This window comes from Peromyscus eremicus, chromosome 20 (genome assembly GCF_949786415.1).
Source record: "Peromyscus eremicus chromosome 20, PerEre_H2_v1, whole genome shotgun sequence".
Taxonomy (NCBI): Eukaryota; Metazoa; Chordata; class Mammalia; order Rodentia; family Cricetidae; genus Peromyscus; species Peromyscus eremicus.
This window is the reverse complement of record NC_081436.1, coordinates 11,371,869-11,934,105: the sequence shown is the minus strand read 5'-3', so window position 1 is coordinate 11,934,105 and position 562,237 is coordinate 11,371,869. Positions and strand designations below refer to the sequence as shown.

The following is a 562,237-nucleotide window of genomic DNA, read 5'->3' as shown; positions in this document are numbered from 1 at the left end:
CCCTGCTTTATTCTCCTCCTTATCCCGCCTACACTTCCTGCCTAGCCAATGGCCAATCAGTGTTTTATTTATTGACTAATTAGCAACACATTTGCCATACAGAACATCCCACAGCAGTTATGATATCTTAAGTGCTGGGATTAAAGGCATGTGACTCCCAAATGCTGGGATTAAAGGTGTGTGCCACCACTGCCTGGCTCTGTTTCTCTCCTAGACTGAATCTGTGGTGGTATTTTACTTGTACTGAAATGTGATTTTAATTGTATGTTAATAAATAAAGTTGCCTGGGGGTCAGAGTTTTAGAGCCATAGCAAGTGCGTGGTGGTGGTGGCGCACGCCTTTAAGGACCTGGAGGGCGGTACATACAGGCAGTGACAAGGCAGTCATGTGTTTAGGTTTACAACCAATGAGAAGGCAGAACAGCTAGACTATAAAAAGACATACACACAGGAAGTAGGCCTTTTTTTTCGGAGAGCTCTCTTGGCTGAAGCAGGATAGCTGAAGCAGGAAGGGTAAGGCTCTTAGTTCTGACCTCTTGGCTTTCTTCTCTGAATCGGCTCTGTGTTTCTTATTTAATAAGACGGTTGGTTACATCTACATGAATCAATCTCGTGTAGTCGAGGGTGACTTTGAACTCACAGAGACACAGACTGATCTCTGCCTCCCAAGTGCTAGGATTAAAGGTGTATGCCTCCACTGTCTGACCTCTATGTCTAATCTAGTGGCTGGCTCTGTCCTCTGATCCTCAAGCAAGCTTTATTAGGGTACACAATATATCACCACAAAGACGTGGCCCCAGGAACAGCTGAGAGCTCACATTACTGGCAAGTACCAGTAATGAGATGCTCTGGGGAAAGCAGACTGTGGTTTTGTCGAATGGAGTGTCCTCTACTGATACAATTTTAAGAAAATGTTGCTAATTCTCTTTAATGTTTTCCTCTTCCACCTTGATCTTTTGAGCTCTAGGACAGGTCACCATGTCACTCCTGTGGGTTTCACTGTGTTCCCTGGCACTTTGCTCTTGATAGTCCTTTTGTTACCATTGTGGAGTAACTATGATTTTTTTTTTTTGCTTCTTTACACATGTCATAAATTGTTAATTGTGTAATCAACAGTTTCTCAGAGGTTTTGTTCGTTTGTTTGTTTTTTGAGACAAAGTCTCATTGTTTAACTCTGGCTGTCCTTGAACTCACAGAGATCCACCTGCCTCTGCTTCCCAAGTGCTGCGAGTAAAGGAATTCAGTATCACACCAGCCCTCTCTGGGGTTTTTAAGGCTTGTATCCAAGATAGTTCCTTTAAAAAATATTCTACCCATAGGCATTTTCCCTTAATGTGGCATTTCCTTCTGTCTCACAGTGTCCCTAAAACATGCATTTTTTCCACTTTGCTGCCAACAGACCACTGTTTTCATCAAGTATATCTCATGTGGTTATAGTTATTTAATCAAGAGTACTTTAGCATTAAAAGAATTGAGTCTTTTATTTTTGCCTTTGAATTTCTTCTTGTAATCTTTCCTTGTTAGAGAGTTATAGATTCAAGTGACCCTTAGGAATTTTTTCCATCTTTCACATGCATTTACAAGTTGTTGTTGCTATTGAAGACAAACTACAATGCTGTAATCCAGGCTGTCCTGAACTCATTATGTTGTTCAGGCTGGACACAAACTCACAGCTAATCTCCTGCTTCAGCCTCCTAAATTCTGGGATAACAAGCCTGAACCATCATGGTGGTTTAAAAAGGTTTTTTTTTTTTTTTTAAACTCACAATCCATCATGCAATACTTAACAATCTAATGTTACCTGGTTCCATTAATACATTTTCATTTAGAGTGGCCTAACTTTTCATCACTGTTTATAGAGGTTAGTTGATAGTAGCAACAACCAGGCAAACAGCACTTGGGTCTAAAAAGATGTCTCCACGATTAAGAGCACCTTCTACTCTTCCAGAGAACCTGGGCTTTGTTCTCAGCACCCACCTTGGCAGCTAACAACTATCTCTAATTCCAGTTCCAGGGAATTTGATGCTCTCTTCCGGTTGCCATGGGCACTAGGGCATGCAACTGGTGCACATACATACACACATATAGGCAAAATACCCCCCCCACACACAATAAAAATAAAAATAAAATCTTAAGAAAGAAATGTCCAGGCAAGCTTTCTACACAAAGAACTACAGGCAACTGAGAAAGTCAGGAGCAGGAGAAGCTGGACTTTCCCAAAGAGGAGAACACCAATTGGTTGTCCAGCACCAAATGATCAGCCCTGGAAACATACACACAAGGAGCATTGTATGGACTCAACAGGTCTTATTTAGGAATATATATGTGTATATAAATACATATATGCATGAAATAACAATGAATTAAAAATGAAGTCATGAATTTGAAGGAGAGCAGGTAGGGATATATGGGGGGTGGGGGAAGGAAAGGGAAGGGAGAAATGCAATTAAATTGCAATCTCAAAAATCAACAAACAATTGAAAATAAAATTATAACTAAAGATAGAAATATAGAAAGTGGAGTGTTAATCATTTCAAACTCACAGGTAAGCATATTTGTCCACTGCATGTTCTAATCTACCAGATAATAAAGATGCTGGGGAGATTAATGAGTCAGTTGGAAGTGTACAGTGTGGTGAATAGATTACGAGAGGTGATTTACATCACTTCATTAGATTAGACACTTATCTTCTCCTCTGACATCTTTTGCAAAACTGCTTTGGGGATAAGACTTTCCCAGGCACCAACTGGAGCTTCTTGTCACTGTTCATACCCAAGGATGAGAGAACAGTGTGTGGACATGTGTGGCTTTCTCTCTTCCCCTTCACTGCCAAGGCTGACCTTTTCTATTTAAGTGTTTGGATGACTCCAGGCTGCTTTCGGGGCCAGCCAGGTTTAAGCATTTCCACTGATGCTAGACATCTAATTTATTACTAACAGAGAAGGCCCCTGTGCAGAAGTCTGAAACTGACATTTCCCAGGTGTTGAAAAGACAATGTCGGTGTACGGTTGCCATGGAGTTCATATCTGCTTGTGGCTACATTCCTTCAATGCAGCATAGGACAGTTCAGTTATCTGGGGAAAACATTGCTTTATCCTGGTGAGATAATTCATCAGACTTTGAAATAGCCACATAAGTCAGTGATTTCCTTACTTGCCAGCAGGCTCATAAATTTGCGTTCACCAAAGAATATTACTAGCTGTTTACAAGAGCAAATCACTCTTGTTATAATGCTACCAATATTCTATGATTTTTAAAAAGAGCATAAATTTATTTTTTTAAAAATCTTGGGAAAGAAGGAACTCTCCATTAAAGACAAACCCTTTGAGAAATCCACTTGAACATCTTTGAGCATTCTGTCAATATTTGCATATTGGTAAAAGAGACAAATACCCCTAATGCCTTTTGTGCTTACTCTTCCTAAGGACAAGAATATAATGACAGCCATTATAACATCTTAGGCACTGTTGCTGCCTCGTGTGGTATTTCTTACTAAGTTGAAGGTAGCACCAAAATCAGAATAAATATATGCATTAGGGAAAAAAAAGGGCTATCCTTACTGTTATGTAAAACTATGGAAGATACATATAAAGGTTGCAACTGTATCTCTTGTCTTCAACATAAGCTTTTGTGTGCATGAAGATGGGAAGAGCAGGTTGACTCACACTGTAAATTCACAGTGGGTGTTTATAAACGATAACATATCCATGGGGAAATGACTAGAAATGAAAGGCACACACTTTCTTTCCTTCTCCATTCCTTTCATGGATATTAGCATCTTTTTGCAGAAGCAGTCAACGCCAAGGACTTCTGGGCTTAGTTCCTGAAGATGCTTTCATGGGTGTGTTTTACCTATTGCTAGAGAAACCTGGGCTTCCTGGCCCTATAGATGTGAAAGTTCCCCCCAAACCTCATGAGGGATTCATATACATTTAAAAATGTATACCTTTAAGATAAAGACCACAGATTTACAAATCTAAAACTGCTAGGTTCTCCTCAGGGTCATGGGAGGGGCCAGGGCAAGTGGAGCCCCCTGTGGCCTCACAGTCATGGCTCCCCTTTTGAAGATTCCAGGTTTATCAATAGCATTGGGCAATATCTGCTGACTGTCTACGCAAAGCTAGAGACATTTAGCATACTCACCTATCCATCAGTTCTCTCTTTCCTGGTCTACTTTGCAATTTTTCCTATGTAATTGCATTTAGAGGCAAGGTTTTCATTGTCTAAAATTATACTCTCATACGTTATGAATTCATTTCAAAATCTAATAAGTAACATATTTGATAGTACTCTTACATATAAGCACATACATGGAAATGTAGCAAGCTTTTTCTTTAAATTATACTCTCATACTTTATAAATTGATTTCAAAATCTAATAAGTAACAAATTTGATAGTACTCTTACTTATAAGCACATACATAGAAATGTAGCAAGCTTTTTTTTTGCGGGGGGCTGCCAACCAGCTACCAAAACATGAACATTTATGAATGTTCAGCCTTAGCTTAGGCTCATTTCTTGCTAGCCCTTATAACTTAATCTGTTTCTCTTTATCTACATTTTGTCTCTGGGCTTTTTACCTTTTCTTCTGTATATCTTACTTTCACTGCTTCTTGTGTATGACTGGCAGCTGCCCGGTTTCTGGCCCTGGTGTGTCCCTGTCTTTCTTTCTTGTTCTCTTTTCCTTCTCAGTCTAGATTTCTCCTCCTGCTTATTCTATGTGCCTACCAGCCCCATCTATCCCTCTCCTGCCTAACTATTGGCTGTTGAGCTTTTTATTAGACCAATCGGCTGCCTTAGGCAGGCAAGGTGCAACAGCAACACATCTTTACATAATTAAATAAATGCAGAATAAACAAATGTAACACATCTTTACATCCTTAACAAAGGCAGCAGAAACAAATGTAACATACCTTCACATAGTTAAAATCATATTCTGCAGCATAAACAAATGCAATACATCTTTGCCTAGTTAAAATAGTATTCCACAACATAGAAATATAATATTTTCATGTGACCAGGTTGTGTAACTTGATACAGAAAGAAGAAAACTCAAGGCTGAATCATAAAATGTTACCACTATCAAGCAAATCATGCAAGATTTGTGACAGCCTTAAATCTTCTGAGTTGGTTTCTTACCTTTGGATAAGCCTTATTTCTTCAACCCACTGTCTTTCCCTTCTAGGAGTCCATTATATGTTCCTTGGATTAACTCCTCAAATAATTTGAACATAGTTTTTAATTACTTTATTTTTGTGATACTAAGGATTGAACCTAAGGCCTCACACATGCCAGGAAATTTTTGAGACAGGGTCTGGTGGAATTGCCATCCTGTCTAGCGTAAAACTTGCAACCATGTTGCCTGAGCCCCTTGAAGAGCTAAAATTACAGGTGTATTCCAGTAGCCAGGTTTTAAATGTGGTTTTGTAGGAGCCTGTGTTTATAAATGTCCTTCAAATGGAATGACTTCACAGACAATTACTGGTTTCCAAAAGGGTTTTTCATTTTTTTTTTAAAAGTCAGGTTGTGCTTAATTTAGTTTCCTCTCATGTATACTACAGTAATAATATGTCCTCAGAAAACTTCCCAAATAAATGACAGTTATGAACGGGGCGTGGCAAGCTTGAGGTCCAGACTGGCTTTGTATTCACTAAAAGACACCTGTTGACGTGCATAAAGGCAGAGAGAAAACAGTTGGCTTACTGTTTCCTAAGATTCTAAGGATTTTTTCCCTTGAGGAGCTTCTCATTTTCTCAATATTCAGCTTGAGAACAGATGTGCTCTGCAAATAATCAACCAACTCTCTTAGTTTGCAGTTCAGAACGATCAACAGCAGCCAGGAATGCCAACAACTTGGCACAGCAGAAGTAGCCACGCTTTTTGACTGTTTGTGGAGCACACTAGACTCTGTAATCTGAGGACCATCGCCAATTCTACCACAATTAAAAATACTCTTGCCGGGCGGTGGTGGCGCACACCTTTAATCCCAGCACTCGGGAGGCAGAGCCAGGCGGATCTCTGTGAGTTCGAGGCCAGCCTGGGCTACCAAGTGAGTTCCAGGAGAGGCACAAAGCTACACAGAGAAACCCTGTCTCGAAAAACCAAAAAAAAATACTCTTAAAATACTACACTTACAACATAGAATAAATTATAACTTTTTTCTCGAGAAGGTCCTTGTTATATTCAATAATCAATGCTAGGACAAAGAAAACAACACTACTCTATGTGATTCTTTTGTACATGTGTAAAAATGCATTCATAAATTATTATGCCGCTGAATTCCAGTGGGTCCCGATCTTCACAGGTGTGTTTGAGTAAACACAGGATGACAAGACTGTCATGATTGTTTTGCATACTTTTTGTTTATCTGAATAAGTGTCTCGTGGAGAATGACAGCTTTTCCTGGACACCGGCAGTGTAAAGCAAAGTGTAAGGAGAGATCTTTATCATTCCTTGGTGTATATGTTCACTTCTTCTCTCTTCCTCACCTCTGACCATAACCTTTATTATCTTTTCCATCTTGATGTTTTAAGAGTTTATACATCAATTTACTGTGGTACATGTATGTGTGCTTATTACTAAGAGAATCTTAAAAGTCATAATTCTGATAGAATTGGAGAGCACCATGTTGAATTGTGTGTTGTTGACTGTCAATGCAACAGTGATTGGGTAATGAAGAAGGTGACTTACTGTGTTTGAAAGTTCTTTTGGTGTTAGCAACAGGGATTGTCCATTTGGTATAAGAGGGAGTTAGAAGGAAGACATTAAGATCTTGACAATTTTTACAGAAAGACTAGACAGCTACCCATGGAACAACAGACTCTAGGGGTAAGCTGCCTGAGCAGCGAGAACAGCATGTCTTGACCATGGTGCAAGAATGTTGCCTGTACTGGCTGGTTTCGTGCATGAACTTGACATAAGCTAGAGCATAAGAGAGAAAATGGAGCCTCAGTTGAGGGAATACTTCCATAAGATCCAGCTGTAAGGCATTTTCTCAATTAGTGATCAATGAAGGAGGCCCTAGCCCATGGTGGGTGGTGCTATCCCTGGGCTGGTGGTCTTGGGTTCTATAATAAAGCAGGCTGAGCAAGCCAGGAGAAGGAAGCCAGTAAGCAGTACGCCTCCATGATCTCTGCATCAGCTCCTGCTTCCAAGTTCCTGCCCTGCTTGAGTTCCTGTTCTGTCTTCCTCCAATGACAGACTATGATCTGGAAGTGTAAGCCTCTCCTCAGCTTGCTTTTTGCTCATGGTGTTTCATCACAGCAATAGAAACCCTAAGACAGATTGGCACCAGTGTAGTGGGGTATTGCTGTGACAGACCTGACCATGTTTTTGGGAGGGCTATGGAAGGTCTTTGAAACTTTGGGCTAGAAGAGCTATTAAGAGTTAAGTCCTCAGTGGGATGTTCTGTAGGAGCTTGGAAGATAAGAATGTTGAGAGCAGTGCAGACCATGGAAGCCTGGCTTGTGAAATTTCAGAGGGAAGATTAAAGACTCTATCAGGACCATTTGCTATTTTAATTTAAGATCCCGTGGTTCTGGTTAGCTGGAGCTGAAGAATCCGCTGTGATTAACAAGATACCAGAACTACTGATGTGAAACCTTTGCATGACTCGGACAATTGATGCTGGTTAGTTGGAGCTGAGAAATTAGTGGTGATTAAGAAGAGACCAGCATTGTTGAGGAGAAATCTTCTGAGAAGTATTTCCTGAGAGCACAGAGAAGGCATGTTCCAGAGGTGGCCATAGTTGTATCTCATGTTGGCAACAGAATCTGATAATGTGTAACATCACCCAGGTGGTACTGGTTTTGAAGGCATGAAGGGTCATGGAGAGCAGCTGAGGCTTGGCTCTATGAGAGGCCAGGAGAGGCTGTTGGTGAAGGTGCAGCCTCAGTGGCAGTTGAAGCCCAGGACTGAAGGGATCACGCAAGGAAGCTGAGGCTTGGCACCAAGAAGAAAGCGTATAAGAGGCTATATGTGAATTGCAGCCCACTTGCAGCAAGGGACACCAGAGTTTTGGAGATGCCAGAACCATGGGATGACCACCAAGAACAGCAGCAGCAGTGGAGTGGGGCCAGCCAGAGCCGAGAAGACAAGCTGTGTGTGCTACAGAGGGCAGAGTCAGAGGAGAGACCCCCATCCCTTTGCAAGAGTTGAGAAGATTGTGAGTAAATCCCATATAACTGGACATTGAGTTATTTATACTGTTGGAATTTGGTTTTGCATAGATCAAATTTTGAAGCTGCCCTGGTTCCTCCCTCTTGAAGAAGGCATTTAATTTAATTTTGATTTTTAAAGAAGCACACAGATGAAAGACTTGAACTTTTAAAGAGATTGGATATTTCAAAGAGACTGAAATTTTAATGAGTTTGAATTAGTAGAGACTGTGGGACTTTTAAAATTATTTACGATTTTAATGTGAGATCTTGAGGATAAATAAGAAAGGAAGGGTTGTGGCTTAATAGTGATGTGTTTGTGTGTCAAGTTGACAAGGGGTCAGTTGTTCTGGCTGGTTTTGTGTGACAACTTGAACACAAGTCAGAGTCATCAGAGAGAAAATGGAGCCTTGGTTGAAGAAATGCCTCTATGTGATCCAGCTGTAAGGCATTTTCTCAATTAGTGATCAATGGGGGAGGGCCCAGCCCATGGTGGGTGGTGCCATCCCTGGGCTGATGGTCTTGGGTTCTATAAGAAATCAGACTGAGAAAGCCAAGGGAAGCAAGCCAGTAAGCAGCACCCTCCATGGTCTCTGCATCAGCTCCTGCTTCCAGGTTCCTGCCCTGCTTAAGTTCCTGTTCTGTCTTTCTCCAGTGATGGACAGTTTCCTCCTCAACTTGCTTTTGGGTCATGGTGTTTTATCGCAGCAGTAGAAACCCTAAGACACTGCCCCTGGAAAATTGGTACTCCACCTGTTTCCCGTCCTTTGTCACTCAACTCACACATCAAAACCCCACGAGAGCAGATATGACTGTTCTGCCATAAGTGAAGTATCAAATCTTTGCTGTGCAGATGAGGTCACCTCAATCTACAATCTGTGAACATTAGAGACAAGCTTCTGCTTTGCCTAGGATGGGATAACACAGAAGTCAGATGTTCAAAACCCTTTCTCTGAGAGGCAACTCTGCATTCTTAACTATACCTCTGCTCTTACTATGGCATCACAGAATGACAGTGAGTAATCCAAACCTAAACACGCTTCCCACTGCAAACTGCCTAGTATCTCCCACATCCCAGATGATGAAGCGACGCTTCTGAATGTCACTTCCATTTGCTCTTTGGTCAATGACCTCTTATATCACCTCACTTCCCTACATTTCCCGATTATTGTGAGGATGAAGGCCAATAAGAACCTGTCATCTGCCGGGCGGTGGTGGCGCACGCCTTTAATCCCAGCACTCGGGAGGCAGAGCCAGGCGGATCTCTGTGAGTTCGAGGCCAGCCTGGTCTCCAAAATGAGTTCCAGGAAAGGCGCAAAGCTACACAGAGAAACCCTGTCTCAAAAAACCAAAAAAAAAAAAAAAAAAGAACCTGTCATCAGCACATCTGCACAAAGGAAGTAGAGGCACCTATCTGTGTTATTCTTGAACAAAGGTCTCAAGAATAAACATAAATGGTGAGGTAGGCTATAGTCCACTCCTCTATTAAGTAAGCTTTCTTTGGTTTTCAAAACTTCCAATGGATCTTCTCTGAGCCAGTACTGGGGGAAAGTGGGTATCATTTGGAGTAGAAAAAAAAAGCAGGCTGTATTAGTCGTTTTTCCCTCGCTATGATACAACATGACAAACACAGTTTGGGGAAGAGAGTTTCTTTGGGTGTTTTGGGTTAGCTGTTTTCAGAAGGTTAGAGTCCGTGGTGGTGGAGCAGAGGTAGAGGGAGCAGGGAGCAGGGAGCAGGGAGCAGGGAGCAGGGAGCAGGGAGCAGGGAGCAGGGAGCAGGGAGCAGGGAGCAGGGAGCAGGGAGCAGGGAGCAGGCAGGCACTGAACTAGCAGCTGAGGGCTGGCACTCTGAACCACAGACCAAAGCCCAAGAGGTCTACTGAAACCTCAAAGCCCTGCTCAGGTGACATACTTCCTCCAGCAATGTCACACTCCCTAATCCCCCCAAACACCCACCAACTGGGGACCACTATGACTGAGACCCATGGGAGACAACGCCTTTCAAATAACCACAGGTGTTGGGATTTTCTGAAATTATTTATGAGAAGGTCTCATTTAATATGATCTTGCGTCTTGGAACATGTTCACTCACTGTTGTGTTTTGTTTGTATTGTAAGGTGATTGGAAGTTTGAGGTCAAGTTTATATGTTACTTGCTGCTGCTAATTAGACCCTTGTGACTTCGAGTACTGTTCTGATCACCAAGTCCAGTATTACCTTCTGAGTATCTTTTCGGCGTCTTGTGTATAGTTATATTTGGACCCGTATTAGTCCTAAAATTGCATAAGTAAAGAAAAGCACTTTATACTGATAGGAGAAAACTATCAATTTTATTATAGACCTAGGAGCTCTGACTTCTGCTTCACAGTAAAAACAGGGATATAGTTTGGAAACTAAGGTCAGTTGTGGATGGAGATTACAGCCAGAGGACATGAAATCAAGGACCCACATCCTTTAGAGATCGTTTAGTAACAGGAGAAGGCAAACAGCACAGACCAGCCAAGGTGTCGACCCAAGTGAGAGAATTCTAATACTGTCTCAAGAGATAAACATCAGTGTTGGCTTTATGAGACTGGGGACTGAGGTTTAGTCCCCTCATGTTCTTATATTGTGTCAGCAGACATTCTAGCTGCCTGCATTTTGAAGAGGACAGCATAACTGACTGGAGGTAGTGGAAGGCAAAAAGAGCCAATAGCCTGTATCTGAGGAAGTATTCTGTGCTGCCTCCAACCCTCTTATTCCAACTTGGCTGTGGAGGCTAGATCCCCAGCAGGCTTCGGAGTCACTGAGGTACAAAGTGGCAGCACATTGCCTTGAGGTACCACCACATACCACCAAGTGCTCCCTGCTCAGGGGCTTCAAAGACGTACATATCCTCAGGAATTCTCTCTGTGTTCGTCTGCAGGGGTGTCGTCTAGCCCATGATCGATCGACTTCATTGATGAGTGTATTCCTCTCCCTTCCCCAGTGGGTTGTTTCTAAGCTGCATTTCACGAGGCTTCCACATATGCTTGTTGAGTGGTCTAAATCATCCAAAAGTGATAGCTAAATCCCTGCGCACTTCCTACTGGCTTCCTCTCCTCCCTCTGTCTCTGTCTCTGTCTCTCTCTGTCTCCCTCTCTCCCTCTCTCCCTCTCTCTCCCCCTTCCTCTCTCTCTCTCTCTCTCTCTCTCTCTCTCTCTCTCTCTCTCTCTCTCATGTTCAATGCTGAAGCCAGAAACTACATTCATAAGTAAATTACTCTCAAAGAAATTCTTCTCTCAGTTGCCACTCTTGCAAGAACTTGGGATAAAAGGCAAACACAATTGGTATTCATTTGAGCCCTGTGGGGTTTCGATTTAGTAAACTGACACACCAGTACGCAGAACAGAACTTAAAAAAATCTAAAAACATTAACTACAAAACACTGTGAGTGATGCTTTATTAGAACCTTCTTTTGACTTGGAAAAAAAAGAAAAAAAGAAAGGGGGGGGAATTTATCCACATATTTACAGTCAAATATCTGACATTATCCCTTCATATACATAAATCCTCCTGCTCTATAGCTCAGATTTAAACAGTGGATCACACCCACACAAGCACCACGAGCTGCATATGGGGGCTCCAAAAACAATAGGTAGCAGTGAAAGGTTTCTGAACACGTAACAGCCAGATCAATCCAAAGTCAAATGCACAATGGATACGGGGTGTTTTTGGCTGCTGACTCAGGTCAAATTGTGTGACTTTACGGCTGCCTTGGTTCTGAGAACATGTGTTCACCGGGCAAACCATCATGCCTGAAACACCAGCAAATGTCACCTGAAGCCCCTCAACTTATATCAGAGGTGATTCCACGTTACATAGGTTAGGTCTCAAACCTAGGACAAGTCTCTCTCATTCAGGACCTGGGGCTCCTCCCAGTACTCCTCACCCCACCCCACGCCCTAAACCCCTCCCCCTCAGGGGCTGGACTTCCGCTTCCCTTCTCCAGCCTGATCCCTGCACAACTCAGCCCTTTTCACTGTGCCAGTCTCTTGGTCAGGACTGCCTGCCTGGTGGTTGGAGGCTGCTCTCTTGCTCCCTCCCCATCCCTCCTCTCATGGTCCAGTTTAGTTTGCCGGCCCTGTTGAGTCTGGACTCTTCCCTCTGCCTGCTTTCTCCCTTACGTCTACAGTAAAAATCTTCTTCACACTGAAGTCGTCAAGACCTCCTCCTTTTATTTCATTGTTTTCATTCACTGTGTTATAATGCTTTTACTATACAGAGTTTTCTGCTCTTTTAGAAACATTATAGTTTGCTCATGAGGAACAAGACTTTTAATATTTTTCCACTGTCATTCTCAGCATGTAAGTGTTAAGTTTGGAATCTTGATTGTATCATGAGATAATGTTAAGTTTTAAAAAAATTGCTGCCGGGCGGTGGTGGCGCACGCCTTTAATCCCAGCACTCGGGAGGCAGAGCCAGGCGGATCTCTGTGAGTTCGAGGCCAGCCTGGGCTACCAAGTGAGTTCCAGGAAAGGCGCAAAGCTACACAGAGAAACCCTGTCTCGAAAAACCAAAAAAAAAAAATTGCTATCTGAGAAGCGTAGTGTTTAACACACACACAAACACACAAATCTTTAAATGGATTTTGGCTTGCAATTAGGACAGACTTTGCAGCAATTTCTGAAATGGCACTAGACGTACTTCTGCCATTTTATGCTGCAAATTGGTGTTCGAAGTGGTGATCTTAGCACTGACGAAACAAAAATCCAAATATCAGTCAACTCTGGAAAATGTCAAAGATGCTCCACATCCTGACTTACCAAGTACTCAGCCAAGACTTAGTTCTTTATGAAAAACAAACGCATCTGTCTTATTTAGTATTCAAATTTGTTTTCATCTTTCATAAATGGTAGAATTAATTGGATGCCTAAGAATCATAAAATAAATTTCCTTATGATTTATTGTTAGTAATTTCAAAATTTGTGTGCCTAGTTTATAAACATACCTGGGATTACATAAACATTTCTTGAACAGAAGAAGTACCAAGTGGAAAAAATTTACACAACCCTGATTGCAGCTCCCTCCCTCCCATCATGCCTTCCTCCCACCCTCCTTCTCTCGGCCTTTTATCTTCTCTTTCTATTGTCAGTTATTTATTCAAGAAATTTAATCTTTACTTATTTTGAATTTTCTACATTCTCTGTTTAGCAGGTTGCTCCTCAAGTTCTGTGAATGTATGTGTGTATGTATGTACATATATGTGTTGCTAATATGTACATTAAAGTATATATGTTTATATATATAAACATACATGTAAACATGCATATGTATATAATGTGTTTATATACTATATATAATGTACCTAGTATATATACACACACACACATACATCGCTGAAAGACCTGCTTGCAAAACTGGTGATACTGATTGACCTGAGAATAGCCTTCTCTGCTTCCTTGGTGCTGACTTTCTGTTTTCAAACTCCAGTACTTTGTGTCCCCTGATGTGCTGAGGCAAAGCGAGACTCATTTCCTGCTCCTTCCTTGGAGGTCAGAGTGACTCATCTATGCTGGAAATAGATTTCAATATTGAGATGTACCCAGCTATTGATGATATTATTATATATATTATTCCATCCAGATTTGAGGTGTCATACACAATTTCATGCATGCTAAGAGTATCTAAATGTGTATTAAGCAAAAGAGAACCAAATCAGTCACTATATAAAACAGAATGGTGGACACTACAGGGGATGCTGCATGATTGGAACATAGTAGGTGTAGCCTTGGTTGTGTCCTACTGTATCTCACGATTATAGTACCTGTCCCATAGGAGGAGCCAATAATTATTTGTTAACTGTTCAATGACCCAGTCTTCATATGTGAACATGTCAATTAGTGGTAATCATGAGTGAAGGGACATCAGACAAACCAAAAGTTAAACTTAATTTCTGTTAGCATTCCTGGAGGACTTTCTGTTAGATGTCTGAGGCACTGTGGAGAGAGACAAGGCAGAAAGGACACTAGAGGTTAATCTCAACAGACTGGATTGTTTATTTCAAACAGCAAAGGGCAAAGGGAGCCTGTGGGAGAAGGGGGTGCCTGTGGAGGGTGGGGAAGATGGCTGTGACTATTTTTAGTGGTGTGATGGGGGTATTGTTTGCATTAATGGGGGCTACAATGGTTCCATAGTCCACTTTTCCTTGGGCTTAGGATGCAGCCATAGGATGCTAGGGCAGTTCAGAATTCTTTCCGTCCTTTGAATTGTCTGCTTCAAGCTAGGCAGGTTATCTCTGCAAACATGCCTTTCTGGGCTGACCTACTGACTGAGCAAGGTCATTTGTAGGAATCCTGTCTGTGACCAAGGCATTCTATTACTTTCTGGGAATTAAATGTCAAGACATCAGTTGTAGATAGCATCAAGGAGTAAATTCATAGGTTCCAATGACTTAGTTTCAAGAATAAGACAGGAAAGAGAGTGAAACACCATCCTAACACCTGGGAATGTCCACTGCCTCTTCCTCTTATAAAGACAGTTCCTATAAGAGCTCTGCAAAAGAACCAAGATGGCGGATGGCCAGAGACTCCCGGGGATAATCTGGGCAAAAGCTGGAAAACAGCAAAGTAAGGAAGAGACATATTCATGTGTGCAGATGAAGGAAACCTGAATTGACCTAAGGCTTTGGCTGGGGGTGAGGTAGAATGCAGAATAATTTATGGGGGGAAATGACAGGTTATTGTAGGCAAGGGCTTACTTAGTTAAGCCATCCAATTAGACTACTCCAGGGGCAGAAAGAAAGGTTTAATGGGGGAACAAACTGCTAAGCTATCTCTCGGAGGGTGGGGTGGGCAGAGAGAGGGTGGGGTGGGCTGAACAGAAGGAGGGTGGGGTGGGCAGAGAGAGGCAAATGGAGGAAAAGCAAGCAGATTTTACGTGACAGTCAGTAGTACGAGGGCTCTTTGAGCTGAACTGATTCAGGCTGTTCAGACAGACCAGAAAACTAGATGCCCTTGTGAAAGGTAGTTGACTTTTGTGGGTGGACTGAGGAAGGTTCCTAGTAAACAGAAACCCACCTTAAGAGATCCACGTTTCTGGTAAAGAGAAACCAGCCTTTAAGCTTCTGTTTACCCAGCTAGAGTCCTTCCTTTTAGGACATTGTCACTAGTGTTAGTTATTATTATGGGGCGCTGCATTATTCATTAAGCAGCACTGTTTACCATGCGAGAAAAGCCACGAGGCACAACAACACCCACTGTAAGAGTTTATTAAGGAAAGATGTGCTTAGGCCCATGGAAGAGTGTGCATGGAGAGAGAGGAAAAAGAAAAGGGAGGAGTCTGTGACCCGCTTTTTATGAATTCCCCCCTCCTGCACATGCACATACGGACTTACATAGCTATGCCATGCATGAGCATAGATTATGTGATCATGCTGCACGCAAATTATGAGACCATGCAGTGCACAGATCAGGTAGGACGGAAGGCCCTGGGATGACTAAGCCTCTTGCTTGGCTGCTGGACGGCACATGTGCGGTCATGTAGCAATAACCAGCACTGCCATTTTTGGGAGGGGGGCACTTTGGACCTAATAGCTTGTTGAGGGGATAATAGAAAAGTAAGAAAGATGTCCTAAGAAAGAGAGTTCTGCTGGCTGGAGAGAAGGGTGGACACTGAGAAAGGGAAATGAAAAATAAGGTACCAAAAGGAAGCTGCCTGTAGGGTTAGGGCCCATGGGGAAGTTTAACTTTCATTGCGCTATTTTGTATTATCATTGTATTTTAGCTGACGGAGAGTAAAATCAGCTTTAAATGCTAGAAAAATGATTCAGTTCCAGTTTGGAGAAAGAAACTGAGTGGCAAGGCAGCCCCTGGGAGGGGTTTCGTTAACCATTTCTGAACACAAGGGCCAGCACTGGGGGGTGGGGGGGACTGACGACTGCTCAACGCCGGTGCTCTTCAACTGAGATTAAAAAGAAAAGAAAACGCCCAGGGTAGAGGAATTTTGTCATCGAGTTTGAGATGTGTTGTCCAATTATAGATGTTTCATGGAAAGAGTGCATTGTGAGAAGAGGGCCAATAAGGCAGAGAGTCTCTGGGGAGAGCAGAGCAGAGAGAGATGTGAATATCTAACAGAGAGCCATGTTCCATAGGCCAGTGTAGAGGAGTGTGAAGAATAAAGATGTCATGATATTTTATTTGTGCTCTAACAAATAAAGCTTATCTGGGGATCAGAGGACAGAGCCTGCCACTAGATTAGACATAGAGGCCGGACAGTGGTGGCACACACCCTTAATCCTATCTGTGAGTTCAAGGCCACACTGGAAACAGACCCAGTACTGGGAAACATACACGCCTTTAATCCAAGGAAGTGATGTCTGAGCAGAGAAAGGTATATAAGGCGTGAGGAAACTCTCTTGAGACTGAGGATTTCCTAGCGGCAAGAACTTGTGGCTGGCTTGTTTTATTCCTCTGATCTCTCAGCTTTCACCCCAATATCTGGCTCTGGGTTTTTTATTAATAAGACCTTTTAAGACTCGTGTTACATAAAGATCCATTAAAACCACCTAAGTTAGAGGGCAGGTGAGGGAACAGACACATGCTTTGGCCTTAGTGACGTCAGCATAGGTCATTTAGGTCAAAGCAACATGATTCCAGAGTGTGCTGTGGTAACAAAAATGAGACAGAATTTCAATTTCTCCTTCAAGAAGTTTGGCTGTTAAAGGTAGCTAGAATTTTTAATCCCAGGTGAGAGACTGAGAGAGAAGCCTGCCTAACTAACTCACTCTCTACATGTTGCCTTTGAAAATGAGCATTACAACAAAACAATGAAACAAAAGACTGAAGTCGAGCTGGGACTATAAGAGATAAGACAACAGAATTTTATTGACTTCTTCCCAAAACATGCAAGTGCTGATGGAAACATCATCAGGTTGAAGATAGAAACCCAGGGTGGGAGTAGGAAGCCTGTAAGAGCTAAAAGAACATGGGTAAAAAAGCTCCAGACAAAAAGATGGTGTTAGGGCTTGAAACTGAAGGGTCTCCCACAGGCTGGGGACAAGTGTTTGGTCCCTAGGTGGTGGTGCTGTGCTGGCAAGCTCTGGAACCTTTAAGATGTGGGATCTAATGGGTAGGTGTAGGTCATAGGGATGTGTCTCTCAAGATTATAGCACCGTACAGCCCCCGCTGAAATCCCTCTCTCTGCTTCCCAATCCAATACCATAGGAAAAGCTCTGTTTCAAACTCTGGCCTCCATAGATAGAGTCATTGGACCTTACCTGCCTTCAGCCAGGCTTTCCTCTTAAGACAGACTGAAACCCTGAAGTCGAAAGCAAAATAACCCCTTCCTCTCCTCTGTTTCTATCAGGTATTTTTGTCAGAGTAACATAAAAGTAACCAGTGCAGAAGGAAAGGAAGAACAAAATTGAAGAAATTATAGCCTTCCTGGGATAATCCTCACTGTCAAATGGGGGGTGCCATGTTTGAGTTAGCTGACATGGGCAGCTACTCATGACTTGGAATTTGATGTTTTTGTCGCAAGAAGGAGACACACTAATCCTTGGTACTATAACGGGAAGCACGGCAGAAGGACTGGGCACATGGTACTCAGGTAGAACACTGGATTCATCTCCACTGTCCTCAAAAGAAAATAATGAGTCTGGGATGGTAGCACACACCTTTAATCCTAGCCAGGGCTATCTAGAGAGAACCTGTATCAAAAAAACCCAAACAATGTAAATACATAAACATATCTTTAAATATTAATTTGTTTTAATATAATAGATATTATGGATTAACTATATAAATATCGTATATGTAATGAATGAAAGAAAAATGAAAATGTCAATAAACGGACAGTAGAAGTAGATAGGAGAAAATAGTGGAGGTGAGTTTGAGATGCATTGTCTGATTATGGGTATTTGTAGGGGACGGATACATGTGGAACAGTAACTCTTAAGAAGAAGCCAATAAGGCAGAGTTCCTGGGGAAAGCAAATCAGAAGTGTGGATAGCTAACAGAGAGAGCTGTGTTTATAATAATTTTCCTGAAAATGTCTTGTGACAACATCTAGTAATCCCAAGAAGCAATTAATGATCTTCTTCATTAAAGAGACTGTTGTCTTTCTTTTTTTTGATGAAACTGTATTCCTTGTTTCAGCTGGTATCTTAACATCTGTACAAGATTTATGAAAATGTTTGTCTTTTAAATGAAACTAAAATAATAAGCCTAACATTTAATATACTTACTGTGCAGTCTGTTTCATGGTCAATTAATGACTATTTTTGATGTGAGATCTGGAGAAATTCCTTGGGTTATAAAAGAAAATCATATATAGATTTATTTTAAAATATGTTCCATAAATTATCATATTAGAAATATATTAGTGAAGTTAATTTCAGGATAATATTTTTATTAGAACTACAGCTTTTCTTTAATAATAGAAATTGCTTTGTAAATTTCATTACATTTGAATTTTCAATTGAAATACTTTATAAGTGTCATTTTCTCTGATAGCTGCTATGATACAAATGTATTCAGTACCACTGAATTGTACAGTCAGCATATAAAGTTGTTAGGATGGTAACTTTACAGTGTTTATATGATTTGTCACAACAAAAGCATATTTGTTAAATAATGCAATGCTGTTTAGTCTGGAAAGCATTTTTGGTGAAAATAAGATGTAAATAGTAAAACACCGGCTTTGAAGTTGAAATGAAAAAGTGGTGATGGGTTCAGTGGCATCTGTGTACAGCAGAGAAAAAAATGTCCCTGCTTACGTCTACTACTCTTCGTTAAAATACTTGGGGAAATGATTTTTAGTTGTAGTGCATTCCTGGAGCTGGGCTGGTGAGATAGCTCAGCAGATTAAGGCCCTTGCTGTCAAGCTTGATTACATTGGGTCCCTAAGACCCACATGGTAGAATGAGAGACCAAATTCACCAAAATTGTCCTCTCACTTCCACACACATGCCATGACACCCTTAACCCCCTACTCAAACACCTACACACACCTACACCCTCATCCACAAAATAAATAAGAATCCCTATAGTAAATGAGGACTGACATCATCAGAATGCTAATTAGGGAGGTTTGTAAGAAGGGCAGAAATTAACACAACATGCAACGGATCCCTTCTTTTTTAGTGTATATGTCTGGTTGCATGCATGTTTACAGGTAGGCCTGCATATGTGTGCACACATCTGGAGGGCTGAGGTTTACCAAGAGTCTTCCCCAGTTGCTGTCCACATTATGTATTGAGGCAAGGTCTTTCTTTTGGACTCGGAGCTCATCACTTCAGCTGGGCTATCTAAACAACTTGCTCAGGGATTCCCTGTCTCTGCCTCCTATTGACTGCAACTACAGGCAGGCTGCTATACCCACCTGTTGCTGTGGCAAGACCTTTAGCAACATGACCAAGTTTCTCTACCACCGGCGAACTCACACTGGGAAAAGTGGAACCCCCACAGGGGTAGCAACTGTCTCCCCTGCTCTGGTTGGGCCCACGCCCCCACCTACACCTCCGCCTGCCCAGCTGCCCTGTCCACAGTACCCCAAGTCCTTTGCCTCAGCCTCCCAGCTTTCCAGGCACCAGCGGGCAGTGCATGGCCTTCCTGAAGGCTGGCACAGGTGTGAGGTTTGTGGAAAGGGCTTCATGAACCTGTCATTTATGTGTGTGATGGGGATCCAAAACCCTGAGTCAGGCTTGCATGGGAAGTGCTTTACCTGCTGAGCCCTCTCCCTAGCCCCACCTGATCCATTCTTTGGGAATTTTCCTGTTTTCTTAGAAGATAATGTTGTTGGTGTTCTAGTTTCATTCCTGTTGCTCTGATTCCAAAAAAACAAAAACAAAAACAAAACAAAACAAAACCCTCCTGATTAAAAAGCAACTTAGGGATAAAGGGTTTATTTTGACTCACAATTCCAGGTTACAGTTCACAACAGGGAAGTCAAGGTGTCAGGAACAACTCAAAACCAGTCACATCACACCCACCGTCACAAGCAGAGGCAAATGAATCCATGCTCAATTGCTTGGTTATACTCAGATTTCTCCATTCTTAGACAATTCAAGGCCCCCTGCCTAAGGAATAGTGCCACTCACAGTGGGTAGTATCTTCTTATGTCAATGAACTTAATTCAGACATTTCCCTCTACACCATGCCTATAGACCAATGCAATGGAGACAAACCTTATGGAGACTCTCCTTCCAGGTAATCCTAGGATGTGCCCAGTTGACACTAAAGTTTTATCACAGTTAGCAGGAATACACATTTGACAATTTGGAACCAGTTATGGAGCTATAGTGGAATTCTTAATTCAGAATTTTTATTTTTGTTATTTATATTTTGTTTTGTTTTTCGAAACAGGGTTTCTATGTGCAGCATGCCTGGCTGTCCCAGAATTCACTCTGTATATTAGGCTGGCCTCTAACACACAGAAATCTACCTGCCTCTGCCTCCCAAGTGCTGAGATTAAAGGTGTGCGCTACCATGCTCAGCCTGAATTGTTATGGTTTTAATACAAAAGCCTTTCGTGAGTTCAGGTTTGAATGTTTGGTTCCCAGCTGGTAGCACTATTTTGGATGGTTCTGGAGATTGGGAAGTAGGACCTGGCGGTAGAGATTAGTTTGCTGGAGGTAGATCCTTGAAGACGTCTTTCCTTTGGCCTCTTCCCAGTGCTTTTCTCTGCCTTTTGACTGCCATTCCGAGAACTGCTGCCTGTCATCATACTCCTCCCACAACAGTGGATTGCCTCTTCTGAACTCATGAGCTAAAATACATTTTTTTCTCTTTTAAGTTGTTTACATGACATTTTGGCCACTACATGTGGCATAATTGTTCATTCTTGAACTGAACACAGAGTCCTGTGTCATTGCCTAACATTACCTCCCTTTCCAAGTCCCTGTGATGCACGTGGCTTTGTTGCCACTCAAACGAACAGGACAGCTGGGGTTGAGTGGTTCGTGTGCTTTGGCAGAGATACGCCAGCAGCCCAGAGACTCTGAGCAGGATTATTATGTACCACTAAGTGGGAGGAGGCGGGTTTATTGTCTCCAGCTGAACAGGGAGGAGGAGAGCTTTCATATTGGTAGGAGGTCTCCATAAGGGAGAAGTTTCAGGTTGCAGTCATCTGGAGGAGGAAGCTGTGGTTGATACTTTCTGCATATAATGGTTTTAGCTAAAAGTCAATTGTTGGTAATATCAGTACTTGGACCAGAAGAAGGCTTTGCCATTCCCATGGATCTGAGGCATTGGGGTCCTTGACACGGCCATACTACTGTCAGTAATCCACATCCACTCAGACTTCATCTGCTTCCCATATAATACCCAGTCACTTGCTCAGTTCTGTTCAAATTTGGGATATTTTCGTGAGCACAGAATCTACATAGGTACAGAATTTTTAGAAGTTACTCCTCTAAAATGATAGTTCTCCAAAATAATCTGCACTTTTACACCATGGACTACTAAGTTAAAAACTTTAGAGTGGGGCTGAGGTTTTATATTAACAAAATATGCTGTTAACTTGATGCAGCCTTGGAACTTTCACTTAATGTTGTATTAGTGATGTTTCCATCTGGAAAATATTATCCTTCAAATTCACATTGGGGGGCTTATGAGAACACAGTTCATTTATGTATTGAGATGGTTTTCAGGATGTGAGATGGCTTAGCTCATAAACTACCTATCATGCAAGCATAAAGACCTGCATTCAGATCTCCAGAACCCATGTAAAAAGCCTGGCATGGAGATGCAAACCTACGACCCCAGCACTGTGGGCAGGGGGTGGTGTGGAGAAACAGATGGATCCCTGGAGCTCATTAGCTGGACAGCCCAGCTGAATTGATGAGCTCTACGTTCATTGGAAGACCCAGTTTCAAAGAAAGGTTGAGAGCAACCAAGGGAAGACAACAGAGCTAACTCTGACCTCCTAATATATGTGCACCCATATATACCTATACTAACAAGTATGTGCAACACACACACACACACACACACACACACACACACACACACACACTCATCCCCCCTCTTTTTTTTTCATTGTGTGCATATTTGTGCTTCTGGCATTGGGGTCCAAGCAGTGAGCAAAATCAAATCCTTACTTTAGGAAAGCTGACTTTCTAGGATGGGCAACAAACTGGTTACAAAGAGCAAAGAGGAACCTAATGCGGTGGAAGAATTAGGAAGATTCAGGAAAAGCAACTGCAGAATATGGTTAAGTGGTGAGTCACAGTTTGAGCAGAAACTTTAAAGAAGAGAGCCAAGAAAAGTTCTACGGGAAATTTTTATCTATACAGAATGAGCAGAGTATAAAGGCCTGTTGAGACAACCCTGTACGAAGAGTTGAAGAATAAGGAGTCAACCACCTTTTAGGAAGGCTAGCACTTGAAAATGTAGTAGGAAGTGAGATAGGGAATGCAGAACACTGTGTGATGCTCTGGATAGGATTTGAAATGACTGTGGGGTCCTGTGTGGAACACACAATTATGATCAGTGTTGCGGCAGAGGCTATGACCTTGTGCAGTTCCCATTCCATGCTCAGAGGATGCTCGAGAACCTTTCAGAGAGATTCACAGCATCGAGCCTGTTCCCATGGCCAGTAGGACCACACTTACCTTTTGTAGTATTGACATGGGTGTTGTTGCTAAGTCAAGGGTTACTGCTGAAACCTGAGCAGGAAACAGGTGTGCATGGGCTAGAGCGATGGCTATTGCAGTTTTCACTGGCACAAACTCATTGAAAAAATAAAGTCTCAGTGTGCAAGTATATTCCCCATAGAGTAGTACAAATGATGTCCATTACATGTCAACCCTTGAGAGTGTTTTGTTACTGTCCTATGTGACAAATTAAAAAGTAGACATTCTATGCCTTAATAGAGTACTATGATTTGCTAAAGAGAAGCACTCTGTGAATCGAATGTGCCGATGTCATAAAGCCTTGTCTAAAGCAGTGGTTCTCAACCTTCGTAATGCTGTGACCCTTTAATACAGTTCCTCATGTTGTGTGACCCCCAACCATAATATTATTTTTGTTGCTTCTTCATAACTGTAATTTTGCTACTGTTATGAATTGTACTGTAGGCATCTGATGTGCAGAATAGCTGATATTTGACCCCTCTGAAAGGGTTGAGAACTGCTGATCTAAAAAGTGGTGGGATGGGCTATGGTGTAGCTCAGCAGTAGAGCACTTACCTATCATACTCAGCATCCTGGGATTGAGGCCCCAAGTAGGGATAGGTATTCAGATTTGCCTGTTTGGCAAACATCTCCTCAAAAATGAAGAAAGTGATTTTATTTCAAGGAAAACAATGAACAATTTGCTGCCAATGATAAAATTTAAGTTTTCAAGAGAGAGAGGAAAACGTGTGTTTACCAACATGGACATAATGTTTCTCAGCATCTAAACTTACAAAATTATATGCTGTATTGTGCTAACATTCAGGGGAAATTCCAATTTCAGTGGAATTTATTATTTCTAATGAATAATAATGCTACTAAATCATCTGCTCATATGAGAAAAATCAATGGATTTTTATGTAATAGCAAAATACTATTAATATGAATTTTACACTCACACTGTAACTGTACTTTAAGGAAAATGATCACCTTTCCAATTTTGGTGTATCCAAGAAAAATAAATACATTTATCTCAGGATATAGAAATATACTCCCTTTTATAACAAAGTATCAGAATAGATTTTTTCATATACATCAATCAAATTAACAAGAGTCAATAGAGCAGTTAGAAACTAGTTATTGCTCATATGTGTACACTGTGATGGCTACCTTATTGTCAATTTGACACAATATAGAAGATTGTGACTCACAAAAAGCCACTTAACTACATTCTGCAGTTTTTCTTGAATCCTCCTAATTCCCTCCTTGCTGTGGGCTCCTCTTTGCTTTCATAACCATTTTGTTGCCCAAACTAGAAGGTCAGCTTTCCTAAGAAGACATGGAGAGAGTCTCCATGAGGGGTTGTCTACATCAGGTAGCCTGTGAGTGTGTCTGTGATAGAATTATCTTGATTGTGTGTGTAGGAGGGGGGGCAAATTACTCAGGGTCGGAGAATCTGAGCTTGCTTTACCCAGCAGGGCTGCATAATGGGATGGTTTGGTCACAGGCATAGTTACCAGGTGTTTTGAAGGGTCTACACTTGGCTGTACATTATGCTTTGATCTTGGAAGGGGGAAGTCTTTTACCTTTCCTCTTGGCATTGTATGTTCATAAAGCCCTTTGGAATAAACCTTGAGGCAACTGGGTATTGACCCAGGGCCCTCCTGAAGCTATCCTGTGTCTCTGTCTTTCTTATCATCTCTTTCTATCTTTCTATCTATCATTTCCTCATTCCTCTCTCCTCCCCACAAGAACCCTTCGACAGGTCAGAGCTGGACTCCCTCCAGCACACTCCCACACTTGATGACGTGAATGGATGTGGAAAGACTCAGACTGACTGTGAGTAGTTCCACTCTCTGTGTTTGGACACCAGAATACATAAAAAAGGAGAAGGTTAGATGAGCAAAAGCATGTATGCATTCATGTTCTATCTGCTCTGAGAATGTGCTCAACTTCTTGTAGAGCAATATCCTAAGAAATTGACTAGCAATGCTGGAAAGGCTGTGCACTTACATAGAAAGGCTTATCCAGAAGGCAAAGCTTCCCTGAAGGGCAAAGATGTATTTCTTTGCCCAGTACATTTAGGGGATGCACAGTCAGTATTAGTACAGTCAATACATAAACAATGAGTTTGTACCAAAAAGCATGGGTAAGGCTGAGTTAGATGTCATAAGTGGATCACCTTGTGAAGTGACATTGTCACCTGTGGCATTAACATAGTCACCATAGCTTATTAACAATCCAAGATTTTGTGAGAGTAGATGATAAACTGATTGTCCCTCCTGAACATAAGACTAGATTTTGCTCCTGGTATCTATAACCCCAGATTTTACTGATTAGGAATAACAGTGGGTCCAAATAAGAAGTCTACTTTCAAAGTCGCATTCACATAAAAATTATCTGGATTGCCCTCCTTAAGTTTTGTATAAGTATTATTCCATATCAAATATGAAGGTGGGGTCTTCAGAAATACCAAAATTTACATTATTTCTTTCAGTTTGTGCAGAGATATATGTAGGAGAACCTCTCAGTTTTGGCGAAATATCTTTGTTGTTTTTGTTGTTGTTGTTTCTTTTTGTTTTTTGAGACACCCATCCCCGTGACCATTTAATGGGGCCAACCACAGTTTGATTGTATCTGAAAGTACAGTTTAGCCGCCGTGGAGAACCTACTGCAGCTGAACCCACAGTAGAGGTAGCTGGTTGACAGACCCCTTTGTACAGCGTGAACATGAATGATAGCTAACATTGTGAGGAATACGGTCATGGGGGTGACAGCTTGACCTGCCGCCTGGATGAAGTGCTCAGCCTCTTGTGGAAGTTTGCTTTTCCAATTGTTCCCAAGTAGGTAGTGATGATTGCGAGCTTGCAAGGTGTACTTTACTCTTTAGGGATGGTGATGCCATCCTTTCAAACAATGCTTTGAAAGGATCCTCATAATTGAAATTATGTTGCTTCATGGAAATACTTTGATCCCATTTCCTCTCTCAAGGGGCTGTCTGTTCCGTGGTTTCTTCTTGTACCAATGGAATACGAGTTTGCAATGGTTGAATGCTAAGGTGATCAGATTACATAGACACAATGTTTAATGGGATCATTGCTCTCTGTCGATAAGTCTGTTTCAAAGAATGCAAACATCTTTCCATTTCTTCCTGCACAATGTTCCCTGTGCCCACAGTCTGTAACAGTATATGTCTAAATATTCTGACAGGCCACAAAAAATCTTGCTTTTGTGTTTTCTCTTCAGATTCTTTTAGCATCGTGGGCATTAAGAGCATTTGGTCTTCCCCTGTGCTTTCAGTTTGACCCATGGTTACCCCATCATTCTGGAGCAGGTCCCCTGAGTGCTTACCAGGACCTCATGGTTCTCCAGTGTTACTAGGTAGGTTCCTTATGCTTCAGTTGTATCCCTGTTTAGGGTACTACATATGCAAACTGAACTTCGAGTTCTGAATTCAGGACCAGGGCACTCTAGGTGATGGTAAGCAGCTCCAGAGTGTGCACTTTACTGGCATTCTGTGCATCTTTTGTGCTCGATTGCTCTGGGTTCTAAGCAGGGACAGAGACCACGAAAAACATAGAGAGCATCTCTCATCACTATCCCTGGATGTGCTCAGGATACAGAAAGTCTCATGGCCAAGTGGGGGCTGTTGACATAGTGCTCCTGAGCTCATTAAGCTGTATTGTTGGGGCTGGAGGTCTCCATAGGACACATCTTGCCTTTGGCATTCCTTGGGCTGGCAGAGGCGATTCTCCCAGGGGAGTAAACAAATTTCTATGATAATCAGATTCACACAGCAGAACAATGTTAGAAAGTTTATTACATGCAGGCTATAATACTGCACGTGATCAGAAACTTTGAAGGTTATGGGGAGAAATAAACTGTGATTGAGTCTTATACAGACTGTGTCCTTACACACAATTCACTCAAAGATAGTAAAGGCTCATATCTAGTCCCTTGTTTCCCACAAAATTCGTGGCAACACAGTCAAAAAGATTAAAATGAAATTTAAATTTCATTAAAGTTAGGAAATTCTTTTAAATGCTTCAAAAAAAAATGGAGTCCTACTCCTAAATATTTTTGAGTAGGACAGAGAAACATCCTAGCATTGACTGGATGTTCATGTTTGTGGTTCTTAGCACTCTTCCTGGCAGTTACATGATGGACATCTGCTTGAATCACTTTTGTTTTGCAAAATTCTGCTTTACCCACAAGAAACACATGTCTACACCCAGTTCCAACACAATTTTTTCCCCAAAGATTTTGAAAAACAAAGAAAAGTTATTAAATTGCCAAGGAGCGTAAGAGGCTTTTAACAAATTAGTGAAAGAAGATGTCTGGCACTAAGCCTGTAAAAATACTTAGCAATTTCATGTACAGGGGCTGAAAGCTTAAAGAGTAAGAACCTGCTGCTGTGATTCTTTAAAACCCTTCCATTTATATTGTCCACCAAACTGGAGGCTAATATTTATAACAAATGAAAAGAAACAACAACAGTGATAAAAGAGAATATAGAGAAAGGTACATTCTAATGCACACAAGGGTTTGGGAGAGCCTCGAGGGCACAGGCAGTGGAGCTGAATATGCTGAGAAGGAGAATAGAGGCCCAGGACTGTGCCAGAAGCAGTGGAGAAGAGGGAGTTGTGGGGACGAAGAGAAGTCCAGGTAACATACTGTTTCATACCACTTGGGAACTATGCCTGTTGGAGGCAGGCTTTCCAAAGAACTCAAAACATCAGCATTTTTTTTTAATTGTGGAAGGAAAACCCATAAGTAGAAGGGTTTTTGAAGTAGGTTGTAAATAGGCTCATGGGCCTGTGAAAAGTGAATGGTAGATGATCATCTGTTTATTTACTTATTCATATGTGTGATTTAAGAAAATTATTGTGTACTTTCTATGTGCCAGCTTCCAGGCTTGATCAATTTCATGGATTGTATGCCATGTAAATTTATATTTTCTTTAAAGTTATACCATATATGTCATGCTTATATATAAAAATAAAATTCTTAGGAACAAAGAATTCTTAGGAAAAACTTAACAATATAGTATATGACCCTTGCAAAGAAAATTTAAAAACACATTGAAAGACAGTTCTAAATAAATACAGTGATGCACTATGGATACACACACACACACACACACACACACACACACACACACACACACACACACACACACGAGATTCCATATGCCCTGTGGTGCCAAGGCTTTAATGTCATAAACTCAAAAGCAACAAGATTCCTGGTAGAGAATGACATGGTGATTCTAAATGGATAAAGGACCTAAGGGTTGAAAACAGTTGACCATAGTTGATTAAAGTGTTGAGAAGAACCTAAGACTAGACAGACCAGAAACCTAGGGGAAAAACAAATACTACTGCTCTGCTAAAGAAACATAGCCATAAAATGACTTCTAATGACCTTTTGCTACAAGTAGATCTCTGTCTTCCTCAGCCATCATCAGAGAAGTTTCCTCATGCAGTAGATGGGAACAATTACAGAAACCCACAGCCAGATAATACGTAGAGAGTGAGAGACCTTGGAACACTCAGTCATAAAAAGGATGTCCCTATCAAATCCCTCCCCTTAAGGCTCAGGAAATGCTGTAGAAGAAGAAGAAGCATAAAGAATGTAAGGACCAGCAGGGTCCTTTGATGAAGACACCAAAGAAGGATTGTGGCCCAGAAGTTTAATCCTTTCCTCCCCACATTGTTTTTTGTCACTTTAAAAAAAAATCATAGCAACACAAAGCAAACTGGAATATCATCTATATTTAATGAGGAGTATACTATGCAGAAGTGTGAAGATTAGACATAAGGATTCTTGGAGCTATCTTGAAGTCTTGACATCTGACTAACACAAATTAGTTATTAGAGGATTAGAGAATTCTAATAACATCTTTTCCTGAGGCAGGTTATCACTAGTTAGTCCAGAATGGTCTTGAACTCCTGATCCTCCAGTCTTAATTTCACAAGTGCTGGGATTACAAACATGTGCAGTCACTACTGGGTTCGATAATAGGTTTTTATAAGACAATCTATGTAAAAATCTTTACGATCCTAGAACATAGATTTTTCCAAAAAGAAACAAATAATCAAACTACCAAAAAAAGATTGATGAGTTCACTTTAAGACCATCCATCAATAAAATGTTAAACAGGGCAAACAGAGATGAAACAGAAGGAAACATTTTGACAAATATAACCAAAAGCTACCATGCAGGATGTATACAAAGCAACACTGAAGAAAGAAAAAGGAGAAACATGAAGAAAACCATGAAGATCCTCATAAAACAGTGACTTATACATGTAACAGAGGACTGTGTTAGCAACTGAAGAGACCAGAACTGCAGTCAAATGCTACAGCATTACACATGCCTGTGAGTTGGTAATCCTCGGGAACCGATCTGTCAGGATACCAGGGTATGAGTACAAGAAACCCTCCATTGTGCAGGAATGCATGGAAAGGGACCAATCACAATGTGGAGTCACTCAGTTCCTCTTCCAGAGAAAAATCTTGCATTGTGCACCAGAGAACATGGACAAGTAAGTATGTTCTCAGAAATGCTGCATTATCAAAATCCTGGACACTGGGAGGGGTGCTCAGACATAGTAGAGAAGAAAGATGCACTGTGTGAGCTTCCTGTAAGGTCCATGAGAGGGAGCCTAGAGACAAGTGTGGTTTGTAGACTCAGTGAGACTCTCATTTGAAACAAAAACTAATTTTTTCTTTGTGAGCTAATTATTGGAGGTAGCTTCTGGGTTAATGATGGGGGCTTGTGTCCACTTACCCTTCTCAGTGTTGGGACTCCATCTGTCTTTGACCTGTGCAGGCCCTGTGCATGCTGTCACAGTCTCTGAGTTCCTATGTGTGTTGGTCCCATTGTGTCTAGATGAAACTGTGTCCTTGTAGCCATTCAGCATGTCCAGTTCTTACAGTCTGTCTGCCTCCCCTTCTGCACAGCTGCCTGAGTCTGAGGGGAGAGGTTTGATAAAGTCATCCCACCTAGGACTGAGTGTTCCAGTGTCTCTCATTCTCAGCCCATTATGGGTCTCCATCTTGGTTCCCATTTGCTACAAGAGGGAGCTTCTCTGGCAATGCCTGAGTGGGACACGGATCTATGGGCATGGCAGAATGCTGATAGGAGTTCCTTTAGCTTAGAACTGACAGTAAGAATTCCATTACTCTCTTCGTATACCAACCCCTGAAATTAGAACATGCTTTGTAGCATCTTCTTTTTAATTTGAAATTTTTATTTTACATCCTTGAAATTCAAACACTCACATCTTCCTATTTTTGTTTCTCAAATCGCAGTGGTACCTTTTGCTCACTTCTTGTGAATGGACAACCTTTTACCTTTGCTCCCAGATTTGGTCTTTAGATGTCTTATTTCTCACATCAAAGCTATTTCTTAGATATTGAGTAAATATGACATTTAAACTTTTCCAGTATACTTCATATATATTTCTTCCACCAGGTGCTAAGGGGCTACATCTTTTTGTTTTGTTTTGTTTTGTTTTGTTTTTAGAGACAGGGTTTCTCTGTGCAGCTCTGGCTGACCTGGAACTTCAGGTTGGCCTCAAACTCAGAGATCCATCTACCTCTGCCTCCATGAGTGCTGGAATTAAAGGCATGCGCCACCTCTACCTGGCTGAAGGGCTACATCTTAATATGACATAATAAATAAGTACTGGTTGGTATTTCATGACACACAAAAGCACGGTAATAGACTGATTTTTGTAAGAAAACAATCACGACTTCTGAATAGCTTGTATCAGTTAACTGTGCTCCACATCACACAGCAGACAACAGTAGCCTGGCTGAATATTAGCTCACTCTCCCCCATGTAACAGGGTGTCTGAGAGCTGGCAGTGGTGGTACATACCTATAATCCTGGCATTGGGGAGACACAGGCAAGGGGATTGGGAGACCAAGGCCTACCTGGGCTATACAAGGGGACCTTGTCTCAAAACAACACCAGCAGAAATAGTAACAAAGAGGTCTGGAGTAAGTGGTCTTAAGCTGGGGTATTTTCTAAGAGATCCATCTATCTTTCGCTTCTGCCATTCTCCTGGTATATGATGGTACTGGTTGTAGAACCGAGATGTTCCACCTCTGAATGTCATGTGCCTGTCTTATTTGGAAAAAAAAAAAAAGAACAGAACAAAGGTAAAAGATATGTTTGATTGGGGGGAATAGAATGATATGGAGAAACCCTGGACTCAAGAGAGTCTGGGGAGGAGGCTTTAGTTAAATCTCACATTTTCATTAGCACTGAAATTCAGGGAATGGAGTGCAGATGAATAAATAGTAGGTAAACAATCAGCAGTGTCTGCTTGACCCACAGGTCAAGAAACGTTGCTTAACTAACAGATAATTATATTGCGACATCATTATAGGCAGCTGAGCAGGGGGTCATTATTTACAAGCACAGAACATGTCACCAAGAGTCAATTAATAGGAGGAAGCAAATGTCAAGATTTTAAACTGCCTTCCAAAAGTTCTAGTTTAGTTATTCTAATCAAACCTGTGGTGTTAAATTAGTGTGGGAGATGTCAGTATGAATCCCTGTCTATCATCTCTGTATCCACCCATCTATCTTCTACTTATAGATAGATATAAGTGCAGACGGGAGTATAACTTTTCCCACTGAGAAAACATAGAGCAGGGACACTCTACAGCAGTGGTTCCCAATCTTCCTAATGCTGCCACCCTTTAGAACAGTTCCTCACGCTGTGGTGACCCTCAACCATAAAATTATTTTCTTGTTACTTCATAATTACTTTGTAATTTTGCTACTGTTATGAATCATAATGTAGATATCTGATAGGCAGGATATCTGATACTTGCCTTTCAAAGGGCTTGCAACCCACAGATTGAGAACCACTGTTCTAGAGCAAACCCCGCACTAAGTACACAGATCTTGTTTACATTGCCTTCATCAGTAAAAGGAAATTGGTGAATCTTTTAATAATTACTAATTTTGGTGTTGAGGCAGTGTAGATGCTAGAGTGAACTGGAGTACCTGGTAGGGTCAGAAAGTAGGAAAATGCTCAAACCTGCTCCCTAAACCACAGGAACAAATAAACCTGCAAGAAATTCCAGTGGCCACAGCTACACCAATTTGGGCAAAGAAATAATGTAATATTTGATTATAACCCAAAATTTAAAATAGTATGTGTGATGATATAAATTATTTAAAAAATTTCAAATAATACAGGCATGTATTGTTTAAATAAGTAAATAAAGGAGAAAGAGACAAGCTCCCCCCCCTCTCAGATGCCCTCTGAATAAGGGACATACCATGTAGATTGAGCTGACCTGGAGTTTGTTATGTGGCATAGGCTGGCCTCAAACTCAACACACTCCTGCCTTAGCCCTACAATGGCAGGGATTACAGATATGAGCTATCACACCCATTAAGATTAATTTTCTATACAGAGATTTTACTTAACACATGCAAATAAGACTTTCCCAGAAAATAGGACTTAATTCTCACTGCCCTTTTCACATTGAATGTAAGCTTGACATATCGACCCTCTCTAAAGAGTAGTAAGGGAGAAAAACCAAACTTTATACTAGTAAATCCAGCAGACATTGTCTTAATCTAGCATTCAAGATCACTATCACCAAGGCTGACTTATGTCGACATCACATACCTCCTTAACACACAGGGTCAAAGGGGCCATTGGCTTTTTAAATATTCTAGGCAACATTCCATAACTCCAGTCTAACCAGAAGCAAAATGTCAGGCAACTACATTTCATAAGTTCCTACAAAGTATACATTCCTTAAAATTGGCAAGGTCACAAGAAAAGGATAAAGATACAGAAGCTCACAGACAAAACAGACTTCGGATATAAGATGAGTGTACATGGTGAGGTGTCCTGGGATCGAGAATGGAAAATGAACTTTACAGGAAACACTACTGAAACCTCTAGAAGGTTTAGAACCCAGTTCATAGTGATGTCCCAGTAACAGCTTGGTAATTTTACCAGGTATTGCCATAGATGTTAACATTAGGGAAAATAGGTTAAGTCGACACTGAATTCTCTAGTCTGTTTTTCAAACTTTCCATAAAAGTTAAATTATTCCCAATTTTAAAAGTTTCTAAAATTCTCAAGTAGTTGAAACTGGAAAAGCTATGTCCTGTTAATGAAGTATCATAACAATGTTATTGGCAAATAATTGTTGGTCTCCAAAGCATCTCAGAGCCAGTAAGCTTTTTGCAATCATGAGTCCAGAGTGCCATATCCTAAGACAGAGAATCCACCACAAAAAGATTCAATTTGAACTGAACAACATTTTTTAATGAGACTCTTGCACCTCTGTAACCTTTTCTAGGCCAGGTGGAAGCTTCTAGCAGGTGCAATTAATTTTTCTATTCGACAATGAAAACTTTAATTGGATCCTATGTCATTTTCCCCACAAAATCACAGTTGCCTTAAAAAAAAAACTCAGCTAAAAGTTATTTTTATTTAGAACATGGCTTTTTGGCACAGCCAATTGGCAATCACCTATAATCAACACCTAAAATCAAAAGTTTAATCTTACTTTCCAACTCATCCTTTCAATTAACTTGAAAAATTTACCTATCATTTTCTATAGCTTATAAATGAGGTGAACAAAATTCTTTAGGTTAATATAAGGGGAATGATTACATAACCATCAAAAAGCTACTTGAAATACAAGAATACATTAAGAATACGTACTATGGAAAGATATACCAACATGTGAAGATGAGGTAGATATTTATTTTCTCCAATTTCATATTAACTGGTACCAAAGTTGAGTGTAAGTAACAAAAAAAAATGTTTCTGCTGAGAACAGAACAATATGAAGTGGTAAATGAAACAAAATCACTCTTCAAAACACCTCCACCTCCCAGCACTCCAGATGAAACTTTTTCTTGTTAGTGACACTTTCTTCCAGAGACTGGACACCAAATCCAACATTCCAGAAGACAATGAGCAGAAGAGCTGTTGAGCCTCGACTTCGTCAGGATTTCCCAAGCATCAATGGACATTTGACATTATTGGTTAAACAAAGAGAATGCAATCTCTCCAGGAGACATCTGTACCCTTCTTTTGAGGTGAGCTCAATCTCGTGTGGGAAGTGCTTGAGGCTATCAAGATAATACAATGTAGGCGCCGAGCGTCAAAGCTGGATGGAGTCTGTGTTTCTGAACCACTGTGTGTTACCAGAGAGATGCATGGGATTATTCATTATGTGTGTCGCACCTCAAAGAGGTCCACAAGGGGGCACTATTTTCCTGAACTTCTCTATATGTTTTAAGGAAAAAAGTTTTATAATACTGTAAATTCTCTTTTTTTTTCTCTCTCACATCTTGCAACGAACGGTACTGCCCTAATTGTTTTTTTCCTTTGCTGCCTTTATTACGGTGAAGATACTGTAGTGTGGTCAAAATTTATACAACACAGTGGAAAATTTACCATTGAAATCATTTTGAAATGTACAGTAGAATGGCATTAAGTCCTTTCGCATTCTGAGTGACCACTACCATCATCCTTGTCCCGTGCTTTTCTGTGTTTCCAAACTGTACTCATCAGAGAGTAACTCCTGTTTCTCCCTTCTCCCAGCCTTGGCAACTCCGGTGCTAGTCTGGGAGTCTCTGAATTTGATTACTCTTGCTGCTTCAGGAAATGACTGGCTCATCCACTTATCCAAAGTTCACCCATGTTGTCCAGGGTGATTCTTTTCTCTACCCTTGGTACATACCCAGTGTTGTAGAAAACACCCATTTAATGACTCCTATCACTGGCATTCTTGTATCTGAATTGCTGTTTGTGACCTTTTCCTTCCCTGATCTATGTAGGTTCCCCAACTTCCTGACTCATCAAATTCCACCAACCACATTCTTTCCAAAACTCATCACCCAAATCCAAGTCCTTGTCACATGGTCCTCAGCTCTCACGTAAAGGACTGCTCATGTCACATTCACAACGGAACACAGTAGCAGCTTTTCTACAGTGGTTCAGAAGCACCAAAGAGCAAAGACAATTGAGTGTCAAGTAAGTCTTGACTCAGTAGGCAATAATGAAGACAGGATAGAGGGGAGGGAGTGGTCAACGTCTGAGTGAATTGTATCAAGACTTTTTAAACCTCATATTAGATGCCCTAGACACACACACACACACACACACACACACATACACACACACACACACACTAAAACTAGAAGTGAAATTTCACATAGGTACCAAAAGAAATGGCTGTTGAAAATAAATGTTTATATTTATTGGGTTTTTTTTTTTTTTGGTGTGTGTGTGTGTGTGTGTGTGTGTCTAAGATTGGACGAATGAACCTCCACTACCAGGCAAGGAAGAAACATGGCAGACTAAGGCACCAGACACCCAGAGTGAATGAACAACCACCAACAGGCATGGCTCTGGCTTGGCAAAAAATATACAAAAAGCCTGTTTAAGATGGGGTGCTAGATGCCCTGGCCAGCACCATGCTATTGTTTCCCCCACATCTGCCTTGGTGTGGCTACCGTAATAGTCTCATCAAAATAAATTGCCTGGATGACCATATCCAGATGCTTGTTGATGTCTAAGAGATGGAATGTAAGCAGTGGAAATTAATTCTGGAGCCTTTCTTTTTATTTTATTGTTATTAAAACATTACACAATCCCCTGCCCCTTCTCCTTTCTCTCCAGCTCCTTCCATGTCCCCTCCCCTATCAAATTCATGGACTCTTTTCATATATGAGTAAATTTATAAATACAACCGGCTGAGTCCATTTAACGTTGCCTGTTATTGGTTGGTTTTTACTCTTTACTCTTTGGGGGCCTGCCACCCAGATCCCAAATAAATCACACACAGAGGCTTATTCTTATAAATGCCTGGCCTTAGCTTGTCTTGTTTCTTGCCAGCTTTTCCTAACTTTAAACTATCCTGGCTACCATTTGCCTCTGGGCTTTTATGTTTTTCTTACTTCTGTAAACTTATTTTGTTTCTTACTCTGTGGATGGCTGTGTAGCTGGGTGGCTGAACCTTGATGCCCTCCTCCATTTCTTGCTCCTTCTTCCTCCCAGATTTCTCCTATTTATTCTCTCTGCCTGCCAGCCCCACCCATTTCCCTCTCCTGCCTCACTATTGGCCATTCAGCTCTTTATTAGACCATCAGGTGTTCTAGACAGGCAAAGTAACACAGCTTCACAGAATTAATCAAATGCAACCTAAACAAGAGTAAAACACCTTAAAACAATACTCCTCAATAGTTGCTTGTGTGTTTATGTTTTTAGGGTTATTTGTTCTCAATTGGTGGACTCATCCCTGGAAGATGAATCTCCCTCTCTCAGTAGTAGTTAATTGTCTATAGCTCTTCATCTAGGAGTGGGGACCAATGAGATTTCCCCCAATCACATTGGCATGGCAACTGGCATTGGCGTTATTCTGGTCTTGTGCAGGCAGCCATATTGTTGAGATTCTTTGAGTGAAACTTCCCTGTCATATTTAGAAGTTGCAACCTCAAAGCAGATTTCCTGTCTTCCAACTCTTACGATATTCACACCACACCCCCTTCCAGGAGGTTGCATAAAGCTTAGACATAGGAGTTGTAGTGTAGATGTATCCATGGGTCTGGGCACCCTAAAGCCATTTGTACTTGGTATTTTGAGCAGCTTTGGCTGCAGCTGGCATTATATTATACCTATGAAGTCCCCAAAATTCCAACTGGAGGCTTTCTTTAAAGGTTGTTATTGAGTCAGATTGTGTCATTTTCTTCCCCTATACTCTCAGAGAAAAGTTAGACCCTGGCTTGAAGGCTCACATGAGAGTTTCAGGAAGAAGTAAAAACTATTTCTTAACTATGTGTTATAAGTTATTACTATTTTTCAAGAGTTGAAGTTGTTGAGAATTTATGATACTCTTCCAAAAGACAGACAGCAAAGAATTTTAAGAAATAATTGGTGTGATCTATAGTTTAAAGTTTGAAAGTTTATTTGACTTAATAGTTCCATCAAATGTGGGATGCTCTAATGTCTGAAAGTACAAATAAATTAGTCATCTTGGGACTTGATAGTGTGTGACTTTCTAGACCACAGAATAATGATACTTATTAAAACACATCATTTGTGTAAGGTGAAATTTCACAAATACTATGTGATTATCTCATGTATCTCTCAAATGACGTTGTAGGTGCTGAGGACTCACAACAACAAACTTCATAGCTGAAAGCTGGAAAGCTAGACTGTACAGCAATACCACATGCTCAACACCCTGTGCTCTCAGAGCAGAATGCTGTGTTGTTCCCTTAAAATAATCCATCATTTGAGCAGGAAGCCCCTACCTCTGTTCTATCTGTGGAGCCTGATAACTGTTTTCTCACTCTTGGTAAATTGCTGGACCTGAATTTCTGACCTATGCAGTGAAAGTCTTTAATTAAAGGATTTCTGAAGCCCCCTTTCTTGCTTTTAGCGTGGGAGAGTCTTGTGCCTGAGTATTTTTCCCTCACTGTGTGACTGAGTATCTGTAGTTCACCTGTAATTCACAGTGTATCTGAGCCTGTAGAATATAAAATCTTTCATTCTGCCAGCCAAGAAGGAGCAGGTGGCTGTTGGTTTTGTATATTCTGGGGAAGCTATTTGTCAGTGATAACCTAGATGGCATTGGGTGGCTGCCGCAGGATCTCTCCCTTGGCATATGGTCTGTTTAGATGCCTACTGCTGCCTCATCTGTGAATACTTTTGTTATTCACACAAATCTGGTGAATATAAAAGTAGAGATGAATAAAAAAACAAATATCTGAATCAGCATGCTGGACTTTAATCTTTTCTCTGTTTAAAGATTATGAGCTATAAATACTGCAGTAGTTGGTTGGAGCTTTAAGATAGAGGAGGTGGGATGCAGATATTTGATAATTCGGTTGCTAAGCAACCACCTCACGGTTATGTAAGCTCTTGCCATCGTAGGTGATATGGAGGGGGCGGTAAAGGATGCTGACGCAAAGAGCACGCAGAAGACATTTTTCATGCGACAGTGCTGGCGTCTCAGACCTGGCATTGGAGAATATATATAGGTAAGAAGGAAATGCCACAAGCTACAAAGGCCTGCGTTCATCAAAAATGTGGGCTTATATCATAGAGTTGGATGTGCAGAAGCTTGCCAAATGACCTCAGCTTCAAGAAAGGAACACAGTTTGGTCTTTGAAATCAGGACATGCTCTCATCAAAAGTAAGGAAACATGACAAAAATGAAGATTGGGGTTTATTATTCTTAATTAGTACCCCTTCGCTAACTAACACTTTAAGGTAATCTTGTAAGGCTGGTGGTACTAGTCACACTATATAAATGAGAGATGTTCTAAACCTTGCTCAAGGGCACACTGTGGTTGAATGTAAGCATGTGGGTTCAAGACAGTGTTTTTCTCATTACATGTGTTTCATGGGTGATCATGTTCCCTTAGTGTTACTTTCACATTATTTTTTTTCTCTTTCACATGTTCCAGTAAGAAAGACAATTCTCTTATGAATCATTATTTTTTCCCAATGCAAGGATTTATCTCCAATCCTTTGTGGTTGGTTTACTGACTTTCCAAGGAGAATATCAATTTTTTAATCTTTTCAGACCATTAAAACAAATAAGAAAATTGTACATAGACTAAGAAATAAGATAATTTCAGGTTACTTAAGATGGCCTTTAATTTGGGTAGTCCATATCTCTGACTCATGGGCTGACATGAGGATGTTTCTTAGTGTGTCTGTTTGCAAAATGGCCCAGGGACTGCAGAGATTTGTTCTGAGTGGATTGCAATTGTGTTACAATTAGGTAAGTCTGAAGCTATAGGGAGAATAGAGTTTTTTTAATTAATATTTTTTGTTCCTTGAAATTCATCTACAGTGTACAGTAGTCATTCCTATCCATCACTAAATCCCTCCAACCCCCTCTAGTACTGTGCATCCCTCCTTCCTCCCAGCTTCATGTCCTATTTTAACTTTTGCTATTAATACCCACTTGAGACCAACTAGTGTTGCCCAAATACTTGTTGATGTGTGACCATCCACTGGGTCAGGAGCAACCCAAAGAGGATGGTCCTCCCTTAGCAGCTACCAACTTTCAATTGCTCCCCTGAAAGGTGTGATCCCCACCATTCACCCCATCCATTCTAAAGGTAGAATAGTTTTCTCCCATCTAGTGTGGCAGTGATAATGAAGATGACACTCACCATATTGACTGATGTTCATATTGGGGGTAAATATCTGACCCAGTTTATTCCTCCTTGTTTCAGTGGAATACCACATCATTTATTCACTTTTTTTTTTTTTGGCTCAGAGGTGCTGGGGGATAATGCTTTTGTACACTGGTTTAATAAAACGCTGATTGGCCAGTATCCAGGCAGGAAGTGTAGGCAGCATAAACAGACAAGGAGAATTCTGGGAAGAAGAAGGCTAAGTCAGGAGACACTAGCCTGCTGTCCAGGGAGCAGTGTAGGCAGCATAAACAGACAAGGAGAATTCTGGGAAGAAGAAGGCTAAGTCAGGAGACACTAGCCTGCTGTCCAGGGAGCAGCATGTAATGGCACACAGGTAAAGCCATGGAAAATGTGGCAACATATAGATGAACAGAAATGGGCTGAGTTTAAGTGTAAGAGCTAAGCAGTAGTTAGGCCTGAGCTAATGGCCAAACAGTTTTAATTAATATAAGCCTCTGTGTGTTTACTTGGGTCTGAGCGGCTGTGGACCAGCAGGACACAGGAAAACATTCAGCTACACAGAGGTGTTAAATGAGCTTTCCGACGTCTCCAGACTGCAGGCCAGAGTTCTGCTTCCTCTTCTGGCTAATAAACTGTGATGTTTGTTGTTGCTGTTGCTTCCTTGACCTTTTGCCACGGTGATATTCCTACCACCCTTCATTCTTCCCAGTTTTCATCTTCAGCTTACCTCTCTCAAGTATTCTCTGTACTACTGTGGTAGGGAATCTGGGTCAATGAAACTAAATTCATAACCACCTAAAATTAAATTAAATAAGTTACATTTTTAAATGGTCCACATGCAAACAGACCGGGGTTCTGTATCATTTGAGACATTTGGTTGTGGCATGTGGGAAAGTCCTGGATGAGAACTCTAATGTAGAACCCAAAGTATATACAAAGTAATTGTTTGATAATCATCCAACTCAATTCAACAGACTGTTGTTATAATCATTTATGTGAAATCACAGAATTAGATATTGTGAGAGATAAAAAAGATAAAATACGTCTGCTCTTTCATGCCTTGCTATTTGTGAGCAGAAGAAGCCACCTTTGCTTCCTTCTCTTCTTGTTGATGCACCTGGATGAGCATCTGCACACATGTGACATTCAGTCACCCAGACCTCCATATGAATAAATAAAAAATGGAACATCTTTAATAAACCAACCCAGCCAAACCAAAGCAACAAGAAAACACAAGATTACTAAGTCTTCCAGCCTACTAATCTTTTCTTCACTTTAAATAGCCAAATACGCTTTGCATTACCCACTATATTTGCCTATAAGAAACAGCATTTTATCATGTCCTAATATTTTTTTAAAATTCTCAAGGAATAGTCAAACACCTTCCTAACCACCTGATAACCACCTTCCTAACTCTGTTCATATTTTTTTCTTGTTCATTTCCAACGTTATCATCATTGCTTTGTCAGAGTTTGTCCTGAGATTCTGGCAAAGGACAGCTGCTCTGTAACTCTTGACCCAGGAACGTCCTTCCATTTTCCAGAAAGGCTGTCCTCTGATACAAAGCATGCAGCTTCTGGTGAGGTGTACATGAAGCACTGAGGGGGGAAGGGGACATCTGCCTAGCCAGCTAGATCATCCAGCTCAACTCTGATGACCAATGGGGTGATTGGTACTATAACCAAGTTGCTCACACATTCCCATCATTGCTTTTTCTACTAGGTGCTCCTAAGGTCTTCAACTCACTTTACTCGAAAGCATTTCTACCCCCATGCTGAGGTATCAGTTCCATGTTGCTGTGGTAGTGTGCTGTTGTAACCATAAAGGCTCTGTGACACAGAACAATATACCCGTTTTGTTCTTGTGTCTTGGTTGGTCACCTTTATGGTGTTGCTGGTCACAGTTGGGCTTGCTGTCATGTCTAATCATCAGTGTCTGTCATCTGATGTAGAAGAATCTTAGCAGCGGCAACTGGGGAGGAGAGCTTCTGCTTTCCATGTCATTTATCTTCTAGACATTTGCTGTTGCTCTTTTTTTATGACAGTGGTGATGAGGGAAAGAGCATACACACCCACACACTCACACAACTGCTTCTCAAGGCCTGCCTGTGTGATATCATCCCTCCTCCATTGTGCACAGTCAGTCAGATGGTTGACCCACAATCAGAGTGTAAGGGCACATTTCAGCTGCATGAAAAAGGCCTTAAACCAAAGAACAAAACAAGAAAACGAACATAAAGTATTTGAAGACATTGAGAAGACCATGTTTTTATCACTTTGAAAAATACATCATCCGACAAGAAAAAATAAGAATTGCATTTTGGAAGGTAGTTGCCATCTAAATAATATAAATTTTTAGTGTCCAATAAATAGCTATTTGTCAGTTAATTGAAATATAGTACAGTTGAACCCAGATACTTAGTTCCTGTTTTGGAAAATAACTGTGATGTCCTCAATCTTAAGAAGTATTTCAAATGCAATGTGGTTATTTTAATGTTCAAAATGAGAAAGGATATGGGCATGGTGGCATATGCACTTAATATCAGAACTCAAGAATCTGACACAGGAGGATGGCTGCAAGTTTGAGGTCAGCTTGGGCTATAGACATTCTAAAAAGCAAAATAAAAAAATAAATATAAACAAGCAACAAAATGTAGAATAGTTGAGTTTGTTTTCTCTTTCTCTTTAAGATTTTTATTAAAACACTAGATTTGTTTAAAACACTAGTTGAATACCCAGGATGGGAACTGATACAAATTATATAGTGTTAGGCTGATACATTTCAAAAAAATACCCCAGTCAGTGATCCTCTGAATTCTATCCGTATCTACTATGATATCTCCCTTTCATTTCTAACTTGATCAGCAAACAATAGAGTATAAGTATTATTTTTTATGAGAGCCCCTCTTCTCATTTAGGATAAGAAGGACTGGCCTTTGACATAAACCATTTATTTCTGTGACAGTATTAAAAGGAATTGATTAGTGTTGCTTGTCATAGTTTTTGTTTTAATTGGAGCCCTTGATCTATTAGGTGTTCCAGGCTGATTGAAATATAAGTTGATATATTACAATCCTCTAAGTATCAAAAATCTAATATAATACTGAGGCCCAGAAGATGCCTTAAAGAAGCTTGCTGCTGAACATGAGGACTCAAGTTTGATCCCTGTGACCCACATAGTGGAAGGAAAGAATTGATTCTCATGAGTTTTCTCTGACCTCCTCACTCATATATCCCCCCCACGTGCACCCAATAAATGTACCAAATGTAATTAGTTTAAAACATAAAAATAAGAACAGGAAATACTATAATATTGTCTTCAAAGTAGGCTTACTTTGGGACAAGAATATTATACACATTTTTTTATTCAATATAGCTTACATGTAACTTGGTCTCTGATATTACTCCAAGTTGATTTCTACTTATAATCTACAAATTATTTTGTATTTTGTTTTCTTGTAATCTTGGAAGTTTTTACAAGGTGAAATTGAAAAGCAGCTAATAATTCTTTTTGAGCTTAAGGTATGTAAATGAATAAATAAAACTTGGAAGACATGTCTAGAATATTAAAAGCTAAAGTCTCTTTACCACACAGAATGAAGAAGGAAATAAGCACGTGAAATACAAAGTGATCTTCATTTCAATTGTCTCATAATTCTTTATAACACTTTACTCTCCTAAGCCCCATGTTTAAAGTGATGATGCCATGGAACACATTAATCAAACGGGCTGGTTATGTACAGTATTGTGATAAAGGAGAAATTTAAAGCTAAAAAATTTTCTATGAAGAGTAATGCCCATATGTTGGGTAAGTTATTCCACACTGGAGCTAATACATTTAGCAAAATTTTTTGTGATTGAATAATCTTTCATTTGGGAAAGTAACTATATCATTAGTTAGTCATTTGAACCCTTACATTAGTTATGGTTTGTTTGGTTACATGTTGAATTGTTTATTATCCATCACAAAACAATGTGAAGAATCACTTAATATGTAAGGTTTACTGCACAGTGTCTAATAAATTTGCCTGTGGATGCCACACTGAGGCGTGTGGAAAACATACTGTTGGCAGCACAACTCTAAGCTGCCGTCACCTGTGGCAGGAGACACTGCCTGGAACTCACTTTCTGTTTGATGAGCTCTCAGAACTTTTGCTTCCAAGCTTCAACTTGGCCTTTCAGGTCCTTGCTTGTTCTCTGTCTCTTGCTTTTAACATGACCCATAATGAATGAAAAGAGATGAAAAAGTGTGGTCAATGGGTAATTTTTTTCAACTTAAAACTGATAAATAAAGGGGGTCCTCAGAGTTAGCGCAGTTGGTAAAGTGCTTGCCATACAAGCATGAAGACCTCAATTTGGGTTTCTAGCACCCATATAAAAAGTTGGTGCAGATACATGTGTCTGTATGCCCATCTCCATGGTCAGCTGGGTCCCTGGTGGGTCCCTGGAGCTTGCTGGCCAGGCATTCTAGCTGACTCAGCAAGCCCCGGGTTTAGTGAGAGAATCTTAAGAAATAAGATGGGGGGAAGCTGAGAAAATATCAGTGTCTTGTCTTCACATATGCACACGTCACACATACATACTAATGCGTACACACACTAAGATGTACACAATATGAACATGTACACACATAACTAACATGTATACACATGAACGTGTACACACAGAGTTAGATAACAGATCGATAGATAGATGGGTGGGTGGGTGGATGGATGGATGGATGGATGGATAGATAGATAGATAGATAGATAGATAGATAGATAGATAGATAGATAGAATCCAGTAATGGTAGCATGCACTTGTAATTCCAGCACTAAGACTAAGGAGGCTGATACAGGAGCACTTCCACAAGTTTGTGGGTTTGCAGCCAAGCTGGGCTACGGAAGTGAGAGCCTGCCACCGCAATGCTTATATTCACTAGCGTTTATTTAAGATAAGACAGTTATGAAGCCCTCATAAACCAGTTGACTCTAAAGCATCCCACACCCGAAGATGTCACACAGGAAGTAGGTTTTAAACTCCTGTGCGGTGCCTTTGTCTTCCCAAGCCCTACCCTGGTCTTCAGATTTCTGAAGAGCTCACTTTTAAAAAAGTTATCATGTATTTTTTAAGGTTAAAAGGGTGTTTTTTTTCCCCTTTCTAATTCAAAGCATTCAAAGGGCAAAATGACTACTGGGAGGCCATCTTCTCCCGACCTAGCTGTCTCATTTCCCCAAAGTATCTGCACCAACTGTTTACTTTTGGTGGCTGTGATGCAACTCCATGTGGCAAACACTACCTCAGTTTGTGGCCACAGTCACTTGCTATGAAGCATGAGGAATTTAGCTACTTACATTTCCCCTTTCTAAATTAATAATGACAGCAATAACGACCCCTGTGCTTGAAATAACACACTTGTTGATTTATTTACGTCCCCCCACAAGTGCTGAAGAAATGACAGTGCTCGCCTTGCCTTTCCCTGTATTTGATTGTCTCAGTTATATAATTTATTACAGTGCCAAGAACTCTAATTTCATTTTAATGTAGCCATCATTACTTCCCATGACTCGAGGTACCGGTATTGCCCCTGGGCATCAGTTTGTGTCTCCAGTGCAGGCGCAAGGGAGACAAGGACTGGAGACCTCCCTGTGGAGTCCAATGTGGGAAGACTGGTGGCCTGAAAAGAGGAACTTAATTGTGTCATAGAAATTTTGACCTTTGAAGGGTGATTTCTCTAGTGTCTAAATAAAATGGCTATTGTCTAATATTCTTCAGCCTTTTATACCTTTGGCTATACTATCATTTGTGGATTTTGGGGGCACCATTTTGCTTTGTTTGGGGTTTATAGTTTTGGTTTTTCTGTAGTACAGCCTCCATTATTTATATGTATTACATAGGGGTGGTGTGTCTCTAACTTCCATTTTTTCATTATTTAACTATTCTTCAATATTCATAGATGTATACATTGCACAATAAGCTTATTATCCCACCACTGCCATAAAAGATGAGATACTAGTGGTAGGTCTGAAAAAGAGGTTGGTACCTGATTCCTCTCAGTGAGGTTTATTGGAATAAAGGGGCTCAAGGCCTGATTGGGCCTCAGGATAGGAGGGGAATTACACAGAAACAATTCAGTATGTGGAGAGCTAAATACGAAGGGGCTTTAAACGAAGAGGAGGCTTCTCATTAAAGCATGACACTTCATTAAGAGAAGTAGGGGAGAGAGAAATAGGTATCCGTAAGATGGATGTGGGGAGTGAGGTGGGAGTCTGGGATGCTAGCCACCACTTCAGAGAACAGCCTTCATCTCTGAACCCCAAACCTCCCCAAGAAGGAAAGGTCTGACATTTAATAACTTCTTAGGGGTGGTGGAAAGTTTCACATCACTTAATTAGGCAGCATGGGGTATGTGAGAGGGAGCGCGGAGGGGACAGGTACTGTAAAATGAGATCTGTCAAAGCCAGAGTTAACACTGCTTCTTAACCCTGTCTCTAAGAGAGATGCAGCAGGGTGTGGCCATATTCGGGTTGTGGGGTTTGCCCCTAAGGTGCAGGCCTGTGTTCTAAGAGCTCCCAACCCCTACCTTCTTACGCTTCCAGTTGTTTCCATTTTAGCCCCTCCCATTTGCCCCTCCCATTTGCCCCCTTCTTCCCTAAACATTTTTACTTCTTCTTTCTAATTAAGTACAGATACGATTTTATAGTATGTGTCTTCTGAGGATGGCTTTGTTTGCTATGTATCAGCAACTCCAGTTGCACCCATTTCCTCTGAGTGGAATAAATATGTTTTTGATGGCTGAAAAAAAATTCCTTTGTGTTGTATGGCAAGTGTTATTTATCTCTTCTTGTTTTGGGCAACTGAGTTGAAAATATCCATACTGATTGCCAGAGTAGCCAGGATGGTTTCAGAGGTTGAGTACTATAGAAAAGTCTTTGATCATTTGGAGTTGATTTGTGTGCAGTATGTGGGACAAGGATTTAGTTTCATTTCTTTTTTCATGTGACTGTTCAGTTTTGCCTGCACCATTTCTTGAAGATCCTGTCTTTAATCCAATGTATATTTTTGGATTATTTGTTAAAATACCAGGTGGCTATAACTTTCTTCATCTATTCAGTTGAGCTATACGTCTATGGTTAGCCAGTATCATGCCCCCATGGCTCATGTATCACTCTACGATGATAATTTAAGATTGAGTTGGATACACAGGGTGCTTTTGTGCTTCCCATGATAGTTTTAGGGATTGTTGTTCTATGTCTTTGAAGAATGTATTGACATTTTGACTGCCATTTCACTGAATCAGTACATTGCTTTGGGTAAGACATTTTCACAATATTCATTCTTCCAAATCTAGACATAGGAAGGGCTTTTCATTTTCTAGTATCTTCAATTTATTTCTTCAGTTTTTTGTTTTGTTTTGTTTTTGTTGTTTTTTTCAAGACTGGGTTTCTCTGTGTTCTTTTTGGTGCCTGTCCTGGATCTCGCTCTGTAGACCAGGCTGGCCTCAAACTCATATTGATCCACCTGGCTCTGCCTCCCACATGCTGGGATTAAAGGTGTGCACCACCACCACCAGACTATTTTTTAAGTTTTGAATCTTTCATCGTAAATGTCTTACATTTCCTTCATGAGTTTTATTACAAAGTATTTTTAAATTAATATTTTATTAATTCGTTGAGGAAAAGACTTTCTGAACAGAACACTGATAGCACAGGCACCGAGAACAGCAATTAAAAAGTGGACCTCATGAAACTGAAAAGCTTTTATATGGCAAAGGACACTATCATCTATCAACTGGACAAAGCAGCAGGTCACAGAATGGGAAAAGACCTTTACCAATTACACTTCCAAAAGAGAGTTTGTATCTAAAATATATAAAGAACTAAAAAACATCAACATCAAGGAAAAAATAACCCAACTTAAAAATGGGTTACAGAACTAAGAAAACAGTTTTCAAATGATGAAACACAAATGGCTGAGAAGTGCTTAAATAAAGTTCAACATTCTTAGTCATCAAGGAAATGCAAATTAAAACTACTTTGAAAGCTCATCTTACCCAAGTCAGGATGGCCAAGATCAATAAAACAAATGACAGTGTGTACTGGCAAGGGTGAGGGGAAAGGGAACAACTTATTTGTTGCTGTTGGGAGTGCAAACTTGTATTGGTTGTGGGAGCCCACAAAGGTTTTCTAGTAAGATCGGAGCTTGCTTTACACAGCAGGGCTGCATTAGGGGATGGCTTGACCACATGCATGGTCACCAGGTGCCTATGATGGTCTGGACATGACTGTGCTGGGGGGAGGTCTTTTGCTCCACCCCTTGGCATTCCTTTAAAAGCCCTTTAGTAGAGACAGAAGGGGCTGATGGATTTGGCCCAGGCTTTCCTGAGGCTATTCTGTATTTCTAACTGTCTCTCTTTCCTCTATACTTCTATCTACATATTCCTTATTTCTCCTTGCTCAAGAGTATGGGGGGTAGGGTGGTGGTGGCAGGAAGGGAGTTGGTATCTCTCAAAAGGTACTATGGAAATCATTGTGGAGGTTCCTCAAAGAGCTGAGAATTGATCTACCCACACTTGGACATATAATAAAAGGGGTCTCTGTCTTACTACAGAGATTCTTTTTCATCCATGTTCATTGCTGCTCTATTCATAATAGCCAGGAATCAGTAACAACCTAGATGTCCTGGATCTCACTCTGTAGACCAGGCTGGCCTTGAACTCACAGAGATCTACCTGGCTCTGCCTCCCGAGTGCTAGGATTGAAGGCATGCACACCACCGCCCGGCTCCCAAAGTTCTTTTGTAATGCTGAGGATCTATCTTTAGCCCATAGATCTAGTATATCTGAAAGACACGGTACTAGGAAGCTGCTCTTGGCTCTGTTTCTCTGTGCTTAGAAACTTTTACTCTTTTTCAGGCTTTATGTGGATGTATGTGGCCCCACACTGGGCACCATTTACAGGTGGAAGTTCCTGTTCTGCCAGCAGCTCCCAAATGAACACAATGAGGCTTATATTAATTATAAATGCTCAGCCAATAGCTTAGGCTTGCTACTAATTAGCATTTGCAATGTAAATTAATCCATATTTCTTATCTAAATTCTACTACACCGTTCATTGCTTGTTACCTCATTTTGTACATGCCCTGCTTCCTCTGCATCTGACTGGTGACCCTTAGACTGCCGTTCTTCTTCCCAGAATTGTCCTAGTTTGGTTGTCCTGCTTATACTTCCTGCTTTGCTATTGGTCAATCAGCTTTTTATTAAACCAGTCTTCAGTGTATGAAAGGATTATTCCACAAACCAAGAAGCTATTTGCAATAGAAACCTTCTAGAAAAGGGAAAATCAGTTTCCTCCAATGGAGTGTCACAGGGTATATCAACCACTCCAGGTCAGGCCCTATCTACAGGAGTAGCTGGCCAATACCAATAAGACTATAATACTCCATGATTTTGCTGTTGTTCTTGCTGGTACTTTGGGGGTTTATTGGGTTTTTTCTTTGTTACTTTTATTTTCATGTTTGTTTTGTTATTTTGGTTTTGAGAGAAAGAGAATAAAGTTGGGTGGGTAGGCAGGTAGGGAGGGCTTGGGAGGGGATGGAAGAGGGAAGGGATATCATCAAAATCTACTCAATGGAAAAAAAAATAAAGAACACTTGTCTACAAGTATTTTTTGTTATCAGTTTTTGTTTTCGTTTTGCAGTGCTAGTGACTGAACCCAAGTCCTTGCACATACTAAGTCTGTAAATAACCTAACATTGACCTGTGCTCAAGTTTTAATACCATTCCCCTTAGCAGGTGGAGCTTACTGTTTCATTTCCTTGATATTGTGCATGGTGAGAGAGTCCAGGCTTCTGAGTGCAGGGGGTAGGGGGAACGTCTGAAGCTGGAGGTTTTTTTCTTGGTTGTTTGCTGCGGGCTGTTGGCCAATAGCCTGCTGAGTATCAAAAAGACACTCAAGCATCTGGTGGTAGGCTAACACAAAAACTGAGGTCTTCTGCCAAAGCCAGCAACTACTTGGCAGCTACTCGGGAAAGCTGCCGACTTGTGGAGGAATGGAGCTCCGCTGTCTTCAGACTATAGCTTTTTGTAAAATCTTCAGTCAGAGCTGCTTGGCAAGGCTGCTCCCAAGAGCCCTGGAGCAGATGTTATGAGGATAGTTAAGTGCTTCTTCTTAAGAGTCACTGAGTTTGGGAATAATTTGTTATCCTCTACTAGAGTGCTGTCTACAAAGGTAAAAATAAAAGCAAAATTTGCACCAAGCTTGAAGGCACACACGTGTGATGCCAGCATGCTGGATGCAGAGGTAGGACAACTGAGAAAGTCAAGGTCAAGCTGGGCTACAAGAGCTCTGACTCAAAAACTCAAAGTAAGTAGATAAGCAAGTTCTAATATCTATATAGTAATTTCTGAAAACCTATGTTAGTAATTTTCACATCACAGTTGCTTCCTATTTTATGAGCTAAATTGGTCATAAAAGAAAAAAAGTGAACTCAATTGTTAGGGAAACACAAACACAATTTCCACTTGAAAAAGGAAGTATAACTGAGTATTGAACACTCCTGCAATCTTAGTCCTAGGGAGGCTGAGGCAGGAAGATCATGCATTTGATGCCAGCCTGGGGCTACACAGTGAGTTCAAATCCAGCCTGGACTACTTGGTCAGGCCCTATCTCCATAACAAAATAAAGCCAAAAAAAAAGTGAAAAATGCAAGTCAAGTTTTATTACAGGTCCTTAATAAAAATTGGTTTTGTAATCTCTTAGGGGGATAATCCTATAATTTATTTAGTTAGTTTTTATTAGTTTCTCTTCTTTCGATATTATTAAAATATAAACAATATGTACTTTAGTAAAAATATAAAATAATTTTATTTTATTTATTTATTTACTTATTTATTTTATATCTATGTGTGAGTGCCTGCTTGTGTGTATGTGTCCCTCATGTGTGTCTGGTACCTACTAAAGCCAGATGGGGACTCAGATACCCTAGAACTAGTGTTACAGACAGTTGTGAGAACCAGGTAAGAGCTAGAAACTAAACTTAGGTCTTCTGCAAGAGTAGCAAGTGCTCTTAACCACTGAGCCATCTTTCCACCTTGCAGAAGAATTTTAATCTATCGCATATAGGTAGAATTACTTGCATATGTGTAGTACATACTGACAGTGAAATATATGAATGATATTGGATTTCTTTAAACACCTGTTGACGTATACACAGGTATTTAACCCTATTTCAGACTTATTTATCTTAACCCTATTTCAGACTTTTCTAGTCTGTCTCCTCCTGGCAAGATGACCATCATAGCTGTGTGAGTAAGGAAACGTCAGAATGTGGATACTGCAGGAATATGCAGTTTTCTAAAGGTCCTGGGTTACAGCCAGCTTCATCTTTGTAATAAAGTGTCTTTCAGATAGACATTGGACATAGAAAGTGGCTTAAAGATTATTTGAGAAATATCACATATCTAGGTTGCTATTCATTTTATTTTCAATTGATTACTAGAAAAATGTGGTGGTTTGAATGAGAATGGCTCCCATAGGCTCATGGTTGAATGATTGACCCCTAGTTGGTGGAACTGTTTGGGAAGGATTAGTAGGTATGGTCTTGTTGGAGTGGGTGTGTCACTAGGGATAGGCTTTGAGGTTTTCAAAAGCCTGTTCCAGGCCCAGTCACCTTCCTCCTCTCTGCCTGCAACTTGTGGATCAAATGTGAACTCTCAGCTAATGTACCATGCCTACTTGCCTGCTGTCATGCTCCCTGACATGACGGTCATGGACTCACCCCCTCTGAAACTATAAGCAATCACTCAATTAAATGCTTACTTTAGAGGTTGCTTTGGTCATGGTGTCTTTTCACAGCAATAGAAGAGTAACTAATACAACAAATATAAATAAAAAAGAGTTTTGATGGTAAATTACTTAAATATCACTCTAGGAACAATATGAACCATGAAAGAACAACATATTTGCATTGAAACACCCCCCACAAAACTGTGTTAATAGCGGCAATATTTCCACTTAGACAGTATTCCTTTAGATAGCTTGCAAACTTATTTTAAAATAATACATATGAACAGGAGAGGGAAAGTTAGATATGAGAGACAAGCAGTCCTTTGGAAAAGTGAGAGTAAAGCCCAAAAGAGGAAGCAGAAGTTTGGGGATAGAGTGGCAGCTCAGTGTTGGAGAATAGTCTTGAATGTGAAAGGTCCAGCAATGCAAAATATCCTAGCAATGCAAAATATCCGAGCAAACCAAGGAAAAACAACCACCATAGTCAACATTAGTGTTTAAAAGAATAAAATAGATTAAGGGATCAGAGTTAACCAGAAGGGTGGGGAAAATGAAATTTATTGATGTCTGCTTTTAAGGGTGGTGCTCAGGAGGACAAATGTATTTATTCATGGATCCAAGTGTCTGTCTGGGTTCCCACAACCTCAGTATTGTGAGATGACAACAGTGTGGCCTCTGGAGACATCCTTCATGATTTGAGCTGTTGTTCAGTCTCATTTGTAAAACAGGAATGACAAGAAATGAATTATCATCAGGGAATGCACATGCAGACTGCAGTGTTAACGCAGTCAGGGGAGAATGGCTCTTATCAATGGCCTAAGGTAACAAGCCTGATATGGGTGGAGGGGAAAAAGTGCTGCAGAGTTGGTGGAGAGTATGATTCACATAGACACTGTCAAATATAGTGTAGAGATCTTCAGAAAATCAAAAATTAACTCACCATGGGAGCCAGAAACCCCACAGCAATTCAAAGAGAATTAAATTAGTATATTAAAGGGACTCCTGTAACTATAAAGATGGCTCATTGGTTAAGAGCATATACTGCTCTTGCAGAGGACCCAATTTCAATTCCTACCATGCACATCAAGTAGCATGTAACTCCAGCTCCAGGGCATTCCACAGTCTATTTAGTCTCCAAGCACACCCCCATGCACCTGCGCATACCCACACATAGACACAAAATCAAAGACACAATTAAATATAAAAGCAAAATCTTGTAAAGACATTTGGAACCTTAACTTTGCTGCAGCGACATTCAGAACACCCAAGGAAAGTCAGCAAGTACGACCTGTCGATTGACACCCAGGTAAAAACAATATGGGACATATATGTGGTGGAAGACTATTTAGTCATTAAAAAAAAAATGAAACCTTGTGAGTTACAGTGGTGTGGGTGGGGCTAGAAACCATGACGTAAATGAAATAAGCCAGGCACAAGACACATACCACATGATCTCAGGCATCTGCTGACTACAAAATGTTGGTATTGAGGTTGAGTAAAGGATGGTTGTTCCTAGAAGCTGGGGCCAATCACAGTGGGGAAGGATGGAAGATGGCAATCAGTAGTACTGGATTACAGGTAGAAAGGAACAGGAAGTTCTGGTGAATTAAGTAAGATGACTATAGGTGTTATATTTTTAAAAGTGTGCTTTACAGTTGAAAGGCTAGAAGAGAGTTGAAAGCTGACATCACAAATAACCTACAACCGAGGAGGTGGACACGTTTAGCCCTCTTCAAACATTATACAATGTGTACATGCATAGATATTGAGCCACTCCATTAGTAGACACAACTTTTACGTTCCTTTGTGTCAACAAAAATTAATTTAATTTAAATAAAAAATCTGGATCAAGAATTGAGGGTTGGGGATACAGCTTAGTGTTGGGGCACACAGGCTTAACATGTGCAAGGCTCTTGGTTCATCCCCTTGCTCAGAGTCGGGCACATCAGACAAAACTAAAACACAGAAATCAAAAAGAATCGAATCTCTTAAGATTGTTAACAGGATGGAATACCATGAAAATCATAGAGGCCTTTCTTTGCTCAGCAACTACACACATCCTAAGCTATCTGTTAAGTGAGTTACTACTTGTGTTACAATATCAAGGTATTATTAATGATGGTACAAGAGACAAGGTCACAAGGAACAAAGCAGAATGGAACACCTCATGGGTTTATTACTTTGACCTTTGTTTTGTTTTTTTGAGACACAGTCTTGCCATACAATTCTGGCTGGTCTAATACCTACTATGTGTTCCAAATAATTCTGTGGCCTCAGTATTATAGGCTGGTGTTACCCAGGTTAAAAACCTATAGGGATTATGCTGCTGCAGACAGAGGAGACTCGGTGTACAACAAGATCAACTGAGTAGCTGCCTTGGGGGATGGTGAGCAGGTCATGACCCAGAAAGGCCCTTTCAGGAGACAGGAGGAAAAATGCAGTTAGAATAGAGGACATTAAACTTTCTTAGAACTTGAATTTACCAACTGAAGAAGTCTCCCTGTGAATTTTATAATATTAACAAGATGCTCCCCCTTTTTTTTTGTTGTTCATTATCAGTGCTAATGGTATTATTTTAGTGGGTAACTCTGGTGAGTATTTTAAGACTAGTAGCTGGGTGTATTTTGAAAGAAGAAATAAAAAAGAGTTTAAGTGTTAAATAATACATATCTCAAGTTGGCAAACCTTTGAGTCCCCTGGGGCCCATGAGGAACCCCTGACTTCCTACGCTTCTGGGAAGACAGTAAAACAGACACATAAGCATCATGAGAAGCAGGCTCATGATAGAAAGGTGGGGCCACAGAGGCCTACTTCTCTCTTCTCTTGAGGGGATGGCTGCTCATGCATATATTTAGCTGTTTCACCCATAAGATAAGAGCAAATAGAGTGTTAGGCTGGGCACATCGCTCAATGGGCAAAGAGCTGGCTATGCAAGCCTATGAACCTGAGTTTAGGTGTCCAGATTTCATGTTAAATAAAAGGCCAAACACCTGTAAACTCAAAGCAGGACAGAGACAGGTAGAGAGCAGGAACTCGCTGCAGTCAGTTGCAGCAATGAGCTCCAGGTTCAGTGAGAAATCCTGTCACAAACAAATAAGATGGAGAAATGATTGAAGAAGACAACTCATGTCAGTCTCTGGTCTCCATCCATGACTGGTTGATGAGAGACAGAGAAGGGGGTTGGAGAATATCAGAGCAAGGCTCTCTGTATTTCTGCTTCTACAGCAGGTTAGACAATAAAAGCCTCTTTCCCTCACTAGGCATGGGGGAGTTTGGAGGCATAACTGCTTCTAGGTTTTCTCTCTTACCCATTCTTATTTGTTTTTCTGTTAGTTCTGAGTCACCAACAATCACAGGACAAGTGATTTTTAAGTGGACACATCAGCACACACCCTTATTCATCTGTCTATCTATCTATCTATCTATCTATCTATCTATCTATCTATCTATCTATCGTTTTTCCAAGACAGGGTTTTTCTGTGTATCCCTGGCTATCTCTAGACCAGACTGTTCTCAAACTCAGAGGTCCACTTGCCTCTGCCTCCTGAGTGCTGGAATCAAAGCCATGTGTCACTGTCACCACTGCCTGGCCAGGGCAAGTAATTTAAAGCATCATTTCTGTTTCCTAGTTCTGCAAGTTGGAACCCTAAAGCCACAGTCTTGCTTAGGCTCTGGTCTCCATGAAGGTTCTAGGCCAAGTTTCTTCCTTACCTGTCTCTAACTTCTGGTGGCTGCTGTCAATTGGGATTCTTGGCTTTTAGCTGCATCCATCCCTGTCCTCAGCTAACCTTCTCCTTGCATGTGTATCTATGCCCAGATAAGGATACGAGTCATAGCAGTAGGCCCACCCTGATCTGGTCTGACCTTTTAAACAGCATCACATGCACGCCATTGGGTAGGCTATGTTGTTTTGGGAGATACACTTCAATGCCCCGTGTGCACTAAGCATGGAGATGGTAATTCTGCTCACTCGGAACTTGACATTTACAGATATTTACAGATGTGCTTTAAATCCTGGGCAGGGTCTTCATGTCTTCTGATTGGGCTTGAAGGTACATTACTCACATGCTTCCTGTCTTTGGGGTTCAGGTGGCTTCCCTGAGCTGAGTGTCGTAATCAGTGCCAGGTTAGCTAGCCCTCCCAGGAGATGGAACAACTATTCTCTTCACCCAGGCAGGCCATCCATGTCAGACTTCCATGGTGGCATGTGCTGCCCTCACTTCTGAAGGAAGACAGTAGGAAGTCTCACCTTGGTGTCTTCTTCACACTGACTTCTCCGGTATAATCAGGTGTGCCTTCATCCCCCAGGCCTGTCACAGTCCTGCACAGGTCCCTTCTCAACCCCTGTAACGCACTGAGAGGAAAAGACATGGTAGAGCAGCATCTAAGCAAAGCATAGGATGACCTTGAACGTCCTGGTGAAGGCACAGGTGACCTAGATACAGGTCAGAGTTTCCTGAGAGTTAATGAGGTGGAAGGTGATTAGTAATAAGGCCAGAGGGAGGTCCAGAGTCTGAGGTGTGGAAGGCTTGAATGGCCTGGTAAGGTAGTTCATTGTAGGTGCAGTGGGAAGCTCCCCATAAATTCTGAGCATAGGTGATGTCCTTTATTGAGTTCCATTTCCCACAGTGTGGGTGGTGGGGATGGGGGAGCACAGAATGCAGTCCTCTGGAAACATATAAGAGAGAGATTGCTGTGGACTATGTATTCTTCTACACACACTATGTATGACTGTGACCTCTTCAAAGAAAGCCTGTGCTTTTCCGGGACATATGTTCTGTGGTGGTATTGTGTTCCCCAAAATATTGTGCACCCTAATAGACTTATCTGGGGTCAGAGACAGAACAACCACTAGATACAAAGGCTAGAAAATGTGGCACTCACACCTTTAATCCTAGCACTCCAGAGGTAGAAATCCATCTGGATCTCTGTGAGTTCAAGGCCACATTGCAAACAGCTAGGCATGGTGACACACGCCTTTAATACTAGAAAGTGAGCCTTTAATCCCAGGGAGTGGTGGTAGAAAGCAGAAAGGTATATAAGGTGTGAGGACCAGAAACTAAAAGCATTTGGCCTGGTTAAGCATTTGTCCTGGTTAAGCATTCAGGCTTCTAGCAGCAATTCAGCTGAGACCCATTCTGGATGAGAACTCAGAGGCCTCCAGTCTGAGGAAACAAGACCAGCTGAGAAGTTAGCCAGGTGAGGTTAGCTGTGGCTTGTTCTGTCTCTCTGATCTTCCAGCTTCACCCCAATAACTGGCCTCAGGTTTGATCTTATTAATAAGAACTTTTAAGATTCATGCTACAATGTTCTGTGCCTGAAGGACCCTTACAGGGAGGGGACACCCCAGTTAAAAGCACACTAAGAACTTAATAATGAATTCAATAAAAAAGTATGGATTTTTAAAATGCATAGTATGTGGCATGCATTTTAAAACTGCACCCATTCTCCTAAACGTTGGTGTTCAAGCTGGTGTGGCTTAGTGATGCAAGACAGACTGAACATGTGTGAAGTTCGGAGTTCCCTCTCTGGGGGTGGGGAGAGAGTAGGAAGTTGGTGTTCAATGGTATCGTTATTATTATTACTATTTTTGCTGTGTTTTTTTGTTTTTTTTTTCTTTGTTTTGTTTTGAGACAGAGTCTGGTGGAACCTAGGCTGGCACTGAACTCACTAGGCAGTCGCAGATGGCCTTGAACTCTTCTTCCTCCTCCTTCCACCTCCTGAGTGCTAAGATCACAGACACCCACCATTGCGTCTGGTTCTTGGTGGCCAGTGATTTAAGGAGAAAGACCATGTTCATGGTTTCCTGGTTATCTACAGTAAATTAGGGCTGATTTCACCTAAAACTTCATACACGTGACTTTTAAAAATACATCTTTGCAAATATGCTGGTATCCTCCCTTTTTGCATGAACTGACTTTCCAAATTGATGTGTTTCCCAATCAGATGGGGAGAGCAAAGTCATGAGCACCCTGTCTTTTCTCTCACTGGGAGCCAGGTTCTGCAAAGTCAGATGCTAAGTTATGAGTTATTCTGAACTGGTATCCAAAGAAATGCTGCCATCTTTCTAAGAGAGGAGATCATGTCAAGGTGATGGTTTTAGTGACCTGAATGCTGTTAGTCAGTATTTGAAAACTGCTCAGTGAGCCTCCTCACTCAGCCTGCCACTGATGTGCATAACCTGGTCTCTCTTCTCACTCTTGAGACAGCTTTACCATTCTTCTGTTTCCGTGAAGTAATTGATTACTTTTTCTTAACTTATGTTCATTATATATTTGTATGAATCTTGTTTTGAACTTTTGGAAATTCATACTCCAATAAAAACAAGAAACGACTATTAAATACAGAAAGCCATTATTGTTTTGAATGAAGCTCCTATACTAGGCCCAAACAAACCAGGCTAAAAGTCAAAATGGAGTCACCAAGCTGAAATGAAGCTGTTTGTCTGACCTGACAAGTCAAGATTAGAGCGCTCACAGTCACGTTTCCAAACAGGTCAGATCCAGTGCATGCCATGATGGAGCTACTTCTGCCTCTGCCTTATCCTCACACAGAAGGATAACCAGTCGCAACCTGTCAGCCAAGCAATTGCCTTTTTATTGTTCATTTTTCTCTGTCCACATTCTTACAAGGGACTGACTTTGAAATGACCCATCTGCTTTAGGGTTTTTCTCTCTCCTTCCATCAGCTTTTCTGTGTCTAAAAAAATCAAAAGCAGGGTCTTCCTCCGGTCCATCAGGACCGTTACCCTAGCTTATGGATCTAAATGGAAAAGTAAAGTGATGGAGAGTGCTAAGGTAAATTGCTGCAATTTTGTCATTTGACACTAGAAAAAATGTCGACAGTGGTGAAGCCATGGCTGTGTCATACCCCGAGTAAGTTTGCTCTGCCGTCCATCTGGCCGAACTCACATTTTAGAAATCAGACTGATATAATGTCCATGACTTTTCGTATCTAGGAACCTTATCTTAATGGGTCTTTGATGACAGGTGGATATGATTAGAGTATGAGAAGTAAGTACATGGCAGCGAAGGACAGATGTGCTCATCATATTACAGTACAAATGGACACAAATAGGTCTGGTGTCTCTGGATGCCAAAGAAATTAGGAAACAGAAATGGGTAGAAGAAAATGGGCTCCTTTGCAGTTCTACCAAATGAGTGACTCAATTTCCTCTATGCTATGCCCTTTTATGTCTCAAGATTTATTTTAAATTAGATGTACATGTTTCTCTGTGTGGGGGTCTGGGCATGTGAACTCAGCTGCTTATGAATATCACAAGAAGGTATCAGGCACTCTGAAACTGGAGGTACAGGTGTTTGTGGTTTGTGGCTGCCCAATATGGGTGCTAGGAAGCAAACTGGAGTCTTCTACAATTACAAATGTGCTGAACCATCTCTCCAGGCCCTCCATTATTTCTTAAAACTTATAGAAAGGCTAGAATATATGTACACGTAGCCATGAGACAGGTTAATTAGTGTGTGGTAAGGTACCTGTGCCCTGGGTAGCATGAATTCTTTGTTACAGAGATAGTTTTTCACTCAATGTGGGTTAAAGAAAATGGGATCTTAAGTATCATCTCCCAGTTTTGAAAGATAAAAAGAGTTTGGAGGTTCTTTGTGGAACCTAAGATTGCCACTCATCCTGGGCCTGTCAGAGTCCTTTGTCCCTAGGTTCTTTGGTCAGCGCAGAGGAAGGGCCTCTGTATCTTTTCACTCTAGGTCAGCTTTATGCTGCTTGCCAGTTAAATATACTAGTTTTGCAGGATGAAAAGGGCCTACAAGTTCCACAAGTTCAAGGTGGGCCCACGTGTCTCCCTGTCCTGCCAGGGTGTCTGCATAGGGTTAGGGTTATAGGGACTTAAACTCTTCACTTCTTTACTAACTACATCCCACTTCAGAGATTCTGGTGTTTGTTCCCTTGATATGGGTGCATTTCCAGAACCATAATTTTCAGCCAGGACTATGGTATCATTGGTTATAAATATTAACTAAATGTTATGAACCAGTTACTTTCTAATTTTGAGATATATATATATATATATATATATATATATATATATATATATATGTAGAAAATTTAGAAAATGAAAGTTAAAAAATAATCTATTACTGGACCTAAAGAGATTGCTGCTCTTACAGAGCACATGGGCTCGGGTCCCAGCACCCACATGACAGCTCACAATCATCTATAAACCCAGGTCCAAGAGATCAAATGTCTACTTCTGGACTCCATAGACACTAGGCTCGCACATAGTGCACATGCATACATACAGGCAAGACATTCATACACATAAAAAAAACAAACATAAGTTTATGTCACCAATTTTAGACAAAGTTATTTTGCTTATTCATACCACGAGTATGTTTTTAAATTGTAATTTTAAATTAATTTGTTTTTGTTACCACTCAGCATACTGGGTCTCCTTATGACGCTTTCATACATGTGTATCATTGTTTTTTGGTGAGCTTTCTCGTATTGGCTTTCTGTTATCCTCTTTGTCCTCCGTCATCTTCTTGCTGGTTCACTTCCTCCTATAAAATGGTCTCTACATATGAGACTGTAGATTCTTCAGATGGGGAGAAACATGCAGCTTGGCTTTCTTTCCCACCTATTCCATTACTTTTAGATTCCTTCATTTCTACTGAGTCCTCCTTCTACTTCATGCTATAGGGTGTGTGTGTGTGTGTGTGTGTGTGTGTGTGTGTGTGTGTGTGTTTGTGTGTGTGTATGTGTGTCCCAGTGTGCACACAGGAACAGCATGCATTTATTCTTATTAGTAGACTGGGAATGGGTAAGCAGAGCTATGAACATCACATCTACCCACATAACCTCAAGCAAGCTGCTTCTCAGTGGTGGCTCTGCAAATATATTTATTTTTATTCTATTTACTCATTTAAGTGGCTCAGCTCACTTACTCTCCTCAGAAGGAGGGAAATTGGAGGTCCAGGAGGCTTCAAGCAATTTCTCCTATGTTAATTTGTTAATTAGAAGTGGTTCCTCTGGTTTTCTTCATTCACCATAAAAAGAAAAGCCAGAGAAGAGCTGAGACAGAGTGAGGGGACGTGTGTGTGTGTGTGTGTGTGTGTGTGTGTGTGTGTGTGTGTGTGATAGTTGGTAAATGCTGGAAGAGGAAATTCAAGAGACATCAAAATTACTAAAAATAACAATGACAGTGCACAGTGAAAAGTTGCCTCAGGTGGAGCTGACTGTAAAGCAGAAGGAAAGGTTACTGGCGGAGATAAGGCTGATTGTAAGGGCAACATTGTGAAAGTGCCTTCCTGGAATTCAGCAATCACAGTGGATGGATATTGTGTGAGGTCCTAACCCAGGGCAGCCTAGGTCCTGTCTGGAGAAGATGAAGGACAATGGGGGGTAAGGGGATGATCAGCGTTGCATGACGGAACTTGAAAAACCTGACTTTGTACCTTTGGCTGTATCTACTTAAGTTACTTGTGTCTTTATACAACTATATTGCTATATTAAATCACGAATATTTTTACGAATGGAAGTAGGTAGATTTAAAGCCACTCATTGCATAAAACATTTACCTTTTATTAGCCCTTCAATTGGACTTATTAATGTCTACAGCCTAGAAAAATCTGTATTTATTGTTCAAGGATGAGAAAAATGGAGATTTGCCACTCAAATATAACTAGGAAAGTTTATCTACATTTTCCTTTCCCTTGATATGTTAAAGTAAATGAGTTGTTGGACACATACAACTAGGAAAGTTTATCTACTTTTTCTTTCCACTTGATATATTAAATAAATGAGTTCTTGGACACCCCTACACTTAAGAAAGACAGGCATGCTGAAGTATTTGTGAGTGGATTGTCATAACAGTCTCAAGGTAAAACCATGTGGTGTGTGTGTGTGTGTGTGTGTGTAACATACATCTTGTGTGTTATGATTGTCCTATATTTTTGTCATATTAAACATTTTCTCATGTTGAAATTATTTTAAATACTTGTGACAACAGTTATCATTTATTTGATATCTATATTATTTACCAGGACCTTTACACATACTCTAATTGCTCCAACAATCCTGAAGGGTAACTCTGCCTCTTCCTGCCCTTGACCATACACAACTGTCAATGTTGGTGTGAGAATTTCGTGCCAAAATTCGCCAGGCATTATTTTTTAATGTCTATTTTTTTTTACAGTGCCTTGGGGGGATCAAACCCAGGGCCTTGCACAAGTCAGATAAACACTCTACCATTAGGTTCTGGCCCCATCACAAGATTCCTTTAACCTAATTAAAATCTGTTAGCCCTCCCTCCCCTGACTTCTAGGCCAAATGAGCAGAAGAAAAAAGTTCTGCTGCCTTTTATCTTCGCCTGAATTCACACAAACAAACTTATCAGAAGGTGACTGGTCTCCAAAGACCTGGGGCAGGTTCATTGCCGTCTCCAGATGCTTTATCATGGGCAAGCCGAAGTGCAAGCTGTGTTTCTGTTAGCTCCATTTCGAAATATCTTGGCATTTAACTGTTTCTTCAAGTTCCTGAAACTCCAAGCGTGCACACTCTCCTCACTAAGAGGTACTTTCTTCCCACACAGCAAAGCGTCAACTATCCAGTCAACAAGTATTTATTAAGCACTTGGGAAGTGTTCTGCACACAGTGAACTCATTTTTCTGGAAATCCTGATGCAATTGTAACCACATTTTTGCTCCTTTAAAGATGGAGATGTATATGATTTTGTCTTCTCTGTCTCTGGCTTTTATAGTTTCCTAGCAGTAGCAAAACCTATGCAGGATGAGAGTTGTTTGGTTGACTATTTCTAATGTAAATGTCCATCGGTGAGCTGCAAACTGAACAAGAAAGAATGTTTATGTGTACAGTCCCCAATAGCTTATTTAAATACTTTAAATAAAGAAATCTCCAAATACTTTAAAATGAAAGTTTCTTAACTTCGGGACAGTTTCAGTAGGAGTTGTGGCCACCACCTCCACCATGTGCATTTAGACGGACAGTGAGTGATCGGCAAGTAGGAATCAGTCTTTGGTTTAGGACTATGTGAGTAAAAACACATTTGCTTGCAATCTGGGTCCTACAGCTTCCATCTCTGGCTGCAATTATGACAGCGAAGCATCTGGAATGAAGACTTTGCTCAGTCTCTGTTGTTTTTGTCTCTTGTGTGGGGCCTGCCACCCAGTTCCCCAATAAATCACACAGAGGCTTATTATTACTTATGAATGCTCAGCCTTATTAACTTGCTTAGTTTCTAGCCAGCTTTCCTTAACTTAATTTATCCCATCTACCTTTTGCCTTTGGGCTTTTCCCATTCTCTTACTTCTGTAGCACTCTTACTCCATAGCTGGCTGTGTGTGTAGCTGGGTGGCTGGCCTCTGGAGTCCTCCTCCTTCTCTGGCTGCTAGATTTTAGATCCCTCCTCCCAGTTTTCTCCTTCTATATATCCTCTCTGCCTGCCAGCCCCACCTATCCTTTCTCCTGCCTTGCCATTGGCCAGTTCTTTATTAAACCATCAGGTGTTTTACGCAGGCAAAGTAACACAGCTTCACAGAGTTAAACAAATGCAACATAAACAAAAGTAACACACCTTAAAATAATATTCAACAACAAGTCTCTGTTTGATGAAATGACATGCTACCAAGAGCCTCCTTAAGAACAGCAGGAGGAATCCTTTAACCCATTTCTCTGCAAGCCCCTGCCTTAAAATGCTAGTTCCTTACACACCTAGAACATCTTTTCAATGGGCCGGAGGCAAATATACAAAAGAGGAAGGAAGCCGGACTGTTTCGTAGTTTGCTTCCTTCCTCAAATGTGACTGGCATTTTGTTGATTCCTGCGACTCTGTGAGACCCCACGTAGTATTTTCAAGGCCTGCTCATGTGCCTAGCTGGGGTTGCTGAGGGACGCGTAAGAGCCATTGTCTTCCCACTGCATTTGGTTGTCTTCTCCTGGACCAGCTCTGCTGCTTTTGCGGCTATGGAAGATCTTCTGTTACTTTGATGCTAGGCTGAGCCATTCCATCCACACACACTGCTCTGCCACCTCTTAGACTCGAACACGTGCTAAGGAGGAAACAGCAGTGTGGCAGTTATTCTTTGTCTTGAACTTGACTGGATTTAAGACCACCTAGGCAACTGCTCTGCTTCCTGGCTGGCCATGATATAAACCACTTCACCTTGCCATGTCTGCCCACCATGACTGGCCATAAAGCTACCATTAATCTCACCCTTAGGTTGTTTCAGACAGGTGTTTTGTCCCAGTGACAAGGAAAGTAACTGAAACAGGGACAGCCAAGACGGTCCTTCTCAAAGCAAATCTTGTCGTTTCTTTTTATCTTCCTTCCTTGATCATTCATAGTAAAATAAATCTTGGTGTGGTTGCTAAAGAGCCTGGGAGCCAGCTAGATTGTTAGGCCCTCTTGTACAGCAGTTCTCTCCTTCACTAAAACATTCCATTTCCCAGGGAGGTACTTATGGCAGAAGATAAACACTTCAACAGAGCTTTAGGAAGTCCCTGAAACTGATCAGATTTGTTAGGCCCCTCCCTCTCGGAGTAAGCAATAGAGATGGCTGAGAGTCACTCTCAAAGGAGCCAAGCTGCATAGAAAACTCTGAGACAAGAACAGCTGCCTGAAAGAGGTTTAGACCAGCTGAGTCACTTGGAAAGAACAATCTCCATTTGAGGTTCCCATAAAATCAGGAACTGGAGGACCATAGAGGAGGGGCAGATACTATTGAAGGAACTAGGAATAAGAGAAGCTGTGTTTGAATCACAATTCGATGGGCCAGCTAGAACTATGTCCACAGAGGAGTCAAACAAAAGGTTGATTCAACAGGGACCTGAAGACTGGTGTGGATTTAGCAGCTTTGCTATGCCTTTTGGTGTGGCAAGATCTTTATAAAGCAGGAAAGGCTTTGGCAGACCTCAGTGACTTAGACCAGAATGTAAAGAGAGAGCATGTAGTAAGAGAACAACCTAGAAGAGAGAGTAAAATGGTGAAGCTGAGGAAGAGATCTGTCTGGGTTACTTGAAGACAAATATGGCAAGATTTGTGTTGAGCTGGCGTTCCCAAGGAAAAAAATTATAGAATCCAAACTGTGTCTAAGGAGCATCTGAAGGGCTTAAAGACCAAAGAGCAGTTCACAGAAGATACCCATGATAGAACAATACAGTGAAGGGGATCAAACCTGTCCCAGGGGGGTTTAATTATCTCCCCAGAGTAATGGGGGTACATTTACCTCCAGCAAAAGATTATGCTAAGGGTAGAGATGGTTTGCCTAGGCAGGAACTCCCCCAACAGCCATGTATGGTGAATGGAGTAGGCAGCACTACAGTGCCGATCCAGGGCCTCTCTACCCCAGGGAGCCAGCAAGTACGGCAGGGAAGAGTAGGTCCATGTTCCCCTTGGCCCTTCATAGGTCTGAGAATATTAAATCAGGCCCACAGAGCTCATCAGGGTTAGAGAAATGTAGGGAGGCTACATGGAAGAGCTCCAGGATATGAAAACCTAACAACTCAGAATGCCTGAGGACTACAGAAAGGTAATTAAGATGCCATCTCCCATCCATACTTTGTATTTAACCTTGGTCGGTAAAAGAAGCAATTAGTACAAATGGATAGGGGCTTTCCATGCTGTATTAACCCTTGCTTATGCTGGACTTTAGTATCATTTTAGTTGTAACCCTCTGGGATCACCTGACACTTGCTCAGAACAGATGACAACACACTTTCAGAGTGCTTCACCAAGGTGAATTTTGTAACCCTACCATTTGTGATGGGATGGCGGTTCAGAATGTTGCCTTGTCCTGCCCATCCTTTGCAAAAGGTGTTATTATATAGATGACATAATGCTAACTTCTGAGTTTTTACAGATCTGGAAAGCCATTGGAGAGACATCCAGGTGCAATTGTACTTCCGTCTACCTTATGACCTAACCTACTCAGGCTGGGATAATTGAAAGAAAAAAAAAGCAGATACCAGCTGAGCTGCCTAGAAGAGGTTTAGACCAACTGAGTCACTTTGGAGAGGAAATGTCCTATCTGTTGAGCTGCCTGCAGGCTGTGCAGCCTCCTCCAGGTCCCCAGCTTGGTGAGCTGTCACCAGGCTTAGGTGGTCTTGGGTGATGAAGCTGTCTTTGAGTCATTTCATCTCCTTTAACTCCTCACTCACGTCACAGAAAGTAATGTCTAAAATAAACTATTTTACATTGGTCTGTCATGGGCTCCCTCTCTGGGGTGAGGAGATGTGTGTGTTGCGTCTCCCCAGGAAGTTTTGTTACACAACACTCCACATGTAAGGAGACTGGAACTTTAGCATATGCAAGAAATGTGATCACATTTCCAGGCTTGGATTAGAGGTTTTGTGTAAGTGGTGTAGAGGTGACCCCACCCTTGTGCTGAATGTAAAAACTTCACCAGGAAGTTCTGTGTCCCAGTTAGCGCCACCCTGGGGAAGCCATTCAGGTTGTCACCATTGTGTGACATCGCTCTTTATCCACATCCACGTCTGCTGCGGTCACAGTCTTGTGCTGTTTGCCCGATTCCTCTTCTCAACATGTCTTTGTAATTTCGGAAGAAAAATAAGATTCAGGTTTTGTAATATATATCAAAGGGGGCCTGGCTTCCGAGTAGAACGTGAAAGAAGAGCTTAAATCATTTCCTCCACATTTAGGAAAAGTAACTTGTCATACCTTCTACATTGATTGGGAAGCTTTATTTATTCAATAAATATTCATTGGATCCTAATGTATTCCAAACATGTTTCTATGTAAATAGGTTCACCTTCTCTTTGGGGAGTTTATGAATTAGTGGTAAACAAGACAATGTAACTACGTATAAGGAAGTGATCACTAGACACTGGAGACACCCAGAAAATGTACTTTAAGGACAGTAATAACAACAGGAAAAACCTTCTGCTAGGAGCTTTCTATATATTGACTTCATTTATTTAAGAACTATGGTGTACTGGAGATTGTACACAGGGCTTCTATTGATCCCATACTATGCAACATTCTATCATTGATCTATACCCCAGCCTTTACCCTGCATCAGCAAGACAATTGTGTACTTGGTCTGTTTAAGGGGCCCCTGGCAGTGGGATCAGGATCTATATACATGGTGTATGAGCTGGCTTTTTGGAGCCCATTACCTATGTTTGAACACCGTGCACAGCCTTGATGCATGGGGGAGGGGCTTGGTCCTGCCTCAACTAAGTATACCAGGCTTTACTGACTCCCCATGGGGGGGGCCTTACCTTTTCAGGGGAGAGGATGGGGGTGAGTGGGTTGAGGGGAAGAAGGCTGAGGGTGGGGGCGCAGCAGGATGGAAGAGGGGGATCTATGATTGGTATGTAAAATGAATAAAACAATTCTTAATAAAGAAAAAAATATTTTTATTATTACTATTTTTAAAAATGGAAACAGAACCTTACTAAATTCTCCAAGTAGGCTTGAACATGTGATCTTCCCGTCTAAGCCTTCTGAGCAGCCAGGATTGCACTAGGTCTGGCTTATTTAATCTCAGTAACAAAACTTTAAATGATTTGATAAAGGCCTTTGTAACAGGTGTAATGGGGTGATAAAAGCAGTAGGAAATTAAAAGGGGCTTTGGCAGTGTGGTTTTCCATGGGGCCTCTTTGGTGTGAAGGTTCCCCCTTCCTGGTTGAATCCTCAGGTTGTCTGTCTTCTGTGTGTGGACTTCTCTCCCCCTGTATCCTAACATCATAAATATACCCACTGTTCTGCATCAGGAACTCCCCACCATTCTGCTGACCCCCTCTCACAGGTCGTCTCCTGTGGAAGGCACATTCTGAAGTGTGGGGGAGAGGCTCACACATGAATTTGGATAAGGGGCAGCATTTGCCTGTAACAAATAATGTGGGGTAGGTACCTTCAGTTGCTGTGGATATCTCTCTGTATAATAAAATGCTGATTGGCCAGTAGCCAGGCAGGAAGTATGGGTGGGACAAGCAGAGAAGAGAATTCTGGGAACAGGAAGGCTGAGGCAGAGAGACGCTGCCTGCCGCCATGACAAGCGAGATGTAAGGTACTGGTAAGCCATGAGCCACGTGGCAAAGTGTAGACTAATAGAAATGGGTTAATTTAAGATAAAAAAAGAACCAGATAACAAAAAAACCTGCCATGGCCATACAGTTTGTAAGCAATACAAGTCTCTGTGTGTTTACTTGGTTGGGTCTGAGCGGCTGCGGGACTGGCGGGTGAGAGAGATTTGTTCTGACCGTGGGCCAGGCAGGGCCAGGAAAACTCCAGCTACAGTCAGTGTCCCCACAAATGAGATGCAAGGTGGTAAGATGATTTAAATGAGATTCAAGTCCTGAGATCTGTGCATTTCACCACTATGCTTACAGCTAAGATGATGATCAACTAAGGAAACCCACAAGACACAGGTGGATGGCATGGTGGAAGCCCGTGGCAAGAGCTTGGGTGCTCTGAATCCTAGTCCCAGATTTTCCAGCTAAAGCTGTGCCCAAACTGAATGTTGTTTTCAGTTTTAAAAACAAAGGAGAAATGAACAAAACAAAACCTCCCCTAGTCAAGCATGGTAGCCATCAGGAGTTCAAGATCATCCTGAGCTACGGACTCAAAATGCCAAAACCCAAGCAACTAACCAAAACCTTAGTCATAATCTATTAAACTGATTTATTAAAGTAAAATTTACATTTATGTGTGTGTGTGTGTGTGTGTGTGTGTGTGTGTGCATGCCATGGTATGGTATGGAGGTCAGAGGACAAGTAGAAGGAGTTGTTTCTCTCCTATTGCCATGTGGTTTCTGGGGATCAAACTCAGGTCACCAGCTCAGTGGCAAGCGTTTTTACATGGTGAGCCACCTTGCTAAACCTAAACTGATTTCTTAGCACACAAATGATAGCTTGTGCTAGGGAAGATGTGGAGTAAGGGGAACACTCATCCATAGCTAGTGGCAGTGCAGCCTTGTACAGCCACTATTAAAATCAATGTGGCAGTTGCACAGGAAGTTGGGAATAGATCTACTTCATGATCCAGCTATACCACTCTTGGAAATATACTGAAAGGACTCTATATTGTACTACAGACACTCATGCTCATCCATGTTCATTGCTGCTCTCTTCATGATAGCCAGAAATTGAAACAGTCTAGGTGTCCATCAACAGATGAATGGATAAAGAAAATATGGTATATTTACACGGTGAAATACTATTACTCAGCTGAAAAAAATGAAACCCATAGATAAATGGGTGGAGCTAGGGAAAAAAATCATCCTGAATGAGGAAACCCAGACACCAAAACAGAAATATGGTATGTACCCAAAAGTAACTCTCCTTATAAATAGGCTATATTTATTATAAATTCAGTTATTCAAAAATATAAGCAATACAACAAACACAGGGTTGATGAAAGTCTTTGTCAATGTCACAGAAGATATGCCTTTGTTTTCTTGGGACTATACCAGGTTTAATAAATATAACAATCATTTTTCACATTCTTTACAGACAATGTGCTAGGTATGCACCTATGTTAGTATTTGTTAGAGTTAATTTCATCATAGGGCAATGACAAATTTTGAGGTTAAACACTTTGTGATGTCATACTTATATCTACTTTGGTCTAACTGTTCCAAAGGATTTATAGTCTGTGGTATGACTGGTGTATTGTTATTTTTCTTATGTTCTCAATCTGAGATAAAGATACCTGTTGGATCTGGTTTAATCTGAAGCTCAGCAATTTAACTTAGCTCTGCAGAGAATGCTTTTTTCCCTCTTTTTAATAAAACTTAAAAGGCTTGTGTTTTATTATGATGTGTTTCTGCCCAGCACTAATTTCTATAAATCTCAGTTTGCAACCTCTGTTGGTAATTTTCTATCAGCTGCTGCCTCCCCAATGCTTCACTGGGGTTCTCTGTTGTATGGCTTAATAAGAAAGAGAGGTTTGTTTCTCTGTTTCCTTCACTTATCAAGGGGGCCGGGGCTCATAGGGAAACAACATCCTCAAACCCTTGCTGTGTTTATTTGTTTTAATCAAGAACATAAATTGGTTTCCGTCAGTTTTAGCAAGTTCAAGGTCAAAGCACCAGCAGGTTTGGTGAGGGCTTCTTTCTTCTTCCTAGATGGGAGCCCTGAGTACCTCATCCTCTGAGAGAAGGGACATGTTCTCACCTGCACAAGGCAGAAGGGCAAAGGGGGCAAAATCCTTAACCAAGCCCCACCGTGGATATACTCCAGACTGGTCTCAAACTGGTCATCCTATTGTGTTGTATTTTCCAGCATCATGTGCCATGGCTGCTGGCCAAACTCTTGCTTTAAAAGGAACTTCTGTTTAGAGGGTCAAAGTAAAGGAGTAAGAAATGGTGAGTTACAGTGTTGCTTCACCTGTGACCCACAGGCAAACTGTGGCAATAAGTGCCTGGGGCTCCTCCTTCCCTGAGAGAACTGAAACTAATGATTCACTACATTGTGTCAGCAGCCCCAACAGTATTGTGAACATACTAGCCAGGGAGGACTGTGGGCAGAAACATCTTTAGCCATGCAGGCCCCCAACACTGAATGCCAAGTGTCCTCACAGAACACAGGCCCTCTGGTGATTGGTATGAGTGAGAAGTCAATGAGGGCTGGCAGGACAGCATAGACACTGTTAATATTCTAATCTGCCCTCCTTGAAATCTTGCCCCTTGGCTCTACCCTGTGTGTAAAAGGAAGAACTCCACCCCTTCTTTTCTCTCTTTTGCTTCTCTCCCACAAGGTGCGCCCAGTCGAACACCCCCCTCTCTCTTCCTCTCTCCCTCTCCTTTTTGTCTTTACCTATCTTTCTCTTTATCCCTCATTAGAACAAACCATTTCCACGTGGATGTCGCCTCTGGGTTGTGAATGTCCACCCGCTGCCCCGTGGCTATGCCCTCATGGAGTGGGTCGCCTGCCAGCTTGCCACTGCATCTGGCCAGCCTGCCAGGGGCGGGATACCACACCTCACAGAGCAGAGCAAACACAGTATTTACACACTATTTCCTGTTTTCTTGCTGGGGTCTTATGTTTTAACGCAGGCTTGCCTTGAACTTCCAACCCTGCCACCTCAGTCTCCTGGGTGCCATATTACAAGTGTGTGTCACCAAACTCAGAAGTATTTGTGAGCTCTTTAGCAGTCCATGTGACTACTCCAAAGTAGATTCACTGAAGCTGAGAAAGTTCATATGTAATCAAAGATTAGATAAATTAATAGCTAATGTAAATGAATACAAACTCACAAATCAAGATTGCCAATGCATGCTTTGTTTTGTTTTGTGGGTCTGGGCATCAAATCCAAGTGTGCTAAACAGGTGTCTACCACTAAGCGACACCCCAGTCTACCATTGACCCTGGGAAAGAGTTATTACCTAGATGGTTATGAAATTACTGATTTTGTTGTTGTGGTGGTGGTTGTTTCCATTTCTTGAGACAGGGTCTCTCTCACACTGTAGTTATCTCAGGCTGGACTGGAACTCAGTATTGTAGCCCATGCAGGCCTTGAACAGTTATCTTCCAGCCTCAGCCTTCCAAGTGCCAGCATCACCAGCATACACCAGCTTGCAGCCATAAGTTTCCTGTAAGCAAACTTACCCACCAGGGTGCACCCACCACACTTCATGCCACTCAAGAGTACAAAGCATGGTTGGAGATGACCTTCAACCCAGTGCTTCCTCCTAAAAACTTCCAGCTTTCTCTAAACGCTGGGCTTAAACTCCGCTTTACACTGTGGTTATCAGTTCAGCTGAATTAATAAATTGGTTTTCCATCCAACTACCCTGAACAGGCAAAGCACTCCTTGGGATCCTCCTAGTCCTTGCAAACTGGATCTCAGCTACCAGTAGGGCAGCGGTCTGTGAGTTATGCTTAAGTCATTTAAAATTCCAAATGTTGATGGTGTGGTTGAGAGAAGACCTAATTTTGCTCAAATCAGTTAGGAAGACTTAAATTTTCTGACTGTCAAGAAAACCTCCTGGCCGGCAAAGGCCCAAGTTGAATTCTGAATTGTATAGTTAATCAGTCAGCCTGGTTGAGTAATTTGCTTGCTTGTGTGTGTGTGTGTGTGTGTGTGTGTGTGTGTGTGTGTGTGTGTGTGTGTGTTTGGAGGGTATGGGGAGAACAAGATCTTTTGCTATGTAGTCCTGACTGGCCTCTCCTCGAACTTGCAGCCATCTTCCTGCCTTAGCCTCCCACATTCTGGGGACTGCCAATGTGTGCCACCAGGCCTGTTTTTAAACAGAGTAGTTTTCAGAATCAAAATACTAAACGCTAGCGACATAAACATATATAGAAAGCTGAAGTAAGTTTCCCCTTTCTTGTTTCACACAGAAGTGGGTCTGAGCTGCTTCACTGAGGGGGACGTGTGATATTGGGCCAAAGGAAGCAAATCCTTGCTGGTGGGAGGTGTTCTGGGGACACCTTCTGCCAAGATTGTCTGGAGTCTTGAATCCCCCACAGCTCGGGGCATAGATTGACAGGACAGCCCCAAGCTTGAACCACAATGATGACAGAATTCTTTATTTCCTGTGTCTCAGCAAGACCTCCCTGACTCAGTGATTCTAGTCCAGCCCTGATCAGACTGAATCTCCTGCCAGTCTGGTGGCAAAGGAGCTCAGAGTTAGAATTCAGGGAAGTTACTGAAAATAGACAGTGTTTGTAACAACTAAATGTGCCCTCTGAGATCTGATCCTGCTTCTAAGAGTTCTTTAAGTGTGAAAAAGTATGCAAATTCTTTAGAGATTGTACAATGAACTTGCTCCTTGAACAAATATTTCCTGAAGGACTTCTAAGTGGCCAGCGTTTGAGATGAAGTGCTAGCCAGGCAGGTATGCCTTTGCTTCCAACCTGGAGGCAGGTACACCGGAACACAGCCATTAAGCACAGTATGCTACGGATGAGGACAAGGAGAGGCCAAAGGAGACAGAGGAGACTATTTTGCTCAAATGGAGGGAGCCACACAGGACACTGTTCCTCCAGGACAGGCCTGGGGAGCAAAGGTTGCACATGAATTCTGGAGGAGGGAGCAACATAGAGCTAAAGATGGGGAGCAGGGTGTCTCTAAGGTCCCCAGGGTCCAGGATGCTGAGGCTTTGCACAGCAGTGCTGGAGAGCTTGCTTGGGCTGCTGAGTGGCTGTTGGCCCTGCCCTGGCTCTTCTTCCTCCTGCTGTGCCTTGTGTGTACATTGCTACAGCTGGTGGTTCCCCAGGAAAAGCGTTCCTGATCTGTGGATTTGCTGGCTTGTATCTCAGTAGGCAGTGAAGGGGTGTATGAGCCGTACATGTTCTTAAGGAGGAGCTGTACATGTTCCTAGTTTGGTCCTTATCTTGAAAAGCCTCCTTTCTCCGACTCTACCCTGCTTCACTTCCTTTGATGCAATATGAAATATCCCCATTTCATCTGCCCAGGTCCACTTCTGTGTGAAATAAGGAAGGAGAAACATCTACTTTCAATTTAGGCTTGCCATCAGTGCAGAATATTTTCGTTTTGAAAGGAAGCTACATTAAGAAACTGATCAGATTGACTATGGGACAAGGCAGAAGTCTACCAGACCATTCAGAACCATGTAGATCCAGGGACTGGGGCAGAGCTCTGTTGGGTGGTATGCTCAACAGGAGGAGAAATTAAATCCTCTTAAGATAACAATCTGCAGCTGGGCGGTGGTGGCGCACTTGGGAGGCAGAGGCAGGCAGATCTTTGTGAGTTTGAGGCCAGCCTGGTCTACAGAGCGAGATCTAGGAGAGGCACAAAGCTACACAGAGAAACCCTGTCTCAAAAAATCAAAAAACAAACAAACAAACAAAACAAAAAACAAACAAACAAAAAAAAACCCCCTTCATCTTTACTCCTTACCAAGACAGTGATTCTCAAACTTCCTAATTCTGTGACCCTTTAATACAATTTCTCGTATGGTGGTGACCCCCCAACCATAAAATTATTTTTGTTGTTACTTCATAACTGTAATTTTTCTACCATTATGAATCATTATGTAAATATCTGTGTTTTCTGGTGGTCTTAAGGGACCCTTGTGAAAGTGTCTTTTATCCCCAAAGGGGTTGCAACCCATAAGATGAGAACCACTGTACTATGATGAGCAAAATCTGGGATAAACTGGATCACTAAATCTAAGGCTGTTTAAACCAGTGTTGTGTAATATTTTGTTTGTGTTCTGACAAATAAAGCTTGCCTGGAGATCAGAGGGTGGAGCTAGGCACTAGTTAACCATGAAAGTTGGGTGGTGTTGGCTCACACCTTTAATATCAGCACTTGAGAGGCTCATGTATTTAATCCCAGCACTTGGGAGGCTCTCACCTTAATCCCAGCAATCGGGAGGCAGAGACAGGAAGTTGTAACACAAATTTCTAAATGGTCTTATTGAATAAAAAATTCAGGGGAGCCAGGTATTGATGTGAATTCTGAAAAGTCAGACAAGGAGAACAAGCCACAGTTAACCTCACCTTGCCAACTTCTCAGCCAATTCTGTTTCTTCAAACTGGAAATCTCTAAGTCCTCATCTGAATGGCTCTCAGCTGAACTGCTGCTAAAAGCTTAAAAGCCTAAAAGCTTAAAACCTCTAGTTCCTGGTCCTCACACCTTATATACCTTTCTGCTTCCTGCCATCACTTCCAGGGATTAAAGATGGGTGTCTTTGCCAAGCAAGACATGAGATCTCAAGTGCTGGGATTAAAGGTGTGTGTCACCATGCCTGGCTGTTTCCAGTGTAGTCTTGAACTCACAGAGATCTGGATGGATCTCTGCCTTTGGAATGCTAGGGTTAAAGGTGTGTGCTACCACTGACTAACCTCTATGTTTAATATAGTGACTGTTCTATTCTCTGACCTCCAGATAAGTTTATTGGGGTACATAATATATCAGCCACAGGAAGTGAAAGGGCAGGGCACAGACAGGATCTTGGCCCGTTCAGTCTGAGGATCCAGAGAGGTAAGAAGACTGATGGCTGCTGCTCTACTTCTCTGATCTTTTAGGTTATTACCCTGACATCTGACTCCTGGTTTTTATTGATAAGATTAATTAGATTTACTCTTCAAACCAGTTATAGCTAGCTATCTGTTACTTAACAGCCTGGGGGGTATGTTGAAGAAATTTGTCACTGGGGATTTTGTCATCGTGTTCACATCAACGTTCTCAGAATACATAAAATAATGCAGCCACAAAAACCTAGATGGCCTAGCCTACAGCACTCCTAGGCTATGTGGTACATACCATCTGTTGTTCCAAGGCTTCAAACATGTACAGGATGTCATGACAGTGACAGTATGGGCAATTATGACATGATGGTATTTGTGTATCTATAAAGAGGTAAGATAGAAAAGGTACCTAGTAGTATAAATATGCAAACTGGTGCCCTGCCATGCCTTCTACCATGTGAGAACACATTTGTCTCTTCTACCACGTGTAGTCATAGCAAGAAGGCACAGTCATGAGGGAGACCTCAGCAGACGCCAGATTTGCTTATCCCTTCATCTTGGACTTCCCAGTCCACAGGACTTTGAAGATCAGTCTAAGGCCCTAAGCGTTGTGGACAAAGTGGGTTTTGGGGTACTGTCTTAGGTACTGATCTTCTCCTGTGTAATTTTCTCGGAAGGATTTAATATTTTCCTCTCTAGATCCTAACCTCAGAACTAAGTTGCTTTTAAAACTTATTTATAGCCACATTTTGCCTCTTAGTCCTGATCAGCACATGGAGTCATTTACCACTTGGATATGACACAAACTTGCAGCAGTTCATGATTCTGAAACTTAAGTTTGTTCTCTGTATTGTTAATGTAGACTATCAATATATTAGATCTGGAATAAACTAAGAGACAAATCTCTTGGACTGAAGACCAGTGACCCTCCAGAACTCCTTCATGCCCTCAGTGCCAGATGGGGACTGCTGACGCATCCAGTTTTGTAGTCTGTGTGGCTACTGTGTTCTCAGGTTCTCCAGTGTGAAGAGAGCCATTGTTGGACTCCCCAGTGCCTATGGATTGTATGCCGTTCTGTTAAATCCCCTTTATAATATATACATATTCTACTGGTCAGTTCCTCTGTGCTTCACATATGGTGGGCACTGGTTGAGTTGAATGGTATCAGCATCATTCAATGTATATGTTTTCATAATTTGAACGGTTCCATCAAATTCGTAAGTTCATTCATTCTGCAGCTAAAATGAACCTACATTTTCCAACCCTATTTCCACAACCCCATTCATGCTCCACTGTCTTGCTCCAGGGTTCATTTCATAGTCTTCAAACATATCATCTTTTTATCAGTACTTGCCTTTTCAGTCCCTTTATTTTTTAACTTAAAACAATAACCCGGAAAGCACAATCGTTTCATGCCATTCTCTCAAGCAATTCTCTGCAGGGGCCACCCTGTTACTCTTGGATATGGCTCTGATTGCCTAACAGGATTCACAAGACCCACAAGGGGTAGCCTTAGCTCATGTTCCTGGATTTATTTGCAATATTTTGGAATTATGCTACAGTTTAACTGAGTCTACCTCCAGTTGGCATTCAGGCCTCAACTATCACCCCTCTCAGGATTGCCTGTTGTCCACGACTGATCTGAGTAGAATTAGACCAGGTCTCATCTTCTCAGCTGAGAACAACTTTGCATGATGACTCCTAACCTCAGAACTAGAGGAGGTGGGTAGCGTCTGATGAGTCTGTGTCACAGCCCTACTTTCCCGTGCAACTTCTGGCTTTCCTTTCTTCACTTCTGTAGGCTCCCTAAGATGATGGCTTCTTGTTCCCAGAGGCTATTTCTAGAGAGACAGTAGGAAGGCACAAGGGCAACATCTAAGCAGGACTGATAAGGGAAGAGGGAGGACCCAGAGATGCTATAAATATCCCACTCAGAGTCCATTTGGAGAATGCACCACTGTTGGGCCCATCCCACCCTTCACGGAGCTGTTGCTTGCTTCAGTAAAGCTGTGGCTTTCATTTTCTGTCTTCCACTCTTCTGTTTTTCTGGACGTTTGTTTCTTTGTCTGTCCTACAGCTTGACAACCCCCTAGACGACCACCAGCACCCCAGTTACACTTCCATAAGGATGCAACTAACACAGTGCAAGAGCAGAAAAGTTCCACAAACTCAGCATTGGCCTTGGGGAACTGGACCTGTGACAGCTCTCTGGCTTGCATTCCTTGCTGGCTGTAGCCATAATAAACACTATGGGGTTTGTGGAATTGCTCATTCTGTCTTTCACTTCCAGGCCTTTGCCAGGAATATTGATTAGAAGACGTCTTTCCCTCATTTTGCTTTCCTATTGAAAACATTTCCTTTCCTTCTTAATGTATTTAGACCACTAAACATCTATGTGCCAGTTCTGTTAACTTTTGCTAGTGTCTAGCATATAATAGATTTCTTTCTTTGTTTGAGGCAGGGTCTCACAATGTACTCCTGGCTCCCTGGAACTCACTATGTAGACCAGTCTAGCTTCAAGTTCATAGATTTGCCTGCCTCTGCCTCCCAGGTATTGGGACTAAAGGTGCATCAGGTTGTTAATAAACATTTTCCGTCACCATTCATTGGTCTACCCTTTCATCTTAGAAATGGGGCAACTTTGCCAGAGGGTTGAAAAGCCATGTCAAGGCAATGGTCTCACGCTTTCCACAACCTAAACCAACCTTAGTACTGGTTTTCCTAGGTGAACATTATTCAAGCTTGTCTTTTGTTGTTTCCTGTGATCTCAATGGTTCAACATTTCCCAAGTAAGTGCATCTGTCCTTCAAATATGTCAATGAATTTAACCATTAGATGCAGTGTTTTGGAGTCTGGAGAGATGGTTCAGCAGTTAAGTGCACTGACTGCTCTTGCAGAGGATCCAAGTTTGTTTCCAGAAACCATATGGTGGCTCATGGTCACCTGTAACTCCAGTTCCACGGGATCCAGTGCCCTCTCCTGCCCTCCTCAGCCACTAGCCATGCAGATGGTACAACAAACTTATATGCAAGTAAAACACACGCATAAAATAAAAAACAAAGAAGGTCTTTAATGGTGCATGTTTTGACTTAAGTACCATTGCTTCTCTTCAAAGAGATTTCAGTGATTACTTTTGGTCTCTTTTGTTGGTTTGGTTTTTTTGGTTTGTTTTTAACCTTCAGCCTTTTCCCTGAGTTCTGTGGGATATGAAGCCCGCTCCAATAGTTTCCACATTCTGGATGACAACAGCAATATTGTCTTTTGGTGGAGAGAATGTTTTTCACTTCTGGTTTAATGTCTCTCTTCTTGTGCAATTGAAAATATAAATATCCTAACTTGGCAGCAACTCACTTTTATTTTTCCTTCTAGTAGGACGTTCTTTGTGGGTAACTGATTTGAGGAAAAGGATGGCATAAGAATGTAGAAATAGTAAGAAGCAAGTGAGTCAGAACACTTTCCAAAGTTACTTTAAACATAAAATGTAACACTTCACTAAACAACCAAAACACGCAGAGACCAACCCCATTTGGAAACCATTTGCTATTTCCATACAGACGTGGTGCCGGGGCAGGTATGCTGCTGCTGGGCTTTCCAGGTCACCTTGGTGCAGATCGTTTTCAGGGAAGCACCTCTGTTAACCAATCTCAAGAGCAGCTCACAGCAGCCCTTCCTGCTCTTAACCTTGCTGGGAGACACTCCCCACAGTTCCCGTTGAGGGTGCCACCTTCTCTGCTTCCTCTGTACTCACCCCTTGCTGCTGTTCCCAAGTCCCACTTCCTCTTAACACTGACATTCCGGGCATGCTCAGTAGTTAGTGTACTCCTCAGGAAGGTGTCACTCTTTCCTTTGCTTCTATTATAATAATTACCGTATGATAGCCTTCCTAATTGACAGTGGGATATTTGAGGGTAGAGAGTAAGATTTCTGGGTTCCCCCACCAGAGAGTAGAGTCACAGTGGGTGTATAGTAGTTGTCAGTCTAATAACTGGACACTCTGGAAGAGCTTGCTTTTGTAGTAAACTTTTGTCTTCTTATTAGTTTAGAAAGGTGCTCTAAGGTAATTAAACAATTAAATATTAAATGACCTACAAAGATGTATACTTCTAATAACTGGCTTAATTAAAATCTTTCATTAGTAATAACAGATAACATCTGAAGAATTTAGTAACTATAGGACAAGTGGTAAAAGATTAACATCTGTCTTTATTTGCAAAGTAAGTATGTCTGTGCCTTTGTTGTATAAGGGTCCTTATGTTTGATAAGGTTATGTAACTACATTCTAACGATATCATTAACTAATTGTAAAAGCAGTGTTTCTCAAAAGAAACTTCATATTAATTTTTTTCTCTATAAGGAATGCAATATAAAGACTCATAATCTTATTCATCTTAATATTATTTTACCAGCAGAGATTAAATACCACAATTGATCACATCATTTCACTTAATTTAACAAATATCTTTTGATCACCTTTTGATAACATGTCCAGCAATATGAAAGCAATGATCTGTTTGGGGGAAAATTAATGTATGATTCTGGCCCCAGTATATTTCTCTCTGATACCCTTAATATTCAAATGCAATAAAAAAAATTAATCAAGCATGGTGGTTCATGCCAGTAAATCCTAACACTTAGAAGTTGGAGCAGGAAGATCAAGTTTTTAAGGCCAACAACTCTATCTCAAAATGAAAAGAAATAAAACAAACAAATAAACAAACTAGAACTTATTACTGGCATTTAATTCCCAGAGATTGCCAGCACCCTCCTGTTCCACTTCCGGAGTAACTCGTGCTTGACTGTGATAAGATTATTTCAGCCGGTATACGGAAAATATAACTCAAATGCAATTAGAAATGTTATTTACTGCAGAAGCCGGAAAAGTTGCTTTTAGAGAATGTGGGACTCATGTAATGGCCGGATGGCTTCCCTCTGGTTTAAGGAAAATTGGCCCAGAAATAGAAAGCCATGGGAACTGCACTGGGGCCTGAGATCCCATTATCATGTAGTTCAGCTCTGACTCTGAGTCATGACTTAAGAAGTTATTTTATCCCCTGATCTCCATTTCTATTCCTTTATCATCCAAGTCTCCATGCATGAGATGGTGGCTCTGTCCTGGGGACTGCTGTGGAGGGTGGACATCATTGCGGAGTTGACAGTCCTCCATGAAGGTTTTGAGAATCAGGCTGGCTTAGGCTATTGTTTGTAGTTTATTCAGTGTCTCCCAGGGAGCCAAGGCATTCTGTTTGAGTTTCTGTTTTGCTTGTGCTGTTTTGTGTAAAACGTTTATCAGTGTGTTGTGTTGTTAAATTCAGATCGTTCAATGGGTTTTTCTCAGTTCAGCCCTTATTCCGTCCCTTGCTTTTATCTGTGCCCCCAGTGTGCTGGCTACGTGCTCTCCCACAAAGCTACATCCAGTTCCAACTTTTCTACCAGTAGAGTAAAAGACTGTGATTTCCAGTTTTACTTGTGTTATTATTGATATTAATTATTTTGCAGTGCTGAGGATCCAACCCAGAGTCTCACCCATACTAAGCAAATGCTCTACCATGGAACAAACCAGCCCTACCTTACTTTTAAAGACTTATTTTGAAGTGTGTGTGTGTGTGTGTGTGTGTGTGTGTGTGTGTGTGTGTGTGTGTAAGATTGCAGGTGCCTGAGGAGGGCAGAAGAGGGCATCAGATCCTTTGTAGTTGAAACTAAATAAACCCTGTCCTCCCCAAGTTGCTTTACCTTGTGGTGTTTCATCACAGTAATAGTAACCCTAAGGAAGACACAATGTAACTGTGTCCACCCCTCAAGAGCTTGGATTGCAGGTGTATGCTACCACTTGGCTTGAGATGCATTTCCTGGAATGTTATTCCCATACATAATTTATATATATATATATATATATATATATATATATATATATATATATATATATATCTCAGCAAAGTATTTGTCTTAGTTTGCTTTCTATTGCAGTGATAAAGACCATTTCCAGAAGCAACTTGGGGAGGAAAGTGTTTATTTCATCTCACAACTTCCAGGTCAAAGGGAAATCAAGTCAGGAACTCCAAGATAGAGACCCTGGAGAAACATTGCTTACAGGGTTGCTCCTCATAGCCTTATTCATCCTGCTTCCTTATGCAACCCAAGACAACGTGCCCAGGGGAGGCATGGAGAGGGCTGAGCTCTCCAACATCAATCATTTGATTAGAAAAATACCCCAATAGACTTTCTTAGAGGGCAAACTGATGGAGGCATTTTCTCAACAGAGGTTGCCTCTTTCCAGATATCTGTAGCTTGACTGAGTTGACAGAACACTAACCAGCACAGGATAAGACCATGCATGTTTTATAATATTAAAAATACCGTTATTACGTGACATTTATAACTTTTCATTACAGAACAAAAATCAAGATCTAAAACATGTACCCACATAACTTAGGCCATTTTGTATTCAACAAAGATGCCAAGAACATAATCTGGAGAAAAGAAAGCACATTTGACAAAAGGTACAGAGAAAACTAGTTGTCCATGTGTAGAAGAATGAAATCAGACTGATGTCTATCACTTTGCACAAAAGCTAACTGCAAATGATCAAAGACCCAAATGTGGAACCTGAACCACTGAAAAACTGCTAGAAGAAAACATAGGCAGTACGCTACATGATCTAGGTGTAGGGAAGGACTTTATGAATAAGACTCGATTTGTCCAAGAATTAAGGCTGACAATTGACAAGTGGGACTTCATGAAACTAAAGAACTTCTGCGCAGCTGAAGGAACAATCAACCAGGTGAAGAGGAAACCCACAGAATGGGAGATCATCTTTGCCAGCTATACATCTGACAGAGGACTACTATCCAGCATAAATAGATTTTAAAAAGTCCATAAAGACAATGAATTAAAAAATGACCCATTCAAATATGGGCCTGGAACCTGAACAGAGAATTCACAAAAGAAGAAAAAAAGTGACTAAGAAATATCTTAAAAAGAAAAAAAAAGTTCATCATTCCTAACAATTAGGCAAATGCAAACCCAAACACCTTTGGGATTTCATCTTACCCCCAGTTATCACGGCAAAGATCAACAAAACAACAGACAACCAATGCTAGAGGAGATTTGAGGAAAATGAACCCTTGTTGACTCTTAGTGGGCTTTCAAACTGGTACAGCCACTATGGAAACTGCTGTGGAGAATTCTCAAACATCTAAAACTAAATATGAGCCAGTTATATCTTTCCTTGCATACACCCAAAGGACTAGACATCCTGGTCTGCAGACACTTGCTCAGCCATGTTCATTGCTGCTCTATTCATAATGGATAGGAAATGGAAAGAAAATAAATACCCTTCAACCAACAAATGGATAATGAAGATGTGGTACGTATAAACCATGGAATACTAGTCAGCCATAAAGAAAGATGAAGTCATGAACTTTGCAGACAAATGGATGGAACTAGAAAAGGTAATACTGAGTGAGGTAGCCCAGACCTGGAAAGACAAATGTAGCTGAAGTTTTCTCCAGTCCTGCCTGGCCCATGGTCAGGACAATTTCCTCTCACCCACCAGTCCCACAGCCGCTCAGACCCAACCGAGTAAACACACAGAGATTTATATTACTTACAAACTGTATGGCCGCAGCAGGGTTCTTGCTATCTAGTTCTTCTATCTTAAATTAATCCATTTCTATAAATCTATACTGTAGCTACAGTTTTCCTGCCTGGCCCACAGCAGGACAAATCTCTCTCACCTGCCAGTCCCACAGCCGTCAGACCCAACCAAGTAAACACAGAGACTTATATTGGTTACAAACTGTATGGCCGTGGCAGGCTTCTTGCTAACTGTTCTTACAGTTTAAATTAATCCATTTCCATTAATTTACACTTTGACACATGGCTCGTGGCTTACCGGCATCTTCACATGCTGATTGTCATCATGGCGGCTGGCAGTGTCTCTGACTCAGCCTTCCACTTCCCAGCTTTATTCTCCTCCTTGTCCTGCCTATACTTCCTGCCTGGCCATGCTGATTGTCATCATGGCGGCTGGCAGTGTCTCTGACTCAGCCTTCCACTTCCCAGCTTTATTCTCCTCCTTGTCCTGCCTATACTTCCTGCCTGGCCACTGGCCAATCAGTGATTTATTTATTGACCAATCAGCAACACACTTGACATATAGACCATCCCACAGCACTATACCTTGCCACATGGCTCATGGCTTACCAGTATCTTACATGTTGGTACTCATGGCAGCAGCTGGTAGCATCTCCTAACTCAGCCTTCCTGTTCCCAGAATTCTCTTCTCTGCTTTTCCCACCTATGCTTCCTGCCTGGCTACTGGCCAATCAGCATTTTATTTATACAGAGCAATACCCACAGCAGACAAACATCATTTTTTCTGTCTGATCACAGATTACTGGCTCCAAATCTTTAGATGTGTGTACATACCCTAGAGTAATTGCAGAAGCTAAGAAAGGGAAAAGGGACTGTTGCTGAGGTAGGGACTCTGGGAGGGGAGCAATAGAGAGGGAATATCAGGGTACAAGTGTACTAACTGGGAAAATGGGAAAAAGAAAAGGAAGTTTAGTTAGGAGGGAGGTGTAGATGGAAGTTTTTATTCTACACAGTTCCACAGCTGTTCAGTCCCAAATAAACACACAGAGGCTTATATGAATTATAAACTGATTTGCCTGTTGCTCAGGCTTATAACTAACTCTTACGTTTAAATTAACCCATAGTTCTTGTCTATGTTAGTCACATGGCTTGGTACCTTTTCTCAGTCCAGCATTCTCATCTTGCTTTCTCTGCACCTGGCTGGAGACTCTGTCTCTCTGCCTTACCTCTTCCCAGCCTTCTCCTAGTCTGGTCACCCCACCTATACTTCCTGCCTGGCTATTGACCAATCAGCATTTTATTAAACCAATAGGAGAGATAAATCTTTACAGTATACAAGGGCATTGTCCCACAGCAACAGGGGAGATAAATACAGAAGAAGGAGGGTAAAATAATAGGAAAGATATCTGAAGAGGTAGTAAGGAATCATTTGTTAACTATTTACCTAAAAACAGAAATCCTATTATACACGTAAGTTTGTGTATAAATATACATCTATAGTTCAAATGAAATTTTCTCATCTAGGCTGACAATGCTACCCCCAAGAGCCAAAGACCACCTAAGAAAAACCCCAACACCAGACATGAGAAATCCTCTTTTAAATTGTTAGACAGTGTTGTCCAAGAGACTCTCAGAATGTACCATCTATGACTATTGCCTTTGGTTCTCCCCATTCCCTAGATATGAAAGGTTAGTCCCTATTGCTGAAGATAGCATGCACCTCAGAGGCAGGGGCCAGAGAACCCTGAGCTAGAACTGACCTGAATGCCTCCTTTCTTGGGACTAGCTTTCCAAGTATCAGAAGGCATCATGCAAGCTTCCAATGGACGAAAGCAGCCATCAGTCCTACCCCGCTATGATGTCTATGAACCTGAACAATGACCAGCATGGCATGATAAGCCCAAGACTTCAGCAGTTGCATGAATATCTTTGTGTCAAACAACAGCTCTGTGATTAGACTTAAGATCCACTCAACAATGGGGAAACCATACCTGGTGCTGAAAACATAGCCAACTAGCCATGGCTAATGAAGTCATGGATCTTGGAGGAAGACCTACAACTACCAGTTTACCAAACTATGGTTGGTAATCCCTAACTTCGTTATAAATATTTGTCATTATATCCACAGATAAGTGCAGTCCTCACCACTCGTGGAAGAAACTTCTCTTTGCAACAGATTTGGAGCATTACAGAAAACTACAACCAATCAAAATGTAGAGCCGTGAAGCTCAGTCCCAATGGATACATCTACAAAACACTTCGGAACCTCAGGCTTAGGGAACATTGCAGAAGAGGAGGTGGGAAGATTATAAGAGCCAGAGCATCAGAGAGTTTGCTGGAGATTGTATCTCCTAGTAAAGTCAGAAGCTACACCCATAAAGTCTCACCAATATGGCTGCCTCAACATTAGCAGAACAAGGTCAACAGTAGACATGCCAAAGTGGACGAGGGAAGGACCATACACCGCAACTCTGCACAAAAGAAGTACAAGGCGAATAAGGAATGCTGAGATCAAGAGAGATACTTTTCCTCAGGGAAGAGCACAAAAATTGTTTATCCGGTACTAATGGTCAGCCACGACAACATGCATACAAGTAGCATTATACAGACTGAGCAGGCTATATATATGTGTGTGTAGAATATATAAATGTAACATATATATATATATATATATATATATATATATATATATATATATATATATATATATTACATCCTGCCATTTGTGGAGTACTTTGTACTGTGTTACTGGCCTCTCTCTGCTCTTTCGGTGTTCTCTTTATGTAACTGTGTCAAGACCACTCCAAATAACTTGATGATAAGAGAGTACTTCATATATTGTACACACCGTGGCCTGTTTAGGGGTTTCAGGATGGAATGTGTGGAGCCTGAAATTCAAATCCAACCTGGTACCCTCTGGGTGTGTCTGCTAGCAATGAGAACAACTGTTCCTGATTCTCAGGAAGTCACTTGAGCTGGATAAACTGTGCTTCCTGGGCCTGTCCCTCCTGTGACCCCTGTGGCACTGTTTCTTCTTCTAGAGAAGTGATAGTCAAGGCTACTGTGTCCCTGGATCATGCCTAATTGAGCAGTTCTTTCACCACAGGTGTGTGAGCTATTTTATAGCCGTTAGGTCTCACTGTTTCATTAGCTTTACATTCTTGTTACTATTAAGAGACAGTATCTTTTTTGTATTCAATCTTCCTATTAATATGATAGAACCATTTATTTATACCTTTCATAGAGTTTGATCACTTCTTTGTGAAAGTTTTGTGTCTATTTTGTTAGATTTATTCAATTCTTTTTCTCAATGCTATTTCACATACAAAGTTGAATTGATCTTTATGAACACATTCTTTAAAACTTCCTGGTCATTCACAGTAAATTTGCATTTTTCTTTTCTCCAGTGATTCATTAAAACCTTTCAAGTTAATTGGTTTTGCCGTATGTAATTCCCTTCCCCCATTTATCATTTCCCTTTAGTTTATGTTTTTCTTTGATGGCAGAAAATATGTTTTAATGAATCACAAATGTTAACTTCCTGTGTTTTCTGTTCCTGCCTTTGCTGTTTAGGCAAGATTAAATAACGTTTAATATATATTTCCCCTAGTTATTTTTGTTTTGACTTTTAGCCCATCTGGAGTTTGCGTTGGTGTTTGCTATGTTTGGTGATGTCAGTTTTATTTTTTCCTTCCTCAGAAGTTAGGGAAATATTTAGTGTTATTTGATTCTCCACTGAATACTGCCTTAGTCATGGATTTCTGTCTGTAACCCTCATTTTCATTCTTGTTGACTAGGGAGTTAATGAGTCTTGGAATTTTAGTCAATCAATTAAACATGTTTAGAACTCAAGGATACTTTGCCCTAAGCTGCAGGCTTCTGGCAAACATTTCCAGTAGAGAGCTCAGACAGAGCCCCCTGTTTGCTAGCCTGGCCAGTGTGGAGGCCTACAGGTGGGTGAAGGGATTGAGGAACTTAAGGAAACATGTTGTCACTTAGAACTTTCTTTTAAAGGGAAGTAAGTCTCAATTACTGGCAAGTTTTTTGTTTGTTTGTTTTGTTTTGTTTTAAATGAGAAACGGGGTGGGGGAAGAGGGAGAAAAAGAAAGTTCCAGGTATTCATTCAGTTCTCAGAAGTTGAAACAAGTCCAGAAAGCACATAGAAGAGGGTAATTGCAGGTCTCGTAAAGATCCTAAGTGGAGAGTTTTGTTTCTATATGGGAAATTACACATATAGAAATGTAACACACCAGAGGAGCATCTCTTCCCTTCCACAACTCCCAGTTCCAAAGTTGTTATTTCATCTCTACCTTCTCCCATTTCAACACCCCCCCCTGCCCCCCGCAAGCATGGATTACGTGAAAGCAAATTCTAAATATTCTATCCTTGCAAATATAAACATTTAGAACATGTCTGTAAAGATTAAAAAAACCTTTGACAACAAAAAGAACTCAATACCCAGGCTGATGTAAACTTGCTCTCTCGTCCTGCTGAAGTGAGTGGACTGTGGACAAACCTCCAACCTGGATTTAAGTCATAGCTCTCAGCACCCCCCTCCTCCCACACTCAAACACACCCCCACTCTCCACCTCTGTGGTTCCAGCAAGCTTTCACTACCCTGCCCCACAGGTGCCTCCTCAGTAAGGAGAGGAATTCGCGTTCATTTTGAAATTATTATCAGGATGTTGAACTGGAAATCATGAAATACTAACTTGGTTTAATTGTCCTCCTGTGTAAATGACCTTGAGGAGAGGTCATTTGAAGGCCATGGATCATCTCTGTTCCACCCTTGTCTACAGCACTGTTCCCGAGTTCTCTTGAAAAAACGTTGGCATTTTCTTTTCTTTTTGGAATCCAAAACCTTTCTTCACACAAGTACTTTAGCACTGTGCCTTCCAGGCCCCTCCTCTCTTCCCCCCTCCCCATCTCTCATCTCTCTCTCTTTCACTCCCCCTCCTCTTTTTTCTACCTCCCTTCTCTCCTCCCTCTTTCCTCCCCCCCTTTCTCCCCTTCTGGATAGGCTCTTTTAGCTCTGGCTGGCCTTGAACTTGGTATGAGGCAAGGATGGCCTCAAACTTCTATGGTTCCTATCTTCACCTCCCAGGTGCTGGAATTACCAGTTGCCCATACTTCAGATCCCTCGTTTAACTTTAGACTTCTGGACATCAGTACTAATAACTAGTTCTGGCCAGGAATGACGTTCAAGGGCTGTTTCTTGCATCTTTTATTTCACCGACTATCCTGTGTTCCCTTAGTTCCATCCTTGAGAACAGGGAGCTGAATCAGAACTCCTGGATCCTGCCTTGCAAACCCAAAAGAACTGAGAGGCCTTTTGGCAACCGGAGCTTCAGATAACTAGCAAGCAAACAACTCATGCCTCCCCTCACCCAACCAGCAAAAGCCACAATCATCACCGAAAAGCCTATGTAGCTGACCGATTTTGATTGTTAAAAGCTGCATCCTTTGGGGGAAAAATGACTCCTCTCCCTATAGGGGGAACTCTTAAAGAAACCATTTTCCCCCGAAAGGGGCCAACTGGGCGGTGTCCTCTTTTCCCAACGCCCCTTTGCTATTCTTAGATCGCGGGGTGGCAGCTTTCGCTTTTCCCCCGGCGGAGTTCCCAGCGCGGCTCTGCGGCTGGGAAGGCCGGGCTGAGGCTGGGCCGGGGCAGCCACGGTCGCTGTCTGGGCGCGGCCGGAGGCCGAGGGTTGGGCCTGCAGCGGAGGCGGCGGAGCAGTGCCGAGAGCAGCCACCTCCCAGGCTCGCCCGCCCGCAGTCCCCGCCGCCGCACCATGGCCAGTGGCGGCTCCCAGGGCTGCGAGGAGGAAGAGGAGGAGGAGGCTCTGAAGAAGTTGATAGTCAGGCTGAACAATGTCCAGGAAGGCAAGCAGATCGAGACGTTGCTCCAGCTCCTGGAGGACATGCTTGTTTTTACCTACTCCGACAGAGGTAATGCCTGCAGCCCCTCCTTCCTCTGCAAACTTTATCCCGCACTTGGGGTGCTAATCTTGGGCACCCCACCCCTTGCCCTCGGGGAGGAAGGAGCTGGGATCCTGGGAAGGTCGTCGAAAGGATGCTGTGGGTTGTGACTTTGTTTTCTTCCCCCACTTCCCTCTTCTTTTCCAGCCTCCAAGTTATTTGAAGGGAAAAATTTCCACGTGCCTCTGTTGATCATCCTGGACTCCTACATGAGAGTCGCCTGTGTGCAGCAGGTAAATGGGCCTTTCCTTCTATTCTGAAGACCTTTATATGTTAGGCCTTGTGTCCCGGGTTCTCGAGATTAGCTTCAAGAGGGAAACCTTGTCGATTGTTAGCCACTACGAGCAGAGGAGAAGCAACTTTATTAACTGACAGGCTCTAGACAGTGGTAGCAGCAAAATGAAAACATTCTCTTACTGGCAAGGTGAGTTCATTAACTTTTCAAGCTATTCTAAACATTTTCCTAATATACACAGTGTTTTTAATAGGGCATTGCTGTGATTAATTCCAGCAAATGGGGCGGGGATTAAGTTATCAGGAATAAAACAGCCAAGTAAACAGCAGACTTTCAAGGGTCAGATTGTTTCCATGATTTTATATTAGCAGAAGATGGAGTTCACGGCTTTTCCTGCAGCGTACCTTGCAGTGTCTAAAGAAAGTGATGTTTCCGGAATCCCCCTGTGTTTACATTCCTACTTTGTAGCTGTTGTCCCTCAAAACGGATACAAAAAAGTGTACCTTCTAGGATCTGTGTCACAGAAAGTCCAGAAGTAGGCTAAGTAATTAAACGTGATTTTCAAAGCAGCCCCAGATAATTAAAGTGTATCTTTCAGTCAAGACAAAATTATTTCTAAAGGTACTAACTTCCTTTGGAGTTTTGTGATTTGGGGAATTGAAATCCGTTTTGTCATCCCAATACTAAGACTTATAGGGAACTCTGTGGAGGTGAAGTGAGAATATTCCTTCATATTGGTTCTGGTAACTAGACAGAAGTAAGGCTTATTTCACTCTCCGGGTCCCCCCCCCCCCCACTCAGGTTCTCACAGTAAAGCCCAGACTGCCTGGAACTGGCCATCTTCCCACCACAGCCTCCCACTGCTGTGATCACAGATGCACACCATCACACCTGGCTTTAGTTTTCTTGTATACAAGCACACTTATGTCTGCAATAATGTATTTTTCCAAATGTGAATTACTTTCTATCTGGCTAATGATTTTCAGGTGATTACCAAACAACATCAAGAGAAAGATGGAGGCAGATAAAGATACTGTTCTTTTTAGCACTCGGAGTCTGAAATTTACCCAAGGAATATGAATCATTTTTAAGGAGCTTTCTGCTCGCCACCTACAGCATCCTTCTTGCTTCATATTCAAAAGTGTCTAATTCTGGTTGCCTACACTACCAAGCACTATAATTGGTAGACTCACCCCTGCTTGGTAAAAAAAAAAAAAAAAAAAAAAAAAAAAAAAAAAAAAAAAAAAGCTGGGGAAAACTGGACCTTGTTTTTCAGTCAGCAGGGTCCAGAAGAGAGTAGCTGATCTGAGAACGCAGGGAAGTCTGGAACACATCCATTGTTTGATTCTTTCTCCTTTCTTGTCTCGCTCCTCTGTCTGCCTGCCTCTTGCTCTTGTGTCTGTCTGTCTCTGGGCCATCCCTGTCTCTCCCTTCCTCCTTTCTCTGTGCTGAAAATCAAAATCCGGGACTTGGAACGTGCTAAAGCCCTGGTTACTGACCTACATCCCCAAACACTCTAATTTCCTCCTTCCTGTCACCCCACTTCTCCCTCCCCCTCTTTTCTTCGTCCCCTTTGTCTGTTTCCACCCCTCCCTCTTCTCTTTTCTTCTTTATCCTCTTCTCTTCCTCTTCCCCCATTTCCTTTTTCTCCTTTCCCCCCTCCCCAATTCTCTCTCTTTGGTTTGTTTGTTTGTTTGTTTGTTTGTTTGTTGTCTTTTAGATGCCAGGAATTAAACACAGGGCTTTGCATATACTAGACAAATGCTCTACCAGTGAGCTAGCTACACACCCAACTGGGACATTCTAATTCCTGATTACAGAAAATGCCCAAGCGTGGGCACACTTGTCTGCAATGGCTATGATGTTGTTTGGGTGGGGGCAGGGGCAGCAAAGTGTGTTAGAAAGGAACGGCCTTCAGTTTGGTAATAGAGCAGAATAAAATCAGCACATCTGATGTTCTGTTTGTGTCTATCTGTGAAGGGCTTTATGCATATTACAGTAGTCGATTCTTACTGGAATCTCACTGCCCTTTGAAGAAAGCTGACCAATGTTTTTCCTTTGTCTTGATTCAGTTGAGAGTGAGTAGTCCCTGGGGGAGCTTGTAAGACAGTGAGGACTGAAATCCCTTCATGCCTTCAAAATCTCCACCAGCTGGTGCTGAATTCATAAGATGTGTAAGCGAGCAAGAGTCCAATGGCTCGGCACGGATCCTATGAGCACGGACAATGGCCACATCATCACTGGTCTTATCAAAGGGATGTAGAAAGGGGGTCTCTCTCTACAAAGATTTTCAAGTCTATGGGAAAGGAATATTTTCTTTTAAATTTCTTCACATAATTGGTATTCACATAATTAGTAAGAGTATCCTTTCCTATTTCTTGCATTCAGTTAGCTAGAAGTACCAAATGAAGATCTCTCCATGAATATGAGGAGTTTGGTAAGGAGTTCTCTTAAGAAATGCATGTTAAGGTTTCTTGTTAGAGTCATCCAATGTGATATTGCAGACTCTGGAGTTTTACACTTTTCTTTATCTGTGCTTCTTCGCAAATGCAGTTCTTGGAGCTCTGCTGTCAAGCTTGCCCTGTGCATTCCTCGTCCTGTCAATCATTTTCCTCTGCTCCCCAATGTTACTTCTCGTTTTCCAAGTAGTTCCAACCTTTGAAGAAGGAGAACCAAATAAATGGAAGTGTGTTAAGTGTTCTACAACCCTTTAACTTTCCCCCCTTGTTCATGAATGGGATGCTTGAATTTATAGAGCAACTTATAGCAGAGAAAAAGCTGTGTCGACCTTAACTGTGCAGGGTAAGAACTTTCTCTCTCAGAAGGATAAGTTCCTAATTGAAAGATTAATGCATCGCTTGTTACCCCTGCTTTGCTTTGCTGCTAGAGATGTCGCTTAGTCACGGAAGCGCCACTCATGGATTGCAGGCTCAGCCGCTCGGATGGATCTTTCTGCCAAGCAGTTATTGATGCTGTAGCTTTAGCAACCTGAACAAAGCAGGTTTTTCTCAGTGAGTCAGCCAGATACAGGTATGGACAGGAATTTAGCATCCTATAATGCATTTCCTCATTAGAAGCTCCTCAGAAGGCTACTTTTTTAAATGCCTGGGGGAAAAGGCTTCATAGAGTTTTTAAAAATCTCAGAAACAGCTGGTTTCTAAGACAGCTGGATTGTTAATGTCTGTTCTGATTACATAGAAGAGGGTACCAACTTAAACATGGGTTAAAAAAATGACTGTTAGAGATTTCTGTCTTTTAAAGGAAGTTGCAATTATTTGAAGGGAAGTAGTGGCAACATGAGGCAACTCACCGCTTAATTCGAAAATAGTATAGTAAAGAGACTCTAGCATGAACAATGTTGTAAAGAGATGGGACTGGAGAGATCATACGGACTTTTGTCGTTGTGAGGGGCCTCCTGTCTGCTCATGCAAACACACAGACATGTGCCACTCCCCCATAGCAAAGGAACGTCAATTTCTCACCGTGCCATTCAGCTCTTTGTATCGTATATCTTCACTCTCTGTCCAACTTTATCCAACTGCAGTCCCCTCTCCTGCACACAATCCTTGTCACTGGCTCCCCACTCATCTTACGGCTCATGAATTTTGAACTGTGGCTGGAGTCTTACCTCTGCCACATTTAGTCTTCCTTTGAGTAGTTCTGACTCACAGTCAATCTTTCTTCCAGGATTCATATTTTTTAACATGTATTATAAGTCATTCTCAGACACCCTTTCATTAATTGTGCATTTCATTACCCGTGTGCTACCTTGATAGAAATGTTCTGTTTTGTTTCTTGATCATATCGAGTATCGTTCTTTAGCACGTAGGAAGAATGGATGATGCTTCAGATTTACAGCGGTAGTGGGAAGGGTGGGCTGATCTCTGAGTTGGAATTGGGAGTTTGTATTTTTTTTCCAGAGGGAAAGAATGATTTAATGATGTTGGAGTCATATCTAATGGACTGTGCAAAGGCATTTGAAAATGGGGGCTGAAGAGATGCCTTCATGGTTAAGAGCACTTGCTGCTCTTTCAGAGGACCCTAGTCTGATTTCCAGCACACATGTGGTGGTTTCAAACCATATGTGTAATTCCAGTACCACCTGTACTTGTTAGTTTTTGTCAACTTGACACAAACTAGAGTCCTTGGCAAGAGGAGACCTCAACGGAGATATTACCTCCATCGGACTGGCCTATGAACAAGTCTAGAGGACATTTTCTTAATTAATGATTGTGGGAGGGCCCAGTGCACTGTAAGCAATGTCTTCTCTGGGGAAGTTGGTTAGGGATTGGTTATGGATTTTATAAGACAGCAAACCAAGCAAGCCAGTCAGCAGCTTTTCTCCACAGTCTCTGATTCAGTCCCTGCCTCCAGGTTCTTACCTTGAGTTCTCGCCTCAGCTTCTCTTGATGGTAGATTGGAAGCTGTAAGATGAAATGAATCCTTTCCTTCCTGAATTGCTTTTTAGTCCTAGTGTTTCTCAGAGCTCCAGAGACACCTGCTAGAGCATGGGAAAGCTGACACCACTTTCTGGCCTCAAGGAATCAGACACAACAGTGTCATACATGCACACATGCAGACAAAATGTTCAAACACAGAAAATGAACAAATCTTTTAAAAAGGCGTATGTAAGATGCATCAATAAACTCTTACACTGCACGTAATTGTGGAGAGTTTTAGGATACTTGGGGCCTCACAGTACACAGTTAGACATGAGGGGAATGTAGGGGGCACTTAGGTGTTCTGCCTCCTATTATAGCTCCTTTTCTTTTTCCAGTAACAGATGTAGGTTTAATCATAGGACAGTACTGCTCATAGGCCTCTATTACCCAAGGCCAGTCATTTCATGTTGCCATAAAAATCTCCCAGCTTCCTCCAATTCTCCATTCCGAGCCTCTTCCTCTTCTATAATCAAAATCTTGAATTCTTGGGAAAGATTATGTTAGATATTTATATGTTAAAAAGTAATAAGGTGAGAATATAGCCATTCTTGCTTAATAATTTTAGTGTGTCCTTTCAAATTGTTCTTTATTTTGTTTGATTTAGATAATAAGGATATATATTTTGTATTTATTCAGGAATGCCATAATACTTTTGTGTTCCAGTTGCATGTGGTTTGAAAGCAATGTGTGGTCAAAGTACACACCTTCTTTTCCATTTCTCAGAAAGCATTTTAGGGTTTTGTTTTGTCTTAAAATGATTATTTAAAAATGAAATAGTTATTTGTTCTGCTAAAAAAAAAAGCAGAGACTCATGATTGGCTCATTTACTACAAGCCTTTAAAAATGTGGCTATGGGGTTGGGGACATAGGTCAGTTGGTACAGTGTTTGCCTATGATACAGGAAGCTTTGGGTTCAATCATCCTTAGCATCACATAAACTGGGTGCGATGGTACATGGTTGTAATGCTAACATTTTAGATAGAAAGGAGGATCAGAAGATCAAAGTCATTTGTGGCTACAAAATGAGTTCAAGACTAGCTCGGGGTATATGAAACACTATCTTGAAAAAAAAGTAAATGTTTACTTTTCTTGCTTTCAGGTGGGTTGGTCACTTCTGTGCAAATTAATAGAAGTCTGCCCAGGGACATTGCCGAGCTTAATAGGACCCCAGGATATTGGAAATGATTGGGAGGTCCTTGGTATTCATCAGTAAGTATGACAGATGTGTGAAAATAAACAGCATTGGAAAATTGTGTACGACACCCTTTTGCCATCCAAAACCATTCTGTTAAATTCCTTCAAAGCAGATATGTTTTTCTTAAATCAATAACATATTTATCAAGATCTTTAAATTTAGATTTGTGAACTAGAAAACTAAAATTGATGGTAAAACATCAGGTGAGATGATTTTACTAACATGGTTCTACGATTATATACATGGTGAAGTGTGTAGATTTTTGAGAATGACTTAAGACAAAGCAAGATGAGCTCTTTCCTATTAAAGGTGGAACTGATACAATCCAGAGATTCTTTAAAAGTCACAGCAACTAAGAAGTCACTTCTGTAAGCATCCATTTCAAAGTCATGCTCCACTGTGTTCATGTGCACACTTGCATGTGTCTGTGCATACTAATCTCAGTGAAAGTAGACTGGCTTTCAAGAGGAAGAGAAAAGAGGAAATGAGTCCCTCTCAGCCCTCTGAAGCACAGTCTAGGTGACTGTTTACCAGCCATTTGGTTGAAGCTCTCAACAGAGTGTCTCTGATAAGACCACATGTATAGCCATAATTAGGTAAGAATTTTTGAAGAAAAATTTGTATCTAGGAAAACCTTTTTTAAAAAATAACTTAGTTTCTGGAGATTTATAAAAATATCCTCTGTCATTAGGTACCCTCACATCTAGGGCCACAGTTAGGAAGATATTTTACTTCCAATGCTACATTGCTTGAGAAAAATGTTTTATTAAAAACTGAATTTTAATAATTCTTATCAGAAAATTTAGATGGGATAGAACAGTGTCCCTGTTCTTTAGGGAGTTAGTTTTGGCTTTAGTGTTTACATGTTTCTCCGCTTCTATCATGTCAGTGTTGCTAGATTTTAGTCTCTACCCTCTCAAGAGTATGGTTTGAGAAAAGTAGCCATTTTCAAACTAATTTTTGAAATTCCTGTGTCAGTTATGTAATATTCAGTGAAGACCTACCTACAGTATACTTGTAATTATTAGTCGTTCTGATTTTAAAATTTCCCCTTTGTTTGTTTGAGATTTTTCCAGTTTTCTTCAGGTTTAGTTAATCTACAATATCAGAGACTGATGGAAGACTAACCTCCTCGTATTTCAGAATGAACCTACCATTTGGGGAGAATTGTGAAACTATTTCTTTGGGAAATATTGTTTATGTATTCACTCACCCATTCTCTTGCTTACCCCCTCAAGTCCATCCCTCAACCTCTGTTGGTTGTCTGCACTCCTGCTCTAAGTGAGATCTGGGCCTGTGACCAAGGGATAAACCCTGTTTTCTACACTAGAACATTTTGGGAAACATTTTGTAAGACCTTTTCCCTCTGTGGCCAAACTTTTCCCCTCCAAAATTGATGAATACCGAAGAGGGAATCCTGTCTGTGGTAGTCATGTGAAGGATAGTGAGAATGTTTTTACTGCTTTAGTTAACGGTGTGAACCTGCAAGAGCAGAGCCTAAAAATGAGGCAGACTAAAGTCTCATGCTATAGCCAACTTTATTGAGAACATATAATCAGAGAGTTCATACCCTGAGGGTCAAGAAGAGTCACATGAGTATAGTATAGATTCACAAGGACAAGCCACACATAACAAACACATGTTTTTCCATAGAGGCAAATAAACAAATAATAACATCCAATTGAAATGAGTAATTTGAAATGAACTCATTCTTATCTGCTATACCCCAGAAGGGCACAAAAACACGTTCCAAGAACAATTCCGTGTTTTTGGAGAAACTGAGGTCACAAGACTCTTGTCCCTTTTCTCTTGGAGTTTTCTCACAAGCAATCAGAATTCCCCTTGTACAACTCTATTCTTGGACTGTGTTCTAACAGAATGGAACAGGAAGGGGTAGGGTTAGAATGGGTATGTAGAGTTCTTAACAGTCCTTCACCTTACTATGAGACCAAAGGACTTGTTTTTTAAATATAAAAGAGGCTGTGGATGGATGGCACCAACTCTGTCTTCTTCCAACAGTATAAAACCAACCACCACCAGGCAGGAAATGGTTAAAGGTTACATTTGAAACTGATAATACAGATTAAAAGTGAGTGAATTTGAGAGCAGGTACTATAGATATAAGTTCATTATTACTTTATTAAAGTACTATATATATATATATAATATAAAGCAATATTACTTTATCAAAGATAGTAGAGAGCAATAATTTTAATATTTAAGTAGATCCTTAAGGTTATATATAAATGAATATCTTATTCAATCTTCCTATATGTTAATATATCAACATGTGTGACATATAATTCATAAATTCTTTATGACGTATCCAAGGCATCTCCTCTGGATGTGGATACTCTTTGTGGTGCTTTGTGTGTTAATGACTAAGTAGGGCCATTTAGTGAAATATAAGCAGGACTTAGCTTTTCTGTTGAGACACAGAATAATACATTCTTCCTAAGTCTTTTCACTCTTTCCACTGATGTGGGTCAATCCACAGGCCTTATGTCTAGTAGACAAGTACTCTGTCACTGTGCTACATGCAAGAATAAATGTATTGGTTTCTTTCTCTGTTTCCCCCCAACTTTACTGAGATATGGTTGATAATTAGAAAAATGTATAGATTCAATGTATTTAACTTGACACACAGAATCATGTGAAGTATTTGCCACAGTGGAGACAAATCGTATTCCTGGTTATTTCATTTACTTATTTGTATTTGTTATGCTGGTTGAGATGGAAACTGGGGCCTTGGGCATACTAGGCAAGTGCTCTGCCGCTGAGCTACACTCCAAGCCAGGCTGTAAATTTTATAAGCTTGGTTTAAGTTTGTACCAAGGGGAAATGTATCATATGAGCTTTGCTGAACAGAACAAAATACAGTAAGTGAATAGTTGAGTGAAAAACAGTACTCAAATATTGTTTTAGATGTTATCGAATCCCTGAGTCCAAACTTCCATTAACAAAAAATTACATTTAGGTTGGCATGGTGGTGCACACCTTTAGTCCTAGTACTAGAGAGGCAGAGGCAGGTGGATCTCTATGAGTTTGTGGCTAGCCTGAACTATATAGAGAGTTTCATGCCTGCTGGGACTAGAGAGTAAGAACTTGTGTCAAAATGCTTTTATTGATTTATTGACTTTGTATGTATGTGCATGTATGTATGTACCTGTGCGTGTGTTGGTGGGGGGGAGAGACATGCATGCCATGGCACATATGTGGGAGTCAGAGGACAACTTGTGGACATTTGTTCTTGCTTGTGGGCTCCAGGGATTGACCTCAGGCTGTTGGGTGTGGCATCAAGTGCTTTCCCACTGGGGAGTCTCCTTGGCTTTGCTGTATGACTTTCATTGTCCTATGATTTTGTTTTTATTCCAGGCTGATTCTTAAGATGTTAACAGTTCACCATGCCAATGTGAACGTGTCAACAGTTGGACTAAAAGCCTTAGATCTCCTGTTAGATTCAGGTGAGTGAGGACTGAAAATGCTTGATCCTCACGGTTATCTGGGTCAGTGTGTAAGCTAATCAATCACCTGTGATTTCTAGAGAGTTTTCCTATGTCTGTCTTCTCCATGCTTCCTGTTTCTCTGTCTCTCAGAGGTCACCCAGCACCTTGGTTCTGTATGTTGTTTGTGTGTCCCTCCCATGTTCCTAGTTCTAACCTGGCTTCCAAAATCTGCTCCCATAATTCACATTCCTGGTAGCTTTTTCTGTGTATACCCTCCAAGTCTTTTCTGCAGTTTGTCTTTGATAAAGCAGGTAGCAGTGTTTCTTAAGTGTTTGCTAGATGTAACATGCTTTACAAGCTTTCAAAACCTATGTCACCCCAGATAGGCATTTTCCTTATCTTTCTGGGTGAGAAACACTGATGAGCGGAGAGGTGGCCTCAGCCACCAAGTGAGTGTGACACAATCAGCATGTGACTCCACACACCAGACTCTCTCCCTCAGGTGACTTCTGCCAAGAGACGAACAGACCCAAGATGAGATTTTGAGATGGTGTAATTGTTGTGATCGTTGCCCTGATAGATGGCCGTGATTGTCAAAGACATAATCCTGAATGATTGGGAGTTTTGTTCAATGAATGGGAAGTCATTCTGAGGTCAAGAGAATTTCATGTGGTGTGCACAGCTTCAGAGGCCTTAGAAGATAGAAGGGAGGCTGCATAGGGAGTGTGAGACATTAGAGTCCTAGTTAATCATGCTAATGAAGACCCTCAGGAGAGAGAAGGTGTAAGAAAGGACCAGGGCAAAGAGGACAGCAGACAGGAGAGTCCTAAAGAGCCTTTAACTCAATTATTTAACCCTTATGCTTAGGAACTTAAATTTTTCCTTGCCTCATTTTCATTTGTCACAATTGAGCACTCGCTCCAGTGGTCCTTCCACAGTGGTGGAAATAGTCCATGCGTTGCCCAGGGTCAGAGCAAGCAGCTCTACACAATGGTCGAACATTTGACATGGGAAAAACTGGACTTCAGTTTTATTTAATTTTTATCATTCAATTTGAATTTAAATAAACCTATGTGGCTAGGGCTGCCTAGGCAGATGGGATAATGCAATGCATTGAGAGAAACGATTGAAGGGTGGTGAGAAAACTAAGAGAAGTACGATGAAACTTGCCACAGTGGAGATAGCAGCTAAAGTCCCGTGTGGGGATTACAAATGTAAGTGACCGGTCTAAAATTGCTTGAGTGCAATCTAACTTTTGATTAAGGGTCTCCCTTCAGAGTGCAGACTGGCCTTGAACTCTCTCTGTAGCCCAGGTTTGTTTGGAACTCACAATCTTCCCGTCACCGCACTCCACAGCCCAAATGCTGGGGTAACCGCTGTAAACCATTCCACCTGGCTGACCTTTTAAGTTTTAATTCAGCTGGGCCTCCAGTTAGCTATTGAGCACTTGGCAAAGTCACTTGGATTACTTATCCTCTTTGTGCCTCAGTTTTTTGATTCTTGAATTGGGGTTTGGACCTATCTTGTGAGGTTGATTAAATGTGTCATAATGAAGAGAATCAACTAGTGACTGACAAATTTGTATGAGAGAAACAATCACTATGAGGCTCAGAGTTTAGCTTAGTAGTAGAGCCCCAACTTAGCATGTATGCTGAGTTTAGTCTCCAATGTCACATGCACACACACAAACCTAGTAAAAAACTGTGTTTGTTGCTACAATCCCTATTCCATGACAGTTACTTTTGTTGACAGAATGGATGTTATTTGTGCTCCACCTTACATTAGGGCAGGAAAGTGTTGTTCTAATGCAATGGGGTCCTTTGCAGTTCTAAGGCATTGGGGGAAGGATTTAAGAGAACAATGGGTATAGCATATCCAGACTTGAGTTAGGCATGGGCTCAGGACACTGATATAGTAGGATATGTAAAGGATCTGGTTTGATGTACGTATGAATGAGAGAAGGGCTTAGAAGATTCCAACAAAGGACTTCGAGAGTCACATTTAGGTTTTAGAAATACAATGCAGGGAGTGAACTATCAATAGTTAGGTAGAAGTTGAGAAGAAGCAGAGCAATTAAGCAACTATTTCTGCATTCTCAGTGAGATGGGAAGAGGTCCTGGGTAGGCTAGGAAAACTGAGCTAACTTTTTCAGAGAGAGCTTTTGAGTATTTAAGAGCTAACACTTGAGTGGCTTGGCTCTTGATGAAATGAGTTGGCTCATGGAAAATGGAAGAGGGAGGGAATTTGGAAGGATAATGACTAGGAAATTTCTCTTGGGTAGTTGTTAGATGATGGTCTCATTGATGAAGACCAGGAGCAAGGGCACCCGCAGAATATTTAGATGGTAATTGTCAAGGGGAAAATAGGGATATATTTCAAGATTGTAGGATAGGAGGCCTAGGCTTTGTGTGTGTGGTATGATGTGCCAAAAATTATAAAAGTGTAGTAAAGTGTAGATGGAAACTTCTCTTATCTTGACTTGCCCAATAGTCCAGACAAATCTTTCCCACCCATGGTCCTGCAGCTGCTTATAAAATCATTACACGGAGGCTTATATTAATTACAAACTGTATGGCCTATGGCTCAAGCTTCTTGCTAGATAACTTTTACAACTTAACTCAACCCATTTCTATTAATCTATGTGTTGCCACGTGGCTGTGATGTTACTGGTCTGCTGACATCTTGTTGCTCTTTGGGCAGCAGGTTCGCATCTCTCTTGACTCTACCCTTCTTCTCTCTGTATCTCTGCTTGGATTTCCCACCTGGCTGTAAGCTTTCCTGCCATAGGCCAAAACAGATTTATTTGTTATTCAATGGGAGCTACACATATTCACAGCATACAGAAAGAGATCCCACAATAGTAAAGTGGTTAGGAATTTATTTCACTTGGAAAGAATTTGTTATGGATAACATTTGGGACAATGAAGCGGTCTATCAAAAATAAAAGTCCATAAAACATTCATAGGCCTCATGCAAAAATTAATGTATCTACTGCTAAAAACAATGATTTACTTACAGCACATTGTTTTCTTCAAATTAGGTAAAATCACTTTGCTGATACTGGAAGAAGAATGTGATGTTTTCTTGTTAATTTTTGATGCCATGCACACATATTTAGCCAATGATGAAGTCCAGAAACTTGGATGCAAGGCTTTACATGTGCTGTTTGAGAGAGGTATTTAAAAGTGTAAATTCCTTATTTATAAGAAGAATGGCCTGTACTGGGAAAAGTTGGATATAATTAATGAGACAAAAAAATTATCTATAATCGTATTATTTACAATGTGAAATAAGCTTTGCTAGTCTCTTAGTTTGGTAACATTGCTTCTTCCTGTTGTGTGAATTTCACTCATAAGTTATAAATCATGTGGTTATCATAGACTTCCTTCCATTGCATAACTGGGCTCGAGGTTCACTTTGCAAACTGGATTGTATGGGTGTTAAGAAGAAAAAAGAAAACTATGAAGTCAAGTACATGTTAAAATGGGGTTATGATTCTGAATCTTGTCAGACTTGAAATGGCTACAGGCTTCTCCTAGAGAACAGGGTGAATGCAGAGTGTCCTTGAGTGTTTCTACAGTTTCACAGCAGGCTCAGAAACTGATAACAAGTGATTGCATACTGTTGGAGTTGGTTTTGTCCAATCCTTTTACTGACTTGATGAGGAAATGGGTTGGAGAAATGAGCAAGTTGTTCAAGGTTAGCAGTTAGTTAGCACACTGTGGTTGCTACTGGTTTGGGGACCCAGCCCTTTGATGATCAGGCTTTGTAGAGGAGAGTTCACTGCCTATGAAGAGCATGAGAATTTCATGTGTCTCAGGCTGCCTTCTCTGCATTACATCTTGCAACTAAGCTTTGATAAGAATTGAAGGATAAAACTTGAAATTTGTTGTCTCACAGGACCTGTACTCTGTATTTCTGTTTGGGCAAGTTCTTATGCATGAAAGAGACTGTCACTATGCTCTCATAAGTGCTGTGTCCTTCCAGGACAGATTGACACAGTCTAATGATTGCTAAACAGGAGCATCTTAATCCAACGTTCATTAATACTTAGGGTTATATTATGTTATATCATGTTATATATTTTATAAATATAAGAAGAAAACAATTTTTGAATTTTTTCAGGAGTATCAAGTTCCCTGAGACAGTAATTAGTTAATAAAGTTAATCTTGTAAAGTTAGTTAATAAAGATGCTTATCAAAAATTAAAAGGACATTGTGGAAACTACACTATTAAATATAAAGATCCCATGGTATTTATCATTAACTGAACAAATTTAACCAGTTTCACATTACCTTACATGGATAGGCTGGTATACAATTGAAAACAATTAAGTTTACTCATAAAGAACTGAATTATCTAACATTTTGTTGGTACCATTCTCAACCTAACAGACTGGATTTTTAAACTTTTTTTTGAAGTTCCCACTTAATAAAATAAAGGATGTCAATTTTAAAAGATAATCTCACCTAAAAAAATGAATGACAGTTTCTGATCTCTCATAGAAAACCATTAAGACAGAGTATTTTAAAGTCTAATCACTTACCATTTGCTGCAGTTAAGAGGTTTTGAACTGCTATGCTTAGCTGTGTCTCCCTTCAGCCATAAATCCCTAGCTTTTAAATACCAAAAATAGGGTCTGGAGAGATGGCAATTGCTGCTCCTGCAGAGGACCCAGGTTCAAGTCCAGCACCTATACAGTGTTTCTTGTAACCACCTGTGACTTCAGGTGATCCGACCACCTCTTCTGGCTTCCTTGGGTACTTCAGGCATGTGCTGTACATACTGACAAATAGGCACACACAATACAAATAATTTTTTAAAAAGTAAAATAGAAAACCTAGTCATAATCAGCAGGTCACTCTTATATTCATTTCTAATGAGTCATCTTCATTATCAGTAGCCCAAATCATAGTAGCTCATCCCAAAGGGTCATCTTTATTAGCAGTGGGTAAGACTCATAAGATGTTCACCCCAATGGACCATTGTTATCATCAACCATCAGAATCATAGAATATTCCTTCCAGTATATCACCTTTATTGTACTTGTTAGGTTGCTGTAGACTTCCCCCAAAGAAATTGTAAATATGTCTCTTTTTTTCCCCTGAGAATTATTGGGTTCCTGATAATTTCTCATTTTAGAAGATGATATAACCAGTTCAGAACAGAATCCTTCTAATTAAGTTTCAAACTGATTTCATGTTTTAAATTCCTCTGCCTTTGGGGCAGAGACACATTTTTTTTTTATTAAGTATATTGTCTTTGTGAATGCTTTGTACTTATAAATGCATTTTTTCAAGAGTTACAGTTTTTTGTCATCTTAAAGCATGTGAATGTGTTTTCTCTCCCCTTCTGTTTAGTCTCCGAGGAACACCTGATGGAGTTCGTTGAGAGCAAAGATTACATGGTGCTGCTGACCACACTCAGCAACTTCAAAGGGGACAAGGACATTGTGTTTCATGTGCTCTCCTGCTTGCATTCCCTGGCGGTTCCTTGTGAGTACCCTCTCTGCACGCTTTCTGATTTGCATGTGCAGAGCTACAATGCATCCTTTTTGGATTTGTGTGTGTGTGTGTGTGTGTGTTTGTGTGTGTAGTTCTGTGGATGCTAGACTGCTTCATTCACTGATTCATTTAATTAATTCATATTTGGATTGTGTGTGTGTGTGTGTGTGTGTGTGTGTGTGTGTGTGTGTGTGTAGTGTGAATTCTAATTGGTCTTAATAGTAAAAATCCAGAGTCAGATATAGGGGTAAATGCTGAAAGATCAGAGAGACAAAGGAGCAAGCCACAGCCACCACCTCTTACCCGGGCAACTCCTCAGCCTGAAAGAGACTGAGCTCCTGTCTCCTTCCACCTTATATTCCTCTCTCTGCCCAGCCATATCACTTCCTGTCTCTACCTCCCTAGTTCTGGGATTAAAGGCATGAGATCCCCAAGTGCTGGAATCAAAGACGTGTGTCACCACTGCCTGGCTCTGTTTCTCTTTTAGACTGGATCAGTCTTGTGTAGCCCAGGGTGGCCTTGAACTCACAGAGATCCCTTCTGCCTCTGCCTCCCAAGTGCTGGGATTAAAGGTGTGTGCCCCCTGCTGCCTGGCCTCTATGGCTAACTAGTGGCTTAGTTCCACACTCTAATCTTCAAGCAAGTTTTATTTGTTAGATCACAAACGAAATATCACCATACTTGTGGATGCTAAGCTTCTTTATTCACTGATTCATTTAATTAATTTATATTTATTCAGACTATGCTGCCTCCAGTTCTAGGCTTAGAGCATGGGAAACAGTAGTGGGAAGCATAAATGTATGCCTTGCCTCTTCTGAGTTCATGATACAGTAGGAAACACAGATATGATCCCAGGCAGGGCCAGGCATCCTAAGGCAAAATTCCTGTGGTTGTGAAAATACAGAGACCAAGGCCAGAGCTCTTGAAGAGTCTTGAACACTGAGAACTTAGCATCTAAGGAGGTGTGCAGTGGTATTGAATACAGGGAAATGTTTAGGGGCTGGACATTAGGAACATAATATGTGGTGTTGACTAGACCTATAGCTCAAGTCTGAAATCTCCACTACATTCAGGAGGCTGCATGCAAGGTCTGCCTGGACAACTTATAATGAGCATGTCTCAAAATAAAATAAAATAAAATAAAATAAAATAAAATAAAATAAAATAAAATAAAATAAAATAAGTACTAAAGATACAGTTCATTGGCCGACTGAGTGCTTGCGTTTCGTCAGGCTTTAAAGTGAATCCTCAGGACTGAAAAAACAAAACAAAAAAAGATGTGGAGCAGAGTGATGGAAAGCCACTCAGGAAACTCTGGTTTTATGAGCGTGTGCATATGTGTGTGTGTGTGTGTGTGTGTGTGTGTGTGTGTGTAAATGTGTATGTTCCTGTGTGAGTGTATATATGAATGTATGCATGCATGTATGCATGTGATTAGGTACATGTGTATGTGCATGAATGTATGTCAGTCTGTACTTTGTGAACATGTATGTGTGTGTATACATGTGTATGTTTGTGCATATGAGCTAGCATGGGTGAGTGTGCACATAAATGTGTGCATGTGGTGAGTGTATATGTGTGTGTACCTGTGTGTAAATGTGAATGCATGTGTGTGAGTGGGTACATGCATGTGTGCATGAGTGTGTTTACTGTGTGTACATGCATCTGTGTGTAAATGTGCATGAGTTTGTGCACATAAGCTTGTGTGTGTGTGTGTGTGTGTGTGTGTGTGTGTGTGTGTGTGTAAGTCTGTGTGTGTTTGCATGCAGAGGCATGCATATCTCTAAGTACCTGCAGGAATTTCTCTGATGGAGGCAGGGGAAGGACATGATAAGGGTAAGTGGGTGAGGGTGCAGACATGGTGTGAGGTTTTTTATCTTTCTTTCTTTTTTTTTGGTTCTTTGAAACAAAGTTTCCCTGGCTGTACTGGAACTCACTCTGTAGACCAGGCTGGCCTCGAACTCACAGAGAGATACGCCTGCCTCTGCCTCCTGAGTGCTGGGATTAAAGGCATGTGTTGTCAGCACTGCCTAGCAGTGTGAGGTTTTGAGTGGCCGAAATAACCATACAGTAGGTTTGAACTCTGTTTTGATTTTTGATTAGCATTTATTGATGCTTTGAAATTTAGCTACTTCATCAAAAAAGCAGAAATCAGAAGACATAATTTGCTGTAGACACTACCAGTGATTACCAATGGGCTGCAATATGCTTCAGATTCTGTCTTATAAGTGCACACTAGCACTTCACATTTCTCTGTGTGGCTTGAGCCAGATGTAAACATGCATTTAATAGTGTTTTCATCTTCATACACATAAAGTTCTTTTGTATTAAGTTAGTAATTTAGTGTGAAGAATATAAACTAATACTTGGTATATAATATATATTAGAAAACCATTAACACTGTGGTACAATGTGAACTTTCCATACATGTATATAATATATATATGTATTATGTTACATATAATACACATACTATGTAGATACAGTATACACACAATACCCATATGATGTACATGTATGCTTTCAGGTACAGCAGCTTGAGACTTCATTGCAGTAGGGTCAAAAAGCAAATGCTCTTGGGAAAAATTGCCTCTTTGATATGTTCATAAAAACATAGCATTTTCTTATCTACAGGAAATCAAGCATTCAACAGAGGATGGGGCTGAATACTAATTCTGAAGCAGAGTGCCATACTTTACATTTCTCTGACACATCATTGTCAGCAAGATGGCTGTTTTCTGCCTCACGCTTTTCCTGGGCTCTGTTCATTATTCATTTATTTTGGGCCGATTGCTTTTGGAATCCATTGTCTTCCACCCACTTATGACATAATCCCGTTAAAATGTGTTGATTCATAACACAAAGGTCAAAGCAAGCAGCAGTTAACAATGAGGAATCAAGAGGCTTTAACGCCAGTTCTACAGCAGAGGCATTTTATCAGGCCACTTCTTTTCATTCTTGCAAGTTTAAAAACTATTTTGGTGTTTTTACAATTCCATTTAAACACTAAAATGTATTGTTTTTTACAAATAGTTTTAGCTATGCTAGGACAAATCTTTGACGGACAGATGTTTTTCTGTTTGGCGAGTAGCTAATATTACACTCAGAAACAGAAGTGTCTCCCCCACAGCACAGGTTCACAGCAGCTTTCCCCCCCATGGCTCCTTTCTTTCCTCTCTGCTTGACTCATGCCAGCCCCTTGCTCATGTAGTTTGTCTTTGTATTTATCTGTCCTCCTCCAATCTGCCATCTCCAGGAAGTTCAAGATTTCTGCCTCTTTGCTGGCTCCTCCTCTAGGATGGAGGAAATAGATCCAAGTATATTTTCACTGTTCTAATGTATGACATAATCTTGAGGGTTTTTTTTCCCTTGGGTGAGGAAAAGGCATTGCAAAAACCATAATCAATGTTCAAACCAGGAAGTAGACCTCTGAGCTCATTTATTTGAAATATATACGACTGTTTTTTAGACTTGTACAAACCCCTCAATTTTTACTTTCTTTGTCTTAAATTATGTGTATAAAACATTTTTGCACACAATATATTTTGATCATATGGAATGTCACTGGGTATATGGACAACACTTGAGGATAGACCTCATGCCCAGTAAGTAGTATTTGGCCAACACAAAACAAATTCTATGCTTGTGGACTTTGTGTTTTGACATTTTTGGTCTTATTGGTCATTTGCTTTTTTTATTTTGCTTTTTGCTTTTATTAGGATTTTTTGAAAGAGAGAAGGAACATAAAGTTGGGTGGGTAGGAAGGTAGGGAGGTTCTGGCAGGAGTTGGGAGTTGGGGAAACATGATCAAAATATATTATATAAACCATAAAATTGACTATAGAGCATTTTATTAGTTAGTGATTGATGGATGAAGGCCCAGCCCATTGTGGGTAATGCCATCCCTTGGTTGCTGGTCCTGGGTTCTATAATAAAGCAGACTGAGCAAGCCATGATGAGCAAGCCAGTAAGCAGGACTCCCCAATGGCCTCTGCATCAGCTCCTGCCTCCAGGTTCCATCCCTTCTTGAGTTCCTGTCCTGACTTCCTTCATTTATGGACTATGATATGGAGGTGTAAGACAAATAAATCATTTTTTTCTCCAACTTGCTTTTGGTCATGATGTTTAGTCATAGCAATGATATTCATAAGTAGGACTGACTGAGTGCTTCAAAGTCACTCTCTGTGCATTGTTTAATTGTAGGTCTCTGTGATAATAATCTTGTACTACAACAAGAAGAAGCTTCTCTGATAAGTGTTGAATGAGACATTGAGCTATGGGTATAGCAGTATGTCATTAGGAATCATTTTGTTGCTATGTTTCATAGCAGAATAATAGTATTAGGTTTGCTCTTAGGCCCACAATCTATCTAATCTGAGATTCTTGGCCTCTTTAGCAGTGTCAGGTATGGGTTTAATCTCAAGGAGTGGGTCTGAAATCTAATTTTTAAACAAAGTGATTGGTTACTCTCATAACATTTATGCCACTATTGCATGAGTACATTATGCTGATAGGTCACTGTAGGTTGCAGGGTTTGTAGTTGGGTAATGTTGATGGTTATCTTTTTCCTCTGGTAGCATGCAGAGGAGTGCCTTCTAGTACCATGAATGCCTGTCAGTAGAGATAAAGCTTCTAGTTAAGAACTTTCTCAACTTCTCCATGTTAGACGATGTAAGTAAGTGTTGTATTCAGCAACAGGGCCTTACCATCAGGTTGTAGAAAGCAACTGATAACCTTGACAACAGCCTATGATGTCTGGGGGGAATTCTATGAGACCCTTTGGTCAATGACTATATGTAACCCATTTCTGGCACTGGAGGTTTTACTTCTTGGCAATAAGATACTTAGTTGAGGCACTGTCTCACCTATTATTTGGCAATTCCATTTAGATTCTCTTCATATATATGGAAGATTCTATAGTATGTTTCCTTATGATTTTTCAAATGGCATTTTAGTGTTAATTGTCCTTTCTGTAGTCTCTGTTTTACCTTTCTCTCCCATCCCTTCCCTACTTAACTTTCCATTTTAGTTTCTACTTTATTACCACATGACACTATATTATATTTTTCCTTGCTTGAAGAACTACTTCTCCCCAGTAGTTCCTTTCTAGTTACCTAATCTCCTATTCCAATTATAACACACATATCAAAAGCTTGAAAGTTAAAAAGCTACATATAAGAGAAAACATGCAGTATTTGTCTTTTTTTGGGAGGTTTGAGTTACCTCACTGAGGATGGTTTATTCTAGATCCATCCATTTGCCTGAGACTTTCATAATTTCAGTTTCTAAAGAGCTGAATAATAATCCATTGTGTAGGTGTACTACGTTTTCATTATCCATTCATCAGTTGATGGACATCTAGGATATTTCTAGTATCTGGCTATTGTGAATAGAGCAGCAATGAACATGGATGAGCAAGTATTTCTGTAGTAGGATTTCACAATCCTTTGGGTGTATACCCAAGGGTGATATAGCTGGATCTTGTGGTAGATTTATTTTTAGCTCTTTGAGGAGCTACCACACTGCTTTCCATAGTGACCATGCAAGTTTGCACTTCTACCAGCAATGAACAGATGTTCCCCCTACCCATATCTTTGCAAGGTTGTAGTGTCATTTGTTTTATTGATCATAGCCATTCTGACTTGGATAAGATTGAATCTCAAAATAATTTTACTTTGTATTTCTATGATGACTAAGGATGTTTAATATTTCTTTAAGTGTTTCTTGGCCATTTGTGTTTAATCTTTTGAAAACTCTGCATAGTTTTGTACCCCATTTTTAAATTGGCTTGTTCCTTTGTTGTTCATGATTTTTCTTAGTTCTTCATATATTTTAGTTATTAACCCTCTGTTGCATGTATAATCAGTAAAGATCATTCCCCATTCTTTGCCCTGTCACTTTGTCCAAATGATGGTGTTCGTTGCCATACAGATTTTCAGTTTCATGAGGTCCCATTTATTAATTGTTCTTAGTTCCTATAATTCTGTTCAAAAAGTCATTTCCTATACCAATGAGTTCAGGACTATTTACTATTTTCTCTTCTATCAGATTGAAGATATCTAGTCTTATGTTCAAATCTTGATCCATTTTGTGTTGATTTTGGGTGGGATGATCCATAGGGATTTGTGTTCATTCTTTTATATGCAACCACCAGTTTTATTTTCACTATTTGTTAAAAATGCCATATTTTTTCCAGTGTGCATTTTTGGCTTCTTCATCGAAAATCGGGTATCTCTCTGTGTGTGGACTTATATCTGGGTCCTGAACTCAATTCCATTGATCATTTCAGTTTTTATGCTAATACTAATACCATGCTGTTTTTATTATTATAGCTCTGTAATAAATTTGAAATCGGGGATGGTGTTATCTCCAGTAGTTCTTTTATTATTAGGGATTGGTGTCTATTCTGCTTTTTTGCGTGTTTCCGTGTGATGTTAAAGATCATTCTTTCAATTTTTGTAAATAATTGTGTTGGAATTTTGATGGTAATTACACTGAATCTATAGATTGCTTTTGGTAAAATGGTAGGTTAATTCCCAAAATATTAATACTACAGATACTTTAAAATTTTAAAACAAGGAACCAAATGAAAATAATTTATAGTTACACCAAAGCTCAATTCTACATCCTGTTGTGTTAGCAACTAACAACATGCAATCTTTATAGCTATTTGATAGATGTGCTATTTGCATATGGATCTGTACCCATTACACAGATCTATGCAATACTCATTTGTATGCATATTTGAAAGAAGAAACTTATTCCTTTGTAGTAATTATGATTCTTTTTTTAAATTTAGGCAACAATGTTGAAGTCCTCATGAGTGGGAATGTCAGGTGTTACAATATTGTGGTGGAAGCTATGAAAGCATTCCCTGCCAATGAAAAAATTCAAGAAGTGAGCTGTTCCTTGCTTCATAGGCTTACCTTAGGTGAGTTATAATTCACATATAATTTTTTTATCACAAGCTATATTATGTATATGCATGTAGCTTCCATGTATTCTATTCTAATGAGTAAGTAGCATCTTGATAAACACTGGGTAGAAATATTGTGAAGTAGCAAATGGTTATGAAAGGAACACAAAATATATACAGGTGGTATTAATGAGAACTCTGCATTTATTTTCTGAAGTCATCTCCAGGAGAGCTTCTTTGTTGGGCTATGTTTAAACTACGGTGGCTAACCATAAAGGAGTAAGTATAAATTATGTGGAACACGTGAAGCAGAAAACCAAAAAAGATCTTATCGCCCAACATAAGAGTTTGTGTATTACCAGAGCTAGAAAATGTTTCCTGTCCTCAAAAGTTTATATATAAATGATATATTATAATATATAAATATATGGTTTATATATCATAATATATAAATATATAATATATATAAATCACATATTTAACTCTATATGTATACACACACACACACACACACACACACACACACACACACACACACATATATATATATATACACACACATATATTCTATGTGACAGGCTATACCGCTTTGGATATACACTCCATAGAATCCAATCAGTGCTCTCTAGAGACCCTGTATATCTATGTTGGATGTGATTCTATCATAGAAGTCAGACTGTGGCATCATCTTGGGAACCCATTAAAATACGTAATGAGGATATGAGTTTGCTGATGGTTTTCTGTTGCCTTGGTTTATTTGACTTTTCTGGATCAGCATTCTATGATGCTCTCTGAGATCTGGTATCTGAAACACTAAGTCAAGTGCCCACTCATTCTTCTTCTTAGGTCTTTTTTTTTTTTTGGTTTTTCGAGACAGGGTTTCTCTGTGTAGCTTTGCGCCTTTCCTGGGACTCACTTGGTAGCCCAGGCTGGCCTCGAACTCACAGAGATCTGCCTGCCTCTGCCTCCCGAGTGCTGGGATTAAAGGTGTGTGCCACCACCGCCCGGCCCTCTTCTTAGGTCTTATGTCTGGGCTTTGCATTGGCTTGTTACTATTCCATACACATTTGAGAATTAACTTTTCCAGTTTAAAACTATAATGGAATCTGTACAGAAATGACACAAGGATACAGATCATTTTAGGAAGAACTGACATCTCCCTAGTATCATTTCTTTTGTACAGTCTATTCAGATTTTACCTATCTTCACTATTTATTTTAGGTGCTTAATTTTCATTATAATTGTAATTGGCATCTGTTTTGAAATTATGTCTCTGAACTGTGCCTGCGTGAGGAAATGAAAATGATTTTGTCTGTCTTTTTTTTTTAAATTCTGACAACATTTTTGGACATATATGCAGGTTATGTAAGTTAATGGTTTGTAAACTGTGGCACTCTGTGTCCGTCCATCCCACTCATTATGTCCGTTACTTCTCTGCCTGCCTTCTTGCCTGACCCAGAATCACCAGGACAATGCTGAATGGGAGCAGTGTTTGGCACTATCCTTGTCCTCTTCCTGATTTTAGGGATAAAACTTTGAATAGTCTCTCATCCAGAATAATGAGTGTCATGTGATTTTCATAGTGACAAAATCAGCTTGTTTTATGACATTTTTTTTAATCAAGTTAGGAACATTCTTCTGTTTCTTGCTTACTTCTACTTTTACATCTGTCCCTTTTTAATGAAAAAAATCACAAATGAGCATTGAATTTTATTAAATACCAAACAATGCATGCGAAGATTTTTCTCCTTTTCTTTTGGTATTATGGAATTAAATCTATAGATTTTTCAAACAATAAGCCATTATTCCCAGGACAAATTTAATTTAGTGATTAATTTTAAAAATGTTTCTGATAAGTCTCTTATTTTTGGACCTACCAGGTAACGTTGATTGCATTTTTTGGTTTGCTTTTATTTTCCACCCCATATCTGGTATCTCTAGTCTGTGAGGCCCGTGGACATCTTGGCTTCCATGCTTATAGACTGGCATTCCCCAGGGCTCATTTGCTCATATTTCTGTGAATGTATCCTCCGTGGAGCTCAAGATCTGAGCATCCTAAAGCCTTGCATTGCAGATGCCTCTCTGTCAACATTTGTCAGGAGTCAGAGCACAGGAGTGACAAGGAGCGCTTTATGCTGTGAAGGTTCAGACCTTTGCCTTGGAGAGAGTTCAGAAGTCATGCTTTCCCACCTGCTCTACCTGTAGACTCACTTGCTCTCACATTGCAGCTCTTGTGGCGCCCCTGATGACATCACCACCTTGGGGATTGTTCTCAAGATCTTTGTGATCAGCATAATGAACTAAAGGGCAACTAAATGATAGGGCAGATAAGGTAGCATATTAACTGTTGGAGACTGGCTCTGATAGCCTTTCTCCTAAAGAACCATCAGCAACATTTTACACAAGTTTAGGCTACTGTCATAGAGATTTAGCTTTTCATCACTCTAACTTTGAGAAGGATCATTCAGCCGTTAAAAAAAAAAAAAAAAAACCTTATTTTTATGGTTTCATCATACAAAGTTGTGTTTTCATTGTCCACCCATCACCATTATGTCCCCTGTGTAATTTAGAAATTGGTTTAACTTTTAGGAGAACTCCTTGATAGATCCAGTTAAAATGAGTTTCTAAAACTTGAGTTATATTCTCGTATACAGCAATTGGTTGATTTCTTTCCTTTATGACCAATTATTTAAAATTCTATGTTTAGAATGTTAGATATGATTGTGCAATCATGTTTGCACCTTACTTTCACAGGTCCCAAAGTAATTTCATAGACATATATGTTTATTAAATATAAACTTTTGATTCGTGGCTTGCTCTTGGATGGCGGAGTATTGTTATCACCACCACATTTCCATTAGGGTCTCTGTCTCAGCGATGTGTGTCTCATTCTGGATCATGTAGCCAAGGAAGGGGAAAGTTAGGCTTTGAATGCAGATTTGTGCATCGTTCTTTGGTTATGAGAGGCTGGGGAGGGGAGGAGACAGTGGAGGAGTCTGTCAGTTGGCACTGAGCCCTGGTTAAGAAGTGTAGGGTTTATATGAGCGAGAATTGTTGAGATCAAGGTTGGATAAAGCACAGGGACAAATAGCCAAACGAATGGAAACGCATGAACTATGAACCAATGGCTGAGGGGTCACCAACTGGATCAGGCCCTCTGAATGGGTGAGACAGTTGATTGGCTTGATCTGTTCGGGAGGCATCCAGGCAGTGGGACCGGGTCCTGTGCTCATTGCATGAGTTGGCTGTTTGAAACCTGGGGCCTATGCAGGATCGCTTGGCTCGGCCTGGGAGGAGGGGACTGGACCTACCTGGACTGAGTCTACCAGGTTGATCTCAGTCTGTGGGGAAGGCTTTGCCCTGGAGGAGATTGGAATGGGGGGCGGGCCGGGGGGAAGGTGAGGGAGGCGGGAGGGGGGAGAACAAGGGAATCTGTGGCTGATATGTAGAACTGAATTGTATTGCAAAATAAAAATTAAGAAATAAAAAAAAAGTGTAAGCTCTGTGCTGTGTTGTTGTACAGTGGGATGAGTTAGACAGGGATCGTTAATGTGCTTTTCACATCAAGGAACTAGAAGAAAGGAGTGTGGGCTTCATTGCTTGGAGACCATTAATGTGATGAGATAGGATGGACATTTGCCCTGATTTAAGCATTGTATTACATCAAAACAGCAAATAGTAACCCAGAGGTGTCTACGGTTTATTTTGGGCTTCAGTCTCAGTTAAAAAATATATATTAAAAAGAATTTACCTTAAATTGAAAATAAAAATATAACAAAGCAGCCAAGCATTTCCAGTGAAACATAGTGGTCACATGCTGGCCTGTGCCTTTGTATGGTGAGATGTTTGTTGGTTGCATTTCAAGAACGACACAGTTGTATAAGCTGGCTGATCCTGAGAACATTGTGATGACTCACAATATTATAGTGCCACATATAAGAGATGCCCACTCCTCACCATGGTGTGAGGAGTCAGAGCTGACTTAAGCACACGCTTCTTTGGTCTTATTATCTAATAAGGCAGACAACTGTAGGAATCAAAGTTTCAAAAAGTCACTTTGATTTAATGTATGCCATTTTGTCAAAAAGATTGACTTACTGACTTACTATACGCTGTTATGCCGTTAGATTGATTTATTGATTTAAACACTGCTATGTAAGTAAATGCCTTTTAAGTTGTATGGGTGAGAGCTTACCTAATGTCTCACTTAACTTTAGGTAATTTCTACAACATCCTGGTGTTAAACGAAGTACATGTCTTTGTGGTGAAAGCTGTCCAGCGGTATCCAGAGAATGCAGCCTTACAGATCTCTGCCCTCGGCTGTCTAGCACTCCTCAGTAAGTCACTTTACTAATCGGGAATCCCTTTTCTCTTTTTAAGTGCTGAGTATTAAATCAGAGCTTCCTTCCTGCCAGTTAAGGATGCTCTCATGGCACCAAGTATGGGCATCCATGTTCATGTGGGGTGTCATGAACCCCACTTCAGATGACCCTACTTTAGTTGGTTGGGGTGGTGGGTACCCACATCATCTAGTTGTGAGACAGCAGAGTTATGTCATATGTAAAATATTAAAAATTGATTCATGATTAGCCAAGGCAGTTGGTAAAGAACATTCTGTTGAGAACATTCAAATGCTGCTCTTGGGCTTGGCCATTCAAGCTGTTGGTAATAATACACATGTATAAGACATACATACTTATTTTTTTTTTAAAAGCTGAGACCATCTTCTTAAACCAAGACTTGGAGGAAAGAAGTGAGCCTCAGGAGAGCAATGATGAGGAGGACACTGAGAAGCTATTCTGGTTGGAACCCTGCTATAAAGCCCTGATGCGCCATCGGAAGAACAAACATGTACAGGTCAGACATGGAGCTACTGCCCTGATTTTAAAAACAGGCTTTCCCATCATTTCTGTTTTGATACATTTTTCTTCTTCCTTCCTGATCTAGGAGGCTGCATGCTGGGCACTAAATAATCTCCTTATGTACCAGAACAGTTTACATGAGAAGATTGGAGACGAAGATGGCCAGTCAGTACTTCTATTTGATGTTATAGAAAACCTGGGTTCTGTTTCAGCCAGGGCATAGAAACTGGCGTTGATAGTTTTTCATGTCAGCATTTAGGCACTACCATTGCTGCATGTTAGTGGTGGGTATATAATTTAGTCTAGTTTTCCCACAAGACAGGGTCTTACAGTGTAGCCCATGCTGGAACCACAGGCCTGTGCATTCATGCCTGGTGAGGTGCACAGCATTTTAATCTCCACGGAGGTGTAGAGCACTTTAATTTCTCCTGGGGGATTTGGAATCATGAATCATTCAATTGTGTGTGAATCCTGGAGAATGAGTCCCTCAGTTTTCTGCCTGACCAGGTACAAATGCATGTTAATTCATGCCATCTGAGCACACTCCCAGAGCCACTGGGGTTCTGTGCCACCCACCAGCAGGTTGTCTGTGTCAAGTTAGAAACCTCCCCTGCAGGCCCCATCTGACACAGCAGTGTGGACCTGTCTCCTGAGAGGCCCATTTGCATCATGGCCCGCTGCTGGAAAAGAGAGAATTAATGAAGCAGATGCTACTTCAACATCTGGAGAAGAGATAGTGACTCCTTTGAAAACTGATACATCAGAATCCGGAGCTTTCTGGTCAGGCAGATTCAGGCCATGATTTATACATCTTAATCCACAGCACACATAGTCCTCAGCACTCTGGAGATCTTTCCAGTACATACATTAGAAAAAAAAAAACATTCATTTTCTCTGTTTTTTAGATCTGCTCTGTTTCTTCACTGCATTTATTTCCCCCTTTCTTTCCATTACCTTCATTTCCTCATTTCATATTTTTCTTCCTAGCACCTCATGTTTTTTTTTTTTAAAGATTGCCTTCTGCTAGTTTATTGTTCCTCTGCCAATCCCTTCCCTCATCCTGCTTTGTGACTGACACTCTCACTGTGCGCTTTAATTCTTTTCTTTATATGTTGTGTACCTACTATATTAAAAAATGTATGGCATTTATAAGGCTCGCATGAATCATGGTTTGGTTGTCACATTGTTGTGCATTTTTATTTATTCACAGTAAAAGTGTAGTCCAAAATACTAAATGGAAAACTCCAGAAGGAAGCAATGCCTATAGTTTACTTTTTTGCCCTGCTCTGAGAAGCAGGAGGAAAGCCTGTGCTGTTTGAGCCACCTCTCCTGGGATGTAACCTACCTCTGTCCACCCTGTGTCGTTCCGTAGCTGTCTGCCTACCCCTAGTTATATGTCTACAAAGCTTGCGTCCTCTGTATGGCTTACAGGCTTCTGAAGACACAGAAACCTGAGTGTTTGATACACTTGAATCTAACATTTACATATAGGGTTGTTCAACTTATGCTTCTATTGTAAGTGGAGGTGGGATACAGCTCAGCTGCCACGCCTGCACTGTTAGAGTTCCTAGTCAGGGTGAGCACTGGAGATGGAAACTGCAAACTGAGATGTGGTTGGCTTTTTGAAAGGTTCCCCGCACACAGGGAAGTGATGCTGTCCATGCTGATGCATTCTTCTTCCAAAGATGTCTTCCAAGCAGCTTCGCACGCACTGTCCACTCTCTTGGAACAGAATGGTAAGGGGGAAACTGTGACTCTTAATACAGAGAAACAATTTGTGCGTTTTTTTTTTATAAAATCTATAAATTCTGAAAATTTTAAATATGTAGATGTAGCCAGCTGAAGTATGTATGTTGCTATATAAAGGATAAAGAATAAACACTTTTAGATATGTATTCTTCAGGACTTCTACAATGTACCCATGACATACATGCTACATATTTGCAGGAATTGTAATATTTATCCATTTTAAAGACATTTTATATTTTCATCCTTTTATTAATAAATGTATTTGTTATTATTCTCATTGCCATTTTAATAGCTTGTAGCTTTCATATATCTGTATTATGTACATATATAACACATATATAAACATTTATATATATATATATATATATATATATATATATATATATATATATATATATATATATATGGAACCAGTTTCTGTTGATTGACGTTTAGCTTATATACTATGAGAATTTTTGGAACTATTATAGGGCCTTTTTTACCTCTAAAAACAATTGCCCCCATTTTACACTAGATATTTATTCATATTATATTCTTAAATAAACTTTACAGGGGTGTGACTATTTGATGGAGATATTCACCATTCAAAAACTAGTAAAAATTATCTAGAACGAAATGTTTATAGTTACAATTTTTTTCTTGAAAATGGTCATTTATGTATAATCCTTTTGAGTATTATATTGTGCATACTTACAGAGAGGAAGTGGCTCATTCACTTTGGAAAGGATGCTTAAGCTTTAAGGTCCTGGCTCAAACTGCTTCAGATTCCTGACCCCATAAACAGGAAACTTTGCCAGGGAAATTCATTTGTCATCAGGCAGTAGGACTTGGCAGCTCTTACAGGATATTTTTAGGCAATGAAACAGAAAAAATAATATGAAAGATTAATCTGAGACACAGTAGTGTGAGTACCAGATTTTCACAGCAGAGCCAGGCAAGTGAAAAACACAGATACAACGTCCGTGTGCTGCTCCTGTTAACATTTAGGTCAAGTCAAGAGGGCAAAAGTCTCCTTTATATTTTCTAGGTTCTCACCTATCTCTCTGGCAGCATTTTAATAAAAGGAGAGAGTAATCAAATGTATCACATACATGCGTGAAATTGTTAGAGAACAAAATTAATTATTTAAAAATGAATCTGGCACATTACACAAAGGCTTGGAGTAGCCATGTCCTGAGTGATGACAGGGCCCCTCCCAGGACTGAGTCATCGAGGGAGGTTCCCATGCAGCTCTGGAGGTCTGGGCAGGGATTACATTGAAGCCACTACGCATTGTATACAGTGCCCCAGAGGAGGCAAAACTTGCCACCAAGCAGCAGCAGTGTGATGGGCTGCCATTCTTAACAATTTGGAAACTCTGTTAGGTCCTACACTCAGTCATTAAGATTTTGTGACTTGGGGTTGCTTTGGTTATGGCCTCTGAGGGGCAGTGACCTTGTGAGTCAGCTTGGCATCTGTTTGGAATCAGTTCCTGCCCATTAGTTCCCCACTCCTTTGCTCCAGGCCACCTGCTAGATGGGCTGTTCTTAGATGCCCTTGCACAGCCTGGGATTTCTAATGTAATAGAGGAGAAAAATCTGGAGCAGCCTCCTTGCTCGGATCCACCACCAAATTCATACTGCAAGCCACTTGGGACAGTGAATGTGAAGGCTGAAGGGATAGGACGGGTCGGTCCCCCCTCCTCCTCACCTCCAGCAGGATTGGATTGATATACAGAACTGGGATCTTAGACAGGAATAGTGACACAGGTCTACAATCCCAGCACTCAGGAAGCTAAGGCAGGAGGATTGTGTATTCAGGGCCAACCTGGGCTAATGTATCTCAAAGAAAAAGAAAAGGAGAAGAGGAAGAAGTAGGAAGAGGGAGTAGAGAGGAAAAACTCGGATCTTGGAACCATGGAGATTTGAAGGTGTAGGCTCAGACGTCTTTTGTGATGACTTCCTCATTTAATTAATCAGCTAAATTAATGTAGTTACTATGTACTGAGCTTATATCATGTACTAGAGACTGGACAATCTAGGCTTGTGTGGTGTGCCAATTAAATAAAATTCTAGGCTTATGGGTTAAACTCTAATGCAGAAGGTGGACACAAAGACTAAAGAATATGGTACTTGATTAGCTAAGACAAAAAATTAAGCTGGGAAGGAGGATTTGATATTAGGAATCAGAAGAAATAAAAGTTGAATGTGCAATCAGTAAAGGTAACTACTGTAGGAGATTACATTTTGCGATTTGCCTTTGAAAGCAGATAATTTTCTGCTAAAATGGAGTAGATTAAGGTCAGGAATCTTTTGCAAGGAATGGGAAAACATGAAATTGTTTTGTACACTCTGCAGGGACTTCATGATGCCCACTCTTCTCCCAGCCAGGTTTGCCATTTTTGAGTTACACATTGCCTTGCTGGGATTCTGAAAATGTGCTCTGTGGGGACTAGCAGTATTACATAGAAACTCTAAAAATCTCTGAGTTCTACACAGACCAACCCAAGCATAAGCTCTGGAGTTGGTATCCAATAATCTGTGTTTGAACAAGCCTTTCTGGGAAGTATAATACACACTGGTGTTTCTCCTTGGTTAGAATATAGACACTGTGGAAAAAATATGAAAACTCATTACCATATTTTAATGTGTGATGCTCTGGATACCTTGGAATGTGTGACTTCTCAGGTTTTAGTTTTATTTTAAAATGTGTTTCTTCTTGTATTTTGTTCTACCTTTTTTTTTTTTTTTGGAGGTTGACAACACAATTTGTTTTTTCTTTTTTTGAGATAATAGTCTCACTATTTAGTCCAGATTGGACTTGAACTTATTATGTGGCCCAGGTTATTCTCAAACTCTTGATCCTTCTGTCTCAGGCCCCTAAGTGATGAGATTGTAGGAATATACCATGCCTGGATGACAAGGCTTTTTAAAACCAGAGCTCAAGTTAGAACCATCTGAAGTTTCCCCTTTTTGTCATTTTGAAAAAATGTTAGATTTTGGTCTGTAATGTTGGAATTGATGTTTCTGTGAAAGCTTCAAGACAATACAAAATACTTCAAGGCACTGGGCTTGAGTTTAGTGAAGGACTTCACTGCAAAGAAAGGGTTACTAAGTGACAGTTTCCCTGCAATGTAGGTTTTCTGTACACATGCTGTAAAACCAGCTCTCAAGACAACTGTGTTGTTCACTAAACTTAGGAGTTATTCTGTGAAAGCCATCTGCGTGATCAATACCATCTACCATTGGGTGCATGATGGGATCCATGAAAATGACATATGTAGTCTATTGCAGGAAATGTACAAAGTAGTTGAGGCATTCCAGACCAGGCCATTCCCCAACTCCCATCACCAGCAAGTTCTGGCCACTGGCTCCACATACCTGTAGCCCTTCTCCTCAGGCCTGTCCCTGACTCCCATCACCAATGGAGGGATGGCCTGTATCTCTGCATACAGAGTGTCTCTAGTCCACACTGATGTCTAACCTACTTATGAATCTTAGCTCTATATAAGTCTAGTCATTTGTGAAGTTTAAAGATTAGTAGGACATTTAATTTTCATTCTCATCGTGGAGAATGTTGTTTATATACATTTCCTTACAAAACACTTCTTTCTTATGGGCTCTAATACACTAATTACATTAATACCAGTCTACTGTGTAAATAAAAAATTAAATAGAAACTTCAATAAAGAATTAATAAATATGGAAAACAGAGAATGACATATTTGTTAAGAAATAGGCAGCTATTAATGTTCTTTAAGTAGCTAATGAAATATGTTATATGTGTTTTTGCAAATGTTTGCTTCCATTTCTATAAGTAATTTGAAAAACACTTTATAGTTAATTTCAGGAAAATCCTGCTGGCAAAAGGAGTGTACCTGAATGTCTTAGAATTGATGCAGAAGCATGCCCATGTTCCCGAGGTGGCAGAGAGTGGCTGCAAGATGCTGAGTCATCTGTTTGAAGGAAGGTACTTCACGTTCATGAGCATACACACACATATACACACACACACACACACACACACACACACACACACTTATTTTGTCTAAGCATTAAAAAGATTGGCAAAGACTGCAGAAATATGGTGAAGGTTTGCTTCTGTGCTTCATGCATGGTGTTAACTGTTTTTGAAAATGATAATTATGCAGCAAAACTGACAACAGCTTTTCAAATCTCTGTATAAATGTGAATATACAAAACTACAAAAACATGCATTTTGCAATTATTGCTTGTCAGCATTAAGGCAGTATTTATTTATCACTATTTATTACCTATCACCATTCTTTTGTTTGAATTAACTCTGGCTTCTCTGCTTCCTCTCATTCCTTTCCCAATGACACTTGTCGTCACATTCAGTTCAAGACCAGCCTTGTTGATACTGTGTTTCTGGTTAGCAGCACAACAGAGGCCAGATATTATTATCTGTGGTAGAAAGTAGCAGGAGGGGACCAGAGGCTTACAAAACCTTAGAAAAATTGAATTCCAGGCAGATGTCCCCACCAGCATCAGTATATGCTTAGTATATTTTCCTCATTCTATAGAGTCAAAAATGTATGATATATGTGGCATTGTTGGATTGATTTTTAAATTGAAAGCAGCCACATAGAAAACATAAGAGTAAACATCATCCAGTGTACAGGTGCTGCAGCTGAGATGGATTTGATGTCTCAGATTGTTGTTGGGCACTATTCCTAGGGAGAAATAAACAAACATCTGCTCATTCTAGATAGGAACTCTACAGCAGACCAAGTTAGAATACCACCGAAGTCTAACTTGGTGAACTGATGTGTTTTATTGGGGTTACTCATTAGAATACGGGTGAGGGGTTACTTACTGGAGTAGAAATGACTCAAAGACAACTGCACCACCAAAGCCCACCCCAGCAAGGGTGACAGTTCAAGAAATCTGGAGCACACTGCATGGCCTGCAGGCAGCTTAACACATTGAGGACTGTCCTATCCAAGTGACTCAGTTGATCTAAACCTCTTCCAGGCAGCTAGTCTAGTCTGAGAGTCCTCTGGGCAGCTCAGCTGGTGTCCCATCTCTTTCAGGCATCCTGGCTGCTCTGAGAGAGTTGTTCAGCAGTCCTTACAGCTTATACAGGCTTGGGGATGGAGGAGCCTCACGAATGTGGTCCAGTTTCAGGGTTCCTGAAGCTTTCTTAATGAGCTTTCCTTCAGGGTGGGATGTTTTTACTTCTTCTTAGAACATACAGTGTCACAACACACTTCCTTCTAGATGGAGGTTTTATCTAAGGGGAAGTTGAATGGCTTTATTGCTAATATATGAGCCAAGTATTGAATTGATAAACTTCAGGATTCCTCTAAAAAATTAAAATAAAATGTTTAAATAAAGGTTTCAGAAGATATGAGTTTATGACAGAAGAATTAAATAAATTCATTTTCTTCCATGAAGGATTAGGACAATGCCCAGTGTATTTTAAGTTGTCAATAAATTCTAGCTGTTGGCAATAGTGTTATTATATGTGCATAACATACATTGTGCACAACACATCTACAGACTTGTAAAGAGTGGAGTTACACTATCCTTAACACAAGCCCAGCTAATCTCTCCTTATATAACACATCTGTCACATCTCTCTTCTTTAAACATGGCTTTTAAAAACCTGGTTGAAATGTTTAAGTGTTGCTTTTGATGGTGCTGGAAGTGTGTCAACAAGCTTCAGTTCACAAGGCACTATGTGAGGCACACAGCCACGCTGCCTTCCAGAGTGGCGTATTTGCTCACCTGGGTACGAAGAGAGGCACGCATGCCTGGGAGAAGCCACGAGTTTAATGTAAACTGATGAATTATGTGTAACAAGCCCGGTGAAGCACTTTGCTATGATGCAGGGGTCCTGGCATTGGCTTTGCTTCTTTCTAGCTAAAGGATTTTGGTAATTCCTCCTTCAAACAGGTTCTTCCTCTGGAAAATGGCAATGTGACCCCTGTCTTTCAGGGCTGTTGCCAGTGATCCACATACTGATCAGAAGAAAGGTGCTTTTTTCATAAAACTTAATCACAAGAATCCCGAATTCTAATTCTTGAGGTCAGAATTTAAACGCTTGAAATTTTGGTTGAGTTCAAAGGCATTTATATGTACTTCTTATAGCTTTTCCTGGTGAAATGCATCAGATCTGTTTCCACTCATTTGCTTCCGTTCGTGTTCGTACAAATGAACCAGATTGTACTTTTTAAAATAAACACATCAATTTTCGTTCCTAGTAACGCCTCCCTGGATACAATGGCAGCAGTGGTCCCTAGAATAATAACAGTGATGAAAACCCACGAGACGTCTCTGTCAGTGCAGCTGGAGGCGTTGCGAGCTATTCTGCATTTTGTAGTGCCAGGTGAGTCGCGGAACCGATTGTCTGCAGAGACCGCTATTTAAATGGAGTTTTGCGTTTTTTGTGAAACATTGGTTTTCTCGGCAAGGCTTAAAGAACTGGATTCTGATAACCCCTGGCAGGCCTTTCTTCCAAACTTTCCAGAAGTAAAATTCACGAGAAAGGGTGATGTAGATGAGTCACTGAGATTAACTTGTAAGAAAACTTCATAAGAATATTTAATCATTAATTTACATAAGAAATAAACAGTGTAAAAAGTGGGCCTTCTGTCTCTAAGGACAATTTGTCTCTGATGTTTCTTTGCTGTTTCTCTTGCCGTCAGCCAAGTTTAAGTCCAAGCTAACATGGATTACTCTCTTTCATCCCCCTCTTATGCCTTATTCCCAGCCTTTGATTGCATGGGTAAGTTAGCTTTGCTCTGGCACAGCCACGTGATCCTTACTCATTAACTTCAATGACCTCCTTCCGTCAGTCACCAGCCTTATTGCTTGCTGTCACCTTGCTTGTCCTTCAGTTCCCACTGGAGCACCTGCCCCCACGTTCTTTCAACACATGGTCATTACATCCCTCCTGTTCTGAACACGGCCATGTTCTAATGGGTTGAACAATAGGTGAAAGGACAGCAAGACTGGGGTTACAGGACTTCCGTAGACAGACAGACACTTAATTACCACCTAGTGGGAAGGTCTGCTATAGACAAATGGAGGGCAGATAGGAGAATAGTGATGGACCTACTGTCTTCAAAGGAGTATGTAGGTCAGAGATTTGAGGTCTACAATTGAATGGCTAGTCAAAGGCCAAGGATGGCTTTTTAGGCAGAAGCAACACATACACATAGTCTGGAGTAACCAAAGGCAACAGGGGAGGATATGGCCACGAGTGTGGGAGGGTAGATGGAGATATAAAGTGAAGGACCTTAAATGCAATGCTGTGTGCTTGTGCTTTTCCATGGAAGGCAATTAAAGCTTATTAAAGGCTCTAAAAATTTCTAAACAATTGTTGATTACCGTACTGAATTATATTATTGTTTGTCAAACCTTAGATAAAAGCTTTGGAAAAATATATCCTTCCTCACCCCCCAGTCTAATGTAATTGTGTTTATGAAGCGTTTGGGGAAGAAAACTGAAGTTGCACAATAAAAAGCAAGCTTGTGTTTAGCACCCCATTGATGTTTAGAACACACTGTTACTAAGAATTGAGGACTGTTTTCCCCCTATTCATGTACTTTCCATATAGTAGTAATGCATCCTTTTTGATTGAAGAAAGTGTTTATATAAGTGTGAGTCAGATTAGCTGTTGCTTTTAAATATTTTCAAATACACATGTTTTCCAATTTTAATTATATATGTCTCTATGAATTTTAAAACTTTTTAGATTATTGATTAGTCTATGTTTAAACTTTTGTTTTCATAACTCTAAAATTATATATACACGTATATATGCATATTCATAACATATTCAGGTATATGTATACACACACATACACACATGCACACACACACATACACCATTAGGGTGTCAAGAGCTTGTTCCACACAACTCTGATATCTAGCAGTAATACGAATGACTTTTGGCACTGTGTAAAGTATCCTTAATAATATGCATTAAGACTTGGGACCACTATCCTGGAGTGTTGTGACCACGTTTTCAATTCATATCAGTGGTAGTGTTATAAATGGTGATTGGGTGGGAGACTAGATGTAGGTAAGTTGGTTTACAGCAGTCTGTGAGACTTGGGGTTGGGTGGGATGGATACAAAGGGAATGAATTTGAGAGATAAGTAGGGGATCACTAATACTTTCTTGTTGCTGTTATATAAAGTTCCAACCTTTTTGAACTTGCTATCTATTCCCCATAAAATAAAAGTTTACGGCCGGGCGGTGGTGGCGCACGCCTTTAATCCCAGCACTCGGGAGGCAGAGCCAGGCGGATCTCTGTGAGTTCGAGGCCAGCCTGGGCTACCAAGTGAGTTCAGGAAAGGCGCAAAGCTACACAGAGAAACCCTGTCTCAAAAAACCAAAAATAAATAAATAAATAAATAAATAAATAAATAAATAAATAAATAAATAAAATAAAAGTTTACTATATCAAGTGTTTTCTTCAGTGTAGGTGTTTTCTGTTTCAGAATTCAGAGAATTTTCATTGCGAGACAAATGTTTTCAAAGAAGGAACTGGGCTTAGTAATTTTAGTTTTTGAATCTGGTATTTTGAATAAAAGCAGTGATCCGTCTACATGTTTTAAATTGAATCATCATTTTCCATTCATCACTGACAGTTAAGACATAATTTTACTTAAAATTTTATTATTAATTTTTGAATTTTGTAGATTTAGTAAAATGAACCAACAACAATCTGCAGTCTCCCACACACACTTTAATTTTTTGGGACAGAGTCTCACTATGTAGCCCTGGCTGTCCTGGTACTCACTATGTAGACCAGGCTAGCTTCAAATTCATGGTGATTGACTGCTTCTGCCTCCCATGTGCTGGGATTAAACACATGCGCCATTATGCCCAACTTAACAAATTCTTTTTGTAGTTTTCAGTGCTCACAGTTTATTCCTTTGAAGGTGGATGGAATTTTAAGAGTAGCAAAAGCCATTTAGAACCATGTTTGTTCATTAAAGCAACAATAATCTTTTAGTCCAAACATATACTTTGAATATACTTTTTTCTTTTTTGTTAAAGATTTTCTTTAACAAAATGTGTATGCATGTGTCCCCAAGTTTTTAAAAGTGTACCATATACACACAATGCCTATGGACACCAGTAGAGGCAAGAAGTTGTGAGCTGCCTGACCTGGGACTGGCGAACTGAGTCTGGGTCCTCTGGAAGATTGGCAAGTCCTCTTAACCTCTGTGCTGTCTCCCTGTCCTTTCTCTTAGAGTGACTGTGGCTTGACCCTGAAGCAGTATAGCTAGCTCATTAATAGTCAGATGATTACTGATGCTTTTAAAAATGATTACTTTTAGGTCACACTTCATATATGTAAATATATGTCAGTAAACACATCACTTGTTTGTTCTTGAATTTAGGAATACCAGAAGAATCCAGGGATGACTCTCAATGCAAACTAAACATGCTCAAAAGACAGTATCTGAGGACTGACGTCCACAAGCTGGTTCTAGCAGCTCTGAACAGGGTATGTTAAACATGGTTTTTTTTGTCTTTATACCATTAAGTAGACAATTAAATTTGGGGACCTGGAGGTGGAGCTTTGAGTTTTCTTTTTCTTTCCTCTGTTTATGATGATAGTTAGAACTCAGGGCGATGATAGGTATGTTGGGGTGAAGAGTTTTGTACCAAGAGAAAGGTAAGTACACAGCTAACTAATGCGAGCTTCTACCTGAGTTTGCTCAACCAGAAGGTCAGCCATCAAGAGCCAGGTCTACATGTCAGGCCTTGGGCTGCCATTTTCTCTCTGGTGGGCCATCTTTCCTTTATAGTCCTGTTGTAAAAGATTCAGCTAGCAGAGACACACTACACATAACATGGCCACGTTTTCTGATGCCTATGCATATTTTCATGGCTGTCCTAAGATGAATTATCTTTAGTGTGACCTCAACAGAGCTATCAATTAAGTATGACCTGAGAGTCGAGTCAATCATTATTTATCAAAGCAAAGACTAAGAAAAATATCTATCAATCAACCTATCAATCATTTTATCTGTCTATCTATCTATCTATCTATCTATCTATCTATCTATCTATCAATCTACCTACCTATCTATCTATCTATCTATCTATCTGGTTTTTTGAGACAGGGTTTCTCTGTGCAACAGCCTTAGCTGTCCTGGAACTTGCTTCATAGGCCAGGTTGGCCTAGAACTCACAGAGATCTGCCTGCCTCTACCTCCTGAGTGCTGGGATAAAAGGTGTGCACTGCCACACCTGGCTAAGAAAAGTATTTATTAAAGTGAGCCAAGGCTTTGATATATAAAACAGAACATTATAATTCAAGGTGAAGGTAACCTCTTTTTGGATAATTGGCCCTCTGCTTATGCTGGGGCTTGAGAGTTGTTCACAGATCACAGTGTTCAGTCATCTGTTCCATAGGTTCCTGTTTGTCTACTGTTATTTCTGGGGAACAAAGTAGACTCTCAATATGCTGGTGTGTCTACATGTATGTGTCTGCAGAGACACACCTGTGTCTTTGGCCAGGGAACCCAGTGAAGTAAAGGCTATTCTTCTGATGAAATGGTTCCAGGTCAAGACTTTCTGGTTTGCAAAAACTTAGAGCAAAACATTGACAATTTAAGATTTAAGATATGTATTAAATAAAAGGTGGACAAAGAGAACCCATAAAGGGGAATTACACATAAGTGACATTAAAAGGTTTGCAGAAAAGTGAAACTCGGAGGTAGAAGAGTTGAACACACAAGAAGATAGATCTTCATGGAAGACTTTAAAAGCAATGTTGAGCTGCATTTAGAAAGCCTTTATAAAAATTATAGAAGCAGTTTCTTAAACTAGGTAAGCAAGTGTAAGATTTACATGAAACAGTCCATTTGTATGGAGACTTGCAAGAAAGCTGACAAGGAGGGATAAGTCATTTGGCCGAGTTCCAATGGGACAATCAAATGTTTTTTAAGATGTTAGTACTCACACCGGTGTGACATTGTCACTGGAGCAAGTGTGGTTAGTTCCATATGATGCTGGCTCAGGAATTCGACACAAGCAAAAATATGCAGCTGGTACATGATATTTCTCAACACTGAAGGAAAGATAATTAACACAGAGATTTCTGTTACTATAGTTAATGCCCCGCCATTTGGGGAAAACACAGAAGCTGAATACTTGTTCTTTGGGCCAAAATTCATAATACCTGGATAGAATGTAAAGGTAAAAGAATGAAATTGATATGTGTACCTATGTAAAAGTTCTCAATTATAATCACAGTTATAGATTATAATCATGATGTAGATTCAAAAAAGAAAAAGAATATTTCCAGGAAATTTAGCATCTAGCTGTGGTGTCTCATGCCTGTAATATCAGCTCTTGGGAGGCTGAAGCTGGAGGACTGCCACAAGTTCAAGGCCAGCTTGGGTTACAAAGAGTTGCTACAGAGTGAGACAATAAAAACAAACAAAAATTGGCAATGTCAATCACAATCAAAATGGACATATTTTCTGGTCAATGATTCCACTTTAAGAATTTATAATATAGATGTACTTGGGCATGTACACGAAGATTTTAGATAAGAATGTTTCTTGTCGCCGGGCGGCAGTGGCGTACACCTTTAATCCCAGCACTCGGGAGGTAGAGCCAGGCAGATCTCTGTGAGTTTGAGGCCAGCCTGGTCTACAGAGCAAGATCTAGGACAGGCACCAAAGCTATACAGAGAAACCCAGTCTCGAAAAACAAAAACAAAAAAAATGTTTGTTGTTACATTATTTATAATAGGAAAACATGCCAGTGAGCTAAAGTTTTGCCTGGTGGTCACTGTATGGCATGGCAGGTGCTTGTAACTTCAACATATGGAGACCTTGGATTGGTATTTTGTCAGATAGTGGTTCTGAGTATTGATTAATTTTAAGAAGGAGTTGAAGACAGAGGTTATTTTTGTGAGTTCTGGACCAAACAATTGACAGGGAGTAAGCCATCTTCCAGAACATACTACCAGGTGCTCCGATCTGCAGTGTTTGCCAGTGATGGTTCTGTTTGTAGTGGCACTCAAGGGCTGGTGATGAGCACAGACCCTTCTTGTTGGAAACACATGTGTCTTGTCAGCAATAATTAAGCCTATTGTTTTTCAGCCTATGAAATTTGAGGAGTTTTACCGTAGTTTAACTTAATCTGTCCTGATAATGCAGTGGCCATCTATAGATGACAAACAAATAAATTATACTGATTCCAAATTAGGTCATTCTGTGTAGAGGTTAAAAGGCAGCAGGTGGCATTTCTAATGTACTGATAGGTCAAAATTACACATTTTCCATGAACATGATGGTATTCTCCAGGTATCAGTTTTTCTTTCATTTATGTTTTGATGGAATCAGCATTTTCCTTGTTCCTTGGGTCTTCTCCCTTCCATCACTCAATTATTGTAGATTATACATTTTTTTTTGCTCTTGTTCCTTTGCTCTGCAAGACTTTCTTTCTGGTCTGAACCCAACTCCACTGCCCATGCTCCAGTTAACCCTTCAGTGTATTAGACAGCGAGCAGGTCTAGTGAACAGCTTGTCGTGTAGGCTGTTGTACTGGCGCCTGGAACAGGATGAACTCACTGAAGGTCAACATTATCACCACCAGATTTTAAATGCATTTTGACCTCTAGATATAGAGACTGAGGGACAAGAGTAGTCACATCTATATCTCTCTACCGGTTTCCCCATTGACATTTGGAAAATAATTTTACATTTACAGAATACATAGCATTTCCATTCAGCTTTAGACCCATGATTTCTAAGTTTGATTTCATTTTATTCTTTCAGTTTGCATCAAGTCTCTTTTTGCTAGCTTTTCTATTCATCTTTTCACAGAACTTAAAGTTATGTTTCCTAATATTTTGATGTTTTGAATTTTTGTATACCTTTGTATGTGAGCTCTTAAAATTTATATATTGCATTTATTTTTTACTTATGTATATTCACGTGTGTCTACACCTGTGTGCAGGGCATAGAAGACCAGAAGAGGGTGTCAGATCCCCCAGAGCAGCCACCTGAAGCCTAGTGGTGATGGGAACTGGACTCTGGTCCTCTTAACCACTGAGAGCCATTTCTCTAGCCTGGTGTTTGAACTCTTGAAAAGACTAATTTAGTTGGCTGTGAAACATGGAGAATTTCTTTTCTTTGACTGAATGTCTGCAGGCATTGTTCTAGTGTTGAGTGTCTTAGTAGAGAATTCTGAGACAGGCTTACATCTTTTTCCTTATTTTTATATTAACAGTTTCTCTTGGTAGCTAGAAATATTCTTTCCTTTGATGCCCAGTCATATTGTTGAGGCATATCTTGATGCTAGTTCTGATACCAGCTAGCCAAATACCCAGTCTTTTTTTCCCCCCTGGAAAGTTTTCTTGACCTATATATTTATGAACATGGGTTTTATTTCATCAGTTTACCTCTCTCTTTAGAAACCATATAATGTTGGACCTCTTCTGTCTTCACCTTTTGCTGTTTAATCACACGAGGAACACTCTATTTGTCACCTGCTCTCTCCCTGTTTGGATGGGGTCACAAATCCTTACATGGATCTTTTTCTATCAAGAACAAAGATGAGAACTACAAGAGAATATGGAGAATGAGAAACAAAACCCAAACCACACATGACCAGGGAATTGCTTTCCTTTGCCTGTGGAGTCTGCTTCACTCATAGTGAGAAGAGTCCAGTCTAGGCATCTTCAGCTTGAGCTGGCTGGCTAACTCTTTAGTGAAGCCATACCAGTGACTTGCAAGTTCTCTAAAAAGACTTGAAGGTTGTGGAGTGTAGGGAAGACAGTGTTTCTAATTAATCTGTTTTGGCATCCTTCCAATGATACCTCCAAAGTTGTTCTTGGAAAACATTTGCTAAGTAGGAACTAATAAGTTAATCGTGATCCATATTTGAGTGGTAACACAGTAAATACTGTTTTCAAGATGAAGTAGTAGGTAAGTGAAAGAAAGTCCACTGTGGGCTTGTAAATATCGTACAGATATGATATATGGTAATCATATATATATATAAATGTATATATATGATATATAGTAATCACACATACATATATATCTTTTTCAAATTTACTTGAATATTCAAAATAACATGCTCCCATTTTTAGTTATTAGATACTTTAGACACTGTCACTTTTGATCACACAGTGATAATTCTGTTGCTCTGAGGACAATCACAGATTTCCTGTTGCAAGTTGTTAGTCAATTGCTAAGTTGGGTCTGTAAAGGTTAGAGGTTAAGGGAAGTCAACACTACAAGGACCAATAATTGTCTAAAAATTAGGTAGGGGTGGGGATATTAAACATGAGGGCTGACAAGATGTCTAAGATAGTAAAGGCATCTGTCACCAAGTGCATGATGGCTTTAGTTCAGTCCCTGGGTCAGAGATGGTTGAAGGAGAGAATTTACTCCCACAAATGGTGCTCTGACTTCCATGTGGGAGGGGTATATCCATACATATACACAAATGTATTCATGCATGCACATGCATGCAAAATAAATACTATAATAATTTTTAAAAAGATATTAAACATAAGGGGAGTCATTTTGTACCTGGCTTATGATGCATTTTTCAGTTTAGAAGCAGAACTGAATACATGGTTCATAGAGTTCAATATCAAATAAAATTACAGCTTTGCTGGCTTGAAAATTATTAAGCATTTCAAGACAAGGTCAGAAGAATGTGAAACTAAGGCGGGGTTTCTTCTAATAATTGGGGCACACTCAGGAAGCTGGCTTTGCCTGTCAAGCAAGATGGATGGCACAGTTAGGCAAACAGCAAGTTCCACAGGGCAACCCTTCTTTGTCTTTTGAGAAGATACTGAACTTTGGGCTTTGGACGTGTGATCATAAGATGCCTGTGTCAAGGAAGGAGAAATGTGGGCTTGCAGCCTGAGTTTAAACATGTTTCTGCGTTATCTGCTCAAAATTGTACATCTCATTTTGTTTCACTGATGTGTAGAGCTGTAGTGTCTACACAATAAGACTTGTGATAATTAAATGTTAGTATGCACAAAATTATTTTTTCATTTTTTACTAATTACTCTTTATTTAAAGTTTTTAATATAATATAAATAATTTTAAATTATTTCTTTTATTTTTGAGATTATATTAGAAACATGTAATTTCCCCTTCTTTTTCTCCTTCCAAATCTTCTCGTATACTCCTTAGTCTATTCCAAATTCATGGCCTCTTTTTTTCATTAATTGTTATTACATGCATATATTTATAGATGTTCCTAAATATAGCCTGCTCCGTCTGTATGACGTGACTTGTATGTATGTTTTCAGGGCAGATCATTTGGTTTGGATAACCGATTGGTGTGCTCTTCCTTGGGGGAAGACCACCTCTCCTGCTCCTAGTATTCCTCAGGTATATGAGAAATTCTTAGAGGCAAGGGCCTGCAGCCTTTTGTCCTTCCAGTGTGGTGGTTGCTTTTGTACAATTCAGCTGTGTTAATGTGCTGATCCCACTTGTGAACAGAGTTTTTAGAAAGGCATTTTGTGCAGTTTAGAGTTGCAGGAAGAGATACAGAAGATGGACAAATGAACGACTTTAGAGTTTGAGCATGATGTAGAGCACTGTGTCCTTGGAAATCAAGGAGTGGGAAGGCAGCAATTAAGTTGTTAGGGGACTTTTGTCTTTGAATGCTTTTAATTCAGAGTAGTTAAGAGAGAAGTCTGATTATATAAAATTAAAGGGTAGCAAGAATGTGGAGGCAGTGGGTGTAGACTTTCCTGTTAATAAAGTTAGAAGTGAAGGAAAAAGGAAACTTTCCCTTGCCTTAGTTCATGTTTCCTTTCTGTTGAGCATTTGGGCCTGGTTTGGCATGTCAGTCCATGTTGATTGCATGGACAGAGTTCTCTATGATCCTAATAACACTGTGTCATGGAGGTTGTGTCAGAGAGCAGGACACCGAGACACCACCACACATCTCTACCTTCACATGGCGAGAGCACATTTGTATTTCTGCAATAATTCCTTACGATGTTGGAGTTGATATCTTTGATATCATTCCATTCTTTGTGGTCTTCCCATTCACGAATGTAACACGTCTCTGATTGCCTGCAAAGATAATGCAGTATTCCTACTCAGACCCAGAGAATGAGATGCTACTAGGGTCGAAAAACAAAATTCTCAACAAGGGGAGGGGAAGAGTGTTTTGCGTAAATGATACAGGAAATGGTGACAAGCTGAGCAGCTAGAGATGGAGGACAAGGCACAAAGAGAAGCCGGTTAGGTCCCCACTCCCTGTGGGGAGCAAAATGGTAACTATAGACAACTGAGAGATTATGGATGAAAGGGTGAAAACCTATAGACTGGTTACGGACAAACGAAGGCTGGAGGCTGTGGCCATGCAGGCCGCATCAGAGCTTGTGATCTGGCTTGAAGCTGTCTCAGTGGTGACCTGTAGCAGTGGCGGGGGAAATAATTTGGGGATAGAGATACATGAAATAAGTGTTTGCATGATGTATCTGTGTGAAATTAAGTCCCAAGAAAGACACTGTGATAGTCTTTGAAAGAAACCACGGAAGTTGAATGGTCATGCTATTGTAAAGGTGGGAGAGCAGTGTCCAGGTAGGGAGAGCTAGAGATGGCCAGGGTGAGGTATATACTGCTGGTATTGAAAGAGGGGGTGTAGGGATGCGATTATCAGCATGTATGCTGCCTCTTTCTTCTCAAAGAGTAGCTTGTCCTTGAAGAAGAACTAGATTCCATCAGGATGTCCCTAAATCTCAAATTATGGGAGGAAATTCTGATTAAAGAAAAAAAATGTGGTGATTAACATCTAAGTCTCTAAGGCAGACACATTAATATTCCAGGCGTAAGCCAGATACATGAGCTGTGTGATTTAAGCTTAACGACACATCTTTGAAGTTTGACAAAACTATTGCTTGACACACTTTGAAGGGAAGAAACGAAATAAAACCCACGAGACACTTGGAGTCAATCTCACTTAGAGGTTCCTGTGGCGAGAGACAGTGCTGAAAACTGGTTAAGTGTATATGGCTTTGCAACAAAGTATCGCTGGTTTGGTTTCATTTGTGTCATGCGCAGTCTGTAGGGCTGAATGGTTCTAACCCAGGTGAACTCAGCCTCTGCTGGAAGTGGTCCACTGTCCAGAGGATGAGACACAACTACCAACTTTCTATCTTACGCATATCTAGAGCGAGTTTTCCAGCAGTGTGGACTGAAGACGCTATCATTTCTCCAATGCATGTTTGACAATGCTGTTAGCATGGACTTAATTGATTATTGTGGAATATGTGTAGTTAGTACAGTACGTGACACACAACAAGCACTTGAAGTTTAAAAGGCTTACTCTTGATGCATACATGTCATTGGTGATACAGAAGGCAAAAATGAGAATACTAATTTATATTTGACTATTCATTTATGTTTTGTTCTTGAGGCTGGGTCTCATGCATCCTAGACTGGCTTCACACTAGGTAACTGAGGATGACCTTGAATTTCTGGCCCTCCTGCCTCCATCTCCCAAGTGCTGGGTTTACAGATGTATACTACCATGTCCAGTTTTTTTTGATGTTACACTGGGGATCAAATCTAGGGCTTTTCATGGTAGGCAACCACTTACTATCTAAGCTACATTCCAGGACTTTGAATTATGTTTTACCAGTTCGTACCTCATTTATGACAATAACCATTCTTGAACTCCTTTTGATTGTAGTTCATTGGGAATCCTGGGATTCAGAAATGTGGATTGAAAGTACTATCTTCCCTGACACATCTTCCTGATGCCTTAGAGATGTTCTCCCTGCATGGGGCAGTTGACTCCGTGCTTCACACTTTGCAGATGTATCCAGATGACCAAGGTCGGTACAGATGGAACTTGGGACCATTAGTTATTAGCTATCTGTCTTTAATTTCCTTCCTCCAGTTTCAAAATTTTAAGAATTATCACTGTTACCCTTCTCTTTTATTCTAGAAATTCAATGCCTGGGTTTACACCTGACAGGATGCTTGATTACAAAGAAGAATTTCTGCATACGGACAGGCCACCTCCTGGCAAAAATTCTGGTTTCCAGTTTGCAGCGCTTTAAAGATGTTGCTGAATTGCAAGCTACAGTGAGTACAGTCTAGGGAGGCAGGAGCTTACGCGGGTCCCCCACCAGTACACTTGCACCTCTCACTGGACACCAATAGCATATTCTAGTTAATTAAAACCATCGATCATGTTGCAGTATTTTAATTCTAGAAGGCGCAGATAATTGCATTGACTATAAAGATCCAGTGTTCATTATTAGATCTGGAAAAATCAGTGCATCTGCTTGCCTTCTGTCCTTCCCATAAAACGCTAAAGAAATTGAAGTAGCAGGGGATTTTTTTTGTTATTGTTTTTACTTAGATTTTGGACAAATGCAAGTTATTATTATCATAGAAATGGCCATCCTCTGTGACTTATCATGAGCTGCTTTGCCTCTAGGGATTTTGCTTCTTGACTGTTTTTTCCTAAAATAGAGATTTGAAATCATTTCCACCAAGCTGTATTTAAAGCAAATATATACTAGTCGTCTTTATGAAGACTGTAAGATGTGTAAGGTTGATTCAACAGGGAATCAAAAATAAACTGTTATTGGGTGTGTAAGTACACATAGTTGTAGCTATTCTGGAAGCTGAGGAGGGAAAATTGCTTTAGCCTAGGAGTTTAAGACTCCCAAAGTAGTGAGACTGCTGTCCCCAACAAAATTAAATGCTTCATTTGTTTTGTAAATGTTAGCCCAATGAAGAGCTCAAACCTTCTGCCTTGGTTTTGGATTTTTGGTAATCAAGTTTGTATCTTTAATGAATCCCATTCAATTTTGTCATTTAAGACTTAAAGTCATTGAAGACTTAAATGACAAAATTGACCACCCCAAGTTAACCAATGAAAATATGTAGGTAGAAGTCTGGAGCCACCACAAAAAGGCTGGAGAAGTGCTGGACTCTAGATAACTAATGTGCGCTCCTGAAATAAAGATGGCTGGATCCAGGTGCCACGGGCTATTCTCATCCTGAGGGACAGCTAGCTCTCCTCCTGTAGGTGTGGCTTCAGAAAGGCATCTTTAATGGCCAGATTAGAAGGGACTGTGTTTTCCGGGCTTTGCTTGAGGATGGTTTGCCAGCTAGCGTTTGTTCTCTTTGTTCTGAATGTATCTCTTAGTAGCAAGAGAGTGGGGCATTTACAATTGTTTCAAGGCTTACAGCTGCCAGGTACAAACCCAAGTTTCTCTGCTTAGTTGAAGGAGCAATGGAGGCATTAAATACAAGATATAAACTGTTGTATATCATTGAGTTAATTTTACTTATAATCGCTCATATTATTTACTGTGATCGGTTTTACTCCTTTTTCAGGGATTACAGACAATCTTGGCAATACTTGAATTGTCAGTCTCTTTCTCCAAGCTGCTACTGCACTACTCTTTTGATTTGGTAATATTCCACCAGATGTCTTCCAGCGTCATGGAACAAAAAGATGAGCAGGTATGGTGTATCCATGCCTATGAGCTAAATGTTATCCCCTCAGCTGCCTCTAATCCTCACTTCCATTCTTTCTAGTTCCTCAATCTGTGCTGCAAATGCTTTGCAAAACTGGCCGTGGATGAGGAGTTAAAGAGCACAATGCTGGAGAGAGCCTGTGATCAGAACAACAGCATCATGGTTGAGTGTTTGCTTCTGTTGGGAGCTGATGCCAATCAAACGAAGGGGGCCACGTCTTTAATTTATCAGGTAAATATTCCAGGCCTAACTTTTGTTTATCTCTGTTACTTGACCCTACCCTTTTATAACTCTTCTTCTTCCTCTTCCACCTTGTTCCTTCACAAAACAAAACAAGCGAATAAAAAAAGACAACCACATAAAACAGATTTTTTTTTTTTTTCGAGACAGGTTTTCTCTGTGTAGCTTTGCGCCTTTCCTGGGACTCACTTGGTGGTCCAGGCTGGCCTCGAACTCACAGAGATCTGCCTGGCTCTGCCTCCCGAGTGCTGGGATTAAAGGCGTGTGCCGCCGCCGCCGCCGCCGCCGCCGCCGCCGCCGCCGCCACCACCACCCGGCAACATAAAACAGATTTATGGAAACATGATTCACATATCATATAATTCATGGGTTTAAAGTGTATAATTCAATTGTGAAAGGCTGAGACAGGAGGATCGCTGATTAGGCTGAAGTCAGCTAGAACAGCATAGTGACACAGTGGGAACTCACCTCTAAAAGGAAGTTACAGTTCTAGTACTTGTATTTGTGTCGAGTTGTACTGGTATTGCCAGAGTCAACGCTAGAACTTTTTCATCATCTCACAGTTAAATTCCATTAGCAGTAGCCCCAGTTCCTATTTCTTCCCCCCATGGACATTTGTCTATTTCTCTCTTTGGCTCCAGGAATTCACTTGCTTATTTTCTGTCTCTATGTATGTATGTATTCTGGACATTTAAAATTCATAATCCCATGGTGATGGGGTTTATGTGACTGTGACTGGCAATTTCCCATCACTTCCTCTGCCCTACAAGCCTCTGGTAAGCACTGTTCCTTTTCTCCGCTCTGTTAGATCAACTTTGTGTTCTAGGTGTGAGTGAGAAGATGTGTTCTTTTCTGTCTTTGCTTGCCTGATTCCACTCATTCTGTGGTCCTTAGTTTCTTCCCCATTATGATTCAGTGATAAGATTTGTGGTAAAAGAGGCTGAATAACGTTCCATTTTGTATATACAACATCCTTTTCATCTACTCACTCCTTAATGAGTTCCTAGATGGACTTCATATCTTGATTATAATGGATATTGATGAACATGGGAGTACAATTTTCTTTCAACATTTCATCTCCTTTGGACATATATTCCAATGAGTTTACTGAATCATATGGTAATTCTAATTTTAGGTTTTAGGGTTGTTTTTTATTTGTTGTTGTTTTGTGAAAGTGTCTTACTCTATAGGCCTGGCTGGCCTAGAATTTATGTAAAGACCCAGGTGAGCTCAAATACAGAGATCTGCCTGCTTCTACCTCCTGGTGCTGGTTTAAAAGCACTTGCCACCACATCTGGATCCTACATTTAGGTTTTATTTTTATTTTTTGGCACTTCCATACTGTTTTCCACAAGGGCTATACTAACTTAAATTCTCACAAGTGGTTTATAAGTATTCCTCTTTTTCCATATACTTGATAGCATTTTTAGCTTGTGTCTTTTTGATAACCATTCTTACCAGGCAAGATGACTCCCCACTGTGCTTCTGATTGAATGATTCTACTGATCACTGATGATGAGGACCTTTTCACCTCTCTCCTGGGCAGGTTAATGTGTCCTCAGGGGAAATGTCAAAAATAACCCAATGCTGTGGGTGTTTTCAGTCTAATGCCTCATTTAGTTGTTTATCTTCTTGTTGGGGTGTAATTAACTCTAAATATGCCTCTTGCTTTGCATTTTCACAGACCTTGTTCTCTAACTGTCCTCCACACAACACATACATCTATTGCTTGAACATTTTCTCTCTATGTCTTTGCTGTTGTGTTAACTTTTCATGAGAAGATGTGATAAATATCTACTTTCTCCAGATAGGGCATCAAAGACATATCAAAGTATAATTCCATCAAAGTCCAACTTGGCAAGCCAATGAGGTTAGTGGGCTTATTTACCAAGGATATGTGAAGGGCTACTTAAAGACTGTGGATAGCCCCCAAACTACTCTATATGTAGAGTCCTACCCCATCATAGATGATAAAGCTCATCATTGAGTCCCCCTTTCAGTAAACCTTCCCACTTCCTACCTATCCTAGCATCCCCCAAGATCACTTGTAGCTGGGGATGGGGCAGGAAGAAGTAGTGGCCAGAATCCCAGCTGACAGCTGTTTGCAGAAACATTGAAGAGAGTGAGTTGGATGCATCTGTCAGCTTTTTGCAGCAGTATTCAGGCCTGGATTCGAAACTCTCTAGTCTTTTTGTTTATATAAAGAATTAAATGAATGATTTTTACAAAAAATGAGATGGGACACCTAGTAGATTAATTGTTAGGGTCTGTGAGAAGTCCCCCAAACACCCACCAGTCACGATGCAATCAGCAAGAGTGTTTATTATACCACATGCACGTGGGGTTGCTCACCTGTACAAAATGGTGACAGCTCCAAGAGGGACATGTAAGTTCCTTTTAAGCACAGCTGAAGGAATTCTAAAAGCAGTGTGATCATTCTACCTAGGATCGGCTTACACAAGTGGCAATCATATAAGTATATTTCTAAATGGTTAGGGCTAGAGAGAGGGGGCTAAGGCTATAGCTTTTCCAGTCTTGGGCAAGTATGGACAAGTCCCAGGCTTTGTCCTTATTTGGTTATTACCTGTATGGGTGGAGGGGTTTGGTCCAGGCCTAGTATATGCAGTAACTGAGGCCTAGTTTTTAACTAAGTTACTAGGGGCCTGTCAAGATATTTAGCTGGCCCTCTCATTAATGAGCATCAAATCAATCTGTCTTCCTGCTGCGACAGGGTGTCAATGGATTGGGAGGTTACAGACCCCTACATCATGGAGAGTACTCAGGTTAGGTTTGGTCAGAAGGTAGTATTTGAATCCACATATCTGGAGGGCACTGTCCACTTGAAGAACCATTTGGAGTTAGAGCTGTTGAATTATGGAAAAAATGAGAAGGAGCAGGGGGTGCTGCAGGTCAGTAGAGGAACTAAAAACAGAGCAATCACCATCAGACTCAGGAGTGTCTAGATGACTCAAGTTTTTGTTGTATCTTCTCTATGAAGGACTTTTTTTTTGATATTTTACTAGGCTTTTCTTGATTTGTTTAAATCAAAAGGAAGGCATTAGGGAGCAAATACAGCTTTAACAGGGTTATCATGGATGTCATTAAGGTTAGTCACAATGAATGATTATCTTTGGAGACTCCTAGAAAAATAGATTGGCAGAGATTAGAGGACAGGTTTTTCACTGTGGTTGAGAGCCCATTTAATTTTCAATGTGTTTTTGTTTGTGATCAGTTGGCAAATGGACCACTCTTTAAGTTACTGTTTGAAGTGATACTTCTTTCCCCAACCAATAGCCACAGATTAGAAGACCAACAGGAAGGTTGATGTTGTGTACTGTCCTGTAAGTAGGTCTTTCTCAGTGTACATTCATGGGCTAGTGCTGGTTGTATATAGTCCTAGCCTTGAGTGGAAACAAGCAGCTAGCCCGGGCAAGGGAATTTAAAAGAGAAACAGTTTGATTGGCTAGTTCATAAGCAGTAAATTCTTTAAATAGTTGTAATATATATGAGAGTAGAAGATCAAAAGGAAGGTTTTAGAATGTCAGAAAGTAGGCTCATTGAAGGTGACAGACACATGATACAATGGAACGAGTTCACCTTGGAGGAAGAGCTACAGCCCAGGACAGGTGGTGTCACAGAACATCCTGATCAGTCATGGCTTACAGAATTGAAGCCTTGACTGCAGGGGAAGGAGAATGAGGAGATGGATACAATGTGAGAGTAAAGCAAGATGGCTGCCGGAAGCCTCCGACTGACAAAAGATTACATCTTTTATGCTGTCCAGTTACACACAGGATTAAATAGGAGACAAGGGGCATGTGAGCTGGGGTGTGGCTTGAGATCAGAGGTTGTGGAATCCGGCATTGACCTTGACAATAGGCACCAGTCATATGTTAACAGAAGGGCCACAAATTCCCCTGCCTAAAGATAAAAATGACTGCCTTATCAAGCAGGAACTTTCCTCTAGCTCCCAAGGAAATGGAGACCCTTATCCAAATGCCCAAGGGGAAAAAGACTAATGAGGAGCTACACTATACTACAATTTCTTAGTCTTACCATATGGGCCTGTTCCACACATTAATGCTCCATTATATTGTACCATTCTGATTTCTCTGTATTTATTAACTGATCTTTTGCCCTTAATGGCCTCAGGCTCTGGATCTGAATTGTAGGCTTTTCATCCTTGGGATCAGGTGTATCTACTAAATTTCTAGCTTTCCTGTTCTTGGTGTAATTAGGAGGATACAACAGAATTCCTGGTTCCATGGTAGTAGGGATTTTTTTTCCAAAGAATTATTTTGTTTTGAGAGGCTAACATTATACACATTTTTATACTTTATCAAAGCCCCCAAAGAATTTCCCAAAGGGAAAAGCATTCATATTGTGAATCATTAAAAATGAAAGTAAAAAGATGCTGGAGAAGTGTGGTCTGCAATGTTGAAATGCTGGAACTTTGTCACCCAGCAATGGTCGGCATGTGGTCCATGCCAGCTGACCAAGGAACATTTCCATCTGAGTCTAGCCACTAAACCAATGAGTTTACTGGAGTTATTTATAGAAGGATAAGTTAATCCCAGACAGCTGCATTATGGGAATGTTCACCCCAGCATGGGTGATGGATGACTCACGAAAGTTGCAACCCTGGAGCTCTTTGCCCAACATAAAGGAAGCTCCAGTAGAGTCTTTTTGTCCCAGAAATTGTCCACTGTTGGGGATAACCTTGCACAGGGAGGGAACCTTTGCAACCTATAACATCCTGAGTTTCTGAGTTCCCTGGGTCTTCCAAGTCTGGGAAGCTTCTTGAGTCCCATGAGCCTCCTTTCTCCCTCCAGGAGGGAATGTTTCAACATGGGATAAGCATCTATGCAATAGATATGAGTGCAGTACATGTTCAAGAAAGTGCATCACCCATTTTCTTGATTTTTTCTTAGTTAAATACAATTTGAAACTTAAAATAGTACCCAGAGAGTATTGTCTAGTTCTAGAAGTCTATTATTTTTAACAAAATGATTATAGTGCCACTTAATATATATTATTAAATAGTTGGTGCTGTATTTAAAAGTAATATTTATTGTGTGTATGTGTGTGTGTTGTGTGTGTGTGTGTGTGTGTCTGTCTGTCCACCTGTACCATGGTCCATGAGTAGAAGTCAGAGGACAGCATGAGGAGTTGGTTCTCTCCTTCCTTCCATACCACAGGTTGTAGGATGAAACCAAAGTCCTCAGGCTTGGCAGCATGTGCCTTTACCACTGAAGCATCTTGGGGGCCCTGGAGTAACATTACCAGTTTTCCAATAACTGAATTTTAAGCCTTGCTGTATTTAACTTCCCACTTTAGAATTAAGTATATTTGTCACCTGGAAGTTTATGTTGGTGCATGTAGTAATCTGTATGAAAAGAAAGAGAACTTCAGGGCTGGAGAGATGGCTCAGTGGTTAAGAGCACTGGCTGCTCTTTCAGAGGTCCTGAGTTCAATTCCCAGCAACCACATGGTGGCTCACAACCATCCATAATGAGATCTGGTGCCCTCTTCTGACCTGCAAGCATATATGTAGGCAGAACACTGTATACATAATAAATAAATAAATCTTTTTTTTTTTTTTAAAAAGAAAGAAACAGAACTTCAAACTCATTTTCATATATCTTTGTATTTATGCATTAAAACCAAGCAATTAAATTATTCACATTTAGTGAAAATTCTTTTAAGTAAGCCATATGGACAATAGATCTTCTGTTATGAGTTTCACTGCCAATAGTTCTATATGCCCCCTACTGTGTGGCTTTGGGATGTAGATCATTTGTGTAAACGTTATTTGGATATGCCAAGGATCTAAAAAGAAGCTCAATTTCCTAGTTCTTGCTAGGAAAATAGCATGATGAAAAGTGCCCGGACACTACGCTCAATATTCCCCATAGAGTGCTTTCTACTCTTGTTCAACAGCTCTAGCCTTTCTATGCAAAATCCATTGTTTTATTCCACGTCTCACATTCTTTTGGACTTTATGCACTTATTTTTATCTCCTCTTTTTGAAATGAGACCTTAGGGTCTGGGGTTATAACTTGGTGGAAAAGGCATGCCTTGATAAAGTCACCATACTAACAACATACAGCAACAACAATAGTAAACAAAATAAGTAAATAAAAAAATTTAAAAAATCTGTCTGTACACCCATGGATTCTATATTTCATTTGGAGAATTTGTCCTAGTTCTCAGATGTTTCATTTAACTAGCAAATAATTGGCATTATGGACAGATTTCCTGAATAACAGATAATTGACACCGTGAATATATTTACCAAATGTACTTTATTTTATGCTAATACAAAATGTATTTATTCATTTGCAAAGAGGTTGCGTAACCAAAAACTATTCAGACAAAAGATGAAATTATCAGTGCTATTCTTTTGGAGAATTTAATGATGGCAGAGAAAAATATGAAAGGCTAATAATGGCCAAGAAACTACATGGTCAGACATCGTGAGCAACATTATGCAGACCATGATGGGATGGGAAGGGTGATGAGGTCTTTTCAAACCACTGCCTGGCACCTGCCAGATTATTGATTAATATCTGTGGCGATAATTTTATTTTATTTCCCCATGTCTAATGCAAGAATACGTTTTGCCTTATTTCATATCACTTCAACCTAAGTTTGAAGTATAAAGAATGACCATAGCAAGCTCCATGTTTCTGTCTGGACAAAGAGAAGAAATGCAAGTTTCATATGCACTCCTCTTCATTTTTTTTTTTTAAACTAGGTATGCGAGAAAGAGAGCAGTCCAAAATTGGTGGAACTGTTGCTTAACGGTGGATGCCGTGAACAAGATGTACGGAAAGCGCTGACAGTAAGCATCCAAAAGGGCGACAGCCAGGTCATCAGCTTGCTCCTGAGGAGGCTTGCCCTCGACCTGGCCAACAACAGCATTTGCCTCGGAGGATTTTGCATAAGAAAAATTGATCCTTCTTGGCTTGGTCCTTTATTTCCTGATAAGTCATCTAATTTAAGGAAACAAACAAGTAAGTATCACTAGAATGTTTTATGTAACTCTCATTTTTTAAGTATAATTAGTAGTATTTGTTTTGAATGCAGGACTTAGTTCATGGAGGGCAAACACTATCCCACTGATCTACTGTACGTGTATTCACTCATCATGGTAGATAATTATATGTATTTTTTACAATCTTTTTAGTAGATTATAAGCATAATGAAGTCAACGTTAGTTTTGTCCAATGCTGGAATATTATTATCTATGTTACTGCTCTGCATATAATATATGATCACTGGATATTTATGAATTTGCAATGATGGGTTGGTAGCAAATGATATTGAAAGTACATGTTATAGCAAGCATTTCACATATCAACACTCGTTAAAATTGTTCTTTCTGAGGACATTCTGTATTATCTGTTGATGCTTTCAATTCATATATATATATATATATATACTTTTGAATTTTTAAATCTAATATATATATATTTTATTTGTAAGGGACATCCTTTTTTTATTTGCAATGTGTTATTTGAGATCCAGGATATAGATTCTTTATACATAAGGATCTATTAATAATAAAAGATTAGAGGGGAAACAGAAACACTCAGAAGAATCATGGAAATATCATCCAGTGGAATCCTTTGCAGTCACGTAGGAGAAGCATGCAACAAATTTATGTGTTGATGAAAATGTACCAGAGAGTCTCAGGGAGGGGGATTGTGTGGCCAGCCCGAGCAGAATAGTATAAACCTGGTCAAGAAAGGATTAAAAACTGTGCAGTATAACAGTGTTTTGATCGCCGAAAATTCTAGTGAGTTGTGCTAATCACACATATGTGAAAATAAAACACCGTATCAGAAAATAGTTCTACAAATGATGCCTTTCCTCTCCTTTCCACTCCCCACCCCTCCCTTCCCTTCTCCTCCCCTCCTTTCCTAGTTTCTCTTCTTCTCCCCCCCCCCCCATCTCTACATCCCTTCTGTTCAGGGCCTCTCTATGTAGCCCTGGCTAACAGAGAACTCTCTAAGTAGAGCAGGTTGGACTTGAACTTGTAGCAAACCTGCCTTTGCCCTCTGAACTCTTGGATTGTAGATGTGAACCACCTTGCCCATCTTTGTTTCCTGGTTTCTGATGGAGTGGGATTATGACCCCGGATGGGGATTTAGTATTTCTTTAGTTCTGTGTGAACATCTGACACTGGCAAGTTTTGATGTAATTTAAAAAAAGGTTAATGTCATTTGACTGGAAGATAAAAAATCATGATTTCATTGGTAGTTTGTCTAAAGGAAAACTTTGGATTCATAACTTTAAAATATTTCTCAGGTTCTTATTGGCTGTATCATGTATTATATTTATTATGTGAGCCATGAAAGTAATATTGGAAGAAATATAGAGTTTCTGTAGATCAGTGGTGACTGTCAGCACATTTCCTCTTCGTATAGGATAAATATAAGATATAATAAAAAACAGAGAGGAGGAGGATTAGGGTTAGTATTGCTGTGATAAAATTCATCAAAAGCAACTAGGGAAGAAAAGCATTTGTTTTCACTGAAGCCTGTCAGGGCAGGAACCCAGATGCAAGAGCTGATACAGAGGCCACGGAGGAGTGCTGCTTACTGACTGACTTGCTCTCCCTGGCTTGCTCAGTCTGCTTTCTTATAGAACCCAGGATCACCAGCCCAGGGATAGCACCACTCACAATAGGCTGGGTCCTCCCGTATAAATCACTAATTAAGAAAATGCTCTATGGACTTGTCTACAGCCCAATCTTATGAGGCAATTTCTCAGTTGAGGTTCCCTCCTCTCAGATGACTCTTAACACCTGTCAAGTTGGCATAAAATTAGCCAGTACAGTGTTAATTTTTTTTTTTGTTTTTTGTTTTTTGTTTTTCAAGACAGGGTTTCTCTGTGTAGCTTTGCGCCTTTCCTGGGACTCACTTGGTAGTCCAGGCTGGCCTCAAACTCACAGAGATCCGCCTGCCTCTGCCTCCCGAGTGCTGGGATTAAAGGCGTGCACCACCACCGCCCGGCCATCAGTGTTAATTTTAAAATTCCATCGTGTGAGCCACTAAACAAATTTTATTTATTTATTTTTTAGCATCTTCTGTGTTTTGGTAAGCTTTCATAGGCATCATGTTATTTCATTTGTCCTATAACCCTATGCTGGAGCTGCCGTCTGCACTTTCCAGGTGAGCTGATTGGTCCTTAGAGAGCTTAGGGAGTTTGCAAGAAGCATTGCACAGGTCTGTCTCCGGCTTCATGGTCCTGACCCTTCCCTGAATGATGACTGAGAGTGGCCATTTATACCCAAGCTTCGTATAGCAGCAGCACATAGGTTAAACTTGGAATGATACAGAGAAGAGTGCCATGTCCTCTGCATAATATACACTATTATTGCAGCAGTAAAATGATTCTGGAAGGAAAAACAATCTTTAAAAGCATGAGATGTGTCTAAGGAGCTTGGATAAGGCATGTTTATGTTTTATAATTATTGATTTCTAAGTTACCGATTCGTTTATTTTCAGACACAGGATCTGTCCTAGCGAGAAAAGTGCTCCGATATCAGATGAAGAACACTCTCCAAGAAGGAGCGACCTCAGGCAACTTTTCTGAAGATGCCCTGGCGAAGTTTGGTGAATGGACCTTCATTCCCGACTCTTCTATGGACAGTGTGTTTGGTCACAGTGATGATTTGGATAGTGAAGGTATCTGTCTTAAATGAAGGTTCACTACAGCTCACATCTACACAGGGGCATTGAACACTGAGAACTCACACTAAAACCTGCTTTAACTCATTTGGGAAAAATGGACAAAATGGGCCACAGTTACAGAAGTGACTCAGGAAACGATATCCCGTGCTTCCCTGGGTAAACTGGAGAACTTGGTCACATGGACTCTTACAGTGAGATAACGCTCACTCTGGAGGCGTGGTCCATACCCTGACATCCACTAGATTTTTGTGGCTGTGTCATTTTCCTAAACTTTTTAAAGTCAATGAGGCCAGCCTTTTAGGATTACAGGTAGAAAAATCAAGAAAATCTAGGTAAATTATCTGTACCATGATTAGCCAATAGTTCTTAATTTTATAATGGTTTGAAAAAAATTACTCTTTTAATAATTCACTTGATATAACTTTTAAAATTGGAAAGTGAGATATATGATGATAGTGGTTATAGATAACATATTTAATACAATTCAATTTGGTCAAAAATTATTTAAGGGACTTGTTAAATTTCTGCTCATTTTTGCAATTTTTTTAGTGTGCAAAGTGACAGACTTCATCAGAACATTTTAATATATCTGTAACTTGGCTCATATTTAACCCCCATACCCTTCAGTGTCCCCACCTCCTCTGACTGGCCCACTTCCTCCCACAAATACCCCCTTGCTTATTATCCTATCCTATATTAATGTAAACAATATAATTTCCTTCTTCTTCATGGTTGAATAAAACTCCATTGTGAGTTTTCCAAAATGAGTTTTCTTTATTTGTTTGTAAATTGTTATATGCAATATTTTCATTTTTCTAATATTACTCCTGCCTATCTGGGAGCACAGGAGGCTTTCCATCTTATAGGATTGTTTTTCAACCTCTTGACCCAGTGTTTTAAAAATCTTCCTTGTAAAACTCCTTCACCTTCTCAGTGGGGTTTTCTTAGGTATTTCATTTTCTTGAAGCTACTGTGACGGAGACACTTTTGTGGATTTCTTTCCTGTCAAGTCTGTGGTCCTCTGAAAAGCTGCTGACTTTGTGTGGTGATATTTTAGAGAATGGTGTTTATCTGTTGTAAGAGGTTTCTGGTGGAGCATGTGGGGTTCTTTTTGTATAGGATTTTGTCATCTGCACATAAGAATAATTTGACTTCTTTCTTTCCAGTGTATCGAAGGGGCTTTTTAAAATTAATATGGTCTGTCTAAAGCTTTGAGTGAGAAGAGTCAAAGTATAATTAATTTCAATTATTTCTTTCTGTGGTCAAGATTTGAACCAAAAGACCTCATGCTTACTGAGCACGCTCATTCCATGAAGCCACATCTCCAGCCCATTAGGTACCTTTAAACAAGGAGAAATCCTGGAAAGGTAACACAAAAATCACCATCAAGGCACTGTGTTGCTTATGTGAAGAGTATTTTGCTAGATCCTTCCCAAACACATAATGTGAGGCAATGATGACATGGAATACTCATTACCTTGTATGTGGGTAGTTAAAATGTACATTCCCCTTTATTAACATATTTTAATATAATATTGTATCAGTTCTTTGAGACTCTCACCGACTATATTTTGAGCATATTCATCTTACTTCTCCCCCAAATCCTTCCAGATCTGCCTCCATCTCCCTAGCTCCCCAACTTTGTGTCTTCCTTTGAAAATTTAGTTGCCATATTTAATTAGTTTATGGGGTGAGCATGCCACTGTGCATGTACGGAGGTCAGAGGACTACTTGCAGGGGTCGTCAGTTCTCTCTCTTTCCCATGTGACTTCTGGTTTTTATACTCAGGTCGTCAGGCTTGGCAGCAGGCATCTTCACTCAACCATTTTTTTTGAGTCAGTTATTAAAGTAATTAATAAAATAATTTGTATCATAGAATGAGTTAAACTTAAATATTCAAACAGAGAGTTAATATTTATATCAAGACTTATGAAATTGATTTTTTTGATATGTTGAATTTATAATTTACTTTTAGCACCTAAAGTTCATTCTTTTTCTTTCCAAGCTAAAAAGTAGTAGAATTGAAAATCTTCGATTTTTTTCCCCACAAATATTTTCTTAATGTTTATCCTTGCAAGTATGACTTTTTGCTTAACTTTATTCTTGAAAACTCATAATTTCATGTCATCCTCATTTCTTTCTCATAAAAGAACTATTACTAACCATAGGTATAGCTCAATGATGTGTGCTTACCTACAATGCATGAAGCATGAGACCTTGGGATCAGTCCCCAGTACTGCTAAAAACAAAAACAAATGGCTTAAAAACTGATACCAGCTAACCTCCAAGTATGAAATCCAGATGAATTATATTCAAAATTGTTGAATGTCAAATAATTTAGGGTGTGTTCCCAATATTTAAAGCTGAATTTAAAAATCTCTAAGAAAGTATAGAGAAATGGAAAAATTGTTGGCCATACCTTTGTGCTTCCTTCTTCTGCTTCCTGTACACATGTTTACTGTTATGTATATGTGTGACTATTCATTTTCCTGATTTATTCTTCCTGGACCATGAACAATTCCAACATTGAGTGCTTATCCTTATCCGACACTCAATGTTGAGTCTGCTACAGGTATACAAATCAACATACATGAAAGGAAAAAAAAAAACAGTAGTTGAGTTTTAACTGAAAAGTCAACATTGATTACCGTTTTTATTCTCACATTCAAAGGGAATTAATTGTGAAAGTTCTTGTATGTGTGCATGTGTGTATGTGTGTGCATGTATGTATGTTGTATGCATGGGTGTGTTTCCAAGGAGGACAGAGAACATCAGGTATCCTCCTCTTCTGTTGCACTTTCCCTTATGTCTTGGAAGCAGGATATCTCACTGAGCTTCAAGCTTAGTTTTTCCACTAGGCTGGCAGTCATTGAGCCCCATCACATCCTCTTGTATCTACCCTCCCCCACTGCTGGGGACACACATGTCCTCAGGACCACATGTCTGGTGGCTACTGGTTTCCAAGTTCTGGTCCTCATGTTTGTGTGGAAAGCACTCTTTACCTCTGAGCCTGTGAAGTTTCTGTTAATGAAAATATTTAAGCTTCTGTGATGACTGAGTTATGATGCTCAGCTCTTCTTCCTCACTTTGTTATTCTTTCTCAACTTCAAAACAGGCAGTGAGAGCTCATTTCTTGTGAAAAGGAAGTCGAATTCGATTAGTGTAGGAGAATTTTCCAGAGATCCAGTTTTACAGCGTTGCTCACCAAACTCACAGAGGCATTCCAAATCCTTGGTAAGTTACATGGTGTTTATGTTAAATGTTTGGTCCTGACATTCTCTTGATAACTGAACTCCTGCAAAGCTAGATGTGATTAGCAAGGAGTTATCTCATACACAAATGCATACACATAAAAACATATTAATGTTGAACTTAGATTTGCATATATACATTTGTATTGAGAATTATTTAATTGTGTGTACACTGCTAGTATTTGTTTTCTGTTTTCTTTAGAAAAATGGAAAGACTCACACATTTCTATGAGATGGTTGATATTGAGAATTACACTATTTTTATGTTAACTTTGAAAGTTAATGCTAACTTGTGCTTGAATTTTAATCATAATACAGTATTGGACATTAAAAATGTCTTTTTATTGGGGAAGTAGCCTTTAACTTCCCTTTACTGTGTATATTTAAGGCAAATAATAAAAATGATTATTATAATAAAGTAAATTAACATATCCATCTCAGACAATTTACTGTACTTCTAACAGTGATAAGAGTAAGTAGTCTCCCTTCATCTGGAAATTTGAAGTGGAAATTGTTTGAAATTCTTCTTCTTCTTTTTTTTTGGTTCCTGTCCTAGATTTTCCTTTGTAGACCAGGCTGGCCTTGAACTCACAGAGATCTGTCTGTCTCTGCCTCCCGAGTGCTGGAATTAAGGGTGTGCACCACCATCACCTGGTTGTTTGAAACATTCTTAAGAAATTTTAAATATAACATTTTTTTTTCAGATTTAATCCTTCAGATATCAGCTGGTTAGAATTTTATTTTTGTTTATAAAAATGAAAAGTGGAGAGGTTAATTTAGAAATAATTGTGACTATGATACTACATACTATATGCTCTCAGAGAACCTCCTCACAGACATACAGCAGGATGTTCCTGACCACTGCCATGCTCCTGTGCACACGGCACAGGTGTCCTTCTCCAGCCTAAGTTTGGGCCGTTGGCTCAGCTTGCCTTTCTTTTACCTTCCCCACACTCTGGCAACCTCTGTTTTACTCTTTCCTTCTCTTTTTCATCCTTACAAATAATTTTATTTCCTTATTCATTTCCTTCTTTGACAGTTTTATTTGTGAATATAATCAATATTAGTCGTTTTTTCTTCCCCATTTCCTTTTCTCATCTCCCTTCCTCTCCTGCTAAAACTTTTTCCTAACAGACTTCCCCACTGCTTTCATGTCTTGTGTGTGTGTGTGTGTGTGTGTGTGTGTGTGTGTGTGTGTGTGTGTGAGAGAGAGAGAGAGAGAGAGAGAGAGAGAGAGAGAGAGAGAGAGAGAGAGAGAGCGAGAGAGAGCGAGAGAGAGAGCGCATGAGCCACTGAGTTTAATTAGGGCTACTTAGAGGAGCCTGGGTAGGAATTTATTTACTGGAGCATGGGCCACCTATCAGTGGCTACATCATCTTCCTCTCGTCACCATCAGTTATCATCCACCAGCGATAGATGGAGCCTCAAGGGCCCTTCCACAATGAAATATTGGCAGGCCTGGTTTAGTGCATGCCATATCTCGTGTGGTCAGCCACAGCACGATGTGTTCCTAAGTTCAATGGCTGCATCAGATCGAGAAGGTGTCCCTTAGAAAGAAACTTGCCCACACACCAACTCCTTTGCTCTTTCTGACCCTCTTCCAAAATGTTCCCTGTGTCTTGGAGAGGTGATGGAGATACCCCCATTTAGTGCTGGGCACTCCACAATCTCACATTCTCAGTGCTTTGTTATAAACCTCTGATTAGTCACCACCTGCTGCAAAAAGAAGCTCAACAGGTAAAGGGACTTGCTGCACCCTCCTGTTGACAGCAACTCCTGGGACTCACAAAGGTAGAAGGAGAGAGCCAACCCCACAGAGCTGTTCTCTGACCTCCACACACATGCCAGGGCATGTGAACTCCCAACCCCACATATAACACACAAAATTAATACATAGAAAAAGAAGAGTGTCTGAAGACAGCTGAGATATCTATGGATATAAACATGTCTATTATTTATTTCTATAAAATCAGCCTTTTGAGAACCACCTAAGTAATTTGGTCAGTGTATAATATGTATGTATCATCATATTGTGATACATATGATGCATGTGTATCATCCTGCATATATTTGTTTTTGTTTTTTGTGGGGTTTTTTTGTTTGTTTCTTTTGGTTTTTTGAGACAAGGTTTCTCTGTAGTTTTGGTGCCTTTCCTGGATCTTGCTCTGTAGACCAGGCTGGCCTCAAACTCACAGAGATCTACCTGGCTCTCCCTCCAAGTGCTGGGAATAAAAGCATGTGCCTCCTCTGCCCGACCCTGCATATATTTGTTAATAATGTACCAATTGAAAATAAAATTGAACAAAAACCAAGTTATTTTTGTTTAGTTAATTATGAAGATAAGTACAATGAGAGATTATAGCCAAATACGGTAAATTAGGTCACGATGTTTGTATTTGGCAGTTGTAATTACCATAAGTAGTTACAAACGGTACTTCAGTTGGCTGATGGGATAGAGTGTGTTAAGCTTTTGCTTCAACTTCTGCCTTTTAGTTTTCTTATACTTAAAACTAAGGGCAGGGTCTGTCTGCTAAAACTTCAAGTTCCAGTGCTCAGAAAACCAAGTCTGGAGTGTCCCAGGCTCTAACCCAATCTGGATTGTAGAGTATGACCCTTAACAGAGGGGAAAGGGTCAATGCATAGATCATTTGAACCGTAACAATTTTCTTTTACCTTCATCTTTGAATTCTCTGTTCTTGTCTATTTCTTTTCCCAGCAATTGTGAACCCCATTTATTCTGCTTACATTTCCTGGTTGCTTCTATATAGAAATGTTCTGTTCTCAAAATCAACCAAAATGATAACAATTTTATTTGTCACTATTTATTTCATAGGGTCCCATTTTTGATCATGAAGACTTACTGAGAAGAAAAAGAAAAATGCTGTCTTCAGATGAGTCTCTCAGTAAGTATCGGGAAATAATTTCAGCTAAGTAGATACCTGGGGCAGAATCCGTTGTTTTGTTTAATTTGCTTTGGTTATTTAAATTTTCTTGCTGCCTGTTTGAACTTACATAATGTTCATATGTATTTACCTAATGATCACAGAGGCTACAGAAAAATTAGAGTTCTGTCAATCTAAAGATTTACTTTTTATAACTAGTATCAGCTCATATGTTTTATGAGTTTTCTGAAATCCAAATTGTATTTCCTCCAGTCTCATTCTTCATTTTCTTCTTCAGGTCTTTTGTTTTCACCCTCCCTGGTTAAATACTTTTAGTTTCTCTCCATCCTTGTCACTAGAATGTACACACCACAGTTTGGTTTCCGGTGCTCAGTCCACTTTTACCAGGTGAATTCACTTGTGTGCTTACATGTCCATCCTTTGTCATTTGGAAAAAAGGGTCATCAAAGCTTCAGTCCCATATGAGACATTCAGATAGTTCTTCTTCCCTGGCTTCTGAGAGAGAATACATCACATCCTTAGACCTTTCTGCCAATGAGCTGAAAGATATTGATGCCCTGAGCCAGAAGTGCCTCGGTGGCCACCTGGAGCATCTCACCAAGCTGGAACTTCACCAGAATGCACTCACTGGCTTCCCTCAGCAGCTGTGTGAGGTAAAATCCATTTGCCTTGTAATTCCCAAGATCCTGGGCTGGGCACTGTATGGACATCCAATTTGCATGGACTAAGTGCATCTGTTTAAACACATTCATAATAACCTCAGAGTACCTGGAATGTGTCCTTGTCGCATTAAGGGAGGATATTAAAAACTTCCTCTTGGAGTGATTTTAGCAAGAGCAAGCTCAGATGTGAATTTTCTACCCCCCTCCCATTCCCATCTACTGTAGTCTCCCTCACAAAGGGCATTTACTCCATATTTATTGAACAGCACAGAAAGCATCACATGGGCTAAGGAATGAGGGATACTTTCCAAAAATCTTTAATAAGAGTTTTACAAGGAATGAAACATTGACTCCAACTGCCATCACTGACCCAGATAGCAAATGGCATTGCAGACTTACCAACCCACATCCATGTAGCTTCCAACTTTTACATTAGATGTTGGTTTTACAAGGTTGCTTTTAACGTATTTCCCATTGCTGGCATTTATTGTCATGATATACATATACACACGCATTACTCTTGGGTTGGGGACATGCAAGAGTGTATAATTTAAGATTATAGCTCTGCTTTAGCTTAGGCTACAAAAACTAATTTCATGGGAAATCTGAGGCAAGTAAGGTTGGTTCTTATATTGTTCTCTTAAAGCAGCAGCTACCAAACCTGGAGGTTGTGACCTTTTGGGCATTGGATGACCCTTTCACAGGGGTTGTATATCAGATATCCTGCATATCAGATGTTTACATTATGATTCGTAACAGCAACAAAATGACAGTTATGAAGTAGCAATGAAAATAATTTTATGGTTGGGGGTCACTACAAGATGAGAAACTGTATTAAAGGGTCTCAGCATTAGGAAGGTTGAGAACCACTGTCTTAAAGGCAGGTGATGCGCAAACAGGCTGAATGAACAGTAGGATGGTAGTCTTAAGTGTTAAAACTTAAGACTGCTCTTAACTCTGGCTGTGAGGTCCAGCAAAAGTCCCATTCTATTAGAATGTAAGAGATATTTTCATAATGCTGTATCACCCATGGTTGTCTGTCTTTTAGGTTCAGGACAACAATTACCCCATTATTGTGGGTTTCACATAGGTATCAAAATACCCTTTCAGAAATTGTTACATACTTGAGTATAAATTACCCTCAGGAGAGCCTGCGTCTGATAGATTTAACCATGCCAGTTGGAGAGCATTGCAGTACCCTTGATGCCATCTTGGTCTTCACAGAAGTAAATTCTAAAAATAAGCTGATTTGAGGCCTCAACTTTACATTTGTAAACCTCCTTTTAAAAATCACTTTGGAATTTTTTTCCTGTCTTAACTCATGCTATAGCAGGGATTGTTGGCCTAGTAAGCATACTGAAGTTCTGTTGAGGATTACAGTTTCAATATTTAAAAACAAAGATCCCCAATGGTTCTAGAGTTAGCCATGGTATGAAAAGCAGAAATGGTGCTGAAGTTATTTCTCAAACCCTCAGTTTGAAATCTCTAAATTTTATCTCCTCAGACTCTGAAGTGTTTGACACATTTGGATTTGCACAGCAACAAATTCACATCCTTTCCCTCCTTCTTGTTGAAAATGGCATGCATCATCAACCTAGATGCCTCTCGAAATGACATTGGACCGACAATAGTTTTCGACCCCCTGGTGAAGTGTCCGAGCCTCAGACACTTTAACCTGTCATACAACCAGCTCTCTTCCATCCCAGAGAACCTTGCCCAAGTGGTGGAGAAACTGGAGCAGCTCCTATTGGAAGGGTAAGAACTGGCTCATGAAGACAACAAGTCTACATCCCTCTGAAATTAGCATGGATGGAAAATCATGGTGATGTTTCTATAGCAATGAGTTTAAAACAAGCATGGTAGAAGGTGGAGGCAATTGATTATTTAGAAAATTTTGACAGTTGGAATCTTCACAGTTCATTTGGAGGCTTAAATATGCCTTGATGCTGTACTTGGAGGGTGAATTGATTTCATACTTTTACATTATAGAAGCGTTCACATTTTAATCCTCGGTTTTGTGTTTTACAACTAGAAATAAAATATCTGCGGTTTGTTCTCCCCTGAGCCTGAAGGAACTGAAGATTTTAAATCTTAGTAAAAACTACATTCCATCCCTACCTGAAGACTTTCTTGAGGCTTGCCCAAAAATGGAGAGTTTCAGTGCCCGGATGAATTCTCTTGGTAAGTATTGGGTGCTGACCTCACCTTTACCAGGCCTTCAAGGATAACACACATATAGGTGTTCTAAGAGGGAAGTTACAGGTGCTATTTCAGTGAAAATGTGCTGCAGTTCTACAATCCAAGTTGGCAGGTTGGTGATGAAAAGAACCATCAAGGCAGGGAAAGGCATGGAGAAAAGAACGTAGATGCGTATTTAAGTGAAAGAACGTCACGCTAGCTTGATTCCACTTATAAAACAGTCTGGAGAAGGTCAAACTATGGTGTCAGTAAAACAAGCCATAGTTCTCATGGGCTAGCAAAGAGAACGGGAAGAATAGGTGCTGACTTTATGACAGCAATGATGGACAGATGCCATGTTTATCAAAACACCGGGAATGACCTTAAACTCAACTCTGAATGGTGACATGGCTCTGTCAGGATTGGTCCCTTGTTACAGCTGAACTAACACTGACTTGATAGTAAGAGAGGTGTTTGGTGAGGCAGGGCAGGGAACAGGAATTGGGTCCTCTCCACCCACATTCTCTGAAAAACTAAAGCTGTTTAAAGTTTTGTTTTCAAAGATGTCTATAATTTAAAAATATTAGCACATTGCTATTATCATAGGAAAAAATACTGTCACATGGCTTGCAAATAATAATCAAACTTTTGTTCATTTTCACTTCTTGAACTGAAGAGTTCCTTGGCTGCCTATATGCAGAAGAAAACTTTCTTAATGCTGTTTAATGGCAGAATAGATTTTTAAATAAATTGTTTAATTAAAATATTACTAAATCATTTATTTCCCCGTCTTTCCTCCTTCCTCCAACACCTCCCATATCCCCACTTCTTCTAAAATTCATGACCTCTTATTATCTAGTTATTTTTATTACATATATATGCAAATACATATATAAATGCAATCTTATGAATCTTTTTAGTGTTACTTATATATAGGTATGTTTTTAGGACTGACCACTTGGTATTGGATAGCTAGTTAAGAAGGACTAATTCTTCCTCTCTTAGCGCTTGTTAATTGCTTGTAGCTCTTCATATGTGGGTGCGGCCCTGTGAAATTTCTTCTGTCTCTGATGGGATATTAACTGGTTTTGGAATTGCTCAGGTCATGTTCAGGTAGCATGTTGTTAAGATTTCATGGGTATAGCTTCTCTACCGTATCTAGGAGATATAATTCTGCAGTAGAATTCCTGAACCTCTGGCTCTTATGATTCTCCTCTGCTTCTGAAATATTCCCTGAGCCTTAAGCATGGGAGTTGTGTTGTGGGTATATCAACGGGGGCTGCATGGTCTATGATCAATGTTTACTCTGTATTTTAACTAGTTGTGTCTTTCTGTGATGATCTCTGTCTGATACAAAAAGAATCTTCTTTGATGAGGGGTGAGAGCTACATTTAGCTCTGGATATAAGGATGAATATTTAGAAAGCAGTTAGGAATTGTACTGCTTTAGGAACATCTTCTAAGATCCATGATTCCACTAGTCACAAGTGATTGACTAGGCTTGCAAGAGTAGGCATGATTTTCCTTCCATTGAAGAGACCTTAAGTCCAATTAGACAGCTTGCAGTTCCCATCACGCTGTCAGTGCCATGTTTTGAAGGTTTAGGGATACCTTGCCATGTTGCTCATGGTTGTTTGTAGGCATCACGGCTAGGTACTATTATTTCCCCCTTGGCTGACTGCATTTCACCTTCTGCTGTCATGAAAGCTAGTTCTCAAGGAGTGCACTTTTGTGTCAAATCTAGCTAGAACCCCCTAAGTCCTGTGTCCAAATTCCTTGGTGTCTTCAGCAGCAGGAAGGCAACAGTGATAGTCTGTGTTGGTTTGGGAGTGTCTTGGACTAACCTGATAAACTTAAAAGGGGTCTCACTCCTGGGGTTAGATAGTCTATAGCATTTGTGAGAGGTTTTATCATCCCAAGTGGTATTACTTCATTTAAACATTCTCTCTCTATATCCATATTGTTCAGGGTAATAGAGACAGGCCTAATTTCATTGGAGACATCCTGTTTTCCAAGCACTGCTTATTGAAGATGCTCTCTTTTCTCTAGTGGAATTTTTTGGCCTTTTTTTCAGTTATTAGATGGCAGTGGTTATGTGCACTCAATTTGGGTTTTCTATTTTGTACATGTATTGAGCTACATGTCTGTTTTTGTGCCAGTACAATGCAATTTTTAGTACTATAGTTCTGTCATATATTTTATCTAAAATGGTAACTTCTCCTGCACTTCCCTGCCCATCAGGATTGATTTGGCTATCTGGAGTCTTTTCTGGTTATGTATGAATGTTAGGTTTTGGGTTTGGGTTTTGTTTTTTTCCATTTCTGTGAAGAATGTTGCAGGGATCTTGATTAGGATTGCATTGAATATGTGATTGCTTTTGGTAGAATGGTCATTGTAACAATATTAATTCTGCCAATCTATGAGCATAGGCAGTCTTACCTTATTATTTAGTGGCCATACTATTATCTTATAAAGTAAAATTGTTTTATGCTGTTAATGTAACAATGTGAACTATATAAGTGATATGTTCCTGGTAACTGTTCTTACTGATTTGATCAGAAATCTAGTTAAGATGATTGTAAATGTCAATTATCTTGTTTTATTTCTTTAGCTTCGATGCCTGCCTTACCTTTTTCCATAACAAGCCTAAAATTATCCCAAAACTGTTTCACATGTATTCCAGAAGCGATTTTCATTCTTCCACAGTAAGTTCATTGTTATTTCACTTCTAAAGCTGAATGGGCTGTGGTGTAGCTTTTAGAAGCAAAGCAATGGTTTATATGAACACATATATTATGCATTTATAAACCCACTTCACTCAATGTTTTATTTTTTTGTTTTATTTTACTAGAGAGAAGATACATGTCCTTAACCTTTGCAGTAATTTATCTATCATGCTTTGCATAGGAATAACCACAACATCCTATAACTAAATAAGATGACATAGACTGGATGTTTGTCAGATGAATGTTGGTTTCTTTTGGATTTTAGCTGCTCACAGGGGTTTATCAGTTGCCTGAACACTAGTATCCTTGAAATTTCATTTGTTTCAATGACATTTTTCTATAAAGATTAGGATAATATATATAGTCCCACATCTGAACAGGGTGAAGTGGCTGGGATTTGGGGATTTGTTAATTTCATCAAAGACACAAACTTCAGGTGTTAATTCAGTTTTAAGGGTGTTGTCATTTTAAGAACTATTCTATTCGTGCATTATAAAGCAATTATAGTTTGTATGCACATGTATGCATATCATAGGCAAATAGCAACCACAACCTGGCCACAGAGAATGCCAGACAAACATAAACTCATTAGCATAAATCTAACTTTTCAAAACCCCACTCCCTGTTCTAATCGTGCCATATGTACCTTCTCTTTGGTCTTCTTAATAATTTTATAAGATAACTTCTGCCATCATTTCCATTTTATAATTTCACTAGAGAGATGAAGTGTCTTCCCAAAGTCATAATTCGTCTGTGTCAGTGGGCTCAACATCAGATTCTCAATTCTTATATATTGGCTGCTATTAAATAAACATGGTCTCATATTCTAAATATATTTCTGGAAATATATAGAGGCCAATTATTTAAGATCATTTACCAGGAAACAAAGGGACATAAAGAAGATTTCTTCCCAGAGAACTAACCCTATAACTCAGCTCCTGATTTCATAACCATCATTCTCAGGCACACATCTCCAGCTTCTGTATTCTTGTTTTAAATCTTCTTTTGTTTCACGTGTGGACACATAGTTGTCTAGCTAGAGTCCTGACTGTACCCAAAGAAACACTGCTTTGGGAAATCCTAGTGATTCTTGCTTCTCTCAAATGAGTTCCCAGTTAGACTGATAAATGTAATTTTGTTTTTGTTTTTGTTTTTTGAGACAACGTTTCTCTGTGTAGTTTTGGTACCTGTCCTAGATCTCGCTGGCCTTGAACTCACAGAGATCCGCCTGACTCTGCCTCCCAAGTGCTGGAATTAAAGGCATGCGCCACTACCACCCGGCTGATAAATGTAATTTCTAACACAGCTTCTCCTGCATTTTTCTGTGGCAACCGGAACAATATATAATACCTTTTTAAGAACATGAACATTGCTTTGTAGACCCAAACTCTTGTCAAGCAGATACTGCTGCTGTGGTAGCTGAGGATTCATTTACTAAGCTTCCAATACACCGAGTGGAAGGGATCTGTGTACGTATGGAAGCCCACCCTATTTGCTGCCTGTCTTTATTCTCTCCACACACATGTACTCATGAGTATTAAGGTTTTCTGGAAACTCAGGAAGCACCGCTTTGTGAGGGCAAGCAGGTCACACGGCAGGCTTATCCATGCTTTGTCCTACACTCAGTGAGACCGGCTAGTAGAAAGGTGTACCCACAGCTCTAGTGATTAACTCTAGAGCAGCCATTGAAGAAACCACTCAATGATGAGTGAAAGCCATCCATGGAGGGCTAGTGGGGGCTGCACAATCATAAGCCCTGTAGAGGAAGCACATCCCAATGATCATTGGTATGTTTGTTTATCATAATTTCTCATGCCCCATGAGCATTTGTGAAACACGGATCTTTTCCTCATTTTGAGAGAGATACTTTTATGGCCTAAAAGGAAATTGGACCTCAATTTTTTCTTTCTTAAAAAAAAAAAAAACTTTAATGAACATATATAAGTTGTAAATATAGGGTACCACATGATGCTTTGCTATATGAATATCATGTAATATTCAAGGGTTAGTATATCTGTGACTGCAAATAGTTTTCTTTTTTTTCTTTTTGGCAAAAACCATCCCAAATCCTTTCTTACAATTACATTGCCACTATATTTTCATCATAATAGACAAAGCGGCTGATTTTGTTTCTAATGATCCTTATTCACTTACACCTCCACTCTAGAGAAGAATAATGCCTTTTCTTCTAAGCATTGTATGAGCATACACACTTCTAAGCATTGTATGAGCATACACACTTCTAAGCACTCAAGTGCATACAATGGTTATATGCAAGTGATGTAGCTTTAAAATCATCTATGACTCTCAGTCTGATAAACTTCCTGGTGGCATTACCTTGTGTCCTGTGAGAACCCCCACTTTGCTCTCAATGGGACCTCATGTCATTCCAGCTTGCGGTCCTTGGATATGAGCCACAACAACATTGAGTGTCTGCCAGGGCCTGCACACTGGACAGCTCAGAACTTGAGGGAACTCTTCTTTAGCCATAATCAGATCAACGTCTTGGACTTGAGTGAAAAGCCGCACGTGTGGTCAAGAGTAGAGAAAGTCCATCTCTCTCATAATAAGCTGAAAGAGGTGAGAGGTCATCCTTGCTTTAAATTATCAGATGCGTGAGAACAGATTTCAGTGGGTGTTATCACAATTATTTCCAAATCTGTTGGTATTTCTTGTAAATGAGATGTGATTCTACTCTGTGCGAAGCGGGTGTAGTTAACGCTCAGTTTCCAACAAACAAACCCCAACTACTCTTGTTTTATATTTTTAAAGGATTGTTACGTATGAGTGTGCATATCTAGTTTTGAACGTGTGATGCTCTAAGAGGGTCACTGTCTATGACCTCTGACCATTCAGAGCCTGACATACTAAGTCTTCCATCTTTATTGGGTGACAGCCAGCCTGTGATTTTCCTCCTTTCCTACATGCTTCAATCTCTTTAGTCTTCCTCTGCATGATCCCACACTTAAAGTTAGCCTCCTTCTATTTACACATGTAAGAAAGATATTTTCTTGTCCAGTTCAAGCTGTTGACCATTTAGAAAGCTACCAAAGGTCTGATAGTTTGATGTTCAGGATTACTGGATTGATTGATACCACTACTTTTTTTCCCCATCAAATGAATATTTTCTATTCTAAGTGTCCTATAGCTGGCTTGAAACCTTTTAGTAGTGTTTTAAAAATTATATACTTACCTAGCATACAAAGGTTCAATGCCTCCAATTGAAAAAAAAAATTAGAAAAGAAATTTAAACCACTTTGGTTAGGTTGGCACCTAGAATGTAAGTACATAGTAGTTTGTAATGATTATATCCTTCTGGTTTGCTTTAAAGAACATAGGCAATGTGAGAGAGCAGAATGACACCACAAATAACAGATTTGGATAAATACAAATGACAATTTTTTCAATATTGTATATGATGAGGTTTATTGTTAAGGGAGATTTAATTTTTAAAGCTATAAATAGGACCAGCTAGATGGCTTAGCAGGTACTAGGTGCCGTGACTGACAACCTGAGGTTCCTCCCCAGGTCTCACATGATGGAAGGAGGGAACCAGCTTCTGCAGGTTACACACCACACACACACACACACACACACACACACACACACACACACGCACACACGCACACACATACACATGCACGCATACATGTATACACACACATGTACACAAACACCCCAAATAAAATTTAAAATATAATAAAGTGGTAAATAACTCACATAGCTGGAGGTAAGTTCTTTATATTTTTTTTTGCTTGTTTTAAAGCATGCATACTGCAAACTAATGGCATTTTAAAGCATGCATACTGCAAACTAATGGCGAGGTTTTTGGAGGATGTTTAACCTTGTGTTAAGACTGCAAGGTGCTTGTGGCATCTAAGAGCCTTTCTTGTTCACTATCTTGTGTCCTGGCTGTGCACACTGGTTCCTGCCCACCCACAGGCTTTTATCCTTTTCTATGTCATTCAGATTCCTCCTGAAATTGGCTGTCTGGAAAATCTGACATCTCTCGATGTCAGTCACAACTCGGAACTGAGGTCCTTTCCGAATGAAATGGGGAAATTGAGCAAACTATGGGACCTTCCTCTGGATGGGCTGCAGCTGAACTTTGACTTTAAGCACGTAGGATGCAAAGCCAAGGACATCATCAGGTCGGGTGACTATGTTCCCTTGGCTCTTTGTCAGATTTGTCTCACCTTTTCTACCTGTGACTTTGATGGCTGTACAGTTACACTCTTTCACATGTGTGCTCCGTGTGCTTTTCACTTACTGAATGAGTTTATGTGCAGTCACTGCAAATGTCTTGCAGTTCCTTGTGGTCCAGGGAATGAATGGTGAGGGAATGTCTTATCTTCCTCATCACCCAGAGGTTGACATCAGGCGTCTTCTTCCATCATGCTCCACCCTTGGTCATTGTCAACCTTGGATCATGCTTCCCTTTATTTGTTGAGGCAGGGTCTCTTCTGAGCCTGGATCGGGCTGATTTTTTCTATTGGTCTCCTATCTGTCTCCTGGAGACTGGGATTGCCGGCAGGTTGCCAGAGCTAGCCTGACTTCGGAGTGGGGACTGGGCTCCTAAACTCTGGTCCTCACAGAGACTCATCCACTGAGCATCTCCACAATCCCTAATGTTTCCCTTTGATCATATCCTTGGGGCGGGGGGGGGGGGGCGGCGGCGGCAGATGCCTACTGTTGGCATGGATTAGTCAGTATTTCTTAAAGTTCTCTTATGAAACAGTTTGGTTTCTAATTTAAAAAGAGGCCATGGATTTGAAGAGAGCGAGGAGGGGGTGTATGGGAAGGTTTAGAAAAGAAAGAAGGAAATGGTGTAATTATATTACAATTTCAAAAAATAATTTGAAGTGTGACAATATATAGCATAGTTTTAAATATATTTTTTCTATATCCATTTTATTTTCAAAAACCATATCTATAAAACTTGAGTGTTTTTTTCTTGAGCATGTAGCACTTCAAATTAGTTTCAATTAATTTTCTTTCTTTTTTTATTTTATTTTATTTACTTATTTTTTTTTTTTTTTTTTTTGGAGCTGAGGACCGAACCCAGGACCTTGCACTTGCTAGGCAAGCGCTCTACCACTGAGCTAAATCCTCAACCTGGTTTCAATTAATTTTACATTAAGTTTACTTAGAATAACAATGTTAATATCATTTGATAGTGTAATAACTTATATAGTTAAAATGAACAAATAAATACCTTTTATTCTTGTATACATGACAAATGCAAATATGTTTCTATATTACACATGCCATATATAAATATATATATATTGTATTATATTTACAATATATGAACATATATATACATGCACATATAACATAGCCAAGATGGTCTCATTATCAAACTTTCATTAAAACAGGCTTTGAAATATACACTTCTTTGATTCTATGCCACTGTAGTGCTTAGAATTCATAACGGTGAAGACTTTACTTGTACTGTTTACACAAGCTCCCCCATATGCATTTGTACATATATATATATATGTACACATTGCATTTGTAAAGGTATTACAAATGGGTTTTGGCGTTTTGGTTATTTCTGATGTTAGGAGGACGTGTCATTATAATTGTCAATGCTACCAAATATCACTGATTGCTCTGCAATCACTAATAGAATATATGCGCTAGTAGCATGCCAGGAGCCATGTGTCTTGTTGGTTCAATGACCTTTACAGTTTTGCATGCTCATGTTTTTTTGCATTCACTGTGGAACAACTTAGGTAAGGCCCAGTTCCAGCACCTTGCTAGGCAGGCTGTTACATTGCTTCTATCTTTCTAACGCCAGGTTTCTCCAACAACGGCTGAAAAAGGCTGTGCCCTACAACCGAATGAAGCTTATGATTGTGGGAAATACTGGGAGTGGGAAGACCACTCTCCTTCAGCAACTCATGAAAATGAAGAAATCAGATCTTGGCATGCAAAGCGCCACGGTTGGCATAGACGTCAGAGACTGGCCTATCCAAATACGAGGCAAAAGGAAAAAGGACCTTGTTCTAAATGTGTGGGACTTTGCAGGTACTTAGGGCATTCTTGTAGATTTCATTTTGAGTAGAATTTTAAGACTGAGTTTCCTGATCCAATAGAAAAAGAACTGGTAGGTCCTATGAGAGTTTTCCAAACCCATTAGCTACAGATTTTGCCCTTGTCACCAGAATGGACTTTACACAGAAAAAAAAAATACCAGCACCCAGCAAAAGTGTCTAAAGTAATTACTTGGTTGCCAGCTGATAGGCATTCTCAAAGCTATTATGCGAATGTTGTCTGTGGATGGCTTTCCTCCCAAGTAGAGCCATTCCCCTCTATGTAACTTGAATAGTGATTCTTGCCTGTTGAGTGGAAGACTAAAACCTCTGACATCATCTTTTAGGTCGAGAGGAATTCTACAGCACTCACCCCCACTTCATGACCCAGAGAGCTCTGTACCTTGCTGTCTATGATCTCAGCAAGGGGCAGGCAGAGGTGGATGCCATGAAGCCCTGGCTCTTCAATATCAAGGTGATCTCTTCGAATTACAGGGAAATGGAGCATGATCCTTGTTCTCAATTATGTGTTCGGTTTCTGTCTTTTGTGCTTGCTTGTTTGTTTGTTTGGAGGCCTAGTTTCACTGTGTAGCCCTGGCTGGCCTGGAACTCTCTATGAAGGATCAGAATGGCCTTGAATTCACAAAGATCTTCCTGCCTCTATTTTCTGAATGTTGGGATTAAAGGTGTGCATTCCTATGCCCAGCTATATTCTTGTTTTAAATGTGTATATAAGGTGATGTATTTTTAAAGAACAGTTACTCCAATTGTTTTGAATGTCTATTATTTCTTCCCTTCCTTCCTTCTTTATTTCCTTCCTTCCTTTCTTCTTCTCCTTCCTTCCTCTCTCCTTCTTCCCTTCTCTCTCTCTCCTTCCTCTCTCCTTTTGTTCATTCATTCTTCTCTTTCTCTCTCTCCTCTCCCCCTCTCTTTTTGTTCTCTTTCTTTCTCTTTTATTTTTAAGTTAGAAGCACTCAGATTTTGAGTAATGATATAGAAATGAGATTGTTGCATGTCACCAGTCTCTGAAGTCCTTTTACACTGTAAAAATCTGAAAGCACAGACACACAGCTGATTTTGATCGTATTGTTTTGTTAAGTGACATACCAACGTTCTCAACTTGAAGTGTACCAAACACACTCTGCGCATGGCTAGTATATTTTCTGTGACTTCTTAGTATGAAGCCTACAAATCCTGCCCTGCAAATGGCCCCAGATGGTTTGGCTCCTTTCTTTAGTGTCTCTGTTTTGCTATTTCTCTACTGTCTACCTGCTGCCTTGCTGATAGCTATTTTTTTTTTTAAGATGACCTTTTGAATTGAGATTGCAGAAAGAGTCCCTGTGCTCCCTGTCTGTTGACTTGGGGAGCTCATCGGGGAGTGAGGTCTCAGGAAATTTTCACCAGGACATCTGTGCACAGAATTTGGTAGTTTGTAGCTGGAGTTTTCTCCAGTCCTGCCTGGCCCACAGTCAGGACAAAATCTCTCTCACCCACCAGTCCCACAGCCTCTTAGACCCAACTGAGTAAACACACAGAGACTTATATTGCTTACAAACTGTATTGCCATGGCAGGCTTCTTTTTATCTAGTTCTCATATCTTAAGTTAACCCATTTCTATTAGTCTATACCTTGCCATGTGGCTCATGGTTTACTGGTATCTTACATGTTGCTTGTCATGGCGGTGACTGGCAGCCTCTCTGATTCAGCCTTCCACTTCCCAGAATTCTCCTCTCTCCTTGTCCCACCTATACTTCCTGCCTGGCTACTGGCCAATCAGTGTTTTATTTATTAACCAATCAGATCAACACATTTAACATACAGAACATCCCACAGCAGTAGTTCATGGGTGTATCTGATAATTTGCATCTTTCTTAAGCATCTCTTTTCTTGGTGATAGTATAGCAACTTTGGCAGATAGTATATCGGCGGTAAGGCTCACTTCTGTGGTTTTGGTCTTTCATTCTCCAACCTGACTTTAAAGTGAACTCACAAATTCATAGTATAAAATCCACAGCTAGAGTAGGGAAATGGACATCATTTTGTGCTGCTCTGACATAGCTTGGACTTTATTGAATACTTCCTTTATTTAGAAGCACAGCTTGCACACAACCTGCTTTAAGCAAATATTAAAATAAAAGGAAAACTATACCAGCACAGTTATGTGGGAACCTGGAAAGCAGTAAGAATTGGACTAAAAAAAGATGTAATAATAACAACTTTAAAGTTGTTTTATGATTCTCATTATTTTAGTTTAAAGAAATGTCTCTGTTGCCATTTGCTGCTGTAACAGCATATCCAGGCCTGAGTGCTTCACAAACTACAGAGGTTTCTCTCTCATAGTTCTGGAGGGAGGAAAACCCAGGACCTTGAAGCTGGCATCTGCAAGGCCATTCCTCATGTGTCATTTCTTGATGAAGTGGGCAAGAGTACACATGCCCAATAGCAAAAGGAAGGGAGGGAACATAGCTTACCCTTTACTGGGTGTCCTTTACTGTGATGACAGAGTCAGTCCGTTTTTTTGGGCTCAGCCCTTGTGACTTAAGCATCTCATAAGGTCCCCATCTCAAGACACTGCTTTGTCACAGGATTGAATTTCAAGACATGTCCTTTAGAGGAATATGCATATGCTAGCAGTAAGAAAAGAGTTGCTATTGTCTGGTTCAGGAGTCCTTGAGTCTGTCATCATTTCGGCACTGAGTTTCATGCATAGATTTCAGCAGACATGCACCCAGGAAGGATTTTTACATAAATGGGACGTATCTTATTTTTGTACCCTCAGGCTCGTGCCTCTTCTTCCCCGGTGATTCTGGTGGGCACACATTTGGATGTTTCCGATGAGAAGCAGCGCAAAGCCTGCATAAGCAAAATCACCAAGGAACTCCTAAATAAGCGAGGATTCCCCACCATCCGGGACTACCACTTTGTGAATGCCACGGAGGAGTCCGATGCACTGGCAAAGCTTCGGAAAACCATCATAAATGAGAGTCTTAATTTCAAGGTAGGAGGGTGTGCGCCCCCTGCAGGCTGCTAGATGGTCGAAGTGGGAGGGTGTGCGCCCCCTGCAGGCTGCTAGATAAAATACTCCTTGCTCTTTCATTATACTGGTGCTTAGAAATGTCAGAAACCTTGAGGAGAGAGCAATTATCTGGAAATTGTAGGGTTTTTTTTTTCATAGCTCAGAACTATGAAAACACTTTCACTTTTAAATGATTTATTTATACCGCACTTCATTTATAATTCATAGAAGTGGGAATGAAAATAACTAGAGCACCCCAAGAAGAACTAGGAGAATCTAGCCAGGATACTGAGAAAGTCACCCAGAGGCCTGCTCTCCCAGCTTCCTCTCCAGGGCTTCCATCCAGAGGCTAAATGTGAAAGTGGGGCCTGGTCCTCTGGTCCTCTACTGCATCTGTTCTTCTAGCAGCTTCCTTTGGGAGTCCCAATTTTACTTACATCTTTATCATCTGTGTGGTTCCTTCATAATTCTTTTTCCGGTAGTTTCAATTTTTTAAAATTCTGATCTTTTTCTCTTATGTTGTGAGTTGTCAAGACCACTAGCAATCTTGAAATAACTACCTAATTCGGAGAGTTAGGTTCCATCTTAAGACTTGTGTTTTAAATTCTTATATTCTCTTTGGTAAGCCATCTGTTTAGAAAACATTAATAAATGGGTCATTGAGAAGAATGCACATTTCCAGCACTCACAGGAAGGGAATAAGGTTGAAATTTTTGGAAAACGCTCTGGGCACTTCAGTGCGGAAAACACAATGCCGTGTCTTTCTGTGTTGGCTTTGTGGAGATCCCAGAATGTAACCAGAACTTGGTGCAGTCTGGGTATCCCAGGGTAATTTCTTACAGGGCCACACTACATTCTCAAAACTGCTCCTCCAGCTTGGAATGCTAAGCGATAAGCCTTGTACAGCTCCACAGTGGCCCCTGAGCTCTGCTCTGCCACACTCTTGCAGGTTCTACTCCTTTCAGAAAACAGATGGGCCACCTATGGCTGGGTTTATCTCTGTGGTACCCAGAGAGAGAAACTGTTTAACATGCATTTTATAGTTACTAGAAAGCCTTCCTGATTTGGGTGGTGTTTGTGTAAGAATGTCATCATGTATTAGAAGCTTTTTATGTTGCTTTTTTTCTCCCCAACTCTCCTGCATGACTAGTAAGATCAGGGATAGTATGGCTTCTTTAAAACACAAATATGCAAAATTCACTCACTGGATTAATCTGAATTAATCCAGTTAGTTTACTTCTGTGGCTTTAATTGCACCTAAAGAATGTCCTTGTTCCTCGGGATGTTTTATTCGTTTTTCCTTTTTCCATTGTTGCTAAAGCACAGATCAGGTATTTAAAGGACCATTTTTAGAAGATGAGTTTGTTTTGTAAAAAGCCCGAATTTAGCTGAACCAAGCCTGTAAGTGAGGTAGATGGGGGCAGTAGTCCCAGCTGATGCTTCTGTGGGGAGGTGACTGGGTCAGTCATCTAGGTTAATACTACTGGGAGACAGCTGCAAGTTGTTACTGCCAATCAGTGAGACCAGATTCCTTCTTGTCCTTATAAGTGAATCTTTGAAACAACTCTATACAAAGAAGCAAAACATGCTTCCCTAAATGACAGTATTATTAAATAGGAATTCATATTGCTAATGGCTACCTCATTCTGGCACGCTGGTTTGAGAATGCCCTGGCTGGCTTCGCTGTGTCTTTCAGATGGCTGGGTAGGAGAGCCTGCCTTGCTGGGATACCGTCCTCTTTGAGGCTTGCAAGCCATCTTCAAGGAACAGCTTTGAATCAATCAGAGAGCACTCCCTGATATGCCCCATTTATCTTCTTTTTGTCTTGACTCTCTCCAAACCTTTCCTTGTGCTTATAAACACCTACCTGTGCTCTTTAGAAGAGTTTTTGTTTTCCTTCCCAACCTCAGCCTGGTAGTGATCCCATTGTCAAGGTTGAGCGGTGAAGAAAATATGGGATAAAACCTCACTCAATGCGGACCATATCCCCTTCAACAGGCTCCAGCCCATTTGCATCCTCCTGCTGCCCGGGACCTGCCCTTCAGCACTTTTCCTCTTTCTTGATTTGCTTCCTGTGAGACATTCATTTGTCTCTGTAGGTCTGTTTTCTTCCTTGGCTTAAAACATAACCTTGAAATTGAACTTTTATGTTGTCTTTATTTGTGAATAATGAAGAGGAATGTTAGTAGGATTATACATTGTCTTCTGGGGCAGTGGCTATCTGTTTTTGAATGACTGCAGGAAAATATGGAAGTAGTAGTTCTCAGTTCTGGAAACAAAGTGGTGGGCGCAAGCAGAGAGGAGTTAAAGCCACAGTTTTGTGTTTATGTGTTGGAAAGACCCAGTTTCTTGAGCCTAAGAATTTTAAGTTAGAAGTTCAGATGGGTAGAACTAGTGTAGGCATCATATGGATTCAGATACGAGGAGAGGTTGCCCCCTAGTGGTTCAAGAGGCATTTGGTTGCTATTCTTAGAGTTGTATTTCTCTTTAAAATTAGACTTCTGAAGGGTAAAAAGAAAGCCCAGAAAAGATATCTGTTATCGAAACCATTATCTCAAGACCCTCATTTGAAAATCTCACAATGAGCTTGCTTTCAGGTCGGGATCATTGCTGTTTAGACAAATCTTATTTTCCAGAGTTTAAGGTTCCATGAGAAAATATAACTTGGGGAGGAGATTTCATGTCTCCAGATCTAACTCTTGATATCTATGGTCCAATAGTCCAATACTTGTGGGTATATTTTCATCTCATAAAGAAATATCCCAAAGCTCTCAAAACAGACTAATGTCTTACCCCACTTATGTACTGCACATAACCTCGGTGCATTTGGAAATGAAATCACTCTCTCTTGGTTAGTTATTTGCCTTTGTTTTTGAAATGGATTTTCTGTGTTACCAGATAACTATTTCCATGCTATTTTATTTGCAGTTTTTTTCCCTCCAAATTGACTCCATGTTCATAATTTACTTACTTTAATTCCATCTTCTATTCATTATCCTTTAGATAGGCTTTACATCTTGTTTCAATTTTATTAAAAACACATCCATCATGTAAAAATGGTTGTGGCTGAATTTACCATACAACACATCTGTGATTTAAACGGATTTCTACACCTTGTCGTTTGTAATTTCATAGATCCGAGATCAGCCTGTGGTTGGGCAGCTAATTCCAGACTGCTACGTGGAACTGGAGAAAATCATTTTGTCAGAGCGCAAGGCCGTGCCAGTTGAGTTTCCTGTAATTAACCGGAAGCGTTTATTACAACTCGTGAAAGAACACCAGCTGCAGCTGGATGAGAATGAGCTCCCACACGCTGTTCATTTCCTAAATGAGTCAGGTTGGTTGGTTGGTTCTGGATTCTGCTTTTTGGTGCTAGGTCAGGATAATTTGAAGAGATCTCTGAATCTTGTATATAATCTCTATTCAAAGTTTAAGAGAATGCCAATAAAATTCTTAAACAGGTCACTGGTGGATTTTATCTTTTGTAAGGCCACCATATGTATGAACCTTCAATCACATACCATGTCCTAGGAAAGCATTTTTGGAAATTGTCTAAGGACAAAGTATGAAAGACTCCCTGAGCAGGAATAAAGACATGTGGGTCCAGGGACACAGTTTTGTTATTATGAGACAATGGACCCTCAATGTCACCATGTCCTTTCATAGTATCACATTTTTGTGTGAGCATTGTTTTTATATAGCAATTATTACTGCAGTGGGTCACTGGGTCACCTTAGACAGTAGAGGGTTGTGTGATATGATGTCACAGTTAAAGTCTCAGCCCACTACAGCCCGAAGCCATGCTGGCCCCTCCATTGCTAGCTTGCAGACCTTGTGAGTTGATTTGTAGTCCCAGAAGAAATGGCCAGGAATCTGTTGTGACCCTCATATTCTGTTGTATGGAAAATAGCTTTATGAATTCCTTTCTTCTTTCTTAAATCAGACATGCTGAGATATGTGTTATTTCTTTTCCATATGGAAATTAAAATATGTCTTTGCCCTAAGCATGTAAAATAGCAGTTCTAGACCTGTGGGTTGTGACCCCTTTGTGGGGGTCACATATCAGATATCCTGCATTTCAGGTATTTACATGATGATTCATAGCAGTAGCAAAATTACAGTCATGAAGTAGCCACAAAGTAATTTTATGGTTGGGGGTCACCACAACCCAAGGAACTATGTTAAAGGGTTGAAGAACTAGGAAGATTGAGAACCACTGACGGAGAAGGTTCACGAGAATATCGTGAATTTGCACTTATCAACAGACACTTTCCAGAGCATGCTGGTATTCCAAATATATGAACAAGTTGTATAGTTCAAAAATAACTTCCTTTACCCCTTTGGGGCTTTAGAGCCCATGAGCAGCATGGGCGGGGTTTCCAGGGTGCTCCTCTGTGAGACCCTCAATGTAACTGGCTACACTGGAGTCTCTGGGGCTTTGTATTATTCTGTATCCCACTTTTTACAGTTTGATGATTTTCACTGCAGGCGTCCTTCTGCATTTTCAAGACCCCGCGCTGCAGCTAAGCGACCTGTATTTTGTGGAACCTAAGTGGCTTTGTAAAGTCATGGCACAGGTTGGTGTTTTATATTTGGGGGAATGGAGGTTGTGATTGAAGAGTAGAGTAGGGGGGCACCCAGAGCATTTAGCATTTTAGTTTTTGGGTTCTGAGAAGGCTGGGGCCACTGTAAACATAGAAAACCATAGACCATTTGATGGGGAAGACTGCTAAAAGGGCTTCTTGGAATGGGCAGGCATCTTAATGTTCATGTTCTTGTCTTCATTTCCAACTCATGGGCAGATATCTAGAGATCAGTGCTAAGTTTGGTTACTGACTTCATTAAGTGAGTAAAAGCTTTGTGAAAATCTTTAGAGTAAATACATATGAGGAACCTGGGTTGGTGGGGCTATGAAATCCAGCTAGAAAGTATGCAAGAAAGCCAAGCATGGTGGTTTGTGCTTATAATGTCAGTACTTGGAAGATGGAGGCAGGAGGATCTATAGACATTCAAGGTCATCCTCAGCTATGTAGAGAGTTCCAGGCCAGCTGAGGACACATGCAGTCCTTTCTTCAACACAAAATGAAAAAATTTAAAGACCATTGTGTTAGTTAGGGTTTCTGTTGCTGTGAAGAGACACCATGACCACGGCAACTCTTAGAAAGGAAAACATTTAATTGAGGTGGCAGCTTACAGTTTTAGAGGTTAGTTACTTATCATCATGATGTGGAGCATGACAGTGTACAGGCAGACGTGGTGCTAGTTTACAGTTGTAACATCTCAGCTTTGACAAGTAAAGATTTGTCTGGACATTTCTAAATAGTGCTGAGGGATACAGGCCCACGATAGCTAAGGACCACTGTGTTTCACTTATTCATGGCTGAGAAGAATTCAGGGTGAAGCCTCTAGCTCTCACATTCATTGGTAATTATTTTATTTATGAAAATAATTTACAGCTTTACATGTGGCTCCCGAGTCTCTAACATGATTATCCATTTTCATATTGGAAATCTTTCTCCATTAGACCATAATGCTAATTAAATTTCTTTAAGCAATCCTGAATAGTACTGTTTAAATCTATTTAAAGATAGAAGGGGAGTTATTTTGAAGAGGGAATTTCAGTTGAGGCTAAATCCTATCCCCTGGCACTGGAGAGAACATTTCAACAACAGTGTAATTGGCATTTAATTGCAGTGTGTCTGTTCTAATAGTAGATATTTCAAATTGGTTGCCACATTTCTGCCCAAATGCCACAGATGGCATGAATTTACTATGTAGAGCATGGTGATGGAGTCAGTGGTGTCCCGTGCTTAGGGGCACATTACATGGAGTCAGCATTACCTGAGTTGGCATCTATTCTGCATAGGACATTTCCTCTTGTTTTTCCTGTTTTTAGCCTTTGTGTCTTCACTTAAATAAGGACAATTATATTTTTGTGTGTGTGTTGCATTCCCAATTTAATGTAAATGAAAGGAAATTATAGCTTTATATCTAGTACTGATTTGACTTGTCTGATAATTTAAAGTGTTCTATTTTTGGAAATTTAAAATAACTTTGAAGACAACACAGAGGTACAAAGGTAATTTTGGGGAGTGTGCCAAATATGGAATCAAATAAAAATATGTGTGGGTGAATGCATTATTCAGAAGCATGCTGCACAGTCACCCTGTTGGTTTTGCTGTGTAAGTGCAGCACCACGGCAGACAGAAGCTCCATATAAACAAGAGAAGGAGAAATTTGCACCCACAGTGATAAGTTTCTATGCAACTTAACATGTATCTGTGGATAATGTTATTAGAAGTGGGCATGTCTTACAGAGTAGAGTAAGGAAGATGTTTGCATCAGTTTTCCTTTTTCTAGAGCACAAACAAAAATAAAAGCAAACAACAAAACACCCCATGGGGGAACAAAACAAAACAAAACCCAGCAAACACAAATCCCCCAACTCAAATCCAAACCCAAACCAAACCAAAGTAGGTTCCTACTGTGATCATAGTAAGGTTCCTGGAGATTCTATGGAGTAACTAACATGAAACTTCGTGGACATTCTTCTTCTTATCCTAGGTATAGTGTTATGATGCTAATGTAAGTGAATTTGGGGTCAGGGAGACAGAGTCTCACTCTGCAGTGCAGACTAGCCTAGAGACTAGCCCAGCCTGGATTTGAACCCACAGCAATAGTCACGTTTCAGCCTTCCAAGCGCTGGGATTACAGGTGTGAGTCATTATGCATGGCTTTGAGGTGAAAATGAAATCAAGAACTGAAACAAATCAAAGACACTATGAAAGATTTAAAAGGTCAGCTAAATGATCATTTAAATTTCCTTTTAGCGGAAGCAACAAAGGTGTTCACTTTTGTTTGTAATGATACATTGAAATAAAGGGAATGTGGCTATAAATGACCAAGTTAAAATAAGAGCACGTTTGTACGATACCAATCAGCAAAAATAAATAGGGGTGTTTCTTTCACCTCCGTGCGTCACCAAGACAGGACAGGTATGATTTCATTTCCTGGTGGCGAAAGTCTAGTGAACCCACATTTGTGCTCTGAGCTGGTATGCCATGAAAGTTTTAAAGAATGTTCAGCCAAGGTAGGGATATGTTTGCAAAACTCATTTAACTATGCAATAAAGAGGTACAAAAGAGACCTATTGGATTAACCAAGTGACTCTTTAGCAAGCTAGCATGGTGAATTATTCTTGGTAAAATACATAGGGAAATGCAGACTTCTTGCGTGAAAAAGTCTGTAATTTAAGCATATGAGTTGGTAGATATATAGACTCTTTAAAGGTGATAAAACTAATAATATTTCAGATCTTATCACTGTATGAAGGGTCACTCCCAAACTTGGAAATTGAAAATTTTAAGTGTTTCTTATCTCCATTGTTTCTTTTTTTTCTAATTACTTCTTTTACTTTTGAAATTATGATATAATTACATAATTTCCCCATTTCCTTTGGTTCCCTCCAAACCCTTCCATACACACCTCCTGAGCTCTTTCAAATTCATAGCCTCTATTTTATTATGAATTATTGTCGCATGCACATATATATATATATATTTAAATACACCTTGATCCGTCTGTACATTGTGGTTACTTGTATGTATCTCTTCAAGTCTGACCTTTTGGTATTGCATAGCTAACTAATGTGCTCTTCCCTGGGGAAGACTGAGTCTCCCACTCTCAGCATTCCTTAGTTGCCTGTAGTTCTCTGTGTAGGGTTGAGGTCTCCTGGGCTTCCCTCCATCCACGTCAGCATGTTTATTGGGGTCATGCTTGTTCAGTAATGCTTGGGCAGTCACGTTGGTGAGACTTTACGGATATAGCTTCTGACGTTCCTAGGAGACAGAGTCTCACAGGAAACGCCCGGATCCTTCGGCTCCTACAGTCTTCCCATTCCATCTCCTACGATGTTCCCTGAGACATAGGTGTGGGAGTTGCTCCTTAGATGTATCCATGGAGACTGGGTTTCACAACTTTGCGTTTGGATTGGTTGTGGTGGTTTTCGGTAAATGGTTTCCGTCTGTTGCAAAGATGAGCGCTGAGGACTGTACTGTACCGTGGGTGTGAGGACAAATGTTTAGAGTGTAGTTAGGGATTATGCTGGTTTAGTGAAGAGGTGCTTGTAGGATCTCCTTCAATACATATGAGTTCGCTGACCCCGAGCAGTTGGCTGAGTTTTCAGTGCCAGGCACACTGTCCCTCTTGGTGAAGATACCAGCTGCAGAGCTGTTGCCTACTGCTAAGGTGTGTGTGGTGCTATGGCACCCCTCTGGTTATTGTTCCATATTGGTCATTGTTGTGGTTCCTAGGCATCAGAACTGGGTAGGACTGTTGGCTGCTTCCCTCCTTTGGAAGCTTGAATGGTGTCTTCTGGTACCATGAGAGCTAGTTCTCAGAGAGGAGGCATTCAAGTCAGCTCAAGCTCAGAGGTCTCTAGGCCCTGCCTCTGAAGTACATGATGTTTTCAGCAATAAAAACATGTTCTACCTCTTCTTCTACCTCGATGGGGCCACCACAGGCAATAGCAACGGCCTGTCAAGTCTGTGAGTCTTTTAGAGAACCCTGACCAACAACTCAAAAAGGGCTTCCAAGTAGTTTTTTTTTTGTTGTTTGTTTGTTTTTTGAGCATTTTAAGTCTATGTTAATCAGGCTATTGGTCTGTAGTTTTCTTTCTTTGCCATACCTTTACTTTGGTATTAGAGTGATACTGACTTTGTGGAAGGGATTTAGAAGGGATCTTTTTTCTTTTTTTTCTTTCCTTTAAAAAAATAACTTAAGAAGGATTGTCTGTAGATCTTTGAACATGTGGTAGAATTCTACTGTGAATACATCTGGTCCTAGACATTTTTTTTTTTAAAGCTGGAGGGCTTTTTTATTGCTATTTCAGCCTCCTCATTTGTTATGGGTCTGTTGAAGTTGCTGAACTCTTCTTGGTTTAATTTTGATGGTTTGACTGAATCTAGAAACTCACCCATTTCTTTTAGGTTTTTCAGGTTAGTGGAGTACAGGTTGTCAAAATTGGAACTTCGTTATCCCACATGTTGGTGGACAGAGAGGCTGAAGGTTCAGTTCAGAAAAAGATAGTTAGGATTTCTACATAAGTAGCTGAGCTATACTAAATGCTCCAAATCAGTTTTTCAAATTATACAAACTCAACAAAATTTATTCAGTGTCTTCCATGTTCCAGATGTCCTACTTCTGAGGTTAGAGCACAGTCTGTCCCCTTACGAAGCTGACATGAAAAGGAGAAAAAAGAAAAACTAACGCATAGGCGTGTGAGACACCAGGGGTTGCAGCATGCTGTAAAGAGGGTGGCATATGCCTGGGCACAGCACATTGTCAGAAGGTCTTAGCAACTCAGGGATCGTCAGTGACAGTTCCTTGTGTTAGAAGAATTGTCTGGAACTACCATGAAGGACAAAGGGCAGGAGAAGGCATAATCAACACACTTCCCTACACACGAGCCCATTGGACACAGTCATTACATACCAGTTGGTTAAATGGATGGTACCTTCCTTGGTTCAGTAATATCACACATATGAAATAGAAAGACAGAGGTGAAAAAATAAGTCTGTAAGCCTGAGAGTTTTACTGTCTAGTACCTCAGTGAACAGATATCAAAGATAATGTTTGCATCTGCTTAGGAACACTTTACACATCACAGAGGTGTGGAGAAAAATTAGTCTCAAGTATATTTTCAAAAGAAACCTATCTGAAGTTCATTGAATATGTAATTATGGTTCACACAGGGGCTTAGTTTATGCTTAAAATTGTCATACACACTTGTTAAGCTTTACATACAATAAGTTCATTCCTCTAGCAACGTAAGATGGAGCCATCTTTATTATCTCATTTCAGAGAAGGAAACCATCTTAAAACAAAAAACAAAAACAAAAACAAAACACAAACACACAAAACACACACCCAAAAAGCCAGATACCTTCCCAAGATCCCACAGCCAGTAACAGAGCCTCCATTTGGACTTAGGTTCTTCAGATCCACATTCATATTTTTAACTGGAATGATACTATCTAATGCTCCAAATATATTGGAATCACTGAGGCAGCATGTTAAAAGGTAGATTCCCCTGCCTCTATCCAGATTTACTTGGAGATATCCAAGTAAATATCCAGTCTTGGAGATATCCAAGACTCACACTTGACCAGTAGAATCCTGTAACAACAGGGTGTGGTCACACTACTTCTTTTCCATTGGTGGATGCTGCTTCCTTTCATGGAAATGTCAATGTATACAGCAAATCTGCTGGATTAATATCTAGAAGATAATTTCTTGGAATGTATAGGATTATGTCAGTGATGAGACTGCAGAATGAATGCTGGGGATTGGGACCAAGAAAATCCTGAAGAACTGAATCCTCCTCCCTTAGTTTTCCAAATGCTTCCAAACTGGACATCCCACTGGGCTTCCATGCTATCTGGCTGCGCAGAAATTCGATCTTGCCTTATTCTAACTTCATTCCTTATTTGCACTGAGTGAAAGGACAAGCAATGGTTTAAGTTGGAAACATTTCAGAAAATGAATCCTAGTAATTATGAGTTGGACTATTTCAGATTTTGACAGTGAAAGTGGAGGGCTGTCTGAAACACCCTAAGGGCATCATTTCACGGAGAGATATAGAAAAATTCCTTTCAAAGAAAAAGCGATTCCCAAAGAACTACATGACACAGTACTTTAAACTATTAGAAAAATTCCAGATTGCCTTGCCATTAGGAGAAGAATATCTGCTGGTTCCAAGCAGGTAAGACAGACCTTAAAAATTCAATAGAAATTGACTATATTATAGTATTTTCATTGACAAAGTAAATTTTTTCTGTAGTAGATATATTTTTTTGGGGGGGGTAAACTTTCTGGCAATACATAGCATATTTTGAAAAAGAGTGAAGTTGATTAACATCTTAAGGAAATAAATTATTTTATGCATATAATTTCTATATGGCTTAAGAGCACTCAAATTACTTAAGGGAGGTTAATAGTGAAGCTGTGTGCACATGCACAGCTATCTTCACTTGGCAATGAAACAGTTATATTAAGTTAGGGAAATTTAAGGGAGACAGTGAGTTTCCAACAGAGTTGAAAAGAATAGGCGTCATGGTGAAGAACCATATTCTAACCCTGTTTGAGAAGCTTCGTATATTGCTTTGAAAGTCAATGGAAATGCTCTAAAGTGTTGAGAGTGCAAATTATATTGATTAATGGATGCAACCAATTCTGAATATAGGTATGTACTTGTTTCTAGGACATGTATTTTTTCACATTTCAAGTAATCTTAATACCTGCTTTTATACTAATTGTATTAATTTATTAGTGTACATAGGACTGTTGAAAGTTTTTTATACATCTACTTCATCTGAACATGCATTTGAATTAAGTGACCTCTAAATTCTTGACATGGAAGAGCATGTGACAAGAGAATATTGTTAAAAAATGCAATTTGTGTGGAATAGTTATTTCCCTGGGTTTAAAGCAGTGAAAAGTTTGGGCCACCAGGCTCAGGGCGCCATGCTCAGGCCACCAAGCTCAGGGTGCCATGCTCAGACTACCAGGCTCAAGGTGACATGCTGGGTTTCTGATAGCCTCTACCTTTACAGCTTATCTGACCACAGGCCTGTGATAGAGCTCCCCCACTGTGAGAACTCTGAGATCATCATTCGGTTATATGAAATGCCATACTTTCCAATGGGATTTTGGTCAAGACTGATTAATCGATTACTTGAAATCTCACCTTTCATGCTTTCTGGAAGAGGTATGTATTTAACAAAGCTTACTCTTTAGACAAAGTAGAAAGAAATGTTGAAAGTAGCATGGTGTTTCCCAGAGTTAACCTGTTTGGAAGTGAAGAGTGTTCAACACATGTTCAACTTATACAGTTTGCTGGGAGGAAAATGCCTTAGTTCTAATATTAGATGCATTTCCATCAACTTTGAGTATTGTGCTTCCCAAGACTTAACAAACAGGAATCAATAGCGTTAAAAGATGGGGTTTAGTGGGAGCCATTGATTTAAGTGTATACACACACACACACACACACACACACACACACACACACACACACACACACCATAGACATGTAAAGAGGGGCTTTTCCTCAGCAAGCCTAACAGGTCTTGACTCTCTGAGAGAGGCTCTGATCCCAAGCTTCTGCTGCTCATCTCCCAGGGACTTGGAGAAAGGACAAAACTACTGTGTTTACGTAGTAAGCTTTCTTTCTAGAGTCAGAGGCATATTGTAACACTACAGGAAACTATCAGTGGATTTTGGGCAAAAGATAACTGCAAGTGTTACTGGTTTCTGAAAAAAAAAACAACCCCATGTTTCTTGGTACTAATGAGTAAAAATAGTTGAAATACATTTAAAAGTTCAAGAATGGTGTTAATATAATTGATTTAAAAAATTTGAAAACTTACTTGTGATTATTTGTATATTAACCATGTCAAACTCCATTGTGGTGATATATTGTTCCCCCCCATATATTGTATACCCCAATAAACTTATCTGGGGTCAGAGAACAGAACAGCCACTAGATTAGAAATAGAGGCCAGACAGTGCTGGCACACACGCCTTTTAATCCTATCACTTGGGAGGCAGAGATCCACCTGGATCTCTGTGAGTTCAAGGCCACACTGAGAACTGAGGCAGGCGTGGTGGTATACACCTTCAATCTCAGCACTTGAGATCTCATGGCTTTGCTTGGGAAGGACATACATCTTTAATTCCAGGAAGTGATGACAGGAAGCAGAAAGGTATATAAGGCATGAGGACCAGGAACTAGAGGTTTTTTTAAACAGTTTAACTGAGACCCTCAGGGGTAAGGACTTAGAGGCTTTCAATTTGAGGATTTGTGGAAACAGAATCGACTGAGGAGTTGGCAAGGTGAGGTTGGCTGGGGCTTGTTCTGTTTCTCTGATCTTTCAGCATTCATCCCAATATCTGGCTTCAGGTTTTTTGTTTTTTTTTTTTTATTAATAAGACCTTTTAAGATTCGTCTTACACTCCTTATCATGAGCTCGCACTGCATATTATGTAGTTTACAAAGCATTAACTTATGTGATTGAAATATTAAAGAAAATTTAATATTCATTTGGATAAGGACTCATAATTAAATCAATCAATGCTCATTTCAAAACAAATACGTATTACTGTTACTTAAGGTATGACTGGCATTTTTTTTCCCATTTAGGTAATGAAGTAGTTAATAACTAATGGATGCGTATGAATCTTTATGCATTAAACTTTCAGAGAGAGCACTCCGCCCGAACAGAATGTATTGGCGACAGGGCATCTACTTGAATTGGTCCCCAGAAGCATATTGTCTGGTAGGATCCGAAGTATTAGACAATCGTCCAGAGAGTTTCTTGAAAATTACAGTTCCATCTTGTAGAAAAGGTGAGAAAATTAACTTGGAAACATGCATGTACCTGTAAACTCATCTAACCTTAAAGATACAATGGATTTGTTTTTTTTTTGTGTGTGTGTGTGTTTTTTTTTCTGGACGCATGGACATGGTGGTCACCTGTTGTCTCAGCTATTGGGAGACAGCTACATGGAGTCCAGGAATTCAAAACAGCTCTACCTCTCCAAATCCAGAGACTTTCCTGTTGCTCTTCTCAAGCACTGTGACAGTTGTAAGACTAGGGAGCACTTTGGTTTTTGTTTTCTGTTTTATTTTGGATGTTTTAAAGTGTTTACATTAAACGTATGTGTGTGTGTGTGTGTGTGTGTGTGTGTGTGTGTGTGAGAGAGAGAGAGAGAGAGAGAGAGAGAGAGAGAGAGAGAGAGAGAGAGAGAGAGAGAGGAGAGACAAGGACAAGGTCTCATCCTGGCTGGTCCAGAACTTGCTATATAGACCAGGATGGCCTTGAACTGACAGAAATCTGCCTGTCTGCTTCTCGAGTGCTGAGACTAAAGGTGTGTACCACCGTGCCTGGCTAAATTTTTATTTTATGTGTATAGGTGTTTTGCCTGCGTGTATGGCTGTGTACTACTTGCAAGCCTGGTGCCTGCAGAGGTTGGAAGAGGGCATTGGATCTCCTGGGAGTGGAATTACAGATGGTTGTGAGATGGGAATGGAATGTGGGTCCTCTGTAAGAGCAGTCAGTGCTCCTTGTGTGAAAAATAATGGGTTTCACCGTGATGTTTTCACACATGTATCTTTATCGTTCCTACCATCCTCATTTACCCTCTGATGCCCATCATTGCTGACTTGCCCCAAGTGGTTCCCCCATGATTTCACATCACATATATGCAATTGTGTATGTATCTGTACATACAAATGTATGTATGTATGTGTCTGTCTATCTATCCATCCATCTATGCATCTAGATTCTGTATATGAGAGAAATTGTGGCTTTTGTTGTTTTAACCCCACAATGTTGCTCTCTCTGGTTTCTTCTTCCCTCCCTTTGAACCTCTTCTCTCCCTGTCCCCATTTGTATCCAGGTATGTATTTCTCCATAAAGGATATTTATATCTAAATCTAATGTATTTGTATCTAAATCATGCATATGAAAGAAAACTAACAGTATCTGTCTTTCTGAATCTAGTTTATTTGACTTAGCATAAGTTCTCTTAGCATAACTCATCTCCAGTTCTGTTTTCCAGCAAATGAGATAATTTTATTTTTCTTATGGCTGAATAAAACTCTAATATGTGTATGTATACATATATGTGTATATATTAAGAGTATCTGTCACCTATTCTCTATTCATTCACCTGATAATGGACATTTAGGCTGGCTCCATATCTTAGCTATTATAGCGCAGCAGTAAAGGTGATATGAGATGTGTTGATGACAGGTTCAGATGCCTTCAGGCATTTATACAGCTGCTGTGTGATAGTTATATTTTTAATGTTTTGGGGGAACCTCCATACTGATTTCCAAAGTGGCTGCACAAGTTTGCATTCTCAACAGCAAGGAATGAGGGTTCCTCAATCCCCACACATTGTCAGCATTATTTTGTCATTTGTTTTCTAGATGTTAGTCATTTTGACTGGGATATGATGAAGTCCCAAAGGATATTTAATTAGCATTTCTTTGATGGCTAAGGATGTTGAATAGGTTTTCAAACCATTATTGACCATTATTATTTATTCTTTTGAGAACTGTGTATTCCATTTATTAACCTATATATTGAATGGATGAAGATTTTTCTATGATTAGTAGGCTGTCTCTTACCTTTGCTGATTATCTTCTTTGAAGTACAGGAGCTTTAAAATTTCATACAGCCCTACTTGCCCATTCTTGATATTATTTTCTGTGCTATTAGCATCCTTTTCAGGAAGTCCTTTACCATGCCTGCGTCTTGAAGTATTTTCCTTATGTTTCCTTTGGTAGTTTTAGGGTTTAAGATCTTACATTAGGGTCTTTGATCCATTTGGAATTGAATTTTGTTTTTTTGTTTTTGTTTTTTTGTTTTTCGAGACAGGGTTTCTCTGTGTAGCTTTGCGCCTTTCCTGCAACTCACTTTGGAGACTAGGCTGGCCTCGAACTCACAGAGATCCGCCTGCCTCTGCCTCCCGAGTGCTGGGATTAAAGGCGTGCGCCACCACCGCCCGGCGGAATTGAATTTTGTATAGGGAACAAATTAATTTTTTCTAGTTCTGTGAAGAATCAAGAATTTTAATATTGATTACAGTGCCTTAGTAGATTGCTTTGAGTAACAGTAGCTTTTATAGTATTAACATTAATGAACATAGGAGGTATTTGCATCTTCTAATGTCTTCCTCATTTGGAAGGAAGCATACAAAGTCATGGCTTTCATTTGGCATTTGAATGTACGTGAATATGTACTCATACTTGGTCATCTGCACTGCCTGCCTTGTTCCCTTCCCGTCTACCTGGTCACTTCCTCCCTCCTCCTCTTTTTCAATTTCTTTCCATATGTTTTAAAGTTTTTATTATGGAAGTCTTTCATTTCCTTGGTTATTTTTATTCCTAGGCATGTTTTTCATTTTGGAAGTGATTGCATATTGGATTTCCCCCTAAATTCTTTCTTAACAAGTTTATGATTTGTGTAGAATGTCTATTGGTTTGTGTATGTTAAGTTTGAAGTATGTGTGCTCTATGACATTTATTGAATTGTGTGTAATGAACCACTCTTGAATCCCTGAAACAAAGCCAATTTAGTTACAGGGCACGATCGTTATAATGTGTCTTAAATTTAGCTTGCAAGCATTTGACTGAGTATTTTTGCAACTATGTTCATGAGAGAAATTGGTCTATAGTTTCCTTCCTTCCTTCCTTCCTTCCTTCCTTCCTTCCTTCCTTTCTTCCTTCGTTCTTTCCTTCCTTCCTTTCTTCCTTTCTTTTTCTCTCCCTCTTTAAGATTCTCATGTAGCCCAGGCTGACTTCAAAGCTATTGTATAACTGAGAATGGTGGCCTTGAACTTCTCAGTTTTCTGTGTCCACCTCCTGATTGCTGGAACTATAAGCATGTATTGCCTCCTACCTACTGGTTTACACAGTGTTAGTGGATACCAGGACCTCATATCATACATGCAAGGCAAGCAATCTATCAACTGGGTTACATCCCAGCCCCCTGGTTTTCCTTTTTGGTTGTTTTCAGTATCAGGGCAGAACTGGCTTTGATATGAGTTTTGTAGTGTTAATTCCCTATCTATTTTATGGAACACTGTGTTGTATGATATTTTGTTTGTGTTGTGGCAAATAAAGCTTGCCTGGAGATCAGAGGGCAGAGCTAGCCACTAGTTGACCATAGAGGCTAGGCAGTGGTGGCACACACCTTTAGTCCTAGCACATGGGAGGAAGAAGCAAGAAGATCAGGATGTCAACGCCACCCTGGGCTATACAAGATTGAACCAGTCTAAAAGAGAAACAGAGCCAAGCAGTGATGGTGCATGCCTTTAATCCCAGGATTTGGGAGGTGGAGACAGGAATATAAGGTGGATGGAGACAAGATCTCAGTCCCTATTTGGTCTGAAGATTCGTAGAGATAAGAAGTCTCTAGTGTAGTGGCTGCTGCTCTGCTTCTCTGATCTTTCAGCTTTAACCCTAATATCTGATTCTGGGTTTTTATTTAATAAGACAATTAGGATCGTGCTTCAACAGTGTGAGGAGCATAGACATTAGCTTGTTTTAGACGTTTGGTAGGAGATACTTTTTATTATTGTGTCAGTCTTGTTGCTTACACATCTGTGTGAGCTATCAAGTACCCTCTTGACTTAAATTTGATAGATTATGGAACCAATCCATTTGTTTTATTTATTTATTTTTTTGTTCGGAGAGAGTATGTTTTCACAAGAAATTATTCTCTTTTTTTTTTTACATTCGTTAAAAATTGTTTTGTGATATTTAATGTGATTTATTTTAGAGAAAGTTCTTGGAGAAGAGGAGAATCTAGCTCCTGTCTGTTGGGTGGAATATCTTCAGATATCTACTCAGTCCATTATTCTGTGATGTAGCTTAACTTTGTTGTCTCCATTTTCCTTTTTAGTTTGGGTGAACTATCTAAAGATGAGAGTGGAGAGATGTAGCTACCCACTAACTATTGTATCAGGACCTGTGTGAAGTTTATGACTGTTAGGGTTTGTTTTGGGAAATTGGGAACCTCAGTATTAGGTGCAGGTATATTTATAATTGTTATATATTCTTAGTGAATTGGTCCCTTTACAAGTATATAGTCACTTTGATATTTTCTGACTATCTTTCGTTAGATGTCTGATTTATTAGATATCAGAACTGACCAGCTTGGATTTGGCTTCCACCTACTTCCATTATTTGACTCCGTCTGTGTGTATGTTTGCCAAGGAGATCTGTTTCTTAGAAATGGCTGATGCTAGGATCTGAGTTTTTAATCCAGTCAGTGTGTTTGCATTTTTCTTCGTTATTTGGGGCCCTTTATACTTAAAGTTTACATTGAGAGAGCTTTGCTAATTCCGATGTGTTTGTCTGCGATTGTTCCAGTTGGATGGTTTTTCTTCTTGTTCCTTCCCTTCTCCACTGTTAGCGTTAGGGTTTTGTGTTGACTGACAGGGCATGGTGGATTCTTCCCTATCTCTCCTTTGTTTGTTCCTCTCATGAAGTCTCTTTGCTGTGCTCTTGTGATGGAAGCTTTCTCTCTCTCTCTCTCTCTCTCTCTCTCTCTCTCTCTCTCTCTCTCATTTTTTGCACGTAGTATTGCTACAGGGTTTCTACTACAGTGCTGGCTTGGTGGTCATAAAATGCCTTACTTTTGCTTATCTTTATGTGTTTGTATTCCTCAGTCAATTTTAAATAATAGCTTTGACGACTGCAACAATATGTGTTCATGGGTATTTACTTTTAGAGGCTGAATTGTGTTATTATGTGCTTTCCGGGTTTTATGGTTGCTATGAGAGTCCTAATGTTATTCTAATGTTTTTGTCTTGTATGTAGGTTGGAATTTTTCCTTTATAGATTTTAGTATTGTTTCTTAGCTTTGTATTTTTGAGATCCTGACTGTAATGTATCCCAAAGAAGGTCTTCTTTGGTTTATTTAGGTCTAAATATCGAGGTCTGTTGAGGCCTCAGTGTTTTTATGTTTATGTCTTCCTATAGATCTGGGGAATTTTATTCATGATTTCATTGACTCTATGCTCTAAAACATTAGTTTTTGCTCACTTACTCATGGTAAGAATTACCCATGAATTGTTCATTTTGAATTATGTAGGTTGTATTCTTTTGGGCCAAGTTGTGGATCACATTGACTCCCTCATGGAAGAATGGTTTCCTGGGTTGCTGGAGATTGACATTTGTGGGGAAGGAGAAACTCTGTTGAAGAAATGGGCATTGTACAGTTTTAATGATGGCGAAGAACATCAGAAGATCTTACTCGATGACTTAATGAAGAAAGCAGAAGAAGGTAGGTGTTGACACAATTTACAAATGATTTTAAGGTGCCCTCACTTTTTAAAATGATTTTAATACATAAAAATTATTCTTATCTGTATTGAGTCATGATACTGCACTCAATTATAGTGACAGTTCAGAAAAGTAAAGTTCACTTAGTGTCAATAATGGCTTGTATTATGTTTCCTCACAATGCTGATTTCCTGTTTAAATATAGGACACTTATTATCATGACTGTATTGGTTATTTTTCCTTTGCAGTGATAAAATACCATGACTAGGCAAATTATAGAAGAGTCTGTTTTGGGCTTCAATTTCTAGAGAGTCAGGGTCCATAATGGCGCAGACAACAGATAGCAGTCATAGCAGCTAAGGCTGGAAGCTGGGAGCTCACATCTCAAGTCACAGATAGGAAGAAGAGAGAGAGTTCACTGGGAATACATATGGCTTTAGAAAAGTCAAATCCTGCTCTCAGGGACACACTTCCTTCAGTAAGGTCACACTTCTAATCCCCTCCTACTAAATATTCAAATGCCTGAGACCTCTGGGGGACATCTCATCCAAACCACCACGATAAGATAATCTCATCTTGGAGGTGGAAATAGTAAAGGAAACCTGTGTGTGACAGAACTGTTAAGAAGACAGAAACACAGCATTTGCAGGTAGCAGCATTCTTGCCATGCATCTCCATCATAGATGTGGTGGAAATGGAGACTAAAAGTTTCCGAGTCAGAGGCCATGTGGTCTAAGTTAGGTGGGAATTCTACCACGTAGTGAGTGAACCGAGGAGTATGTGTTTAAAATTTTCAATACCTTGATATTAATATTTTAGGTGTTTATCAGTTTTTTTTTTCTAGAAAAATCTAAGGCTGTCAGGAAAATCTAAAGATGTGTTTTCTGTAAACTAGGACCACAGATTTTTATATACCCTTACATTTTAAAAATAATCTTTTACATACTTAGGAGACCTGCTAATAAATCCAGATCAACCAAGGCTCACTATTCCAATATCTCAGATTGCTCCTGACTTGATTTTGGCTGACCTGCCTAGAAATATTATGTTGAACAATGATGAGTTGGAATTTGAGGAAGCACCTGAGTTTCTCTTAGGTAACTATCTCTGTTATATTTGAAATAACAACAAAAAAGAGGAGGATGCAATTTTCTCCTCTCGATTTAGAAAATAATCAGCTATTGTAATCATATCTTTATAAATTTCTGCTGGTTTTATATATTTGATAGAATAAGTGTTCACTTGGAATGACATGCTTTATAATTGTGTTGCGTTGCAGATCTGGAGTTTGCCTTGTATACATGCTTGTAGAGCAGGTGATGAGGCTAGGCCTAACAGGAAGCACAGGTATTTATGGACACTGTCCTTGAGCTTACTCTGCTCATGAGCAATGAGTTGGCAGAAAGGAGCTCTTCAGTTGAAATAGCCATTCCTTACCCCAAGAAGGATGAGCAGAGGAAGAACACTTCTGCACAGTCACTGAAGTGAAGCTTATAGGACAATATGGAACCTTTACCAATAGTCATAAGATTTAGGGATTAAAAATCAGGAGCATTAAATTGGTAATATACATGACTTCTGGTATATATATATATTTGAGGGGGTGTGCCGAACAGTTCCTGGGTATTGACTGAGCCCATGAATTCAATCAAAGACTTTCAACAGGGCCTGATGAGAATCACCAAATTCATGTAGCATCTTTAGATGCTTTACCTAAATATTCTTGTTGTTATTATACCACTGTATATGCACCCTGAAGCTTAAAAGATATTTTGGACTATGCTTTATAAAGTTAAGAAGTTGACAAAGTTTACAACTTGCAACTACTTCCTGAAAGAAATGGTCAGCACATGATGTCTGATAGTGTTCTCCAGAATGCTCAAGTGGCTCCTGCAGGATAAGAGCTGACGTTCTTGTAATGCCTTTGGCGCATGGAAGAACTCAGCACTCTAGTCGTCTCTTTTCAAAGATGTGTTAAGTTTCACCTCTAAATCAACAAGTGAAAGGGGCATATATTAATAGAATAAGCACACCCTGTTATATGTATACATTGTGGAATCTAAGCTAACTATTTGCAGTATATATGGTCTTCTATGATAATCGTTTTTGGTGTTTTGAGCCTGTTAGCAATTTTCTAGATGCAGTATGATACTGCTAAGAGTAGGGTGACGTTCTCAAATTCAAAAATCTCTCTGGAAGTCATTGGGAAGACAAGACATTGAGTGGATTTAACCTAAATATTTCAAATTAATTGGATTATGCTTGATGAGGTGTCTGCTATTATTATATGTGAATACATCTAGTATTAATTTAGCTACTGTTAAGCAATACCTAGGATCTGTTAAGATATAATAGTATTACCTAGTAGGAGGGAAATAAAACAGGATATATTCCTATGACCTGATATTTGTATTTCCAAAATCTGGGATATGACATAAAATGCCAAACAAGTCCTTTAACCCCTCTCCTGCTTTTTTTTTTTTTTGTTCAGAGTGATGAGAAGTTTAGTATGAATGTCAATGCCTTAGAACTATGTCAGTGAATATACTTATAATAGTGAGTTAACTCAAATTGCTAAATTGCCAGTTGCTGAGTGTAGGCAAGTAGCAGGCACAATGTGCCCTTTCTCTGAAGGGTCTCGAGTTGCCAGACAGAGCTGGCCACAATATTCATCCTGATTGCAATGTTTTTTCCAGTTAGTCGACAGGTTTGATTAGTTTATTAGGAATGCTCCCAAAGGCTACTTTAAAGCACTGGTGTTTATATCTCATTAATTAGATAGAAAACGTTTCTGTGGCTCCTGTCCCTTTGAGTTCTTAAAATCTTGTACACTCTGCGTGTCTTTATAGAAAGCTGACTAAATCAAATCTTCTCAATCATTGCCATTGCCATTGTCATTTGGGGATCATTTGACATCTAACTTGTATTGTAGGCTGTTTATCAGAATCCCTTGTTTCTACCATGTGATGACTGTTTTATCTGTTTCCTATCCCATCTATGACAATTATAACATCTCTCAAAGTTGCTAAGCCCCAGGAGATAGGGTTGAGTACCATACTTTCTAAACAACATCTATTTCTAAAACTTTTTTTTTTTTTTTTTTTTTTTTTTACAGTTAAAGAGTCCTCCCATATTGACACTAGAATAATTTGGACAGAACTGTTAGTTCCCACCCCAAGGATTCTATTTGTTTGCTTATTTTAGGACATGAGTGAATTTGCGGTTTCTCTTAATCTTTTCCTTCACAGGGAGTGGCTTAACTGTTACACAGTGATTGTTTGATAAACACCATGACCAAAAGAAACTTGGGGAAAAGAGTTTATTCCAGTTCAGAGCATACAGTCCATTATGAAGGGAGGTCAGAGCAGGAACTCAAGCCAACAACCCGGAGGCAAGAACTGAAGCAGAAACCATAAAGGAGTGCTGCTTACTGGCTTGCTTACCATGGCTTGCTCAGCCTGCTTTCTAATACAACCGAGGGCCACCTGCCCAGATACAGCACCACTCACAGTGGGCTGGGCACAGACTTTCCTACATTCCAATCTGATGGCGACATTTTCTCAATTGAGATTCCCTCTTCCTAGATGACACTAATTCCTGTCAAATTGACAAAAAAGCCAGTCAGAAGAGCAAGTATGAGATAGACCTTAATATGTATAGATAGACTTATTTTGTAAAGATGGTTTTGGGATACTTCTGTAGACTTTTGTGGGTTAGAAGAGTTGGGCACATTTCATCTTCAAAAGATTATTCTTCTGGAAAACCAGCGTAAATAGGTGCTTCAGTGGTCTGATTTGATTGAGAACTAGAGGAGAGTCCTTGATTTCAATTGTCTTTCCTTCCTAGGTATCAGAAACACACAATAGCAGTCCTCAATGTTCTATTTTTGTTGGTCACTCAAAGAGTGTGACAATGATTCTCAGATAGGAAAGGTCTTTACAGAATCAGGACTCTTTACACCCACCTGAAATGCTGACATATCTTCCACGCATGTGTTTCTTCTCTCTTCCCCTTAGGGTTTTATTTTAAACATCAGAATGATACTGAAAACATCTCATTTTATTTTTGTCAGATATGTACAGGAAGTGGACTAAATATGAGTTGGAGGCAAAAAAACCAGCATGGTTTGTTTTTAGTGGGCTGTGTTTGAGATTTGGAAAAGTATATAGAATAGCATTTAGACAATGGCTTGTTGCTGTTTGTGAAAGTGTGCAAACTATATCTGCATATAAAGAGACAAGGTTAGAGGAGTAGATCATGTACAGATGGGAGACAGGAAGGCTGGGGGACAGATCCATGAATGAATTTGACTAGGGCTTTACTGACTAGAAGGGAAGGGAAACATTCCAAGAAATTGATTCTATAAACAAGGGATCCGATTTTTTCTGAATATACAACAGATACAATTATGGCACATAAAATGTTTCTGGTTTCTCTACTTGAGAAGATTAAATGCTTCCTATTTTCTTCTCAAAAGGTGATGGAAGTTTTGGATCAGTTTATCGGGCTGCCTACGAAGGAGAGGAAGTGGCCGTGAAGATTTTTAATAAACATACATCACTTAGGTTGTTAAGACAAGTAAGAAATCCCATGATGTTATTATATTAACTCATGACATTTTCTTTTTACTAGGAAATTTTTATTTTGCATAAATCTGTCAAAATATAAAATAAGGATCCTCAAAAGTTTGAATTCTCACTTCTTCCTTTCATTATGGAGCTAAAAACTTTTGTTTTTGCTGCTAAATGACAAAGAAAAAAGTGTTTTGAAAATTCCTCTAATTAGTCCTTAAGTCTGAGGTAAAACCAGGGGGAGACTCGCATTTCCTATTTCTCTTGTTAGCGTTGGCATTCGGGATGTGCACCATGGGCCAGTCAGAGGACACTCACCAGTATTTCCTGGAGTGTAGAATCCTGAGAACTATCAGGGATGTGTTGTCTCTTGTGCCCCACAGTAGTCAGACCCTCACCCACTTGTTTGCTTCTACACCTGAAGTCTATCAAGTTCCTGATCTCATATTCTATTACCCACCCCCACTCCCTTTTCCCAAGGCAGGGTTTCTCTGTGTAGCCCTGGCTGTCCTGAAACTTACTCTGTAGACCAACCAGGTTGTCCTGGAACTCACAGAGGTCTGCCTGCCTCTGCCTCCTGGGCGCTGGAATTAAACATGTGGGCCACCATTGCCTGGCCAGGCTGTATTTTCTACAGAGTATTTTTTCTTCATTTCCTGTGCCTGGGAGATATTGACATGTTAGTGAACATAGACTCTACCAGTTATTAAAGGGTGATATCAATGATTAAAGATAAGAAACGGCATACGTTTTATTTTATAGGATTGTGTGCTCAGGTCACCACACTCTAACTGGGAGCCTTTACAGGCTGAGTACTGTTGGCATATGCTTTTCAAGTTTAGATTATATGGGCAGGCGGCACTCAGAGAACAGAGACTATAGTGACTCCCACAGTCAGGATGGCTTTACTCAGGAGTTACTGGACTTCACCCTTCCCGGTTCACACTGCACTGTTTTCCCTTCTTAATTTGTTGGAGAGTTCTAGACACTTAGTTCTCTGCTCTATGTCTCTCTTAACTCAGAAGCTTTCTACAGCCAGTTTCATCCAATAAATCCCTTCGCCTCCAGCCTTGGAAAATAAAATTAAAGGACCTTGCCATCTCATTGCGGATTCAGTCCAGTCAGTCTTTGTAATTCGCTTAACTGGTTAATTTCTCAAGATGGCCTTTCTTAGTGTGATGAACTAGTTCTAGCCTGGGCAGTTACATTCCACAGACATAGGGGAATTAGACACATGAAGTCTTATGTCTCGAAAGAGCCAACAAAAACCCTCCTACATAATAGCCCAGTAAGTAAAAAAAAACGACAGCTCTGGGTCTTAATTAAGTCACTGTCCTTTTCTTGTCAAACACTTTTGTTCTGGGTAATGGTGTGTGCACGTTGGTGGAGATCTGTGAAACTGAGCCAATCACTGTGCCAACAAGGGTTATATTGTTTAGAATAGTCCCACCACTTGATTTTGCGGCTAGGATTGGGGTCTGTTTTCCCTGAAGTCATTGAACTGCCTAGGTGAAGCAAAAGCTCAGATACTCTTAGAGGGTGTAAAAGGGAACGCAGAGCCAGCAGCAGCTGCTCTAGTCCTTGTTTAGGTCCTGGTAGGAATTATTTCCTTTTTCTTGACATTCTGTTCACATTCGGAATAAGGAGATATAGGACTGGAAGAAAAGTAAACTAACTTAATTCTGCTGTTGTTTAATAGAACTCTAATTTTGAATCTATTCTCACAGTTTTTCTTAATTTATGAAAAATGTCATTTGTGACTGAATCCAAATAGATATGGAAAACTTTTAATATTATAGTACAAACTTTTAGTCTGAATAATGAAAACAACTCTTATTTCAAAGAATGCTGAGAGATTGTTTTTATTGGTAATATCAAAAGTCACACTGTAGTTACAGAAACAAAAACATTTTTTTAAAGTGAAGCTAGTCTTTAATTCTAGCACGATCTCTTTCAATCTCAGGGTAATTTGTCAAATAAATTGATTTTTCAGGCTGTGTATATATAATATTATATTCTAGAAAGTTTGTAATATATATACATGGAATGCTTGGAAGAAGCAAAACACTAAGAATATACACAGAGCTGGTCAGTGTATCAGCACTGAGGTGTACTGAAGGAATGATGGAAGAAACACAAAATGTAGAATGTACATCATATACTTCTTTACTTGAAGAAGAAGGAGAAGAAGAAGAAGAAGAAGAAGAAGAAGAAGAAGAAGAAGAAGAAGAAGAAGAAGAAGAAGAGCATTTTGTGATTAGTGTTGCATTTGGAGGGCTGTCTGCCACAGGTATGACCTGTTGCCTGCCCTGGCTCCTCCCTGTCAAGCAGGAAGGTGGCCATTACCTGTTCTTTCTCCTTTCTTGCCCTAGTCACCAAGGTGTTTTTCCAATATAGAGAACCTGGCTTAGTCTTTTGACCATGTCCAGGAAGGTAAATAGAAGGAATGGGGCTTTCGAACATTAGGTTTAGCAAACTGAGTTGATCAGACATGGTATGAAAAGACTTTTCTCTCCTGAGCAAATATGACTGCAGTATCAAGCTCTGTTCTTGGAACAGCCTTTGCTCTCTTGGGATAGCCAAACTCTCTGTGTTAGCTTTTAAAATTCTGCAGACAGTCAAGTCAGCATAGGCACTCCACAGTTTTGAAGCCCCTTGTTAGGAAGCAAGGCTTCTGTTATCACACATAAAACCCAAGTCAGTTTACTATCACATAAGATGAAAAGTTCAACTAGGGATGGTTGGTGGTGTCAATGCTTTTAATCTCAGCACTTGGGAGGGAGAGGCAGGAGAGTTTGAGGGCAACCTGGGCTACAGAGTGAGTTTCAGAACAGGCACAAAGCTACGCAGAGAAACCCTGTCTTGAAAAACCAAAAAGAAGGAGAAGGAGAAGGAGGAGGAGGAGAAGAAAGAAGAGGAGGAGGAGGAGAAGGAGGAGGAAGAGGAGGAGGAGGAGGAGTAAGAGGAGGAGGAGGAGGAGGAGGAGGAGGAGGAGGAGGAGGAGGAGGAGGAGAGGGAAAAGTTCAACTAAAGTATAGTGCCAGAATAAAGAACATATGGAGGAAAGATCAATGGAATTCAGAAACACTACCAAAGAAATTCGAAAGTAGTCCCCTATGATATAAAAGTAGTTTAGAAGAATGTGCATGTTGAAATAATAAGCCTCAATTAAATAACACTCTCAAGAGTGAATGTACATATCCAGAATACAGTTGAATATGGACTTTACATACAATTATATCATTAAGGAGAGTATCAAGCTGCTTGAGGTGTGATGTAGAGAAAGGACTATGAAAGCTACAATAGCATCTCTGTTTCTTGTTGTAGTTGGGGATGGCTTTAGGAAGGTGAGCCAAGGTGGGGCACTTAAGGAAGTAGTGGGGTTTGCCTAATATCTGACTGTGAAGAGGCTCTTGGCTCTGCAAAGGGTGGGTGGGGGGATCTCAAGGCTGAAGGGTTAGCATAGGCAAAGATCCAGGCTGAGAGGAGCTAGCATGTGCTTGGGATTGAGAAATTCTCATGTGGCTGAAGGATGGTGAAATCAGACAAGGATGAAAGAAAATAGGGTGTAGGAGGTAATGTGGAGTTAGGTCAGGTCAGGCTATGGGAACATGGACATATATGAGGTTTTAAGAATATTTCTTTTTATTTATTTGTATAAGTGTTTGTGATGCCACATGTGTGGGGGTGCCCATGGAGCTGTAAAAGAGTGTAGGATCCCTGGGAGCTGGAGTTACAGATGATTGTGAGTCATCCGACATGATTGTGGGGGCTGGGGACTAATCTTGGGTCCTCAGGAAGAATAGCAAGTACTCTTAATCACTGAGTCATCTCTACATCTCATACACGGGAGTTTAAATATAGGAGTAGTAGGAAGGCATTAGAGTTTTCAGGCAGGGACATCATCTGCTCCTGTGGACTTGCCCATGTGTCCTTAGCAAACTTTGTGGTTTTGAACCAGAGGCTACAGTTTACCCCTTATGTCAGTTAAGGTTGACTCAACAGTGATTGCTGTGAGTCCAGGGCTGAAATAGATTCTGTGACTTGCTACAATTTAGAGGCTAGAATAACCTGACCTGTTAGTATGACCACCTCTGCCTGCCACTCCAACATTAAGTGTTCTCATAAAAGCAGATCAGAAGGAAAAATAAAATTAAAAACCACAATTTGAATAGTAGTGCAAAATTAGCTGTTAGAATTTCTTTTAAAAAACTCAAAGAACAAGAAAACATTTACAACAATCCAGTCACTCAGGGAAAGCTGGTTACCAAGTTGAAGAACTACAAGTTACCAGGTGATGGATCCATGATGGTGTGAGACTCACATGACTCTGGCCCTTTGCAGGAGTTGTGGTACTTTGCCACCTCCACCACCCAAGCTTGATATCTTTGCTGGCAGCTGGGATTCGTCCTCGGATGTTGGTAATGGAATTGGCCTCCAAGGGTTCCTTGGATCGTTTGCTGCAGCAGGACAAAGCCAGCCTCACTAGAACCCTCCAACATAGGATCGCGTTGCATGTGGCTGATGGCCTGAGGTAATGGGCTACCATTGTTTTCTATTTAATGCATGAGTAGTGTAACCCCAAATTCACTCCCAGGCTCTAAGAACACCACTCCCTTGTTGCACTCTGCTAACAATCCGTCCTTGGTTGAGGTTTGTAACTTTATAATATAATAAATAGCAGGAGAGCACAGAACTTCATAGCTGGCGGCAGTAGCACTTCAACCTGGTATTCATGCTCTTACAATCATAATCTGAACCTTAGATGTGTGCATCTCCTAAAGATAAGTATGTATGCCTCCAAACATCAAGGGAAGTATGAAGTAGAGACATTTTAATCATGGAAAACTAGTCCATATTTCTGAAGCAGATCAGAGTGACAAATGTTGAATTCCACAATGGAATGGAAATGTCATGTGACTCAGTCACAGCCAACCCTGAGCTGGATGCTAGAAGTAGCTTTGAGGCACAGCAGCCCAGGGTAGAAAGGTCATCCCTGAAGACAAAAGACCTTCATAAATCACTGCTGCATATACTCAGCAGTTGTAATTTTTGCCTTTCTAACCCCTACCCATTTTTTTTAGCCTGTACACTATGCATAATACTGAAGACTTTTGTGGTAATTGTAGGCTCCCAAATTCAATTTTTGATAGCCTTCTCGTTGCTCTGCAATTTTTTTCCAGCCATGGTTGGGCTCAGTAGCCGTCCTTCATTTCTTCTGTCCTTCTGAGCACTTACCTAGTCATTACACAAATATTTCTAACTTTTCATGTACCTACTCTCACAATTCTCTCCCTTGGCCTCTTTACATCCCCATCATTTCCCATCACCCCTGCACTACTGTGTACCATTAAATAGCTTGTGAAGAACATAGACATTGGATCAGATCTTTCTCCTGTTGTAGACCTACTCCTCCCTTGCTTCCTAGTTGCTATGCTCAGCCACACATGTCTTTCTGAGGTCTCTGAATGTGACTAGGCTATATACCCTCTGCCTGACTAGCCTGCAATGCCTAACTCCTGGGTATTCTTTTGGCTTGTCTTTTCATGTAGGTTTGTCCTGTTACCTAAATCCCATTCTAGCCTCCAGAACAGGGAGCCCTTAGGAAACACATGTTGGCAGTGGGGAGGGGAGGCATAGGGACAGTACCCCCACACCTACCACCATTTTTCCAGGCAGTAGATGCAAATTTCCTCCTTCTCTGAAAGCCTGTGAGTAGTCCTTTCAGACAGCATTGAGAAAGGGCATGAGCAGAAGGAAAATAGGCAATTATCTCCTCCAGAACTACTGAAAGCCATGCAGATTTGGAAATTTACCAACATGCAGGCATTTGGATTTGGGTTGACATGTCTGCATTTGAACACCAGGTGGAGCCTCACAGTAAACTGAGCTTGGTTTTACAAACCCATCGCAATCATTTTTTTGATTTAACTGATCCTGGGTCCCAGATTTTCCTCCATTTATTTTTTCATGTAATCCTGCAGGGTTAATTTATAAACCGAGGACTTGCTGTTTTTACTCATTACTTATGTTGCAAGTCCACAACACCATAGGCTCAGTCTCCCTGGCCTTTATTTCAAATAACAAATCCCATGTTTTTATGAAGCAAGTAGAAGTTTAGCAAATGCTTCAGTCGTTTCTCTCATTTGTTCTTATTCCAAAGCCAGGAAGGAATTCTAGATCTGGTCCCACAGGAGGCTGGTAGGTACCAGTAGCTGTTAATATTCCATTAACACTAAATGTAATTTTAAAACTCAATGTTAAAAAAATTATATAAAAAATACCTTTTCAATAAAGAAAAATAAATATGTATATATTAAAAATTGTAATTTCAAATAATTGTTAACATGTGACTATAGCTACAGGGGTAGAAACAAGTAATCAAATCTTGTGTCTTTAGGGTTGGTTAGTTAATGTAGCTATTTAGAATGACACATAAGAAATGTCTTCATGTTATTACTCTTTTCATCAAGATCCTGTATTTTAATTCAGCACCTTCCCTTCAGCTTTCCCTCAGACTTCTCACATAGTTTCTGAAACTTCCTGTGTTTCAGTATGTTCAAACTTGAATTTATTCTCCTTGCTATGGCCTCCTACCACGAGCATGTGCTTTCTCCTGCATTCCCCATTTGTCAGAACAGGACCAGTACAGTCACAGAAAGATCACGTATCTCTCCATTCACAGCTGGTGTTCCTTTATGAGTTCACAGCTTGCCTAGGTTACACAGTGAAACCTTGTCTCAATATCAGTCTGTTGATCAATATCTATATCATCTATATCTATCTATTATCTATTTTTACATATATTCATCTATCAAACTATCATCTATCAATCAATCTATCTATCTATCTATCTATCTATAATATGTCATCTACCTATCTATATGTCCATGTATGTACCAGATCTCTTTATATATATACACACACATATATATATGTATATATATGTATATATGTACATATTTGTTTGTTTGTTTGTTTATTGAGACAGGATTTCTCTGTGTAGTTTTGGTGCCTGTCCTGGATCTCGCTCTGTAGAACAGGCTGGCCTTGAACTCAGAGATCCGCTTGGCTCTGCCTCCCGAGTGCTGAGATTAAAGGTGTGCGCCACCACCGCCCCACTTATTTTATTTGGGAGTCCCTGGTATTTCCAGTTACTTACAAGGTACACCTAGTTCTGTGGTGTCAGAGCTCTTTATGCGTGCCTCTTGGTTTTCTTTGCAATCTCACTCCGTGTCATGTTTCTAGTCCACATTCTAACCAGGCTGATGTCCATAGATCTGCCCTTCTTTTCATCAAGTTCTTTGCTGGAGAACTAATTTCTCTAAGGATTCGCTGGCATGCCCTCTGTACCGTAAAACTCAGCTTCTTCACGGAGAGTGAGTCTTTCTTACATGTATTTGCTCATTTGATTTTGTTTTTATGAGTTAGAGACTCATGTGGTAGCTAGACTGGCCTTTAAACTCTTCCTTTTCCTGCCTCATATTCTTAAAATTTTGTAGACATTGGTTTCTTCGGCTTTTAACATAATTTCACTTACCTTTGTTATTTACTTTTTTCTGGTTACTTTTCTTCCTACTGTTTGTAAGAACATTTTCTTCTTTGCAATGAAAACAAAGCTGTTTTAAGTTAAGGTCTCTGGACAGAGAGGATGGTGACAACTGTCTGAGATGCTACTTGTGTTTCTTGCACTCCGCTCCATGGAAGACTCTGCCTTGGAGAAGGACTGGCAGAGATTATTGTACGCCTCATGTTGAGAACTGTGTGTGGAGGGAGAGCCTGTGCATTTCCCTTGCTGCTTCCTCGGCACTTGGCACTCACACACTTCTGCTACCTTACTGTAGCCAAGCGGCTGTCTTTTCCTAGACTGTGACCCACTTAAAAGCAGAGGTACAAAGAAGGCTTTGTGTCCACTAATGAGTGACCCCCATAGACAGATGCCTAATGCATATTTGTTAAAGGATTGAATGCATGCTATTTTCAGCATAATATATTCAGGATAAGATAAAGTTAACTTTAATTTATAGAGATAGGGGCTTCTTAGAGATTCTTACAATAAGGATGATTAAAGACAGACTGAGTATAGTTTATGTTAATAAAATGTTTGACAGTACTTATTCTTAAACAATGCTTCAATTTATTTGTCTGAGTTATTGTCACTGAGAAATAATTTGTGCTAATTACAATTTCAAAAGCTTTTTTCTTTTCTATTACAGGTATTATAATTGCACTTTTAAGATTAAATTCTATAATTAAATATTGTAATTAAACCAGATAACCTTGATCTCCAAATGACATAATTTTAAATTGACTGTATTTTAGTCCTAAAAAGGTATTCTGAAGGAGCCTGTGTTCTATCTGTGATTGAGGGAGGGATGTGTTATGGCAGTTTGGGATGCTATTTGGTGATGTATGTTTAATTTTTAAATTCTTAATCCTCTGTTTTTTCTCAAGAACAGCTAATGGACTTTTAGTAAGTCCTTAGTAAATTTTCCATTCAAGCTAATTACTCTTGCTAAGGTCAACTTCATTAAAGAATTTATGTTATTGATCAGCCCAAACTGTATATCCTGAAATATACGGATCTGATGTCATGGCCTATGTACATCCTGGAAGAGAGAATCAACCCAGTAGTTGATGGAGTCAAATGACGCACTCTCTCTAGGCTATTACCCAACAGACAGTTTCAGATGTCACAGCCTCTCTATTCCTAATGCCTCAGCAATGATTGGTAGGAGGTAATAGGGTAAATATTTTTTTAAAATATAACCTTAACCAAATTCCGAACCACAAATAAACAAAGGATTTTAACAAATCCTCCATTAAGTCCTGTGAAAAATTGTCCTTTCAGAGAAGGTCATAATATTCTTGTGAGGTCAGTGGACAGGGAAAGGCAGCAATTTAAAGAGGTCTAATGAAAGGCAATAATAGTTATGTTAGTTTTGGGGAAACTGAGGTCCTCCACCATGTTTGCAGAATGGGTAATACTTGGCTGAGATTAAAATGTTGTGTTTTATATTAGGTAATTTTTAATCATTGCTCAAAATATCCAATATCTTTGACTCCAACTCACACTCAGATATTGTACAAGCATCACCTTGCTTTTTAATATTTGATCTTTATGTTTTAAGTTTGTTTGCAGTATATCCTTCAACTTCCAAGGACAAAGTTAACTTAGTATTTTTGATGTTTTGCATAAAAGACATGTTTTAAGTTTTGTTTGCAGTATATCCTTCAACTTCCAAGGACAAAGTTAACATAGTATTTCTGATGTTTTGCATAAAAGACATAACATATTGAGAAAATTATGACCCAATTAATCTAATATGATCACCTTTTGGTAAGACTTCCTGTGTGTTTTTCTGACAGATATCTCCACTCAGCCATGATTATTTACCGTGATCTGAAACCCCACAATGTGTTGCTCTTTACCCTCTATCCCAATGCTGCTATCATCGCGAAGATTGCGGATTATGGGATTGCACAGTACTGCTGTAGAATGGGAATAAAGACATCAGAGGGCACCCCAGGTAGGAGCTGAAGTTTACTTTTTGCAGTGGCTAACCAGTGTCCTCAGATGCGGGTGTGGGAGAGCCAAAGCAGATGTAACCTATCACAAGGTGAACAGATGTTTACTGTCTGAATAGTGATGGCCATTGCATCAACATTTTCATCATCCTGTTTCCTAGAACAACAATAACAATAACAACAAAATCAACTTGTAACTTCCTGAGCCAAAAACGGAGCTAAAAGGAGAGGGTATTTAATGCCATTATCTTTTTAAAAGCTGGATTTCTCTAATTTCAATGCCTGTTGTCTTTTTGCTCAAAATATATGCATTCCCTTTTATTGGTTACTTGCATTTGCAAGCAGGTGTGTATTCTCCTAAGCATCCATATTGCAAATGAATGTCTCTGGTCTGTTCAATCACAATGGAAATAGTTATTGTTTCTTTAGTACTTGCTGTGTACCAGGCTCCGTGGCAGGTGCATCAGGCACACATCTCTTATCTTCATACTGAGTCTGTAAGTTTGCTATTATTTTCACTTTTGTAACTGAGAACATTGAGGCTGAGTAGGGTTTTTATCTTACAGTAAGTAACCAAGAGGTAATTCAATCGATTCAGTGAAATACAAAGTATCCGACTTTTGATTCTTCAGCTGTCTCCTCCACCACATACTGTGCTAATGTATATTTGAGGAGGCTCAACTCTTCAATCTTAGCTTCTAAAGCAGAAAAAAAATCACAGAACTGTGCATAGCAAGAATTATTCACCGGAGGCTTGGAAAACCAACGTTTCTACCTAGGAAAGATGGACATAAAGAGTGATCTTCTGTAGGCAGATCTCATTCCTCTTACGGGAGGTCCCAAAGAGACCTGGGAGATGAATGAAAATGAGGAATGACTGCTCCTAGTCATGGTTGAGGAGAAGGGTTTATTGTAGAGATGAGGGAGAAAACAGCTAGAGGCATCTGGAAGGGTCCTGACTGAACATGGCCAGCAAAATAGACAGGGCTATGAGAGGAGAGAGAGGGGGAAGAGCAAGGGATGAAGAGAAGAGAGAAGGAAGAGAAGAGATGGGTCCAAGAGGACCAAGAGAACACATAGGAATCAAGAGAATGTGTAGCCAACATGGCTGAGTTATATAGTAATCAGAAGCTTGGGGAAGGGAAGCAAAGCCCAGCCTCTGGGCTAGAGAGGTAGAGGGCAGGAGTCAGGGTCAGCAGTGCTGGAAGGAGCCATGGGTACTGAGTGAGATGTGTCCTGTGTCTCTTTGGGACCTCATATCTCATATGATGTCCAGGTGGACCGTCCCACTTAGCTGGGCCTTGCAATTCTTTCTTTTCTTTCTCCTGGGAGGGCATCTATCACTGAAGCTTTGTGTGCTTATGGGACAGTGGTTCTCTCTGGGTTCTGTCATGTGCTTCTGGACTTGATTTCCACTGCCCCACCAACCAACCACTGGTCTAGACCAGTCAACAGCCAATGGCAGTTCAGCTTGCTTTATACCTGGAGCTTTTTCATCTGCTCTCTGACTTCCTGGTTTTTCAGCAAAACCAGCCTAAGACTTTGTCGCCACCTGATTCTTTGTACTGTGGCAACCACTTATTCCTGAGCCCGTATAATCCCCACGTCTAAGTTTTAGTGACATAAATATGGAGGAAACTCTCAACAAAAGAAACCGATCTCATCCGTTCTCTGCTGCTCACTGCTCTCCCAGGTCACTCACATGATGCGGGTCCATTTCTTGCTGCACACCAAAACTTCTGTTTGTTATTATTTTGATTACAATTATCATCACTAAAGCACTTCTAATTATCTCAGCCCTAAACTCTGGCCTAAATTTGAAAAGACAACATCTGTCACCACAGTTGCTACTAACACCTGACCTTCCCTTCCCCAAAGCAATGTTCTCTGGGAAGAAATTCACTCCTCCTCATAGGATTTGATCTGTGGTTTTTCTCTTTGTTGAATTTTCCGATTCATACTATACCTTTTAATATGGGAACATCCAGTAAAAGGAAAAAAATGTATTCGTGGAACATTGTGTGTGTGTGTGTGTGTGTGTGTGTGTGTGTGTGTGTGTGTGTGTTATAATTACCCCGAGTACCAGGACAGGGAGAAGTTCAGACCTTTTCAGTGCCTGAACAACGAGCAAGGCTCATGCTTAACCATTTGCAAGAATGACCCCATGTAAGTCCTATTGCTAATCCTTATCTACAGTCCAGGGAGTGAGTTCTGAGGGAACGCTAAAAATGACTGTAAGGCAGAACAGATGCAAACTCAGGCAGCCTAAGACGGAGAGCATCCCCAGCCCAGCACTAGTTCAGCCCAAGGTCAACGAGAGCAACAGCTCGTTTACTGACAGGGACAGCATTGCCATGTGAGATTGTCTACTTTGGGAAGAGTCAACATGGGATGGTCCCATCCTTAGCTCCGCCGTGGATTTCCTGTTGAGGGTGACAATTGATTCTGTGTTCTCTGACAGTCGCAGAATTGACTGAAGTGAATGGGGACTTACGGCTTCAGGTCTGTCAACATCTATACAAATAAAACAGTCATTAGGCAAATGAAATGTTCTCTAGCTATTCACTATCATATGGTAGAGACAAAGTTCAACTCGTATGACTTTGCAAGGTCACTAGAAACTCACTGGTGTTTTTCAAGAATCATTTCAGCAGTAGAATAGCTTAGGTACCCCCTAAATAGATACTATGTTTAGGTAAATAGATACTATGTTATAGCATTATGTTACTGTACTCTGATCATATGACTAAAGGTATTGATTCTGGATTGGAAAATGAAAAGCATTTTCATAAATATTCCTGTCTTTTATTCTTTTATATTCATGATTTTCTTTTCCTTCCTTCTTCCCTTTCTCCTCCCTCTCTCCCTCCTTCTCTTCCTTTTTATCTTTCCTTCTTTCTTTGTTGAGAGAGGCTCTCATATTGTGTAGCCCAGACTGGACTGGAGCTCTTTGTGTAGCTGAAGATGGCCTTGAACTTCTGATCCTCCTGCTTGTATCCCCAGTGGTTAGATTATAGTTGTGTATAACCCTGGAGAACAAACCAGTAAGTTATAAGTACAGTGCCTGCACTCTAAAAAAAATGACCCCTCTCCCCTGCTTGGTTATCTTTATCAATACTTGTAAAAGACTTCAAAGTTCTGAGTAGCTCTAACTAAATGGGTGCACACTTATGAGAATGAAGAGATGATCCTAAATAGTGTCTAAAGTCTCCTTGGCTTTATGATCCTGTGGTTAGAGCTTATATCAGCAAATTTACCAAGAAAATAAATACACAGAAAATTCAATAGTCTAGATGGAAGCTTGATATAATAGATGTCTAATTAGTGTGTGGAGTGAATAATAACAGTTGGAAAATATTTAATACAGCCACCCAAACCCCTTTTAAACACTCAGAACGTAAACATAAAGATTGCTAGTGCATTAGCTGTGTGGGTAGCTTGTGATTTTGAGTGCTCTTAACTTTGATCTGTGTATTTGTGTATTGTTTGTGTGGATTTAAGGAAGCACATGACACAGGGGCAGGGAGAGGTTCAGTGGGTTCAGGTCCTTGCCACCAAGCCTGAAGTCCTGAATTTGATTCCTGGAACTCATAGGGTGGAAATGGAGAACTGTCTCCTGCGAGTTATCTTCTGAACTCCACGTGCATGCCATGACATATGTATGCTCCCCCTTCCCAACACAAATGAATAATGTAAACCTAAAAAAAGAAGGGAGCATATAATTCTTCCAGGGTTGTGCTGTTTGTAACATCTGTCTACAGGTGATACATGCACAGGTCAAATGAAATGTTCCAGAAAGGATCTGCAAAATGCCATTTAAGGATTTGAATTAGAAATACTGTGATATTTTGTAATATCATACCATAGTATATATACTTTATTAGTACTGTGTTAAAATTCCTAAGTACATCACATTTCGTTAGCTCAGGGTATGACTATGCTGTTACAGTTACACAGATATGAAAGCTAGCGTTTGCTCACTGTGATAAAATTCCTCAGAAAAATGTATGTTGAGGAAGAAGAGCGTTGGCTTCTAGTTGTGGAAGTTTCACTGACTCTGTTGGTTTGGACTGAAGTTAAGTGAAGTACACATGACAGAGGAGGCTGCTCGCTTTCTTGGCAGCCAAGAAGCGGAGGGGTAGGGGGTGGGGATTGGGAGGAAGAGTGGCTGGAGACAGGATACTTAGTGACTAATTTCCTTCACTCGTGCCCCACCTCCTGTAGACTCCACCCCTTTCCAACAATCAGTTCTGGTTTAAATCCATCAGTGCATTAACCCATTGAAGTAGGAGCCTTCCTGATCCATTTACTTCTAAACACTGTTGCATTGAGGACCCAGTTGTCAAGTCTTGAGCCTTAGAGGGACAATCCATATCCAAACTACGCTAGAAAAATACTTTTGTTTTAAAGAGATACATAATATTTTTAGAAATATATATTTGCAATGTAGCATATCAAACTAGGTGCATATAGATGGGGTGCATCTATAGCGCCAGCATTGGAAAAGACAGAGACTGACAGATCCGCCTGGCCAAAATAGCAGGCTTGGTAGAGACCCTGTGCCAAAAGACAGGAAGGCACTAAAGAAACACACACACACACACACACACACTCACACACACACACAAACAAGCACACAGAGGGGGAGAGAGAGAGAGAGAGAGAGAGAGAGAGAGAGAGAGAGAGAGAGAGAGAGAGAGAGAAAGAAAGAGAATTTGGACTAAAGGACTTTGATTTGTCTTAATGAATAGAACAATTAATTAGTTTTGTGGTAACAAAGATAAAATCCAAGGTCTCCAGCATCCTGCTGTATTCTGTAAGCTCTGCTGCTGGGCTCTGGCTCTGGCCTTATTTTTTTAGAAATAAAAATGGAGTTTTTAATTTCATAGGGTAGAATGGAATCCTAAGTTCTGGAAATAATAAAACCACTGGATTTTAAGCCATGTTAAAGTGACTTTGAGCCTAGAAGATGTCTCCCTAGCCCCACATGCCTCTTACCGTATAAATTTCTTTGCTGGTAACAGTTGTAGTAAGCAAAGAGAAAATGATAAAGGCTTTTTGTTTCCCTGTGAGGTTTTTTTTCTTTGATTGTTAGTTTCTGTTTAATAATTTATTATTCAGTGTTATCTATATTATCCTTCAGAGTTATCTTAGTGGAAGTATGAGATTTCATAGTAAAGATCAAAAGATCTGTTCTTCAAAATCAGCTGAAGGATGGCACCTGGGACAGGACTGCTTAATGACCATTTCCATTTTCAGGTGTCTCACTGCAGCGATGACTTGGCCTGATTTAGAGATCACCCCCCTACCCTGTTTCTTAGCAGCTGTCCCAAGTGAGGGCCCTGGAATTGGGCATATTGATTGCTGTATCTGTTTCTTTTCAGGGTTCCGGGCACCTGAAGTTGCCAGAGGAAATGTCATTTATAACCAACAGGCTGATGTTTATTCGTTCGGCTTACTGCTTCATGACATTTGGACAACTGGGGGTAGAATCATAGAGGGCTTGAAGTTTCCAAATGAGTTTGATGAACTAGCACTACAAGGGAAATTGCCAGGTTCGTTCTGTTTCATCTACAAGGAAGATTTTTCCTTAATGTCAGTGTCGTCGTTCACAGTTTGATGACTTTCACTTAATGCATAGATATTCTTAAATTTTGTGATACAATAATAAAAATCACACAAAAAAGCTAGCTATTCTAGGCTTAGTGAAATCCAAAGTGAGTATCGGTACATTTGGTATTATATTGGGAGGACATGGGAAAGGAAAATTACCATCAGAATCAGGCTTGTGAGTTGTAGTTCTGAAAACAGTTGTGGAATGCATGGTAACCTTGGATGTTCTCATTTGCTTGGAGTAAAATAATTCATATTCATGAAGAAATTTTTAATTATTTATGAATTTTGCAATAAATATTAATGAAAATTGGTGAACGAGTATTTAATGAGAGAAGGCTCATTTTGGATGGCTCCAAGAAATTCTATGACCTGTTATCTAGTTTTGAATGTTACTTCATCTCCTACTACAGGATTATGAGCTATTTCTAATACTACCTTTTCCTCCAAGATGTACTTCTAAGTGTACACTCAGGGCTGCTGTGGGCACTATGGCATTGACTACCCCTTTGGGCACCTTTAAAGTCTCTGGAAAAAGGAAATTTATTATTGTTGAACCGAACTCAGATGCTCCTTGACCATCTTTCTTATCTTACTTGTTAGCTTCCTAGTGCAAATGCCCTGGTCTCTGTTCTGCACCCACCTGAAGAATGGCATCCCTAGAGGAAAAATTAAATGCACCAAATCAACTCAGGAGACTTGAGCTCTAAATGTTTTCTCACTTTGAGTGTTAAAATCTTTTCATAGAAGCCATTTATTATATGAATAAAAGTGTTTTCAAAGTCTATTTATGTACAAATATCAAATGAAAATGTCTTTATTTCACTTATATTCATTCATTTGTATCTCTTTTTTATACCACTAAAAAGTCAAGACATCTTTTATTTGTTTTGGGGTGGTGGTGGTGAGACAATCTCTTATAGCCCTGGTTGATCTTAACCATTTTTTTTAATTTAATTTTTTTATTTTTATTTTGCAATACAATTCAGTTCTACATATCAGCCATGGATTCCCTTGTTCTCCCCCCTCCCGCCCCCCTCACCTTCCCCCCTAGGCCCTGGGTGGATCTCTGGGAGTCCAATTAGCGAGAATGAGGAGGGTTTATATGAGCGAGAATTGTTGAGACCAAGGTTGGATAAAGCACAGGGACAAATAGCCAAACGAATAGAAACACATGAACTATGAACCAATGGCTGAGGGGTCCCCAACTGGATCAGGCCCTCTGAATGGGTGAGACAGTTGATTGGCTTGATCTGTTTGGGAGGCATCCAGGCAGTGGGACCAGGTCCTGTGATCTTAACCTTTTAAGTAGCTGAGGCTAGCATGGAATTTCAGAGCATCCTTCAACCTCCCAACTGGTGGAATTACAAGCATGAAACTCTCTTTAGTGACCGCTCTCCTGAAGGTGACATTAACAAAACCAACCGTGTCATAGTAAATATAGAATTATGGAGGTCCGAGTTCCCATTGCATTGTTTGAACTTATATGTGTTGAAAATAAGCACATAACTTTTGATGTATTTAGTGTGCCTGAATAATCTTCTTTGTATTTCAGATCCAGTTAAAGAATATGGCTGTGCCCCATGGCCTATGGTTGAGAAGTTAATTGGAAAGTGCTTGAAAGAAAATCCTCAAGAAAGGCCCACTTCTGCCCAGGTACACTCATGTTAAAAATTTTTACTATTTTGTGTTGAACATCATATACTTGTGTATACTTACGTACCTATGCACATCATTTTCAAATATATAGTCAATCACATAAATTAACATGTATATACATAAAGTTAAAATAGTTACAATGTTATATATGATGTTATATATATATATATATACTATATAATGCTAATTATAAAAATATAATTCCTATAATCTCCTATCTGGGCACACACTCTGACCTCAACATCCCAGGAGTCACCATCATTGCTGATATGAGCAGATACACATATCCATATTTGTGTATGTAACCGTTATTGCTGATATGTACAGTTATACACATGTATCTGAGTGTATATATACTCTTTTATGAAATGTCTTTTTATTGTTGTACCCATTTTTCTATTTAATTATCTGCCTACAGATTGCATGGGAGAAAGACATTTTCATCTATGCTATTCTTTCTTGGATATCTAGAGCAAATTTTTCTTTTTGATTTTATGTGGCTTGCTTTATTGTTTCTCTTAAGGTGTCTTCATGAACACAACGTCTCCATTTAATAAGGACATGTTTAACATCTTCTTGTAATGTTTGTTTCTTTTCAAGTCACATATTAAGGGATTCTTTCCCTCAAAGTTATAAAAATATTTACTTATAAGTTTCTAACATTAAAGTTTTAGCCCACTCCCATCTCCTAGGGACTTGGCTTCTTGGTAAAGAACCAGGCTTTTCCTAGATCTTCCTAGCAGTCCCTCTCAGCCTTTCCTTTTAGCTTATCTCCAGTCCTTTGTGTCTCCACTGACCCCTAGAACCTCTGTCATGGACCCAAAGCTGCCACACTAGGCTGGAAGCCTAGTAGGGTGCCCTCATCCTTCTTCCCATCATCCACTTTGATCTCTCCAGACTTACTCTTAGTTCTGCTGTAGCTTGCCTGAGGGGCCCCTACTCCCTCTCCATGTCCTAGGGATTTGCCACTTAGTACCAGGGTCCCTTTATTTCTCCCCCAACTGCCTTGCTCAGCCTTTCTTTATAGCCCATCACCTTTCTTTTGGGACTCCTCACAGGCCTACAGACCAGCCCTTACCAGGGAGCCCAAACCCAGCATACTTGGCTGGAGCTTGGGCACCCCACAGCTACCAGAGTGCATTATGGTTCAGACTGGGCAACAGCAACCAAAGAATGCAACACCCACCCAAAAAAGATGAGACAAGATATCTACAGCAAGAAATATCTCAAATATCCTAACTCCAGATGCCTAGATCTCTCTCTCTCTCTCTCTCTCTCTCTCTCTCTCTCTCTCTCTCTCTCTCTCACACACACACACACACACACACACACACACACACAAACACAAAATAAGCAAATATGAACAACAAAACAATGTGTCTCCTTCAGTGGCCAGCAATTCTGTTGTGTTAGGCCCTGAGAAAAGCAGTTTAGCTGAAGAGTAAGACAAGGACTTCAAAATAGCAATTGCAAATATGTTCAAAGACTTTCGATATGAGTAAATATCTCAGTGAACACTGTGAAAATACAAACAATTGAATGAAACAATAAAAAATAATTCAAGAAATGAACATAGAATTTAACAAAGAAATAGAATTGCTAAAGAAAACCTAAACTAAAATAAAACTGGCAATGAAAAACTGAGGCTGTCAAATGAAAGCCTCAGTGTTAAGCCTTATCAATGGATTAAAAGAAACTGTTAAAGTTTAAAAAATCCAGGTGCAAAACATTCAGGAAATCTGGGACAATATGAAAAAAATCAAAGCTATAAATTATAGGGAAGGAAGGAAAATAAATCCAGGTCAAAGGGACAGAATATATTTTTAACAAAATCATAGAAGACAATTTCTCCAACCTAAGTAGGTACAAGAAGAATACAGAACACTAAAAAGACAAGACTGGAAAAGAAACTTCCCATAACACATAATAATCAAAAATGAATATATAGAAGAAAGAAAAGATAGTAAAAGTGTCAAAGGATAAAGACCAAATTAAGTCAAACTAATTGGAATGACACCTAACTTCTCAATGGAGACTCTGAAAGTTAAAAGGACCTGGAGAGGCATTTTACAAACTTTAAGAGACCACAGATACCAACCCAGTTACTATACCCAGCAAAACTATCAATCACCATTGACAGAGAAAGAAAAACATTTTATATTAAGAACAAATTTAAGCAACTCAGCTTTATAGAACATGCTACAAAGAAAAATTCAAAAGAGAAGATTAACTATACCCAGATTATACAATGAATGAATAATCCCAGAACAGTTAGTCTCAAGAGGCAGGGGGAGTCCACACCACCAGGGCAACATAACGAGGATTAATAAAAACTGTTCTTGACTAACTCTCAATATTAATAGTCTCAGTTCTCCCAATTAAAAAAAAAGACACAGATTAGATTAAAAAACTAGATTTATCTTAATGGGTCTACTTACGGATCTAACATAATGACACATTTGAAATCTCTAGAAAGACAGGAAGAAATAATGCCTAAAAAAAGTAGACATGAAGAAATAATCACTCGAGGCTGAAATCAATGAACTAAAACAATCAAAAATGATACAAAGAATCAATGAAGCATTGATTCTTTGAGAAAATGAACAAGATTGACCAACCCTTTGTTAAATTAACCAAAAGATGGAGATAAGAGTCAAATTAATAAAATTAGATATAAAGAGGGAGATATTACAGCAAACATTGTAGAAATTCAGAGAATCCTAAAGACGTACTTTAAAAATCTGTACTCTATCACACTGGAAAATTTAAAAGAAATGAATATATTTTGTGATAATTATGACCTACCAACAATTTAAACAGACCCATAACCACTACTGAAAGTAGAAGTAGCAATTAAAAGTCTCTGAAACAAAAATTGTCCAGGATTGGGTAGATTCTATGAAGGATTCTACTAGATCTTTGAAAAAAGACTAACACCAATGCCATCTAATTTATTATCTAAATTATTCCAGAAAACAGAAGGGGATTCAGACAGGAAAGGAAGAAGTCAAAATATCCTTATTTGCATATGATACATAAAAGTCCCTAAAAACCCCAATGGTAAACATCTGTAGCTGAAGAAGTGGCAGAGTATAAAATTAGTGCACAGAATCAGAAGTTTTCCTGCATACAAATGACAGACTGAGAAAGAGATCAAGGAAACCTTTCACAATAGCCTAAAAAAATATATTTTAAGATAACGCTAACCAAGGAAGTTAAATACTTGTATAATTAAAAACTTGAAGATACTAAAGAAAGAAATTGAAGGAGACACCAGAAAATGGTGATATCTCCCGTGCTTATGAATCGTAGGATTAATGTTGTGAAAATGCTGTCTTACCGAAAGCAACCTAGAGATTCAGTCCAACATCCATCAAAATTCCAAAGCATGTTTTCATCGAAACTGAAAAAATATTCAACCTCAGAGAGAACCAGAAAAACCCAGATTAGCTAAAACAATCCAGAAGATTAAAAAAAAAAAAAACAAACAATACCCCTTGAAGTATTACCATTTAGGTTTCAAGTTGTATTGCGGAGCTACAGTAATAAATACTGCCATAAAAGCAGACACATTGCTCATAGAATTGAAGTGAAGATCCAGACTTAAAATACGATACATCTACAGACACCTGATTTTTGACAATGAAACAAATATATATATATATATATATATATATATATATATATATATATATATATATATATATACTGGAAAAAACATATATATATATATATATATATATATATATATATATATATATATATATACTGGAAAAAACTAATCAATATAGATGATGAAGATTTTATTTGGGCACAAACTCTATTTCTCTCTGTTTGAAGATTAAGTTGTGTCTTTGTAACAGAGCCTTATCATCAGGTTATGGAGAGTAGCCAATAGCCTTTGAAATAGCCTGTGTTGTTAGAGGCGGTCTATGGAAGTCTTTAGGCCAATGACTCAACAAGCTATAACCAATTCCTGGTACTGGAGGTTTTATTTGGTGGCATATGATGTCAACTAGAGTAGTACTAGTAAGTTCAGTAACTACACTAAAGTTCCTTTCATATATGTATATATTTTAGGACATTTCTACAGTAGTGGTTTCCAAATGGCTTTTCCAAAGGCCTTTCCTGTTAGTGGACCCTTCTTATATTCCTTCCTTTACCCTATCTTCCCATCCTCCCTGCCATTTTCTCCTCCTATTCTAGTTTCCCATTTGCCTCACCATAACACTATATTCTCTTTCCCCTTCCATGAAAGATCCCCTCCTCCCATTTGCTCCCTTACCAGCTACATAACCTCAGTTTGAAACACACATATCTCGAGATTAAAAGCTAATATCCACATATAAAAGAAAACATGCAATATTTGTCCTTTGCATTTGGGTTACCCCACTCAGGATGGATATTTCTAGCTCCATTCATTTATCTGCAAATTTCATTTTTCTTGACAGCTGAATAATATCCCATTGGGTAAATGTACCACATTATCATTACTGACTCATAAGTTGATGGACATCTAGTCTGTTATTAATTTTTGGCTACTATGAATAGAGCAACATTGAACGTGGTTGAAAAAGTATCTCTATAGTAAGATGTATAGTCCTTTGATATATCCCAAAGAACAGTATAGTTGGATCTCATGAACTTCTATTTGAAGCTTTTTGAAGAACCTCCACACTGATTTCCATAGTGGCTCTAACAATTTTCAGTCTTACCAGCAATGAATAAATATTTCTCTTTCCACACAACCTTTCCAGCATGAACTGCCATTTATTTTACAGATCATGGCCATTCTGACTGGGGTAACATGAAATCTCAAAGTAATTTTAATTTGTATTTCCTTAATGGCTAAGGATGTTGAAAAATTTTTAAGTATTTCTAAGCCACTTTTGTTTCATCTTTTGAAAACTCTATGTTTGGTTTACATCACAACTTTTAACTGAGTTATTTGTTTCTTGATATTCAATTTTTTATATGTTTTTATATATTCTAGATATAAATTCTCTGTCAGATGTGTAATGGGTAAGGTTTGTTCCCATTCTGGTTTTTGTTTGTTTGTTTTCTTTGTTTGTTTGTTTGAGACAGGGTTTCTCTGTGTAGTTTTGGTGCCTGTCCTGAATCTCGCTCTGTAGACCAGGCTGGCCTCAAACTCAAAGAAATCCACCTGGCTCTGCCTCCCGAGTGCTGCGATTAAAGCCGTGAGCCACCACCACCTGGCTGTTCCCATTCTGTAGGCAGTTACTTTGACTAAATAATGCTGTCCTTATCTATACAGAAGCTTTTATCTTCATAAGGTCCCATTTCTTGATTGTTGGTATTAATGCCTAGGCTACTAGTGTCCAGTCTGGAAAGACTTTTTATGTGCCAATGAATTCAAGCCTACTCTCCACTTCTTCTTCTGTCAAGTCAGTGTATCTGGTCTTATGCTGACATTCTTGATCCATTTGTAGTTGAAGTTTGTACAGGGTAATAATATTAATCTCTTTTCTGTTGCTTGAGTTTTCCTGCCTGGCCCACAGTCAGGGCAAATTTCTTTCACCTGCCAGTCCCACAGCCTCTCAGACCCGACCAAGTAAACACAGAGACTTATGTTGCTTTCAAACTGTATGGCCGTGGCAGGCTTCTTGCTAACTGTTCTTATAGCTTAAATTAATCCATTTCCTTTAATCTATACCTTGCCACATGGCTCGTGGCTTACCGGCATCCTCACAAGCTGTTTCTCATCGTGGCGGCTGGCAGTGTCTCTCTGACTCAGCCTTCCACTTCCCAGCTTTATTCTCCTCCTTGCCCCGCCTATACTTCCTGCCTAGCCAACGGCCAATCAGTGTTTTATTAATTAATTAGCAACACATTTGCCATACATCCCACAGCACTACATTTGCCATACATCCCACAGCACTTTTCCTTCTTCTACGTGCAGCCATCAGCTTGATCATCACCATTTGTTGAAGATGTTCTGTTTTGTTTTAGTATAGTTAGTGACCAGTGCAATTGTATGAACTGTATATATTTATTCCTTATCTTATCATAGTAAAATTAGCATATTATAACTACTGTTTCCCTTCATCTGCATTTCATGGACTCCGTAGCAACCCTGGGATTCTAAAGTGTAGGATAGAATTGTAAGCCTAGACTTAACTATTTTATCTTTAAGTACAGTCTGTATGTACTAAGGAAGATAAATAACTCATCAGATTATCTAAGCCAGGCATAGAGAGAATAAGGGATTTTCTTGAGGTGTCATGTGTGGTAAGTTTAGCTGTCCCTGTTCTCTTCCTAGTATTCCATCTCCTGGTTCTGTTAGCTTATAGTGTACTCACTGGTCCCCTGTTCTCTAGTGCTTGAAGGAAAACTCAAATGCAGGATCTAAAGATGTTTTCTAAATTGTTAACAAATCTTGGATTTTCATTTCCTTCAGCTGATAGAAGTTATACTTTGTTTCTGGCAATTAATGTGTCTCTGAAATAAAGAATTGACCATATAAATTTGGTTCAGTTGGCACTTTTGAACTTTGCATGTTAAAAGAAATACCATAGCACATATACAGAGAATATATACTGTGCACAGTATGCAAAGAGTATATATTATGCTTGTTTTTAAATGTGATTTTTATCTATAATTTGGACTATTGTACTTAATGTTCTAGATTATTTTAACCAAAGCCACAGGTTTTGCTTGATACAGCTTTAGGATACATTTGATCTTTAAGGAAGAAATGTTAACTTGATGAATGCTGTTTTGTCATTTTTTAACTTTCTTAGGTCTTTGACATTTTGAATTCAGCTGAATTAATTTGTCTCATGCGACACATTTTGATACCTGAGAACATTATTGTTGAATGCATGGTTGCTACAATTCCCAATAGCAAGAGTGCGACCCTCTGGTTGGGCTGTGGGAACACTGAGAAAGGACAGCTCTCCTTCTTTGACTTAAACACAGAAAGATACAGCTATGAGGTAAATATGAATTCTCTTTAATATATCACACACATATATATGTATATATGTATATAGAGATATAGATATATACATATATATATGTGTGTCATGTCAGTATCTCTGGAAACAGAGCCAGAAACAGCCATTTTATTAGTATGAATTAAAGAGTGACAAGCTTGGCAGAAGATAAAGGAAGCTGAAACAGAATAAATAGCTTAGAATAAAAGATGTGGTTCCTGAGGAAGCGGAACCTGGGTCTCTTCTCTCAAGGGCTCCGGAGTGTGACCAGCACTGTGGAGTGTCCACATATAAAAGGCCAGACAATCAAGTATCCACATACAAGTGCCAGGCTATCATCAGGTGTCAGGTTGTCATCAGGTGCCCTTACACCAAGGCCAGGTGTTCATTGAGTGTCTACACAAAGGGCCTGGTGGCTTTTGGGTGTCTGTCTACACAATAGGGGTTATATGGTCATTAAGGGCTACATACTAGGGGTTAGACAGTCATCGTGCATCTACGTGTAAGGTGAGACATTCATTCTCCAATGTCAGTTGGAAATTAGCAGCTGTCTGCTTAGAAGTGGGACTGTGTAATCGTACTTCTTTGGGTCTGTTGGCAGCCAACACTCCCAGTAGTAGGGAAATGAGCAAAAGAGATCTGCATATAACTCTTACTAGATAGATCAATAGACTGGCAAACAGATAAATTTGTAGAGTTAAAATGTAACTTGATATTTTGACTATTGCCTTGAAATATTTCACCAGAGCTTATGCTCAAGATTAAAGAACTCTTTCCTATGATCTTGATGAAGTAAGAATTATTTGGAAAAAAATGATTTTCAATTTTTAATTTCAGATTCAGGTACATTCTGCAACTAGGTACACAAAAATCTTTACCTTCTATTATTGAAAAGTGAATAAAATTGGCATTGATTGTAAAAGTAAGTGCACAAAGGTAGCCAGATTTAAGTACACTGATGTAGCTCAAATTCTAATTGGTTTTAATAACTAAAACCAGGAGTCAGATATAAGGGTAAATGCTGAAAGATCAGAGGAGTGAAGGAGCCAGCCACTAGAGAGACTTCTTACCTTTACTGAATCCTCAGGTCAAAGGGGCAGAGCTCGGGTCTCTTCTTTCCTTATATTCTTCTTTCCACCCATCCATATCACTTCCTGTCTCCCCCTCCCTAGTGCTAGGATTAAAGGCTGTGCCTCCCAAGTACTGGGATCAAAGGCATAAGATCCCAAGTGCTGGGATTAAAGGCATGAGCCTCCACTGCCTGGCTCTGTTTCCCTTTTCGACTGGATCAATCTTGTGTAGCCCAGGGTGGCCTTGAACTCCTGATCTTCATGCTTCCTCCTAAGTGCTGAGATTAAAGGTGTATATTAACACTGCCTGGCTTATATGGTTAGCTAGTGCCTAGCTCTGCCCTCTGATCTTCAGGCAAGCTTTATTTGTTAGAGAACAAACAAAATATTACCATATATTGATAACAGGATATTGTCATTCTATACAAGATCTGGTAATTTAAAGTAAGATCATGTCGTCTAGAATTTACTTTCTTTTCTTAACAGGAAGTTACTGATAGTAGAATACTGTGCTTGGCTTTGGTGCATCTTCCTGATGAGAAAGAGAGCTGGATTGTGTGTGGCACACAATCTGGAGATCTCCTGGTCATCAATGCTGAAGATGAGACAAAGAGGCACACCCTTGAAAAGATGACTGACTCCGTTACTTGTTTGTATTGCAATTCCTTTGCCAAGCAGAGGTAGGGTTGTCAATTAATTGAAGGAAATTATATTCATTTCGGGTGCTATCAGAGTAGGAGAAAGATATCAAACTCAGTTCCACTGAAACACATGTGGGAGAGCTTTAGGCAGAGGGATGGGTGAGTGTTGTAGGAAATATTGAAGGATACCGTGGGCGGTGGCAGGGCACTCTTAGGGTGAATCCACCCTCTGTTTTTGCTAATGTTCCTGACTGAAGGTAGGTCCCTACCCTCTCCCAGAGACTGGTAAATGGATATGTATCTTTCTTGTTGATTGCACATTAAAAGGATGGCTCCCAGTCATTGGGAAAGGCTTTCTGGTGCTAAGAAATGGACACAAGGCAGGGTAGGGACTTCTCCTTCCAAAGAAGCCGAGGTGGACTGTGGGTTGCAAGGATCACACAGGCAGTGAGTGCTTCAAGGAGGGTTTAGTCAAGATGGGAGAATTTAAAAGGCAGGTTACTCAAAACAATGTTATTTTGTAACAATTTCAACACTTTTTTTCTTTCAGCAAGCAAAGTAATTTTCTTTTGGTGGGAACTGCTGATGGTAATTTAATGATATTTGAAGATAAGACTATTAAGGTAAATGTTGAATGCATTTTATATAAAAGTGTATTTTTAAAGACTTGGTTTTACGTATCTCTCCCCCTATGTAATTATCAGATCCCTGACAACAAGCATTATACATTTCACCTGCTATCTATTTATTGCTCCATGAAATTTAGCCTATAATAGAGCCTTGAAAAAGAAAACTTGCTGCTCGAGTAAATAACTTGCATGAATGAACTGAAGGCAACAAGAAGTGAAATCTTTTTTGAAATGATAGAAATGGAGATAATTCAATCTGTATGAATGAAGTAGATCTCTCGTATCAAAGCATTCCAGGAAAAAACAGACCCTGAAGTTTGCTGTGCTGGGTAGCAGCTAGAGGCATAGCTCAGTAGAGAACGCAATGAACATTCAGGATGCCTTGGGTTCATTTCCCCAGCCTGACTCCCTGCCCGTCCTCTTCCCTCCTCACCCCTTCCACATGAAAAACATCTGGCATGCCATTGATGTGTTCTTCAGCACTGAAGATGTCATTCAACCTCCTGTTCTTGAGACTCACTTAGTCATTACAGACTCTATTCCTTCAGCAATTCATCATGGTTCCATCTATTCAATCAGCTCCCTTCCACCTCTTGATACTTAATTTTTAGTATCTAAAGCAGTAGTTCTCAACCTGTCGGTCACGACCCACTTGGGGGTCCTATATCAGATTTCCTACATATCAGACATTTATATTATGATGTGTTACAGTAGCAAAATTGAAGTTATGAAGTAGCAATGAAATAATTTTGTGGCTGGGGGTCACAATACCACGAGGAACTGTATTAAAGGGTCACAGCATTCATAAGACTAAGGACCACTGATCCAAAGAAAAATGGAAGCAGATCTGGTGAGCAGGGTGTTTTCCTGAACAATCTTTGCGCAGGGAAGAGGTTGGTCATGAGGATTACAACTTGAATGGCAGTTTACCTGAACCAACCCCATCTTGGTAGAAACTTTGAAAAGTGTGTCTTGTCTCAATTCCTATTTTAGTATCATTGATCATTTAAGTGGAAAGCACTTGTGTAAAGTGAAAACTTGCCCAGCACCACATCATGCACTCCATCTGCTCTCTTTACAGTGTAAAGGAGCTGCCCCTTTGAAGACACTCCACATAGGTGATGTCAGTACCCCCCTGATGTGCTTGAGTGTGTCCATGAATTCATCTGAAAGGCATATCACGTGGGGAGGATGTGGCACAAAGATCTTCTCCTTTTCCAGTGATTTCACCATTCAGAAACTCATTGAGACAAGAACCACCCAACTGTAAGTTATTTTTATTTTATATAACCAATTCATCATTCACGCATGTTTTTTCTTTAGAATCACATTAAAAAGTCATAGACAACATTGATACTAAATATCATTTGAAATGCAATATTTGCCTATTATAAGATGAAATATTCTTAATAGAAAATGTAACAAATTCTAGCCATTGTAGTAGCATTAGAATATTAGTTAATTATTGCTAAATTTAGAAATTTGCAATTAGGAGGCAATCAATGACTATAACTAAAGCTGTGGGTTTTATATACAATTATTTACAATTATTTTAATTATTAATTATAAAGAACTTAGATTTTTAAGATAATAATTTCTAGATTTAATAATTGGTTATCAAAGTTATGACCAAGTTAGTGACACCAATTTCAAGCAAGAATAAAACTAGATAAGCCTTGAACTAGTATATTGTTCACATTTTTAAATTTTTATGTTTTTTAATCTGTTCTTCGATAATTTTATGCATGTATAAAGTACATTCTGGTTACTATCACCCCGTGCTTTCAAATCTCCCTCCCACCTCTAGTAATTCTCCTATCAAATAAATATTCATCTATCTATCTATCTATCTATCTATCTATCTATCTATCTATCTATCATCATCGATCAACTGAGTTTAACCAGGGTCATTTGTGTGACCATGGGGTTCTGAGAATAAGTGATGGTTGAGTTCTCAAGACTAAACAAAGCATTTACACCTCAGGGTTCATAGTTGAAGAGGGAGTAGAAAGGATATAAAATCCAGAAGGTAGGTAGAAGGACTATGAAATTCTGGTCTCTGAGCAAGACTGAGTCCATCAACAGTTCACCCTGGATGGAGGGTGTGGCCCATAGGACCCTTCTCCTGATCACTAACTATGGGTTACTGCTGGGTTCTTTGGGAAGTCAGCCATTGTCTGCAATTGAGTACCCCTTAGTTATCCAGCAGGATCCAGTGAAGAGTTCCCATTTTTAAATTGGATTTTAATCAAATCTATTTTTTCTTTTTGTTTTCCTCAGTAACAGGCAGGGTAGGATGGAGGCAAAAGTCAAAACTGCAAGTCAGGTATTGGCTCTGCATTGTATTGGTTTTGTTAACTCGGACAATAACCTATCATTACCCATTTCACTCTTACTTGAATATTGTCCAATTCTTCATCCCAAAGGCATATTTAGAAGGTTAAATAAAATTAGTGTTAGGATATTAACGTAATGTTTAGTACCTAAGAGCTCTCAAATACATTAACTGATTGTGATAGTTCCAGCTCTTGGTCACCAATCTCTCCTTCAGATGGCTTGCTAGAATTGTGTGTGTCTGTCTGGTTTTTTCAGTATTGAAGCCAGGGTTAACTCTTGACTGCCTTGTCCTTTGCTCTCATAGTGATTTGGCTTTCCCAGTTGTTCTACAAACCCTTTAACTTCTCTGCTGCTACTATGGCCCAGGATGTCTATGGTCCTGTTGACAGTAACAGGTTTCTATGCAGTTCTCAGTTTCTGGCCAGACTTGGTTCTCCAGTCTGTCTCCACGTTGAAAATAGAACCCTTGGGAATGGGAGCCAGATTCTCTCTCTGAAAAGTATTCAGAGGCTTCCCGTTGTGCCCTCTTCATAATAGGGTTTAGCTCGGCTCCCTAGATTCACAGTTTATAGTTGTCTGTGCACTGTGGTTAAACTGAACTCACCTCCATTCTTGAAGACAGCATTCCCTACTCATCCCTAGACTTTCCATATGTTTGGTCTCCATCTGCATCCCTGCTGAGCTCTTGCTCTGCCTGCTTCAGTCCAAATGCCATTCCTACATGACTGTCCTGCTGCTACACATGTAAATTAGCTGTCTTCTGTTTGTGCTTTCACCTCTCCTGGCATTTTTTTTTTCTTCACAGCAGCTACCCTATTGTTCTTGATATCTCAATCCTATTGTTCACAATGATTCTCCTTGATCTGCTCTGCAGCTAAGTCAATCTCATGCCCAGGCTATGCTTTGTATCTATGAAATCAGGACAACTAAGAGGATTCTGGCTTCAGTTTCAATGCTTTATTTTGTAAAGCTATCCAATCATTCTAAAATATAATCAGCATTAAGATGTACTACAGTACATTACAAGGCAATATGGATGAGGGCTATTTTTGCTATATTTACAGATATTTCGATAGCCTCCTTTTTCTTTAATTTTCACTTTTATACAACCATACAACCCTTAAATATTTTAGAAGCAGAGATATTGAACGATTTATAGAGCATTTGATGCCATCATGGGTATGTATTAGTACCTTGTATGGATGCTTTCCTGGAAAACACCCATGAATATTAAACCTCGCTCAGGGCTTCATTTTCTCAGAGAGATGAAGAATCACCATTATGAGCACAGGGAAAGAGTTTACTTGTTCTAAAAGAGTACTGACTGGTGCTCTGGCCTTTCTCCACCACACATAGGTCAGAGGATAGCCTCATCATCAGGGCCCTTTTAGTTAGTGCTGCATTCACTGAGTGGAAGGCATATTTAGTAATGAAAAATGTCTGCTTTGAGAGCCTATGGGACTTGTTTTGTGTTTTGATACTGCAACATACCAATCATGTGGCCTGAGGTAAATTATTTACCCTTTGCAGGACTCTGTTGTTGAAATTCTAGGCATTGGGATTTACCCATTTTTATAAATGTATTTTTATTTATTATGCTATTACAGAACATGGGGCCTTGTGAATGCTAGGCAATGTCTCTATCACTAAACTATGTCTGTAGGTCTGTACATTTATGGTTAAGGGTTAAGAAAGACACCATGCAAAACAGTTTTATAATTCTAAAACCCCGTGTCAATGTTCGTGCTCATGGAACTATTTTATTAGATACAGCAGACACCACGGCAAAACCACTGAAAACAATGGCTCTGGAATGAGAGGATATTTTCATCTTTTTTTAAAGAATAGAGGAAAACGGAGGGAGAAAACCTTGCCTATTGTAAGAAATGTTGACGGTTATTAAATTCCCACGACATTTTTTACATAGTTTTCCCTAGTTGATTGTACATTTGAAATTTTTCACTTTTTTCTGGCTGTCCCCTTAGCCCTGATGGTTCATTCTTTGTTGACTCATCCTTCTGTCAGCTCACTTAACCAATTGCCCAGCACAGCAAAGATACTGGGCTGTGTATGACAGTGCTGTGCTGAGCTATGGGCAGATAGGAAAGATGTGGTGTTTGTTTTTAGGAGGTTATATTGACAGTCTAGTGTGAGGGACACATTAATAAATAAGACTTCGATCAGGACTACAGAATAACAGCTATGCCAGTGTGGGGAAAGGGAACAGCTGGCTAATGCTTTCCTAGAGGTCAGGGAAGAATTCCAGAGAAGCTGACATTTTTGGTGAAACCTCAAAAGTGATCCTGGACTTTCCATGCAGATGGAGCCTACAGTCTCCAATTTGTTTGTGAGCGACATATGGCACCAAATGTCTAAGGTTAGAAGAGAAATGTTTGAAAATGCATACTATTTTCAAAGAGGATAAATAACAAATTTCTGAATCTTAAAGCTCTGGAAATACTGTACTCACTTGAATGTATATGGACGGTTTTTCTTCATATTTGATTGACTTACGTTTATAAATCTAGGGGTTTCTTTCATGTTTGGAGACATTGCCACTATAATTTATTTCCACATCATTTTTAATTCTAGGTAGAAATGACTAATTTTCAGTTTTCCAAATGCTCATGACAACAAGGATTGTGTGGAAATGTCTAAAACTTACCGACACTATATTTCTTTTAGACTTTAAGAGAGAGTATAAAATTCCACGCGGAATCAGATAGATCTAAACTTCAAAATCAACCCAGAACTGAGCACGAGTTGTAGAAGTCTTTATTCTACAATTGTGTACAGCCAGCAGCAGTTAACCAAAGAGCAAAGTTATTCAAAATGGTTAAGAGAGGATATGTGAAAATTACAATAACGCAGCTTGTTTCATTTTGAAAATAGTGTTAACTTTATATATATATATATATATATATATATATATATATATATATATATATATATATATATATATATTACTTTTCTCCCCACCTAGGTTTTCTTATGCAGCTTTCAGCGATTCTAACATCATAGCGGTGGCAGTAGACACGGTTCTCTACATTGCCAAGAAAAACAGCCCTGTGGTAGAGGTGTGGGACAAGAAAACAGAAAAGCTCTGTGAATTAATAGACTGTGTGCACTTCTTAAAGTAAGTGCATTGGTTACTTTGCCCCTGTTTTTGTAAGTCAGAGCGAAGAGAAAGGAATTGTGGCTTCTTTTTCTTCATTCCAGTCCTCAAGGAGAATTTTTCAAAAGAGAAAATATTAGAGAGACGTGCTAATTCCTCATTAGCATGTCCTTTAGTAGACTTCACACTTTGTTTTGGGAAACTAGAAGAACAGGGGTTGAACACTATTATCTCTTCATGAAATTATATAGAATAACCTCTAATGGAAAGATAGGCCATGGTCAGGACATAATATATGAGAAAAGAATAAATAAAAGTAAAAAAAAATTAAATGCAAAAATACCACATTAAGTGCTGCCTAGAGATCAATGACACAGTGTTCAATAATATGACTCAGAATTGAATTATAGGTGCAAGGATACTGCACTATAAAGACAAAAAGCCACAGAATAAGAGAGGATGTGGAGGGAGGGACTTAGAGGGAAGAATGGGATGCAGATGGAGAGCACACAGGTTGGAAGTTGCGGTCCACTCTCTTCACTCTGCCTTATTCTCGTCTGACTTATGAATTTTTGTATTATGGAGAATGTGATAGATGACACATCACATCCCCGAAACAAGACTTCACAGTTCACCTTCATGAGTCACTTTCAAAGCTTTCCCTCTGGACTTTGAGGAGACAAGTTCAGAGGGGTGACAGTGCTGCCTGGTAGAATCCATTAGTTACTGAAGGAAAAAATTCACTGATTTTATTTATTTATTTATTTATTTATTTATTTATTTATTTATTTATATTTTCAAATCTTTTAATATAAGTGATTTTTCTTTTGTAATTTTTGGACTTCATAGAGAGCATTAAAACTAACTCCTTTATATTACTACTAGGGAAATTCATTATATTTTCACTGAAGTGAGTATATGTTTATAAAAAATGAATATCTATCTCATTCATTTAAGGATTTCTTAAAATTGAAAGATTTTCATAACGGTTCTCATCTTTGAGAACTTGTGCTTCGAGTAAAGAAATGTGCTTCCAGGCATTCTGTGTTAAATAATTTAGCTGTGCACACTTTAGTGATACTCAAATCATGCAGCCAGCCCTCCATTTTCTCAGGTTTTGCTTCCAACACGGAACCCTAATGCTTGCATGGTTACTGTATGTGTGGGCTCCATCCCTGTCATTATTCCATAAACAACACAGCATGATAGTTATTCACACAGCATTTATATTACATAGGTTTGATGAGTCACTTACTGATCATTTAAAGTTTGAGGGAGGATGTACATAAGTTTCGTGGAAATGCTGTGTTGTTTTAAATAAAGAATTGGAATACCTGTGATTTTGGCCACTAAAGCTGGGTCCTGGAACCTGTGTCCAGAATACCAAGACATGGCTTCATTGCCATCTTCATGGTTTAAAATGTTAGCACGCTGTGCATGTGTAGGCAAATCTACTAAATCTCTTAAGTGCTGATAAAACGGAATAAATACGTTCTGTATGATTTAGGGAGATGATGGTAAACAAGGAATCGAAACACAAGCTATGCTACTCTGGAAGGGTGAAAGCTCTCTGCCTGCAGAAGAACACAGCTCTCTGGATAGGAACTGGAGGAGGCCACATTTTACTCCTGGATCTTTCCACTCGACGAGTGATACGCACCATTCACAACTTCTGTGATTCTGTGAGAGCCCTGGCCATGGCACAGTTAGGCAAGTTTCTTTCCTTTAGATATGTCCATATCCTTCACGATGATAAATATGCCATTTAAAAAATAAAATCATCTCTTTAATGAGACTTTCTGGTGCCGTTTGTACTGCATTAGAGGGTCACACAATGAAGGCAGAACTGGGACAACCTCTGAATAGGGCCAGTTAACACTGGAGGGGCTGGACTCTTTCATTCAGTCTCATCAGAGGGTTGGGCAACTTCAGATGAGCTATCTTAGGCTCTTAGGAGCTTTTTTTCTTTATATCTAAGGCAAAACGAAAAGTGTACACTGTGTATATTTCACTTTTCATCAAGTAAGTCAAACAAATGTTTGTTTAGAGCTCAGTCTAAGTTTCCCACCCATGTTAGACTCCGCTTGGGTTTTATTCTTTAAATAAATTTATATTCTAAGAGCAATGAATGCACAGTGAGCTCTGCAGTCCACATGCTTTGATAATGTTAAAGTTTCATCCAAGCTTTTGTTTATATTCTTTTTCCTATTCCCCTCTCATGTGAATAAAATAGGATACCATGGGGAATACATTTTTCACAAAGAGATTTTGCAGTATCTTCTTTTGATGAATAATTTTATTGAGAAAACAATAATTGCCCCTCGTAGGCAAATCCAATGACAAAGTGTTGTAATAGGCTTCAGTTCTCCAAGAGCAGAGTTCTAGGGACTTTAGGAAATGGAAATGGAAGCACTTGTCCTATGGGGAATAAATTTGGTAACAATAGGAGTTTCCCCTGCTCCTTGTGAACTTTTCATCTGTGGATGTCAGAGCTGCACACACAAGGCAAAATGAGGTGTGTTTTGGGGATCGTTAACTGTCATATATGTGTTGAACAACCGGGAGCGGGGGGGGGGGGGGGGCGATCTTAGGGACCTGTATCTACCAACTGTGTTAAATTCTCAACTTTGGTTTGTATGCACTTTTGGGATCTAAGTGGTAGGTTTATTGCTGTTTATTTGATCTTAAAGTCAAGCTGAGTTGAAACACATACTGCCTACTAGTGCTTCAGTATCTGTCTGTATCCATGATGGAACGTTTTCCCTTTTAGTTCTTCCTGACTCAGGAGGTGTGGAGTCTCTCACAGGGCTCAGTCCTGCCTAAAGCATTTGCACATGTGGTTCCTTCTCTGCATAATCAGTTAAATTAGTCTGTCAAGGTCTTGCTATTTGATGCAGTAGCTCATGTATTAAACTTCAAAGAGGCTGGGGGTGATTTAAGTTGACTTCTTTCTTTTGGCTTTTGAAAGCCATCACTGACGTAATATTGGACAGTTATCGTTTTTCCCCATCAATGACTGCATCTTTATTAGAGCATAAACTCCATGCAGGTTGGGTGAGTCTACGTGTTCTCATTCAGACCATATTCTTAGGACTCTTCCAAAGGCCCAGTATGTACGACACTTTTGGATGTATAACTGCCAAAAACTTAGCAGATGACTCAAGAGAGACATGTGAGTCTATAGGTTGTCACTGTTTCTGTTCAGCTTACTTTCCAGGTGCCTCATGTTTGTGCCTCGATTTGGCTAATGCACTTTCCAGGCCTCCTCTCATCTAATGTTGTAACTCTAGTGAGGAATTAGGTGTAAATATCAAACCTATTATGTAAGCAAAGGTAAACGGGTTTCTTCACATTCATATAATTATCATAGGTTTTCTTTAAAAATTGCTGATCTGTTGGAGAGGTTTTTATATAACTGAAGTGTGTCCCAACAAATAGCAGTGTGAACTCAGGTCCAGTATATTTGTATTTAAGATGTGGACAGCTGATTTTTTTTTCAGTTGAATGTAATGTATTATTTTTAACAGAAAATTTCTGTGTTTTGTTTTGGTAAAGGAAGCCTTAAAAACGTGATGCTGGTTTTGGGGTACAAGCGGAAGAGTACAGACGATACCCAAGAGCAAAAAGGTAACATTAACATCATGCTCTGTGCTCAAAAGCATGTGGTGTGAGGTGGCTGCACACTGTGCATTGTAAGCTGAGAGCTCCTGGAATATGTTCTATATTCAGCAATGTCTTCTTCAAAGTTTTATTACCTTTATTAAGTTATGTGTGTGTGCGTGTGTGTGTATACATGTGTATTTGTGTATTTATCTGTGTGTCCTTGTGTGTATTATGTATTTGGATACATGCATGTTACAGTGCATGCCTGAAGGTCAGAGGACAACATGAAGGAGTTGGCTCCATTCCTCCACCCCGTGGGTCCCAGAGTTCAGACTCGGATCTGCAGTCTTCACCACAAACATCCTCTGAGCTGCTGAGCCATCTCATTGGCTCTCACCAGCAATTTCAATTTGAGCTTTAAAGTGCAAATAACTCAGACATTTTCAAAATTAACTTTTATCAACTTAAGAGTGTTTTTTTTCAGAAGTGGTGGAGATAACAGCCACTGTAAAGTGAAAACTCAATCGAGTTTAAATTAATGGCAATATTTTTCTTTACAAGTTATCTTCATAGCGATATCTCAATGTTGCCCAATATTGAACAATTTTTGAAGTAACTGTTTTTCACTAAATGAAATGCTAGGTTATAAAATACTCTTCTTGGAACTTAGGAGCGTCTTAATTAATATGTGATTAGTATTTCCTAGGGGAACTTGTTTTATAATAGCAATAATTTAGTCCATTCTATAGGCTGAATTTATGTTTACATATTTGTTCAGAACAAATCAATATAAATTAATAAAAATATTTCATAGTGTATCTTTTAAATAGAATTTCTTTTATTTCCTTCCAGAGATACAGTCTTGCTTGTCTATTTGGGACATCAATCTTCCACATGAAGTGCAAAATTTAGAAAAACACATTGAAGTAAGAACAGAATTAGCTGATAAGATGAGAAGAACGTCTGTTGAATAGGAAGACACCAGACATCCTTGCCATTGGATTGTACAATGGTCCTCTTGTTTTTAAAGTATATTCTTAAAATGTTTACATTGAAAAGTGTATGTCTATCCTTTGAAAAGCTCATGTGTATATGAAGGAATGTATATGTTTTATGTTTAATTTAATATATGTAAAATATTTATCAGCAAACATGTTTTAAAGAACTATTTAATTCAGTACTATATTTTCAATATGCTTTAACCAATTTGATGGGATGATCAACAGAAATCTACAAAGCATTTAATTTCAGTATTTATACTAAAATTTATAAGGCAGTCATGTTTGTTTTGCTATGCATTATGAAGATAAAATCTATTTTAAACTGTTGCTTAAGATGTGGCCATTGCTTGTTTACTATCTGTGGATTCTGCAGAGTAAAATAAAAAATATTTGAGCATCTTTCCATGTAATAAATTATTTTATATCTTGTTTGTAAGTACATTATTATCATAATTTTAAATTGTCAGATTTTTCACTAATAAAGATTTTTGCTAGGACAGGAATTATCGTGGGTGCTGATGCAATCTTCACCTAACACAATTTCATCTAAAAGAGAATTCCATTAAAACTGTCAAGAATATGCAACACAGTTTGTGAGGAAAGGCCTCGTGTCCAAGACCTAAAAGGAAACTTCATGAAAACTGACAAAAAGGAGACATGACGTAAACACAGAGACCTTGGGTCTGAGAACGACAGTCTCTCTCTTTTTTCTACTCCATCTTTAAATGTGGATACCCTAAATTTATATTATTAGTGGAAATACAGTGCTTATTTCTTCATGTGGTATACTTCTGCTTTTTGTACTTATTTATTTATCATACATTTATATGTGTGATGGATGTATATGTGTGTGCCATGCACACACATGGAGGCCAGGGGACCACTTGCAAGATTTGGCTGTTTCCTTCTACCATATGAATGCCAGAGATTGGATTTAGCAACAAGTATCTTTAGCTGCTGAGGATCTTGCTGGCTCTGGCTCCAGGTGCTGTTTGTAATGGTAAGGCACACCTCCAGCTACCTGCTTTCTACCTCACGCTTGATTGTGCTCTAATGCATTGACTTATTTCCCCTAAATTGATGACCCTACACATGTTCTGTATCATATATACATAATGTGTATATGTATGTATTTTATATATATATATATATATATATATATATATATATATATATATATTACTTTCAGAATTAATTCCACAATTACTACCAAACCCATGAAAACAAACATATAGCTTATTCTTCAGTTTGTTGAAGAAGGAATTTTAGCTCATCTGAGCAAAAATAACTGCTCACATAGTTACTTAAATTAGGACCCATTATGATTAACTGTCTTCCCACAGTGAGTATTATTGTATGTGTAATAATTAGAGAAACATTTTCTAGGAAAAACACTTGTGGTAAGGCCACAGACCATGGTTAAAATTCATCATTTCAAGCTACTCCCCATAATAAGATTAACAGAATTGGCTAAAGTTTTAGGTATGAATACTCTAAAATTCTTTCCATTAAGGTTAATCAAGTTCTTAACCTGCAAAGAATTTTGCATGGTGACATACTAACTTCATTACATCATTAACAACAGAAATTCAGTCATGATGAATTTATCCATGATGAGACTCAATCCTGTGATAATTTCTCTCATTGAGCAAAGGCCTTGTGTCCAAGAACTTTTTGGAAACTTTATAAGCACTGTCTAAAAGGAGACATGATGTGAACACAGACAGAGGCCTCATGTTTGAGAATGACAGTTTCTTTGTCTTTTTCGACTCCACCTTTAAATGTGGATACCCTAAGGTTTATATAATTAGTGAAAATATCATGCTCACTTCTTCATGTGATGTATTTTTCCTTGGTGTGTGTACTTTTTTAAACCAGGAAGCTGCAAAATTATGTAAAAGAACATGTAGAAACATACAGTCATGAAATAGTGCTAATTCTCACAGATAAGTCTCTGCCCATCTCATGTGGAGCTTTGTGTTCAGCCGTGTGTGGGTAATACATGTAGGAAGGTGCAAACAGAACTTTTTCTTGGGGATTTAGGAACCACTTAAATTCCATTTTCAATAACACAGATAGTTGCTCAAATACTAAAACAAAGATAGTATTTTTCAAGGGACCAATGAGGACCTTAAAGAAAACTGCTAATCATTACTAAAACATTAAATTAAAACTTACCTAATAGGAAATGCTTTAGTTTTCATGTAGAAATTTTGAATTAAAAAAAAAAAAGAAAACCAATCAATTCTGGTCACCACTATACTGACTGTGTATAAACTACGTAATAGCCAAAAAGCTGGGAGTGGGAAGATAAGAGTGTTTGCCTTCCACCTGAAACCCAAAACTCACATAAAAATGCTGGACATAGTGTCATATGCTTGTGATCCCAGCACTACTGATGGGAATACAGATGAGTCTCTGAGGTTCACTCGCTTCCCAGTCTACCTTATTCAGTGGGCTCCAGGCCAAGGAGCAATCCTGTCTCAAAAAAACAGAATGGTGCATGAAGAATGAAACCTAAGTTTGGCCTCTGGCCTTCACACACACACACACACACACACACACACACACACACACACACACACCACTATTTTTCATGAACAAAGTTAAATGTATCGACGTTCAACATAAGTAATAAGAAAGATGGTAAACTTCTCCACATTCAAAGTGAACATACAAATAGTCAGATATTAAAGAGAAAATTGGTACTTAGCTTCTTTACATAGCCATCACTTTGACAGTTGTGGAGAAAGAGACAGCTCCACATTTTTTTTTTTACCTCACTAGCCTGAATTTTTCTAGGTTTCTAAGGACTTCAACTCAAGCCAAAGAAATGGGAGTTCATGACTCCAATACTGAAAAGTACTTCAGGCATAGCTGCTATAATGATACAGAGCTTGGGAGTTTATTAATGACATTTTAATATAGGTTTAAGCATGTAGATGAGAAAAGGAGCACTCAGAAGACACAAGACACATCCAAGTGGGGATTTGTGCTTCCAAGACGGAAGAGGGAAGAGTGGGATACAACCAAGTGTGAGTACTGCCTATTCAAGGGACAGTAAACAATTAATTGTCTTAACATTCACCATCTTTACCCTTTCAGTGACTATCAAGGTACAGCCCAAAGATTGCTAAAAAACCTTTTTGTTTGTTCGTTTCTTCTTGTTCTTCCTCCTCCCCCCTCCTCCTTCTCCTCCTCCTCCTCCTCCTCCTTTCTTTTTTGACAGGAAAGAGATGTGAAGAGCCCCAGAGATGCTGTGGAAGGAATTAAGATCTGAAAAATTAAAACCAGAACAGGTTTTAGTCTGGATAGTTTTCAAGTAAATGGGATTTTTTTTTCTTTTTTAACTTTCTTTTTATTTATTCTTTCTATCTTTCACGTCAGGCATCTCAATCCCATTCATTTCCCTGTCCCTTTGTGTCTACCCTCTGCCCTTGCAACACCCCCCAAAATACAATACAATAAAATAAAATTTAAGAGAAAAGAAAATAAAAAATCTCATCATAAATCTTGTCATGTGACATAGTGAGTCATGAAATATACCCTTTTATCCACATATCTTTATTTATAAGTGTTCATTGCAAAAAGTCATTGGTCTGGCTCAAGGTCTCCGGCTTCTGCTATGCTGTTGATGATACTTAGACCCCACCTGTGCCTTGCTGCCTGTGGTGGGTGGAAGAGCTGAGGTCATACGAGAGGGAGAGCTGTCCCTGCTCTCTCCAGCTGTATCACTCTAGAGAGTGTCCCCTGCACTTGGCCTGGGAAACAGTAGGGTGGGCCCTGGTGGTATGGGTGTAGGTGAGCCGACCCTTGGGGCATGAAAGCAGGAGCACCGTTCTGCCCCTTACTCATCACTGTAAAGAGTGAGCTAGCCAGGGCAATGCTGGAGAGCTCACCCCAGTTGTGAAGACAGGAGAGAGCTGGCGGACTGACCAACTCTGCAAAAAGCCAGGCCAAGAACAAGGGTCATGCATTGGCCCACCCCAACATCCACCACATTTATGGTCTGGAGGAGCATGGGAAGGGGCGTGTCCTGCAGATCAAAGCTGTGGGGATCTCCATGGCACAGGACAACAACAGGCTACCCAAGAGGTGAATGGGATTTCTAGTGAGATTCCTAGAAAACTGTAGGATTTGAGCAGAGACAGGAGAATGGCCTCAAGCAGTTATTAGTTGTGCTAGAATTCTTGCTCCACTACTAGCAAGGACTTAGTGATTGTCAACTGAGAGACATCTTTCCCTATTATCATATTTCTAAGATGTTCTCTGTCTTTCTCTCCCCCCTCAGCCATGTAGAGTTTGAGAATGAATCTAAAAACAAATGCTTTCCCTGGAGACAGAAAAAATACAATAACATTTGAAATTTTCCAACTCACAATGAGTGGAAATCTTGTTCTCCATTGTTTTCAATGGCCCTGCCATTGCTTCTGTAACACCCTAAGATGTGGGTGCTTCACAGATGCCGCAATTGGTTCTTCCGATCTTTCAAGGCATTTAGAGTGTGCTTACTCTTTGGCTTTGAAGCATAGGCAGGAGGTCCGGGAGTCAAGGGCTTGCTGTGTGAACACAGAGTCCTGAGCAGAGACAGGGACAATGGGAGCTTCCTAGTCTGTTGTTTCCTTGGCATTTGATACCCAGCCTTACCCAGAGAGACTCTGTGTGTCAAAGACTTGGCCTGAAGAGTATGGAGGAAGAAAGACTATCAGTATGTGCCCACTGGGCTATTGCCTTGCCTCTGTGATAATCTGCTACGTCATGATACTTGAAACCTAAACTCTACACAGTACCCCATTTAAGTTACTTCAGTTGATTGTCATTGTGTCTGTGCACTTTAACACCATAAAGCAGTGTGGTTCCCATTTATAGATGAAAATAGAACAGTGTGATAAAATGGGTCATCAGGGAGGAAGGTATAAAATTCAAAGCTAGTTTTCAGGAAGTGACTCAAGGGATGAACAGACAATAGTTTCTACAGTGATATTGCCCACTAGCAGATGGACCCATGTGCACTGCCTTTGGAGCATGCACCTTTTAAAAATGTATACTGCCAAATACTGGCATTTGTGACCATTTCCCACCCCTTGACAACTTGAATCTAATGTATGGGAAACCCTTGATAACAGCATTTATATAAAAACAATTATAAAGCTAATGAACTTCTTGGAGAGGGTCTTAGGAATAATAGAGACATATTTCAATTCTAAGTTTATCTTCCATCTTGAGAAACATAAAAGAAACCTAGAGCTTTATGTAATTACAAAAGATTTCCCCCATTTCTTTGCAAAATATACCCTGCAAGTAAATTCAGATAATTTTCTATTATTATTTTTAAACATACATAGTAGGAATTCAATATACTAAAATTATCTTCAGAGTTACTTTAAAAGTGAAGTAGAAGGAAAAAAGAAAGAAAAGGGAGAGAGGGGCGGGGAGGGGAGGCTATGAATTGGAAAGACCTTGCTCTTAGTCCTGGGGCCATTATTTATGAGTTCATCAAATTGCAGTAAGTCACCCAAAGAGCTGGTTAAGCTTTCCATTTATTGTGTAATGCCAAGGGGAGTGTGTTTGAAAAGAAGAGAGTAAGCTGAGATAGAAGCTAAGTGTTGAGACTATCTCATGCCGACTCTCTACTTAGCTTGTGACCTTTGCCTTTCAGTCTTTGTGTAACATACCAGGAACTGCATGAGGGTGTGGGCAAGTAACCAGCCAGAAGAGTAGCCTAAGGAAGTAATGACACTTGGTCTCCATTTCCATGGAACTAAAACGTCTTTATAACTAGACATTAGGATGAGGGATGCAGCATCTGGTCACAAACTCTGACCTTTGGGAAAATGCTTGCCAGTGTGCCATCACCCATCTTCTGTGTATACTACCCCTAAATCAGTCTCCAACTGAGCACTTGGCAAGAGTCCATTTTCTCGTTAGTTTACTTTAAAAGGAAAAGTCAAGGACCTTGCCTCAACTTCTATCTTGACTTACTTGGCTTGTTATATGGTGATAGCTAGCTAGTCTTGGGGCCAGTTCCTAGCCATGCATGTAAAATGTGATTCATTTTCAGACATGTTTGTTGGGGGCTGGGCTGAATGAAGGATTTCTCGCAGGCACTCATGTATGGAGAGGGAATGTAGTTCCTTGTTTAAAACCAAGAACTTGGCAGAGCCAGTCATTGCTTGGGGTCTGAGTCTCGGAATTTTTTTCTGAGATCCTGCTGTATGGAAGGAACAGAGGTCCTTCTCTAAACCAGGAATAGGCTTGGTAGAGCCAGCAATAGGCTGGGGCCAGGGCATTGGGGGAATTGTGGCTTCAGACCCTGAGATCCCAACTCTTCCCACCATAGGGGCTATGGTTATCAGTCCCAAGGCTGTTTTGGGCTCAGTCTGTGTTTCTTTCATGCAATATTGTTTGATTACCTTCCTTCTGACTTAGTCCCATTGTATGATAGTCTCTGATGACTTTGTCCCATCACCACACCCCAGAAATAGTATTATAAGAAGCTCTGTTCTTAATAAGATTGCTTGGTATATAACATACCTTTTACAAGACCTCCCAACCCCAGCTTTCCTCTCTATCTTCTTTATCTTCTTATCTCCTGGTGATCACTCACTTAGGACCCTGTCACTGAAGAACAACCTGGTGGGTTCTGGTCACAAGTCATGCACAAATATTATCCCATAAGGAATCATGGTGTGCATCAACTTCACTAAAAAGGATTTCTTTATAATTTTCACACTGTTAAATGCTGTGACCTCGGGCAGTTACTCTTGTGAGCCATCTATGATGGAACTTCCCCTGTTGTGGAGACCTTTTGTTTTCTTTGTGTTATTTTTTTCTAGCCACTAATACAAAGCTTGGAAGGAATCTGCTCCCAAAGTATCAGTTCTGTTTCTTTCACTGAAACCCATGACCAGGTATAGTTGGGAAAATGAGTTTGGGCTTCATGCCAGGCCGTTACCTTCCTGTCTGCTGCTTTATCAAGTACTCACCTGTTCTTCTATACTACTCTGGTCCAAATTCCATGCGACCCTGTTACAAGGGGAGGATTTCTTTGTACCAAAGTAAAAGTTTATCTGTTTTGTTTAATCTTAAATTACTCAACTGCATGCACTAAGTGACCCTGTCACTAGTATGAGCTATAAACAATAAAACATGTTTAATTTGCTATGATTGAGATCAGTGCAGTTGGTACTTCTACGTTTTTTCTATTCCAGTGAGTTGCCTGCTGCTACTAGTCTCTCAATAATATGTACTCTCTTCTATTCTCTTTCCTCTATATATGTGTGTGTGTGTGTGTGTGTGTGTGTGTGTGTGTGTGTGTGTGTGTGTGTTGGGGTGTACTGGCTAGTTTTGTGTGTCAACTTGAGCCATCAAAGAAGCTAGAGCCATCAAAGAAGGAACCTTGATTGAGGAAATGCCTCCATGAGATCCAGCTGTAAGGCATTTTCTTAATTAGTGACCAATGGGGGAGGGCACAGCACACTGTGGGTGGTACCATCCCTAGGCTGGTGGTCCTGGGTTCTATAAAAAGGTGGGCTGAACAAGCAATGGGAAGCAGGCTAATAATCAGCATACCTCCATGGCCTCTGCATCAGCTCCTACCTCCAGGATCCTGCCCTGCTCAAGTTCCTGTCCTGACTTCCTTCTGTGATGAACAGCAATGCTGAAGTGTAAGCCAAATAAACCCTTTCTTCTCCAACTTGCTCTTTGATCATGGTGTTTGATTGAAGCTATAGAAACCCTAACTAAGACATAGGGGTGTACATAGGTGTGCATGGGTGTGCTCACTTGTCCAGGTGCATCTGTAGACCAGAGGATGACATTGGGGTGTCTTCCTCAATCGATTCTCTGCCCTTTTTTGAGATAAGCTCTTTCACTGAACTTGATGCTCACTCTTTGGGATAGACTGCCTGGCCAGTAAGTTTCTTGGATAGCCTTGTCACTACCCTCCAGTGCTATGGTTACAGACTCGTGCCTCCATGCCCAGCTTTTCCATGAGTGCTTGAGATCTAAACTCAGGTCCTCAGACTTGTGCTGCAAATAATTTTAACCACTGAGCCCTTCTTTTCTCCTTTTGTTGTGACAGGGTCTCATGTAGTCCAGGGTGGCCTTGAAGTCACTATATAGCCAAGGACGACATTGAACTTCTCATACTCCTCATCCATCTCCTGAGTGCTGGTATCATAGGCATGTGCCACCATAAGTGACTTTTATGTGGTGCCAGGCATCACAGACATGACCTTACGTATGCTAGCTTTGTACTCAACCTTACGTACTCAACTAAGTGAGCTACATCCCCAACATGTGTGCTCTATTCTGAGTAGGATAAAGCTCCCTGCAGCAGAGGGATAGAAAGTGTTCTGCTTTTGTTTTTATTTTGTTTTGTTTTTAGTTGTTGGAGGTTAACAACGACAGATGAGAGCAGCATCAATATTTAAGATGATCGAATAGAAATTACTTTAGCACAAAACAAGGAGTTTTTCTTTATGTAACTGTCATATATCACATGTATGATCATGAACCTCCCTTTACCTGTTCTGCTTCCCCCTTCAATAAGCAACTTTCCTTCCATTTGTTTCATGTTCTCTGTGTCTGATGATTAGCCCCAGGCCCATGACACAGGGTTTTATGAGTGAATTTTCACATCAACAGCCTTGTATACATTTCTGGATGGCCCTTTCTCCTTGTATTAGGAAATCATAAAGTAAAGTAGATCACATTTCAGTGTTATGCGCCTTTGTGCTTGAGTAAAGCTGGGAGTCTCTTTGACCTTTAGCGAACTGTGTTTACCAAGAAGTATTTTATGTCAAAGATAAATACCAGATGTATCCATATGTAAGTAAACACACATGCTACCAATACTGTAAGTAAATTATTATGCTTTGCAGACAATTTAATCACATTTTGTGTAGCTTCTACGAATTGCTTTATACACCCTGGTTTCCACAAAGGTAATTACTGAGTCAATTACAGAGCTGCCCACCCTCTGGCTGTTGGCAGTCTATGTTTTATCCCTTCTTTGTCGGATATTGACCTTACCTTAAAGAAAATGACTTTCTAGGTGCTCTTAGTTTCTTGGCTCTATATAAATTTGTCCATAACTTATTTATTATTTCAACTAACTTTGTATGTTAAAAGTAATATAAATAGAAAAAATGATATTTAAAATGCTAGAACTTTTTATGGTACACTTTTACACTAAGGAAAAATGTAAGAAAATAATATAAGTTTTAATTAGTAGTTAGAGCCCTGTATGTCAAAAGACACTGAGTAGGATCTTGCCTGTATCATACTCAACCTCCAGATCCAGCCCAGCTCTTACAACTTGCACCAGGACCCTGCAAGCACACTCCCCAATTCTCAGAACTAGCCTGGGTCCCATATCCAGCTCCCCAAACTAGTCAGATGAACCCCAGCCACACTGTGCCCAACCTCCTGGCTTAGACTAGAACACACATCTTGCATGTTAGTCTAGCCCTCTTTATAGATGCAGTGGCACTTCTATGGCCAGTAACCAAGAGCTATCTAATTGGACATAAGGCCCACTCAACAGGAGGAAATTCTGGTTCTGGAAACCTAGCATATTCTTTTCTGTTTTATTAATTTGTTTATACACATCTTGTTTGAGTTCACTGCTATTTTATAATAATATTTGTGTTGGTTGTAGGGCTTTTCCTCTTCTTTCATATCACTGGTCCCTATTAATATAGGATTGTTGATTTTTGGAGAACTTGTATCACCTTATTCTCTCATATTTACTCTTTTTATATTGGGGTTGTTAAAATATTAGCTAGATTTTTATAAATCTAGACGTTATAGTCTCTCCCATTTACCATAGGTGTTTACTGAGGTTAGAGTGTGATTATGTTATGGCTAGATTATGGTACAGTTTTTAACAACTTGGATAGGGGCACATCTCAGTAGATAAGTACTTGCCTACTATGCTCTAGGCACTGTGGTCCATTTCTAGCACCATTCCCAGAGAAGAAAACTGGAGTAACAACTTGCAACATGTAAAGGAATCAAACAGAATAAAGTAACCATTTAAGAACAGCTACCACCACAATACTAGTACCAACAGAGGCAAAAAGATAGTATAGAGTGATATGAAAGGATTGTACTAACTAAAAACTAAGAATAAGAAAAGGATTTTTAAAAGTGATACAAAATGAAAGGAAAATAAGAAGAGCAGATAAATGAGGGAAATGAGAACCCGGAGAAGCGGAAAAGGAGATTCAGTTAAAGAGTTAAATAGTGGAAAAAATCAGAGCAAAGGAAAATTTAAAAAGTGAAAAAAGAAGCAAGATGGGAAAATGATCCAATAAAAAAGTTAAAATAAGGGACAAAGAAAGAAAGGAAGAAAGAAGAGATTTAAAGTGAAACATTAAAAGAGAATAGATGAATGGGGCCACAGAGATGATGAAAAAGCGTTCATATGTAAATATTCAGGAAAGCAGGTATGACCAAAATGGTATTAAAAAATACCCATCCAAATCAAACAATGACCAGGTTTCCTTCAAGGTGGTCAATTGTGGGGCAGGAGGGAAGACTCTCAGCCTGGGTAGTAGTAGACTTCCCGACACATTCAGCAGAGAACTTAGGCTGTGTGTTGTCAACCTTGTTATTTTTTCCTTTGGGTTGTCTAACAACCAGGGGGCAGCACCGGCTGTCGCTGTTCCTGTTCATCCTGTTGACCTTTGCTGGGTGGGTGCAGACCTGAGCATTTCTATCAAGAGTGCCAGTCTGGGTGCCTGGTGTGTTTGCTTGCGTCTGCTTAGAGTGATGGCGTAGGCAGAAGGTGTGTGTCCATCTGCCTTGCAGAAAAGGTAGGGTGAATGCTGTGTTCCACCGTCTGTGCTACTCCCACAAGCAAGCAGTTACTTCTGTCTCTCCTTCAGCCTCCTCCTGTATGTCCTTCAGTTACATTTATCTCTCCCTTTAGAGCTCCCATGAAGCGCTTCCCATTTGTGGCCCAGACTGGCTTCCCACCAGGGGGCGCTCGCAGAGCTTTTGATCCAGTCTTGCCCCTTAGCCAGACTTCTGTATCCTCTGCTCACTGGATCAGTACATGGCTCTTGTGACGGGTTCCCGGAAACACAGCTGTCAGTTTTACAATTTTTGACTTCTTAACACGGCTTACTGATACTGCCCTGTCGTTAGTTGTGTGGAAAGGAAAGAGAAATTCACAGTCAGGGTGTGCCCTGCAGATTGTAAGTGCCCTGTCTGTTGAGGCTGTAATTCTGCACTGTGCTGTGGCCCCCAGCAGGTTGTATTCTGGGAAGAACTTCTCCTACTTTATTGAATTTGTCTCTGCCCCACCCTCTGAGGTGATGACACAGTGTAATGGTTGAGTATGCTCCTTTGATTGCCTGTTCCTTTCTCTGAACATTAGGGAACTTTCCAAGTCTTTGTTCATAGCTAAACTTCGGTACCTTCTCCACTGTCACACACCTCCAAAGTGTTCGTCCCTGGTCTGACACCCTCTCCTGAAAACCTGGTGATAGTTGAAAGCATCCAGTCCACCATCTTGTGGCCTCCAATCTTCTATGTCTTGACATAGTTACATGGATATTTGCTATGAAATAAACCTTGTGGTTACACACTTTTAAAGAGTTACTTATTCCGGCATAGCTCCAGATTAAGAATAAAGTGTCCTAATTTACTTGTTCTGAAACAAAATTTTTCTGCAAGTGATTCCTGTCAGTTTTAGCCTCTGGTATTCCTTTAGCCTGTCAGGGGTTATAGGACATATTATTCATGCATGAAAAAAGTCATTGGTAATGAAATAAACCATTGTTATGTCACTATAGCATGCCTTATTTGGTTTGAAAATACTAATTAAGATGGCATGCACATACAGCTGGGCATGCCTTTAATCTCAGCACTTGGGAAGCAGAGGCAGGTGGATTTCTATGAGTTTGAGGCCAGCCTTATCAACAAAGCAAGTTCTAGGACAGCCCAAAACCAACCACTACCCACCCTCACAAAAGACTGTATGCAAGACTAACTGAAATTTTGAATGTAAAATGTGTGTTGCTCAGTATGAAAAGCAGAGAAGCATGGTGAGTGTGGCTCAGAAAACCCTCTGATGTCTGTCATGTTTGTTTGAGCCCCTTGCAAAGCATACGCGTGGAAATACTTTGCTGCTCATTTGAATGCTGATCCAAACTTCAAAAAGACACTGTGGGTTCAGTTGATTCTATGGGCCATGCTATTCCGGTGTCTTCAATCCCTCTGGCTCCTACGATCCTTCTTCCTCCTCTTCCTTGGGATTCCTGACCTCTGCTGAGAGGCTTGCTCTTTTCTGAAGAGAAACTGAGGAACATTGGATCTGGGGAAGTGGGGAGCAGGGGACTCTGAGGAATGGAGGGAGGGGAGGCTGCAGTTAGGATATATTGTATGAGAGAAGAATAAATAAATAACAAAGTAGTGAGAGGGGAGGATTGTGGGGTCGGGGGTGGATTTGTATAGGCCATCTCCTGAGGAGCTGCCTGTATTTATTTGTTAAGACCCTATTCTTCATGGGTTGTCTTGTCCAGCCTTAATACTAGGGAAGCACCTAGTCTTGCTGCGACTTGATAGCCGTGTTTGGTTGATATCCATGGGAAACCTGCCCTTTTCTGAATAGAAACGGAGAGAAGTAGATGTGGGGGCTCAGAGGGGAGGTGGGGGAGACTGGGAAGAGAAGAGGGAGAGGAAACTACCATCTTTATGTAAATAATAATCATTAAAAATGAAAATGATATTAAAAAAAAGAATGTTACAACCACAGACTGGGTGACTTAGACAATAGAAGTCTGTTTTCACACAGTTCTACAGCTAGAAGTATGGGCCCAGGTGCTTGGCAGTGTTCATCCCTTCTAAGTCTGTGAGGGAACACTGCATTCCCAGCATAGCTCCCCCGTGGGGTTATGTGTGGCTGTTTTCTTCCCTTGGGGTCAAATTTCTTAGCATGAGCAGTACATTGCATAAGGGCCTACCTGAACCCCCTCCTTTGGATTTAATTCCCTCTCAATAACACTATCTCCAAATAGGATTCCATTCTGATAGCCTGAGGATGTTGACTTCCATATCCAGATGTTTTGTTGGTTTGTTCGTTGGTAGTTGGTAGCAAATCTGCAGGACACATTGAGAAGACAGGCTCAGAAAACATCCTTATTCAGAAGAAAGGAGGACAGGAACAGAGAGTGGGGTAACCTTAAGACAATGATCAGTATATTTAGAAAATGGCAGAACATTCAGGGAAGGTCTACCTTGGCTGAGTAAGGCACACAAGTTTGAAACCAGAGTGTGAAGGACTGAAAGTCAGACTGAGAACATCATCCCCAGTGAAGATATACTGAGATCTGAGGTAGTGGGAAGAAGTTCTTGTTAACACCCTTTGAAAGTCCATTCCACATTGTCAGTCTCCCCTGCCTTCTTGGAGGTGTTCTATCACTGTCAAGCTTATATTGTTTATATAGAATGTTACATAATGGCATGTGTTTGATGAGCAGTTCCTCAAAAATTTAACTAAATTTTTATTTCTCCAGGATTAAAGCTTTTCATATCACAACACATGTCTAATTTTGAGAGAGTCACTTTTCAGATTTTCGATCGTAGTGTGTATGACAATAGAGAACTTTCTGTTCCATAGCCCAAACAGATCTTGTTTAATATGTCCCATATTTCCTTCTGGAACAAACCTTGTTCTGTAAACTCAATCTTGCCCACACTGATGCTATTGTCCTTCCGACAGTTGACTTTCTCTGGCAGTACATTGCTAAGTGTATAGACTTAAGCCACATCCTTTTGAATCAGGAAAGTGACATTTGCCTTTTGCTCTTTTGATCGACATTCCTGTAAGATATGTATAATAATTTTATATTATGAGACCTTTATTTTACTTTTATAGTATTGTGAAAAAGCTAAGTGCTTGATGATCCTTGTAAAACTGATCTACCTTGTTAGAAATTCTTGAACAAAAGAGTCTACATCACACAAAAAGTGTTTTTTTAACAATTCTACAATAACATTTAGTAGAAATTTACAGTATAAACTCATATGTGGATACCTTTGCCTTTACAATGATCTCTATCATAGATATCTTGAAATCTGAAGAATTAAAGAAAAAACTTGCAGAGATGAAGTGGTGTTAATAATAATCCAAAAGAGGATTATATTGTCAGAGTGGGAGCTGACAGAATTGCTGGCATCTTGACTGAAATCCTGGCTGCTGATGTAGGAGTTTATGTGAATTAAAAAAGAGGCAGGTAGAGTTTGGGTACAGATGTCAGTAGATGAGGACATGAAGGATGGAAACTTACATCTTATCTTTTGATAGCATTTATTTTCTCATAAAAGTTTAACGTAATGTCATTAACTCCAAGGAATTATGAGAAAGGTGTTGGATACTGGTAGGGAATATAACATGGGAGAACATCAGAGCAGAGTGGATAGGAACTAGAATTGTTTGGTTATGGTATATGTTCCCATGTGGTGAGGAAGTTTGGCCTGTGTGTGTGTGACTTTATCCAACCATACTCATTTGTGTGGCATAAGTAGAGGAAAGGAGGGACTTTAACAAAAGCCTTGTTTTGGAGCTCCCAAACTCATATAAAGAGCTTAAAGAAAGTGAGGGTTAATGAGAACTAATAGTGGTGATGATTGACCACACAACGGAAGCAGGTGTACTGGTGTTGCTGATGGGATGAGGAAGGGTGAAAGGATTCTGGGGAATGTGGGTATACTTGATTAGAAAGGCAGGAAGCAAGACTTTGTGAGACATAGAATATTTGAAATTGCATTCAGCTTTGTCCATATTGTGCTTACCACCTAAACCCCTTCCCTAGTTGACATGTCCAATTCTCATCTTCTTTTCATTGTCCAGGTGTTAGACCCCACTCCCAAGCTGAGGAAATCTAAACTCTCTTGGAGTATTCTTAGCATTTTACTGAGTCCAGCTGACTGTTAATGTCTCACATTTCCCTTCAGTCCCCAGATGTTCCTGATAAATTGTGATTTAGTCTAGCCTTCTATGTGTCTCAGCCATCTGTTAAACTCATAGCAGAATAATTACATCATAATGGTGATATAAAAAAGTGAGCTTTCTGTCTCCTTTACAACAGAGTTGTGTATTATGCAGAAAATGCAGAATAAATGATAGCAGTGATTTTCTGTCTTTTATGCCTCAAAAAGCACTGTTCCCTCTTAGATGTGCTTTTTTCTTTATTGGGAACCCCTCTTCCCCATATTTAAAGTTTTAATTTAGTTGTTAATTACTGAAGAAAAACAGAACTGTTGTTTCGAAGCCATACAAAGTCATTTTCTTTCCCTTCATGTGTCTGCATGTATGCTGTGTGTGAACATGTTTATGGATATTTCCACATGTATGGATTCACTTGTGTGTCTAGAGACTTCAGGCTGACAATGGGTGTCTTCCTTGATTGTTTTCCACCTTATTCATCTGAATAGTCTCTTAGTCGAACATGGAACTACCCAGCTTGCTCCAGGCATCCTCTGTCTCTACCTTCCGAGCACTGGGATTAGAGCCGGGTACCATTCCCACCTGGCATTCACTTGGATTCTGGTATCTGAAGTCCTGTTCTCATACTTGCATGTCCCGCACTTTATCCACTAAGCCATTTTTCCAGTCCTGAAGTCAGTGTTCTTCACTAATCTGAAGGAGGCTTTTCCTCTGGCATTAATGTGTCCATGTCTGCACATTCTCCACATTTCTGATCTCGGGGGGGGGGGGGGGGGGGACTCACATGGCTTGCAGTGACTGTGTTACCCTAAACAGACAAACAGATTTAAAGTAGTTTAATCTTTGGTGGGGTGGGGAGCAGGTACATAAAACATTCAGCACACATTGATGAGGTTGTCTAAGAAGAAAGACCTTGTTCAGTTCTTTTGGATTAATTAGTTGAGAGAGGGGAACAGAAACGGCAAGAAAAAGGGAGTTGGTCTATGTTTTTCTCATTTCCCACATATTTGCTGCTTTTCTAAGAATAATAAACTCTTCCCTTTCCTGTAGCTTCTGCTGTTTTCTTGGTAGCAACTGGGTATCAATGAGAAGCAAATGGAAGCCTCAGAGATGCGCATCTGGCCTTCTAGGGTTCACGTCCATTGGGTAGTATGGAAGACATCTTGTTTACTTCCCTATGCTGCTAAGCACAAAACAGCTCTTACTCTGCACTCAAACTTGAATTTTGTGCAGATCAATAACCCTTAAACAGGTTTTCTATTTAATCTTATTTCTGTCCCCAAACATTTTTTCTCATGTCAACATTTCCATTTACTTCTGCTTATGTGTGTGTCTGATTGTGAAGTGCATGGGAAAGATGTGTTATTAGAATATTAGGCTTTTTAAAATAATAAAACTAGGACTGTAAAAGATACAGTCCTGTATTTTAGTGTGTCTGTACCTAGATGTTAATTATATGTATACCCCAAAGGAATAACTATGATAATATTATTAAGCCAAAGCAAAGAGTTCTTTGTTTCAAGGTAAGTTAAATGTTCAAAATATGTTTTATTGTCAAAGGAAGGATGATTTTAATATATCATAATATTTGAATTCCTTGAGTCATTAAGACATCTGTGATGATTGATAGGGCTCAGATCAAGGCATGTCATCAGCATAATTGAGCCTTAATCCTGAGGCTTTCAGTTCCTGGCCTTGCTGTTTGCCCAGGGTGGCAAGAAGGCATATTCTGTGTCTGGCATGAGCCCGACTTGGACCAAGGTAGAAGATGTCAGAGAAATTGGACACTAACTGGATGTGCCGTAGACTGTCACTGCCTCGTTACAGTGTTTACCTGTGTTGTCGTCACCAGGCCTGCCAATCCAATTACTGGCCAGAGCTGGTGTTGAGATGGCCTATAAATATGCAGGCCGGAGGCTGCCATGACGGGCCTGATTCTCCGGCATGAACGGTTTCTATGCCTAGGTCCCAGATCATCACCATGAAGCTGATCCTTTTGTGCCTGGCTGTGGTGCACTGCACCTTTGGCAAAGGTAAAGAATTTAAGAGTCTTTTTAAAATTTAATAAGTGCCTCTGTACTTAATGCTTAGTGTTCTGTACTTTTTTGTGCTTCAGAGTAGGGTAATATGCAGGGATACATTTTTTATTTCAGCAGATGTTATTTATGCTTTAAGAAGTGATCTCAAGGGTGTGGTGTGGTGTGTGTGTGTGTGTGTGTGTGTGTGTGTGTGTGTGTGTGTGTGTGTGTTAGCCTTAAGGTTCATTGATCATTCTCAGCACAGTTTATACTTTGATAACCATGGTTTGAGTATACATTCCCGTTAAGTCTAGAAGGCTGCACTGAGAATTGTGGTATTTACAAATAAGAGCCACTTCTGAAAGGACCAGACTTAGTCTATCACTAAGACAAAATATCACAGGAAAGACATTTCGTGAAGTGACCAATTGCTTAGATATTTCAAAAAGCCAGACTTATTGAAGGCATTCTGATAAAATTAAAAATTGAGCAAAATAAAAAAAATATTAAGCAGCAGTTTTACAGTCAATCAAAACAAAATTTATATGGTTTCACCAGTCATGACTGTAGAAAAAAATTTTAAAGAAAGAAAAATTTTAAAGTTCCGGGATAGGTAAAAAAGTCAGTTATAACTAAAGCTATAATATATGTATATATATAAATATAATGAAATGTAGATTGGCACTGTGTGTATATTTCTTATAAGCTTTCTTAGGCTATTCTTTATTCTCACTCAAATAAAATTCATAAAATTGTTTAGGTCATTCTTTATTTTCATTTTTAGCTAATATATTACTGAGAAAATATTAGGGAAAATAAAATCAGGTAAAATTTAGATTGGAAAATTTTAGGTCAAGGCTGTTCTGGAGAAAAGACATAGCATATTGACCAATATTAAATGATGAGTTTTGTTTGCCACTGCATTTTCAAGACTGGGAAAGTGTGACTTTCGGTATATAGGCCAATGTATTCCCTAATCACATGGGGGGAAGTCTATTAAATAAGAAAGCTCCAAAATAATAAATTAGTATTAAAATGTCAGTTATTATATATAAAGGGGGTTGCTCATATTGAGTTGTAAGAAAGAATTGAAGTAAAGTTATTTTCATTGTCTTAAAATGTGATATTTTATTATACCATTTCTCTTTTTACATTTTAAGATGGGAGGGCGCAGCTCTTTGGTAGTCAGAGAAAAGGTCAGTATCTTTCAAAACTCGATCTTTACTTTGTGATGTGATGGTGATCTTGGAACCTGCACATGGAAACAGAAAACACCCCTTGGTTTGATGCTGAAGCTGCCGGGCTCCTCATTTACATGGTCAATTGGGGCTTCGAAGATTACATATATTAGCAAAATAGAGGTTGACAATTGGTACTGGGTCTTTGGTGGATGTGGATTTTGTTTTGGATGAACTCATGGGAAAAATTTCTAATCTGTATATTTAGCACTTAAAGAACCATGCTATTGTCCAAAGAGAGCAGCAATATAAATACCCTGCTCTGAAGGGGCTTGTGTCTTGGAGAAAGAGATCCCACCTCTGATCTGTTGTGGGATTTTGGAAAATCATTTAAATGGTATTTTTTTTTGTTTTTTGTTTGATTATTTTTTCTTGTCACACAGAATAGAAAACTTTCCAGCTCATATTTCTTTATGACAATTACAAGGGTAGTGATTGGCTTTTTATTACTCTCATTGTAGTTTTCTTGAGGGAGGAAAAGAAAGCTGGAGGAAGGTAAATCTGTAGAAGGGTAGATACATAGATTTTCACATTCAGAAATTAAAGCCAGGGAAAGAAACAAGGGTCAATAAGATACTGTTTTTCTGGGTGTTTTGAGACAGGTTCATTGACCTTAGCAGCTATGGATGTTGGTGGAAACTAGTAAAACATCAGGAAGAGACTTGCATGTCATTGGTGCAAGAATTCTGATGTGGATTATTAATACAAAGCAAAGGGGCTAGTGTTTACCCATTTGTTTATTTGTTCATTATTTATTGATATGCAAAACATTTTCATTTTCCATATGTCTTCCCATTTCTTTTTCTCACTCATGGCACAAAGTGTGTATGAAGTAATTGAGGTATGGTATAGGTGTTCTGGCTTAGGCGGGATCCATGGTGATGGACTGAATAAAAAGAAAATGAAGTAGGGATCAAAGCAAATCTGTTTCATTGATCTAAATACTACAATTTAGGCTTTGTGTATTGAAAGTGAAAAGTTAAGATGTGTCTGTTCTCTGGTGACAATGTTGTTCTTGTTGTTGTTTCAAGGGGCTGCAGGTGTTGTTAAATTGGAGGGTGGATTTGGCTTCGGTGCCAATGCAAACATGGGGTCTGCAGTAGGGGCGAGGTCGAAAACCAAGAGTGCTGATGGAGACAAACAAGACAATGTACCTGCTGGAGGTAACTGTAGTCACTGGACCTGGTGGTGACTGTATCTCTCTAGTTCCAATGCAGAGTTACACCTGAATTACATAAATTTGTTAACTTGTGAAAACTGAGTTTTTTCAACTGCTGTATAATAAGTAATGAATCATCATAGACCAAATTTTAATAGTTTTTTGTTTGTTTTGGTTTTTGGTTTTGTTTTTTACTCGCAAGTGGAACTGCTGATTTGTAGCTTAAAAGGGGAAAGGAGAGGAAGATTCTGGTAAAAAGGTTCTCTGGAGTTTGTGGCTGGAATTCTTTTGTTGTTAGTGCTTTGCTAGCAAAATACGTGCAGTCAGATAACTTGTTGCGGAGGATACATTTTCAGTGATTTTGATATTGTTACCTAATATTTGTACACAAAACATTGGGATTCAGGAGTATTCCATTATCCTCTGTGACATTCATTGTTTTTATTCTTCAGATAAAGCCGCGTTGAAAAGTAAGAGTAATTTTGGTGCTGGTGCCGCCTTAGATGTAAACTCCCAAGTGGAATTGGAATCAGCTATCAAAACAATGACTTCAACTCTTGCTAAAGGCAAATATCTTCTGGACAAGTTAACAGGCATTCTACCAGGTTTCAGCTCTTGGAGATCACAAGGAGTTTCAAATATGTCTTATATTATTGGGAATAGAACTTATATTAATATGAATAGGAAGATCAGGGACTTTAGTTTATTTCTTTTATTTTGATTTTCTGTTGGAGGTAGCACTTGGTATTCTATTCTGGAAGAGGTAGAGAAAGAAGGTTGGAGTTAAAACTGACCTGGAAATTTCTAATACAAATTAGTTTGGTGACAGTTCTAAAAGTAAACATAGGACAAAAGCTTCTGGAGAATAAAGTGAAAGTGCTTGAGGTGTTAATATTCCTTTTGAATTGACGTTTAGTGAAGTATGGTGGTCTTCACATGACAATGCCTTTACCTCCTGCATCTGATGTCACTAGTCATTTCGGGTTGGATCATGATCATAGTGAAGCAGGAACTGGAAGCAGCAGTGGGGCTGGCAGTGGATCAGATAGTCTACTGAAGATGTGTGGGCCAGTGAGATTTAATCCATGTCTCAGGTTATAGTCATCTGGGAGTAGGACTCTGCAAGCAATACTACCTGCTAACACTGTGTTTTAGCTAAAGGTTAAACTTTCACTCAAATTCATCACCTGAGCAGAGGAAGGCTTTATTACTCCCAAGGATGTGAGGCATGGAGGTCCTTAACATGTCTGTACTCATGTCAAGAATATACTTTCACTTGGAATTTATTCAGCTCCCCACACAGAATGTAGGTCCAGGGGGTCTGTTGTCATCCAGATAATTTATGAATAGAGGTTTATGGATGATAAGGTTTGCTGAACATCATATGGCAACAAATTCTAACAATCTAGTAGAATTTTAGGATGATAAAGGGCTGCAAAAAAGGGAGAACTGGTTCAGTGTGGATCATTTAGTAAAATTACTTTGGAAACTGGTATTGATGGAATGAACAGAAAGTCTAATAGGACTGGACATGTGAGTCTGAGCTGTGATGCTGTGTCTGACCCAGTTTATTAAGCTGGGTCCTTCCGAGGATTTTAAATGGATGCCAAACTTTAGTAATCATTTTCTAAATTTGCATTTTCATTTTTCATCAAAGAGAGTGAACTATTGTCTCCAGATCCGTCATTGGAGAAGGAAAGTGTAGATGAGTTTGGATTTTTCTGTTTCAAATCATCTTTGACAATGCCTGTAGTGGTGTAGACTTTGAGGAAAGTGTAAGACATGGTTCCGAGGGCTCTGGATACCCCATGATCTCCAGTAATCTAGCTGTGGACATCCTTGTCCCAACACAGTGAAGTTATGAAGATGAATGCATAGCCAAAGTCAAGCTTGCAATTATGATTTTAATTCCCCAGGTGACTCAAGTGAAAAAGTGAGCTGCCCTCATTAGTTGGGGTTTCTGCAGATTCAGAGTCCATCTAAAGCCTAAGGAAAAACAGGCAGCTAATTCTGATGGCAGTGACAGGAATATAGAGATCAGCAGTGAGTCTTCAGGGGCTGGAAACTTGAGTGCTGGAAAGTAGAATTCCAGATTTCAGTGTCAGTATCTTGTCAGGTATTTCATGATTAGATATTTTTTATCACATTTGCATAATACAGACCACCAGCACACTTTTAATAATCTGGTTGAACTGTGAATGGAAGAAGTAGGTAAACCAAACCATGGATAGATGGGGTTTGATGGAGAGCATTTACTGAAAAAGACTTTGGGCCCATGCATGACTGAATGAAGAGGAGTCTACAGGAACTGGACCCATGAATCTCAGGGGTGATGCTTTTTCTCACATACTCTACTAGCTGGATCCTTCTAAGAATTTCAAATGGTTCCAAATTCATTGTTTTGTAATTTGCATTTGCATTTTTCATCAAAGGGAGAGAACTAGTTACTACAGTTTTTTTTTCCCCATGGAGAAAGACAGAGTGAATGTTTTGGCTGTAGTGATACAGACTTTGATGTAAAGTTGAGAATAAATTCAGAATCCTAAGGAGGAGAGATGCCTACTATGGATCAAATAGTTTACCTAAGCAGTGTGAGCCAGTGACATCTAAATCCAGGAAATAGTTTAGAGCATTTCATTTATCTGAAAGTGAAGGAATTCAAGTTATTTGAATTGATCCTTGTGGAAGGAAGGGCAGATCTAAATTTGAACTTGAAATTTCTAGTTGGAGCTCATCCTCTGACAATAGTCTGTGCTCAAAGGTCCTTGGAAATCTATGGTCTGGGCTGGTATTGATAATATTGTCTCACCTAGGACCTTTGGAACTATAATTGTTATTGAATATGGTCCATTGACTAAATTAATCTCATTCTGATTTTGCATGAAGAGATTACATTGTTCTTCAGTTTGTGGAGAGAGAAACAATACAGGAATGGGTCTAATGATTTTTCATATAAAGACCACATTCTTCTGTTTTGAAAGACAGGAAACAAACAAGGACGGATCTAGTTTGGATGCTATACTTTCAGTGTTTCTGACAAAGATACATGAACTAAAATATGGTAGATTATTATAATGTTGGATAGTCAGGTGATGAATTTTAATTAGTCTGAATACAAAGTTTGAACTTTTGACCTATGTTCTGATGACAATAATGTTCCCTTTGACAGCTTCACAAGGAGAAAATCTCATTTGGAAAATTTTTGAAAAATTTCTTGGAAGAGCAACGGCCACTGCTGGTGGCTCAGGTAGTCAAGTGTCTGTGTGTGACAACAGAGTCTGAATTTTGCTGAGCTTCCAAACCCTTGTTTGCTTGGCAGTTGAATTATTTGCCAGTTGTAAAACCTAGGTTCCTAGGTAGAGGCCTGGTCAAATGCAGGGTAGAGTTATGGTTGGTTGTGGATCTGGGTTCAAACCCTTTGCTGACAATGATCTTAGTGAACATGGAAGAAAATTCCTTTGAAAATATTGAGTCTGGGGTTAGTTTTCTGTCAGTTATTTCATGATCAATTGTTTTGAACAGGTTTGCATAATATAGTCTACCAAGAGCCATCTAATAAACTGGCTGTGAATAAAAGAAGTGGATGTAGAGCATTTACTAAAAAGTACTTCGGGGCCAGGAATGGTGGAAAGACCTGAATTCTTCTGGAAATGGACCAATGAGTCTTAGGGGGTTGCTATTGAATACCCATTATACTAAGCTGGGCCCTTCTGAGAATTTTAAATAGGTTCAAAACTCACTGTTTTGTCACTTGAAGTTTTATTTTCTAGCACAGGGAGAGAACTGGTTTCTCCAGTTTTACCACTGGAGAAGGACAGATGGATGTGTTGACTTTGGTGGTATAAGGCCTTGATGAAAATGGAGAATGTGACTTTCTAGGGCTCTAGATACCTCCATGATCTCCAGTAATTAAGCTCTGAACACACTTGTCTCAACACAGTGCAGCTGTGAAGACTGAGCACAGCCAAAGTCATCCTTATGATTATGATTTTACCTCTGCCAGGTGACGCAAATGCAGAAAGTAAGCGGCAATCATCACTTGGAGTCGCCACAGAATCAGGAGGTGATCAGAAACTCCAGGGTAAATGAGCAGCTGGGTCTGGTGTAAATGACCAGAATGCAGAGATTAGCTGTGGGTCTGCAGGGGATGAAAACTTCAAAGATGAGAATAAGAGTGGCATAGGTTTCTTGACCTGCATTCCACTCAACGGGTATCCCACTTACAGCATATACTCTTACTTTAACTTTCCTATGGAAAAAACACTTGCTCTCATCGTCTAGTTCTGAATCTGTTAGTAAAAGAAAGGAAAGTTGAAATCAAATTCAGACTTGGACTTTGAGTCACATTGGTTTGGTGACAATGAATTAATAAACTTAGGATAAAGGGCTCTGAATCATTCAGTTATAGTGTTTAAAATGTTGATGTTTTCTTCCTGAGAACCAACCATTTTAGTTGATGTGTACTGAAATTTTTTTTTTGTTTTAAGATGTCAATCCTACATTCTTGTGGGGGCATCCCTAAGACAATGAGAGCGACCAAGAATCAGGGCAAAGTAGGACTGGAAGAAGGAGCGATGCCTGCAGTGGATGACATAGTGTGCCTAAGCTTATGATCCGTTGAGATCCAAATCTAGGCAATAGTTTAGAGCATTTCATTTCTTTGGAAGGGAAAGAATTAAAGTTATTTTCATTGCCCTTTGGAGAAGGAAAGGTCCAGCTAAATGAAGTTGAAAGTTCTAGTTGAAGTTTGTCTTCTGACAAAGCTTATGCTCAAAGGTCCTTGGGAATCTGTGCCAAGGTCTCGTGTTGATAATAGGTGTTCTCTCAGCTGGGATCTTTTGAACCTTAATTGTTATTGAAAATGGTGTGGTGACTAAATTAATCTCATTCTGATTTTCCATGGAGAGACCAAGTTGCTCTGTTCTGAGAGAGAGAGGAATCAGGAAAGGAAGGCTCTAGTTTGGATGCTGTACTTTGTGTCAAGTCAGTGTTTGTGAGAACAGAGAAACTTGAACTAAAAGGTGGTAGATTATGTCAGGTGGGGTGGTCTGGTGCAGATTGTTTAATTTGTCTGAATGCAATTTTGGATACTGAACTTTTGTCCTATGTTCTGATGATATCATTTTACCTTCTACAGTTGGCATGCACAATGGAAGTGGAATGAAGACGTTAACGGAACGATTATCAGAGGGTGGGAAAGAGCTCCATGCCAGTGACTCAGGTAGTCAGGTGTTAGTGTGTGGCAATCAAATCTGGATTTTGCTGAGCTTCTAAAACCCTTGTTTGATTGGTAGTTGAGTTCTTTGCCAGTTGTAACATCTGGGTTCTTTTGTAGAGACCTTGTCAAATACAGGGTAGTGTTATGGTTCATTGTGGATCTGGGTCCAAGGGCTTTGCTGACAATGATCTTAGTAAACATGGAAGAAATTTCCTCTGACATTGGGGAGTCTGGATGTGTTCTGTCAATTTTTTTCATGACCAGATGGTTTTGATCACATGTGTATGATACAGTCTGCAAGCAACCTTTTTAATAAACTGGCTGAACTGTGAGTGGAAGAAACGGGTGTAGAGCAATTATGGTTGGGGCCAGGACTGATAGAGTGAGCATAATTCTTATGGAATTGGACCATTGAGTCTCTGAGGTGATGGTATTTCTCAGCCACATTTACTAAGTTGAGTCCTTCTGAGAATTTTAAATAGTTTCCAAATTTTCTTTGTTTTGTAACCTGCATTTTCATTTTCCAACAAAGGTAGAGAAGTTTTTTTCTCCAGCTTCAACTATGAAGAAAGGAAAAATACATGTGTTTGGATTTGTGGTTATTCTGCTTTATATAGACTTCGTGGCTATGGTTATAGTGATGTAGACTTTGAAAGAAATGGGGGACATGGCTCTTAGGGCTCTAGATACGCTGTGATCTCTAGTAATCTATCTGTGAACGTCCTTGTCCCCACACAGTGGGGGTCAGAAGAGTGATGTATAGCCAAAGCCATCCTTCTGATTATGATTTTACCTTTGTCAGGTGTCTCAGGTAGTCAGCACTCCTCAGTTGGAGCCACCACAGGTTCAGAAGGGCATCTGAATCCTAAGGATGAAAAAGCCCCTGAGGTTAATGGAAATGAGGTGGATGGACAGAATAGTAGTGACTCTTCAGGGACTGGAAGCATGAATGTTGAAAATAAGAATGACTCAGGTATCTTGACCTGCATTCTATTCCTGAAATATCCTAACAAGTAGCCTCCTCCATGATTTCTCTTAATCATGTTTGATTTTTCCATCAGACAACCAGAGTTTATCTTCTGTGTCTACAAGTACCAATGCGACTTCTCTTGGACCACATGACTCTGCTGGCTCTGATGTTAGTGGCCGATGTACCTGTTCTACTGATTGATGAGCATATGGCTGGTCCTGTTTCTGTTCCTTACCTATTTAGAGTCATTTCTCATTGGAAAATAATGATTTTTGAAATCTATCTTTAAAGCAATGAAAATCTTTAGCATTCCTATTCATAACTTACAATCATGTCAGAATTCTGAAGTCTCACTCTATTTAGTTGTTATCAGGTAGAAGCCTATAAAAGGCTTTTTTGTTGGCATATAATGAGCCAGGGCTTATGTCTGTTCCCTGATTTGTTTTCCTTCTAAAGTGATTTGGAATCTTCTATAGTAGTTAGTGTCATTGTAGATGTGTTTGGCTTAATCTTTATATCCTAGATGTAGAGTTGATTGTCTAGGTAACTTTTGCAGACACAAGTTGAGATGCATAACCAAGTTGATCCCTATTTGCAATATTGTAAGAATTCTATAAATTGTTAAGATAATATTTGTGACTGATGTCATCTACTTTGATAATATTAACCACTGGGAATTAGTATAGGAAATGTCCCTTCACACCAATATGGGCTTGAGACCTTCTAATGAAATGAGTATTCATAAAAGTATTCAGTATTTGTTAGAACAGGATATTGTTAATATCTGGCTACCGTGAGAAATCTAAAATCAAGTGATATATTATACTGTAATAAATTTGACTTTAGCTCAGGATTGACTATTAATGAATCTGCTAAAAATGGCTTTGTCTTACAGCAATAAAACTGTTGTATTTTAGTTCTTCATCTTTGGGTATAAAATTTATAGTCATCACATATGTTAAATTAATAAAATTTAAATCATTATCCATTGTCATTGATTTTATTTAATTGTGATTTGATGGAGGTAGTCAAGAGGCATTGAATTTTTGTGTCTTGTGTTCATTGGTGTGAGTTCAGGTATATAGCTTTGCTTTTGTTATTGAGAAATATATTGAGAATTAACACTTTTTTAAAAAAAGCAAAGTTGGAGTTTATTTAGAATAGATTCTGACAGATTTTTAAATGTAGTCATTAAGGGAGAGAGGTTGGTGCCTAGGAAGAGTACATGTTTGAAAGTAGGGTGTTGCTTCTCAAGAGAGAATGACATTGAAGTCTGTCTATCTGCCTGTCTGTCTGTCTATTGATCAATCAATATCAATATCCCATGATATCTGATTTTTTGTGCTTTTGAAATTACATTGTTTAAAGACTTTTTTCAGCGTCCCATTAGCTGGCCTTGTGACTCTATCCTGCATTTGTTTCTTTCCAACTTTTCTGTTTTCTCTTAAGTGTTGTTGATGACTGAAGTACAGTTTTTTTGAAACTGTCTATGGCTGAATATCATTGTAGATCCTATGTAGGGGTCAAAAGTTTTGACATTTCTGATCTAGGGGAAAACATGAAAAAGCTGAATCTTACAGATCAGAGGATGGTCGGTCATTCCATAGGAATCTGGAGGAAAAAAAAGTAATCATCATGCTAGACAAGAAAATAAAAAAAATATACAGTAGACTGATCGTTGTGTCTAATCCTGAAATTAGCACTAAAAATAGGAAGACTTTTATCTATGGTGAGTTGACTAAGAATGTTGCTGGTAAACTATTAAAGTTGAAGGAAACATTGTATACATTTGCTTTGGATGTGTACATCTTGGGGGACTGAGGATACATTTCTCAAGGTGCCAAGTGTGTTCAGTCAGGGCTCCATTTTAAAATGGCATGGGCTTCCCTTGTGTTGTCAGGAGATCAAGGCCACCTGCTTTGTCAGAGGGCTGTACTCATTGGTTTAATTTCTGAGTATAGGAGTGAGATCCCTTGGGCTGTAAAGTTAGAGGACTTTTGTCTGCTTATTTTTGTTGCTGCTGTTAGAGGTCCTATTTGTCATATAACACCCTCAAACTCTTGTTGAGGAATAAATATGGAAGCTAAATGCTTATACCAGTGGGGGAAAAAAAAACAGATATTGTCCAACTATGGTAAAATGAGAAGACCTCCAGGGTAGTTAATAATCTTCATCCAGTGACTTTTCCTTATACCCAGTGGAATCCTAATGTACAATTCTCTCCAATACACGCTGTGGCAAAGCTCACTTAGAGAATGTTTCCATTAAACCATTTAGTGCAAATAGAAATAACTCACATGATTCTAGATCTCCATATCTGGCTAGCAAAGACAAACCATTTTCTCTACTATTGTTATGGTCAATTACTGTTTGTGGCAGGGATCCACCCTAACCACTGGGCAAAGTTGCCAAACAAAGGGGAGCCAATTGACAGAGCTGCCCTTTCACAGGAATGAACCGAATGCCACCATCTTAAATCTGAAGTTGTCCTTCCTGACCATTGGGTAAACCTTGAGACACTATATAGGAGACTAATTTTATTGGGAGCTTAGCCACAACCCCTGTTTGGGGTGAAGCTCTACTAAAGAAAAAACTGTCCCTGGGCCTGGTTTCAACTTCAGTAAGATTTATTGGCCATAAACATTAAAACTTGAAGCTATTTAAAAGATGAAAGACTTTTCTTTTCCATTCCAAGTAGGTTCTACTGCTGTTTCCAGTTGTGATTCTGTAAAGACACCCTAAGACCAGAAATAATAAACAGCTGAAATCCACAAACTCATCAGACTTCTTCCATAGTATCTCTTAAATATTGCCATGCCCAGTCTAAAAGGAAATTAGTTTCAAGGTAAACAGGGTTTATTGAAATCAATTTAAAAAAAGATGTTAAAAGCTAAAAACCTAAACATGGTTATGTACTGAGAATATAGTTAGATACAAAAGAATAATTTCTGTTTACTCAGAAATATTTACATCCTTTGAGAGGTATCTGAAAAAAAATCAGATTGTCAATCTTGCTCGCACCCCCCCTCCCCCCCCACCCCCACCCCCCGCCATCCCTGGCAGAATGTTTTCGCTGGGCTAAGTGAAGTCAGTAGTTTGGTCTCAATTCCGGAGTTACTACATAGTGGACAGGCCATGTCATGTGACCAGAATAGTTTAGTGCTGTGGGACCCCAGCTGGGAGACCAGTTCCCACATTTTATGACAGGGTACTCTCGAGGAGTGAGGGATATTAGATAGAAGGATAGAGGAGAAAGAAAACAGAAACACAGGATAGCCTTGAGAAGGCCTGGATCATTATGCACCAGCCCCATCTGGCTCTTCTAAGGGGCTATTTATAGGAATGCCAAGGGGTGGAGCAAAAGACCTCCTCCTAGCACAACCAAGTGCAAACCCTTCCAATCACATGGTCAAGCAATCATCTAATGCAGCTCTGCCAGGTAAAGCAAGCTCAGATCTCACTAGGAAAACTTTGTGGACCTCCACATAGTGCACCTCTTTCCAGGTGACTCAGTTATAATTTCCACTGACAATTTCCAGTGATCTGCTTTCAGCCACAGAATCTAATAGTTTCCCTTGATTCTAACAGCCATTTTTAGTCAAATCAAAAAGTTGGCCTTTGAATGTTCTTTCAGTTATGAGCGAGGACTGTAAATACCATATCTTTATCATTTTGCCATATAGAAGGCAAATGGTTTTCTTTGCATAAATCATGAACTCCCCACCCCATGGCTGATAATTGTAAATCCTTTAAACATCTGGATGTTAAGGGTTCAGTAAATCTTTTGGTTTGGGGTGTTTCTTTTAACAATTGGTTACTATATAAATTCATTTAGAAAGGAGTCCTAGGTTGTTTGTTCTGGCAGAAAACAATTCCCCCATAAATGGTTTTCCCCAGTACATAAAGTTACACAAGGCATCTCAATGGTGGCCACTGTTACTTGAGGCAGGCTTCCCTAGGAAACAACGGGCAGCTGTAATCTCCCACAATATCCTTCATTGTAGCCGGAGGACTCCCCTTTTGTGGAGGGGCAATGTCCTGAGTTCCTAGAAGTCCATCCAGGGAAGTTATTTTTCAGTACCTTGATTTTCCATAGCAATGTCAAGCATCAGCCCTTTCAAAACGCTTTTATTTTACCTTGGTTTCTCTGAGGGGCCTGTTTGTTTGTCTGGGGAAATACATTTGTCCCAGGGGCAGGGCTATCACCAGGCAGGCTTTTTCTTGTGTCTGTGACCATTTTCTCTGGCACTTTGCCTGTGCTTTATCACCACTGCTGACACTCCAGAAATCAAATTTAAATGGCATAGGTGTAGCCAGACACCTTAATGACTGCGTTTGAAGCTCCTTTCTAATGTCTAAAGAATATTGGCTGATAAAATAAATTCTAGCTGATATGTTTCTACCCCCCACCCCCAGATAATATGTTTTCCTACTGACACAGTACACTGGATCAATCCACATGGCAAGCATAACAGCAGGCTTACTGAGAATAAAGCAACTCCTGGGCAGGTTCACTGGTCTCAGAGAAAGAGGCTAGAGAAGTTGCACCCCGAGCCAAGCAGGGAGTTTTTATAGCTCTTAGGCAAGGGGTGATGACTGGCCAGCCAGGAGCTGGGACTGTTTTTAAGTATCGTCAAAGGCTAAGCCCCTGGGCTGGCACTTGGGTGGTTTGCTCACATCAGGAAGGTGGGTTGCAATGGCTGGTAGGAATGTCGAACTAGGCTTTGGGTGCCATTCCTTGTTCAGAGTTTTTTAGTGTGCGTGCGTGTGTGTGTGTGTGTGTGTGTGTGTGTGCGTGTGTGTGTGTGTGTGTGTGTGTGTGTGTGTGAAGTAGTGCAGACAGGGTTTTCCGGTTTGTGCAGGGGCAAGCTGGAAGCTCCAATCAAACACAAGCAATATTTTAGCTTAGAACAATTGAAATAATAATTTTTTGAAATATACCCAATTTAAGCATACATGTATAATTTTTAAATTTTTATTTATTTATTCTTTGTGTCTTTCACATCGTGTATCTTGATCCCACTCATTTCTCCCTCTGCCCTTGCACCACCCCTACCCACTTGCCCCCCCCTCCAAGTAAAATAATATTTAAGAGAAAAAGAAAGAAACAAAGAAAAGGAAAAAGCTCCTCATGGAAGCTGCAGTGTGACACAGTGAGTCACTCAGAAAACACTTTTGCTCCTGAGTCTTCACTTGTAACTGTTCGTTGCAAAAAGTCATTGGTCTGGTTTGAGGCTCTGGCTTGTGCTACACTATCGATGCTGGGCCCTCACTGGGACTGCTCTTGGATATCCTGTTGTTGCTCTGTGTCATGGAGATCCTGCAGCTTTGGGTCTGCAGGATTGATCTCTTCAAGTGCTCCAGCAGATCATGGATGGGGTGGATGTTGGGGTGGGCCAACTCATAACCCTGGTTCTAGGCCTGGGTAGTTGCAGGGTTGGTCAACTTACCACCTCTCTCCATCCTCACCACCTGGGTGAGCTCTCCAGCATTGCCTTGGCTGGTTTACTCCTAGCAGTGATGAAGCAGGGAGCAGGGGCCAATTCTCCTGTTTTCACACCCTCAAGGTCAGCACTCTCACAACTATACCATCAGGACCAGCTCCACTCTGTTGCCCAGGTGAGGTGCAGGGGCCCCTCTCTGGAGTGCGGCAGCTGGTGAGGGGCAGGGAGAGCTCTCCCGTTCTTATGACCTCAGGGACAGCTCTTCCACCTGTCACAGGAGGTGGGGCATCTCTCCCCCACCCACACCACCATATGAAGGGCAGGAGCAGGTCTCCCATGCTCACATTCTTGAGGACAGTTCACCCGCACCCCTGTCAACAGGGTCAGCTTGGCTGTGTTGCCCAGGCAAGGTGTAGGACCTACTTCACTGAATGCGGCAGCTGACAAGGGGGAAGGTCAGCTCCCTTGCCCACCACAGGTGCCAGCAGCAGGGCAGGAGCGCATCTTTCCCTCGCCTTCACCACCACATGGTAGATGAGGGAGGTGTGGCCAGCTATCCCACCCTCACACTCTCAGGGCCAGCTCACCCACTCCTCTGCCACCAGGCTCAGCTCTACCTTGCTGCCCAGGTGAGGAGCAGGGCCCACTTTCCTAGTGCTGGAGCTGGTAAGGGGGAAGGTAGGCTCTTCTACATCAGGTGGTGAGGGGCGAGGGGTAAGGGGGGGACATCCCCCCCCACACCTCCGCTAACTACATCAATTTTATGAATTAAAAAGCACGTTTCATCCTTCACAAACCTTTGCGGCTCATACTCTGGGTTTTCCTTACCTGTCCATTTCCGTTTTGGATCCATCTGTTACTTTTAAGACAAAAATCTTTTAAATCACTTGTTTTAACATGGATTTAGATCCCTTGTTCACCCATTTTCTCTTTAACACTTTTCGAAAATATGTTTCTGTACCTAAAAGTCTCCTATGTTCCTCTGGCTTGAGGTTTCATGCCTGACTTACTATTCTTTACAAAATTTCCGTATTTTGAAATTATAATAATATTTTAATGGAAACCCAAGAAACTGTATTTAAACAGAGAAAACATTGACTTTGCGTCTTTAACATCTAACTGATATAAATACAGGAAAAGCATATATTAACAGCCATGGAGACATCCTTATCTTCTCTTACTGATAAGTTTGTTTATATTTTTGGTTTTTTTGAGGCAGAATTTTACCATGTAGCCTTTGCTGGCCTTGAACGTGGTACATAGCCTCAGTCTGGCCTTCAACTTTTCGTATTTATCTTTCTTCAGCTTCCTAAGTGCTTGGATCACTAATGCGTACCACCATGCTGGTCATTAATAAGATTATCATTTATTAAAATATTGTGTCCTATTTTTTTAAGGTGGGAAATAATTTTGGGAATTGAACCCAGGGCCTCATGCCTACTAGGCAAGTGCTCTACACCTAAGCCACATCCCAGCCCAGTAAGTTTAAATTAACTTATTTGCCAGATGTTTTCAAGTTCCACAGCTTAAAAAGAATTTGCATTAAGTCTGTATTTACAAGCTGACTAAGAGGCCTGTAAATACTGTATATGCAAAAGCACACCTTCAGATAATGCATACTAATCATTAAAATAAACTAAATCAAAAGACTTATAGCTTTCATTATCCATCATCTCTAATTCCAAATCTGTGCTTCCAAAGGTGTTATTCTTAGTGAAAACAAGGTTGAAGATTTTTATATAAAAGCCATTGCACTTAACTTATCATTGACAAAGCTATAACCACAACAAAAAAAGATAATTAGTCAAAAGTGAAGCTTGTGATGAAGACTTAAGACAAATCTTTTCCTCTGTGAAGAACTAACCATCAAGGAGACACCCTAACAACTGGAAATTTCTTTTTAAAGGTTTACGTGTGTGTGTGTGTGTGTGTGTGTGTGTGTGTGTGTGTGTGTGTGTATGTGTGTGTGTGTGTGTGTGTGTGTGTGTGTGTATGTGTGTGTGTGTGTGAAGACTGCATGAGTGATGATTTCTGCCAAGGCCAGAAAAGGGTATTGCATCCTTGGAACTGGAATTACAGGAGCTGCCTTATGTGGATGCTGGGAACTCAACTCAGACCCTCTAGAAGAGCAGCAAGTGTTCTTTGCTGTTAAGCCCCAGAAATTTCTCTTTTAATGCCAGTTTTTTGGTCAAATTTCTCAACCTTCTTGTTTATAATGACATGAAACTGTATCCCCTATGATCATGTGCATATCCAAAAGAAATAGGAAAGAAAGAAGAAAATCTCAGGACTAGATATTGTTGGCCAGAAATGTTTTTCAATGTGGAAATGTATTTATGAGCTTTCTGCCTGAAATAGACATCTCTTCCCTGTCCTATACTGCCTCCAGAGGCCCTTGGTCAGGTTTTCTGAGCACATGATTGAGTCATATTTCATCACTTTGCAGAAAAAAAAATAGGCATCACTAGAATAAGAGTTAGAGTTTTAATGTCTTATGATGCACCAATAGGGTCTAAATGTGTCTATTTTGGCCATGGGAAGTCTTGGAGGCTCCATTTCAAAAGATCATTTAGTCCCAGTATTCAGAAATAAAGGAGGGAATCAGTGTCTCAAAACCAGAGACTTTGAGGCTGTGAAAGCAATCTGCTAAAGCAGAGTCAGAGAAAAGACTGGTCCAGTTCCCTATCTGTGAGGCTGATAGCTTTAAAGAAAGCAGCCACAGTGGCAAGGGAGTGCTGCTGAGGAAGTTTGGGGATGGGATTGAAGCATGCCATGCAAAGGAACAGCTACCCCTAGTGTGTTCTGGGTCCAGGGTGTACTGCTTAATGAGGCTCACTCCTCTACATGCCATCCCAGAGTTGGTTCACCACAGCCAGATTTGGAGCAGCTCTGATGTGGGAACGAGAGAGGTATAGGACATGCTTGGATGATACTTAGAGTGATGTCCTCCTGCTGACTTGTGAATTTTTCTATCTGACACAGGAGTGAGGTGGAAAACTATGTAGGCAATTCCTCTGTCTGGTGCTGGTGGTATTCATCAAATATGAAGTGGGTCTCTGGCCAGTAAGCAGAAGAAAAGTTAAGGAAGAAAGAGAGAGAGAGAGAGAGAGAGAGAGAGAAAGAGAGAGACAGAGAGAGAGAGAGAGAGAGAGAGAGAGAGAGAGAGAGAGAGAGAGAGGAATAAAGAAGGAAGGAAGGAAAGAAAGACGTAAATAAAAAATAGTAACACGAAGGAACTTAGTAACTAATGAGAAATCTCACCACCAGCACCTCTGAGTATGCCCTGTATGTTTCGACAAGGGTGTGTGTGGTGGGGTGTCAATGGTGATGGGAGCCTTTTGCTGACCTTTGCTGCCACCTGTAGCATCCTGGGAGTTGTTTGGGGGGTCCTCTGTGGAGATGCGGAGATTCTTTACTAAAACGCCAAATTCTCAGATGAGTTAATATGAAATAGTTTTAGAGCTTATTGGAAGTGTTTCAACATAGATTGCGGCACGGGTAGAACGATGGGAGGTGGAGAGATGAGCATGGGTGGAGGGAGGGAAGCGGGGAGGTGTGAGCATGAATGGAAAGGAAGCAGGGGTGCAGGGAAGGAAGGGGAGGTATGAACATGAACGGAAGGAGGGAAGCGGGGATGAGCAGGGGTGCAGAGAAGGAAAGGGAGAGATAAGCAGCAGCGGTGGGAGAAGGGAAGGAGGATTTGAGCAGGAGTCTGGGGGAGGGAGGGAGGAGATAAGTAGGAGAGGGATGGACAGCACACTTGGGAAAAGCACAGTGCACACAAACGGTTGGGTTTGGTCAGGTCGTATACACAGAACGAACTCCTTCTTATGTTTCTACTGTGGAAAAGTTCCCCGTTAGAGACTTTTCGGCCATTTTCATGTTGATTCATGGCTGCTTTGATTTTCCCCGAGGAGATTTTTAGTAAATGGCATAATGTTTTTTTTTTTTTTTTGGGGGGGGGTGAGGTGGGGAGTAGTGCACCAATGGCAGCAAGTCTAGTGGCAATGGAAGGTTCTGGATTTATTTTGTTGTTTTTTGTTGTTTTCTTTCCCCCAAAGTTTCGTGTTTTTTCTTTTATTACAAATAGATTCTTTTTATACAATATGATCTGATTACAGTTTCCCCTCCCCCTGCTCCTTGCTTTTCCTCCCCACCTTCCTTCTCAACCAGATCCACACCCTTTCTAAGTCTCTCATTAGCAAGTAAATAGGTGTTTAAGGAATAATATGAAGAGGAAATAAGATAAAACAAAAGCAAACACATCATAATAGGACGAAACAACTAAAGGAGGAAAAGATCCAAAGAGAAGGACATGAAATGCATGGAGATGCAGAGACACACACACACACACACACACACACACACACACACACGCGTGTGCACACACAGACATTCCATAAAAAACGCAAAACTGGAAGCCGTAATCCATAAGCAAAGAACAGCCTGACTTAACAGTGTGAGACGCAGAATCTCCCAGATACCTTGAGTTTATTTGCTGTCTGTCTGCTGGTGGGCATGGAGCCTACCCTTAAGAGTGGTTTGTTTCTCCAGTGAGACTCCCTTGGAGAAAACTAAATTTTCATTTACAGCTTATTACCAACCGGAAATAGCTTCCGGGTTAGGGATGAGGGCATGTGTCCACTTCGTTTGGCCCTCGTCCTGGGTTTCTTGATATCCATAGTAAAGGCATCATTCATCTAGTTAGTGTTTTGCACACTCCCAGTTCCTATGGGCAAGAATCCTTTGTTCAAGACACCTACATATCCCAAATGTCAAGCAGCTTAGTTTCACTGAAACTGAAATAAGATTCTTTCATTAGTGTGTGCATAACTTTTTGCTCTTCCCCTTACCAAATTCTAAGATGATGAGTCTGGAATAAGTTAAATTTTTATCTGACATGTAATTATTATTATTATTATTATTATTATTATTATTATTATTATTTTGCTTCAGTAGAAGTTGAGTTGATAGCATGCCTTTTTTTTGATACAGCTTCTCGAGGCCCAAGTATTTGAGCATGAGGATTGCTGAGCTCGTATCCATGGTTTACCTATCAGATTTTTCAAACTGTGTTTCACTATACATAATTCTCTATTAAAACAGGTACCACAAGCTCATCTGAGTACACTGCATCTGGACCACCCAGTACTCCAGGTAATTTGATTTGTGGCTTTGGGTGTTTAAAAAAAAAATAGACACATGCACTTGCAAATGTAAGTTTGAAGGGTTCTGTTGGTTACTAATTTACAGGGACCCGATATCACTGTGCCACTGTGTTTACAATATTGAGCCTCTTAGTGTTTCCTGAGGAAAAGATTTAGGACACCAATGAGGTGTTTAAAGAAATTTTATGATTATGAGAAAAGTTATGTTTTAGGGAAATTTTAATAAAGCACAACATCACTTCTCCTTCATCACTTTAGACATAGTTATAAACTGCTCTAAGCAAATTAGGAGTATAATCTATGTCCTCACAATCTGAGTAAAGCTACTCTATGGTAAAGAGAGTGGTTAGACAATTCATAAGCAGACAATAAAAGCATTGTAAAAAGTGTTTAAAATTTTTCATGAAATACCTACTTCCGTTATCCTGACATTTAAGCCTGACCCTGAGATTTCATATCAAATTACTTATCTAGATCAAAGGGTGATTAGAAATATACATGCAGATTTGAAATTTCAAGGTACTTGTTAGTCCCTTTCATCTAGGGAAATTACATTTTCTATATGCATACATGATTGCATTATTAGTATTAAATAATAGTGGTGGACTAAGCCACACCTTGGGCTTGCTTGTTTTGTGGCTTCTGATAAACATTGGCTTATAATGTAAAAGATTAGCTTATTTTTCAAGCAGAGCAGACGGCTGTGAAATAGATGTAGGATGTTAGTGATTGGGCATGATCCCAAATGAATTGTTCCTAAGGATTTCAGATTGGGCCGGAAAGAAAAGTGAATTTCAGAGATAATTATCCATATGAATTTGGCAAATCTTAGCTCTCAAGAGGAATTTTACATATTCAGGATAAGGAACCGCACCTTGACAACAACATTTAACTTCCTAATTAGAAGTCCCATATCCTTTTAAATACATCTTAAGTCAATGTATGTTTCAACTTAAATATTATCTATACTTTGTGTTGAATAGAAAAAGGATCCCATATTCCAGAAGCAACTCCCACATACTCAGAAACCAATGAAGATGCTGGTAAGTGACTATAACTCAGTGTGGGTTCATGTTTAGTCTAACCCAGTACCTGAAAGTGGTCACAAAGTAACAAAAATTGAAACTAATTGCAAACAATTACCCTTCCTTCACCCATTTATTTGACCACTCCATGTTTGAATGATATGCCATGCACACTATTTGTTTTTTAGTGCCCAGGAATACAGCACATGAAATAATCTATGTACACATACATATATGCATTTCTACTTAAAAATTGTAATCTAATTTTTCCACTCATATGATATAAATGGTGCCACATTCACCCAGGATAAAATCTCCCTACTAAAAGCAAAGACAACGAGGGAGCATCAGCTTCCTTCCCTTCCTCCCTCATATTAGACACAATATCCTTTTTTTCCCCCCAAGGAAAAATAGATGTTTCGATTAGAGTTGTGTTTTAGCCAGACTGATCACTGTGGGCATCTCATGGGACCTATTTCCGCTTTCCTTTCAGTTTTACAGTAGGTGAGAAAAGTCAGACAAACAACTAAAGCACTTAGTGACTGGGCAAACTGAACTTTATCATGATTTTTTTTTTTTTGGGTACATAAATATAAGAAGAAGCTAGAAGTATGTTCATTGGTCTCAACAACTGTGAATTTCTTCTCTGATTGCTGGGTAGGTGAAACGGCCACGTGGGGCAACGGCGCATACAAGGCTTTCAATGGCCGCATCTTTTCCTTTGAGTCTTCCTGCACGTACACATTTTGCCGTGACTGTGCTGAATCCGGAGGAGACTTCAATATTGAGATCAAAAGGCACATGAACAATGAGATTGAAGAAATAAAAGCTGTGATTGATGATGTTGGCATCTCCGTCTTGAATAATACTATTTTTGTTAATGACGAAAGGTAAATAACAGAAGGTATTGCCTAAGCGTTACAGAATAGTTGGGAGTATGAACCCAAACCAACCCGACACAAAAGCCAAGTTAAGCAAGGAATGGATGACAGGCCCCTCTTTCAATGCTTGTCCATGGCAAGTTAGAACACAACTGGTGTCTCTGTTGCACAATGGTATGGCCCCTAGATTTAGTGTAAAACGTAGATTCCACAAAATAGATACCAGAACACTGTGCTGTTTTCATTGACGTGCTCAATGCTAAACACAAAGTTGAAGCTGCACAAAGTAGAAATTGAAGAGATCACAGCTCCTAGACCATTATTTTTCAGAAGTAACAACTCATCTTTCAGAGAGGCCAACTCTTTGGCAGCTTTCTGGGATCAGAAATTGAGAGGCAATTGATATTCTACTCATGAATATTTCAAACTATTTGATAGTTTTTTTTTTTTTCTGACACCCAGTCTTTCCAAAATACCAAGGCTATAGTACTTATTCCTAAACAGCCCTTGTTACGATAGAACTGTTCTCACCACTTGCACACACTTTCTTTTTAATACTTTTCAGGATACAGGTGCCATACAGCAATAAGATGATTCACATTAAAAAACAAGGTGATCACTACGCTCTGGAAGGCCGTAGAAAAACCCTGTCTGTAAGGTGGAGCAAGAACAAACTCTCAGTAAGTAACCAGTGATTCTCTTTGAACTTTCTGGTTTTTGGTCTTTGGTTTTAGTCATAAAAATAAACACACAAGGAAAGAATAAAGTAAGATTTGTTGATAAATCTTTATCTGCTCGCTGTGATGAGTCTTATCTTGCCTGACAGTCATAGTTCCTCCATAAGATGGGGCGGACTATGCAGTAAAGGAAGGCAAAAGTGTTTTTTATTGGACTCCTGAGTGTGCAAATGAGTGGGTCTCGGCGTCTGTAGCTGTTTCTTGTGCCTTTTCTTCGGCTCTTTCCCTTCTCTTTGTTTGTTTTGTCCTGTTCTGATGCGTTAGTTTTTGTTTTAACATTATATTATATTGTATTATTATATTATTATCCATTCAAAGTCTGTTTTCTAATGAGAGATAGAAACGGTGTGAATCCAGATGGAAGGGGCGGTAGGGAGGAAATGGGAAGAATTGAGGGAGGGGAAACTGTAATCAGAATACATTATGTGAGAAAAAAATCTATTTTCAGTAAAGAGAGAGAAAAATCTGCCTCTTAGTGGTGGAACATGCCTTTAACCTAGCACTCAGGAGGCAGAGGCAGGTGGATCTCTGTGATTTTTGAGGCCAGCCTGATCTACAGAGTGAGTTCCAGGCCAGCCAGGACTGTTATGTAGAGAAACTCTGTCTCCAAAACAAAATAAAATAATCTGCCCGAGGACACAATAAGCATTGGAGTCAGATTTGTTCCAAGTTCAAGCCACAGATTCTTTAAGAAAGACACCATTCCCCGAACTGATCAATGCACCCAGGACTGCATAGGAAGAGACCCTGTCTTTTGGTTTGGTTAAAAATTGTCTTGAGATATTTTCAATGTTTTCTAAAAATACTAATGTTATTTGTTTTTACAGCTCACTCTTTATAGCCAGTATACAACCTGTGGTCTTTGTGGCAACTTCAACAGCACTCCAGGTAAGACTGGACAGATTATTAATAAGAAAATTACTTTCTAAAAGAAAATTTAAATGTTTCACATTCAGATAAATTTACTAATAATTTGCATTTGTCAAAAGGAGGAGAAACAGAATCCAGCTGTAATTTATCTTGCCAAGACTATATGTAGCTTACAAATAAAGTACAAATGAATATCTTGAAATCATGCTTTGATTTTCAGGTCAAGATATTAATGAGCATATTGCCAATAGTAAAATTTCCAATGACTGTCCCAGTGCTTTGAGTAAGAACAATGAAGTTTGCGAGGACGGAGTACAGGTAGGAAATCTCTTTTCACCTTCCAGCAATTTTAGCACTAATCCTCCTGATTTATTAAAATAAAATTTATTGTATATTTAAAAATACATATTATGAGGTGTCTTAGTTAGTCTCCTATTGCTGTGAAGAGACCATGACCACAACAACTCTTATAAAGGAAAACATTTAACCGAGGTGGCGGCTTACATTTTGGGGGTTCAGTCCATTATCATCATGACTGGGAGCATGGCGGCATGTAGGCAGACATGGTGCTGGCTGCATCTTGATCAGAAGGCAACAGGAAAGTGCACTGTCTCACTGGACATGGCTTGAGCATATATGATCCCTCAAAGCCTCCCCCCACAGTGACACATCTCCTCCAACAAGACCATACCTACTCCAACAAAGCCACACCTCCTAATAGTTCCATTCCCACCATTTTCTTTCAAACCACCACATGGGGTATATAAAAAGAATAAAAAGATTAGTGTAACGAAGAAAACTAATATATCCATTGTATCATATAGTTATTCATTTTTTTTGTAGTTGTGCCAAGAAGAATTGAAATCTACTCACCTAGCATGAGTATCTTGCACGGTGCATTTGCTTTACTGTAGTCCTCACAATGGACACCTGAGCTCAGGATTTGCTCATCTTATGTATGTCTATGTTATAACTTCTGACATGTGTCTCCCTATTTCTTCTTCCCAACCCATACCCACTGCTTCCTTTTCTCGATATATTTGACTGTCTTTATAGATTCTTCATATAAATGAGATTATATAATTTAGAAAATTATTTCATAAAACATAACATTCTCCAGGCTCATATATTTTGTAACAGCCTATAATATTTTGTTTTTTGTTTTAGAGATGAATAATGTCCTACTGTGTAACCACAGATTCTTCGTCTGTTTCTCCTGCTATAGATGTTTAGGTTGTTTCCATTTCTTGGCTGTTGAGAATGGTGCTGTATGAATGTGAAACAAGAATATCTTTTTGAGGGCGGATTTCCCTGGGTCAGAGCCCTGTCTTTATGTATCCGAAATGTCTATGCTGTTTTTTTTTTGTAATGGCTATAAAAGAGTTCCTTTTTCATATATGTGCTCACCTTTATTATTTTCTGATTTTGTGTTGATAGCCATTCCAGTGGGTTTGGTCTATATTTACCTAATGATCAATGACATTGAACACTTTCTCACACTCCTATTGGCACTCTTGTTTCTTTTTGGGAAATGTCAATTCAAACTATTGTCCTAGGTCTAGTTGGGTTATTCCTGCATTACTGAGTTATATGAGCTCTTAATCAACTTGGCAATCAGCCCTTTATCAGATCATGATTTACAAATATTTTCCTGATCTCTATGTTCCCATTGAAAATTATATTTCAAAATATACATTGTTTCCTTTGCTGTGCATGAGAAATAAAGGCAGTACATTTATTAGTTTTTGCCTTGGTGGCCTGAGCTTTTAGCATGACATCTAAAGGTCATGCCAAGCTAGTGGCTAGGAGTGTTTTCTTTCTTTGATCTTAGGTTTTTATATTTTCAAGTGTTATCTTTTTCATATATTTTGACTTGATTTCTATTTCTGGTGTGAGATTAGGACTCTATTACTTTCTTTTGTGTGTGTGTGGCAATCCAATCTTGTTTTCCAAGCATTACGTTGTCTTGGTGGTTTGTCAGAAATCAGTTGGCCACATGATTTAAAACGTGGGACCACTTTTCTGCCCTGCTGATCTAAGGACCATAGCAACGGAGCCCATAGTTTATATTTAGATGCCCCCATGCTCTGGAGACTCCTACCCCCGTGCTGGAATTCTGTCCTGTGTCATGGAGATCCTGCAGTTTTGAATCTGTAGGTTCTTCCCCTCCCCAAGCTCCAACAGTTCACTGATGTGGTGGATGTTGGGGTGGGACAACTCATAGCCCTGGTTCTGGGTCTGAGTGGTAGCTGGGTTGGTCAGCCTGCCAGCTTTCCCTCATCATTACTACCTTGGTGAGCTCTCCACCACTTGGCTAGTGCACCCAATGCATCCTACAGCAAAGGGCTGGGCCACTTCTCCTGCTCTCAGGTCCCCAGAGCCAGCCTATTCACACTCACACCACCTGGATCAGTTCTTCTCTTTTGCCCAGGCAGACATGGAGCCCTCTCTCCCCTGACTGCTGCAGGGGGTATATGAGGAAGGGTAGAGTCAGCTCTCCTGTTCTCAGGCCCTCAGGGCTGGCTCACCTGCTCCCTGGACAACAGGGCCAGCTCTAGTGTGCTACAGTAAGGGGCTGGGACAGCCCTCTCACTTTTGTGATCCTGGGGCCAGCTCTCTCTCCTGCCGCAGGTAGCATGGGGCAAAGTGGGGAAGGACCTCTTTCCTTTATCTGTGCTGCCACATGGCAGATAAGGGGAGGGGTCAGCTCTGCTGCCCTCATGCGCCCAGAGCCAGCTCACATACATCCTGACAACAGGGTCAGCCTAGTATACTGCCCAGAAGGGGTGCAGATCCCACTTGGGAGCTGTGAGGCCAGTTTTCTTACCTGCTGCAGGTGGTATTGGGTAAGTGCAGGGGTGGGGGGAGGGCGGAGACATCTTTTCTCACTCGTACCACCACATGGCAGATAGAGGGGGTGGCAGGGTCAGCTCTCCTACTCTCATATCCTCAGAGTCATCTCGCAAGAGACCCCAACAATAGGTTCAGCTCTAGTGTACTGCCCTGGTGAGTTGTATGCCAGTGGTAAGGGGTAGGTCTATCTTTCCTGAGTATGTGTTTGGGGAGTTGGGTGCAACTCTCCCCTGAAAGGCAGGGCCAGCTCTCTTGTTGCAGTGTCCAGCCAGCAAGGACCAGGGTCATCTAGACTAGGGCTAGCGAAGGGTGGGCTGACTCAAAGCAGTTCACGGATTTCCACACATGTGGTACTTATGACCCCCTGTGCTAACACTGGCCACGGACACCATCACAAACCCCAGCTGCAGCAGGACCACAGACCCAGACATGGCCCTAGGCAGTGGCCCAGGCCAGATGTCTCCATGGCCTCAGATGGCAGCACAGACTACCCAGATCAGTATGGCTCCCACAAGGACATGGCCATCGGATACTGAGATGGTCTCAGCAGAATAGCAATTCTTGTCTACAAATTTTAAAACAGCCATGGAGATATAGGAGAAAATTCCCAAAAGCGATTTGTGAAAAATATTCTCAATGATTCTATTTTCAGCTGATTTGGTGTGTGTGTGTGTGTGTGTGTGTGTGTGTGTGTGTGTGTGTGTGCGTGTGTGTGTGTAGATTTTATCAGTCTTCCCCGGCTGAAATTAGTACAAACTACACAGTTGTTAAACAGGAGCTTTAATGTTTTTCTGAAAAAATTTTGATAACAGAAAATACCATGTGGTCGTTGAAATATGTTGAAATTCAAATGTTTTGAGGCACAGCATAATATGTCTTTCTTTTGTTTACTGACAGAGGACAAATAAATTATTTGTAGTATAAAAGCAAATGAATATCATTTCCGCTAAAAAAGGACACTGTAGTTTATGGTTACCTATCCGCCTGCCTGCTCATCAAATTGAAGCAGATCGACAGTTCAGGGCCAGGATCTCTTTTGGGAATTGTGCTTTTCCACCAGTGCCGTGCATTCCCTAGCATTGATAAGTTTCATCCTACCCACCTGTTTTCTCCAGATTGAAGACTCACTGCAGTGTAGGAGACAGATGGATAAATCTAGGTGATAAATCAAACAAATAAATCTGAAGCCATCATAGCCATCTGAAGTGTCAGAGGTAGACCTTTCTTCTGGGACTCTCTTTATCAATTATACAACCTAAGTTTAAAGTTTCAACTAGAATTCATCGGCCCTACTCCACAAGAGTTACAGAATGTTATATTATGACAAACAAAATTTCTGTATCTATCTTTTCTTAGAAATCCACCCTATTGCCCTTTTTTTCCTTACGTTTTAATGAAATGTGCTTTGCTTTGCAGTATTGTGACAAAATTATTGGAACTTACTTTGAGAAATGTGGGAAGGTTTCCCCTTCATCCAGTGAGTACAAAAAGGTGTGCGTTGATGAGTATTGTCGAACCGGAGGAGGCAAGGGCACTACATGTAACACCTTTTCAGAACTAGCCCGACTGTGTGCCTACGATGGTCCTGGTGTCTTTGAACACTGGCGAGATGATTCTGCTGTAGTGTGTGGTAGGTGCTTTTTTTCTTAGCAATAATAGGTTACAAAAAAATGCTTTCTTAAAGAACTCACTTTATATCTGAAAATATTTCTAAAAACAGTTTTCTTGAATGATTCTAAGGCCCAGAAAAGGAGTGAGAGCTAATTAAGTCTTGTCTCTAACATGTGTTTATGAGGAGACTGAGGCTCATTTATTGAGCCTTGTTGCAGAATTTTGTCTTAAGGTCTTAATTAGTATGCTCATCAGCAAAGCATAAGGGGAGAAATATAAATCCTATAAAATGCCACTGATTATTTTTTAGTAGTCTACTCTTGTTAAATTATTTTAAAAGATTAGTAAAATTAAAATATGAGCTTTATACAAAGTATAAGTATAATTTATACTTTGATGTTTGGGCTAATCTTTATAGAACTGAATATCAAATTCAACATGTGATGAAATTAAATGGTACCATTTACATTCCCTCTAAATTAAAAACTATCAGTGAAATAATGCTTGAGAAGTTGGCATCATTTAGTTTTATGGAGTGTCTAGAAAGATTGATTTGTGTTTTGAAAAGCAGACTCAATGAATCCCGTTGGAAAGGATGATTAGGTAACTGTATATTTACTCTGCTTATTTTCCTTTCATTTCTGAGTATACATATTTCTTTACATCTTCAGAAAAGCAACAATGTCCAGGAAAGCACATTTACAAAGAATGTGGACCTTCAAATCCTCCAACTTGCTCTAATGTGGCTCCTTTTCAAGACAGTGAATGTGTGAGTGGCTGCACTTGCCCAGAAGGTAATTTATCCTTGAGCATATTCACATCAACACAGAAAAACTAGGCAGAGTATAGCAAGCTGTAGCTCCAAAATGCTATTGCAGCAGGTGAATTATTCCTATCTATCCTCTGACAACCTACTCAAGAGTGTCAGATACTTTCAAAGCTCATGTGCGTTTTTAATCTCTGAGTACTGAGTTCCTGAATTCCACCAGACTACATTGGGCTTAATAGGTCCTGTCTCTATGGGGCAGTAACTCAGACTCAGAAGGTTTTCATCTATATTCCTGTCAGTCAAAATGAAAACGATCACTTCCACAAAAAAAGCAGCATTTCACGACACACCTTCACTCGCTTTAGAAAGAGTTCAGGAATGGCTACAGTTGTCAAAGAATTCATTGACGTTCATATAATTTTAAGACTACATCTATTTGTGTATGCTAGGTTATCTGTTGGATGATATTGGTGAGAAAGGAAAGTGTGTATTAAAGGAAAAATGCCCCTGTGAATCTAATGGAAAAGTGTACAAACCAGGAGAAGTCCGAGAAGGCCCCTGTGGTTCTCAATGGTACGTGTGTGCTTTTTGATTACATTTTATGAACGTGAAGATAATATCAAGGTTTTCATTCATGCTTAAAGTTATTCAAATTTTATTCAGCAAAAACGATGCCACTTAGAATTATAGCATGCCATGGGAAAGAAAGAAAGAAACAAACAAAAAGAAATTGTCAGTGTTTTTAAATTCTGGCATGCTACTCTTACAGATTCGGGGCAATAAATCAATTTCCCAGGAATTCTCAGAAATTCAAAATTATGATGATTTTGAACACACTTCTACTAATCTTCACACCCTACTATTTGGATAACTGAACTTGTGTTTAAAGCATAAATATGCTAAGTTTGGTAGTGCTTATGAAGAACTACAGGAATATTTAAACACCTAAACACATAATTTAAAGTGAAGGTCTCCAGTAATTGAACAGCCCCTCACAGTCACTTGTGGACACTGCTCACTGAAGGATCACTTTGTATGGAGATTGTGTTAGACCTTCAGAGGTCACACAAAGGCCTCGCACAAAGTACAGCATACATGAACTCGTTAGTAAGCATTTTGGTTTTTTATCGCCTTTCCTCTTCTCCTTCATGTTACACTTTAACCACATTACATTGGTTTACAGCTACACGTCTATCCACTATAGGCTAAGATCTGAATATGAGGGTGAACATGTGGGTCTCTTTCTTTCTTTCTGTGGTAACCTCACTTAATATTATTATACATTCTAAGTCCCTCCATTTTCTCGCAAATTTTGTGAGTATACTTCTCTTTAGAGCTGAATAGTTTTCCATATATGTACTAGATTGTTATTATCCATTCATCTGTTGATGGACAACTAGGTTGGCTCCACTTTTGAGCTATAGTGAGTAAAACAACAACGAAATGTGGAGCAAATATCTCTATCGTAGGGAGTGGAGGTCTCTGGGTCTATGCCCAGGAGTGCAATAGCTGTAGTTCTATTTTTGATGTTTTGAGAAGTAATGTCTTCTTAAGGCCTCTGTACATCTCTTAATACCTCTGCGCCTCTGTATGACACTACAAAGTACAAGTTTACACCGTAGTTTGTACCAGTTGCTTTCTCGCTAATAATAGAGCACGTTGACAAACCTCTGAAATCCAGTGTATAAGATTTATATATGGTTAATTCATGAAGTTATGGTTACTTTTCCTCAAAGGAACTGAAGTAGTTTAAAATATCATGATATTAAATCAATGATCCACCGTATCAGGGCTATTGCTAGGTGGGAAATGAGCTGATGGGGCTTGCTCACATATCAGCTTTGGATGGGATGTTCTAATGTCATGGTGTTTACTCAGTGTGCAGAAAATTTACCTTTGACTCACCTTTATATTCCACAGCACATGCCAAGAAGCAAAGTGGTCTTGTACCGAAGCTTTATGTACTGGAATATGCAAAGTGGAAGGGAGCTTATTTACCACTTTTGATAACAATGTATTTAGCCACCCTGGAGACTGTCACTTCTTGGCCATTCATGTAAGTACTTGCCTACATCTGTGAAAACTGAGCAAATTCTCAACTAATTTAAAGCACAATTCATTTTATGTTATTTATTTTTGGTAATTTCATACATGCATACAATGTATTTAGAGCATATCTATTTCCCACTTTACCCTCCCAGATATGTCCCTGCAAATCAACTTCATTTCCTTCACCTCCTTCTCCTTTCTCTCCTTCTCCTCTTCTTCTTTGTAACCAATTGACTGCAATTGTCACTTACATTACGCACATGGGTATTGGGTTATCCACTGGAACATGGGCAACCTACTAAGGACTACATCCATAAAAAAAACTGACTCCTTCCCTCTCAGTAACCATCAACTTTCAATAGCTCTTCAGCCAGGAGTGGGACCTTATGAGCTCTTCCCCTGTCTATACTGGAATGTTGACAGCTTGATGTTGCATGGGTCTTGTGTAGACAGCCACAGTTGCTATGTGATCATCAGTGAAATGACTCTGTTACGTCCAGAAGACATTAGTTTGTATCAGTCCTTCACAACTTCTGTATTTTACAATTTTTTTCCTCCCCTACTTCTATGATGTTCCTCGAGTCTTCTTGGGGAAGGGTTGTGACATGAATGTTTCATTTAGGGATAATAATTCAGTAGTCACTTTTTTTTATACTTGGGCCAATTTGAATCTCTACTACTACCTAGTGCAAAAACAAGCTTCTTTGATGAGAGGTGAAAACTAGTCTAATCTATGGGTGTAAGGATAGGTACTTAGAAAGACATTTGGTACAGTTGAATGCTAAGAGTAGTAGGTTCTGCCCAAGGGCGTATCATCTCCCCAACACAGATTCTTGGTCAGGGTTAGAGTTCCAGGCATGAGTTCCCTCTTGTGGAGCAAGCCAAGCCTCAACACCAATCAGAAAGATGTTAATTGCCCCCATGATATTCATGCCACTATTGCAGCACTTCCCATTTTCTATCTCCTGCTTTCAGTGGACAGGAGAAAAATGAATTGTGTTTCATGTTTCTGGTAAGAAATGAAGATGAACTGAATTTGTATACTGCAAGGAGAGAGGAGGGAGTTGATATGGGAAAGTTCCACCAAATGTAGTTCCTACTGCTCAAGATCTGTGTTCCAAAGTGATGATTCCTGTGTATCAATTGTAGCTCACAGGGTTTACTGCCGTACAAGACTTTACTCTTCCAGCAGCTTGCATAGTTCCTTCTGACACTAGGAAATCTGGCTGGCTGGGAGGAAGTACCTTTCCTATGGAGTTACTATATAAAGACATAAGAAGCAAACAGCCTTTGGATTATTGATTATACATTTCAGTGTCTGTTTTCTGTCACAAAATTGACATTGATATCATTGTACATTAATGTTATAGCATGTACACTCTGAAAATTTCTGGCTAAAACAAGTGAAATCCTAATTTGTGAACAAATTAATTGTGAACAAATTAGGATTCCTGAGTACATAGGAAAGTTGTTGTACTCTTCTGCCTGTCTGCGTATAGTCAACAGTACTTTATATAATCTGGTCCTGTATGTCCTAGAAGCATCTTCTTCATTATTCCCTGAATATTTTTAGCCTTTATTATACAGTGTGGCCCCGTTATAGGATGACTGCTGTGTTTACATTCAGACTCTTCTTAGTATTACAATCTCCAGTAATCTGAAGCCCAATAACAGGGTAGTTCCATTTTGTATCTCCTGCTTTCAGTGGACAGGAGAAAAATGAATTGTGTTTCATGTTTCTGGTAAGAAATGAAGATGAACTGGATTTGTGTACTGCAAAAAGAGAGGAGGGGGTTGATATGGGAAAGTTCCACCAAATGTAGTTCCTACTACTCAAGATCTGTGTTACAAAGTGATGATTCCTGTGTATCAAACATTGTTTTTTTTTCTTTCTTCTTATGCTCCTTTTGTTCACTCTATGAGGACTAGGGATGGGGAAAGAAGAAGAGAAACCCACTAAGGCATACAGAATGCTTGCTGTTTTCAGAGCAGTGTTTCAGAGACCTGCATGTCAGAGCTAGAAATCTCCTGACATTTCACACCAAAATTTACAGCCTTCCAAGTTAAAAACCTCTTGCATTTGTATCTATACAGATTCTACAGACTACTCAGGGATTCAAAAGCCATTTTACCTTTAATTCCTGATAAGCCCCACAAAGCACCACAATTATATTGGATGCAAGAGTGAAGATAAAACATTTTGTAGTAAAATGTCCATCAGTTGTATGGAGCATAGATTCCACACGACACCCAGACCATTTATAAGATGCTTGTCTGCTCCTGTGGGTGTGCCAGGGGGCTGGATGAGGTTGCTAGATTCTGAAGAGATTGTATGGAGAAACTGTGCAGATTTAAGTTCATTGTAAATAAATCACATAGAAATAGCATGTGAGAAAATTCTTGAACAAAAAAATAATTGTTTTACAGAATGAAAATATTTCTATTAGTGTTGAACTTCATCCATGTGACAATGGTCAGACAGGATCGTGCTTAAAGAGTGTTACGCTTCTTCAAAACTCCGTAAGTATTTACCTTCTGAATATTTAGCCCAAGGAAAATCAGATTGATGATTTCACAAACTAAAGTCTGGAGAGGGCTGAGGTGTTGTCTCAGTGAGTAGGAGAACTGGATCCAAATGTATGGGCATCTGAGGTCCAATGTCGAGGACCTTGGAATAGCTAGGCCATAGCCTCAGCCCTCTGGGTCAGAGGAAGAAGGATCACTGGGGCTTGCTGACAATCTAGCCTAGCCAAAACTAGTGAGATCCAGGTTAAGCAAAAGACCCTATCTCTTTGGGATAAGTCAAGGAGTGATAGAGCAAGATACCTAATGCCTTGCTCTGACTTATGCAGGAAAATGCATAGGTACATACATTCTCCCACACACATGTAACTCCCCTGTCCTCGACACACACTAAAATTCAAAATTAAAAAAAAAGAATAAAACATAGTTTGGGAACTGGAGAGATGGTTCGATTGATACTTTTTCTGGCCTTCATCCCTAGAATCCATGTGAGAAAAAAGAATGTTCAGCCTAGCTGCATTGCCTATAATTCCAGGGCAGGGGAGGCAAAGACAGAGCAGGGCCCTGGGGCTTGCTGATTAGCCAGTCTTGACAAATTGACAAGCTTCAGATTCAGTGAGAATCTATATATCAAAAGAACAAGGTGTGTGGCAATTTAGGAAGACACCTGGTTCAAGTCTGTGGCCTTCCACCTTCTATCACCCCTGCCACACATACACACGTGTGCAAAAAAGAGTCTGAAACTTTGAAGAATAATGACTTTGCCTGGGTGCTGATACTTACAAACGGTTATCACCTTGGTTTCAGTTTCCTTGTCTGTAAATTGGAGACAAGTGTTCCTTTCCAGGGCTGATATGGAAAGCATGAAGCATAGTATAAGAAAGGCTGCAAAGATATTTATATATCTATGCTATATAATTCAGCATGTTTTAGTGGCTTAAAATTTCAGCTTCATGTAGCACATTAAAGCCATGCTGAGCTAACGAAGTGTTTTAAATATTAGTCTCTTTCAGGTAGCAGATTTGTTTTCAATAGTGATGGGACAGTCACAAAGGATGGAGTTAGAATTAAAGGTTATTACTATTCAGGTAAGGTGAACAACAGCATTTAGAAACACATGCAAGACACATTTATTTACTTGGTTTTTAAAACTGACATGCTAATTTTTATGGTAAATTATTATTCAACAGATGATGTACAGATCTTCAATGCATCTTCTTTATACATGCAAGCAGAAGTACTCTCTCTCCTAAAAATGCAAATACAAATCTCTCCCGTGATGCAGTTGTATGTGTCCATGCCTCCTGATGCATTCACAGACACTGTTGGTAAGTCTGCCAAATAGTGTTATTTCCAAAGATCCAGTATCATTCATTTAATGTGGCAATGTAATATTACAAAAATACCTCCTACACTCTGAGTGGTCACATATGACATGAGACTGTTAACCTGCTGTGTGTTCAGCCGGTTTGTTTAACCTGCATTTAAGAGAACAATGTAACCATCAACCTTTGTCCATCCAGAATCAATACCAAAAGGTGTTCAACAATTCATGCATTTAAAAATTTTGAATTAAGACTTTTATTTAGGGGCTGGAGAAATGGCTCAGTGGTTTAGGGCACTTGTTGCTCTTTCAGAGAGCCTTGGTTCAACTCTCAGCACCCACATGGTATCTCAAAACCATCAGTAACTCCACTGCCAGCTGATTTGATGCTCAATCTTCCTCCATGGGTACCAGGCATGCAGGTGGTGCACTTACATGCATGCAGGCAATGCACACATCCATATGAAAGGAAATCTAAAAATATTTAAGGATTGTAACTTAGTTAACATTTTGAAAATGTGCTTTATATGTACGTTTACTAGTAGTGTATATGTTAAGACCTTGGCATGTAGCTGAATAAATGAAAATACAGTATGTATAACTTTAAAACTCAGGGGCAAGTGATTACTATTTGCCTTTAGGTCTCACCACATGCTCATTCATTTTTCTGAAGTTTCACATCAAATAAAAATGAGCTCCTCTTTATAGTCATAAAGGTTGAACAAATAAATGGCAAGTCCCATAGAAGGGTTAATGCATACATGGTACAAGCTTTATGCTACATTTTTACTTTGAAAGGTAAGGTATTTTCATATAGACAAAGAAAGCAACTTGTGGACTGGACAGCTTTGTCAAGGAAGGCACATAGCCTTAGGGCGATTTCCCTCTCTAAAGTTACCATGACCAGCAACCACGTACCTATGTATGGCACATGGTTTTCTGTGTTCTGGAATTTTTGTGAAAGACCAATGAATGAAGTCTGAAGTGACATAAGATTTTAATGAATGTGCGCCACTATTAACTAAACATATTTCAAGTATTTCTTACACTGTTTTCAGTAAAGTAGCCAAAAGGCTGAGTAGGTGGAAATACTAACCTTTGCTCTGTGTCGTTGACATCATGCAGGTCTTTGTGGTTCCTACAACAATAAGGCAGAAGATGATTTCATGTCCAGTCAGAAAATTCTGGAGAGTACAGCTCAGGCATTTGCGAATTCCTGGGAGATGATGTCTTGCCCTAAGGGGAGCCCCTCGTCCTGTGTCAGCATCGAAACAGGTGACAGCCATTGAGAATCAAACTCTGTTGTTCACAGTTGGTGCTGGTACTTATAGAATTATGCTGATAATCATATGAACACATCAGATCACCTTGCCTCTAGCTCATATTTCTCACCCTGTCCCAGTTTTAGAAGAAATAGAGAAGCAGTCTGGTTTGGGTATGTGTCTAGAAAACCCATTCTTCATTGGTAACTCATCTCTGTCGTCTTTTACCATACCCTCTCTTTCTTACACTGTGACAGAACAATAGGGCTAGAGGAGGTTTTAGAAATTATTCGGCTTATTCATTTCCCCTCCTTTTTTAGTGGTGCAAATGATCATTGGTTTTCCGTGATGTACACCACTTGTTCAGTAATACCAGTTCCAACACAGTCCTAACTACAGCCTGACACATACGTGGTTCCTGTTTTAGCCTGTTAAAGGCTTTCACTGATGCTAGTTTGTTTATTCCCATACCAACTCGCAGAGGACATGATGTGGCCACCGTCTATATTAATACAAACGTAGATGGTACAGGACAGAGGCCCTGGACTTCCTAGGGATCACAGATGACACAGCAATCTAAGCACTTGGAAACCAGTGACACTGAGATGCCTCCTGTGGTTGTGGCAGTTTTCATGGGGGCTTCATGTCACTCCTTTTATAAATAAGAAATGCAGTGGAAGCAAGCTTACAATTTGTGAATATGCTAACCAGATTTTTCAAAATGATATATATATATATATATATATATATATATATATATATATAAAACAGAGTCTGATCAATTTATAATATTCTTTTAAATTATTAAGGCAGTCCCAAATGGAAATATCACCCACTAATTTCAAATTGACAACTAGTTGGTAGAAGTATTGTTATAATTTCTATTTGGGGAGGTTTAGTGGCTGTGTTATTTAGTTTGGGGTTATTTCAGTAAAAGAGTTATGAGATTACAGAAAAGAGTGCATTTCTTATAAGGAGCAAAGTTAATGTTCAGTAGAAAAGAGGCCAGCGTGTTGTAGTGTATATAAAATAAATCTGATTTTCGGTGTATTACATTTGAATTAGTAACAGCATAAATTAAACTGAAGTTGGAGAAGATGTTATTAATAGTAACAGTTTCAGAAAAAGTGGAGTGACAGGTTGCTGCATATTTGCCAGAATACTGATCATAGGTGCTTTCTCTGTCTGTCATGAGGTCAGACTCCTTTATGCTTAAAATCATTATGGAAAGCACTTGCTGTCACCTCCCTTTTTATGAATTTTTTTTCTGTGAACTTAGTGTGGGGTAGATATTTATAAATGAAAAACGTATCAGTTAAACACTTTTCAGAAAATACATTTTGTTTATTGATCCTGGTGATGCTACGTCATGTGACGCAGATGTAATGCAGAAGAGGTGGCAGGTGAGCCACGTTAGTGCACAGCAAAGGGACACTTAAGATGTCATGTACTTCATTATATATAGAAACTACATTTCAGAGAAATGTGAAACGGGTTACTGGAAGAAGCCCGTAGTAATAAAGATTTTACTTTTGAGTGTGCTCTGTTTGCACTGTGTTATTTTAAACATAGTGACATTGAATTTGATCCATCACAGCAACTACTTTGAGGGCAAAACTCTTCATAGAGGTAGATCTCTGAGAAATATACAGCTTTCCTTTAAATTAAAGACACGTTGGTATTACCGAGGCTAACCTTGGACACTTTCACTTCCTTCCAGAGGAGTTTGCTGAAAGTAACTGTGGGATTCTTCTCAATTCAAGTGGGCCTTTTGCTGCCTGCCATCAAACTGTGAACCCCAAGTTCTACTATGAGGTATGTGATGGTCTAGCACTACCGGCCTTTATTAGAAATATTTTGCTGATTTTGACGAAGCATGCACATTTTAAACATTTTCAAATTATTACTATTGTCAATAGATTAAGGTATATGCTTAAAAATAGAATTAGAGGCTTTTTGTTTGTTTGTTTTTGTTTTTTTCGAGACAGGGTTTCTCTGTGTAGTTTTGGTGCCTGTCCTGGAACTCACTCTGTAGACCAGGCTGGCCTCAAACTCACAGAGATCCACCTGCCTCTGCCTCCCAAATGCTGGGATTAAAGGCGTGAACCACCACTGCCTGGCGAGTCTAATGATTTACTTAAGTATTAGATGCACTAACTTTATAAATCTAATACTGGGGAAGAATCTCAAACAAGAAAAACATTGAATAACTTCTCCTTTTTCCTTTTTAAAGTGGATTAATAATTAATTAGCTATTTTAAATATTTAAAAACATTTCTGAATGTCTCAAAGTACAATTTAATTGTGGGGCCAGGGATGCCTGGAGATACAGTCAGCTGTTACACTCGAATTGATTGTTCCTCTGACTCACTTTAGAATGTAATATGTATATATATCTTTTTATTTGAAAGGAATGCAAAAAATACACGTGCTCTTGTGAAAACAGCCAAGACTGCCTGTGTACAGTTTTAGGGAACTATGTGAAGGCATGTGCTGAGAAGGAAACATATCTAGCGGGCTGGAGAGCTGGACTATGTGGTGAGTAGGAGAGTGACTGTCTGTGGCAGATGCCTCCACTTCCTCCTCTGCTTCCTCCTCTGCTTCCTCCTCTGCTTCCTCCTCTGCTTCCTCCTCTGCTTCCTGTGTGCACCTGTGCTGGGCTACGGAGACACATGCATTTACAAACTTGTACCCAATACTTTCAAAAACTATTTTTTTTAACAATTACGGGGTCTCCCTTTTTCTTGTGGTCTCTTGGCCACCAGTCCACAAGGACACAGGGAGCAGAGGCAGCATGCAGGGCCTGTGAGTACAATGGAAATAGTCCTTAGGGAGTCTGCTTCAGTGTTACAGCTCAACTTTATTTCAGAGTAAGGGGAATATGTAGATGGGGACAGTGGTTGGGGTATCACCTAATTTGCATTTGGCAGCATGGTCCTACCTTACAGCTGGAGCACAATATGTGATTATCATATGGATAGCAAGGGGAGAAGGGGAGCACTTGCAGGGAGCAAAGGCCACACTTATAATAAGTCAGGCATCCAGACTCCGGGACAGCTTCCAAATAAGGTCAGACATCCGGGTCTAGACACTATCTAAACAGGGTAGGGAGGGAGTCCTGCTGCAAAGGGAGTCCTCTATAGTATGTTGAGCTCAGAGAGCCATCCAGACGTGGTGAACTGCAACCTTAAGCAGTAGAGCCCTCCAACAAACGATCATCGGCAAATCTTGAATTTTAACATTTTGATTCATTCCTTTACTTAATGTTTTTGTATTTTTAAGATGATCGATATTTATAGGAATATGCTTAATTATTGTATACTGAAATTTACATAATTTTTCATTTGTAAATTTGGAGCCCAAATATTATAGTTAAAATATGTATCATATTCCTTGAATATGAAATCATAAAGATTTACCCTGAGAAAAGAATAACAGCAACCAAAACAATCTTCAATGGGTTGGACATGGGGGCTTGTGCTCCAATTCCCAGTACTTGGAAGGCTGAGGCAGGAGGATTTCTGTGAGTTTAAGGACAGCCTGGGCTATATAACAAAATCCTGTCTCATAAAAGCCTGCAGATTTGAGGAAAGTGATATCCTCTAGACTTCTCAGCACTTCATGGCCCATGTCCAATCAGCAATAGGGCTGGTCACCTTCCCTCCAGGATCTCTTCACAGCTTAAATTTCCTCTGCCATTAATTTAGCAAAAGGAAATCTCTTCCCTTTCTTTTCAGCTTGTCTAATTGTAATGACCTTCTTTGGTATTTCCCTTCTGCTCCTTCTAATCTATATTCTAGGGTGAAATTCAGATAATCTTTAAAGTAAAATCACATAAGACATAAAACAATGCCAGTTGTTTCTCCTGGTTTAAAGGGTCCTATGACCACTGACAGTGCCCCTGGACTTGGAGCTTCCACCTTTGGTATGCTCTTTGTGAGAATCATGCTGTCCCCCAGCTTAGGCTGTTGTCTTCGTGTAGAATTACCCTTTTCTGGGCTTCAATTCCCCTGTTAATTGACCCATTCTCCTCCCTCAGTACAGATCTTAGCTGTGCGTGGAGACAGTATATGCATCTTCCCTTTTATGGCACATGCCACAGTTGTCCTTAAAACTGGAACATAAACCACACAAGAGCAGTGTGTATTGCCTACCCTGCCTGTGGGCTTTGTCTGAAACATTGACTGAACAGAATGAATAAAAAAATAAATAAACCAATGAGCAAATCAATTTTTTCTACACTCATAACTTTAATTATGAATAATCTACTTTGTTCTTTATAAACATCAGTGTGAAGGAAGTTCTCTTCCTGAACATACACATAGTAACTATTCTTATCTCTTCCCCACAGAGATTTCTTGTCCAAGTGGCCTTGTGTTTGACTACAAAGTGAAAACCTGCAACAGTTCTTGCCGATCGCTCTCACAACGAGACAGAAGCTGTGATATAGAAGACATTCCAGTTGATGGATGCACTTGCCCTGAGGGGATGTACCAGAACAGTGAAGGAAACTGTGTTCAGAAATCTGAGTGTGACTGCTATGTTAACGATGAGATTGTGCAACCTGGCAAATCCATCCTTATTGATGACAATAGATGGTATGTAGTAGATTATATAGACACTCATTATGATGCCCACAGCAGATAACATAGATGCTTGTTATGACACTGACAAGGAAATGTGTTCTTGCTGGTATGAAGTCTTCCTCAGATCTACCATATTTTTCATTTTCCATTTATAATTGCAGCTGGTTGGTTCTTCTTTTATTCTGGAGGACCCACTGTACCATAGTGACAATACATGGTCGGTTCTACTCTGCTTTAAACATCAGGAGGAATATGTTCTGGCAGATTTTATAAAGAGACATTGCAAAATGATTTTATACTCAGATCTACTGTTTTAGTCTGTAGCATTCTGCAAATACTTGTTAAGTGCCTATGTCTAGGGCTTGTATGGATTGCTAGAATTTCAAAAGGAAGTAGTCATTGCCTTACACACACAAACTAAGCTAGGTGTTTATTACAATAAAGTAATAACAGTCACTGTCTGAGGAGTTGGAGAAGCTTTCCATGTTAGGTTTTGGGGGGGGGTGTGCAAATAATGAGATACAGACCACAATGTCTAAAAACCAGAAACAAATTTTATTCCAAAAATTCACCATGGGGAGAAAAAGCTTACCAGTTAACTGGGACCGTAGCCAGAGTTTGGGCTTCTGAATTATGGCAAATGGGGGCAGGTTTTGAGCCCCCTTTTATAGTAAGAGGTCAGCATTAGGCATGGACAAGAAAATTTTTACAATTTTGAAGTCAAACTTTTAGAGACATATTGCATTTTAAGATTTACAATTCCTGCTAACAAGGTCTTAGAAAATTCCAGCTAATTGATGTTTGTAGAAGCCTCTAGTCTTTCCTGACACAATTAATAGTGTTTGCCCGAAACCTGCACTTTCCTGACATGGCTGTTTTCCCATAGCAGGGAAAGGTATGAAACAAGGCAAAGCGGGTCATCACATAGGGGTGCTGGGGTAAAGTTTATTGGATGGGATGGGATGTACTGGGAGTCACGCAGACCTCAGTAAAAGTGAACTTTATTCTACGGCAGTTGTTGGTTGTAAGTGGCAGGAGGGTTATCATGAAAAGCTAACCCCTGGCTGCTGAGAGCCATTGTACAAAGACAGATCTGCTGGTTGTAAAGCAAAGAAAACCATAGTTCAAAGTTCATCCCTATTTGCCGGCAGAGCTGATGGCTGTCAGCTTCCATCTCTTCAGACTATCACTTTACATTCCTATGTTTCTCTCTTCCTGTTCCCGGACTTTTCACCCAGAGGAGGCTGGAATTGGAATTCTCCTAAGCACTGACTGTTGTTCCAGACAAAACCGATGTGTGGAGAATGATTTCCGTGAAAAGAATGATATAGCAAGTGCTTAAAAATTATTGGGCACAGGAGCTATTGTACAAGGTTAAGCTAGAAACTTAGACAACAGCCAGGCTGTGGCCTAGATTCCAAGTTCACAGACATGTGGTTGGGGTTTGAGGATAAGCTTTCTTTCCCTCTGTACTGCAGTCAAGTGATGATGAACCACAGGCTGTCTGTCCACAGCAGTGGCATCTCAGTACTAGTGATCCAGACCACCAGCAACTCCTGCCAACACTACTGGGTTACTTAACTCTTCTTTCCTTTCCTTTGACTTCCTCTCTACCTGAATCACCTTCCCTGCTCTGTGACCGGAATGTCTAAGGTAAAGCTGAGTTTTAGTTGGGCCACTAGCCTTCTTGGACAAATAACTGACAGTTGCTGAAAGAACAGAAAGACACTTGCATGTCATTTAAGGCCATACATGATCTTGTCCCAACTTACTCACTTCCCCCATTGAGTATTATCCTGCTTGCATCCTCAGGAAATTCTTAGTAACCTTTGAAACACACCTTGTTCTTTCTGCCATCAGTGTTTCATATTCCCTGCTAGATCAGATTCTGCGGTTAAACTTTCCATGAAGTTTTCTGACATCCATAGAAGTTGAACATTTCTGCAGTACTTGTAAGGTTATACATAATAATAATAATAATAATAATAATAATAATAATAATAATAATAAATATATATATTATTTTAACTGAGTCACATTTGTCCAATTGCTCTTAAACTTTAATGTTTAAAGAGATAAAAATAAATGGTTTCCTTCTATTTCTAGTGTCTGCCAGGATGGAGTGCTTCTTTGCCAAACTCCCCTTGATTTGACCATACGTAAGTGGTTTTTATTGCTATTATTATAGTACTTGTTGGCTTGATTTCCAATCCATGCCTTCATTTCTTTTCCCTCTGATCCTCTTGTTGCCTCACCTCTCTGCCTATCTATCTATCTATCTATCTATCTATCTATCTATCTATCTATCTATCTATCTACCTATCTATCCATCCATCCATCCATCCATCCATCCATCCATCCATCCATCTATCTATCTATCTATCTATCTATCTATCTATCTATCTATCTATCTATCTATCTATCTAATCATTCTCTCTCTCTCTCTCTCTCTCTCTCTCTCTCTCTCTCTCTCTCTCTCTCTCTCCCTATCTTGCTAGACTCTTATAAAACAACCCAGGCTGGCCTCGAAAGGACAGCAATTCTTCTACCTCAGCATCCCAAATGCTGGAATTACAGGCATGTGCTAGAACTCCTCCTTCTTACCTAAGTAACTGTTAATAAAGTGGTCAAAAACAGATCAGGAGCTCTTGATTAACAATTACTTCTTATTTTATCTTGCAGAAAACTGTTCCAGGGGTGCTGAGTATGTAGACTGCAAAGATCCCAAGGCACAGAGAAGGACTGAAAGGACATGTAGCACCCGGAATATACCTGATTTTGAGGTGAGTAACATTACCTCAGAGTGGAGCCTTTTAAAACATGAAAATTTTCAGGGTAAATAGAAGCCATAATCTCTGAGAAAGATAGCTACATCATTGCGTACATGCATGATCTGTTTCATTTGTCAAATTTGAGCCCCAGATGTACAGTGGCTAAATCAATACATTTAACTTGATGCTGATAATATAACATGATGACAGAGTGTCGGTTCTGTATGTTTTCTTGTAGGGAGACTTGCCTTGCAAACGTGGGTGCTACTGTCCAGTAGGAATGGTCCGTAACTCTAAAGGAATATGTATACATCCTGATGACTGTCCCTGCTCTTTTGGTGACAGAGAATATGAACAAGGAAGTGTTACTTCTGTTGGCTGCAATGAGTGGTATGTAATAAAGAATTTGCAATTTGTTAGTTTTAGATATTTAGAAATAGATAGCTGTTATATTTTTATGGGAATGAGAAAGTCATGCCTAGGGCTGTTAGAAAGAATAATGGCCAACTTGTTAGCAAAAGATAGTATTTTTTTTTCAAAAAAACCCTTTGTGTAGTATTACATAACATGAACACTAGACAATATAATTAGGATACCTACAATTTCTTTAAGCCAAGACACATTTTATGATTTTTTACAAACCAATAAAATACATAAATCATGGCAAAAATAGTTATCACTCTTCAATTTTCTCCTTTCAGTACTTGCATAAAAGGGTCTTGGAACTGTACCCAAAATGAATGTCAAACAACTTGCCACATCTATGGGGAAGGACATGTCAGAACCTTCGATGGAGAAAGTTACAGCTTTGATGGGCTCTGCCAGTACACATTCCTTGAGGTAATTCCTTGAGGTATATTTTATAATAAGTTTTTCTGTCCTTCATAATTATTCTTCCTATGCTCATGAGTACAGGGGAATTTTTTTTTTTCAGTTTTGATATGTTTCTAGAAGGGGGAGTGTTTTCCAGTGCGATGCTGCCTCGGGTGGCTCTACTGACTTCTGGCTTAGCTCCATTAGATGTGGGACTGTGGCCACGTTCCTTTAGGTCTCAGAGTCTAAGATTCTGCATCCATAAAATGTGCATGAAAATAGTCCCTGCTCGAATCCAAACGGGAGCACACATTGTAGCCCACATTAAGTGCCTAGTGAGTGAATGTTAGATCCTAGCTGTAGCAGCAGAGATGGTGACTAGAATTTCCCAAGTGCTTCCTTGCCTATGACATTGACAAAATTTATTGTTTTTTAAATCATTGTAATACTGCTAGACAACTATTATTGCTCCTATAATACAGCTAGAGAAGGGGAGCTTTAAGTAAATCGAACGGCTTAAACTACTAACTAGAGGATGCCATTGATAAAGAATGCAATGTGTGATTTCAGTGTTTATGCTTTTTAGATGCAATTAAGCTCCTCGATAAGCTATCATCTAGTGGGTAAAGTTTGGGTTGTTTTTCATTTGTAGATTAGTTATGGTTGCTGATCAAATTTTGTATAAATGACTGAAGAAAAAGAACCACCCTTAGCTATTTAAAGAACCCCCAAACAAACTAATGATTCCTATATATGACATAAACACATAGACATCTACGGTAAAGTCTGGACTTGTGTGGAAGCAATGGAATTAGCTTTGAATTAAAATAGGCTAATTAGAGTAAACTCTGCAGGATGCCTAGCCACAAATACAGCCAAGCTCCTGCATTTTAGGAATTTTTCACCACAGCATATGATGTATTTCATTTAAGAAATCATCTGTAGATATTGAAGTTTATGTTCCTGACACTCATAAACTATTGTAATTTACTTTTAATAGGATTACTGTGGCCAAGAAAACGGCACATTCCGTATTTTAACTGAGAGTGTCCCATGCTGTGAAAACGGGCTCACCTGTTCCAGAAAAGTCGTCGTGGCTTTCCAGGTGTGATATGACTCATCTTTGCTTGAATTTTCTCCCAGATTATGAACTTTCTAACTGAAAGGGCTCTTTGTAAAATCTTCCTTTTAATTTACAGGATCAAAACATCGTCTTACAAGATGGTAAAGTAACAACAGTTCAAACTACCGAAAATGCGGATTGTGAGCGCAATGGGACCCTGTACTCCATCCACACTGTTGGCCTCTACCTAATTGTGAAACTTGCGAACGGAATCATCTTGATTTGGGATAAATATACAAAAGTATCTGTTATTTTGGACCCAAAGTGGCAGGTTTGTGCATCTCTCACAAGCTGGGGAAATTGACATTTAGAAACAGGTTAGGGTCTCAGTTACTATAATGAGCCTACTTACTTCTCTTTAGTTATCATTAAATATAATAAAATGACCAAATCTGATAGGAATCTGGAGACAGTCTAGTCTAACTGTATCTACTTTCTTGAGATTGTCACATGATATGATTTTAAGGTAATTATATGTTTTACATTAAGTATATTTCAAGTAGTAGGTATTCTAAAACTATGAGTATATGCATATATAATTACCTTAAAATCACAAATATAATTATTTTTCATTCTTAAATCATTTATTATGCCATGCCTTTAATCCCAGCACTCAAGAGGCAAAGGCTGGTGGAGCTCTGTGAGTTTGAGGCCAGCCTGGTCTACATAGTGAGTTCCAGGACAGCCAGGACTATGTAATAGTAAACCCCCCCAAAAAATATTTATTATGCTTGATACTAGATCATTTTATAATATAGGATGGCTTAAACTAAATGGGAGAATTTTACTCACACATTCTGATTCTTCTGAAAATTAGAATTCCCTATGATTCAGTGTTTATAATGGTGATGTTTAGGGCTATCTATCTATCTATCTATCTATCCTCTATCTGCCACCCATCTCTTTGATATATCTATATTTTCAACTCTGTAGTAGGTACAACTGATTCTTGTTATTTTCATACAGGGTTGTATAAGATCATTTTTACGCATGTAGATAATGTGTTTGAACAGTCTCCCTTCTGTCCTATTAGCCTTCCTCTTCTCAACCCTTCTGCCTCTCACTAGCCCCCACTGTCTCCTAGATGGTTTCACTTGCACTTTCACACATCGGTAAATGCAATGCTCTCGTACCAATACTATCCAGGATCTACAATTGAAAGAAAGTGTGTGGCATGTCTTCCTGAGACTGAGTTAGCTCTCGGTGCTCTTTAATTTGTGTCAATTTTACACAAACTAAAGTTGCCTTGGAAGAGAGAGCTTCAGGTGAGGAATTGCCTCCAGCAGATTGGCTTGTGGTATGTCTGTGAAGCGTTTTCTTAATTGCTAATTGATATAGGAGGGGCCCAGCCTGCTATGGTGATGCTATCCCTGGGCAGCTGGGCCTGGGCTAAATACTCAACAAAGCTAAGCAATTCCTAGGACACAAGCCAGCAGGTAGTCTTCCTCTGTGGCCTCTGCTTCAGTTTCTGCTCTAGGTTCCTGCTTTGAGTTTCTACCTTGGCTTCCTTCAGTGATGGCCCGTGACCTTGTATGATAAACACTTTCCTCCTCAAGTTGGTTTTGATCAGTGTTTATCACAGATTGATCTGTGATTGTAACTTGATTATCTCCAGTTGCCTCCATTCTCCAGGAAGGGAAGTTATTTGTTTCTCATTATGACCGAACATTTCCGTTGTGTATATGAGGCACATTTTCTTCATTCATTCCTCTTTTAGAACTTACATTGACTCCATCCATTACTTAGCTGTTGTGAGGGGTGTTTTTATAAACATTGGTGTGAAAATACCTCTCGATGGCTGAGGCATATGGAAGGTCTGTTCCTAGTTTTTTGACAGACCTCCAAGCTGTTTTCCGTAGTGGCTGATCTAGTTGACATTCCCCCAGCGGTGTGTGCTGTCCCTTTTCACCCATGCTCTTCAGCATTTGTTGTCCTTTGTCTTCCTGATGACTATGATTTTGACTGGGGGGAGTTGGATCTCAATGTCCTTCTGATCTGCATTCTTTGATGGCTGCTGTAATAGTTACCATAAGGAGCTAGCAGTTTTGCTGGCACCATTTGTTGGAGAGGCTGCCGGCAACCTTAAATTAGCTGTGTAGCTTTATTTCTGGGTCCTCTCTTCCATTGATTCACATATCTGTATTTCTGCCAGGACCACATAGGTTTTACTGATATGGTTCTGTTATATAACTTGGAACCAGATATGGCAATTCCCCACTCCCTACCCCCAGCATTATGTTATTTTGATTCATGGTTATCTTGGCTACCCTGAGTGTCCTATACTTCCATATGAGTGATTTTTCTGTTTAAGAATGCCATTAACATGTTTATTAGGATTACATTGGATCAGCACATTACTTTTGGTAGGCTGGCCATTTTCACAATGTTAATTCTTCCAATCCATAAGTACAGGGAGTCCTTCCACTGTCTAGACTCTCACTTTCTTCTGGTTTCTCTGTGTTTTAAAGTTTTCATTGTAGAGGGAGGTCTTTTTATGTCCTTGCTTAGGTTTATTTTGTCTTTAATTTCCCTTCAAATTTGTTTCTCAGAATGTTTGTTAGTGTGGCAGCTAGTTTGATGTCAACTTGACACAAGCTAGAGTCATTGGAGGGGAACTTCAATTGAGAAAATGCCTCCATAATGAGATCCAGCTATAGGTAAGCCTGTAAGGCACTTTCTTAATTAGTGATTGATGAGGGAGGTCCCAGCCAGCTGTTGGTGGGGCGACCTTTAGGCTGGTGGTCTCAAGTTCTATAAGAAAGCAGACTGAGCAAGCCATGAGGAGAAAGTCAGTAAGCAGCACCCCTTCACGGCCTCTGCATCAGCTCCTGCCTCCAGGTTCCTGCCCTGCTTGAGTTCCTGCCCTGATTTCCTGCAATGATGAACAGTGATGTGGAAGTGTAAGCCAAATAAACCCTTTCCTCCCCAAGTTGCTTTTAGTCATGTGTTTCATCACAGCAATAGTAACACTGACTTGGACAATTAGCACAAAGGAAGACTTCTGATTTTTCACATTAATTTTGTATTTTGCCACACTATTAAATGTGTTTATGAGGGTTTTTTTGGGGGGGAGGGGCAAAGTCTCTAGGTATAGAATCATTTCATCTGCAAACAAAGATACTTTAACTTCTTCCTTTCCTATTTGTATCCTTTTAATTTTCTTCTCTTCTCTTCTCTTTCTCTTATTGGTCTAGCTAAGACTTCAAAGATTGTATTAAATAAGAATGGAGAAAGTGCACACACGTGTCTTGTCCCTGACAACGTTGAAAATGCATTCAGTTTCCCCCATTAATTATGATGGCTGTAGGCTCATAAAATATAGTATTTGTTATTTGGGGATAAATTTCTTCTATTCCTGTTATTTTGAGGGCTTTTATCATAAAGGGATGTTGGGTTTTGTCAAAAGCCTTTTCTGCATCTATTGAGATGATCATGTGAATTGTCTCTGTGTCCACAATTTAACGTGTTATATTTATTGACTGCCATGCATTGCTCTATGTCTGCATCCCTGGAATGGAGGTGACTTGATCATGTGAATGATCTTCTACTGTGACTTTTGCCTCTTTTATCAACACAGAGCAAAGTGTGTGGTCTTTGTGGAAATAACAATGGTGATCTTAAGGATGACTTCACAACAAGACACTCTTTGGTAGCCGCCACAGCCCTGGAATTTGGAAACAGTTGGAAAACAAGTCAAGAGTGTTCAGATACAGTCACTCAAAGCTTCCCATGTGACTCGAACCCGTACTGCAAAGCCTGGGCTGAGAAAAAGTGTGAGATCATCAGGGATGACACCTTCAGGGACTGCCACAGCAAGGTAGCACTGTTCTGAATACCACTGCTCGCCTGGGATCTTCCCAGACACTCATGTGCTGTGTTCTGTCTAGGTGGACCCCACGGCATACTACAATGCATGTATTGAAGAAGCCTGTGCATGTGACATGGAGGGGAAGTACCTTGGCTTCTGTACCGCTGTGGCAATGTATGCAGAGGCATGCAATGCAGCCGGAGTCTGTGTCTCGTGGAGAAAGCCAAACCTTTGTCGTAAGTGAAGTCTGGATGTTAATGGTTTTCTAAAAATTGTAGTTAGACTAAGCTGTTTTCTTAAACAATTGATCTTCCTCTCAGATTTTTCTATAAAACACATGTTCTCAAACCTAGAGAGGGTTGAAATCATCTTAATGTATTTATTTATGATGGTTAAAACACCCAACAGAAACAGCACAAGGTATAATATTTTGTGTTCAAGCTTTTGTTCATAGAGGAAATATATTGGACATTGATGAAAAATGCATCTCCTTACACTAGATGAATGATGAGTTTGGGTATTAGTGTGCCCTAGGCATGAGCCGCATACACTACTCTTGGTTGAAATCCTCACTTTTGTTGTTTCCTTGACATAGACCCTTATTGAATATAAACTTGAATATAGAATGAATCTCTATACACAGTGCCACATAACCATAATAGAAATAAGCCAGCCTTTTTCCCTTGTAAGCAAGGCATGACTGGAGATGTGTTAAATAGAAAGAAGCATTGACAGGGTAAACATTGCATTCCACTTACAATGTTTAGTGATATAGTAACCTCTTAAATTATTTTATTTGACGACTACTACATGTCATTAATTTTCTCAGACTCTTTGTGAGACAGGGTATACACTGTAGCTCAGGTTGCCCCAGAACTCACTATGTAGTCCAGGCTGGCCTTGGCCTTGTAGCAATTCTCCTGGCCAAGCTAGTTCAGTGGTTGTACTATAGGAGCGAGCCACCAGGTCCATCAGCTCCTTTTCTGTTGTTGTCGTTGTTATCACTGTTTTCATATTTATTTTTCCAACTTCAGCTTGAACGTTAAAACCAGAAATCTAGACCAGCAGTTCTTAACCTGTGGGTCATGACCCCTTTGGGGTCAAACGACCCTTTTACAGGATCACCTAAGACCATTGGAAAACACGGACATTTACACTACAATTCCTAACAGTAGCAAAATTACATGAAGTAAAAACAATTTTATGATTGGGGTCACCACAACATGAGGAACTGTATTAAAGGGTTGCAACATTAGGAAGGTTGAGAGCCACTGGTCTAGATGAGGCTTAAAATATCTCCAGCTGAGTTGTGAAAGAGTTAGCTAAATCTATAAGCTTTCTCCTTTGTGTGTGTGTGTGTGGGGGGTTAGCCTATATAATAATTAGATAAAGCCAAAGGAACTTGATAAGGTGGATGACACATGTTTAGGTCTGTCATTAGGATCATGTAGGATCCCTTTAAAAAAGAAATTGAAAGGTGAGAATTGCCGTACTAGGAATGAAAGTAATCTGCTGCAATTCTATCACAGCTGTGTACTGTGACTACTACAATGCCCCTGGGGAATGCAGCTGGCACTATGAACCTTGTGGCACAGTGACGGCCAAAACATGCAAAGATCAGGTCATTGGCCAGAAGTTTTCTTCACTTTTAGAAGGTAAGACACACCTGAAGGGTTGTGAAAATGACGTTGCCTTTAAAACTAAAGAATATTGGTTTCTCCAGATTCACTGTCTGATTTTTATGATTGAGCGGAGTGATTTTTATGTTGGCAATAGTCTATAGTACCTTTTGTTTAGATGCAGTTGTCCTTTCTGGGGAAGATGATGGTGCTGCAGCCCTGCATTCAGTCTTTATACTTGCCATGGGATGATGCTCATGCATGAAAACGCAGTTTCAAAAAGCAACTTGTGAAAGGATGGAGTTTGAGGTTAGGCTGGCCATCTGTGTCCCACACTTAAACAGCACTTTATTCTTAGTGCTGTACCTCCTAGAAAGAAAGATGTGGCAGGAAAAAAAATGAAATAAAGCTATCTCTGTGTCAAGCACTGGAATGTTTTAGTGTAACTCCAGTGTCTTTCCTCTCCTGTAAAAATAGATATTTGGAAGTGTCATCCACAGTTAACAGGCAGATCTAACCAAAGCCTGCTTTATGCTTACATGTACACCATTAAAGTAGCAAACCATTCAGGAAAACTTGGATATACTTTTAACAAGAATATACTTGAGAAGAAAAAATGATTTTATATATATATAAAATACATATATAACTTAGGTTGGTATCACCTCAGTCCCATTCCCCTTACGTTTCCGTTAGAGTGATGCTTTGCTATTCCCCCACTTCAGCTCATAGAATCATTGTCAGAAACATACAATGAAGTATGACGAGTTTTGGTAAATGCAGATGAACTGTGGGATATTGTTCCTTGCAGGCTGTTATGCCAAGTGTCCAGAAAATGCACCCTATCTGGATGAGAACACGATGAAATGTGTCCAGTTATCTGAGTGCAGCTGCTTCTACAACGATGTCATACCAGCAGGGGGAGCTGTTGTAGATGACTGTGGAAGAACATGGTACGTTCTCGGCTACTTTCCGGCAAGCAGTTCATCTGTGATAGTAGTTTTGCCCTGTATTTAAAAAATAATCACAACCAAATGGTTTATAAAGTCTTTAAATCTGATGAGAAGAGAGCAGGAAAAGTCACTCTGTAGTTTAGAGGAAAGACATTTGCAGGCTGTCGAATATGGAGTCATGCCGATGAGATTGTATTAGGAAGCATGATCATTAAGGAATGAAATTGACGTAGATAATTTTAAAAGTAACTTCGCTGCTGGACCGTAAATCATCCCGTAGTTTCACAAACTCTGTGGTGAAATGAGCAGGAATAACAGCCCATCAAGCACACAAGCACCTGAACTCAGTGTGCTCCACGTGATGGTGGGTGACGGGGGTAGGGCGGGGTGGGGGTTGCTGTTAGCGCTCTGCTCTTGGTTCTGTTTCATTTTCGCCACCTGACAATTTGTTGTCGTCAATTTGTGAAGTGTGTGTTTACTGGGTGTCGAATTCTGAGTCATTCTTTTCCTTTTCCGATTTGACTTTCAGCTATTGTACGGCTGGCGAGTTGGAGTGCAGTGGTAAGTACTCACTTTACTCCTGTTCGTTTAGGAATGGTGAGATAAGGGACATGGGTCCACTGTAGACCATCAACAAAATACAAGTACATAGCCACACTTTTGACTGCCTGTATGGGACTGTCCCCATTCCAACCTGTGTGGTTGTTCACAGAGAATCACTCCTCAGAGGCAGGGCAGTGGTGGCTAACAACTGTGTTTTCTCTACTGACATTTGGTACTCATGACTGGTTTTCCTACTCCATGTGTGCCCTGACATCTGATACTCATGAGTGTTTTCCATACTTTTTCCATACTGTATGCATTCCCTGACACTTGATGCTCATGAGTGTTTTCCATACTGCATGCATGCCCCAACATCTGTACGCTTAGGGAATTAAGATGGTAAAGAGGTATCAGTCAAGGTAATTTAATGAAGGGCCGGTGCAAAAGCAACATTGATAGGCTATAAGGGGTTTAGGGACACATGAGAAACACGTATGTTACAAATGAGTCCTGGACTTCGGATGTGGCTCAGTGATATAGTGCTAGTCCTGTTAAGTATGGAGCAAACTCCTGGGTTCATTATCCAGAACCTTAACAAAGCAAACAAAACTTCAATGAGTTTCAAAAGAACTCAAGAAATATTCCTGCTTTGTATTAAGAACTATAAGACATAAAACAAAAGGCACGTGGCTTCTGAATGACTGAAGATGTAGTGTTTTGTCATTACTTTCAATTACTGCCATTAATAGCCACCTGTGTTCATTTCAGAGACCCCGCCCACAAATTCAACACCAACAGGTAAAGTTATAATTCTGTTTCAAATATGTAACTGATCTTTGTGTCAATACCCTTTATTTATAGTTTTATACAATTTTGTGCCAGTAAAAAATATGTTGGCAAATCAGATGATATAAATGTAAAACTAAAATTGTTACTAGAAAATACCAGAATATTATTTTATCATATTTCTACAGATTAAGTCAGGAAAGTGATTACAACATGCCATAAATATTGCATACTACTTAATTAAATATCATCACCTGGAGTCTGACATTTTTAGGTGATAATTAAATAAGTGGTAGAATGAAATAAATGTGGTATCTTAATGATATAAATATTTGAAAATTATGATCACACTTAGAGATGACTTGAAAGTGGAAACAATTCATTCTTTATTCTTAAATCATGCCTTTATATTATTTGGTAGAGGTATTTAATTAGGTTCATCTAAGAGAATTCTGGGCAAATTAGCTTACGTTAGTTTGAAACATTGAATTTCCTGACAGTTTGAACACACGGGGGGTTGCTATGGCACACATCTCCCTTATGTGGTTTAGAAGGGATTTTATTGCCTGTTGACTACTTTTTGCAGGTTACAACGAATAAGAGGTTGGGAGCCTTAGACTCTTGTGATAAACTTAACGTTAGATGGCCTTGTCAAAGTGCTGTTGATACTACAGTTACTACTGCCCACTTTCCTGAGACTGAGCTACCAGATAGCATGTTCCTGAAATGCATTTCTTGGTCCTTGTAAAATTCCCAGGGAGTTCAACTAGCTGATCATGACAGAAAATAATTAGTTGTTTTTTTGGACATACAATATGTAGTTCTATTTATACTGATTTATATACAAAAGTGTTTTTGTCATTTGATTCCTACAGATAATTTCAATTTTGGTTGAAGATAGCATATTTCATGAATGAAATGTCCTAACAAAGATTCCTCACCTAATTTGTTTTCCTAAATACTATTTCCCCAAACAGTTTCTATGACCACAGCTACATCCGCATTAAGCACTTCAACAGGTAAATAAATATAAAATGTTCCGTATCATTTGTAGTTTGTACATTGATAGCAAAGTGAATATGAAGTTCAGGCATGTGGGCCCTGTGTCCAGTCTGTCAGTCTTCATTTCTTATTTTCCCAAATGTTCATGCTAAGTATCAGGGTTTCCATCTGATTGAACTGTGGGCAAAGAGCATGGTTCCTATGGTTATCTTCCCTAAGAGAACATTTTGTGTGTTGTTGGCTAGGAGGTAGCCACTATGCTAATAAATTCTATGATAAAAATTTCACCCAAGTTCCATGGGTTAAGTTAAAGCCATAGGTAGTAGATTACGAAAATATACTGAAATGTGTAAGAATCTGACGAATGAGGCCGAGTGATGCAATTTAGTTAATTTATGTACATTTTGGGAAACCTTATCTAGATGAATACTTTTTAAGCTTTGTGTATTGATGCAATTTTAACCTACAATTCCAAAACATTTGTTTCCTCTGTATAGCAGTGACATCGGTGGCCAGCAGCTCAAGTACAGGTAAGCCTTTGCCCACAGGGGACTTCAAACCCATCAGCCTTTCTTTCCAAAGTTCTGTCTTTGAAAAAAAATGTGTTAGAAAAGGGCTTTGGGGGAGAAAAAAACCACACACAATGTTTTCTGACTTTATTTGTGATTTATAATTGTTAGAACTTTGTTCCTACATTTTACTTTGCCTTTTGTAGTCGAAGTTCTCAGAAACATTAATTATGAGTTCAACTATTTTGTGGACAACCATAGCTGTTCTCAGAAGCATAATATTCCTCCATACTAAGTTATTTTTTCAATTGATTTCTCAAGTTCAGCAGCATCCATTCCAACAATTATAATATCAAGCACCAAAGCAATAAGTAGATAAATCAGAAACTTTATAAAAGTGCCAATAAGTTTTTATATAAATCAAAAGACTTTTCAGGTACAAACCTAGGGTAACATATATATAGCATAAACATTGGTTTGATGGAATATTTGAACTACTAAGGTTTGAATTCTCCCATTAAGTGTTCCTAGTTTAGCCACTTATAGTTAACAATCACTGAGTAGGCTTCAATACCTTAGACAAATAAAAATATGAGAAAAAAAAGTGTTTGAGAAAAAGTGGTTAACCAATACATCACTATGACTTTACACCTTTATGCCTACATCCACACATACAATGTTAACAAAATCATAAAGGGATTTTTCCTTTTAAATCTACACTATTTCTGAAACATCTACTTTCCTATGATCAGGCCCCCCTCCTCCACCAGTCTGTTTGACTTCTCTTTCCTCTGTCAATTATTAATTTCTCTGTTCTGAAAAGAGCATACTTCTGAGGCCACTTCCTTTGGTTTTCCATTCTAGTATTCTCAACTACATCTAGGGTCAAGCTATGCAATTGTATCTGGCAAATGTTCTAATGATAAATTGATAGCCTAGCATGTTGAAAATTTGTAACTATATTTTTTAATTTTAAAATAGAAAATTAGTAACTCAGCTTTCACAATTTGGCAGAGTTTCTTCTTAGTGTCTGAATATTTAAGCTAATAAATCTTTGAGCTCATGTGTTTTGTTTATTGAAGATAATCTTCCTTCTGTAAAATAAAAATACATAAAACCAAGCTGATTTTTAGATGATAATGTCATATAATGTAGGATTATTAATATAATTTAAAACATCTTATAATGCTTAGTGTTATTTATTTGATAATCATTATCTTTTATATACAAAGCAATAAGTGTTGGGCAAAGAAAATTTAAAGCAATTATTTATATCAAAGTATCAGCAATCAGACCATCAAGATGGCTCAGCTGGTAAAGGGGTTGGCACCAAACATGAAGACCTGAGGTTAATCCCTGGTATCCACATGGTGGTAGGAAACAGCCAACTACTACAGGTTGTACACTGATGTTCATAAGTGTGATGTAGCATGTGCCCCCAAATTAATAATAAATGTTAAAATGGCAGTGATATTATTGAAACTAGAACCACATAGTTATTCTTGCCAACTTCATATTTTGTTGGATTATCATGAGCAATACCAAGAAATAGAAATCTTAGGAAGACTGGCTCATTTCAAGATGTTTTTCTCCTTTGTGTACTTATCAATTCATGTCCCTAGGACAATTTGCAATTTTAACCAGTGGGTTTTCTGCATGATTTCATGTTTATTACAGAATAATCTCTACTCAGCATTAACTGGGCCCTGAGCAGTGAACCACATGTCTAACACTCAGCTTAGCTCTGTTTCTGAGATGAGCAAATTGGTTCAGTTTCAATATTCCATTTAGTTAATTATCTATTAAAACTTTGAGCCTTGTGACTGTTTAAATATGGTCTCCATGTGTGGTTTCATCCCAGAGGTCCGCAAGTATGCTGAGCAGTGGGGGTAACTGTTGTAGGCTTTGGTGTAGAATGGCTGTACACTGTCACCACCATCTCATGTTTCCTCTCCCAGTATTCAGTTTTGAGCAGATCTTCAGTTGTATTTTGTCAAAGCTTTGCATTGACACAGACTCTCCAGAGTTTGGAAAGAGAAGGGATTTTGTAGGCAGCTGATAAAACGCATCTCTGTAAACCTATGACAATCGTTTCATCTTCATTCTGTGACTTTACAAATGCGAACTTTAGTGTGGAGCTGAGTTGGAGGGAAGGTTGCCTAGAACTTTCCCATTGACTTTATTCAATGCACTATTGATGATGCTTTATGTTTTGTCTCGAAGAATCTTGTGTTTTATTTAGTTTTGCTGAAATTCCTGTGGTTGTTTTGTGATTTACAGTATTAATAACTTGCTAAGTCAGTGACAAAAGCAAAATAACCTGTGGTTTATGATAGCTTTGGGGGTCGAATGACTCACAGGGGTCGCGTAAGGCCATTGGAGAACACAGATACATACACTACAATTCATAATGGTAGCACATTTGCAGTTATAAGGTAACAACAAAAACATTTTTATGGTTGGGGTCACCACAGCATGAGGAACTCTATTAAAAGGTCGCAGCCTTAGGAAGATTGAGAACTGCTGTGCTAAGGCTTCATTAGTATGGCATTGAGAGATCAGTTAATGACGAGGATTTGCTGCGGTCTGTGTGGTCAGTGTCTTCCCTTCCCTGTCTCAGGCAGCCTCACACCTTCTGATGAAGGACTGTTGTCCCCCACACACCCCTCCCTGCTTGACAATACATGTGAGGGGATAAAAAGCCCTTGAATAATGTTGCCAAGGTTTTGAAGCACAGGTTGTAAAGACATCTGGGACTTCACATAGACAGGAATCAGGGTCCTTTTTGAGGTTGTATTCTTACCAGCCACAGAGCCAGAAGTTATAGTTAATGTTCTAATATCAGGAGACAAAAGCAAAATAGTTTTTTTTTCCATTTTAAAATTGTTCTGTGGTGCTACAAGTTATGTGGGCATTTTAAATGTGCTAAGTAACCCCTGTGTATATAAAATGAATATCAAATTGTCAGGTGATTTGTGTCTTTCAACATTTCTTAATAACGTTTCTGCAGCTTGTTCTGTTGCAAGAATAAATTATCTCCCAGACAAACTGATTTTAAATGACAATGGTAAGATGATGGAGGGTCTAGGTCCTCATCTACAATTCCACATCCTTTCTGTAACTTTGTTCATATCACACTCAAAGGATGAGACTTTTAAAACCATTGAACTAATAATGAACTTGAGGTGTGGATAATACCACTCATTTATCATTGTTGATGCCGGTAACACAGAAGCCATAGATCAGGTTCTGCCGGTAATGTGGGCACTGAATGGTGACGTGAGCACCTTGGACTAGGTACGGACTGTTCAGCAGAAAATGACACTGAATAAGTGTAAGAAATAACAGGCCAATGTCTATTTGCCTGAGGAGCTGTAATAATCACTCAAAGGTGAGGGTCTCAAAGTATGCTGTCTGTAATACTGATTTCTTTATTTTGAAATGTGAAAGACAAATGGTATCTACTATTCTTTTATTGCTCATGATACATATAAAAATGAAGCATTTTCCTCTAAGGCCCACCAACACAATATTTTTTAACTTTTTTTTCTTTTAAATTCACTTAATGAGTCCTTGCCAAGTAACATAAGTTTTGGGAATACTGAAAAGAGAAGTGTGGACTCTTATAGAGTGACTGCCTTGCACAAATAGTAGCCTTGGAGACACGTCTCATTTCTCTTACTGACATTGAGGGTTTAAAAGTGGAATGACATTTGGTGAACTGTGAAGAATAGCTACATAATGGATGCTTTTATGTCTTCTAGTGGTATGTTTTATTCTACATGATATGAAAAATAGATCTTAGTTTTTAAATTTTAAAATAGGAACTCAAGAGGCCAGCTTAATGGCTCAACAGATAAAAGAGCTTGCTGCCAATCCTGATGAACAGAGTTCAGTCCCAGGCCCCCCATGGTAGATGGTAGAACCTACTCCTGCAGGTTGTCCTTTGACATCCACAGGACACACATATCCCTGCATACCAGCACCCATGCGTGCACACACACACACACACACACACACACACACATGCACACACATACATGTGCACACACACATTCACACAGAGGTGGGGGAAGGAGATAGAAGGAAGTAGAAACAAAAAAAACATAAATAAGAATTTATTATTAGTTGTAGTTTGTTGTAAATATAGTGTACATTGGCTGAAACACTTAGATGAAGAGTCTGGCAAGCAAGAAGATTTTACTTCAACACTTGTTTCCTGACAAGAAAACTTTTGATCAAGAATTGGATCAAACTAGTCTCATGTAAAAATGGATGCAGGATTTTTATCACCGTGCAGTTTTTTGAGACAGAGTCCTCACGAGTCTTCTTCCTCTGCCCCTTTAGGGCCAAGATCCCAGGCATGCAGCGAATAGCCTGAGAATAGAGGAAGGTTTTTAAGAATATTGAAAAAACTTTAAAACTTAAAGGAATCAATATGCAAGAGTTTATTGTTTTCTCAGAAAATATGTATAAACATCCTATATATATTTCCAAATACACATATATGTATCTATACATATACTTATTTATTTGGGTCTATATACATATATATCTTAGAATGTATATATCTGGGAATATATATTCGTTTCTATATTTTCTTTTATACAGAGATTATATGAAAAAGGTGTATGTGCAGAATGAATATATCTGTATATATATTCTTTTCTATACAGTAATTGCTTTCTTTTAAAGGGCTAAAACTACCCAAGAGATGACTTATATATCATTTTAATGAAACTGTTATTGAGAAGAACAATATGGATGCAGCTGCAGGGTTTCCCCATTCTGGTCAACGTAGACATGGCTGTTTTAGATATTGTTCTAAATATCTGCCACATGCTATCTCATTTGATACAGAAAATTCATGAGATAGTATCAGTTATTTCTTCCTACTTACAGAGAGGAATGTGTCTAAAGTTGTTTGCTGAAGAGCTCCAGGCAGAGAATCCCAATCTAGGATTTGTTCATACTCTAGTTCTGGTGCTTCTGTGTGTTGATGTTTAGAAGGGAGACTGATAGCAAATGACCTGAATTATTTACTGAAGGAACAACATTCAAACTGAGGCTCCAATTTAAAATTGGAACTTACGTTGCATTTTAAAATAACATTTTAGTCAGTTTATTTGAAAATAATAAAAGTCTCACTGAACAGTTGAAATAAAAATATATTTAAAAACTTGAATGGAAGGTCAATTAGATGGCTTAGCGAGTAAAGGTGACTGCCACCAAGTCTGATGACCTGAGTCTGATCCCTGGGATCCACAAACTCCAACAAGTTGTTCCTTGACTCTGCCATGTACCTACATATGTGCCATGGCCGTATCATTCCCGTCCCACAAATAAAAATGTAATTAAATTTTTTTAAGTGGGTAAGACCTGCCTCAAAAAATAAAACAATAAAAATTGACCTTCCATTATATAACAATATAATAAAATTTATTTCTCCAATCCTCAAGCATTTTCAGTCTCTCGATGTCACAATGTCAAACTACACAGATATTTGTTTGCATGCAGCTCATCCATAGATAGTACCAAACACAGAAAGAAAATATTACACCAGGGTATTTTAGAGAGACTGCAGGGTGCAGTGGGGTACGCAGTGAGGAAAACAAGAGTTCGAATCTCTACTTTTATTCTTCCTAGCTTTATGATCCCAGTTTAAATTCCTAAAATACCCGCATTCACTTCCTCATTTGCTAAATAGGGTAAATAACACATTTATACTTTAGGATTTGAGGAAGCTGTTAAAATATAGTACAGTTTAGTGGCACAGTGAGTATTTAGTAGGCTGTCACTAATAGTTCACTATGTAAGCAAAATGAGATTTCTAGTAGGGAAGTTTGATGAAAAAAATTCAGTGATCAATAAAACAAAATAAACCTCATTCTGAAAGGTATCAAATTTGTAGATACCTTCTCCCAGAAATAAGATGTCTTGCCATAGTTGATAGGTTCTGCAGCACTGTTTGCTTTTTGTGAGTGGGAAGGTACTGGGTACCACAGGTAAATGGCATGTTACAAAGATCGTTCCAAAAGTTGTCCTATCCTAAAGAACCCGAATCTAATACTTAAACTGCTCTATCTACTAAGTTGTACCTATAACTGCTAGTCTTCAATCCCATCAAAGACCTGAGAAGTAATATAATGGTATCTGAGAAATGGTAGATGGATGCAAACAACTTTCGGGAATCTTGCGAGAGTAGACCAAGACAGCTGGCAGCCTGGACAGTCACCTAATGTATCTCAGCATTGTTGGTGCATTCAAATTGGCTACAGGCCAGATCAAAGCTGGAATGGCTACCCACTACACTACTCTTTTATCATAGCCCCATGGCCATCCCTGGCTCTTCCATCTCTTCAGCCAAAGTGTTCCTAGCTCCCTATGCCTCCACAGCACGCCCAAACCTCCTCTGGCCGGCGGTTCCTATAGTACTCATGCTGAACAGGAACAGGACATCCTGGCAGCTGTACTTTTACCCCAGGCCAGGTGTGAGCTGCACAGTATAGGCCTGGGTAGCTGGCGTCTGTCCTGGAGGCTTTTCCTGTGGTGGGTTATATAGGTTATACTGAGCATCTTTTCTCTGTCCCTCCTATCAAAATAGGCCTCTACACTCTCTTTTAAATTCATGACCTTTTTTTCACTAATTGTCATTGCATGCATACACACACACACACACACACACACACACACACACACACACACACATTTCTAAATATAACCTATTCAGGCTGTATAATATTACTCATATCTATATTTTCAGGGCTGACTCGACAGCTAATTGGTGTCCTCTTTCTTTCCAGTTTTATCTTCTTCCTTACCATTAACTACTAAAGTAGAATTGACAGCAATACTAAATATTCAAAAATTAATATTCATTGACAGAAAAAGAAGATCATAGCAACTAGCTATTTCATTATAGTATCTCATGAGGGTTATTATTAGCCCAGCCTAAGAGTAGTCAGGCAACAAGGCTCTTATTTTAAACAAAATGTTGAAACAAATCAGCTAAGTGTTACGGTATGGAAAATCAGGAGCTAAGCCGGAGATGTTACAAGGTAAAAATTTATTTATGGCTGGGCCAAACTTTCCGTCTCCCATAGAAGAATGAAGCATCAAAGACTAAAGGCAGAGTAGCCTCTTTATAGCAGGCAAACAAGTGATTACAAAACTGAATTTTGCAATTATTTTTATGTACATGGGAAATGTACACGTTATAGGTTTATGGTCAGATAGTTAACAGAACATGCCTTGAAACATTTTATGGTTAGTCAGTGTTCAAAGTATATCATGAAACAATGAAAACAATTTATGATGTATATCACAAGGCTATAGAGGAAGAACCAGTCAAAAAACAAGTTGACTTTCAGCTTGGGACATGATCAGGGACTAATATGATTTTCAACTAGGAAAAAGAAGAAAGATGGAGTCAGCTGGCTTGTAACACTAAGAAGTAGTGTGACTCGATAAAGTTGCCAGAAAATGTCTTTGCAAAAGCAACAATAATAACTCCCTCACCCAAAAGGGGAATTAAGTCAAGCAAATTTTTTGAAAGATAATATTAAAGTGTTACAAGAAGTTTGTAGGGCAAGTACGAATAGGAATTACTACATTTATTTATTCTAATTTTTATAATGGAAAGATTAGAGAATTAGCTTGCTCTTTGGTGATGAAGTCCAATGTAGACATTAGATGAGAAAGTCCTCACCTGTTTTCTCAGACTCTACTGGAACCTCAGCTCCTGCTATCTCCACGGCTGGAAGTACAGGCACTACAGCAGCCCCAAGCTCAAGCATCACCAGTTCTGTGCTCACAACAGGTACACTAATGCAGAACAAAGAACCTTGGTCCCAGCCAAGGAATTGATTTCAGACATGCTACCCAGATAATGATTTTCACGTATAAACATCAGACTTGAGTGATTTTTCCATGTATTTTATCCTTTCAACAATTTATTTATGTATATTATGTTACAATTACATACGTCTACTCTCCGGTGGGTGGGCGCTCCAAAGCTCATTTTTAGCCTGGATTACTGATTTTCTTTTAAACCTTTATCAGTGTCAACCAGTTCTCAAGATATAACCACAGAAGCTAAAAATGAAAGCACAATTGACACAGTCTTCTCAACGGGTGTGTTATGAACCTCGAAAGCTCTGCTTGATAGCATGTTACACAAGTATCCCTCTATTTCTGCTCAACTCCAAGTTTACCCTGTGGAGAATACAAGATAATGAGTGCCTTGGCTAAGTCACCTGGAATACTGGGAAGAGTCCAAGATTCTAATATGCTGACATGTTAGTGATTCATTTAGCTAAATTTGGTTTGCAGTTCTGTGGTTCTAGGGCTCTGTTCTAGTGACAGCCCATTTGGGATACATGTCATGGGTGGTGACTGGAAGCACACATGGATGTGAGTGACTGCATCCATATCCAGATGGAGTCCTGCATGGGACCAGGCTGAGTCTTTTACAGAGGTCTCCTCATTAGGACCACCCTTATCCTTCTCCAATAATATCACCTTCCTGTTAGGTTCCACTATATCAAGTCCCAGTACTGCCACCTTGGAGAACCAGTCTCCAAAACATAAGCCACTAAGAATACCCAAACCATATTCAAACTATATAAATGGTACTTTCTACCCCATACTATAGTTTCTAATATTCATAAATACATAACTGCTCTTAATAGTTATAAACTCCACAGTATTCCTATGCCATTGAGATGAGAATGTAATAGAGGTATCCAAACTGGCAAAGACAGATTGGAATATAGAATCCCACACCTCACGTGTAAAGAACTGGGTTTTGTGGTCTCTGTGAAAGATCTCACAAGCAATCAAAGCCAAAGAAGACATTTTTGCCCTTGTACATTATTGACTAAATCTGAACTAGATTTGTAGCTTTTATGAATAAGATACTGCTATGCTTAAAGCATTGGTATTTTTTATTATGAGCAAAGTTTTCAGTTCACCTACACCCTCATTCAATTAGTAGTTTTAAGGACTTCAGTGTGTCCTTTCTTTTGTATCCTGTTGGCCTTGCCCCTGGATTCATTGTCCACCAGTCTCTCCAGGTCTCACTGCCTAGTTTACCATCCAGTAACATGGAGGTGATTAAGGTGTGGTTCCTGGAGCAACAGAGCATCTTTTGGGAACTTGCAAGAAATGCAAAGGAGCTCATTGACTTAGAATGAGGAGCTGTTGAGTGGAGCCCCCTACAGAGTGTGTTAACTAGTTCTTTAAGCAGTTGATGCCCACCAAGTAGAGCCAACTGCTCTGCTACCCCCTCTTTCCTGAGTTCACTCCCAATTCACACTTATCTGTAAAACCAACCCCAAATGAATTTCCCATCATGCTGCTCTGCTACTTAAAATTCTTCAGTTCTTCCAACAGCTTTTAAAGGTAAAGAAAACACCCTGACATGTCCTTAAAAGCCTTTCCTTCAGTGTATGCAAGAAGCTTCCTTTAATGTATTTCTTAGCTAATCCATGGATTGATTCTATTTATAATACACATGTGTCACATTACTAGATTTCTGGATTTAAATTTATAACAAATATTCTTGAAATAAGGTGTATTTCATATCAATATAATCAGAGCTGCATAAAATAGGTAACTGGTTGATTCTAACTAGGTTATTAAATTGATTGACATTTTAGAGTGATGACATTGAGTTTGTGTTTTCCAAGATCCAAATCAGAAATACTTGAGTGAGAATGGCTAGTCAGTTGGCTATGCCATTCGGTTATGAGTCACCACACGGGGTGCTCTCCCATCATTTATGCCTCTGGTGGTAGACAACATTCAGAAGTGTTTGCTATGGATGCATGATGTGACAATATTCAAAATAGAATAAATATTTAGATACAAAGAAATCTGAAATGATATTTCTACAGAATAAAGGTTTATGTTTAATATGATTTTAGTTTTTTTAAATTTCAGTTATCTGTTTCAGCAACTTTTAAATTATCAACATAGAGAACTCAGACTGTCTGAGAAGCAGTAAATGCAGTAGAAAGTCTGAGTATGGCTTGTGGATCATCTGTAAACCAACTGGGTAACCAGGATCAAGTCACTTAGTCTCCAAGATAAATGAAAAGAGAGTAATACTGGTGGGTTTTCATAAAGCAAAATGAACTAATGGGTATCTTGAGCATCATGTTATTTTCATCAGGGGGAACGGCCAGTACTTCTGTACTCACATCTAGCAGTGAGAAAAGCAGCACAACCAGGGGACCAAGTACGAGAGTCACAAGCCCAGGAAACACTGGTGAGTCAGAACGTGCACATTATTAGTGCCTATTAAGTGGGTACAAAATCACCAAGAATGGGCTGTTGGATAAATTATTAGAAGATTCCAAGAGATTAAAACCTGACTTGAATCTATCATGTCCCACTTGAGAAAAGCTGGCAAACGTTAAACCACTTCTATTGTATTTAGTCAGGACAAGGGAAGAATCTGTGAGGCCAACCTCAGGATTAGGCAGGAGTAATACTCCTAGAGCATCAGCTACTGAGGCCACTAGCACTCCAGACCCAACAAGCAAGGCTAGGTCTCCTTAGAGGTCCATGGTGGAGATGTGAGGTCAGAACAAGCTTTGCTAACACGTCAGAGTATTGTAATGAGACACTCTGCTAGTATCTCATGTAGGACAAAATGTAGGCAGTAGTGACAGGAGTGAAGGTAAGAACTTGCCTGAAGTGTTTTCTACGTAGCTCCCTGAATTCGTGAAGCACCCTTCTTCCCTCAGGAACAAGGGGCAGGGCAGATACAGCCACCACTGGAGCTGCTGGTGAAAACAAAGCTGGAAGAACAGGGTACTACAGCAGCACAGGAGGGCGACCTCCAGCCTGTAGACACACAGGTTTAGTGCTCAAGATTTAGCCATAAATAGGGTTTCTCAAGGGAATCTGAGAAAGGTTATTTAAGGTGGTATCAAGTGTCCCAAGGACCAGGAAAGAAGTAAGGTATTTATTCTGTACAAACTGTAAGGGATCCAGTGACAGTTTGGAGGTGTATTTTCTCATTCTAGCTCACTCTAGAAAGAGAGAAGCTAGTAGTTGTATGCACTTAGAAGACAAGGCATGAACCAGGCAGGATCAAGTGGGGGGAAAAGTACTAAGGGAATACAAATACATAAATAAGATCAGTTAGTGAAATGCTTACAGGCTTGCCATATCTTATTAACGAAGAGACCTTAATGGGAGGGAGGGACATGTGATCACTGTTATAGGAGTCATGTGGTTTATATGGAACAAGAACTAAAGAAATAAGTGATGTTGGCTTGATTGATACATCTAGTTTGTCACAAGAAGGAACAGGCAAATTTCAGATCATGCATGCTCCCTAGAGAATCGAGCTCAGGTCTCTCTGACTAGGGTGAGATGGGCCTTGGAGGAGTTCTCATCTGCATCTCCTTGATGGCTAAGGATACTGAACACTTGCTAAAGCATTTCATAGCTATCTGTATTTCTTCTTTTGAGAACATTCTACTAATCTCATAGCCAATTTTTAACTGGATAGCTTGTTTTCTTGACATTTTTTTATTTATTGAGTTCTTTTTATCCTCTATTGAAAGAGTAGCAGGCAAAGATGTTTCTCCTCTCCCAGAAAGTGCCCCAACTGTCTTGCCCATGGGATGATTTAATGGAAGCAATTCCTCAGTTGAAAGTCCCTCTTCCCATTAGGTTAGGTTCATGTCAAGGTGACAAAAACCAACTCTGACAGTGAGAGAAAAGAATCTGGTTTCATGTTTCTGCATATTGAGATCTAGATTTTTCAATATCATTTGTTGAAGATGCTATTTATCACCAATGTATATATTTGGTGTCTTTGCAAGAATGTGTAGCTGTGCGGACTTATGTAAGGGTCCTGCATTCTATCCCATTGGCCCGTGTGTGTCTATTGTGACAGTATCGTGATGTTTTTATTATTATGACTGCAGTATAATCTGTATTGGTAATAGTTCCCCTAGTATTTTTGTGCAGGATTATTTTGTCCACTCTTAGTCTTTTGTGTTCCATATGACTGTTTGGATTGCTTTTTCTCTATTTCTAAAGAATGGCACTGAATTTTGTTTGGAAATGCATTGAATTTGTAGGCTGCTTTTGGTAGGATGACCATTTTCACAAGATTGAATTTTCTTATCCACAAGGATGGAAGGTCTTTCTGTCTTCTATTGTCTTCCTCAACTTCTTTCTCCATTGTTGCAGTGAGCATGGCCAATGAGCTGTAGAGCACTCAGCCATACCCATGTCTACACCGATTTGTCTTTTAAATATACTCAGTTTATTCACACAAACATTCCTAATAGTATCCTGCTAATATAAAAGTTAAATTGATACCTTACCAATCAGGAGACTGTTGTTTGAGCAGAATTGCTGCTGCAGGCTTCCACTGGGAAATCTTCTCTGTTGAAAATGCTTTGGAAGCTTGCAGGCTCAACCCACATATGCAGAAGTCCTTCAGATATGGCAGCCTGGGAGGATGACACTGATGGAGGTCCTAGGAAGTCCTTGAGATCCTAGGCTAGTAACCAGTGCTACCACACAGGCCCATGTTCGCCCAGAGACAACACCAGAAATTCAGTGGTCACTGAAAACCAGGGCCACACACAAAGTCTCAAGTCCTCTTGGCTATGGGTATCAATACAAGACGAGAAGCTGTGTCTAGGAAACATGCCAGTGCTATCCTAGAGACCATTCCCAAAGCTCCAATTTTTTGTGTATCCTCTCATTGGGTGGTAGCTTTGAGCTCTCAGGGCTCACAGCTTAGGGCTGGTTTACCAGCATGTCAACACAACCTTGGGGTTAGTTCATTAACATATCAAGACCTGTCCAAGCCTAGGCTCCTATTTGAACTTCTAGTGGCCTGCCAGGACCTTGCTTCTGAGGCCTAGGTCTTATCAGAGCTACCTGGTAGCAAGCTCAGGCATCATATTATTTCAAGTCACATAAAACAGATTTGAGTTACACAAATGGTTTCAGCTATGTTCCTAACAATTGTCTTCAAAGTTTTAATTTAGGGGTCTTTTGTTTTCTTAGTTAGGTTGTTCCTATGTATTTTATTTTATTTTATTGTAGTTGTTGTGACTGGGAATATTTCCCTGATTTCTTTTTTTTAGTTTGTTTATTGTTAGAATATAGGAAAGCTACTGATTTTGTATGCTAGTTTTGTATCCTGCCATTCAATGAATTTATGCATCAGCTCTAAGAGATTTTATAAGTTAGAGGCTTATAAACCAGAACATTAAGCAGGAGAGTGCTTAATAAGCCTCTAACTTATGCAAACAGGTCTGAGGAAATCTGGAGAGCGGTGACTGGAACTTCCTTTTCTGACATTGCCAAGTACTCATAGTAACGTCAGGAGCAATATGCCTAATATCCCAAGTCCAAATCCATTTTTAATTCCAGAGACCACAGGAGTGTCTTCAGGCTTTACCAGTACTAGCCCCAGAGCCTCCACCATGCCATCCACAGCCTCTGATCGTAGCAAATCAGGTGAGTAGAAGAGAGAATCCTGTGAATTTGCAAGGATCTGATGGTGTGTGTGGCCCAGCACCATTCCATGGTGAACATGAACAGCAGCAGTGAGAAGCAAGTTAGATAGCCCAGTTCCTCACACACATTGCAAGGAGCACAGGGAGTGTGGGGTAGCTAGAGCTTGTGTATGTGTGGGCAATCTTCTAGATGCCTGTGTGCTTGCGATGATGGTTCCAAGATTCCGGTGGTAGAGATGATGCTCTGAGTCGGTATACAGCCATGACTGACATCCTTGCTACCAACTAGAGGAAACTTGAGATGTATATTCTGAGTTTTTACAGACTGACAGAATCTGAACCTCTAACAGAAGGGCTCAGGTAAGTATTTTAAAAAGCCCTATAGTTGGTTCCTGTGTGTGACCTAGGTTATGAAATACTAAATTCCAGTATCGTACTATTAAACATGTAAATGTGAACAAACCTATCTATATTCAACAAGGAAATGGGCACATACTGGGATTCTCTGGATCACAGAATGTTTTTGATCACTAGTTGGAAAGAAGAGATGCTGAAGTGTAGGAAAATCAAGATGCTTTGAAAGCAGAGAGTAGAGTGACTTGTCCTTCTGTGTCAGAGGTCCTGGTGCAAGCATATTGCTCACACTGAAAGCTATGCCCCACTCCATCGGGAACAAGGAACAAACATAATATAGGAAGTTTAGTATTTTAGATGAATGGGATATCTTTTCCCTAAAGGCTTGTATAATAAACAGTCAATTAAAAGACATTTGGGTCATGTCTCTGGTCCTTTTCAAAGCATCTATTTGTAATATTTTGAAAACTGTGAAGGATGCCAGTTGACCACAGATTATTTAAAAAGTCAGGGGAGCCCTCCCCTCAGGACTCAGGGAGCTATGCAGAAGAGGAGGGGAAAGACGGCAAGAGCCAGAGGGGATGGATGACGCTGAGGAAAGAGTATCTTCCAAACACCACAGAATTGATGCACATATGAACCCAGAGACTGTGAGAGCATGCACGGGGTTTGCAGAGATCCGAGCCAGATAGGGTCATCCCATGACTGAGAGGGGGATATGGACACAGAGAACCTAACCAATAATCTATATGCTAGATATCTTCTGGCAAAGGGAAAATCAGTTTTCTCCAATGGAGAAACAGTAGTTGGCCAACATAAAATGAACTTAATTGTGTGTGTGTGTGTGTGTGTGTGTGTGTGTGTGTGTGTGTGTGTGTACTTTTGGTTCATTTTGACATTCTTCTTGTCTTATTGATTTTTTGCTTGTTTATTCTGATTTTCATTTTTTTTTGTTTTTGTAGGTTTTAGTGAGTGTGTGTGTGTGTGTGTGTGTGTGTGTGTGTGTATGTGTATAAGAGAGCTCTGGGATGAGTTATGGGAGGGGAAACATGATACAAAAATACGATATGAAAAAATAAATGAAAAAAATAAAAAATAAAACAAATTAGAGGTTACATTCTAGGGAGACTGCTGGGATTTGGATTGGTCTATCATTCTCTGATAGGAAAGTTGGAGCAAGCAACTTTGCTGAATCTGGTGAATGGGAGGAATCACATTGTCAATATTGGAGAGTTTCTTAAGAGATTTAATTTGACTTGTCTCTGACATTTTGAATACTATTTATTAATTAGGCGGAGTCCTTTCTACACCCACACCCACACCCACACCTACTGACGAAGAAACCGGAACTTCCAGGGCACACATCAGTAGTGCAACAAGCCAAGGTAAGTCAGGGCAGGCATCTCTTCCTGCCAACTAAATGGCTAGAAGTAAAAGCAGAGCTGCAGGAGAAGGAGGGGGATGCTTGCAGAGTAATGCATGAATACGAACCTAGTGATGTCTCCCTTCAAGGGAACTTTATAGCATGCATTTTAAGCAGTAGTCTTTGTTTATCAGGTACAACTGGAGAGTCTGTGGGAGTTACTTCAGGAGCAGACAGGGAGGCCACACCTGAAGCCCCAAGTACAAGAGTCACCACTGGAAACCCTGCAGGCAAGGCAGAGGGTCCCTTGGGACTCTGGTGTGGACCAACATTGACTGTGGCCAGAACTGAGTGTGATAATGAGAACAAACCAAAGTGGCCAAGGACCGCATTGTAGAAATGAAAGGCATGAGTGTAATCATGAAATAAATGCCTTTAGGAGGCTGCTGTGGTCATCACTGTGACCTAAATCACTGTTCTTGCTATAGGCCAGGCGGTGGTGGCGCGCGCCTTTAATCCCGCCTGGCTTAGATATCACCATTATCTTAATGGAAAAAATGGAACCATATTATTGTTTGCTTTCTTGAGATGGAAAATAGTTTTTTTTCTTAAGTTAAAATTTCTATCCTTGATGAAATTAAGGCACACCGGGTGCGTATTCTGGAGCCACCTCTAGAAGAGTAGGCATTGGAACCAATGTTTGTGGTCAGATCAAATAGGCTGCCTGCAGGTGATGTCTCAGAGATTCCATCTAAGCCTGCTCACAAGTGCTGGACTGAAAATGAGGTTCTAATGGAGCTAGAGAGCTATGGAGAAGTAGGGAGACACTATTTATTCTTTGCTCTTATGGAACCTCCAAAGTCTTCATAGTAATGGCAGGAGTTACATGCACATAGCCACTGCCTCCCAGGCTGCTTGAGTTTCTGGGAATATAGGGTACTCTTGAAGGCTTCACCTGGTCATTCCCAGAGCATCTTATATAAGAACCATAATTTGCAACATTAGCAAACAAGAGGGTCAAAGGCAGAAGTGCATAAGTCTGTAGGGATCTAACAAGCAATGTGGGTTAGCCCCATTCCCTGTGTCTAGAGAATGGTGAGGATGGAAATGAATAGGAAGAGTCTGGACTTATGATGCAATTCTTATTTGCCAAAGCATTATTAGGAATGGTAAGGATGAAGTGTACCATCTTACCCAATGGTGGCATCACACATTTCATGTGATAATAATCCCCACATGCAACCCTAGAAGTACTAATACTATAATTCAGAAGAAGGGACTAAACATGGGTTCTGGCTCCCAGTAACAATCAAGTAGAGGAGGCTTTGATTACACACTGAAGTGTTCCTTATAGTCGCAATGGTTGTAGAACTGTATGGGAATGTATAAACGTCTCATGGGAGCTCTGTAATAGGCTCTGATGAGGATGCTGAAGTATACTATGCACAACTTCAGTGTCTCAAAGTGAAACAAGTCAAAATGTTTAAGCTTCCTTGTGTCCAACAAGTCCATCCATGCATTCAAGGATGACCTGGGTCATGGAAGGTTTGATAATTGCTTTTTGTAGAGAGGAAAGTAAAATAGAGAAGAATTCAGGAATGTAAGAAAGATAATTGAAAGTGTGAGTAGTCAGATCTGTTCTGCACCAAATCTGATAGACATTCACTATTCACTTTAAAAGAAACCACAGCACCATCAGTTGTGGAGACATCTGGAGCCCCAAGCAATGAACAGACCCAGCCTGCAGACAAATCAAGTGAGTACAGGCTGAAGCAGGGAATATCATGCTCTTCAGAAGAGAGTGCACCCTTCTTCCTGTTCTACTTACTTTAAATTGAAGGAGCTGACAAAACTTTAGATAGTCGTAATGTGTGCCAAATGAAAAGGGACAAATGTGCCACTTTTAGAAGCTTGCTCCTCCCCTACCACAATAAGCTAAAGCTTTTGATAATATGACCCAAGGTTAAAAAGGTGGAAATGATTGAGCAGAAAATCACTGGCCTCATAACTTTTCATGATATGACACTTCAGTGATGCTCCAGCTTTCAAGTAGAACAGACAGACTTCAGAGAGGAGGAAGAACAATGAGTCAACTGCTCCCTCCCAGGTGCATTTCCAGAGTTATCAGATTCTAAAGGAATGCCTTGACATCAAGTGTTGTCCTAGAAGGGGGAAAAAGACTCTGGTGTCTTAGAAAATATTCCTCTCACACACTCTAGAAATTTGTCAAATCACTGTTTTGGCACAGATCATTTAGAAGCAAGTTAGAGGTTAGACTCTGGGGTTGGAGAGGTTGAGATCAGGTCCTGGGTCTGCTGTAAGCTAAAAGGGCAACTTAAACAAGCCAAGAAAAAATATCCAACAACTGGACAGGATAAAGATTCCCTGCAAATGCTTGAGATATATTTTTTTGTGAATGTTCAATACCCTTAAAGGAAGTGCAAATCAAAACTACTTTGAGGTTTTTGTCTAAACCTATTCAGAAAGGCCAAGGTATAGAAAATGGGAAAAATGTTGTTAGGGATATATGGAAAAGGGTACATGTATTTACTGATGGGACAGCAAAGTGGTTTAGCCACTATGGAAATCAATGTGGAGGTTCCTCCAAACCACATGATCCATCTTTACTCTTGGATATTTTCCCAAAGGACTCACATCCTAATACAGAGGTACTTGCTCATCCATGTTCATTGTTCCTCTATTTATATTAGCCAGGGAATGGAAACAGCCTAGATGTCTGTCTACAGATGAATGGATAATGAAAATGTGGTGTATTTAGACAATGGAATAACATACTCATGGCCTTCTTTTTAACCATAATAAATACCAGGCACGTCCAAGGAATCATCTGGAACAACCACTGGTATGGCAGGTGGCAGCACCCCTGCAGCTGCAAGTACAGCAGCCCCAGGTTCTGGTAAGAGACGATAGACTGGACTATTTCTGTATTACTCCCTCAGGTCTCTGATGCAAGAGGTGCTTGCTTGTAATCAGTCTGAAGGGGGAGTTGAAGAAAGGGCTTGGGAGGGGTGTGAGTTGTGTCATTTTGATTCTTATTATAAAAATCCATCCACCCCCCCCCCCAAGAATGTCAAGAATAGCACAAATATCCACTCATTCACATTTCTTGGTTCTAGAGAAAACAGCAGTGTCTTCAGGCCACACTAGCCTACCTGGAGTCTCCTCAAGCCTGGCCTCAAGCTCTGCCAACAGCAAATCAGGTGAGTAAAAGAGAGAAGGCTCTGTGTCTTCAGAAATCAAGCAAAGGGTTGCATATGTTTTCACTCATATCCATGGACGGTAGGAAGGACATGTCTGTCTCAGGGACAGGAAGCCCAGTTCCTGCTCTATACATCAGTCAGTAGCAGGAGAACTGCACTAGAACCTTATGTCATCATTAGGTTCTTGTGTGTGCTTACAGGTCATGATGATCCCGAGAGTCTTGCCCTGAGTTTAAGGACTCTGACTTTGGAGGTCATGACTTTCTCTGCCAGCTATAAGTTAGCACCAATGACAAAAGTTCAGAATTGTGTCCTTCACATTCCCATTAATTGTGGAGCCCCGAAAAGGATTAGAATATATCTGAAACCCAGTAGTTTCCAACAAGCAGCTTGTTGCTGGGATTAAACAGATGCCTTATTAAATTTTATGAAATTTTAAAATGTCCAGCAAAGACATCAAAGACTCATATGAGATGTGAGGTTCATGATTTGGGAAGACAGAAGCAGAAGTAGGAAGTACTCACAAATGAGTAAGATGTTCAGTAGCAGAGAGCATATTGGCCTGCTACGTTGTCACAGTTCTAACATTGTGTGTTTTGAAAGGAACGACTGGACCATCAGCTGGAACCACTAGATCCCCAAACAGTGAGCTGACCTCAACCGAAGGCAACGCAGGTGAGTGGAGGCTGTGTCCTGGAGAGGCAGAGGCTGTCTGAGAAATGGAGAGTGCTTTGTCTATACATTATTCATTTTAAAGAACCACAGTTTAAACAAGTATATTTTTTAGAAGTGTGTGGAGACTTTATTGTCAACACAATTCAAGATGTCAAGAGATATTTTTAAGAAATATAATGAAAATAGGGATCTGAGGAGATGCATCTCATTAAAGCCTCACTGCAGGCTCCTAAGAGGATGCTGAGCTGACACACAACTCCAGTGTCTTACGATGAATCAATTCGGTATACACAAATTCCCTCGTATCCAATCAATCAATCAGTGCTCTGAAGGATTGTCTGGGTAGTGGCAAATTTCATTAATGCTGATTGAAAAGAGGGAACTAGAGGATAATGCAGAAACATAAGAAGATACTTGATAGCATTAGCAGCCTGATATCAAACTTCCTGATAGTCTATTATTGTTCACTTTGAAAGCTGGGGAAGCATCTGGAACCCTATCGCTGTCCTGAGGTCCAGTCTCTAAACAGCACTCAGGGCTCAAAGGGAAATCCACAGCAAGGCAAAGCTAGGACTTTTCTGTCTGAGGGGTTAGGGAAAAATGAAAAAACAAACAAACAAACAAACTCACACATTCTCTTGATGGTTTCATTCTTTATTCTCTCATGTTTTTTTTTTCTCTCGTTGCTCCCTGTGTTCTTTTCCCTCCAGTGCTTAAATACTCTAACAGAGTATCTCAGGCATTACTAAAGTCATAAAGAGGTACATTCCATTTCTCAAGTGAATGATTATAGATAAAACCATGTCCCAGGCAGGGGAAAGGCAGTTCATACTCACTCATGATTATGTAAACATTTTTAACTGACACTCTGTAATTAGAAGTCATAAATTCCAAATTCTCCTAGATTACAGAATTGTACGGTGAGCACGGGGCTAAGAGTGTCCTAGATTCTAAGGCAGCAGATAAGTGAACATTTTATGCAACATGTAAGGCATCAGGATCTGTGGAGGAGTTGACTATTGTCATAGATGTCATGTACTATAGTTTTTTTTTCTTTCTGTGAACCAAACATAGCCAAACAAATCAAATTAGAAGGAGTAAACTTTGCTCACAATTTGAGGTGAATTCCTCATGCCAGGGAAACCACAGAAGTGGGAGAGGTGCAGATGGAATCGTGGGATCGCAAGGAAGCTGTTCAAACTGTGTCCATACTGAGGTGGCAGAGTGATGAATGCTGGTCCTCTCATGCTCTTCCCTTTCCCTTTCACATTCAGTCTAGAGGTGCAACTCATTGATTGCCATGTTCTTATATGTTGGCCTTTCTCTCTCTGTTAATATCCTCAGTGATAATCACAGAAATGTGTTCCAAATGATAAACATTCTCAAAACTACTATCTGTAAGATTGGATTATATCTTGCCAAGTATTTGCTTTGGGTCTAGTATTATTTAGTCACTCCATAGTTGTTAAAAAATAGGGGGATGTCATGATCTCATGCATCTTCATGCTTTTTAATGAAATTAACAGCCTAGTGACATGAGATCCTAAAGATACATTGCAGAATAGTCAGGTGGGCAAAGATGCTCACAGGGTCTTAAGTCAGTTCTAAAATGCCCAACATTCCTCCATGAGGAATTTGACAAACCTCTATAATTATTGTGTTTTCTAATTAATTAATATTTAACCAAATTAATAGGTTGTAAAATTAAATGCTTTCTTCTGAGAAAGAAATTGCCATTGAACTTTGTAAGAGTAGAGACTTTCATTTTGTAACAAGAAAAAAATGGCTATTTCAATCCTTATTTTTGAAAAAAAAATTTCCCTTTAACTTTTCTTATTCATTTTTTTAACCATGATAAACAACAGGCACACCTGGGACAACTTCTGGAACCACATCTGGAGGGGCAGGGAGCAGCACCGCTCTACCTGCAAGTACTGGAGCCCCAAGTTCAGGTAAGACTCTTTCTTTAGCCTTTGGAGATGTCTTAGCTGCTCATTCATTCCCATGATGCCTCAGGTGATGGTCTAGAAATTTGATCTGTGTGTGTGAGTATAATTCAGGGCAGAGCAGGCAATGCAAGAATGTATCTTCTCATGTTTTATTATTTAAGTCCATTCATATAAATAGGATGTCTGGATTCATATAAGTCTCAACATCCAAATTATTTGATTTCCTTTGAGAAATCAGAATGTTGTCAAATTATTTGATTTCCCTAGAGAAAGAATTTGTCATTAAAGATCCTAAGGGTAGACACTTTCACTTCATAAGAGGGGGAAAAAAGACTATTTTAATTCTTATTTCTAAGAAAATCTCCCTATCAATTTTCTTATATATCTTTTTTAACTATAATAAAAATCAGGCACACCAGGGGCATTATCTGGAACCACATTGGGAGGAGCAAGTAGCAGCACCCCTCTACCAGCAAGCACTGGAGCCCCAGGTTCAGGTAAGACTCTTTAGCTTTTGGACATGTCTCAGCAGCTAATCCATTCCCATGCTGCCTTAGGTGATGGTCGGGAAATTGAAACTGTATGTGCGAGTAAAATTCATGGCAGTGGATGTGGTGTAAAACCTGTCTTCTCATGTTTTATCCTGCAAGTCCATTCATATAAGTAAGGAGGTCTGGAATCCGTATGAGTCACTAACATGTATGTTTTCCTGTCATAGGGAGCACAGTGACATCCTCAGGGCCCACAACCATCACTCAAGTCTCCAGTCTATCCCCAGCCTCCACCAGCAGCAAACCAGGTAAGTACAAGAGAGGAGGCTATAAGTTCTCAGTTATCAAATGGAGGGCTGAATATATCTCTATTTATTTAAATATGAATGTAGGAGTGGTAAGTATATTAAAAGGCTATAAGTTGCCATGTGCCAAATGGGGACTGAGTCTATGTCCATTTATTTATATTGGAATGTAAGAATGGCATGTATATTACAAGGCTATGAGTCCTCAGGTGTGAAATGTGGGGCTAGTGATATCTCCATTTATTCACAAGGGAATGCAGGAATTCCTTGCATATTTAGAGAAAGCAAGCTAGCATTAGAAACAGGGTTGCATTAATTGATTTTTCTCTTATCTTATTCCATAATTAGGTTGCTAATGTGTACTTTGGGGCAATTATGACCCTGATTCCTTCCTTAGAGCTTAGGAACACTTAGTCATGAGGGCTAAGGGTTATTATCCTAATTCTAAGTTAGCGTTAAGTAAAAAGTTTCTGAATGTCTTCTTTGTCATGGTTAGTAAATGTGTTTTCTTATATGAAGCACCCAGGCTGAAAAATATCTGAAAGACCCAGTTGGCTTCAATAAGCATATGGATTATTGGATTCAAATAGATGAATATGAAGGAAGACAGTCATATTCTCATGCAAAATCAAATAAATCCAGCAAGGATTCTCCATATCATATGAAATTTACAAAGATTGAAGCAGCAATAGGAACTATATATAGATAAATGAGAGAAGTGTGATCCTCTGCTATTTCATAGTCATGCCATTGTGTTTCTTTGAAAGGAACAACTGGATCATCAACAGGAACCACTAGGTCCTCAAGCAGTGAGATCACCTCAGCTGAAGTCAGTGCAGGTGAGTTGAGGCTGTGTCCTGGAGAGGCTGAGGCTGTGGTCAAAATGGAGAGTGGTTTGTCCGTACTTTATTCATTTTATACAACTGCAGTTGATGCATATATATTAATAAAAAGTATATGGAACTTCCTTATTGACCCAAAACAAGATGCAGAGAGCAATTTTTAACAAATAAAATGAAAATAGGCACCTGGCGAGATGCATCTCATGAAAGCTCTACTATGGACTCTGATGAGGATGCTGAGCTATGACAGAACTCCAGTGTCTTAATGTCAAACAAGTCAATATGTACAAGTTCCCTCATATCCAACAAGTCAGTATGCACTACTTCATTTCAAACCAAAAAGTCAGGGAGTTCTCTGAAGGACAGTCTGCATCATGGAAGTATTTGTGATTGCATGTTGAAAAGAAGAAAAGAGAAGTGGATGCAAGAATAGGAGGAAGCTAATTGATAGAGTTAGCATCCTGATCGATAACCCTGTATCAAACATTGTGATAATCATTTATTGTTCACTTTGAAAGGGACTACTACACAATCTGCTGGGGAAACATCTGGAGCCCCAAGCAGTGAATTTACCCAGCCTTCAGACAAGTCAAGTGAGGATAGGCTGATGTGAGGAAGTCATGGATTTTGACAAAGTCGATCGTCTTACAATGACCCAGCTCATTATTAATCAAAGTACAAAACTTAATTGGACATGTAAGGACTAAAGTGAAAGAGAGAACAATGTCATATTAAGAGTCTTTCTTCTCCTTGGGGCAGTAAGACAAGGCTCTTGATAACATAACATTAGGTTCAAAGGGTAGGCATGATCGAAAAGAAAATCACTGGACTCATTACTTCTCATAATATGACACTGGAATGGTGTTCCACTTTCCAAGTAGAAGGACAGACAGACATCAGACAGGAGGCAGAGATGTGTCAAATGCTCCAACCCAGATACATTTCTAGAGTTGCCAGTCTCTAAAGGAATGCCTCGACACTGAGTGTTGTCCTGAGAGAGAGAGAGAGAGAGAGAGAGAGAGAACACTTGGGTGTTTTAGAAATTATTTGTCTAACACACTCACTTTGGGAATTTGCCAAATTATTATTTTTCCAGAGATCATGAGAGCACAGAATAGATTAGGCTGGGGATGTAGAGTTTAAGTTTGGATCTTGGGTCTGATGTGAGGGAAACGGTGACTTTAAAAAGTCAAGTGAAGATAGCCAACAACTGGACAGCATAAATTTTCCCTGGTCAGATGGCTTCCTGATAGGTTATTATTTTGAAGAAAAATAAAAATGTTATTTGTGTCTCAGGAACTGTAGTCCCTACTGAAGCCACATCAAGGGACAATGGAGCCAGCACACCCAGGGAACCCAGCAGCAGTGCTACAAGCCCAGGAAACCCAGGTTAGTCAGAGAGGGCATTTCATTAGTAGCAACTCCTTGGGTAGAGATGAAGCTTGAGTGACTGAGGAAGGGGTGGATATGTTCAGAGTGAATCTCTTCATATTTCCCTTCTGAGGACCGATACATGTTACCAGCATGGGTCCTTTGTTTTGCAGGCACAACAGGACAGTCCATGGGAGTTACAACAGGAGCCAACAAGGAGGCCACACCTGGAGTCCCAGGCACAGGAGCCACCACCGGAAGCCCCACAGGCAAGAAAAGAACTCCATGGGGAGTTCTTGGAGGGGACTAATGCTAGTATTGTCCTGAGCTGTTTATGATCAAGAATTCAAGAAAAAGTGTCCAAAGATCACACAGTAGAAGTTATTGGCATAAATGTAACTTTGAAATGACTTGGAGGCTTCTGTGGCCATAATTACCTGTGACCTTCAGCATCATTATCATTCTTATGCCCTTAGGAACGAGTGGAGGTTCACATGCAGCCAGCACTGGAGCTCCTAGTGAAAACACATCTTCAATAACAGGTACTGAGTGAGCTCATCCAGGGTCACCCAGGCAGCAGACAAGTGAACATTTCGTGCAACATGTAAGGCAATTAGGATCTGTGGAGGAGTTAACCATTGCCATAGACGTCATATACTATAGTTACTGTGAACAAAACATAACCAAAGCAAATAAAATTAGAAGGGGTTTATATTGCTCACAATTTGAGGTAAATTCCTCATACCAGGGAAACCACAGAAGTGGGAGAGGTGCAGATGGAATAGTGGGATCACAAGGAAGCTGTTCACAGTGTGTTCACACTGAGGAACAGAGTGATGAGTGCTGGTCCTCTCATGCTCTGCCCTTTCTCTTTCACATTTAGTCTAGGGGTGCAACTCTTTGGTCATCATGTTCCTATATATTGGCCTTTCCCTCTCTGTTAATATCCTCAGTGATAAGCAAAGAAATGTGTTCCAAATGATAAATATTCTCAAAATAACTATCCAAAAGATTGAATATGTTACCAAGTATTTGTTTTGGGACTATTATTACTTTAATTACTCCATAGTTGCTAAAAAATAGGAGGATGCCATGATCTCATGTATCTTCATGGTTTTTAATGAAATTAACAGTCTTATGATGTGGGAGCATAAAAGTATGTTGGAGAATATTCAGATGGGCAAAGATGCTCAAAGGGTCTTAAGTCAGTTCTAAAATGCCCAACATTCCTCCATGAGGAATTTGATTATTGTATTTTATAATTAATGAACATCTAAACAAATCAGTAGGTTGTCAAATTAATGGATTTCCCTCTAGAAAGAAGTTGCCAATAAAGTTTTTAAGGGTAGGAACTTTCATTACATAAAGGGAAACATATAATTTTTATTTTTATTTTTTTTTAAAAAAATCACCTTTTAAATTTTCTCATTCATCTTTTTTAACCACAATAAAAATCAGGCACACCCAGTGTATCATCTGGAACCAAGTCAGGAGGGACAGGGAGTAGCACCACTCTACCTGCAAGTCCTGGAGCCCCAGCATCAGGTAAGACTCTTTAGCCTTTGGAGATGTCTCAGCTGCTCCTCCATTCCCAAGTTTCCTCAGGTGATGATTTGGAAAATTGACTTGTTTGTGTGAGTGAAATTAATGGTATTACATGTGGTGAATAATGTGTCTTCTCATGTTTCATCATGCAAGTCCATTCATATTAATAAAGATATCTGGAAACATATGAGTCTCCAACGTGCATGTTTCCCTGTCGTAGGGAGCACAGTGACATCCTCAGGCCACACAACCATCACTCAAGCCTCCAGTCTATCCCCAGCCTCCACCAGCAGCAAACCAGGTAAGTACAAGAGAGGAGGCTATGAGTTCCCAAGTGTCAAATGGGGGACTGAGTATATCTCCATTTACTTTTATGAAAATGCAGAAATGGCATGTATATTATAAGGCTATGAGTCCTCACGTATCAAATGAGGGGCTGGCGGTATCAGCATCTTTTCATAAGGTAATGCATGAATTCCTTATATATTTAGAGAAAGGGAGCTAGCATCAGAAAAAGGACTGCATTAGTTGATGTTTCTGTTATCTTATCCCATAGTTAGGTTGCTAATGTGTACTTTGGGGCAATGATGGTCCTGATTCTTTCCTTGGAGCTTAAGGGCTCTGAGTCATAAAGCTAGGGCTTACTATCCTGACTCTAAGTTATTATCAAGTAGAAACATTCTGAATGTCTTCTTTACCATGATTATTAAATGTGTTTTCTGATATGAAGCACACAGCCAGAATAAAAATGAAAGACCCAGTTGGTTTCAATAAGCATATGAGTACTGGATTCAAATAGATGAATAAAAAGGAGGTAGACATTCATATTTCCATGCAGAATCAAATAAGCCCCACAAGGATTCATTATCATATTAAATTTACAAAGATTGAAGTAGAAATAGAAGCTATACATAAATTAATGAAGACTTTCAACATCACAGAGCAGTGTGGTCTACTGCTGCTCACATTCATGACATTATCTTTCTTTGAAAGCAGTGACTGGGTTATCAGTGGAAACAACTACATCCCCAAGCAGTGAGAAGGCCCCATCTAAACTCAGTGCAGGTGAATTGAGACTGTGTCCAGGACAAGCTCAGGCTGTTGACAAAGATGCAGAGGGACATTTTTTAAGTAAACTGAAAATGGAAGTCTAGAGAGATTCATCTCATAAAAATCCTACTGAAGGCTCTGATAAGGATGCCAAGCTATGATATAGAACTCCAGTGTCTTAATGTCAAACAAGTCAATATGTACAAGTTCCCTCATATCCAACAATTCAGTGAGTTCTTTAAAGAATAGTCTGGGTAACCTAAGAATTTGTGATAGCTTGTTGAAAAGATGGAAATAAAAGAGAATGAAGGAATATAAAGAAGATCATTGAAAGCACTAGCATCCTGATCTGTACCTCTGTATCAAACATTGTGATAATCACTTATTGTTCACTTTGAAAGGAACTACTACACCATCAGCTAGGGAAACATCTGGAGCCCCAAGCAGTGAATCAGCTCAGCCTTCAGACAAGTCAAGTGAGTATAAGCTGATGTGAAGAATTCATGGTTTGAGACAAGGTGGATCGCCTTACCATTGCCCAGCTCATTTAAATCAAAGTACAAATTTTAGCTGGACACATGAGGACTAAAGTAAAAGAGAGAACAATGTCTTATTAAGAGTCTTTCTCCTCCGAGGGCAGTAAGCCGAGGCTTTTGATAACATGACTCTAGGTTCAAAGGGTAGACATGATTGAACAGAAAATCACTGGACTATTTCCTCCTCATCATATGAAGCTGGATAATGTTCTACCTTCCAAGTAGATGGACAGACAGACTTAACAGAGGAGGTAGAGACAAATGAAAAGACTCATGCCCGGGCACTCTTGAAAGGAATACCTGGACAGTGGGTGTTTTCCTAGGAGAGAGAGAAAGCTCTGGTTTTGTGAATGTATTTGTCTAACACACTTTGGAAATTTGTCAAATTACTGTTTTGCCAGAGATCCTTGAGAGCAAATGAGAGGTTAGACTCTGGGGATGCAAAGGCTCAGGTTGGACCCTGTGTCTGCTGTCAGCTACAAGGACAACATAACAACTCATGGGAACATATCCAACAGTTAGGAAGAATAAGATTTCCTGGCCAGTCTTTTTTTTGTGTCATTATTCCTAAGGAAAATAAAAATGTCATTCATATCTCAGGGAACTTAGTCCCTGCTGAATGCACAAGGGACAGGGGAGGCAGTACACTCAGGACACCCAGCAGCAGTGCTAAAATCCAAGGAAACTCAGGTCAGTTAGAGCAGGACCTTCATTAGTAGCAACTCAGTGGGTAGAGCGGAAACAGGTAGGCTGCTGAGCAAAGTACAGACTTGTTCACCTAGTGAGGTGTAGAATTGAACCTCTCCATGTCTCCCTTCTGAGGACTAGTAAGTGTTTCCAGCATGGCTCCTTTGCTTCTCAGGCACAACAGGACAGTCTGTGGGAGTTACCACAAGAGCAGACCGGGAGGCCACACCTGTCACCCAAGGCACAGAAGTTACCTCTGGAAGCCCAGCAGGCAAGATAAAATCTCAATGGTGGTCTGTGTTAGTGTTGTCCAGAACTGTTTGTGATCCTTAGTTGAAGGAAAGGTGATGAAGGAGCAGAGTGTAGAACTTCATGGCATGATGTTAACTCTGAAATGCTTTGGGAGGCTTCTGAGACCCTTATTATCTGTGACCTTAAGAAACATTCCTGTTCCCATAGAAACAAAAGAAGGGGCAAATGGAGATATGACAACTCATTGATTGTCACCTACCTATACATTAGCCTTTCCTTCTCTGTTAGTATCCCCTGAGATATGCACAGAGATGTGGTCCATATGATAAACAGTCCCATGCCACGTTTGCAGAAGATTGAATGTATATTGATAAGAATTTATTTTATTGCAGGTATTTCAAGCATATATTATTTGCTAAGTAAAAGGAGGACTCCATGATCTCATGTATTATCATATTTTTAATAAAATGAGCATCATGAGACATGTGAGCCTAAAAGTATGGTAGAGAGCAGTCAGGTGGGGAATGATACCTACTGGGTCTTAAGTCAGTTCTAAAATAATAAACATTCCTCCATGACAAATCTTACTTACCTCCATAATTATTATGTTTTTAAATTAATGAATATTTCACCAAATCAATATGTTGTCAGGTAATGGATTCCCTTGAGAAAGAAGTTGATACTGAACTTTTTATAAGAGTAGAGACATTCATTTTGTAAGAGGAAAAAAATGATTATTTTAATCCTTTGTTTTCAGAAAAGTCTCCCTTTAAGTTTTCTTATTCATTTTTTAACCATGATAAACAACAGGCACACCTGGGACAACTTTTGCATCCACCTCTGGAGGAGCAGGGAGCAGCACTGCTCTACCTGCAAGTACTGGAGCCCCAGCATCAGGTAAGACTCTTTAGCCTTTGGAGATGTCTTAGCTGCTCATCCATTCCCATGCAGCCTCAGGAGATGGTCTGGAAAAATGACCTGTATGTGTGAGTGAAATTCATGACACTGGATATGGTGAAAGAATGTGTCATCTTGTGTTTTATCCTGCAAGTCCATTCATATAAACAAGGATGTCTAGAATCATTTGAGTCCCCAACATGCATGCTTTCCTGTCCTAGAGAGCACAGTCACATTCTCAGAACACACTACTGTCCCTCATGCCTCCAGTCAATCTACAGCTTCTGCCAGCAGCCAGGCAGGTAAGGAAAGAGAGGAGGCTATGAGTTCTCAAGTGTCAAATGGAGAGTTGTTAATTTCCCTTCATTTATATAGAAATGTAAGAATGGCATGTATGTTACAAGGCTATGAGTCCTCAGGTGACAAGGGAGTGGCTGGTTATATCACCATTTATTCAGAGGGGAATGCAGGAATTCCTTGTATATTTAAAAAATGAGCTAGCATCAGAAAGAGGACTGCATTAGCTGATGTTTCTCTTATCCCAAATTAGGATGCTAATATGGTTGGTTTTTTTTGGGGGGGGGCCATAGTGGCCCTGATTCCTCCCTTGTTAATTTTGGACACTGAGTCATGAGGACTAAGGCTTACTATCCTGACTCTAACTTAGCATGAAGTAGAAACATTTTTAATGTCATCTTTATCATGGGTATTAAATGTGTTTTCCTATAGAAAGCATGTAGCCAGAAATATGTCTGAAAGTCTAAGTTGGTTTCAATAAGCATATGAGTACTAGATTCAAATAGATGATTAAAAAGGAGGTAGACAATTGTATTCCCATGCAGAATCAAAAGGCCCAGCAAAGCTTCTTCTATATCATATTAAATTTACAAAGATTGAAGCAGCAATAGGAACTATATATAAACTAGTGAAGACACTGGTCATCATAGATCAGTGTGGTCTACTGCTGCTTAATAGTCATGACATTGTGTTTCTTTGAAAGCAACCACTGCATCATCAGCAGGAACAACTGGATCCCCCAGCAGTGAGCAGACCCCATCTGAAGTCAGTGCAGGTGAGTTGACTCTGTTTCCTGGAGAGGGTCATGCTGTGGCTGAAGATACAGGGAGAGATTTTTAAGAAATGAGTTGAAAATAGCACTCTAGGGAGAAATATTGCCTAAAGACTCTACCTAGAGCTGTGTTGAGGATGCTGAGCTACAACATAGGACTCCAGTATCTTAATATCAAACAAGTCAATATGGTACAAGTTCCCTCATATCCAACAAGTCAGTGAGTTCCCTGAAGGATGGTCTGGGTCATCTAAGTATTTGTGATATCTTGTTGAAAATATGGAAATAAAAGAGAAAGAAGAAATATAAGGAGGATCACTGAAAGCATTAGCATTTGATTTCTATTGCTATATCAAACATCCTGATATTCAATTATTGTTCACACTGAAATCTGGAACCTCAAGCAGTGAATTGATCCTGCATTACAAGTCAATTGAGTATAGGCTGATGTGAGGAAGTCATGGGTTTTGACAAAGTGAATCGCCTTACCTCTAGTCAGCTCATTTAAATCAAATTACAAAATTTAGATAGGCCTTTGAGGACTAAAATAAAAGAGACAACAGAAGGTCATTTTTAAGAGGCTTTCTCCTCCTTAGGGCAGTAAGTCAAAGCTTTTGATAACATGACACTGGGTTCCCAGGGTAGACATGATTAAAGATAAATATCACTGGACTTATTCCTTCTCATCACATGAAACTGTATGGTGTTCCACCTTAAAAGTAGAAGGACAGACAGACTTAGAAAAATAGGCAGAGATGAATGAAAAGACTCATGCCCAGGAATATTTCGAAAGTAATCAATCTCTAAAGGAATGTCGGGACAGTGGGTCTTGTCCTAGGAGAGAGAGAAAGCTCTGGTTTTGGGAAAGTATTTGTCTAACACACTTTGGACATTTGTCATATAACCGTGTTGCAAAAGATCCTTGAGAGCAAATGAGAAGATCTGGGGATGCAGAGGCTCAGGTTGGATCCTTGGTCTGCTCTAAGCTACAAGGACAACATAAAAACTCATGGGAACATATCCAACAGTTGGGCAGCATAAGATTTCCTGGCCAGACTTTTTCTTGTGTCGTTATTCCTATGGAAAATAAAATGTCATTTATGTCTCAGGATCCTTAGCCCCTGCTGAATGCACAAGTGAAATGGGAGGCAGCCCACTCACGTGACCCAGCAGCAGTACAAAAGTCCAAGAAAACTTGGGTCAGTTAGAGCAGGAACTTCATTAGTAGCAATTTGGTGGGTAGAGGTGAAACATATAGGATGCTGGGGATAGTCCAAATTTTTTCACCAAGTGATGTGTAGAATTGAACCTCTCTCTGTCTCCCTTCTGAGGACTTGTAAATGTTTCCAGCATGGCTCCTTTGCTTCTCAGGTACAACAGGACAGTCTGTAGGAGTTACCACAAGAGCAGACAGGGAGGCCACACCTGTAACCCAAGGCACAGAAGTCACCACTGGAAAACCAGCAGGCAAGATAAGAACTCAATGTTGGTTTTGTCAAGGACTCATGCTAGTGTTGTCCAGAACTGTTTGTGATCCTTAGCTCAAGGAAAGGCAATGAAGGACTAAAATATAGGACTGCATGTGATGAGGTCAACCCTGAAATGCTTTGGGTCAATACTGAGGCTGCTGTTTTCTGTGACCTTAAGAAATATCCTGTTCCCATAGCAACAAAAGGAAGAGCGCATTGAGCTAGCACAGCTCATTGGTTGTCACCTACCTATACATTGGGCTTTCCTTATCTGTTAATATCCCCTGAGATATGCCCAGAGGTATGGTCCATATGATAACCCGTCTCACACCATGTTTAGAGAAGATTCGATGTATATTGCCAAGAATTTATTTTATTTCTAAGTATACATTATTACTAGATTATAGGGGTACTCAATGATCTCATGCATGTTCTTAATTTTAATAAAATTAACAGTCATGAGACATGTGAGCCTAGAAGTGTGGTAGAGAGCAGTCTGATTGGCAAAGATACTCACAAGGTCTTAAGTCAGTTTTAAAAGCATCAACATTCCTCCATGACAAATATGATTTATCTCTATAATTATTATGTTTTCTAATTAATGAATATTCCACCAAATCTGTATGTTGTCAGGTAATGGATTCCCTTGAGAAAGAAGTTGCTACTGAAATTTTTATAAGAGTAGAGACATTCATTTTGTAAGAGGAAAGAATGGTTATTTCAATTCTTTGTTTTCAGAAAAAAAACTCCCTTTAATTTTTCTTCCTCACTTTTTTTAACCATGATAAACAACAGGCACACCTGGGGCAACTTCTGCATCCACCTCTGGAGGAGCAGGGAGCAGCACTGCTCTACCTGCAAGTACTGGAGCCCCAGCATCAGGTAAGACTCTTTAGCCTTTGGAGATGTCTTAGCTGCTCATCCATTCCCATGTGGCTTCAGGAGATGGTCTGGAAAATTGACCTGTATGTGTGAGTGAAATTCATGACACTGGATGTAGTGGAAAAATGTGTCTTCTCGTGTTTTATCCTGCAAGTCCCTTCATATAAATAAGGATGTCTGGAATCATATGAGTCTCCAACATGTATGTTTTCCTGTCCTAGAGAGCACAGTCACATCCTCAGAACACACTACTGTCCCTCAAGCCTCCAGTCAATCCACAGCTTCTGCGAGCAGCCAAGCAGGTAAGCAAAGAGAGGAGGCTATGAGTTCTCAGTTGTCAAATGGAGAGTTATTAATTTCTCTTTATTTATATGGAAATGTAAGAATGGCATGTGTTTTACAAGGCTATAAGTCCTCAGGTGACTAGTGAGAGGCTGGTTATATCACCATTTATTCAAAGGGGAATGCAAGAATTCCTTGTATATTTAGAGAAATGAGCTAGCATCTGAAAGAAGACTGCATTAGGTGATGTTTCTCTTATCTTGTTCTGTAATTCAGTTGCTAATTTGTTTATTTGGGACAATGGTGTCCCTGTTTCCGTCCTTGGTACTTTTGGATGCTGAGTCATTAGGGCTAAGGATTTCTATCCTGACTCTAAGTTTCTAAGTTAGCATGAAGTAGAAACATTCTAAATGTCTTTTTTTTCATGATTATTAAATGTGTTTTCATATATGAATCAGCACACAAGCAAAAATATATCTGAAAGACTCAGTTGGGTTCAATAAGCTTATGAGTACTGGATTCAAAAGGATGAATAAAAAGAAAGTAGAGAATCATATTTCCAAGCAAATAAAAGAGCCTAGCAAAGCTTCCTCCATATCATATGAAATTTACAAAGATTGAAGCAGCAATAGGAACTACTCATAAATTATTGATGACTTTCAACATCACAGAACAGTGTGTTCTAGAGCTGCTCACAATCTTGACATTGTGTTTCTTTGAAAGTAAACACTGGATCATCAGCAGGAACAACTAGATCCCCAAGCAGTGAGCAGACCCCATCTGAAGTCAGTACAGGTGAGTGGAGGCTGTGTCAAGGACAGGCTCATGCTTTTGACAAAGATGATGAGAGAGATTTTTAAGAAATAAAAGTCTGGCCTGGCGGTGGTGGTGCATACCTTAAATCCCAGTACTCGGAAGGCAGAGGCAGGGGGATCTCTGTGAGTTTGAGGCCAGCCTGGTCTACAAAGCAAGTTCCAGGAAAGGCACAAAGCTACACAGAGAAACCTTGTCTGGAAAAAAAAAAAGGAAATAAACTGAAAATAGGATATAGCTAGAGTTTTCCTGCCTGGCCCACAGTCAGGACAAATCTCTCTCACCTGCCAGTCCCACAGCTGCTCAGACCCAACCAAGTAAACACAGAGACTTACATTGCTTACAAATTGTATGGCCATGGCAGGCTTCTTGCTAACTGTTCCTACAGCTTAAATTAGTACATCTCTATAAATCTATACCTTGCCACGTTGCTCGTGGCTTACTGGCATCTTCACATGCTGTTTGTCATCGTGGCGGCTGGCAGTGTCTCTGAGTCAGCCTTCCACTTCCCAGCTTTATTCTCCTCCTTGTCCCGCCTATACTTCCTGCATGGCCACTGGCCAATCAGTGATTTATTTATTGACCAGTCAGCAACACACTTGATATACAGACCATCCCACAGCAATAGGAGGCTGAAGCTGAGGAGATCCATCTCATAAAGGTCCTACACTGGGCTCTCATGAAGTTGCAGAGATATGATGTAGTACTCCAGTGTCTTAATGTCAAACTAGTCAATGTGTACAAGTTCATTCACATCCAATAAGTCAGTGATTTTCAAGGATATATTAGTTTTTGAACAGATTTTGTGATTGCTTAATGAAGATAGGGAGATAGACAATGATGGAATTTAAGAAAAATAATTGAAAGCATTAGCATTCAGATCTATACATCGGAATCAAACATCCTGATCATAAATTGTTGTTCATTTTGAAAGGGCCTACTGCACCATCAGCTGGGGAAACATCTGGAGCCCCAAGCAGTGAATCAACCCAGCCTTCAGACAAGTCAAGTAAGTACATGCTGATGTGAGGGTGTCATGGGTTTTTATAAAATGGATCGCCTTTCCACAACCCAGCTCATTTTAAATCAAAGTGCAAACTTTAGATGGACATTTGAGGACTAAAGTGAAATGGAGAACAATATCATTTTGAGTCTTTCTCTTCCCTAGAGCAGTAAGCCAAGGCTTTTGTTAACGTGATACTGAGTTCAAGGGGTAGACATGATTGAATAGAAAAATCACTGGATTATTCCTTCTCATTATATAAAACTAGATGGTGTTTTGCCTTCCAAGTAGAAGGACAGACAGACTTAACAGAGGAGGCAGAGATGCAGCAAAAGCCTCATGCCCAGGCACATTTCCAGAGTATCCAGTCTCTCATGGAACATATCAACACTAGGTGTTTTCCTAGAAGAAGGAGAAAGCTCTGGTGGTTTGGAAAGTAGCTTTCTAACACATTTCTGAAATTTGACAAATTACTGTTTTACCACAGATCATTGAGAGCAATGAGAGGTTAGACTCTGGGGTTGGGGAGGCAGATATTGGGTCCAGGGTCTGCTCTAGGCTAAAAGGATAACATAACAACTCATGGGAACTTATCCAAATGTTGGACATGATAGAAATTCCTGGCCAGACTATTTGTTGTGTCATTTTTTTTCTTAAAAAAATATGAATGTTATTTATATCTGGGATTTTTAGTCCCTGCTGAACCCACAAGTAACAGGGGAGGCAGCCCACCCAGGGAACCAACTCGCCGTGTTAAAATTCAAGAAATCTCGTGTCAGTTAGAGCAGGAACTTCAATAGAGGCAATTCGGTGGGTAGAGATGAAAGGGGTAGGCTGCTGGGCAAAGCACAGACTTGATCGCCTAGTGAAGTGTAGAATTGAAACTCACCATGTCTCTCTTCTGAGGACTTGTAAGTGTTTCCAGCATGGCTCCTTTGCTTTACAGGCACAACAGGACAGTCTGTGGGAGTTACCACAAGAGCAGACAGGGAGGCCACACCTGTCACCCAAGGCACAGAATTCACCACTGGAAGCCCAGCAGGCAAGATAAGATCTCAATGGTGGTCTGAGTTAGGGACTCATGCTAGCGTTGTCCAAAACTGTTTGTGGTCATTAGTTCAAGGAAAGGTGATGAAGGAGCAGAGTGTAGAACTGCATGCCATGAGGTTAACTCTGAAATGCTTTGGGAGGCTTCTGAGACCCTTATTGTCTGTGACCTTAAGAAACATTCCTGTTCCCATAGAAACAACAGGAAGAGTACATGAAGCTAGCACAATTCATTGGTTGTCACCTACTTATCCATTGGGCTTTCCTTCTCTGTTATTATTCCCTGAGATATTCCCAGCTATGGGTTCCATATGATAACCAGTTCCATGCCACATTTGCAGAAGATTAATTGTATATTACCAAGAATTTATTTCATGTGTACTATTATTTTAAGCATACATTATTTGCTAAATAACAGAAGGACTCCATGTTTTTATGCATTTTCATATTTTAATAAAACTGGACCGTCATGAGACGTGTGAGGTCAAAAGAAATGGTAGAGAAGATTGGAGTTTGGGGGTAAACATGCTCACAAGGTCTTAAGTCAGTTCTAAATCATCAACATTCCTCCATGACAAATTTGACTTACCTCTATAATTATTACATTTTTCTAATTAATGAATATTTCACCAAGTCATTATGTTGTCAAATTAATGGATTTCCCTTGAGAATTAAGTTGACACTGAACTTTTCGTAAGAGTAGAGACATTTATTTTTATAAAAGGAAAAAATGAGTGTTTCAATTCTTACTGTTAAGGAAAACTTCCCTTTAATTTTTCTTACTCATTTTTTAACCATGATAAACAACAGGCACACCTGGGGCAACTTCTGCATCCACCTCTGGAGGAGCAGGGAGCAGCACTGCTCTACCTGCAAGTACTGGAGCCCCAGCATCAGGTAAGACTCTTTAGCCTTTGGAGATGTCTTAGCTGCTCATCTATTCCCATGTGGCTTCAGGAGATGGTCTGGAAAATTGACCTGTATGTGTGAGTGAAATTCATGACACTGGATGTGGTGGAAGAATGTGTCTCTCGTGTTTTATCCTGCAAGTCCATTCATATAAATAAGGATTGGAATCATATGAGTCTCCAACATGCATGTTTTCCTGTCCTAGAGAGCACAGTGACATCCTCAGGACACACTACTGTCCCTCATGCCTCCAGTCAATCCACTGCTTCTGCCAGCAGCAAAGCAGGTAAGGGAAGAAAGGAGGTATGAGCTCTCATGTGTCAAATGGAGAGTTGTTAGTTTACCTTTATTTGTATAGAAATGTAAGACTGGTATGTATGTTACAAGGCTATGACAAGTGAGGGGCTGGTTATATCACCATTTATTCAAAGTGGAATGCATATATTCCTTGTATATTTAGAGAAATGAGCTAGCATCAGAAAGAGGACAGCATTAGTTGATGTTTCTCTTATCCCAAATTAGGTTGCTAATGTGTTTTTTGGGGCAATAGTGGCCCTGAATCTTCCCTTGGTACTTTTGGCTTATTGAGGGCTAAGGCTTACTATCCTGACTCTAACTTCGCATGAAGTAGAAAAATTCTTAATGTCTTCATTATCATGGGTATTAAATGTGTTTTTTTTTTTATATAGGAAGCACACAGACAGAAATATATCTCAAAGACCTAGTGGGTTTCAATAAGCATATGAGTACTGGATTCAAATAGATGATTAAAAAGGAGGTAGACAATCATATTTCCATGCAGATTCAAAAAGCCCAGCAAATCTTCCTTCATATCATATGAAATTTACAAACACTGGAGCAGCAATAGGAACTATATATAAACTGGTGAAGACACTGGTCATCATAGGTCAGTGTGGTCTACTGCTGCTTTGTAGTCATGACATTGTGTTTCTTTGAAAGCAACGACTGCATCATCAGCAGGAACAACTGGATCCCCCAGCAGTGAGCAGACCCCATCTGAAGTCAGTGCAGGTGAGATGAGGTTGTTTCCTGGAGAGGCTTATGTTGTGGCTGAAGATGCAGGCGAGATTTTTAAGAAATGAGTTGAAAATAGCACTCTAGGGAGAAACATTCCCTAAAGACTCTACTGTGAGCTGTGATGAGGATGCAGAGCTACAACATAGAACTCCAGTGTCTTAATGCCACACAAGTCAATATGTACTATTTCCCTCATATCCAACATATCAGAGAGTTCTCTGAAGGATGGTCTGTGTCATCTAAGTATTTGTGATAGCTTGTTGAAATGGTGGAAATAAAAGAAAATAAAGGAATATAAGGAAGATAATTGAAAATGTTAGCATCTTGATCTATATATCATACATTCTGATAATCAATTATTGTTCACACTGAAAGTAACTACTACACTATGACCTGTGGAAACATCTGGATCCTCAGGTAGTGAATTGAGCCTTTAATAAAACAAGTCAATTGAGTACAGGCTGATGTGAGGAAGTCATGGGTTTTGACAAAGGATCACCTTACTATTACCCAACTCACATAAATCAAATTAGGAAATTTAGATTGACGTTTGAGAACTAAAGTAAAAGAGAGAACATGTCATTTTTTAAGAGGCTTTTTCCTCCCTGGGGGAATTAGCCAAGGCTCTTGATAACATGAAATTAGATTCAAAGGGTAGATATGATTGAACAGAAAAAAAGTCAATGAACTCATTCTTTCTCATCAAATAAAATTTGGTGATGTTCCACCTTCCTAGTAGAAGGTCAGACAGACTTCAGATAAGATGCAGAGATGAATGAAAAGACTCATGCACAGGCACATTTCCAAAGTATTCAATCTCTAAAGGAATGCCTGGACAGTGGGTCTTGTCCTAGGAGAGAGAGAAAGCTCTTGTTTTGGGATAGTATTTGTCTATCACACTTTGGAAATGTGTCATATTACTATTTTGCAAAAGACCCATTAGAGCAAATGAGTAGGTTAGATTCTGGGGATTCAGAGGCTCTGGTTGGAGCCTGGGTCTGCTTTAAGCGACAAGGAAAACATAACAACTCATGGGAACATATTCAACAGTTGGGCAGTTTAAGATTTCTTGGCCAGAAATCTTGTGTCATAATGATAATAAAAATGTCATTGTGAGTCCCTGCTGAACCCACAAGTGACAGGGCAGGCAGCACACACAAGGGACTGTGCATCAGTGTGACAATACAATACAGGAAACTCTGGTCAGCTAGAGGAACTTCATTATTAGCAATTAGGTGGGTAGAGAGGAAACATGTAGGATGCTGGGCAAAGTACAGACTTGTTCACCTAGTCAGGTATAGAATTGAACTTCTCCATGTCTACCTTCTGAGGACTAGTAAATGTTCCCAGCATGGGTCCTTTGCTTTGCAGGCACAACAGGACAGTCTGTGGGAGTTACCACAAGAGCAGACAGGGAGGCCACACCTGTCACCCAAGGCACAGAAGTCAGCACTGGAAGTCCAGCAGGCAAGATAAGATCTCAGTGGTGGTCTATGTCAGAGACTCCTGCTAGTGTTGTCCAGAACTGTTTGTGATCATTAGTTCAAGGAAAAGAAATGAAGGACTGAAATATAGAACTGCATGAAATGACATCAACCCTGAAATGCTTTGGGACAATACTGAGGCTGTTGTTTTCTGTGACCTTAATATCCTGTTCCCATAAAAGCAAGAGGAGGATCACATGGATATAGCACAAATCAATGGTTGCCACCTACCTATACATTGGGCTTTCCTTCTCTGTTAGTATACCCTGAGATATGCCCAGAGATGTCGTCCATATGATAACCAGTCCCAGCCCATGTTTGAAGAAGATTCAATGTATATTTCCAAGAATTTATTGTATTTCTAGTATCATTTTAAGCATACATTACTTGCTAAATAATAAGGGGTTCAATGATCTCATGCATGTTCTTAATTTTAATAAAATTAACAGTCATGAGACATGTGAGCCTAGAAGTGTGGTAGACAGCAGTCAGGTGGGCAAAGATACTCACAGGGTTTTAAGTCAGTTTTAAAATCATCAACATTACTCCATTACAAATTTGACTTACCTCCAAAATTATTGTGTTTTCTAATTAATGAATATTTCACCAAATCAGTATGTTGTCATGTAATGGAATCCCTTGAGAAAGAAGTTGATAATGAACTTTTTATAAGAGTACAGACATTCATTTTGTTTGAGAAAAAATGGGTATTTCAATTCTTTGTTTTAAAAAAAAACCTCCCATCAATTTTTCTTACTCATTTTTTAACCATGATAATTAACAGGCACACCTGGGGCAGCTTCTACATCTACCTCTGGAGGAGCAGGGGGCAGCACTGCTCTACCTGCAAGTACAGGAGCCCCAGCATCAGGTAAGACTCTTTAGCCCTTGGCAATGTCTTAGCTGCTCATCCATTCCTATGTAGCCTCAGGAGATGATCTGGGAAATTGACCTGTATGTGTGAGTGAAATTCATGACACTGAATGTGGTGAAAGAATGTGTCTTTGGTGTTTTATCTGAAAGTCCCTTCATATAAATAAGGATGTCTGGAATCCTATGAGTCTCCAACGTGCCTGTTTTCCTCTCCTAGAGAGCACAGTCACATCCTCAGGACACACTACTGTCCCTCAGGCCTCCAGTCAATTCACAGCTACTGCCAGCAGCCAAGCAGGTAAGTAAAGAGAGGAGGCTATGAGTTCTCAGGAGTCAAATGGAGAGTTATTAATTTCTCTTTATTTATATGGAAATGTAAGAATGACATGTATGTTACAAGGCTATAAGTCCTCAGGTGACTAGGGAGAGGCTGGTTATATCACCATTTATTCAAAGGGTAATGTAGGAATTCCTTGTATATTTAGAGAAATGAGCTAGCATCTGAAAGAAGACTGCATTAGGTGATGTTTCTCTTATCTTGTTCTGTAATTCAGTTGCTAATTTGTTTATTTGGGACAATGATGTTCCTGTTTCCATCCTTGGTACTTTTGTATGCTGAGTCATTAGGGCTAAGGACTTCTATCCTGACTCTAAGTTAGCATCAAGTAGAAACATTCTAAATGTCTTTTTTCATGATTATTGAATGTGTTTTCATATATGAATCAGCACACAAGCAAAAATACATCTGAAAGACTCAGTTGGGTTCAATAAGCTTATGAGTACTAGATTCAAATAGATGAATAAAAAGAAAGTAGAGAATCATATTTCTAAGCAAATAAAAGAGCCTAGCAAAGCTTCCTCCATATCATATGAAATTTACAAAGATTGAAGCAGCAATAGGAACTACTCATAAATTATTGATGACTTTTATCATCACAGAGCAATGTGTTCTAGAGCTGCTCACGTTCTTGACATTTTGTTTCTTTGAAAGTAAACACTGGATCATCAGCAGGAACAACTAGATCCCCAAGCAGTGAGCAGACCCCATCTGAAGTCAGTACAAGTAAGTGGAGGCTCTGTCAAGGACAGGCTCATGCTTTTGACAAAGATGCAGAGAGAGATTTTTAAGAAATAAAAGTCTGGCCTGGCGGTGGTGGTGCATACCTTAAATCCCAGTACTCGGAAGGCAGAGGCAGGGGGATCTCTGTGATTTTGAGGCCAGCCTGGTCTACAAAGCAAGTTCCAGGAAAGGCACAAAGCTACACAGAGAAACCTTGTCTGGAAAAAAAAAAAGGAAATAAACTGAAAGTAGGATGTAGCTAGAGTTTTCTTGCCTGGCCCACAGTCAGGACAAATCTCTCTCACCTGCCAGTCCCACAGCCGCTCAGACCCAACCAAGTAAACACAGAGACTTACATTGCTTACAAATTGTATGGCCATGGCAGGCTTCTTGCTAACTGTTCCTACAGCTTAAATTAGTACATCTCTATAAATCTATACCTTGCCACGTTGCTCGTGGCTTACTGGCATCTTCACATGCTGTTTGTCATCGTGGCGGCTGGCAGTGTCTCTGAGTCAGCCTTCCACTTCCCAGCTTTATTCTCCTCCTTGTCCCGCCTATACTTCCTGCATGGCCACTGGCCAATCAGTGATTTATTTATTGACCAGTCAGCAACACACTTGATATACAGACCATCCCACAGCAATAGGAGGCTAAAGCTGAGGAGATCCATCTCTTAAAGGTTCTACAATGGGCTCTCATGAGGTTGGAGAACTATGATGTAGTACTCCAGTGTCTTAATGTCAAACTAGTCAATGTTTACAATTTCATTCACATCCAACAGGTCAGTGATTCTCTGAGTATATATTAGATTATGACAGATTTTGTGACTGCTTAATGAAAATAGGAAGATAAAGAATGATGGAATTTAAGAAAAATAATTGAAAGCATTAGCATTCAGATCAATACATCGGAATCAAACATTCTGATAGTAAATTATTGTTCATTTTGAAAGGGCCTACTACACCATCAGCTGGGGAAACATCTGGAGCCCCAAGCAGTGAATCAACCCAGCCTTCAGACAAGTCAAGTAAGTATATACTGATGTGAGGGTGTCATGGGTTTTTATAAAATGGATCGCCTTTCCACAACCCAGCTCATTTTAAATCAAAGTGCAAACTTTAGATGGACATTTGAGGACTAAAGTGAAATGGAGAACAATATCATTTTGAGTCTTTCTCTTCCCTAGAGCAGTAAGCCAAGGCTTTTGTTAACGTGATACTGAGTTCAAGGGGTAGACATGATTGAATAGAAAAATCACTGGATTATTCCTTCTCATTATATAAAACTAGATGGTGTTTTGCCTTCCAAGTAGAAGGACAGCAAGAATTAAGAGAGGAGGCAGAGATGCAGCAAAAGCCTCATGCCCAGGCACATTTCCAGAGTATCCAGTCTCTCATGGAACATATCAACACTAGGTGTTTTCCTAGAAGAAGGAGAAAGCTCTGGTGGTTTGGAAAGTAGCTTTCTAACACACTTCTGAAATTTGACAAATTACTGTTTTACCACAGATCATTGAGAGCAATGAGAGGTTAGACTCTGGGGTTGGGGAGGCAGATATTGGGTCTAGGGTCTGCTCTAGGCTAAAAGGACAACATAACAACTCATGGGAACTTATCCAAATGTTGGACAGGGTAAGAATTTCTGGCCAGACTTTTTGTAGTGTCATTTTTTTTTCTAAAAAAATTATGAATGTTGTTTATGTCTGGGAAACTTAGGCCGTGCTAAACCCAGAAGAGACAGGAGAGGCAGCCCACCCAGGGAACCCACTAGCCGTGTTAAAATTCAAGAAAAGTCATGTCAATTAGAGGAGGAACTTCAATAGTAGCAATCCAAGAGGGTAGAGAGGGAAAGAGGTAGGCTGCTGGACAAAGCACAAACTTGTTCACCTACTGAGGTGTAGAATTGAATCTCTCCATGTTTCCCTTCTGAGGACTAGTAAGTGTTTCCAGCATGACTCCTTTGCTTTGCAGGCACAACAGGACAGTCTGTGGGAGTTACCACAAGAGCAGACAGGGAGGCCACACCTGTCACCCAAGGCACAGAATTCACTACTGGAAGTCCAGCAGGCAAGATAAGATCTCAATGGTGGTCTGTGTTAGGGACTCATACTAGTGTTGTCCAGAACTGTTTGTGATCATTAGTTCAAGGAAGAGAAATGAAGGAGAAGGGTGTAGAACGTCATGACATGAGATTAACTCTGAAATGCTTTGGGAGGCTTCTAAAACCCTCATTATCTGTGACCTTAAGAAACATTCCTGTTCCCATAGAAACAAGAGGAAGAGTACATGAAGCTGGCACAACTCATTGGTTGTCACCTACCTATTCATTGGTCTTTCCTTCTCTGTTAGTATCCCCTGAGATATGCCCAGAGATGAGGTCCATATGAGAACCAGTCCCATGCCACATTTGCAGAAGATTCGAAGTATATTACCAAGAATTTATTTCATGTGTACTATTATTTTTTTTTGTTTTTTGTTTTTTGTTTTTTGTTTTTTGTTTTTTTGAGACAGGGTTTCTCTGTGTAGCTTTGCGCCTTTCCTGGAACTCACTTTGTAGACCAGGCTGGCCTCGAACTCACAGAGATCCGCCTGGCTCTGCCTTCCGAGTGCTGGGATTAAAGGCGTGCGCCACCACCGCCCGGCTGTGTACTATTATTTTAAGCATACATTATTTGCTAAATAACAGAAGGACTCCATGTTTTTATGCTTTTTCATATTTTTAATAAAATTTACTGTATTGAGACATGTGAGGTTAAAAGTATGTTAGAGAGCATTGGGATTTTGGGGAAAACATGCTCATAGTGTCTTAAGTCATCAACATTCCTCCATGACAAATTTGACTTACCTCTACAATTATTATGTTTTCTAATTAAGGAATATTTCACCAAAATTAATATGTTGTCAAATTAATGGATTCCCTTGAGAATGAATTTGGTACTGAACATTTTATGAGTAGAGAGTTTCATTTTGTAAGAGGAATAAAATGGCTATTTCAATTCTTTGTTTTCAGAAAAGTCTCCCTTTCAGTTCTTACTCATTTTTTTAACCATGATAAACAGCAGGCACACCTGGGGTAACTTCCACATCCACCTCTGGAGGAGCAGGGGGCAGCACCGCTCTACCTGCAAGTACTGGAGCCCCACCATCAGGTAAGACTCTTTAGCCTTCAGAGATGTCTCAGCTGTTCATCCGTTCCCATGCAGCTTCAGGAGATGGTCTGGAAAATTGACCTGTATGTATGAGTGAAATTCACGACACTGGATGTGGTTGAAGAATGTGTCATCTCATGTTTTATCCTGCAAGTCCATTGATATAAATAAGGATGTCTAAAATCATATGAGTCTGCAACATGTATGTATTCCTGTCCTAGAGAGCACAGTCACATCCTCAGGACACACTACTGTCCCTCAGGCCTCCAGTCAATCCCCAGCTGCTGCCCGCAGCCAAGCAGGTAAGGAAAAAGAGGAGGCTATGAGAAGGTGTCAAACGGAGAGTTGTTAATTTCCATTTATTTATATAGAAGTGTAGAATGGCATGTGTATTATAAGGCTATGAGTCCGCAAGTGACAAGTAAGGGTCTGGCTATATCACCATTTATTCAAAAGGAAATTCAGGAATTCCTTGTATATTTAGAAAAAATGAGCTAGCATGAGAATGAGGACTATATTAGTTGATGATTCTATTATCCCAAAATTAGGTTGATAATTTTTTTTTTGGCAATAGTGGCCCTGATTCCTCCTTGGCACTTTTGGACACTGAGTCATGAGGGTTAAGTCTCACTATCCTGACTCTAACTTAGCATGAAGTAGAAAAATTCATAATGTCTTCTTTATCATGAGTATTAAATACGTTTTCATATATGAAGCACACAGGCAGAAATATATCTGAAAGACCCAGTTGGTTTCAATAAGCATATGAGTACTAGATTCAAATAGATGACTCAAAAGGAGGTAGACAATCACATTTCCCCATGCAGAATCAAAAAAGTCTAGCAAAGATTCTTCTACATCATATGAAATTTACAAAGATTGAAGCAGCAATAGGAACTGTATATAAACTAGTAAAGACACTGGTCATCATAGGTCAGTGTGGTCTACTTCTGCTTCATAGTCATGACATTGTGTTTCTTTGAAAGCAACGATTGCATCATCAGCAGGAACAACTGGATCCCCCAGCAGTGAGCAGACCCCATCTGAAGTCAGTGCAGGTGAGATGAGTTTGTTTCCTGGAGAAGCTCATGCTGTGGCTGAAGATGCAGGGAGAGATTTTTAAGAAATGAGTTGAAATTAGCACTCTAGGGAGAAACATTCCCTAAAGACTCTACTGTGAGTTATGATGAGCTATGATAGAACTCCAGTGTCTTAATGTCAAATGAGTCAATATGTACAAGTCACTCATATGCAACAAGTCAGTGAATTCTCTGAAGGATAGTCTGGGTCTTCTAAGCATTTGTGATAGCTTGTTGAAAATATGGAAATAAAAAAGAAAGAAGAAATATAAGGAAGATGATTGAAAGCACTAGCATCTTGATCTATATCCCTATATCAAACATCCCGATAATCAATTATTACTCACATTGAAAGGAACTACTACACCATCATCTGTTAAAACATCTGGAGCCCCAAGCAGTGAATCGCCCCAGCCTTCAGACAAGTCCAGTGAGTATAAACCAATGTGAAGAAGTCATGGGTTTTAAGAAACTGGATCATCTTACCATGACGCAGCTCATTTTAAATCAAAGTACAATATTTAGATTGACATATTAGGACTAATGCAAAATGGAGAACAGTTTTCATATTAAGAGTTTTTCTCCTCCCTTCAGCAGTAAGCCAAGGCTTTTGATAATATGACTCTAGGTTCAAAGGGCAGACATGATTAAACATAAAAATCCCTGGACTTATTCCTTCTCATCACATGAAACTGGATGATATTACACCACCCACGTAGAAAAACTGGCAGAGTTTAGGGAGGAGGTAGAGATGTAGAAAAGCCTCAGGCCAGGCACATTTCCAGAGTATCCAGTCTATAAAGGATTGTCTGAACTGTGGGTCTTGTCCTAGCAGAGAGAGAAAGCTCTGGTTTTGGGAAAGTATTTGTCTAACACACTTTGGAAATTTGTCATATTACTGTTTTGCCACAAATCATTGAGAACAAATGAGAGTTTAACCTCGGAGATTTGAGAGGCTGTTGTCGGGTACTGGATCTGCTCTAGACTATGAGGACAACATTACAACTCATGAGAACATGTCCAACAGCTGGGCCAGATAAGATTTTCTGGCCAGACTTTTTTCTTGTGTGATTATTCCTATGGAAAATCAAAATGTCATTCGTGTCTCAGGATCCTTAGTCTATGCTGAACTCAGGAGTGACAGGGCAGGCAGCACACCAAGGGGACCCAGCAGCAGTGCTAACATCCAAGGAAACTGGGGTCAGTTAGAACAGGACCTTCATTAGTAGCAACTCAGTGGGTAGAGAGGAAACAGGTAGGCTGCCAGGAATGTAAAGACTTTTTCATGTAGTAGGTGTAGACTTGAACCTCTCCATGTCTCCCTTCTGAGGACTAGTAAGTGTTTCCAGCATGGCTCCTTTGCTTTGCAGGCACAACAAGACAGTCTGTGGGAGTTACCACAAGACCAGACAGGGAGGCCACACCTGTAACCCAAGGCACAGAAGTCACCACTGGAAGCCCAGCAGGCAAGATAAGAACTCAATGGTGGTCTGTGTCAGGGACTCCTGCTAGTGTTGTCCAGAACTATTTGTGATCATTAGTTCAAAAAAAGGTGATGAAGGAGCAGAGTGTAGAACTTGATGACATTAGGTTAACTCTGAAATGCTTAGGAAGGCTTCTGAGGCCATTGTTATCTGTGACCTTAAGACACATTCTTGTTCCCATAGAAACAAGAGGAGGGACACATGGAGCTAACAGAACTCATTGTCACCTACCTATATGTTGGTCCTTCCTTCTCTGTTAATATCCTCAGATATATGCTTAGAGATGAGTTCAAAATGATAACCAGTTCCATGCCACATTTGCAGAAGATTCTATATATTGACAAGTATTTATTTTGTGCCTAGTATCATTTTTTTAACCATATGTTATTTGTACAATAATAGGAGGACTCCAAGATGTCCTACATTTGCATATATTTTATAAAAGTAACAGTTATGAGACATGTAGCCTAAAAGTATGTTGGAGAGTGTCAGATGGACAAAAATGCTACAGGGTCTTAAGTAAGTTCTAAAATCATTAGCATTTCTCCACGAGGAATTTGTCTTACCTCCATAATTATTATGTTTTCCAATCAATGAATATTTAACCAAATCAGTGTGTTGTCAAGTTCATGTATTTTCCTTCAAAAAGATGTTGAAATATTTTTGATAACAGCAGAGACTTTCATTTTGTTAGAGGAAAAAGTGGGTCTTTCAATTCTTATTTTAAAGAAAAAACTCCCTTTAATTTTTCTTACAATTTTTTAAACCATGATAATTAACAGGCACACCCGGGGCACCTTCTGTATCCACCTCTGGAGGAGCAGGGAGCAGCACTGCTCTACCTGCAAGTACTGGAGCCCCAGGCTCAGGTATGAATCCTTTACCTTTGGAGATGTCTTAGCAGCTCAGCTATTCCTACGAAGCCTCAGGTGATGGTCTGGAAATTTGATATGTTTGCATGAGTAAAATTCAGGGCAGAGCAGGCAATACAAGAATGTGTCTTCTCATGTTTTATTATTCATGTCCATTAATATAAATGTCTGTATCCATTTTAGTCTCAACATCCAAATTATTTGATTTCCTTTGAGAAGTCTGAATACTTTCAAATTAGTGGATTTCCCTTGAGAAAGAATTGGTCATTAAAGTTCATAAGGGTAGACACTTTGATTTCATAGGAGAGGAAAAAAACATTTTAATTCTAATTTTTAAGAAAATCTCCTTATCAATTTTCTTATTTATCTTTGTAACCACCCTAAATATCAGGCACACCGGGTGCATCATCTGGAACCACCTCAGAGGGGGCAGGAAGCAGTACAAGTACTGGAGTCCCAGGTTCAGGTAAGACTCTTCAGCCTTTGGAAATGTCTCAGCAGCTCATCTATAACCTCCTGCCTCAGATGATGATCTGGAAAATTGACCAGTATGTGTGAGTGAAATTCATGGCACAGGATATGATGGAAGAATGAGTCTTCTTGTGTTTTATCCTGCAAGTGCATTCATATAAGTAAGGATGTCTAGAATAATAGGAGTCCCCAACATGCATGTTTCCCTGTCCTAGGGAGCACAGTGACATCCTCAGGCCACACAACCATCACTCAAGCCTCCAGTCTATCCCCAGCCTCTGCCAGAAGCAAACCAGGTAAGCAAAAGAGAGGAGGCTATGAGTTCTCAGTTGTCAAACAAAGGACTGTCAATCTCCATTTACTTTTATGGAAATGCGGGAATGACATGTATATTATAAGGCTATGAGTCCTCAGGTGACAAATGAGGGGCTGATTATATAACCATTTATTCATAACAAAATGCATGAATTCCTTGTATATTTAGAGAAAGGGAGCTAGCATGAGAAAGAGGACTGCATTAGTTGATGTTTCTCTTATCTCATCCCATTGATAGGTTGCTAATGTGTACTTTGGAATATGATGGCCCTGATTCTTTCCTTGGAGTCTAAGAGTACTGAGTCATGAGGATTAATGGTTATTAACCTGATTCTAAGTTAGTTAATATCAAGTAGAAACATTCTGAATGTTTTCTTTATCAGGGTTATTAACTGATTTTTCTTATATGAAGTGCCCAGGCAGAAATATAATCTAAAAGACCCATTGGGTTTCGATAAGCCTATGAGTACTAGATTCAAATAGATGACTCAAAAGGAGGTAGACAACCATATTTCCCCATGCAGAATAGAAAAGCCTAGCATAGCTTCCTCCATATCTTATGAAATTTACAAACACTGGAGCAGCAATAGGAACTATATATAAACTATTGAAGACACTGGTCATCATAGATCAGTGTGGTCTACTGCTGCTTCATAGTCATGACATTGTGTTTCTTTGAAAGCAACGACTGCATCATCAGCAGGAACAACTGGATCCCCCAGCAGTGAGCAGACCCCATCTGAAGTCAGTGCAGGTGAGATGAGGCTGTTTCCTGGAGAGTCTCATGCTGTGGCAGAAGATGCAGGGAGAGATTTTTAAGAAATGAGTTGAAAGTAGCACTCTAGGGAGAAACATTGCATCAAGACTCTACTGTGGGTTGTGATGAGGATGCTGAGCTACCACATAGAAATCCAGTGTCCTTAAGTCAAACCACTCAATACATAAAGTTCCCTCATATCCCACAAGTCAGTGAGGTCTCTGAAGGATGGTCTTGGTCACCTAAGTATTTGTGATACATTGTTGAAAAGATGGAAATAAAAGAGAATGAAGTAATATAAGGAAGATAATTGAAAGCATTAGCATCTTGATCTATATCCCTATATCAAACATCCTGAAAGGAACTACTACACTATCAGCTGGGGACACATCTGGATCCTCAAGCAGTGAATTGAGCCTGTATTAAGAGAAGTCAATTGAGTATAGGCTGATGTGAGGAAGTCATGGGTTTTGACAAAGTGGATTGCCTTACCATTTCCCAGCTCATTTAAATCAAGTTAGAAAATTTAGATTGACTTTTGAGGACTAAAATAAAAAAGAGAGCAATGTCATTTTTAAGAGGCTTTCTCCTCCCTAGGGCAGTAAGCCAAGGCTTTTGATAACATAATACTGGGTTCATAGGGTAGACATGATTGAACATAAAAATCACTGGACACATTCCTTTCATCATATGAAAGTGGAAGATGTCCCATCTTTCAAGTAGAAGGGCAGACAGCCTTAAGATAAGAGGGAGAAATGAATGAAAAGACTCATGCCCAGGCACATTTCCAAAGTAATCAATCTCTAAAGTAATGCCTGGAGGTGGATGTTTTCCTAGAACAAAGAGAAAGCTTTGGTTTTGGGAAAGTCTACATACTTTGGAAATTTGTTATATTACTATGTTGCAAAACATTCTTGAGAGAAAATGAGAGATAAGACTCTGGGGATGCAAAGGCTAAGGTTGGACCCTGGGTCTGCTCTAAGCTACAAGGACAGCATAACAACTCATGGGAACATATCCAACAGCTGGGCAGGATAAGATTTCCTGGCCAGACATTTTTCTTGTGTCATTATTTCTATGGAAAATCAAAATGTCATTCATGTCTCAGGATCCTTAATCCCTGCTGAGCTCACAAGTGACAGGGGAGGCAGAACAACAAGGGGACCTAGCAGCAGTGCTAAAATCCAAGGAAACTCAGGTCAGGTAGAGCAGGAACTTCATTAGTAGCAACTCAGTGGGTAGAGAGGAAACAGGTAGGCTGCCAGGAATGTAAAGACTTTTTCATCTAGTAGGTATAGAATTGAACTTCTCCATGTCTCCCTTCTGAGGACTAGTAAGTGTTTCCAGCATGGCTCCTTTGCTTTGCAGGCACAACAGGGCAGTCTGTGGGAGTTACCACAAGACCAGACAGGGAGGCCACACCTGTCACCCAAGTCACAGAAGTCACCTCTGGAAGCCCAGCAGGCAAGATAAGAACTCAATGGTGGTCTGTGTCAGGGACTCCTGCTAGTGTTGTCCAGAACAGTTTGTGATCATTAGTTCAAGGAAAGGCAATGAAGAACTGGAACATAGGACTGCATGAGATGAGGTCAACCCTGAAATGCTTTGGGTCAATGCTGAGGCTGTTGCTTTCTGTGACCTTAAGAAATACCCTGTTCCCATAGAAACAAGGATGAGCACATTCAGCTAGCAAAGCTCATTGGTTGCTACCTAACTATACATTGGTCTTTCCTTCTCTGTTAGTATTCCCTGAGATATGCTCAGAGATGTGGTCCATATGAAAACCATTCCCATGCCATGTTTGCAGAAGATTCGATGTAAATTGCCAAGAATTTATTTTATTTCTAGTATCATTTTAAGCATACCTTATTTGCTAAATAATAGGGGTACTCAATGATCTCATGCATTTTCTTAATTTTAATAAAATTAACAGTCATGAGACATGTGAACCTAGAAGTGTGAGGGAGCAGACATGTGGGCAAAGATGCTGACTTACCTCCATAGTTATTATGTTTTCAAATTATTGAGTAATTCCCCCAAAGAGTGCATTGTCAGGTAATGGATTCCCTTGAAAAAGAATTTGACACTGAACTTTTTATAAGAGTAGAGACATTCATTTTGTAAGAGGAAAAAATGCATGTTTCAATTCATTGTTTTTAGAAAAGTCTCCATTTAATTTTTGTTACTCATTTTTTAACCATGATAAACAACAGGCACACCTGGGACAACTTCTGCATCCACCTCTGGAGGAGCAGGGGGCAGCACTGCTCTACCTGCAAATACTGGAGCCCCAGCATCAGGTAAGACTCTTTAGCCTTCAGAGATGACTGAACTGCTCTTCCATTCCTATGGAGCATCATGAGATGGTCTGGAAAATTGATCTGTGTGTGTGAGTGAATTCATGGTACAGAATATGGTAGAAAAATGTGTCTTTTCAAGTTTTAACCTGCAAGTCCATTCATATAAATTTAAGAAAGTCTGGAATAAAAGGAGTCTCCAACATGCATGTTTCCCTGTTGTAGAGAGCACAGTGACATCCTCAGGGCACACTACCATCACTCAAGCCTCCAGTCTATCCCCAGCCTCTGCCAGCAGTAAACCAGGTAAGTAAAAGAGAGGGGGCTATGAGTTCTCAGTTGTTAAATGGAGGGCTGTCAATCTCCATTTACTTTTATGGAAATGCAGGAATGGTATGTATATTACAAGGCTATGAGTCCTCAGGTGACAAATGGTGATTATATCACTATTTATTCATAAGGAAATGCATGAATTCCTTGTATATTTAGAGAAAGGAGGCTAGCTTGAGAAAGAGGACTGCATTAGTTGATGTTTCTCTTATCTCATCCTATTGATAGGTTGCTAATGTGTACTTTGGAATATGCTAGCCCTGATTCTTTCCTTGGAGTCTAAGGGAACTGAGTCATGACTGTCAATGCTTATTATCCTGATTCTAGGTTAGTTCATATCAAGTGGAAAATTCTGAATGTTTTCTTTATCAGGGTTAATAACTGATTTTTCTTATATGAAGTGCCCAGGCAGAAATATATCTGAAAGAACCATTGGGTTTTAATAAGCCTATGAGTACTAGACTCAAATAGATGACTCAAAAGGAGGTAGACAACCATATTTCCGCATGCAGAATAAGAAAAAGCCTAGCATACCTTTCTCAATATCATATGAAATTTTCAAACACTGGAGCAGCAATAAGAACTGTATATAAACTAGTGAAGACACTGGTCATCATAGATCAGTGTGGTCTACTGCTACTTCATAGTCATGACATTGTGTGTCTTTGAAAGCAACGACTGCATCATCAGCAGGAACAACTGGATCCCCCAGCAGTGAGCAGACCCCATCTGAAGTCAGTGCAGGTGAGTTGACTTTGTTTCCTACAGAGGGTCATGCTGTGGCTGAAGATGCAGGGAGAGATTTTTAAGAAATGAGTATAAAATAGCACCCTAGGGAGAAATATTGCATAAAGATTCTACTGTGAGCTGTGATGAGGATGCTGAGCTATGACATATAACTCCAGTGTCTTAATATCAAACAAGTCAATACGTGTAATTTTCCTCATACCTAACAAGTCAGTGACTTCTCTGAAGGAAAGTCTGGGTCATCTAAGTATTTGTGATACCTTGTTGAAAAGATGGAAATAAAAGAGAAAGAAGAAATATAAGGAATATAATTGAAAATATTAGCATCTTGATCTATATGCCTATATCAAGCATCCTGATAATCAATTATTGCTCACATTGAAAGGAACTACTAAACTATCAGCTGTGGAAACATCTGGAGCCCCAAGCAGTGAATCGCCCCAGACTTCAGACAAGTCCAGTGATTATAAGCCAATGTGAGGAAGTCATGGGCTTTAACAAACTGGATCACCTTACCACGAAGCAGCTCATTTTAAATCAAAGTACAACATTTAGATTGACATATTAGGACTAATGCAAAATGGAGAACGGTTTCATATTAAGAGTTTTCTCCTCCCTTTGGCAGTAAGCCAATGCTTTTGATAACATGACTCTAGGTTCAAAGGGTAGACATGATTAAACATAAAAATTCCTGGACTTATTCCTTCTCATCACATGAAACTGGATGATATTATACACCCCTCCCCCAAGTAGGAAAATAGGCAGAGTCTAGAAAGGAGGCAGAGATGTAGGAAAGCCTCATGCCAGGCACATTTCCAGAGTATCCAGTCTATAAAGGATTGCCTGGACAGTGGGTGCTGTTCTAGCAGAGAGAGAAATCATTGGTTTTGGGAAAGTATTTGTCTAACGCACTTTGAAAATTTGTCATATTACTGTTTTGCCACAAACCATTGAGAACAAATGAGAGTTTAAACTCTGAGATTTGAGAGGCTGTTTTCAGGTACTGGGTCTGCTCTAGACTATGAGGACAACATAACAACTCATGGGAACATGTCCAACAGCTGGGCAGGATAAGATTTCCTGGCCAGACTGTTTTCTTGTGTCATTATTCCTATGGAAAATCAAAATGTCATTCGTGTTTCAGGATCTTTAGTCTATGCTGAACTCAGGAGTGATAGGGCAGGTAGCACACCAAGGGAACCCAGCAGCAGTGCTAAAATCCAAGGAAACTCAGGTCAGTTAGAGCAGGAACTTCATTAGCAGTAACTGAGTGGGTAGAGAGGAAACAGGTAGGCTGCCGGGAATGTAAAGACTTTTTCATCTAGTAGGTATAGAATTGAACCTCTCCATGTCTCCCTTCTGAGGACTAGTAAGTGTTTCTAGCATGGCTCCTTTGCTTTGCAGGCACAACAGGACAGTCTGTGGGAGTTACCACAAGACCAGACAGGGAGGCCACACCTGAAACCCAAGGCACAGAAGTTACCTCTGGAAGCCCAGCAGGCAAGATAAGATCTCAATGGTGGTCTGTGTCAGGGACTCCTGCTAGTGTTGTCCAGAGCAGTTTGTGATCATTAGTTCAAGGAAAGGCAATGAAGGACTGAAATATAGGACTGCATGAGATGAGGTCAACCCTGAAATGCTTTGGGTCAATACTGAGGCTGTTGCTTTCTGTGACCTTAACAAATATCCTGTTCCCATATGATAACCAGTCCCATGCCATGTTTGCAGAAGATTCCATGTTTATTGCCAAGAATTTATTTTATTTCTAGTATCATTTTAAGCATACTTTATTTGCTAAATAATAGAGGTACTCAGTGATTTCATGCATTTTCTTAATTGTAATAAAATTAACAGTCATGAGACATATGAGCCTAGAAGTATGAGAGAGCAGTCATGTGGGCAAAGATGCTGACTTACCTCCATAATTATTATGTTTGCAAATTACTGAATAATTCCCCAAATCAGTACGTTGTCAGGTAATGGATTCCTTTGAGAAAGAATTTGACACTGAACTTTTTATAAGGGTAGAGAGTTTCATTTTGTAAGAGGAAAAATTGGTTACTTCAATTCTTATTTTAAAGAAAAAACTCCCTTTAATTTTTGTTACTCATTTTTAACCATGATAAACAACAGGCACATCTGGGGCAACTTCTGTATCCACCTCTGGAGGAGCAGGGGGCAGCACCTCTCTACCTGCAAGTACTGGAGCCCCAGCATCAGGTAAGACTCTTTAGCATTTGGAGGTGTCTCAGTTGCTCATCCATTTCCATGCAGCTTCAGGAGATGGTCTGGAAAATTACATTGTATGTGTGAGTGAAATTCATGACACTGTATTTGGTTGAAGAATGGGTTGTCTCATGTTTTATCATGCAAGTCCATTCATTTAAATAAGGTGTTCAAAATCATATGAGTCTGCAACATGTATGTTTTCCTGTCTTAGAGAGCACAGTGATATCCTCAGAACACACTACTGTCCCTCAGGCCTCCAGGCAATCCACAGCTTCTGCGAGCAGCCAAGCAGGTAAGGAAAAAGAGGAGGCTATGAGCTCTCAGTTGTCAAATGGAGAATTGTTAATTTCCATTTATTTATACAGATGTGTAAGAATGAAATGTATATTACAAGGCTATTAGTCTGCAAGTGACAAGTAAGGCTTTGATTATATCACCATTTATTCAAAAGGAAATGCAGGAATTCCTTGTATATTTAGAAAAATGAGCTAGCATGAGAATGAGGACTGTATTAGTTGATGTTTCTATTATCCCAAAACTAGGTTAATAAATTTTTTTTTTTGGCAATAGTGGCCCTGATTCCTCCTTGGCACTTTTGGACACTGAGTCATGAGGGTTAAGTCTCACTATCCTGACTCTAACTTAGCATGAAGTAGAAAAATTCATAATGTCTTCTTTATCATGAGTATTAAATGTGTTTTCATATATGAAGCACACAGGCAGAAATATATCTGAAAGACCCAGTTGCTTTCAACAAGCATATGAGTACTAGATTCAAATAGATGACTCAAAAGGAGGTAGACAATCATATTTCCCCATGCAGAATCAAAAAGCCCAGCAAAGCTTCCTCCATATCATATCAAATTTACAAAGATTGAAGCTGCAATAGGAACTGTATATAAACTAGTGAAGACACTGGTCATCATAGATCAGTGTGGTCTACTGCTGCTTCATAGTCATGACATTGTGTTTCTTTGAAAGCAACCACTGCATTATCAGCAGGAACAACTGGATCCCCCAGCGGTGAGCAGACCCCATCTGAAGTCAGTGCAGGTGAGATGACTCTGTTTCCTGGAGAGGCTCATGCTGTGGCTGAAAATACAGGCGAGATTTTTAAGAAAAGAGTTGAAGATAGCACTCTAGGGAGAAACATTCCCTAAAGACTCTACTGTGAGTTATGATAGCATGCTGAACTATGACATAGAACTCCAGTGTCTTATTGTCAAATGAGTCAATATGTACAAGTTCACTCATATGCAACAAGTCACTGAATTCTCTGAAGGATGGTCTGGGTCTTCTAAGTATTTGTGGTAGCTTGTTGAAAATATGGAAATAAAAGAGAAAGAAGAAATATAAGGAAGATAATTGAAAGCATTAGCATCTTGATCTATATCCCTATATCAAACATCCTGATAATCAATTATTGCTCACATTGAAAGGAACTACTACACCATCATCTGTTAAAACATCTGGAGCCCCAAGCAGTGAATCGCCCCAGACTTCAGACAAGTCCAGTGAGTATAAACCGATGTGAAGAAGTCATGAGTTTTAACAAACTGGTTCATCTTACCACGACACAGCTCATTTTAAATCAAAATACAGTATTTACATTGACATATTAGGACTAATGCAAAATGGAGAACAGTTTTCATATTAAGAGTTTTTCTCCTCCCTTCAGCAGTAAGCCAAGGCTTTTGATAACATGACTCTAGGTTCAAAGGGTAGACATGATTAAATATCAAAATCCCTGGACTTATTCCTTCGTATCACATGAAACTGGATGATATTATACCAACCAAGTAGAAAAACTGGCAGTGTTTAGGGAGGAGGTAGAGATGTAGAAAAGCCTCATACCAGGCACATTTCCAGAGTATCCAGTCTATAAAGGATTGCCTGGACAGTGGGTCTTGTCCTAGCAGAGAGAGAAATCATTGGCTTTGAGAAAGTATTTGTCTAACACACTTTGGAAATTTGTCATATTACTGTTTTGCCACAAATCATTGAGAACAAATGAGAGTTTAAACTCTGAGATTTGAGAGGCTGTTGTCGGGTACTGGGTCTGCTCTAGACTATGAGGACAACATTACAACTCATGGGAACATGTCCAACAGCTGGGCAGGATAAGATTTCCTGGCCAGACTTTTTTTTATTGTGTCATTATTCCTATGGAAAATCAAAATGTCATTCGTGTCTCAGGATCCATAGTCCCTGATGAACCCATGAGTGACAGGGGAGGCATAACAACAAGGGGACCTAGCAACAGTGCTAAAATCCAAATAAATAAATAAATAAATAAATAAAAAATCCAAGTCAGTTAGAGCAGGAACTTCATTAGTAGTAACTCAGTGGGTAGAGAGGAAACAGGTAGGCTGCCAGGAATGTAAAGACTTTTTCATCTAGTAGGTATAGAATTGAACCTCTCCATGTCTCCCTTCTGAGGACTAGTAAGTGTTTCCAGCATGGCTCCTTTGCTTTGCAGGTACAACAGGACAGTCTGTGGGAGTTACCACAAGACCAGACAGGGAGGCCACACCTGTAACCCAAGGCACAGAAGTCACCACTGGAAGCCCAGCAGGCAAGATAAGATCTCAATGGTGGTCTGTGTTAGGGACTCAAGCTAGTGTTTTCCAGAACAGTTTGTGATCAAGGAAAGGCAATGAAGGACTGAAATATAGGACTGCATGAGATGAGGTCAACCCTGAAAAGCTTTGGGTCAATACTGAGGCTGTTGCTTTCTGTGACCTTAAGAAATATCCCATTCCCATAGAAACAAGAGGATGAGCACATTCAGCTAGCAAAGCTCATTGGCTGCTACTTACCTATTCATTAGTCTTTCCTTCTCTGTTAGTATTCCCTGAGATATGCCCGGAGATGAGGTTTATATGATAACCAGTCCCATGCCATGGTTGCAGAAGATTCCATGTTTATTGCCAAGAATGTATTTTATATCTAGTATCATTTTAAGCATACCTTATTTGTTAAATAATAGGGGTACTCAATGATCTCATGCTTTTTCTTAATTTTAACAAAATTAACAGTCATGAGACATGTGATTCTAGAAGTGTGAAAGACTAGTCATGTGGGTAAAGATGATGACTTACCTCCATAATTATTATGTTTTCAAATTAATGGTAAAAGTGTGGTAGGGAGAATTCAGGTATCCAAATATACTCATAGGGTCTTAAATCAGTTCTAAAATCATCAACATTACTCCATGAGAAATCTGACTTACCTCCATAATTATTATGTTTTCTAATTAATGAATATTTCACCAAATCAGTATGTTGTCAATTAATGGATTTCCCTTGAAAAAGGAGTTGACACTGAACTCTTCATAATATTAGAGACATTCATTTTTTAAGAGGAAAAAAATGGCTAATGCAATTCTTATCTTCAAGAAAAACTTCCCTTTAATTTTTCTTATTCATTTTTTTTAAACTATGATAAACAACAGGCACACCTGTGGCAACTTCTGCACCCACCTCTGTAGGGGAAGGGAGCAGCACTGCTCTACCTGCAAGTACAGGAGTCCCAGCATCAGGTAAGAGTCTTTAGCCCTTGGAGATGTCTTAGCTACTCATCCTTTCCCATCCAAGCTCAAGAGATGGTCTGGAAAATTGACCTGTATGTGTGAGTGAAATTCATGGCACTGGATGGAAGAGTGTGTCTTTCATGTTTTATCCCACAAGTCCAATAATGTAAATAAGGATGTATGAAAACATATTAGTCTCCAAAAATGCATGTTTTCCTGTCCTAGAGAGTACAGTGACATCCTCAGGACACACTACTGTCCCTCAGGCCTCCAGTCAATCCACAGCTTCTACCAGCAGCCAAGCAGGTAAAGATTGAGAAGAGGCTATGAGTTCTCTAGTTTCAAATGATGGGCTGGTGATGTCACAATTGGTTCAAAAGAGAATACAGAAATTTCTTGTATATTTAGAGGAAGAAAATTAGCATCAGAAAGAGGACAGCATTATCTGATGTTTCTCTTCTCTTGTTCTGTAATTAGGTTGCTAATGTGTACTTTGGGGCAATGATGGCCCTGGTTCTTTCCTTGGCACTTTTGGACACTGAGTCATGAGGTCTAAGGATTACTATCTTGACTCTAAGTTAGCATCAAGTAGAAACATTCTAAATATAATCTTTTTCATAGTTATTAAATGTGTTTTCATATATGAATCAGCACACAGGCAGAAATATATCTGAAAGACCCAGTTGGTTTCAATATTAATATGAGAACTGGATTCAAATAGATGAATAAAAAGAAAGTAGAAAATCATATTTTCAAGCAAATCAAAAAGCCAAGCAAAGCTTCCTCCATATCATATGAAATTTACAAAGATTGAAGCAGCAATAGGAACTACTCATAAATTAATGATGACTTTCGATACCATAGAGCAGTGTGGTCTACTGCTGCTCACATTAATGGTATTGTGTTTCTTTGAAAGTAACCACTGGATCATCAGCAGGAACAACTAGATCCCCAAGCAGTGAGCAGACCTCATCTGAAGTCAGTACAGGTGAGTGGAGGCTGTGTCCAGGACAGGCTCATGCTTTTGACAAAGATGCAGAGAGAGATTTTTAAGAAATAAACTGAAAATAGGAGTCTGAAGAGATCCATCTCATAAAGGTCCTACACTGGGCTCCCATGAAGTTGCTGAGCTATGATGTAGAACTCCAGTGTTTTAATGTCAAACAAGTCAATATATACAAGTTCATTCACATCCAATAAGTCAGTGAGTTCTCTGAGGATATATTAGTTTATGACAGATTTTGTGATTGCTTTATGAAAATAGGGAGATAGAGAATGATAGAAATTAAGAACAGTAATTGAAAGCATTAGCATTCAGATCTATACATCAGAATCAAACATCTGGATAGTAAATTATTGCTCATTTTTAAAGGGCCTACTACACCATCAGCTGGGAAAACATCTGGAGCCCCAAGCAGTGAGTCAACCCAGCCTTCAGACAAGTCAAGTAAGTACACGATAATGTGAGGATGTCATGGGTTTTAACAAAATGGATCGCCTTACCACGACACAGCTTATTTTAAATCAAAGTGCAAACTTTAGATGGACATCTGAGGACTAAAGTTAAATGGAGGACAATATCATTTTGAGTCTTTCTCCTCCTTAGGGGAGTAAGCCAAGGTATTTGATAACATGACACTGGGTTCAAAGGGTATACATGATTGAATAGAAAAATCACTGGACTTATTGATTCTCATCATATAAAACTGAGATGGTGTTCTGCCTTCCAAGTAGAAGGACTGACAGACTTAACAGAGACAGCATAGATGCAGCAAAAGCATCATACCCAGGCACATTTCCAGAGTATCCATTCTCTAATGGAACATATCAACACTGGATGTTTTTCTAGGATGGGGAGAAAGCTCTGGTGTTTTAGAAAGAAGCTTTCTAACACATTTATTAAATTTGTCAAATTACTGTTTTGCCACAGAACATTGAGAGCCAATGAGAGGTTAGACTCTGGGGTAGGGGAGGTAGTTATTGGGTCCAGGGTCTGCTTGAGGCTAAAAGGAAAATATAACAACTCATGGGAACTTATCCAATAGTTGGACTGGATAAGAATTCTAGGGCAGACTTTTTGTTGTGTCATTTTTTTTTTCTAAGAAAAATATAAATGTCATTTGTGTCTGGGAACCTTAGACTTGCTGAACCCACAAGTGACAGGGGAATCAGAACACCCAGAATACCCAGCAGCCGTATTAAAATTCAATGAAACTCGAGTCAGTTAGAGCAGGAACTTCAATAGTAGCAATTTGGTGGGTAGAGATGAAAGTGGTAGGCTGCTGGGCAAAGCACAGAACAAAGCAACTTGTTCACCTAGTGAGGTATAGAATTGAACCTCTCCATGTCTCCATTCTGAGGACTAGTAAGTGTTTCCAGCATGGCTCCTTTGCTTTGCAGGCACAACAGGACAGTCTGTGGGAGTTACCACAAGAGCAGACAGGGAGGCCACACCTGTAACCCGAGGCACAGAAGTCACCACTGGAAGCCCAGCAGGCAAGATAAGATCTCAATGGTGGTCTGTGTTACAGACTCATGCTAGCATTGTCCAGAACAGTTTGTGATCATTAGTTCAAGGAAAGGTGATGAAGGAGCAGAATGCAGAACTTCATGACATGAGGTTAACTTTGAAATGCTTTGAGGCTTCTGAGGCTCTTATTATCTGTGACCTTAAGAAACATTCCTGTTCCCATAGAAACAAGAGGAGGGACACATAGAGATATGACAACTTATTGTTTGTCACCTGCCTTTACATTGGGCTTTTCTTCTCTGTTAGCATCCCCTGAGATATGCCCAGAGATAATGTCCGAATGATAACCAATCCCATGCCACGTTTGCAGAAGATTCAATGTATATTGACAATAATTAATATTATGTCTATTATTTTAAACATACATTATTTGCTAAATAAAAGGAAAACCCCATGATCTCATATATTTTTATATTTTTAATAAAATTGACCATCATGAGACTGATGAGGCTAAAAGTATGGTAGAGAGCAGTCAGGTGGGCAATGATGCTCACAGGGTCTTAAGTCAGTTCTAAAATCATTAACATTCCTCCATGACAAATTTGACTTACTTCTATAATTATTATGTTTTCAAATTAATGAATATTTCACCAAATCAGTATGTTGTCAGGTAATGGATTCCCTTGAGAAGTTGACTATGAACTTTTTATGAGAGTAGAGACATTCATTTTGTAAGAGGAAAAAATGCATGTTTTAATTCATTGTTTTCAGCAAAACCTCACTTTAATTTTTCTTACTCATTTTTTAACCATGATAAACAACAGGCACACCTGGAACAACTTCGGCATCCACCTCTGGAGGAGCAGGGGGCAGCACCGCTCTACCTGCAAGTACTGGAGCCCCAGCATCAGGTAAGACTCTTTAGCCTTTGGAGATGTCTTAGCTGCTCATCCTTTCCATGGAGCCTCAGGAGATGATCTGGGAAATTGAACTGTATGTGTGATGTGGTGGAAGAATATGTCTTCTCGTGTTTTATCCTTGAAGTCCATTCATATAAATAAGGATGTCTGGAATCATATGAGTCTCCAACATGCATGTTATCCTGTCCTAGAGAGCACAGTGACATCCACTGGAGACACTACTGTCCATCAGGCCTCCAGTCAATCCCCGGCGTCTACCAGCAGCCAAGCAGGTAATGAAAGAGAGGAGGCTATGAGTTCTCAGAGGTCAAATGGAGAGTTGTTAATTTCTCTTCATTTATATAGAAATGTAAGAATGGCATGTATGTTACAAGGCTATGAGTCTTCAGGTGACTAGTGAGAGGCTGGTTATATCACAATTTATTCAAAGGGGATGCAGGAATTCCTTGTATATTTAGAGAAATGAGCTAGCATCAGAAAGAGGACTGCATTAGTTGATGTTTCTCTTATCCTAAATTACATTGCTAATATGTTTTTTTTTTGGGGGGGGCAATAGTGGCCCTAATTCCTTCCTTGGTAATTTTGGACATTGAGTAATGAGGGCTAAGGCTGACTATCCTGACTCTAAGTTAGGTTGAAGTAGAAACATTCTTAATATCCTCTTTATTATGGTTATTAAATGTGTTTTCATATAGGAAGCTCATAGGCAGTAATATATCTGAAAGACCCAGTTGGTTTCAATAAGCATATGAGTAATGGAATCAAATAGATGAATAAAAAGGAGGTAGACAATCATCTTTTCATTCAGAATCAACAAAACCCAGCAAAGCTTCCTCCATATCATATGAAATTTACAAAGATTGAAGCAGCAATAGGAACTGTATATAAACTAGTGAAGACACTGGTCATCATAGATCAGTGTGGTCTACTGCTGCTTCATAGCCATGACATTGTGTTTCTTTGAAAGCAACCACTGCATCATCAGCAGGAACAACTGGATCCCCCAGCAGTGAGCAGACCCCATCTGAAGTCAGTGCAGGTGAGATGAGTTTGTTTCCTGGAGAGGGTCATGTAGTGGCTGAAGATGCAGGGAGAGATTTTTAAGAAATGAGTTGAATACAGTACTCTAGGGAGAAATATTGCCTAAATACTCTACTGTGAGCTGTGATGAGGATGCTGAGCTATGACAAAGAACTCCAGTGTCTTAATGTCAAACAAGTCAATATGTACAAGTTCCCTCATATCCAACAAGTCAGTGAGTTCTCTGAAGGATGGTCTGTGTCATCTAAGTACTTGTGATATCTAGTTGAAAAGATGGAAATGAAAGAGATTGAAGGAATATAAGGAAGATTATTGAAAGCATTAGCATCTTGATATATATATATATGTATACACACACACATATATATGTATATGTATATGTATATGTATATATATATATACATATATATATATATATATATATATATATATATATATATATATATATATATATATATCCTGATAATCAATTATTGTTCACACTTGAAGGACCTACTACACTATCAGCTGGGGAAATATCTGGATCCTCAAGCAGAGAATTGAGCCAGTATTAAGACAAGTCAATTGAGTATGGGCTGATGTGAGGAAGTCATAGATTTTGACAAAGGATCACCTTACTATTACCCAGCTTACATAAATCAAATTAGAAAATTTAGACTGATGTTTGAGAACTAAAGTAAAAGAGAGAGCAATATCATTTTTAAGAGGCTTTCTTCTCCCTGAGGCAGTAAGACAAGGCTCTTTATAACATTACATTAGGATCAAATGGTAGACATGATTGAACAGAAAAAAGTCACTGAACTCATTCCTTTACATCAAATGAAACTGGATGATTTTCTACCTTCCAAGTAGAAGGACAGACAGACTTCAGATAAGATGCAGAGATGAATGGAAAGACTCATGCACAGGCACATTTTCAAAGTAATTAATCTCTAAAGGAATGCCTGCACAGTGGGTCTTGTCCTAAAAGAGAGATAAAGCTCTGGTTTTGGGAAAGTATTCATCTAACACACTTTGGACATTTGTCATACTACTGTTTTGCAAAAGACCCATTAGAGCAAATAGAGGTTAGATTCTGAGGAGGCAGAGGCTCATGATGGAGCCTTGATCTGCTCTAAGCTGCAAGGACAACATAACTGCTCATGGGAACATGTCCAAAAGTTGGGCAGGATAAGATTTCCTGGCCAGACTTTTTTCTTGTGTCATTATTCCTAAGAAAAATAATAATGTCATTCGTGTCTCAGGATCCTTAGTTCCTGCTGAGTCCACAAGTGACAGGGGAGGCAACCCACCCAGGGGACCCAGCAACAGTGCTAAATTCCAAGGAAACTCGGGTCAATTAGAGCAGGACCTTCATTAGTAGCAATTAGGTGGGTAGAGAGGAAACATGTAGGATACTGGGCAAAGTACAGACCTGTTCACCTAGTGAGGTATAGAATTGAACCTCTCCATGTCTCCTTTCTGAGGACTAGTAAATATTTTCAGCATGGCTCCTATGCTTTGCAGGACAATCTGTGGGAGTTACCACAAGACCAGACAGGGAGGCCACACCTGTGACCCAAGGCACAGAAGTCACCACTGGAAGTCCAGCAGGCAAGATAAGATCTCAATGGTTGTCTATGTCAGGGACTCCTGCTAGTGTTGTCCAGAACTGTTTGTGATCATTAGTTCAAGGAAAGGCAATGAAGGACTGGAGTACAGAACTGCATGAAATGACATGGACCCTGAAATGCTTTGGGACAATACTGAGGCTGTTGTTTTCTGTGACCTTAAGAAATAGCCTGTTCCCATAGAAATAAGAGGAGAAGCACATGGAGCTAGCACAACTCATTGGTTGTCACCTACCTATACATTGGGCTTTCCTTCTTTATTAGTATTCTCTGTGATATGCCCAGAGATGTTGTCCATATAATAAGCAGTCTCAGGCCATGTTTGCAGAAGATTCAATGTATATTTCCAAGAATTTATTTTACTTCTAGTATCATTTTAAGCATACATTACTTGCTAAATAATAAGAAGTTTCATGATCTCATTCATTTTCTTAATTTTAATGAAATTAACAGTCATGAGACATGTGAGCCTAAAAGTGTGGTAGAGAGCAGTCAGGTGGGCAAAGATGCTTACGCTTACATTTAAGTCAGTTCTAAAATCATCAACATTACTCCTTGACAAATTATGTTTTCTAATTCATGAATATTTTACCAAATCCATATGTTGTCAGGTAATAGATTCCCTTGAGAAAGAAGTTGATAATGAACTTTTTGTAAGAGTATAGACGTTCATTTTGTAAGAGGGAAAAAATATTGTTTCAATTCTTTATTTTAAGAAAAACTTCACTTTATTTTTTCTTACTCACTTTTTTTAACCATGATAATCAACAGGCACACCTGGGGCAACTTCTGCACCCACCTCTGGAAGAGCAGGGGACAGCACTGCTCTACCTGCAAGTACTGGATCCCCAGCATCAGGTAAGACTCTTTAGCCTTTGGAGATGTCTTAGCTCCTCATCCATTCCTGTGCAGCCTCAAGAGATGGTGTGGAAAATTGACCTGTATGTGTGAGTAAAATTCATGCCACTGGATGTGGTAGAAGAATGTATCTTTCATGTTTCATCCCACAAATCCATTCATATAAATAAGGATGTCTGGAATCATATGAGTCTCTAACATGCATGTTATCCTGTCCTAGAGAGCACAGTGACATCCTCAGAACACACTACTGTCCGTCAGGCCTCCAGTCAATCCCTGGCTTCTGCCAGCAGCCAAGCAGGTAAGGAAAAAGAGGAGGCTATGAGTTCTCAGGTGTCAAATGGAGAGTTGTTAATTTCTATTTATTTATACAGAAGTGTAAGAATGGCATGTGTATTACAAGACTATAGGTCTTCAGGTGACAAATGAGAGGCTGGTTATATCACCATTTATTTAAAGGGGGATGCAGGAATTCCTTGTATATCTAGAGAAATGAGCTAGCATCAGAAAGAAGACTGCATTGGGTGATGTTTCTCTTATCTTGCTCTGTAATTAGGTTGCTTGTTTGTTCTTTGGGGCAATGATGGCCCTGATTCCTTCCTTGGTACTTTTGGACACTGAATCATGAGGGCTAAGGATTACTATCCTCACTCTAAGTTAGTGTCAAGTAGAAACATTCTAAATGTCTTTATTTTCATTATTATTAAATGTGTTTTCATATATGAGTCAGCACACAAGCAGAAACATATCTGAAAGACTCAGTTGGTTTCAATAAACATATGAGTACTGGATTCAAATGGATGAATAAAAAGAAAGTAGAGAATCATATTTCCATACAGAATCAAAAAGCCTAGCAAAGCTTCCTCCATAGCATATGAAATTTACAAAGATTGAAGCAGCAATAGAAACTACACATAAATTAATGATGACTTTCAGCATCACAGAGCAGTGTTGTCTATAGCTGCTCACATTTTGACATTGTGTTTCTTTGATAGTAACCACTGGATCATCAGCGGGAACAACTAGATCCCCAAGCAGTGAGCAGACCCCATCTGAAGTCAGTACAGGTGAGTGGAGGCTGTGTCCAGGACAGGCTCATGCTTTTGACAAAGATGCAGAGAGAGATTTTTAAGAAATAAACTGAAATTCGGAGTCTGAAGAGATCCATCTCATAAAGGTCCTACACTGGGCTCTCATGTAGTTGCAGAGCTATGACATAGAACTCCAGTGTCTTAATGTCAAACTAGTCAATGTGTACAAGTTCATTCACAACCAATAAGTCAGTGAGTTCTCTGAGGATATATTAGTTCATGACAGATTTTGTGATTGCTTAATGAAAATAGGGAGATAGAGAATGATGGAATTTGAGAAAAATAATTGAAAGCATTAGCATTCAGATCAATACATCGGAATCAAACCTCCTGATAGTAAATTATTGTTCATTTTGAAAGGGCCTACTGTACCATCAGCTGGGGAAACATCTGGAGCCCCAAGCAGTAAATCAACCCAGCCTTCAGACAAGTCAAGTAAGTACATGCTGATGTGAGGATGTCATGGGTTTTTACAAAATGGATCGCCTTACCACGACCCAGCTTATTTTAAATCGAAGCGCAAACTTTAGATGGACATTTGAGGATTTAAATTAAATGGAGAACAATATCATTTTCAGTCTTTCTCTTTCCTAGAGCAGTAAGCCAATGCTTTTGATAACGTGACACTGGGTTCAAAGGGTAGACCTGGCTGAATAGAAAAATCACTGGATTATTCCTTCTCATCATATAAAACTGGGATGTTATTCTACCTTCCAAGTAGAAGGACAGACAGACTCAACAGAGGCTGCAGAGATGCAGCAAAAGCCTCATGCCCAAGCACATTTCCAGAGTATCCAGTTTCTAAAGGAACATATCAACACTGGGTCTTTACTAGGAGGAGGTGAAAACTCTCGTGTTTTAGAGAGTAGCTTTCTAGCATACTTCTGAAATTTGTCAAATTACTGTTTTGCCACAGAACATTGACAGCCAATGAGAGGTTAGACTCAGGGGTTGGGGAGGCAGATATTGTGTCCAGGGTCTGCTCTAGGTTAAAAGTAAAATATAACAACTCATGGGAACTTATCCAATAGTTGGACAGGATAAGAATTCCTGGCCAGAATTTTTGTAGTGTCATTTTTTTTCTAAGATAAATATAAATGTCATTTGTGTCTGGGAACCTTGTTTCCTGCTGAACCCACAAGTGACAAGGTAGGCAGCCCACCCAGGGGACCCACTAGCCATGTTAAAATTCAATGAAACTCGAGTCAGTTAGTGCAGGAACTTCAATAGTAGCAATTTGGTGGGTAGAGATGAAAGGGGTAGGCTGCTGGGCAAAGCACAGACTTGTTCACCTAGTGAGGTATAGAATTGAACCTCTCCATGTCTCTCTTCTGAGGACTAGTTGGTTTTTCCAGCATGGATCCTTTGCTTTGCAGGCACAACAGGACAGTCTGTGGGAGTTACCACAAGAGCAGACAGGGAGGCCACACCTGTCACCCAAGGCACAGAAGTCACCTCTGGAAGCTCAGCAGGCAAGATAAGACCTCATTGGTGGTCTGTGTCAGGGACCCATGCCAGTGTTGTCCAGAACTCTTTGTGATCTTTAGTTCAAGTAAAGGTGATGAAGGAGCAGAGTTTAGAACTTGATTACATTAGGTTAACTCTGAAATGCTTAGGAAGGCTTCTGAGGCCATCGTTATCTGTGACCTTAAGAAACATTCCTGTTCCCATAGAAACAAGAGGAGGGGCACATGGAGATATGACAACTCATTGATTGTCACCTACCTATACATTGGTCTTTCCTTCTCTGTTAATATCCTCATTGATAGGCCCAGATACGTATTACAAATGATAACCAGTCACTCGCCACATTTGCAGAAGATTCAATGTATATTTGCAAGAATTTATTTTGTGTCTAGTTTCATTTTAACCATATATTATTTTCTAAATAATAGGAAGACCTCAAGGTGTCCTACACTTTCATACATTTTATAAAATTAACAATTATGAGACATGTGAGCCTAAAGGTATGGTGGAGAGCAGTCAAGTAAATTAAGATTTTTACAGAGTCTTAAGTCATTTCTAAAATCATCAGCAATTCTTCATGAGGAATTTGGCTTACCTCCATAATTATTATGTTTTCTAATCAATGAATATTTAACCAAATCAGCATGTTGTCAAATTGGTGGAATCCCTTGAGAAAGAAGTTGACAGTGAACTTTTTTTTTTTTATAAGAGCAGACACATTTATTTTTAAGGAGAAAAATGGCTATTTCAATTCTTATTTTTAAGAAAAAAACTCTAATTTTTCTTACTATTTTTTAAAACTATGATAATCAACAGTAACCCCTGAGACGACTTCTGCATCCACCTCTGGCGTAGCAGTGAGCAGCACCACTCTACCTGCAAGTACTGGAGCCCCAGGTTCAGGTAAGACTCTTTAGCCTTTCGAGATGTCTCAGCTGCTCATCCATTCCCAGGCCTCTTCAGGTGATGGTCTGGAAATTTGATATGTTTGCATGAGTAAAATTCAGGGCAGAGCAGGCAATGCAAGAATATATTTTCTAATGTTTTATTATTCAAGCCCATTCATATAAATGGGGATATCTGGAGTTACTTAAATCTCAATATCCAGATTATTTGATTTCTTTTGAGAAATCAGTATGTTGTCAAAATATTTGTTATCTGTAACCATAGAAACAAGAGGAGGAGCACATGGAGATATCACAACTCATTGGTTGTCACCTACTTATACATTGGACTTTCCTTCTCCATTAGTATCCTCAGAGATATGCCCAGAGATGTGGTCCAAATGATAATGAGTTCCATGCCAAGTTTGCAGAAGATTCGATGTATATTGATAAGAATTTATTTCATGTCTAGTATCATTTTAAGCACATATTATTTATTAAATAAGAGGGGAACTCCATGATCTCCTGCATTTTCTTAATCATAATAAAATTAACAGTCATAAGACATGTGAGCCTAAAATTATGGTGGAGAATAGTCTGGTGGGCAATGGTGCTCACAGGATCTTAAATCAGTTCTAAAATCATCAACATTCTTCCATGAAAATTTGACTTACCTCCATAATTATTTTGTTTTCTAATTAATGAATATTTAACCAGATCAGTAACTTATTAAATTGATATCCCTTCAGAAACAAGTTGCTATTGAGACTTCCATTTTATAACAGGAAGCAAATGACTATTTCAATTCTTATTTTTCAGAAAAAAACTCCCTTTAATTTTTCATACTCATTTTTTAACCATGATAATCAACAGGCACACCTGGAGCAACTTCTGCATCCACCTCTGGAGGAGCAGGGGATAGCACTGCTCTACCTGCAAGTACTGGAGCGCCAGCATCAGGTATGAATCCTTTACCTTTGGAGATGTCTTAGCTGCTCATCCGTTCCCATGATGCCTCAGGTGATGGTCTGGAAATTTGATCTGTATGTGTGAGTACAATACAGGACAGAGCAGGCAATGCAAGAATGTATCTTCTCATGTTTTATTATTCAGGTCCATTCATACAAATGGGGATGTCTGGATTCCTCTTAGTTTCAACATCCAAATTATTTCATTTCCTTTGAGAAATCAGAACATTGTCAAATTATCTGATTTCCCTTGAGAAAGAATTTGTCATTAAAGTTGATAAGGGTAGACACTTTCACTTCATAAGAGGGGAAAAAAGACTATTTTAATTCTTATTCCTAAGAAAATCTCCCTATCAATTTTTTTCTTTATCTTTTTTAACCACAATAAATATTAGGCACACCAGGGGCAACATCTGGAACCACTTTGGGAGGGACTTGGAGCAGCACCCCTCTACCTACAAGTACTAGAGCCCCAGGTTCAGGTAAGACTGGAAAATTGCCCTGTATATGTGAGTAAAATTCATGGCACTGAATGTGGTAGAAGAATGTGTCTTCTCATGTTTTATCCATCAAGTCCATTCATATAGATAAGGATGTCTGGAATCATATGAGTCCCCAACATGCATATTTTCATGTTGTAGGGAGCACAGTGTCATCTTCAGGCCACACAACCACCCTTCAGTCCTCCAGTCTATCTCCAGCCTCTGCCAGCAGCAAACCAGGTAAGTAAAGAGAGAAGGCTTTGAGTTCTCGTGTGTCAAATGGGGAACTTAATATATCTCCATTTACTTACATGGAAATGCAGAAATAACGAGTATATTATAAGGGTATGAAGCCCCTGGTGAGAAATGAGAGTCTAGCTATATCATCATTTATTTATAAAGGAATACAAGAATTCCTTGTATATTTAGAGAAAGGGAGCTAACATCAGAAAGAGGACTGTATTAGTTTATGTTTTTATTATCTCATCCCATAGTCAGGTTGCTAATGTGTACTTTGGGACAGTGATGGTCCTTGGAGCTTAAGGGCACTGAGTCATGAAGACTAATGCTTATTACCCTACTCTGTTAGTTAATAACAAGTAGAAACATTCTGAATGTGTCCTTTATCAGGATTATTAACTTTTTTTTCTTATATGAAGTACCAAGGCAGAAATACATCTGAAAGATTCAGTTTGTTTCAATAAGCCTATGAGTACTGGATTCAAGTAGATGAATAAAAAGTAGGTAGACCATCATAATTCCATGCAGGCTCAAAAAGCCTAGCAAAGCTTCCTCCATATCCTATGAAATTTACAAAGATTGAAGTAGCAATAGGAACTATACATTAATTAAGGAAGACAATCAACATCACAGAGTAGTGTGGTCTACTGCTGCTCACATTCATGACATTGTGTTTCTTTGAAAGTAACCACTGCATCATCAGCAGGAACAACTGGATCCCCAAGCAGTGAGCAGACCCCATCTGAAGTCAGTGCAGGTGTGTTGAGGCTGTTACCTGGAAAAGCTCATGTTGTGGTCAAAGATACAGAGAGAGATTTTTAAGAAATAAACTGAAAATGGGAGTCTGGAGAGATCCTTAAAGTCCCTACTACAGGCTCTGATGAGAATGATGAGCTTTGACATAGAACTCCAGTGTCTTAATGTCAAACAAGCCAATATGTACAAGTTCCCTCATATCCAACAAGTCAGTGACTTCTCTGAAGGATGGTCTGGGTCATCTAAGTACTTGTGATCACTTGTTGAAAAAATGGAAATAAAAGAGAATGAACACAAGGAAGATAATTGAAAGCATTAGCATCCTGAATTGTACCCCTGTATCAAACATCCTGATAATCAATTATTGTTCACACTGAAAGGAACTACTACACCATCAGCTGGGGAAACATCTGGAGCCCCAAGCAGTGAATCGCCCCAGGCTTCAGACAAATCAAGTGAGTACTGGCTGATGTGAGGGTGGCATGGGTTTTGACAAAGTGGATTGCCATTACTCAGCTCATTTAAATCAAAGTACAAAGTTTAGATTGACATACGAGGACTAAAGTAGAAGAGAAAACATCACATTTTTAAGAGTCTTTCTTCTCCCTGGGGCAGTAAGCCAAGGCTATTGATAACATGACACTGGGTCCAAAGGGTAGACATGATTGAACAGAAAAATCATTGGACTTTTTCCTTCTCATCATATGAAACTGGCTGATGTTCCACATTTTAAGTAGAAGGACAGACAGGCTTAAGAGGGGAGGTAGAGATATATCAAAATCCTTATGCCCAGGCACATTTCCAAAGTATTCAGTCTCTAAAGGAATGCCTGGACAGTAGGTATTGTCCTAGGAGATTGATATAGCTCCAGATTTGGGAAAGTATTTGTCTAACACACTTTGGAATTTTGTCATGTTACTGTTTTGCCAGAGATCCTTGAGAGCAAAGGAAAGGTTAGACTCTGGGGATGCAAAGGCTCAGGTTGGGTCCTGGGTCTGCTGTCAGCTACAAGGACAACATAACAACTCATGAGAACATATCCAACAGTTGGGAATGATAAGATTTCCTGGCCAGACATTTTGCTTATGTCAGTATTCCTAAGGAAAATAAAAATATCATTCATGTCCCAGGATCCTTAGTCCCTGCAGAACCCACAGGCGACTTACCTCCATAGTTATTATATTTTCTTTTTTCCCTTTTTTATATTTTAAATTCTTTTTTCATTTCATATAACAACTGCATTTCCCCTCCCTCTCCTCCTCCCAATCCCCCTGAACTCCCTACCCTACCCCCATCCACTCCTCGGAGTAGGTAAGGCCCCCATGATCTGGCCCATCAATTTTAGGCAGGCCCAAGCCCCTTCCCCCTGTATCAAGGCTGAGCAAGGTATTCCACTCTAGGGAGTGGACTCCAAAGAGCCAGTTCATGCACCAGGGATAAATCTAAGACCAACTGCCAGGAGTCTCACATTAAAATAACATTATTATGTGTTCTAATTGATGAATATTTCACCAAATCAGCATGTTGTCAAATTAATGGATTTCTCTTTAGAAAGAAGTTGGCCTTGAACTTTTTATAAGAGTAGAGACTTTCATTTTGCAAGAGGAAAAAATGACCATTTCAATTCTTATTTTAAAGAAAAACCTCCCTTTAATTTTTCTTACTTATTTTTTTAATTATGATAATCAACAGGCGCACCTGGGACAACTTCTGCATCCACCTCTGGAGGGGCAGGGAGCAGCACTGCTCTACCTGCAAGTACTGGAGCCCCATCATCAGGTAAGACTCTTTAGCCTTTGGAGATGCCTCATTTGCTCATCAATTCCCAGGCGGCTTCAGGTGATAGTCTGGAAAATTGCACTGTATGTGTGAGTGAAATTCATGGCATTGGATGTGGTGTAGCATGTGTCTTCTCTGTCTTCTCGTGTTTTATCCTGCAAGTCCATTCATATAAATAAGGATGACTGGAATCACATGATTCTCCAACACACATGTTTTCCTGTCCTAGAGAGCACAGTGACATCCTCAGGACACACTACTGTCCCTCAGGCCTCCAGTCAATCTACAGCCTCTGCCAGCAGCAAACCAGGTAAGTAAAGAGAGAAGGCTATGAGTTCTCAGTTGTCAAATGGAGAGCTGTTAATTTCTGTTTATTTATATAGAATGTAAGAATGGCATGTATATCACAAGACTATGAGTCCTCTGGTGACAAATGAGGGGCTAGTGATATCACCATTTATTCATTAGAGAATGCAGGAATTCCTTGTATATTTATAGAAAGGGAGCTAGCATCAAAAAGATACTTGTATTAGTTGATGTTTCTATTATCCCATAATTAAGTTGCTAATGTGTACTTTGGGGCAATGATAGCCCTGATTCCTTTCTTGGAGCTTAAGGACACTGAGTCATGAGAGCTAAGGATTACTGTCCTGACTCTAATTTACTTAATATCAAGTAGAAACATTCTGAATATCTTCTTTATCATGGTTATTAAATGTGTTTTCTTTTTCTTTCTTTCTTTTTTTTTTAAGATTTATGTATTTATTATGTATACAGTATTCTGTCTGCATGTATGCCTGCAGGCCAGAAGAGGACACCAGATCTCATTATAGATGGTTGTGAGCCACCATGTGGTTGCTGGGAATTGAACCCAGACCTCTGGAAGAACAGCCAGTGTTCTTAACCTCTGAGCCACCTCTCCAGCCATAAATGTGTTTTCTTATATGAACTACCCAGGCAGAAATATATCTGAAAGTCCCAGTTGGTTTCAATAAGCATATGAGTATTGAGTTCAAATAGATGAATAAAAAGGAGGTAGACCATCATATTTCCATGCAGAATCAAAACCCTAGCCATGATTCCTCCATATTAAATGAAAGATAGACATGTTCACATCATGAGATTTGGTCTTGAACTATGTCTCCCTTCTGAGAACTAGTACATGGGAACTAGTTTCTAGCATGGGTCCTTTGCTTTTCAGTCACAACAGGACAGTCTGTGGGAGTTACCAAAGGAGCAGAGGGGGAGACCACGCCTGAGGCTCCTGACACAGGAGTCACCACTGGAAACCCACCAGGCAAGACAGGAATTTCTTGGTGGACTCTGGCAAGGTCTAACACGGGTGTTGCCCAGAAATGTGTGTGATAATGAATTGCAGGAAAGGTGACCAAGGACCAACTGTAGAACTTATTGCCTTGGGAGACTTGTAGCCATCATTGTGACCTTAAAACCATATTTATCCCCTTAGGGACAAGTAGAGGAACACAGGCAGCCAGCACTGGAGCTACTGGTGAAAACACATCTGGAATTGCAGGTACAGAGTGATCTGAGCAGGGCTCATGCAGGCAGCTGATAAGTGAGCATTTCACTTATGAGGTAGGATGAGTTTCTGTGGGGAAGCTGACCACTGTCACAGCTGTCATACATTATTATTCTCCTTTCTTTCTGTGAATAAATTTCTGACCAAAGAAGGTAGAAAGGGTTTTGTTTTTTTTTTGTTGTTGTTGTTCACAGTTTTAGGGTCAAGTCTGTCATAAAAGGTAATTATTTTTACTTAAAAAAATTATCAGTTGTAGAGTCAGAATCTAATGTATAAGGGTACAAACAGTTATGTATGCAGAAATGCTCACTACCACCCTCATCCTCCTCCATCATAAGCTTCTGTCAGTAATGAGTATTACTCACTTACTATGTTTTAATTTTTAAGTCATATAAATATTATTACTAAAACCTTTTGCTAACAAATCAAAATATCAAGACACCAAAAGTAACCTGACCCAAGTCTATACAACTCAATGACCTCTATATAGTTAGAACAGACATTCCACTGGAAGCTGTAGTGTTTCACCATAAATTTTACAGTTTCAGCATCAAATATAATGTGTTCACTTATCTATCACCTAAAACAAAAATTTGTGGAGAATTAGAACTATCAAAACGGTTTGCTTTATGTCCTCTTTCCTAAAACCTCCATCACCTGGCTTCTGTCCTTTCTCATCCTCTTTAATCCAGAAATCCCTGTTCTCTTTCCTTCATGTCATGCTGTACTCACATGAACATTAGTTTATATTTATGCATGCACATTTCATTGGCCAGATCCCAATTATGAGAGAAAAACATGCAGGTTTTTGCTTTCTGAGATTGCGTGACCTAGTTTAGTATTATATATTCTCATTTAATCAGTTTTTTAGTTTTCCCTTCATTTTTCATGAGAGGTGAGCACTATTCCATTTTGTATATATACCAGATTATCAATATCCATTCATCAATGGACGGGTAACTCATTTGATATGATTTATAGTTAATGAATATGATTTTAAAGGAGTTAGTATATAGAATATGTATATATACATTCATAATATATATAATAAAATCAATATATAAACTTAAGATGACATTGATTTTGATACATTTACTTTTGAGAGGGAAAAATGTAGTATATTTCTGTTCACAACCATAACATATTTCTTTAAGATTAAATCTCCACCAGCTGTATATGTCTAACAGAGGTTTGGTAAGGAGACTATACCCAGAAATCACAAAACTAAACACCAAGAAACAAGCAACCCAGTTAAACAGAGAGTTTTCAAAATGTACATGCCAATGCTTGAAGGATATTTTTACATTTATTCAACATCCTTAAAAGAAATGCAAATCAAAACTGCATTGAGATTCAGTCTAACCCTGTTCAGAATGGCTAAGATATAAAAAATGAGAACAAATGTTGTTAGGGATAGTGGGAAGGGGAACATGTATTTACTGCTGGGACAGCAAACTGGTTTAGCCACTAGGGAAATCAATGTGGACGTTCCTCCAAAACCACATGATCAAGCTTGATTTTTAGACATTTTTTCAAAGGACTCACATCCTAATATAGAGGTACTTGCTCATCCATGTTCATTGCTGCTCTATTCATATTAGCCAGGGAATGGAAACAGCCGAGATGTCTGTCTACAGATGAATGAATAATGAAAATGTGCTTCATTTAGACAATGGAATAATAAACTTACAGTTCTTTTCTTAACCACAATAAATACCAGGCACGTCCAAGGGATCATCTGGAACAACCACTGCTATGGCAGGTGGCAGCACCCCTGCAGCTGCAAGTACAGCAACCCCAGGTTCTGGTAAGTGATGATAGACTGGAGTGTTTCCTTATCACCCCCTCATGTTCCTGATGCAACAGATGATGACCCATAGTCAAATTGAAAGAGTAGTTGAATAGTAGAACTGCCGTTATTTGTTCCTTATTCTAAAAATCTACTAACACCTAATAATGTCATGAATAACACTAGTACTATCTATATTTTCCTGGATTTAGGGAGCACAGTTGTGTCTTCAGGCCACACTACCACCCCTGGAGTCTCCTCCAAGCTGCCCTCAACCTCTGCCAACAGCAAATCAGGTAAATAAAAGAGAGAAGGCTCTGTGTCTTCAGAAATCAAGCAAAGGGTTGCATATGTTTTCACTCATATCCATGGACGGTAGGAAGGACATGTCTGTTTCAGGGACAGGAAGCCCAGTTCCTGCTCTATACATCAGTCAGTAGCAGGAGAACTGCACTAGAACCTTATGTCATCATTAGGTTCTTGTGTGTGCTTACAGGTCATGATGATCCCGAGAGTCTTGCCCTGAGTTTAGGGACTCTGAGTTTGAAGGTCATGGCTTTTTCTGCCAGCTACAAGTTAGCACCAATGAGAAAAGTTCAGAACTGTGTCCTTCATAACACTATTAGTTGTAGAGCCATGGAAAAGGGGCCTAAGTGGGAATATATCTGAAACATCCAGTTGTTTCTGACAGGCAACTTGTCCCAGGGATCAAAAGCTAATCTTATTTTTATGAAAATTAAAAAAAAAATAGTCCAGCAAAGGATTCAAAGACTCTTATGAGATGTGAGATTTATGATTTGGGAAGACTGAAGCAGAAGTAGGAAGTACCCACAAATGAATAAAATGCTAGGCAGCAGAGAGCACCTTGGCCTGCTACATTGTCACAGTCATAAAATCGTGTGTTTTGAAAGGAACGACTGGACCATCAGATCGAACAACTAGATCCCAAAGCCGTGAGCTGACCTCAACCGAAGACAACGCAGGTGAGTGGAGGCTGTGTCCTGGAGAGGCAGAGACTGTCTGAAAACTGGAGAGTGGTTTGTCCATACCTTGTGCATTTTATTGAACTGCAGTTGATAAAATGTATGGACATGAATACACAGATATAGTTGACCCAATTCACGATGCAAAGAGATGGATTTTTGAATAAAAATGAAACTAAAAGAAATCTGCTAGAAATTTTTATTAAAATATATAGGGAGTTCTAGGCATAAAAATCAGAGAATTTGTTTACTCAAATTTTCATGGAGCTTGGCAGTGGTGGCACACACCTTTAATCCCAGCACTGGGGAGGCAGAGACAGGTGGATCTCTGTAAGTTGGAGGCCAACCTGGGCTACAGAGTGAGTTCCAGGAAAGGCTCTAAAGCTACACAGAGAAACCCTGTCTCAAACAAAACAAAACAAAACAAAAACAAACAAACAAACAAACAAACAAACAAAATTTTTCATGGAAAGAGTGATTGGAGGGTGAGGTCTTCTAGGAGAAGACTTTAGATACGTGGCCCCTTTGTTGTTTTCTCATAGTCTATGGAGACTTCACCTTCCTGTTTGGTAGTGTAGATACAATGCCTATACTGAGCCTCAGCATCTTCAATCCTGTACTCACAGCAGGTAAATTAAATGAAGGGAAAAGAATCCTTACTCCAGCCAAGGAACTGGTGTCACAGTTCTCTCCAGATATTTTTCAACTGTTATCAGCCTTATGTGATTATCCAACTAAAACAGTCAAAATGTATTTATTATAGCCTGCCCAGTAGCTGCCTTTGTACCACACTGGACTTACAAGATCCCACGTATACTTAGTCAGCATAATGCTCATTTACTTAAATATTTATTTAAATACACACACACACACACACACACACACACACACACACACACATATATATATATATATATATATATATATGTAAACATGTGCATAATGTGCCCTAGGAATCCAAAGCAGGACAATGGATATCCAGGATCTGGAGTTATAAGTGGTTGTGAGCTATATGAAATGGGTGATGGGGACCAGTGACCTATTACTCTAGCCCCATACATGCTTATTTTAAAGCCTGATTTATTCATTTCTTCAGAATATTGCCAAGTATAACACTAGAAACTGTCAACAGGATTACATCTACCACAACCTTCAAAGCAAGTGATACAAAGATATGAGGCAATTGCTGTGCTCCTCAGGGTATTTCTGTAAGCAGAAGTCTTGTATTTCAATTCGGCAGTAATTTTAGTCTAAGTAGAGCCATAAGTAGATTAAAGTATAGAAAGAGGTTATTAATAGGAGAGTTGGGAAATATTCAATAAGAACTATTTATAATTCAATGGTAGGATTACAATCCATTGCAATTTCTAATTTCTTTTGAAATAAGTTCTTTACAAGTCAGTCAACATTATCACCACTCCGATATGTGCTATGAGATTTATTTACCATGAGATAAGAAAATAATAAAAATAAAAGTCTTCATGCTGGTAATGATAGGATCAGAACATAGCCTCTTCAGCCTTAGGGGCTGCACCATGTTCTACTGCTCTGAGCCTGTAGGAGTTCTTATCTGGCTCAAGTCAAGAGAGTATGCCTCAGATTCTATATTACTGACTTACTTAACCATTGCTAGGAATAGAGTATCACTGACATCATTCAAGAATAAATAATTTGATCAAAGACAAACTACATCAAGACCACAAAAATTCTTCTTGCGATAAATTGCCTTCCTTTCTTTTACGTCCCATTTGCCTGTTTCATCATGCAGGTTACTTGCTGACCAGCCCAGACATAGTTAAAAGGGAGATTTATTTAATGGCGTAACTTACAAATGAAGGGATAGATAGGTGGTGGGTTCTGGGAAAGACTCAGAGCAGTCCAGCGGTGTTCTCTGGAGAACTCTCCTCGGTCTACCTCTAGCGTCCAGGGTCCAAGCAGAAAGAGAGCACAGCACATTCTGATCTCCTCCAAGCAGAAAGAGAGCACAGAACATTCTGATCCTGGGTCTTCAGGGCCCTCCCTTGGCCCCGCCTTGTAGGCATGATAGTTACCAAAGCCTCAATGGGGTTTGGAACTTCCAGACCAAAGCTGGGATGGCTACCCACTGTGTGTTTGTGTGTGTGTGTGTGTGTGTGTGTGTGTGTGTGTGTGTGTGTGTGTGTGAATGATTGTTAGTTCATTGGCCATAGAGGTCAGATATGTGGGATTCTCTTGTGACTAAAGTTAGAGTTGGTTGTGAGACACCCCTACATGGGTGCTGGGTACCAATCTAAGGTTCTCTGAAAGGGCAGGATGTGCTCCAAACCACTTTAATATCTCTTCAATCTCAATAAGTGTACTTATTTGTTTATAAAAATATTTATTATCTTTTTGGAAATTTCATACAATGTATTTTGATCACGTTTGTGTCCTTCTCCCAGGTCTTTCCACATCGAACCCCCTCTTCACTAGTCATATAACTTTGTGTAGTCTTTGTTTTTCACACTCAAGGGTGTCTAGTCTGGGTCTTATGCTGGGTCATAATGTACTGAAATACACAACAGACCTTTTGCACTTTGAAAGAAACTTCTTTACATGAAGACCTGTTATCACTTTTTTGTACGTAGATTTGTATTGTAACAAAGCAGTGTCCCCTTCTCTAATCACTCTTAAGGAACTTTAAGATAGCAATGGGTGACAACTTGGGAATGTGAGATTAGTCTCTGTGATGTGTTTGAGTTCAACTGGAGATCTTTGCTTGAGTTGGGCCCTTGGATGTATATTAGTAAAGTGACCTTTACTAGGTCACTGAATTACATTGAATCTCACAAAACAATTTGATACTTAGAGGAGATTTTTACCAATATAATATAATATTTTATATATATGTATTTCTCCAATACATTTAAAATTATTTCCTCATTAATTGGCCTAGGAGTTACCACTAGTCAAATATCTACTGCTGGGGAAGGCAGCACACCCAGGGAACAAGGAACTGGAGCCACAAGCCCAGGAACCTCAGGTAATTCGAAAACATGGACCTGAGTATCTAAAGTGTAGACCTCTGAGAAAACTTGAAGGTTGTGGTAAAGGTGATAAAAATACAGAACACTGACAGTTTAGCTGCATTTCCTAAGGGCCCTTCAGGTGACATAGCACTGCTCTTGCTTGGCAGGTTCAACAGAGGGATCTGTGGAAACCACCATAGTAGCAGGCAAAGGAGGCTCACCTGGAACCCCAGGCACTGGATCCTCCAGCACTGTGACACCATCAGGTCAGACATGGCCTCTTTAGGGGCTGTGGAGGGGATAGCACATGGTGTGGCCATGGGAATGAGAGAGGACTGAAACAGCTGTGGAATCTAAGCACATGTATGGAATTACAAAATATGTTTAAAGATTAGTGTGGCTATCTGTCCATATTAATTTCCATTCTTCTTCCTGTAGGAGCAAGAGGAGGATCAGATGCGGGCACCACTGTAGCTCCTGGAAAGAGCACATCTGGAGGAACAGGTACTGTGAGAGCCAACAGAGAGACATCCAGCAGTACACATGTGATCTTAAATAGTGCCTACGATTTCCTGATAAAGAGTTCCCTGGAAAATATGACCTTTGTTCATGTGGTGTCAAGTATCCAAGAGGTTAGAAATGCACCCCAAATCTTTGTTGTCCATCTTAAGTGGGTGAGATTTTAATTTGGCAAAGGAAGTAATGTGTAAGTAAGTCTGTCTGAACTACAAGTTGGAATGAGAAAAACTAAGATATATAGAAGAAGAAGAATAATTAATACAGAAATGCCCCAGGCAGCAGGGCTTTAACGGGTTCTCGACCACCCTAAGGATGGAATGATAGGGACAGGAGATACAAAGAAATACACCAAGTCTAGATTCTGATCAAGGTGCAACTTTATTTTTCTCCAGGAGGGTTTATATAGTTCCTGCAGGGTGGGGGGAGCAAGAAGCTGTCATCTGCATAAGGTGGGGCAAGCTAACAGGATGTTTGTATAGGATGTTTACAGAGTGAAAGGGTCAAGGGCTCTGACTCAATGTTCTGTTGCTAGGCAACCTGAATGTAAGATGATCTAGTTCCCTGTCTTATTGGGGGTCTGTATTTTTCCACTAATTAGAGATTCTGTCCTTGTCCCTGACACAGAAATAAAGTGGTGTGTGATACCAAACTTATCATGGAAAGACTGTTCTAGAAATATAAATCAAAGCCATTTATAGTTCAAATTGAATTGGGTGTGTTGTGAAGTGTTTTATTTCTAACACATATATTGCTAAATTAGTAGAATATCAGGTCCACCTGGTATGCTTCTTTTATCTTGAAAAATAGCTCTCTATGCTAGGGACTGTCTGAGTATCATCACTAGCTGAGGAGACAGCTATAGCCTTTCTAGGTGTGAAAAAGCAAGCTTATTTCAAGTTACATCCACAAGCAGAATTACCTGCATGTGTTCTTAAGCTAAGGTTTTTCCATGGTAGGCACACCCAAAGCATCGTCTGGAACAACCTCTGAGGCAGCTGTCAGCAGCACCCCTGCGATGGGAGGCACTGGAGCCACGGTTTCTGGTAGGTCCACATATGTACCTGGTAACTAGAAAGTGCTGAGATATTAAATGAGACTCTAGTTGGGATAGATTGAGGATTAAAGAAAATAATGTGGATATGCCTTTTTTTTTTTAAAACTCCCTACTAGTCAAGATTAACAGGAAGGAAAAAACATGTGTTCAACACAAACAATTGTTTTCTTTTTCTTTTTTTTAGCATCTGAAAGGACCACCACTGCTGGTTCAGTGGCCCCAGCCAAACCATCCACCTCTGCCAGCACAGAACCAGGTAAGTAAAGGGAAAAATTCACTGAGTGTTCAGTGCCACATTCTCCTGGTTGTTATCCTAACTTGGGACTCTACCATGCTGAAGAATAGAAAGGAATCTAAGAGACTGAGGAGAAGAAGCTCATCTGCTGATCAACAGCTGTCCTGTAACTGAGGGAGGGATGGATTAGCTGACCTCTAATCAGAGAAAACTGAGAATGGAATGGTTTACAAGATCTAGAGTCTCACAATCCAGTTACATTTGTGTGTATTCATATCCTTTTTAAGACAATAGCAAACAGGCTTAACAGTCCTTTCATGAAAGTGTATAACTTCACAGAATCTCAGTCTAACATTTTCTCACTTGATCAACATAAGGCTCACCTGGGGCATCACCTGGATCAAGCCCTGGAACAGCAGGTGTCAGCACTCCTGGAGAAGCAAGCTCTGGAACCACAGGTTCAGGTGAGACACAATAGCCTGGGTGATGGTCAGCAGCTCCTGCCCATGTCCCGCTGAATAGGGAGTATCATGGTCCTCCTGGGTTTTAACTGAATGATACTACAGTGCTGCAAAGAAATAAGAAGCGACCATAAATTTTCATTTTTAATTTCTGAACTTCTAAAATATTCCCAGCAAAACCACAAAAAACAATCAGGTCCTCAACTTCCAATTTGTTCTTCCTTCTAGAAACCATGAAAATTTCTGAAGGCTCCACCACTGTGAGTCCTGAAACATCAACTAGACCAGTGATGACCTCTGCTAGGAGCAGTCCAGGTAAATGAGACAGAGAGAGATGTCTGACTTCAGTGTGTATACGGAGACCATTGTCCGTATGTGGTTACTCGTGCACAATAGAAAGGATTAATAGGAAATTTTTGCTGTAAGGACTACTGCATGAAAGGCTGTAGTGACAGATGTGGGATAGATCATATTTCTGTAATTAGTCTAAGTTTGCACATGACCACAGTTTCTTGATAACACCTTGCAGCTTTTTAGGTTTTTGTTATTGAAATTGGAATGTGACTTAAAATGGGGCTTAGATAGGAAAATCACTAGAGATATTTTTGCAATGTGAATGGAGGGACCCTCAGAGTCATTGACCTTGAAACTGTGTGAGAAGGGTTTTAAATGAGTGAATACTTTCTACTGTGCAACCTCTCTTCATACACACTGAGCTCAGCTAGAGACATTAAATACGTAAGTGAATGGCAAGCTAAAATGCATCCCATCTATAATGTATCATACATAATTTAAAATTATATTGTATGATCAAATGTTGGAAATGCTGAATTGGAAGGAAAAAGTGAAAAAGAATATATGAAAGAGATGTGAAATCAGAGAGCAACATAGCATGATGAACTTTATCAGAGATCCTAATGTCCATGTACTGTTTCCTCTGAAAGGGACCACTGCACCACCAGCTAGTGAAACAACTGGAGCCCCAACCCAGCCTGGAGAAGAATTAGGTGAGCAGGTGGTGTTCTGAATTGTGGAGTCTTCACCCTGTTTCTTACTAAAAGCACCATAGCTGTATCAAGTGTATGGACATCCGGCTAACACCATCCCAGGTCCTTAAGTGCCAACTCATGATGTGCTGAGATACAAACAGATCTTATTGTCTTTGAAAGACACATCTTCACATGAAGACCTGTTACTTTCTCTTGTCCGTAGCTTTGTGTTATAGCAGAACAGTGTTCCATTCACTCCTTACATTTAATGCATTTTAAGTCCTCGGTCAATGACAACTTGAAAATGTTAGATTACTTTGGCATATGTGTTTGATTTCTTCTGGGGCTAGATGCTTGACTTTGGCTCTTGGATGTGTTGTATATTAGTAAAGTGACCTTCTCTACATCACTGAGTTATATCCACTCATACAAACAATTTGAATGATATATGGGATTTCTGCTAATATACTATGTAGGTTTATCCAACACATTTAAAGTTGTTATTTCCTCATCAGTTGACATAAGAGTTACCACTAGACAAATATCCACTGATGGAAAAGGCACCACACCCAGAGAACAAGGAACTGGAGCCACAAGCCCAGGAACCTCAGGTAATTGCAAACATGGACCTGAGTATCTAAAGTGTAGTCCTCTAAGAAAACTTGAAGGTTGTGGTAAAGATGCTAAAAATACAGATCACTGACAGTTTGGCTGCATTTCCTAAGAGCTCTTCAGGTGATATAGCACTGCTCTTGCTTAGCAGGTTCAACAGAGGGATCTGTGGAAACCACCACAGCAGTAGGCAAAGGAAGCTCACCTGGAACCCCAGGCACTGGATCTTCCAGCACTGTGACTCCATCAGGTCAGACAAGGCCTCTTAAGGGGCTGTGGAGGGGACGGCACATGGTGTGGCCATGGGACTGAGAGAGGACTGAAACAGCTGTGGAATCTAAGCACATGAATGGAATTTTTATAAAATGTGTTTAAAGATTAGTGTAGCTATCTGTGCATATTAACTTCCATTCTTCTTCCCATAGCAGCAAGAGGAGGAACAGATGAAGCCACCACTGTAGCTCCTGGAAAGAGCACATCTGGAGAAACAGGTAATGTGAGAACCAACAGAGGCATATCCAACGGTAGACATGATCTTTAATAGTACTTAAGATTTCCGCACAGACAGTAAATATGAACATTGCTCATATGGAATCAAGTGTATAAGAGATCACAAATGTACCCCAAAACTTTCTTCTACATCTTAAAAGCAGGTCAAATATCAATTTGGCAAAAAAAAAATAACATATAGATAGGTATGCAAATCTCACTCAAGTACAAGTTGGAAAGAGAAAAACTAAAATACGTACACTGGTACAAGAACAAAATTAGTACAGAAATGAAGTAGTGTAGGATACCATACTTATCATGTGAAGACTATTCTAGAAAGACAAATCAAAGGCATTTATAATTGAAACCTGAATTTCATGTGTAGAAGTATTGTAATTTTGACACATGCATTACTGATTTATTAGAATATCAGGGCTACCTGTTACACTTCTTTTATCTTGAAAAATAGCTCTCAATGCTAGTGACTGTGTGAGTATCATTGCTATGTTTCTATTTACCTGATGAGACAGTTATAGCCTTTGGAGGTGTGAAAACAAAGTTTATTTCAAGTGACATCCACAAGTTGAATTACCTCTGGGAGTTCTTAAACTAACATTTTTCAATGGTAGGCACACCCAAAGCATCCTCTGGAACAACTTCTGAAGCAGTTGGCAGCAGCACCCCTGGAACAGGAGGCACTGGAGCCCAGGATTCTGGTAGGTCCACAGATGGCCCTGGTAACTGAGAAGCCAGGAGACATGAAAAGTTATAGGAAGTGCTGAGATATTAATTCAGACTCTAGTTGGAATAGAATGAGGATTCAAGAAAGTCATGTGGATATAAGTTTTCTTGTAAACTCCCTACTACTCAGGGTTAACAGTAGGACAAAACAAATGTTCAAAACAATGAATTTTTTTTTTGGTTTCTTCTTTTTAGCATCTGCAAGGACCACCACTGCTGGTTCAGTGGCCCCTGTGAAAACATCCACCTCTGCCAGCACAGAACCAGGTAAGCAAATGGGAAAGTTCACTGACTGTTCACACATCAAATTCTTCTAGTATTTATCATCATTTTCTGGCACTCTACCATGCTGAAGAATAGAAAGGAATCTAAGAGACTGAGGAGAGGAAACTCATCTGCTGTTCAACAGCTGTCCTGTAACTGAGGGGTGGAGGGATGGATTAGCTGTTCTCTAATCAAAGAAAACTGAGAATAAAATGATTTACCAAGACTGGAGTCTCACAATCCAGTAACGTTTTTGTGTACACATATCCTTTTTAAAACAAATACAAACAGGCTTAATAGTCCTTTCATGAATGTGTATAACTTCAGACAATCTCAGTCTAATATTTTCCCACTTGATCAACATAAGGCTCACCTGGGGCATCATCTGGATCAAGCCCTGGAAGAGCAGGTGTCAGCACTCCTGGAGAAGCAAGCTCTGGAGCCACAGGTTCAGGTGAGACACAATAGCCTGGGTGATGGTCCAGCAGCTCCTGTCCATGTCCTGCAGAATAGGGAGCTTCCTGTTCTTCTAAGATTTAACAGAATGATGCTACAGTACTGCAAAGCACTGAGGCAGGATCATAAATGTTCATTTTCATTTCCTGAATTCTAAATATTCCCAGCAAAACCACAAAAAACAATCAAGTCCTCAACTTCCAATTTGTTCATCCTTCCAGAAACCACAAACATTTCTGGAGGATCAACCACTGTGAGTCCTGAAACATCAACTAGACCAGTGATGACTTCCGCTGAGAGCAGTCCAGGTAAATAACAAAGAGAGAGATGTCTGACTTGAGTGTGTGCACGGAGACCATTTTCTGTATGTGGTGATTGGTGCACAATAGAAAGGACTAATAGGAAACTGTTGCTATACGGACTACTGCATGAAAGGCTGTAGTGACAGATGTGCGACAGATCATATTTCTGTAATTAGTCTATATTTGTATACGGCAACAGTTTTTTGATAACCCTTTGCAGCTTGTTAGATTTTGGTTACTGAAATTAGAATGTGACTTGTAATGGGCCTCAGATAGGATGATCACTAGAGATACTTTTGCAATGTGAATGGAAGGACCTTTAGATTCATTGACCTTGAAACTGTGTGAGAAGGATTTTAAATGAGTCAACACTTTCTTTTTTTTTTTTTTGTTTTTTTGTTTTTGTTTTTCGAGACAGGGTTTCTCTGTGTAGTTTTGTGCCTTTCCTGGAACTCACTCTGTAGACCAGGCTGGCCTCGAACTCACAGAGATCCGCCTGCCTCTGCCTCTGCCTCCCGAGTGCTGGGATTAAAGGCATGCGCTACCACCGCCCGGCTGAGTCAACACTTTCTAGTGTGCAACCTCACTTCATACTCACTGAGCTCAGCTTAGAGACATTAAATACAAGTATGAATGGCAAGCTAAAATGCATCCCATCTATAATGTATCATACACAATTAATCTAAAGTTATATATATTGTATGATCAAATGTTGGAAATGCTGAATTGGAAGGAAGAAGTGAAAAAGAATATATGATAGAGATGTGAAATCAGAGAGCAACATGGAATGATGAACTTTATTAGGGGTCCTAATGTCCATGTACTGCTTCCTTTGAAAGGGACCCCTGCATCATCAGCTAGTGAAACAACTAGAGCCCCAACCCAGCCTGGAGAAGAATCAGGTGAGCAGGTGGTGTTCTGAATCGTGGAGTCATTACCCTGTTTCTTACTAAAAGCACCATAGCTGAATCAAGTGTGTGGACATCTGGATAACCAATCTCAGGTTCTTAAGTGCTGGCTCATGATGTGCTGAGATACAGACAGATCTTATGACCTTTTAAAGACCCATGGACACACGAAGTCCTGTTATCTTTCTCTTGTCCATAGCTCTGCGTTGTAGCAGAACATTGTTCCCCTCTCTCATTACATGTAATGCCTTTTTAGTCATCAGTCAATGACAACATGGGAATGTCAGATTTCATTGGCATATGTCTTTGAGTTCAACTAGAGCTAGATGCTTGAGGTTGGTGTTGGATGTGTTGTATATTAGTAAAGTGACATTCTTTAAGTCACTGAATTATATCCATTCACATGAACAATTTGAACGATCAGGGGATTTTTGCCAGTATACTATATATGTTTGTCCAACACATTTAAAATTCTTATTTCCTCATTAATTGGCCTAGGAGTTACCACGAGTCAAATATCTACTGCTGGGGAAGGCAGCACACCCAGGGAACAAGGAACTGGAGCCACAAGCCCAGGAACCTCAGGTAATTCGAAAACATGGACCTGAGTATCTAAAGTGTAGACCTCTGAGAAAACTTGAAGGTTGTGGTAAAGGTGATAAAAATACAGAACACTGACAGTTTGGCTGCATTTCCTAAGGGCCCTTCAGGTGACATAGCACTGCTCTTGCTTGGCAGGTTCAACAGAGGGATCTGTGGAAACCACCACAGCAGTAGGCAAAGGAAGCTCACCTGGAACCCCAGGCACTGGATCCTCCAGCACTGTGACACCATCAGGTCAGACATGGCCTCTTTAGGGGCTGTGGAGGGGACGGCACATGGTGTGGCCATGGGACTGAGAGAGGACTGAAACAGCTGTGGAATCTAAGCACATGAATGGAATTTTTATAAAATGTGTTTAAAGATTAGTGTAGCTATCTGTGCATATTAACTTCCATTCCTCTTGCCTTAGTGACAAGAGGAGGAACAGATGCGGGCACCACTGTAGCTCCTGGAAAGAGCACATCTGGAGGAACAGGTACTGAAAGAACCAACAGAGGCACATCCAGCAGTAGACATGTGATCTTGAGTAGTGCTTATGATTTCCTCACATACAGTAATATGACCACTGTTCATATAGTTTCAAGTATATAATTGTACCCCCAATCATTCTTCTACATCTTAAAAGCAGGTCAGATTTCAATTGTGCAAAGGAAGTAACATATAAGTATGCATGTCTCACTCAACTACAAGTTGGAAAGAGAAAAACTAAAATATGTACAGCAGTACTAGAACAAGAATAATTAAAACAGAAGTAAGGTGATGTATAATACCATGCTTACCATATGAAGACCCTTCTAGAAAGAAAAATCAAAGGTATTTATACTTACAACTTGAATTACGTGTGTAGAAGTATTTTATTTCTGACACATGCATTGGTAATTTATTAGAATACCAGGGCTACCTGGTATGCTTCTTTTATCTTGAAAAATAGCTCTCCATGCTAGTGAAGGTCTGAGTAATCATCACTCCTTTTTCTATGTAGCTGATGAGACAGTTGTAGCCTGTGTGGTGTGCAAAAGCAAGTTCATTTCAAGTTACTTTCACAAGTTGAATTACCTGTGTGTGTTCTTAAGCTAACATTTTTTCAATGGTAGAAACACCCAAAGCATCCTCTGGAACAACCTCTGAAGCAGCTGTCAGCAGCACCCCTGGGACAGCAAGCCCTGGAGCCCAGGATTCTGGTAGGTCCACAGATGTCCCTGGTAACTTAGAAACCAGTAGACATGAAAAGTTATGGGAAGTGCTGAGCTATTAAATGAGATTCTAAATGGGACAGAATGAGAGTTAAGAAAATAATGTAGATATGCCCTTTGCTGTAAACTCCAAATTATTCAGGGTTAACAGTAACGACAAACTACATGTTCAACACCACCTCTTTTTGTTTGTTTGTTTGCTTCTCTTTAGCTTCTGCAAGGACCACCACTGCTGGTTCAGTGGCCCCAGCCAAACCATCTGCCTCTGCCAGCACAGAACCAGGTAAACAAATGGGAGAATTCACTGAGTGTTCACTGTCAAATTCTTCTGGTTGTTATCCTTACTTGCGACTCTACCATGCTGAAGAATGGAAATGAATCTCAGAGACTGGGGAGAAGAAGCTCAACTGCTAACCAACAAATAGCCTGAAGCTGAGGGAGGGATGGATTAGGTGTTCTCTAATCAGAGAAAACTACCTAGACACCCAGTCTATACTCATAGGGATGAATAAATTCAGCATCCTGTGTGGAGTAGTTTGCAAGAACAGTAGAAGACAGTTCCAATTTTACAGTCTTTGCTATGAGTTGAAACATAGAACTTTTTTTTTTTTCCCTCGAGACAGGGTTTCTCTGTGTAGCTTTGTGCCTTTCCTGGAACTCGCTTTGGAGACCAGGCTGGCCTTGAACTCGCAGAGATCCACCTGGCTCTGCCTCCCGAGTGCTGGGATTAAAGGCGTGTGCCAGATATTTATTCAAGAATTGCACAGACTCATGGTATTAGAATCCTTAGATAGCAGATATGCACACTGCTCAAATCCTTAAGGTTGCTCCCAAAATGCTGCCCGGATTGTAAACAATAAGGATCAAATATCTGGAGAGCTATTAAAAATGATACTAAGGAAATGACAAATATTTTATTCATGAACAAATGAACATCAAAAAAAAAAAAAAAACAAACCCTAAGTAATATACAGGATTCTTCTGGTTAATTTTTCTGTGAACAAGAAATGGAGACATGAATATAAGTCAAGGAGAGCTATGTTAAGATCAGCGTGCAGGTCATGTGTTTGACATCATCACAGATCATGGTCCTGATTTGTTTTCTACTTTGAAAGGAACCAGTGGGCCATCTGTTGTTGAAACAACTGGAGTCCCAGAGAATAAACTGACACTTCCTGAGGCTGACTCAGGTGAGTAGCGGATGCATTTTGGTGTCATGGCTTCTGTCATAGGGAGAGTCACTCTCAAGCAATGCCTCTTTTAAGTCATAACAATTGAAACTCAGCTACAAATTTATGTAGCATGAAGGACTCCATTGTAAAAAGATTTTCATAGTATTACTAAACCAAAATCATCTGGATGCATTGAATTTTCCATGTACCAAATGATTGCAGGGTCAGGCCACCTATAAGAAACAAAGTCCACATAGAGTTTAAAAGGTCTTTATTACTTTCTCAGGCTCTCCTGAGACTTCAAGTCCCGTATCTTCACTAACTATAAGTCTAGGCAAAACTATAGCAGTGAGGTCCAGTGTCACCTGTCCTGGAAGCCCATCAGGGAAACTAAATAGTAGAGAAAGAATCTGGGTTCTGCCCTATCCCTTGTTTTAGGTAATGATGGTCAGAACAGGATAATGTATAGAATGTTCCTCCTAAAATGTCATTGATTTCTAGTACCTTTAGGCTCTTACATGTTGCTTTCATGTGTAGCATATTGCCTTTGGAAGATCCAACAGCTGACCAGTTTAAGTTCTCATGGGCATTTTTAAATATAGGTACTTTTTTATGTACCATATCATAGAGAAATGGAAGATTACCAGGTGTAATCTGAGCAGGTACGAATGAAGACAGAAATGGCAAAGCCTTGTATTTAGGAAAGAGCAAGAAATGTGTGAAATGCCCCTTTCCATAGATGCTTACACAGATTGTGCTCTGCTTCATCTCAACAAGTTTGCTGCATGAAGTAAAGACTCAGCTCAAAATGGCCAAGTGTCAGAGATAGCTATGTTAGTAAAATTGCAGGAAAACAAGGACCATATCAATAGCTATTAAAAAATGATCACCTGGGACCATGCCATTCCAAAACTGTGCTTAAACATGTACTGCGACTTTTTGAATTTTAAAATGAGATTAAGTAATTAATCTCATTTCTTAATCTGTATTATAAAGGCTGTGTTTTAAGCACCTGTCTACTGCAGACTGGAATGTTTATAATCCATTATTTTAGAGCACATGGCTTGCGAAGCAGAGCTTTGTGTAAAAAAATCTAGTCCTGGACTGCTTGTGTTAATTTTTAACATAACTGTAGAGCAATGTGTACCAGGGTTGTGTTTTTTTTTTAATTTTTTCCACATCTGATAATAATTAAATTGTAGCATTTGGGCCATGGACGTTGATGAGAATATTCAATGGGTTTATTACATTGAGCACAATTTTATTTTTTTCTTTCACTTTTCTTTTTTAAGAAATTTTTTACTCACTCTACATACTATCCACAGATCCCCCCTCCTCCCTTCTCCCACCCACCAGCTCTCTTTTCCAAGCCACCCCACATCCCCACATCCCCCAAATCGAGGTCTCCCGAGGGGAGTCCACAGAGCCCAGCACACTGAGCCTAGGCAGGTCCAAGCCCCTTCCCACTGCACCAAGGCTGTGCAAGGTGTCACACCACAGGCATCGGGTTCCAGAAGCCTGCACATAGACCAGGGATAGATCCTGCTCCCCTGCCTGAGCGCCCCCCAAACAGTTCGAGCCAAACAACCATCTTCCGTATCCAGAGGGCCTAGTCCAGTCCCATGGGGGCTCCACAGCCACCAGTCCACAGTTTATGGGCTTCCACTAGTGTGGCCGGTCATCTCTGCACGTCCTCCCATCATGATCTTGACGTTCTTCGCCTGCAGTATCTCTCCTCTCTCTCATCAACTGGATTCCCAGAGCTCAGTCTGGTGCCTGGCTGTGGATCTCTGTATCTGCCTCCATTAGTCACTGGACAAAGGCTCTATGATGACAGCTAGGTTATTTGCTAGGCTGGTCACTAGAGTAGACCAGTCCAGGCACCCTATGGACCACTTCCAGCAGACCAAGGTGGGGTCAACCTTGTGGATTCCTGAGAGCCTCCCCAGCACCCTGCCTCTTCCTATTGCCATGATGTCCTCATCTATCATGGTATCTTCCTCCCTGCCCTCCCTCTCTGTCCCTGTTCCAGCTTGACCCTCCCATTTCCCTATGTTCTCATCCCCCACTCCTTGCCCTCTGTCACGCCCCCACCCCCACCCCCACACTCAGCCCACTCCTGTAGATCTCATCCACTTCTCCTTCACAGAGTCATCCATGTGTCCCTCTGAGTGAGGTAACCTAGACTCAGAAGGACAAACATAGTATGTACTCATAGTGGATACTAAATGTGAGGGAAGGGATGGCCAGACTGCAACCCACAACTCCAGAGAGGCTAGCTAACGGGGAAAGACCCTAGGAGGGACACATGAGCACAATTTTAAATTCCACTTTCTCTTTAATGGGCTTTAGCAGGCCCTACAACACCCCCACCTAGTGGTGAGAAAGGAAGCACACCCAGGGAACACAGCTCTGCAGTTACCAGTCCAACAGGACCTGCATATCAATGCCTATGAGAGAAAATTATCACAGGAAGGATGTAAGAAACATGCTGAAGTCATACAGGTTTGCAGTTGTGTCCACCATTAATTATATCACCAGAGGCAAATGAGCACATGTTGAAACTCCTACTGCCTAATTTTCAAGGCCAAATGAGAGTAATAGGGAAACTGAAGAACTTTCTTTAGGGCTGAGCAGGACCATGACTGTGAATATAACAAACACCATTAGTGTGAGCGCAGCAGAACCATAAGTATGAACACACTATGACCATTATTATTGTGAGCACAGCAGGACCATAAATGTGAACATAACATGACCATTAGTATGAACAGAGCAAGACCATGGGTATGAGTATGGCAGAGCCATGAGTAGGAGCATGAGGATTAGGAAACATGGCCAAGGACAATTAAGAATGAACTAATGGCGTGAAAGGACAATTAAATGTCCTTAGATTGTCTTCCTTTCTGTTTAATGACTAAGCAATGTTTGTCCCACAGGCACAAGTGAAGGAGCAGGTGCAGCTACTACTGGAGCCACTGCAGGAAGCACATCTGGAAGAACAGGTAATGAGGGGCAGGGGAAGGTAATAGGTAAGGAGAGCTCAGCATCCAGATTCCATCAAAGATAAAAGTTTTCATGGATATTTGTTACATTTTTTCCCATTGTGTCAAGTGCTACAGAAATGAGAAAAAAAATCAAAAGATATTTGTTGAGTTCTCAGTAGCCTATGTGATGCTGGAAGTTATAGTAGAAACATAAGGAAGAATTTTTGAAGGCAGAAGTTTCTGTCCAACCAGCAACTTCCAAATACACAGCAGCTGCTTCCCAAATTACCACACTGAGGCTTATATTAATTATTAATGCTTAGCTTGTAGCTCAGGCTTATTACTAACTAGCTCTTACACTTAATTTAATCCATATTTTTTGTTTGTTTGTTTTTTGAGACAGTGTTTCTCTGTGTAGCTTTGGAGCCTGTCCTGGAACTCACTCTGTAGCCCAGGCTGGCCTTGAACTCACAGAGATCTGCCTGCCTCTGCCTCCTTAGTGCTGGGATTAAAGGTGTGTACCACCACTGCCCGGCTTCATAATTCTTATCTATGATTAGCCACATGGATTGGTTACTTTCCTTGGTATTGTATTCTCATCTTGGTTCCTCTGTGGCTATAGGCAACTCTGGCTCTGCCCTTCTTCCCATTATCCTTAGTTTGGTTGCCCTTCCTGTACTCCTGCCTGGCTAATGGCCAATTAGCATTTTATTAAGCCAATTCAAGGGACAAATGTTTACAGTATACAAGAGGATTATTCCACAGAAGTTTTTATCTTCCCACTTTGCTTCCATTTGTAAAGAATACATATTGTGTTCACAGAAGATATAAACATAATATAACAAGTAGGACAGAAAGGAATTGTGGGAGGTGTGTCAATGACATTATAGGCATGAGGATAGACAAGATCACTCAATGTTGAACTTTCATAAAGTAAAATGATTGCTATTTCTTAAAGGAAAAACATTAAGAGAATAAATTAATAATAAGAATGGTTTGATTTACCAAGATCTAGAGTCTTACAATCCAGTTACATTTGTGTGAATATTTATCACTTTTAAGACAAAAGCAACAGTCTTAATAGTCCTTTAATGAAAGTTTATAACTTCATATAATCTTAGTCTAACATTTTTCCACTTGATCAACATAAGGCTCAACTGGGGCATCATCTGGATCAAGCCCTGGAACAGCAGGTGTCAGCACTCCTGGAGAAGCAAGCTCTGAAGCCACAGGTTCCGGTGAGATACAATAGCTGGGGTGATGGTCCAGTAGCTCCTGTCCATGCCCTACTGAATAGAGAGCTCCTCTGTCTTCTTGGGATTTAACTTAATGATAATGCAGTGCTGATAAGTGCTGAGAGGGATCATTTTAATTTCATGAACTTCTAAAATATTCCCAGCAAAACCACACACACAAAAAAAATAATCAGGTCCTCAACTTCCAATTTGTTCTTCCTTCTAGAAACCACAAACATTTCTGGAGGCTCCACCACTGTGAATCCTGAAACATCAACTAGACCAGTGATGACCTCTGCTAGGAGCAGTCCAGGTAAATGAGACAGAGAGAGAGATGTCTGACTTGAGTGTGTGCACGGAGACCATTTTCTGCATGTGGTGACTGGTGCACAATAGAAAGGAGTAGTAGGAAATTGACTCTGTAGGGGCTACTGCATGAAAGGCTGTAATGACAGATGTGGAATAGATCATATTTCTGTAACTAGCCACAGTGTTTTGAAAATCCCTTACAACTTGTAAGGCTTTGGCTATTGTAAAGGGAATATGACTTGATAGGAGAATCACTAGTGATTGTTTTGGAATATAAATAGAGGGGCCTTCAGACTCACTGAGCTTGTATCTGTATTAGAAAGTGTTTTAAAGTGTCAATACATTCCAGTGTACATCCTCACTTCATTAGCACTGAGTTTGCCTTAGGGACATTAAATACAAAAATAAGTGGCAAAATTAAGTGCATCCCATAAATAATAGATCATACACAATTATTCTTAAAAAAACTGTATATATTTTATGATCAAATGTTGGAAATGCTGAATTGGAAATGAGGAAGTGAAAGAGAATATATGAAAGAGATGTGAAATCAGAGAGCAGCATGGCATGATGAACTTTATCAATGGTCCTAATGTCCATGTACTGTTTCCTCTGAAAGGGACCACTGCACCATCAGCTGGTGAAGCAACCGGAGCCTCAGCCCAGCCTGGAGAAGAATCAGGTGAGCAGGTGGTGTTCAGAATTGTGAACTTACTTGAAGCACAGTAGCTGCATCAAGTGTATGGACATCTGGTTAACCAATCCCAGGTTCCTAATTGTGTCTGTGTGAAAACAGAGCCAGAACAAAAAAAACCTAACATATTTGAGACTACCATAGTAGAATAATAGTTTAGGGAACTCAGGTCTGACATTTACTGCATTCATCTATTATATTCTCTTGAGGATTAATAACAAGAAAACTTCATTGTTAACCAGGCCCATCCAAACTTTAAATGAGTATTCCCTTGACGTTTTCTCGGGCTCTATTGAAACCTCAGCTCCCATCAGCTCCTCAGCTGAAAGTGCAGGAACCAGAGCAAACCTAAACCCCAACTTCACAAGTCCTGGGCTCGCAGGTGGTAAACAGTTGTGAATGAGAATTCTGGCCCAAGTGTTTTTAAAGGAATTCTTAACAGACTTCTTGTTTTTTCTATAATACGATCCAGGCTTAATTATTCCTTGTATTTAAATGAGTCATAGTATCTTTAATCTTTCATAGTTGCTTTATCATATCCAGTTACAATTTTATGTTCCTCATTCCTTCAGTGTTGATGATGCTGATACAGATTTTTAGGCAGCTAATTATTTTGTCTGTGTCTTACCAGCAACAACTCTAGTTTCTACAGGTATAACCATAACAGCAGACAAAGACAAAGGAAATACCAATGGCCTACCATTCAGAGACGGTAAGACCACATAATCAGTCAATAGGAATAGTGTAAAAATATGTTAAAATGATGATATTGTTGCTTGACACTTCAGGGTTTCCCTGTTAACCTCACACATGTACCTTGTAAGTTAGTAAACATTAGTGGCTAGGTGATGACATTTCTGTGAGTTGAGATATTATTAAATGTACAAGATGCAAAAGTGCATTAGAACTTCCCCATTCTTTGATCTGTAGGTAAAAGGTGAAACCAACAAAAGATAAAGAAAATGTGTTTATCTTTGTGAATGTAGTCTATTGAGAGTCTTTAAGTAGAAGTTATGACTTAGAGAATTTGCAGGACAATATTCATTAATGAGATGATTTGTTGAAAATAGAACTTACAGAGTGTCTTAATTAGGATTTACTATTGCTGTGATGAAGTACCATGGCCAAGGCAACTTCTAAAATGAAACATCTAGTTGGAGCCTTGCTTACAGTTTCCGAGTGTTAGTCTATGACCACCATGGCAGGGACCACAATAGCAGTCGTGAAGTCATAGCTCTGGAGCAGTAAGTGAGAGCTTCTGTCCTGCTCTGTGGGCAGAAAGTAGAGAAAGAACTAGATTGGGCCTGACTTGATCTTTGCAAACCTGAAAGCCCAACCCCAGTGACACACGTCCTCCAACAAAGCCACATCTCCTATTAAGCCCACAAATCTTCCAACAAGGCCATACCTCCTAATCCTTTCAAAGCAGTTCTATGAACAGGGTAACAAGCATACAAATTTTGAGGCTATGGGGCCCATTCTCATTCAAACTATTACACATGGGAACACAGTTCAAATGAATAAATAATTCAGTATCCTTTTACTTGTTTTTTACAAGACAGGGTTTCTCTGTGTAGCCCTGGCTGTCCTGGACTCCCTCTGTAGACCAGACCACCCTGGATCTCACGGAGATCTGCCTGCCTCAGCCTCCTGAGTGCTGTGCCCCCACCTCCCAGCAACTGATTGTAATTTCCAAATGATATCCATGAACCCACATTTCCTGAAGTCTGAATCAGGATACAAGGACCTTATGGAAAACCCAGTCCCTTGTGCCCTTTGTGTATCACACACTGTCACTGGAGATGAGGAGCAGATACGAGATTTGCTTCTCTACTGACAGCAATTCCACACTGCTGCTTACAGGAGTGATCTACTAAGGCCTGAAACTGAGGTCATACTCTTGGGAAAACATTTGACTGACACAGTGGGGTGATATTTCTTTGTTGAAAAAGGCTTAGGCTTTTATTAATTTTCTTTAAATATTTTTCTTTTCTACTTACATTGACCACAATTTTAAAACATGAATCACAGCTTGAGATTGTTATATTAGTTATTGTCTCATATATGTAATGCATTCAGCTGGGTCTAGATGCCAGAGCTTGACTTGTGAATGTGTTCTTAACCAGTTCAGTGACCTGGAGTATGCCCCCAATCACATCCAAACACATGCAAGGAACAATAAGTGCAGTTAGAGTAGATCTAAACAGCATGGATACTTGATTTTTGTCTAGGGCATTCTCAGGTGCTGTTTTCTCATTAGTAGGTAAAGGAGGGCCCACTATGTCAATGCCTACAAAAGGAGCAGCCAGCACACCCAGGGAACAAGACACTGCAGCTACCACCCTAGGAACCTCAGGTAATTTCAAACATGCACTCAAGTGTCTAAGATATGCCCAACCAGGAAAACATGAAGGCTGTTGTGAACATGGTGGAAGTGCAGATCATTGAAAGTGTGATTGCGTTTCCCAGAATCCTCTTCAACGAAGCAGTGCATTAGAATCCAGTGTTCTTCTTTGCCAGGTTCAACAGGGGGATCTGTGGGAACTTCCACAGTAGCTGGCAAAGGAAGCTCCACTGGAGTACCAGGCACTGCGGCCTCCAACTCTGTTACACCATTAGGTCAGAGAAGGGGTTGGTTCTCTCCCGGCTCTGCTACCCCTTCCTTTCTCTGCCTCTTTTTCTCCATTCACCCCTTTTCTACTTTATTCCATTGTTTTCCCCATCCCTTTCCTTAAAGACACCTTTTCCTAGTCTTGTTTTTTGGCCTTTACTCACATTTGCTCCCATCTGGATACATTTATTTAACAGTTGGAGGCTAAGAGCCACACATGAGAGTCACATGTTTGTCTTTCTGAGTCTAGGTTACCTCACTTTATATGCTTTCATTTCGTCCATATTCTGGCATATTTCATAATCCTGTTTTTCAAATGTATCGTATTTTTATTATGAGCTCTTCTGTTGATAGACATCTACACTGATTCTTTTTCCTTGCTATTGTAAAAAGGAGCAATATTACACAGATGTACATATGCCTCTGTAGTAGGATATACAGTCCTTTGGGTATTGGCCCAGAGCTCACTTTTAGATAAGGGGTGTTATTAGTTGAATTTAAAAGTAATAGATTTATCATATTTTTGAAAAGATCATATTACCAGTGTATTACAAGGCTACTCTATACATCTTAAGTAACATCTCAGCACCCAGGAAAGTGCCATGTAGTTTTAGGGCTATGTCCAATTTCAGAGACCAGAGACCTCAAAGTTATATATATATATATATATATATATATATATATATATATATATATATAGTGTTGGGAAAGCAGAAGTGAAAATAGTCTCTAATCTTAGAATCTGTTTCTGCAAAGTGGAAAACAATAAAAACTAGCCTGTTGAATTTTAAAGCAGGGTAAGATGCATATCAGTCTGCTAAAGAACCTGCAGCCAAGCAGGTACAATCCATTGCATTCATGTTCCCAGTATAATCCATAACAGCCCTCAAGTGAAAGATCTTAACAGCATCATTTGTTTAAAAACAGGCCATGCTAAATTCACCTTTGGAAAGAATGCATGTGGATGAAGTGTTCATAAATGACTCTGTGGAAAACTTTTCTTATCGCATCTCTTAAATACTGTGTTTGTTTCAATGTTTAATTAGCTGGCTAATTTATTTCCTTATGCCAGAAATACTTTTCCCAAAAGTATAAAGTAATTTAGTGACACCATCAGCTTAAGCCTGAATGTGTATTTGTGCTCACAGAAGAGCAGCACAAAGGCTCAAGGCACCAATGGGGTTTTATTTCATAAAGATGGGATATTGATGGATACAGAAACTAGAATATGCCGGTATTTCTATTAGTCACAGAAAGGGATGCTTAGTCCATACCTGGAGAACTTAGAAAGGACAGAGTAGATTCCAGAGACTGGGAAGGATGCCCCCAGGAAACAGTACCAAGATTCCTCACAATAGAGGTGAGATGCCAGCAAGGGCATCAAAAAGAGGGACAGATCAGGAGATCCCTTCCCTGGCAGAGCATCAAGTAGAGTTCAGAGCTAGGACAAAACAGTCCCTTCTTGGAAGAAAAATACTAGGAGACTGTCAGAGATCATCAGGTGAGAGCATTCATGGAGTTGGAAGAAGGAGGGTGGGAGGACTCACAGAAAGGTAACTGAGCATCTATCAAGAATACTGACTGGCCTTATCTAGAGAAGAGGGAGGTATTTTGGAATGTGGAAGAATCCCTGTGCATCCTGGGTATAAAGAAGCATGGGAAAACAAGGTTGTATTCTTGGAGGTCAGTAGTTAACAGTCAGAAGTTAGATGAAAGAGAAGGCCCACTTTTTAAAAAAAAAATCCCTTTTCTGTAAGAACGTAAGAGGGTGCTCTTGGTCTGGGAAACATGGGGCAGAGCAGAAGCCCATCTGCTGCAGCATAGATCTCCTGTTACTATGCCACCACAAAAACCCAATCCCAAAAAGGGGAAAAGAGAACTCCAATGTCTGCACATAATCTTTGTACAGTTATTTCTTTCGGTAAATTAAAAATTTTAGCACTAGCAAGCAAGTTTTAAAAAGAAATCATCAAACAATACAAAAATGCAACATTAGCAGTGATTTTAAATCAAAAATAAATAAGGATATGAAGAGATGTAAAATGTAAATTTGGAAACTTACATTAAAAATATATGAATAACAGAAATATCAAAAAGCAATTGATGAAAAGTAAGGAGGCAGATTGAGAGAAACAAAAATTATTTCAGATTTGAAGGATAAATAACAAGTTGTCCAACAAGAAATAAAAAAGACTAAAAATATAGAAAAGGGATTTGGGGGAGGGGATAGGACTGAGTGAAAAGAGGCCTCCCACCCAAACACTGCAGTACTGTTAACTGAATTTAATTTTTTCAGTGTCTCATACACATAACAACAATTAATGAAAAAAGAAGTCATGAATTTGAAAGAACAGGGAGGGACATATGGGAATGTTTGGATGGAGGAAAAGGAACAAGTAAATGATAAAGTATCAAAAATAAAAGAAAAATACGTTGATAGATTACAGCCAAAATAAAAAAGATGAAAATTAGATAAATGTTGCTAGGTTACGGGCGGTAAGTGGCCAAATGAGTCATTAAGAGAGATTGGAATGGGGGGCGGGCTGGCGGGAAGGTGAGGGGGGCGGGAGGGGGGAGAACAAGGAAATCTGTGCCTGTATGTAGAACTTAATTGTATTGCAAAATAAAAATTTAAAAAAAAAAAAAGAAAAAAAAAGAGTTCAGGAATGAAATAAAAGAAAGGTAACTCTGCTAAGGATGAAAAATGAGCCTTCAGGAAGAAGATGCTTGATAATTTCTATTAATTAAGTGAAGGTGTTCTCAATATTAAGGAGCTCACTGATAAAATTCATAACAGTAATTGGCCTGAGACCAACAGAAACAGCAGTTTTCCCCAGAGAGGCTCAAAAGGCATTGGATTACCACTGTCTCACAGAGAACAAAAATACCAAAGATAGGAGGAATGAATGATTCCTTCCTTAACATTACGTAGATTCCTCAGCCATCCACTCAACAGCTTAGTACAGAATCACCAGGTGCACTCCCTGGTTGAAGGCAGGGAGGTGACAATGTCAGGCATGTCACACAACCATTCAACACTTCTACAATCTGTAATAAGCTGGAATAGGTAAGAATTGGAAGCGTGAGGTTTGAAGTAGATGATCAGATTCACATACCTCCAAAACGTAAGTTCAAACTAGACTGAATGGTCATTTTTCACTTTTTGGAATTGGCAGAAATCCAAAAGTTTGACAACAGTGCTGTTGACAGGTCAGGGAAGAAACAGTTGGTGCTTTGTGCCTGGCAGGTGGGCGCTCACCATGAGACACCCCGCCGAGGCCAGCCAGACAAAGGGAACAGAACGACAATCATTTACCCTTTGGCCCAGAAGCCTTGCGTTCCTACTCTAGGATGCAGTAGGAGATGACATATATATATGACATATACATACGCTGCTTGTGCTGGTGGTTTTTGTTTGTTTGTTTGTTTTTGTATTTGTTTTTGTTTTTAAATAGAAGCAGATCAGAAAAAAAAAAAGCCTGTCTTCAATAAAAGAGGATGGGGCCGGGTGGGGGTGAAATCTGCTGCAAAATTTCACTATGCCAAGGTGGCGAAGGAGGGAGGAGGCATTAATGTAAAGATCTGTTTCCGAATCTCATCAGGGAGAAAGCAGAAACAGAGCTCCCATGTACTCTACAGCTTCATTTTAAAAAGAGGGGTGGGGGTGCATGTGTGCATATGTTATTCATGTAGTGGCATGATAGCCTCGTGTGCTCAAATGTGCTTACAGAAACCAGAAGATAGCAGAAAGGGAATAAGAGGCTCTGAATTCTCTTAGTGTTCCGTGAAGTTGCTTGTCATGACAAGTTATTCTTTTTTATCCACACCCCCACAGTTGTCCCACAGATTGAAATTGTACACAAGCCTATTTGCAGCCTAAACCCCAGCCTTTCAGTGTTTCAAAGGGCCTTGGGGTTTCGACTAAGAAATGGCGGGGGGATTTGCATTTTAATAGGCTTAGCTAGTGACTCTTAGACACATTTGGGGTTAAGGCTAATGGTTGATTATTAGGAATTATTACCATACACCATTCTGGAGCAGAGAATACAGTCAGGACTTTGGATGAAGAATACTGGCCTGGTGGTTGGGTGAAATTAAGAAAAACTGCAGTATTCCAGTTAAAACAAAAGGAAATGGGACTTAGGTGGCAAAACTGGTCATGGGAGCATCGTGAGTCCGACAGCTTATTTTAATTGAGCATGATTATATTACTTTAGCCTGCTCTCTCTTCTTTTAGCAGGGACCACTGGAATCTCAGGCAAATCAAGTGTAGCAACAGGAAGAACCACCACCCTGCCAGGTAGTGAGTTTGCATTGGGATTCAGTAAAGGGTCTGATAATCTCAGCAGTCTATCCATTCCAGTCAGTTGTATTGATCACAAGCAAAACCATTGGACTATTTGGAAAGGGGGTGGGTACCAGGTGGGAACAGAAAAGAATATTTAGCAATTGTCTTCATTTCCCAGAAACTGTAGAAGTTGATCTAATCCCAGCTTTTCTGAATGTTGGTCAGGTGGAGCTACCAAGGGACAAGACAACACAGGCAGAGCTTCCGTAACTGAGGCCACCAGCTCCGAACACCCAACAGGTAGGCAGAGCATATCAAGCTGTCCCAGCAACATCCAACACAAAGAAAGACCCTCAGGTATTTACAGATCTGAGAGTATTTTTAAAGGATCCGACTGAAAGAGAATGATTGAGGTAAATTTAAAACTTATAATATTTCCATTTTAGTTTCACTGGGAATTTTGGCCTACAGAGCATTTGTAAGAAAGCAGAGGTCCCTAGGTAGATCCTTGTTAGTGTCAAACTGGCTCTGACTGGAACATCAGAGCTGGCAACGACTTCACCTTCAGTGAAGCTGCAAGTGAAGCATTGCTTATCTCTAAAAGCATGCCTAACTGGTGGACATCGGAGATCTTAGGTCAAAATTGGATATAAGAATGACTTCGCAAATAATTCAATTATAAATTACTCAAACAACCAACTCGATGTTGGAAGCATTTTATTTATTGAGAAATTGCTATTATATTTATTTTTGGAGAAATATGGACCTTTTTAGAAGAAATATATAAACCATGCAAGGGTTATTGTTACCTCTTACTAAGCAGGGCTTACATGATATAATACTTTTGTTTCTGGAGCTGAGGAAATAGTCTAAAAATAAATGAATTGATTGGTCAATGTTTTTTAACAGGTAAAAAAAAAACTTTGAAAAAAATGACTAGTAGACTAGTGTTCACTTGTCTTTGTTTTTTACTAGATAGAGTGAATAGAACTTAATTGACAGAATAAAAACATAAAAATGGTTAACTTTTGGATTAAGCATTTGTGAATCATCTAAATCCAATTAACACAAATGAGAATTATAAAGGATATACAAAGTATAAAATGCACAAATATTTTCCTACATATTAACTTGCCTGAATCACCTATCCTATGAAATTTTAATTATATTAGTAGCTATTATATTTTATGTGTGTAAAATGAGAGTGTTTACTCCAAAAATTAAAAAATTATGGTAGGGGTCCAGGTGGGATGAGGTTTGACTCTTTATTGACTCATCTATTACCAGATAGGATACCAATATTGTAGATTTCTGTCAAAACTAGCAAAGGATGATTTGTCTTCTGGCTTCCTTCCTTCCTTCCTTCTTTCCTTCTTTCCTTCCTTCCTTCTTTCCTTCCTTCCTTCCTTCCTTCCTTCCTTCCTCCCTTCCTTGCTTCCCTCCCTCCCTCTCTTTCTCTCCCTTCCTTCCTCTCTCTGTCTCTCCCTCTCTCTTTCTTTTCTTATAATAGTGTTTCCATATCCTAGGTTAGTTTTTACTATAGGCACTTGAATGCCTGGTGGACCAGTAGTGATTCGGTAAATGAATATGGACTTCCAGTTTGCTTAAGGATAAATGCTATATTCTGATGTGTGAAGCAAAATAACAGACTATGTGATTTAAAAAAAAAAAACCTTCTGGAGAGACTAGAAATGTGGGGAAAGAGTAGGCTACTTTCTGTTATATCCAGTAGAATTCTGCTGAAGATCTCCACAAGTCTATACATACCAGTCTATGAATTAATGCTTCTGAAAACCCTAAATTTCTGTTCTTGTCTGCTCTTTCCATGGGATTCTTGATGTTAGGACTATAACACTACAGGATTCCAGGTGATGCTAGGGTTGTTAAAAATTGAAATCCATTAGACATAGGCCAGAGGGAGGTGGGGACATTGCAAGCAGCAGGTGATCATATAGAAGAGAAGAGCCAGAGGACAAAGGTAGAAATAATTTTGATAGGGATGAGAAAGTGAGCCACAGATGATGGGAGGAACTGAACCTTGTAATTCACTCCATGTCAAAGGACAATGCAGCTGGAGGTAGAGTGGCACCTTAATCAGGATTCTATTTCAAATTTCTTCAGCAAAAATAAAAGCAAGGTTCTAAAGTGGATGTTCTAAGCACACGCCTTTAGTGCCAGAATTTGGGAGGGATAGGAAGGCAGATGCCTGTCAGTTCAGCCTGGTCTACATATCCAATTTTGAGATGGCCAGAGAGATGGCATATAAACCCTTGTAGCTCCCCCATCCCACAGAAAAGGGTCAAAGTACCAGAGGTAGTGCTGAATAGTGGGTGGTTACCGAATATGTCTGCAGGAAATGTAGGTGTTAGTTAGGCTGATGGGCAGGCTTCCACATATTGAGCTGAGAGAGTTTCCTCTGGCAGTCAGCTGAGGCCTGGTTGAGGTGGTTGCATGGTCTATGGAAACTACATCAAGACTAGGAAACATCTGAAGACATTTTAAGTGGAAACTTCCCATACATGTCCCCAGCCTTGACTTGTCAGTAACGTGGGATTCATAAACCACTGTTGCCTTGATGTCTCTATTTGACTATCTAATAGGCATCTCAGACTTACCATGACCCAAACAGAATTGATTTCTCTCCATACCTATGCTGTTTTTCTCCCAGTGTTTCACGTGTTAGTCAGAGGTCCATTTCTGACACAGTTTTGGGCAAAATTCTCAGCTCAACTTGATGCCTTATTTCCTTTTCTCTGTAATTCTCACATTTCAGCATGATCTAGTCCCATTACTTCCAAAAGGCATGCTGCACTCATCCACTGCTCTCAGCTTCCTCTTTCCCCACCCTAGCCAAATCTGTTCATTTGTTCTCGGATCTTCTAAACTCATCTCAGAATCATTTCTCCTGCTGCTATCTACATCACTCACCATGTGTTTTCCACACAGTGGAGACAGGAATTTTGAAGGTATATAAATCAGATGCTTAAAATCACATCCCACTACATTATAGAAAAATCTTCAGTGTATCTCGGATGATTCATAAGACTCTGTCCTATCTTGTATTTCTGGAATCACACGCTAATGTTCTTATCCTCACTTTCCATGGTTTGGCTTAAAGTCTACTTCCACATTTCTAGCATGGGTAGCACCCACACAAGCCCTTCCCTTTGTCTATTATGACATTTCCTTTTCCATCAGATTTTAAAAGAAATGCCTCTTAGAGTACTTGTGAACAAGGGCTTTTAAATAGAATGTCTCCCAGGGATGGTGTAGGGGGAGAGAGAGAGAGAGAGAGGGGGGAGAGAGAGAGAGAGAGAGAGAGAGAGAGAGAGAGAGAGAGAGAGAAGGGGTAGATTGTGTGTGTGTGTGTGTGTGTGTGTGTGTAGGGGTAGAGAGAGTGTGTGTGTATACATATATATATATACATATATATATATATGTATACATATATATCTTCAGTACCCAAATAATTAATTAATTAAATTTCCTGGTAAATGAAGAATGCATTATATTCTGGTAGGACAGACTGAGTAACTTCTGGTTAAAGCATCCATTCTCAACCTGTGGGTCACAGCCCCCTTGAGGGTCTCATATCAGATATCCTGCATATCAGATATTTGCATTATCATAAATAACAGTAAATTTACAGTTATGAAATAGCAAGAAAATAATTTTTTTTTTTTTTTTTTTTTTTAGTTTTTCGAGACAGGGTTTCTCTGTGTAGCTTTGTGCCTGTCCTGGAACTCACTTGGTAGCCCAGGCTGGCCTCGAACTCACAGAGATCCCCCTGGCTCTGCCTCACGAGTGCTGGGATTAAAGGCGTGCGCCACCACCGCCCGGCTGCAAGAAAATAATTTTATAGTTGAAGGTTACCACATGAGGTGTATTAAAGGATCACAGCGTTAGGAAGATTGAAAAACACTTTGTTAAAGAAATAAAGTATCAGAAAGAATTTCCACAGTATCAAAAAGAAAAAAATGTGATGTCTTGAGAAGTGAAAAAGATATACAAAAAAGAAAAAGAAAATAGCATTGATTCAGACTACCAGAAGACCCAAAGGTGTTTATTTATTTCATTTTTCTTATTTCTTTTTACCAGGAGCTACCAGCTTGACAGTAAGTTCTGGACAAACATTAGGAGAGACACAAATGACCACAGTGCTATCTACCATAGTTTCAGATCCAAGTAGAATGTCCTCTAGCCCTCCGATGACAACTGGACCTTCATCACCTCAAGGAGAACAAACAAGTAGAGAAACTTTTACTGGAACAGGAACAACTGGTGTATCAATGACAAATACAGAGAGATCTGCACAATCTCTTGCACAATCAGCAATAACTGGACCATCATCTCAAGCACCAGAAACGACTATATTATCAGTAACTGGCACAGAATCGACTGGCCAATCAACTGGAGGAACCTTGACAAAGGCAACATCAGTTGGAGAAACAATAATAACAACATCACCACGTAAAGAGGCAGTGACATCTGGACAAACAGCTGGGCCTACAGCAGCAACTAGTCCATCAGTCTCAGTGTCAGGAACTACAGAGACAAAAGGTAAATTAGCTATGACATCAGGACAAACACCTAGGGTTACTTTAACATCTAGCCAGTCACCTGAAATGAGTAAGACGTCCACACAATCAGCTGGGAGCACAGTGCTATCTACCGCAGTTTCAAATCCAACTAGAATATCTTCTCACCCTACAACAACTGGAACATCATCAGGAGAAGGACAACAAACAAGTACAGAAACTGTTACTGGAACAGGAACAACTGGTGTGTCTACAGTAGTTACAGAAAGATCTGAACAATCTCATGGACAATCAGCAACATCTGGACCATCAACTCCAGCAGCAGAAACTACTAAGGTATCAGCAACTGCCACAGAGTCATCTGGCCCATCAACTGGAGGAACTTTGACAAAGGCAACATCAATTGGAGAAACAGCAACAACTACATCACCACCTAGAGAGGCAGTGACATCTGGACAAACAGCTGGACCCACAGCAGCAACTAGTCCATCAGTTTCAGTGTCAGGCAGTACGGTGGCAAATGGTCCTGTGACTGTGACATCTGGCCTGACTCCTAGGGTTACTTTAACATCTGGCCAGTCACCTGAAGTGAGGGAGACATCCACACCATCAGCTGGGAGCACAGTGCTATCTACTATAGTTTCAGATGAAACTAGAATATCCCCTCTCCCTACGACAACAACTGGACATTCATCAGTACAAAGACAACAAACAAGTACAGAAACTGTTACTGGAACAGGAACAACTGGTGTGTCTACTGTAGTTACAGAGAGACCTGCACAATCTCTTGCACAGTCAGCAACAACTGGACCATCATCTCAAGAACCAGGAACAACTAAGATATCAGCAACGGACACAGAGTCAACTGGCCCATCAACTGGAGGAACGTTGACAAAGGCAACATCAGATGAAGAGACAACAATATCTACATTACCACCTAGAGAGGCAGTGACATCTGGACAAACAGCTGGGCCTACAGCAGCAACTAGTCCATCAGTCTCAGTGTCAGGAACTACAGAGACAAAGGGTAAATTAGCTATGACATCAGGACAAACACCTAGGGTTACTTTAACATCTAGCCAGTCACCTGAAATGAGTAAGACGTCCACACAATCAGCTGGGAGCACAGTGCTATCTACCGCAGTTTCAAATCCAACTAGAATATCTTCTCACCCTACAACAACTGGAACATCATCAGGAGAAGGACAACAAACAAGTACAGAAACTGTTACTGGAACAGGAACAACTGGTGTGTCTACAGTAGTTACAGAAAGATCTGAACAATCTCATGGACAATCAGCAACATCTGGACCATCAACTCCAGCAGCAGAAACTACTAAGGTATCAGCAACTGCCACAGAGTCATCTGGCCCATCAACTGGAGGAACTTTGACAAAGGCAACATCAATTGGAGAAACAGCAACAACTACATCACCACCTAGAGAGGCAGTGACATCTGGACAAACAGCTGGACCCACAGCAGCAACTAGTCCATCAGTTTCAGTGTCAGGCAGTACGGTGGCAAATGGTCCTGTGACTGTGACATCTGGCCTGACTCCTAGGGTTACTTTAACATCTGGCCAGTCACCTGAAGTGAGGGAGACATCCACACCATCAGCTGGGAGCACAGTGCTATCTACTATAGTTTCAGATGAAACTAGAATATCCCCTCTCCCTACGACAACAACTGGACATTCATCAGTACAAAGACAACAAACAAGTACAGAAACTGTTACTGGAACAGGAACAACTGGTGTGTCTACTGTAGTTACAGAGAGACCTGCACAATCTCTTGCACAGTCAGCAACAACTGGACCATCATCTCAAGAAGCAGGAACAACTAAGATATCAGCAACGGACACAGAGTCAACTGGCCCATCAACTGGAGGAACGTTGACAAAGGCAACATCAGATGAAGAGACAACAATATCTACATTACCACCTAGAGAGGCAGTGACATCTGGACAAACAGCTGGGCCCACAGCAGCAAATAGTCCATCAGTCTCCGTGTCAGGAAACACAGTGAAAAATGATAAATTGGCTGTGACATCTGCCCAGACAACTAGTGTGACTGTAACTTCTAGGCAATCACCTCAAGTGAGTAAGACATCCACACAATCAGCTGGGAGCACAGTGTTATCTACTGTAGTTTCAGATGAAACTAGAATATCCCCTCTCCCTATGACAACAACTGGACATTCATCAGTACAAAGACAACAAACAAGTACAGAAACTGTTACTGGAACAGGAACAACAGGTGTGCCTACTGTAGTTACAGAGAGATCTACACATTCTCTTTCACAATCAGCAACAACTGAAACATCATCTCAAACACCAGGAACAACTAAGGTATCAATCCCTGGCACAGAGTTGACTGGCTCATCAACTGGAGGCACCATGACAAATGCAATATCAGTTGAAGAGTCAACAACTACATTGCCACCTAGAGAGGCTGTGACATCTGCACAAACAGCTGGACCCACAGCAGAAAATAGTCCTTCAGTTTCAGTGTCAAGCAGTACAGTGTCAAATGGTCCTGTGACTGTGACTTCTGGCCAGACAACCAGTGTGACTGTAACTTCTAAGCAATCACCTGAAGTTAGTAAGACATCCACACAATCAGTTGGGAGCACAGTATTATCTACTGTAGTTTCAAATCCAACTAGAATAGCCTCTCAACCTACAACTACACCTGGAACTTCATCAGCACAAGGACTACATACAAGTACAGAAAGTGTTACTGGAACAGGAACAACTAGTGTGTCTACTGTAGTTACAGAGAGATCTGTACAACCTCTTGCAGAGTCAGCAACAACTGGACCATCATCTCAAGCACCAGAAACAACTAAGGTATCAGCAACGGCCACAGATTCAACTGCCCCATCAACTGAAGGCACGAGGACAAAGGCAATATCAGTTGGAGAAACAACAATAACCACATCACCACCTAGAGAAGCAGTGACATCTGGACAAACAGCTGGGCCCACAGCAGCAAATAGTCCATCAGTTTCAGTGTCAGGCCGTACAGTGTCAAATGGTCCTGTGACTGTGACATCTGGCCAGACAACCAGTGTGACTGTAACTTCTAAGCAATCACCTGAAGTGAGTAAGACATCCACACAATCAGCTGGGAGCACAGTGTTATCTACTGTAGTTTCAAATCCAACTAGAATAGCCTCTCACCCTACAACAACAACTGGACCATCAACAGCAGAAGGACTACATACAAGTACAGAAACTGTTACTGGAACAGGAACAACTGGTGTGTCAACTACAATTACAGAGAGACCTGCACAATCACCAACATCTGGACCATCATCTCAAGCACCTGAAACCACTATGGTACCATTCACTGGCACAGAGTCCACAGCCAATCCAACTGGAGGCACTATGACAAAGGCCACATCAGTTGGAGAAACATCGACATCACTACCTAGAGAGGCAGTGACATCTGGACAAACAGCTGGACCCACAGCAGCAACTAGTCCATCAGTTTCAGTGTCAAGCAGTACAGTGTCAAATGGTCCTGTGACTGTGACATCTGGCCAGACAACCAGTGTGACTGTAACTTCTAAGCAATCACCTGAATTGAGGGAGACATCCACACAATCAGTTGGGAGCACAGTGTTATCTACTGTAGTTTCAAATCCAACTAGAATATCTTCTCAACCTACAACAACACCTGGAACATCATCAGCAGAAGGACAACAAACAAGTACAGAAATGGTTACTGGAACAGGAACAACTGGTGTGTCTACTATAGTTACAGAGAGACCTGCACAATCTCTTGCGCAATCACCAACATCTGGATCATCATCTCAAGCACCAGAAACAACTACAGTATCAGTCACTGGCACAGAGTTAACTGCCCCATCAACTGGAGGCACCATGTCAACTGCAACTTCAGTTGAAGAAACAACAACTACATCACCACCTAGAGAGGCAGTGACATCTGGACAAACAGCTGGGCCCACAGCAGCAAATAGTCCATCAGTTTCAGTGTCAGGCAGTACAGTGGCAAATGGGAAATTGGCTGTGACATCTGCCCAGACATCCAGTGTGACTGTAACTTCTAAGCAATCACCTGAAGTTAGTAAGACATCCACACAATCAGTTGGGAGCACAGTGTTATCTACTGTAGTTTCAAATCCAACTAGAATATCCTCTCACCCTACAACTACACCTGGAACTTCATCAGCACAAGGACTACATACAAGTACAGAAAGTGTTACTGAAACAGGAACAACTAGTGTGTCTACTGTAGTTACAGAGAGATCTGCACAACCTCTTGCAGAATCAGCAACAACTGGACCATCATCTCAAGCACCAGAAACAACTAAGGTATCAGCAATGGCCACAGAGTCAATTGGCCCATCGACTGGAGGAATGACAACACAGGCAATATCAGTTGGAGAAACAACAATAACCACATCATCACCTAGAGAAGCAGTGACATCTGGACAAACAGCTGGGCCCACAGCAGCAACTAGTCCATCAGTTTCAGTGTCAGACAGCACAGTGTCAAATGGGAAATTGGCTGTGACATCTGCCCAGACAACCAGTGTGACTGTAACTTCTAGGCGATCACCTGAAGTGAGTAAGACATCCACACAATCAGCTGGGAGCACAGTGTTATCTACTGTAGTTTCAAATCCAACTAGAATAGCCTCTCACCCTACAACAACTGGAACATCATCAGGAGAAGGACAACAAACAAGTACAGAAACTGTTACTGGAACAGGAACAACTGGTGTGTCTACAGTAGTTACAGAAAGATCTGAACAATCTCATGGACAATCAGCAACATCTGGACCATCAACTCCAGCAGCAGAAACTACTAAGGTATCAGCAACTGCCACAGAGTCAACTGGCCCATCAACTGGAGGAACTTTGACAAAGGCAACATCAATTGGAGAAACAGCAACAACTACATCACCACCTAGAGAGGCAGTGACATCTGGACAAACAGCTGGACCCACAGCAGCAACAGGTCCATCAGTTTCAGTGTCAGGCAGTACGGTGGCAAATGGTCCTGTGACTGTGACATCTGGCCTGACTCCTAGGGTTACTTTAACATCTGGCCAGTCACCTGAAGTGAGGGAGACATCCACACCATCAGCTGGGAGCACAGTGCTATCTACTATAGTTTCAGATGAAACTAGAATATCCCCTCTCCCTACGACAACAACTGGACATTCATCAGTACAAAGACAACAAACAAGTACAGAAACTGTTACTGGAACAGGAACAACTGGTGTGTCTACTGTAGTTACAGAGAGACCTGCACAATCTCTTGCACAGTCAGCAACAACTGGACCATCATCTCAAGAAGCAGGAACAACTAAGTTATCAGCAACTGCCACTGAGTCAACTGGCCCATCAACTGGAGGAACATTGACAAAGGCAACATCAGATGAAGAGACAACAATATCTACATCACCACCTAGAGAGGCAGTGACATCTGGACAAACAGCTGGGCCCACAGCAGCAAATAGTCCATCAGTCTCCGTGTCAGGAAACACAGTGAAAAATGATAAATTGGCTGTGACATCTGCCCAGACAACAAGTGTGACTGTAACTTCTAGACAATCACCTCAAGTGAGTAAGACATCCACACAATCAGCTGGGAGCACAGTGTTATCTACTGTAGTTTCATATCCAACTAGAATAGCCTCTCACCCTACAACAACACCTGGAACTTCATCAGCACAAGGACTACATACAAGTACAGAAAGTGTTACTGGAACAGGAACAACTGGTGAGTCTACTGTAGTTACAGAGAGATCTGCACAACCTCTTGCAGAGTCAGCAACAACTGGACCATCATCTCAAGCACCAGAAACAACTAAGTTATCAGCAACAGCCACAGAGTCAACTGGCCCATCAACTGGAGGAATGACAACACAGGCAATATCAGTTGGAGAAACAACAATAACCACATCACCACCTAGAGAGGCAGTGACATCTGGACAAACAGCTGGACCCACAGCCTCAAATAGTCCATCAATTTCAGTGTCACAAACTATGGTGTCAAATGATAAATTGGCTGTGACATCTGCCCAGACAACCAGTGTGACTGTAACTTCTAGGCGATCACCTGAAATGAGTAAGACATCCACACAATCAGTTGGGACCACAGTGTTATCTACTGTAGTTTCAAATCCAACTAGAATATCCTCTCACCCTACAACAACAATTGGACCTTCATCAGCACAAGGACTACATACAAGTACAGAAACTGTTACTGGAACAGGAACAACTGGTGTGTCAACTACAATTACAGAGAGACCTGCACAATCTCTTGCACAATCACCAACATCTGGACCATCATCTCAAGTACCAAAAACAACTAAGGTTTCAGTCGCTGGCACAGAGTCAACTGCCCCATCAACTGGAGGCATGATGTCAAAGGCAACATCAGTTGAAAAAACAACTGTGTCACCACCTAGAGAGGCAGTGACATCTAGACAAACAGCTGGGCCCACAGCAGCAACTAGTCCATCAGTTTCAATGTCAGGCAGTACAGTGGCAAATGGTCCTGTGACTGTGACATCTGGTCAGACAACCAGTGTGACTCTAACTTCTAGGCAATCACCTGAATTGAGGGAGACATCCACACAATCAGTTGGGAGCACAGTGTTATCTACTGTAGTTTCAAATCCAACTAGAATAGCCTCTCACCCTACAACAACAACTGGATCTTCATCAGCGCAAGGAACACATACAAGTACAGAAACTGTTACTGGAACAGGAACAACTAGTGTGTCTACTATAGTTACAGAGAGATCTGTACAACCTCTTGCAGAGTCAGCAACAACTGGACAATCACCTCAAGCACCAGAAACAACTAAGGTATCAGCAACGGCCACAGAGACAACTGGCCCCTCAACTGGAGGAATGACAACACAGGCAATATCAGTTGGAGAAACAACAATAACCACATCATCACCTAGAGAGGCAGTGACATCTGAACAAACAGTTGGGCCCACAGTATCAACTAGTCCATTCGTTTCAGTGTCAAGCAGTACAGTGTCAAATGGTCCTGTGACTGTGACATCTGGCCAGACAACCAGTGTGACTGTAACTTCTAAGCAATCACCTGAAGTGAGTAAGACATCCACACAATCAGCTGGGAGCACAAATCCAACTAGAATAGCCTCTCACCCTACAACAACAACTGGACCTTCATCATCAGCAGAAGGACAACAAACAAGTACAGAAACTGTTACTGGAACAGGAACAACTGGTGTGTCAACTACAATTACAGAGAGACCTGCACAATCTCTTGCACAATCACCAACATCTGGACCATCATCTCAAGCACCAGAAACAACTACAGTATCAGTCACTGGCACAGAGTTGACTGCCCCATCAACTGGAGGCACCATGTCAAAGGCAACATCAGTTGAAGAAACAACAACTACATCACCACCTAGAGAGGTAGTGACATCTGGACAAACAGCTGGACCCACAGCAGCAACTAGTCCATCAGTTTCAGTGTCAGACAGCACAGTGTCAAATGGGAAATTGGCTGTGACATCTGCCCAGACAACCAGTGTGACTGTAACTTCTAAGCAATCACCTGAAGTAAGCAAGACATCCACACCATCAGCTGGGAGCACAGTGCTATCTACTGTAGTTTCAAATCCAACTAGAATATCCTCTCACTCTACAACAACAACTGGACCATCATCAGCAGAAGGACTACATACAAGTACAGAAACTGTTACTGGAACAGGAACAACTGGTGTGTCAACTACAATTACAGAGAGACCTGCACAATCTCTTGCACAATCACCAACATCTGGACCATCATCTCAAGCACCAGAAACAACTACAGTATCAGTCACTGGCACAGAGTTGACTGCCCCATCAACTGGAGGCACCATGTCAAAGGCAACATCAGTTGAAGAAACAGCAACTACATCACCACCTAGAGAGGTAGTGACATCTGGACAAACAGCTGGACCCACAGCAGCAACTAGTCCATCAGTTTCAGTGTCAGACAGCACAGTGTCAAATGGGAAATTGGCTGTGACATCTGCCCAGACAACCAGTGTGACTGTAACTTCTAAGCAATCACCTGAAGTGAGTAAGACATCCACACAATCAGTTGGGAGCACAGTGTTATCTACTGTAGTTTCAAATCCAACTAGAATAGCCTCTCACCCTACAACAACAACTGGACCATCATCAGCGCAAGGAACACATACAAGTACAGAAACTGTTACTGGAACAGGAACAACTAGTGTGTCTACTATAGTTACAGAGAGATCTGTACAACCTCTTGCAGAGTCAGCAACAACTGGACAATCATCTCAAGCACCAGAAACAACTAAGGTATCAGCTACGGCCACAGAGACAACTGGCCCATCAACTGGAGGAATGACAACACAGGCAATATCAGTTGGAGAAACAACAATAACCACATCATCACCTAGAGAGGCAGTGACATCTGAACAAACAGTTGGGCCCACAGCAGCAACTAGTCCATTCGTTTCAGTGTCAAGCAGTACAGTGACAAATGGTCCTGTGACTGTGACATCTGGCCAGACAACCAGTGTGACTGTAACTTCTAAGCAATCACCTGAAGTGAGTAAGACATCCACACAATCAGCTGGGAGCACAAATCCAACTAGAATAGCCTCTCACCCTACAACAACAACTGGACCTTCATCATCAGCAGAAGGACAACAAACAAGTACAGAAACTGTTACTGGAACAGGAACAACTGGTGTGTCAACTACAATTACAGAGAGACCTGCACAATCTCTTGCACAATCACCAACATCTGGACCATCATCTCAAGCACTAGAAACAACTACAGTATCAGTCACTGGCACAGAGTTGACTGCCCCATCAACTGGAGGCACCATGTCAAAGGCAACATCAGTTGAAGAAACAGCAACTACATCACCACCTAGAGAGGTAGTGACATCTGGACAAACAGCTGGACCCACAGCAGCAACTAGTCCATCAGTTTCAGTGTCAGACAGCACAGTGTCAAATGGGAAATTGGCTGTGACATCTGCCCAGACAACCAGTGTGACTGTAACTTCTAAGCAATCACCTGAAGTTAGTAAGGCATCCACACCATCAGCTGGGAGCACAGTGTTATCTACTGTAGTTTCAAATCCAACTAGAATAGCCTCTCACCCTACAACAACAACTGGATCTTCATCAGCGCAAGGAACACATACAAGTACAGAAACTGTTACTGGAACAGGAACAACTAGTGTGTCTACTATAGTTACAGAGAGATCTGTACAACCTCTTGCAGAGTCAGCAACAACTGGACAATCATCTCAAGCACCAGAAACAACTAAGGTATCAGCAACGGCCACAGAGACAACTGGCCCCTCAACTGGAGGAATGACAACACAGGCAATATCAGTTGGAGAAACAACAATAACCACATCATCACCTAGAGAGGCAGTGACATCTGAACAAACAGTTGGGCCCACAGTAGCAACTAGTCCATTCGTTTCAGTGTCAAGCAGTACAGTGTCAAATGGTCCTGTGACTGTGACATCTGGCCAGACAACCAGTGTGACTGTAACTTCTAAGCAATCACCTGAAGTGAGTAAGACATCCACACAATCAGCTGGGAGCACAAATCCAACTAGAATAGCCTCTCACCCTACAACAACAACTGGACCTTCATCATCAGCAGAAGGACAACAAACAAGTACAGAAACTGTTACTGGAACAGGAACAACTGGTGTGTCAACTACAATTACAGAGAGACCTGCACAATCTCTTGCACAATCACCAACATCTGGACCATCATCTCAAGCACCAGAAACAACTACAGTATCAGTCACTGGCACAGAGTTGACTGCCCCATCAACTGGAGGCACCATGTCAAAGGCAACATCAGTTGAAGAAACAACAACTACATCACCACCTAGAGAGGTAGTGACATCTGGACAAACAGCTGGACCCACAGCAGCAACTAGTCCATCAGTTTCAGTGTCAGACAGCACAGTGTCAAATGGGAAATTGGCTGTGACATCTGCCCAGACAACCAGTGTGACTGTAACTTCTAAGCAATCACCTGAAGTAAGCAAGACATCCACACAATCAGCTGGGAGCACAGTGCTATCTACTGTAGTTTCAAATCCAACTAGAATATCCTCTCACCCTACAACAACAACTGGACCATCATCAGCAGAAGGACTACATACAAGTACAGAAACTGTTACTGGAACAGGAACAACTGGTGTGTCAACTACAATTACAGAGAGACCTGCACAATCTCTTGCACAGTCAGCAACAACTGGACCATCATCTCAAGCACCAGAAACAACTAAGGTATCTGCAACGGCCACAGAGTCAACTGCCCCATCAACTGAAGGAACGTTGACAAAGGCAACATCAGTTGAAGAGACAACAATATCTACATCACTACCTAGAGAGGCAGTGACATCTGGACAAACAGCTGGACCCACAGCAGCAACTAGTCCATCAGTTTCAGTGTCAAGCAGTACAGTGTCAAATGGTCCTGTGACTGTGACATCTGGCCAGACAACCAGTGTGACTGTAACTTCTAAGCAATCACCTGAAGTGAGTAAGACATCCACACAATCAGTTGGGAGCACAGTGTTATCTACTGTAGTTTCAAATCCAACTAGAATATCCTCTCACCCTACAACAACAACTGGAACATCATCAGCAGAAGGACAACAAACAAGTACAGAAACTGTTACTGGAACAGGAACAACTGGTGTGTCTACTGTAGTTACAGAGAGATCTGCACAATCTCTTGCACAATCAGTACCAACTGGACCATCATCTAGTACACTGGAAACAACTAAAGTATCAGTTACTGACTCACGTGAAGCTGGCTTGTCAACTGCAGTCACCTTGAGAAATACATCATCAGTTGCAGAATCAGCAACAACACTATCCTCAGCTAAAGTACTGTTAACTACTAGGGTAACAGTCACTGGTTCAGTGACCACTGGTGCTTCTACCGCAGTTACAGACACAACTGTGTCTTTCAGTGGAACAACATCTTCAACTGCATTTTCACGTGGCGTTTCACTTTCTTCTGGACAAACATCTGCAACTACTAGTGTGCCTAGACCTTCATCTTCAGGATCACAATCTATAAGCACATTTAGTGTTTGGACTTCAACATTAGAACCATCACCCCGAGTGACTGTAACATTTGAGCCCTCACCTGGAAACACATGGACTTCCAGTTTATCCACTGATGTTCCTGGAAGAACTGTACAAGCTGATGAAGGAACCACAAGCCGAAGAAATAGTACTAGCAGACCAGGAGCTGAGCCTATGACAAAAGAAGGCAAGTACAATTAGCTGAATGTAGGGTGTTCATGTGCCAGTGCAATGGATGCCCTAATTCCCATTAGGGTATTATAAGATGTTATAATAATTAAATATGATAGTAAGTCCTGAAATTGGTGAATACTCATGTTTACCAAGCATCTTTATTCTAATGTGAATTTTCTGACTTCAGGAGAAGTTTGTTATCTTTCTCATATAAAATAACAAATCCTGGTATAGTGTGATGATTGAAATAGGCACATAGGAAGCCTAGCCTCTGATCAGTACTTCTGATAATAATGCAATCAAGGCTCATCTGTGTACTCTGCTGGTGATTCTACACAAGCACATCTAAGACCCAACTTATGATCAAGTTAAATAATATAACCAAGGACCTGAGTTCTAGGAGAAATTATTAGAGATGATCCATTTTATCAATATATGGATTTGAGATACATGATAAAATATCCACTATTTATACTATAACCACATACAATATTATTATTATTTTTTTACCAGGAATAGAAAAAGAACCATAAATCCACCACTCTTACAGGTGAAGGCATGACCAAATCCACCACATCTGAAAAGTCAGGCAAGGGAGAGTAAGGGTATGACTCATATTGCCGTTTAGCATATGGCTGCCTGATAAATCTAATAAATAATGGTCATGGGGATGATTTATATAATTAAAGATCAGATCAAAATTGTCTAGTGTTTTATGTTTCATATTCTGTTAGGTGATGTAGGGCTTTCATGAAAGAATAGGCAATTGTCTTCAAGAGCTTAATTGAGAAATAAATTTTATAACAAATCCAAAGAATCAGAGGTGTGTTCTATGGGGCAACAAGACACTAATCTGGGTTGTGTAGCATATATTAATTTTCACAGCAACCAACGTTTTCAAAAAATGCATTTTGTTAACGTTTTTAAACAAGGACGCCAAGGAGAATTTCAGTTAGCAGGTATAGGTAAGGCATTACACTCAGGAGACAGATTGGGTTCCTAACTTTCAGCACCTCTCTCCTTTCTGGGGTAATGGCTCTAAACTGGGCAGAAAGGATATTATTCTTAAAGGGAAATGCCAGTGAATCGAAGCCTCAGATATTAGAAATTTAACTAAAAACAAACAAAAACAAATCAACAAAAAAACCAAAAGAACAATATAAGAAAACTGAGTCAGTGCAGAAGCGGCCAACACTACACCTACATATCAGGACAAAGTTTAAAATATTCTGTAACAGAAGTTTCTGTAATTTTGTTACATTTGATTAACTTTTATTGTCTGTGAACTGTGTGCCATGTGCTATGAGAACGCTATGAGAAAAGATTTAAACATTTTGGGGGGAGTTACTAGGTAATAAGAAACTGAACACTACAATAGTATTAATATGACAATTATGCAAAGTGTTAGAAGGTAAGCATGTTAAAGAGACATCTTCCCTTGTGACTAAAGAATATCAGAGGTTCAAGCCTGAGTAAACAAAGCCAGAAACCAGAAAGTCCAGATGAGAGTTACCCATGTTTTTAGAACCCATTCCACTTGTTTTGATTTTGACTAGCCCAGTAGTGCCCTTGTGATCCATAGGAGGGCCAGGTTGAGGCAGGGCTGTCCCACAACCTCTGAGCACAGGAGTGACATCTACCCAGATCGTTGTTCCCTCAAACCCAGGTCACTGCTCCCGGCTTTCCATTTGATTTCCATTTCCCACATGGCCCTAGCCCAGCATTTGCATCAGTAGCACCACTGTGAACAGGGTTGTCTGATGGAATTTTGACACATTTTTCATACTGAGCAATTAGGAATGTAATTATTTGTTTAAAGACATCATCTCATTTAATTATGGGGAGGTTATTTTCCCATGTTACTCACAAAAAAAACGAAGCCAAAGACATTATCTAACTTGCCAACAGTTTTACAGTGTCAAGTGGTGAATTGCTGTGTCTCCCTCTCTCTGCTGAGTCTGGAGTCTCTGTCTTTCAGTGATATAATCCTCTTTAGAGCAAAAATGCACCACAATCTTCAGTAATCCAGCAGGAGAACTTACTTCTGAAGGAGTAGTTTGTCTCTATCTCTAACACAAACTGAAGACACAAGTAATGAAAGAGCCTTAAATTTTTACTATACTGACTCCCTGCTCCATCTATCATTCCAAAAAAGGCTTCAGAGAGCTTTAGTGGACAAAATTATAATATTATTGTTTTATGAATTAGGAATTTTATCATTCTTTTTATGTCATTCCAACTTGACATCAAATTCACAAATGCCTATGTGGTGATTTATTTTTTTCAGAGCTACTAATTTTTTTCAAGGTTACTGTGCATTAAATGTATACAGTAGAAAGGCACCCAAAGTCATAGTGCTGGAGAAAAATTTCATTTCTGGGCCAGCAAGATGGCTCAGTCAGTGAAGGGGCTCGCCACATAGGTCTGGAGACTGGGTTTGGTTGCCAGAACCCACATAAAGGTGGAAGGATACAACTTGAAAAGTTGCCAGTTGACCTCCTCCACCTGTGAACCATGGAACCTGCCCCACCCTAGCATGCACACACTCACACACACACACAGACATAGACACCACCACCAATAACAACAAAAGCAGAGACTGGGGAGGTGGCTCAGCCCTTAAGATCGTTTGTTGCTCTTATAGTGGACCAGGGTTCAATGTCCATCACTTCCATGGTAGTTAACAACTGACTGTAATTCAACTTCCAGGCAATGTGACACCTGCTTCTTGCCTCTGCAGGCAACAGGCACACACATAGTGCACATACATGAATGCAAGTAAAACACACAGACACATCAAATAAGATCAACAACAATAATGTCATTTCTTCGTTTGTAGAGTATCACACAGAATGGAGGCTTTAATGAATAGACTAGTCTGGGCAGTGGTGGTATACACTTGTAATCCCAGCACTCAGGAGGCAGAGGCAGATGGATCTCTGTGAGTTTGAGGCCAGCCTGGTCCACAGAGCAAGTTCCAGGACAGTTAAGGTTGTTACATAGAGAAACCCTGCCTCACCCTGCCTCAAAAAACCACACACACACACACACACACACACACACACACACACACACACACACACACACACAAATGATAGACTAAAGGAATAGAATTTATGAATAAATATGTAGACTTAAGGACTATATTGCTCACTCTTCTCTGGCAAGGATTTATGCTTCGTTTATTCTAAGTGGGAGTTAGGAAAAAATTGAATACTTAACTCAAACTCCAATAAATTTATATATTCTTCATTAAAGCTATGGTAACTCAAACAAAAATTAATTAGATGGTTTATTTTAAATGTAGAACATCGCCATTATAAAGTAATGCAATGGCCGCAAGAAACTGACGGGGTCTATTGCCTTTTTAAAATGTGTCTTCCATTTTCAAGACAATAATTAATCAGAGTCAAGGAAGAACTAGAGGTGTGCAGACATTTACCTGGGAGAAAGGCAACAGCTTGCTTTTAGTTTGATGACTTGTAACTTAGATGATTTCCTAAAGGAATGTGTTACAAAATGCCTCCCAAATATTTCATTCCTCCTTTATATTTCCTTTCCTAGATCCATTTAACAGAATTCCAGACATATTAATTGAAGGTAAGTTGCACAAAATATGTGGTTGCGTAATGTATATCAGCATACCTTTTTTGTCTTTCCCACTTGAAAATTCAAAATATTAGCTGGAACAGGGAGCGTGGCACAAGCTTGTCATCTCAGCTAACTGGGATGCTGAGACAGGAGGATCCCAAGGTCAAGATCTGGTCAGGTGGCTTAAGGAAAACATGTCTGAAAAAAATATCAAGTAAAGAGAAGTTTGGGGTTCAGATTCAGTGAGAGTGCTTGACATGCATACAAGTCATACGAACACACACACACTCACACACATACATACATGTACACATACACAAACATACACACACAGACACATATATACACACATACACACAGATACACATACACAGACACATTCATACACACATATACATATACTCATTCACACACATATATACATACACACACACCACACACTCACACACATACACACACACATACACACACAAGGGGAAGGAGAGAGAGAATCTCAAAGAATGTGACTGCCTTCCAAAATTTATAATCCCATACATAAATTAAATTTTAGGGATTAAGTTGTACACTTAAAAATATTTTACTTTTTTATTTTAGTGCCATCAAAACAGCCTGAAGTAACAGGTAAGACAAGATGAGATTATAAATTCACATTTGAAAAAAAAATAATGTTGTCTTAACTAGGAAATGTTGCAAGAGATGTCTCTATCAGAATGAAGTCTTTCTGATCATGGACTTCAAGTTAGATTTTGATGACTGTGCTTTGGCCTCCTCTCTTCTTGTGCCTTCCCAAATTGTAACAATGGTGTGTTGATTTCCTTCAGATTTTATAGAGCTGGCTCTGTACAAGTGAACAAACAGACACAAGTAACACAAAACATCTCTCTTATTATAAAAAAAAAAAAAGCAAAGCTATGGCTCTCAAATATAAGAGGACCACCACCACCTGACTAGACACGATGACTTTTGTACAACTGCACTGCTGAAATGGCGTACCAGTATGTCTATCCTTACCTGAAATACCCCAGAGTTCATGCCTCTGCTCTTTCTATTGTCTTAGGAGCTACAGCTTTCACAGAAATCAGGGGCAGCACTGGAACTAAATTCATGGCAGGTGGGGAAGAGCGACCTGGGATGTGGGTGTGAGCATGAGAGCTGGCTGCCATTCCTGTGACTTATCTGGACCATTTCAATGACTTATCAGGATGTGGGCTTTCCTGAAGCATATTGTACTTACTCAGAGACTCTGCATCTTAGGAAAAAAAATTTTGACATTCAATTTTTTTAAAGAATCTACCAAGAGTCTCTATTAAAATAGGATAGATGATCTAATTGTTCTGCAGCATTTTTTCCTGTACATAAAAGCTACATTAAGATATTCATGAGTTCTCTAGCCCAAAAAGTAGAGATAGCATAAATTAACCTTAGAAACATTCCTATACACAGGTTTCTCTGTCCCCAAAGCAATACTAATAATTAGTGTTTTCTTGATATTTAAAATTTTCATCAAACCTACTAATACATTGTCTTCTACTTCTGGGTAGTAAATCAGTGTCTATGGGGGAAAGTCACCTGCCCCTCCCCATCCTGTAGACTGTTAGGAATGTTGCCTCAAGTTGAGAAGCTGAGGCCTCTGATTGCTTTTGAAGTGGAGAAATTAGTGGAGTATTCTCAGCATCGTAGTGGTGCCAGAGAAGGGAGACTATATAAGAATCTGTAGACTTCCAAAGACTAAGTCTTGGAGAAACCAACAAAAGCCACTGTGGTGATTCCAGTCCCTTCTTTGTTTCAGTCACCATGGGCCTCATCCCTTCCACAACTGTGGCTCCACACAGTTCCAACACAGGTGAGTTAGTGATGCAATGTGAGTGTTCTGTGCGCCCTCTCATCACTGAGTGCTTTCTCTGATTCATTGAAAGGGCATCACGGTGTGTTTTCTGTCATCCTTTAATATTTGCCAACAATCTATTTCTTCTCTTGTTCCCTCAGAGGCTACAACTTCCCTACGAGTAAATGAAACAGTAAAAAGTGAAGCAGTCACGGGTGAGCACTGAGAGGCTTGTACCCTCTCTCCTGGTAGCTCTTCAGATCTTCTGAAAATAGCTACTTAGTAAGCTTTATTGATAAGAAAATGATGGGAAAAAAGCCCCCAAAAATGTTATATTGCCTCCTTTATCTCCCCAGGTTCAACAAGGACTTCTGTCCATGGTTCTTAACCTGTGGGTTTCAATGCCTTTGACAAAACCCCATCTCCAAAATTGTTTACATTATGATTCATAACAGTAGAAAAATTAGAATTATGAAGTAGCATCAAGAATAATTTTATGGTTAGGGTTGTCACAACATGAGGAACTGTATTAAAGAATCACAGCATTAGGAAGTTTGGGAGCCACTGTTAGTTGATCCTGAATCTAAACTAATGACCAGTAAGTAAATGATATGGGAGGACATTTCCTACCCACATTCAAAGCAAGTGGAATTACGGCTGAGAAGTGTGTCAGTAGACTTGATGTAGGATCATTGTATGGGATGGTTTCTGCCCTGGCAGCTTTCAGCAATGGCTTTGTAGAGCTCTGATCCCTATCTGAATCAACTGCTAGGCACATAAGTGAACTGATGAGCACAGTTGTGTTCTTGTTTTAGGTACCACTGTTGCAGTCTCTGGGGAAACTAAAGAACCAGTGAGATCTCATACAGGTAGTGATGGAAATACACCTCAGATGTGGACATTTAATTTTTATAGCAGTACTGTATATACTTTTCTAGACCACAGTCTTTCCTCCTTTCTTTGTTTTCTCTTTCAGAGGCCACAACTTCCACAGGAGGCAGTGAAACTACCCGTGCAGAAGTTCGAACAGGTGAGCCATTATTCTGTGAAGTTGTGGGCGTTTTTTTTGTTGTTGTTGTTTGTTTGTTTGTCTGTTTTTTGTTTTATCAAGTCTCTCCTTAGATGGCTGTAGTAAACATGAGTGGGGAGGTAGGTTGAAGAAAGAGGTGGCATTGTTCCTGTGGATACAACCTGCAGGCTTGCCTAGGAATTCCATGCCCACCATAGATTTGTAGGGACTGAGATGTACATAGTCAAGAGCACCACACTATTGGCCAGTGTCTTCACATCAGGACCATAATTATTACACACAATTTACTTGTTTTTCTCAAAAAGTGCATGCTAACAGTGAACATCCTAGTTTTTTTTTGTGTGTGTTTTTCATCCCCTTCTGGTTACCAGATGCTGGAATGAGGGCTGTTCCAGGAGCAAGATCTTGGGTATTTTGTTCACTAGTACAGCCCAAGGATGAACCACAGAATCACACAAAGGAGATGCTCAAAAACATTAGGGGGATGAAGTAATGTATCATTTTGCCGTCTTCTCCTTATCTAAGAGGTATCATGGTGGTTTCACCTGGAGAAGCTGCAGCTCACAGAGTTTGAAGTTGGGCAAGATGGATTAAATATCATTTGAGAGTTTTGGAATAAAGCAATTCTATTTTAAACAGCTGAAGTCAAAACATTTATGTAATTGATCCACACAATTCAGAAAGAGGATCCTTTTCTTCTTTAGACACCTTTGTCATAGCAGGCATTCTTGCTTTATCATGCGAGGGAGAAAGCAGCTCCCTTACCTTCAGTGGGCTCGATGGAGAGGGAACCTCAGTGACTGATGGGAAGGAGTGAACCATCAGGTCCTCTGATGAATCAGATCCATATAGCTTTTCCACTATTGTCGAGAAGCTTATGTTCTGTTCAACCGCCCAGGGAAGCAACCATTATGCCTATAAATTTGCACACAAATATGTTACAAGCAAAGAGTTAATAGTTACTTAAGATCATAATATATTTAGACTGTCAACTCTGATGACATATCAACACAATTCTTCACTTCCTCCACCAAATCCTTGAACCTCACATTCTTCGTTTTCCTCCTTCAGAGGCTACAACTCCAACAGAGAATAAGGAGACCCAGGGAAGCAGAGCCACAGCAGGTGAGACCTGGCAGCTCCCATAGTTGGGTGTGGGCTTTCCCATGTGACTGCTGGGCTTGCCTGGTAGGAGGTATGTTTTCCTGCCATGTACTATGTAGTTCGTGCTTTGGATATTTTCTTTCAACTGAACGTATTCTGGAAAAGCCCTCTCGTTATCAGCAACTGGTCTCATAGCCATAACATCCTAAAGGGTGGTTGTCTGTCCAGTCAGTTTGAGAATGCCTTCTAACATCACACACACCACTAAAATGTTACAGGAAGAAGAAGAAACAGTATGAATTCTGGAAGGCATCCTATCCTATAAAAAAAGCTTTGGGGTTTATTTGTTTTAGTTAGTTTGTTTGTTTGATTTGAGACAGAATCTCACTGTGCAGTCCTGGCTGGCCTAGAACTATGTAACCCAGTCTGTATTAGAACTCATAGAGAGCCGTCTGCCTGAGTCTCTGCCTCCAGAATGCTGAGATTACAGCCATGTGCCATGTTTTTTTTTTTTAACAAAGAACAATAATGATATTAAGCCTTGGCTCATATTTTTGGCACAGTCAAGTGTTTTTTTCTGGTTTTTTTTTTTTAAGTCACATGATAGGCACCACTGTAGCATCATGAGGCCAAACAACTGGAATTGTGACCTGGGAGAAACCCAGCTTATTCCTCATGCCATTATAGATAGAATTTCAGGGGAGGGCTTCAGATGAGAACATTTCTATTTTGATCATTTTGTTGATATGGGTCATAGGGCATATGTATCCTCTCAGCTCATCAGGAAGCTGTGAGGGGGCCTCTGAGAAACATGTACTCGGGTTCTTCTCCAGGCAGGTCTTTAGGAGACTAACATGAGTCAGTGTGATGATTTGAGGTCCTTTGTTTATGAGGTAGCACTGGAACTGGACCTGGAAGTTCCCACCTAGGTGAGCTAGTAAGCAGCCATGGAATCTTCAATGGCTCTATCTATGAGGTGATTCCTGCTCCATTGCCCCCTGCACAGGAGAACTGTAGCTTTCCCAGCCACCTGTCTTGATTTCACCCCTCTCAGAAGCCACCACCACTTTGGGAGAAAGTGGGACACTAAAAGTGGAGATAATAATAGGCATCAGGGGCACTTTTTCATAACTACTTGAAATGCCCCCCCAAACCTTTCCATTTCTGATATTTGTCAAAATATTAGGAAAAAGTTGTGTCCGATGTTCACCATTGGTGCCAGTGAGTGCCATTCAAACACACTGGCATTTCTTATGTTTGCGCCTTATTGACCTATCAATAGGGTGTCATGGGACACACTCCCTGAAAGTTATATTGGTGATCCAGCCAAAATCTACTTCCCTATGACTAAACCCGGCCAAAATAACTATGATAGCAGATGTCTTCTGTAAATTTATCACAGGAGCAACATATTCTATAGAAATATCTCGATTGTCTTAAAACCACAAAGCCAGAGACAGAAGTTTATTACTGAATAGAGAAAATTAAGGACTTTTTTCTTTAGAGATTATACCCATGTCAGTCTACCATCAGGGTGAAGATTTTGTTATGTTTGCTAAGTAAGCTACTTTAAGAGGCTTCTCAGGAAGTGCCTTCCTTTATTTTGGTATAATCCCTATGAATAAGAGGGGGTAATACATATTTATTGACTAAATAGTTGGTATATGGAGAAAATTCTTAATCCAGGAACAGAAAGTCTGATGAAAGCACATGTTCAAAAACCTGCTAAGGAGGTAAAGCAGTTTCTAAATGACACCTCCCAGAGCTGTCCGGTACACAGTTCCTGAATGAAAGCACATGCCGTACACCTCGGTAGCATCAGCGCAAAATAGTCTTCACGTTGACTCCATGCCTTCTCGTTCCAGGTACCACCCATGCAGCTGTAAGTGTGACCGAGGCATCTGGAAGTTCCAGCAGCGGTGAGCTAACCATTCTGAAAGAAGGCTGCATGGCTCTGCCTATGTGACAATGTCACAAGCTCCTTCCTAAATCCCTCTCTTTCACCTGTTTCAGAAACCACAGCTTCCACAGGAGTCAGTGGAGCCATGGTCACAGGAACCAATGCAGGTGGGAATGAATGGTGGTGTGCATGACCTTTTTTTGGTTTATCAAGACAGGTTTTTTCTGTGTAGCTCTGTGTCTTTCCTAGAACTCACTCTGTAGCCCAGGCTGGCCTCGAACTCACAGAGATTTGCCTGACTCTGCCTCCCGAGTGCTGGGATTAAATGTGTACGCCACCGCTGCCCCACATGTGACTTTTGAGTAATGATCAACTATGATTAAAATTTGTTTCTTTGTAAGAAGAAAAGTGGTCTTTCAGGAGGTCTCATTAAGGTCAATGATGTCTTCACTTGTGACTAGGCTTTGGATCAAATTAGGCAGATTTCAGGAGTCCTCACATAGGGGATTCTCTGTAAACTATAGTGGAAGTAGCAGTTATCTGGAAAGGTTTCTTTTCCCATTTGTCGTTTCAGAATCCACTACATCAGCTGGAGGAAATATGGGCTCGGAGAGTTCTACTTCAGGTAAACAGAAGAACAAAATAAATAAAAAAATTTCCCTTAGTCTTAGTAGATTTTTTTCCTTGGGTGGAAACTAGATAACGTGCCATTGTTGGCCATTCACTTGGGACAGGGGTTCTCCACTTGTGGGTTGTGATCCCTTTGGGGGGTTGGACGACCTTTTCACCAGAGTTCACATGTCAGATATCCTCTGTATCAGATATTTACATCACGACTCACAGCAGTAGCAAAATTAAAGTTCTGAAGCAGCAATGACATAATTTTATGGTTAGGGGTCACCACATGAGGGACTGTGTTAAAGGCTGCAGCATTAGGAAGGTTGAGAGCCACTGCCTTAGGATGATAATGGATCTCTACTTTGGTCATTTCTCCTTCCTTCACTCTTTATGTCAGACACCACAGGTCTCTGGCATGACTTTACTCTGCACCTGGTGGTCCCAACACAGGGAAATCAATGACTTAACAGTAAAGGAAGGAGTCTAGTTATGGGTCCTTGCCAACACATAGCAAACTTTTACCAGTCATGTGGTTCTGAACTTCTTCTTTGATTTCATTTGTCTGTTTAGAGGCAACAACTTATTTGAGTGGTAGGACCACAGATGCTAGAGTTCAGTTAGATGGGCCCCAACAGCTAACTTCCTACCCCTTCATTTTTAAGTTGTCTGATATAATGAATTTTGGGGAATTTTCCCCAGCTCTTCTTCGAGTACAGATTTTCTGGTTGATCACACATTACTCCATGAGAACTACCCTTTCTATGTTTAAAGAAAATGGTATAACAGGGATCATGAATAATGTGTCAGTAGAAGCAAGAAAGTTAATTCAAGAAACCCATACATTTATTCTAAACCCCAATCCTAATTTTAGGCTGGAGGGATTCATAAATTACTCTCTCCTTCTGTGATTTCAGTCACCACAGGAGTAACTACTGGTCCAACTGTAGCCCCTGGGCATTTCTGCACTCATGAGTCATGAAAATGATTGGGGAAATTTGTCTCTGAACTGCAGAGGCTGCTGCCTCACCTAGAGATAGTATGGAAAAATCACAGGGCTGTATATTTTCCAATGTTCACACCCCAAGCTTTGTCTCACCTCTGTTCAGGGACTACAACAGCTTCTGCAAAAGTTGGAGCGTATGCTGGAGTTGCAACAGCAAGTAGTTAGTGACTTGCATTTTCAGCCTTTAGGGTGGTTGGTGACTCTCTGGGGTCTGTAGTAGATAGCAGATAAGAACAAAATGGACATAAACAGAGTTTTGTGCTTCTTTTGACAAAATTCACATGACCTTTTTGCTGTGGTGCTTTTATTTTATTTGATAAAATGTCCAGTGAACTAAGTGTGGTCCTTTTCCTTTCGGCCATTCCCTCCACACAGTCTCTTAGACATGATCTTGTTGCTGTCACTGTGTTGTTGGAATCTTAGATGGTCTTTTAATAAAAAAAAAACAAACCCAGAACCAGATATTGGGGTGAAAACTGAAAGATCAGAGAAACAGAACAGCCAGCCACTAGTTCTTACCTCTACAAAACCCCCAGCCTAAAGAGAGTGAGTTCCTGTCTCCTCATGCCTTGTATACCTTTCTCTGCCCTGCCATATTACTTCCTGGGATTAAAGGCATGTGTGCTTCCCAAGCCAAGGCATGGGATCTCAATTTCTGGGATTAAAGGTGTGTACCCCCTCTGCCTGACCTCTATGTCTAATCTAGTGGCTGACTCTGTCCTCTGATCCCCAGGCAAGTTTATTAGGGTACACAATGTATCACCCCATCACTGTCTTAACTATCTTGCTGTTTAGGTGTTATGTCAGGTTCAACTGGAATTTCCAGAGACCTAGAGAATTCTAGTTCTGGTGAAGAGAGATGTTTAATTTACCCACCATCGTGGATTTGTTTTTTCTTATGACTAAGGACTCAATAAACTAAAAGAATTTAAATTTACCCCCTCAGGAGTCCCCACAGAAGCACCAGGCAGCCAAAGCACAGGAGGAAAAACAGGTGAGTCTAGGAAAACCACTTCCTCCCAAAACACTAAGCCACAGCTAAAGAATAAGAGTTTATAAGAAAATGGGTTGTTTCTCTTTGGATACAATGACTCTTTTATTGACGGTAAGAAATGTGAATTTGTTCAAACCCATCCTGTTCTTAGGAGTGGGAGAAGTGCTGCTGTAGTTTCTCAGGCTGGAACTGGAGCACCAAAACATAAATGTTGGCTATACCACCCTCAGATCAGTGTGGTTTTGGTCCTAAGGAGCTGAGTTGAGGGTTTCTGGAAAGGAAGTAGGCCAGAATGGGGACCAAGGAGAACAGGGGAGCTTCCTGTTATGATACAACTTGGAAGCCCTTTGGGGGGAAAAAAGGCTTTCATCTGACTCTTTGGAAGATGTAGCATGTAGCCTGAGAGCTCTATGTTGTTTTGAAATAAGGTCTCACTGTGTACCCTATGCTGGTCTCAGATTTACAATCCTATCTCAACCTTCCGACCTCTAGGATTCCAGGCTGTGCCACTATGCCTGACTCAGTCTGAGATTCCTGAGAAGAAGGTTATGGATGGTGCTGGTCCTGGAATAAAATAACCTATATTGCTTACTTCCTTTTGCAGACTCCACTTCAACAGCAGCTGTAGTCACAACCAGTGCCCACGTATCCCAGCCAGGTAAAATAGTAAGATCCAGGGGACTCAAATCCTATGAAATTATATCTCTTCCATATGGGGTCCACCTTGCACACGAATCTGCCATCACTGAGACGAACACACACACAGACATGATATGAATTCTTATTATTGTGAGTAAAACATTGTTTTGTCATCCTCCCTACTCTAGAAACCACTACAACAGAGGGTCAAGACACTGAAAAGGAAACAGGTCAGTATGAGAAGACCTCCAATTATTTCATGATCCACTGGCATGTCCTGTACTTAAAAATATGCTAATGTCTGTAGTATACAAAGCAAAACCTTCAGTGAGAAACGGTGATTGCCATGTTGTAACCTTTGTAGTGGGGACAGGGGCTTTATAGGCACAGATATGATTGCTATTGTTCATTTATTGATCAACCAAAAATATCTACAAAAATTATGGTTCGGTGGAAGAGGAGGAGAAAAGAAAGTTTCTTTTAAGAATGCCCATCCTAGTGAGTTTGTGTTTCTTTTCTTTTGGTAGGGTGGGATAACAGTACAAATTTGACTTTCAGCAATTTTGAATTGGAATCAGAATTTAGAATTTTGTAAATATGGCTGGCCCATATCTGTGAAGTATAGAAACTTACAGGTGTGCAGGCATATATTATCTGTTTAAATTGTTTGGGAGGGATGGAACAAAATTAAAGCATTTCAAGAGGTTGGAACAAAGGATAAATGTTTTTAAGATCCAAACTATCTTATTATAATTATATCCCTGTGAAATCACCCCTTACTGTTTATTCATGACCTACTCATGAAAATTGTTTTCCAAGAAAAATTTCAGAAGTTTGTCTCTATTTTCTACTCTCAATACAGATTTCTCTTCTATTAAATTTTAAGGTCTAAAAGAAACACCCTACAATAGTAGGATGTCAAATGCTGTTAACAGCACAGAAGGGAGACAGGTGGAATATCTGTAAGCCTGACTGTATGGCCAATTATTTCAGCAATATAGTAATGTATTTTCCCCAACACCATGACACCATTCCCAATATTCCAGAGGCTAACAAGTTTTCTGTTTTTACACAGTGTGTCCAGGCACGCTTCCACCAGCCCCAGGTGAGTGCACCCCCACTGCAGAGGAATTCTATGGTGATGGTTCTTCTAGTGCATCAAGTGTCTGAAGTCACTCCAGTACATGAATGGTCATGAAATGTTCTAGAATAAACTAAATACGTGAATCTGGCTTTTACTCGCCAAATAATGTGTAAGTTATTTTCTCATTCACATACCAATGCGTCCAAGCAGTGCATGCCGATTTGCCTGCTAGCTCTTTCATGAAATTACATATTCTGATAAGAGGTAATGTTACTGCTCTCCTAACAGTGAGCATTTAACTACATAATACAATGTTGGGGCCTTTGTTCTAGTTAAAAATTGCAACTGTGCCTGAGTTTAATCATTTCTGAGAACTTTATTGAGTTCCTACTACTTTTAAGATAATGTAATGTATTTTGCAGTGAGTATTTAATAAAGAAAATAATTTTGACCTCATTTAGTGGGGAAATGAAAAATTAAAAAAAAACCATGGTGTTCATATGAGGCAGACGATAAAGTTCACAATAAGAAGTAAGTGGATGACCTATGGAGAAAGCAGATTTTAGGATTGGAATTTGATGGCAATAAGTAGACCATTCTAGATCCAATCAACTGTTCTACTTGATTAAAGAGGTGGCTTTAATGTGGGAGACCTTGGAAACTAGAATAAAGTATTCATTTTAAAAAGACTCACCCTTAAAATAAAAGCAATTATCTAATTAGGCATTAGGAAAATTGCTGTGATTGTGGTGTAGAGAAGCGATTGAATCAGAGAGGAATCCAGGCAATTGAGTTGCTGGATTGATGATGATGAGGTGGATTAGCCAAGAACAAAGAAAGGAAAGGTTTAAAGTGAGGGTGAGAGTAAAGGACTTGTTAGCAGTTTGAATGACAAACTGCAATTAATGCGCATGGCTCCTAAGTCTGATACTTTAATAATAGAAGATGTACTTTAATCTGGAAGAGAAAACTGTGCTTGGGGCAAGAGGACACAGTCTGTCTTAGGCATTTATGTTAGAGATTATTGAAGATCTGTTGGGAGACTGTATATTCACAGAGCTAGAGCTGTGTCCTTGGCTTCAAAGTGTCCATGGACTCAAACAAGTTAGAAGTCGGAGAGCCTTCCACTTAGTGTTGTTCATTGTGGAGAACAAGTTCCATTGAAGAGACTGGAGACAAAATGTGAGGAGTAAGAAGAGCTTCTAGTACGACCCTGAACGTTACATTTAAAGAAAGGAGAACATATTTTTGAATGTGAAAGTTAATGTCACCTATGACAGGGAATTCAAATGATTGGTTAAGGGAATTTGGTTCTTAGGATTTGCCAATGATGTCTTGATACGTACTGAGTTGTAGAGATAGAAAGCAGTTTTACAAGACAGTGAGCTGGATAGTGTACACACACACACACACACACACACACACACACACACCATGTGTACTCTTATACAAAACACTTTGCTGGAAGCAGGTGGGTGTCATTTATCCACCTTCAGGCCTGACGTCTCCACAAATTGACCTTTTAAATCCTGGTGTCAATGAAAGTATGGACCCCCTGCTTGTTATCTATAAATAGCAAGTGGTCGTAATTTACAACATCTAATTAGTACTTATCATTTGATGTTAACAGTGTGTCATGGTCCACTGGGAGAAGAGAAATCTGTAAGTATAAAGTCCTGGTCTACTGTAACCTAAACTCCTTTCTGCCTCTTTTTGCGAACGAAGTCTAAACATGGTTTGTATCTGCAGCCTGGAGACACATGGATATCTAACTGCCACCAGTGTACCTGTACTGACGCACAGGCTGTGGACTGCAAACCTAAAGAGTGTCCTTCTCCGCCCACCTGCCAAACTGGAGAGAAGCTTATGATATTCAAATCGAATGACTCCTGCTGTGACATCGGCCACTGTGGTATGTATCCGTAACACATTATATGAACTGAATTGGTCCATTCATTGCCTGTTTATACATTCAAGTGGTGGTTTTGAGCTAATATGTCACAAATGACATTAGCATCCAGTAAATAAAACAAAATTAGTACTTCTTAAAACTTATTGTTGTGATGAAGGAAAACCCAGAATTAAGAAATATTAACAGCATCAATAGGTTAAAAGGCAATGATACGATTTTAAGGAAAGTATAACTGGTTGATAAGTATTATCCCATCCTCAAATTCTTTTTCATAAATCTTAAAGAAGTATATTGCATTTACTTTTCAGAACCAAGAACTTGTTTATTTAACAATACGGATTATGAGGTAAGCCTTTTTCGTCTCTATTTTATTAATATAATCATCTGAATAAATGCAATGCTAAGCCACGCCAGGGGGTTTTCAGGGTATCATTTAAAAATATGGTTTTACGTTCTTCTCTGCCCACACTAGTTACATAAAACACAGTTCTCACAGCGCTCCCTCCAATGGAAGTGGTGCTCTCTCTCAATCACTAACCAGCCAGCAGTCCATCTCAGAACTGAAGTTCCCCAGGGCCCTGCCAGATGGAGAAGACATACTGTGCCGCATTCGAATCAACGAACAGAGTTCAGCTGTAATTACAACCAGAAAGATCAGACGGCCAAACTGCCAGCCACCAAATAAGAAACCTCAAGGGCTCCACCCACTCAGGGGCTTAGCTTTTGCAGGGCTGGGGCTGGACTGCTGAGCTCACCTTTGGGGCAGGGCTTAACTTTCTAGCAAAGACTTGGTGAAACCACAGAGGGCAGATGTTTCCCAAACTGGTATTAACACTCTCGACTGGTGCTGATAAATACTTAAAGCTCAAGCTAAAGTAAACGAGGCATGCCAAGAAACACGTAACAGGAGGCACGTCGGAGTTTTACCGTCCCAAATCATTTACCCCGCTCACATTTCAGTCTGATTCCCTCAACTTTCCCTTTCCAAAATTAGTGTGACTCTAGAAACCTAATGGCTAGAAACAAAAAAAGGAAATTGTAATAATTTGCATGTAAAAGAGTTGAAATCATAACATTTCAGTTTAGTAGGGAATTTATCTTAGGGCCTAAAGCCCTAAATCAGTAGTTCTCAACTGACCCTTTCACAGGGGTCATATATCAGCTATCCTGAATATCAGATATTTACATTACAATTCACAACAGTAGCAAAATTATAGTTATGAAGGAGCAACAAAAATAATTTTATGTTTGGGGGTATTAAAGGCTCACAGCATTAGGAAGGCTGAGAACCACTGGCCTAAATTAAACACTGTTTCTCAGACTGTGCTTTGAATGTTGGGCAGAAATTAATTACAAAATAGTCCAAAGAGCTTTAACAAAGACAGAAGTAAGGCATCCTGGGAGGATTGCCGTTAACCCTACTTTAAAGATTTCTTTTTATTTTAAGTGTATTAGTGTTTTTGTAGTGTTATGTGTATAAATGTATAAATGTTTTTAATGTTTCATATTTATGTGCATAAGTCTGCCTGTATGCATATACACCACATGGGTTCCTGGTACCCTTAGAAGGCAGAAGAGGTCACTGGACCCCCTGGCACTCAGGTACAGATGGTGAGCCACCATTTGGGTGCTGAGAACCAAATCCTGGTCCTGTGGAAGAGCAGCAAGTAATCAGCCACTGAGCCATTTCTGCAGCCATATTAGTCCTCATTTAAACTTGTATCTATTATTAATGTGTGTGCACGTAGCATGGCACATGTATGAAGGCCAAGGGTACCTTTGAGGTATCAATTCTCTCTACAGTGGTTTTCTAGGATCCAGCTCATTATCAGTTTAGCTCACGAAACGTGCTTTTATACTAAGACATCTTGCAGACTCATGAGTCTTAATTCAATAAACCTCTTTTGTATCATTTTCTACACTTAGATGTCATATTTTTCTTGAAACATAAAGCATAACAATTGGTGAACTTCTTGCCTGCCATAAAACATCCTGTCTTGAAAAACATTCTTAAACATATGACAGAGTGACTATCATAAGTTTTATTTTGAAGGTTGGGAATCTTGATACATTCTATGTCCCCAATGGAAAATTTTAATTTATTCACTGAAGTTAAAGAACCATCTTTTCTTAACTGGTTACAACAACTGAAAGTACCTCTTTACAGATAGTAAAATCAGAATTTTCATCCTTTTTTTTTTTGCCAGTTTTTAACTGGTAGGTTAAATTATATTCCAAGGCAAATAACTTCTCTCCTCCCCCCAATCACCTTGCAGATTGGTGCATCCTTTGATGATCCCAGCAACCCATGTGTCTCCTACACCTGCAACAGCACTGGCTTGGTGGCCGTGGTTCAGGACTGCCCAAAGCAAACATGGTGTGCAGAAGTAAGTCACGGTCTTAACACAGGGGAGCAAGGTCGCCACTCAAGCTCAACTCAGCCCCTTCTCATCTTTCTGCTCCTTTGGGAAAGTAGGCCTTTGGCCAAGAGATATAGATCTGTTGTCAATTCCATGGATCTTTATACAAATTCATGCATCAAGAGCCAGAGGATTCTAGAAATATCAGCTTTAATTGAGTATATTCCTCATACCAAGAAAGGCTTGTATTTTTCCAGCTCCACAAAACTTAATATAGAGCTATTCCAAAAGTAGGTTATTACAAAAATATTAGCTATTTCTACATTTATTTATTTAAACTTATGTGTATGAGTGTTTTTGCCTGCGTGTGTGTGTGTGTGTGTGTGTGTGTGTGTGTGTGTGTGTGTGCACTCTGTACATGCCTAGTACCCTCAGAGGTCAGAAGAGGATATTGGTTCCCTGGAAATGGAATATGGATGGTTGTGGGTTCTGGAAACTAAATCTGAGTCCTTTGTAAGAACTACAAATTTTCTGTCTCTCTCTCTCCCTTTCTCTCTCTTTGTGTATGTATAAATTTGACTATATATACATATAATTATATATACACATATACATAACAATAATAATAAGGAATATGAGGATTCTAAAAGGAGCTGGGGTGGGAGCATGAAAAAGTATTTGATGATGTAATTAGATTTTAATTAAATTTTTAAATTTTCTCACAACAACAACAACAAATAAAGCAACAACCACTTTAACCTATTGAGCCAAATCCCCCTTCACTATTTTATAAACAAAACTATAAAACATCTTCTTTAATGAAAACTCGGGGTATCTGTACTATTTATATTTTTGTGCCACAACCATCATTTCTGTGCCTCCATGTTTGAGTTTCTATTACTGTGATGAATGCCATGATCAAAAGCAACTTGGAGAGGAAAGGATTTATTCATCTTACAACTCTCATATGACATGACACTAGGGAAGTCAGGACAGGAACTGGAGCAGGAACCTGGTTCCAGGAGCTGGTGCAGAGGCAATGGAGGAGGGCTGTTTAGTAGCTTGTACTCCATGGCTTTTTCAGGCTGCTTTCTTATATAGCTCAGGACCACCATCCCAGGGTTGGCACTGGCCACAGTCAGTTGGCCCTTCTATATTAACAATTAGTCAAGAAAAATGCCCCACAAGCTTTCGTACTGGCTAATCTAGTTGAGACATTTTTTTTAAATGAGGTCCTCTCTCCTCAACTAGTTCTGACTTGTGCCAACACACTCAATATATGTTGGCTTTTTATATTAATGAATGCTTGGATATTAAATTATCACTTTTCTTTCTGAATCTGTAATTCACAACATAGTTTAAAGCATTATTTTAAAATTTTAATACTGTGTTACAAAAGTTTATTTGGACTTCATCTGAAGAGTTAGGAAGGTTTGAATGGGAAACAAAGCTTAAGTGCGTATCTTGAGTAAAAGACTGATGGCATCTGGTATTGTGTTAAAGAATTTTTCCTTTGAAGTAAGTAAAGCATAATTTGTTTTCATATTTGCATATTCTTTTTCCTTTTCTTCCTGTCATTGCAAAATCTTAGTTTTAAACTCTCAGTCTCATGTTTATGACCAAGTTCAACACTTTCTGCTCTAGCCTCGCCCTAGATCTGACATCAGCATGCTCATCTCCTTCCGTTTCTCCTTCCTGTTGCTACTTTAGGATATTAAAATTTTTCATATTTCATTCAATATTAAATATTTCATTTTTTTGTTCCTACAGGGAGAGAGAACCTACGATTCAAAGAAATGTTGCTATACATGTAAGTTAACCTCTCTATACAGAGAATATCTAAGTGGTTGAAAAATAGCATTTCGTTAAGATAGAATGACAGATCATTAATAGAAGGTTTACCAGTCATGTTAAAATATAGAAATCAGGGTCAAAATATAAGCTGCCAACTGATATGCTTGCAAAGGGGGTTAGTTACTTATTGATAGTAGTAGCTTTTCTTGTAAAATTGGTTTTGATTCCGATGTAAGAAACCAGACTACTTTTCTGTCCTAACACCAGAGGTCTGATTTGTAAATTTGGGTATTAGAACACAAGATTACGTAATAGGCAACGGAAAATGTCCCATCACCTTCTCTGCTCTTACTGGCCCCTCTCTTTTTCTTCTACTTATCACTTCCTTTCTGCTTAACCTCTAATATAATCATTGCAACAATAAGACAATAGCTATTTGTAACACGAATCTTAAAAGGTCTTATTAATAAAAAGAACCTGGAGCCAGGTTGGAGTGGAAGAAATAGAACAAGCCAGCCACGTTCTTACCTCTATGAAATCTTCATCCTCAAGAGAGATACTTCATGTTTACTCACACCTTGTATACCTTTCTGTGCCCTGCCATCTTCCTTCCTTCCTAGTGCTGAGATTAAAGGCATGTGCCACCACACCTGGCTCTGTTCCTAGTGTGGCTTTGAACTAATAGAGATCTGGATGGATCTCTGCCTCCTGAATGCTAGGGTTAAAGGCATGTGCTACTACTGCCTGACCTCTATGTTTAATATAGTGACTGGCTTTGTTTTATTGGGGTACACAATACATCACCACATCTATCCAAGTTTTAGCCAGGTTCACAGTCAGGGATGAGATAGTTGTTTCCCTTAATAACATGGCCAAGTAGTTGGTGTGCCTCTTCCCTTTGGATCTTAAGACAATGTATGCCTAATGATAGTTAAGATGTTAAATCTCAATTCTTTGTCTGTTATGTGCTTTGCTTTAGGTAAGAGTGACTGTAGAACTGCTCCTGTGAATGTGACTGTTAGGTATAACGGTTGTAGGAAGAAAGTTGAGATGGCAAGATGTACAGGAGAATGCAAAAGGACTCTCAAGTAAGTTTCCCTTTGAATGTGTTCTGTGCGTTAGCTTAGTGCTTATAGAGAAAATCAAGCAACATTACATAGCGGAGTTTGACCTGAAAGAATACTCTGATTAGGACACAATGGAAAAATATATAGAACACTAAGACCTGAGGACTAAAATAATCAGTTTAGAGATCAGTTATTCTGAGATCATTTCTTAAACATGCTTAATATATTTATGATAAATGCATTCATTTTCCTGTAGTGACTGTAGAGGGTCCTTACTCAAAGAACTACACTGCCCATCATTTTAAAGTTGAATTTTAGAATGGCGTTATATGTTTTCCTTTTAATATACAATTTTACATACAGATTAATTTAGTGAGAATAATTATAATTTGACACTGTTCCCATTATTCAGTGACAACTCTTTCTTTTTAATCTCATTCTTGTCTCAAATGCCAATTGTCACTGATCTGCATCAGAGTTTTATAGCTGGAAGGGATACAAAGTCTAAAAATCACATTAAGTAAAGGCTAGTAAGCCATTTAAAAAGTCATTAGAACAGAAGTATGGATATCAGGTTATGGAATGTTTGCAAATATTTCAAAATATTTATTATTGATTTCCTTTCTTTTAGGTACAATTATGAGACCTTCCAACTGGAGAATTCATGTGTTTGCTGCCGTGAAGAAAACTATGAATACAGGGACATTACACTTGATTGCTCTGATGGCAGCACCATCCCATACAGATACAGGCACACTACGACCTGCTCTTGTCTGAACCAGTGTGAACAGTCTACAGCCAGTTAATACCTACCCACATTGCCTTCCCAGTTGCACATATTTTAGAAAAGAAGAAAAATAAATTAAATAGTGAGAATGGATAAACTTGAGTGTGTCTTATTCAAAAAAGTGTGGCTCATGATGAGGTGTTCTATTTTGTTGTTAGCAGTGCCTGGAAAAGAAATGCAATGGTGCAAGTACTCAGTGAGGATGTGGATTTGTTTACACCATATGAATGCTGTAAGTTGCAGGGAACACAAGCCAGTCGTGACTCCTAGTGCCCTTGGGGCAGTGTTCTGTTTCATTGCCCCCCCTCACTACTTAATGACATTCTTTTCTGTTTCCCTGTCCCAGCTGGACCCCACTTTGACTGTGCCACATATCCCTCTCCTACGACACTCGTAGTTCTCAAGAGTTTCGTATCATTTCTATTCTTGCTTCTCTGAAGCATCTTTCTAGTTATTCCCACAACATTTAAAGAAACCATGATCCAGCCTTTGTGGGTAGCTTTGCTTTGTGAACTCCAGCTTCTGAAACTGCGTCGTGTTCCTCCTTTCATTTTATTCAGGTGCTTTAACATGTGGTATCAACATAGGCACATACACCAAGGGATTTCTATCTTATTCCAAACACATTGTCATCACTGTGTTTCAGCGGTTATAGCCTATTATCTCCAAATTACTAATGCTAAACTATAGGAAATCTGAAATAACAGACTCAGAAGACATGAAAGTTTATTCCTCACTCATGCACAAGGGCAGGTAGGTGTGAATATGCCTAGCATCCCCCTCCTTCTCCATCTTTCCTACTATCATTTCAACATGCATCTTCCATCTTCTACCTTGATGGCCCAAAATGATCCCCTTTGTTACCTACTATCTCCTATCTCAATCTTAATCCAGTCAACAACAACAACAACAATAACAACAACAACAACGAAAAGGAATGGGAAGTGATTGCTGTTTTTTCCCTTGAGAGCAAGGCCTAGAAGTTGTACACATTCTTTCACAAACACCTGATTGGGCAAAATACAGAGTACAATGGAATCATAAATGATGATTCTAAATGAAGGTGTAATAATTAATCACCTTTGTAAAAACATACAAGTAGGAGCTTCCCCCAAAGTCCATCCAGTTTAGTAGATGAGAATTTAACTAGTCAAATTGATAAAGGCAAAGCAAGTTCTAGGAGCTAGCTAGAACAATTGCAACTTGAGTCATCACTAAACTAAGATTACTATGAGAGTGCTATGATGTATCATTATATATTCCTCTCAAAATTTATTTCATGCATGTTGAGAATACAGCAGAAGATTGTTTTCAGCTGTTATCCTCTTTGGGGATTGCCTCATTGTTAGGTTTCCCCTTCTAGGGAAAAGAGTAGCACCCAGTGATTGATGGGTGTCAGTAAAAGGATCATCTCTCTAACTACAACAAGAGTCCATGACCTCCCTACAGTGCTGGCAGCTGCCTCCACTGAGACATCACAGTGCCTTGATTTCTTCCTTCACACAATAAAGTCAGTGCATATAAATCTCTAACGCAGTGCCTTCTCTAAGGGAATTTCATCTGTACCATATATGCACCATTCTCTTCAAACGTCTGTGCTATTGAAGTCTGAAGACTGAATGGGGAAGGATGTAGTCATTAGCTCACTTATGTCTTTGTTAGTCTTTGATGATTGAAATGAGCTACATGTTGAACCCTTCTCTACTATAGTATCATATCTTCTTCCCCTTGCTTCCCTTAAACAATATACAGTGTTCTATATGTCAAGCACATTGTTTTAATTTCTTAAATCACAAGATTCATGGCAGAAGTAAAGTTAACTAAAACTCAGAATATAGAATTATGATTTGTGTATGCATCAATGCTATGGGAGTGTGTATAAAATGACCAAGCCATTTTGAAAAATGAGGAATTTCTTCAAAATGTTAAATATGTGGTTAACACAGGATCCACTCAATTCCACTTCCAGATATTCCCTTCCAAATATATGATTTACAAATGTTCTCCAATCTGTAGGTTGGTTCTTAACTATGTTCATTTTTTTCTCTGTTGTTTTAAATTATTTTTTAAAAGATTATAATATAATGACATCATTTTCCCCTTACCTTCCCCCCTCTAAACAATCCCATACAATCATATTTGCTCTCTTTCAAATTCATGCCTTCTTTTTAGTTTTAATTGCTCTTGCATACACATACACACATATACTTTTGTATGTGTGTTCCTAAGTATATAAATACAATGTGCTCAGTCTGTATAACATTTCTTGTCTGTATGTTTTCTGGGCTGACCATGCGGTATTGGATACCCAATTGGTGTATTCTTCCATGAAGACTTTCTCCCATTCTCAACATTTTTTAGTTGCCTGTAGTTGTTTTGGTAGGGTTAAGGCCTTGTAAACTTTCTCCTGTCCACATTAGCATGCCCATTGGTGCTATCCTTGTTTAACTCAGTTTAGATTGTCCTGTTAGTCAGACTTGCTGGGTTGTCTTAGCTAGGGTTTTATTGCTGTGAAGAGACACTATGACTGCAGCAGCTCTTACAAAGAAAACATTTAATTGAGGTGGTGGCTTACAGTTTCAGAGGTTCAGTTTATTATCCTCATAATGGGCAGCATAGTGGTATGCAGGCAGATGTGGTTCTGGCTACATCTTGACCAGAACACAGCAGGAAGTTGACTGACTGTCACACTGAGTGAAGCTTGAGAAAAAGACCTCAAAGCCCACCCCCACAGTAACATACTTCCTCCAACAAGGCCATACCTCCTAATAGTGCCACTCCCTTTGGGGGCTATTTTCTTTCAAACTACAATATGGGTGTGTAGCTTCTGACTTTACTAGGGGACACAATCTCACAGCCAACTCCTTGTTCCTCTAGCTCTTACAATCTTTCCATCTCCTCTGTTGCAATGATCACTGAGTTTTAGGTGTGGGAGTTGTGCTGTAGACGTTAGCAGTTAAGATTAGGTTCGACAACTCTATATTTGTACGGATTACGGTCTTCTGTAGTGGTCTCCATCTGTTGCAAAGAGAAGTTACTTTGATTGTGGGGGAGGACTGCACTTACCTGTGGATGTAAATAGGTAAGGACAGATATTTAGAATGTAGTTAGGGATTGTGCTTGTTTAGTAAAATGGTGTTTCTCCTCTAGGATGCATGATTTCACTAGCTTTGAATAGTTGGCTAGACTTCCAGTACCAGACATATTTTCCATCTTGTTGAGCAGGTCTTAAGTCCAATTAGAGAGCTGTTGGTTACCACCAAGATATGAGTTCTGTAATTGCACCCTTAGGGTTATCATACCAGGCTGGCTTTTGTTACAGTTCATAGGCATCATAGCTGGGTCGGTTTGTTGGTTTCATCCCTCTTTTGGAAGCTTCTGTAGCACTTTTCATTACTATGAAAGTTAGTTGTTAGTCATGCAGCTCAGTTCCAGCTTAGGGGCCTTGGGACCTGTGTCCAAAGTTTTCTTTGGCAACAGGAATTTATTTTTCACCTGGGTAGGGGGCAAGCAAGGGCAGCAGCAATAGCCTATAATGTTTTGGGAGTGTCTTCGACAACTCTGACCCACAACTCAAAAGAGAGATTCTCATGTCTAATATTGGAGACTTTGTTAGAAGGTCTTTGGCTCTTGGAGGGAGCACCAGAGGAAATTCTATTTAAACTATAATATATATATATATATATATATATATATATATATATATATATATATATAATGACTTACATGCATCATAGATATCCTCAGGTAGATAGTTAATAGTATTATTCCCTACGACTTTTTTCAGACATCCTTACTGTTATTTTACCTTCCTTCTTCTGTTATTTATCCTCCCCTCCCTAATTAGAACCCTACCCTTGTGTTTCCCATCTCCTCTTTCATATCACTGTACCTTACTCTTCCTTTCTCTGTGCAAAAGCTTTTCAATTCAAAGTAATCCCACTATTTTGATTATTTTTGCACTTTACTTTGTTTGGTAGGTTTTGGTTTTTGAGACAAGACCTTACCATTTTGACAAGGATGGTCTCAAATACCTTCCAGCTTTATCAGTGTGTCCTACTTACTTTTCCATGGCTGTGATAAAATATACTGACAAAAGCAACTTAAAGGAGAAAGGGCTAGTTATAGCTGTCACAGCTAGTTTTGTGTCAGATTGACAAACTGGAGTCATCTAAAAAAAAGGGAACCTCAACTGAGAAAATGACTCCATAAGATCTGGCTGTAGGGTATTTTCTTAATTAGTGACTGGTGAGGGAGGATCCAACTCATTGTGGGTGGGGCCATTCCTGGTCTGGTAGTCTTGGGTTCTATAAGAAAGCAGGCTGAGCAAACCATGGCGAGCAAGCCAGTAAGCAGCACCCCTCCAGGTTTTGGCCCTGTTTGAGTTCCTGTCCTGACTTCCTTCAGTGATGGACTACAAAGTGTAAGCCAAATAAACCCTTTCCTCCCCAACTTGCTTTTGGTCATGGTGTTTCATCACAGCAACAGAACCCCCAACTATGACAATAGACCACAGTTCCAGGGTAGACAGTCCGCCATGGTAGGAGAGTTATAGCAGCAGAAGCTTGAGGGAACAGGTTGCATTGTGCCTGCAGTCAGGAAGCAGAGAATGATGAATGTCGGTGCTCAGTTTACTTTCTCCTTTTTATATGGTCCAGGATCCTAGTCTAGGGAATGGTACTACCTGGATATTTCCCCTTTCAATTAATGTCATCATTGTAACTGTCCATCAGAATGCAGAGAGGCTCCATCTCACAGGGGGTTCTAGAACTCATCAAGTTGACAGCTGAGCTGAACCATCATGCACACTCTGGGTTCATAGCCCAACAAGAACAATATTGCACTAGGCTAGTCCAAGGCTCATACTGCTCTTTCTTGCCTATGGATTAGGGAATTAATAGGTTAAGACTGTTGCAACCAGCTACCTACAGGTGATGCTGAGCCAGAATGTAAATCTGATAGACTGAGGCCATATTTCTTCACCTGAAATCCAGAGGTTCCATCTACGAGTAGTCCTGAGAAGGAGAGACGCTAGGATCTCCTCTGTGCTGTGTTTAGCTTGTCTTACTATAAGTTCCAAAACAAAGTCCTGTGTTTTTTCCTCCATCCTACCCTCCTTCATGGCATCTTGATCCATATTATGTTGCCTGAAACTTGGGTAATATCGCTGAAGGTAGTCACCACCAAAGCTGAGGCTGTTATCACACCTGAGTCTCATAGCCACAGGATCTACGTAGTCTCAGGGATGGAGGTAGACTTGTGATTGCAGCTGGCAGTAATACAGACTAAAACACAAGTTCATCCACCAGGATGCACAGTAACAGGGCTGATCAAGAAGCTTCATCTCTGAGCCCTGGTATAAAGAGAACAGTGCTGCCCAAATTGGAGTGGCAGTCCGTTAGCCACTAAGGCTGACAGAAAGCTGGGCTCTAGCTTAGCCAAAGGGTCCTACAGTGTCAGAGTGCCCCAGCTCGACTCCAACGAGGTAGTGATGCAAGCCAGAACTCAAGCTGTCCCACTAGGATGAAGGATTTCCTCCTGATGCTCTGGAAGGTACCGACTGTTCATCTTCAAACATGAAACCAGTCACTGAGGCTGAGTTCCAAGGCAGAGTCCTGCATTAGTTTTTATGCTCTGCTCTTTATAGCAAGGGTCTTACTCTCTGCACTCCACTCTCTCCCTGATCCTAGAGAAGTTGTGGTCGGGAAGCCCCTTGATCCCCTGGCTAGCACTGATCCAGTGTTTCACTCCTTGGGAAACAGCTTAGAATCATGGTTCGGGACTCTTTCTGGTACCAGCTTTCAGCATGACAGCTCTGGCATTGAGTTTTAAGTCTAAGGCCTTTATTTGTGTGGAGGTTTGACTGATAAAATCCCCTACAGTCCTCCCCCCATTTGATTGTGTGGTGGCCATTTAGTGGTGCTGTTTGGGGAGACTTAGGAGGTGTAGCATTGTTGGAGGAAGTAGGTCACTGTGGGTAGGCTTTGAGGTTTTAAAGCCAAATGCCATTCTGTTTGGTCTTTGCTTCTTACTTGCAGTTTAAGATAGGAGTAATCAGCTGCCTTCTCCAGCTGCTATGGAAGCAGATGGTAATGGACTATTATCTCCCCGGAATTGTAAACTCCATATAAGCCCTCCCTTCTATAAAATGGCTTGCTTGTGGTGTTTTATCAGAGTATTACTAAAGTAGCTAATACAATTTAAAGCTTCTTCTCCCAAATGAAGAACATTTCTCTCCAGGTTGCTTGCTTCTGGGCCTAGGTGATGTAGGCCACCCTTTCTTTCCTGCTTTATTCAATTCATCTTCTCTATTTTCATTAAAACTGGGCACTGTGGTCTTTACCTGTTTTCCTAACTTTTACTATGTAGCTTGTGTATTAATGGCTGTTTAAATAGTTGTGTTTGTGGGGATACCTACTACTGAGAGATCTTTCTCAGCTACCATGTTCAATATAAATTCATTTATTTGTTTATTCCAGGGATATAATTTAGCATATGAGGTATAGTCAGGCTAAATGAAATTTTCAATGAATAGTTTTCTATGAGCAGAGATTTTGACAAAATCATCTGTTGTGGTCAATTCTCATACTTAATATGAACCCACAAGTATATACATCATTGTTTTAAGGAAATAGTATAATATAAGCAATTGAATTTAGTCTGGTTGTCTTTGTTAGGTTTTCAATTTTCAACAAAGGATTGTTTATTACTTACAATATGCTAGGTCCTCTTCTAGAGGTTGGGAATAGAGCTATTAAACACAGATCCAAATTTGCTTTTACAAAAAACTTATGATTTAGAAAATAATGGTGGATGAATAAGCATTAGAGGTAACGTCTATTAAAAGTGTATGTAAGATTTCCAAGTGCATAGATGCGGATGATGAGGGGTTAATAATGTTGGAGGTGGTTAAAGTTGGAGAGAAAGACATTAGAATAGTCAGAAGTAGTTTTAAAGGTACATACCCAAATCATAACTCTATATTTTGAGTTTTAATTAATTTTACTTCTGCCATGAATCTTGTGATTTAAGACCATTAAAAATGTACTTGATATATGGAAAACTACATGTTGTTTAAGGGGAGCAAGGAGAAGAAGATAGGATACTATAGTAGAGAATTAGCTTATTTCAATCATCAAAGACTAACAAAGACATAAGTGAGCTAATGACTACATCTTTCCCCATTCGGTCTTCAGACTTCAATAGCACAGACATTTGAAGAGAATGGTGCATATATGATACAGATGAAATTCCCTTAGAGAAGGCACTGCATTAGAGATTTATATGCACTGACTTTATTGTGTGGAGGGAGAAATCAAGGCACTGTGATGTCTCAGTGAAGGCAGCTGCCAGCACTGTAGGGAGGTCATGGACTCTTGTTGTGGTTAGAGAGATGATCCTTTTACTGACACCCATCAATCACTGGGTGCTATTCCTTTCCCTAGAAAGGGAAACCTAACAATGAGGCAATCCCCAAAGAGGATAACAGCTGAAAACAACCTTCTGCTGTATTCTCAACATGTGTGAAATGAGAGATGGGAGAAAACATTTGTAAATTATACACTTGGAAGGGAATACCTAGGAGTGGAATTGAGGACTGGATCCTGCATTTACCAAATGTTTAACATTTTGAGGAAATTCCTCATTTTCAAACTGATGGCCATTTCACAACCCCACCCCCACATCATTGTTTCTCTACATCTTTGTTGACATTTATTATTATCGCTGTCTCTTCTCATAGGTTACTTAACTTTTTCCACAAACTCTTTTTCTCATGTGTAGAACAGAACTAGTGAAACATTCTACATCTTCTAGCCTATTGCTTTGCCAAACATCTCAGTTTTTACTGACCATTCTGCCATTCTTCAGCAGTGAGTTTCTCTGCAGCTCTAGAAACAGGTTTGCATGCTCTGGACTTCCAGTTATTGACAAAATGAAATGGCACTCCTAGGAGACAAGGATGTACCTGTCCCTGATAGCAAGGGTATCTAAATTCAGCTAGAATCTTGCTGAAATCGAGCTGGGAATAAAGAAATGTTCTGAACTTTGTGGAAGGAAAGGATGAAAGTCATGAGAGTTGAAAACAGTTCATTTGAACTCCTGCTGTGATGGCAGTCCCCTGTCACAGGTTTAAAGGTACCTTGTAAGAAAAGAGAAAGTTTCAGTTTTCTGTGCTCCTTTACTGTGTCCTGTGTTTGCCCCCTCCCACTCTTGTTCTTAATACTGGGGTCCAAAACCAGGGCCTCACATATGCTAGGCAAGTACTCTACACTGACCTCCACAGACTCCACTGTGTAGCCCAGGAGTTTTTCTGTAGGCAGGAATACAAACCTGTGCCACTAGGTCAGACTTTTATAAATTGGAATAATTTGTCTTTGAAATCATTTTTTTTGTCTAGTTTAGTTTTATTCTTAGGCTATTTGATCAATAACCTAAATGAAATTGTACAACTACCTTCCACTATTCTGTAATTATCAAAAGCAATTTCTTTTCACTATATATAGGAATCCAAACTTGCCAGGAAATAAATTTGAAGTCTATTCCTTTATACATAAGAGGAGGAATAATGGAGCAATGCTGACTCTGTTCATCATTAGTCAGGACATAACAGCAATGCCTGCTTGTGCAAACAGAATGAAATTATCAGTATTGGAGATTTCCTATGCAAATGCTAGCCATGTGTAATGAGTTATTTGATTACACTTGTATTCTTTGCCGTCTTTCTCATCTATTCTCTTCAATTTAAAACATCTTGATTAACACGTAACAATTGATAATTCATTAACACATTAATGAGATTCATGTTGATTTAAAGCATTCAAATAGCATGCAGTGATTTAACCCAGCCTCCACTTGTCCACCATCACTTAAATACTTTCCAATGTTGTCATTGTCTGGGTATAGCTACGTCTATTCTATGGCTTCCCCTACCCTCCCCAGTTCCTCGAAGCAGTTGATGTCTATCTTTAGCCAAAGCCTTGCAATCTTTGGGCAATTCAAATGTAGGGGTCATGGGTTAATTATCTCCTATACAACATTCCACACCATTGTCACCATTGAGCTGGTGTTCCTTGGCTCTGAGAGCCAAGCTTCCATCTTATTCCTGAGATCTGCCCCCAACCTTTTTTCCAGTCCTGAGCTGTGGTCTCCTTGTCTATAGTCTGACCCTTCTTGGCCATCCACTGAATAGCAGCAGGAACAAGGCTGTGCTATACTTCTCATCATCCCCTTCTCTCCTTCTGCACTTCATATCCTTGTGCCTTGGGTTATGCTTACGTTTGCAAATATTTTTATATCTTCTGCCTGTCCTTTGCCTAGATTTCTAAACTGTCTTGGGGTGTGTTAGAAAATTGGGTTGAAGGAGCATGGAACTTTGGTTGCACTGCCCTGTGTGTATGCTGCTGCTCAATGCAACAGCTTCTCCCTGCCGAATGCTCAGGAAAATTATTGATGTTATAGATTATCCAGCAGCATTGAACGCATTGTCCACCCATATTCCTTGATCTGTACTGCACAGATCTGTGACAACTTGTGAAGATTTCAGTCATGTTCCAGCTTGTCTTTCTGTACAATCAAAATTATATCTAATGGTGTTAAAAACCAAGATCTTAGCAATGCTAGAGCCTTTATGAGGCATCAGCTATGCATTTTTGAGGCTCATGAGGGAGATACAGATCCAAGAAACAATGATAATAGAATATAAGCTCACCCTATATTGTGTGCAAGGCTTGCCCAGACACATGTCCATTTCTTTGGATGGGAATAGTGTAAAGCACATCAGAGAAAAGAAGGAACAAACATAAAAACAAAAGTATGTTATCTTTTATTTAAACCCCTTTAGTTAATTCAGTGACCTTAAATACAAATTCTGTGTTTAATTAAGGCATGAGTATATCTTTCATGTAAAGATACACAGAGAACCTAAATTTAATATCAAGGACATATTTTTTTGCATATTTTTGTGGGTATTCCCCAATAATTTGCATTGTGCCTAGTGCTAATAATATTATTATTGGGTATTCTATTTCTTTCTTTCTTTCTTTTTTTTTTTCGTTTTTCAAGACAGCATTTCTCCATGCAGTTTTGGTGCCTGTCCTGGATCTCGCTCTGAAGACCAGGCTGGCCTCAAGCTCACAGAGATCTGCCTGTCTCTGCCTCCTGAGTGCTGGGATTAAAGGCGTGCACCACTGCTGTCTAGCTAATATTTTATTTCTTTGACATATTTTGCAGTTAAACAGTTATCCAAATGAGTCACTGAAGTTATTATTAATGTTCCATATTGCATTTGGCTGAGAATTTATCAGTTCCCTTTTGTTTCTGAAATCATATCCAGCTGTATAATACAAGCTCATCCATCAGAGAGTATGAAACAATAGATTCCATATTTAGTCCTTCAATAATTATTTTTCAAACAAATAATATTCTAGGCCATGGAAATATAAGACATATAATAGTGACATAGAATAATGAATGTGAGTCATAAATCTATATAACTCTCTATGTAGATATCACATATCATCCTGTGGGGGGAACAAGGAGTTGTGAGGAAAAGACACAGCACAAAGTTCCAAAGCATAGTCATCTCTGTACCTGGCAGAGAAGCATCTCCTAGTGATATTTGAAAAGAAGGCCTTTCTGAGGCTTGAGAACAAGAAGAAGCCGTATCTTTGAAGACAAAGTTGAAAAAGCATTCCAGTAGAAGAAACTTCTAGATCAAGAGCTTGAAATCCACACAGAAAGATCAGTGGGATGAACAGTATGAGATGATGTTACATAGGAAGTCTAGGGTCTGACTCCATGAGGCACAAAGCAAGCAGCTTGGTTTCATTCTGAGGAACATTAGAAGCCATTGAATATGCTCAAAAACAAAAGTGTCAGCTTTGATTGGTTTTGTGGGAAGTAGGCTGATGTTTGGTAAATGTTTTCATGAAAGTAGCAGTACTGTCAGTAGCTACACATGCTCTTGTGAGTGGCAGATGGGAAAATGACCCCAGGCCTCACACCCCTTTAAACAGTCTCTGCTGCATGAAGTCTGTTTGAATCCTTGAATCTGGGGCTTGAATGAAGACCTGCTCTGAAGTGATGAGCAAAGACATAGAAACAGAATTAGACTGGTAGAAGATCGCCATTCTTTTCTTGGGAATCATTCCATGATAAGAACAAATCTGGACTAGCATCCTGAAAGGTGAGCATAAGCAGGCAGATATATCCATGATGGCTGTGCCACTACAGCTACCATCACAGGTGAAGCCTTAACTTGGTGAGATCACACCATATTTAGCTTCAACCAGTTCATACCAGAACCACTCATGCCATCTCCATAATTGTGGAAAGCAGTAAATGGTATGGTGTTTCAAGATGCTAACATCAGAGGTGTTTCATAATGCAACAAAAGCTGTAAAATGTAACACGAATCTCAAAAGGGTCTTATTAATAAAATCAAATCTGAAGCCAGGTATTGGGGTGAATGCTGGAAAATCAGAGAAGCAGAACAAGCCACAGCCACCTCATCTTGCCAATTCCCCAGCTGATCCTGTTTTCTCAGACTGGAAGCCTCTGAGTCCTCATCCAGAATGAATCTCAGCTGAACTGCTGCTCAAAAGCCTAAATGCTTAACCAGCTTAACCAGCTTTAGTTCCTAGTTTTCATGCCTTATATACCTTTCTGCTTTCTGCCATCACTTCCTGGGATTAAAGGCTCTTGTTACCACGCCTGGTTGTTTCCAGTGTGGCTTTGAACTCACAGAGATCTGCTGTGGGATGGTCTGTATGTCAAGTGTGTTGCTGATTGGTCAATAAATAAATCACTGATTGGCCAGTGGCCAGGCAGGAGGTATAGGCGGGACAAGGAGGAGAATAAAGTTGGGAAGTGGAAGGCTGAGAGAGAGACACTGCCAGATGCCACTATGACAAACAGCATGTGAAGATGCCGGTAAGCCACGAGCCACGTGGCAAGGTATAGATTTATAGAAATGGATTAATTTAAGCTGTAAGAAGAGTTAGCAAGAAGCCTGCCACGGCCATACAGTTTGTAAGCAATATAAGTCTCTGTGTTTACTTGGTCGGGTCTCAGTGGCTGTGGGACTGGCGGGTGAAAGAGATTTGTCCTGACTGTGGGCCAGGCAGGAAAACTCTAGCTACAGAGATCCATCTGGATCTCTACCTCTGGAACGCTAGGATTAAAGGTGTGAGTGCCACCATTTTCTTGCCTCTATATCTAGTGGCTGTTCTGCTCTCTGAGCCCAGATAAGTTTATTAGGGTGCACAATATTTTGGGGAACACAATATCACCACAGTAAAGCTGCGTGTAGGCATGCCTCTGAATTTAATGACCAATCATATAAATATTCTAAAATGATACCATGAAGATACAAGGTCCAAATTTAAAAAACAAAACAAAACAAAACAAAACAAAACAAAACAAAAACACCCAATGTGCTAGTAATTCTTGTAGGGCTTCGTTAGATAGAGAAGCCTGTAGATGAGTAGAGCACATCTCAGGTCATCTTCAAAATCATTTCCATGGAGGGTTCCCTAGAGGAAAAGAAATGGCAGAAGAAATGAACATCACAAAGGGGATTTATCACACTGGCTTCCATGAGACGGCCTGGATCCTTTAACAATATGTATCTTCACACTGGGGGTGGGTGTAGTCAGTCCTCGGGGCTGGGTGCTTCACGATCCCAATCATGCTTCTGGCACTGGACAACGCGGGGATTCCTAGAAGGCCACTGGTTTTTAGTTCACATTGGAAGTCCGAAGCAGCTTGGCTCTGGTATCAGCTGAGCAATGCAGCAGCGGCAATAGCAACCGAGGGTGAACTTGCCGTAAGAGTGGTGTCAAGAAGACAGAAAGCAAAGCTTCCATTTTGGGGCTTCTTTTTATCTGTGTTTCCATTGGAAGCTGTTGTCCATGTTTGGGGTGGCAATTCCCACTTCAAATAACCTGGTCAAGAAAACATCTCTGGGGTGTGCCCAGGGGCTTGCCTTTTGTTGATTCCAAATTGGGTCAAGTTGACACCAGACGTTAACAGGCATGTGGGTGGCGCCATCACATAGGGTGGAATGTAAAGGAGAAAAGAAGAAGGGCCTTCAGCCTCAGGATTCTCTTTTTCACATTCTGGCAGCCACAATTCTACCTGCTCTGTCCCATCCCACCCTGCCTGCCACATTGTACTGAGACCCTAAAATACTCAACTAAAACACCTCTCTCCCTTAAACTGCTCCCAGGTCTGTGTCCCAGCAATGAGAAGACTGATGAACGCCACAGCGGTCCATTGTTTTCAGTAACCAGAATTGAAGAGTAGGAGGAAATACCTTGTAAGAGAGGCTTAAGAATTATATGGACTAAATATGATGTGATTCAACAAGATATAGTTGAGACAGAGCTAACATTAAGCTAAAGCTAAACATCAAGTGACATGTAGGGATCATGTTAATTTCACCAGCGTGGTAATGATTGTGTGGCTACATTTCCCTACTTTACCCTTGCAGTAGAGCTCTGACTGTCCTGACACCACAGCCCTGGCCAGTGTTTACAATGGGCAATGTGGGTTATTTTCCTGCATAAGTCCTCTCATACATTCACAAGACATATTTTAGTGTCAGCTTCAAAGTCTCAGTGTCTGACATTGCAACTGTAACATGCATATCCAATTAATTTACAGAAATGAACAACTGATCCTTGGATTTGAGGCCTATTATAGTTTGAGATTCAAATTACTGTGCCTGTTGTGGTAGGTATTTTTAATCACACACACACACACACACACACACACACACACACACACATCCCATTGATTGCTGAAAATATCTAAAGGAAATAACAGATCTGCTTGCCTCTGCTTCCTACATGCTGCAATTAATAGGATGTAATACTTAGCAAACAAACAGACAAAATCCACTGTAGGGCCAGTGAAATGGTTCAGTGTGTGCAGGCAGTTGTTGCCAAGCCTGATAACTGAGTTCAGTACCCTGGACTGACACGGTAGGATAGAATCAACTTCCATAATTTGATGTCAGACCCTTAGGTGTGCGTATGCATGCATATATGCATACAAATAAAGATACACACATAAAATAAAAAGCAAAAGAAATAAAAAAAAACCAAACTATATCTCGATCTTCTTGCAATAAATTTATTTATAAAAGCATCTATTAGAAAAAAATCCTGAAAACACAACATGCAAGTGATATTATACAGACTAAGCAGTTGTATTTATTTAGGAATATGTATATATATATATGTATAAATATGCACAGATATATATGGAACAGCAATTAAAGAAACAGAGGCCATGAATTTGAAAGAAAGAAAGGTTGGAGGTACATGGGAGGGTTTGGAGGTGCGAAAGGGAAGGGGGAGGTGATATAATTATCTTATGATCTCAAAATATATTTTAGAAACATCCACAGTTGTGATTTGGAGAGTGTCTCATTGGATGCAGGAGAAGGAAAGAGCCGGATTCCAATGTGAGTGTCCAGCTTTGTCAGAGGGTCTGACAACTGGGAGAAGGGAGAATGTAGCCATGGTAGGAAGTGGTGAAAGTCACTTCTCATTTTCTTGTCTATGATCTATAAAAAGTTACACATAGGGCCTGGTTTAGAGACCAGATCACCAAAATATAAAAGAGGAAAGAGAGAGCATAAAATTTATTAGAATTCACATCTGAGCGACTTGGCTGTGTTACCAATATATTTTGAAAGCGTCCTCCAAAGATCAGCAGGTAGAGGCTACAGTTCTTGGTCTGGTGATGTTGGGGCTAGTGGGAAGGAATTTGGATTATGTGTGTGGAATTCTCCTTAATAGGTTAATGCAGTTCTGAACGAATGTATTCACCCCTTTCATACCTCTCCCTCCTCCTTTTAAAATATTTTATTTTTAGACTATAATATAAAGCAATGTTTTCATATGGGGCTTTCATAAATATTTTATTTGGGTTGGTTCATCGCTTCTGGTCTCCCCTCATATTTGTGCCCACTTCCCTGATGTGACCTTTGACCTCCAGTATGCTTCACCCCACTTCCTTACAGCTATTTGTTCTGCCAATTCCATGAGTCCCGTTCCGGGCTCCTGGCTATTACCCATATTTTCTCCCACCTGAATGCACATGTGTCATGGTTGGGGCTAAGTTCTGCCTATGGGAGTGAATAGCATCAGCTAAAATTTATCTAGCATCAAATCAGTCATGCTCTAATAGACTCAACAAGACCCACTCCATTCAGACTGGCCAGGATTCCTTTCTTGGAGCAGTGTGGAATGAGGAGGTTAGGGAATAAAGTCTGAGGTATTCTCTCAAGGATGTATCCCAATCATTAGAATACATTGGCAATCCCCTTGACCCCAACTTTGTATGAGCTTTGTGTTATCTAACATAGACCCAGTATCTAAATCTAAGGATAACAAAAAGATGTTTAACATCTTCCACTGAAATTTAGGCTAAACAATCATTGTTTGATCAGATTAGTATGTAAATGAAGAAAATACAGAGTATTTTGTGGAGTAAATCAATTAGAAATTGATTTGCTAAGAAATGTTTTGCTAAGAAAGCTGTTTCTCTGGCCAAAGACAAGTCAGGGTTGAATTCATTACAGATCAAAGGATCTTGTTTGTGCACAAACAAGCCATGGCAGAAGAACATGAGCCAGAGTCACTCAAGAATCAGAAAGCTAAGAGTGTTGATAAGAAGTGAGGAGGCTGCAGGAAGCAGAGGGGAGAACCCTGGCCTGGAGAAAGAGTCAGAGAAAGGGAAAACACAGAAGGATGCCATGCCTGGAGCCCAGCAGCTTCCCTGACCTCACAAAGAATGGTTGAGTTCTTACACTATCATTTTTTTTTTTACTTTGTCCTTTTAACTTCAAGCCAATTGGCAAAGATTGTTGTACTTCTTAACTAACTGTGTTTGTTATTTTTTTAAAAACAATTTACCACTTAATTCTAAATATAATTCTAAATATATTTTTAATTAGAATTACTTCACTTTTTTTCCTTCCCTTGTCTTTCTCCAGGCCCTCCCAGGGATCCACCCTTCAACTTCTCTCTTGTCTCCCACTCTCAAATTTCTCAAATTGATGGCTTCTTTTTCTTTGATTATTATTGAATAGTGTGTGTGTGTGTGTGTGTGTGTGTGTGTGTGTGTGTGTGTGTGTTGTTTGTGTGTGTATGGTTTCAGGCCTGACAACTTTGTATTAGGCAACTAATTGTCTTACATCTGGTGCCCAATGTGGCTGGCTTTTTCCTCTGATCCCCAGGCAAGCTGTATTTGTTAGAGCACAAATAAAATATCACCACAATGTCTCATAGCAGATTTCCTTATACACCATATCTTACGATCTTTCTGCTAGCTCCTTGAAGATGTTCCCTGAGACATAGATGCTACAGCTGTGATGAAGATATAAATTCTGGGGTTGGGCTTCCCATGACCCACTGGTTTCTGCATTGTGTCCAGTTGTGGTTTTCTGTGTTGGTCTCCATTTTCTGCAAAGAGAAGCTTTTTGGGTGAAGGATTGTACCTACACTTATCTGGAAGAGGTAACTGGTGAACCGTAACCAAACGGTCTTATTGGATCATCATTTACTTCTGTTGTCCCAGATCTACATCCCTGGCTCCATGGCTTTCTCTCCAAGAACTTCACCTCCCCTTTGTCTAGAGGCCCCAGTGGTGTGACTTCCATTATTACAGTTTCTATGTTTGGGATTTCATCATTGTTGTTGTTATTGTTGTTTTGTGGTAGTGGCAGTGGTGGTGTGCACCCCTGTATGTGTGTAACACATTTTCTCATGCCTGCTAAGCAAGTGTCCCATCACTAAGCTGTATCCTTAGCCCCATGAATGTTCTCTTTTTCATTGATTCTTAAAGTCTTTCTGTCAATCAGCTGTGGCATAAATCAGTATAGCCATTGGAGAGGAGAGCTGGGACAAGAGCAAGGTCATACTTAAGGCTTTCCCATCTTCCAGTGACATGGCTTTAGAATGTTTGTGACTATAGGGAAACTGAGCTTTCCAGGATTAATGACCAAACCACACACATCCCTGATAGTCCTCACCTTGTCAGTGTCTCCTTCAGCACCTGTCACTGCTGCTCTGCACACATAAGTCTCTGCTCCAGCAGACTTTGCAGCAGACTGCTTAGCTATGGATCTCTGCTCTTTCTAAACATCCCTTGTCTCAACCTCTAGTTTTTCTTAGAAGTCAAGTGGATATGTATCTATACCTCAGTACTGTTCTAGCAACACAAAGACAAGTGGGGACTGTGAATAACTTCCCAGTAATCCCAGAGAGGGTGTCTTTCAGTCTCCAGCCACAGAAGTCAGCTGCAGGCATCACGGCAATACTGATCCTTCAGAACCTTCTAGGCCACTCTTTCTCATAGGCTTATGTCTGCTCTCATCCACTTCAACCTTTTCACTAAAATAAGACAACTCAGCTCTGGAGAGTCAGGCCTGCTGATGGGAAGCCAGGACTGAAGCCTCTGTCACCAGTGGTAGAATGCCTTACTCCTTCCAGGAACCAGGCTAGATTTCTTCCATAGTATATTTTCACCTAGATCCTCCCTCAGCTACCCAAATGACCGAACCATTAGTACTTTTGGAAAGCTCTTCAGCAGAATTCTCTAAACTGAGTATTAGCAACTTTTGGGCCCAGAAATTCCACTGCTAGGTACTTGTTCAACAAAAACATCCATGTATGTCTAACACAAGTATTTATAGTTGTGCTAACTTTAAAGTCTCCTAAGTGAAAATTCCTGTTCATCAAAAGATCTCCATTGAATGGCTATAGAAGGTACATGGATTGTGGCTTATTCATAAGAGAGATACTATGTAGAGGAATGTCGAAGAAAACACTACAAATGCATACAGCAATGTAAATGATAATAAATCAAATTGAAGTAAATATTCAAGGGAACATATACTTTATGCATTCAATTTTCAAAAGTTTGAAACCAGGAAAACCTTACTTATGACTTTGCAGGATGAGAATAGACTTTGGGGAACAAAGGAGAGGCAGGACAAATGCTAATCTTCTGCATATTTCCAAATATAATCTATTCATACACATGCTCTTTGCAATTTTGTAATTCACAAAGTTCAAATCCCAGGCTTTTTAAATAGCTCACTTGACAATAATATCTGACCCAAACTGAACTCATCTGGTGGCAAACCCTGACCTTAACTGACATCAAGTTATTTATAGACTTGTTTATCCCACTTGGGGTGAATATTCATAGTTCCTTGTGGAAAGATTAATGTGCTTGCATATGGATGCTGCTGCAAAAAGCCATCTAGAGTGTTAAGTTGAAATCCTACAGTTATGAATTCCACAGTCCATCTGGTCCTAGGTATTCAATATAAGGTTTTATATTTTGTAGTAAGTACAATAAAGACTTCCCAAAGATACCCACACCCTAAATCTGTGAGTACATCAAGTGACATAGCAAAGGGAATTTGGATTGCTGATAGACTAGGCCTATTCATGAGTTGACCTTGAGATACAAATATGATTATCATTTATCTGAATGGGCCCAAGGTAATCCTAAGGGCTTTGTAAGTGGGAAAGGAATGTAAAAGAAAGATCCAGAGAAACTGTAGGATGAGAATGTCTCAGTTAACACTGTTGTCTTTGAAGACAAAAAAGAAAGGTGCTGATAAAGGAAAGACATGGGTTATTTTCTAAAACTCTCAAATAAAATACACCCTTTCTATACCTCAATATTAGCCCAGTATGTTCCATTTTTTTTACATTTGGCTTTCAGAATTATATAATCATAATTTGTGTTGATTTAAGAGACTGCATTTGTGAAAAATTGTTAAAGAAGTGATAAGAAACCATACATGTATATGTTATTAAGTATATGTGTATTAGATATGCATCTATGTATAAGTGTGTATTTGCTTATGGGTTTTTCTATCTAATATCTGAGTCATATAATACATTACACAAAGTAGAATCTAAAGAAGAGCTTTTAATATATTAATAAATGAGTGACTTGCATGAAGTGAGTATGATAAATGAATGACTTGGATGGAGTGATTATGTACAGAGGTCAACTCCTGGTCTATGTACCAACACATTGTTGCTACATAATGAATTAAAATGGCAAGTTAAACAACTCTCTTAGCTACTTTTCTATTGATGTGCTAATATACCATGGACAAGGCAGCTTATCAATGAAAGTATTTATTGGGGCTTACACTTCTAGGTGATTAGAGTCCATGACCACCATGATCTGGAACATGGCAGAAGGCAGGCAGGCATGGTGCTGGAGGAGACAGAGAGGGAGAGGAGGAGGGTGGAGATAACTAGGAAGGATGTAGGCTTTTTAAAACATCGAAGTCTTCCCCTAGTGACACCCCTCCTCCAACAAAGTCATACCTTCTAGTCCTCCTCAAATAGTCCCACAAACTAGGGACCAAGTATTCAAACATGTGACAATACTGAAACCATTCAGACCACCATAGCAGCAGTAACCATATTTCCTAGCTGGTACATTTGCTGGTCTATTGTGGTAGCATAGCTTAAAATTTCATGCGAGCTTATTATCTTACCAGCACCCTTCTGCGGGTGGCAATAGAAGTGAAAGGGTCATGTTATATCAAGTCTGCTACTATTCTGACCAGCAGAGATGACATGGCTCTGTTCAAAGTCATGGCAAGAGAAGTATGTGCATCTATTACGAATTTAAGAGAGCAAGAGGGAATGCATCGGAGGAGAAGGGAGAAAAATGTGTAATTATAATTAAAAAAAACCTTTAAAGATATTATAAAAAAGGATAACCAAACAAAAACTTAAAAAAAACTAACTTTTCATCCTGGTGGTTGTTTACTGCAAGTAATTACCACGACACACACTATTTTGAGCAAGGGGCATGGATGACTACATAGTTTTGCTTAGTTTGTAAAAGCTGACTACATGGGAAATCCAAGACACATTAAGATTGGTTATATTGTCTTCCTGAAGGCAAATTAAACTGAAATAGGCTGAGTACACAGTAAGACAACAGATTAAGCACATAGTTTTAAATGAACTCAAGGAGTATTATTCACTTAGCTATGAAGTCTGGCAAGATTCTTGGAAGGCAGAAGAGACTTTTAAGAAAACATATTAGCACATATAACAAGCTGACCCCTTAAGTGACTCAAGAAGGAAATAGCAAACTGTCATGCAAGAGCACGTGATGGTATGAAATTACAAAAGAAAGAATGTTTCATATGATATGTGGAGAATTAGCTAGGGGCAAGCTTAAACCAGCAATTTAGGAAGAGTTCTCTTAAGGCAGCTGTTATAGTACATAAAAGTCACAATAAATAACACTAATAGATACTCTATTAGGAAAATGGCCAGACGCATGGTATGACTTCTTGGTAAAAGCATTTTAGACTGATAACTGGTTTTGAAGGTCTCTAGGGAAAATGATTGCATCTTTATTAGGAAATAGAAGAAGCTACCCAGGTACCCTGAATTGCCTTGTATCTTGAGTAAAGTAGGTAGTGCTCATAGGAGAGATATAAAGATTATGTCTCAGGAAATATGTCTGGGCTCTGCCTATAGGCCTCTTCTGAGACTGTTCTTGCCTGCATCCCATCTTCCTCTTTGCTGTTATCAACCAGAAATTCACTAAGAACTTAAAACAAATGGAGGCACACTATCTCAGGGAGAAATTTTCGAATCAGAGGAAACAGCCTCAGAGCCAAGTTACTACAAGAAAGAGACAAAGAGGCTTGCTTACAAAGAAGAAGGTCTTGACCAGTCTTCCCACTCCAACCCACTGTGCACACAGAGAGCAAGCAAGCTCAGTCTTGGTTGCTTGACGACGTGAACTTAGTTCACTTAGTTTGACTTTAGTGAACAGGTTGTGAAGTAGGACTTCTTGGATATGGAGTTGGTCTTCAAGTTCACATTCTGTACTCTCCCTAGCTGTATCTGAGCCTGCTAAGTATGCAGTTTCTTTTATCCCAGAAAGTCCTGTTTAAAGAAAATCCGTAGGCCCACCCACTGCAGGCTGTCACATTTATTCTGCCTCCAGCTCGTTCCCAGAATTCCAGCTGCAGTGTAAGACTACAGTATGATTTTGGCCAATAGGAGTAAAAATGCTCAACTGTTGTGAACTTTTGTTATTCTAATGCCACAATATTAAAATGTCTTCATCACAAACAAACTTCTGGCCACTACATGAGCAGTTTAGTACCCAACAAAGGATCAAGACCCCAGCAAACAGGAATCTGTCATAAACTGGCCCTGCCAAAGCAGCTATGAAACTAGACAGCTCAGTGAGTATTCCTCCCACCCCTGGAAATCATCTGGTTTGGCCACTTGCCAAATGTTGTGCCTATTCCTCTTCCCTCCACACTCTGGGATCTTTTTCTTCAGGTCTTCTCTCTAAGGTCAGAGCAGACACGGTACTCAGCAAATTTCTTAATCATGTAATGTTCCTAAGACTTTGAAGGTAGGTGTTCAGGGATGGTTCACTTCATCCAGCACGTACTGATGTTCCTACATTAAAGTCTTGGTTGTGAGGGACTTCACTGGCTTCTTCAGAAGATATTTTTTTTTGAGTGGCTACTTATGAGGGATACATGGTTCTGAATATTCATGACGTAGCATTGATTTCTTTTCTAAAAATTAGAAAAAAAAAGTCTGTGTCCTCGTGGAGCTTGCATGATGATAGACACTGCCTCTCATAACTATTATGATAGTAGTCTGTGACATAAGCAATTGGAAAAAAATGCAAGAAAATGGGTTAAATGGATTTGTGAGGCTATTGGAAAAGGCCATTTTAAAATGGTATTCAAAGAAGCCTGTTTGGGAAAGTTATTACTGAAAACAATCAGGAATTTTGCCTTACAAATATCTAAGAATTGGGGGTGGATTTCAGACAACAGAGACCTGAATGACAGACACCAATGCTAGAATATAACAGGTGATTTCCCAAGTGCCCAGAGTGCCTGGAGGAGTGAGTGAGGAGAATGACTGAAATCTCATAGAAAATGAGCTAAGAGCTTGGTCAGATGGGACTTTAGATGCTACAGGGAAGATTCTGGATTGATCTCTCTCCCTTGATCCCTCTCTCTTTCTCCCCTCCTCCCTCTCCCTCCACCCTCAGTTGAGATCAGAGATCATAATGAGCATGACAAAATCATTGAATTTTAGGATTATGCGTACTCCTTCTGGTGTCTATGTCAGAGGGGATCATTTGGAAGTTGCAGCAGTGGTGGCCAGAGCTGTGACTGAGGCAGGTGCAATGGGACATGGTCCCAGCAGTAGAATGAAACCATAGGGTCTTCGCTCTTGTAACACCAAGTTGGGGTGCTAAATTCAGACGTGGCTATCATTTAAGTTACTACTTGACAGATGATGTACTTCTTTCTTAGTTATAATAGTGGATAGTTTTAAAAACACCTTCGCTATTCAAACATTTATTTTCCAATTTGTATCTAGATTTCTGTAGCGGGATTTTTAGATTTCATGTAGTTTATAAATCTGCATTATTCCCTGGCACCAACTCATCGGAGAATCAGATTTGAGCATTTTTTCTGCTTTGTGACTTCCTTGCCAGTTGGCCTCACAGTAAAGCTCATTCGTTTTGCAACACCTGGTGCTAGAGCACCAGCTTTAAGCATGGTTGTGCAACTGTCCCCTGCTGGTTGTCACCAAGAATAGCACAGATGAAGCTGGCCCATTGTTAAAAGCAACCTGACAGGCGATGAAGAGCTATTTAGTTTTCAACATGATTGTGAGAGTAAGGTGCTTGCAGTCAGCATATACTACTCCAAACATGTCTCGTTGTTGATGTTTTTATTTTTTTTTTAGAAACAGTGAAGGTGGGAGAAGCTCTGAGCACAGAGGCAATTACGCTCTGGAGGAGTAGCTGGTCCTCAGTACTGGGAAAAGGAACTGAATGACAAGAGACTTTTTATCAATGGAGGCCTTGACTGAAATGTACAGAACAAGGCTTACTCATTCATAGTGCCTTTCCCAGCCACCTCTCATCACTTCCCTTTACAGTCTTTCTCTCTTTAATTTGAAGATCCTCTGTAAGTAGAGGGCTAAGCTGTCTCTTTGAAACTTATCCTGTCCTTGACTACTTTCCATATATATATGTAATGCATGTTAGTAGTGTGTGTGTATGTTTTCTTCCTTGTTAAAAAAAAAAGAATGTGTTAAAATTAAGGACTGGTGAGTGAGAAGGCTCAGAGGGGAAAGATACTTTCAGTCTGACCTCTGATGGTGCTCATCTGATATGCTGAGCTGCAGCCTTGGAACCATGCAAAGGTGGAATGGGAAGTGGCTATACAAAGTTGTTCTGACCTCCACATTTGTGCCCTGTCATGTGTGCTCACACATAGTGATCAGACACACACACACACACACACACACACACACACACACACACACACACAAATACGATTTTTCAAATGAGCAAAATATCTAGTTTAAAGAAAGAATGAGCTAAAATCTGGTGAAGCAGGAACATAACCAAAAACCAGACGCTCACTCGAGTCTCTGTTATCATCCACTGGACTCTCTGCCTTTCTGTATTATTTTCGCTTTCACAAAGGAAAAGACAGGCATTAGAACAGGGTTGAAATGGATCTGCTTTGTGACCAGGTGCATTACCTACTGGAGAGAACCCAAATCTGATTTGCATGTGAGTTTCTGAAGTAGGAATGTCTGCCCTGCCACCAGTCTGAAACTGCTGACCACAGAAGTTACACCCACCTTGATTTTTCCTATTTCCTGGACATATTTTCAGCTTGTGGTTTGAAGTGCTTGAAGCCCAATAGTTGCAATGATAATGAAGCTTGTTGAGTTCGTACTCCATCAAGCACCACTATAAGAATAGGAGATACACTATCATCCTGTCTTCCTGGTAGCCCTGTGAGGTAACATATTATTGTGCTTCCCATTTTGCAGTTAAAGAGTGAAAAACTGAGGAATGATGATGTTAAGAAACTTGTTCAAGTTCAATTAGTTGTATTTGAATTTAAACTGAGGATGACCAAGGCCTATTATCTCATGCAGCACATTACGCAGATCACTTTTTCACACTTCAACATAATGTATGGTGTATAAAACTAACAAAAACATTCTAGTTCTTACTCACTGTATTACTAGTTTTGCTAAATTTGTATTTATTTATTCTTTCATAATTTCAAACATACATGTAACATGCTTTTTTTTTTTTTTACCATATCCTACTGTTATTTTTCTTACTCTTTGTCCCCCTACCAAATCCATTCTTCTCTACAAATCTACTTACCCCTACTTATATTTTTTTGGGTGGTTCATTGCATTTTTTTGTTTGTATTTGAGACAGGCATTACTGTGTAGTCCTGGCTGCCCTGAAACTCTCTATGTAGGCCAGACTGCCCTGGAACTCAGAGATTTGCCTGCCTCTGCCTTCTGACCTTGTCTTCTCTATTGGCTAGTTTTATGTTCACTTGATACAAGCTACAGACATTGGAGAAGAGGGAGCCTCTGTTGAGAAAATGCCTCCATACTATCAGGCCACAGGCTAGCTTATAGGGCATTTTCTAAATTAGTGATTGCTGTGTGAGGGCCCATCCCATTGTGGAGAAGATCACTCCTGGGCTGTTTGTCCTGGCTTCTATAAGAAAGCAGGCCGAGCAAGCCATGAAGAACAAGCCAGTAAGCAGCACCCCTCCATGGCCTCTGCATCAGCTCCTGCCTCCAGGTTCTTTCCCTGTTTAATCTTGCCCTGACTTCCTTCAGTGATGGACTATGATGTGAAGGTGTAAGCTAAATAAACCCTTTCTTCCCCATATTGTTTTAGTCATGATGTTTCATCGCAGCAATAGTAATCCTGACTACAACATCTTCCTAAACGCTCATATTCTATCACTGGTATGTGTGATTCTTGAGGAAAAAAAAAAGAGAACCTCAAACTGGTGTTCCTAAGAGACTTGTTTTTATTCCCAAGTTCTAGCCAAATCAAAAGAACTGAGTGAGTCAGGCCAGAACTGGAAGTCAAGTGTGCGTTACCTGACAGACACAGAGCAGATGGGTGTCCCTTGGAGGAAAGCCATCTTCCGTACATTGGTGTCAAAGGCAGCTGCTGCTTGGAATGTAGGACTTGCAGGACTCAAGGCAAGCTACTTACACCTATGCTTGTGTCTCTAAGCTACAAAACTCCTTTTCCTGTGGCAGCTAGGCATGGGCTCTGTGAAAAAGGTAATTGTTGATGCTCTCTTTGGCCTCCTTGCTATTCACTTTCAGTAAGCAGCCTTTTGTCTCAGGTACCTAGGCTTACCCTAATACAGCTGGAACTGGGTATGACGTACACAAATGTATGCACAGCCTGGAAAGGAAATGCTGAGTAGATAGTTAATGAAACTTACCTAACTACTTGGTACTAGTGAAGTCATTGTTATTGGAGGAGAATTTATAGCCATTGATTGACAAGACCAGCATAATCTCCAACAAAAATCTATAAACATTTGTCCTAAAACCCACAGATAAATATAATCTTCAACCCTCCTCAAGGAAACTTCTCCTTGCAACAGATGGAGACCATTACAGAAAATTATAACCAATTGAAATGCAGAGTTGTAGAGCCCAGTCCCAGTGGACACATCTACAAAATGCTTCTGCCCCAAAGGCTCAGGGAACATTGCAGAATAGGGGGTAGAAAGATTATAAGAGCCAGAGGACCAGGCTGTGAGATTGTGTCTCCTAATGATATCAGAAGCTACACTCGTAAAGTCTCACTAACAGGGCTGCCCAAATGTGAGCTACACAAGGGCTACACCATTGGACATACCAAAGCTCATGAGGTCTCAACAAAGAACTACAGGCAACTGAGGAAACCTAGGGGCAGAAAAAGTTGTCTTCCCCAGGAAAGAGCACACCAATTGGTCATTCAGTGTGAAAGAATTGGCCCTGAAATTGTATATACAAGTAGCACTGTATGGATTGAACATATTGTATTTAGGATTGTCTGCGTATACAAATACACATATATGAATGCAATAACAACTAGTGAAAAATGAATTTGAAGGAAAATGGGAGGCTTGGAGATAGGAAAGGAAAGTGATAAATAAAATTAAAATAAAAAATAAAATTAAAAGAATTTTTCAATAGCTGAAGCACAGCAGGAAATGAAAGAACAGAGAAAACAATCACTCAAATTCACCTCCAGGATTCCTTGGGGAAGTGTGGAAGCTGGAAGAATTGTTATAACGAAAACTCCCCTTTATTCCACCAAAGAACATAATCTGATCAGCTGCCATAAGAAGAGCAAGTGCCCAGTGTCCGTAACAGATGCACACTTTGGCTATGCAGAAGTTTGTATTTTCATAACCCTAGAGCACACTACCATTTTTAAGATTCACAGCTGAACTCTTGCTTCTAAGGGTAAAAACAATGGCTTAATACATACAGTCCCATGCTATACTTGCCAAAATTGTCCCCTCTTGGAGTGTTAATTTCCAGTTTCTCAATATGGGGCATCTTCTCACTGACCCTAAGGATAGCATGGTATCATTTTCACAGACCTTAGCTTTACAGAATCAGCTTTGCCTCAGCCTGTCTTTGGTGAGACTACAGTGGCTGCCCCCAATGCTCAAAACAACCCGGGGCACATGGCTGGCCCTCGTCACTGTTCATACTTATCTCTTTAACACGTTTATTAGGTATTATGCAATATGAAAGCTCTGAGAATGTCATTTTAAGAGAGAGTAGTGTCTGCTGGGACAGACTTTAACAATAAAATGTGACTGAGGAAGATGGGGTAGAAGGTACAGGAGGAAACTTGGCGGGGAAGATGAAAGCAAGCCACATGTGAGAAGACTCCTCATTGGTTTCTGCCTTCCTTTTTGTCAGTGAGGTATGAGTCTTATTTCTAGGTGGAGGGTGTGCCTACCTCACATTTCAGCCAACATACGACACAAAGATATGGGAACCCTCAAAAGGCTAGTCTCGAAGGAAAACAGTTTAGCAGGGTCAAGGTGGGCTGTTTTTTAAACATTGAAATAGAACATTTTTTTAATAGTTATCAGGATCTAAATATTGAATATTCATCTATGAAGCTAACAGAGCAACCTAATCTTTTTTGATGTTGTTTTATTAATCAATCTCATTGTGATATTTATAACCACATTAAATGAGAATGAGACTAGCTTTTTCTGTATCTGTTTGATTCCCTTGAATGAACAGAATGGATTTCCCTCAGCAAATGGTTACATTACTACTGTGTTTCCTATGGCATTTTTTTCTCTTTACAAAGATAACACGTTTGAACTGTAAAACATTGCTGGAAAAAACCTGTAAAATACAACTAAAATATGCTAAATAATATCTAAGCAAATATGACTAGAAGATATTAAATAAATGTCTAAACAAATGAAGAGACAGCTAGACAGCTGAGACCATGGTCACAAACTGACTCCGACTCTGTTCTCTGAATTCGAGGCCAGCTTGGTCTACAGAGCAAGTTCCGGGACAGCAGGGCAACACAGAGAAACCCTGTCGTGAAAAACAATATAAATAAAGAAATAGTTTGTCATACAGAAAAATTAGACAAATGGCCACTAGAACATGATAGAAGTGTTACTGTAGAGCCGATCACAAACACATGTGGACACACAAATTTAAAAATAAAAAAAAAAAATCTTGAGAGCATGTGTTTATAGTTTTTCCTTTCCCCAAAGCTTTAACACCCATACTTAAAAAAGCTTGGCTAGAACTGGATTATCTGGTTATTCATAACCACTAACAAACAAGGGAATTAAAATATTTTTGCTACACATACAGTTAGGGTTCAGTAGGAAATAAGGCAATGGGGGGAATCAATGCGTGTGAAGCTTGTATTTAATAATTATGCAGTATAGTTGACCTGGAAGAAGACTCTCTGATGGAGTTTTTGTACCTGTAGGTCATGTGTTAGCTTGTACATAAGCAAGATTAGAAAACCATGATGTATAGACAAAGCATTCTTAGATTCAGACCTGGGCTCAAATCTTGTCCTTATAGTTCCTGGACACTATAGTAAAGGATGAGAATATCCACTTTAGTGATGCTTAAGAGAATGAAGAGACCAATCAATGCTTGGATTCCCAACAAGGTCACCTTCTACTCAGGTGCTGACTCAAATTCTTTCATATTATGTTTTGCAGATTGACATCTGCAAGTAAGGAGCTCATAATTGCTAAGGTAATCAGTTCTATTTCTAAAGATGTCTGATTACTAGGAAGTTCTGAGTAGTACCCCTCTTGGAATTTAAGTACACCATATTACACAAGAAGATGCACTTTTCAGTGTCAAATTCGGGGCTTCTTATCTTCAGTTTATTTTACAGTTATTTCAAGGGAAAATTGATCCCTGAGATATTTTCCATTAGAGTAGTATTTCTTCTCAATGCTTCTTACCAGTGTGACTTCAACAGATAGTAGTCTTTGTAAATTAACTTCGCTATTACCTCATTAATGAATATGAATGTGTGGCTTTCCCGTTTCCTTTCAAGGCAAGCGCATCTGGTACTCATAAACATTGCTGGAGTCTTCCACAAAGAGGGGTAGTTCACGAAGCTTCTTGAATACTCCCGGTGCCAATGAAAGCAGCTTCGCTTCCTCTGAATGCTTTGCTTCACACCCTCCATACAGTGCAAGTGTCTGAAACCACACACGTCTTTCTGACAGTTTGTACTTCCTTGATATCCAGGCTGACATCAAAGGCCTTCTTCTGTCCTTTGGGTGCACTAGTTGCATCCCAGAGTGTCTTCTAAGCCTGATGTTTTTGTGGTTCTGCAAATCAATAGGGCCATCTGCCCCACTAGAAGTGGCTCTGCCATCTGGCTTTGAGAAATTGGGTCAGAGCTTACTGCTTCAAAGAAAATGGTTAGTAAATCTTTCTTACATTGAAGCACAATACACAATCATGAAAAGGCTGTCTTTGAATGTCAGAAATACCCTCTTTTGAATGGTCTTCATCTTATTTACCTGTGTTTGCTGACCAGGAAATCAATGGTTGAATATCATTATGGAAAACCTAGTATGTGCCTCACGTTTTCTGTTCATTATCTTTGGTACTCATGGGAACCACCTGTAAGGTTTGTTCCCTCACATAGCACATGTATACCTACCTGTTCAGAGAGACTCACAGAGAAGCTGGAGGATGTGATCCCAGTAGAAGCAGATGCTGAGATCCATGCTGCCTCATGCACTAAAGCCTCATACACCTGCATCCCACCAAGGATTTTGTACTACACACTCAATATACACTTAAACTTAATTTTCCCAGCTTTATTGCTAGAATGTTTCCAATCTTTAGGAATATAAAAAGAGGATTTCTTGTTGTTTTGCAATTTTTAATATCAGTTCTCAGGTGGTCAGTACTACCAAGCATTTTAGAACTTTTACGATATTAATGTAAGAAGTCACTGGATTGGACAGGTGGCTGAGTCTTTACAGCGCTTGCCAATCAATGCAAGTTTTGGGACTTGATTTTGAACCACAGCACTCAAGCAGAAAGTCAGCTGTGAGGGTACACACTTGTAATTCCAGTAATCCTGGGACTGGGAAGGTGGAGACAGATGAATCCCTTGGATTTGCTGGGATTAGCCTAACCTAGTCATTGAGCTCTAGGTCCCAGGGAGCGAATGTACCTCAGAAAACTAGGTAGATAGCTCCTGAGGCACAACACACACACACACACACACACACACACACACACACACACACACACCTGCACATGCACCCTCATGATGATGATGTGCAGTTGTACACACAAATGAACATGTCCTCCACACACATATAGTTACACACAAGAACATATACACAGAAACAAAGAAATAATTCTTTTGTAGTACACTGGACTTAATACAAAACTCACCACTCCTGCTTGTGTAATCTCCTGAACAACACGCTTTGTTTTTATTCCTTTCAGGGCATTCTGAAATGTAGAAGTTATATTTTCTTTCAGAGTAACTGAGGTATTAATTTTTAGAGAATTTATGTATATAACCATTTATATGCAATATGTGTTGTACCTATACATGAATAAATATTCCAACCTAGTAAAATGGCATGAATTAAAATAAGTCAAAATAATAAATAAAATTCATTAGTAGTATGTAGTTATTTTCCTTTTTACTAGCAAACTTTTTTTTTTTTTTTTTTTTTTTTTTTTTTTTTTTTTTTTTTTTTTTTTTTTTTTGCAAAAGGGTCACATCATATAGCCTAGGCTGGCCTGGAACTTAGAGAGATTTGCCTGATGGCTGGGATTAAAGGCCTATACCACTGCGTGCACTCATCCTTCTTACATGAATGAACTTCAAATAATGGATCATGAAAAGTTCAATTTTAATCAATCTTTTTCATGACATCCTTTCCTCATAGAAGTCTCTATATCAGAATAAACTTAAATTTGTTTTTGTTTTCTGGGCTTTCTTTTGGTGTGTGTGTGTGTGTGTGTGTGTGTGTGTGTGTGTGTGTGCATGTATGTGTACCCATAGCAGATAAGCTATAAACCTTCACATTTCTGAGAGGAGGAAGATGGAGAAGACGAAAGAAGTGTTGACAACATTCATTCCTTGTGCTTACAACAAATCCCAGTGTCCCTTCAGAAGTCAGTCACTCTGTCCTACCTAGGTCTAGCTTCATCTTCCACAGTCCCTCCTCAATAACCTCGCTCCTCTAAACTATAGTGCGCACTGAGTGGTCCATGCTCAGCCATCTTACTGTTTCTGCACAGGCTGTGCATTTGTTTTGAACACACTCATGCCAAATTCTATCTGATTATACATGGTCTTCCTCTAGATTCAAGTTCAAAGCCACATCCCCAGGAGGCCATTCTCATGACATCCCTTCATGCACTCCTGTTGACATGCCTCCCCCACTTCCTTCCTGAAAAACTAGCATTATAATTTACAAGGCACAGCGCATCATCTACTCCCATTTTTACTTCTGTCCTCACTATGGTGTGTGCTCCACATCTGTCTGGTGCCTTTTCATGTCACTCCTCTGTTAAATGAATGTGTTGACTCATGGTTCAAGGGCCTTGTTTGTTTATACAAGGGAACAGTTTGAGAAGAACGGACCAAGAGAAGTCTTTGTGTCCAGCGACAATTTCCAAAGAGTCCTGAGTTCTGTTCAGGCACAAGAGTGTCTTCTCATTTCCTGGTGAGCTTGGAATGTTCCCTATCATATTAATCTTGTCGTCTTCCCATCCGCTAGCTGTTCAAGAAGTAGTGGAAGCCCTGGACGTCTCAAAAGTGGTAGTGGTCAGACAAGTGGGAGGGGCACTTCTTAGGAGATTGCTTAACTATACTTTCTGCCAATCCCAAGAGCTTCTGGGGGGCTCTGAAGCTAGACCCTCAAGAGGGCCTAGCAGCAAAGTGGACCGCCACCAGGTGGCAGCAAAAGTTACTTCCTCTTGCATCTCCTGTGTGGTTCTCTTAGTTTTGCCCTCATTTAAAATATTAGACTTTGGCCTCCATAGGACTGGCCTGCAGGCAACTTTATAGGGCATTTTCTTGATTACTGCTGTGGGAGGGTCCAGATCACTGTGGATGGTGCCACCCTGGGCAGATGGGCCTGGATAGTATAAGAAAACAGACTGAGCAAGACACAATGAGCAGGCCAATCAGTGGCACCCTCCAGGGCCTCTGCATCAGCTTCTGCCTCCAGGTTCCTGCCCTGTTTGAGTTCCTGCCCTCACTGCTTTTGATGATGAACTGTTATATTGAACTATGAGTGAAATAAGCCCTTTCCTTCCTCCCCCAATAAAATAAAATGAATAAAATATTAGACTATGACTAATTTTCAGATAGATTTAAAGCATCCATCACATTATTTCCAGTTGGTATTTATGTCTATTTATTTCAAAGACCTCCAGTTTATTATTTATTTATTTACTTATTTATTTGAGAGTGGCCATATGTGTGTGAGTGAGTGTGTGTGTGCTGTGTACACTTGTGTATGTGGGTTTGTACGCCCATTTATAGATAAGTAGAGGCCAGAGAGAGTGCCTGATGTCTTCTTGTATTACTCTGCCTATTCTTTTAAGTCGAGGTCTCTCACTAAGTCTAATACTCACACTTTAAGCTAGGCTGGCTGCCAATGAGCTGGAATCTGTCTCTCTCTTCCCCCTTATCCTGGTGTTACAGGTATTTGCATCCATGCCTAGCTCTTTGCATGGAGCTGGGGATTTGAATTCAGATCTCCATGCTTGCCCAGCAAGTGCTGTTACTCACTGAGCTAGCTCCCAGCCTCCACCTCAGATTATAAACTCAATGGGCAAGTTCCTCTGGATAATGGGTGGTCTGGAGAAAAGAGAACACAATTTAAATTTGCAAATTTATGTCATTAAAAAACAATAGGTTTCCTTTCCTAGCAAATACTCCATTTTAACCTTAGTATTTAAGTTTAAGTCATTCATGATAAAGACATGTTTGAAAATGAATTAACTCACTTGATGCCAATTGAGGTCATAAATTTAAAAATCAGAAGCCTAGATGGCTATGTCAGGTGCTCTTGACAGCAAATGAGTCACACCTGTGATGATTTTCTTAGTCTTTGAGACCATTACCTCCTGTCAGAACTGAGCACTTAGGCTGCATAAAGCCTTTAATATTCCACCTGTCTTTTCAACTGACAGGATGCTAAGTGTTTTTCCAACTCATTCCAAATACAACATTTTCTGAAAGCTTCCCTGCCCTTCATTCTCCCTTTGGTTAAAGATTGTTTTGGTTTCTATAATACTTTAAAAATATTATTTATTGTGTGTGTGAGTGTGTGAGAATATGTGTATGATATGTGAGTGTGTGTGTGTGATATGTGTGAGAATATGTGTGTATGTGTGTGATATGTGAGAGTGTGTATGTGAGTGTTTGTGTGTGATATGTGTAAGAATATATGTGTGTGGATATGTGTGAGAGTGTGTGTGTGATGAGAGAGAGAGAGAGAGAGAGAGAGAGAGAGAGAGAGGTGTATGGGAATGTGGGTGTGTGTGATATGTGTGAGAATATGGTCGTGTGCATGGGCAATTAGATGACTTTCGGGAGTCAGTTTTCTCCTACCAGGGATAGATCCAGGGATAGAACTCAGGTTATCATGTATTCAAGAAATGTACTTTACCCTCTGGGCCAGCCCTATAATACTTGTTTATAGCATTTTACCTGCTCATTCGCCCAGGGAATACTAACAACCCTGTCCTCGACTGTGTGCCAAGTAAATAAAGCAATTATGCCTGGTGCCTTCATCAGCTATAATAGGGCGAGACATCAAATGGATGGGTTATGTTATGATAAAAGTTATGAAGAATTAGAGAGAATATTTCTGTGTCCTGCTTTCCTAGATCACCAAGCTGAGATTTGAAGAACAAATCAAGTCAGCAAAGCACTCAGAGGGAAGAAAAACATCCAAGACAGAGCAAAGACCACAGTATCACTGTGTCAGAGATGAGGAGATGGCCTGGTAGGAAAGTGATTGCTCTGTATGCATGAAGGCCTCAGTTATGAGCCTCAGCATTCATGTAAAAAGCAAAGCACGGCTGTGTATGTCCAGCAACCCCAGCCTGGGGAGCGAGCAGAGACAGGTGGATCCTGATTTCACTAGCCAGGAAGCCTGAATGGCCAGCTTCTGATTCAGTGAGTGAGCCTGTCTCAAAAAATAAGACAACAATAGAGGAGGAGCCAGCACTTACATCCTACACTGACACACACACACACACACACACACACACACACACACACACACACACACGCAGAGAGAGAGAGAGAGAGAGAGAGAGAGAGAGAGAGAGAGAGAGAGAGAGAGAGAGAGAGAGAGAGAGAGAGAGGTGGGTGAGTAGAGAGGGAGAGGGAGAGGGACAGAGAACAAGAAGGAAAGACAGAGAGGTAACCAGCAATTTGCTTTTATTTGGGAAACACCCTGCAGAGGGGTCTCTGGAAGAGTCAGAGCTGTCCTTCACTTGCAGGCTAGGTTAGATACGGGGCAGAAGGATTGGGGGAGGTTGGAAAGTTTCCTATTTTCAACAACAATTGACCATTGCTAGGGTTAAGCAAGGAGTGGTGGGTAAAAGAATGTCACAGTGAGGCTAAGCATGTCTTCTGCTTGTCCTTGACCAGGACAGAGAGAAGGAAAGAAGGGCTCTCAGACTACAGGGTTAGTCAGTAGGCTAACTCTGTGCCAGCACCACAAAGCTGTGTTGAGGGTACCAGACTTTACCCAACCGTAGAGTGGAGATTTCAGGGAGTAATAAAATAATAACCTGTAGTTTTGATCTGCTGCTCTAACAGAGTGAAGAACACAAAGATACAAGGAAAAGGACAGAGAGATTACTCAAGTTCCTGAGGCAAGAGGTTTTGATAGATTGTAACACGGGGATGCAGAGAGGTGGAACCATTTGACTGGGCTTTGAGAGGCTCAATGGACAGGGCTTGGTGATGGGTGAAGAGGAGACGAAATCCAGGACTCCAGGCTAGCATGAAGCTAACTTTCTATCCAAGTGTCTTTTCTTAGGGTGTGGTTAGATTTCACACTTCTGTTTAATGTTTGGAATCATATCACTACTGTGTTGTTCAGTGTGATCCAGAAGCAAATAACAGGCATAACGATATTTCCTTCTGAGAGCATGTAGATTTTAAATTCTAAATTTTAAAAAGTTTGTAGGATTCCAAATCAATATTAGTTCAATAAAATTGTACTATGATAATGAGAAAAGTTAGACTAGGGCCTTGGCCATAATTACCATCCTGTCTGTATCATATCATCCATGCTGCTTCCCAAAGGAAGCCTTTGCACATGCCCTGTTCCTAGTAAACTCCAGGCTCTTGTATTTAACATATGCAATACCTTAAAAGTTTAAAATAGAATCTCCAAGTGCAGATATTCTAATTGAAAAACTTAATAACAACTTTTTTTTAATGTTAATCAACTTTTAGGAGTGAGGGCTATTTTTAGTCCAGGTTGCCCTTGCACCTTTGGGTCTGGTTATACTCTCTTGGTGTTACAGAGTATCTCATTGCAATGCTGCCTTTGAAATCAATCAGTTCTTTCAGTAGAGAAAGTGACACAGCAGCAAGGCAGAGAAGTAGGTCACTGAGAACACTCTCCTCACAGAATGTGGAGTTCTTTGCTTCCAGGTGCAGAGGCGGGTAGATGACTTTGGGTTACAGAGCACAAAGGAAGCCATTAGAGAAGACCCCCCCTCCCCCCCCCCCAAAAAAAAAACTTGTTGGGAATGTCATTACAGTTGGATGCACTGTTTTGTCTGTGGAATTGTAATTTTACCACCAAATTAAAGTGAGTAAAATTTGCTATTAAAAAATTCTTAGTCTTAAAAATAGTAACAATATCTAATGCAACCTCATGTCTGACTTCACACAGATTCTGAACGGATCCAGAAGAGACCAGTATACTGTCCACTGCTTGCTGATTGTCTGCATCAGGGAACACTAGACAATTCTACTCATTTATGTTTGACGAGATAAAAGCAGCAATTTATGTCCCCTCCCCCTTCAGGGGAAAGTGGCTAAACCCACAATGTGGAAGCAGCTTTCAAGGTTGTTCACAATTCCACCACTGTCCATTTCTTTATTCTAAATCAGGTTACTTATCAGTTAGCAAAATGGAAACCATTCCTTTTATGTTCATTTTTACTAATTAGTATTAACATGCATTAATTGAACAAAGTAATGAGTTTGCTTGATTTGACAGTGTGTGTGTGTGGGGGGGTGTTTTTTGACCATATTGATCTCCCCATTTCTCCTCTGCATCGTCCTCTCCTAATTCAGAATGGTCCTTTTCATTTCCCCAAATATCCTTCTTCATGTATTTTCTTATTTTAAATCTGGATTCTCTATGAAAGGAAAATCTGAGAAATCTCTTTCTGAGTCTGGTTTATTTTACTTAACATGATCACCTCCAGTTCTACACATTTTCCTCTACATAATTTTGTTATTCTTTGTGACTGAAAATAAATTCTCTCTCTCTCTCTCTCTCTCTCTCTCTCTCTCTCTCTCTCTCTCTCTCTCTCTCTCTGTGTGTGTGTGTGTGTGTGTGTGTGTGTGTGTGTGCATGTGTGTGTCTCTTCTCACTCATTTTCTATATCCATTAATTTCACATATTGTTATTGTGAATAATGTCACAACAAGCATGGCTGGGTAAATACCGGGTGTTGTATTGTTTCTTAGTTAGGATTTCCACTGCTGTGATCAAACACCATGACCATGAAACTTGAAGAGGACAGGATTGATTCTGTTTATACTTCCATAGTACAGTCCATTATTGAAGGAATTCAGGACAGGAACTCTAGCAGGAACCTGGAGGAAGGAACTGAAGCACGTTGTAGAGGAATACTACTTACTGGGTTACTTCCCATGGATTGCTCAGCCTACTTTCATATAACATCCAGGACTACCAGCCCAGGGGTGGCACCACCCACTGCCATCTGAGCTCTCCTATATCAATCATCAGCCAAGAAAATGCACCACAGGCTTGCCCTTAGGCCAATCTGATAGGATTTTTTTTTTTTTTTTTAGCTTCTCTCTTTCAAAATGACTCTGGCTTGTGTCAAGTTGACACAAAACTAACCAGCACTTATGAAGACTTTGATTCTCTCCTGTTCATATGCAGAAACTGGATAGCTGGATCACATTCCATTTCTCTTTTTAGTACTTAGAGGAACCACCATGCCATTTCCACAGGGGCTGCACTAATTTATGTTCTCAGCAGCTGAGTTCTTTTCCTACCTCTTCTCTGGCATTTGTTCCTCGCTTTTTCTTTGATGGCAGTCGTTCCCATTGGAGAGGTCAAAAACAGAAGTTTATATTTTCCACATTTTTACCCATACACCATTCAAATAAAATGGAACATGGGGAGTTGAGGCATAAAAGAGCCCCAAAGGACACAGAGTAAAATACAGTGTATACACTTTGCTAATTATTAATGTTCAGAAGATAGGAGGATATGCATGAGTGTACTTATCCCTCATTAAAAGATATAAGAACATCTGAGTGCTGGCACTACATTTGGGGATATTTTCCCTTATTTTTAATACAAATGCAATTTCTTATTCATTTATTTATTCAGCTCTCTATTGAAACAAACAAGAAATCAAAGAGCCTTTCATTTGCTCCAGAAAATTAGGGCTGTACAAATCCAAGAGGGAAAAATACTCGAAATGAATTTATAAAAAAAGAAAATAGGCTCAAATTACAATAGAGAGAAATTATTTCGCATTTCCAAACTAAATAAAAACAGTGTAAAAATAGAAACAATGACTGTCCAGAGACAACTTGAAGATAGAAAATGTAGTTTGAGACTAGGAAGCGGGTTAAGAGTTTGTGTCTGATCATCTTTACTATACAAACCTCTTCCTTTGGTGGCATTGCAGAGCTATAGCACAATATTAATGTCAGATAGATATGAACAAACTGCTCCCTGATGGGTACTTGCCAAAGGCATTCTGCCTTTGCCCCATCCCTAGGTCAAAATTGGGGTTTGACTTAAATGTTAGTCAGCTTTCACACTCCATACTACCTTTGTATAAAAGGGCCAGCCAGAAGGAAATCCTCTCACCTACCTTGTCTGTTAGTAGATCATGAAACCATCTATCTTGAGGAGTCCTGCCTCTGTGTGCTATACAGAGGCAAAGAAGAATCTGGACAAGCCTGTAATGTGAATTCTAATTGGTCTTAATATTAAAAATACTGGAGTCAGATATCAGGGTAAGTGCTGAAAGATCAGAGGAGCTAGCCAAAGTCACCTCTTACCTCCATGACTTCTCAGACCCAAAAAGGGCTGAGCTCCTGTCTCCTCCCACCTTACATTGCTGTTTCCACCTCCCTAGTGCTGAGATTAAAGGCACGAGCTTCCATCACCTGGCTCTGTTTCTCTTTTAAACTAGATCAATTTCATGTAGCCTAGGGTGGCATTGAATTCCTGATCTTCCTGCTTCCTTCTACCAAGTGCTGGGATTAAAGATGCCACCACTCCCTGGCCTGTATGGTTAACTGGTAGATAGCTCTGCACTCTGATATCCAGGAAGGCTTTATTTGTTACAGCACAAACAAAATATCACCACAATTCCCCTTTTTGTCTAAGATTTTTTTAAAAAAAGAAGGTTATAACAAATATAAAAAACTATATACAATAGGTACAATAACTATATTCAGTGTATACAGGCAATAAATGCATTGATGATGTCTAGTCCATAAACATTGGACAAATTCAGAGAAAATCCTTCATTATCTATTCTATTTTGGTGAGTCCAAAGGCTTGTACCTAATTCACTTTCCTTCTAACTTACATTACCAAAACTATCTTTTTGTGTCTCTCAACCCTATGTACTTTACATTTCTTTAGTGAATTTCTTTTCTGAATCTGATAACAAGGAAAACTATAACTATAGCTATAAAATCTTCAACTCCACCAGAGGCCCAAGAAGGAAATAATATTACCTGAGTAAACAGGAAGTACAAGCAAGCAACTTCCAAAAAATATGAGAAATGATAGAAACAGCTGGCTGCCTGGACAGTCACCCAAGGTTCCTTTGCAACATTGGGGCATCCATCTTTGGCCTACCAGCCTAGCATATCTGACAGACTTTTCTGTGATGTAGGATATTCTAAAGGGCTGTCCTACCTTGTCTTGGCACAGTTTGGCAGTCACTTTCTTTGGTGTTCTGCTTGTCCAATTTGTACAGCATACTGTCAACATTTGAGGCAAGGGCATTTTCTTGCCCAATGGCTTGCCACAAAGAAAGTAAACTCCATATGGAGTTTCTTTGATGCCCATCATCTTCTCTGAAGTAGGTTGGTGCTGCCAGTAGCAGACATGTCTCATTGTCACTAAAAAAAAAGAACCCTATGTTATTAAAACATTTTAACTGCCATATTCTGTAGACCTCTGAAGTGTTTGAAGACCACCTGTCTACCTAGAATATATCTTTGTTTGACCTTGAAAACATACCTGAGTATAAGTATATACTTGTAATAGGTGACTAACTACTAACCTGCATTTCTTTATTATCCTAAATAGTTTGTAATAATAACTTTCAAGGACTAGAAATTTGCATTACATTGTTAAATGAGTTGCATAGGTACAATACCTTGAACAAGAGTAGAAATGTATGTAGAGTATGTTCTAACAAAAGTAATCTTAAATTTGTATCAATATACAAAAATCCATATCAATGTAAAATATTTAAAACTAGTAATTGCTTCTTTTGGTTTAAAAGTAAATTTGATAATCTACCTTTTTATCCCATTTCTACATGCCCTGTTTCTTTTCAGAGTAGATTCAATAATCTACCCTTATATCCTATTATATCTATATCCTCCTTTTTTCTTTTCAAAACAAGAACCCTGATTCTAAACTTCTTTGTCCGGCTTTTTTCCTGACTATTACCAACAACAACTTGTAACAAACTCCCTAAATAATGACGAATACCCATAACCCAATGAAAAGCCAAAAACCAACCACCCTATGTCTTGGGAATGTGAGCATCCTGTTCTTGAATTTACTTCCTGCTATCTGAGGGTGACAGCATCTTTAGGGGATCCTGAAAAGAAAAATTTGGGTTAATTGTCAAGTCCTGGGAGAGGTAGATATATCATTTGTTGTCTAATCTCCATGTAATGGAAAAATGCAGGGCTTATCTCAAGGCCTGGCTAGAGTAGTCTGTGAGGCTGGACCATCTCAGCTAGCCACATTGAAATTGTCCTGAGCAGTCTGTAGTCCAAAGCTGATCTTTAGGTGGTGTTTGTCAGCTTAATGGCATTATCATAGTCCTGATGGAATTGCTGTTGTGGGACCCCATCATCCTTTTGGAGACTTCAAAGGCCTCTGTTAGGCATGGTCATGGTTCACTGCAGAAAACTTAAACATTTTAAATGGCATATGCAGCAAATCTCAAAGATATGAAAGGATCAATATTTGTTATGTACATCTAGAGTACAAAAACTTAATTCCTAGTTACCTGATAGAAATTCAAACCTGAAATCATGTACAGGAAGCTAGATGAAGCCTTTCTCTAGAATTAGTTAATACTCTATATGACCATTAGTATCATGACAAAAATTTTAATAGATAGATAGATTTTATAAATTTTGAGATAACATTCATACCTTAAGGAAAGTTTTAAAGAGTCAAAATAAAACCAAAGGATTGTAAGATTAGTGGCAATACAACAGTCTCTAAATTTGGTTTTTTTTTCTGTCCCATATCAGGTGGCTCTTTTGACATGAGATAGAGATTTTTGGATTTTACTTTAACAAGCATGCTTGGATTTAGAGAAGGAGAGAGCCACACTCCAACTTCAAAGCCAGCTTTAATTTTGAATTTAACTGGGACTACAAAAAGACTGACTTGGGAAGATTTATGAAATTTTATCCTGTTAGAGATGTGATATATCAATAGGCCAATTTACTTTTTTTCTTGGGACATTTTTTCTGGATGATTTGTCCTTTTTCTTCACATGTCTCATTTACCAGTGTTCTCCAGATTCCTTAGCTGGATGTCTTCATTCTTCTGAAAGATAAGAACAAAATCCTGCTCCAACCCTAATGTAGGGGAAGCTCCCTTATGGCAAGTTATATATGATCAAATGAAAAGCATTTATTGGTTTTATAGGTTAGTTTAGATTGAATGGCCACATTGTTTGATGGACTGTCATCTCTTATAATTTAGAGGTCTCTCTTGTTCAAATCTAGTCTTTATCAGTTTTGATTTATGGTTCCTGCAGAAATTTTTGTTTTATTTTCTAAAGCTTTTCTATCATTCAGAGCAGTATGGTTTTTTACAATAGGCTCAGGTTCTTTAATTGCTCTGGGAAGGAGTTTCCTCCACAATGACAGGAAACTGACTGAACCAAATTTGACATGAGGGCCTGAGAGAGGCCCCTCAAGGCATTTCCCAATGGCAAAGGATTACCTTGGCTGTCCCTTGTTGATCTACATTCATCAGTCCAATGTCTTCCTTTGTCACACCTTCTGTATACTCCAAAAGGGAGGGGCATTCTGTTGGGATTATGCTTAGAAAAAACATTGTTTCTAGGAATTCCCTGTTTACAATCCCTTTTTAGGTAACTTTTTTTTTTTTTTTTTTTTTTTTTTTACCAAAATTGAAACACCTGACATTTTGATTTTTCCTCAAACTTCTGTAAATCACTTCTCCTATCCAAGCATCATCATGGTTATGAGACTCAATATTGACTGTATCTTGGATCTATTCTTCCAAGGGTGCTGATCTTACCTTTAATGGCCTAATTACCCTTTTGCATTGTGTATTAGAATTTTCAAAGGCCAGAGATTCAATTATTATCTGTCTAGCTTCTGAATTTGGTATCATTCTATTTATTGCTGAAGTCAATCTTTGTAAGAAATCAGTGAAGGTTTCTTTTGGGCCCTGTATAACTTTAGTAAATGACTCAATTTTCTTTCCTACTTCTTCAATTCTTTCCCAAGCATGTAAATGTGCTACATGGCGTAAAGCCAGGGTGTGGTCATCATATAGAGATTGCTTTTGTGCATTATCATAAACTCTCTTTCTAAGAAGTTGGTCTTGGGAGATTTCCATACCTTTAGCCCTATTTTGTTGTTTAATGGTCTTAGCCTCGTCTTTCCACCAGGTCCCCCACTGTACTTAAGGACTAGGCTCCAAGACTGCTGTAATCAAATCGCTCCAGTCTTGAGGGATAATTCTATTACAAGTTGACTATGAGTTTAACATCTGCTTCACAAAAGGTGAATGCATGCCATGTAAGACTATCACTTCCTTGAATCTCCTTAAATCTGACCTCAGTATAGGAGTCCATTTAGCTCTTACACAGCCTTAAGGATATCTATCATTTGACAATTCCTGCAAGGTTACTTGATAAATTATAGTTGGTTAATTGAAAACCTTAGGCTGTTCTTCTGTAACCTTATAATGCAATGCTGAAATTGATTCTCCTTTAAATTCCTGTCTGGGTCTGAATATCTCTATGATCTGTTTTAATAAGTTTTTCTAAAACTTGTATCTTAGCACTCATATCACATTTTTAGTAATAAAACAAAAATGATAAAACTGATGTTTATAATTGACATTACATAAATCTCATCTAAATTAATTATCCTCTCATTTAATTGTTCCATTTTCAAACTGTCCAGTGTATTATCATACAGAGACCTAACTCCCTCCATTGTAATAGTGTTTCTCATTTTTTAGTGTGGGGGAAAAACTCTCTCTTTTAATTAATTCCTCCCTTTAAGAATTCCTATTTGTCTCACCAACTCTGCTGATAATGATGGTGAAGATGTGGGGCTGACTGCTGCTGTGTACAACCGTAGAAGCCTGAGCGGGTTTTCAAGGCAGCTACCTAGTTTGGCAGCAGGCTGAGGAGGGGTTCCAGGGAAAGCCTACAACCCACTAGGAGAAGAGTAGCTATAGAACCAGACGTCTGCACAGGGGAATGTGAGAAAGCGGGTAACTCCTGCAGTATTTGGAGCCCAAATGCCTGGGGAGCTTGCTACAGAGGCTGCAACAAAAATTTAGGTGTCACAATAGTGACTCAGGCTGCATGCAGCTCCGGCCCGTGCTGGTGGCTGCAAAGCCACAGGCAAACAGCTTTTTTTGTGTGTATGAATTTGTGCCCCACAAGTTTGACGACAGATGTAATGTGAATTCTAACTGGTCTTAATAATAAAAACCTGGAGCTAGATATTGGGATAAATGCTGAAAGATCAGAGAAAGTAAAGGAGCTAGCCAAAGTCACCTCTTACCTTCACGACTTCTCAGACCCAAAAAGGGCTGATCTCCTGTCTCCTCCAGCCTTATATTACTGTCTCTGCCTCTCTAGTGCTGGGATTAAAGGCATGAGCCTCCACCACCTGTTTGTTTCCCTTTAGACTAGATCAATCTCATGTAGCCCAGGGTGGCCTTGAACTCCTGATCTTCCTGCTTCCTCCTACCAAGTGCTAGGATTAAAGGTGTGTGCCACCACTGTCTGGCCTGTGTGGTTAACTAGTGGCTAGCTCTGACTCTGATCTCCAGGCATGCTCTATTTGTTGGAGCACAAACAAAATATCACCACACAAGCCCTGATGAATAATTCCAACCTATACTCTTTAATTTAGACCATTTTGTCAAATCATATTTCTACCATAAAAGTGAACAGTTTTTTAGGGCATTTGGATCTTATTTCTGAAAGTTTCAGGGTCACAAAACCTTAAATAAATCTGCCATGCACTTCTTGTTCTCATGGCTCTTGTGATGAGATGATGGTCGTGACCCACATGATTTCAGAGAAAAGACTCATATCTTTCTGCAGACAACACAGATGCCCTGTGACCTTGCTGAGTGAGGGAAATCAGGAAGAGCCTCCAAATCACAATGGTATGAACATGAGTGGAAGGACTATTAGCGTTATCTCCTAGCTTCCCATAAAACTCACAGTTATAGATAAGCATTCCGTAATCTCCAAAGAAAGATTGCCTCATGCTGCCCTAAGGTGGGAAGCAGTGTTGTGAGTTCTGCATTGTGTGTGTTTTAAAGAAGTTTTATAGAGGGACGGGAGAGATGGCTCAGTGGTCAAGAGCACTTGTTCCTCTTGCAGAGGACCCAGGTTTGGTTTCCAGTGCCCCCACACACGATGGTTAACAACTGTCTGTAGCTCCAGTTCCAGGGAATTTGATGCCTTCTCCTGGCCTCCAAAGCACTGCACACATGTGGTGCACAGACATATATGCAAACAAAATACTTGTAAAGATAAAAATAAATAAATCTTTAAAATATATTTCTTAATATGTGTACGCATATGTGTGTATATGTTATACATATTAATGAGATGAAGTTAGGTATCTAGCTCCTATAGGTCCTAAGGAGAGAGCCTTGTAGAAAAGCCTAGCCCAGGTCCTTGCTATTGCCAGCAGGATCAGGAGGGGTAAGGTGTTAAGTTCAGCCTCCTGCTGCTTGGGATGGAGACAACCTGAATTATAGTTACACATTAATTAGCCCTGCTTTCCTATCCAATGCCTATATAGCAGCATGCATTGTAAGCCATGTATTCAGGCCATGTATTAGGTGAGAATGACCCTAACCAAAAATAATCTTTAAAAGCAGGGATTTAATAGTTGTCTTAGTTTAGGTTTTATTGCTGGGATGACACACCACAACTGTGGCAACTCATAAAGGAAAGCATTTAATTGGGGCTGGCTTACAGTTCAGAAGTTTAGTCCATTGTCATCAAGGTAGGAAGCATGGGGGCACGCAGAGAGACATGGTGCTGGAGAAGAAGCCAAGAGTTCTACATCTTGAGCTATAGGGAACAGGAAGGAAGAATAAGCCATTGGGCCTGGCTTGAGCATCTGAAACCTCAGAGCTCACAACCAGTGCCACACTTCCTTCCAAGAAGGCCACCCCTACTCCAACAAGGCCACACCTCCCAATAGTGCCACTCTCTCTGAGCCTACGGGGGCCATTTTCATTCAAGACACCACAATAGGAACGTTTATTTTTTTCTTAAAAAGGATTTTGTCCTAGTTTATTTTCCTATTGTTTTGAAAAAAATGCTCTGACAAAAGCAACTTAAAGCAGAAATGGTTTATGCTGGCTCAGAGTTCAAGGGTCAGGTCCGTGATGGCAGAAAAATCAAGGAACTTGAAGCTGTTGAACACATCCATCTGCTTTCAGGAAGAAGAGTGTGATAGATGCTGGTGATTAGCTAGCTCTCTCCTTTTTATTCAAGCCAGAACCTGAGCCCAGAGGATGATGCTATCCACTCTGGGTAGGTCTTTCCATTTCAATTAGCTAATCAGAATAATTTCCCACAGGCAAATCAAGAGGCAAATAATCCCTTATAAGTGTGCCTGTAGGATTCTCTTCTAGGTGATTGTAGATCCTGTCAAACTGGCAATACAAACTATCACAGCTTCTTATAGTTAAGTCTGCTGTAATTAGATACATTGGATATAAGAATATGTGAAAAGTCAACCATTTTTGTGGTTTTTGCTTTGTTGTGTTGTGTTGTTTTTGTGGAGGTCAGCCAAAGCCTGTCGAGATGGGTTTTATTTATTTGTTTTGTATTTTGTTAGTTTGTTTTTCAGAGCCTTGTCCACTTAGTAGCCATTCATTGGCCACTTCTGTGTTGGACCTAACACCCATTTTTGTGACTATTAGGTAAATCCCATTGGAATATAAACAAATTCTTGACTTCCACCAACCCAAAGGCTAAGAGTGTCATCAGATAACATCAGAAGTTGATAGTAGACTTTTCTACTTTGCTCTAACCCACCTAACCTGTCATGTCCATTAATGCAGCTTTAAAATGCTATGATTTGTGACTTTATTTGTTCCATCACTATAAAAAGTTCATGAAATTGCTATCACATTGCAATGTGGTACTAAGGTAAACTAATTCTATTCCCAGGCCATAGTCACTCATGCTCAGCTTCAGAAGAAACTAATTTATATGCTCTTTGACTGAGAGCTGTGCTTTTACATCAAAGACGTCAAATCCATTCCTCAATAATAACCCAAAGAAGACAAAGATGTCATTGCCAATGGTATTCACTCAAACCAGAAAGATTAATGCTAATGCCAATAAAAAGGCAGAAATAAATGGCTTTGGAAAGTGACTACTAGGCATCTCCAAATATTCACCACAAGCTTCCTGAGTGATTAAGATAGAGAACATAAATTAGCTTTTTCAGCATCTTGTCTTCTTGTATTTGGTTCTGTTACTATACCCAGCTCCAGCTGTTTGACAGTTGAAAGACAACACTCAGAATTGAGAGATAGTGGGAAGGAATGACCTTTGTTCAAGGATGAGCTCAGGGACCGCAAAGGAGCTGCTATCCCCTCAAAGATCCAGCTTATGGGGTCAAGGGTACATGAAAGGGATTTTATGACAAAGGAAAGGAAGATGGAGAGTCCAGGGGCAGGAAGGCTGCACACTTAGCAAAGTCTCTCCCATCAAGAATGTGTATTGTCTCTCTCTAGCCAGAATACTGCAATAAATTTTTACACCCCCGGGGGGGGGCTAATTATAAGCATATTACTTTCAAGTTAAGCATTACAGCAACTTACATGCATTGTAGTTTTAGAAGAAGTGATGATATCAGATGGCAACCAGATAGTTTGGGGTCTGTAATTCTAAAGAAATATCATAGAGCAATTAACCTAAGCATTTAGATATGGCTATCATTTATCATGTAAAATGGTGGACAAGGAGAGATTTGGAGGTAAACTCTGCCAAGGATAATTCCCAAAGGAGTAGCTACTATTCCTTATCACTACAAAGACTCCCTTTCCCCTCAGTTACTCTAGAGGTTATAAGGAAAAGTGTTGATTTATTTTAGTGTTCTTTCTTTACTCTTGGAGAATTTTTTTATGATGTATTTTGATCATATTCTTTCCCCTCCCCCAATTCCTCCCAGATTTTCTCACACTTCCCCACCCACCCAACTTCACATTTTTTTTTCTCTCTCCTAAAACAAAATAAAACCAAAACCAAAAACACCAGCCAATCTGAGGCTTAAGTGAGGTGAGTGGGAGGGCAGGGCTGAGGAGTGACTGACTGTACAAAGGGATACCTACCACGAAGGTCTTTGTGAAGCCTTACGGAAACTTACTGCTACAGCAGCTGCCTAGAAGGATTGGTTTTGAACCCTCAACAATTAATTGGCTCTTGATATAATGAGGATATTTGGGTCTTATTGTCATGGGATGAAAATCCGTAAAATGTTTTAGTAAATGAAAGCAAAGATTTCTAATAGCACTGTCAGAATTGGCTGTTCAAAGAGTCACTGAAATAAAAATGAACTTTAGATGACTTGTGTGTGTTGTTTGTCAATGTCACTCAGAAACAAAGCTTTCCCTATAGCTCCATCAGTAGTTTGTAATCGGGCATATGGTATGTGTTCAGTCTGAAAGCACATCGGCTGAAGCAGCGTGTTAGAGTTTTATGGAATAATCATAATTGCGAGGTGAATGTTTATTCTGGTGTGAAGATACTGAGGCGTAAGAGCCCACAAATATGATACTTCTACACAAAAAGACCAAAGCTCTCATTTAGAAGACGACTTGTAAAAATCTCTTGGTAGTATAAACTCTGTGATTCATGTTTATTGGAATGTTCCATCTAAAGCAGCTCTTCAGATGCAGCAGCAGAATTATTTTTGAGTTTCAGTACCCAATTTAAACGCCTGGGACGTAATGTCTCCTCTGTCCCCAAAGCTGCAATGGAACCACTGTCTTAGACTGGCATTTCCCTTTCCATTAAGAAACACGCTCAGTGGCGCTGGAGAGTTTGTTCAGCAGTTAAGGGCATTTGTTGCTCTTGCAGAAGCCTGGGGTTCAGTTCTCAGAACCCATGCGGTGCCTCGCGTTGTCTATAATTCCAGTTCCAGGGGATCTGGCATCCTTCTCTGGCCTCTGTGGACATCAAGCATACATGTGGTACACATACATACATGAAGGCAAGACATATAAAATAAGAATAAATTCTTTTTAAAAAAACTAAAAACATTTTTAGCAATCTCAAAGTAATTGCAGATTGGTAAACTAATGTTACTGTAAATATGACATCTCTAATGGTTTATTAGGTCACTTATTATTTAATAAAATCAAGTATATAGTCATCATGCATGACCATAAGGCTATATTCTCTACTCAACCTGGTGCTTTCTTGAGTGACTTGGGAACACAATGGCCATGGGGCCAGGGTGTCAATCCTGTACAGGGTCCATTGTGATAAGGCTAATTTCAATAGCATAGGAGGTAGATAGACAGCCATTATCAGGCTTAGAGGCCATTGAGGATCAACCCCTTCCTCATAATCAGCTTCAGACCCCATCTCTTGTTTCTCTGCTAATATATAAGGAAAAGAAACATCAGCATTGCCCCTCTTTGAAATTTAAAATACCACATGAGAGGATAGAGGTACCAGGACTCTTTTGAATCACATTAAAGGACAACTACTTTCCTCTGAGTTCTACTTCTGCCTTGGATGGAGACATGGCATTCTAAATTGCCCCAAAGATGATACCATTACATTGTATTGTCTGTTGTGTTCAGTATTAACACAATTGCTCCTGTCGATGAGCTGGCCAGAAGACTACCCCCAGGAAAGCTGATGCACTTGAACACACACTAAAGAGATTGTAGGAGTAGTTGACCTATAAACAAGATAATGCACTTATATACCCCTAGAAGCCTTCCCTCAGATTAGTTGCTTAGAGGTTTTCAATGGCAAACCAGCCTCATTTTCTATCTCAGTAATGTAACTTCTGTTTCCATTTTTCTGTTTTTCTGATACCAGCCCAAGTCCTAGGACAGTTTGCCTAGCACTCTGGACATTCCTGCTCTCTGAAGATCTCTGCCATTCAGCTGCACACAGATCCTATTGCTGAGCCTGACTGTTTTCTTGGATCTTAATGTAAAAGGCCTGACTTTCTGCTTTCCTCTTATACACCCTTTCCTCACAGCAGCTCGCTCTGCTTTCATTTACTTATTTTTTTCTCAAACTCCAATAAAATCTTCCTTGAGCTTCTTCGAATTCTGCTACCAAACTATGTTATTAATGAGACTAAGAACCCATGAAAAGGGAACTTGTTTCCTGGCACAGAAGAACTGGGAAATATTCAAGTTCTGAAACAGAGAACACTGCTGTGCACCATGTGCCAGCATAACCCAGCAGCACCAGGAAACGTGTGGGAGCCTTTGTGGTTTGTTTTAACCACATCCACCATATTAATTTGCTTCTCCCTGGAACTGACAATTACTCTGGATTTGGTTTGGCCTCTTTTGTCTGCACACTGGGGAGCCAACAGCTACGGTTTTCCGGATGCTTCCCTCCTATTATCAAGAGTCCACACGATATCATTTCTAAACAAGGTACTTGCTTTCTGAGTGCCGAACGCTTAGAACTTTGACTCTTCCTACCCCAGAAGAGCATGTTGAAGACTTAGAAGACTTAGGAGCAGTACTTTCTGAAGATACTGACTTTTGAGGCAAGTTGTTTAGAAAACCCACCATACACTGATAATTCATCTAATCAAGTCCCCCATGGCTGTAAGGAACACTGTCATTCTATGTACAGAGGAGAAAGTGGTACTGCAGCCTATATTCTAAAGCCACCTTCACAAAATCTCTAATCCCGGGGACTTTCCAGTAAGCATTCTAAGACATGTCTAAACATGCCTGACAATTTAAATATGTGGACTTGGGAAACAGTATTTCAAGTTTTTCTGAGGAAAGGGACCTTAGAAAATGTACTCAGTGGCCTTTTGAGTGTCTTCTAAACCTGACCGATGCTGGGGGAGATGAATGGAATAGTATACTGGCCAAATGACTCTTCATGGGGACCACCAAGGAGATGGACAACTCAAGATAATGCCTTCGGTCAAGCTGTTGACCACGTAATCAATTCTCTGAGTGATACAAACAAATCAAACTAAGCAAGTAGGAGAGCAGGTGAAGGCAAAAGATTATGGCACAGGGCTCATAAATGCTTGTGAAATGAGGATTATGAAAGTAACTATGCATGGTTTCTTTCTGTGATGTGATGTGATGTGATGTGATGTGATGTGTGTGTGTGTGTGTGTGTGTGTGTGTGTGTGTGTTTATAGGGAGACAGGATAACAAGTTAAGATTTTTTTCTCTGCAAGGGGCATCATTAAGGCAGCCCATATGGACCTCTTTGTATTGACCAGGTGAGAAAATTATATCCTTTCTCTGAAATGGGGTATCCAATAACCTTGGCCCTGGGTTCTCTGATGCTAATTTAATAACCCATGTGCTCCTACTGTCTCAATTCAGCCTCATAAATTTACAGGGTATCTCTCTGTGTACTCCAAGGAATGAGTCATTTATCAGTCTATGATGCATGGAGTGTGCTAGGCTGGTGGTGCTGGACAGATGGTATCATTCATGTGTTCACTCAGGTACGTAGTCAATTGCCATCTTCAAAATGGAATCCTGGTTATTTGTAAAATTTTGAATCTCTCAGAGCAAGGCATGTTCTACATGAGATGGAGTTGCAGAGCACAGTAATCCTGATCCCAATGGCCAATATATATTATAACAAATATGTGAGATAATCTTGTAAACAGAAAGTTTCATCTAGGTTCATAGTTTTTGGAGGCTTCAGTGCATAGTGCACATCATGGCTAGGACACACAGCAGAGCAAAACCACTCAGCCCCATGACCAGGAAGCCAATGAGAAAGATGAAGAGGAGGGGCCAAGGTGCCATAATCCCTTCCAGGGCCCTCCAATGACCTAAAGAGCTTTTCCAATTCAAAAATACAGCTTTCAGCTCAAAGGATATAGAACACAATTTATTCTGAACCAAATATGAGTGACTAGGCCCTGGGAATACAGATACAGGCTTCCTCAAATACCATGTTCCACTGTGCTAACAGTCTTATAAAGCTTCGTAGTAAATGGGTAAAGAAAAGTGTCCATCAAGACATATACACGGTGGGATAGGGCTATAGAAAAGTGAGGAGATCTCTGCCATAGGCCTCAGATACTGCCTGGTGACACCTTTAGCCTTTTATTTGTGGGAGCTAGTAGTCTATTATCACAGTTCAAAAGGTTTTTTTTATTTAATAGACATGAAGTGATTAGATCAGACACAGATGTGGGCAAGGGTGGCTTTTAAGAGGGCTAAAAATATCCCAAGATGAACTGTGATTAGGCTCTTGATCTGCAGTATTCCAAACCCTCAACAACCACTGACATTCTGTGATCAGGCTTAGTTAGAGAAGGTTCCCTATAAGGTTCAGTCTCATTCAGTACATTCACACCTTCCAATGGGCCCCTTCTTCTTAAGGATTGGTCACTTTTTCCTAGCCACAAGGGAGGGGACTTACTTGGGTCTTTGGGGATACTTATCAAATCCATAGTAATTATAAAGTTTGCATAGCTACAACTCCATGTTTTCAATTCTCTTAAAGTTGAAGTTGTGAGTGAAAGTTAGGTTCTGTGTATTAGAACTGCCTTGGTAGGAAAGATTCAAGAGTTTTTTTTTTTTCATTGTTTTGGATAATTTTCCTGGCAGACATCATAGTGTAATTATAGATTTATCAGGGGATTTATTCCTAGGACAACATCTAATCACTGATGTCTAGACTAGACATTGGCTCACTGATTCTGTAAAGGGAAAAGATTATGCTTGCCAGGTCTTGTGGAATAAGAAGCTGCATATAAGCTGCCTCCAGTACTCAACTCTGCCACTCGAGTGAAGGCAGCCGCACACATTACGTATGTGAAATGTGGCCGTGGTTTCTTCCTGGCTATGGCCTGGGGAACATAGTTTGCTAACCTCTTTCTTAGAACATAGCTCTGCAGAGACACACCCAAGCAGCAGTACTGTTGCTCAACATGAGACTTTATTCTCTAGTTACTATCTTCATAGGTATTTGGAGGTGTGGGATAGCCCAGCTTTTTATTCTCTGGCCACAACAATTAGTGTTTAGATTACAGTTTTAGAGATGAACTCTTTGTTTTAACATACTTCTGATTATTGTAAGAATTATCATTTCCTCATATCTCAGTACAGCAGTATTGATCTTGGACTTTTTTTTTTTTTTTAAGGAGGACCAGCCTCAGTCTACTTTTCTATGTCTTCCAAAATTTCTGTAAACTTTTGATTCCATTACCAAACTAATGGATGTTTAAAATATATTGAGTGACTTCTGTTTCCTGTAACTGAAATCTCCGTTATCCTACCTATTATTTATATATTTAGCACTCAGCTCATAACTGGAAATATGCCAAGAAAGATAAGCATGCACTAAGAGCATTCTTGGATGTCTGACTTTCTAAAGACATTTTTTTTTTTATCTTAATAGAGAAAAGGAATAACGTTGTAGCAACTCATGTTTGTCTGAGTCTTGAGGAAGAAGTGTGTATGTCCGGACTCTAACTTATTCAGAGAGTGTGGTTTGACTAAGAATGGCCCCAATATACTCATATATTTGAATAGTCAAAGGAAGTGGCATCACTTGAGAAGGTTTAAGAGGTGTGGTCTTGTTGGAGGAAGTGTATCACTGGGGAAGGATTTTGAGGTTTCAGAAACCCAAGACAGGCCCAGTGGCTCTTTCTTCTTCCTGCTTCCTGTGGATCCAGATGTAGAATTCTCAACTATTTTTCCAGCACCATCTCTGCCTGCATACCACCATGTTCCCCATCATGATGACAATGTACTAAACCTCTGAAACTGTAAGCAAGCCCCAATTAAGTGTTTTCTTTTATAAGAGTTGCCATGATTATTGGCATCTCTTCACAGCAATAGAACACCAACTAAGAGAGAGAGAGAGAGGAATCACACATTGAGGTTTGCCTTCTATTTAGAATAAAAAAATTCCAAAATTAATAGTATTTACATGAATACTCAATAGTACAAGAGAGGCCCTGTCTTTTGGTAAATGGTGGCTTTACATTCTAAAGTAGTAAGGAAGAAAATACTTCAAATATTTGTTTAAAATACTAAGCACTTGGAGGTAACTACAGCTCTGAACGTTATTTTCCACTAGAAACGAATAAAACAGAAGTTGTTAGAAGATACTTAATGGAATGGGAGTGTAGTGATGGTACAAAGACTGAAATGAAGGTGGGGATGCCCTGAGAGATCGTAAAAGAATACAAGAAGACAGCGGAGTAGAAATACACATTGTAATCACGAAACAAGAGCCAATGACTCGAAAGAAAAAAAAAAAAACAGCACAAGCTTGTAAATAATCGAAATTTCCAACATGACATTGAGTCTGTGGCAGCTTAAAGTATATGGACAGGTGGGAAGGCTGCATGGATACCTTCTTCTAATGTGATTTTCTTTTTAAAATTTTTAACATGGTGGATGAAAGCTAGGGTCTTACACATGCAAGGTTAGTATTCTGCCATTGACTATAGCAGCCCTTAGTGTCAGATTTCTTTCTCTTAATAGTGTCTTAGGACCTGGAGAGATGGCTTAGTAGTTAAGAGTGCGTGATGCAAAAATGTTTAAAAAGGGGGTGGGTGGAGAGGTGTCTCAGAGGTTAAGAGCACTGGCTGCTTTTCTAGAAGTTCTGAGTTCACAGCCATCTATAAATGAGATTTGGTTCCCTTTTCTGGTGCTCAGGCATACATGCAGGCAGAACACTGTCTACATAATAAATAAATTTTTAAAAATGTTTACAAAAAAGAGTATGTGATGCTCTTCCAGAACTTGAGTGTGGCATTCAGGTGTCAGGTAGGGTATCTCACACCTGCCTATAACTCCAGTTCCAAGGTATAGGATGTCCTTTTTTGGCTTCCCAGAGCATCCTGTACAAGGGGTGTTCACTTAAAAAGACACACAGACAAATAAATGAAAATAATATGGAAAAATAGTATGGGGGGAGTTAGAGACAGGGTCTCTTTGTGTAGCCCTGGCTGTCCTTGAACTCACTTTTTAGATCAGGCTGGCCTTGAACTCACAGAGATCTACCTGCTTCTGCCTCCTAAGTGCTGGGATTAAAGATACCTGCCACCACTGTCTGGCTATAAGTGGTATCTTTGAAGGACATGCTTTAATGTTCTAATTAAATGAAAGTTATCAACCCTTCCCCTTTTCTTCAGCATGTCTTCTTCTGATTAGAAATCTTTGCAAGCAGCCGGGCGGTGGTGGCGCACGCCTTTAATCCCAGCACTCGGGAGGCAGAGCCAGGCGGACCTCTGTGAGTTTGAGGCCAGCCTGAGCTACCAAGTGAGTCCCAGGAAAGGTGCAAAGCTACACAGAGAAACCCTGTCTCGAAAAAAAAAAAAAAAGGAGGAATGTTTATTTAGAGAAACCCTGTCTCGAAAAACCAAAAAAAAAAAAAAAAAAAAAAAAAAAGAAATCTTTGCAAGCAAAAGGTCATGAAATTACTCACCTATGGTGCCTTCTGGCCACTTTGTATTTGTACAATGAGGAGACAGAGATGTCAGGTGCTCCTTGGAGCTGGAATTGCAGTAAGCCGCCCACAGTGGGTGCTACGAGTTAAACCCAGGGCTTCTGAAAGAGTCTCTGGGCCACCTTTCTAAATGCATCATTTCTTTAAGGAAACCCATTGCATCCAGTTAGTTCTGCCTATATATTCTTGGGTGTATGGTCATCCACTGGAACACAGCTGACCTACCAGGGGCCTCATAATTAGAGAAAACTGATTCCCCATTTTCCAGCAGCTATCAATTACCAATAGCTCCACAGTTATGGGTAGAACCTTGGGACCACCTCCCCCATCCATGGTAGAAATGTGTCTGTCTTGAGCTTGTGCCAGGCTTAGGCATGCTGTCACGGCTGCTGCGTGCTCATATGTGTAGCTTCCCTGCTGCACCCAGAAAAAAAAAAAACAAAAAACTTCAATTTTAGTCACCCCACATATTTGACTATCTTTCTGCCCATCTTCAGTAATGTTTCCTGATCTGTCCCCCAACCTCCCCCCCCCCGTGTGTGTGTGTGTGTGTGTGTGTGTGTGTGTGTGTGTGTGTGTGTGTGTATATGTGTTATAGAGGTCCCCTATATGTCTGGACGCTCTGCAGAATGCTATTCTCCGCTAATTGTGGGCTTCTATGTGAATCACCCATCTACTGCAAAAGAAGATTCTCTGGTGAGGTTTGAGAGATGCACTAATCTATGAGTTTAACAATAACTTACTAGCAGTCAGTTTAATAGTAGCTTCCTTTAGCAGAGTAATAGGAACATGTTCTCTTCTTCAGATCATGACTTACCTTACCTACCTAGCTACAGTTTCTCTGAACTGACAATAGTGTCACACATGGATTACATCCTGTGGACAAGGCCTTAAATACAGCCAGAAAATGATTGGCTGCTTTCATGACATTCATGCCTCTCTTAGAGCCTGGGAAACTCTGTGCACCTTTTACCAGGACAGTCATCATTGTACATAGCTACAAGGTGCACAACTGGGTAAGACTGATGATTACTTTTCTCCTTGGAATTACGCCTTCCAGCGCTATGAAACCTAGCCAGGAGGGATGAAGCTCCCAGGTCAATACCAGCTGGATTCCCCATGTTCTATGATTGTCTTTAGAAATAGGATCTTACCATGAAATAATGGATGGTATCAAAAAAATTTCAATAACCTGTAGTAAATGGAGGTCTATCGAAGTTCACTGGCCAGTAACTTCAATGTATGGAACCTGTTCTTTTGATTTTTATTTGTTAGCCTCTGGTACAGAAGGAAATTGCTGCCCCATTGAAAATACAGATATAGATATAGATATATTTTAGCCAACTTTGATATTTATTTTCCATATTGCCTTTCTATGAAGTCTTTCATATTAGTTATCCCTCTCCATATTCTCTCCTCTACCCTGCTGTCTTCCATTCTGCACTTGACTTAACCCCTCCTATTCCATTATTCCTCTTACTAGTTTCATGAGTTTTGTGGCTATTCCAAATAAAACACACATATCTAAAGATTCAAAGCTAACATCCATAATTGATAAAAAAAAGGTGGTGTTTCTCCTTCTGGGGCTAGATCACCTGGCTCAGTTGATTGTTTATAGCTCCATCCATTTACCTGTAAATTTCATAATTTTATTTTTACTTAACAGATGAATAATACCCTATTATGTAAGTGTACTACATTTGGTGAACCTCTAGGGTATTTGCATTTCCTGGCCATTGTAAATAGAGCATCAACAAACATGAATGAGTAGGTATTCCTATAGTAGGATAGAGTCCTTTGACTATACACACAAGAGTGGGAAAGCTGGACCACATGGTAGATCACTTTCTAGCCTTTTAAAGAATCTTTGCACTGATTTGCACAATGGCTACACTAGTTTGCACTTTCTTAGCAGTGGATAAATGTTTCCTTTCCCCCATATTCTTGCCAGCATCTGTTGTCATTTGTTTATATTTTTCTCTCTTTACTAAATCTTGGCTACTCTGATGAAAAAGATGAAATAGCAAAGTATTTTTAACTTGCATGTTTTTGATGGCCAAGGATGTTGAACAGTGAGAAAAATATTTCCCAAGCCATTTGCAATTCAATAACTTTGCAATCTGATAATTTTCTGTTTAGTTTTTTTAATAAGTTGGTTCCCTGATCTTTAATCTTCTAAATTCTCTGCATATTCTACATACTAATCCTCCATCAAAAATTGTGGTAGTTTGAATGTAATTGACCCCCACAATCTCATAGGGAGTGGCACAATTAGGAGTCAAAGCTTTGTAGGAGTGGGTATGGCCTTGAGGAAGGAAATGTGTGGGGCCAGGCTTTGAGGTTCCTCATGCTCAGGATACCACCCAATGTCTCAGTTGACTTCCTGTTGCTTGCAAGATGTAGGATGCTCAGCTACAGCTACAGCACCACATCAGCCTGCATGCCGCCATGCTCCTGGCCATGCTGGTAATGGACTGAACCTCTGAAACAGTAAGCAAGCCACCACTGTTAAATGTTTTCTTTATAAGAGTTGCCACAGTCATGGCATCTTCACAGCAATAGAAACCCTAACTAAGACAGGTATGTAGATGGTAAATATTTTTCCCCTTGTGTATGTTGTGTCTTTATTAGAATGATTGTGTCCTTTGCTGTATAGAAGCATTTTAGTTTTATTTGGTGCCATTTGTCAATTCTTGGTCTTAGTACCTGTGCTGTTGGGGTCCTATTCAAAAGGTCTTTTATTGTGCCTATAAATTCAATGTATTCTTTACTTTCTCCTCTATTATATTCAGGTTGTAAGGTTTCATGTTGAGGTCCTTGATTCATTTTGAGTTGAGTTTTGTGTAGGGTGAGGGATATAGGTCTAGTTTTATTATTCTATATTTCACTAGCACCATTTGTTGAAGGGGATGTCTTTCATTCAATCTGTATTGTTGGCCACTTTATAAAATATCATGTGGCTAGTTTGTTGACTTTTATTATTGTAGGTCCTCAATTCTGTACTGTTTTTATTACTCTAACACAGTAGTATAACTAGAAATCTGGGATACTGATAGCTCTAGTAAGTTTTTCTTATTATTTAGAATTGTTTTGACTACATTGTCTCTTTTATGTGGAATTTGAGTTTATTTTTTAAATTCTGTCTTAGAAATTTGATAAATATGGTATTGAATTTATAGACTGCTTTTGGTAGGGCAGACTTTATTTTCACAATATTAACCCTATTAATCCATGAGCTTGAGAGATCATTCTATCTCCTGGTGTCTTCTTTGATGTCTTATCATTTTCATTTGTCTAACTCTCACTTCTTGGAGCTTTATTCTGAGATATTTTACGTTTTGAGGCTATTGTGAAAGGTGCTGTTTCCCTGATTGCTTTTTCAGTATGTCTGTCATTTATATATAAGAAAGCTACTGATTTTATTCTGTGTTAATTTTATTATATTCAACTACTTTGCTGAATATACTTATCAGCCATAGAATATTTCTGGTGGAATTGTTAGGGGTCTTTGATGGATAGAGTCATATATCATCTGCAAATAAAGGTACTTGGACTTCTTTCTTTCCTTTTTGTATCATCTTTTTCTTCTTCACTTGTCTAATTGCTCTAGTTGAGTCTTCAAGACCTATCCATCTCCTTCCTGAATTTAGTGAAAATACTATGGGTTTTTCTACCTTTAGCATGATGTTGTCTAGGGGCTTGCCTTTACTATGTTGATTTATGTTTCCTGTATCCCTGGATTTTGGTCATGGAATAGCGTTGGACTTTGTTGGAAGGACTTTTCTACATCTTAGGAGATAATTACATAGTTTCTGTCCATAAATCTATTTATATGATGGATTACATTTATTGATTTATATGTATTAACCATCCCTGCATCTTTAAAATGAAGCCAACTTAAGAATGTTTGAAAATTATTTTGTTTTCTTTTTTAAATTTTTTGAGAATTAATGTATTTTAATCATATTGACGGCCCTTCCCCAACTTTCCTAGCTATATTTCTACCCACCTACCCACCCAACATTTTGTTCTCTCTCTCTCTGTCTCTGTCCCCCTCTCTCTAAGACATATTGAGTCTAATTTGTGTTGCCAAATACTCTGAGGTATGAGGACTGCCCTGCAATGTGGTCCACCTGTCAGGGACAATACCCACTCAAGGCATCTATCAGATGTTGCCATTATCTCCTCAGCTAGCAGTGGAAGTTTGAGCCCCTTCACCTCTCATGCTGGGATTCTGTCTGGTCTGAACTACAGCAGATCTTTGAATATTCTCCCAACTGTAATTTCATGTGTCCAATTACCTTGTGTCTGTTTGATTTATGATGTCATTTATTTACAGAGCTTTTCTACTTAGTTTTTGTTTGCATAATGTGTCTACTGGTGAGAGTGGGGTATTGAAGTCTCCCACTATCTTTTCTGTGCGTACACAAAGGCACATGCTTACACACACACACACACACACACACACACACACACACACACACACACACTTTGCTGATCTTGCTGATAATGGAATTAAGCCAAATTAAAACACTCAGTGTAAAAAAAAAAAAAAACAAGACAGGAAACTCAAGACAATTGGTTCATGAGAATTTAGAAAGAACAATATTAGGCACTGTGAAAATAGATCCACTAAATGTAAATTATCCTAAATTAGGTCTTTTAAAGATATTCAAATAGACTGCTAAGTCAGGAGAATTCTATATAATTACTGTGCATCACTTTCATGGCCATGGTGGGGGTCAGAGGTAAGATAGGCTGTGTGAGTATAAGGTCACTTCATGGAGAGCAGGGGCCACTAGTTGGGTGTGAGACAGTCATCAGGGAGGTTTCTAATTATTGTCTTACAACTGTTGCTGTTTTGTTTAGCTTGTTCTTGTTTTTAAAAGGCCTCAAGATGCATCATTAAGCTATTCATTTATGATTCCTCTAATTTAAAAAATATTTATGAGCACAGAGAATGTCTGTGTGTGTGTTGTGGGTGTATGTGTGCACATGCTATGACGTGGGGCTGGAGACAAGAGGGAGGGCAGCTTTGTGGAACTGGTTATGTGGGTTCTGCAATGTGGTGAGGGACGTCAGCTTGCCAGGTTTGTGCAGCACGCACCTTTAGGTGCTGAACCACATCCTCCTTCATTATCATCATACTATTGAACTCTTTGTCTGGAATTTCTATGCCATTTTCATTGGGGCCTTTTACTTTAGGATAGGCATATTTGGGAAGAGAAATTCTATCTTAAGTTTTTATTTTATTTGTGTTGGAATTTGCACAGTCAGATTTAGATTGTTGGTTGAATTTTTTAAAAACATATTTAAATTGCCTTTCTTTACATTGGAAATGTTTGTAATGTCTGGGATAGACTCATTTACATGAGAATTGAGCTATTGTTTTCCTTTTTAGACTGGTATTTAAGGCATCAGTCTTGTTCCCAACTGTCCTGTGACATTATGTTCACTATCCAGGGGTAGATCCACTATAAAATAGGCTTACAGTTTATTATCCAATCGCCTTAAACATTAATCATTTTAAAGAGTAAAGAGACATTGATAGTACTGTGTGTAGGTGTACATTATTGTAGGCACAAGTGGGAAAATAAGAGAAAAGGAGAAGAACAAGAAACCTAGTAAGAATAGTTAGTTACTAGCAGTGGGATGGGAGAAAGTACAGAAGATTGTAAGCAGAAAAGGGAATGCTGTAGGAGAAGAGTTGGAGGGATGAGACAATTTTGACTGAAGGTAGACTGGAGGAAGAGAGGTAAAGACAAATGATTAGCTAAGGTGCAATGTTCCTGTCTCTCAGCTGGTTGAGACACAGAGATTCTTTAAACAGACTGAGGGAGCTCCTCTGCAGTACACACTCGCAGCCTCCTCTCCGAGCCTGACTTGGATGATAGGAGTGCTGTCACGGTGCTTCACAGGTAGAGTTTATCCGATTTAGATGTACCCAGTAATATTTGTCTCTCTGCATCTGGAACATAAGCCAAGGCAGCTCATAAAACTGCTGTTAAATAAATATAAATGTATCTTTCTTTCCCTCTCTCTTTTTTTTCTATCTCCCTCTGCCCTCTTTTACCTTACACAATTCCACAGGCCAGCATATTCCTTCTGTCAGTCCATTTGACATTCTTTTCCGGAGAGTGCTCATTACTGCCAGGATCTGTTTGTTTCAGCTTCTCATTAATACTGCTCCATTTTCCCGACCCTGTCTTATGTGGGACAAACAGAGCAGATTGATGATATACAACAATGTCTGCAACCCTGGCTATCATCATCTTTTTCAAGATCACCATTCTCTTGTTAATCGTTTTCTGTTCACCAGATGAAAAGTGATTGTGGAAAACTTGTATATTCAAAATAACAGCAGATATGGATCCCCAACTGACTGTGAAGGATAGAGCAACTCCAGTCTCACTGCCTCCAAATGCCACACTGCATTAGGCTGAAAGTCAAAATTATCTCACCCCTCCAACTTTTCTCCCCCAGCACTCCCTCTTCTGTTTACAATCTATACTTTCTTTCTCCCTTCCCACTGTGGATCACTATTCTTACTAGTTGTTACTTCTTCACTTTGTTAAGCCATAGTATTGAGCAGGCGTTCATAACAGCAAGTAGAACATCTGGACAAAGTCATTCATCACTTTCTACTAACTCGTTAGACGAAGCACTAGAAAACTAGAGACTGTGGATGAAGTCCAGCCCTAGTCTGTTTTGTACAGCCTCTAATATACAAATATGTTCAAAACGTTTATATAAGAGCAAGAAGAAACGGAAAAGGAGGAGAAGAAAGAGGAGGAGGATGGAAGCACTAATGGGCATGAAAACATCAAATATTTGCTATCTGGTGTCTTATAGATAAAGACTGTCAACTCTACCTCTTGGATATTAAGGTATCCTATCTATGCTGACAGAAACTTCAGTGTTCTGGGACTACCTGCCATGTCTTCACTAGGGTTTATCTATGCAGAGCATGCTACTTCACACTTTACTCCTGATTCTTTTGAACCCAGGTTTTAGAATAGTACAGCTGCACTCTCTGTGGAGACATGTTTGGTATGGTGGCAGGTGGCAGAGCTCAGTCCCAAGCCTAACTTTTTTTTCTTTTTTTCTTTTTTTTTTTTTTAACCTCAGTCACCAAGGCAACTGTCTTTGTACTCTGAGTCTCAAATCTTTCCTTTAAGTAGAACTATAAACCTGGCTCTTAATTTTTAATGGTTTGAAAACATGACTCAAATTCCTGGAGCAGAAAATACTGCCTGTGATCCGTCTTGCTGTTTATCTGTGCTAGTTTATGCCCTTGGATTTCCCTATCTTCTTCTATCAGAGTAAACCTTTTTTTTTCCATAAAATTTTTCATGACCATCAGCACTTTCGTGGAAACAGATGCCCCCTGTGTATATGGGAAAGGGGCTGTTCTGCTTACATGCATGGGCAGTATATGGCATGTTGTCTATACTGGAAAGCTATTGGCGAAAACGATTCTATTATGCTTGCACTTGACATTTGAATATATGCAATCTCAAGTGACAGACAAATAAAAGATATTTATGTCTGTCAGTAGTCATTGCCCATGAAATGAGAAAGCTTTGGTTATTAGTTTGTTAAGTACATTTATAAGTATTCTGAAAAGTAGGAGTGGGAACCAAGACAATGGCTTCCATTGTCAGAGAATATTAATGCATACTTCACTAGAGGAGGGAGTCCTCATCTTAAGAACCTGAATAAAAGAGTGAATTTCACACTTTTATGGTGATGGTCTTTAAACCAAACTATCCTACAGAATACTGATGAGTCTGTCATCTGAACTACTGAAGAACTTTAAAGTTCCCTAAGTAGCTTAAGGGCCTAGGGGAGAATCTGATGTTATTTAGGTTATAACAGAGGTCACCAAGCTACAAAGTACATGTTACATCTCCCCTAATGATGAGAAGCAATGTTCAAGAGAAAGGTCTAGGGTGGAAGAGTGTAGGATAAACGTTAATAGTCTGGGGACCTGGCCCTAGAGACAGCACAGATCACCAGGCTAATAATTACACCCACTGCCAGCCTTCTGGGTGGAAAACAAGTATACATTTCCTCTATTGAGGAGACAATCATGTGTGTTTAGCATTCCTGGTTTTACTAGTGCTTATCTGTGAGCACGAGGAATCTGTGACTTCTATAGCCTTAGAATTCACATTAATGTTGGGCTAAGTTCATTATGATAGATTTAATTTAAAAAAGATGCTTATTACCCAACCATAATCCTGGGTTTTCTAACACCTGTCAGCCATGCATTTACTTATTCTTGCAAACATTTTTTCTGAAAACTGAAGCACATCCCAGATGTGCAATCGCCCCAAAACAGTCACAGAACGTTTAATGAGATTATATTGGGAAAATTTCCAAGGAATGTTAAATTTTGAAACCTGGGCTTTAGAGAACTTGTAAATAAGCCAACTGTTGTTATTGTCTAAAAATATTTCAGTGCTATGTGCTTACAGCAGGATAAATCACCCACTTCTTCAAAAAAAAAAAAAAAAAAAAAAAAAAAAAAAAAGGTCCACTGATTGTGATGATCTCCTCTGTGCCCTAGAAAGAAATCACCACAGAGCTAAGGAGACTGTCCAAGGAGAACTCATGACATGTATGTGCTTGCCAAGCTCTCTCCATTGGCTTCCAGAGTTTGACAGTGACAAGTTTCCCAAGAGCAGTTCTTGTCTTCCCACAGGCTTCTCAACACATTTCTGTTCCCCGACTGACTGGGTAAACAAATCCACGCTAAGTTGGCATCAAACCCCAATATTTTTATATCCCTTCAATGAATTTAATACCTTTAGCTTTGGGGCACGATTTGCTCTCTCTGCAAAGAGAATATCAAAGCCTTTTGAAAAACCCTACAGCTATTCTTAACTCAATGTAATTTTAAACAAAACTCTTGAAGACAAAAGAATTGGCAAGTGCTTTGGCTTCTAAGCCATTATTTTAACCTGGAAGCCACATCACATGGCTTTCTGTTTTCAGGGCAAGATTTACATTTGATCTGATATCTTCTCATTATATTTATCTATTGAACTATCATACCATACTCCATAAATTATATATATATATATTTGAAATTATACATAAATGAAATTCCATAAAAAAAACCTGATATCAAAAACTCCACTTTAGACAGGGAAGTTTATTCCACATGATCAAAACCTGAAGCCAATCATGTGTGTTTTCCAAGGAGAACAGCTTTGTAGTCTCAGGATGGCTTTTTGTTGCTCATTTATAGAAGTGTCTTTGTATGTCACAAAAGAAGCAAGAGAGAAATCTTCTGGCATTTTATTCCCTTCATTATCCAATTATTATTTTTTTCCTCAACAGCAGACCCTCAGACGGAGATGTACAGAGAATCTGCATCCTGCCCTTTCAAGACCCTTATTCTGAAGTTTATATATCTCATTTTTCTCATTTGATCCTAAAAAAAATTGCCTAAAGAAAGATAAATTTCTTTTCCTCCATAATATACATTTTAAGAATTATATTATGAAACCCATTTACCACTGTATTGTGTTATAGTCTATTTTCTTTTATTACTTTATAACTTACCTGAGTGGTTTTTTTTAGAAATGAGTTCAGATTGTTTGCTTTAATGTCTAGTTTCTTATATTCTCTACATTACTATGTCTTGCAAATATGCCTATAAAATTAACTCACCATATTATAATCACTTAAAAATAATAACCTTGATAAAGTATTGTTAATATAAGTATAAACTTTGATATTTGTTTCATAAAATAGCAATATCTCATTTGGAGCAGAGTGCCTGTGAATATGCAAACTGTATTTTACTCTTGCCCAGAAGAAAGCAACAATTACTTAAAATATTTTTTTATACTTTCAATTAAATTAAGTCACATAAATGCTGGAAAACAACATTAGAAAACATTTCATTAAACCTCAGATGTCTTAGATCTTGAATAACATGGTTTGAATCAAGTTATTCAGCAGAGGCATGACGACTTAGCAATCAGCAGCAAAGGCCATTCACCTTCATGGTGTGAGGGGCTATGTCTCAGCCTCTGGATGTTCCTAGTGGCTCTGCAAAGACGATGGTGAAGGTCTGCCAACCTGTCATCTGATCACCCAGTGTGTGTGTGTCAAGGCAAGGAAAGCTAGAGAAATTCCAAGTGTCCCAGGGGCTTCAGCTCAGTCCAGTCCCTGCTGTTGATGTGGTTTAATTAAACTGCCGTTTGCCCATCTGGACCTGATATCCATCTACCTGCTCATGTAGTCCTGCTCTTTTGCCTCTGCCTGGTCTTTGATACATCTAAAATAGTATCTATCACAGGACATTGTAATAAATACTGTTGAGTGAATCGATTGGTTACATAATAATCTTACTTGTTTGATGAAGAGTTATGTCATAGAAAGAACAAGTTAGCTGGGCGGTGGTGGCGCACGTCTTTAATCTCAGCACTCGGGAGGCAGAGCCAGGCGGATCTCTGTGAGTTCGAGGCCAGCCTGGTCTCCAAAGCGAGTTCCAGGAAAGGCGCAAAGCTACACAGAGAAACCCTGTCTCGAAAAACCAAAAAAAAAAAAAAAAGAAAGAACAAGTTACTGATCAGGAGCATGACAGAATTTATAACCATCTATGAGGTAAGCCTCTGATAAATTATCTAGATTAGGTTAATTACTGGCTAGGCCAGTGAGGGATTATTTCACTATTTGATTAGATTGACTGGGGTGTGAAGATTTATCCAACGTAGATGACACCATTCCATGGGCTGAGGTCCTAGATTGAATCCAAAGGAGAAAGTCAGCTGATCACTAGCATTTTTCACTTTGACTCCTTATTGTGAATATACTCAGACCTATTGCCCCAAGCTCCTACAGCTGTGGGTTCCTTGCTAGGATGGACTATTCCCTCAAGCTGTAAGTTGACTTAAACTCTTCCTTATCTAAGTTACTTCTCTTTTAAGATTATTTTTATATGTATGACAGTTTTACCTACATGTGTATCTGTGCACTATGTGCATGCCTGGTGCCTGCAGAGGCCCAAAGAAGGCCTTGCTTTCCCAGGATTGGAGTTACAGATAGCAATGCCTGTCATATGGGTGCTGAAAATAAAACCAGACTCCGCTGGAAGAACAGCCAGCGCTCTTAACCTCTGAGCCATCTCTCCAGAGCTTTAAGTTTTGTCTTGACAAGTGTTTATCACAACAACAGGAAAAGTAACTATGACAACATCTTAAAGACCTTGAGCAAAGAAAACAAAAACCGTGTCTAAGGATCCCTGGTAGTTTGCTTATGTTATAAAGAATGGAAACAGCATATTTATGGCTGCGTGTGGAGGCATGGGATTTGGTTTTAATCCCATACATCTGATCTGCCACCAGGACTGTGACCACAATATATCAGTAGGGAGTTCCATAAAGAGTTAGCATTAAAAATGTCCTCACAAGCATTCTGGCCCAATCATCAGTCACAGACTGGCCATCCCACGGACACATAACTCAGTAAGGAAAGAGGCCTTAACTTTTTATTCTATTTTAATACACTTTTATAATAAAGGCTATCCTATTTTTAATTTTTTATAAAAAAACTGTCTAAATTTATAAGTACAGATATTGTTCAGCCTTTGTTTAAGATTATACGAGGGCCTTATCTCACCAGTTCATCAGATTCATGCAATAAGAATACAATGCAATAGACCTTATGATACAGTGTAATTTCAATCTAGTAGCCAAATTAATTTTTAAGCAGTATTTTAATTTATTCTTTGAGAATTTCAAACAATGTAAGTTGAACAAATTCACTTCCCTTCTCCAAACCCTCCCACAGCCACACTCTCTACTCTCCCATCCCTTCCCACTCAACATGAAGTTCCCTATTTTTCCTCTCCCATTGAGGTCAGTGTATATTTTCCAGTCAGTCTTTGGGTTGGAGTTTGCCTTGGCATGTGGTCAACCTACCAGGGATCACATCATCATTAAAAAACAAAAAAATAGAAGAAAATGACTTTCTCTCTGTAGCAGCTTTCAAATGCCAGTATCCCCTCAGTCAGTGGCAGGAGTTCACGCCTACTTTCCCCCTTTCCATGTTGGGATTTTTGTCTGGCTGGAGCTTGTGCAGAAACCTTTGCATAGGGTCACAATCTCCGTGAGTTCATATATTCATCTGCCACACTGTGTTTGGAAAACACTGTTGGTGTTATCGACCACCTTTGGCTTTTACAATCTTTCCATTAACCATGTTCTCAAAGATCTCCGAGCCTTGGGAAGATGGCTGTATGTAGTATGTATGTCCTATTTAGAAGTGATCATACCACAGTCTGAAATTCTCTGTTCATTGACCAGTTGGGGTTCTCTAAGCTAACTCCCATCTACTACAAGATGCCGCTTCTCTGATGAAGATTGAGAATAAATGAAAAAAAAATTTTTTTAAAGAAACGGGTGGGAATAACCTAGAAAATATGTTTTATGTGGCTAGTGGTTTATAAATTGACCAATGGGGCTTGAAGAAAATGGAACTGTTGTTTGACTTAATGTCTATTTTAGGAAATTCACATAGTTTGACCGTATTCGTCATTTAGAGAAGGGTTATATAATACACTTGTCCTATAGTGAAACATAAATTTTTATACCATAGAAAATATATGTCAACAATTATGATTGTATTGTTATTCAGAAAGCTATCTGGTTTTGTAGCATGGTGTGTCATCCTTTCCCAGCATTCCTTTCTTCACTGACTCTCCTGGTCAGGATATTTCCCAGACCGGTCTCTCTTAACTCTTTTTGAATCCATTATGAACCTGGTTATATCCTTCATGAATGTGTTAAATGTATATTTGCATTTATTTGTCATATCACATGTATGAAAATAATGCCTTTGGATTTTTGAAATATATATTTTTACATGTATACATTTTTATAGGTAAGAAGATATCACATTTATCTGGGAAGTCGACCTCTTCACTTGAATATTACATTAATTTAGGATTTTATTTTCAAAAGGTTCCATAATGCAGGTAAACTCTTACGTGTGACTTCAACTATTATAACTTTTTCAGATTTTTAAAGTAATTTTCAGAACCAGAATGGCAGCTCACCCATAATATTTGGGAAGCTAATGAAGGAAGATTGCTGTGAGTTTGAGTCTTGAACTAGATAGTGAGTTTTAGGCCAGCCAGACTTAGAGTGAGACCTTGTGGGGAGCAGGGGGTGATGATTTCTTTATGACTCCTTTGTCACGTTATCTGCTGAAGTGTTTATCTAATTATTCTTTATCAATCAAAACTGAGGAGTCAGATACCGAGGTAAACACCTGAATGATCAGAGAAGTGGCAGAAAAATGACAGGTGACCTCCTGTCTCTTTCCTTTCTCCATCCAAAAAGGGCCAAGACCCTCTACGCCACACTCTACTACTTCATGTGTCTATCTGTCCTCAGTCCTCCAAAAACTTTTTGGTTAATTTTGGACAGCTAGTAGCTAGCTCCACCCTCTGATTCAAAACAAACTTTATTGTCAGTCTTGGGAGTATCAGAAGGCAATCAAAATATCACACAACAATCTGCACTTGAGACCTTCTCTGGATATACCCAGGAAGCCCCTCTATTTCTTCTCACCATTCTCTGTACTAGTCTGTCACAATACAATCTTTCCTTATCTGAGTCCATTTGCTTCTATTCACTGTCACTGTCTTCATTAATATTTCACAGGAATGTAATATTATTATTGTCCACACCACCTAGTCATTGTGTACATAACCCCTTTTGCTATCATTTTGAGTGAACAACTTAATGCGACGAGACAATTTTAATGAGTAATTAATTATCCAATTCAAAGCTATCTGAAGCATAAAGGAGAGTTGTTGAATGACCACTCTCTCCAATACTTAGTTCCTTATTTTTTCATTTACATATTTATTTCCTATAATATTTAATGCAGAAATATCTAGAGACGAGCACTCACTATTTTAGACTAGAAAATCTGGAATCAGTAGAGCAGTGGGAGCTCATTGTTGACTTTCTGATCATTAATTGATTTCTTTAGACTATGTTTCCAGGCTTTCTGAATGTCTAGTGACTGGGTCTTAGTACAGACAAAAAGCAGCATGGCTCCCAGAGAGCAAGACAAAAGAGCCCCATAAGCATCTCTCTGTGTTTTCTAGTATCATAGACAAGAGTATTATTTCTTCCTTAGGCCCAATTTTCTGTTCCTCCTGTTCACGTAGTTCCGAGTCCACCCAGCCCCAGGCTCTAACAGATCTCCTTCCCAGTGCTGCTTAAGGAAAGATGTATTTTTTCCAGCATTTTTCTGCTACTGCTGATCTTGTTGAAGGTAACACATCCTGTTCAGCTTTTCAACCCCCCCCCCCCTTTTCATTGTGTGACTACTCTGTATATTACATTTTCTCTTTACATCCTCAGAGGAGTTTGTGGTTTCTAGTTTGTCCTAAACAGAAACAGGGAATTTGCTCGTGCAAGCTCCAGCAGCCCACACTTCCCTCTATCATAAAACAAGTACAAGTGCTTCAAGTGTGGTATTGGCTCGTCTTTGAGAATCCAAATCAGCAGTGGACACTAGCCCACATCTCTCTCCTAGTCTGAGGAGGGAGAGTGATGAGTTATGATGATAATTCACATTTTAAAAATTACCCATGCAGTGTTCAAATGATTTTACATTGTGTGTATCATTTTCACTGAATTTTGTTAGCAGTCTTTCACAGTAGTGATAAAACAGATTTTTTTAAATTGCCTAGTTTCTTTCCTCTCTTCCCCCCTTCCTCCCTCCTTTCCTTCATCCCCCCTCTCTTCCTCCCATCCTTCCTTCCCTCCTTACTTTTTTTTCCTGTCTCCTGACCCTCTATAATCCAAATTTTTTCTTACGATATTATTAAGAGTCAACTTTTGCAAACTTGATTACACCTGTTTAAGTGATAATTCAGAGAAAGAGGAGGGAATTACAGAAATAATGACATTCTACATTCGGTAGTCACCCTTCTTGCTTGGGAACACCACATGTGCTTGCAGCAATTACAGAGATGACTGGAATTCAAGAACAGCAAATAAAATTTGCCACGAAAGATACTGGAAAATGCTAGTTTGCAAACAGTATTTGTTTTTTATTTCTGTGGTAAACACTAAAGAAATTCCTTTAAGAAAAAAGCAATTATACCCATAAATCAGTGTCTTGCTCAGCCATCATCAGAGAAGCTTCCTCTTGAAGTATATGGAAACAAATATAGAGACCTACAGCTATACAATGTGCGGGAGGGAGAGAACTTGGAACACTCAGTTTATGTGAAGGAGCCCAGTGGAAGAGGAGGCAGAAAGAATATAAGAGCCAGTGGGGATAGAAGACACCAAGGAAACAAGGCCTTTTAGACACAACAGGACTGATACAGATAGGAACTCACAGAGACGGCGGCAGCATTCACAGGCTGGCACAGGTCTACACCACGTGGGGGTCCAGTGCTGAGAGGGGAAGCAGACGAAGGGCCCTCATCCCTTACCCAGAAGTTATCTCTAGTTGAGAACCACTCACAAAGGAAATTAGTTTTTCCCAGTAGAGTCTCACTGGGTATATACACAACATTTAAGGGCAGGCCCCATGCCCAGCAGTAAGTAGATGAACAGACAACACAAAATTAACTCAGTGGTAGTTTTAGAGGGTTTTGTTTGTTTGTTTTTTGTCTCAAAATGCTTTGTCTGGGTATTTTCTCCTATTTTAGTTCTATAGATCTTTTGCTCATATATTATGGTTTCTAATATTGTTTTTATGGAATTTCTGTGTGTGTAAGTATGTGTCTCAGGGTTTGTATGTGTTTCTTATGCTTTTTCTTTGGCTCTTTTTTTTTTTTGCTTGTTTTGTCCTGTGCTGGATTGTTTTAATTTATGTTATTTTTATTATTATTTCTACATGCCTGTTTATTTGCTAATGAGAGAGAAAGAAAGGGTATGGAGTTAGGGGTGTGGGGAAGTGGGGAGGATCTGGGAGGAGTTGGGAGAGGGAAATTATATTCAGAATATATTGTATAAAAAATCTCTTTTCTTTATTTTTAATGATTCACTTACTTTTATTTTATTTACATTGTTGTTTTACCTGCCTGTATATCTGTGTGAAGGTGTCAGGTACCCTCGAACTGGAGTTACAGATGAACTGCTATGTGGATGCTGGGAATTGAACCCAGGTCCTCTAGAAGAGCAGTGTTCTCAACTGCTGAGCCATCTCTCTAGCCCCCCAAAATATATTTTCAATAAAAATAATAATAATAAAGAATGAAGCAATATCATCGAGAGCAGTGGTTCTCACCCTTCCTAATACTGTGACTCTTTAATACAGTTCCTCATGTTGTGATGGCCCTCAACCATAAAATTATTTTCATTGAAACTTCATAACTGTAATTTTTCTACTGTCATGAATTGTAATATAAATATCTGATGTGCAGATGGTATTAGGTGATCTCCGTGAAAGTGAAAGTGTCACTTGACCCCCCAAAGGGTCACAACTCACAGGGTGAGAACCACTGATATAGAGTCTTTGTTGTTAACTATTAAGAGCCTGACTAAAATGAAAGGCAAGACAATTTTACCTGTAAGGAAGAGTCTCTGGGGCTTTAGCTTCTGCTTGAGTTTTTGGAGAATGAGTGACATGGATTCTGGCAAATGACACAATGCCTTTTATTCACAGGTGCCCAGCACCATGTTTTAAGTACGGCATAATTAATTTCAATCAAGTTAGAACAGAATTGAGCAGGAATTTAGCAAGGTGTGCCTGTTACTCTACTTTGTGGGGTTACCTGTAGCTTGAGTTTTCCTGCCTGGCCCACTGTCAGGGCAAATCTCTCTCACCTGCCAGTCCCACAGCCGCTCAGACCCAACCAAGTAAACACAGAGACTTATATTGGTTACAAACTGTATGGCCGTGGCAGGCTTCTTGCTAACTGTTCTTATAGCTTAAATTAATCCATTTCTATAAATCTATACCTTGCCACATGGCTCGTGGCTTACCGGCATCTTCACAAGCTGTTTGTCATCTTGGTGGCTGGCAGTGTCTCTCTGACTCAGCCATCCACTTCCCAGCTTTATTCTCCTCCTTGTCCTACCTACACTTCCTGCCTAGCCAATGGCCAATCAGTGTTTTATTTATTGACTAATTAGCAACACATTTGACAAACAGACCATCCCACAGCAGTTACCTCTTTAGACAGAGCAGCCATCTTTTATGGCCTATTGTTTATAGCAATGTGGAGCTCTGGACACCACCAGCTTGATAGTAAGAGTAGCTCTTAAGTGTATTTTGTAAATGAAAGCACAGCAAGAGACAGATGTGAATAGTTAGTAATCTAGTCAAGTTCACCTTTCAGAATGCATATTTTCAAAGAAAGCAATGGGAGTTCTAGCGAATGGATAGAGCAGGGATGTGCAATTCAATGACTGATTTACTCTCCAGGAGAAAAGCAACTAAACACTTCTTAAACACACACACACACACACACACACACACACACACGTGTGCACACACACACAAATAAACATGTATTGGTTTGTGTCAGAAAACAAACAAACAAACAAACAAACAAGCAATACAGAATTTAAAGCAATATTTCATTCACAGTTAGAGGAAGGGTGTCCCTTATTACTATTCTGTCTTCTTTGAACAGGGTGCTGCTACATTGTAGAAAAAAAAAAAAAAAAAAAAAAAAAAAAAAAAAAAAAAAAAAAAAAAAAACAAAAAAAAAAACAGGCTCACCATGTCTCACTTCTTATGCCATAAGCACATCAACCTCAACAAAAGATTTTTTTTTTCTGATCTCCCAGAAATGTTCCAGGCAAGATTCTTATTGACTAAATTAAGTGTATATTTCTAAACTAGTCACGATGTCCAGAAACATGGGAGAACTTTGGCTAGACATGATTTATATCCCAACTCCTTGTGTTTCAGATTCCCATAGATGAACTAGAGTGAGATTCCCAAAAGGAAAGAGGAATCATTTTACAGAATGAGAAAACAAAGGTGGATAACTGAAAAGAATTGTATATGCTGCTGTACAGAAGTCTTGGTGCCCAGACCAGACATATGCAGAGGGAGGATTTCCTGGAGTTAGATGGATCATGATGGCTCTGACCTCAGGGCTGGATTAATGAAGTTTAATAAGTTTGGGAGGAGGAGCTTTGAAAACAAGAACAAAAACAAACAAACAAACAAAAGGCAAGCTCTCTCTCTGCTTCCTGGCTTCTGTGAAGTGAGCAGCCTCCTTGGTAAGATACCCCCATGTCTTAATATTCTCTTTAATTGGTTGTCCTCAAAAATGGCTGGGCCAACTATGACAGAAAACATCTGAAGTGATGAACCAAAATCAGCATTTTATCCATTTAATTTGACTTTTCAAAGCGTTTTGTCACAACTACACAAAACTAACTCTTTAGGTAATGATATTCAGAAATAAAGCTAGTTTCTTAACACAGGGGAAGATTTCAAGGGTGTGAAAACAAACTCATTATGTATATAAGGATTGCCCAGACATCGTGTGAGTAGGAGTGGAGAGTGGGAAGAAATCCATTGTAATTGAATTTATTTTTATTTTTCATATATATGTATGTATTTCTCATATGTATACATATTTATGTATATATCAGCTAGAAAGCAGCAACTGAGCAACAACAAACTGAAAGATAAAAGATGGATTTTCTGTTGCCCTCTTTGTACAAGTACCAGATAAAATTTATTTCTTCAAAAAGAAATGTTAACTTAAGGCTAACTAGACTTACAGGGTCCAAGAGTTATCAGATACTGATCTTCAGCAAAGTGATGGACAATGTAGAATATTGATTTAAAAGAAAGTAAACACAAACCTCATTATTCTATTTACTTGTAGTCTGATTTTTTTAAACTATAACTGAAGAATTTTTTTTTGTTTTAAAATTTACTGTAGTCTGTCTGCACTATACTTGGTAATTTCTCAACTTTTTCAAATTTTTAAACTTTTCTGCTTGACTATTCCTCTTTTAAACCATTGCCTCTTACCATTAACTAAGGCATGTTTCTCTTCCAGTATAAAAAAACAAAAACAAAAACAAAAAACAGCTTCAGTAAGGAAGATGAAGATAGAGTTTGGGGCTCTAGAATGAGTGTATTTGTTTTCCAGTGAATCACTGTTTCTATTTAAGAGGAAATAATAAAAGTACATGTACTAAGTAGAGATTAATCATCCATGGCTGGAACCCTGGAAGCTAAGTTGAATTTCTCTGAATAACAAGGAGCTGTTGAAAATAAACACTAATGAGAAAGCATTGGCAACTGTCCTGTATAGTTTTATGTCAACTTTACACAAGCTAGAGTCATCCGAATGGGAAGAAACTCAATTGAGAAAAGGCCTCAGTAAGATCTAGCTTTATGGCATTTTCTCAATTAGTGATTGATGGGGGAGGGACCACCCCATTGTGGGTGGTGCTCTTCCTGGGCTAGAGTTCCTAGGTTCTATAAAAAAGCAGACTGAGCAAGCCATATGAGCAAGTCAGTAAGCAGCACTCCTCCATGGCCTCTGCATCATCTCCTGCCTCCAGGTTCCTGCCCTGTTTGAGTTCCTCCCCTGACTTCCTTTGATGGTGAACAGGAATGAGGAAGTGTAAGCCAAATAAACACTTTCCTTCCCAACTTGCTTTTGGTCATGGTGTTTTATCAGAGCAATTGAAACCCTAACTAAGACAATAGCTGTGAATTTTTGGCTTTAGTAAACCACTAAGGACCTAACATCTTCACGTTCTGCAGCCTGTTAAATCACCCTTGTCTTTAAAATCCAAATGACTGGGGCTATAGAGGTGGCCAAGCAATTAAGAGTGCTTGCTCCTCTTATAGAGGACCAAGTTTGATTATTAGGATCCAAATCGTGGTCCACAACCATCGGTAACTCCAGTTATGGAGGACTCAGCATCCTCTTCTAGCTTCCATGGGACCCAGAGCTTTGATATACATTCAGGCAAAACATTCATACATATAATAGAAAAATAAAGAAATCTTAAAATCCAAATGACAATACTTTGTGGTTTTCTTTCCTGCTTCAAGTACAGAAAACACTGTCTCACACCTGTTTCTCTTGGCACGTGTTTCCTGGTTAGCATCCGTGACGGTCTTCTTCCACACACTTCCTGCATGTCACGTAGCACTGTTCATTTAAGCTTCTTCGATGGACTTCTGAACACTACTTATTGGGTAACTATTAATCCTCCAGGATACTAGAGCTTCCCAAATGTAGGAACATACCCATTCAATAATTACTTACAACTTTCTGTTTTACAAAACTTTTCTCAGAGCCCTGAAAAAAAATTGCAGCAGACTCAGAAAGAGGCACATAGTTATCTTAGTACTCTCCTTTTGACTGGAAGTGGACATAGAGTTTCTGAAATTAAGCTGCGGACATGCTACTCCTACAGGGATAATTTCCCTTCCATGATCACATTGTGTTCCCCAAGAACCTTCCTCCTGATAGTCCAGTTGTCTGTGCTCAAGATTAAAACACACAGAGCATGTAGTATTTCAACTTTGGGAGAAATATCCTTTCTAGAATAGAATTGACTTTACACTTTCATATCTGAAGGCCTCCTTTAAAAAACTTCCCCAATCCAAACAACAATATATAAAATTTTCATCAAAAGCAACATTCTGCCTTCATGTCAATAGCAATATACAGATTTTTTTGTCTTGAGACACAAATAGCAGAAAGCAAAAATATGCTTAAAAATCATGAAAAAGATTAAAAGAACTGGAAATACAGGACTTAAACATCTCTGTAGAAATAAAAGAATGGTAGATAGACTCTCATTTTCACAGCTATACCTCTGCTAATCTCTAAGAATATTTTTTCGTCTTTCCATTATGCATATTTATTCTCTGTAGATTTAGGGTACAAATGACTTCCTCATTACAGTCCATTCCAGAAACAATTGTCAAAATTGTTATTATTTGGAAGCTTCTGGACAGAGTGAATTACTAAAATGTATGTTTGGGGACAGTCCAAATGGTTTGAAATAGTTCCATATTGTTGTAAACAAGAAAACACATGCAATTCTTCCCTCTGAGGATTTGCAGATGCTGATATTAAAACAACAGCACAAACAAGATGCAATGTGGGAAGGAGGTGTTGAGAGGGGATTGTGTCCTTCAACTTGTCAAGCAGCCGGGAGAAAGAACCAGTATTTAGAATATCTCTTGTGAGATTAAAAACTCCTTTTTTTAATTATTAAGAAATTTTCTATTCATTTTACATGCCAACCACAGATCTCCCTCTCCTCCCTCTTCCCACCCCCCAGCCTCCCACTCCCCAACCCACCCCAGCTTCCCACCTCCTCTAAGGCAAGGCCTCCCATGAGGAGTCAGCAGAGCCTGGTATATTTAGTTGTAAAAACTATACGTGGTCAAAATGATGACTTTTATTAGGTTATACAATCATTTTCTCATTTTTAATACCTATTTAGTGAGCACTTACAAAGTGTTCAGAGTTGTGGAAGATATAGACAGTAAATTGTGGCCTCAGAAAGCAAGTGTTTTGTAAATTGTAAACATCATGTTTATATATTCATGCATGCACACAGGCCTACAGAGTAGTAATACATATACTAATGTATGTATTAGAGGAGAAAGGAGAAAATAACTAGAAAGGTAAGAGGTCAGCCATACCTAGCAGACAATGGGAGTGGTAGTGGTATCGAATGATATGGGTTAGAAAACAGAGGACTTATAAGTGACAAGTGAGATATAGACAGGGGACAGCAGAACTGAATTTGGAGATCTTGAGTGCTATGAGGAGGTACTACCACATTATTTCACAATAATGAGGGTCTACAGGATGCTTTTGAACCAAGGACTCAATGATATGACAATATGATCACAATGGTGCTTGAAGAAGTTGACCCGGTGATATCAAAAAAGCTAAGGATAAGTTAGAGGAGAAAGTAAAACATCTGAAAAAAAAAGTTGACATTCTGACAGCTGGCTTTTGAAATCCTCACATAATTATTGTGGCTGCATTTTACATGAGGCAAAGTCGTTCGACCTTTAAGATTCCATATTCAGTGTTTATCCAGATTTTGCATGTTATTAAGTTAAAATTATCCCAGATGTTTCACTGTTTACCAGTTTCTTTTTGGCCTTTTATTGCATTTGCAAACACATTGTATTAATGTAATAAATGTTTAGATGTGGGGGAAAAAAGCCCTGTTTTGTTTCGTTTATATCTATATTAGTTCTGTTTTGTTTTCAACAGGGTCTCTTTATTTAGCCCTGACTGTCCTGGAACTTGCTGTGTAGAACAAACTGGCCTCAAACTCAGCCTGGCATCAGAGATTTGTCTATCTCTGCCTCCCAAGTACTGGGATTAAGGGCATATGCCACCATGCCTGGCCACCTTGTATATTTGATGCATGTATGAAGTGGGCTGTCTATAGGAATGTCACAGCACAGAACCAGCTATATCTGAAATGTGGCAAAGGATATTGAAGAATTCACAAATTGATCTTGCTATTACCTCTCTACTTTCCAAATCTTTTGCTTGTTGAGCATTTTAAACAATCTAGCCTTAGGAGAAGTGAGAAGAGTCTTAGTAAAGTGAATTTGAAAGCTGCCTGAAGAGAATTCTTGTTGGAGTGGGGCACATTGGATCTGGAGTAGTTTTTTCATTACAACATATCTGGGATAATGTATTGACCCCATTCACTCTAACAGAATTTCTTTGCTACCTGGCAGTGGTTTCACTTATTCTGTCATTTATATAATTAAGCCTTAATGAGCACCAAACACATCATCATGCCAAAGTCTAGAGAAACACAAGAGTTCCAGCCTAAGAGTATGATTAGCAGAACAACAGGTCAAGAGGTACCTGGAAAGCAGGCTCTAGACACAGAGATAATATGGGAGAGAGGAGTTGGCCAGTGAAAGAAAGCTTCCTACAGCTGGGGATTTTGAGATGAATTTGTTTATGAAGAGGTCATCTCATTCAGAGAAATAAGATGTGCACAGTCATCTGGATATGCCAGAGACTATGAGGGTTTAAATGCTGAGGCCACCTCCTCATTCATTGGGCACATCTTTAAAAAAAAAAGTCTGTAGTTCTCTGTGCTTCTAGGTATAGAGACTGGGGGTGAAGGTGGGCAGATAGATCTTTCTAGGAAAGAGAAATAGAAAAATAGTTATGGATGAGGGTGTGCTGAAACAGGATGATCAAATGGAGAGAGGAAGAGAGAGAGGGATAAGGGAGGCAATACAGGGAGAGATAGCTAAAATTAAAGGCCATTTGAGGGGTAGAAAAAAACTAATACAGTAGAAACTTCCATATATATATATATATATATATATATATATATATATATATATATCTTCCCTGATAGCAGATGCTAGATTCTTCAGCTTTTCAAAATGAACTGGATTCTCAGATGGTCTTGTGTGAAAATAGCCAGAGTTGGATGACCCAGACTCTATCATCTAGACAAATCTAATAAATATCTGCTGCGGGATGTCTTTCTGTACATGTGAATATGTGTTGCTATGATTGGTTAATAAAGAAGCTGCTCTGGCCTATGGCAAGTCAGGTTATAGCCAGGCAGGAAATCCAAGAGACAGGAAGAAGAAAGGCAGAGGTGGAGGAGATGCTAGCCACTACCAAAGGAAGAGCAGGATGCCAACAGACTGGTAATGCCATGGCCACATGGCAACTTATAGAATAATAGAAATGGATTAAGTTATAACAGCTAGCTAGCAAGAAGCCCTACAATTGTTAATTAATATTAAGCCCCTGAATGATTATTTTATAAGCAACTGAGAGACCATGGGGCCAGGCAGGACCCAAGGAATGTGGGACCACAGGCTGGGTAGGACCTGAGAAAACTTACGGCTACCTATACCCCTTGAATATCAGTTCTGTTCTTTTAGAGAACTCTGACTAGTACCATGTGTAAAGAAAAAAGTAATTCTGTCTTTTCTATATGTACCCAAGTGAACGTGCACACACACACACACACACACACACACACACACACACACACACACACACTTTGCTGATAATGGAATTTAGCCAAATTAAAGCATTCAGTTAAAAAAAAAGAAAAAAAGAAAACAAAACAGGAAACTCAAGACAGTTGGTTCATGAGGATGTAGAATGAAAATATCTGATGGACTGTGAAAAATAGATCCACTAAATGTAAATTATCCTAAATTAGGTCTTTTAAAGATATTCAACTAGACTGCTAAGTCAGGAGAATTATATGTAATTACTGTGCGTCACTTTCACAGAAACTTTAAGAAAATGTTTAAAGATATTGTTAAGGAATGTCCCCAGAGCAATGTACAGTGGTGATGATATGTAAAACAGAAGAATTTGAAAAGCTGAATAATCATTTATAAATATAGTCTACTAAGATATGTCGTAAGGGATCAACTTTGACTGCACGAATTATTTTTTCCCAACAATACTGGCAGAGGAAATGTGACACACTGTGCAATCAAGACTGCGGAGGAGCGTACCAGGTTCACTGTTTTAAGTTGTTATGGCTACCCTATGTGTAGTTCATCATGCTTAGTGCTCAATGATTATGTTTTATAGAAATGTCTGCAAACAAGGACCTCTAGAGGAGTCATGGTGCTGTTGTAGATGAAACAGAGACCATCAAATGTGCAGGAGCACTGAAGGAATCAGGGATGCTTAGACTATAGAAGAGCATGAATGTGGGAGAAGGTCAGCTGTATATAAATACATCAGCAATACAGCGCAGGTAAAGAATTAATTAGTTCTTCATTGACCTAGAAGACAAATCTGGAATCAATAAGTAAAAATGAAAATATAATAACTTTCCATTCAGTAAGACTGTGGTGAGGAAATCTCAAGGTGAAAATCAATTGGAGATTTTCTTTTTTTTTCTCCCCCCCCTTATTAAAAATAGATACAATACAATGTATCCAGATTATAGTTTCCCTTCTCTGTACTCCTCCCAGTTCCTCCCCACCTCTCCACCCATCTGGATCCACTCCCTTTCTGTCTCTCATTAGAAGAGAACTGGCTTCTAAGAAATAACAAAATATAACAAAAATATAAGATAAAACAAAAACCATCACATTGAAGTAGGACAAAGCAAATCAATAGAAGAAAAAGAGAAGGCACAAGAATCAGAGATCCGTGCATTCACACTCAGGAGTATCATAAAAGTACTACAATGAAAACTATAATATATATTCAGAGGACCTGGTGCAGACCAATGTTGACTCTGTGCTTGCTGCTTCAGTGTCTGTGAGTTCATATGAGTGTTGTTCAGTTGATTCAGAGGGCCTTGTTCTCCTAGTGTTCCCCACTCCTCTGACTCTTATACTCTTTCTGCCTCCTCTTCCATGGGGTCCCCTGAGCTCTCAAGGGAGAGATTTGATGGAGACCTTCCATTTAGAGCTGTGTGTTCCAAGGTCTCTCTCTCTCTCTCTCTCTAATGCCTGGGTATGATCTCTGTATTTGTTCCCATCTGCTGTAGGACAAAGCTTCATTAGGAGTCAGTGTATTGTTTTGTTTTGGTTTGGTTTTGGTTTTACCTTAGGTCTCTAGGCTATCTAGTCTCTCATTCTTGCTTACCCAAGCAGTGTTGGGTATGGGTTTCATCTCATGAAGTAGGCCTTAAGTCCTTAAGTACATTAGTTGGTTATTCCTATAAGTTTTGTGGCATGGACCAAATAGCAGCCATTGCTGCTTGACAAAGTTCCAGAATTTCCATAATTCTCCGGCACCCCTTTTACTTTCATTTTTAATGATTCTCACTGTTTGTAATGGGAATTCCCTTATGCCTTTTCCTTTGGGAAGTTTTGTATGGGCTTTGAAGGATGAAAATGTATAAAATGGCAGCCTCTTTAAACAAATAATTCTTTTGAAAAAAATCTCTACCACCGTGGAACCATATAGCATGATAACTCCCCACACAAGTTATCAAACTGCTAGAAAGTTTAGATAAGTAAGACATGCTTGATAAGGTATATTTGATAATCATGATTTACTAATTCCTAAGGTCTGTGAGACCAAAATGAGCCATCTTAGAAATAAGACCAAAATGCTTTCACCCTAAAACTAAGGCCTAAGACTTCTCCTTTTAGGAATAGGCCATTAGTTACTGAAACCAGTCAGTTCTGATTCCAGAAACCAGGGAGTGTAAAAGTACAGAGTCACAAGGTAGTCATGAGGTAATGGCTGCCAGACTATGGAATGTCCTCTCCCTGGTTTCCAGGGTAACTGACCACAGAAATGTCCCCACCTGAGGGTAGCCAATGAGAAATGGTGGTGGGCAACCACCCCCTTAGAAGTAAGATTAAGCCATGATTTCTAGAAAGCCCCTAGAAGCGAGCCAATCAGAATTGTACCCGTACTAGCACCCCTAAATGATGTAACCTTGTGGCTTTTGCCTTTAAAAACTGAGCTTGCAGACAGGCAGGCACTTCCTCCAGCCTCCACTGTGTTGAATGTATTGGATGAAGTCCCTGCCTAGGCTTGTATTGCTTTTGGATATCCAGAATTAAACCTTGCTTTTGCTTTCTGGCATGCTCATCCTCGGTGGTCTCTCTGGGGGTTGCGATCTGGGCACAACAAGGTCTACTCAGCTTCACAGTAATATTTGTCTAGCTTCATCTTTGCTCACTTTAAGCTTTAGCTATTTGAAAATATGTAAACTAAGACGTTTAAAAAGCTGCAATATTCTATAATGGAGTATCTGGTCTACCCTCCCACCCCCATCCAAAGTCCTTTTCCAAAGGTCAGGCATTTAAACAGAAGCCCTCATTCCCTCAGGTGCTTGAAGAAAGTTCCTCTTTGCTAAAAAGGTAGTCATTGTTATCTCTGGCAGGAGGAACTTGTGGCCCTTCCATTAACATATGACTGTGGTGCCTATTAGCTTGTTGAGGTCAATGCACACTTCCTCAATCCCTGATCACAAGCCATACCTCAGCTCACATGCCCCCTTTCTCCCATTTAATTCTTTGTGCAATTATAGAATATAAATGGCTACATCTTTTATTCAAGTGTGGGATGACTCATCCCTAACAGGCTTCAGGGCCAGACAGCCCAAACCAGTAAAAAGATACTTTCTGAGAGCCAACCTGGATCTGCCTAAGGGCCTTAGCAACAGCAGCTGAGACATGATCTGGAGATGACCTGGACCAATGAGAGGCAGCCATGTCATGCCAGCAGGCATATTCATCAGACCTTCCCCTGGGGTGGAGTGGAGGGTATATAAGGCTTGCCTCTTCCTGAATAAACTGAGTTTGTTGTTTCAACGTTCTCCCAGAGTCTGTGTTGTTGACTCTGGGCCTACTTGGCCCCCTCCCCCAAAGAGAACAACAGCACAGGACCCTGCCATATTCAATAAAATGCCAGCCATCCTGATTCACCCTTCCCCCCTCCCTCCCTGACTCCGCATTTCCTCTTTGGGACCTGAACCCCTGCTGGAGCTCCTCTCTAATGGTTTTGTGCCACCATTATCCTAGTGTATTTTATAGGCAGGACAGATTTTGGAGCAAAGGTTTTATGGCTGGGTTGGTCTTTACATTTCTCCCTTGGTAGCATGCAGAGTATCTTCCTGTACCAAAGACACTAAAATATAAGGGTGAAGGCTCTATGGAGGCACCAGCTTGGCTTTTCTATGTTCAATGAGTTGTGAGGGTGTGTTGTCTTCAGCAAGGGGGTCTTGCTGCCTGTGTGTGGACAGTAACCCACTGTCTTCTCAATGTTGTTTGAGGATTTCCATGACACCCCTTTGATCTATTGAAAAACTTCAAGGGGAAATTGCTATGGAATAATCCTCTTGTACACTGTAAAGATTTGTCACTTGAATTGGTTTAATAAAATACTGATTGGCCAGTAGCCAGGCAGGAAGTATAGGCAGGGTGACCAAAATGAGAATGCTGGGAAGAGGAAGGGCAGAGTCAGAGTTGCCAACCAGACACAGAGGAAGCAAGATGAGAATGTCATACCGAGAAAAGGTACCAAGCCGTGTGGCTAAATATAGATAAGAATTATGGGTTAATTTAAGTGTAAGAGCTAGTTAGTGACAAACCTGAGGCACTGGCTGAGCATTTATAATTAATATAAGCCTCTGTGTGGTAGTTTTAGAAGTGGCTGCTGGGTGTTTGGGAGTTGCTGGTAGGACAGAAATTTTCATTTATAGGAAATGATTCCCATATTTTCAAAGGCTTGAATAGTAAGATTTGTGAGTAAGTGTGAGCCCTGGAATTTTGTTGTGTTTTTAGGGACTTCTCACATGTATTTATTTTTATAATTCAACTGATATTTCTATCTCAGTATTTTGATTTATAGTTCCCTAGGATAATCTTAACTTTTATTAACACTATGCCTATGGAAAATGTTCAGGCAGGACTGAAGATAGCCACAACTACTTCAGTGAAAGCTGAAACTTGCCTTTCAGTGTGGCCTGACCAATCAAGAAAATTTACATTGAAATTATGCAAAGATAAGTCACTTACGAAAACCTTTTTTTTGAACCAACATACGCAAAAATGCTTTAATTACATGTATGCTAAATAACTTGATCTCTGCTCAGAAAAAAAAATATCCCTTTCTTTAAAAAAAAAAAACATTTTGTACTTTTTTGACCATATATATGCTTATATTTAGAGAATCACGTTTTCATTAAAAATGGAACCCTAAGTTTTTCACACAGACACACTTTGCAGGAACGTTCTGTAGCCTGTCTTTCATTTGTCGTTGTGGTAGCTCCCCTTTGCATTCACTTAGAGATAGGCAGAGGCTAAATTATGGAATTTTTCTGGGCCATGGTGGAATGCTTATAGTTCTCCCTTTGGAGATCTGGAATATTATTATGAAAGCTTTGATCTCTGACAAGGTCTATCATCCTGTCATTGCTGTCTGATGAAATGCTGGCAGGGGCTCTGGAAGAGGCAGGCAGCCAGGGCAGCTGTGAAGTTGGAACTGAAGATAACAGGGGCTGAGAAGGTGGGTAATAGCAGGGCGGCAAAGAATGCCAAAATTTTGCACATCCTGTGTTTGGAATGGTGTTTCTCACACAACGTGTAATGGGTATTAGAGAATCTTTTGCCACATAAAGCTGATATTTGGCCTCTGTAAATGCATTGTTGTGACCTTTCACTTGGTAATTAGTAACATAATTACTAACACGCAAAAGGACACGCTTCACACAAGTAAGCATCCTTCCGTGGGTCTGAGAACAGCTGTTGGCTACCAGTTTACTCTTCTTCTGGACAAAGTTTCTCATAAATGGACCAAGTTAAAGGGCATGTGTGCATTATAGAAGATTATAGATTATAGAAGGTCTACACATGTTTTGGTATACTTTATTTTATCTTTATTTTTTTTTCTACTGTCTACAGATGAAACACCATTTGCATTACACAGTAGCAGGTAAATAAACACCTAACTTGGAGACACATTTCTGAACACTCATACACTTTGTCAAACAGGGTAGCCATAATAAAGCCCATTCCTACCTCACTGCCATTTGCTGCTCTGTATTACGTATCAGTACCAGTTAGCAAGTCAATGTGCTTTCTGTTTCAGGTTTGACTTTTGATTTGAGGTGTTAATACTCTAATACATTCAGTACCTGGTATATAATTTGCAACAATTTTTTTTAAATGTTTCTGATAGAAAAGCTAGACTCCTCATTTTTTCAAACACTTGTTTAATTAAAGTATCCTGATCTATTTAGGATGGACAGGAGGACAACTGCCACAGGAACATGGCTTTGTCTCATCAACACTAGGGTTCTGTGGAAATCAACAGAAAGCCTGGAGACATTCTGGGGGCTGATACGTCTACAGCTGGTTTTCAAATCTTCCGGGAAGGAAGAATTTGCCTTTCTTTCCCATAGTTTGGGGAATGATGCAAATTGTTCAAGAGGAATTTTTGGAACAAAAAGGACATTTCTACATACCCTTCAAATAAATAACACTGTGTGTTACACAATTACTTACTAAATTAGATCACCACCTGTGGTAGTTTGAAAGTCACTGGCCCCCATAAGCTCAGAGGGCGTGGCACCATTGGGAGGTGTGGCCTTGTTGAAGGAAGTGTGTCATTGTGGGGGCCGGGCTTTGAGGTCTCTTTTGCTGAAGCTTCACTCTGTGTCACAGTCCACTTCCTGTTGCTTTCCGATCAAATGCGGCCAGTACCACTTCTGCCTGCACACACTGCTGTCCTCATGATAATGGATTGATAATCTGAAATTGTAAGTGAGCCCCCTCAATTCAGTGTTCTCCTTATAAAAGTTTCTGTGGTTGTGGAGTCTGTTTACAGCAATAGAAACCCTAACTAAGACACCACCCTTAGAAGAGAAGATGGAGAAGCCAATGGAGGCTGCCTCTTTTTCATCTTTGTTGACATTGATCCTTGAAGCTTCCCAGAATACAAACGTGTGTGCTCCTTTTGCAAGAGGGAGGACCCCAGTTACTTAGTGGGCTTTATCATAGCTATCCTGTTTGACGAGGAAGGTCTCCTTGTTGATTTGATTCTTTCTCCAGGTGATAAGACTAGAAAAGTCAGCGCAACAAAGGAGAAAGTGAAAAGCAATTCCTGGCACCCAACATGAGTATTCTTGAACTTGGGTACACTGGGGAGAAACATGAAGTTGCTCAGACAATAGTGGAACCATAACCTTGACACTGGGTTTACAAGCTTGGGAGGCCCCTTGCCTTGAAGATTTGTGGAGATCTTCCTCTAAAGAAATCTGGCACCTGGTGCCTGCTCCAAGACACACCATTTGAATCTGAGACCTTATTCCTTCTTTGTTTCAAGTTGCTCAACTTCTACTCTATTTTATTATTTTTGAAAATTTAGGCATAAGGGTTTAACAATAATGCCTGAACATTATTTCAAGGCAACAGCTAAAGAGTATTAAATGAGCTGTAGCTATTTTTCTTTTTCCGAGGGCTTTCCTGGCTGTGGCTGGCAAATTTTTTGGGGGGTGTGTGAGGGGAGCCTAGACATTGGAAATTGTTTCAGTTTCAATTTATTGCCAATATTGAATTCTACTGTGGAATGCATTTGATGCTTCTGACTAGATACTTTTGTTGCTCACTCTTAGATGTTTTCTGACAATTATTTTGTTCAACTTAAAAAAACTGTTTTAAGTGTATTCTTTGAAGCTTAAAAATGCTTTGCTGTTTTCTCAAAATACATTGAATATGTAGTTTTAAAAATCCAAACAAACAAAAAGAAAGTATAGTTCAAATTGCAGTTATAATTTTAGTGGATTCCTGTGTAGTTTATTGCTCCCTTACGGTGAACTGTGTTTTGCTTGGAAATACCTGTTTTAACCTTGACTACCCTTTCCTCTAAAATTTTTATATTAGTTCATTTCTTGACTACCAAATGTGCTAGATAATACTTAACTTGGCACACATTAGAGACACCTGGGAAGAAGGAATCTCAATTAAGACTGCCTCCATCCTATTGGCCCATGAGCATGTCTGAGGGGGCATTTTCTTGATTGCTAATTGATGGAGAATGGCTCAGTCCATTGTGAGTGGTTCCTTCCTTACACAGGTGGTCCTAGGTTATCTAAGAAAGACAGCTGAATGTAAGCCTGAAAGCAAGGCGGTAAACAGTGTTCTTCCATGGTGTCTGCTTCACTCTGGGTCTGTGCCTCTAGGTCCCTGCCTTGGTTTCCCTAGCTCAAGCCAAGAAATCCTTTTCTCCTCAAGTTGACTGTGGCCAGTGTTTTATCATAGCAGTGGAAAGCAAGCTATAATACCAGATGTGAATAGTTGTGTTTTATTCCCCTTAGAAGTAGGCATATGCAGTGTTTTCTTGGAAAGGTTGCAGATCTCAAACAATTTTCCTTTAGATTCAAGGAGAATGAGAAAATATGTCTCCCCTGTCAGGATGCAGACATTTTACTTGTAAGTTCATTAATATAGTACATGAGCTAGCTGCTCAAAGATTCTCTATTTCAGCAACAATTTCTTATCCGGGAATACAAATGTAAAACTCAGTTCAACAAAATATAAAGTAACTTTCCAAAGATATCCCTTCTCCTAAGTGCCGCTTTCCTGCAGAACATGTTCTCAGAGCTTTTGGTACCATTTATTGATGAACCTCAAACTGTAAATGGCACATCCTAAGAATCATGTATTATCCACATACCCCTTTCTAAACACTGAAACACATATAGAGGAGAACTGACCTCTCTTACGCTTGTTCCTGAACCGTCAACATTCTCCCCCACACCCCCAAGGTCAGACAGCTCTGCTTTCCATCTCTGTTTAGTGGTCCCAGAAATCAAACACAATCTTGTACATTTTGAAACCAGGCATTGACAGTCCTAATTTTCCATGCAGCATTAAAAATGCAATAATAGCTGGGTGGTGGTGGCGGCAGCACATGCCTTTAATTCCAGCAATTGGGAGACAAAGGCAGGCAGATCTCTGTGAGTTTGAGGCCAGCCTGGTCTACAGAGTGAGTTCCAGGACAGCCAGGGCTATTTTTCAGAGAAACCCAGTCTCGAAAAACAACAACAACAAAAATAATAAAGTAGCTAGATGTTTTGTACTCAGCTATTTTCAGGAGCTCCAAGGTGCAATGATACCCCCTCCCCATTGCTATTTTAAAACCATTATAACCTCATAAAATACTAGACTGCTATAATTCTTCCCTAGGGGTACCAGGATAGTAAAGAATTAGTATTTTCTTGGGTACATTAATCACACAGAGATCTTGTTTCTCCATTTCAAATGGCTCAAATGAAATCCAGTGACTCATTAGATCCCCCAAAACTTTCTCTGTTACATGGTAGATCCCTAAATAGTTTAACGTAATTCAGGTTTGCTTAAAAGAACTTCCAAATTGACCAGACCTCTCTTACAAAGAATATTATTAGATTATGGGCCTGACCCTAAAGATATTAAGCACTTTAGGAAGCCAGATCTGAAGAAACCAGGCCATGGCGCCTCCTACAGCTGTCAGACCCTGGCTGGAATACAAATGTGTGTGTTGAGGTGGTGGTGGGGGAGCCTAAGACAAAAGAGACCTAAGCAGGCTTCCCTTGAAGCCCTCTGTCCCACCCATTGCAGAAATGGCAGAGTACTGTCAACAAATTATTCCTGTTCCTCCATTCCTTGACTTTTGACTGATCCATGCCCTAAATCATATATTCAATCCACTTGAGACACTAATAAACCTGCCTTCTTTCCTGAGACCTCACTTTTCCTTTGTTCCCTTTCAACCTCTTCTTTGCACACAAGCCCAAATTCTAAGCATGCTTGCTCTGACACTCTGGGCTCTCTTGATGTTTCCCTGAAGCCCCAGTCCCCACCCCTTCATCTCTTTAACTGCTGCATGTAGACCACTGTCGCTGACCTTAATCAAAAGGTATAACTTTCTGTTCTACTCTTCTCCACGTCCTGGACACTTCAAAAGTTACAGCTTTCTTGCTCTGTTATTTTTCTCTCACAGGCTAATAAAATGGTCCTGGAGTTTCCTATTGAGTCTGCGTTAAAATTATTTTATGAATGAGATTTAGAGGCCACAAAAGAGAACCCAAATACCCAGTAGCAAGCTTATTTAAATCTTCAATCTGGTTCATTGTTATTTTAACATAAAATACCAGTATAGGAGAGGAATATTATTTCTGTCAGCAATCTGTATAGTAAATGCTGATTGTGCAGGCATTCTTGCTTCATAGCTAACAAGAGGCATCAACCAGATTCTGAGTGAGGGGCTCCCTTCTCTTCCATATCTCTGCAATATTCCTTTTCTAAGGATAAAAAAACCACTTATCTCCTGTTACAGAACCAGCCTGCCTCCATCTTAGACTAAAAAATCAGTAGCCCTCCTATATACAATTGACAAACAGGCTGAGAAGGAAATCAGAGATACATCACCCTTTACAATAGCCACAAATGATATAAAATACCTTGAGGTAACTCTAAGCAAGTGAAGGACCTATGTGACAAGAACTTTAAGTCCCTGAAAAAAGAAATTGAAGATGTCAGAAAATGGAAAGGTCTCCCATGCTCATAGATAGGCAGGATTAACATAGTAAAAATGGCAATCTTACCAAAAGCAATCTATAGATTCAATGCAATCCCCATCAAAATACCAACACAATTCTTCACAGACCTGGAAAAAGTCATCTTATAGTAAAGACAATCTAGGCTCATTCCTGTTTATGATGAAACCTCTGTTTCTCAAGGATTAGGCTATGCTCCACCTGTAACCTTAGCTACAAATGGTTCTGTACTGCCAGTTCCAGGAATGACAATCATGTGTTTGTTTCATGAAGTTATTTATAACCATCTTGCAACCCTACCTTTGTTTCACAAGGTTATATGACCACCTACGACTACCTTGTTATGACTACCTGTTGTTATGCCCACCTTGCAACCATGTCTTGGTTTCAAGTGGTTGTTAGGAATAACTTGTTTGTCCTACTCCCATAACCCTGCCTATTTCCACGCTCCCTTACCAAATCCCCCACTTAGAAACCCTCTACCACTAAGCTATAAAAGCCTTGTCTTCTCACATCCAATGCCTACCTCTCAAACCCCACCTTACACGAAGGCAGACCATGTACACAAATAAAAAAGGCTTATTTCAATTAATGGCTTGCTTTAATTAACTTTGCCATGATGATGTGGCTTGGTGATCTTTCTCCTCCCATGTTTGGGATTAACCCTGTCTTTTTATATAAGCTTCTCCAGTCATGCTTATTTTGAGGAAGTTCATCTTGTAGTAGGTACATGAACAACTCTAGGAGACGAAACACCTTAAAGAACTTCTCTAAAGCTCCCTGGCCTTGCAGCCTCTGTACTTGAAGGATGTGTGGCCTGCCAGTAAGTCAGGCACTTGGCTCTAACCACCCCTAGATTTATAATTGTTTTTTTCTTGTATGTGTGTTCATGTTAATTCATGTTCACACATGCAAATAAGTATGTATCTACCTGCGTATATATCCAGGTACAATGTGTGTGTGGGGTGCACAAACACGTGCATCCACACATGCATGGTATGCCAAGGATAATCTCAGGTGTTCTTTCAGGAGCCACCAGCCCTGTTCTGCTCCTGAGACAGGTCATTTCACTCCGGCACTCATGGAGAGGGGATTGGCTAATTGTCCAGCCAGCCCCCACTACTCCTATCAAGGATCTAACTGTCTTTCCTCCCCAATGCTGGAATTACAGGCACACAGCAACACACTGGCTTTTTTTTTTTAAACATGGGTTCTGGGGATTGAACTAATATTCTTATATTTGTATAGTAAGCTCTTTACCAACCGTGCTTCCTAGCTTGATTATTAAAAATACAATTGCACTAGTAATTTATTTATGCTGCCTCATAACTCTGCTATCAGCCTGACAGCTTTAGCATTTTATGATTTATTTTCAATGCTGGGTGACCAGACCTAGGACTTCATGTATGATAGGCAAATGCTCTACTTGTAGCTACAGCCCCTACCCCTATAAGTCATGCTTTATCTGAACATCCTGATGATTCTGTGTGTGTGTGTGTGTGTGTGTGTGTGTGTGTGTGTGTGTGTGTGTTTGTGTGTGTGTGTGTGTGTATGAATAGGTAAATGTGTGGTGTTTCTGGAGGCCAGAAGAGGCTTTTGCATGTCCTGCGTTATCACTTTCTGCCTTAGTCCCTCGAGACAAAGTCTTTCACTGAATCTGGATCTAGGCTGGCAGCTAGAAAGCAATCCTCCTGGCTCTATGCTGCCCTGGATCTCTGTTCTGGCCAAGCATTGAGGTTACAGGCATCAGTGACCCCTCCTGGCTTTTTTTGTTTGTTTGTTTTCTATGAGTGTTGGGATTTAGAACGCAGGACTTCACATTTGCTTAGCAAGCACTCGTCCACAGAGCTATGTCTTCATCTGCATTAGTTTTTAGCTTATGGTTTTCCTTTGAACTGTTTGTCAGATTAGAGTTTCAAATATCATTAGGGGCCAGGCGGTGGTGGTGCACGCCTTTAATCCCAGCACTTGGGAGGCAGAGCCGGGTGGATCTCTGTGAGTTCAAGACCAGCCTGGGCTACCAAGTGAGTTCCAGGAAAGGCACAAAGCTACACAGAGAGACCCTGTCTCGAAAAACATATATATATATATATATATATATATATATATATATATATATATATATATATATCATTAGGGTTTGTTCTGTTTTGTGCTCTGGTTCTCTATGTTGGACCTTCTTTATCTTCTACTTCGTCAGGTGTCTCTGCCTTCACCTTATTGTCTCCATCAACCTATTCTCCTCCGTTTGTTGCTGCTATTCTCATTTAATGACACATTTTAAATCTTCACTCAAATCTCTTATCATGTGACCACTTTATAATTTATCTTACATGAGACAGATAATCTTTTTCTTAAATTCCTCTCTTAAGTTCACTAAAGTCTGTGTTTTTTCTTCTGGATATTTTGTTATTGGTGGTATTTATTCACTCTAAATATCTAAATCAAGGTACCTTTTTATCTTAATATTGTATTAATTGAAGTTCTTATACATTTATGAGAAATATGGCACATTTCAGATAAGAGTCCTGAGAAATCACAAGTCTACCTATGCATAGAATATGTAGAAATCAAATTTTGGGTTTTGGAAATCTTGCTGGGTGTTTCGGAAGGGGATGTGGCCAGAAATGTCACTCCATTGAGGCTGTAGCAATGACAAGAGAAACACACAACACAATAGTTTGTGCTGTGCTCTGTCCTAGACAGGGAGCAAGAGTCGTGAATAAAACAAGGTCCTTGTCCCCAAGAGTCTTCCTGTGTATTATTGTAGGAAGATGAAGAATACACAAATTTGATAGCCAACATTATATTTATTATCTTAAAATGTCATGAAGGAAAAGCAAAAGGAAAAGCAAAAGTGTGATGTGACAGAGAACGGCTTTTCTGGGTCTACTCGACGAGTACTGTCAATAAGGGCTTCTCTGATGGTGTCATTTAATATTACACTTGAACAATCATGTTGGTGAGACTTTATGAGTATAGCTTCTGACATTTCTCGGAGGGAGTCACCATCTCAAAATAAATTCCCTGACCCTCTGGTTTTATAATTTTTCACTCTTCTATGAACTGAACAAGGAAGACAAGATACATGCCTAAGTGAACAGGAGAAACACCACATGGTCTCAACCCTATAAAAGAATTACAGGCAACTAGGGAATATGGAGAGTGGGAAAAATAGTCTTCTCCAAGGAAGAGCACACCAATTGGTTATCCGATACCGAATGGTCAGCCCTGAAAACATACATACAAGTAATATTATATACACTGAGCAGGCTATATTTAGGAATATATATGTTTATACATATACATATATGCATGTAATAGGAATTAATGAAAAAAGAGGTCATGAGTTTGAAAGATAGGAAGGAGGGGTGTATGGGAGGGGTTTGGAGAGAAGAAAGGGAAGTGAAAATGATGTAATTATAATCTTAAAAATAAAGGAAAAAATTCTAAAAAAAAGATTAGATTTTAAAGCATCATAAATAGCCAAAAAGGAAGAATCAGGTAAAAGAGATAGCAACTAAGCTTAGCACATTTAGGAAACAGAATGAAGGTCAATGTGGCTGAAAACAAGCAAAGTGATGAATGGATGGAGAAGCTAAGAGACATGGGAAGGAGTCTGACCATGCATAATGAAAACCAGACATTCACACTGTAATGTGACACCATTAGAGGGCTTCATTTTATTATTAAGTTTTTATTTATTCATTTGTTTGTGAGGCAGTCTCACTGTGTAGCTAAGGCTGGCTCCAAAACTGTGATCCTCCTGCCTCAGATCCTTAGAATGTTGTGATTATGGACCTGTGTCATCTCATCTGACCTGAGCTAGAGTTTTGCATAGAAGGAAGGACTTAAACGGGAGTAAACTCATCTTAGCTCTAGGATCTGTCACTTCCCAACCAGGCTGTTGCCCTCTCCTGAACATCATTTCTCAAGAGTAGTGACACAAAGTACCTCAGCCTCTTCTGTCACTTTCAAGACTGGTCTAAAGGAACCTCCGTGGTGCCTTGTCTTTTCCTGACTAACCTGGCTCTGTGCCATACTTCTTTGCGTTTTTATCAAAATATGCTACTGAACAAAGGACTTCTTCGTAGGACAGAACTGCTTACTTAACCTATAGTAAATTAAGGTTTTAAAGAGAGCTCAGGAAATAACAAAGCTTTCTGGTGAACTAGAAGGGTCTGCTAGGCGGTTTCATGCACTATAAAACCCGTCTTTATAATCAATCACTGTGTAAGAGGTAGAGAGCCAGCTAGAAGGGAGCCTAGGCATTGAGCCAATTTTATTTTGATGCCAAATAGCAAATCTTCCAGGAAGTGGAATGATTTTTGTCACCTAAAGGCTACGCAAATAGTTTCTCACCTGAAGACTGAGTAGCGGCCAAATGCTCAGATCTGGCAGGAGGTCCCATCGTTTCTTCTCAAATTGTGCTTTGTACTTTGCTTGTGTGCTGAGATATTTATTCTGCATGTTCCTCATGCCATTGCTAAAGCCTCAAAGGAATGATAGATAATAAGAAAGCTGCATTTCTGTCCATATTCCCTTCTGAAACACCCAGCAAGAATTCAGAGTGCTGAAATGTGAATTCTACATACTCTCTGCCTGAGCAGACTTATGAAGTTTAGGGCTTTTATATATAGTCTGCCTGTTTCTCTTAATATATGAGAACTTCAATAAATACAACATTGAGATTAAAAAGTAACATATATATATATAAACATATAACATATATATGTATATATATAAAACTATCCAGTATACATATATATATGTATACTGGATAGTTTTATGTCAACTTGACACAAACTAAAGTCATTTGAAAGGAGGAACCTCAATTAAGAAAATGCCTCCATAATTAGTGACCAATGGGGGAGGGCCCAGCCCCTGTGGATGGTACCATCCCTGGGCTGATGACCCTGAATGCTGGGCAGTGGTGGCACATGCCTTTAATCCCAGCACTTGGGAGGCAGAGGCAGGCAGATCTCTGTGAGTTCGAGGCCAGCCTGGTCTACAGAGTGAGTTCCAGGACAGACAAGGCTACACAGAGAAACCCTGTTTTGAAAAACCAATAAATAAATAAATAAATAAAAAATAAAAGAAAGAAAGAGAGAAAGAGAGAAAGAAAGAAAAGAAGAAAGAAAAAAGAAAGAAAGAAAGAAAGAAAGAAAGAAAGAAAGAAAGAAAGAAAAAGCAGGCTGAACAAGCCATGATGAGCAAGCCAGTAAGCAGCACCCATCCAAGGCCTCTGCATTAGCTCTTGCCTCCAGGATCCTGCTCTTTTTGAGTTCTCATCCTGACTTCCTTCGATGTAAGCCAAAGAGACCTCCTCACCTTGCTTTTGGTCATGGTGTTTCATCATAGCAATAGAAACCCTAATGAAGACAAAGTGTTTTATAGTAACACAGTTTGGTTATAAAAATATATACTTCTTATTTCACATATACATGAAATAAAGCATAATTTTTAACTGTAAGATTGTATCTGTGCAATTCCTTACCAAGTCCATTTTGTGTTACTATGACAAAATATCAGAGACCGGGTATGTTATAAGGAAAACCACTTTTCTTTTATTGTGTTTATTGGAGACTGAACACCCTCAGTTCAGGGAGCCTGTATAGAAGAGACCAAAGGCCTGGTCTCCTTTGAAGAAACCAAATTCAGAGAAAGCACAGTATAAACAAAATGGACATTAATCCTGTCTGTAGGTGGGATCTCCGAACTGAGCTATCTCCCAAGAGGCCCCAGTTAAATGCTCTACCACCTCCCATATTGTTACAGACTCAGGAAAGTAACAAAAGTCTAGTTAAAGGTTCCCAGGACTTCAGCCTTTCAGATATAGCTGTATCCCATAGCTCATCTCCTCTTTGAGGTATCTAACTCCTAGGAAGGCTTCTCACACACTACAAAAGAAGGCAGAGCGAAACAGCTTTATTTCAGTTCTGAGCAGCCAAGTTGGTCAATTAAAATATAGTCTTGCCTTTAAAAGCTATTTGTTTGTCATGAAGGGAGACACAATAGCAAATGTATGTAATGAAATAAAATACTACAATAAATTGATGAGTAAATAATGAGAGAACAGAAAGGCGTGAGAAGTACTGGCTGAATGAAGACTGGAGGGTAGGTAGGATTTTATGTGACTGCAAACGGAGTGGGTGGAGGTAGAAGGAAGTTTCTAGATAAAAATAAGCAGGCATGGAAGCATGGCTGCTCTGCTTTTCTTGGGAGCCTGATCCTTTAGTTGATGTCTTAAATGGGCCACAAATGTTTCATGCACATATTTTATGTCCAAGGGTCTGCTTGCCATAGCAAGTGAAGATGGAGCAGCAAATAAAGAAATCAATTTGATCCCTAGTGGAGCTTAAAGTCTAGAGAGAGGTAGTTACAAGGAATCCCTGGGTCCATGGTCTGCTGTGAGGAAAAAAAAATCCAACATATCTTTATAATGAGGGATGTCTTCAGAGAAATGGATATTGAAAATGTAATAAACATGCCGTAACTGCTGTGAGGAGACTGGAAAGGGTGATGAAATAACCTTGCTTCTAATTGGAACTAGTCAGCTTTACACTGGAAAACTCAGGAAAGTTACAAAAGTCTAGAAATCTAGCATCAAGCAACAGCTCCCAAGTCTGCATAGGCCTCTTTCTGAATATCTTACCTCTTAGCTTTTCATACTTTCTATAATGAACATGATTTATTACATTGTATTAATTACCCAGGAGTCAGACTGTCAGGTGAAGATATCTGTGCAGAGCATTCACTAGGGAAAATGTCTTTTATGGGCATATGTTGCCTTGGGCCCTTAAGCAGACCTAAGAGAACCATTTCAAGACCCTTGCCTGTTGAGTCTGAACTTTCTCTTAAGCATGAATCACATTTTCCTGTTTTGTTTTAATCTTTTGAATTTGTTTGTTTTAGATTGGTGAGGCAAGGAAGTACATAGAAATTAAATCCAGTAATTTGCAATTATATACTAGACGTGGAGATGGTACATTCTATATTCTGTTCTGTTTGCTACCAATGAGTACTAATGCATTTCGTTGTGTTTTAGCAGAAGGTTAACTGTTTCACCTTCATACACCCACACTTAGCTTTCCCTTTCTCAAGTCAGCTGAAATCTGCTGAATGCTGATATTAGTTACTCAGGCCTCCTCTAACACATTGCTATTACAATACGACAATAAATAATAATTTTCTCATTTGAAACAACAGAAGTTTTAAAACAACAATGCATTCTCATGAGGTTCTGGAACAGTCCAAGCCAGTAATGCTGGACCATAATTAAGGCGGGAGCAGAGCTATCCTAAAACCCAAGGAGCTGCCCTGCCCAGCTTCCTCCTCCAGCAGTGGCTGGGGACCCTGGCAGATGGCTGGACACTGGAGCCTTCATGGCCAGTGCCTCAAACATCTCCTGCTGCGTCTTCACATTGCCATCTGTTCTGTGCAATACAATCCTCTCTGCCTCCTTCTTACAGGAATCCATGTGATTGCATTTGGGGCACTCCAGCTGGATAATCCATGATAATCTTCCATCTCAAGAGCCTTAAATTAATCATACCTGCATAGAGTTTGTCATAGAAGCAGCAGTCACAGGTTTCAGGGATTCAGAAGGCCATTTTCTTTTTCCAGCCTGCCACAGTCTCTCATTCACACCTGAGCTGCCTAGAGCAAGCCCTACCTTGATGTAGTTCATCAGTTTAAGATGGAGATAGAACTTGAATTCTGAACCCAAGGATTCTCTCTGGATGTTTGTTCTGGGCTTTTCTGTCATCATGTGGAATTCTGTTGATTGTGCCCTTTTGCAATTGTCACTGTTGATGTTGGTTGAGATTTAGTCATTCTGTTTGGAGTACCCTGGGCTCTGTTCTGAAGACTGAAACCTTCAGTGGATCCCTCCCCGTCACCATTGTCTTTGAATAGGTTATTTCTTCAGTCCCTGCCGCCTTTGCCTGCTCTCCCATTCCCAGGAGTCCTTTCTTCTACAGTATATATAGTTTCGGGCTATAAACCAGGTGCTCCAACAGCAGGCACCCTCTTTCACTGGAAGCCGATTCTCTATATTTTCAAGAGTTATGAGGGCAAATATAAAAGGTGAAATTTTTGGCTATGGTCAAAACTTCAAGAATTCACAACAATCTAAAACATCTATAGGATATCTTTCTGACAAAAGGGATTAAAGTTCTAAAGCAAAAGGTAAATAGTAACTAAGCAAGTATTTATGAAGTGCTATAAATTTAAATTCTCTTGGAGTCAAGAAGAAACACAGGGCTCCAGATGTAGTCAGTGGAAGAGCACTTGCCAAGCATACGCTTTCAGTCTCTAGTAGTACATAACACACAAACAACAGCAGAAACCCTAAACAATCCACAGCAAATCCTAAAAAAGAGATCAGAAAATGTTTGAACCAAGTAGTAATTAACATTAAGACACGCATCTCTGCTTCCAGCTTATGGCTCCAGATGTAAGCTCTCAGCTGCTGCTCCAGCCCTGGGCTCCCGCTGTCTCTGCTCCATCATCATGGACTCTAACTCTTGGGAACCTTAACCTCCAAACAAACACCTTTTACATGTGTAAAAAGACATACTAAATCTTGCTAGATATATTAAACAGTAATTAGGGGCTGGGGCAATGGCACAGTGCTTATGAGCACTCGTTGCTCTTCCAGAGGACCCGGGTTCACTTCCCAGCTCTTATGTCAGGCAGCTCACACCTACCTGTAGCTATAGCTCCAGAGGATACAGATGCCTTTATCTTGTCCCCACAGGTAACTGTACTCACAGAGAGATGCAAGCACACTAAATATGCACACACATATTATTAAAAATAACAAAACAATCTTTCATTTAAGGCAAATATTAAAAAAAAAAGAAGACTGAAATCCAGTGATGTGTTCTATTTCAAGAGGACAGAAAAAGGATATGAAATCTAAGCAAGAGAAAGTAAATAACTGATAAAAATCAGCAAACAATAGCATAGAAACCAAACATGTATTAGAGAAAGCTAGCAAGTCCAAATTGATATATGGAATAATAAATACCATTTCTAAACACCATGGAAAATGGATTAAAGATCATCAAGATTCCAATGGAAAGTGGATCATAAATATGAACCATGTGGAGAGTAGCACTGGATATTTGGGGAAAGGGCCTTCATAAAGATACTGGTGCTGTATTCCTAGCCTTCAGCTTTCAATATCACAACTGAGTAACTCATCTCTCATTTAAGGCACAGGAAACTGAGGTTCACAATGATTTCCCCATCCTCTAGTCTAGAAGGAAAAGAAAAGAACTGTGGCTGGAATGAGCTCCCCAAGTTCACAATGTTGGAAACCCAGTCTCTTGTGCACCAGAATCACTAAGGACCATTAAAGGCAATGATGTGCAGGGGTAGCCTCCAGCCACAGACTGACATTGTCCAGCAGGACTAGGTCAGTCACTGATGGAGTGATGTGGTGCCTAATCTTGACTGCCAGCGTAATAGGATTTAGAATTGCTATGGGAACAAATCTTGGGCAAATGTCTGGTTAATTAGGGTAGGAGGACCATCCAAAATACAGGTGAAAACATTCCATGGGCTGTGCCTGGACTGAATAAGCAGAAAATGAGCTGAGTTCTCTGCTTCTGTACATTGTGACCAGACACTTGGAGCACCTATCTTTATGACTTCTCCACCCTGACTGATTGTACCCCCAAACTGCAAGCCAAAATAAACTTTGGTCCTGAAGCTGCTCTTGTCAGGTATTTTGTTGGAGCTACAAGGTGAGTAACAATGCAAGTGGGCTCTAGTGAAGGTTGGTGTGCAACTTTTTCCCACTCCTGCTGATTTTATGACTCTGTGTTTGTGTGTGTGGTGTAATATAAATCTTTCCCCCAGATACAAGGTTTGGATTTTACAACATCTGTAACTGCTCTTTATAAATCACCAACTTTTAGGAATGTGCACATGCACGCACGCACGCGCGTGCGCGCGCACACACACACACACACACACACAAATGAACAATGACAAATGGCCTAATGTTCAGTTCTTCTACAGATGGTAGAAGTTTCCATTATTTTGAAGAGCTATTCTGAAAATCAGATGTGCAATGTCTAAAATGGCAGCTGAAATAGAGGGGAGGGTGTGTTAATTATGACTGAAGGTAGGAGTTGGTTAATAGTGTCTATATGGCCTCCAACTCTTGGGAAACAACAGAGAATAAATCCACACTTGACACTAAATTACCCAAGTGGCCTTACCCATGAGATCTATGAGTTGAAAGACTTTTGAGGACAGGGATTTGACTAAAAGGTAACAGGTCTTTTATTACATTATACATTGATTTCTATTATAGATATGAGATAATAGCAAAAAGAAATCAGTAGATTATTGCCAAACAAAGGCAGCTATAAGAATACTCTAGCAACAAAAGCAGGTGGCTTTTCTGAAAGTCTGTCTTTTGGGGACACAGCAGTCACTTCCAACACAAAAGGAATTCTGACCTTACACTTAATCTCCAGAAAAATTGTGGTGGTTCCCAGTGAGAAGCGTGTTGACTGAAATTCCAATATTCAGTTTTTAAAAACCACTTGGCAGTGGTGTCTCCGCAGCACCTCACACTCACAGCGAGGGTCTGTGTATGTGTTTGTTCCTGGGTGTGGGTTGTATGCTTCCTGCTGTGCACATCTCCTTGCTGAATTCCCAATTGGCTCTGAAAAGCTAGGTCAGTGGGCTGATGAGAACTGAGATGCTGTGGTGGGGAGACACTGCGGGATTGAGGAGACGCTGCAGGCTGTGTTTAGCAGGACTCTTCAAACCAGTTGGCAGAATGTCTGTTGCCATACTGATGTGTTGAGCACAGCCTTGAATTTTGATAGAAGGGGGAAAAAAAAACCAACACGCCTTTCTCTGCTCCTCTCTTCCTTTGCCACATCAGGCTATGTTGGGAATTGCTCTCCTGGGAAGCTTCAGAGTGAGGAATTGGGTGGAGCAGAGGAGAGAGGAAGGGAGCACTCTCTGGGGAAAGCCACGATACTGTTGTGTGTGGGGCGTTTACCCACCACCCCCACAGTTCCCCAGAGTTTTCTTGAGTGCGAGCAGCAGGAAATATTAGATAGAAGGATTTATCGCAGAGAATCTTGCGGAGATAAACAGATAGAAAATACAGGATAGCCTCGAGAGGGCCTGGAACCTATTCCAACGGCCCCGACTGTCTCTGCCCCAGGGTTTTTATAGAGACGCCAAGGGGTGGAGCAAAAGACCTCCTCCCCCAGTACAGCCAAGTGCAGACCATCTCAGATACCTGCACTTAGGCCCGTGGTCCTAATCATCCTGTATGCAGACCTGCTGGGTAAAGCCACGAGGAACCCGAGAACGGGCTCCCACAGTTGTGGTTTCGCTAACTCTCTCTCTGAGATTCAATCAGTGGTCAGAGGAAATTAGAATGTTTGAAGAATAAGGGTCAAGGCAGTGTGAAGAAAAGGAGGGGACCTTGAGGTGGGCCTGGGGGTGGATCCAGCAGGGCCAAAAGCAGTTGAGCTATGTGATGCCCCAGGAAGTAGAAGGTGGAACTCTGTGACTGCTTAGGAGCTTGGATCCATCCATGGAGAAAGCAGAACTGTCCTTTGCTGCTTTGGAAGATGTCGATGTATGTTATCCATCCTGTTGCCAAGGTGAGGTAATCCAGACCATGTTTCAACAATGCCCTCCTTCATGCAGTGAGGAAAATAGTCGTCAAAGCAAACCTTCCCACTTGGCTGCTCATTTCTCCTCAGCTTTCTTCATGCCTCAGTACTAGACCCACTAGCTGTGATCACAACCTCATGAAGCAGACCCTAACCGTAGATACTGATTGTGTACTGAGTAATCTCTAATGAAAGTACATACTTTTCTATGTTTTATAAATGTGGTCAGAGGAATAAACCAATTTAAAAAATAAAAACTTCAATAGGCAGATGATTCAGTGAGGAGAATGGGTGAGAACTATACAGGACCCATGCCAGATAAAGTTATGGAGTGGAAGAAATAATGACTGTTTAGTCTTACCATCTGAGCTCTACTTACGTCTAGATGTTTGTGAGTGTCTAGTCCTGTTGGACATCTATTACTATTATGCTGAAGCTCATAATTGTAACAGCACAGAGCCCAGAGTGTGTGAAAGTGATTTGGGAAAAGCAAACTGCTGTGTAGCCGACATTGCTAATGTTTTTATGTAAATAGAAATATAGGTATGCCATGAACAGATATATAGATTTCACTCTCTGAGAAGAAGCCATTACAAAACTTGGAAAAGTTTTCTTTGAAAGTATATGGGCCTGATGAGATAGAAATAATCCAAATGCTATTCAAAATTCTTTGTGCATACGTGCTTATGAACACACATCTTCATTTGGTGAGGAAATGCACAACTGGCATTGTATGCTTGAAAAAAAAATGAACTTCATGACACAGCGTTCACAATACTAGTATGTGTTAAGGGAATAATTGGAAGAATAAGGAGATGACAAGGTGGAGTTTCTAGTATTCTGTTCACACTCGTGTAAACTGGAATGCTCAGTGTTTTTTTATTTCATTTCAATTTTTTCATTTCATTCTACGCTCTGTCTTTTACTGGAGGAGAGTGTATTGGAAGGCAGTACAAAGCCCAGGTAAATTGAAATTTACTGAGCAATCACGAGGTACTAATCTGGAAAACACATCCCTCACTAAACTATTTGCTAATTTTGTCCTCCTGGATTCCCTTGGCCAGTTTGACACCTCATTCTTGCTGAGTTCTGGTACACCTCACAGAATACGGCACAAGACAAGTGCACAGTATTCCAGGAGTTCTGTGCAGTTCAGTGGGAAAACTGGAGTGTTCTGGGGATGAGGATCCAAGACTCACAGGCATGTCATGGGGAAACAAGACTCCAGAGGCTTTGACACTTGTAACAATGGCGAGAGGGTTCCTGGCGTACAGAACTTATCTATTGTTCCTTTTAACCTGAGTCCCTTTCCACTTCAGTACACATTGAATCTTACAGTGCTGTGAAGAGACTATGACAAGGTGGACGATGGCATTAAAAACTCTGAACATTGAGTATCTATACCTCGCATCAGCCTTCTCTTTAACAACAGCCCAGGGGGCAGGCCTTTCACGAACTCACGAACATGAATTCTCTCTCATGCTCAGTATGCATTAGGACACTAAGTTACCAAGGTGGAAGACAAATTGGGCTATATGGAGGAAGAGGGTGTCTTGTTTCCTTGTTAGGTACTGAGGGAATACACAGTCTACTTCAATTTTATTTACAGTCTCTCCTGGTTTTCCACTAAGAGGTCCCTCGGGTTTCATAGCTTTCTGGTTCTCCCCTGATAGACTGTGGAGACGACACAGGCACACAAAGACATTCTGCCCTCTTAAAAGCAGTCTCACAATCACCTAGCTGTCCGGTTTTTTTGTACTCAGACTTGAGAACAAGAGATTGGTTATCAGTCAGTATGGTGGCCATTACTTTAAGAAGTAGCCACCAGTGGAACTGCCTAGGGCAAATGCCTCAGTTTACATTACTCTGAAAGTTTATTTTACTGTGTCTTCCCATTTAAAGTACTAGACCCTATATGGGTGATTTTTGGTCAAAATTTTTGCTTTTTGATATAAGGAAAACTTCTGTGACATATTTGGGCAATGGTTGGGAACGGGAATGAAACAAAAATCTCCAGTTCTGAAATTCCTGTGATTTCTTTCCACTTAGTGGTGCATCTTATTTTCTGTTTCCTCATTGAAGTTTATATTCCATATTAAGCCCGTACCCCTGGTTAAATCTCCAGGAGCAGAAGTCTCTTTTGGAAAGTTCCAGGCTTTGTCAGATCCTCCCTCCTTCATGGAGTCTTTTTTTTTTTTTTTTTTTTTTTGGTGGTGGTGGGTGGGGTTGTTCATTTTGGTTTGTTTTTTCGAGACAGGGTTTCTCTGTGTAGTTTTGGAGCCTGTCCTGGATCTCTCTGTAGACCAGGCTGGCCTTGAACTCACAGAGATCCACCTGGCTCTGCCTCCCGAGTGCTGGGATTAAAGGCATGTGCCACCACCGCTTTAATGACGGATCCTCCAGGCAGTTTCCCTCCTCTAAAGCCTTCTGACCAAGAAGCAAAGGGATTTGGAACCATGGACTTACAGGGTTCAGGAGCTAAGAGAGTCCACAGAAACCCTGGGAGTTGAGAATGACATCTGCTCTGTCCAATCAAAGGTGCAGGTTTCTCTCCGGTCCCCGCCTCCCTTTCCCCGCGGCCCCAATAACTGCACTCTGAGGCCCCGGCTTCTGCTGTCAAGTAGCTAGGGTGGGCTCTGCCTAGGCGAGGAGTGGCGCCGGTGGGAGATGCGCTCCCAGCTGTTTGCGGCGGGAGCGGGAAAGCTGTAGGGCCAGGCAGCGAGGCGGCGGCGACAGGAGTGGGGAACAGGTAGGAGGCAGGCTCGCCCTTCTGCAGAGCACAGGGAAGGCGTGCTTCCCAGAGGCCACCCAGCCAGCCCCTGCCCCGCCCTGGTTACCCCGGCTCCCAGGGTCGCTGTTGCTGTCACTGCAACACTGATGACACCGGATTAGAAGATGGGGTGGAGGGGGTGATCAGGATGCTGGAGCCGGGGCAACGCACAGGGAAGGGTTGCTGAGAGCGGCTGTGAGGGGCAACGCGTCTGGGCAACTTTCCTTGTAGACGCTGCGGCTGCCTGCGGGTCGGGCCCGGGGTTTGCCCTGTCGATGTTGCTGGGGGTTGGGGGGCGCAGACGTGCCAGCTGCCGGAACCGCAGGTCCTCTCTGCATCTCAACTGCTCCGCATGCCAGGCGCCGCCTGTTCCCCTCCCCCGCACCTGCGGGGTACCTCCAGTGCAGTGCTGGCTGCCGGTGGTTGCAGTAAGGGAGGCAGGGGCTGGTGCGTCCCCAGGCTAAGAACTAGTCCCCTTTGGGCGTGCTGGTTGGGGAGAATCCCTGCATTTTCTGATTAATCCAGTCCGGGGAAAAAAGCCAGGGTCCCTCTTCCACGAGGTGCTTGAGGACTGGGCAGGGCAGAGAAGCAGCTTGCTGCCTGCTCCACTGTTTCCTACCAGGAACTACCACTTCATCTAGTCAAATGACTGTCAGGATGGACCCCAAAGCATCCTCCCTGGGTGACCGCATTTGGGCACTAGGTGTTGGCTCAGTGCCGGTTTCTGCTGGAAACAGATTGCTGGTAGCAGCAGGGAGAAGTATTGCAGGGAAATCAGACACCCTTCTGCGAAAATTCCTGAAAAAAAAAAAAAAAAAAGGGATGGTGGGAAAGAAGCAAGAGAGAGGTGTAGCCATTTCTAGCTGTCCTGTTTTTCATGCCAAATCCAGCATGGGCATCTGTACGTGTGCCTGTGTATGCACATCTCCAAGGTGGAGCTATATATAGCTCCTGCGCAGCCAGCCCGGTTTCCTTGCTGCTGATCTGCCTTGGCCTTCTCAAGCAATCTGCAAGCACTGGGTGGGAGGGGCGAAATAGAATCAAATTCTTCATTAGTGGAGAAAGCCAGGGAAGAGAAACTCAGAGTAACAAACCCCTACACGGAGTAACATTTTTTTTTTTTTTTTTGCAATGCACAGAAATCAATGTATTCCAAAATTATTCTGAATGCATTCTTGGGTCTTATCCCGCGTTTTTCAGAATCATGGTGCTTATCGACCATTGCAGCCTGAAGTGTAGCATACATCACATTAATACATGACTTATCTGCACTCTTTTATTGACTCATTGGTGCACAATGTTGTGCACATGCTTGCATCTTGCTTACTTGGAATTAAATGCGTTTGTGTGGTGACTTACAGCTAGCTGCACTGAGGGGTCTGAGAAGGACCCACCCACTTTTCAGGATGCAGGCTTGTGGTACCCGTAGGGCCACTGGAGGTAGTTTTGATATAATTCCTTGGACATATTTTTCTTGTGGCTTATATAAATTTGTGCTGATGTGATATTTCAGATTTATCTGGACTTTTAAAAAAGATGTCTATATATTTACTTTTATCACTGTCCAGGATTGTGTATTTCCTGATGATAGCCTTTCCATTGTCTTAAATCAGAAAAATTGAGATTCAGAAGGAACAAATAGTATGCTTAAAAATCTTCCACAAATTTCGGCTCTGCTCTTTCCAAAGCCTGCTGTGCATGCACATACAGCAGCTTCTCCTTAGACAACACGCTCTGCAGTTTCCATAATTATTGGTCCCTGTAATAAATTTAAATAGTGTTGATATCAGCAGTGATGTGTGCTGAGGTAACTCATTTATTCATCTGTAAGTTTGTTGCTTTATGTTTTTTTTTTTTCAGAATTAAGTTTTGGTTTCCTAGATATTATTCTAATATACCAGAGGGAGCTGGTGGTGGTGAATTTTGTTACCCCAACTGCCTGCCTATCTGATTTTTAGAGTGTTTTATTCTTTTCGAACTTTAGCCTCATGGTATTCCAAGGAAGGATAACAGAGTTAACTCCTAGGTTTATCCTGAACTTTTCTTAAAAGTCTGTGCATGGCCGAGTAGCGGTGGCACACATCTTTAATTTCAGCACTTGGGAGACAGAGGCAGGTGGATTTCTGTGGGGCATTTACCCACCAATCCCACAGTTCCCCCAGAGTTTTCTTGAGTGTGAGCAGCAGGAAATATTAGAAGGATTTAGAATGTGGAGATAAACACATAGAAAATACAGGATAGCCTTGAGAGGGCCTAGAACCTATTCTAATGAGCCCTGACTGTCTCTGCCCTAGGGTATTTATAGAAATGCCAAGGGGTGGAGCAAAAGACCTCCCCCCAGCACAGCCAAGTGCAGACCATCTCAGACACCTGCACTCAGGCCCGTGGTCCAATCATCCTCTTTATGCAGACCTGCTGGGTAAAGCCACGAAGAAACTGAAAATGAGCTCCCACAGATTTCTATGAACTTGAGGCCAGCCTGCTCTTCACTGTGAGTTCTAAGACAACCAAGGCTACACAGTGAAATCTTGCCTCAACAAAACAAAACAAACCAAAAAAAAATTGTGCATATTTTCACTGTGGGAGTGGGTACATAATAGGTTGTGAATAGCAGAGATACTATTGATTTTTAATCCATAGCTTGAGTCTCATTGGAACATGATACATATGGAAATCTCATCACACTTAATCTTACGCTGATTAACCTTAGGTATCTATCTGTTTTATTATCTCGCTAGACAAAGAAATGCTTTTCTGTAAAAACATTTGTGCTAATTAAGTTTCCCAAGTTGACACTAACTACAGTCATCTAGAAAGAGGGAACTCCAATTGAGAAGTTGTTACACTTAGACCGTCTTGTTGAAATGTCTGTTGGGGTTTTCTTAAATTCACATTGATGCAGAAGTGACCAACCCATTGTGGGCAGCACCTTCCACACTCAGGGGGCCTTAGGCTATTAAAAAAAAAAAAAAGGTAGCTGAACGAGCTAGAGATTGATGCAGGAGTACCCAGCCCGTTGTGGGCAGCACCATCCCTACTCAGGAGGGCTTAAGCTATAAAAGACAGGTAGCTGAATAGCTAGAGAGAGGAAGTCAGTAAACAGTGTTCCTCTGTGGTCTTTGCTTTGGTCTGTGTATTCTCACGGAAACAAAATACCAACTGGGATATTATGACCTATATTGTTTTACAGTTGTCACGCTAAAAGTTCTAAGTGGGCTCAAAGGTATCCCTGGAAACCCTATCATCACGGCCCATTATTCACATAGGTGCTGCAAGGATTTGAGGCTCATCTGTTTGTCAATAGAAAGCAGAACTGACAGCTACTTTTGGGAATGCTGGCTCCATTTTCCTTCCCATGATGACTAAGGGCTGATGTGAGGGTGTTTCTGTATTCTTATTCCCAGGATGATTCAGTTTTCTAACACAGGTGATGACTAGATTCTGTTTATGCTGTATATTCTTTCTCGGCTCCACACATCCAACTAGAGAATTGGGTGGAAGATAGACTAGATTTCTACAAGTAAGAACATTCCATATAATTGCCTTAACCACACTGCACCTACCCTCACCCTCCCCAAAAAAATCAGCAAATATAAAATCATCACTGGTCCCTTGGACATTCTCCATGTTATTTTCTTTCTTCAGATCTCTTGCATCTCTAGTCCCCACCATACCAGTCATAGTGAATTGGATGCATTTTCCATGGTACATGTATCATCACCCTCCACACACACACCCTTTAACATGTTCCATTCTCTGCCGTAAATAACCCATTTGCCTTGTGTGTACCTATCTAATCTCTTGATGTTTCTAGTCAAATGCTACCATTTCTACATGCAAATCGCCTATGCTCTGCATCTTATCCTAGAACCTATGCCCTCTAAGTCACTGGTAAACTCCCTGTTTTTTACAGGAGCAGCATTTGGTTTTACTTATTAGCATTCTGGCTATCGTTCTTCTCTTCTGACAGCTGTTTTCTGTGGGTTTCCCCTTTCCCGCCAGATTTCGGTTGTAGACACCACAATCATCTGTTGTCCAGTTTTCTTACTTCTCTAAGCCTCCTTTCTTGGTCTCCCTCCTATTTTTGCTTTCTTTTCCAAGCTCTCAAATGACGTATTTCCCTCTGCAGTTGCATTTCTATTATGCTCCTGGTTGTCACAAATACTGTCCTGGTTAAGAACATAGGCTGTGGGGAAAAGTCTTCATTATGCAGATATATGAATGCCAGCAATGGGGTCTACAGTAACACTGGAGAGGCTATTGTGACCTTTACTCCAACAATGCATGTAAAACAGTCAAGACAGAACTTGGGCCACAGTAATTATTCATAAGCAATAGCTGTTAGAGTATTATTTGTAATGATAATGTAAGTAGTGAACAACACTATTTGCCTATCCCTATTGATGGGCATCAGCCCTGAGTTGGCCTTTAGTAATGGAGGCTATAACTTTCCAGACAATTTTGCTTTTAGCTAATACTTTTTCAGTCTTTCTTTCATCTAGAAGTATCCACTATCTATTCAGTAGTTTATTTGTTCTTATTCTAAATTCTAATGTACATCTGCTATTATGCACTGCTGTTATAAACCTGGATTGGTACAGTGGCCAATAAGTCTGCCAGCATATAAGCTCTAATCCAAGATGCCACAGATGACCCAAGTATGTTGTGTATGAGATTTGCACTATTGATTCTCCTTTATTTTTAAACTTTTTAATTGGTAGCAAGACATATTTTGGTCCAACGTCTAAGGAGGGCGGAGTTGTGTGCTATTGGCAATGTAGCAGAAGGATGATGCATTGTTTACTATGGTTGAATGGATAGCCTATTGTGTAAAATTATATTAAAAGGTATGTAAATTCATGGTTATGTTGTTGAACTTAATTTCAGACAAAATTGGAAACAAATTTGATTAAAAGAAATTAAATAATCACCAAGGAAAAAATTAGAAATAAAGAAAATAGAGAAATGTTTTTTTCCCTTTTCTTTTCACTGTTCTTACTGTGCAGAGCAGGCTGGACTTGAACCCAGGGAGACCTGGCTGCCTCTGCCTCTCCAGTGCTAGGATTAAAAGTATGTGCCACCATGCCTAGTTTATCATTGTTCTCATTACTGTTAGTGTACATAGATATTTTCAATTTGTACCTTTGACTATTGGGTATAGAGACAGTAACTTTTTCTTCACATCAGACACTAAGCACTTATTGATTTCATTGACCATTATTAAGGATGTACATATGGCTTCAAGTAATCTTTTATATAGTGTTATTAGTGTTTCGAGATTTTCCTAGTTAAGGAATTGAATGTAAATACACATGTTCGGCATTTATGGTCATTTCTTTATCATAACTTATTAAAAGTTATGTAAAGTTAGTAACTTATTAAAAGTTACTAGTGAAGACAAATATTTGTAGATAGTGACAGACATTTCTCAAAAGTTCACGCATAGATTTATGTTCTGACAATGGCTACTCCAATTTGGCAATGCATTGTATTCATTAACACTTGGTATTATGGCTTTTAACGGTGACTATTTTGATGGTAAAAGTTATATATTGAGTTCTTTTCTTTTATTTGTTTATTTTCTTGTGCTTTGTGGTGAGTTCATGGAATGTCATAGTCATTGGGTACCTGTGCTTCTCAATTTGTGAAACTGGGTTGACTCAGGGTACTCACATGATCCTGATATAATAGAACATTTGCAAAAGTGTTTCCTCCCCTGATTGCTGCCTTTGGTTTTATTGGGGGGGGGCAGAGTACAAGCAGTGGGGTTTGAAATGAGATTCACTTTGTATACAGGCTGACTTTGAACTCACCATTATAGTTCAGACTGGCCCTGAACTTGTGGAGATCCTGTTATGTTAGTCTCTTGAATGATGGGACTGCAGATGGGAGTGGCTGTGCCTGGCTGTGCCTTTCTAGAAGCATGCTTTAACATGCAGACATTTATAATTTTACTGATGTTTATCAGTTCATTTACACTGCTACTTCATATAGTGTCAAAGCTCAGAGAACTTTCTGCCACCTAACAGAACTGAATTTGAAAGCTCGCATATGAGTGCCATACTTCTAACTTCTTTTGTTCTCTAAAGCAAAATTGAGCTTGTGTGTATCTTATGTCTATCCTCATGTGAAGTGGCTCCTGGGGACACATATAATATAATGTCAGTCTATTAGGATAAACTTTATTCTTCATGCGGTTCTTCCAGTAAGTAGATGGCTCCTTAATTCTTCCTAAGCTTCCATTGTCCATTCCAAAAATACCACAGGGCAAAATGTACAACAGAAGATATTAATGACCAGGTTACTCAGCCAGAGCAGGGCACACTGTTTGCACAATTATCTGAATGACTCAAGCACTAAATCTGTTTCTGCTAGGATTATCCAGATGGTCCTTAATTCACTGGATAATTGCTCAGCCCTGTGCTTGATGATGTAGACTTGAGTGTGTCCTGCCTTTCTTGTACTGTTTTGTGGCCTCTTTATAAATGCTTCTGATTGGTCACTTTTTGTTTTTTATATGAGTTGGTTTACCTGGTTCTCTTAGAGATATTAAGAACTATATATTGTGATAGTCAACCCCAACCAGTAACTCCAACCAGGCAATCACTGTGTAACTAGTGTATGTTACTTAATCTTTGTAACACTTTGTTTTGTGTGTGTGTGTGTGTGTGTGTGTGTGTGTGTGTGTGTTTAAAGATGTTCAGTGTTCAGGGAATCCCTCTCTGGTCTTCTTTTCGTCGTTTCCTTTATGTCAAGCTCATTTTTCAACCTCACATCCCCATCTTGTCTTTCCAAAGCAAATTTCGTAATGAGATCCCTAGGCTGAAGGTCTGTTGATGGGGTCTCCCTTTTTTTCCCCTAATGTCCTCTTTATTTCACCTAGTCATTTTTCAGCAGTCCTTATTAAGTTTTTCAAATTCACTTCTCAATCATCATATCTCTTCTGTCTCTAGTTGCTGACCACACCCAGGTCATTCCCCTGCCTCATCTCCCACCATTCATGCTTTCTCTTTTCTCCCATCTTCTGATGTGTTCTAGTCTCCAACATAAGTCACTGTCTTCTTGTTTGTCTTTCAGATGGCTTGTATAACCTCCCCATGTCCTCAGTTGTGCTCTATCTTTTCTAGTCTTGTTATTTAGAGTTCAAATCTTGTGATTTTAGCCCCTATTCAGAGTCTCCCAATCAGCCTCTAGCAACCAGAACCTAGCACTGTGTTGTAATCAATTGTTTTCTCAAAAATCTCCTGTGTGTGCCTTGAAGAACAGAGACCATTACTAAATCTTCCGTGTGTCCCATGAGGCCCTCACATATGTTTTATATTTTGTAAGTATTTCTGAAGACATGAATAATAGAAGGATAAGTCTGAATCTGTTTTTATGATTTCATCAAATGAAGTATTCATCTTTGCCTTGAAAAAGCAACAAATAAAAACTACATGCCAGCGGTTTTCATAATATTTCAAATTTAATATCCTGATTTTGTGGTTTATGCAAGATAGATAAAAGATTTTTAATGAAGGTTTTATAATTTCATTTTGTAATGAAAATCCTTAGGATATGATAATTCTAGAATGCTAAATCACTAAGTTAACTTCTTTTAAACAATCATGTGTTTCAGAAGGTAGTATACATTTGTAGATGCATGGATACTGTAGACCTATAAATTTAATTGGCTGGAATTAAAATTGGCAAAAATAATTATTATTTTCTCTGCTTAATTAAAATTTTTACTGTCATCTCTGATATTTTACACTGTTCTCCTTAGCATACTCTCTTATGAAGATGGCATTATCAGATCCTCACAAGGGTTTTGACAGTTAACTCAAAAGGCGTCAGCATATAGAAAAAAACTACAGCTAACTAATGCTTAGGGCGGGACAAATAGTCTCCCCAGGGAAGAGCCACCAATTGATTATCTAATACCAAATGATCATCCTTGAAAATGTATATGTGAATAATACTACACAGACTGAGCAGGTTATAGCTAGGAATATACATGCATATACATACTCATATATGAATGTAACAGCATTCAATGAAAAAAGAGGCCAGGAATTTGGAAGAAAGTAAAGACATGTAATAGGAAGGTTTTGAGGGATGAGAGGGAAGGAGAAATGATGCAATTAGATTATAATCTCAAAAGCAAAATAAAAAGTATGATCATCTGCATTTATGGGTAAAGTCAGAGAAATAAGTAAGTTGCCTGAATTCAAATATTAGTGAGATAAACAGGAAAGGACTAAAATTACTTACACCTAGTGTGTGTGCTAGGTTTACCATAGAGCAGCTCTGAAAGTCTTGTCAGGATAAGGCCATTGATCTTGGTTTTAATGATCCATTGAAAGTTCTGAGCCATGCACTACACCTTCATTTCATCAATAAATCCCATCAATAAGTATATCTACTTTCCACAATTCTTTGAGAAACTAAGTTTTCATCCTAAACATATGTTAAACTTTTGCATTCATTTAAATACTTGTTGTTTAACACACACACACACACACACACACACACACACACACACACACACCATTTTACTCTTATAATTTGTTTCAGAGTGTACTTCTTTTTATTTTTGGTGAAAGTACAATATTTTTTTCCTTATCTTTTAACTTAAGTTATTGAAATAAATTTTGGGAATATTCCTAAGTAGAGATGCTCAAGTTTACTTTGAGTTTTGCTAACCATGAAATTCTATACAATCTTGAAGATTTATAGGAATTAAGTAAAAAATCAAATTTGGGGGGGGAGGTGGGAACTAAGACAAATAATGAAAAAGAAATTCATTTAAAAATAATGGTACTTAGAACAGCAATTCTACCCTGTCTGGAAATTCGACATATTGGAATATAAGAATTTTCTGTCCAGTTTGCAAATGTGTCATCTCTATAATATGCATTCACTTATTAACAATAATCTCTTTTTGAACATCACAGTGAAAATGATTGTTTTAAATGTGTTGCATGTGGCATCTCAGCACTTTACAAATACAGAGAAGAAGGCTTTAAACATATATCACCCTATTGTGTAAGTCAGGAAATTAGAGCAAATACTTTACAAAAATGAGAATCTGCATCCAGACTCCACAGCTTTGTTGTGTGTGTTTGATAATCATGTGCATGTGTGTCTTAGTGTAGATGTGGACATGCAACAGCATCCTTGATGAGGTCAGAGGACAACCTCAAGGGTCTGCACCTTCTACCCTGTTTCAGACAGGGTATCTTTATTGTTTGATGCTAACAAGCCTGAATAATGCTCCAGTTTTTAATCCTCATGTTATTATGTGTTCAGTCCTTACAAGAACAGCAGGCTTTATTGTTCTGTGAGTCACGGTATACAGAATCTATGCCCATGCTCAAAAATATATTGTGTTAACACAAGGAATTAAATCATTCTAATTTTCAAATGTTTTATTTATAGATAGCTCATAAACAAAAAGGTCTTCCACTCTAAGTGATTTACATGGTGCTATTTTCCAAATACGAATTAGATCTTTACAATGCATCATTTAAATATTTATTATTATAATTTTGACTCAAACATCAGAATTTTATGGCTTTCTGACCTAATTTTCCTTCCCACCACCACAAAACATTAGCAGTAATTCTATCCTAAGGCTGTAATCTGACCACATTTAATTGTCATGGTTACTGAAAATGCAGATCTGTATCTCCAGCTGTCAGAATGTCTGCTAAGATGTTATGAACAGTGTAATATTTCAGTCTGAACATCAAGTTGTTTAATATAACAAAGTTTTATATAAAAAAGCCAGTGTACAATATTTTTATACATCAGATGAAATGCATTTTAGTTGAAAATATTTTAAATGAGTAATGGTTTGATTCAATTTAGGCCTTCAGATGTTGTTTTAGGATTATTATAACTCTGGTTACTAGAAAACTAACCCAGTTTCTTGTGGCTAATTTAGGTATTTGAGCATATGTAGGTTGAATGGTGATGAGCATGACTTCTACTTCTACTAAAGCACACATTAATGTATTCTGAAAAACCATATTCAATTTTCTTTTATTGAAAATAGATTTTTTATACAATATACCCTAATTACAGTTTCCCCTCCCTCGACTCCTCCCAGTTCATGCCCATCTCCCTACCTATCTGGATCCAGGTCCTCTATGTCTCATGTTAGAAAGCAAACAGGCATCAAAGGGATAATAATAAAATAAAATAAAGCAAAAACAAATCAGAGTAGGACAAAATGAGCAAAACAGAAGGAAAAGTACCCAAGAAAGTGCAGAAGAAACAGATATAAATGCAAAGACCTGCTCCTTTGCATATTCAGGATTTTCATAAACAATAAAATTGGAAGCCATGACAAATATGCAAAAGCTGCAGGGTTTTATATGTATTATATATTAATATCTACATATATATATTAATAATATATGAAATTAAAATAAAGAAGTCTGGCACAATATTATAAGACAAAGAACCTTGAAATATGCTGTTGAGTTTTGTTGTTGGCCATCGACTACTGGGCATGTAGCATGCCCTTAAGATTAGTTTGTTTCCTCAGTGAGACTTGGAGAAAACTAAATTTTCATTTGCAAGTGGTTATTAATCAGAGATAGCTTCTGGGCTAGAGATGGGAGAGCATGTGTCTGCTTCTTTCAGCTCTAGGACCGCATCTGGTGCAAACCTTTGCTGGCTCCGTGAGTGTGTGTGTGTTGGTCATAAGTGTGTCATGTGTTTTGGTCTCCTTGTGTTTAGAAGTTTGTTGTCCTCCATCCCCTCTGGCTCTTGAAATCTTTCTGTCTCTTTCACAGAGCTCCCTAAGCCCCCTGGGGGGTGATTGATGGAAATATCCTGTTTAGGGCTGAGTGTTCCAAAGTCTCCCACTCTCTGAACATTTCCTTGTTGTGGATCTCTTTATTTGTTCCCATCTGCTGCAGGAAGAAGCTTCTTTGATGATGACTGATCAAGGCATTGATCTATGTGTACAGAAGAATGCGGTCAGGAGTCATTTTATTGCTGTGTTCCTTTTATAGATCAGTAAAATTTGGTTTTCCCCTAGGCCCTTGGACTATCTAGTCTCAGGTTCTTGGTTACCTAAGTAGTGTTGAGTAAGAGCTTCATTTCATGGAGTGGACCTTAAATCCAATCAGATATTGGTTGGTTACTACCACAAGCTTTGTGTCATCATTACACTTCCTTATCTTGCAGGCACGACACTATTGTAGATTAAAGGGTTTGTAGCTGGGTTGATGTTTAAGTTTCTAGTTTGATAGCATGTAGAGTACCAAAGATGTTAGACTGTAGTGTTGAAGGTTCTGTGTCGGCAGCAGCTCGACTTCTCTATGTTCAATGAGTTGCGTAGGTGTTGTCTTTAGCAATGTGGCCTTGCTGTCAGTTTGCGAAGAGTAATCTGTAGCCCTTGCAACAGCTTGGGTTGTTTGGGGGGTTCCCATGGGATCCCTTTGGCCAACAACTTGGTTATATATAACCCATTCCCTATACTAAAGATTCATTTGGTGAAGAGATTTGTCCAGCTAAGACTCTGTCTCCTTGATATATATTTGGCAATTGTATTGTCTAGATGACCTGTCTTGGTTAGAATGGGGTGTTGAAGTTATCCACTATCAGTGTGTGAGGGTCAATATGTGGTTTAAGCTGTAGTAGTGTTTCTTTTGTGAACTTGGGTCCCCTTGTGCTTGTTGCTTAGATGTTAAGAATTGCTGTGTCTTCTTGGTAGATATTTCCTTTGTTGAGTATGTAGTGTCCTTCTCTATCTCTTCTTAGTTTTTGTTTGAATTCTATTTGTCATATATTCAAATTGCTACACTGGAATGCTTCTTAATTCCATTTGCTTGGAATATCTTTTTGTACCTTTTTACCCTGAGGTACTGTCTATTCTTGATGTTAAGGTGTGTTGTTTGGATGCAGTAGAAGAATGGGTTCTGTTTTTCCATCCATTCTGTCAGTCTGTGTCATTTTATTGGGTAATTGAGACCATTGATGCTGAGAGTCATCAATGAGCAATGTTTGTTGATTTTTGCTACTTTGTTTTTATGGTGTGGTTTTTATTTTCCCCTCTTTTGATTTCCTGGGCTGAGATTACTTATTCTTTTCTTCCCCCTTGGATGTGATTAACCTCTTCAGATAGAACTTTTCTATAGTGTAGGATTTGTAGATAGTTACTATTTAAATTCAATTTTATCATGGACTGTCTTTTTTTTCATATATTGTGATTGAAAGTTTTGTTGGGTATAGTAGTCTAGACTGGCTTCTGTGATGTCTTAGATTTTAGAAAACATCTTTCCAGGCCCTTCTGGCTTTAAGAGTCTCCATTGAAAAGTCAGATGGTATTCTAATTCATCTGCCTTTGTATGTTACTTGATTTTTTTTCCTTGAGCTTTTAATATTATTTCTTTGTTCTGTACAGTTAGTGTTTGCATTATTAATGTTGAGGGAAATTTCCTTTCTGGTCTAGTCTATTTGGTGTTCTGTATGTTTTTTGTACCTTGACAGGCATTTTCTTCTTTAGGTTATGGAAGTTTATTTTTCTATGATTTTGTTGAGAGTATTTTCTGTGCCTTTGACCTAGTTTTTGTCTCCTTTTTCTATTCCTATTAATCGTTGATTTGTTTTTTTCAGAGTGTCCCAGATTTCCAGATGTGTGGTGCCTAGATGTTTTAGATTCAACATTTTCTTAGACTGATGTATCCATTTCTTCTATTGTACCTTCAACTTCAGAGATTCTCTCTTCCATCTCTTGTATTCTGTTGGTGGGGTTTGCCTCTGAGGCTCTTGTTCAAATTCTTAAAATTTTCATTTCCATATTTCTTTCAGTTTGGATTTTCTTTATTGATTCTATTTCCACTTTTCATGTCTTGAAATGTTTTATTTATTTCCTTTGTGTTTTCATAGATTTCTTTAATGAATTTATTCATTTCCTCTTTAAGAACCTCTGTCATATTCATAAAAGCTACTTTAAGGTCCTTGTCGCGTGCTTCAGCAATGTTGCAGTTATAGGGGCCTACTGTGGTAGGGTTGCTGGGCTCTAGTGTTACTCTATTGTCCTGACTGTTATTGTGTTTTTACGGCGGTGTCTAGGCATCCAGGTTTGGTAAGATTGTAATTCTAGGTGCTGATATCCGGTCTTATCTTCGGTGGGTGCTTTGTTTCTTTGGTTTCTGTTGCTGGCTGATTTTCACGTGGATTCTAGCAGTTGAACTCAAGTCTTCATGTTGTGTACCAACTCAACTGAACTGTCTCTTGATTTGTAAGACAGTGGAATGGTTGTGAAGAATCTTGACATTTGTAAGAACAGACTCAGGAAATGTATACTTTGTTTGGTAACAAATTTCTTATGTGCAAATTTTCCTTAAACTGAGTTTCAATTTGTAATGATAGTTCCTATTTTTTGTGTTTACAGAATTTTATTATACAAATACCGCAAATGTATCTATTTATTCTATTGTTGAAAACATGATTTGTTCCAGCTTTGTGTTATTACTAATAGTTGTATTATACTGCTCTTCAGTCTGGTATGTTCCATAAGTTCTCAGGTCTGTTTTTTCTAGTATGATTTTAGTGCCTCATGTATTCATATGGCCAGTCTTAGCTACTGTTCTATTACTGTGAAGAAACACCATGACCAAGGCAACTTCCAGAAGAAGGCATTTCATGGGGGGCTTGCTTACAGTTTCATAGGGTTACTCTGTGATCTTCATGGCAGGAAACATGGCTGCAGGTAGGCAGGCATGCAGCTAGAGTGTTACCTGAAGGCTTTCATCTGATCCACAGGCAACAGGCAGAGAGGAAGAGCAATAGGCCTGGCATGGACTTTGGAAATCTTAAAGTCCATACACAGTGACGGACCTCCTCCCACAAGGCCACATCTTCTAATCCTTTCTAAATAGTTTCATTAACTGAGGGCTAAGCATTCAAATATGTGAGCTTATACAGGTCATTCTCAAACCACCATCTTGACCCAGTCTACTTTGATACATGTATAAGGTGGTGCCTATTTACTTTCAGGAAAATATTCTCTCTCAGTGTGTGCCTTGTGGTGGTTCTGGACACAAGTGGCATGCCCAAGTGCTTAGGAGGGCATGGAGTCACCCTGCCTCTGCATGTGCACTCAAAATGTATCCAGACAGTGCATGTAAAATGAAGTCACATAGGGCAAGTCACAACCTAAGGAACCAGTTTCAGACAATACAGAGTGACTTAGAGCAGGGCACAGCTGATCTCAATATGAGTTGTGCAGTTTTATTGGGTTATGTATTTCCATTATTAAAACTGCAGGCACATGCTGTGTTTGGCTCAAATTTTAGTAGAAATTGCTGTGTTTTTTTTTTTTTCAAAATGGCCATGCTAAAATTTCTAGTACAAAATGAGACTTCTTTACTTAGCCAACACTAGGCATTAATAGATTAATATTAATCTTAAGTCAGTCTATTGAGTAGGTGAACATCTAAATATGTTTAAATTTGTATTTTTCATTAACATCTTGTAGAAGACCCAGTTTGGTTTTGCTCATCTGGATATCCTGCCCTAGGTTCCCTTTTTAAAAGTTTTGGCTATTTTATAATTGTATTATCTGCCTGCTACATGTTGATTCAAAGGATATTACTTATATATTCTGATTTTATCCTCTGTGAGAATACTAGCAAATGTCATCTTTAAATCTGTAACTTTATTTAGCACCCTCAATATTTTCTCAAGAGATAGCCTCTATTTCAATGAGTTCCTCAATTGATGTCTTGTTTAATAAACCTTCATTGCAAGGCCAGAAGTTATTTATCTATGTTGTCTTCAAAAAACTGTATTGTACTTCATCTTACCTGGAGTTGATATTTTTGTATAGTTTGCATTTGGTTTCCTTATTTTTTAAGAGACAAAATAGGTCTGGAGCCCTTTATTATTATTATCTTTTGCCCCATTTAGTGACATTACCTTTGCCACAAACCAAGTGCCTTTATGCAGCAATGTCCTCTTTGAGATTTTCTATTCTGCTTGACTATTTTACTTGATCTTGTGCCAATACATAGAGTATATAAATTACTGTGGACTAACATAGACTCCCAACTGCTAAGAGTGGATTCTCCAGCTTCATTATTTGTCTATGTAAATATGAAAGTCAGCTTATTAATTGCTACTACTAAATTTTTGTTGTAATTTGATTCAGGATGGCATTGAATTTATAAGTCAATTTGAACATAATTGGTACTTAAAATAATTTTAGTCTTTCAATTGTGACTGTGGCCTATTTTTCAATTTAGTCATACATTTTTAAAAATTAACATTCATTTATTTACTTATTTGTGTATGTGTGTGTATGTGCATGGGCAAGTGTGTGTGCACACGCCTGTGTGTGCCACACTATATGTGTGGTAATTATGGAGTTGGTTTTCTCTTTCCATCATGTAGGTACTAAGGATTGAATACATGTTATCAGCCTTGGTGGTAAGACCTTTACATGCTGAGCTATCCTGCCAGCCCAAGTCTTAAAATTTCTCTTAATGATGTTTTGAGATTTTTGGGTGAAGGCATTTTATGTCTTCTGTTAAATTTATTGTTGGGTGTTTGCTTTCTTCTATTTTAAGTATTATAACTTCCTCATTTTGGTTTCTAACTCAGGTATTAGAATAGAAATATAATTGATTAGTCCATGTTTACTGATAGGCAGAATGCCTCAGCTGTCTCAATCTAGCCCCGGAGTCCTGAAGGATTCCTTCCTAGAGAGCTACTGGTCTTCGGTCTACGTTGGAATCCCAAAGAAGTTGATTCTAACACTGGCAAAGGAATACAGCAGCCACAGCAGAGAAAAACTTTCCAGGGAGAGTAAGGGCAAACAGGCAAAAAAAAAAAATTTACATCTTCCCAATTCTTTAATGTGAGTGGCCACCCCAAATTGTGAAGCAGACTAAGAGGTTGGGGGTCCCATCTTTCCAATAATCTGAATAAGAAAATCCCTCACAAGAGTGCCCAGCTGCTTGGGTTCTACTTGACTGCTGATGTGCTCAAGCTGACAACCAAGGTAGCCATCACCCCACCCTCTGTGAGTGACACCTTGGCCAAGACAGGGTCTTCTGGACTGTGTAAAAATGGAGAGAGCATGCTGAGCACTATCAAGCGTGCATTAATCCATTGCTCTCTGCTCTCTACTGTGGATGCAATAGGAATAGCTCCTTAATCCTGCCATTGTGACTTTCTGTAATGATGGACTATAATCTGTAAGTGTGAGCCATATTAATCCCTTTCTCCTCTTAAGTCGCTCTTTGTCAAGGTATTTTATCACAGCAACAAGAAATGAAATAAAAATAGTAAACTTACTTATGTTCTTTAATGATGACTCTTTTAATTCATTTAAGTCCTCCCATAAAAGCTGTTAGTGACATCTTTGGAATATTTCACATGGATTTTCTGCATAAGTTTAGAACGTATTATTACTATCAAAACCATATACTGTTTGTAATAGTCTGAAGCATTTTTATCCTGGACAATTTTATATTTCTACAAGCTTTTATCCAAAATGATGCCTTATGCTTTAGCATTTGCATACTATCTCTTCATTATATATATATATATATATATATATATATATATATATATATATATACACACACACACATACTTATAGCCTATTTTTAGATCTTTGCATTACTTTCAATATATTTTTAAAATATTAAAAATATTAAATATTAAAATATTGTTATAAGAACACAATTCAATATGTACTTTTGAACATATCTGATAACATTTCTCAAAGATATCATTATAGAGCTAAGTTGCTAGCAAAGATGACTTTTTCTTTACATATATTTTCCCCATTAGCCACTTATCTCGTTACTATGACAAAATACTCTGACAGAAGTATCTTAAGTAAGAAAGGGTTTATTTTGCTCACGGTTCCAGGGTACAGTCTTCTGTAGAGAAGCCATGGTTGTTAAGGGATCTGATGCTTCACATTTGCTGTGAGGAACCAGAGAGAGAGAGATGAATGCTTGGCTCAACTTACTTTTTCTTTCCTTTCATGTGTGCTTAAATTTTACTAATTATTTTTAATTAAACTATTATTATTATGTCATTTCCCCCTTCTCTTTCCTCACTCTACCTTTCCCCATGGAATACTCCCTTATTCCCTCTTGAAATCATGCTTCTTTTTCTTTAGTTGTTATGCCTAAATATATATATATATATATATACAACCTGCTCATTTTGTTTAGTGTTACTTGTATGTATATGATTTCAGGGAGGATTATTTGTTATAGGCTAACCAAATAAGGGTCTCATCCCTGGGGAAGACTATTTTGCCCACTCTCAGAATTCCTTAGTTACCTGTAGCTCTTTGTCTATGGGTTGGGCCTCATGAGATTTCTCCCTTCTATCCTAACATATGTATTATACTTATTACAGTCTTGTTTAGGCAGCTGTATTTTTGAGATAGCATGAGTGTAGCAAGCTACACTGTGGTTCTGTAATGTCTTGAGATCTGGAATGCTAATCCTCCCAGCATTTTCCTGACCTTACTGCCCTACCCTTTTCTTTATTTCACTCTAGATCTGAATGGGAGTAGTGAATGCTATTCTGTCTTAAAATTTCCTACACTAATCAAATTAGTCAGTTATCTTTAAATTCAACCTCATTCAACTTCTCAGGACATACATAGAAGGAAGCCATATTCTTCATTAAAATGACACATGAATGACTCCCACCTCAATTTTTGATAGAATCCTTGTTCTCTGAAACCTCATCAGCTAGAGCTCCAGTGCCTGTATTTCTCTCTACATTCTTGTCTTTCAAGCTCCTGTCTTTCAAGAATAGTCCGTTAAGCTCTACAGACAGCTCTAAAGGCTTTTCTCTCCCCAGATTCCAAACTCTTCCACATTCCTCCTACAAACTAGTTCCAAAGATTCAAGAACCACATAGTCAGGGTTACCACAGCAAACGTCTACTTCTTGGAGACTAGTTTTCTATATCACTTGCTTATTATTTGTTGCTGTGACACCTTCAATAAGTAGGAACATCCCACTTTGACAGTGGGGTTGTGTTGGCAAAAACTTGAGGTAACTAAGCACATTGCATCTGTAGTTAGGAAGTGGAGCAAGATAGATGCCAATGAAAGCTAAAGCTTGATAAATGGTTTGATACACAAAGAGTTACTATATGAGGTGGAAGCAAAGAACAAGCACTGCTAGTTCAAACAACAGAAATGTATCTAATATACACTGGAGCATCCGTCACATGGCAGAAGACCTGTGACTAAGGAGGAGAAGATGGAGATCCAGAAAAGCCTCCCTGTGCAGCAGTAATTCCAAGTAAGGCCATAATTTAATCAGATTTTACAAAGTGTTTTCTGAGGATTTAATGAAGCAAAAACAGAGATTATTGCTATGAAAGTCATTTTGCAATTTTACAAATTTAAAGAAGTCGAACCCTGGCATGAAAAAAGCATGTTTCGACTATTAATGATACGAAAACTGGCTATACAATTACCAGACCCAAACCTTCCACATCACCCCTTTTAATATACTCTAATATTCTCATTATTGACTTGATTTGCTGGAAGATACATGGTAAAACTCAGTGTAAGTAATTGATAAAAGTTTGTGCAGTGGTTAGTAAAGAGAATTATGTGCTGACTGATAGATTTTTTTTACATAGCTTCTTGATACCTTGCTTTCTGCTAAGACAGACACATCATTTTTAAAATTATAGAGAAGTTCATCACTAGCTGTAGCTGAGGTCACCACCATCTTTATTTTATGATTAATATGGTCTCCTGTTTGCATACCAGCATATTTATTATAAGAGCACATGGAGTAGTCACAACATTACTAAACTGCTGAAAAGAGGATTTTAGAGATATTTTATATATTTAAAATATTAATACATTATATATATATATATATATATATATATATATATATATATATATATATATATATATAATGCTATTTTTCTGGAGCTCCCTGTGTCTATCACCAAATGAAGACTGTTTTCTTATCTTAATTTTACTTTGGTAAATTAACTAGTTCTAAAGAGGAAGACACACTACACACTATTGCTATTAACCCAAGTGTTTTTGTCACCCTGAAACATGCTCACAGAACCTCTGTATATATTTGCCATAAAAATTTATTTTCTAATACTTTGCTGAGAGCATGTATAGAGCAGCCACAACGCATCATGGGCATGCAGTGAATTTGATCAATGTCCTTCACTTTTTTTCTTTATTATTTTCCCTTTCCTTTTGGAGTCACCATTTTTCACAGAAATGCCTTGCAGAGGAATAGGCACAGCACAGGTCATTTTTGTAGCATTTAGAAACAATTTTATTCTTCAGAAATGGTGGTAACTATTTATTGTTTCACCAGAGGATTAAAATTCCTCAGGAGGATTTTTTATCTCACCCAGGGAATACTTGTCGTTGAAATTGCTTGCAGTGTCCTTTCACTTGACACCACTATTTGTAAGTGGATTTATTATTTCCAGTGCCAGTTGCCATGGATCTTTTGTTCTGCATGTGTCTATTTCATTTATAAAAATGGCATGGGTCTGAGGCAGGGCAAGTGCTCTTATCGATGGGTGTTAATGGAGGATGATTCCTTCTGTATCAAATCAGAACTCCTCTCAATGGGTGTTAATAATAGATTTTAGAGAGTTCTGGGTAAAATATGTTGGCTGATGGGCTGTAAAGCAGCATTGTTTTTCATTCATAAAATTCACTTGTGATTGTAAAGAACTGAGAGTCCTGACTCTCAGCATTACAGAGTTCTAGAATGAAGAATGGGGTTATTGAGCACTCCTGGTTTATTTTGGCATATTTCAACAAATTAATACTTCTATTACTGTGGAAAAGCTAGATGTACATAATACATGCAAGGTGGTTAGTCCATCCTCTCACCAAGAAACCAAAGGCATTTGAGTAATGGACATAGTGTATACATAATTCATTTGGTGTGGCATTTTTGAGGTCCCTTGTGTTTAACAGGTACAATAAGATAATTAGTTTTATAGAGAATACTGAAGAGTAATGCATACTAAATGCTGTATACAATATATAGATATAATAAATAAAATGTCAGTAAAATGTCCAATCAAAAACCTCTGCTTTATTCCAATGTGGCCTGTTAGGAAGTTATGTGTCTTCTTAGTATCTGGTACTTTGGTCAAGTCTTATTATTCAAAAGAAGAATTATCTTTGTTTTGCCTAGTATTTTCAGATTGGACTCTGGTCTTTGATGAAGGCCAATGCCCTCCTTGGACTCAGGTTTTTGTGCTTGCTGGGAAGATTTCCTTTTCACTGACCATTGATACAGTATGAAATGGGAGAACCATGGTCGCCTTTAACTGCTAGAACTGGGGTATGGGAGAGAATTTCAGCCTTGACTACATATGAATGTAAATACACATTCTGGGGTCTACACAAAGGATATAAGGTTACAAAATTTTTTGATTATTCATGTAATGTCTTTTTTAATTTTAAGGAAAATGATAATTGACTAAGCAACGAATGTTAATTTTTTATTTTATTTTGTGTATCTGAGTGTTTTTCCTGCATATAGATTAGTACACCACATGCATGGTTGGTGCCAGATGAGGTCAGATGAAGTTGTTAGTTTCCTTAGTATTGAAATTAGAAGCAGTGGTGAGCTACCCTGTTGATGCTGGTAATTGAACCTGGATTTTCTGCAAGAGCAACAAGCATTCTTAACCACTCAGCTAACTCTCCAGCTCCAGATGCTAATTTTAAACATGAGTAAGCTTAGGGAAGTCATATAATCTAGGATTTCTAGAATTAGCTGATGGGAGAAAAGCAACTATAAAATTTCACACAATCATTCATGTATTTATGAATAGCAATGCTTCTCATCACTCCAACCATGGCATGATCAAAATGCTGATTAATAATAACATCATGCCATACATCTTTATTAGAAATTAAAAAAAAGATATAGACACATACATAATTGTTCCTCCTTTACCACAGGATGTTCTCATCTCTTAACATTTGTTCAAATCAAAATTATCTGCTACTTAAGGAATGGTGTTTCAAATCATCTTCCCTATGGACTTCCATCTATTAAACATGCAACAGATCACCTTGCCTTAGAAGATACTGAGGTTGTCAAGAGCTCTAATGTGAATTTCTTTGTAGACATATTTTTTAACACTCTATAAAGCAAGCAAATGCACAAGTTTCTTTCCACGATCTGAAGTGAGTAAACATGTAATATGCTACAGCTTTCCCTGAGCTTGGATTTTATGCTCTCCAGTTCTTGGGGAATTCTGATTGCCTCAGGGCCTGCTGAAGGGGAATACAATTGCAGTACCATTCTGTATACAATACACTAAAAAAAAAAAAAAATGGACTGCAAGTGTTCTGTTTCTAATGCAAGAAATAAATATTGATCCTTTGAAACCAGAACCTCTTCAAGCCTGCATGGTCATTTGCCAGCTGACTAAAGAAATTCTCTCAGCATGGAAATGATTTTGTAAGCATTTTATGGAGAGATGAAAAATGGATGCAGAAAGGAATGAGATAAGAATACATAACAACATGGATTGTGAACTGAATTTTCATTTCCTGTAGCTATCTTCTAAGTCTGTGATTCTTAAACATGAATGTGTATTAAGTGTCAGTAGAATCAATTGTTGAAACAGGTTCTGAGGACCTACGATTCAGTAGGTCTGGAGTGACACTGATAATTTGTATTCAGAAAAGCTAACACTGCTTTTTGAGAGCCCTTTGGAGATGACTGCCCTAAATACATTTTGGTTCAATGATGCCTGATGGGCTGGTAACTCTTAATGATAACTCCACCAAGGATATCAACTAGTGAGAAAAACAAAACAAAACATCTTATTCTAGATATTGAGTGATGTCACATTAGCAAGGTTTCATTCCCCGGCGTAATATTACTAATACATCTTTCCTACTGCTATAAATCAGCACAAGGAATATTCTGGGGCATGATTTGATTACTCTTGGAGAAAATATTGAATTTTTTTGTTGCTGCTAAGAAGCAAATCTATGAGTATCTCATGTTTTTATTACAGTCAGTTATGGAGGAGAGCTAATGAAAGGGCCCTGATGTGTTCTCATTAGCTGACTTCAACTGCAGTCCAGCAGTGAAACACTAGAGAGGTGAATGTAGTTTGCCATGACAAATAACTAGTCAATACACTTTGGGGACTGTGCTAAAATTCACAAGTGTTTCTGGTATTTTAAAGGTTAATTAGGACAGATGGGAGTCTTTAAACCACCTGGAAAACAATACCTGTGACCCCTGCCCACCATTCAGATATTCACATTGATTTTTGAAGAGGGGCTTGACATGGAGGATCATAGAGAAGGAGAGAAGTAAAGAGAGAGTCACTAAGGTTTCTAGAGATCTGCTTGCCATGTGAGTTTCAGTTCAAGATATTCTATAAATATCGTCTCTAAATTCATATACTCACATAAGAGAGTTTGTCCCTCTCTCACACAAGAGCATTTAAGAAAGGAGATTTGAAGGAAGGATAAAACTTTTTTACCATGGCAAGATGTTGTTCAGTGAATAAATAACTGGCCATTAGGGCATAGTCTGGAGTGACTCACAGTTATTCCTTCTCCTCCATTTGTCTCCCTAGCTCCCTGTCTCTGTCTCCCTGTGCCTGTGGCTCTGTCTGTTTCTCCCTTTCTCACTCACATGTGTGAACATATGTGTGAACAAAGTTAAAACTTAACCTATTGCATTTAAAAACCATTCAATTAAAAATTTAGCATTCTCACTTTTAGGATATAATACATACCTTGTGTACAGAGAAATCCCATTTAACTAACCAACTGTAAATCTCATTAAAGAATAATAATACAGACCTAAATGGGCAAATCTAATGTCATAAAAATTACAGGTACAATGACTTTTTGAAAAACTTGTTCTTCTGAAGAAACACTGAAGAAGTTTCCTCCGTATGACAGAGACCCCATATATGCAGATGTGATGCTATTTGGCTGTGCTTATAGCTGTAACAGTTCTCCTTAACCTAACAGAAGAAAAGCTAACTGTATTTTTATAGTTAGCTGTGAAACTATTTTCCTCACACAACTGTAATGGTCCTTAACAGAACAGGCTTAAAAGAGAAGTTCTGAAGGGTGTATGAGGATGATTTATGCTTGCAAGTGAAATCCTGTTGACAAAAAGAAACTGTCCCTGCTTATTTGTGAATTTTCATAGCTAGAAAGGTTAAGTAGGAATCATTCTAAAATGCTCCCACTAAATAAGTCAGAACTGGGTGAGAATGATGGGAAGGTGAATTAGTAGTCGTGATTTAAAATTAAAGACAGTTGTAACATCAGACTATGGTAATTTAGAAAGCCTTATGTACACAATACCCTATATAGTCATTATGAAATTCTCTTAGTTACAAATTTGCTATATATTTTCTGGTATCTTTCATAAGAAATATCATTTGTGGGGTGTGTTTGTGTGTGAGTGTTCCTGCATGTGCAGATATATATGTGTGCTCATGTGTATGTGTTCATGTGGTAGCCAGAGGACAACCTTGGCTATCATTCAGCAAATACTGTCCATTTTAAAAAAATTTTTAGAGATAGAGGTTTTCACTGGCTTTGTATTTACCATGTAGGACAGACAAACTGGCTGGCCAATGAGCCCCAGGTCCCTGGGATCCACTTGTCTTTGTCTCCCCCAGCACTGGCATCACAAGCATTAGCCACCATCCCTGGATTTTCTTTACATACGTTCAGGGGTCAAATTTATGTCTTCATGATTAAAGCCTTTAACCACCATACTATCACCCCAGCCCCATAAGCCCCTTGCAGAAGGGAGACTTTTTAAACTTGATCATCTAAGCATATAAATAGAATTACTAGAGCAGTGAAAAGAGTGGAAACTGTGGCTACTATTGAAAAGAGCATTCAACGTGGAATTTGAAGGAGAACCTGGACTTATCTCCATGGGAAACTGTGGAGCTCAACTTACTTCGTTGTGCTATGAGATCAATACAGTGTAACACTTTTCCTTTCATACTATATGATTCAGATAAAATATATAACAGCTGCCGCACAACTGCACTTCTTAGTTGGACAACAAAGGGTTTATGAAACTTTTTAGTAGAAAGAATAAACATTGCAGAGAGATCAAGATAGCTGATATTAACACTTTCTCATTCAGTAACACCACTTTTTTTGACTACTCCCAAATTACTATATGTGTTTCCATAACTTTATGTCTAAGAAATACCACTTTCAAAGGGTAAGTTTAGAAAAGCAAATCAATTAGCAGTAGTTTCTTGGCTCTAGCAGTAGCTGTTTGCATTAACTTATTTCACTAGTCATCACTGTAGAATACAGTATAAATTAAAAATTACTAGATCCTCAAAGGTTTTGTGT

The 562,237-nt window shown here is 39.8% G+C and overlaps 2 protein-coding genes across 2 annotated transcripts; both read left to right on the top strand.

Moving 5' to 3' along the window:
- Positions 1–86,896: 86,896 nt before the first annotated feature.
- Lrrk2 (leucine rich repeat kinase 2) lies at positions 86,897–225,646 on the top strand. Its single transcript, XM_059247707.1, has 52 exons — positions 86,897–87,103; positions 87,281–87,366; positions 92,910–93,019; positions 96,381–96,469; positions 99,492–99,626; positions 101,813–101,947; positions 108,756–108,887; positions 113,090–113,209; positions 113,587–113,729; positions 113,820–113,899; positions 115,364–115,470; positions 119,302–119,431; positions 121,689–121,813; positions 124,845–124,951; positions 133,144–133,288; positions 133,402–133,541; positions 134,808–134,936; positions 135,012–135,182; positions 141,949–142,207; positions 144,707–144,886; positions 148,008–148,126; positions 150,977–151,046; positions 151,485–151,699; positions 153,213–153,463; positions 153,741–153,889; positions 156,497–156,590; positions 159,005–159,191; positions 160,581–160,762; positions 162,415–162,644; positions 162,997–163,124; positions 165,429–165,647; positions 168,801–169,002; positions 170,154–170,242; positions 176,240–176,427; positions 177,278–177,432; positions 178,926–179,072; positions 184,334–184,525; positions 185,475–185,621; positions 189,002–189,102; positions 191,885–191,888; positions 193,443–193,629; positions 198,465–198,625; positions 204,008–204,178; positions 205,792–205,892; positions 212,657–212,851; positions 214,408–214,601; positions 215,113–215,185; positions 216,273–216,457; positions 220,512–220,664; positions 222,151–222,357; positions 224,203–224,270; positions 225,099–225,646. Exons 1-52 carry the CDS (start codon positions 86,947–86,949, stop codon positions 225,218–225,220), a joined length of 7,566 nt encoding a protein of 2,521 aa, XP_059103690.1. The 5' UTR covers positions 86,897–86,946; the 3' UTR covers positions 225,221–225,646.
- Positions 225,647–240,711: 15,065 nt separating this feature from the next.
- Positions 240,712–435,699, top strand: Muc19 (mucin 19, oligomeric). The gene is made up of 136 exons (XM_059247992.1): positions 240,712–240,812; positions 242,175–242,242; positions 244,497–244,628; positions 245,077–245,190; positions 245,541–245,695; positions 247,794–247,871; positions 248,628–248,721; positions 249,762–249,845; positions 250,645–250,815; positions 250,904–250,993; positions 261,363–261,413; positions 262,408–262,467; positions 263,111–263,339; positions 263,896–264,010; positions 264,895–264,955; positions 265,158–265,255; positions 269,207–269,420; positions 270,073–270,195; positions 270,620–270,743; positions 272,091–272,226; positions 274,647–274,739; positions 275,746–275,830; positions 275,933–276,070; positions 277,192–277,341; positions 279,049–279,143; positions 279,740–279,866; positions 281,680–281,926; positions 284,021–284,073; positions 284,597–284,697; positions 284,924–285,075; positions 285,387–285,525; positions 286,499–286,603; positions 286,698–286,892; positions 290,199–290,438; positions 290,509–290,665; positions 291,959–292,084; positions 292,860–293,001; positions 293,531–293,562; positions 294,313–294,342; positions 303,562–303,660; positions 309,255–309,341; positions 310,987–311,079; positions 313,888–313,974; positions 314,195–314,278; positions 314,882–314,953; positions 316,819–316,905; positions 317,621–317,701; positions 318,466–318,537; positions 319,837–319,929; positions 320,085–320,180; positions 320,388–320,453; positions 321,677–321,757; positions 322,908–322,982; positions 324,792–324,878; positions 325,879–325,950; positions 328,212–328,298; positions 328,520–328,600; positions 329,304–329,375; positions 330,328–330,402; positions 332,254–332,340; positions 332,558–332,638; positions 333,313–333,384; positions 335,659–335,745; positions 335,965–336,045; positions 336,739–336,810; positions 337,763–337,837; positions 339,869–339,958; positions 340,180–340,260; positions 340,945–341,016; positions 343,304–343,390; positions 344,862–344,933; positions 347,150–347,236; positions 347,459–347,539; positions 348,236–348,307; positions 350,444–350,530; positions 351,521–351,592; positions 354,988–355,059; positions 355,444–355,518; positions 357,366–357,452; positions 357,653–357,733; positions 358,429–358,500; positions 360,884–360,970; positions 361,191–361,271; positions 361,966–362,037; positions 362,422–362,496; positions 364,345–364,431; positions 365,286–365,372; positions 366,022–366,102; positions 366,788–366,859; positions 367,239–367,313; positions 368,867–368,947; positions 370,106–370,171; positions 371,898–371,984; positions 372,179–372,262; positions 372,878–372,949; positions 373,492–373,578; positions 376,104–376,202; positions 376,375–376,440; positions 377,412–377,498; positions 377,694–377,765; positions 378,122–378,208; positions 379,150–379,212; positions 380,232–380,297; positions 380,925–381,011; positions 381,232–381,303; positions 382,898–382,960; positions 383,465–383,551; positions 383,979–384,044; positions 384,974–385,045; positions 385,878–385,952; positions 388,874–388,939; positions 390,383–390,469; positions 391,085–391,147; positions 391,791–391,871; positions 393,423–393,515; positions 393,629–393,778; positions 402,157–413,907; positions 418,080–418,106; positions 419,275–419,328; positions 419,472–419,525; positions 420,126–420,179; positions 420,287–420,340; positions 421,412–421,465; positions 423,310–423,326; positions 423,388–423,511; positions 423,919–423,969; positions 425,912–425,959; positions 426,564–426,617; positions 427,674–427,703; positions 429,313–429,344; positions 429,432–429,594; positions 429,903–429,940; positions 431,871–431,981; positions 433,725–433,764; positions 434,728–434,836; positions 435,447–435,699. Exons 1-136 carry the CDS (start codon positions 240,712–240,714, stop codon positions 435,619–435,621), a joined length of 23,931 nt encoding a protein of 7,976 aa, XP_059103975.1. The 3' UTR covers positions 435,622–435,699.
- The last annotated feature ends 126,538 nt before the right edge of the window (positions 435,700–562,237 follow it).

Excerpts from the sequence above, each read along its gene's own strand:
- Lrrk2 (XM_059247707.1), top strand. The coding sequence starts at position 86,947 with ATGGCCAGTGGCGGCTCCCAGGGCTGCGAGGAGGAAGAGGAGGAGGAG. Across the intron at positions 134,937-135,011 it reads TGGAACAAAAAGATGAGCAG|TTCCTCAATCTGTGCTGCAA; the intron begins GTATGGTGTATC and ends CATTCTTTCTAG. Across the intron at positions 148,127-150,976 it reads AGAGGCATTCCAAATCCTTG|GGTCCCATTTTTGATCATGA; the intron begins GTAAGTTACATG and ends TTTATTTCATAG.
- Muc19 (XM_059247992.1), top strand. The coding sequence starts at position 240,712 with ATGGAACTACCCAGCTTGCTCCAGGCATCCTCTGTCTCTACCTTCCGA. Across the intron at positions 245,696-247,793 it reads TACTGAAGATGTGTGGGCCA|CTTCACAAGGAGAAAATCTC; the intron begins GTGAGATTTAAT and ends TCCCTTTGACAG. Across the intron at positions 381,304-382,897 it reads CTCTGCCAGCACAGAACCAG|GGACCCCTGCATCATCAGCT; the intron begins GTAAGCAAATGG and ends TTCCTTTGAAAG.